This window comes from Scyliorhinus torazame, chromosome 1, assembly GCF_047496885.1.
Source record: "Scyliorhinus torazame isolate Kashiwa2021f chromosome 1, sScyTor2.1, whole genome shotgun sequence".
Taxonomy (NCBI): Eukaryota; Metazoa; Chordata; class Chondrichthyes; order Carcharhiniformes; family Scyliorhinidae; genus Scyliorhinus; species Scyliorhinus torazame.
The window spans coordinates 92229616-92806331 of record NC_092707.1 but is presented as its reverse complement, the minus strand read 5'-3'; the positions used below and the strand labels follow the sequence as shown (position 1 = coordinate 92806331).

General features: G+C 47.3%; 4 protein-coding genes and 1 pseudogene across 14 annotated transcripts; 3 read left to right on the top strand and 2 right to left on the bottom strand.

Moving 5' to 3' along the window:
• The first annotated feature begins 42037 nt into the window (after positions 1–42037).
• On the top strand, positions 42038–46935 carry LOC140415262 (immunoglobulin lambda-1 light chain-like; annotated as a pseudogene).
• Positions 46936–127977: 81042 nt separating this feature from the next.
• On the top strand, positions 127978–134977 carry LOC140410114 (uncharacterized). Its single transcript, XM_072498059.1, has 5 exons — positions 127978–128605; positions 130685–130795; positions 132696–132745; positions 133926–134060; positions 134578–134977. Exons 1-5 carry the CDS (start codon positions 128107–128109, stop codon positions 134698–134700), a joined length of 918 nt encoding a protein of 305 aa, XP_072354160.1. The 5' UTR covers positions 127978–128106; the 3' UTR covers positions 134701–134977.
• A 65777-nt stretch (positions 134978–200754) lies between these two features.
• On the bottom strand, positions 200755–210842 carry rplp0 (ribosomal protein, large, P0). Its single transcript, XM_072498047.1, has 7 exons — positions 210732–210842; positions 207236–207411; positions 207049–207136; positions 206555–206701; positions 204440–204625; positions 203887–204027; positions 200755–200966 (listed from the first exon to the last, which is right to left on the bottom strand). The coding sequence occupies exons 1-7, from the start codon at positions 210783–210785 to the stop codon at positions 200820–200822; spliced, it is 939 nt and encodes a 312-aa protein (XP_072354148.1). The 5' UTR covers positions 210786–210842; the 3' UTR covers positions 200755–200819.
• Positions 210843–245481: 34639 nt separating this feature from the next.
• On the bottom strand, positions 245482–496963 carry LOC140409981 (paxillin-like). Of its 11 annotated transcripts, none has more exons than XM_072498017.1 (17): positions 496805–496963; positions 300038–300264; positions 294800–294850; positions 291444–291544; positions 288341–288480; positions 286403–286604; positions 281306–281441; positions 279192–280244; positions 278023–278286; positions 274952–275509; positions 272008–272061; positions 268745–268888; positions 260681–260863; positions 259889–260062; positions 258868–258949; positions 255467–255615; positions 245482–247313 (listed from the first exon to the last, which is right to left on the bottom strand). In XM_072498017.1, exons 1-17 carry the CDS (start codon positions 496815–496817, stop codon positions 247047–247049), a joined length of 3798 nt encoding a protein of 1265 aa, XP_072354118.1. In that variant the 5' UTR covers positions 496818–496963; the 3' UTR covers positions 245482–247046. The 11 variants fall into 11 exon arrangements, with proteins under 11 accessions (XP_072354118.1, XP_072354120.1, XP_072354122.1 ...); XM_072498019.1 differs by having other exon boundaries at positions 291444–291541; XM_072498021.1 differs by lacking the exon at positions 268745–268888.
• Positions 298746–321291, top strand: LOC140410096 (uncharacterized). The gene is made up of 2 exons (XM_072498036.1): positions 298746–298961; positions 319929–321291. Exon 2 carries the CDS (start codon positions 319951–319953, stop codon positions 321175–321177), a length of 1227 nt encoding a protein of 408 aa, XP_072354137.1. The 5' UTR covers positions 298746–298961; positions 319929–319950; the 3' UTR covers positions 321178–321291.
• Positions 496964–576716: the final 79753 nt, after the last annotated feature.

Sequence of the window (576716 nt, the reverse complement as noted above, 5' to 3'; positions counted from 1 at the left end):
ACATTCAACAGCCATCTTATATTACTCACGAGCTGCCTGCCCTTCACAAAGCCTGTTTGATCTTCTGTAACCACCCTGGGACACAGTCCTCCATCCTCCCTGCCAACAACTTTACCAATACTTTCAATAGTGTTCAATAGTGATATGGGTCTATACAATCAACATTCCACCGGGTCTTTCCCTTTTTTGGGATTAGTGTGATTACTGCCTGCATCATCGTCTCCAGCAACTCCCCCTTCTCCTGTGCTTCATTAAATGCCCCCAACAGATGTGCTGCCAGGTCTGCTGCAAATTCCTTCTAAAATTCCGTTGGATATCCATCCGGCCCAGGGGCCTTGCCCGACTTCATACCCTTGATACTATCTTGCACCTTCCTCAGCCCTAGAGGCTCCTCCAAAGCTTGTCTCTTTGCTTCCTCCACCTGGGGAAATTCCAGCTCGTTCAGAAACCGCCGCATGTCCCCTTCCTCCTACTCTGGGTCCACCTCAGAAAGTCCCTGGTAGTACTCCCTAAATGCCTCGTTTATCTTCCCTGGCTCCGACACCACAACCCAAGCCTCAGTCCATATCTTCAATATTTCCCTGGACGCAGCCTGCCTCTGCAGCTGGTGCACCTGCATGCGGCTCGCCTTCTCCCCATACTCATATTGCACCCCTCTTTGCCCTAAGCACTTGCCCTACCGCCCTCCCTGCTGTCAGCATGTCAAACTGCCCCTGCAACTTTTTCCTCCTTGCCAATCCCTCCATGGTGGGCATCCTCGAATATTCTCTGTCCACCTCCACTATCTCACTCACTGGATGGTCATGTTCCTCCCTCCATTCCCTATCCGCACGAGCCTTAAACAAAATAATTTCCTCCTGGACAACTACCTTAAGTGCTTCCCTAAAAGTGGCTGCCGACACCTTCCCATTCTGATTCAACTCCACATACTCCTTAATCCCCGCCCGCACCTTATCACAAAAACCTTCATCCACCAACAACCCAGAGTCAAATCTCCACCCCGGCCTCTGTTCTCGCCCCATTTTAAACAGAATCTCCAGCCAGTGGGGTGCATCGTCTGAGATAACTATCCTAACTATCCCTGCATACTCTGCTCCCTCCACCCCAGCAAAAATCTCCCGACTCACTATAAAGTAATCAATCCTCGAATACACCTTCTTGTGAAAAGAAGGAATACTCCCTTCCCCTGGGTTCTGAAAACGCCATGGGTCCACCATACCCATCCTCTCCATAAACCCACCAGCTCCCTTGCCATTCGACCTGGGGCTCGACCTATCTAGGACTTAGTTAAAATCTCCTCCCATGATCAACTCGTGCATGGCCAAATCCAGGATTGCTGCCAGCAACCCCCCCATAAAACCCACATCATCCCAATTTGGGGCATACACATTTACCAACACCACCAGTGCCCTTTCCAATACCACACTCACAATCACATATCTCCACCTGGATCCCTCACCTCCTTCGCACTCACAAATCCCATTTTTTTTCTCATTAAAATCTCCACTCCCCTCAATTTTAAATCAAACGGCAAGTGAAAAACCTACCTGACTCACCCCTTCCTTAACCTAACCTGGTCCTTCACATGGAGGTACGTCTCCTGCAGAAAAACCACCCCCGCTTTCAAGCTCCTGAGGTGCGCGAACACCCATAACCTTTTAACTGGCCCATGTAGTCCCCGGACGTTCCACGTTACCACCCTTACCGTAGGCTTATGCCTCCAATCCCCTCTACCGTCCATCATCTTCCCGACTTAACTCCCACCCTATACCTAGCCCATCCTAGATGGGCCCCTTTGCCACCCTGACCATGTTGTTTCTCACCCCCTGCCACGTTGCAACAACCCCCCCGCCCCCTTCCCCTCCACCCACCTTCCCCCCTCCCCTCTGCACCCGGCCACCCCTCTCGGCCTTCACCCGCATCACCCCACTTCCGTTCACCAGCATAAACTACTAGCGCAGCCGCCCCAGTCCAAATGCACCTCCTACTGAACCCCCCCCCCCCCACTCCTCAGCTTAAGGAGGAATGTTACCTGCTGACCTTACCCTCCCCCTCCCAAACAAGGACTTCTGAACTCCACGCAGCCATCTCCAAAAGCAAACAAACAAATGTTAAACACAACCAGTCCCATACAACAGGATGGAAACATCCATCCCCACATAAACTCTTTACCCCTACAACCCCTTACAATCTCAACATTAAACAGCAAACACAGCCCCCTAAAAAGACAAAAATCCCCCAATCCCTACCCCCACTACAAACATGCTCCCAGCTATTACAATGTGCCAACACCCCAGTTCCCAAGCATTGTCTGCTCAGTTCTTCTCCAGTTTATGCTCCTTAATGAAGTCTCCTGGGGTCTCAAAATAATACTCCCGGCCCCCGAACATCACCGATAATTTCGCCGGGTAGAGAACCCCAAATCTGACCTGCCGCTGGTACAGCACCGCTTTGGCCTTGTTGAAGCCTGCCCATCACTTTGCCAACTCGGCTCCGATGGCCTGATAAATTCAGATGCTATTCCCCTCCCAGTCGCAGGTACGGTTCTCCGTGGCCCATCGCAGAATCTTTTCTTTTTCCAAAAATTTGTGGAGTCTCACGATCACCGTCCGTGGCGGCTCCCCAGCTCTAGACTTCTGCTTCAGGGACCTATGCGTTCGGTCCATTTCAGGAGCCTCATATAGCACCCCTTCTGCTACCAGCCCCGCCAGCACCTTCGAGGTGTACCTCTTGGCCTCACACCTTCCACTCCTTCAGGCACGCCCACTATCCGCAGGTTCTGCCTTCTCGAGGCATTCTCCTGCTCCTCAACCTTTGCCCTCAATATTTTACACAGATCCCCTTGGAGCCTCACCTTCGCCTCCAGAGCCACCACATGATCGCTGTGGTTCAAGATCTCTCCTTTGATCTCCTGAACCTGTGAACCCTGCAACTCCAAACACCTCTCCACCCGTTCCAGAGAACCCCTCAGGGGTGCCACAGTTCCTATGATGGCCTTTGAGTGATCCTCACACATTTCCTTCTTCTGCCAGCAGAATTCATCTTTAATAAATGCCATCAGCTCCTCCATCTGCGGCCTTCCAGCTTGCATCAGCCCTTCCCGCATCTGCATGCTTACAGTGGCTGCTGCAGCAAAGGCTCCTTCCAACTTTTCACGCAACTCTCTCACTGTTTTCTGCCAGGCCTGGTAGCCAACAGACATACCACTCTCAGGGTAAACTACTCCTCCAACATTCAACTATGCCTTTTCATCAAAATTCCACCAGTATCGGGTAAAAAGAGTTTTTTCTGTGCCTTTAAGCAGAAGCTGCCCTATGTGTGACCACTCACTCCGTGGTCACACCTGGAAATCCCCATATCCTGTATAAGATGTTATTGGATCTTCTTCCATCACTCCGTCTGCTATTTCAATCTAGATCATAAAACCTCTCAATGGCTTATTTTCTCCTCTCTCTTCAGTTTATTATCATAAGTTACTTTAATTCTGTGATCTGGAGCTTTTTACCCCAGGAAATAGTTTCTGCTCATTTATGCAATCAAACACTTGCAAGAAGTCCTCCATCAAATGCTAAACCAGGCCTGCTCAGAAGAGAGCATGCTTAGTTTCTCTTGTCGCTGTTTGTTTTTCGCTGAATAACCCTGTTTCAAATGAATTAGTAGTCATGGGCTGCCGTCTAAATTAAACTCATATCTAATATTCGCAATTTGAGGATACTGCATGCAGATTGTTTAAATAATGCTTTTTAAATTACAGATAATCAGCTACAGAAGTCAGTGAGATGGCAGTGTTTGCTTCTCATTGTCTGTTCTTGGAAGGAGTGGGCAGAGAGAAGAGCACAGAGAAAGCAAAGCACGGAGAGAGAGAAACATGGAGTGAACAAACACGGAGAGAGAAGGTGCATGGCGAGAGAAGAGCATGGAGAGAATAGGAACCAGGCGAGAACAAGAAATGTTAATTCAAGATGAAAATATCAGAAATATCAAATGGTTTGTATGAATAATTACATAAGAAGTAGGAACAGGAGTAGGCCATCTGGCCCCCCGAGCCTGCTCCGCCATTTAATGAGATCATGGCTGATCTTTGTGGACTTAGCTCCACTCTCCGGCCTGTACACCATATCCCCGAATCCCTTTATTCTTTAGAAAGGTATCTATCTTTTTCTTAAAAACGTTTAAAGAAGGAGCCTCAACTGCTTCACTGGGCAAGGAATTCCAGAGATTCACAACCCTTTGGGTGAAGAAGTTCCTCCTAAACTCGGTCCTAAATCTACTTCCCCTTATTTTGAGGCTATGCCCCCTAGTTTTGCTTTCCCCGACCAGTGGAAACAACCTGCCCGCATCTATCCTATCTATTCCCTTCATAATTTTATATGTTTCAATACAATTCCCCCACATCCTTCTAAACTCCAATGAGTACAGTCCCAGTCTACTCAATCTCTCATCATAATCTAATCCCCTCAACTCTGGGATCAACCTAGTGAATCTTCTCTGCACTCCCTCCAGTGCCAATATGTCCTTTCTCAGGTAAGGAGACCAAAACTGAACACAATACTCCAGATGCGGCCTCACCAACACCCTATACAATTGTAGCATAACCTCCCTAGTTTTGAACTCCATCCCTCTAGCAATGAAAGACAAAACTCGATTAGCCTTCTTAATCACCTGTTGCACCTGTAAACCAACTTTTTGCGACTCGTGCACCAGCACACCCAGGTCCCTCTGCACAGCAGCATGTTTTAACATCTTACCGTTTAAATAATAATCCATTCTGCTGTTATTCCCCCCAAAATGGATAGCCTCACACTTGGCAACATTGAATTCCATCTGCCAGACCCTAGCCCATTCACCTAACCTATCCAAATTCTTCTGCAGACTTCCTGTATCCTCTGCACTTTTTGCTTTACCACTCATCTTAGTGTCGTCTGCAAACTCTGACACATTGCACTTGGTCCCCAACTCCAAATCATCTATGTAAATTGTGAACAACTGCGGGCCCAACACTGATCCTTGAGGGACCCCACTAGTTACAGGTTGCCAACCAGAGAAACACCCATTTATCCCCACTCTCTGCTTTCTGTTAGTTAACCAATCCTCTACCCATGCTACCACTTTACCCTCAATGCCATGCATCTCTAGTTTATGCAGCAACCTTTTGTGTGGCACCTTGTCAAAAGCTTTCTGGAAATCTGAATTTTTTTTTACGGCAACTACGAAGCCAAATGTCTTTAAGTTGTTAATATTCTGGTTAAAATTTGATATATTTAACGGCAGGATGAAATTTCTACTGATGAGATATTGGATCAGGTATTTATTTCACATTTCTGGTGATCCTGTGTATGTGATGCAACATTGCCACCTATTGGGGCAGCAACATATGACACAGAGGTGATATGGCCACCTGCTGGTGCTGTAACATATGACACAGAGATTATATGGCCGCCTGCTGGTGCTGTAACATATGCCACAGAGGTGATGTGGCCACCTGCTGGTCATGTAACATACGACACAGAAGTGATATGGCCACCAACTGATGCAGTAACACATGGCACAGACAGGATATGGCCCCCTAGAGCCAACCGGTTCAAAGTAAATCAGCTGCTGTTGTACTGAATTGTTGGGTTCAGCTTTGCGAGCTGTCTGTTGAAGTCTAAACTCATATCTGACCAATGGATAATCTGTGCGTAAGCAGTCGGCTGACATAAACGGAGAGCATGCATAAATAGGTCCTTTTTCTGATTGACCAGGTGTGACAAGTGGAGTCCTCGAGGGATCTGTGCTGGGGCCTCAACATGTTACAAATTAAATAATTGACTTAAATGAGGGGAGTGATGACATAAATTAGGAAAGTAGGAAAGAGGACATAAGGAGGTTACAGACGGCATAGATAGGTTGAATGGGCAAACATCTGGCACATGGAGTATAATGTGGGAAAATGTGAAGTTGGTCAATTTGGCAGTAAGATTTAAAAAGTAGATTATTACTTAAGTGGAAAACAGCTGCAGAATTCTGGGCTGTAGAAGGATCTAGACGTTCTCATGCGTGAGCCACAAAAAAGTCTGCAGGTACTGCAAGGAAGTAAGAAGGTGAATTGAATTCTACCCTTTGTTATGAGAGGAATTGAACATAAAAGTAAGGAAGTAATGTTTCACAGTACCAGGGTATTGGTGAGAGGTCATCTCGAACACTGTGTGCAGTTTTGATCTCCTTTTAGAAGGAAGGATGTAAATGCATTGGAGAAAGTTCAACGGAGGTTTACTAGATTGATTCATAGATTGAGCAGGTTGTCTTCTGAGGAATGGATCGACACACTTATCTTGTTTCCACTGGAATTTAGAAACGTGAGGGGTAACTTGATTGAAGTATATAAGATCCTGAATAGTCTTGACAAGGTAGACATGGAAATGATATTTCCTCCTGTAGGTGAGACCAGAACTAGGGGGCACAGTTGTAAAATTAGAGGCGGCCCCTTTAGGACAGACGTGAGGAGAATATTTTCTCTCTCAGAAGGTTTAGAACTTTGCCTCAGAAGGCGGTAGAGGCGGGGTCATTGAATATTTTTAAGACGAAAGCTGATATATGCAGATATATTCTTGCTCGGTAAGGGAATCAAAGGTTACTGGGTGTAGATGGGAATTTAGAAGTAGAAACAAAGTGCTCAGCCATGATCTTATCAAATAGCGGAACAGATTCGAGGGATTGAATGACCTACTTCTGCTCCTATTTTTTATGTTCGTATAAGTCTTGCATCTCCCATCAAGAGTGTTATCATTAATTGGTAAAGATAAATCAGATAACCCTTACGGTTTCTCGGCTCTGGTTTACTAAAGAAAAAAATCGACAGTTAAGATACTGTCATTGCCTTGACATAATGCCATGATCACTGGAGTTGTGGAATGGGACTATATTCTGCGGTTCTACCACTGCACCGCAGGTTTTGCAGCTATTGCCTGTTTAGTGCCAAGATCCAAAATGAATTTCACCCTGTAGTTTAGATGAGTTTCTTCTAAGAGTCCACCTGAGTTGTGCAAAGGTGGTGGCTAGTTGCACTGTCACTGGACTGGTCATCCAGACACCCAAGATTTTTTTTTAAAAACTAAATTTAGCGTACCCAATTCATTTTTTCCAAGTAAGGGGCAATTTAGCGTGGCCAATCCGCCTACCCTGAACATCTTTTGGGTTGTGGGGGCGAAACCCACGCAAACACAGGGAGAATGTGCAAACCCCATGCAGACAGTGAACCAGAGCCGGGATCGAACCTGGGACCTCAGCGCCGTGAGGCAGCAATGCTAACCACTGCACCACCGTGCTGCCCCAGAGACCCAAGATAATGCCCTGCCGGTTTGAATCCCACCTCGGCAGACGGTGAAATTTGAATTCGATTTTAAAAATCTGTAATTTAAGGTTTTATGATGATCGTCCTAAAAAGCCATCGGGTGCATTGATTCTATTTAACAAAGAATACCTGCCACCACTCTCTGGTCTGGCTTACATGTGACTCCAGATCCACACAATAGTGGTTGACTCTTAAATGCCCTCTGAAAATGGGGAAGTCATTCAGTTCAAGGGAAATTAAGGGTGGACCTGCCAACGACGCCCGCATCCCATGAAGGAATAATAGTTGAGTGGGAAGACCTGGAGGAAATTGCTGGTGGTAGATGCAGAACTGTTTCTTGCAACGGGTAATTGCATACACATTGGAGTAGTCAGTAGTATGAATCCAATGCAAGGTGTGTACAGGATAACAGAATGTTCCGTTTAACAAATAATGCTAGAATCATACAGGTACAACATCATATTGAATGGAAACGGGCTAAGGATAAAGGAGTGCTTCGTTTAGTCAATTTAATCTTACATAATTTCACCAGATGTTTCATCAATACCTTCACTCTCCATTTCAAGAATTATGACGGCAGATGTAGCGCCCGTAGCATCCTGGAGAGACAGCGGGAAATATGCAGGGACATGGCCGCTGCGTAGGATTGTGTTCGTGGATCGGTAGCCCAGAGGCCTGGATTACTAATTTAAAATACATTGTTTCAAATCCCACCTGCGGAATCCCATTCAATAAACTTGAATACTAAAGAAAATCTCCCTCAGTAATGGTGACAGGGAAGCCATCTGACTTTCATTAAAATCCTTCATTAATGTCATTAAGGAATGGAAATGTGCTATCCTTAGCTGGTCTGGCCTGTTTGTCACTCCAGACCCAAAACAGTCTAACTGTGTTAGTTTCCTTCTGAAATGGCCCAGTAATCCATTCATTTACATCAAACCGTCAGAAAACAGTTTAATACGAATACATGCAACATCGACACAGACACTTGGCACACAACAAAGACTCACACAGGCCCGTCCACCTTAAAATATCCTCTTCAACAATTCGAGCCAAAGTTAAAGGACTGCCTCACAAATAGACATCCAACTGACTGGCATATTCAATCTCACAAAATAAGGCATTACACCCAAAATCTCAGACTCCTCCATCGCTGTTATTGGGTGCACCTTGTCCCGCCGGCAGGCCAGACCCACCAGACATGGTCTCACAATGTCACAGGGATATATCGAGACGGAGTGACCCTGGGAGCCCTTGACAGTGAAAACGGGCCCTGTGAATCCTCGTCGTTGTTTACGACCTGCTGCCCTCCTTCAGGTGATGAATCAATACTCATGCATCAAGCGCTGAGGATAACAAGGGTTCAGAACGCAATCTGGATGGGGTATTTAACTGACCAAAAGTGACTCGGAAGTGCCTCGACTGACCGAGCTGCCGTGTCCTGAAGTACATAGTTGCCAGATTGGCCTCATGCCAGCTGGCTTGAGAACTAAAATGAAGCAAAACATGTGCGATGATGCAGTTGCCGAAAACAGCAGGATTAGGTATGTCAGCGCAAAGTCTTTGTGGAGATTATGTCCCGTCTCACATTGAGGTCACCCTCATGCTATGTACCACTAACACTTTGCCAATTGGGATAGATTCAGAACAAATGTAGCAGCCCAAAATTGGACATTCTTGAGGCAGAGTGGACTATCAGCAGCAGTAGTCTTTTACTACATATCAACTTGTAACCTCGTGATCTGGCGCATCCATCATTCTACAATGAGCATCAAGCCAGGGGACCAACATTGGTCCAATTAGCAACGTAGGAGATCATCAGAAGCAACACGGGCCATACGAACAAATGTGTCGCTCTGATTACGCTGACAACATCTATGTATATTCTAAACCATGAAGCACTGAGCTATGGATGGGACTAAGTGACCACAACTGATCAGATCCAAACTTTGCAAACCTGTTATATCTAGTTGAGAATGGCAGTGAACAGTTAAATAACGGGAAAAGAGATTCATGTACATCTCCTTAGTGGTGGAGGAGCCCAGTTCGTGAGAGCCAAAGACAAGGTTAAAGCATCTTAAACCTGAAGTGCCTAATAGATAACCCATTTCGGTCTCCTCCGGGAATTTCAGATCAGCACATGTGCCAGACTTTAATCAATTAGGCTCACTCCATGTGATCCATCAATAAATGGCTTCATGCAGTAGGTGCGGTAAAGGCTTTGGTCCCAATAACATTCCGCAGTGGTGCTGAAGGCTTCCACCCCACAACCAGCTGAACATCAGTACAGATACAACACTGGCATCTACTCGTCAAACTAGAAAGCAATCCGGACACGTTCTGTCCAGCTGCAGCATGAGAAATCCAACCTAACCAATCACTTCCCATCAGTCTAAGCTCAACCATCAGAGTGAAGCAATGTGTCGTTGACAGTGTAACTAAGTGTTAACCTACTCAGTAATGTTCACAGGTTGCAGACAAACCTAACCTGTCCAACCTTTCCTCACATGGCAACCATCTAATTTCAGACATTAGTCTGATAAACCGCAGAACTGCTTCAAACTTACTTACATCTTTTCTTAAATAAGGCGAATAACACTATACACATTACTCCAAATATATATTTTTTATTCTTCTTGCCAAAATGGACAATTTCACATTTTGCCATATTTTCCTGATCTTTGTCCACTCACCTAACCTACCTATATCTTTGTTAAGCCTCCTTATGTCCTCTTCACAACTAACTTTCCTACATAGCATTGTGTCGTCAGCAAATCTGGCAACTATACCTTTAATCCCTTCATCCACGTCATTTATATAGATTGCAAACAGTTAGGATGCCAGCACTAATCCCTGTGGCACACCACTTGTTAAATCTTGCCAACCTGAAAAAGAACCATTTATGCCTACTCTCTGCTTCCTGCTAGCCAGACAATCTTCTATGCATGCCAATATTTTACTCCCTATAACATGAATTTTTATTTTCCTCAATTACTTTTGATGCAGCACTTAATCAAATGCCACCTGTAAATCTAAGTAAATCCATAAATCGACCAGTTCCTCTTTTTCCACGCACAGGTTGCTTCCTCAAAGAACTCCACTAAGTTGTCTAAACATGATTTCCCTTTCAGAGAACAATGTTGCCTTTGCCTGATGACCTTAACCTTATTCAAGTGCCCTGCTATATCCTTAATGATCTCTTCCAATATTTCCCCACGACAGATGTTCATCTGGCTGACCTGGAGTTCCCCGCTTTCTGACTCCCTTCTTTCTTGAATAATGGAATAAGATTTGATACTTCCAATCGAATGGGACCTTCCCTGAATCTAGGGAGTTTGAAAGAGTAGAACGAATGCATCGACTGTCCCACTAAACGCTTCTTTTAAGACCTAAGATGTATTCCATCAGGACCCGGACTCTTGTCAGCACACAGCGCCAACAATTTACTCAGTACCAGTTCTCTGGTAACTGTAATTTTCCAGCGTTCATCCCTTCCATTTCCTGGTTTGTACTTGCTTCTGATGTGTAGCAGCACAATAGAGTCTGCAGCGCACCTACTCTTGGGCAATTGCTGATGAATGGTAAATACTGACATTGGCAGCGGCACCAACATCCCATAAGTGAATGGCAAAATTACGGGAAAAGAACACAACATTTCTGACCGGTACATCCAAGTCCACCTGTACATCTAAGTAATTCCATAAATTGACTGGGGCTGGTTTAGCACACTGGGCTAAATAGCTGGCTTTTAAAGCAGACCAAGGCAGGCCAGCAGCACAGTTCAATTCCCGTACCAGCCTCCCCGAACAGGCGCCGGAATGTGGCGACTAGGGGTTTTTCACAGTAACTTGATTGAAGCCTATTTGTGACAATAAGCGATTTTCATTTCATTTCATTTTCACCTCAGGAAAAACGAGTTAAGGAGACAGAGGCTCGCGATCTCTTCATTAACAACCCTGTCACGAATCTTTGTTTCTGCCAGGCTGGCGGCGGAAGGAAGTGACACTGGATGCCTAATCTCTCCCTCCCAGATTACCGGATTGCCAGGAGAAGATCACTAGTATGGCCAGGGAAATCTGGGTAACACAACAGGCACTGGGTACCAGCACACTCTTCATCATCCGAATGCAACACTTGGTTAGCTAACATTTCATAACATGTTATAAGGGAGATTCCAGCTCAGAACTTTACACTCTGTCAACTGCTTTCCGAACAGCAATTACTTATGAGCGTAGTTCTAAAAACATCCTTCTAGTCCCCGGTTTGCACCTAGGAAAGGCAATCTAAGGAAGGAGCATGTTAGGAAAGAATGCATTGCTGGTGTGCACTTTAGATTTCATGGTATTAAAAGAAAGAGATTATATCCAGGCATTGGTCTTTCGTACTGATGGATGTTAGAGTCATACCCGAAAATATTTAGTTATTTGGTGCTGAACTGTACACGGTGGTGGTGATGATTGATAACTGCATGTATATTCAAAGCGGTTGATGTGGTGTTGTATTATAGGGTTGGCAAAGGTTTGAGGGAATGTGCCTTTATTGGAATGGTTGAGGTGGGAAAGTAGTGAGATGGTATCATAGGTCAACTTGACTGATGTTTGTATTCTGATGTAGTATCACTAAGGTTTCCCCTCATGACTAACTGTATCATGCAGTTCAGAGTTTATATTGATGCTAGGGCCGTCTCATCTGCAAGATCAGAATCCAATCTTGTGTTTTTTAATGCTGAATTTGGAAAAGGCTGAATAAGAGGGAGGGCTTTAGATTTCTGACGCATTGGGGCCGGTTCTGTGACAAATGGAACCTGTAACGGAAGGACGGTTTACACACTAATAGGACTGAGATGAGTGTCCTCGCGGGGAGGGTTGCTAGTGCGGTCATGGAGGGGTTAAGCTACATTGGTAGGGAAAGGGAACCTGAGGATAAATTCAAAAAGAGAATCAGGCAGTCGGAAGTAGGGAAGTATTAACCGAAAATGCTGATATAGCAGGGAGTAGTGTCAAGGTAAATAGTTTACGTGGAGAGTTCGATAGATGGGGCAGCGGCACAGTTATCAGCACTGCTGCCTCACAACGCCACGGGCCCGAGATTGATTCCGGCCTCAGGTGACTGCCTGTTCAGAGTCCACACGTTCTCCCCGTGTCTACGTGGTTTCCTCCGGGTGCTCCGGTTTCCTCCAACAGTCCAACGTTGTGCAGGTTAGGTGGATTGGCCATGCTAAATTGCCCCTCAGTGTCCAAAGTGGTGCAGGTTGGGTGGGTCTGCAGACATAGGGTAGGGAGTATGTCTGGGTGGAGTGCTCTTTCAGAGGGTCGGTACGGACTTGATGGGCCGAATTGCCTCCTTCTGCACCGTTGGGATTCTATGGAAAAATCTATGGAAAACCTATGGGTGGGGGTACGGGCCTACGTGGGGTGGTCTTTCAGAGGGCCAGTGCAGACTTGATGGGCCAATTGGCCTCCTTGCTGCAGGGATTCCATGGTTCTATGAAAACAAGAGTAGGCAATAGTAAGTCATTAGATGGGGTCAGGGTGAGGGAGGACGGAAAATAACCTAAATCAGGATTATTGTGAATGCATTGAATGTGGTTAATATTTCAGAAAGAAATAGATACATTTCTAGATACCAAAGGGGCCAAGAGGTATCTTTGTAGAGAAGAGAATTATAGCGTTCAGATTGAGGGTCACATGGTCACATTGAATGAAGGAGTAGGCTTGATAGGCAGAATGGCCACCTCATGCTCCTATTTTCTATGCTTTTATGTTAGTAGGATTGGTGAAGTACAGGCATAGGTTGAGGAGTAGAACTATGATATTGATTGCTGTAATGGAGACCTTGCTCAAAGAAGAGCAGGGCTGATGACAACATTTCCAGGGTACAAGGTGTTTGGAGGGACAGGAAAGGAAGGAAAGAGGGTGTTTGGCAATATTGATTATAAAGATCACATTGCAGTATTGCAGAGAGAGCATGTTCCAGATAAGTCAAGGAAGGAATCTCTCTGGCTAGAGATGGGAAATGAAAAAGGTGCAGTAACATTGACCACCAACTAGTGGAAGGGATGGAGGGAATAAAAATTACAAAGACATTACAGAGACATGCAAGAATTATAGAGTAATTATAATGAGAAACTTTGATTGTCCAAATATAGTCTGGAAATAGCACAATCATAGATTATCATAGAATTTACAGTGCAGAAGGAGGCCATTCAGCCCATCGAGTCTGCACCAGCTCTTGGAAAGAGCACTCTACCCAAGGTCAACACCTCCACCCTATCCCCATAACCCAGTAACCCCACCGAACACTAAGGGCAATTTTGGACACTAAGGACAATTTATCATGGCCAATCCACCTAACCTGCACATCTTTGGACTGTGGGAGGAAACCGGAGCACCCGGAGGAAACCCACGCACGCACGAGGAGGATGTGCAGACTCCACACAGACAGTGACCCAAGCCGGAATCGAACCTGGGACCCTGGAGCTGTGAAGCAATTGTGCTATCCACAATGCTACTGTGCTGCACAAAGGGTCAAGAGTTCTTGGAATGTGTTCAAAATCACTTTCTGCAGCAGTTTGGTTCCAGTCCAATGAGGGGACAGGCACAGTTTGACCTGCTTCTGGGGAATGAGTTGCCCAAGTGGATCAAATCACAGTGGGAGAGAATATAAGGGACAGTGCCATTGCATCATAAGGTTTAGGTTGGCCATGGAAAAAGACAATGCGCAATCCAGAGCAGGGATAATTAATGCAGGAAAACCAACTTCAATGGGATGAGAATACATCTGAGTCGAGTAAGTTGGCATTAAACGTTGACAGAAAATGGGATGGCTGAACAACAGGCCACCTTCAAAGAGATAGCACTGAGGACAAGCCAAAGTGTATTCCCTTGAAGGGGAAAGGTAGGACAAATCAATCTAGAGCCCGCTGGATGACCATACAGAAAGAGGTGAGATGAAAAGGAAGAACTGCACATATGACAAATGACTGTTAGAAAATACAGTGGAGCATCAGGCTGAATATAGAAGAACCAGAGGGGAAGTGAAGAAACTAATAATAAAAGTAAGGTGAGAGCATAAAAGGAGACTGGAAGCTTACATAGCATTGAATATCAAGGTCTTATATAAGCATGTAAATAATAGAAGTGTGGAAAAAGAAAATAATTAGAGATTATTTGAATGAGTCTTGTACATGGAGACAGGGAAAACAGTGGAGATATTCAATGATTACTTTGCATCTGTCTTCCGAAAAGGAAGATGATGCTACCCAGACTGAGGTGAGAGAAGAGGTAATTGGTTCAGTCAAGGAACTTACAATTGAGAAGGTGCGGGAAAGGAACCTTTACTAAAATTGATACGATACCAGCACTGGATGAGTTGCATCCAATGATACAGAGAGAGAGGTGAGAATAGAAATTGCTGAGGCATTGTTGATAATCTTGCAGACTTCCTTAGACAGAAGGGTGGTGCCGGAGGACTGGAGAATTGTGAATGCTATACCCTTGTTCAATAATGCAATGACAGACCAGCCAGTTTGACTTCAGTGGTAGAGAAACATCTGGAAACTAGTTCGGGACAAAATCAATAGTCGCATAGACAAGTTCTTAAGGAGTGTCAGCATGGGTTCATTAAGGGGAAATCGTGTTTATCTAACTTGCTGGAGTTTTTTTGAGGAGGTAACAGGGAACATTGATAAAGGCAATGCTGTTATTATGATGTATGTGGATTTTCAAAAGACATTTGATACATTGCCACACAACAGACTTGTGAGCAAAATTGCAGTTCATGAAATAAAAGTGAAACTCGGAATTTGGGCAAAAAATTGGCTGAGTGACAGGAAACAGTTTTCTTGGATTGGAGGAACATTTGTATTGCATTTCCCCAGGGGTCATTGTTGGGACCCTTGCTCGTCTTGACATATATGAATGGCATAGACTCTGTAGTGTAGGGCATGGTTTCAAAATTTGTTGATGATACGAAGATTGAAAGCATTGTGAACTGTGTTGAGGATAGTCTTCAGCATGAAAGGACATATACATATTGGTGAATTGAGCAGAGAAATGGCAGGTGAGGTTCAATGCAGAGAAGTGTGAGGTGACTCATTTTGGCAGAAATAATATGGAATGATAGTATAAAATGGAGGGAGAAACTCAAAAGAAAGTTCAGGAACAAAGTGACTTTGGTGTATTTGTGCATAAGTCATTGAAGGTGGCATGGCATGTTTGGAGAGTAGTTATTAAAGCATTTTGTATCCTATGATTTATGATAGAGGAATTGAGTAAAAGAGTAAGGAAGTAATTCTGAACTTGTTTAGGACACTATTTAGGCCACATCTGGAGTACAGCATCCAGTTCTGGATGTTATACTTGTGAAGGCAAGAGAAGAGGCATGTGAAGGCATTGGCAGGAGTACAGAGCAGATTCAGCAGAATGATTTCAGGGATAAAGAACTGTACCTCTGAAGATAGACTGGAGAGATTGTGTCTGTTTTGCTTTGAGAAAAAACGCTGAGAGGAACCTCAAGATCCTCAACGGTATGGGCATGGTAAATAGTGAGAAACTGTTCTCACTCAAAAGAACATCAGGAACTACAAGACATAGATTCAAAATAATGGGCAAAAGGTTTAGAAGTGATGTCAGGAAACAAACGAGCTAACCCACAGGGTGCTTGGAGTCTGGAACGAACATCCTGAGAGGGTGGTGGTGGAAGGTTTGATCGAGGTATTCAAAAGCTAACTGGATTGCTATCTGGACATAAAGAATGTACAAGGCTATTGGAACTAGGCAGATAGAATCCTTTTAAGAGCTAGCGAGACACGATGGGTGAATTACCTCCTTGTGCACTGTTAAGATTCTGTGATTTTGCGATTCTGTAACCTACTGAGTGTTATCAGAATTTGCTGTTTTTATTCCAAGCATTCGATGTGCCTTCTTTAACACCCTATGTAACTGTACAGCTACATTCAGGGACCTGTGGACAAGCACCTCAAGGTCCCTCAGTTACTCTACGTTTCTCAGTATCCTAACATTTATTGTGTGTTGCCTTGCCTTTTTAGACTCCACAAATGAAGATTTTTTTTTGTCTCACTGATCTTTTTCCAAAAATCTTCCCACTGCTGATGTTAGGCTGACTGACTTGTAAATACTCGGTCTGTTCCTTCCTTACTTTGTAAAGAATTGTGCAACCTTAACAGTTCTCCAGACTTATGGCACTCTCTGTGGCCAAAGAGGACAGGAAATGTTGAGCAACAAACACTATGAGCCCAACAGACGGGCTCCCACTTCTTTACATTTTCACTGCCAACACTTTACTAAACATGGACGTGCATTAAAATATTTCAACTCCACAAGAGATGGAACACTGGCCTTTTGAGCTGTCCTTCAGTCTCTGTGGAGAGTGTCGTCAACAGCATTGTATTTACTGTAAAATTTTCATAATACCGACAAAGAATCACAGATTTGTTCCAACACAGATGGAGGCTATTCAGCTCATCGTGCATATGCTGCTCCCTGAACAAGTAGTTCACCTGGTGCCATTCCACCGCCTTTTCCCCGGAACCATCCACATTCTTAATTTTTAGCCTTGGTTGAACCGATATTCACCATATGCTCAGGCAATGGATTCCAGATACTAACCACTTGATGCATTAAACTGTTTCTTCTCATGGCGGCCATTGTTCCTTTTGTCGGCTACCTTAAATCTGTGCCTCCCCCCTTTTTCTCGATCCTGTCACCAATGGAAACATTTTTCTTGATCTACTCTCTCCAGGCCCTTTATGATTTTCAATACTTCGTTCAAAACTCCTTGCAACCTTCTCTTCTCAAAATAAGCAGTCCCAATTTCCCCAATCTAACTACGTACCTAAAGTTCCTTATACGTGGAACCATTCTCATGACATTTTCGGCACCCTCTCTAATGCCTGCATTTCTTTCCCAAAATGTGGTGTCCAGAACTGGATGTAGTACACTACTTGATACTGAACCAGTATTTTATATAACTTGAAAGTAACCTCCTTGCTCTTGTATTCTGTACCCTATTATTAAACCCAAGCATATTGTATGCTTTATTAACCATTTGTGTTATGCCACCTTTAATGACATATGCACATATGGACCCAGAAACCACTACTTTGCTTGCCCTTTAGAGTTGTATTCTTTATTTTATGCTGTCTCTCCATGTTGCTCTTACTAGAATCAAACACCTCATATTTCTCTGCATTAAAGTTCGCCTTCGACTCGTCTGCCCATTCCACCAAATTGTCGATGTACTTTTGAAGTTCTATACCATCCTCTTCAAAATTTACAATGCTTCCAAGCTTCATATCATGTAATGTAGTTGGATTTCCAAAAAACACTCGATAAGGTTCCACACAAAAGGCTATTTAATAAGATAACACTGCATGGTGTCGAAGGAAATATTGTAAGGACCCCCTTTCAAATCTTTGTCTCTTCATGGTTTCCTTTGAATGCGTCCTGCTGGTTGTTTTTGAAACTACAGACTTTTGGTTTTGAACTGAACCCCCAACCGGTCCTCCCCACCCGTACTGCAAGCTGCTATGTTGACCGACTTTGGCATATCCTTGATGCAGTGTGCTCTGTGGCATAGCTCGTGATGTCATTTTGCTGTACTTGGCTCGCAGTCAAACCCCTCTTCTGGAATTCTGGGATCTTTTCTGTGTTTGATTGGAATAGATAGAGCCTTTCCGATGATCTGGAGCAGAAGGCAGGTTGCATTTTTGCTCTCAGTTTCGTTCTGAGAAGGAACTGGGCAGGAGCCTGCTAAATATCTCTCTGAGAAAGGCTGGAACTTCTCTCTCTGATATCTCAGCTGGAGCAAGCAGGTCTGGACACCTATTAGTCTTGTGAAGGTTTAACTCCTGATTTAAATGCTGAAAGCATTCTCTACCCAGCCAGGCTTGTGAAGGTCAAACCTCTGATCAAAAGGCTGCAAGCAGTCTCCCGCCATCTCTGTAAAAGCCTAACCTCTGTTTGGAAGGCCAAGAAAGGCACAGTGCTGATAGCTTTCCCCTCAGATCTCAGTGGTCTGGAATAAAGAGCCTTTTACTTTCTCTTCACTACAGTCAATATTGGTCAGCAGAAAGAGCAGACAACCATTCCAGAGGCAGAGTGGATGGAAAAGTGTCTTGTAAATTCTCTTGATGAGAACTTCAGTTTGACTCAGTGAGGCTGAGGGTCCATTTGGTAGATGTAAGTTAGAATTGCACAGACCAGAGGGCAATCTTCTCTGTGAAAGCCCATGTCAGTGGAAGCGAAGGTAACGTCCCAGAGGAAGCCTTACAGCCTGAAAGTTCTAGTTGGAGACAAATATTAGAAGATCCAAACCAACCATTGATTTCAAGCTTGCCAACTAAATGACTGCCACCTCAGTAGCAAGATTTAATCTCAGCTCTTTTAATCCCTGTTACTCTTGTACCTTTTCTTCCACTCACCATATGTCTTTCTTGTGTGTGTCTGGAAGGAGGGTGGGGCAGAGTTTGTGGAATAGTTAGATTAGTAGACCATTGTTCTATTATTTCCATTGCATGTTTATCTCATCTTATTATAGAAAACAGTTTTTTAATGTTTACTTACAAATCCTGGAAGTCACAGGAGCGATCAACGGTCAAAGAACTCAGGAAAAGATATGAATTATTGGTTCATTCACTTATGTTGGGACTTCACTGTCTGTGGGGTTGGAATTGAGCATGCATTAGCCCAGGGTGCCGTAACAGTATATTAACATGAATGTAGGATTGGCTAACTAATAAAAGACAGAGAGCTGGGATAAGACAAAAAATTTCAGGATGGCAGCAGTAAGCAGTGTATTGCCACAGGGATCAGTGCTGGGACCACAATTATTTACAATCTATATCAATAGCTTGGATGAGGAAAGTGAATGCACTAATGCCACATTTGTGGATGACACAAAAATAGGTGGAAAGGCAAGTAGAGAGGATGACACAAAGAGTCTACGGAGAGATGTGGATAGGTTAATGAGTGGGCAGAGACTTGGCAAATGCAGTATAGTGTAGGAAAATGTGAAGTTATGCACTTTGTTTGGAAGAATAGTGGAGCTGAATATTACTTCAGTGCATGCGTCACAAAATCTAGCATGCAAATTCAGCAGTTAATAGCGAAGGCAAATGGAATATTAGTCATTATTCCAAAGGGAATGGAGTATAGAAATTGGGGAGTCTTTAGAAAACTATATAAGGCACTATTTGGACCACCTGGAATACTGTGAACAGTTTTCATCCGCTTATCTAAGGAAAGATATACTGGCATTGGGAGCAGTCAGGAAAAGGTTCAGCCAGTTGATCCCGGGTATGGAGGGATTTCCTGATGAGGTGAGGTTGAGAAGGTTGGGAATGTACTCATTAGAGTTTGGAAAAATGAGTTGTGATTTTTTTGAAAAAATAGGATTTTCCAGGGGCTTGACAGGGTAGGTTGAGAGGTTGTTTCTCAGTGTGGGAGAGTCTAGGACAAAATGGCATATCCTCAGAGTAAGGGGTCACCCATTTAAGACAGAGGTGAGGACAACCTTCTTCTCTCAGAAGGTAGTGAGTCTGTGGAATTCTTTGCATGTTCAGGGCTGGGACAGAAAGGTTTATAATCAGCAGCGGAATTAGAGGTTATGGACATAAGGCAGGAAAGTGAAGTTGGGAATTAGCATGTCAAATTGGTCATGATCTCATTGAATGGTGGAGCAGACTCAATGGGCCGAATTACCTATTTCTCCTCTTACATCTTATGGTCTACTCTCTGCTTTTTGTCACTCAGTCAATTCCATATCTATGTTGCTACTCTCCCATTTATTCAGTGAGCTATAACTTTGCCCGTAAGTCCTTTGAGCAGCACTCTATCAAGTGCCTTTTTGGTGTCCATGAGCATTACATCGGGAGCATTACCCTCATGAACCCTACTCATTCTCTCTTCAAAAAAACTCCAGCAAATTAGTTTAAAACGTTTTTGCTTCAGAAATCTATGCCGACTCCTCTTCATTAACCCACATTTGCCCAAGTAACTATTAAATGTATTACAAAATGCTGCCTTTCAACGTTTCCCACCAACGAAGTTAAACTGCCTGGTCTGGAGTGTTGACCTTATCTTTAGATCCTTTTATGAACAAGGGTGTAACCTCTGTAATTCTCCAGTCCTCTGACCACTCCTGGATCTAAGGAATTCTGAAAAAATATGGCCAGTGCCTCCACAATTTCCACTCTCGCTGCCCTGAGTATCCTTGCAAGTGTCTCATCTGGTTCTGCTGTCATATCAACTTTCAGTACAGATAGCCAGTCCAATGCCTCCTCCTTCTCAGTTTTCAACCCTCTACATACCGAAATCACCTCCTCTTTCGCCATGACCTAGGCAACATCTTTATCCTTGGTACAACCAGATGTAAGATATTCATTTAATACCTCAGTTGTGCGCTCTGCCTCCATTCGTTAATCCCGTGTTGATCTCTACTCCTCTTTACCACTCTGTGACTATTGATATGCATATAGAAAACGTTGTGATTCCCTTTAAGCACAATCGTCATTGTGATTATCACCCACTCCCCGATGAAGCATTAAATTGTCAAATCAAATACGACCAGTATGCCACTTGATGTGTGACCTGAGTTATAAAATAGCCTCCATCACACATTGTTTCCTGGGCTTTTGGGGGATCAGAGGCAGATACGACTTTGGTTTAACGCCTCGTCCAAAAACAGTACAATGTTCCTTCAGTAAAATACTGGGGAAATGGCTGAACAATGATCCGGAGTAGGGTGAGAGTGAAACCTGTGAAAGAAATCCTTAGTAAGTGTGTGGGAGCGCACACACAATGAGCATCGGACAGTAAGACGGTTCACAAACTGATAGAACCTGATCTGGAAGACGGGCTGATTTAGCCAAATTTAGTTTTGAAAAATTGATTGCGAAACGCCAGATTCCATCTTTTTCGTTGGCAATTGGGCGAATGGGCCATGAATGTGCCCTGTTATACAATACCTTACGTAACAGTGCCTATGCAATTCAACATATTCTTTATTGTTACCGTTCCTTGTGCTGATGAGTTGAGCAACTTATCCAACGGGCCTCCAAAAAAGCTGCTGCTTTCCACGGATTGTCTTTCGTTATCTTGGGTAATTCCATCTTCACATTTCGAAACGAGCAGAACCTATAGCCCTTAAAACATTTTTTCATTCATTCTGTATTTATGACGTCGAGGACATGCACATTCCGAATCATCAAATCCCTTTGTACGGTGAATTTTGCACTGTTTCATTATAATCAATTTAACTAAAATTTAAAGAAGCACGTCGCTTTGTTCTGGATTCCACCATATAATTCATTATTAGAATCACCCAAATCAGGTAAATAATTTGTTTCCTCATGTCCACCCACTGAATCCATAATTATCTCAATTCTCGCCATAGCTAAGCCCTCTTCATGTTGATAACTGTTCACGGAACCTTCTCTGAGACCATTGCAATCTTCTTAGCATGAATCCACCAAACTGAAAGCAATGCTCCTGTGATCAACACGTTAATAACAGCAGTAATATATTCTTACCTTCACACTCTTTATCTATTGTAGATGATAATCAGCATTATGTTAACTTTTTTCTGGTATTTAATGACATGGTGGCTTTTAATAACATATTTATTTGGACCTTGAATCCGTTGTTTGTGAATCTGTGTATTTCTATTGAGACTGTATTTTGATCAGCAATTTTCGAATCCAATATATTTGATCTCGCACTGTTATACTTAATAAGCATCTACCATCGTTCCACTCAACTCCATTCTTTTGAAAAATGCTTCATAAATTATTCTGGACTGGCTGGATATCATCTGTAAATTTGATTTTAGTTCCATGTTTAAAGCCATGTAATTTTAATCGGATGGGAAGTATGAGCCTCAATTGACTAATTAACAAGGTAAAGTTTTCTTTATATCGTTAACTCATAAGGATTTTGATGGGCATTCGTATTGCTGAAAAAATACATGTTGTCAAATCTTTTCCTCTTGCATTCATCAGGTCAATCTCAATTAACCAGTGCATGCTCCTTGGCAACGTCTCTACCAGTCAGAGTCGGCTTGCCAACAAATTAGAACTCCCTTTTCTTGCAGTATGCAATTGTCGTTTCCACTGAAATTGGTATTTGTATGCTTGTCCCGATGAGTGCCAGATGAAAAGCTTCAACAAAGTGCCTTGTTTCAGCAATACTCAAGTTCTGCACGACCAAATGACTATACATGTATAAACACTATTTCTCTGATTTGGAAATTAGTGACAAGAGACATCCAGTTAAAATTCTCATTAAAAATATAAAGACAGAGGTTAGGATAAAGCCATTTGTGCAAATGGTTACTGGAATATGTATTGCTTCATCACTGACGATAGTTGAAGGGAAGATTATTGCTCTCTTTGAGAAAATTTAATCTATGCACCCTGAATGTAGAATGAAATAATTTGATCTGCTGGTCAATTGTTCTAACAAAGAGTGAATGTCGCTGTAAACCTCTACATGAGTGCAAAAAATTATCTTTAGCGAAGTTGTGAATAGGCAGTGGGGAATCAGATTGAAAGCAATGCATTGGAAATTCAGAATTAGCAACAAGATGGTTTCCTTTGCATAAAAAATAGTCAATACATGACAGATTTGCAGACATAACAGTTGTGATGATAATTCATTGTTTATACGTCATTGAAAAGCAAGGGGTAAGTGAGAGGCTTGTATGGCTACCTGGAGCTTTTTGGTATGGCAAAGAAAACCATTATCAGTAATGAACTACTGGCAATTGAAGGTCAGATCTATGGAATTAGTCAAAAGTCATTTTGAGGTTGTGATGGTGGTAAAATTTGTATGAAAGAATTGGCTAGACTGATACAGTAGCCTCCCTCAGCTTTATTCATTTTTGTGAGAAAAACATGAAAACTGGGGAGAGGAGAATCTGGAACTACAATGTAAGTTGCGGGCACTTGGCCCACAGTCTTGTATGCCTTGGCATCGCAAGTGCTCATCTAAATACTTAATAAATGTTGTGAGAGTCTCTGCCTCCACCACCTTCTGAGGTCCAGAGTCCCAACACCCTCTGGCTGAAACAATATTCCCTTATATCCCCTCTAAACCTCCTGCCCCTCACCTTAAATCTATGGCCCCTGGTCATTGATCCCTCCACCTAGAGGAAAGATTTCTTCCTTTCTACCATATCTATGTCCCACATCATTTTATGCATTTCAATCATACCCCCCCCCCCTATTTAATCTCCTTTGCTCCAAGGAAAACAACCCCAGTCTATCCAGTCTCTCTTCATCACTAAAATTCTCCAGCCCTGTCAATATCCTGGTAAATCTCCTCTGCACCCTTTCCAGTGCTATCACATCCCTCCGATAATGTGGTTTCCAGAATTGCCCACTAGCTGTAGCCTAACCAACGTTTTATACATGACATCACTGCTCTTAAACTCTGTGGCTCGGGTAATAAAGGCACATTTACCATATGCCTTCGTAACAACCTTATCCACCTGTTCTGCGAATTTAAGGGACCAGTGTACATGCACACCAAGGTCCTTCTGACCCTCGGTGCTTCCCTGGGTCCTGCCGTTCATCATAGAGTAAAAGGAGCGACCGATAGAAGTGATACAGCACAGGAGCGACCGATAGAAGTGATACAGCACAGAAGGGGATCATTCAGCCCAACCTGTCCATGCAGCTCCAAAGATACGCAGATGCCCTTTCCTGCACAAGGTCCATGGCCCTGCAGCTCGCAGCATTTAAGGTGCAGATCCAGGTACTTTTTCAAAGAGTTTAGGGTCTCTGCTACCACCACCAACTCAGGCAGTGAAGACCAGACACCCATAACTTCTGCAGAAAAATGTTCTTCCTCGTGACCCTCGAGTCTTTCTGCCACTTCGCTTGAATCAATGACTCCTGGTTTTTAAAACCTCTGCCAGAGGCAACAGATTCCTCCTGTCTACTGTATCTCTATCCCTCACTATTGTGTATATCTCAATCATATTACCCCTCAGCTTTCTCTGTTCCAAGGCAAAGAAACTCCCAACCTCTCCAATCTCTCTTCATAGCTACAATTCTCCAGCCCTGGCAACATTTTAGTAAATCTTCTCTGCACTCTCTCCAGAGCAATTAAATCATTCCTGCAATGTGGTGCCTAGAACTGCATACAATGCTGCAGTTGTGTCCTCACCAGAGTCTTTCACAGTTCCATCATTATACCTCTCCTTTTATATTCTATACCTCTGCCAATGAAGGAGGGTATTCCATGTGCTTTCTTTACAATCTTATCTCCCTGTACTACTGTGTCTAGGGACCTGTGCACTTGCACACCAAGATCATGTATTCCCTTGCTTTGTTTGCCCTACCCAAGTGCATCACTCACACTTATCCAGATGGAATTCCATTTGCCACTGGTCAGCCCATCTGACCAGCCCATCTATATCCTCCTGTACTCTAAGGCTATCCTTCTCACTATTTACCACCTCAACAATGTTTGTATCATCCGTGAACTTACTATTCAATCCTCCTACATTCAATTCTAAGTTATTTATATAAACCACAAACAGCAAGGGCCCCAAATGTGATCCCTGCGAGACCCCACTGGACACAGGCTACCAGTAAGAAAAACACCCCTCATCCATCTCCCTCTGCTTCCCAACATTCAGCCAATTCTGGAACCAATTTACCAAATTCCCTTGAATCCCTTCACTATCAGTCCCCCAAGTGGCTTTGTCAAAAGCCTTACGGAAGACCAAGTAGACTACGGCAAATGCATTGCCCTCATCTACACAGCTGGTCACTTTTCGAAAAATTCAATCAATTTGGTCAGACATAACCTCACCTTAACGCAACCATGCTGACTGTTCTTGATTAATCCCTGTCTCTCCAAATGCAGATTATTTATGTCTATCAGAATTCCTTCAAATAATTTCCCCACCACTGAGGTTAGACTGACTGACATTTAGTTTCCTGGTTTATCCCTTCCTCCCTTCTTGAATAATGATATGACATTGGCTATCCTCCAGCACCCCAGCACCTCTCCTGTGGCTAGAAAGGACTTGAATATTTTTGCCAATCCCCTTGCTATTTTCTCCCTTGCCTCACTCGACAGCCTGGAATATATTTCATCTGGCCCTGGATGTTTGTCTACTTTTAAGCCTGCCAGAACACTCAGAGCCTCCTCTCTGTCTATGTTAATTCTTTAAGCTTATCACAGTTATTATTCCTGTTAAGTATATCCACACCATGCCTCTCACTGGTGAACACTGACACGACGTATTAATTTAGAATCCGACCTACATCTTCTGACTCCACACACAAATTACCACTGTGGTCCTTAATGGCCCTTATTCTTTCCCTAGCTATCCTTTTACCCTTAATGTATTTATTAAAAAAATTAGGATTTTCCTTTATTTTTCCTGCCTATCTCCTTTAATATCCCCTTTTGCTCTCCTAATTTCCTTTTTTAAGTTCCCTCTTTTTTATTTTGTACTCCTCTAGGCCATCTGCTGTCTTGAGTCCTCAATGTCTTGCATAAGCTGCCCTTTTTTCACATTTTTCAATGCTGGATATCCCTCGATATCCAGGGTTCACTGGATTTGTTGGTCTCACCCTTCTTCTTTGTTGGAATATGTTGTCCCTTCAATTTCCCTATTTCCTTCTTGAATGCGTCTCACTATTCAATCACGGATTTGTCTAAAAGTGTCTGCTCCCAGCCCATTCTGGCCAAACCATATCTGACTTTATTAAAATTGACCTTCCCCCAGTTTAGAAATTTGAATTCAGGCCCATCCTTGTCCCTTTCCAGTTAAGATCGCTGTCTGCAAATTGCTCCCCCACTGATACTTCAACTACTTGCCGAGCATTGTTACCTAAAATTAAGTCCAGGACCTCGCCTTCTCTTATAGGACCTTCTACACACTGGCTTAAAAGTTCTCCAGGACGGGCGGCACAGCGGCGCAGTGGTTAGCAGTGCTGCCTCACGGCGCTGAGGACCCAGCTTCGATCCCGGGTTACTGTCTGGGTAGAGTTTGCACATTCTCCCTGTGCCTGCATGGGTATCACCCCCACAACCCAAAGATGTGCAGGGTAGATGGATTGGCCATACTAAATTGTCCCTTAACCGGGAAAAAAATCTTAAGTTCTCCAGGACGCATTTTAAAAATTCCGCTCCCTCTAAACCTTTCACACTATGACTACCACAATTCATGCTGGGAAATTGAAATTCCCCACTATCACTACTCTACTACTTTCATGCTTCTCTGAAACTTGCCTACATATCTGCTCTTCTTTCTCCCTCGGACTGTTAGGGGGCCTGTAGAGCACTCCAGAAATGTGATTACTGCATTTTGCTTTTTAAGTTCTACCCATTTGGCTTCATTTGAAGGGCCTTTGAAGATGTTGGCCCTCTGTACTTGATTCTCTGATCACAATTATGACACCAACGCCCAAAACAAATACAATCTAAATTTGCAAAACTCCTTCGTGACTTAGGTGGCTTATAATTTCTCTGCCTTCCTAACTCACTTGCTGTTTGTTCTCATTTTCTCTGGGTATCTCTTCCCTGCTGAACCTTCACTTAGGTCCACCACCACATCAGCCCCCCCACCCACCACACCCGCCCCCATCCCCTCCATGCCCCCCACCCACCATGTTTGGGTGAATTCAAGGACAGATACATTAGTGAAAGGAGTTAGAAAGTGAGAGTGCTTTGGCTGCTGCTTTTCTTGATCTGTATTTATAATCTTGGCTTGGTTGTGCAGGAAGCAGTTTCAAAATGCTTACAAGTACTGGTAACTGGGAGGAGGATAGTGGTAGACTTCACAAGCATGGAAACGGCCTGGTGGGATCAGTGGACAGGCAGCAGGTGACATCTAACGCCAAAATGTAGAAACCATGAGGCAAGGCAATATTTTTTTAAATGTACAATTCTAAAAATGGCGCAAGAGCAGAGGGACCAAGATCCATGTATGAACTAATTGGGTTTTATTTGTTCACTGGGACATGGATGTCGCAGCGTGTGCCAACATTTATTGCCCTTAAGGGTGCAGTTAAGTGTCAACCACCTTGCTGTAGGTCTGGAGTCACATATAGGCCAGACCAGGTAAGGACGAAGATTTCCTTCCCAAAAGGCATTGTAAATTCTATGACATTAGTGAGCCAGATGGGTTTTTAGGACAATTGACAATAGTTTGATGGTCATCATTAGACTTTTAATTGCAGATTTTTATTGAATTCAAATTTCACCATATGCAGTGGCGGGATTTGAACCTCAGTCTCCAGAGCATGACTGTGGGCCTCGAGTTTAATACTCCAGTGAAAATACCACTATGCCACCACCTCCCCGTACTGTTGGATGGTAGGACAGGTTGAGAGAGCAGGTCAAAAAACACAGGGGACCATGGGCCTTGTAAACAAAGGCATAAAGAATAGCACCAAGGAACCCATGGTGCAATTTTATAAAACATTTGTAATAATAATCTTTATTAGTGTCACAAGTAGGCTTACATTGACACTGTAATGAAGTTACTGTGAAAATCCACTACTCGCCACACTCCGGGTACACAGAGGGAGAATTCAGAATGTCCAATTCACCTAGCAAGCACGTCTTTCGAGACTTGTGGGAGGATCCGTACGAAACCCATGCAGACACGGGGAGAACATGCAAACCCTGCACAGACGTGACCCAAGCCCGGAATCGAACCTGGGACCCTGGCGCTGTGAAGCAACAGTGCTAACCACTGTGCTACCATGCCGCCCGAAGTTACATCTTAACTGCAATATTGTGGCAAATTCTGAGCACCGCAATTCATGAAGGATGGGAAACCATTAGGATCTGGTGCAGATAATATTTTTGACAATGGTTCCAGGAGTGAGCGACTTCAGTTATGTAGATAGATTTGACAGCTGAGGTTCTTCTCCTTAAAGTAGAGATTAGCATAATCAAAGACCCCTTCCAGCCAGGTTATTCTCTCTTCCAAACTCTTCCATCGGGCAGGAGATACAAAAATCTGAGAACACGCACTAACAGATTAAAAAACAGCTTCTTCCCCCTGTTACCAGATATCTGAAGGCCCTCTTGTGGACTAAACTGATCTCTCCACACATCTTCTCTACTGAGTAGTACTACACTCTGTATGCTTCACCCGATGCCTATGTCTATGTATTTACAGTGTGTATTTATCGTATGTCCTATGTTTGGACTGTAAGCAGAACAATACTTTTCATTGTACCTCCGTATATGTGCCAATAAATCAAATCCAAATCCAATGTAGCCATATCTTGAGGGAAATTGTACTGCAGTAGAACGCACATGTAAAGCAAAGCATCATTTTTTAAAAAAAATGTTTTTATTCAAAAACTTTCAATATATTTTACAAACCACTACAAAAGAAAACATAATGCAAAGAGAACAAAACAATATGCCAACAAAAACAACTTAACCCTCTAACAAATTAACAATTTAACAAGGAACGGTTGCCACCGCCTGCAGAACCCCTGCAAGGACCTCGCAAGGTAAACTTCATCTTCTCCAATCTGAGAAACCCCGCCATGTCACTGACCCAATACTCTACGCTTGGGGGCTTCGCGTCCCTCCACATTAACAAGAGCCTTCTCCGGGCTACCAAGGAGGCAAAGGCCAGAACTCCGGCCTCTTTCGACTCCTGCACTCCCGGATCATCCGATACCCCAAATATCGCTATCCCCCAGCTCGGTTTTACCCGAGTGTCCAAGACCTTGGACATAGCCTTTGCAAAGCCTTTCCAAAATTCCGTAAATGCTGGGCATGTCCAAAACATGTGGGCATAGTTCGCTGGGCTCCCTGAATATCTCACACACCTGTCCTCTACCCCAAAGAACTTACTCATTCTCGCCCCTGTCATATGCGCCCGGTGCACCACTTTAAACTGAATAGGCTCAGCCTGGCGCAAGATGATGAGGAATTGACCCTGCCCAGGGTGTCAGCCCACAGGCCCTCATCCAGCTCCTCACCCAGCTCCTCCTCCCACTTGCCCTTCAGCTCTTCCACCGAGGCATCCTCTGCCTCCTGCAGCTCCTGGTATATGTCCGATACTTTGCCATCCCCACCCACATGGCCGAGACCACGCTGCCCTGTACCCTCTGGGCAGGTAGCAGCGGGTATTCCCCCACCTGCTTTTTCACAAACGCCCGAATCTGCATGTACCTAAAAGTGTTCCCTGGGGCAACCCAAATTTCTCCTCCAGCGCCCTCAGACTGGCAAAAGTCCCATCGATAAACAAGTCCCCCATCCTTTTGATTCCCACCCTGTGCCAGCTTAGGAATCCGCTATCTATCCTACCTGGAATGAACCTGTGGTTGTTCCGTATCGGGGTCCAGACTGAGGCCCCTATCTCCCCACTATGCAGTCTCCACTGCCCCCAAATCCCCAGTGTCGCCGCCACCACCGGGCTCGTGGTATACCGTTTCGGCGGAAGTGGCAACGGTGCCGTCACCAGTGCCCCCAGGCTAGTATCTGTACAGGACGCTGCTACCAACTGTTTCCACGATGCCCCCTCTCCCTCCATTACCCATTTCCGAATCATAGACACATTCGCTGCCCAGTAATAGCTGCACAAGTTCGGCAGCGCCAACTCCCCCCCCCCCCCCCCCCCCCCCCAACCCCCCCCCCCCCCCCCCCACCCCCGACTGCGCTCCAAAAACAGTCTCTTAACCCACGAGGTCTTATTTGCCCACACAAATCCCGTAATACTCCTATTTACCCACTTGAAAAAGGACTTGGGGATGAGAATGGGCAGGCACTGGAAGACGAACAAGAATCTAGGGAGGACCGTCTTCTTTATGGACTGCACCCTGCCCACCAGGGGGAGTGGCAGCATGTCCCACCTCCTAAAGTCCTCCTTCATCTGATCCACCAGCCGCGCTAAATTGAGCTTGTGCAAGACCCCCCAGTTCTTGGCCACCTGGATGCCCAAGTACCGAAAGCTCCTCTCCACCATCTTGAGTGGCAGCTCTCCCAGTCCCTTTCCCTGGCCCCTCGCATGCACCACAAAAAGCTCGCTTTTTCCCACATTTAGCTTGTATCCCGAGAAGTCTCCAAAATCCCTAAGTATCGGCATGACCTCCCCCATCCCCTCCACCGGATCTGTAATGTACAGAAGCAGGTCATCCGCATACAGTGAAACACGGTGCTCCCCCCCACTCCCTGAACCAACCCCCTCCAGTTTCTGGACTCCCTCAACGCCATGGCCAGCGGCTCAATCGCCAGGGCAAACAGCAGGGGGGACAAGGGGCACCCCTGCCTTGTTCCACAATATAGTCTAAAACACCCCGACCACCGCTGGTTCATCGAAACACTCGCTACCAGGGCCTGATACAACAATTTGACCCACCCTATGAATTCCTCCCCAAACCCAAATCTGCCTAACACCTCCCACAGGTACTCCCACTCCACCCGGTCAAAGCCTTTCTCCGTGTCCATTGCCGCTACCAGTTCTGTGTCCACCACCCTCCGAGAGCATCATGATCACATTCAGAAGCCTCCGCACATTCGTATTCAGCTGCCTGCCCTTCACAAACCCCGTCCGATCCTCATGAATCACTCCCGGGACACAGTCCTCAATCCTAGTGGCCAAGATCTTGGCCAACAGCTTGGCATCCACATTAAGGAGCGAAATCGGCCGATAGGAGCAGCATTGCAGCGGGTCCTTATCACACTTGAGGATAAGCGAGATCAGAGCCTGCGACATCGTCGGGGGAAGGATTCCCTTTTCCTTAGCCTCGTTAAAAGTTCTCAACAGCAGCGGGCCCAACAGCTCAAAAAATTTCCTGTAGAACTCTATGGAAAAGCCATCCGGCCCCGGGGCCTTGTCCGCCTGCATACTCCCCTACCCCTTAATTAGTTCCTCCATCTCAATCGGGGCCCCCAATCCCTCCACCCGCCCTTCCTCCACCTTTGGAAACCTCAGTTGGTCCAGGAACTGCCTTATCCCCTCCCCTCCCTCCGAGGGTTCTGACTCATATAATTTACCATAAAAGTCCTTAAAGACCTTGTTTATCTTAGCTGAGCTGAGCACCATGTTCCCCCCCCCATCTATAATTCCCCCAATCTCCCTAGCCGCCTCCCTCTTCCGCAGCTGATGCACCAGCATCCGACTTGCCTTCTCCCCATACTCATACACTGCTCCCTGTACCTTCCTCAACTGGGCCGCAGCCTTCCCCGTGGTTAGCAAGTCAAACTCCGTTTGCAGGCTCCGGCGCACCTTCAACAACCCCTCCTCGGGGGATTCCGCATACCTCCTGTCCACCCTCAGTATCTCCCCCACCAACCTCTCCCTCTCCATCCTCTCCCTCATCTCCCTGTGGGCCCTGATTGAGATTAGCTACTCCCTGACCACTGCCTTCAGCGCCTCCCAGACCACACTCACCGAAACCTCCCCATTATCATTGGTCTCCACATATCTTTGGATGCACCTCCGGACCGGTCCACAGACCTCGTCGTCCGCCAGTAGTCCCACGTCCATTCGCCACAGCGGGTGTTGGCCTCTCTCCTGCCCCATCCCCAGCTCCACCCAGTGCGGGGCATGGTCCGAGATCGCAATGGCCGAATACGCTGCCCCCTCCACTCTCAGAATTAGCGCCCTGCTTACCACGAAAAAATCTATCCGCGAGTACGCCTTGTGTACATGGGAGAAGAAGGAAAACTCCTTCGCCCTTGGCCTGGCAAATCTCCATGATCTACTCCCCCCAACTGGTCCATGAACCCCCTCAGGACCTTGGCCGCTGCCGGCCTCTTACCCGACCTCGACCTAGACCGATCCAATGTCGGGTCCAGGACCGTATTAAAGTCCCCCCCACCCCATTACCAAACTACATGTCACCAGATCCGGAATCCGGTTCAGCATCCGCTTCATGAACCCTGCATCGTCCCAGTTCGGAGCGTACACATTCACTAGCACCACCCGGGCCCCCTGCAGCCTGCCACTCACCATAACAACGACCCCCCTTATCTGCCGCAATACCCACCGCCTCAAATGCCACCCGCTTCCTCACCAAGATTGCGACCCCCTGTTCTTCGCATCCAGCCCTGAGTGAAAAACCTGCCCCACCCATCCCTTCCTCAGCCTGGTTTGATCCGCAATCTTCAGGTGTGTTTCCTGTAGCATGGCTACGTTTGCCTTTAGCCCCTTTAAGTGCGAAAACAAACGGGCCCTCTTGACCGGCCCATTCAGGCCTCTCACCTTCCAAAGCAAAGCATTATTAACTACAAATATAAACGGTGAAACATGTCATGACTGCATATCATTTTATTATCTGATAAAAGTTGCCAGAAGTAATGTTTATTAACCTTCGAGTTCTCCAAAAAATATTTTCTTCTTATGTTTAAGAGTGTGGATTACGCAGCTGTAATATCTGACATTACTGTAACAACTTTAAAATAATTGTGTGTGTGTATATATATTTATATATATAGATATAGACTGTTTATTTGCTAAATATAGCACCGACATTTGCTTATTCTCTTGGTGTGCTACTTTACCAGAAGCAGACTGTATCGCTTATCTCTGAACAGATACTGCCTGGGGAATCCCCATCCTAAGAATAAATACATTTGCAGCAGATTTGCAAGCGAAAAATGAAACATTCGAAGATGTCAGTGGCATTCAAACAATGATGCAGCTAAACAGTTCAAATACCCAAACTCGCAGCTTTAATCAATATTAATATGAATGCATATAAGAGGAAATAAAACTGAAAATTCGGGGGAAAAACTCAGCAGGCCTAATAGAGACAGAAACAGAGGTAGCTTTTTGAATTACATTTATAACATCTGCTATAAGGAATGCGTAGTGTCCCACACAAAACGTCACAAGGATACCTTTCTATTCCATCAGTGGAGGATCTGTGTTGATTGCACGATGACACCTATGCAATTGTGAATGTTTCACCTTGATACCTCTGTACTAAGATCAGTTAGTGCGAGGATTAATATCTCTGCCAATATAAATACCTAAAAAGACAGACATTTTGCAACTCAGTTTTTCGGTCGCAATGTGTGGGCCAGGACTCTCCGTTGGCTGACACCAACATCACCAAAGGCAACTGGGTGGAGAATAGATCCAACGCTAAAATTGTGGCGGGCGCCGATTTGACGCCAAATCGCTGTTGTCCGTCACTTCAACAGCGGCGTCAATACAATCCAGAACGCACGTACAGTGGACACCGTTTGCAAATAATTAGCGGGCCTGACCCGGTATTCTCTGAGATGCTCCACCTCCGATGGGCTGAGATTCCAATGGTGCAGTTCACTTGTGCTTTTACAAATCTTGAAATCGGCATCATGGTTGCAGCGGGTGGGGGCGGAGGGGGTTACGGAAAGTGTCCAACATCAGCATAGTTTGCTGACAGTTGTGCCACTGGGCGTGGGGTTTCAGCAGGGCTGGGGGGGGTAGAGGGGAGTGGCCAGGAGGTGGGCTGTGGGGTCGGGGTGGACGGGCATGGAATACCATTGCCACGGGCGGAAAGACAGCCATGCAGCTATGCACGCCGCCAACAGCCCACTGTGAACTTAGAGCCACGAGTGGTATGGGTGTCACCCCAGGCCACCATCCCCCCCCCCCCCCCCCCCCTGACATGCCCTCGGGATCCAACTGACCCATCAGCTGTACGGGCACACTCCTGCACAACTGGTGCCATTTTGTTGGCTGGGATTGTAATGTATATATGCAGCTGCAGCTTGTCAGTCTCCCGAGTGTCAATCAAAGAATCAATTGTGTTCCCCGAGGCGCCGGTGCGCGCCCCTCCACAGTTGCTGAATTGATTCAGATTCGGCGCCAGTTTTGCTGTCGTGAAAGTCCACAAATTCTGCGTCGGCATCAACACTTAGTCTCAGAAAATGGAGAATCCCGCCCATGATTTCTACGACACACCAGCATTGTGGCAGAAAAAAAGAATTTAGGGAAAGTTAACATACTAAAATGTTTATAATCTCAAGTGTTTCCAATGAGAGCATGCAATTCAGCAGCCATTGTGCACAGGGTAGATCGGAGTGTACAAATGAGAAAACAGTTTCCTCATGGGGTGGCACTGACTGATTAAATAAGCTTCTAAAATGTTTCACTTTCTTAATTTACCAATAAACCCTAATTGCTTTCAATTATACATTCCTCAAAGCTAAAATTCGGTGTCTCACTTAATATCTGCTGACATTTATTTATTAATTTATGGTAAATGTAGCTATGCTAATGTTACTAGAAATATCTCGCACAGTTTAAAAGGTCAATTCTATCATTTGAATTATGCTCTTTTGAAACATGGGATGTGACTTTGAGCTGTCTCTCTCTCCACCTTTGAGAAACTCGGGGCTGGATTCTCCGATTTTGCGGCTAAGTGGTGATGCCGGCGTGGGAGCAGTGGCGTTTTATGATGCCAAAATCGGTGCCAAACCCTCACTGATTCTAGGACGGTGAGGGGCGAGCAGCGGTGCCGGATAAAACTCCCGAAAAACGTCCGGAGAACAGCCGGGTCCATGGCCGCACATGCACACGGTGACGACCTGCAGCAGTCGCACCATACAGCAAGACGCTGGCCACGCGCCGTCCCAACCTGCCAGATATTGCCCCCTGGACCCCCTCACCACCCCCGGAGCACCCCCCACCATTCCCCCCAACCCTTGCCCCCCCCCCCCCCCTACCAGCCAGCGGCACGACTCCCCACCCCCCCGGACTGTGTCGACGCTGGACACAGCCGGCAGCCGCCACGCGAGGTTAATGAAAACTGAGAGCACACATGTTCCGCGCCGTCGGGAACTCGGCCCATCAGTGGCAGAGCATCGGGAGAGGGCCTTCAGGTGACATCCTGAGGCCGTCCCAACAGCATGCAGCGTAGTCCCGATGGCGCCATCTTTGAGGGGGCGGAGTATCCGAAAATTGACACCACCCCCGATTCGGATGTAAAAAAGGATTCTCTGCCCAATTGCCATTCGCCATTATGTTGCCCGATCGGCGTCGGGCAATGGAGAATCCCGCCCTCGGTGCACGCTCAAAATCCGGAGGGAACCGAGAAAAGTGACATAGCCGCACATGCACACGGTGACGACCTGCAGCAGTCTCACCATACAGCAAGACGCTGGCCACGCGCCGTCCCAACCTGCCAGATATTGCCCCTGGACCCCCTCACCATCCCCGGCGCTTACTCCATTAGCAAGCACCCTCTCCAGACTTTCCCCACTCATGGAATCAACAGGTGCCTGCATGATGTTACGCCAGGCGTAACAGTCTGGTCAGGCATGAGGCAGGCAAGGGAATGCCTCCGGGTGCAATGGTAAATATTGGGGGGTTGGGGGCGTAGAAGGACATGTCTGTGCAGCACCAGGGCAGGACCCCAGTGGCAGGCTCATTGGGTCGAGGGCTGCATTTGTGTAGCGGGGGGGGGGGCTTCCAGTGATGACTGTCGCGGGGGAGTGTCCTGACACCTCCGAGATGTGGCTGAGGGCCGTTAGACTGCAGCGCTGGTGGGGACGTCCCAATCTGTTTAAGGTTCTCGTTTCTAAGCCTCACCAGATGATGGCGTTACTACATCCATTGACTCTCTTCCTCGGAGGCTCAAGGTTCCATGAGACTGACTGGACTGACACTTTTTGGTAAGATTCCGCTCATGGGGTGTGTGTGTGGGGGGGGGGATTTTGAGCCCCATCTCTCTGTCCATCAGGAAGCCGGTGTGGACTCAAAATCTGGAGAGAAGCAAGAAACATGATTCCCTCCGGCATGATTGGCTTTTGGAATCTTACCTGTCCTCGCTTGTGGAGTAGTGCAAATCGCATGTGCCAGCTAGGAACCTCATGTTAATACATTAGCATGTAATTAGCAAGCACTCAGTTACAACATATTCATCTGCACCAGCATGATGTCATTTACAACAGCTCGACATAAAGGTGAACCTGGTGGCTTCACCTCCAAGGGGGATATGGTAGGTGAGCACTCAGCAGCCATGAATCCCCAGACCATGCTCAGGGTGCACCGGAGAGACATTGGGGTACACAGAGTAGTTCGACCTTGGGCTGCGGTTCAGTCCCTAAATCTCGGGTGGAGGGGTCGTTCACAGCAAAGTGAGCCAGTCTTCCTGGCTCTTGCCTCATGACCATTCCCCAAACAAGCCCAAGGACAACCCTTTGCTTGGGGCACCCTTTATTATTACGGGGTGGGAGGCTGGCATACAGGCATTACTTCCTGTGTCCCCCTCACTGGGTGCCCAAATCTCCACTGAGGGAATGCCCATCCTGACTGGAAGCTGCAAGGTGGGTACAGGAGGTGAATACTGAGGGTCACCATGGGGGGCTGACTGTGAAGTAATTGGGTGGGGTCCCATGAGAGGCCAGTCTGTAAGGGCAGAGTGACTCAGGAATGGCGAGCTTCCCTGCTGCATAAGGAATGAAGACCCTCTCACTTGGGGAAACACAAATGAATGAGGGCAACCCCACACACACACAACTCTGCTTACCGAGGGGTTGAGCGCTATTGACTACCTATAGCACGTGTTTAGGAAGCTTGTCTCTCAGGAATAAGCATGTACGGTTTGTGAAATGTGAGAATGTGGGTGCCCTCGAGATGAGTGAATATCATGCTCATTGCAGGCTTTACTCTAATCAGCTGTGCCTTGGTCTGTGACAGCAAGCATTCAATTGATTGGAATGCAATTTCACCCTTCACTGGGAACTTAATAATGACAAAGCTAAAGAGAAATGCCAATGATTCCTATCCCCACCAAGGAACCCCAGTGCTCAATCATACGTTTACATCACACAGGATACACTGAAGTGACCCCCAGGACAAGGTGTCATGGTTAAGTCCATAATCACTCACCCAGTCAGAGTGGGCTTCTTTGAGATGCTCGTGAGGATGCAGACATGGGTCCCATGCCACCACTTAATACACCTGTCACCCAGCTCAAGGAGTATGGGGGGGGGGGGTCCTTGGGCTTGTTTGGGGAATGGCCATGATTGGATTGGATTGGATTTGGATTTGTTTATTGTCATGTGTACCGAGGTACAGTGAAAAGTATTTTTCTGCGAGCAGCTCAACAGATCATTAAGTACATGAGAGGAAAAGGGAATAAAAGAAAATACATAATAGGGCAACACAACATATACAATGTAACTACATAAGCACCGGCATCGGATGAAGCATACAGGGTGTAGTGTTAATGAAATCAGTCTATAAGAGGGTCATTTAGGAGTCTGGTGACAGTGGGGAAGAAGCTGTTTTTGAGTCTGTTTGTGCGTGTTCTCAGACTTCTGTATCTCCTGCCCAATGGAAGAAGTTGGAAGAGTGAGTAAGCCGGGTGGGATGGATCTTTAATTATAATGCCCGCTTTCCCCAGGCAGCGGGAGGTGTAGATGGAGTCAATGGATGGGAGGCAGGTTCGTGTGATGGACTGGGCTGTGTTCACGACTCTCTGAAGTTTCTTGCGGTCCTGGGCCGAGCAGTTGCCATACCAGGCTGTGATGCAGCCAGATAGGATGCTTTCTATGGTGCATCTGTAAAAGTTGGTAAGGGTCAATGTGGGCATGCCGAATTTCCTTAGTTTCCTGAGGAAGTATAGGCGCTGTTGTGCTTTCTTGGTGGTAGCGTCGACGTGGGTGGACCAGGACAGATTTTTGGAGATGTGGTGGAGATGGAGATGAGACAAGAGCCAGGAAGACTCTCGAGTATCTAGGTGTATTATCCTGGAGGAAGGAATGGAGTGTAAATATGCATGAGAGGGGAGTGTGTAAGCCTTTGTGGAGAGGCACTCACTAAGGGGAAAGTGGATGGTGGGGGTCGCAGTGGAGTAGAGGGCTGAAGGGCCGGCTTTACTCAGGAATCCTCACCACTCACTTTGGATTTCTTCTCTTTTCAGTACATGGAGAATCATGGAGCCTGGTGAGTTAATGTTTCTACTCATAGCACCAGCAGAAACAGAGACGTACTACTGCTTGCTGTTGAGGGGGAGCCTTGGCCCATAGCTGCACAGGGAGCAGCATGACAGAGGGAACAGCCCATCTGAGACTATACTGGCCAAGGGGCTTCCGCTGTCAGTCTTCCTATCTTCAGTTGTTAGAAGCACAGTGCTGGAGAAGACGGCACCTGTCCCAGGGACAGTGGACCACCTTTGCTAAGTCCTGCAAGAGCTGGCAGCACATGGGATGGGAGGACACCCTTTGCCAGTGGCCCTTAATGTCACCGCTGCTCTGAACTTCTATGCCAGTGGCTCATTTCAGGGTAGCACCCAGTCAGCCACACACAAAGGCATTACGGAGGTGAGAGATGCCATTTATATGAGGGCCCACATGTAACTTGGACCAAGATCAGGAGAGCTAAGATGTTAGGGCCATGGGTTTTGCCCATTTAGCTGGTATTCCCTGAGTGCACGGTTTGATAGACTGCACCCACGTGGCCCTACAGTTTCCATGGCTTCATGTGGCATCATTTATGAACCACAAGGGATACCATTCCCTCAATGTCCAGCTCACCTGTGACCACACAATGAGAATCATGCAGGCATGTGCCCGATTCCCAGGGAGCATCCATGATATCAACATCTTGGAGCACTCGCAGATTCCGGACATCTTTGAAGGAAAGCAGCATCTAGAGGGATGGCTCCTCTGAGACAAGGGCTACCCAATAAGGAGTTGGCTGATGACGCCAGTGTGGAGGCCACAAACTGAGGAGGAGACTCATTGCAACGAGGCTCATGCTTAAATGCACATGCTGATGGAGCAGGCACTCGGATAGTTGAAGATGCGGTTCCAGTGCCAGGACCAGTCAGAGGGTGCCCTCCAGAACAGCCCCCACAGAGTGTCCTGCAATATTGTCATCTGCTGCACTCTCCACATCTTGGCACTGCAGAGGGGAAGACCACCTGGACTCGGAGGAGCTCAACATTTTTTCAGATGAGGAGGAGATCAAGGAAGGCAGTGAGGGGCAACGTGTGGAGAAAGAGGAGGAAGTACTTTGGGCCATGGATAACGCCCACTTTTGCCATCAGGCTAGAGGAGCAATCATCTCCTCTAGGTTTGGAGAAGAGCAGGACTAGTGGTGAGGAAACATCCAGACAAGGGAATTGCTATCTCAGCATTAGTGTGGTGCCCAATCACATGGTTAAGGCCATTGGCTGGACTCCGCAGGAGAATGATGATAACTTGCATTGAGGACTGAGAGATGGTCCTCCCATCATCAGAGATGAGTCAGACTCCTGCATGCCATAGAGTTGAATGCATCCTGCCAAGAAACAGGCTTAACATGGGGTTCAGAGATGCGGGATATGTTCTCATCTGCTTCCACCCCATTCGATGCCAGGAATTCTGGCATGTTCCTCCAACTAACCTCCAGGATGGGCATCCTCTCAGCACTTTGTCAACCCATGGCGTCCTCATCACTCGAAAAGAGTGACTGCTATGAAAGGCCCGAGCTTTCATTCCGGGGGTGAGGGCTTGCCAACAGCGCTGTGTCTTCAATGAGTCATCAGTGTGGGAGGTGGAGGAGACATAGCGCTGCCACTCTCGCACTGCACAGAGGTGAAGTGCCAAGTGTGCAAAGGGGTTGCAGATCTTGGCCCCATGAAATGATAGGGTGGAAGATTTAGTGGTGAAGAAACTGACATTTATTACAAATGTGCTATTGCAGTGATGCCCTATCCTAACTAGTACCTGACATCCCCTGTGCCCACAAGGTTCCACAGTTTCCTACTCTTCCTCACCCTCACACTACAGGTGCAGGTGTTTGCTCAGGATCCACATTTGAGGTAGAGATGATCTGCTGCCTTCCACACCCTGTTTTCTGAGATGACTTTAGCGAGCATCCCTTGAGGGATCTGGACCATGAGGATCAAGGCTTTCCTTCGAGCAGCATGGGTGTGGCACTGCGTCCCTGCATGACCTGCAACAAAGTCTCCACTGTAGGTGCCACCCTCACTAGGTCAGCCTCTGTACATCTGAGCGGTGGCACCATCTCCTCGGACAGAAGACGTTTGGACTCCTGCCGTTGGCCTGGCAGTCTGAAGAAGGATGCTGTCATTCCATCCTGACTCTCATAACTTTGTCTTTGCATTTCCATCAGCTAGAGGATGATCAGATCCAGGGCAGGTCAACAGCGAGGGGCTCAACAAAGCCCTGGACTCCAGCATTCCTCCAATTTCTAGATCCTTGGGACACTCCTGCCTCAGCCCACAGTGGATCATCATCTGTGAGGTGCGCACAAGTGAGTGATCCAGAAGCCTGTCTACTAGTTAATCTGAGCAGGATGTGAGTAGCTGTCCCGAAGGGTGTAGGTGACAGCAGTGAAGCTTCTTGAAGGGTGAGATCAGAGAGGTCTCCCTCTGAACTGCTCTGCACTGGATCTTCCTGGTGGTCCGGGCTGGGCGTCTGTTTGCCCTGCAAGGGAAGGGCGATGGCAATAGCACATCATGGGGGATTATTGGGTGAGATTTTTAATCATGTGAGGCTTTAGGTATGACTGTGTGTCCTGAGGGTTCTCACTTTTCCTCCATGCTCCCAGTCCACCATCAGCACCGGCACGGTCAGGCTCCCCATGCGGAGTCAGTGTCCGGAGCTCCCGCGTGACTCCAGGTGGCTGGGCCCTCTCACTTCGGTCTGCTCCAGTTTGTCCTCTGCAGACACAGATGGAGAGATTGTAGGCAGCATACCTGCCAGTTCAGATGGTTGGGATGCAGCTTACGTGGGACTCGAGTGGGATGGGGGATGTGAGGAGCAAACTTGAGATGTGTGTGTGTGTGGGGGGGGGGGGGGGGGGGGGGGCGGAAATAGGGCTTTGTAACATGTGGGCAATCCGTGATGTCAATGGGTGAGAGATTGCCTTGGAGGTGCGAGAGGTGGGTGAGGGGGTGCAGTGAGAGATTGGAGGTCGCTGATCTACCCTGGCCATGTGAAGAAGGTAATTCATTTTCTTCATGCTCTTCTGGAGAGTGCTGGCACTCACCAGGGCAGCTATTGGCTCACAGGTGAGGATGGTGACCCCGCTGGTGGACCGCCACCCGGATTGCGGGTGGAGTACATCCTGCCTCTGCTGCATCTCATGCAGAAGTCCGGTCAGGGCTCCCTCAGTAAAAGGCGGAGCTGTGTCCCGTGTTGCCACCCCGCCTGGAATGGATCTGGAACAAATGGTGGTGAGGTGTTTATATGGAGCTCCCCAGTGATTGCACTAAGTTTCCCCGGGGACAGTGAATCAGCGGGAGGCCGTCAAGAGCGCAGTGTGATTGTCCTGGGGAGAAATACCTGTGTTAAAATCGCCTCAAATTTACCAAAAATCCCAACCCCGATGTTGTCGCCGGGACCACACCTTGCCGCCCAGTGTAACTGACACACTTAGTTATCAGAACCAGGAAACTGTTCGGTAGACCAATGGGCTCTTTCAGTGGAAAATATATTTGCATATCTAATAAAGCAGGGACATTTCATTTGTCCAACCTTTGATATAAAGGACGGCACCCGCTAATCCGAAAGATTACATTTATTGTATTCACCAGCACCTTTACAATGGCACCTGTTGTTCTTGCTCTGCTCTCGTTAGTAGTTGGTTTGGCGTGTAAGTGGCTGGGAGATATTTATTCAGCGTCGAGAATTGTGAAATAAATGAAGCGAACCTTAATCCAAAACTTTATTTGATCTAAATGTAATGTTCTGTGTTGGTGTTAAATTTTATACGTCTTCGTTGGTCGGTTGATTTTTAATCATGGCATCTTTCATCATATTTGCAGACACCAGCGAGCAGATCAGCTTGATCCAACCAGATTCCGTGTCCACCAGGGAAAACCGTTATCCTAAACTGTACAGTCCATGGAATCAGCCTCTCAAAGAGATATGTTTATTGATACCATCAGAAACGTGGCAGTGCCCCAAGGTTTATTCTGTATGGAACCGATAATAGAGGGGACGGTATTCCAGATAGATTTACCGGCCTGGAAGACGAAAAAACCAACGTGGGCCATTTGACCATCGCCAACGTGGAAACGGAGGACGCCGGTGATTATTATTGCTTTTCAAGTGAAGAAAGCGGCTCCACACAGTGGCGGGTCCGGTGACCCCTTCAGTACCAAAACGCTTCATAGAGCTTGCACCTGAACTCACATAGCCGACTGTAATTGAAGTCAGCGGTTGGGCCAACAATATAACCTTTCTGACACTCTCGAATTGCATTTTTAAAAAACGTTTTAAGATTGTTTTTTTTACCCAGCAAGAATGAATTCCTGCTTTGATAAGCCACCCTCTGCCCAGTTACACAGTTCGGACGGTTTTTATACGGCGCCATACCACAGTGGGAGGTACTTCGGTAGCGGAACCAGGCTGAATGTTCTGGGTAAGTGACATATTTATGTTTCATAAAGTAAATTGCTTGGGAGATTGGGAATTTAAATACAAAGTTTATTTCGCCTCGATTGTTTATTTTTCTGCAAGATAGTTCATTCTGAGACTGAATGACAACTGGAATATATTGATACACCTCCTGTCTAAATAATCAAACTGTAACCAGATACTCCCCTTGGTCTATTCAATAGAAAATTAATATTCCATTAAAAACAAGTCCACATTCAGTATGCTTTTGGTGTAATTCGTCCCCGTTGTTACCTCTGCCAGTGACAGTATCAGAAGGAAGGTGATAGCGATTTATAGCGACTTGTTCAATTAAATGGATCATATTTCCGCCACTATTCCTTGGTGCTCCCACTTATTTAGCAACTAGAGTTAGACCCGCACTATTAGGATCCGGATTCGCAACTTGGGATGTAGTGCGTGTGGGACTTAACAATCTATCTTTTATACCACCTGATGTTTGGGGAATGAGGTGAAATGGCACAGCGCCCGTTTAGTATGTTAGAGGTAGTGGAATCGATGCCCACATTCTCCCTTTAGATTTTAGGATAGCATGGCAGCACAGTAGTTAGGACTGCTGCCTCACAGCGCCAGGGATCCGGAATATTGCACATTCTCGCCGTGTCTGCGTGGGTTTCCTCCGGATTGAGCATGTTAAGTTGCCCCTTAAGTGCCCAGGGTGTACAGGTTAGGTTACGGTGTCATGGAGTGGACCTGGACCTGGGTAGACGAGTGTTCTTTCAGAGAGTCGGTGCAAATTCGATGGGCCGAATGGCCTCCGTTTGCACTGTAGGACTCTATGAAATGAGAAGACATGGTAATTCCGCTACACATTCGAATCGTTCCCATAGCTAGTCAAGGCTGATGCTGGAGGATTATGTGGCTCAGGCTAAAACTCTGAATCGATATTAAGAGAATATTTAACTTTATTTGATACTTTTATTCTGTCCAATCATAAAATCTTCTGAAGCTTATTTTTGGAGCACTAACACCTGTTTCCCAATAATGGATAACCTGGGCAAGTTTTCCTCCAGCGAGCACCATCTTGCTTTCATAGATTTCACTGCAGAAGGAGGCCATTCAGCCCATCGAGTCTGCATCAGTCCTTGGAAAGAGCACCCTACCTAAGCCCACACCTCCACTCTCTATCCCATAACCTCACCTAACCTTTTTTGGACACTAAGGGCAATTTAGCATGGCCAATCCACCTAACCCGCACGTCTTTGGACTGACATCTTTGGACTGTGGGAGCAAACTCGAGCACCCTGAGGAAACGCACGCACACACGGGGAGAACGTGCAGACTCCGCACTGACAGGGAATCGAACCTGGGACCCTGGAGCTGTGAAGAAACCGTGCTAATCACGGTGCTACCGTGATGCCCCTAATGCGTTGAACGGATGCAAATAGAAAAGTAAGAAATGTGTTTTTTAGAATGCGGCTGGGTACAGGCAATTTCTTATAACTCCTTTCAAATCAAAGCTGGGTAAACGCAGCAGGTCTGGCAGCATCAGAACAGTTCTGTAGAAGGGGCATTTAGATCTGAAAACCGGCTGGGTTTATCCAGCATGTCCCGTTATTATTTCCCATTTCCTGTATCCAGTGTATTTTGCCTTTATCAAACAAGTATTTCCATCCTGTTAAAATATCCTTCCCATTCTGAAATACCCTAACTATCCGCCCATGTCATTCAATGGCCCACAGACTGCGGAATATCCGCGTACCTTGGGGTGAATTTTCCGGCGGAACGTCGGGATCAATTCCTGTTCCCGAGCCCATGCGTTTCGAGAGCACACCAGCTTGCTTAATTTTAAGCAAGGCGGTCAATGATTAGGTCCTCTTGTGTTTGGCATCAAATTAATGACATTGAGCGGCACACGGGAAGGCCACCGGCAGGCCTTCAGAATCCTGTATGTTTCAATGAGATCACCTCTAATTCTAAATTACAATGAGTCCTAACCTGGTTAATGTTTGCTCACAAGACAATCCCTCCTTACAGAGATCATCCTAGTGAACCTTCTCTAAACGTCTTCCAATGAAATAATACCACCTGTGTGCGAGCTCTGTGTTTCGTGCAGAAGTATCCCCAAGTCTCCTTGTGTTGCAGCTTTCTCAGTTTGATAAACTCTTTCAGAATTTCCCAGCAGAGTGGCCTGCTTATGTGCTGTAACCACTCTATGATTCTATGATACAGTCAATCAGTTAAAAGTCAGGAGAGGGTTCACGCTCTTAACCGTTATTTCTCAATGATGAAGATTGGTTCTACCAGCGCAATAGCATTCCAGGCAGGATACTGGTGAGGGTCAGGTTTGTTTTTAATCTATCCATTCATAGTGAATTAGATTCGATTTGATTTGATTGTCACATGTACCAGAGGAAAGTATTTTTCTGCGGCCGAGGGCACATACACAGTATGGCCATAGTAGACAAAAAGAATGATCCAACAGATTACAGGTACATCGACAAAGTGATTTGTTACAGTGCGGAACAAGGGGCCAAACAAAGCAAATACACGCGCAAGAGCAGCATAGTACAAGTCCTAGTTTGGTGTGTTACTTAAACATCTCTGAATTTTATTATGAATTCTGGTAACTGTATTTGGAAAAATGGGTGCCTCCCTCCTAATCGAAAGTGTCCTTTCTGTTGCTTGAACAAGGTAAATCCGCCTCTAGAGCAAAGTCGGCCATGTAGCAGCGGGGAAGGCTTGAACATTCATTCACAGGTTTTCTTAAACCTGTACATATTGATGGGGAAAACCACATTGTTAGATTCACTTCTACTGTAGGGCTTCAATTTCTGCTGGAACTTTTGCCGTTGTGCTACACTTTCGCACAAAAATCCTTCTCAGACATCAGAAACTTCCACAAGGATTCTCCCCATCTCCAGCTGTAATTTTGGCCTGAATTTGGACAGCAGATTTGGCTAACTGGAAATCTTGCCACGAGCAGAATTAGGCAATGGTCGGCTGATTTGAATTGATATGTTGACCGCTACACCCTGCTTTGAAATTTGTTACATTTCATAGAAATGATAGAATCCCTAGAGTGCCACAGTAGAAAGAGGTCATTCAGCTCATCGAGTCTCCACCAAACCCCCCAAAGAGAAGCCTACCTAGGTCCACTCCTCCACCCTATCCCCGTAACCCCTTAACCTAACCAATACATCTCTGGCCACCAAGGGTAATTTAGCAAGGCCAATCCACCTAACCTGCTTATCTTTGGACTGTGGGAGGTAACCCACGCAGACACGGGGAAAAAGTGCAAACTCCACACAGTCACCCAAAGCCGGAAATTAACCCGGGCTCCTGGTGCCATCTGAATTTTGAAAGTTATTACTCTCAGATAATCAAGGAATCTCTATTATTATCCCACTCACCATATTAGCAACTTCGAGGCCCTCTGAACCTCCCGAGCAAAGGTATTCAACGTGAAACAATATTTTACCGTCTGGAATTAGATTTTCCGAATATGTTGCGTTCAAATGCCGTCAGATATATTTGTGTCCAAGTGCAAATGATCTCAAATGTAAAACCACGGGCAGGTGCAGGACGTACACTTTGCAACTCACGCAGACAGACACATTTCCTGTTCAGATTTGATCGTGCCAACATCTCACAATTCAAATACATCAGTCACTGAAAATGAACTCAGAATTAATGCGACCTTTTTATTTTCCTTTCAGGTCGTCAGCCAGCCAATCCCACGGTCTCGCTGCTCCCCCAGCAAAGGAGCAGATTGCAGTGGCCAACCAGGCGACGCAGTTGTGTTTGGTGAATAATTTTTACCCGGAATCCGTACAACTTGTGTGGAGCGTGGACGGCAACGTGAGAGAGACGGGAATCCAGACCAGCTCAACCTTACTGGACTCTGACCAGACGTACAGTGTGAGCAGTTACCTGACCCTCTCCGCCTCTGACTGGAACTCACACGAGCTTTATTCCTGCGGGGTTAAACACGAGTCTCTCGGGTCCACACTTGAGCAAAGTATCAGGCGTTCAAGCTGCATGTGATGGAGAAAGAAATGTATTGTTGTAACCCAGCAATTTATCTGCATTGCTGCTTAAAATAACTCGCAACTCTTTCTTGTCTTAAGACTCATCCATTAAATATCCGTTTTGCTGTTGATGAAGACCTCTTGAAAAAAATATACATTTTTGTTGGCCTTTGTCATATATGTTTTAAGTTTTAGATACAGCCATTGCATTATGTACACTGTATTAATATCTGACTTTTAGCCCTGAATAAAACAAAATCATGACCAACACGCGTCGTAATCCCTTACATTGTGAAGGTCAAATTCATATTGTAAGCTACACACCCGAATGGTCACAATCTGTCTATCTCCATGCACAACTGACTGATCCTATATGCACCTCCAGCTCTTAGTGTATTTTTGTTTATATCAATGATTTACAAGAGTTTTGTTGACTGGATTTTCGGTATTACCCCATACCTTCTTCTTTCCTTCCCGCAAGAAATGTGGTTTACGGGATATGTGTAAACTTGAAAAAATAAATAAATAAATAATCAAGTATTCAGAATAGAAATGTTGGACTTTTACTGTTTCTGGGTCTCAATGGAATTCAGGCATATCGGTGAGAAGCGACAGCAGAGGAGCAGCGCGTTCTTCGATCACTGCCAATTTTGGGGAATTTGATGGTCCATAGGCTGTAATTGATGCTGGACGTCTGTTCATTCCCCAATAATAAGATCTATGTCTCCTAGAGTCTTTAGTTCTGAAATATTAAATGAAGATAACTTAAACGTTCCTGCTTTTCTAAAAGAAAGGGTTTAATGTTTACATTCTTGGTTAATAACGCTCTCTAAGCTCATCTGAACGAAGCATCTGGGCCAACCTCGAGAATGCTTGCTTCTGAGTCAAACCATTGCGAGTTCAAGCCCAGTGCAACGTTTGAATGCAAATTCACGGCTCATTGAAATAATCAAGAAATGCGGTACTATCGGCGGTATTAATTTTCAATTAGACATAACACCATGGCAATCTAACAAGTTAAAGATAGCCTCGAATTGAAAGGAAACCCATACAATACTGGGAAGATTAGTGGTATGTCAGATGGTCTGATAAATTTAAGAAACCAGCAAGAATTACAAAAAAAGGAGGGACAATTTAGAGTATGATAGAAAGCGAGCAAGGAATATAAAATCAGACGACAAGAGTTTCCACAAATCAATTAAAATAATAAGAGTAGCTAAAGGAGTGTTGATCCATTGGAATCTAAGACTGGGGAATTAATAATGGTCAACAAGAAAACGAGAGAAACGTTGAAAGGTATTTTGTATTCGTCTTAGATGTAGAAAACACAAAAGTCATCCCAAGAATAGTTCAAATTCAACTTTATGAAACCTAACATCCTGAGGCTGGATATATCATCCAAGTGATCTCAACTCTCAGTGCAACGTATAGAGTAAAATGCATTGACTCAATACAGCAATGTACACAAGGTTAAAACCATGTTTCAATGTTTTAAAACATTTAGATATAACCAAGTACTGCCTTCATCCAGTTAATAGCTGGAATCACACTCAGACACTTTTATTTTCAATGCTCATACCTACTTCCTCGTTTACCATGTTTCCAATTGGCATTTTCCAATGCATGTTTGAAATCTAGGCCTGGTGACCCCCTGGCAGTGTTCTTGGTCCCAGAGGGGAACCACTTCTCTGCCAGGGGTTATGCTTATCTGCCTCCATGGTTTTCACGTTCCTGGTTAAAATTTGATTAATCAGTGGGCTACACATTTCTTGGCTTTTGTTCCAATATAAATATCGGTTACATTTATTTACATTGAATTCCAAATCATGACATTTTGGCCACCTGTTCACAACATAAGGGAGATGAACATAGAACATGTATCAGTACTTGTAACTACAATGTTGTGGCCATTACGAAGACATGGATTTCACAGAGGCAAAAATGGTTGTTAGATGTTCCGGGGTTTAGATGTTTTCAAAAGAATAGGGAGGGATGTAAAAGAGGCGGGGAAGTGGCACTGTTAATTAGGGAGTTAATTGTATGGGTTTCCTTTCAATCTGAGGCTATCTTTAACTTGTTAGATTGCCATGGTGTTATGTCTAATTGAAAATTAATATCGCTGATAGTACCGCATGTCTTGATTATTTTAATGAGCCGTGAATTTGCATTCAAACGTTGCAGAAAAGGAGTTGGTTGAGGAGGGTTAGTCTACTGAGTCAGTATGGGTGGAAGTTAGAAACAAGAAAGGAGCAGTTACTTTATTGGGAGTTTTCTACAGACCCCCTAATAGCAGCAGAGAGATGGAGGAACAGATTGGGCAGCAGATCTTGGAAAGGTGCAGAAGTAACAGAGTTGTTGTCATGGGTGACTTCAACTTCCCTAATATTGACTGCAACTTCCTTACTGCAAATTATTTGGATGGAGCAGGTTTTGTCAGGTGTGTACAGGAAGGGTTCCTGACACAATATGTAGATAGGCCGACTAGGGGACAGGCCATATTGGATTTGGTGCTTGGCAACGAACCAGGCCAGGTGTCAGATGTCTTGGGGGGAGAGCATTTCGGTGACAGTGACCACAACTCCTTGACCTTTACCATAGTCATGGAGAGGGATAGGAACAGACAGTATGGGAAGGTATTTAATTGGGGCAGGTGAAATTATACTGCTATTAGAAGCTGAGGAGCAGAAAGTGGGAACAGTTGTTCTTGGGGAAATGCACAACAGTAAAGTGGGAGTTGTTTAAGGAGCACTTGCTGCAAGTGCTGGATAGTTTAGTCCCACTGAGACGAGGAAGGAATGGTAAGGTGAAGGAGCCTTGGATGACAAGAGAGGTGGAACTTCTAGTCAAGAGGAAGAAGGAAGCTTACATACGGTTTAGAAAGCAAGGATCTGGCATGGCTCAAGAGGGTTACAAGGTAGTCAGGAAGGAACTCGAAAATGGATTTAGGAGAGCTAGAAGAGGGCATGAAAAAGCCCTGGTGGGAAGGATTAGGGAAAACCCCAAGGCGTTCTACACTTATGTGAGAAATAAGAGGATGAACAGAGTGAGAGTGGGGCAGATCAGGGATAGTGGTGGTAGTCTGAGGAGATAGGGGAGGCCTATAAATGGATATTTTGCTTCAGCATTCACTAGTTAGAGGGAACTTGTTGCTCATAAGAACAGTGTGAACCAGGTTAATAGACTCAAACAGGTTGATATTAAGAAGGAGGATGTGATGGAAATTTTGACAAGCATCGGGATAGATAAGTCTCCTGGGCCTGACGGGAAATACCCAAGGTTATTACGGGTAGCGAGGGAGGAGATTGCTGCACTGTTGGCAATGATCATTGCGTCCTCATTCTCCAGTGGAGTAGTCCAGATGATCAGAGGGAGGCAAATGTTGTTCTCCAGTTCAAGAAAGGGAATAGGGAAATCGTTGAGAATTACAGACCTGTTAGTCTTACGTCAGTGGTGAGCAAAATATTGGAAAGGATTCTGAGAGATAATATTTATGATTATTTAGAAAAACATAGTTTGATTAAAGATAGTCAGCATGGCTTTGTGGGAGGCAGATCATGCCTCACAAGCCTCATTGAATTCTTTGAGGATGTGACGAGACACATTGATGAAGGTCGGGCAGTGGATGTGGTGTATATGGATTTCAGTAAGGCATTTGATAAGGTTCCCCATGGTAGGCTCATTCAAAACGTTAGGGGGCATGGGAAAGAGGGAAATTTTGTTGTCTGGATAGAGAATTGGCTGGCCGAAAGAAGACAGCGAGTGGTAATGGATGGAAAGTATTCCGCCTGGAGGTCAGTGACCAGTGGTGTCCCGCAGGGATCTGTTCTGGGACCTCTGCTCTTTGTGGTTTTTAGAAATGACTTGGATGAGGAAGTGGAAGGGTGGGTTAGTAAGTTTGCCGATGACACACGCAGGTTGGTGTAATAGTAGATAGTATCGAGGGCTGTTGCAGGTTACAACAAGACATTGACAGGATGCAGAGCTGGGCTGAGAAATGGCAGATGGAGTTCAACCTCGATAAATGTGAAGTGATTCATTTTGGGAAGTCAAATATGAATGTTGAATATAGGGTTAAAGGTGGGATTCTTGGAAGTGTGGAGGAACAGAGGGATCTTGGGGTCCACATACATAGATCCCTCAAAGTTGCCACCCAGGTTGATAAGGTTGTTAAGAAGGCGTATGGTGTGTTGGTTTTCATTAACAGGGGCATGGAGTTTAAGAGCCGCAAGATTTCGTTGCAGCTTTATAAAACCCTGGTTAGACCACACTTGGAATATTGTATCCAGTTCTGGTCGCCTCGTTATGGGAAGGATGTGGATGCTTTGGAGCAGTGTTCATCAAACTTTTTTTCCGGGGACCGATTTTTACCAACTGGCCAACCTTCGTGACCCAACCCGGCCGACCTTCACGACCCGCGCCGGCAGGCCTTTACGACCCATGGTGGCCGACCTGTGCGACCCACCATTTTCTCTTACCTTGTTTGCTGTAACAAAAATGGAGGAACTGGTTTTGGGTCCCTTTGGCGCTCATACACGCTCCTCCAATGGAACCTGTTGGATGAAGGTGAAGCCTTCCAGTGTCAGAAAGTATGGAATCTCCATCTGTCCAAAGTTCTGCCTTTTTTTCCTGTAAAATTTTATCAAATAAACCCCCCCCCCCGAACTTGTAAAAAAATAAAAATAAAATGAATAAAATAAATGAAAAAAAATGAATAAAACCTCCCCGAACTTGTAGAACAAAAAGCTGCGACCGTTTTTAAAAAAAGCAGCCGCACCGCGCATGCGTGCCCGATCATTGGCATGCATGCGCGCCGATGATCTGGCATGCATGCGCAGTACGGCCGCATTTTCTTTATATGTTCGTGGCCATTTTAAAGGTCGTTTGCAGCCGACTTTTTTAACAGCCGGCTTCTGCGGCTGTTGCGCGGAGATTTCCGTGATCGGGAGCGCCGTGATGGACGGCTCCGCGATCCTCCCAACCCTCGCCCGCGAGCCACCCGCAGGTCGCGCCCCCAAGTTTGACAATGCCTGCTTTGGAGAGTGTGCAGAGGAGATTTACCAGGATGCTGTTTGGAGGGCATGTATTATGAAGAAAAGTTGAGGGAGCTGGGGCTTTTCTCATTGGAGCGAAGAAGGAATAGAGGTGACTTGATAGAGGTGTACAAGGCGATGAGAGGCATAAATAGAGTGGATAGTCAGAGACTTTTCCCCAGGGTGGAAATGGCTGTCATGAGGGGACATAACCTTAAGGTGATTGGAGGAAGAATAGGGGCGATGTCAGAGGTAGGTTCTTTACACAGAGAGTGGTGGGTGCATGGAATGCACTGCCAGCATTGGAGTCAGAGTCATTAGGGGCATTTAAGCGATTCTTGGACAGGCACATGGACAGCAGTAAATTGAAGGGGTGCAGGTTAGGTTGATCTTAGATTAGGATAATTGGTCGGCACAACATTGTGGGTCTGTACTGTGCTGTACTGTTCTATGTTCTATGTTCTAATAGTTTCCCTACCACTGACGTGAGACTCACTGGTCTGTAGTTCCCTGGCTTAGCTTTACAATCTTTCAGGGCAGCACGGTGGCACAGTAGTTAGCATTGCTGCCTACGGCGCTGAGGAACCAGGTTCGAATCCCGGCCCTGGGTCACTGTCCATGTGGAGTTTGCACATTCTCCCCATGTCTGCATGGGTTTCACCCCCACAACCCAAAGGTGTGCAGGATAGGTGGATTGGCCATGCTAAATTGGTCCTTAATTGGAAAAAATAATTGGGTACTCTGAATTTAAAAATAAAAATCTTTACAATCTTTCTTTAATAATGGGACCACATTAGCTGTTCTCCAGTCTTCTGATACCTCCCTGAGGCCAGAGAGGAACTAAAAATTTGGGGCAGAGCCCCTGCAATCTCCTCCCTCACTTCCCACGGCATCCTGGGACCCATTCATCCAGGCCTGGAGTTTTGTCCACTTTTTAGCCTGCCAATACCTCCAATGTCTTGTCATTCCGTATGCCAATTTTCTCAAGAACCTCACAGTCTTGTTTCCAGAGCTCTATATCTACCTCCTCATTCTCTTGTCTGGAAACAGATATGAAGTATTCATTCAACACCCTACCAATCTCCTCTGGCTCCACGCACCAATCCCTGTTGGTCTCTTGAAAATATACTGAAGCCGGCAAACAATGGCAGGGGAAGCTAACATCGTCTGAATTTGCGTGTTCCTCTCTTCAGTCTCCAAAGGTCACAACACCACCCGTTTAGCCGCACAGGTAAAATGAATGCAAATTAATATTGCATTCATAGATTTAAAAAATGATACTCAAAAGTATTAATGTTCACCTTTGCGAATGAAATTGCTTTCATATTTTGGATCGAAACCGATTAGAAAATATAAATATAAAAACATTCATTTTAAGTGGTTTTTTAATCGTTTTTGAAGTTGTTTGTTGAAATTGAGCGGGAAATGGGCAATGCCGGTTAATTCAGAATACCGCTTCCGCGTTTAAACAGAAAGCTCCTGGGTGACCCCGTGGGTTTGCGGTATTGCACGAGAGGCGCGGGAATCTGTTGTGGATCACCAGGAGATTGAGTCGAGTGAGCACAGCTTGGGGATAACAACTATGAGTTTTAACACCGACAATTCAAACAGAGAAATGACAGTTAAGACTTAATCTCCTAATTAATAATGTGTCCTGATGTTTGGGAGAATAATTCCATTGGGTGAAAATTTGATTCTGAACTCCTCACAATGAGAATCTCCACCCATTCCTGCGATTGGATAAGAACTCACGTCCAACCGATCACAAATCGGAATTTTAACCCTGTTACGGTCCCAGTTGGCGTTCGACTGGACGGGAAGATTCCAGAATGGAGCCCTGGCTCAAAAGATCTAATTTTTACATTTTCTTTAGAACATGTGGAGGAACAAAGTCACAGGACCATGAATTAATTTTAATAGCTCACCCCCACAACCCAAAGATGTGCAGGGTAGGTGGATTGGCCACACTAAATTGTCCCTTTATTGGAAAAGAAAGAATTGGCTACTTTAAAAACAATTTTAAAACAGCACGAAAAAATGTTTGATTATGATTCAATATTCCTTTACTCCCCCCCTCCGCCCCCCACCCCTTGCTTCACAAACGTGTCAAGTTTCAAAGAGAACACTCTACTCTGAGCCAAATGTCCCATGCTATTCAACTGGGTTTCTTTGGCTTTCTTTCACAATGCCCCAAATGATTGTTACATAAGGGTTTCCACACTGTACTCCCAAAAGACACGTTTTAAAATAGTCTCTCAAGCCTTTCCATCGGCTATTTGCATTAAAATCCGCTCCAGGTTTTCTAACTATCCTTTCAAATAAAACGTGGGCTCCACGTGTTAACAAGGAATCCAGCAGCAGGGGCGAAATTCTCCCCCAACGGCGGGATGCCCGCCGACTGGCGCCAAAGCCGGCGCAAATCAGACGGGCATCGCGCCGGCAAAAAGGTGCAGAAGTCTCCGCATCTTTGGCGGCCTAGCCCCAACATTGAGGGGCTAGGCCGACGCCGGAGGGATTTCCGCCCCACCAGCTGGCGGAAATGGCGTTTGTTGCCCCGCCAGCTGGCGCGGAAATGCGGCGCATGCGCGGGAGCGTCAGCGGCCGCTGTCAGTTTCCCAGCGCATGCGCGGGAGCGTCAGCGGCCGCTGTCAGTTTCCCGCGCATGCGCAGTGGGGAGAGTCACTTCCGCCTCCGCCATGGTGGAGGCCGTGGCGGAGGCGGAAGGGAAAGAGTGCCCCCACGGCACAGGCCCGCCCGCGGATCGGTGGGCCCCGATCGCGGGCCAGGCCACCGTGGGGGCACCCCCCGGGTCAGATCGCCCCGCGCCCCCCCCCAGGACCCCGGAGCCCACCCACGCCGCCTGGTCCCGCCGGTAAATACCAGGTTTGATTTACGCCGGCGGGACAGGCAATTCCTGGGCGGGACTTCGGCCCATCCGGGCCGGAGAATCCAGCGCGGGGTCCCGCCAACCGGCGCGGCCGGATTCCCGCCCCCGCCCAATCTCCGGGAGCGGAGACTTCGGCGGGGGCGGGGGCGGGATTCACGGCGGCCAACGGCCATTCTCCGACCCGGCGGGGGGTCGGAGAATGACGCCCCAGGTGTTCCTTTCAGGTTTCCTTTGTCTTAAATGCTTTTACACAAACTCATTCAAGCACTGGAAATAAGGACAAAAAACCTTAAGGTTGCTTCAGATATGTAGCTTTGCTGTAGCTAGACTCATTTGGCCTCCTTGACTTTAACTTCTGTAAACAGTATCCTCCTCCAAAGGTTTCTCCTCTTTGTTGCTTTAACTTCCGACCTCTTGAAAACTTCTATTCACTTCTCTAGTTTCCTTAATTGGATGCTCTTTATGGTGTCTGCAATTGTTTTCTTAACCATTACTCAATGGTATAGTTTTTCTTCAAGCAAGCTGTGAGATGTCTCTTCTCGAGCCTTTAATAACCAACTTCTATGTTCAGTTAGAAACAAAATCACAAAAGACTTCCTAACTTAAACATGCCCTTCGTTGCTAAGCAATGACTTCTTACTTCTCCAAGCGTTAATTTACTTTTCACGCCGTAACTCCTTCTATGCGCAGTAGAAGCATAGGTTTACCTGAAACCAGAAATCCTCCAGATGCAAACACCCTTGTCTAACATAAATCTAACGATAAGTTTACCCTTCCGCACACAGACACACTAAAGTAAACCCACTTAAAACTATACCTTATATCTGCTATTTAATCATATAAATATAAATCCCTTAAAACTATCTTGGTTTTCCTGACCACCCATCACCCAACATATCTTCTGCAAAACCCCAGTAGTAACTGTGGAAAAGGCCATTCGGAATGATTTTCTCCAAGAAAACCATCAATCTGCTACTGAAAAACCCTGGAGAAAATTCCAGGAAAGATTGTGCCTAAGAAATACAGATGCAAGGAAGATACACAAGCAATGGCACAAATGAAAGGTGTCAATCTATTATCAATTGCTGTCATGCTCTCAATAAAATATCAGCAAACCATTATATGATTTAGATTATTCTGGATTCACACACAACTGACCAGGAAAGTTTGAAGATATTTTTTTGCAGGTGCTACTGTTAAGCAAATCTTTGCAATATGTTGATAAACAAAATATGTTGATGGAACAAAATCTATTTATTTTTGCACCCACACCAAATTCACTGATCTAATGGATTACAGTGAAACTCCTTTGGTATTTTCTTTCTCGAAAAACATTCTGTCTGTCACACAAATTAGTATTATGATATATGAAATTCAATGTCAGTGTGATTCTAGATATGTAGCCTATACATGTCCCAAAGACTAGAAGATTGTATCAAACAGCGTGTCCCTTCCACTTTTGCACCGGGTAAGGTACAGACCTGTGGTTGCTAAACCCAAAATGAAGTGTCCAAAGTTAGATGTGATCAAATAATTGGACACCATTTACTAAATAATCATCATTGTGCTAAGAATTATGCTGATATCCGATGTAAGATCTCATCAGTCTGCCTCACAGATTGGTGCATTTGCACCTATTGGAAGCTATCTATATTAATACACATGGTCCTATGCTTTGTAGACAGAAAGAACATGTAAAAACATTGTGCCTGTTTCAGCTGAACAAAATGCAGTACATAAATTCACTTGTTGATTCTTCAGGCAAAGTCTTGACAAATCTGAGAAAAATATTTTTTGTTTTAAATTTCAAACAATATTTGGCAGTTAATTGTTGATCACCATCAACTGGGTGTTGGCCATGGTGAAGGTCCCCACCAATCAGAGTCCTCTTTCAAACTAATCAGCACTCCCTTCTCATACAGTATAATTATTTTCATTTCCCTTACATTGTATTTTTGTGAATGTCCTTATAAGTGCAAGAGGAAAAGCTTTGACCAAAATTGTCTCTTTCTTTCAGCAATACTCAAGTTCTGCACTTCCAAACAACTATCTTTCACATTCTGATTGGACATGCTAGATTTTGTTATAGGAATGCAATAATTTCCCATTTAGGTAAATTGTAAATCTACTCACTTTACAAATGACTTTATTATGTTCCGTGTCCAGCTTCACCTGTGTCATTTTTATGGCAGTTTTCTCAACAGAAAGGACATCTACCGTGGCAGCACGGTAGCATTGTGGATAGCACAATTGCTTCACAGCTCCAGGGTCCCAGGTTCGATTCCAGCTTGGGTCACTGTCTGTGCGGAGTCTGCACGTCCTCCCCGTGTGTGCGTGGGTTTCCTCCGGGTGCTCCGGTTTCCTCCCACAGTCCAAAGATGTGCAGGTTAGGTGGATTGGCCGTGATAAATTGCCCTTAGTGTCCAAAATTGCCCTTAGTGTTGGGTGGGGTTGCTGGGTTGTGGGGATAGGGTGGAGGTGTTCACCTTGGGTAGGGTGCTCTTTCCAAGAGCCGGTGCAGACTCAATGGGCCGAATGGCCTTCTTCTGCACTGTAAATTCTATGATAATCTCCTTAGGTACTACATCTGCACTAATAAATAGCCATACTACAGCTGGTCTGCATGGGATCATCATTTTTTCATTGACCTCAATGTGTTGTCATCCCTGTACCTGAAGCAATTCCCTGACCTCACTTATTATTGATCAATTCATTCCACATCTTTTGAGCTGCATTTTATCGCATAATGATATTTTGGGTCACATCAGAGACACCTTGGGCATTCCTGGGGCCATTCACCTACCATTACTAATCCAATCCTGTCATATGTAAATCCGCCTAAAGTGCCTTCATTCTCATTTATTTTGTCTGTAATTCTTCCGTTGTTCTCATGCCTGCACTCCACATTTGAACAATTTCAAAAGTTGCAATTATTAAGTTCTCCATTCTCTGTGACACCACACAATGTCCCATTTGTGCCACCAAGGATGCTGGAAATGGCTGCTTTCCCAGGAATATTTCTAAAACATCAGACATCATATCCAAAAGAGTGTTCTTTCTGAGAATCTAACTCCCAGTAAAGATCACGAGCCTATTCACATTCAACGCTTTTGGACAGTCCAACAATTTGAAAGTGCACACTAAACAATGAATTTCCAAATAATGAAGAACATTACCAATTTAAGTTAATGAGTCAAGTGTGAAACTTGGTTATTTGATGCCTTCCACAAGCAACATATATTCAATACAGGGATTTGTTCAAACCAAAATGAATTTGTTCAAGCCTTGCACCTTTCCTTAGATTATCCAGAAGCTTGTGGAGCCCATAATTCAATGTTGATCTCCCTTGCAACACCTTGGCAATTCAGAGTTGACATGCCAACCAGTCTGTACACTTTTCTCCTGTAGTATAAATTCTTGTGGCCGTTTGAAATTTGGCATTCTTGCCTTTGTCCTAATGAGTGGAACATGAAAAGGTTCAACAACATGGGCGAAAACGGCGCCAATCAGACGGGCATCGCGCCGGCCCAAAGGTGCGGAATGCTCCGCATCTTTGGGGGCCGAGCCCCAACATTGAGGGGCTAGGCCGGCGCCGGAGGGATTTCCGCCCCGCCAGCTGGCGGAAATGGCGTTTGTTGCCCCGCCAGCTGGCGCGGAAATGCGGCGCATGCGCGGGAGCGTCAGCGGCCGCCGACAGTTTCCCGCGCAAGCGCGGTGGGGAGAGTCTCTTCCGCCTCCGCCATGGTGGAGGCTGTGGCGGAGGCGGAAGGAAAGAGTGCCCCCACGGGCCCCGATCGTGGGCCAGGCCACCATGGGGGCACCCCCCGGGGTCAGATTGCCCCGCGCCCCCCCCAGGACCCCGGAGCCCGCCCACGCCGCCTGGTCCCGCCGGTAAATACCAGGTTTGATTTACGCCGGCGGGACAGGCAATTTCTGGGCGGGACTTCGGCCCATCCGGGCCGGAGAACTGAGCGGGGGGTCCCGCCAACCGGCGCGGCCCGATTCCCGCCCCCGCCCAATCTCCGGTACCGGAGACTTCGGCGGGGGCGGGGGTGGAATTCACGGCGGCCAACGGCCATTCTCCGACCCGGCGGGGGTCGGAGAATGATGCCCCATGTCTCCCTTTTTAACAATGATCAAATTGAATTTCTGCTATCATCTGTACAGTCTCTTAAAGTTCACAATGTATTTCTCAAGGAATGACCATCCATCTTTCAAAATCCAATCAAGCCTGACCATAATTCTTGTAAATTCTACCCATGCAGATCAATAGAAGCTCAAAACCCTTCGCAGTACCTCACTAATGGGCCCATAGCTCACAAATTATATTCTCCTTCTGCTCTTACTTTTGGTAGGAAGTGACAGTGCCAAGGCCATACCTTGTTTACTGTTTGGTAAGGATGAAACCCATGCCCACATGTCCATGTCCTTTTACCACTGGTCATAAGGCTTAGATTCGGAGAAGATTTGTGGAAAAATCACACCCGGCCACATTAAACTTGCTTTCCACCATTCTTCTCAAAAGTAGCCCAGATTGCAATCTTCTGTCTGAAAAACAATTATTTACTTTCCAATCTTCTCATTTAGGCAACCTGTGTCAGTGTCAGTGATGTTAGTCCACTTTTGACTTTGAGTTTGAGTTTAGCTGAAGATTAGCTTTCTCTCTCTCTTCATGTTTCATTGCCAGACTTTGATCGTTTAACAGTTACTTTCGAGCTGTCTGCCTAAGCAAAGAAAGATAATGGGCAAAATTCTCCGTTATCGGCGGAAAGTCCGCCGATCGGTGCAAAAAACGGCGCAAATCCGACTTGCGTCACGTCGGAAAAATGGGTCGAAAGTCTCCGGCCCGAAATGGGCTAGCAGCGACGTAACGGGATTCCCGCTTGCGCAGTGGTTCACGCCGTGCAGCGTCATACGCGCCACACGGCGTGATGGCTCATAAGGCCGCGCTGCTCCCCCCCACCCGACCGGAACACCCGACCGCAACACCCGACTGGATGGCTGGCCGCCGCTCAGCCCCGAGGTTCGAGTCACGGGATGTGGAGGCGCTCCTGGACGCGGTGGAGCAGAGGAGGGACGCCCTGTATCCCGGGCACGGCCGCAGAGTTGCCCCACGCCACAGCCGGCGTCTGTGGAGGAAAATGGCAGAGGCCGTCACCGCTGCGGCCCTGACACCACGGACAGGAACCCAGTGCCACAAGAAGGTGAACGACCTCGTCAGAGCAGGCAGGGTGAGCCTCCCCCATATCCCCCATATCCCCCCTCCCCCATATCCCCCATATCCCCCCTCCCCCATATCCCCCTCCCCATATCCCCCCTCCCCATATCCCCCCTTCCCCATATCCCCCCTCCCCCATATCCCCCTCCCCATATCCCACCCTCCCCCATATCCCCCCTCCCCATATCCCCCTCCCCCATATCCCCCCTCCCCATATCCCCCCTCCCCATATCCCCCCTCCCCATATCCCCCATATCCCCCCTCCCCCATATCCCCCATATCCCCCCTCCCCCATATCCCCCCTCCCCCATATCCCCCCTCCCCCATATCCCCCCTCCCCCATATCCCCCCTCCCCCATATCCCCCATATCCCCCCTCCCCCATATCCCCCATATCCCCCCTCCCCATATCCCCCCTCCCCCATATCCCCCATATCCCCCTCCCCCATTTCCCCCCTCCCCCATATCCCCCCTCCCCAATAACCCCCCTCCCCCATAACCCCCCTCCCCATATCCCCCCTCCCCCATATCCCCCCTCCCCCATATCCCCCCTCCCCCATATCCCCCATATCCCCCCTCCCCCATATCTCCCCCTCCCCCATATCCCCCCTCCCCCATATCCCCCTCCCCATATCCCCCCTCCCCCATATCCCCATATCCCCCTCCCCCATATCCCCCATATCCCCCCTCACCCATATCCCCCATATCCCCCCTCCCGCATATCCCCCCCATATCCCCCCTCCCCCATATCCCCCCTCCCCCATATCTCCCCTCTCCATATCCCCCATATCCCCCCTCCCCCATATCCCCCATATCCCCAAGTGAATCCAACCCTAACCTTAACCTCTGCAATGCACGCGCAACCGATGGCGTGCATTCATATACCTGCCTAACAGTGTTGCCTTTTACCCCTGCCACCCCCCCCCCCACAGGATAAGCGCACACAACAATAGGGAGCATGTGAGGACTGGAGGAGGCCCCGCTGATGAGAGGCCACTGACCGAACACGAGGAAAGGGCCCTGGAACTGGCTGGCGGACCTGACGACCGGGAGGTTGCTGATGCAGAGGTCGGGGGCGTAGTAGCAAGTGAGCCACCGACAGCCCGTCCCCATATCCCCCCTCCCCTATATCCCCCTCCCTCATATCACCTAATCACTGCCTGATGTCTAACCATGCATGCTTCATTGTGTATCGCAGGACCAAACGTCCAGGCACCCATCCCCGCAGATGCAGACCACCCGCAGGATGCCCCTCGGAGGCCACGGGAGACGGAGAGACCCGCACCCTCCAGCATGCGACGCCCGCAGGATGCCCCTCGCACACCACGGGAGACGGAGAGACCCGCACCCTCCAGCATGCGACACCCGCAGGATGCCCCTCGGAGGCCACGGGAGATGGAGAGACCTGGAGCAACAGTGAGACGACACCCCCGTCACGTGCGGGAGCGACCACCCAGCGACGAGGGGGGCAGCCACAGGCCCCCGTCACATCCGAGCCAGGACACCACTACCCAGGACACCACTACCCAGGACACCACTACCCAGGACACCACTACCCAGGACACCACTACCCGGGACACCACTACCCGGGACACCACTACCCGGGATACCACTACCCGGGACAGCACTGCCCAGGAAGACGAAATACCGGACAGTGACTCAGCGTGGATGGGTGGAGACGAACCCCCACCCCAAAGTGCCATGGACTCAGAGTGGGACGAAGAGCACGACACAACGCCACTGCTGTCACCAACACCCTCCACCATCGCAGAAACACTCACCTCGGTTGGGCACTTTAGTGATGAGGCGTCTGGTACACTCACTGGTGCGCACAACACAGCCGTCCCGGTACAGCAGGTGGAGGTAGGAGCAGCAGAGGGGCGGGGCGGTCGGAGGGCAGCCCAGCCCAAGCGAACATCTGCCGCCCAGATGGATCCCACGTTCCTGGAGTTACCGCACCCACACATAGATCCGATGCAACCACCGACCCGGAGACGAGCGAAGAGGGTGACGGGCGGCTTGCGGCGGCTGCAGTCGCAGGTGGAGGAGTCCACCCGCGTCCAGGAGCTGGGAGTGGTGCCGGTCATGCGTGCCACCCAAGCTGACACCGCACGGGTGGCGTCCGCGGTGGAGGCAATGGGTGCGACGGTGTCAGACATGGGGAACGGTTTGCGAGGCCTAGGGCTTTCCGTGCAGGCGGCGTCTGTGGCCCAGGAAATGGCTGCCCTCTCACAGGAGGCCATGAGCCAGTGCCAGCGCCAGATGGCAGAGGCGCTCAACGCCATAGCCCAGTCTCTGCAGGCCATGGCCCAGTCTCAGCAGGCCATGGCCCAGTCTCTGCAGGCCATCGCTGAGGGCATCGGCGCCAGTGGCCATGTGCGAGCCGGCGTCGCACTGTCACAGACAGAGTTTGCCAACCCCCTGGGCTCCATGGCTGCAAACCTGCAGACCCCTGTCGATACCAGCACGGGCCTCCAGGACTGGCAGCGCCAGATGTCGGGGGGGCGTCGGATGGCCAGTCCGTTCGCATCCCCCACCCATGTAGAGGCCTGGGGGCCATCGGGCACCCCGAGGGAGGAGGAGGTGGTGTGGTCCGTCCCGGCTCCCCCTGTAGGGGAGGTCCCGGTACACCGCGACACCTCGGACTCCCCCCCTTCCGTCCCAGGTGCATCGGGTGGGCAACGGGCAGGACAGGCTGGCAGCTTGCCATCCCAGTCGCCCGGGCCGCAGCCTGGCCCATCTAGGCCAGGACGCCCCAGGAAACGGCCGCCAAAGGGATCCAGTGTCAGAGGGCAGGAATCACAGGAGTCCACCTCCAGTTCTGCTGTACCGTCTGGGAAACCACGTAGACGTAGTCAAAGGGCCCGTAAGGCCAAACAATTAGACACTGAGTAAGTTGGCACGGGTGCAGGGCACAGATGAGTTTTAGGGGCTAGGGCACGTGCATGAACTCCTTTGGTTATTAAAGTCAATGTTACACCTACAGAAGCTGCCTTTGTGCTCTGTCCAAAGCGTGCGGGGGTGTCATGTACGTTGAGCGCAAGTGAGTGTGTGAGGGGTGGTCTTACCTCAGCCCCAGGTGAGTGTGCCCCCTTCCCCCTGGGCCGCCATCAACAGCCCCCGAGCAGAGGACGGGACCGTGCGCTGCAGTGTCACAGCCGCATGCAGGGATGGTCCGGGTGGATGGTGGTACTGTGGCCATGGGTCAGACATAGTCCAACGATGTAGAGCCAGGAGCTCACCGCAGGGCGGGTTGTCATCATCCTCCATGGCCTGCAATAGACACGCGTCCACCCTTTAACTGCGTGAGCCCGGCCCGTTGTGCCGCAGGTGGATCGGCAATGGGGGGGGGTGGTGTGCATGCGGGTGGGGTGGGTGGGGTTGGGGAGGGGGGTGAGGGTGCTGGGTGGGTGGATGGGTGGGGGGGTGGGTGGTCGGCTGTTGCCATGGTGTGCGGTCTGTGGCCATACTACCCGATTCCCACGCCCATCTAGTCAGTGAAGCGGGCGTCTATCAGTCTGTCCCGTGCCCGCTGGGCCAGCCGGTAACGGTGGACAGCCACCCGCCTGTGTCTACCCCGTCTGCCCTGACCATTACCCCCATCCCCCTCATCTGGGGAGGACTGCGCCTCTTCCTGCTGCTCCTCCACTCCGTCCTCCTCTGCCTGCGGCACATCGCCCCTCTGCTGGGCTATGTTGTGCAGGATGCAGCACACCACAATGATGCGGCCGACCCTATCTGACCGATACTGGAGGGCGCCCCCAGAGAGGTCCAGGCACCTGAAACGCATCTTCAGCACGCCAAAGCACCTCTCTATCACTCCCCTTGTCGCTACATGGGTATCATTGTAGCGGTTCTCCGCCTCATTGCGTGGCCTCCGTATAGGCGTCATCAGCCACGATCGCAATGGGTAGCCCCTGTCGCCCAGCAACCAGCCCCTCAGCCGGGGATGGTGCCCCTCGTACATGCCGGGGATGGATGACCGCGACAACACGTATGAGTCGTGTACACTGCCTGGGTAACGGGCGCAGACGTGCAGGATCATCATGCGGTGGTCGCAGACCACCTGTATTTTCATCGAATAGGTCCCCTTCCTATTGGTGAACACGGCCCTGTTATCTGCAGGTGGCCGCACGGCGACGTGCATCCCATCGATCGCGCCCTGGACCATGGGGAATCCGGCCACGGCAGAGAAGCCCACGGGCCGGGCATCTTGGTTGGCCCGGTCCACGGGGAAGCGGATGTAGCGGTGCGCCATGGCATATAGGGCACCTGTCACTGCCCGGATGCACCGATGCACCGATGTCTGCGATATGCCGGACAGGTCCCCACTCGGTGCCTGGAATGACCCCGTTGCATAAAAGTTCAGGGCCACCGTAACCTTGACGGACACGGGGAGAGGGTGTCCCCCGCCAGTGCCACGCGGTGACAGGTGTACCAGCAGGTGGCAGATGTGTGCCACGGTTTCCCGCCTCATCCGGAGTCTCCTCCTGCATTCCCGGTCCGTGAGGTCCTGGTATGACTGCCGGGGCCGGTACACACGGGGCGCCCTCGGGTGCCTCCGTTGCCGTGGGGCCGCGACGTCCTCCTCCCCCTCCTCGTCCTGTCGGTCAGGTGTCCCTCCAGCCTGGGCGGTTGCCGCCTGTCCCTCTGCGGCAGCCTGCGCCGCCTCTCTGGCACGCTCCTCCTCCTCCTCCTCCTCCTCCTCCTCATCCAGGGCAACATAGACATGAGCGGCTGCCGCCACGGCAGCCAACATCACTGGATGATCGGAAAACATGACGGCCTGGTGGGGGGGAGGGGAACGACGACATGTCATCATTGCCCATATCCCCTCCTCCCCCCAGCCAGGTGGCATGGACCGCATGGGTCCAACTGTTGGAGGCTGGCACCTGGCCAGGTGGACCAACTCACTTGCCCTCGCATCCCCCTCCCCGGCACGGACCCCCCATCCCCCTCCCCGGCACGGACCACCCATCCCCCTCCCCGGCACGGACCCCCCATCCCCCTCCCCGGCACGGACCCCCCATCCCCCTCCCCGGCACGGACCCCCCCCAACCTCCACCCCGGCACGGACCCCCCCCCCAACCTCCATCCCGGCACGGACCCCCCATCCCCCTCCCTGGCACGGACCACCCCCAACCTCCACTCTGGCAATGACCCCCCATCCCCCTCCCCGGCACGGACCCCCCCCCAACCTCCACCCCCGGCACGGACCCCCCCCCCCAACCTCCACCCCGGCACGGACCCCCCATCCCCCTCCCCGGCATGGACACCCCCAACCTCCACCCCGGCACGGAACCCCCCCAACCTCCACCCCGGCACGGATCCCCCATCCCCCTCCCCGGCACGGACCCCCCCCCCAACCTCCACCCCGGCACAGACCCCCCCCCAACCTCCACTCCGGCACGGACCCCCATCCCCCTCCCCGGCACGGACCCCCCATCCCCCTCCCCGGCACGGACCCCCCCCTACCTCCACCCCGGCACGGACCCCCCATCCCCCTCCCCGGCACGGACCCCCCATCCCCCTCCCCGGCACGGACACCCCCCAACCTCCACCCCGGCACCGACCCCCCCCCCAACCTCCAGCCCGGCATTGACCCCCCCCCATCTCCCTCCCCGGCATGGACCCCTCCCCCAACCTCCACCCCGGCACGGACCACCCCCCCAACCTCCACCCCGGCATTGACCCCCCCCCCCATCCCCCTCCCCGGCATGGACCCCTCCCCCAACCTCCACCCCGGCACGGACCCCCCCCATCCCCCTCCCCGGCACGGACCCCCCCCCAACCTCCACCCTGGCACGGACCCCCCCCCCCCAACCTCCACCCCGGCACGGACCCCCCATCCCCCTCCCCGGCACGGACCCCCCCAACATCCACCCCGGCACGGACCCCCCATCCCCTCCCCGGCACGGACCCCCCCCAACCTCCACCCCGGCATGGACCCCCCCCCCAACCTCCACCCCGGCACGGATCCCCCCCAACCTCCACCCTGGCACGGACCCCCCATCCCCCTCCCCGGCACGGGCACCCCCCCAACCTCCACCCCCGGCACGGACCCCCCCCCCAACCTCCACCCCGGCACGGACCCCCCATCCCCCTCCCCGGCACGGACCCCGCCCCCCATCCTCCACCCCGGCACGGACCCCCCCCAACCTCCACCCGGGCACGGACCCCCCCCCATCCCCCTCCCCGGCACGGACCCCCTCCCGGCACTCCCCCGGAGCCCAGCCTATTCTAACCACCACCCCCCCCCCCCCCGCCGCACACACACACACACAACCCGAGACACACCTCTCCTCACGCATTCAGACTGCGGCCACGCCATCGCCTGCCCAGAGCCAACCCCCCAGGCCGTCACTCACCTCCACGCTGGTCGGCGTGAACCTGGAGCACCGGGTCACGCCGATGAAAAGGAGGTTTGATTCACGTCGACGTGAACGGTCATCACATCGACGGGACTTCGGCCCATCCGGAAGGGAGAATATCGGCAGGCCGAAAATCGGCTGCCTTGCGCAGACCCGTGACATTCTCCGACGGCAGCGGCGACATTAACGCCCCGCCGACTTTTCTCCCTTCGGAGACTTCGGCAACCGGCGGGGGCGGGATTCACGGCGGCCAACGGCCATCCTCCGACCCTCTGGGGGGTCGGAGAATGACGCCCAATGTCTGTAATTCTCTGAAAGCTTCGAATTGTCTACGAATTGCCTTTTAAATGACTTTCAAATTGTAATCAAGCGACTACAAATAAAACATTTCTTTTTGGCACCTGAGAAGTTTTAACTGAAATTTCTGCTGAGTCCCAGTATTCGCAAAGTGCTACTGATAACCGAATAGCAGAGATAATACAAATTCCTTCAACTTTACACAGTCGAATAATACAAAGAATCGAACAACTTGGCATAGTCCAGAAATATTACAAATCTTACAACTTGTCGTATTGCGCCAGGACTTTGATTCATCAACTAAGCTTCCCCCAACTTGGCGTAGTTCGACAGGTTAAGATCCCATCAATTACAGATTCCTATAACAATGCATACCGTACATAGGGAAGGACGGAGAGACTGCAGAATATAATGTTACAGTTATAGCAAGGTGTAGAGAATAGATCAATTTAATACGAGGTAGGTCCATTCAAAAGTCTGATGGCAGTAGGGAAGAAGCTGTTCTTGAGTCGGTTGGTACGTGACCTCAAACTTTGGTATCTTTTTCCTGATGGAAGAATGTGGAAGAGAGTATGTCCGGGATGCGTGGGGTCCTTAATTATGCTGGCTGCCTATCCGAGGCAGCGGGAGTTGTAGACAAAGTCGATGGATGGGAGGCTGGATTGTGTGATGGATTGGTCTACATTCACAACCTTTTGTAGTTTCCTGCGATCTTGGGCAGAGCAGGCTCCATACCAAGCTGTAATACAGCCAGAAAGAATGCTTTCTATGGTGCATCTGTAGAAGTTGGTGAGAGTCGTAGATGACATGCCAAATTTCCTTAGCCTTCTGAGAAAGTAGAGTCGTTGGTGGGCTTTCTTAATTATAGTGTCGGCATGGGGGGACCAGGACAGGTTGTTGGTGATCTGGACACCTAAAAACTTGAAGCTCTCGACCCTTTCTACTTCGTTCCCATTGATTTAGTCAGGGGCATGTTCTCCACTATGCTTCCTGAAGTCGATGACAATCTCCTTCGTTTTGTTGACATTGAGGGAGAGATTATTGTCGTTGCACCAGTTCACCAGATTCTCTATCTCATTCCTATACTCTGTCTCGTCATTGTTCGAAATCCAACCCACTACTGTGGTGTTATCAGCAAAATTGAAAATCGAGTTGGAGGGGAATTTGGCCACACAGTCATAGGTGTACAAGGAGTATAGTAGGGGGCTGGGGACACAACATTGTGGGGCACCGGTGTTGAGGATGATCGTGGAGGAGGTGTTGTTGCCTATCCTTACTGATCATGGCCCGTGGGTTCGAAAGTTCAGGATCCAGTCGCAGAGGGAGGAGCTGAGGCCAAGGCCATGGAGTTTGGAGATGAGTTTCGTAGGAATGATGGTGTTGAAGGCTGAGCTGTAGTCGATAAATAGGAGTCTGACATAGGTGTCTTTGTTATCTAGGTGTTCCAGGGTAGAGTGCGGGGCCATAGAGATGGCGTCTGCTGTGGACCTGTTGCAGTGGTAGGCCAACTGTAGTGAATCGAGGCAATCTGGGAGGCTGGAGTTGATTCGTGCCATGACTAACCTTTCAAAGCACTTCATGATGATGGATGTCAGAGCCACTGGACGATAGTTATTAAGGCACGCTGCTTGGCTTTTGTTTGGTACAGGGATTATGGGCAATCAATGCTCATTTTAATTCTGACCTCTTCAGTATCCTTGATTTTAATTGCTCTGCCATTGGTGGCTTTAATTGCCTTCAGCTCTCTGGCTCTAAAGATATTCCAACAGAGAGGAACCTCTCTTCATTTTAACTTATCAACTGACAAAATTATCAACATGGTTTCACAGCAACAAGTACCCCAAATTTGCAAAAGAAAAATTGTCTTCAGTTCAAAGCTAAAAAATCACCACTGAATAATGCTCATTTGGAATTACGACAAATTCAGTAAATATTGAGGAAAAGAAGGGTACAGCATTCCAAAGTGTTGTGATTGACAAGTTTTTAAATTGAGATGAACAAATGGAAAAATGTTTCTTGTTGCGTAGGAATATTGTAGAAATTGTGATATAATTCATTGTATTATTTATACTTCTATTATTTTGCTTCATAAAGCTTACCGTAGCACTGTATGAGCATACCACAAATCAAAAATCCATGCTGTGCTTTATTATGGAAGCAGGATATATGCATATATGCTGGTGCAGGGTATTTCACAACATTGGTCAATTATTTATTTGCTTTTAGACTTTGAAAATTAAAGATGTACATTTTTTATAAAAACATTTTTTTATAAATTTCCAAGCAATTGCCATCTTCATTCAAATAAAATGTTTCTATTGAATACTGTCATTGACTGTGACACCAGAATTTCCAGTAATGTACATGTGGTCAATCTAATAACTGCTTTAGCTCATAAATTAATAAAAACAAACTGACCCATAAGTGTGTAATTTAATATCCCTGGACAAACAGATCTGCTCAACAAAACTTCAGATCACATGAAAAAAAAATTCTTGATAAATATTCTTAGTAACAAACACCTGATCATTGGTCTCTTATATAATTCATTGTTTTAAGCTCAATGATTCTCACAAGCATTGCTCTCAATATCATCCCTCTCTCCATTTGAATCAGAACCCTCCTATTGTAAATGTGCAAACTCGTGTACAGTAATTAATTGTAATTATGTCCATGTATAACGTGAGGATTCAGCTTCCTAGTTTTCTTTTCTAGCGATGCATCATGACTCACATATCTCTCCATTTATCTCTCTCACTTTGTCTCCCTCGAATGGAGTCAACCTTCAAACTAACATGTGTGACCTTCCCTCCCATATAAACATATTATACAAACTATAAGCACTGATGAATTTTGAATCTGGCAACTGTCGTAAATGCTGTGATCATGATTATTTGTACTGTGTGTGAATTGTAAGAAAATCAATATAAATATATTTTTAAACATGTGGAATTGAGCAGGGGTAGGCTACTTAGCTCCTCAAATCTTCTCCACCATTCAACACAATCGCTTCTTATGTAAGGAGACCAAGACTGTACACAGTTTGCTAGGTGTGGGCTCTCCAATGCCATGTACAGTTATAGTAAGACCTCACTACTTCTATACTTCCCTTGCAATAAAGGACAACATTCCATAAGACCATAAGACATAGGAACACAATTAGGCCATTCGACCCATTGAGTCTGCTCCGCCATTCAATGATGGCTGATATGTTTCTCATCCCCATCCTCCTGCCTTCTCCCCATAATCCCTGATCCCCTTATCAAGAACCTATCTATTTCTATCTTAAAAACACTCAGTGATCTGGCTTCCACAGCCTTCTGCGGCAAAGAGTTCCACAGATTCACCACCCTCTGGTTGAATAAATTCCTCCTCATCTCAGTTTTAACGGATCATCCCTTCAGTCTAGGGCTGTGCCCTCGGATTCTAGTTTTTCCTACTGGTGGAAACATCCTCTCCACGTCCACTCTATCTAGGCCTCACAATATCCTGTACGTTTCAAGAAATCCCCCCCTCATCCTTCTAAACTCCAATGAGTACAAACCCAGAGTCCTTGACCGCTCCTCATATGGCAAACTCTTCATTCCAGGAATCACTCTTGTGAACCTCCCCTGGATCTTTTCCTTACATACGGGGCCCAAAACTGCCTTATACCACCTCAGAATTACATCCCTGCTCTTGTATTCTAGCCCTCTCGACATGAATTCTAACATTGCATTTGCTTTCCAAACTGCCGACTGAACATGCACGTTAACCTGAAGAGAATTATGAACCAGGACTCCCAAGTCCCTTTGTGCTTCTGATTTCCTAAGCCTTTTCCCATTTCAAAAAGAGTCTATGCCTCCATTCTTCCTACCAAAGTGCATAACCTCACATTTTTACACATTGTATTCCATCTGCCACTTCTTTGCCCACTCTCCGAGCCTGTCCAAGTCCTTCTACAGTCCCCCTGTTTCCTCAATACTACCTGTCCCTCTGCATATCTTTGTATCATCTGCAAACTTAGCAACCGTACTCTCAGACTCTTCTTCCAGATCTTAATGTATATTATGAAACGTTGTGGTCCACAATGAGTAATCCTGTGTTTGCTAACTTTATTTAAATCCAGAATGGGTTTTGCTTGATTGGAGATAGAAAATATATCAGTTAGAAGTTAAAGTGTTTCCTTTTATTGTTAAGTACTGTTTAATTAGTACTTGTAAGATATATTTTGGTGATGTTAAGGTAGTTTAATGCTGTTTTCACAATAACGGTTGTTTTAATATATCACATCCCTATTTGTGCGTGAAATCACTCCTGGAGCGAAGTATCCTTTCCTCACAGTTTTGCAAATTTAAAAAATGAGATTGGGGTTCCTGTCCAGGATGCAAGCAAATACTTGGGTCTTGTCCGGGATCATAGAAGTGGGTTTACGTGTGTGAGACAAATGAGAGATGAAAATGAGTGTGTATGTGTGAGAGAGGAGAGTGTCTGTGTGTGAGAGAGGAGAGTGTGTGTGTGTGAGAGAGATGAAATGAAAAGAAAATCATTTATTGTCACAAGTAGGCTTCAAATGAAGTTACTGTGAAAAGCCTCTAGTCGCCACATTCCGGCGCCTGTTCGGGAAGGCTGTGACGGGAATTAAACCGTGCTGCTGGAAGCAGGGAGGGTCCTAGAAGACTGGAAAATGGCTAATGTAACACCCCTGTTTAATAAAGGAGGGAGGCAGAAGATGGGAAAATATAGGCCAGATAGCCTGACTTCAGTCAATGGTAAGATTTCAGAGTCCATTATTAAAGATGAGATTGCAGAGTACTTGGAAGTGCATGATAAAATAGGACTGAGTCAGCAACGCTTCGTCAAGGGGAGGTCATGATTGACAAATCTGTCAGAGCTCTTTGAGGAAGTTAGACAAAGAAGAACCAGTGTGTGATCTATTTAGATTTCCAGAAGGCCTTTAACAAGGTGTGGTATAGGAGGCTGTCAAATAAGTAAGGAGCCCAGGTGTTAAGGCTAAGATAATGGCATGGATAGGGGATTGGCTCACTGGCAGAAGGCAGAGAAAGGGAATAAAGTGGCCCTTTTCGAGATGGCAGTCGGTGACAAGTGGTGCCTCAATGGTCGGTGTCGGGACTGGTTGCGCCAGTTGCGGCTGCAGTGGCAACACATCCTCCAAACAGGTTCTGGAGGGTTGACTGAGGTGCTAGGACGGTACCCAGATGTATTCCAGTCTGGTTTGGGGAAAATAAAAGGGGCCGTAGCCCGTATCCAAGTCGAATTACCCCGCCCCGACTGACACTTCGCACCTTCATTCTTTTCTCGGCCTTGTAGACTATTGCGGGAAGTTCCTCCCCAATCTGGCAACTACGCTGGCCCCGTTGCACCTTCTGCTAAAGAAGAATCACACCTGGGTTTGGGGTCAGCCGCAAGAAACTGCTTTCCGGCGAGTAAAACAACAATTGTCGTTGTCTGGGTTACTAACCCACTATGATCCTGGAAAGCCTTTGCTCGTCACATGTGATGCATCCCCGTATGGTATTGGGGCCGTCCTGTCCCACAAGATGGAGAACGGGGCCGAGCGGCCGATAGCTTTTGCCTCCCGCACATTGACTGCAGCGGAAAAGAAGTACGCGCAGATCGAGAAGGCGGGCCTGGCGGTGGTCTTTGCGGTGAAATGCTTCCACCAGTATGTGTATGGCCGCCACTTCACTATCGTGACTGATCATAAGCCTCTGCTGGGACTTTTCCAAGAGGATAAGCCAATACCGCCGATTGCTTCCTCATGGATCTAGCGCTGGGCTTTGTTGCTCGCCGCCTACGAGTATTCTCTGGAGCACAAACCAAGATCCCAGATAGCGAATGCCGTGCACTGAGCCGATTGTCTTTATCGACCGGCCCCATGGCGACCCCCACGACCGGTGAGGAGGTGGCAACCCTAAATTTTATGGACTCCTTGCCTGTCACGGCATCACAGATCCATGAGTGAATCCAGATGGAGCCAGTCCTGTCAAAGGTTTGACACATAGTCCTGTATGGTGGGTAGCATTGACAGCTCCCAGGCGAATTGCGGGCATTTTCCTCCAAGCTGTCAGAATTTAGCGTGGAAGACGGTATCCTCTTGTGGGGGACGCGTGTGATTGTCCTGGAAAAAGGACAGGAGCTGATACTAAGGGACTTGCACAATGGGCATCTGGGTGTGACCAAAATGAAAATGTTGGCCCGAAGTTATGTCTGGTGGCCAGGCCTCGACACCGACATTGAGAAGGTGGCCCAAAACTGCTCCATTTGCCAGGAGCATCAGAAGCTTCTGCCAGCCACGCCCCTACATCACTGGGAATTGGGCGCGCTTGCATGCGGATTTCGCCGGCCCTTTTCAAAGATCCATGTTCCTTCTATTAACCAATGCCTAAATGGTTAGAGGTGCATAAGATAGTAGGCACAAAGTCCTGCGCAACAATCGAGAAGATGCGTTTGTCTTTCAGTATGCATGGCCTCCCCGAGGTGCTGGTCATGGACAACGGCACTCCGTTCACAAGTGAGGAGTTTACAAGGTTCATGAAGATGAATGGCGTATGCCATACTGCTCCATACCACCCGGCTTCCACTGGGTGACGGAGCGCGCAGTGCAGGCATTCAGACAAGGCCTAAAGAAGCAGTCTTCCGGGTCTATGGACTCGAGACTGGCTCGTTTTTTGTTTTCATAAAGGACCATTCCAAATGCGGTGACTGGGGTAGCTCCCGCGGAACTCCTAATGGGCCGGAGACTTCGTACCCGCCTTAGCATGGTTTTCCTGGACATTGATGCGACCCTCAATGTCGATCCCCCCTCCCTTTTTGCCGATCTAATTGCGGATTGCAAGCCCGTTGCCACTAGGAGCAGACGGTAAAGCACCCAGGACAAGACCTTCATCAAGTCCGAAGTCCAGCGGCTGCTTTAGGAGGGTATTATCGAGGCCAGCAACAGCCCCTGGAGAGCCCAAGTGGTAGTGGTTAAAACTGGGGAGAAACACAGGTTGGTCATGGACTACAGCCAGACCATCAATCGGTACACGCAGCTCGACGCGTACCCCCTCCCACGCATATCTGATATGGTCAATCAGATTGTGCAGTACCGGGTCTTCTCAACAATTGACCTGAAATCCGCCTACCACCAGCTCTCCATCCGGAAGGCGGACCGGCCATACATTGCCTTTGAGGCGGACGGTCGCCTCTACCACTTCCTTAGGGTCCTTTCGGTGTCACAAATGGGGTCTCAGTCTTCCAAAGAGAGATGGACCGAATGGTCGACCAGTACGGTTTGCGGGCCACCTTTCCGTACTTAGATAATGTCACCATCTGCGGCCATGACCAGCAGGACCACGATGCCAACCTCAATAAATTCCTCCGCACTGCCACTCTTCTCAACCTGACCTACAACAAAGAGAAGAGTGTGTTCAGCACGACCCGGTTAGCCATTCTCGGCTATATAGTCCAAAACGGACTTCTCAGGCCCGACCCCGACCGCATGCGCCCCCTCATGGAACTTCCCCTCCCCCACAGCCCCAAGGCCCTCAAATGCTGCCTGGGGTTCTTTTCCTACTACGCTCAGTGGGTCCCAAACTATGCGGACAAGGCCCGCCCACTCATCCAGTCCACCCAATTCCCCCTCGCGGCCGAGGCACAACACGCTTTCGCCCGCATCAGAGCAGACATCGCCAAGGCCGGGATGCATGCAGTGGACGAGTCACTGCCTTTCCAAGTGGAAAGCGACGCTTCAGACGTCGCCCTTGCTACCACTCTAAACCAGGCAGGCAGACCCGTGGCATTCTTTTCCCGCACCCTTCATGCCTCTGAAATTCGACACTCATCTGTCGAAACGGAGGCCAAAGTTATCGTTGAAGCTATGCGGCATTGGAGGCATTACCTGGCTGGTAAGAGATTCACTCTCCTTACGGACCAACGGTCGGTAGCCTTCATGTTCAATAACACACAGCGGGGCAAGATCAAAAATGATAAAATCTTGCGGTGGAGAATCGAGCTCTCCACCTATAATTACGAGATCTTGTATCGCCCCGGTAAACTCAACGAGCCCCCAGACGCCCTCTCCCGAGGTACATGTGCCAGCGCACAAGTGGACCAACACTGGGCCCTACACGACAGCCTTTGTCACCCAGGGATCACTCAATTGTACCATCTGGTCAAAGCTCGCAATCTGCCCTACTCCGTCGAGGAAGTAAGGACAGTCACCAGGGACTGCCAGGTCTGTGCGGAGTGCAAGCCGCACTTCTACCAGCCGGACCGTGCGCGCCTGGTGAAGGCTTCCCACCCCTTTGAACGCCTCAGCGTGGATTTCAAAGGGCCCCTCCCCTCCACCGACCGTAACACGTACATTCTCAGTGTGGTCGACAAGTACTCCAGATTCCCCTTCGCCATCCCATGCCCCGATATGATGTCTGCCACCATCATCAAGGCCCTCAGCACCATCTTCGCCCTGTTCTGTTTCCCCACCTACATCCACAGTGACAGGGGATCCTCATTCATGAGCGTCAGTTCTTGCTCAGCAGGGGTATAGCCTCCAGCAGGACGACCAGCTACAACCCCCAGGGAAACGGGCAAGTAGAACGGGAGAATAGGACGGTTTGGAGGGCCGTCCAGCTGGCCCTACGGTCCAGGAACCTCCCAGCCTCTCGCTGGCAGGAGGTCCTCCTTGACGCTCTACACTCCATCCGGTCACTATTGTGCACCGCCACTAATAACACACCCCATGAACGTGTTTTTACCTTCCCCAGGAAGTCCACATCCGGTGTGTCGCTCCCGACTTGGCTCGCAGCTCCAGGACCGGTCCTTCTCTGTAGGCACGTCCAACTCCACAAGGCGGACCCCTTGGTGGACAGGGTTCACCTGCTCCACGCCAACCCTCAATATGCCTACGTTGATTTCCCCGACGGCCGCCAAGATACTGTCTCACTCAGGGACCTGGCACCGTCAGGTTCCACCCCAACAGCCCCCCCCCCCCACCAATGTGCCCGCCACCCCCCCCCCCCCACCTCCCACCGCGCCGCCAATATTGACCCCACCAGACCACCCCCCCCTCACCTTTTCCGCACAAGAGGACGAAGAGGACTTCTGCACGCTCCCGGAGTTCCCCGATGACTGGCCAGCATCAGCACCGCCATCGCTGCCACCTCCACCATCGCCAGCACCGACTTCATCGCCACCGTTACGCCGCTCCCAACGAAGCACCAAAGCACCGGACCGGCTGAACCTTTGACGGACTCCGGACTGTCAACATGGACTTTTCTTTCCCTACCACTGTACATAATTCCACTAATTGTATATACTTTCACGGCACCCCCACCGGATTCATTTTTAACAGGGGTGAATGTGGTGATCCACTGTAATAGGAGATGTAAGGTAGGACCTGCACTACAGGTTCGCCGGTAGCTCCTGCCGGCTGGCTCCGCCCAGGAAGAACTGTCTAAATATGCATGACCTCCAGTGCCCTGCCATTTCGCCAGCTGCAGCAGGAGGCCATGCATCTGACTGTAATAAAGCCACAGTTGTACCCAATGTCTTTGTGCAATTGATCGTGCATCAAGTACGTCACACTCAAGAACGGCAGGGACATGGTTTTTCTCAGCATCAGCGGATTCGGCAGTTTGCGCCCAGTGATCCAGTGTTCGTTCGCAATTTTGCTGGTGGTGCCCAGTGGGTCCCTGGCGTTATCTTTCGCCGAACGGTCCCTATCTCTTACCAGGTGCAAGCCCAGGGTCGTCTCTAGCGCAAGCATGTAGACCATGTTCGGTCCAGAAGGCCATCTCTTCCAAAGATTCCCCGCCCCCCAGAGCTCATTTCTATAGCCACAGAGACCAGACACAGTGGAGAGTATTCCTCACAATCTTCCTCTGGTGCCGCACTCAAAGCCTACGCAGGTCATTGCAGAACCGCGTGGCGATAGAGACGCCGAAATGACGGAGGCAGCGGACTCCGACTCCGAGATGGAGACACAGGACGCCTCAGAGGGGAAGTCCTCAGGCCCATGGGCCGTGGATGTACAACCGTTACGCCGTTCATCATGGAAGCGCCGTTCTCCGTCTCGTCACACGCCGCCCAATCCAACGCCTCGTGCAAATGGTGTCCGGCCTGCGGCAAAACGAGTCCGACGCCCTCCTTCGCCAGGGTCTTCGGTGGATTCCTTGGACTTGCGGAGGGGGGGGGGTGATAACCTGCCTGCCTACTTACCACTGACTGGGGACTAATGGCAATCCCACAATCCTTTGGGAGTATGAGCTTCCCCAATGAGGGGGGCGGAGAAATCATTAGCAGATTCCCTGCATAAATAAAGCTGGCCAGTTTGGAACCAGCTATAGGGGAGTGAGCAGCAAGGGAGTTGCTGCTGCTGCTGCATATATATGTTATTGTAAATAAATGTTATTTCTTTCTATCTTTCAACTCGTGCTGGATTCTTCGTGGCCCTCACAAAAGGGACATTCATTTTTACCGATTGGATTCAGCCAGTGAAGGACAGAGGAAAGTTATTCCACCTCTGCAAATCTGCTTTAACTCTGTTTACCAGACACATGAAATTAAATTTTCGAAAGCTGACTACAATCCCGGGTTATTTGAATTCCGAAGTATTGAAAACTGGAACCCGTCAGACAAAATGATAACATCCCCAATTTGACTCCAACACGGGTTGGGTAACCGGGAAATATTCGCTTTTCTCCAAATTTTTCTCCAATTTAATTTATACCCCAAAAAGCCCCAAATTGCTTCAGCAGCGTTTGACAACATCTTACTGAACCTTCTGCGGCCACAAAGTCTATTTGTCTATTTTCCAGGAATTTTAAAAATACTACTGCAACAGATATAACAACATCCTAACACAGGCTTTTAAAACATTATTGCAATAAATACATATAGTACAATATAAAAACCAATTCCTCACATTCAACGCACTCTCATCTCTCCTGCAGGCACACACACACTCACTCATCTCCCTCACACTTCCTTACTTTAATCTCTCTCTTGCACTCACTCACCCTCATCTCTCTCACACTCGCTCACTCTCAACTCTCTCACACTCAGTCACTCTTTTCTCTCTCGCACTTGCTAGCTCTCATCTCTCTCACACACTCGCTTACCTTCATCTCACGCACACACTCATCTCTCTTTCACCTGCACACTCATTTCCCCACACACTCACTCACTCTCACCTCTCCCACACACTCACTCACTCTCATCTAACTCACACACTCAGTCTCATCTCTCTCACTCACGTTCATCTCTCTCACACATTTGCTTACTCTGATCTTGCACACTCACTCATTTCTCTTTCACACACACATTTTTCTCACACACTCTCTCTCACTTCTCCCACACACTCACTCACTCTCATCTCTCAAACACGTTCTCATCTCTCACACAGATGTTTCACCATGCACACACACATAAACACACATGTTTGCATCTCACACACACTCTCATCTCTCACACACACACTCTCATCTCACACACACACGTTCTCATCTCATACACACACACTCTCATCTCAACATACACACTCGCATCTCTCTCACACGCACACACTCTCATCTATTGTCATCTCTCTCACACATTCTCATCTCTCACATGTTCTCATCTCTCACACACACTCTCATCTCTCTGACATGCATATTGATGCACAATCAATAATTCTCGAAACAAGGGGAGTCATATCTAATCGGCTTTAATCAGCTAGAACTGTACCCAGCAGCTTCGATACAGAAAGTGAAGGCTGCTGGGACAGCATGGGTTCTTATACCCCGCCTCTCAGGGCGGGGCTATGCACGTTAGCCAATGGTAGACTCCTAGGTCTAGCCAATGGTCATTCACCTCTCAGGTACTGCAATACTTTGTATTACCACATTCACCCCCTGTTAAAAAGGAACCCAGCGGGGTGATGGCCAGCTTTACTGTCGCCTTTTGCATGGTAGGACCAGGTATGGAGGTACCGTGATGTCGCGGGTAACAGAAGAAGTGTTTATGGTGCAGCAATCAGACAATCGGGTGGCCTGGTTATCCTTCAGGAGTGTCTGAGTTTCGGCGGTGATCCTGGTGGGGGCCCCGGCGGTTGTGGCTCCGGGAATGTGGTGTCTTCCTCCCAGGCAGCTTCGTCACCCCTAGGCGGCGCTGTTGGGGCGAAAGGTGGGCAGGGGGAGGGGCGCCTGTAGGGGGCGTCGATGCCTGTTCGGCGCTGGGTAGGGGCTCCGGCGGCAGTACTGACCCTCCGGTCAGGTGCTGCGGGGGGGGGGGGGCAATGGTGCGGGCGCGCGTGGGGCTCCGGCGGGCGCCAGGTCCCGAAAGGAGACTGTGCCTTGGCGGCCGTCTGGGAACACTACGTAGGCGTACTGGGGGTTGGCATGCTGCAGGTGGACCCTCTCAACCAACGGGTCCAACTTGTGCACCCTCACATGTTTCCGCAGCAGGATGGGTCCGGGTGTCGCTAGCCAGGTGGGGAGCGAGGTCCCAGAGGAGGACTTCCTGGGGAAAACAAGGATATGTTCGTGAGGTGTCTGGTTTGTGGTAGTACAGAGCAGCGACCGAATGGAGTGAAGGACCACTGGGAGGACTTCTTGCCAGCGGGAGACGAGGAGATTCCTGGACCGAAGGGCCAGCAGGACGGTCTTCCAGACCGTTCCGTTCTCCCTTTCTACCTGCCCGTTTCCCCGGGGGTTGTAACTGGTCGTCCTGCTGGAGGCGATGCCTTTGCTGAGCAGGAATTGACGCAGTTCGTCGCTCATAAAGGAGGACCCCCTATCACTATGTATGTAGGCGGGGAAACCGGACAGTGTAAAAATACTTTGGAGGGCCTTGATGACGGTGGTTGCGGTCATGCCGGGGCAGGGGATGGCGAATGGGAACCGGGAGTACTCATCAATCACGTTCAGGAAGTACGTGTTGCGGTCGGTGGCGGGGAGGGGGCCTTTGAAGTCCATGCTGAGGCGTTCAAAGGAACGGGAAGCCTTTATCAGGTGCGCCCTCTCTGGCCGGTAGAAGTGCGGTTTGCACTCCGCGCAGATTTGGCAGTCCCTGGTGACTGTCCTGACCTGCTCGATGGAGTAGGGTAGGTTTCGGGTCTTCACGAAATGAAAGAAACGAGTGACCCCTGGGTGGCAGAGGTCCTCGTGTAGGGCTCAGAGGCGGTCTACTTGTGCGGTGGCACAAGTGCCGCGGGACAGGGCATCAGGAGGCTCGTTCAGCTTCCCAGGGCGGTACAAGATCTCGTAATTGTAGGTGGAGAGTCCGATCCTCCACCGCAAGATCTTGTCGTTTTTAATCTTGCCCCGCTGTGCATTATCGAACATGAAAGCAACCGACCGTTGGTCCGTGAGGAGAGTGTACCTCCTGCCGGCCAGGTAATGCCTCCAGTGTCGCACAGCTTCTACTATGGCCTGGGCCTCCTTTTCGACCGAGGAGTGGCGAATTTCGGAAGCATGGAGAGTGCGAGAGAAGAAAGCCACGGGCCTGCCCGCTTGGTTGAGGGTGGCGGCCAGAGCTACGTCGGACACGTCGCTCTCAACCTGGAAGGGGAGGAACTCGTCGATGGCGCGCATCGTGGCTTTTGCGATTCCGCTTTGATGCGGCAGAAGGCCTGGCGGGCCTCCGTCGACAGGGGGAAGGTTGTGGACTGGATCAGGGGTCGAGCCTTGTCTGCGTAATTAGGGACAAATTGTGCATAATAGCTAAAGAAGCCGAGGCAGCGCTTTAGGGCCTTGGGGCAGTGAGGGAGGGGGAACTCCATGAAGGGGCGCATGCGTTCAGGGTCGGGGCCTATGACTCCATTTCACACTACGTAGCCTAGAATGGCTAGATGGTCGGTGCTAAACACGCATTTCTCCTTATTGTAGGTCAGATTAAGGAGATTCGCGGTCTGGAGAAATTTTCGGAGGTTGGTGTCGTGGTCCTGCTGGTCATGGCCGCAGATGGTGATGTTGTCAAGATACGGGAACGTTGCGCGTAAGCCGTACCGGTCAACCATTCGGTCCATCTCACGCTGGAAGACCGAGACCCCGTTCGTGACACCGAAGGGAACCCTTAAAAAGTGGTAGAGCCGCCCATCTGCTTCGAAGGCAGTGTACTGGCGGTCCCCATGACGGAGGGGCAGCTGGTGGTAGGCGGACTTGAGATCCACCGTGGAGAAGACCTTGTATTGCGCAATCCTGTTCACCAGGTCGGCTATACGGGGAAGAGGGTACGTGTCCAGCTGCGTAAACCGGTTGATGGTCTGGCTATAGTCGATGACCATCCTATGTTTCTCCCCGGTCTTTACCACCACTACTTGAGCCCTCCAGGGGCTGTTGCTTGCTTCGATGACCCCTTCCTTCAGCAGCCTTTGGACCTCGGACCTGATGAAGTTCTGGTCCTGGGCACTGTACCGTCTGCTCCTGGTGGCAACGGGTTTGCAATCCAGGGTGAGGTTCGCAAACAGGGAAGGCGGGTCGACCTTAAGGGTCGCGAGTCCGCAGACAGTAAGGGGGGGTCGAGGGCCGCCAAATTGAAAGGTCAGGCTTTGTAGGTGGCACTGGAAATCCAGTCCAAGAAGGGTGGCTGCGCAGAGGTGCGGCAGAATGTACAAGTGGAAATTGCGGAATTCCCTGCCTTGGACAGTGAGGTTCGCTAGGCAGAACCCCTTCATCTGCACTGCGTGTGACCCGGAGGCCAGGGAGATACTTTGTTTTGCGGGATGGGTGACAAGAGAACAGCGCCTTACCGTGTCGGGGTGGACAAAGCTTTCCGTGCTCCTGGAGTCGATCAGGCACGACGTCACGTGGCCATTGATGGCGATCGTTGTGGTGGCTTTCGCTAGCGTCCGGGGCTGTCTCTGATCCAGGGTAACGGAGGCCAGCTGCAGCAAGGAGGAGTTCTGGTCGGGCAGCATGTAGTCAGCTGTGCTGGGGGCTTGAGGCCCCATCCAAGATGGCATCGGCCATGGGTCGCACATGGAGGGACAAAATGGCGGCACACACCCATCCAGCGTGGTTGCCGGGGGGGGGGGGGGGGGGGCAAAATGGCCGCGGCCGCAGGTCGCACGCTGCCTGGGGAGAGAAGGGCGGCGGTGGGCCTTGGACGGCCGGGACCTGCAAGAAAGACTGCGGTGGGCCTTGGACTGCCGGTACCTGAAAGAAAGACTGCGGTGGGCCTTGGGCTGCCGGGACCTGAAAGGAAGGCTGCGGTGGACCTTGGACGGCCGGGACCTGGAAGAAAGGCTGCTGATAGTCGCTGGAGACCGAGGCCACTGCGCAGGCCAGGCAGACCGCGGCATAGTGGCCTTTCTTGCCGCACCCTTTGCAGGTGGCGGTGCGGGCCTGGCAGCGCGCGGATGATTCGCCTGGCCGCAGAAGAAGCAGCGTTGGCCGGCGAGGGTAGCGGGCCGTCTTGCCGCGCAGGCCTGCGGGGTTAGCGGGTAAGTCTGGGGGGCTGCCGCGGCGGGGTGCCACGCAGCCCAGGGGGGCGGTGTGCGGGTGGGGGCAAAAGCCAGTGCGTTCTTGTATGCAACATCCATGGACCCTGCCAGGGCCCGTGCCTCAGTGAGGCCCAGTGTGTCCATTTCAAGGAGCCTTCGGCGGATGTCAGGGGAAGTCATACCTGCCACGAAAGCGTCCCGAATTAAAAGTTCCATGTGCTCGTTCCCCGTCACTGCTGGGCAGCCGCCGTTTTGGCCCAGCACTATTAGTGCCCGATAGAAGTCTTCCAGTGTTTCATCTGGGCTCTGCCGTCTAGTTGCCAGCAGGTGACGGGCGTAGACCTGGTTCAGCGGACAGATGTAAAGTCCTTCTAGCAGCTCCATAGCTGCAGCATAGTTCGCCGCCCCTTCGATCAGAGGGTAGATCGCAGGGCTGACCCGCGAGCGTAGGAGGTGTATTTTCTGCCTTTCCGCGGGGGTGTCGGCAGCCGTGTCGAGGGAGCTCTCAAAACATGCCAGCCAATGCTTAAAAATAGCAGCGGAGTTGTCTGCGTGGGGACTGAGCTGAAGGTACTCCGGCTTGATGCGGAGATCCATCCTTCAGAAGTAATAGCTGATTAAATTGATGCACAATCAATAACTCTCGAGACAAGGGGAGTCATATCTAATCGGCTTTAATCAGCTAGAACTGTACCCAGCAGCTTCGATACAGAAAGTGAAGGCTGCTGGGATGGCATGGGTTCTTATACCCCGCCTCTCAAGGCGGAGCTATGTACGTTAGCCAATGGTAGACTCCTAGGTCTAGCCAATGGTCATTCACCTCTCAGGTACTGCAATACCTGGTATTACCACACATATACAGTCTAATTTCTCTCTCACGTGAATACACACTCTCATCCCTTTCTCACAGACTCATCTTGCATATACACAATCACCACCCTCCTCCCACACACTCACTCTAACCGCTCTCACATACACTCGCTCACTCTTATCTGTCTCATACACATGCTCACTCTCATATTTCTTACACACACATTCTCATCTCACACACATAATACTCACCTCTCTCACACATGCTCACTTATCACACGCACACACTTACTTATCTCACACACACTCTCATCTCTTTCACATACACTCATCTCTTTCACACACACTCTCATCTCTCTCACACAATCATCTTTCTCACACACACTCACTTATTTTACACTCACTCCAAACTCTTACACACGCATACACCCTCATCACCCTCTCTCACACACACGCACACACATACTCTCTCAACTTCCTCACAAACACCCACTCATTCTCATCTCTCTCTCATGTGTACACATCACTCATCTCTCTCACACACATTCTAACTCACTCATCTCTCACATATACGCACATTCACTCTCATCTCACACACCCACCTTTCTCACCATTTCACTCATCTCTCTCACTCACATCCTCATTCACCTCTTACATAAACAGACATTCACTCTCATCTAACACACTCACCCCTCTCACACACTCACTCATCTCTCTCGCACACATTCTCACTCACTCATCTCTCACACATACGCACATTCACTCTCATCTCTCTCACACACACATCTTTCTCATACACACTCACGCCCATCGCTCACCTACATACACCCTCATCTCCCTCCCTCACTTCCACATACTCCGTCTCATCTTTCTTGCACACACAGACTTGTGAAATCTTATCTCTCTCACACTCGCTTTCTCGTCTCTCTCGCTCACTCTTATCTCTCTCACATTCGCACACCCTCATCTCTATCTCACATCCACTCACTCTCAATTCTCTCACACACTCGCTTACTCTCATCTCATTCACACGCACTCATTTCTCTTTCACACGCACACTCATCTCTGACACACATTCTCACCTCTCACATACACACATTCTCATCTCTCTCACATACACGCTCTCATCTCTCTCTCAACATGCTCTCATCTCTCTCACACACTCATCTCTCACATTCTCATCTCTCTCACACACTCATCTCTCACACACACACACACTCATCTCTCTCACACACACATACTCATCTTTCACACACATACTCATCTCTCACACACACACACACTCTCATCTCTCTCACACACAGACTCATCTCTCTCACACACTCTCATCTCTCTCACACACATTCTCATCTCTCACACACACACTCTCATCTCTCTCTCACACACACACACACAGTCTCATCTCGAACACACACTCATCTTTCACACACACTCTCTTCTCTCACACACACTCACATCTCTCTCACACACATTCTCATCTCACTCACACACACACTCTCATCACTCTCACATACACACACACACTCACACACACTCTCATTTCTCTCACACACAGTCTCATCTCTTACACACACTCTCATCTCTTACACACACTCTCATCTCTCTCACACACAGACTCATCTCTCTCACACACTCTCATCTCTCTCACACACATTCTCATTCACACACACACTCTCATCTCTCTCTCACACACACACAGTCTCATCTCTTACACACACTCATCTTTCACACACACTCTCTTCTCTCACACACACTCTCATCTCTCTCACACACATTCTCATCTCACTCACACACACACTCTCATCACTCTCACATACTCACACACACTCTCATTTCTCTCACACACAGTCTCATCTCTTACACACACTCTCATCTCTTACACACACTCTCATCTCTCACGCACACACTCTCATCTCTCTCACTCACACTCTCATCTCTCACACACTCTCATCTCTCTCACACATGCATACTCATCCCTCTCGCATACATACTCATCTCTCTCACACACACACTCTCATCTCTCTCACACACACTCTCATCTCTCTCACACACACTCTCATCACTCTCACACACACTCTCATCTCTCATAGACATGTTCTCATCTCTCACATACACATAATCTCATCTTTCACACACACAAACATTCTCATCTCTCACACACACATTCTCATCCCTCACACACACACTCTCATTTCTCTCACACACACACTCTCATCTCTGTCACACACAATCTCATCCCTCACACACACACTCTCATCTATCTCAAACACACTCTCATCTCTCACAGACACATTCTCATTCCTCACACACACACTCTCATTTCTCTCACACACAATCTCATCCCTCACACACACACACTCTCATCTCTCCCACACACTCTCATCTCTCACACATACACACACTCTCATGTCTCAGACATATGTTCTCATTGCACACACACACTCTCATCTCACACACACACTCTCATCTCACACACACACTCTCATCTCTCACACATACACACACTCTCATGTCTCAGACATATGTTCTCATTCCACACACACACTCTCATCTCACACACACACTCTCATCGCTCACACACTCTCATCTCTCACACATACACACTCTCATGTCTCAGACATATGTTCTCATTGCACACACACACTCTCATCTCACACACACACTCTCATCTCACACACACACTCTCATCTCTCCCACACACTCTCATCTCTCACACATACACACACTCTCATGTCTCAGACATATGTTCTCATTCCACACACACACTCTCATCTCACACACACACTCTCATCTCACACACACACTCTCATCGCTCACACACACACATTAACTCTCATCGCTCACACACACACACCCACACTCATCTTTCACACCAACACGCTTTTCTCACACACGCATGCACTCTCATCTCTTACACACACGCTCTCATCTCTCTCATACACACACTCTCTCAGAAACATTCACTCTCAACTCTTTCACACAGACATACTCACTCTCATCTCTCTTACACACTCTCAACTCTCACACACATCCTCACTCATTCATCCCCGCTCTCGTCGATGCTTCTCCATGCTCACCCTAATCAATATAATTTACGTCTTATGCTGCTTCCAGCTCATCCAATCTAAGGCAGGATTCTAGAGAAGCCAGCCTCTGATTGCAAGATCTGGAAACAGCGCAAAACTCAATTCCATCGCTCAGCCTACTAGCCGTAGAACCGCTTTGAGGTGGGGTTCTGCAGAACTCAGATTGGGATCCCCTGTCTTATGTCATCCTTTATTACTAGAGCTATCCTTGTCTATTATTTTTGTCCTGGTCTTAACTTTTTGTCACCTCTCTTAATATCTCCTTACCTCGAAAAACTCATTAAAAATATCATGAGTGTATTTTACACTCTCATCTCTCTCACACACAAAATATCATAGGTGTGCTACAGAATTCAAAATTACTGTATAAATAAACACAAATTGTTTAGGACATTACAGGACAACTATTTGGCTAAATACAGCTAGAATGAAATAGACTTTTGCCCAGTAATTTACAGTAGTGCGACGTTGGATACTGTGCTAACCAAAATTGCACATTTCTATTTTATAAATGTTGATTCATTATTTTGTATCTAGTTGTTTTGTGAAATCCAAATATATTAAATAAGTAAACCTATGTCAGAAATTACTGAGAGAGGATTACTGAAAGTCAATAGATCCCGAGGTCCAGATGAAAGGTATCTTAGACTGTCAAGGGAATCAAGAGAAAAAAACAGGTTCAAACACAATTTTCCATTTCTTTCTGGCTACAGGTGTGATGCCATAGGGTTCAAGAACTGTTGATGTTGTACCACGAGGGAGAAAAGAATAGACTGAATAATTACAATAGTCAGCCTAACTTTGCTAATGGAAAATCCGTTCGGAATAAAGCACCTGTGCCAATACTCCAAAAAAAATTGCTTATTAGAAAATGAAATTGCAGTGAGAAATTAGAGGAACCCAATAGAATTTTGACACTTTGAGCATAATTTGTTCAAATATATATGGGTTTTATGCCCCAAAAATGTATATCCATTTGTGAGAGATGCTGTTGTGACCCCTGTATCTTTCAGCAGCAAATCTCAGAATAATTAACTTTTAGAAATTATGTTTTCTCAAAGTCTTCTTTTCTTCTTACTAGGTAACTATTCTGCATCATGGATTATTTGACTTTGCTCTGGTTCGATGGGTTTTGAGATGACTGATATTCCAATTCGCGATCTGCAGACTATGCCATATGGGCAGCATGGTAGCACAGTGGTTAGCACTGTTGCTTCACAGCACCAGGGTCCCAGGTTCGATTCCTGTCTGCGCGGAGTCTGCATGTTCTCCCTGTGTCTGCGTGGGATTCCTCCGGGTGCTCCGGTTTCCTCCAACAAGTTTCGAAAGACGTGCTGTTAGGTCATTTGGACATTCTGAATTCTTCCTCCGTCTACCCGAATACCCAAACAGGCGCCAGAATGTGGCAACTATGGGCTTTCCACAGTAACTTCATTACAGTGTTAACGTAAGCCTATTTGTGACAATAAAGATTATTATTATTATTAGGGGAAGGTTGGAGTTGAACAATTGGATAAATGGATTGTTTGAGGGTGTGTGCACTCCGTATGATTCCTCAACTTCATCTCTGCACATTCCTGACAAAGTCTGACGCTGTGCTCAGTGTCTTCCCTCCATAATGGTTGTCACAAGATAGCTGTGAGTCAGCGGGGATATTTGACCTCGGAAGGGATGCTTTGGGGACATCCCAAAATCATTTCCGCTATCCTCCTGAACTTCAGCTGCCATGAATGAGTTCAGAATAAAGCTGTACCTTTGGGAGTCTGATGTCAGGCATACGAACAGCATGTGCCACCCAGTGGAGCTGCGTTTAAGTGTTTAGCATCTCAATGCAGGGCAAGTTGGCTTGGGAGCCAACTGGATTTGGAGGCTCTTGTGAAGGCATGACTGGTGGTATTTCTCCAGTGCATTAAGGTTTCCATTGTAAGTCTCCAAAACATATCGGATTGCAGGGATCATTGCTACCTGGTATACCATGACCCTTACTGTTGAGCTCAAAATGATTTTCCTCAAAGGTTCCTCAAATGCTTTTCCTTGAAGGTTGGACTGGCTCTTGTAGCCGATGATGAATTTCCCAATTTATGTCTTTCTTGGTCGAGATGAGGCTCCATTTGCTCAAAGCATTGTTGTAAACATGGACAAAGAGATGGTGTTAATATTCACAAAATAGATGTCTTTATGAAGTGTATTGGCAACTGGAATGTATTTGCAATGAACCTGTACTGCACTTGCAAATAGAAGCGTTTTATTCATATTTATTTTCAAGGAAAAAGTTCCTGGTCATATTTTGGGTTTGGGAATCGCGGATCCGATATCAGAGTTTTATGACAGAGACAAAGTGCCATTCAGCCCATCATTCCTATGCCAGACTATCACACAATTCTCACTCTCCTGCTCCTTCCATAAGCACCATCAAATTGGTACTGTTCAAGTGTGTATTGTATTCCCTTTCAGACGTTACCACTGCAGCAACTTCTACCGCAATTTCAGATTGTATAGTGCAAACCGGACGGGTTACACCTGGGCAGGACTGGAACTGATGTCCTTGGGGGGCTATTTGCTAGAGTGATAGGGGAGTGTTTAAACTAATATGGCAGGGGGATGGGAAATGATGCAGGAAGTCGGAATGTAGTAAAACAAGGGCAGAAACAAAAGACAGTAAAGGGGAAAGTGTAAGGCAGAGAAGCCATAGTCAAAAATCAAAAAGGGTGACAGTACAAGGTACAGTGACTGAGGGGAGCTCAGTGAATAGGCCCAGTAATACTAAAAGGAATAAAACGGGAAGTAAAAACATAAATGGAAAGCGCCGCGGCAGATTGTTACATGAAGATGTGGGTTCACCAACAAGGAAAATTAGGAGAAACGTTAAAAGGAAAAATAACTTAGGAGAGGTTACTGATCAAGGTGTTAAGATTCAAAACAGAGGTATAAAAGCCAACATAAGTGTACTTTACCTGAATGCTCGTAGTATTCGGAATAAGGTAAATGAGTTGATGGCGCAAATCATCGTGAATGACTATGATTTAGTGGCCATTGCTGAAACATGGTTAAAGGATGGTCACGACTGGGAGTTAAATATCCACGGGTATCAAACTATTCGGAAGGACAGAATGGATGGTAAAGGAGGTGGTGTAGCTCTGTTATTTAAGGATGACATCCGGGTAATAGTAAGGGATGACATCGGTGCTATGGAGGATAAGGTTGAATCCCTTTGGGTGGAAATCAGGAATAGTAAGGCGAAAAAATCACTGATAGGAGTAGTTTATAGGCCACCAAATAGTAACATTATGGTGGGGCAGGCAATAAACAAAGAAATAACTGATGCATGTACAAATGATACAACAGTTATCATGGGGGATTTTATTCTACATGTCCATTGGTTTAACCAGGTCGGTCAAGGCAGCCTTGAGGAGGAGTTTATAGAATGTATCCGCGATAGTTTCCTAGAACAGTATGTAATGGAACCCGAGGGAACAAGCGGTCCTAGATCTGGTCCTGTGTAATGAGACAGGATTGATTAATGATCTCATACTTAGGGATCCTCTCGGAAGGAGCGATCATAATATGGTGGAATTTAAAATACAGATATAGGGTGAGAAGGTAAAATCAAACACTAGTGTTTTGTGCTCAAACACAGGAGATTACAATGGGATGAGAGAAGAGCTAGCTAAGGTAGACTGAGAGCAAAGACTTTATGGTGAAACAGTTGAGGAACAGTGGAGAACCTTCCAAGTGATTTTTCACCGTGCTCAGCAAAGGTTTATACCAACAAAAAGGAAGGACGGTAGAAAGAGGGAAAATCGATCGTGGATATCTAAGGAAATAAGGGAGAGTATCAAATTGAAGGAAAAAGCATACAAAGTGGCAAAGATTAGTGGGAGACTAGAGGACTGGGAAATCTTTAGGGGGCAACAGAAAGCTACTAAAAAAGCTATAAATAGTAAGATAGATTATGAGAATAAACTTGCTCAGAATATAAAACAGACAGTAAAGTTTCTACAAATATATAAAACAAAAAAGAGTGGCTAAGGTAAATATTGATCCTTTAGAGGATGAGAAGGGAGATTTAATAATGCGAGGTGAGGAAATGTCTGAGGAACTAAACAGGTTTTTTGGGTCAGTCTTCACAGTGGAAGACACAAATAACATGTCAATGACTGATGGAAATGTGGCTATGACAGCTGAGGACCTTGAGATGATTGTTATCCCTCAGGAAGTAGTGATGGGCAAGCTAATAGGGCTAAAGGTAGACAAATCTCCTGGCCCTGATGGAATGCATCCAAGAGTGCTAAAAGAGATGGCTAGGGAAATTGCAAATGCACTAGTGATAATTTACCAAAATTCACTAGACTCTGGGGTGGTCCCAGCGGATTGGAAATTAGCAAACGTGACACCACTGTTTAAAAAAGGAGGTAGGCAGAAAGCGGGTAATTATAGGCCAGTTAGCTTAACTTTGGTAGTAGGGAAGATGCTAGAATCTATCATCAAGGAAGAAATAGCGAGGCATCTGGATGGAAATTATCCCATTGGGCAGACGCAGCACGGTTTCATAAAAGGCAGGTGGTGCCTAACTAATTTAGTGGAATTTTTTGAGGCCGTTACCAGTACGGTAGATAACGGGGAGCCAATGGATGTGGTATATTTGGATTTCCAGAAAGCTTTTGACAAGGTGCCACACAAAAGATTGCTGCATAAGATAAAGATGCATGGCATTAAGGGTAAAGTAGTAGCATGGATAGAGGATTGGTTAATTAATAGAAAGTAAAGAGTGGGGATAAATGGGTGTTTCGCTGGTTGGCAATCAGTAGCTAGTGGTGCCCCTCAGAGTTCAGTGTTGGGCCCACAATTGTTCACAATTTACATAGATGATTTGGAGTTGGGTACCAAGTGCAATGTATCCAAGTTTGCAGACGACACTTAGATGAGTGGTAAAGCAAAAAGTGCAGAGGATACTGGAAGTCTGCAGAAAGATTTGGATAAGTTAAGTGAATGGGCTAGGGTCTGCCAGATGGAATACAATGTTGACAAATGTGAGGTTATCCATTTTGGTAGGAATAATAGCAAACGGGATTATTATTTAAATGATAAAATATTAAAACATGCCGCGGTGCAGAGAGACCTGGGTGTGCTAGGGCATGAGTTGCAAAAAGTTGGTTTACAGGTGATTAAGAGGGCAAATGGAATTTTGTCCTTCATTGCTAGAGGGATTGTGTTTAAGACTAGGGAGGTTATGCTGCAATTGTATAAGGTGTTAGTGAGGCCACACCTGGAGTATTGTGTTCAGTTTTCATCTCCTTACCTGAGAAAGGACGTACTGGCGCTTGAGGGTGTGCAGAGGAGATTCATTAGGTTAATCCCAGAGCTGAAGGGGTTGGATTACGAGGCGAGGTTGAGTAGACTGGGACGGTAGTTGTTGGAATTTAGAAGGATGTGGGGGGGATCTTATAGAAATGTATAAAATTATGAAGGGAATAGATAGGATAGATGCGGGCAGGTTGTTTCCACTGGCGGGTGAAAGTGAACTAAGGGGCATGGCCTCAAAATAAGGGGAAGTAGATTTAGGACTGAGCTTAGGAGGAACTTCTTCACCCAAAGGTTTGTGAATCTTTGGAATTCCTTTCCCAGTGAAGCAGTTGAGGCACCTTCATTAAATGTTTTTAAGATAAAGATAGATAGTTTTTTGAAGAATAAAGGGATTAAGGGTTATGGTGTTCGGGCCGGAAAGTGGAGCTGAGTCCAAAAAAGATCAGCCATAATCTCATTGAATGGCGGAGCAGGCTCGAAGGGCCAGATGACCTACTACTGCTCCAAGCTCATATGTTCTTATGTTCTAAATTCATTGATGGGATATGGGTGTCACAGTCTGTGGTAATACAGGTATTGCAGTACCTGAGAGGTAAATGACCATTGGCTAGACCGCGGGGTCTACCATTGGGTAATGTATATAGCCCCGCCCTGAGAGGCGGGGTATAAGAACCGATGCCGTCCCAGCAGCCTCCACTTCTGTAACATCGTTGCTGGGTACAGTTCTATCTGATTAAAGCTGAATCGATATGACTCCTCATGGTCTCAAGAGTATTGATTGTGCATCAATTTAATCAGATAAGTACTTTTGAAGGATGGATCTCCGCATCAAGCCGGCGTGCCTTCAGCTCAGCCCTCACGCAGAAAACTCCGCCGCAATTTTTAAGCATTGGCTGGCATGTTTTCAGAGCTACCTCGATATGGCGGCCGACACCCCCACGGAAAGGCAGAATACCTCCTACGCTCACGGGTCAGCCCGGCGATCAACCCCCTGATCGAAGGGGCGGCGAACTATGCTAAAGCCATGGAACTGCTGGAAGGACATTACATTCGCCCACTGAACCAGGTCTACGCCCGTCATCTGCTGGCAACGAGACGGCAGAGCCCAGATGAGACACTCGAAGACTTCTACCGGGCACTGATAGTGCTGGGCCAAAACTGCGGCTGCCCAGCGGTGACGGGGAACGAGCACACTGAACTTTTAATTCGAGACGCTTTCGTGGCAGGTATGGTTTCCCCCGACATCCGCCGAAGGTTACTCGAGGTGGACACACTGGGCCTCACCGAGGCCCGGGCCCTGGCAGGGTCCATGGATGTGGCGTACAAAAAATCCTTTGCGTGTGCCCCGCGCGCACCGCGCCCCCCTGGGCTGCGTGGCACCCTGCCACGGCAGCCCCCCAGACGTACCCGCTTAACCCGCAGACATAAGAACAAAAGAACATAATAACTAGGAGCAGGAGTAGGCCATCTGGCCCCTCGAGCCTGCTCCACCATTCAATGAGATCATGGCTGATCTTTTGTGGACTCAGCTCCACTTTCCGGCCCGAACACCATAACCCTTAATCCCTTTATTCTTCAAAAAACTATCTATCTTTATCTTAAAAACATTTAATGAAGGAGCCTCTACTGCTTCACTGGGCAAGGAATTCCATAGATTCACAACCCTTTGGGTGAAGAAGTTCCTCCTAAATTCAGTCCTAAATCTACTTCCCCTTATTTTGAGGCTATGCCCCCTAGTTCTGCTTTCACCCGCCCGTGGAAACAACCTGCCCGCATCTATCCTGTCTATTCCCTTCATAACCTTATATGTTTCTATAAGATCGACCCTCATCCTTCTAAATTCCAACGAGTACAGCCCCAGTCTACTCAACCTCTCCTCGTAATCCAACCCCTTCAGCTCTGGGATTAACCTAGTGAATCTCCTCTGCACACCCTCCAGTGCCAGTACGTCCTTTCTCAAGTAAGGAGACCAAAACTGAACACAATACTCCAGGTGTGGCCTCACTAACACCATATACAATTGCAGCATAACCTCCCTAGTCTTAAACTCCATCCCTCTAGCAATGAAGGACAAAATTCCATTTGCCTTTTTAATCACCTGTTGCACCTGTAAACCAACTTTTTGTGACTCATGCACTAGCACACCCAGGTCTCTCTGCACAACAGCATGTTTTAATGTTTTATCATTTAAATAATAATCCCTTTTGCTGTTATTCCTACCAAAATGGATAACCTCACATTTGTCAACATTGTATTCCATCTGCCAGACCCTAGCCCATTCACTTAGCCTATCCAAATCCCTCTGCAGACTTCCAGTATCCTCTGCACTTTTTGCTTTACCACTTATCTTAGTGTCGTCTGCAAACCTGGACACATTACCCTTGGTCCCCAACTCCAAATCATCTATGTAAATTGTGAACAGTTGTGGGCCCAACACTGATCCCTGAGGGACACCACTAGCTACTGATTGCCAACCAGAGAAACACCCATTAATCCCCACTCTTTGCTTTCTATTAATTAACCAATCCTCTATCCATGCTACTACTTTCCCCTTAATGCCATGCATCTTTATCTTATGCAACAACCTTTTGTGTGGCACCTTGTCAAAGGCTTTCTGGAAATCCAGATATACCACATCCATTGGCTCCCCATTATCTACCGCTTACCCGCAGACTTACCCGCTTAACCCGCACTTACCCGCTAACTCCGCAGGCCTGTGCGGCAAGGCGCCCCGCTACCGCCGCCGGCCAACGCTGCTTCTTCTGCAGCCAGGCGAATCACCCCCGCGCGCGCTGCCCGGCCCGCACCGTCACCTGCAAAGGGTGCGGCAAGAAAGGCCACTATGCCGCGATTTGCCTAGCCCGCGCGGTGGCGAGTACCAGCGAGTACCCCCAGCCGTTTTTCCAGGTCCCTGCTGCCCAACCGCAGCCGTTCTTTCAAGTCCCGCCTGCCCAAGGCCCACCGCAGTCCTTTTTCCCAGCCCCGCCGGCCCAACGCGCACCGCAGCCTTTGTCCCTCCAGGCAGCATGCGACCCGCAGCCGTGGCCATTTTGCCCCCCGGCAACCACGCTGGAGGAGTACGCGCCGCCATTTTGTCCCTCGCCGGACCAATCTTCGGAGTCCCCATCCCCGGACTCCATGTGCGATCCATGGCCGGCGCCATCTTGGATGGGGCCTCAAGCCCCCAGCACGGTTGAATATACGCGCTGCCCGACCTAAACTCCTTGCTGCAGCTGGCCTCCGTTACCCTGGGCCAGAGTCGGCCCCGAACGCTAACGAAGGCCACCACTACGATCGCCATCAACGGCCACATGACGTCATGCCTCATCGCCTCCGGGAGCACGGAGAGCTTCGTCCACCCTGACACGGTAAGGCGCTGTTCTCTGGTCACCTATCCCATCAAACAAAGGATCTCCCTGGCCTCCGGGTCACACGCAGTGCAGATAAAAGGTTTCTGCCTCGCGAACCTCACCGTCCAAGGCAGGGAATTCCGCAATTTCCGCCTATACGTGCTGCCGCAGCTCTGCGCAGCCACCCTTCTGGAACTGGACTTCCAGTGCCACCTACAAAGCCTGACCTTTAAATTTGGCGGCCCTATACCCCCCTTACTGTTTGCGGCCTCGCGACCCTTAAGGTCGATCCGCCTTCCCTGTTTGCGAACCTCACCCCGGATTGCAAACCCGCCGCCACCAGGAGCAGACGGTATAGTGCCCAGGACCGGACCTTCATCAAGCCCGAGGTCCAAAGGCTGCTGAAGGAAGGGGTCATCGAAGCAAGCAACAGCCCCTGGAGGGCTCAAGTCGTGGTGGTAAAGACCGGGGAGAAACATAGGATGGTCATCGACTATAGCCAGACCATCAACCGGTTTACGCAACTGGACGTGTACCCTCTCCCCCGTATTGCCGACCTGGTAAGCAGGATTGCGCAATACAAGGTCTTCTCCACGGTGGATCTCAAGTCTGCCTACCACCAGCTACCCCTCCGTAATAGTGACCGCCAGTACACTGCCTTCGAAGCAGATGGGCGGCTCTACCACTTTTTAAGGGTTCCCTTCGGTGTCACAAATGGGGTCTGGGTCTTCCAGCGTGAGATGGACCGAATGGTTGACCGATACAGCTTACACGCAACGTTCCCGTATCTTGACAACGTCGCCATCTGCGGCCATGACCAGCAGGACCACGACACCAACCTCCGGAAATTTCTCCAGACCGCACACATCCTCAATCTGACCTACAATAAGGAGAAGTGTGTGTTTAGCACCGACCGTCTAGCCATCCTAGGCTACGTAGTGCGAAATGGAGTCATAGGCCCCGACCCTGAACACATGCGCCCCCTCATGGAGTTCCCCCTCCCTCACTGCCCCAAGGCCCTAAAGCGCTGCCTCGGCTTCTTTAGCTACTTAGGGTCCCTAATTACGCCGACAAGGCTCGACCCCTGATCCAATCCACAACCTTCCCCCTGTCGACGGAGGCCCGTCAGGCCTTCTGCCGCATCAAAGCGGACATCGCAAAAGCCACGATGCGCGCCATCGACGAGTCCCTCCCCTTCCAGGTCGAGAGCGACGCATCTGACGTAGCTCTGGCCGCCACCCTCAATCAAGCGGGCAGGCCCGTGGCTTTCTTCTCCCGCACTCTCCATGCCTCCGAAATTCACCACTCCTCGGCCGAAAAGGAGGCCCAGGCCATAGTAGAAGCTGTGCGACACTGGAGGCATTACCTGGCCGGCAGGAGATTCACTCTCCTCACGGACCAACGGTCGGTGGCCTTCATGTTCGATAATGTGCAGCGGAGCAAGATAAAAAACGACAAGACCTTGCGGTGGAGGATCGAACTCTCCACCTACAATTACGAGATCTTGTACCGTCACGGGAAGCTGAACGAGCCTCCTGATGCCCTGCCCCGCGGCACTTGTGCCACCGCACAAGTAGACCGCCTCCGAGCCCTCCACGAGGACCTCTGCCACCCGGGAGTCACCCGGTTCTTCCATTTTGTTAAGTCCCGAAACCTGCCTTACTCCATCGAGGAGGTCAGGACAGTCACCAGGGACTGCCGAATCTGCGCGGAGTGCAAACCGCACTTCCATCGACCAGAGAGGGCACATCTGATAAAGGCTTCCCGTCCCTTTGAATGCCTCAGCATGGACTTCAAAGGCCCCCTCCCCTCCACCGACTGCAACACATACTTCCTTAACGTGATTGATGAGTACTCCCGGTTCCCATTCGCCATTCCCCTGCCCGGACATGACCACAACCACCGTCATCAAGACTCTCCAAAGTATTTTTACACTGTTCGGTTTCCCCGCATACATCCACAGTGATAGGGGGTCCTCCTTTATGAACGACGAGCTGCGCCAGTTCCTGCTTAGCAAAGGCATCGCCTCCAGCAGGACGACCAGTTACAACCCCCGGGGAAACGGGCAGGTAGAAAGGGAGAACGGAACGGTCTGGAAGACCGTCCTGCTGGCCCTTCGGTCCAGGAATCTCCCAGTCTCCCGCTGGCAAGAAGTCCTCCCAGTGGTCCTTCACTCCATTCGGTCGCTGCTCTGTACTACCACAAACCAGACACCTCACGAACGTCTCCTTGTTTTTCCCAGGAAGTCCTCCTCTGGGACCTTGCTCCCAACCTGGTTAACGACACCCGGACCCGTCCTGCTATGGAAACATACACGGGCGCACAAGTCAGACACGTTGGTCGAGAGGGTCCACCTGCTGCATGCCAACCCCCAGTACGCCTACGTAGCGTTCCCCGACGGACGCCGAGATACGGTCTCCCTTCGGGACCTGGCACCCACCGGAGCCCCCCCCCCCCCCCCCCCACCTGCAGCACGTGACCGGAGGGTCAGTATTGCCGCCGGAACCCCTACCCAGCGCCGAACAGGCACCGACGCCCCCTACAGGCGCCCCTGCCCATATTTCGCCCCTACAGCGCCACCCAGGGGTGACGAAACTGCCTGGGAGAAAGACACCATGTTCCCGGAGTCACAAACGCTGGGGCCCTCACCAGGATCGCCGCCAAAACTTAGATGCTCCACAAGGACGACCAGGCCACCCGATCGTCTGATTGCAGCACCATGAAAAAAATATACAACACAAGAACTTTCTCCGTTACCCTCGACAGCATGGTACCTGCAATACCTGGTCCTACCATGCAAAGGTGACAGTAACATTGGCCATCACCCCATTGGGTCCTTTTTTAACAGGGGGTAAATGTGGTAATACCAGGTATTGCAGTACCTGAGAGGTGAATGACCATTGGCTAGACCGCGGGGTCTACCATTGGGTAATGTACATAGCCCCGCCCTGAGAGGCGGGGTATAAGAACCAATGCCGTCCCAGCAGTCTTCACTTCTGTAACATCGCTGCTGGGTACAATTCTATCTGATTAAAGCTGAATCGATATGACACCTCGTGGTCTCAAGAGTATTGATTGTGCATCACAGTCTTGGCCAGTATTTGCTGCCCATCCCTAGTTACCCTTGCATAGGTCGTGGTGAGCTTCCTCTTGAACCACTGTAATCCCTGTTGTGTAGACACAACACAGTACTGTTAGGGAGAGAGTTCCAAGATTTTTACCCAGTAACAGTGAAGGAACAGTGATATATATCCAAGTCAGATGGTGAGTGGCTTGGAGGGGAATCTCCAGGTGGTGGTGTTCCCAAGTATCTGCTGCCCTTGTCCTCCTAGATAATAGTGGTCATGGGTTTGTAAAGGTTTGGAATTAAACCCGGGTCCCTGGTGCTGCCTGAGGAGCAGTGAGTAACGGCAACGCATCTTCTAGATGGTACACACGGCTGCCACTGTTTGCCAGTAGTGGAGGGATTAAATATTTGTGGAAGTGGTATCAATAAAATGGGCTGCTGTGTCCTGGATTGTGTTGAGCTTCTTCAGTCTAATTGGAGCTGCACTCTACCAGGCAAGTGGAGATTATTACATTACATTCCGGACTTGTGCCTTGTTGGTGGATGGACTTTCGGGAGTCAGAAGGTGAGTAATTTGCCACAGGATTCCCGGCCTCTCACCTGCTCTTGAAGCCATGTTATAATTTGTATGGCTAGTCCAGTTGAGTTTCTGGTGAATAGTCATCACCTGGCACTTGTGTAGCATGAATGTTACTTGCCACATGTCAGCCCAAGCCTGGATATTGCCCAATTCTGCTTGTATTTGGACTGTTTCAGTATCTGACGAGTCACACAAGTAATGCTGAACAGTATGTATTCATCAGCAAACATCCCCATTTCTGACCTTATGATGGAAGGAAGGTCATTGATATCTTTGTGGGTTTCCTCTGGGTGGAATGGCTGTGTTAACCTTCCCTTCAGTGTTCAAGGTTATGCAGGTTAGGTGGGGTTACCTGAGGCTGGAATTAAACCCGGGTCCCTGGAGCTGCGAGGCAGCAGCGGTAACCACTGTGCCGCCCAGATGTTGTGGCATACAACGCTACAACGACATAGGGAGGGCAGGCATCAAGGTCCTCTGGTTAGATTTTCAGCAGTTAGGGAGGGTTAAAAAGTAGGATCTTAAGAGTTGGATCTCTGGATTACTCCCAGGGCTATGCAGCAGTGAGTAAAAATAGAAAGATAGCTAGGTTTAATGTGTAGCTAGAAGCATGGTGCACATTGGAGGGCTTCAGGTTCTTGGGGTATTGGAACCAGCTCTGCGGCAAAAGCCACCTTTCCAGAAAGAAGAGGTTGTACTTCACCAGGACTGGGAACAATTGCTGACAGAGAGGTTCACTAGTGTGGTTGGGGAGAGGTTAAAATAATTTCACAAGAGGGCGACACATGGCACAGTGGTTGGCACTGGCAGTATTGATTAAGGATAACATTGCATTACTGGAGGGAGAGGATGTTCCAGAGGGGTTAAGGACATAATCCATGTGGTTAGCTAGAGCTATGGATGAGAAAAGATGCAATTACACTCCTCGGTGGAGTCTCTAGGCCACTAGCCAGTGGAAAATATGTAGAGGAACAAATCTGTAAGGAAATTGTACAATAATTCTTAGAGTAGTTACAATGGGGGACTTTAATTTCCTGAACGTAGACTGGGAGAGTGATGGTGTAAAGGGCTGAGGGGGGCAAAAGTTCCCAGAGTGTATTCAAGAAAGAATTTCCACAGCAGTGTTACCAGTCCAACAAGATATGAGACACTGTTAGACCTGGGCCGGGATTCGCCGCGCCGAACTTGCGCTTGGCGCGGGGACGGAGAATTGGGTGTCAGGCCCGTGATCGGATCTGATGCCTTCCCGCGATTCTCCGCAGACCGGAGAATCGCCGCCAGTCGCGCGAGAGCGGTTGGCGAGGTGCCGGTCGGGGGCCATTGAAAGAGGCCCCCAGGGCGATTCTCCACCGGCAGTTGGCCAAGTTCCGCCGTCGTGGTTCTAACATCGTTCCATCCGGCGGGCACTCGGAGTGGCGGCTGCCACGCCTTCCCTGGTGGGGCTTGCTGTTTGGGTCCGCCATGCTGCGCAGGGCCGCTGCATGCAGCCGCCGCGCGCATGCGCGGACCCACGGCCAGAAGTGCAGGGCCCCGTATCAACAGCCAGAGCTGCGCGGAGCACTCCTGCGCCCTGCTGGCCCCCTTCAGGTAAGTGAATCGCTGGGCCAAGGGCCTATTGACGTTGGCGTGAAACGCTCCGGCGTCAACACTTAGCCGCCTTTTCGGAGAATCCCGCCCCGATTCTTGAAAATGAGTTGGGCCAGGGCAGTATGGTGGCACATTTGTTTGCACTGCTGCCTCATGGCGCCGAGGACCCGGGTTCTATCCTGGACCCGGCTCACTGTTCATGTGGAATTTGCACATTCTCCCCGAGTCTGCGTGGGTCTCACCCCCACAACCTAAAGATGTGCAGGGTGGGTGAATTGGCCACTCTAAATTGTTCCTCAGTTGGAAAAAAATAATTGGATACTCTAAATTTATATTTTACAAAATGAGTTCGTCTAGATAGATCAACTGTCAATGGGAGAAATTTAAGGCACTGTGATCTTGCATCAAAGTATTTAGTTTGGTTGTGGGAAAGTACAAGGAACCATTTAGATTAAGCAAATTTAACTGGAAGGAAAGCCCCAACTTCCGTATGTTGAGAATGGATCTGACCCAGATCAATTGGAATCAAAGATTGACAGGCTGAACCATATCTGAATAAACTGCTGCCTTTAGGAAGGAGATGTTTATGTACAATGTATGTTCCAATGAAGTGGAACGACAAGGCAAACAATCCATAGTTCGCTGGATGACAAAAGAGAGGAGATTAAGGTGAAGTATTTAATAAGTAGCAGCAGGATGTTTTGAAAGTCAAATTCATCTGAGTCAGCATGGTTTTGGGAAGGGTAATTCATGTTTGACTAATTTGCTGGAGTTCTTCGATGGAGGAATAAGCAAAATGAATAATGGGGTCCTGTAGATGTATATCTGGACTTTTGAGAAGGCATTTGATAAGGTGCTGCACAAAAGGTTAAGGCACAAGGTACGATCCCACGGGGTTGGGGGTATTATTTTAGCTTGAATAGAGGATTGGTTAACCAACAGAAAGCAGAGAGTGGGGATAAATGGGTCTTTTTTTGGTCGGGAAGCTGTAACTAGTGGGGTGCCACAGGGTTCGGGTCTCAGGTCCCATCTGCACTGTAAATTCTATGATTCTATGACACTAAAATAGTTGGGAAAGCAAGCTGCAATGAGGAAATAAGAAATTTACAAATGGATAGGTTAGGTGAGTACGCCAAAATATGGCAGTTGGAATTTAACGTGGATAGGTGAGAGGTTATCCATTTTGGCCAGAGGAATAAAAAGGCAACGTATTATATAAATGAGGAGGGGAAAAATTTCAAAATGCTTTGGTGCAGAGGGATCTGCGTATTATCGTGCACAAATCGTAGAAAGTTAGTGTGCAGCAGGTAATAAGCAAGGCAAATGGAGTTTTGGTATTCATTGCTAATGGAATACAGTATCAAAGTAGGGAAGTGCTATTGCGACTGCATTGGCGAGACAGCATCTGGTGTACTGTGCACAGTTTTGGTCCCCTTACTTGAGGACGGTTGTAAATGCATTTGCAGGTGGCTGGGATTGATTCCAGGGATGTGAGACTTGACTTATAAAAGGAGATTGAGCAGTTCAGGCCTATATTCGCTGAAGTTTAGAAGAATGAGAGGAGATCTAATTGAGGTAAATAAGATACTAAAGGGGATTGACAGGGTAGAAGTAGAATGGATGTTTTCTCTTGTTGGACATTCGAGAATGAGAGGCCGTAGTTTAGGCTAAGGGATGGCAGATTTAAAACAGAAATAAGGAGCAATTACATCACTCAAAGGGTTGTGAATCTGTGGCATTCTCTATCCCAGAGTGCAGTGGACACTGGAACACTGAACAAAATAAGGAGATAGATAGGTTTCTAATAAGTCAAACAGTAGAACTAAGAACAAGGCGGAATATAGAACATTCAGACAGGAAGTGAACAGATGCTCAAGAGAAACAAAAAGGCAATGTGAAAAAAGAATAGTGACTAATATAAAATGGAATGCAAAGGTCTTCTGTTGGCATACAAATAATAAAAGGAAGAGAGGGGCTGATTAAGGACCAAAACAGAGATTTATGCATGGAGGTGAGGCCTTGGCTGAGGTATTAAATATTTTGTATTTGATTTTACCAAGGAAGATGATGATGTTCAGGTCATGGTGTAAGAACTGGTAATTCAGACACTTCAAGGGTTTTAAGTTGATGAGGAGAAATTATTGAATAGGGTATTTGTGCATCGGGTTGATAAGGCATCATGGAGAACTGGATGGGATGCATACACGGATACTGAGGGAAGTGAGAGTCGAAATTTCACAGGCATCCGTTATAATTTTCCAGTCTTAGCCTCGGTGGACGGGCGGAGAGGTTCAGTGGACTGCAGAAATGTGAATTCTGCATCTGTGTGAAAAAAGGCTGTAAAGACAAACCAAGCAACTACAGACCAGTCAGTTTAACCTCAATGGTGTGGAAGCTTCCAGAAATGATAACTCAAGATTGTATTAATTGTCACCTCAAAAATCACCTGGTAAAATATGGGTCAATTAAGACAAGTCAGCATGGTTTTGTTAAGGGCAAATCGTGTTTAAGTAACTTGCTGCTTTCTGATGATGAGATAACAGAGGATTGGTGAGGGCAATGCAATTGATGTGATTTACATGGACTTCCAGAAGACATTTAACAAAGTGCCGCAGAACAAAGTTGTGGGGAAATGTATATTTCATGGAATAATATATCAGCATGGATACAAAACTGGCTCTGTGACAAGAAACAAAGAGGACTGGTAACAGATGTAATTCAGTCTGGTTGAAGGTTAAGAGCAGAGTTATGCAGGCCTCGGTGTTAGCACTCTCCCTCTTCCTGATGTGTACTAATGACCTAGACCTTGTTATGCAAGGAACAATGTAAAGGTGTGCATATGATGTAGAACTTGGAAGCATTGTGAACCATGAGAAGGATCAAAAGTACATGGACAAGTGGCAGATGAAATTTAATGCAGAGAAGTGTGATGATTCATTTTGGTAAGAACACGGAGGGGAAATTCAAAATAAAAGGTACAATTTTAAAGAGGTGCAGGGGCAGAGAAACACCGGGCGCATAGAATCTTAGAATCTCTACAGTGCAGAAGGCGGTCATTTGGCCCATCGAATCTGCACTGACCCTCTGAAACAGCCCCCTACCTAGCACCCCCCATCCAACCTCACCTAACCTGTATGTCCCTGGGTACTAAAGAGTAATTTTATCATGGCCTTTCCATCTAACCTGCACATCTTTGGACTGTGGGAGGAAACTGGAGCACCCGGAGGAAACCTATGGAGATACGGGGAGAACGTGCAAACTCCACACAGACAGTTGCCCGATTCCAGAATTGAACCCGGGTCCCTGGCACTGTCAGGCAACAGTGCTAACCACTGTGCCACATGTGTGAATAAATCATTGAAGGTGGCAGGTCAAATTGAGAGAATAATGCATTTGGCATCGTAGGCTTTATTAATAGGGGCATGTAGCATAAAAGCAACAAATTATATTTATTTTGTATATAATAGTGGTTCAGCCACAGTGGAGTTCTGAGTGCCATACTCTAGGAAATATATGAAGGCATTACAGAGAGTGCAGAAAACATTCATGGGATTGGTCCTATTGATGAGGAATTTTGCTTACTCAGATTGAGAAGTTGGGATAATTTTCCTTGGAAAAGAGAAAGTTGAGTGGAGATTTAATAGAGTTATTCAAAATCATGATGGTCTGGGCAGAGTAGATAGGGAAATAAATATTCCCATAGCTGGAAGGATCAAGATCAATTCGGCAGGTTTCAGGTAATGGACAACAGAAGCAGTGGCAACATGAGGGAAACATTTCTTTCCCGATGAGAAGTTAGGATCCGTCATGCGCGGTTTGATTGTGTGGTGGAGGTAGGTTCATTTGAGACATTTAAGAGGAAATTGGATCATTATCTGAAAGGGAAGAATGCGCAGGGTTTCGGGGAGAAGGCCAGGGAATGGTACCAAGTACGTTACTCCTAAGGAGAGCCAGCAGCCAGGTCAGGTCGAATGGCCTGTCTCTGTGCTGTAACAATGCTGTAAATCTCTTTTCACCCTTTCTGAGGCATCAACGGTAAAGTATGAAGCAAGGTCCGGAACGCATTGTCACTTCATATACGGGTGAATCGGTGTCTACCCGAGTCAACTGACGTCTTTTAAGTTTCCATTGTTTTATTCATTTGTTCAGCAGCTGCAGGTTAAAAGAATAGGAACCCAAGACTTGACTTTCCACTGTTCATATGCAATGAAGCGTCATATTTTTGTTCATTCTTACATTTGTACTTCGATTCGTGGCCACGGCATCCTGGAAAAGAATCATAGAATCATACAGTGCAGAAGGAGGCCAAAGATTACCCTGCCTAAGTCCACGCCCCAACCGTATCCCGGTAACCCAGTAACCCCACCTAACTATTTGGGAACACCTAAGGGGCATTTTAGCATGGCCAACCCACCTAACCTGCACATCTTTGGACTGTCGGTGGAAACCGGAGCTCCTGGAGAAAACCCACGCAGACCACCCCGGAGAAAGTGCAAACTTCACACAGACAGTTGCTCAAGGCTGGAATTGAACCTGGATCCCTGGCACTGTGAGGCAGAAGTTCTAACGGCTGTGCCAACATGTCGAAGCTGGTATATTTCGTGAGCAGCAGGAGGCAGGCAACACGTTCAGTGTGAGCAGGCATCATACTCTTGTCAGCCTCAGAGTGGAACTCACATGAACTTTACTCCTGTCTGGCCAAACATAAGAGTTAGGCAGACCTGCTTAAAAGAAGCATCAAAGATTCAGCCGAATCTAATTCAAGAAACCTTAGGAATTGACCTGTTTTTTCATTAGGGGTAAAAACACACTTTTATAACAAATTTGGATGTTCCCAGTTTGATTGTAAGTGGAACATTTCAAGTTACACCAACAGATGGCAGTTTGTCTGTTGATACCCCTGCCCGTGTCTCACGGCATGTTAATAATGACCTGATTACAACTTCAACCTATCGGCACAAATACCACCGTGTATTGCAATGACTGTTTCACTAATCTCAGTGCGGGTATTCATTTCTGTCCAATATTTCTGAACACATAGGCAACTTTCTAAAAATGCCTCAACAGTGAGATTTAATCTATGTGACATTTTGTGCGTCACATGGAAAGTCAGAGGAGGGTAATCCAGGTATTGAAAATGACAAAAAAATTCATTGGGCGGGATTCTCCACTCCCACGCCGAAGTGGCCGCGCGTCGTGAACGCCGTCGAGGTTCACGACGGCGCGGAACGGCCCCGGTCCCAACCGATTCAGGCCCTGACAATGGGCCAGGATCGGGGCCGCGTCATCTACACGTGCCAGGCCTTGTCGCCCGCGTAAAAGCAGCGCCGCATAGATGATGCGGCCAGCGCCGCATAACGGGCATCATCCGCCCATGCGCGGGTTGGCCGGCGCCAACCCGCGCATGCGTGGTTGCCGTCCTCTCTAAGTCTGCACCGCAAGAAAATGGGGGACGGATCTTGTGGGGCCGCGGAGAGGACGGCCCGACGATCGGTGGGCACCGATCGCGGGCCACCCCACATTCCAGGTGAAGCCCGGTGCAGGATCCCCCCTCGCCCCCCCCCACAGGCCGCCCCCTCAGCGTTCACGCACCGCCCACGACTGCAGCGACCGTGGACGGTGCCGGGGGGAACCCGCCGTTTTGGCCTGGCCGCTCGGCCCATCCGGGTCTCAGAATAGCGGGGGTGCCGGAGAATCGCCATTTTCGGTGTCTCCGGCGATTCTCCGGCCTGCGGCCCGCGAAACTCGACCGGGCCGTTCCCGCCGCTTGGGAGAATCGCGGGAGGGCGTCGGACCGGCGTCCCTGGAAATTTTGGCGGCCCAGGCGATTCTCCCAACCGCCGTGGGAGTGGAGAATCGCGCCCAGTGCGTGAAACAGAGAAAATAATCTCTCAGGAATCAGAAACGAGATCAATATTATAATTAGCTACATCAGGAGCAATACACAAAGGCGTCTGACAATCTGGAATGTATTCCATCAAAAGACGATGGATGTTGGTTCAGTTGAAACTTTTAAGATCAAGATGGATAGGATTTATTTGGTAAAGTTTATCACAGTTATGAAACATAGGTGAGTAAATTGACTTGAGGCACAGATCAACTCTGATCAAATTGAACTGCTTCAACTGACTGGAGTGGCTGAATCGTCTTAATCAGGTTGCTATGCTTCAATTGGGAAGAATGTATGTGCACAAAGAGTGTTGAGAATATGGAATTCACTTTAACTTAAGGCCCTCATACATAGAAAAGGAAACTTGTTGCATACATGAAGAAGATTTGGATAGGGAAATATAGAGGATGAGTGAGAAGAGGGATTAAAATGGATGGATGCTTGGATGGAGTAGGAACATAGCAGAGACCAATTTGGCCGAATGGTTTGCTTCAACACCATGCAGGTTCAATGTAGCTCCATGGAGCGACAGGCTATTTCAAAAGGACGACAGCACCACATTGCATTTGCCACAAACTCATGTCCTTTGAACATAATATTTGCGGTAAACACGAAGCATCAGAGTTTGGCACGATCCCAATGACTGCCTGCACACACTTATTCGTCCCATTCAACAAAAAACAATAAATCCTGCATTGACTAATCTGCCAGGCAAAAAGGAGGGCATTAATCTGCCAAGGTAAAGCCAGGGTAAAGGAATTAATCTGCCAGGGTAAAGGAGGCACATTAATCTGCCAGGGTAAAGGGATCTGCCAGGGTAAAGGGATCTGCCAGGGTAAAGGGATCTGCCAGGGTAAAGGGATCTGCCAGGGTAAAGGGATCTGCCAGGGTAAAGGGAGCACATTAATATGCCAGGGTAAAGGGATCTGCCAGGGTAAAGGGAGCACATTAATCTGCCAGGGTAAAGGGATCTGCCAGGGTAAAGGAAGCACATTAATATGCCAGGATAAACGGAGCACATTAATCTCACTAGGTAAAGGGAGCACAGTAATCTGCCAGGGTAAAGGGAGCACATTAATCTGCCAGGCAATAGGGAGCACATTAATCTGCCAGGTTAAAGGGAGTACATAAATCTCACAGGGTTAAGGGAGCACATTACTCTGCCAGGATAAAGCCAGAGTAAAGGGAGCACATTAATCTGCCAAAGTAAAGGGAGCACATTAATCTGCCAGGTTAAAGGGAGTATGTTAATCTCACAGGGTAAAGGGCGCACATTAATCTGCCAGGGTAAAGCCAAGGTAAACGGGAGCATGTTAATCTGATAAGGAAACGAAGGGCATTAATCTGCGAGTGTAAAGGGAGTGCAATAATCAGACAGGCTAAAACCATGGTAAAGGGAGCACATTAATCTGCCAGGGTGAGGGCAATGTAAAGGGAGCATATTAATCTTCCAGGGTAAAGGGAGCGCATTAATCTGCAAGGGTCAATGGAACACATTAATCTGCCAGGGTAAAGCCACGGTAAAGAGAGCACATTAATCTGCCAGGGGAAAGCACACATTAATCTGCCAGGATAAACCAGGGTAAAGAGAGCACATTAATCTGCCAGAGAAAAGGGGGTACATTCATCTGCCAGGGTAAAGGGGGCACATTAATCTGCCAGGGTAAAGGGAGCATATTAATCTGCCAGGGTAAAGAGAGCACATTAATCTGCAAGGGTAAAGAGAGCACATTAATCTGCCAGGGTAAAGGGAGTACATTCATCTGCCAGGGTAAAGCGAGCACATTAATCTTCCGAAGTAAAGAGAGCACATTAATCTGCCAGGGTAAAGGGGGCACATTAATCTGCCAGGGTAAAGGGAGCATATTAATCTGCCAGGGTAAAGGGAGCACATTAATCTGCCAGGCAATAGGGAGCACATTAATCTGCATGGGTAAAGAGAGCACATTAATCTTCCAGGGTAAAGAGAGCACATTAATCTGCCAGGGTAAAGGGAGTACATTCATCTGCCAGGGTAAAGCGAGCACATTAATCTTCCGAAGTAAAGAGAGCACATTAATCTGCCAGGGTAAAGGGAGCACAGTAATCCGCCAGGGTAAAGGGAGCACATTAATCTTCCAGGGAAAAGAGAGCACATTAATATGCCAGGGTAAAGGGAGCACATTAATGTATCAGCCTCCCATATCCCGTATCAGCCTCCCCGAACAGGCGCCGGAATGTGGCGACTAGGGGCTTTTCACAGTAACTTCATTTGAAGCCTACTTGTGACAATAAGCGATTTTCATTTTCATATTCATAATCTGCCAGGGTAACGGGAGCGCATAAATCTGCCAGGGGAAAGGGAGTGCATTAACCTGCCAGGTTAAAGGGAGTACATTAATCTCACAGGGTAAAGGGCGCACATTAATCTGCCAGGGTAAAGCCAAGGTAAAGGGAGCATGTTAATCTGCCAGGGTAAAGGGAGGGCATTAATCTGCGAGTCTAAAGGGAGTGCAATAATCAGACAAGCTAAAACCATGGTAAAGGGAGCATATTAATATGCCAGGGCAAAAGGAGCGCATTAATCTTCCACGGTAAAGGGAGCACATTAATCTGCCAGGGTGAGTGCAATGTAAAGGGAGCATATTAATCTTCCAGGGTAAAGGGAGCACATTAATCTGCCAGGGTCAATGGAGCACATTAATCTGCCAGGGTAAAGCCACGGTAAAGAGAGCACATTAATCTGCCAGGGGAAGGAGCACATTAATCTGCCAGGTTAAACCACGGTAAAGAGAGTACATTAATCTGCCAGGGTAAAGGGAGCACATTAATCTGCCAGGGTAAAGCCACGGTAAAGAGAGCACATTAATCTGCCAGGGGAAGGAGCACATTAATCTGCCAGGTTAAACCACGGTAAAGAGAGTACATTAATCTGCCAGGGTAAAGGGAACACATTAATCTGCCAGGGTAAAGATAGAACATTAATCTGCCAGGTAAAAGGAGCACATTACTCTTCCGGGGAAAGGGAGTACATTAATCTGCCAGGGTAAAGGGAGCACATTAATCTGCCAGGGTAAAGATAGCAAATTAATCTGCCAGGTAAAAGGAGCACATTACTCTTCCGGGGAAAGGGAGCACATTAATCTGCCAGGGTAAAGAGAGCACATTAATCTGCCAGGGTAAAGGGAGCACATAAATTTGCCAGGGTAACGGGAGCACATAAATCTGCCAGGGAAAGGGGAGTGCATTAACCTGCCAGGGAAAAGGGAGCGCATTATTCTGCCAGGGTAAAGGGAGCAGATTAATCAGTGAGGGTAAAGGAAGCACATTAATCTGCCAGGGTAAAGGGTGGGCATTAACCTGCCAGGGTAAAGGGAGTGCATTATTCTGCCATCGTAAAGGGAGCGCATTATTCTGCCAACGCAAAGGGAGCACATTAATCTGCCATCGTAAAGGGAGCACATTAATCTGCCAGGGTAAAGGGAGCACATTAATCTTCCTGGGTAAAGGGAGCACATTAATCTGCCAGGGTAAAGGGAGCACATTAATCTGCCAACGCAAAGGGAGCACATTAATCTGCCATCGTAAAGGGAGCACATTAATCTGACAGGATAAAGGGAGCACAGTAATCTGCCAGAGTAAAGGGAGCACATTAATCTGCCATCGTAAAGGAGCACATTAATCTGCCATTGGAAAGGGAGCACATTAATCTGACAGGATAAAGGGAGCACATTAATCTGCCAGGGTAAAGCTAGGGTAAAGGGAGCACATTGTACTGCCATCGTAAAGAGAGCACATTAATCTGGCAGTATGAAGGAAGCACATAAATCTGCCAGGGTAAAGGGAGCACATTATTCTGCCATCGTAAAGGAAGCACATAAATCTGCCAGGGTAAAGGGAGTACATTAACCTGCCAGGGTAAAGGGATCACATTAATCTGGTGAATGGAGAATATTAATCAGCGAGGGTAAAGGGAGCACGTTAATGTGCCTGGGTAAAGGGAGTGCATTAACCTGCCTTGGTAAAGGGAACACATTAATGTGCCAGGGTAAAGGGAGCACATTAATCTGACAGGATAAAGGGAGCACATTAATCTGCCAGCGTAAAGCTAGGGTAAAGGGAGCACATTATACTGCCATCGTAAAGAGAGCACATAAATCTGGCAGTATGAAGGAAGCACATTAATCTGCCAGGGTAAAGGGAGCACATTATTCTGCTATCGGAAAGGGAGCACAATAATCTGCCAGGGTGAATGGAGCATTTTAATTTGCGAGGGTAAAGGGAGCAAATAATGTGCCTGGGTAATGGGAGTGCATTAACCTGCCTGGGTAAAGGGAGCACATTAATGTGCCAGGGTAAAGAGAGCACATTAATCTGCCAGGGTAAAGGGAGCACATTAATCTGCCAGGGTAAAGGGAGCACATTAATCTGCCAGGGTAAAGAGAGCACATTAATCTGCCAGGGTAAAGGGAGCACATAAATTTGCCAGGGTAACGGGAGCACATAAATCTGCCAGGGAAAGGGGAGTGCATTAACCTGCCAGGGAAAAGGGAGCGCATTATTCTGCCAGGGTAAAGGGAGCAGATTAATCAGTGAGGGTAAAGGAAGCACATTAATCTGCCAGGGTAAAGGGTGTGCATTAACCTGCCAGGGTAAAGGGAGTGCATTATTCTGCCATCGTAAAGGGAGCACATTATTCTGCCAACGCAAAGGGAGCACATTAATCTGCCATCGTAAAGGGAGCACATTAATCTGCCAGGGTAAAGGGAGCACATAAATTTGCCAGGGTAACGGGAGCACATAAATCTGCCAGGGAAAGGGGAGTGCATTAACCTGCCAGGGAAAAGGGAGCGCATTATTCTGCCAGGGTAAAGGGAGCAGATTAATCAGTGAGGGTAAAGGAAGCACATTAATCTGCCAGGGTAAAGGGTGTGCATTAACCTGCCAGGGTAAAGGGAGTGCATTATTCTGCCATCGTAAAGGGAGCGCATTATTCTGCCATCGTAAAGGGAGCACATTAATCTGCCAGGGTAAAGGGAGCACATTAATCTGCCTGGGTAAAGGGAGCACATTAATCTGCCAGGGTAAAGGGAGCACATTAATCTGCCAACGCAAAGGGAGCACATTAATCTGCCATCGTAAAGGGAGCACATTAATCTGACAGGATAAAGGGAGCACAGTAATCTGCCAGAGTAAAGGGAGCACATTAATCTGCCATCGTAAAGGAGCACATTAATCTGCCATTGGAAAGGGAGCACATTAATCTGACAGGATAAAGGGAGCACATTAATCTGCCAGGGTAAAGCTAGGGTAAAGGGAGCACATTGTACTGCCATCGTAAAGAGAGCACATTAATCTGGCAGTATGAAGGAAGCACATAAATCTGCCAGGGTAAAGGGAGCACATTATTCTGCCATCGTAAAGGAAGCACATAAATCTGCCAGGGTAAAGGGAGTACATTAACCTGCCAGGGTAAAGGGATCACATTAATCTGGTGAATGGAGAATATTAATCAGCGAGGGTAAAGGGAGCACGTTAATGTGCCTGGGTAAAGGGAGTGCATTAACCTGCCTTGGTAAAGGGAACACATTAATGTGCCAGGGTAAAGGGAGCACATTAATCTGACAGGATAAAGGGAGCACATTAATCTGCCAGCGTAAAGCTAGGGTAAAGGGAGCACATTATACTGCCATCGTAAAGAGAGCACATAAATCTGGCAGTATGAAGGAAGCACATTAATCTGCCAGGGTAAAGGGAGCACATTATTCTGCTATCGGAAAGGGAGCACAATAATCTGCCAGGGTGAATGGAGCATTTTAATTTGCGAGGGTAAAGGGAGCAAATAATGTGCCTGGGTAATGGGAGTGCATTAACCTGCCTGGGTAAAGGGAGCACATTAATGTGCCAGGGTAAAGAGAGCACATTAATCTGCCAGGGTAAAGGGAGCACATTAATCTGCCAGGGTAAAGGGAGCACATTAATCTGCCAGGGTAAAGGGAGCACATTAATCTGACAGGGTAAAGGGAGCACATTAATCTTCCAGGGTAAAGGGAGCACATTAATCTGACAGGGTAAAGGGAGCACATTAATCTTCCAGGGTAACGGGAGCACATAAATCTGATAGGGTAAAGGGAGCACATTGACCTGCTTGGGTAAAGGGAGCACATTAATCTGCCAGGGTAAAGGGAGCACATTAATCTGCCAGGGTAAAGGGGTCCCGTTAATTTCCCAACAGATGTGGAGGCTCCGGGCCAAAGAGCAATGGGGTTGATGTCAATAGCTGGCTTTCCACATTTGCAAAGTATGTTAATTTTCACATTCATGACCACCACAGGAAGCTTTCGTATTTCTGACTAGAAATTATTTTTATTCCATCAACATTCAGCTTGTGTGCGATCGCAATACTGAATTCCTTCCTGTGCATTCACATTTCCTTGGAAGCTGCTATGATTCTTTCTGCTCGCGGGAGTAAACCTGCTGCATCTTCTTTTTTAAAATAAATTTAGAGTACCTGATGCACGATCAATAACATCAGAAACGAGATTGTAGACAATTGAAGGCTTTAATACGCTAAATGTTTCCCCCAACAGCGCAGGTACAGAAGAAAGCTGCTGGGGCGGCACAGGTTCTTATACCCCGCCTTGCAGGGCGGAGCTAACATGCAAGCTTATCCAATGGGAACAAGTACATTCTCCACCAATGGTATCCCGGCATTACTAGGTACTGGAATCCTCCTAACACAGACTACCACATTCACCCCTGTTAAAAAAGAGTCCAGCGGGGGTGGTGGCTTTGTATTACAATGTGGTAAAAGTGGTAGAAGTTACAGTTATGCAGGTGCCATAATGCCTCCATACAGCGTTTTGCCTCATTAGAGCTCTTAACTATTTACAACAGTAATGTACATTTCAAAAGGAAGCAATTAATCGATCGGGGGCCCTGGTCATCCTCTGCAATCGTCATAGCTTTGGTGGAGGTTCGGGCGTCTGTGACTCCGGGAGCGTGGTTTCGGCTTCTGTGGCAGCTTCATCACCCCTAGACATGGCTGGTGGAAGGGCCGACTGACCTGGGAAGGGGGCGGCTGTGGGGTGAGCCGGTGGGCAGGGCCTAGACGGGGCCGGTGGAAGAACCAATCCACCTGGGAAGGGGGCGGCTGTGGGGTGCGCCGGTGGGAGGGAGGGTGGGACTGGTGGCGGGAGTGTGTGTGTGGATCCAGCGGGCGGCAGGTCCCGTAGGGAGACCGTATCCTGTCGGCCGTCGGGGTATGCCACGTAAGCGTGGAGGAGATGGACCGTCTTGACCAATGGGTCCGATTTGTGTGCCCGCACGTGTTTTCGGAGCAGGACGGGTCCGGGAGCTGCCAGCCAGGTCAGGAGCGAGGTCCCAGAGGAGGACTTCCTGGGGAAGAGAAGGAGACGTTCGTGAGGTGTTTGGTTGGTCGTGGTACACAGCAGTGGCCGGATGGAGTGGAGGGCATCCTGGAGGACTTCCTGCCATTGGGAGACTGCGAGATTCCTGGACCGCAGGGCCAGTAGGACGGTCTTCCAGACCGTTCCGTTCTCCGTCTCTACCTGTCCGTTTCCCCGGGGGTTGTAACTGGTCGTCCTGCTCGAGGCAATGCCCTTGCTGAGCAGGAATTGACGCAGTTCGTCGCTAATAAAGGAGGACCCCCTATCACTGTGTATGTAGGTGGGGAAACTGAACAGCATAAAGATACTATGGAGGGCTTTTAAGATGGTGGTTGCGGTCATGTCGGGGCAGGGGATGGCGAATGGGAACCGGGAGTACTCATCAATCACGTTCAGGAAGTACGTGTTGAGGTCGGTGGAGGGGAGGGGGCCTTTGACATCCATACTGAGGCGTTCAAAGGGACGGGAAGCCTTTGTCAGGTGCGCTTTCTCTGGCCTGTAGAAGTGCGGCTTGCACTCTGTGCAGATTTGGCAATTCCTGGTGGCTGTCCTGACCTCCTCGATGGAGTAGGGAAGGTTGCGGGTCTTGATGAAGTGGAATAATAGAGTGACCCCCGGGTGCCAGAGGTCCTTGTGGAGGGCTCGGAGGCGTCAGGAGGCCCGTTTAGCTTCCTGGGACGATACAAGATCTCATAGTTGTAGGTGGAGAGCTCGATCCTCCACCGCAAGATCTTGTCGTTTTTTATCTTGCCCCGCTGTGCATTATCGAACATGAAAGCAACCGACCGTTGGTCAGTGAGGAGAGTGAATCTCCTGCCGGCCAGGTAATGCCTCCAATGTCGCACAGCTTCTACTATGGCCTGGGCCTCCTTTTTGACTGAGGAATGGCAGATTCCGGAGGCGTGAAGGGTGCGTGAGAAGAAGGCCACGGGTCTGCCCGCTTGGTTGAGGGTGGCCGCCAGAGCTACGTCGGACGCGTCACTCTCGACCTGGAGAAGGGACTCATCGATGGCGTGCATCGTGGCCTTTGCAATGCCTGTTTTGATGCGGCTGAAGGCTTGGCGGGCCTCTATTGACAGGGGAAAAACTGTGGATTGGATCAGTGGACGGGCCTTTCATAGAATTTACAGTGCAGAAGGAGGCCATTCGGCCCATCGAGACTGCACCGGCTCTTGGAAAGAGCACCCTACCCAAGCCCACACCTCCACCCTATCCCCATAACCCAGTAACCCCACCCAACACTAAGGGCAATTTTGGACACTGAGGGCAATTTATCACGGCCAATCCACCTAACCTGCACATCTTTGGGCTGTGGGAGGAAACCGGAGCACCCGGAGGAAACCCACGCAGACACGGGGCTGATGTGCAGACTCCACACAGACAGTGACCCAGCAGGGAATCGAACCTGGGATCCTGGAGCTGTGAAGCCACAGTGCTAACCACTGTGCTACCGTGCTGCCCTTGTCCGCATAGTTGGGGACCCACTGGGCATAGTAGGAAAAAAAACCTAGGCAGCGCTTCAGGGCCTTGGAGCAGTGTGGGAGGGGGAACTCCATAAGGGGGCGCATGCGTTCAGGGTCGGGGCCTATCACTCCATTTCGCACTACGTAGCCGAGGATGGCAAGGCGGTCAGTGCTAAACACGCATTTATCCTTGTTATCATAGAATTTACAGTGCAGAAGGAGGCCATTCGGCCCATCGAGTCTGCACCAGCTCTTGGAAGAGCACCCCACCCAAGGTCAACACCTCCACCCTATCCCCACAACACAGTAAACCCACCCAACACTAAGGGCAATTTTGGACACTAAGGGCAATTTATCATGGCCAATCCACCTAACCTGCACATCTTTGGACTGTGGTAGGAAACCGGAGCACCCGGAGGAAACTCACGCACACACGGGGAGGATGTGCAGACTCCGCACAGACAGTGACCCAAGCCGGAATCGAACCTGGGACCCTGGAGCTGTGAAGCAATTGTGCTATTCACAATGCTACCGTGCTGCGTTTATACGTTAGGTTAAGGATTTTTGCGGTTTGGAGGAATATTCGCAGGTTGGTGTCGTGGTCCTGCTGGTCGTGGCCGCAGATGGTGACATTATGGAGGTACGGGAATGTGGCCCGTAAACCATACCGGTCAACCATTCAGTCCATCTCTCGCTGGAAGACCGAGACCCGTTAGTGACACCGAAGGGAACCCTTAAGAAGTGGTAGAGCCGCCCAGTAATCCTTCTAACACAGCACGCAATTCATTTTTTCCAATTAAGGGGCAATTTAGCATGGCCAATCCACCTACCCTGCACATCTTTGGGTTGTGGGGGCGAAACCCATGCAAACACGGGGAGAATGTGCAAACGCCACACGGACAGTGACCCAGAACCGGAATCGAACCTGGGACCTCGGCGGCGTGAGACAGCTGTGCTAACCACTGTGCCACAGGATTGCCTCTACCCCGTGTAAGAGGCTAGTTACTGGGCGCAATGGTTATACCCAATGAAGAGGTGGCTCCTTATCCCATTGTGCCATTTTGAGACGGTGTCAGATTGACATTATAACATCATTCTTCTTCAAACAATGGCAACCATTGAACAAGCTATTGGCCTTTAAAAGAAGTGTTTCCAATACCTTGATTGCTTGGGAGGGAGCACTGCATATTCTCCTGTGAAGGTGTCAAGGATAGTATGGGCTGCTGTATTTTACATGATATGGTGCAGTGATGGGGTGTACAGATTCATGATCCAGAGCCCAGTGATGTAGATCACTCATCGGAGGAAGAAGTGGAGGAGGGGGTGGAGCCATCTGCCTCAGATGAAGCTGTAACAGGAAGGCAAGCAGGAGGATGAGGGGGGCCAATGGAGGAAATGATGAGTGGTGTATTCAGATACCTGGAACAGACTCAGCATATAACACCATAGTAAACAGGTCATACTAAGAAACATTGAGGATTTGGTGCACGCTCAGAAGCAAATGTCTGTCAACCCATTGCGACATGCCAGAGACATCTCACGTTTTCTAGGTGATGACCATTCCTCGAACAAAGAGAAAATCTGCAAGTGTCCTTGAGACTTTCCGAATGGCTAAATCCTCATCTTCATAAGTCTGCGTTTAGCTGTCTTGAGGGACAGACCTTGAGATGCTATGTAACAGGGACTCTGTGACTGAGGGGCTCTGTGACTGAGGGGCTCTGTGACTGAGGGACTGCGTGACTGAGGGGCTGCGTGACTGAGGGGCTGTGTGACTGAGGGGCTCTGTGACTGAGGGGCTCTGTGACTGAGGGGCTGTGTGACTGAGGGGCTGTGTGACTGAGGGGCTCTGTGACTGAGGGGCTGTGTGGCCGAGGGACTGTGTGGCCGAGGGGCTCTGTGACTGAGGGGCTCTGTGACTGAGCGGTTGTGTGGCCGAGGGGCTGTGTGACCGAGGGGCTCTGTGACCGAGGGGCTCTGTGACCGAGGGGCTTTGTGGCAGAGGGGCTGTGTGGCAGAGGGGCTGTGTGGCCGAGGGGCTCTGTGACTGAGGGGCTCTGTGACTGAGCGGTTGTGTGGCCGAGGGGCTGTGTGACCGAGGGGCTCTGTGACCGAGGGGCTCTGTGACCGAGGGGCTTTGTGGCAGAGGGGCTGTGTGGCAGAGGGGCTGTGTGGCAGAGGGGCTCTGTGACTGAGGGGCTCTGTGACTGAGTGGCTCTGTGACTGAGGGGCTGTGTGACTGAGGGGATCTGTGACTGAGGGGATCTGTGACTGAGGGGCCCTGTGACTGAGGGGATCTGTGACCGAGCGGCTCTGTGGCCGAGGGGCCCTGTGACCGAGGGGCCCTGTGGCCGAGGGGCCGTGTGGCCGAGGGGCCGTGTGACCGAGGGGCCCTGTGGCCGAGGGGCCGTGTGGCCAAGGGGCCTTGTGACTGAGGGGCTCTGTGACTGAGGGGCTGTGTGACTGAGGGGCTCTGTGACTGAGGGGCTCTGTGACTGAGGGATCTGTGACTGAGGGGCTGTGTGACTGAGGGGCTCTGTGACTGAGCGGCTCTGTGACTGAGGGACTGTGTGACTGAGGGGCCCTTTGGCCGAGGGGCCGTGTGGCCGAGGGGCCTTGTGACCGAGGGGCCTTGTGACTGAGGGGCTCTGTGACTGAGGGGCTGTGTGACTGAGGGGCTCTGTGACTGAGGGGCTCTGTGACTGAGGGGCTCTGTGACTGAGCGGCTCTGTGACTGAGGGACTGTGTGACTGAGGGGCTGTGTGACTGAGGGGCTGTGTGACTGAGGGGCTCTGTGACTGGGGGGCTCTGTGACTGAGGGACTGTGTGACTGAGGGACTGTGTGACTGAGGGGCTGTGTGACTGAGGGGCTCTGTGACTGAGCGGCTCTGTGACTGAGGGACTGTGTGACTGAGGGGCTGTGTGACTGAGGGGCTGTGTGACTGAGGGGCAATGTGACTGGGGGGCTCTGTGACTGAGGGACTGTGTGACTGAGGGGCTGTGTGACTGAGGGGCTCTGTGACTGGGGGGCTCTGTGACTGGGGGGCTCTGTGACTGAGGGGCTGTGTGGCAGAGGGGCTGTGTGGCAGAGGGGCTGTGTGGCCGAGGGGCTGTGTGGCCGAGGGGCTCTGTGGCAGAGGGTCTCTGTGGCGAGGGTCTCTGTGGCACAGGGGCACTGTGACTGAGATGCTTTCTGACAGATGGGTATGCAAAATAACGTTTGCACCACAGAGGTGCCAGGCAATGACCATCTCCACTGTAAGGGAATCTAAACATTTCCCCCATGACGTTCAGTGGTATTGTCATCACTGAATCCCCTCCTATCAACATCCTTGGGGCTTACCGTCGACCAAAAACTTAACTGGAGAAGCCATATAAATACTGTGGCTATGAGGGTGGCACAGTGGTGGAGTGGTTAGCACTGTTGCCTCACAGTGCTGAGGACTGTCCATGTGGAGATTGCACATTCTCCCTGGGTCTATGTGGGCCTCACCCCACAACCCAAAAATGTGTAGGGTATATGGATTGTCATGCTGAATTGCCCCATAACTGGAAAAAATTCCTTTAAAAATAATTAAACACTGTGGCTACAAGAGCAGGTTGCAGGCTGGGAATTCTAGCTATGCAATTCACCACCTGTCTCCCCAAAGCCTTTCTACCATAAGATGTGAATGTGATGGAAAATGCTCCACTTGTCTGAATGAATGCGGCTCCAACAACACTCAAGAAGCTCAACACCAGACAGGGCAAAGTAACCCGATCATTGGCACCCCATTTTGCATTTTAAATGTTACTTCCCTCCACCACCAAGACAAAGTGGCAGCAATGTGTTCCATCCACAAGACCCCAGCAGCAGCTCACCATGCTCCTTCGACAGCAGCTTCCAAACCCACAATCGCTACCACCTAGTAGGACAAAGGCAGCAGATACATGGGAACGTTACCACCGACAAGATCTCCTACAAACACCCACAATGCTGATTTGGAACTATATCGCCTTTCTTTCATTGTAGCTAACCCAGGTCTCTGATTTTGGGGGCTTCGAATCCCTCCACACTAGCAATGTCCGTCTCCGAGCTACCAGGGAGGCAAAGGCCAGGACATCAGCCTCCCTCGCCCCCTGGACTCCCGGATCTTCCGACACTCCAAAGATCGCCACCTTTGGACTCGGCACCACCCGTGTTTGTAGCCTGGCTTCAATCTTTAGTGACACCGATAGAATCATGAAATTGTATGATTACCCGGTTATTGCATGCACCACTCAGCAAGTATACACCGATGCATCCTTCCTTTGATTTAAATGGTTTATTTGCTGAAGATGAATAATAATAATCTTTATTATTGTCACAAGTAGGCTTACATTAACACTGCAATGACGTTACTGTGAAAATCCCCTAGTCGGCACAATCCGGGGCCAGAAGATGCACTTCACATTATGAGATATAATACTGCATTTAAACCCATCAGTGCAGTTTATTTCGAGCTTAAACTTTCCTGCATGGTGACCCCCGTGTTTCCTCAGCCGAGGTGGGGGCATTCTGCTCACCACTCCATCTGTAAAGCATTGAGCAGTGTGTTGTAGCTGGCCTCTTGGTACGGGTATTCCTTGGGAATTCGCTTGAGACTGTGGCACGCGTGTGGTCCTCGCTTGAGACTGTGGCAAGCACAGCCGTGGTGACTGCAGCACATACCACAGATCTGGCAGAGGTGCTCATGAAGCTGTGGATGTGGCAGTTCAGAACCGCTCACAACCCCTGCAACTTTCTCAGCTCTGCATTGGCTTTCCAGAAGGTTGGATGTGGTGGCTGCTGAGGAGCAGCAATGATCAATTCTAGAATCTGTCGTGCCACCAGTGAGAATGCCCTGTTTTTGGTAGGTGGTTCCTGATGTATTCCATGAAGGACACCGCTCATATTCTGAATGGACCGCTCCAGGCAACCTTGTTTCCTTTACATGAATTCACACTGCACTTGCATCAAGTGGGAGTGATGCTACAGGTGACTCTGTAGGAGATTGGACAGTCTCTCATGGTTAGAGCTCGTGCAGCGAGGCCCCCGAGACAAGGTCCTGCTCTTCGGCGCCATGGACTCCTCCACGCACAGTGCACGATTGTGCATTTCCTAGAGGACTCAACCAGACGTTCGCTCATCAGCTGCTGCTGATCCAAGTACTGTACCCCATAAGGTGACAGCTGAGGGTCCACCTCTATGCCAGCTTGAGCATCAGAGGGACCTTGCACAGGTGTGTCCGCCTCAGATACCTCCTCTTGCACGCTGGTGCCGTGTCCTTCGCTAAGTACAGATGACTCTAAACACATGCTACATCCCTGCGCAAAGTTCGTCTCTGTATTGGTGGACTGTAGGCTGGTCAGGTGGGTCAGTGTTTCCCTGGATGTCTCTGTATCCCCCTCCTGATTTCTGAGGGAGGTTTTGGCTCTGGGTCATGGGAGTGCAGCAATGGGATCTAGGTGAGACAGGAAAGAAGATAATCAGTGTAATATTTTGCAGTGCAAACACACATGCAGTTACAGGTCTTTATCAAAAACTACGAGCAGAAGCCTTGGCCTGGAATCCTTTTTTGTGCTTTACTCTGTGCCAGTTGTCCATTATGCTCGGTCCACCTCCCCTCTGCTGAATAACCATGGGGCTGAAGGTACATTTAATACCACCTTTAGCAACTGCAATGTGTGATTCACTATCTCCTATACTGACCTGGGAAGGCACAGGTACTATCTGCTTGGCCTTCTCCTCCATTGGACAAATCACCTTCTGGCCCAGTATCTGTCCCGGGCCATTGCCTTAACATTTTGAGCTCTATTCTCCTGAAATTGAACAATAAAGTCAAATTTAGAGACATTGAATCCTGCAGCCATAAGCATCATATACATGCCTGGGCGTCAAAGTGAGCATTCAAATTCCACCAATTGATGTTTGGACATACAAGAGTGTCCTGTCCATTCGGTCATCCTTTCTGATGGTGATGCATTTAGCAATTATGCCCCACCTAATATTTCAGTCATCTGAGACCCATACCAAAGGCAAATGCCTGCTTCCGTTAAACAACACATCTTGCCTGATGAAGGAGCTGATGAAAGAGCTGCGCTCCGAAAGCTAGTGATTCCAAACAAATCTGTTGGACTTTAACCTGGTGTTGTGAAACATCTTACTGAGCACAGTAGGTCCTGGAACCGTTTGCACCGCTGAATCAATGTTCAAACATATCTCCTGATGCACCAATCGAAGCAGCAATTTCTTGCAAAGTTCCCTTCATGTCTGCAGGGGTGGGGGGGCGGTCCTGCTACATACTGGATACAGGACATCCCTCCGGCCTTTGATCTTCTGCAACAGATTCTCCTAGCCCTGGTCACAGAGCCAGGGTGTATTTACACCATGAGACTCAGTCACGCTGATCCTCTGAGACATTCTGTTATGACAATAAATAATGTGCATACAAACTAGGAGCAGTCAGCCATTTGGGCCTTCACGCCTCCTCCGCCATTCATTATGGTCATGGCTGATCCTCTATCTCAATGCCATGTTCGCGTTTTCTCCCCACATCCCTTGATGCTATTCAAATCTTTTTTTTAAATATCTATCTCTTTCTTGAATATGTTCAGTGACTTGGCCTCCACAGCCTTGTGTGGGAGAAAATTTCACAGGTTCACTACCCTCTGAGTGAAGAAAATTTTCCTCATCTCAGTCCTAAATGGTCTACCCCTTATCCTGATGCTGTGTTCAGCTGCTGGAACCTTCTCCAGCAGTGCTCCGACTTATGACCTTCGTGGGCTGGTCCATGGCTTGAGTGGGATCACTCCCGAGTGTCATTAGGTGATCTGCAGCTTATCGGGCTAAACTGGAATACTCCCTTACGGTTACACAGACCTGCAAAGACAGTGTGCTGATGTCATGCTTATGGGCGAGGCACTTGTGGGTGGGCACACTTGAAAATATGAGAAATGAATTGCCATGTGGCTGGATATGAAGGATCTGCATTTGGGGTATTGGTATCAGTCCCTGAGTGGCCATGCTCATGTCACTTGCTGCACAATGTCATTAGCTGCTGCAAACTGCGAAGAAACTTCTTGTGCTGGATTTTTGCCGAAAGTAAATGCCAGCTGCGTGGACATTCTTTACACATTTGCAATGGAGAAAATTCAGCATCAATGTTTTTCTATGGAAGACTCCTAATGAGCCATCACTTACAGCAATAATAACCCATTGGGCAACATGTGAAACTATAATACATGACAACATAATGAAGCTTCCTCCCATGCACGCGTGCGACCACTTCACAACTTGCTGTCCTAGTGAGTGACTTCCAGGATGGTCCTTAACATAGGGCCTTAGTCATTAAAAACCCACCTCCTCACTCAGGCCTGCCTCTTCCGCCTACGTTTTCCAAGCTCAGCTCGCCCTACTCCAGCACCACCGGCCCAACCACAGCCACCTTTCCCCAAGTTGGGTCAGCGAAGCCAGGAATTTTCCCAACCCCTGTCAATGATAGAAATTCAGCCCATTATGATATTCAAATCGAAGTGCTTCACGGGGATGTAATTAACAGCAACAAATTGTATTTACATTATGTTTTAACGTAGTAAAATGTTGTTACGACCACGGGAGGGGAGAGGGGAGGGGAGAGGAGAAAGGGGGGAGGGGGGAAATAGACCATTCCAGCCCGATCTGTAACAGGGTTTTTCTGTGAATTTAGCGAGGATATGAGTTGCCAATACTGCGGGAACACTACAATGTACGCTTTTAGATTAGAAATAATTAATCACACATGTTTTCTGAGTTTAAACCAAAGAACAAGATAAGTTTATTGAAACTATTTCCCAAAGTGAAAAAAGTAAATAAATCATAAAATTCATTCATATATCACACACACTCCCTGGGCCCCAAACAAAGACATTGGCAGCCGGGAGAATACGAGGATTGACGTAAAGATTTCTTACAGTTCATGAACAAAATAAACAATCAAAGAAGCTTACAGTAATGGTCCTTTGACGGCTCTAGGTACGGTGAACCCACTTAGTCGCCATTTTGTTCAGTTGTCTTCCTGAGTACAGTACGAAGTCTTACAACACCAGGTTAAAGTCCAACAGGTTTGTTTCGATGTCACTAGCTTTCGGAGCGCTGCTCCTTCCTCAGGTGAATGAAGAGGTCTGTTCCAGAGACACATATATAGACAAATTCAAAGATGCCAAACAATGTTTGGAATGCGAGCATTAGCAGGTGATTAAATCTTTACAGATCCAGAGATGGGGTAACCCCAGGTTAAAGAGGTGTGAATTGTCTCAAGCCAGGACAGTTGGTGGGATTTTGCAGGCCAGATGGTGGGGGATGAATGTAATGTGACATGAATCCCAGGTCCCGGTTGAGGCCGCACTCATGTGTGCGGAACTTGGCTATAAGTTTCTGCTCGGCGATTCTGCGTTGTCGCGGGTCCTGAAGGCCGCCTTGGAGAACGCTTACCCGGAGATCAGAGGCTGAATGCCCTTGACTGCTGAAGTGTTCCCCGACTGGAAGGGAACATTCCTGCCTGGTGATTGTTGCGCGATGTCCGTTCATTCATTGTCGCAGCGTCTGCATGGTCTCGCCAATGTACCACGCTTCGGGACATCCTTTCCTGCAGCGTATGAGGTAGACAACATTGGCCGAGTCGCACGAGTACGTACCGCGTACCTGGTGGGTGGTGTTCTCACGTGTAATAGTGGTATCCATGTCGATGATCTGGCACGTCTTGCAGAGATTGCCATGACAGGGTTGTGTGGTGTCGTGGTCACTGTTCTGAAGACTGGGTAGTTTGCTGCAAACAATGGTTCGTTTGAGGTTGCGCGGTTGTTTGAAGGCAAGTAGTGGGGGTGTGGGGATGACCTTGGCAAGATGTTCATCGTCATCAATGACGTGTTGAAGGCTGTGAAGAAGATGACGTAGTTTCTCCGCTCCGGGGAAGTACTGGACGACGAAGGGTATTCTGTCGGTTGTGTCCCATGTTTGTCTTCTGAGGAATGTCGGTCCGGTTTTTCGCTGTGGCGCGTTGGAACTGTCGATCGATGAGTCGAGTGCCATATCCCGTTCGTACGAGGGCATCTTTCAACGTCTGTAGATGTCTGTTACGCTCCTCCTCGTCTGAGCAGATCCTGTGTATACGGAGCGCTTGTCCATAGGGGGTGGCTTCTTTAATGTGTTTAGGGTGGAAGCTGGAGAAGTGGAGCATCATGAGGTTATCCGTGGGTTTGCGGTAAAGCGAAGTGCTGAGGTGACCGTCCTTGATGGAGACGAGTGTGTCCAAGAATGCAACTGATTTTGGAGAGTAGTCCATGGTGAGTCTGATGGTCTATATATGTGTCTCTGGAACAGACCTCTTCATTCACCTGAGGAAGGAGCAGCGCTCCGAAAGCTAGTGACATCGAAACAAACCTGTTGGACTTTAACCTGGTGTTGTAAGACTTCGTACTGTGCTCACCCCAGTCCAACGCCGGCATCTCCACATCATGTCTTCCTGAGTGTAAATGTACAGAGCAGATTTCCACCCTTTATCCCCAAAAGATCTTGGTTTGCATGAGGTGCCGCTTTTCAGAATGCTTCTTTGACAATTGGGCACAAAACCTTTGAGAGGGGGGGGAGACACGCGGTCTTTCCAGCCTTTCAGTGTAGCAATCCCATCTCTGCTCCTCTCCCTGGCTTGATAAACACGGATAATAATTTTGAAATCGAGGCATCACTGGACTAAAATCCAATGTAGTCATTGTGCACGGGAATGATGCGTGAATGGGGTTCTGTTGTTACAATTCGGACAACAGAGTTCTGGGTGAGTTTAAATTATTGCAAACTGGGATTCCATTGGGATAGTCAATTTAGATATAACACATGCATGGATGAGGGCTTTAGCAATTGAAGCAGAATTAACCATTACAGAAGTGGAAAAGATGATCTTGGTGGTGAGGTTGATATGTGGTCAGAAGCTCATTTAGGGGCCACCAAGTCTTTGAACTGTCTCATTCAAGCTCAGACAATTGGCAAAATGATGTGTGGATTCAGCAGTTAGAGGACAGATGTTGTGACTGGAAATTAAGATAATAGTTTAGTCTTCCCATTAGTTTGAGGAAATATCTGCGCATCCACTACTAGATATTGGATAGGCATTATGACAAATTACAGGGAAATCGAGAGAGGTGATGTTGAGTGTCAGAGTCATGTGGCTGCTATAACGCTAACTTTACAGGTCCTTAACTACTTTTTTTGTTTGAGACGATACCCAGCTGTAAATAAGAGATAATGCGATGTTGTAATATCAGGAAATAAGTCTTTTGTAACAAGCAGTTAGGTGGATTGGCCATGCTAAATTGCCCCTAGTGTCGTAAAAGGTTGGGTGGGGTTACTGGGTTATGGGGATAGGTTGGAAATGTGGGCTTCAGTGGAGTGCTCTTTCCAAGGTCCGGAGCAGACCCGATGGGCCCAATGGCCTCCTTCTGCACTGTAAATTCTATGATTCTATGATTATCAAATATTCTAGACGCCCCCACCTCCCGCTCTCCAGGCCAACCCCCCACCCCCATTAAAAGGAAACATCATCCTTGAATCCAAACTGTCCAGCCCTATCAACATGTTATATGTTTTAATGAGACCCCCACTCATTCTTCTAAACTCCAATTAATCCAGGCCTAGTTGACTTGAAGCCTCTTAACATCCTCATACGACAATCCTACCATCCCAGGAATCAGCCTGCTGAACCTTTGCTGTATATCCTTGATGAAAACTGTACACAATATTCCATGTGTGGTCTCACCAAGGCCCTGTACAGCTGCAGCAAAACATCCTTGTTCCTGTTCTCAAGCCCTCTTGCAATGAAGACCATCATTCTATTTGCCCTCTGAACTGCTTCATGCACCTGCATGCTTGCTTTCAGTGACAGGTGCATTAGGACACCCATTTATCCCTTTGTATGTTAGCATTTCCCAATCTATCACCATTTAGGAAATATTCTGCCATTCCATTTTTTCTACCGCGGTGGATAAGTTCACACTTATCCACATCATGCTGCATCCATCATGGTCTGGCCAGTCATTAAACTTAGCTAAGTCGCCTTAAAGCCTCACCAATCATGCCCCCACCAGGTTTTGTATCCTTAGTGAACTTGGAAATACACATTTGCTTCCCTCATCCAAGCCATTGATATATATTGTGAATAGCAGGGGCCCAAGCACTAATCCCTGAGGGACCCTTGTAGGCTGTCACTTTGAAAATGAACCAATTATCCCTCATCTCGTATCCAGCCTGCTCACCAATTCTCAATTCCAAGTGCTTTGATTTTGCACACTAACCTCTTATGTGGGACTTTATCAAAAGCTTTCTGAAAATCCAAATGTAACACGTCCACTCGTTTACCCTTATCTATTCTACTAATTAGGGCAATTTAGCATGGTCAATTTACCTAACCTGCACACCTTTGGACTGCAGAAGGAAACCGGAGCAACCGGTGGAAACCCACGCAGACACGAGGAGAACGTGCAGACTGCGCAAAGACAGTGACTCAAGTGGGAATTGAACCTGGGACCTGGGTGTTGTGAAGCAACAGTACTAACCACTGTGCTACCATGCTGCCCTAATGGGAAGCATTCAAAAGTGAGATTTTACAGAAAGAATAATGGCAGTACTGCCAAATATAGACCTCCCTGGTTATCCAGAACCATGCAGAAAGCAGAAAAAGAAAGCTTATGACAGTCACAAAACGTTTAATGCCGTAGAAAGGTGACAGGAGCATAGAAAATGCAGGGTGAAATTTTTAAAAGGAAAGCAAATAAAGAATGCCAAAGAAAATTGGCAGGACAATCGAAGAAAATCCAAAGATGTATTAGCAGTACATTAAGAGCAAGAGATAAAGTAAGGAAAGTTATCAGTAATGTATGTGGGAACAATGCATTGATGCCAAAGATGTGGCCAGAGTTCTCAATGAGTCCTTTGTCTTTATCTTCACTAAGTAGACGTTCTAGCTAATGAGGCGGAGTGTGAAACATTAGATTCAGTAAGCATGAGAGAGGAAGTACTGGAGCGAATAACATCCTTGAGAGCGAATAAATCGCCAGATCTAAATAGAATCATAGAACCGCTGCAGTGCAGAAGGAGCCCATTCGGTCTATCGAGTTAGTACTGGCTCTTCCTACCCTACCACCAAACCCCCCGCCCTACCCCCGTAACCTAGCAACCACACACTAAGAAGCAATTTAGCATGACCAATCCACATAATCTGCACATGTTTGGACTGTGGGAACCCCACGCACCCGGAGGAAATCCACGCAGACAGGGGAAGATATTACAAATTCCATACTGTCACACAAGCCCGGAATTAAACCCGGGTTCCTAGCACTGCGAGGCAGCAGTGGTAACCATTGCGCCACTGTGCCACAGCGCTGCCCATAGATTGTATCTCAGGCTGTTAAAGGAAGCCAGGGAGGAAATAGCATGGCTGACTAGGCCAGCATTTATTGTCCACCTCTAATTGCCCGAGCAAAGGTGGTGCTGATATGCCTTCTTGGACCACTGCCGCCCATGTCTAAAATTATGTTCTCCCTCTTGCCCTTGATACCGATTACGACCCAGTTGAATATCTCATTCGAAACTGTTGGTCAAACTCAATATTTAACAGAACATGCCCCCCGAAGTGACAACTTCATTTATTCGTATGTATTCTCCGGTGAAGATGTTACTGACAAGACCAGGATTTATTACCGACACGAATTTCCCAAATAGCCATTTATTAAAGCTGGGTTGTTTGCGGCGACATTTGAGGCGGGTTGTTCATTGCAAACAGCGCTGGTGTGGGACAGTGGTCACACGCAGGCCAGACTAGTTACGGGTGACAAAGAGGGTTCCTTAAAGGGCATGAATGAAGCAAAGCGGTGTTTACATCAAGCCGACAGCTTCACGTCACTTTGTCCGATGCCAATTTCTTTCCTTTACAATTTTTCTTGCAGACTTCAAATTCTGGAACGACCTTGTTGGGACTTAAGTTTATCATGTTCTGTGGATTATTAAATCAGGCCTCGGGGTTACTGCTTAAATTAACCACAGGCCTCTCGCGTCTTGAATTATGTGTAAGAACCGAGAACCGGGATTATTGTTCACACCATGAACTTGGGCAGAGATGGATCATGCGTGTCGGGAGCTGAAGACAAACAGATTCTGCCCGTCAATGAACTGGCTACAGTGTGCCAATGCTATGGCATTAACCCTTCATTCGTGTCTGTGACTGGCAGGAACCGAGAGGAGAAAGGCACTATCATTGAACTGGGATTTCAAACCGCCTCTCCGGGTTTATCTCCGCAGAATATTTGAACAAAGTATATTTATTCATCTACTCACACGGGGACTTCTGTAGCTTTAATTCGACGCAGCAATTAGTTTTAGGATAAATATGGACAATTGGAACAATAATTAAACTGAATTTATTTTGACACGTTTGGACCAATTGGAATTCATCAATCATGTGACAATAACCAGGGTTAAATGTGAAGAGTAAATGAGAGGAATTTGATTCGGTTTCTGCACTGAAGCAGCCGGTGCTGATGTCGCTGGTTTCAACGTTGCTGCTGTGGTGGGCGTCAGCCTTTCTGACAACACCGAGCAGCAGAGTTGGGCTTTGAAACCCACACGTAACTCGCAAGCGGCTTCTCTGCAAACTCCCCAAACCCCCACATCCGCACCGAGGCTGAGAAAGATGAACAGAAACCGAGTGCCTCAATCTCTGCTGACTCTTGCAAACTTTAATACTGATGCTCTCCGGTGTCGTCTTTTTAACATGACCATCCTGACATTAATGTGGATACAGATGTCGAGTTTCGGCCCAAAAGGGACACTGAGTGTTGCCGAGGGGATTTGGATTGAGCAGAGGCCAGATAATCTCTTTGTGACTGAAGGAGGGACAGCGAACCTGACCTGTGACTATTCTGCTGCTGAAGTTCGGGACTTTGAAATCAACTGGCTTCACCAACCGATAAATCAAATTAATCAGACCTATGTTATTTACATGAACAATTGCAAGACAGGTCAATCAATCCGGGTGGTACAGACAAAAGACTTAGATCGAAATGTGTCCCAGATATCAATAACCCACCTTCAGCGGGGAGACAGCGGCACATATTATTGTGAATTGATGGTTCTGAGTACGCTACCTTCTGAAGGTATGAAGGGGAATGGAAGCACATTGATAGTTACAGGTAAGTCCTGTTATAAATGTCTCAAAGAGTGGCAGTATTTGTTTTTCATTCTTTAATGGAATGCGAATGTTGTTGGCAAAGCCAATATTTGTTGCCCGTCCCTAATTAATCTTGAACCGAGTGGCTTGTTCGGCTATTTCAAAGGGCAGTTAAGAGTCACCCACATATCACACGTCGGCCAGACCAGGTAAGGATGGCATATTTGCTTCCCTGAAGGACATTAGTGAACCAGATGGATTTTACAACAATCGGTCATATTTCCATGTCACCATTACTGAGATTAGCTGATCAACCTGTCACATTATTCCATTCGTGACCACGTTTTTATTAGTGATGTGAAGTTGACAAAGTTGAACACTAGATTGAGTTCCATAATCTGAGCCTGGGGCCATTAATGAGTCGCTAGTGAAGCACGCCCTCTGGGGAGGGTCATCAGGAATGATGTTCCAGGTCAGGATACAGTCTCAGTGACTCTTGCTGGGAAGTGGTGGGTTTAGGTGTATGAGGCCAGGAGCAAGGATCACAGAGAATTGTCACTTGGGAGAAGTGAAGGTGGGCGCTCGGTATCTATTGAACCTTCATCCAGCAAAAAAACAAGACATTCAGGGGAGAAATTAGAAAAAATGGGTACACAATATGGATATGCTCAACATACAATTAGTTTCACTGAATCAATACGGCAATCCGAATCCAATTGCACTTCAATAAAAGCAAAATACCGTGGATGCTGGAAATCTGAAATAAAACACAAATGCTGGAAAACCAAAAAGAAAATGCTGGAAAATCTCAGCAGTTCAGGCAGCATCTGTGGCAAGATAAAAAGTGTTAACATTTCCAGCCTGTATGACTTCTTCAGAGTTATGGGAACTCTTATGTGTCTCACCACAGATACTCCCAGACCTGCTGAGTTTCCCCAGTATTTTCTGTTTTATTTACAATTTGGCTTCACATTGATCATGTAATTGGTGGAGAAATGGTTCACGTGTTAGAAGTATTTTAACCTAAAACAAATCTGATATTTATTCCCGTGCTGTTCAACATTTCCACATAAAATTGTAAACAGTTAGCGTCTTCCCAACAATTATTCTGTTCCTCTCAATATTATTTCGAACCCAGGATTTGTACCAGCCCAAGTGAGAATTTTAAATGTCAAAACAGCTTGACCTTCATTCTCTGTGTTGGTAACAGTTCTATCCACATCAGTAGGTCTGAGATGTCGATTGACATCTTCAGGAGGATGTGGTGATCTTTAGATTTAAAATCTTACTATCGATGGAGGACAATGTCGAGTTCTTCACGTGTAAATATGTGGTCGCCAGCAGGCAGAAATATAATTCATCCAGAAATGTATTTACTTTTTCCGAACTCAATTTGAAACACTGGTTTTTATCATTTTTAACTTTATGTTATCTGAGGAAGGAGCGGCGCTCCGAAAGCTAGTGATTCCAAACAACACCTGTTGGACTTTAACCTGGTGTTGTAAGACTTCTTACTGTGCTCACCCCAGTCCAACGCTGGCAGTTCCACATCATATCTATCTGATTGTTGCTGAACAACTTTGTTCAGGGAAAGCGAATCCGACACAAGCAAGTTGTGTCGCAACCCAATCAGAATGAACGTTTTCACTGAATTGAATCACCGAGATCCTGCACTTTATTCTTCATTCCCATTCCCGCGTCATTAAGGCGAATAGTGGGCAACAAACTCAAAAATCTAAATACTGACTGTCCAATCACGGTATTGGATGATCAACTCTCCAATTTGCTGGATCAGCTGTTTTGGAAGAAGTTAAAATTAATTTTAAATGGGTTAACACGTTTCCCAAAGGGGAAATACAGTCGAACATCTCGGCGCAATCTCAAGGATCCGGTGTTGTTTTCTGCGCTTCAGACAAGTAATGAAAGAATATAACATGAAAGAAACATAGACACCATGAGGTTACCTCGCAGTGAGAGGTGCAATGGGAATAATTCCTCTTGTATGTCTTCTCAGTTAAAATCATATTAATTGAAGGACGGATTGTTTGGCAGAGATTTTTATTTCCACTTGTGTTAAATATTTACAAATTTATTTTAAAAGAGAAACCCTCTTCTAGAACATCCCAGGAAATCTGGCTTTATCTGCTGCTGTGTCCATCGGTAATTTTATGCGTTATTTCGCTCGTAGCTGTATGTCGCTGGGAAGCGAAACGTGAGTATTGTACTTTCATTCGCAATGTCGGGTGTGTGAAATACTACTTTTATTATAAATATCCAACATTCTGATGAATTATTGTCATGGTGTCTTTTCACAAATGTTTGCTGTTCTTGGACATAGAATGATACAGAATCACGGAGATACAGCTGAAATGTGTTGATATAGGCTTACATGTGGTAACGAGAATTTAGCAAGACTTGTAATAATTGTATAGCTTGTATAACACTTATCAGTGAGCAAACAATCAGTTTAACATATGGAGCGGGATTCAAGTTCGCCTTTCTACAAACCCTGAGGTAATTTAATTTAACAATTTCTGCTTTGGCCTAATTCACCTAAACAAAACAAAATTCAATTCACAATCCAATGGCAGGCCCACTATTAAACCAATTATGACATTCTCTAGTTTACAAAAGAGCATCAACTGCTTGCTGTGTGTCACAGTGTGATCGCTCCCCATCTGCTCACTCGTGTGTCCCTGTGATCGTCACTCGTATCCCCAGCGGATGTTTGTCCTTTTTTTAAATTCCCTTTTTCCAGAGAGTCTGTTCGGCTGCTCTGTGGTATCAATTGTGCTCGTGCCGGCTACGTCTCGGCTCGATCACATTTCCAACTCCCGACTCCCGACAGTTTAGTTTAAGACTTAGATTTTGACTCGATTTCATTTGCTAAATGAAAATATATTGAGCTTTCCAAAATTTAGCAACCTGAGACCGGAATTATCACCCAAGTGGTCTCAACTCTCAGTCCAACGTATACAGATACAATGCTCTATACAGCAATGTACAGTCGGAACACCTTGTTATTTTCTGGATTAGAAAACATCTCATGATGCGTCCTAAAACTGACTTCATCATGTTAAAAGCTGGAAATTTGATCACTCTCCAGTACTTTTATTTTTCAATGATTGTACATGGATGTCCTTTTGTGGCAGATTTAATCGTTTGCCCCGTTTACAATTGTGTTATTTTAATACATGTGTTAAAATTAGGCCCAGTCACTCCCTGGAAGTCTGGTGTTGCTTCCCCATGAAAGGAACTACTTGCACCCCCAGAGATGTGCAAACCTGAGTTCACGTTTTTCACTGTTGGGGTCAAATTAAACCGATTAATGGTCTACACACTTTTTGTTTTTTGTTCCAATGTAGATTTCATTTATTTACATTGAATTCCAAATCGTGCCCTTGGGCCACCTGTTCCGATGATTCGCAACTGTAAGAATTCTAATTTCCCCTTACGTTCAAGTTATAAATATTATACATCATATTGCAACGTTTGGTACAGCTATGCTGAGTTTTGTGTTTCATTGTGTGTATACAATGCGGGATTCTCCCGTCCCGCCACCTGTCCCCAGCCGCAGCGAAACCCGCTGGTGTGGGATGCGTTGCCAGGGGGAAAAGTGAATCTCGACGCCCAGAGAACTCCGGCCAATATGTGATTCAACGCTGCGATCATTGTCCTGTGTCTGCCCCAATTAGACTTTTTTCGCTCGCATAACAGGCTGAAAAATTGATTCAATCGATTTCGTATCAACAGTTGTTGAAACGTTCCCTTACTGCCTTGTAAATCCAATCTCGTACCGGAATAAGACACATCTATCATCCAGTCTAACAGTCCTTCCGTGAGCTGCCGTCTTTAACTAAATGTGCACTGGACAACATTTAAAATTGAGTAAAATTGATCTGTGATTCAGGTCCCAAAGTAATGTTGCTGCCCTTGTATCGCTTTTGGATGAAAAAATACTTCTGCGTTTTCAGTTTGTAAAAGATTGTCTGAGACCGGCACGTTCCCGCGTTGCAGACCCATACACTACACCAATTTCTGGTTTCCCCCCTGATTTTCAATTCAGTTACGGATTCTGCATGTTCTCATTTCCGCTTGTTTTGTCAATCCAGGGAAGCAATTAACTGATCCCAGCGTCCCGTCTACCGGCACCGGCGCAGAGGTACTGAACATGTATTAAGGTTATGTTTAGAAGTTGTATTTTGTTCTGCACTTTGTACAACTCCAAGGTTTTAGTCTGGCGTCGAAGCAAAATACATGTGGTGTGCCTGGGAATGTTTTTGTTAAGGTTTAACTGGAATCGTTGATTTTTTTTGTTCCATTTACTCCATAGTTTCCAAGGTTTTTTTTTGCTTTGGAATGTGACATTATTTAAGCAGAATCGTTTTCGGGTCAATCCACGTGTGTTTTGGTTTCCTGTTTATCACTGAGAAACCTCATGAAGAATGAACGGCCATGAGGCAGAACACTTCCTAAGAACGAGGAAAGCAAATTGCCAGGCGAACTAAAACAGTAAAAAGCGCTAGCCGACCCCAACAAGGAAGAAAACAATAACATCCATTTATGTAGCGCCTTTCGAAGATCTTAATTCCGCACAGCGCCTCACGGACAATGCGTTGAAATTTGAAACACATCTGGGTGTAATGTCATTCTAACTCGCTGGAGAGGAAGCTGGCGCGAACTGACGGCGACAGTCACTGGGAAACCATTTGGCTTTTACAAAGAGTGATAATGGGAGGAGCTGAGCTCTGCACCGGTACTTCTTGCGGAGGCTATCCCGAGCTCCCAGACGGGACTCCTAATGTAAACCCGCTGATCAACGGGAGTAAACAGGCGTGGGGGGGAGAACACGGTCGCCTGTCTCCATTTGGACTTGGCAGGATGATCGCATGAGCTAGTGGGCCGTACAAGCTTATCCGAACGGGCGCCAGAATGTGGCGACTAGGGTCTTTTCACAGTAACTTCATACTTGTGACAATAAAAGGTTATTATTGGCACCTGAGGCGGTTCAGACAAGAAACCTCACAGGAGCTTTGGCATTGTAGTATGGATAAAATGGGAAGAGAAAATAAGGGTTGAGTCATCAGGAGAATTGAGACGAGAAGTGCACAGTTTACACCTCAATTGTTCGTCATGTACTAAAGTTAACGTCGCAATATTTTAATTAGCATTGTTTTTGCCATTTAATTATGTAACATAATATTCCAAAATGATCATTTCATTATCTTCAGCAGAAATGTCAAACTGCACCTAAGATACGTGTTCCGATCGCAAGTAAATGTGCAAAAGTAAATATAGTACTAACAGTTAACACCTTTAGTAATACTGCTGGTTATTTACAGGACACTGCAAGAGCGGACCGAACAATATATGCGACCGTGTGTTCTGCAAAAATGAAAGAAACCACGCCGAATTTAGAGATCGTTTATTCTGATCCACTGGTAGAAAAGAACGTTCCCAGCACCTCAACAGCCCAGGCACGTTAGCTTAAACAATGAACATAGATTTAGAATTCAATAGAGAACATGCCAGACATCTAGTTAGACGGCCCTCAATGGATATTATAAATTGATGCAACGACCAGATGCGGCAGTTAAAATGAATGAAGTAGTTATTTAATAAGTTACTGATAAGACATGTTTCAGAATGAAGATCGTGTGAATGTACTTCTCGCTACAATGTGGTCAGTTTGAAGTTACACCCACAATGAATTTGGTGTGCCTTGTGCAGACTACTGTTGTTTCAAAAAGTAGTAGCTGCTTGCTAAATTCTCCATAGATGAAAATATGAAATGAAAATCGCTTATTGTCACAAGTAGGCTTCAAAAAATAAAGTTACTGTGAAAAGCCGCTAGTCGCCACATTTTGGCACCTGTTCGGGAGGCTGGTATGGGAATTGAACAATGCTGCTAGCCTGCCTTGGTCTGCTTTAAAAGCCAGCTCTTTAGCCCTGTGCTAAACCAGTCCCCATTAATGCGTGTTCCTACATCCACAGGCGGACTATTCAACCGTGAACTTCTGCAGAGCATATCCCAAGACAGAAGGTGAACCAATGGTTTACTCCCAGCTGAAGTTTCAAGAAAATGAAGCTCAGTTTCTGACACCCTGCTTGCAGTGATCTGCAACTTCCAGTCCTTTACTGCCCCTGACTGCAGACGCGCCGAGATCAAAACTAAAATCAGAAAATGCAGAAGACGCTCAGGGCAACATCTCTGAAGAGAGAAAGGATGATTCGTTCTCATCTCTATTTGCCTTGTACTATCATTTCGACATTTAATCACTCCTGCTCTCCATCCTATCACACACCCTTTGCACAATCTACTGATTATCTCCAACATCTTCTGCTTTTATTATTGGAGTCTCTGCATCATATTTAACATTAAATTGGAAATTACGTGCCACGGTTCTGTTTCTGTCATTCCACATACTATTCTTGTAATGTTTATTTGTTTCATAAAACAGTTGTATGACGCGAGAGGCTGAGTGTAAAGTTTATTGAAGAGTAACTTTCGGGCTAGTTGTAGATTGGCGACAGGTCGTTATCTGGCATGCTGCTGTACAAAAGGCAAGTAACGTAGTCATCTCTGTTCCGGACAAGACAGCAGTTGGAGTCGACACATGCGCAGTGAAACATTGAAGCTGCTGACAGTGATCCTCTGTTTCTCCAGACTGGAAACTGTTGAGGTTCCCCAGGATGCACTCAATTAGAGTATGTTGAACTAATAGGAGCATGCACTGTAATGCTTTCGGTCTTGCAGTAGAACTCTTGAAACCCTTGTTGTAAGAGGTGTAACTGGATTTTTTACCCTTATTTCATTTTTGACTTTATTGAATCATAGAATCCCCACAGTGCAGAAGGAGGCCATTCTGCCCATCGAGTCTGCACCGACCCTCTGAAGTAGCACCTTACCGAGGCCTACATTCCGCTCTATGTTCATAATTACCATTAAAAGGCCTCAATGACCCTGAAAGTAATTTTCCATAGAAGCCCTACAGTGCAGAAGGAGGCCATTCGGTCCATCGAATCTGCACCGACCCTCTGAAAGAGCTCCCTACCTAGACCCACTCACCCACCCTATCCTGTAACCTCATCTAACATAGAACATACAGTGCAGAAGGAGGCCATTTGGCCCATCGAATCTGTACCGACCAACTTAAGCCCTCACATCCACGCTATCCCCATAACCCAATAACCCCTCCTAAACTTTTTTAGTCACTAAGGGCAATTTATCATGGCCAATCCACCTAACCTGCACATATTTGGACACTGAGGGACAATTTAGTATGACTATCTAACCTGCACATCTTTGGACCGTGGGAGGAAACCTACGCAGGCACGGGAAGATTGTGTAAACTTCACACTGTCACCCAAGGCCCAAATTGAACCCAGGTCGCTGCTAACCACTGTGCCAAAATGCTGCCAGCAGTGCTTTATGTTGAAAGTAATACTTGTCATTATGATGTGAAATTACACATATTCCAAAATACAATGAACTTCCGAACTCTGGATGCATACCCCAGAGTAACCCGCAAGATACTCATTACGTGGGAATTGCTTCGGATATTTGGTCTTCCAATGGACAATTGAAGTGTGTCTGGAGCCCTCTGAAACTCTGAGTTACAGTCAGAGACTTTGGATTGAGCTGACTCACTCAACAGAATAGTTACCCAGGAAAGTTGGAATGTTTAAAACCAGTTCTAACTTCTGGTTATCTATGCTACTGATCTCAACGCACCCTGTCCCCCTCCAACCCCAACTCCCTGCTGTAACTCCCGACTATCTGCTGACTCAACTATTCCAACCTGACTTTCCAACCACGCCTCTGACCACCCAATTACCCCGAGAAACTCCAACCTATTCACCCCCAACACCCAAACTAGCTGGGTAACCCACCCCAACTACCCCACCTGCTCCCTTCACAACCCGACTACCCCCACAGGGGAACCACCGGTCCAGCTAGCCCCATGAGCACTGACTACCCCAACGCAATTACCCAAACTAGCACCCCCCCATGCACAGACTGCTTCCTGCTCCCCGATTCCAGTTAATCCCTTGACTAGCCCCGCAATCCGCCAACTATCCACCAACGCAGCTAACCTCCCCCCCCCCCCCCCCCATACCTAGGTATCTCCCAGCATACATATCCGCCTGAAGGCCCCCACCCCACCCCAGTACCACTGACCCCCTGCCCACTCTCCTGATCTGACTACCTGCCCGATCAACCGACTACCCCGACTGACCCCCGAACTACCCCCTGATCCTCCAACCCTTCTGACCTGCTGTTTATCCCCCACTATGACCTCGTCCCTCCCCGTCCTCTTCCCAACTCACACGCCCCTCACCCACCCAGCTTACCTGCTCTCCATAGCTTCTCTTGAGGCTTTGGGACATTTAAACTCACCAGAATACAGCAGCTGTTGCCCTGGTTAGGTCACCCCCCTGGTGGTCCTGCACTCGGAATGAAGATTGTTCCACATTTCTGAAGGACCCAGTTGAGAAGTCCAGGCAAGAAATCTGAAGCTCCAGTGCAGGCCAAGTAAATGGGAATATGATGACAATCCAACAGTGCTTGCCACTCCGGAAAATTCGGCCCAATGTTTTTAAAAGCTTAAATGTATTTTTTTACATTTTACCACAGTCCCATGCATCTGTCATAATCAATTATTTTTCTATCTGTAAAACCTAAAATTAAGGAGAGGCATTTTGCTTTCTGGCTTGCTGTATGTAAGAGAAAATGAATCTGATTAGTTGCTCCGTCTGCTTGATGACATCACTGCTGCTGGAGAGCTGCGATCCCCTGAACTTGGCGCAGATTCAAACTGATGCCAGAAAATGGGATGTGTGAGGGGGTGAGAGTGTGAGGGGGTGAGTGGATGAGTGTGAATGGTTAACAGGTTTGGGGTGCTCTACCCGGCGAAATTATGGGTGACGTTCGGAGGCCGTGAGTATTATTTCGAGAACCCGGAAGCGGCCAAAGACTTCATTAAGGAGCATAAAGTGGGGGAGAACTGAGTTGGCAATGCTTGGAAACCGGGGTGCTGGCACTATGTAATGGTCGGGAGCCTGTTTGAAGTGGGTGTAGGGATTGGGGGATTTTCGCCTTTTTTGGGGGGGGGGGGGGGTTCTGTTCAATGTCGAGATTGTAAGGAGTTGTAGGGGTGAAACGTTTATGTGGGGATGGATGTTCCCATCTCCCCTCCTGTTTTATGGGACTGTTTGTGTTTAACATCTGTTTGCTTTTGGAGAAGGCTGCCTGGAGTTCAGGAGAAGTCCTTGTTTGGGTGGGGGAGGGTAAGGCCAGCAGGGATCCTTCTTCTTTGAGCTGAGGAGTGGGGGGGGGGGGGGAGAGAGAGAGAGGGAGGGGGGGGGGGGGGTCATTAGGATGTGCCTTTGGGCAGGAGCAGTCGCGCTAGCAGGTTATGCTGGTGAACGGAAGTGAGGTGGTGGGGGAGAAGGCCACGAGGGGTGGCCGGTGGGAGGGGGGAAAGAGGAAGTGGGGGGAAGAAGGGGAAAGGGAAAAGTGTGGGGGGGGGGGAGTTCTGCGACACGGCAGGGGGTGAGAGATGATATGGTCAAGGGCGAAGAAAGGGGCCATCTGGGATGGGCTAGGTACAGAGTGGAATTAAAGGGGCAGGAGTTAAGTGGGGAAGATGACGGACGGTAGTGGGGATTGGAGGCATAAGCCTCCGGTAAGGGTGGTAATGTGGAACGTCCGGGGACTGAATGGGCCGGTTCAAAGGTCGCGGATGTTCGTGCACCTCAGGAGCTTGAAAGCGGGGGGTGGTCTTTTTGCAGGAGACCCACCTCCGTGTGAAGGACCAGGTTAGGTTAAGGAAGGGGTGGGTTGGGCAGGTCTCTCACTCGGGGTTTGATTCAAAATCGACGGGTGTGGCGATTTTAATGAGCAAAGAAATGGGATTTGTGAGTGTAAAGGAGGTGAGGGATCCAGGTGGGAGATGTGTGATTGTGAGTGTGGTATTGGAAGGGGCACCGGTTGTTTTGGTAAATGTGTATGCCCCAAATTGGGATGATGTGGGTTTTATGAGGGGGTTCCTGTCAGCAATCCCAGATTTGGCCACGTACCAGTTGATCATGGGAGGAGATTTTAACTGTGTCCTGGAGCCGAGGATGAATAGATCAAGCCCCAGGTCGATGGGTAGGGTACGAATGGCAAGGGAGCTGGGGGGGTTTATTGAGAGGATGGGTATGGTGGATCCATGGCGTTTTCAGAACCCAGGGGGAAGGAAGTATTCCTTCTTTTCACACGTCTATAAGGTGTATTCGAGGATTGATTACTTTGTAGTGAGTCGGGAGATTTTGGTTGGGGTGGAGGGGGCAGAGTATGCAGGGGATAGTTATCTCGGACCATGCACCCCACTGGCTGGATATTCAGTTCACTACGGGGCGAGTGCAGAGGCCGGGGTGAAGGTTTGACTCGGGGTTGTTGGCGGATGGAGGTTGTTGTGATCAGGTGCGGTTGGTGATTAGGGATTATGTGGAGTTCAATCAGAATGGGGAGGTGTCGGCGGGCATTTTTTGGGAAGCACTGAAGGCAGTGGTCCGGGGAGAAATTATCTCATTTACGGTTCGTGCGAATAAGGAAAGGAGGGCGGAACATGACCGTTTCGTGAGTGAGATAGTGGAGGTGGACAGGGAATATTCGAGGGTGCCCACCCACTGTGGAGGGATTGGCAAGGAAGAAAAAGTTGCAGGGGCAATTTGACAGGCTGACAACGGGGAGGGTGGTAGGGCAACTGCGTAGGGCAAGAGGGGTGCAATACAAGTATGGGGAGAAGGCGAGCCGCATGCTGGCGCACCAGCTGCGGAGGCAGGCTGCGTCCAGGGAAATATTGAAGATCCGGACTGGGGCTGGGGATGTGGTGTCAGAGCCAGGGAAGATAAATGAGGCATTTATAGAGTGTATTACCAGGGACTTTATGAGGCAGACCCAGGAGGAGAGGGGGACATGGGCTGGTTTCTGGACGAGCTGGAATTTCCCCAGGTGGAGGAAGCAAAGAGGCAGACATTGGAGGAGCCCCTGGGGCTGAGGGAGGTGCTGGATAGTATCAGGGGTATGAAGTCGGGGAAGGCCCCTGGGCTGGATGGGTACCCGGCAGAATTTTATAAGGAATTTGCAGCAGACCTGGCACCACATCTGTTGGGGGCGTTTAATGAACCACTGGAGAAGGAGGAGTTGCCGGAGATGATGAAGCCAGCAGTAATCACACTAATCCCCTCAAAAAGGGAAGGATCCGGTGGAATGTGGGTCATATAGACCCATATCACTATTGAACACGGATGTGAAAGTATTGGCTAAGTTGTTGGCGGGGAGGATAGAGGATTGTGTCCCGGGGGTGGTTGCAGAAGATCAAACAGGCTTCGTGAAGGGCAGGCAGCTCGCGAGTATATAAGATGGCTGTTGAATGTGGTGATGAATCCGTCGAGAGCTCTGGTACCGGAGGTGGTGGTGTCCATGGACGCGGAGAAAGCATTTGATCGGGTGGAGTGGCGGTGCTTGTTCGAAGTTTTGGGAAGGTTTGGATTTGGGCCGAGATTTGTGGCATGGGTGCGGTTGCTGTATGTGGCGCCAAGAGCGAGGGTGAGGATGAATGATGTGAGCTCACTAAGCTTTGACTTACACAGGAGTACGAGGCAGCGGTGCTCGCTGTCGCCGCTGCTGTTTGCGCTGGCCATAGAGCCATTGGCGATGGCTCTCAGGGGGTTGGCAGAGTGGCAGGGGATAATGAGAGGACAGAGGGAGCATCAGGTGTTGCTCTATGTCGATGACCTCTTGCTGTATGTTTCGGATCCGTTGGAGAGTATGGGAAGGATTATGGGCCTGTTGGGGAGGTTTGGAGGGTTCTCGGGATACAAGCTGAATGTAGGGAAAAGCAAGGTTTTCCCGGGAATGAGCTGGCCCAGCGGTCTAATTTTGGGGTGATGCCATTTACGGTAGCAAGGTATAGGTTTAGGTACTTGGCTATTCATGTAGCGAGGGATTGGACGGGGCTCCATAAGTGGAACTTAACGAAGCTGGTGGAGGAGGCCAGGGAGGATCTTAAGAGGTGGGATACATTGCACTTAACATTGGCGGGGAGGGTCCAAGTGTTGAAAATGAATATTCTGCCGAGGTTCTTGTTTATCTTACAGGCTCTCCCGATCTTTATACCAAAGGCCTTTTTCGGAAAGTGGACACAATCACCTCTAACTTCGTCTGGGGGGGGGAAGGTGCCGAGGGTGGGGAGGACCCTGCTACAGAGGCAGAGGCAACAGGGGGGATTGGCGTTGCCATACTTGCTTCCTTATTATTGGGCGGCGAATGTGGACAAGGTGCGGTGGTAGTGGAGAAGGGGTAGAGTGGGTTACGATGGAGGAGGAATCTTGTAAGGGGTCTAGTTTGAGGGCTGTGGTGATGGCAGCATTGCCGATGGCTCGGAGTAGGTATTCAGGGAGCCCAGTGGTGCAGTCCACGGTGAAGATATGGAATCAGCTGCGGAGGCATTTTAGGGTGGAAGGGATGTCGGTGCTAACACCGCTGTGGGAGAATCATGGGTTTGAGCTGGGGGGGATGGATAGTGTATACAGGAGGTGGAGGGAAGTGGGGCTGGTCAAGGTGAGGGATTTGTATTTGGAGGAAGGGTTCGCCAGTCTGGAGGAGCTAAGGGAGAGCTGCCGAGGGGTAGTGAGTTCAGGTATCTACAGGTTAGGGACTTTGCACATAAGGTCTGGAAGGGGTTCCCTCGATTGCCGGGATACACCCTGCTGGAGCGACTGCTGCTTCCGGATGTGGAAGGGGAGGGAAGAATTGGGGATATATATAAGTAGCTGGGGGAGCAGGGAGGCGAGTGGGTGGTGAAGATCAAGGAGAAATGGGAAGCGGAGTTGGGAATGGAGATCAATTGGGGAGTATGGAGTGAGGCACTGTGAAGGGTAAACGGGACCTCCTCTTATGCAAGGATGAGCCTGATACAGTTCAAGGTGGTGCACAGGGTGCATATGACTCGGGCGAGAATGAGTGGGTTCTTTCAGGGGGTAGCAGATGAGTGTGAGAGGTGTGGGAGGGGGCCAGCGAATCATGCGCACATGTTTTGGGGCTGTGAAAAATTGGGAAGATTCTGGGCGGGAGTGTTTGCGGTCTTAGCCAGGATAGTGGAGGAGGGAGTGGACCCGGACCCTTTGGTGGTGATATTTGGGGTTTCAGAGAAGCCGGAGCTCATGGAGAGGAGGAAGGCCGATGTCATGGCCTTCGCCTCTCTGATTGCATGGCAACGAATTTTGCTGGAGTGGCGGTCTGCATCGCCACTGGAGGTAGCGGCTTGGTTGGGTGACCTGTACGACTTCCTGTGATTAGAGAAGATAAAGTATGAGTTAAGTGGCTCATCAGGGGAGTTCGAGAAAAGGTGGGGGATGTTTGTGACCGTGTTTGAGGAGCTGTTTGTCACTGGGGGTGGGGAGGGGGGTGAAAAAGGAGGAAAATCTGTACAAACTGTATAGTTGATTGTTGGGGCGAATGTCTCCTGGGGTGTTTATTTGCCGTAACCTACTTTGATACAGGTTTGAATCAAATGCGTTTTTAAAAAAAAAGTGTGAGAATGGTTGAGAGTATTAGAGAGAGTGAAGGGGTTCGAGAGTGTGAGGGTTTGAGTAAGTGTGAGGGGGTGAGTGAATGTGAGGTGTGAGTGAAAGGTAGTTTAAAAATGTGAGAGGTTTGAGAATGAGAGAATGTGAGGGAGGTTGAGAGTGTGAGGGGTTGAGAGAGTGTGAGGGGGTGAGAGAGTGTGAGGGGGTGAGAGAGTGTGAGGGGTTGAGAGAGTGAGAGGGGTTGAGAGAGTGTGAGGGGTTGAGAGAGTGTGAGGGGTTGAGAGAGTGAGAGGGGTTGAGAGAGTGTGAGGGGTTGAGAGAGTGAGAGGGGTTGAGAGAGTGTGAGGGGTTGAGAGAGTGTGAGGGGTTGAGAGAGTGTGAGGGGTTGAGAGAGTGTGAGGTGATGAGAGTCTGAGGGGTTGAGAGAGTGTGAGGGGGTGAGAGAGTGTGAGGGGGTGAGAGAGTGTGAGGGGGTGAGAGAGTGTGAGGGGGTGAGAGAGTGTGAGGGGGTGAGAGAGTGTGAGGGGGTGAGAGAGTGTGAGGGGGTGAGAGAGTGTGAGGGGGTGAGAGAGTGTGAGGGGGTGAGAGAGTGTGAGGGGTTGAGAGAGTGAGAGGGGTTCAGAGAGTGTGAGGGGGTGAGAGAGTGTGAGGGGGTGAGAGAGTGTGAGGGGGTGAGAGAGTGTGAGGGGGTGAGAGAGTGTGAGGGGTTGAGAGAGTGTGAGGGGTTGAGAGAGTGAGAGGGGTTGAGAGAGTGTGAGGGGGTGAGAGAGTGTGAGGGGGTGAGAGAGTGTGAGAGAGTGTGAGTGTGAGGGGGTGAGAGAGTCTGAGGTGATGAGAGAGTGTGAGTGTGAGGGGTTGAGAGAGTGTGAGGGGCTGAGAGAGTGAGAGGGGGCGAGAGAGTGTGAGAGAGTGTGAGTGTGAGGGGGTGAGAGTCTGAGGGGTTGAGAGAGTCTGAGGGGTTGAGAGAGTGTGAGGGGGTGAGAGAGTGTGAGGGGGTGAGAGAGTGTGAGGGGTTGAGAGAGTGAGAGGGGTTGAGAGAGTGAGAGGGGTTCAGAGAGTGTGAGGGGGTGAGAGAGTGTGAGGGGATGAGAGTCTGAGGGGTTGAGAGAGTGTGAGGGGGTGAGAGAGTGTGAGGGGGTGAGAGAGTGTGAGGGGGTGAGAGAGTGTGAGGGGGTGAGAGAGTGTGAGGGGGTGAGAGAGTGTGAGGGGGTGAGAGAGTGTGAGGGGGTGAGTGAGTGTGAGGGGGTGAGAGAGTGTGAGGGGGTGAGAGAGTGTGAGGGGGTGAGAGAGTGTGAGGGGTTGAGAGAGTGAGAGGGGTTGAGAGAGTGTGAGGGGGTGAGAGAGTGTGAGGGGGTGAGAGAGTGTGAGGGGGTGAGATAGTCTGAGGGGGTGAGAGAGTGTGAGGGGTTGAGAGAGTGAGGGGGTGAGAGAGTGTGAGGGGGTGAGACAGTGTGAGGGGTGAGAGAGTGAGAGGGGTTGAGAGAGTGAGACGGGGTGAGAGAGTGTGAGGGGTTGAGAGAGTGAGAGGGGGTGAGAGAGTGTGAGGTGATGAGAGAGCCTGAGGGGGTGAGAGAGTGTGTGGGGTTGAGAGAGTGAGGGGGTGAGAGAGTGTGAGGGGGTGAGAGAGTGTGAGGGGGTGAGAGAGTGAGAGGGGTTGAGAGAGTGAGAGGGGGTGAGAGAGTGTGAGGTGATGAGAGAGTCTGAGGGGGTGAGAGAGTGTGAGGGGGTGAGAGAGTGTGAGGGGCTGAGAGAGTGAGAGGGGGTGAGAGAGTGTGAGGGGGTGAGAGAGTGTGAGGGGGTGAGAGAGTGTGAGGGGCTGAGAGAGTGAGAGGGGGTGAGAGAGTGTGAGGGGGTGAGAGAGTGTGAGGTGATGAGAGAGTCTGAGGGGTGAGAGTGTGAGGGGGTGAGAGTGTGAGGGGGTGAGAGAGTGTGAGGGGTTGAGAGAGTGTAAGGGGGTGAGAGTGTGAGGGGGTGAGAGTGTGAGGGGGTGAGAGTGTGAGGGGTTTAAGACTGTAAGGGGGTGAGAGCGTGAGGGGGTGAGAGAGTGTGAGGGGTTTGAGACTGTAAGGGGGTGAGAGTGTGAGGGGGTGAGAGTGTGAGGGGTCTAAGACTGTAAGGGGGTGAGAGTGTGAGGGGGTGAGAGAGTGTGAGGGGTTTGAGACTGTAAGGGGTGAAGTGAGTGTGAGGGGGTGAGAGTGTGAGAGTGTGAGGGGGTGAGAGAGTGTGAGGGGTTTGAGGCTGTAAGGGGTGAAGTGACTGTGAGGGGGTGAAGATGTGTGAGGGGGTGAAGAGTGTGAGGGGGTGAGAGAGTGTGAGGGGTTTAAGACTGTAAGGGGTGAAGTGACTGTGAGGGGGTGAAGATGTGTGAGGGGGTGAAGAGTGTGAGGGGGTGAGAGAGTGTGAGGGGTTTAAGACTGTAAGGGTGTGAGAGTGTGAGGGGGTGAAAGAGTGTGAGGGGTTTGAGACTGTAAGGGGTGAAGTGAGTGTGAGGGGGTGAGAGTGTGAGGGGGTGAGAGTGTGAGGTGTTTAAGACTGTCAGGGGGTGAGAGTGTGAGGGGGTGAGAGAGTGTGGGGTTTTGAGACTGTAAGGGGGTGAGAGTGTGAGGGGGTGAGAGAGTGTGAGGGGTTTAAGACTGTAAGGGGGTGAGAGTGTGAGGGGGTGAGAGCGTGTGAGGGGTTTGAGACAGTAAGGGGTGAGGGGTTTGAGACAGTAAGGGGTGAAGTGAGTGTGAGGGGGTGAGAGTGTGAGGGGGTGAGAGTGTGAGGGGGTGAGAGTGTGAGGGGTTTAAGACTGTAAGGGGGTGAGAGTGTGAGGGGGTGAGAGAGTGTGTGGGGTTTGAGACTGTAAGGGGGTGAGAGTGTGAGGGGGTGAGAGAGTGTGAGGGGTTTAAGACTGTAAGGGGGTGAGAGTGTGAGGGGGTGAGAGTGTGTGAGGGGTTTGAGACTGTAAGGGGTGAAGTGAGTGTGAGGGGGTGAGAGTGTGAGGGGGTGAGAGTGTGAGGGGGTGAGAGTGTGAGGGGTTTAAGACTGTAAGGGGGTGAGAGTGTGAGGGGGTGAGAGAGTGTGAGGGGTTTAAGACTGTAAGGGGGTGAGAGTGTGAGGGGGTGAAGAGTGTGAGGGGGTGAGGTGTGAAGAGGTTAAAGACTGCGAGGAGGGTAGAGCGCGTGAGAGAGTAGAGATTGTGAGAGGGGGTAAAGAGAGGGGACTATGGGAATGTAAGGGTGTGTATGTGGGTGGGGCAGTGTCTGTCTAGAAGGCTGATTCACTCCTAGTATCAGCTTTCTCACTCACCCTCACACACCATCCTGCACTCTCAGGTTGAGTGAGTGAGCACTCAGACTGGGAGTGAGCCCACACACTCACCCTATCACACTCTAACACACATCTGTATTTAGTACTCATTTTTTCTCAGCAAGTTGTTTGGTTTCATACCTCCATGTTTTATTAATTTTTGTTTACTGTGCCAAATGTTATCTTTCTGAAATTTACTCAGAAATTTTCTGAAATGCTGGTTTAGCCTATATTTAACGCAATATGTTATTTTTTTATAAAGTGGTTGAAGCCAATGATTGGAGTAGTAGAGGTTTGGAAACTTGCGAAATAGTCGACTGCACCTTTAAATATCTGCTAGCATTTATTAAAGAGGCTGCAAGGCTGCAGGGCGCCGGTCAGCACTTCGGGTGACCTTTCCTGAGAGCAACCAGCTGTTCGCGCGAGTAAACATGACCATGAGTAAACATTTGAGAAAGTCAATTTCAAGCACCACTTAAAGGGAGACTCACCGTTTCGTGATCATCACTGCTGGGTCTGCGAAGGTAACCCTCTGAGACACGTCAGCAGACATTCTGGGACGTTTGCCAACATTTCATTAACATTTACCCAGCATTTCTTCCAGAAATCCTCGAAGTGTTTTGTTATGTATGTCGGAGTCACCAGGAGCGCCCCCCACCCCCCCCTCGCCCGCCCGCCCCCGGGGAGAGGTCTCTCCTCTCGATTTCAGCACTAGAATCTCGAGCGCTGTGCTGCAGAACCTGTCCAATCCCAGAGCCACCCTGGAATTTACGCTGCCTGCTTAGCAAACCGCCTCCGGTGTAAGTGACTGTAATCTGCCCACATACACTGCTTCACAGACACTGTGCCTACTCAACGAAACCTGCGGATGTCTATTAAAATACCTCCAGACGAATTCAAATGATGATCAGCAGCAATTAGGACTAAAACTGTATTGAACACATATTTTCAAACAGGCTGTGACTAGTGCTGCATTTATGTAATCCCAGTTTGCATCCTTAATCAAAATAACCGCTCCTGCCCCTTACATACATATTGCCAACTGCAGCCACCAAGTCACGATTTACATGAGTGTTAACATTATACAGCTATTTTTTTTAGCTACCCAAACCCTCGCGCAAAGTCCGAAACCGCTGGGAAAGTGAAGCCAAACCAGTTGCTGAGGCGGCACCAACTCCGACCATCAAGTCCCAAAGCTTTCGATTATTAAAATACTTCGATTCGCAATTTCTCCGTTGTCTTTCTCGTCTTTTCCCCTATGCTTTTCTTCACGCAACTCTCTCACGCTGTAACTTCTATCCCATCTTGCTGACACGCTTGGAACGAAGGCAACATGCAACTAGCAAAACAGACCGGTGAAAAGAGAAAGGGAATTGTGCAAGTGACAGTATCAGGCAGTACTGTGCGTGCAGACAGCAGCACCGCGTCTGGGTAAGCACCCACATATAGTATCAGACAAGAAATGAAACGAGGAAAGTTGCCTACGCTGTCTGTCACATCGCACCTCCAAGTGGTTTCTCTGTCTGCAGAGTAATAGCAATACTGAACACTGCTCATGACTAATGTTTCATGTGGAAATGGGAGGATTGTAATACTATTTTTGTAGCCCTGTATGCATACACTCCAAACTTATTTTAACAGCCAAATGAGCTATGGGCCAAGTGCTGGAAAATGGGATTAGAATATTTGGATGGTTGTTTTTGACCGGCGCAGACGGGATGGGCCGAAGGGCCTTTTCTCTACGACTCTTATGAACCGAATTCAAACACAGAAACGAGGGTTAAGTCTTTAATAGAGGAGCGTCCTGAATTTTTTTGGGCAGGATTTGGTCGAAGTTTGATTCTGATTTGCTCACCATGTGAATCTCCGCCCTTTCACCTGAAAAGAATCACGTTGCGGCGATCGCTAAGCGAAATTTGGCCCCCAACGTTCGCCCAGGAATTCGGCAAGTCTGCTCCCCGATCGCCCACCAGAACCTCGGCGGAAACCCCAACAGTAACTGTGGGAAAGGCCGTTTTGAACCGTTTTCTCCGAAAATTCCGCCAATCTCCCGCAGATGAACGCCGGGAGAAATTCAAGGCGAATTTTGCCTTTGAAACACACAAACAATTGTTTCCAAGGCAATGTTTGCAGATGCTGCTGATAAACAATTGCTTGCACTATGTTAATAAACAAAATATGTGGATAAAATAAAACAAAATCAATTTATTTTCGCATTTGCATCTAATTCTCCAGTTTAATGCTAAAGCATATCCACGCATCTAAATGTCTTTACCATTCTATTGGCTATAAATCTCGCTCAACAAAAGGCTATCAAGATAATTCAAGCGAATTTTGCTGATACTTCTGATGTGGTGAATGTCCAGCTAGGTATTTCAATCTGATGGCAGATTGGAGAGATATAAAGATAAGAAAAAATGATGCGTGCGAAAGAGAATCAGACAGAAAACCAAATCAAAGGGTGCAGATGAAAGCGATGGTTGATTGCTCCAGGCAATGCGCTAATCAAAATTAATTCTGCAATATACATTGCTTTTGGCCCGTGGTGGGAATATATTGTCACACATGCCTCCGGAGCTGAAAATTTCGCAGGTTTAATGAAATGATAACACCTCTCACCGCAGCACACCTCCTGTTGTAGCCATTTCTGCGCAGGACTACAAAATATTTGTGCTATCAGATGGAACTTAGTAATAGCAAGACGGGCCTTAAAGGTCACAACTGCTGAACTACATTTTATGCCACATCCTCTGATTGCAATATATACAACGCAATGCAATGTGTAGAATGTGTCTGGCCAATTCAAGGCTTCTTTGAAACGTCCAAATAAGATTAAAGGGTAATTTTACGAAAATAAATGAAGGATATCACTGTCCTGCATTATATATTTATATACATAGTTACATAGTTACAATCGAATAGTATTATAGTCCCCCCGCTGAGTCTTAGGTGCCCTACGTCGTCTCCATCACAACGTTCAGTTATTTAGATCTCCGGAATATTTCCCTGCCTCAACCCACCTATTTCTCAGCCCCTTATTCCTGATATTAGTATCTCCAGATTCTACTCTTTCAATTCTCTTCTTACCAAACTCACATCTCCCATCCCCCCTAAACTTCAGCTCATCAAAAGCTCTGCTGCGCGCTATTCAAGTGCCTGAACTTTAGTATACAGGAGTATTGTACTTTCCTTTGTTCTTTTAGAAGATTGTAGTTTAGTCGGGCAGCATGGCACGGGCTTGGAGGGCCGAAGGGCCTATTCCTGTGCTGTACTTTTCTTTGTTGTTCTTTAAAGTTCGACTAAGCCCACCTGGCCATTAACATTGCAACCTTGGCCACAGATGCGTGCCATTTGTCAACGAAAGGCCAGTGGCCCAATTTTATGACCCCATTTATGGTGGCTTCTTCAAATGAAAAACAAATTTTAATAAAGAGAAATGCTATTTGAAATACAGTTCGAAACACTGCGCTGCGATTTACTGGAATACTGAATAATTGCAGCAATAACTGGGTCAGGTCATTCTTGTCCTGAAATGTCACGATTTTAAAATTCTCATCCTAACGCTTAACATGTCTTTGCCGTCTCCTACCGCTGTTCTGAACTCGCATCTTTCCCTCGTTTCCTCTGATATCTTCTCATGCGCCTTCTAAACTCATCATGTCGACGAGACTCACTTCCTGCTTTCTTCATCCTATTTCCATAAAACTGCTGACCACCCACTCTCCCTTCGTGGTGCCCATGTTACCTGATATTGTTAATACTCTCTCTTCGGGTAAGATCCCTCTCTACTTAAAAACTATTATCAAGCTGATACAACCATCCTTGCTAACTACTGCCTCGTCCCCAACTTCCCTTTCATTTCGTAAGTTCTTTAATGTGGTGTGGCCTCCTAACTATGTGCCCATCCATACAGGAACTCTATTTTGAATCCCTCCAATCAAGTTTCTGCCTCTGTCACAGTACCGAAAGAGCTCTCATCAAAGTCACGAATGACATCTTAAATGGGTTGACGAAAGTAAACTATCCTTCCGGTCCTCCTCCAACCGCTTGCTCCCTTTGACATTGTGAACTACATCATCCTCTTCCAATTTTTCTCTGCCATCATCCAGTTGGCTGAGGCCCAAGTTGCTGATTCCATTTTTAACTATCTCATCATTGCATGGATATTGCTGAAAAGGAAGACATGCTGCCAATATTTTTCATTTTGCACTAATCAGAACAAATGCAAGAAAGCCAAATTTCAAATGACCACAACAATTTAAATTTAAGTCGAAGAGAAAAGGGGGTTGGGTGGCAAGCCAATGGAGTTGGATTTGACAAAGCACACAGCTGGGAGTTTGGTGAGTGAGGGAATCTTAGGGGTTATTTTTTTTCTACAAATTTAGTTTTGGTCGCATTTAGCATTTAATTAAATCTACTGAATTTAAATTTCTTCCAGACTTAAGCAGGGATAAATAAGCTGTCCACTGAAGAACAGATGTTAAGAATAGTTAGTTGGGAAGCTGGTTTAATCTAGTTTCTGTAGCTGCAACATAACTGATTTGTTTCTGAGTCTCAATAGAATACACGTTTATTGTGCACTGAGTGAGACTTGACAGGATGAGAAGCTGAGACTTTGATGAGTGAGAAAGTTAGGGGAAGACGGGAAGGATTAGTTCCTTTATTTTCTACCTTTTCAGCATCCAGTATTTGGTTCATATTTTGGTACAGGGCAATAAGCTGATTGGGGAATAAATGGTGAGTTATTCTACTTATTGGACATGTAACAAATAGTTTGTAACGGTCAGGTATGGTGAGCAGCTCGACCTAGTGGAATGTGCATCCTGTGGCATGTGGGAAGTCATAGACACACCTTGTGTCCTAGACATCGGCAGAAAGTGTCACTGTCTGTAGAACCCTGAGCTCCAGGCTTTAGATCTCAAGCAATAGATAGAGTCAATGAAGTGCATCTGCAAGACAGAGAATTACATGGATTCACATTTTAGGAGGTGGTCACACCACAGGTTAGGAGAATCGGGCAGAAAGGCAAATGGTGATTTTCACAGTCTATGAGAACTAGGCAGGTAGTGCAGGAGTCCCCTGAGTTGACCTCACTCGCCAAATAGTTTTCCATTTTGAAATCAAGAATTTATCAACTTCTGTCTTAAAGACACTCAACGTCCTGGCCTCCACCGCCCTCTGTGGCAATGAATTCCACAGACCCACCACTCTCTGGCTGAAGAAATTTCTCCTCATCTCTGTTCTAAAGTGACTCCCTTTTATTCTAAGGCTGTGCCCCCGGGTCCTAGTCTCCCCTGCTAATGGAAACAACTTCCCTACGTCCACCCTATCTAAGCCATTCATTATCTTGTAAGTTTCTATTAGATCTCCCCTCAGCCTCCTAAACTCCAATGAATATAATCCCAGGATCCTCAGACGTTCATCGTATGTTAGGCCTACCATTCCTGGGATCATCCGTGTGAATCTCCGCTGGACCCGCTCCAGTGCCAGTATGTCCTTCCTGAGGTGTGGGGCCCAAAATTGCTCACAGTATTCTAAATGGGGCCTAACTAATGCTTTATAAAGCTTCAGAAGTACATCCCTGCTTTTATATTCCAAGCCTCTTGAGATAAATGACAAAATTGCATTTGCTTTCTTAATTACGGACTCAACCTGCAAGTTTACCTTTAGAGAATCCTGGACTAGGACTCCCAAGTCCCTATGCACTTCAGCGTTATGAATTTTGTCACCGTTTAGAAAATAGTCCATGCCTCTATTCTTTTTTCCAAAGTGCAAGACCTCGCACTTGCCCACGTTGAATTTCATCAGCCATTTCTTGGACCACTCTCCTAAACTGTCTAAATCTTTCTGCAGCCTCCCCACCTCCTCCATACTACCTGCCCCTCCACCTATCTTTGCCACCATCGGCAAACTTAGCCAGAATGCCTCCAGTCCCGTCATCTAGATCGTTAATATATAAAGAGAACAGCTGTGGCCCCAACACTGAACCCTGCGGGACACCACTCGTCACCGGTTGCCATTCCGAAGAAGAACCTTTTATCCCAACTCTCTGCCTTCTGCCTGACAGCCAATCGTCAATCCATGTTAGTACCTTGCCTTGAATACCATGGGCCCTTATTTTACTCAGCAGTCTCCTGTGAGGCACCTTATCAAAGGCCTTTGGAAGTCAAGATAGATAACATCCATTGGCTCTCCTTGGTCTAACCTATTTGTTGTCCCTTCAAAGAACTCTAACAGGTTTGTCAGGCATGACCTCCCCTTACTAAATCCATGCTGACTTGTCCTAATCCGACCCTGCACTTCCAAGAATTTAGAAATCTCATCCTTAACAATGGATTGTAGAATCTTGCCAACAACCGAGGTTAGGCTAATTGGCCTATAATTTTCCATCTTTTTCCTTGTTCCCTTCTTGAACAAGGGGGTTACAACAGCGATTTTCCAATCCTCTGGGACTTTCCCTGACTCCAGTGACTTTTGAAAGATCATAACTAACGCCTCCACTATTTCTTCAGCTATCTCCTTTAGAACTCTAGGATGTAGCCCATCTGGGCCCGGAGATTTATCAATTTTTAGACCTCTTAGTTTCTCTAGCACTTTCTCCTTTGTGATGGCTACCATATTCAACTCTGCCCCCTGACTCTCCTGAATTGTTGGGATATTACTCATGTCTTCTACTGTGAAGACTGACGCAAAGTACTTATTTAGTTCCTCAGCTATTTCCTTGTCTCCCATCACTAGATTACCAGCGTCATTTTGGAGCGGCCCAATGTCTACTTTTGCCTCCCGTTTGTTTTTAATGTATTTAAATAAACTTTTACTATCATTCCTAATGTTACTGGCTAGCCTACCTTCATATTTGATCCTCTCTTTCCTTATTTCTCTCTTTGTTATCCTCTGTTTGTTTTTGTAGCCTTCCCAATCTTCTGACGTCCCACTATTCTTTGCCATATTATAGGCTTTCTCTTTTGCTTTGATGCATTCCCTAACTTCCTTTGTCAGCCATGGCTGCCTAATCCCCCCTCTGATAACTTTTCTTTTCTTTGGGATGAACCTCTGTACTATGTCCTCAATTACTCCCAGAAACTCCTGCCATTGCTGTTCTACTGTCTTTCCCACTAGGCTCTGCTCCCAGTCGATTTTCGTCAGTTCCTCCCTCATGCCCCTGTAGTTACCTTTATTTAACTGTAACACCTTTACATCTGATTCTACCTTCTTTCTTTCAAATTGGAGATTGAATTCTACCATATTATGATCACTGCCTCCTAAGTGTTCCCTTACTTTAAGATCTTTAATCAAGTCTGGCTCATTACATAACATTAAGTCCAGAATGGCCTGTTCCCTCGTGGGCTCCATCACAAGCTGTTCCAAAAAGCCCTCCTGTAAACATTCAATGAATTCCCTTTCCTTGGGTCCACTGGCAGTATTATTTACCCAGTCCACCTGCATATTGAAGTCCCCCATGATCACTGTGACCTTGCCTTTCTGACATGCACTTTCTATTTTGTGGTGCATTTTGTGCCCCTGGTCCTGACCACTATTAGGAGGCCTGTACATAACTCCCATTATGGTTTTTTTGCCTTTGTGGTTCCTCAACTCTACCCACACAGACTCCACATCATCCGACCCCATGTCGTTTAGTGCTATTGATTTAATTTCATTCCTAATTAACAAGGCAACCCCGCCCCCTCTGCCCACCTCTCTGTCCTTTCGATAGGTTGTGAATCCCTGGATGTTTAAATGCCAGTCATGAACCCCCTGCAACCATGTCTCTGTGATGCCTACCACATCATACCTGCCAGTCACAATCTGGGCCACAAGCTCATCTACCTTGTTCCGTACACTGCGCGCATTTAAATATAGCACCTTTAATTCTCTATTGACCATCCCTTTTTGTTTTCTTAGTGTGGTGGACCTTGGTTTACTGAGCCTTTCCATACACTGTGTCATATTTTGTGGGATGGGGACTATTGTAACCTCTCCTGAGTTCTGTCTTTTCGTACTTTTTTGTATTCCTAAGCAGCTACGCTTCCCACTGTGATTACTTCACCTCTTGGTTCCCTGACTTTCCCTTCCCCCCCCCCCAATCTCTAGTTTAAAGTCCTATTGACCACCCTATTTACTCTTTTCGCCAGAACACTGGTCCCAGCTCGGTTCAGGTGGAGACCATCCCAACGGTATAGGTCCCCCCTGTCCCAAAACTGATGCCAGTGTCCAATGAAAAGGAACCCCTCTTTCCCACACCACTCTTTCAGCCACGTGTTAACTTCCCTTATTCTTGCCTCCCTATGCCAATTTGCACGTGGCTCGGGCAGTAATCCGGAGATTATGACCCTTGAGGACCTGTTTTTTTAATTTGAATCCTAGCTCTTTATAATCTCTGAACAGGTCCTCTTTTCTAGACTTGCCTATGTTGTTGGTACCGACATGGACCACAACAACTGGTTCCTCCCCCTCCCTCTCCAGTATCCTTTCAAGCCGGTCAGAGATGTCCCGCACCCTAGCACCGGGCAGGCAACATACCATGCGGGACTCTTTATCCTGCTCACAAAGGATACTATCTATCCCCCTGATAATAGAATGCCCTACAACTACAACTTTCCTATTTACTCCCTCCCCTTGAATGGCCTGCTGAACCATGGTGCCTTGGTCAGCGGACTCATCCTTCCTGCAGCCCTGTTCGCCATCCACACAGGGAGCAAGTGCCTCATACCTGTTGGACAGGGTCAAGGGCTGAGGCTCCTGAGTTCCTGACTGCTGGTTCCCTTTACCTGCCTGACTTGCAGTCACACCCTGCTGTCCCTGGCCACTGGCAGGATTTAAACTCCTTACTGTGACAGGTGTGACTTGCCCGATAGTAAACTGGCATGCGGGGGAAGGCACCGGCTTCTTATACTTCGCCTTCAGGGCGGAGCTTGAGGTCAACGGCCAACCAGGACCCGGGATCTGTCAGCCAATGACATTAGGGCTTCCAGTCCCACATGACCCCCAATACATACTACCACATGACTGCCTCCTGAAACACAGTGTCCAGGTAAGTCTCCCCCTCCTGGATGTGCCTCAGTGTTTTAAGCTCAAACTCCAGCTCATCAACTCTGAGCCAGAGCTCTTCGAGCAGCCAACACTTACTGCAGATGTGGTCGCTGCAGCTCGCAATAGGATCTGCCAGCTCCCACATCAAGCAGCTCAAGCACATCACCTGACCAGCCATCACTAATTAATTAATTAGTTTAATTTAAGTTTACGAGTTTAGCTGTGTTTAAAAAAAAATTTGGGGCAGATTTGCTATCAGCCAATCAGATCACAGCTTCCCTCTGACGTCACTTTTGGAGAAAAAAACTGGAAAACAGGAAGTTACCGTTAGGTCTTTATACTCACAGAGACTGCCCCTCCTCCTCCGAACGGCTCCCGAAATTAGGCCCGAAGAATGTGAGAGAACAGAACCGTAGGGAAAAAGCACCTTCTCCCACTCTTCACCAAATTACCTCACTGCACCAAATTACCAAATTCTCACTCTGTCTGTGTCTCACTCACTCAGGCTGTGTCTCCTTGAACAGCGCAATGCTTACTAAGTGCGCTTTCTGTCTGTCTTTTATACAGACTTTAGGATGACTCACACTAAAACTTCAAAGAGAAGAGTACAATGTGTACCTTTGTAGTTTACGAGTCTCCAGTCAGACCAAGCATGGCGTTTGAACACAGTTCTGGTCTCCTTAACTAAAGCAGGATATACTTTCTATAGAGAGACTACAATGGAGGTTCATCAGAATAATTCCTGGGATGGCACAATTGTCTTATGAGGAAACTATACTCTAGAGTTTTGAAAAATGGGGGGTGATCTTATTGAAATTTAGCAAATTGTTACAGGATTCGTCAGGAAGATGTAGAGAAAATGTTTCCCCTGGCTGGTGTGTCTCGAACCAGGAGACTTCGTCTCAGAATAAAGGGCAAACGATTTCAGACTGAGATGAGAAGGAATTTCTTCATTCAGTGGGTGGTGAATCTTTGGAAGTTTCTACCTCAAAGGGCTGTGAAAGCTTAATCATTGAGCATGTTCAAGACAGAAATTGGGAGATTTCTGAATACTAATGACATCATGGTATGTAGCGATAGTGCAGGAAAGTTGCATTGATGCACAGGAATAGTCATGTCTAGAGCCATTGGCAGGGATTGAGTCTGTGTCAACCTATTGAGTCTGCACCAACCCTCCAGTAGTATTAACTCTCTGACATAACACACACCCCTCTCCATAACACTGATGACACAGGAATAGGTCATTCTGCCCACCATTTTCAATAACATCATGACTGATCTGATTGTGGCTCTAACTCTAATTTCTTACCTGTGACCCCCTAACCCTTGACTCCCTGGTAGATCAAAAATTTGGCCAACTGCATTGAAGATGCTCAATGATCCACTGTTTTCTGATGAAGAGAAGTCCGAAGATTAACTACACTCTGAGAGAAGAAATTCCTCCTCATCTCCATCTTAAATGGGACACCTTTCAATTTTAAATTGTGCATCCTAGTTTTAGATTACCTCAAGAGGGTAAACATCCCTCAGCATCTATTATATCAAACTCCCTCAGAACCTTTTTGTTTCAGTAAGATCGGCTCTCATTTTTTGAAGCTCCAATGAGTTAAGAACAACCTGATCAAATGTCCCTCATGAGAAAACCCATTCATCCCAGAAATTGGCCTACAGATCGAGTGTCCTTTATGTCTGGGTGTGCTAGTGCATGAGTCACATGAGTCACAGAAAGTTGGTTTACAGGTGCAACAGGTGATTAAGAAGGCAAATGGAATTTTGTCCTTCATTACTAGAGGGATGGAGTTTAAGGCTAGGGAGGTTCTGCTGCAATTGTATAAGGTGTTAGTGAGGCCACACCTGGAGTATTGTGTTCAGTTTTGGTCTCCTTACTTGAGAAAGGACGTACTGGCACTGGAGGGTGTGCAGAGGAGATTCACTAGGTTAATCCCAGAGCTGAAGGGGTTGGATTACGAGGAGAGGTTGAGTAGACTGGGACTGTACTCGTTGGAATTTAGAAGGATGAGGGGGGATCTTATAGAAACATATAAGATTATGAAGGGAATAGATAGGATAGATGCGGGCAGGTTGTTTCCACTGGCGGGTGAAAGCAGAACTAGGGGGCATAGCCTCAAAATAAGGGGAAGTAGATTTAGGACTGAGTTTAGGAGGAACTTCTTCACCCAAAGGGTTGTGAATCTATGGAATTCCTTGCCCAGTGAAGCAGTAGAGGCTCCTTCATTAAATGTTTTTAAGATAAAGATAGATAGTTTTTTGAAGAATAAAGGGATTAAGGGTTATGGTGTTCGGGCCGGAAAGTGGAGCTGAGTCCACAAAAGATCAGCCATGATCTCATTGAATGGTGGAGCAGGCTCGAGGGGCCAGATGGCCTACTCCTGCTCCTAGTTCTTATTATGTTCTTATGTGGAAATCCAACAACCAAACACATTGAAAAATAGCATTTAAAAGAAGTATGTGTTTATTGAAAACTTTTCGTATTAATCAAAACAACCCAAAACAATCAAACAGATATAGGGTGCAATTTAACGGACAAATGTCATTTCAGGTGTGTTTGGCTGGGAGTTTCTCCCCGGCTCATTCCCCACTGCTATCTAACCACACTTAGTCATTTTGGGGGGGCCCTGGGGAGTTTTTCTTCTGGCTAACCCACTTTCATCACTGGGGAGCTGAACTCGCTGGCTAGCCCAGCTCCTCAGAGATTGGGTCGCCATTTTGAAAGGGTACCCAAACTCTAAGTGCGCTTGAGGACCTTCACATCCCCCATTCATGGGCTGTGTCAACCCCACGCACACATGGGCATTGCCCTACACTTCCCCCAATGACCCTGCTATGGGGCAGCTGAGGGCACAGCATTTTCAGGCCTTCCCTTGACCCTTTTGGGCGCCAACCCCTTTCAGGACCCCCACCCTTCACCCTCCCAACCTTCCAGAGGCCCATTCAAACCATCCTTCACTCCCCCCTCACCCAGCATAACCCCCTCATCCATCCTTTCATGGGCATGGCCCCCCCCCTCAGGTACTGACCTTTAGCAGTACCACCTTGGCACCCTGGGACCTGGACAGTACTCCTGTCTGAACTTGGCCTTCTCCAAATACAGAAATGACATGAGATCACCCAGCCAAGCCGAGGCATTGGGCGATGTAGAAGATCTCCATCTCAACAGAATTTGCCTCCAGGCTATCAACGAGGCAAAGGCAAGAACAACCGCCTTCACTAAGTGAATCAGGCGCCCCAAAAATAGCCAACAGTGGACATGGGTCCACGTCTGCACAGAGTATCTTCTTTCTAAAGAAAGAGGCACAGAAGTCCATCAACATGGAACAGGACCGGAACATATGTGTATGGTTAGCCAGCCCAAGAGAGCAACATTCACACCTATCCTCAACCCCAGGGGAAAAAATGCTCATCCTAATCCTGGTTAGTGCATCCTCTACAAAACCTAGAATTGAATCAGACTCGGCTGGAGACATGAAGATGTGAAATTGACCCTGTGAAGGGTCTCACTCCACCCCTCATTATTAAGAATGGGACCCAATTCACCCTTCCATTTCGCCCTAACTCCACTAAATGGAGCAGTATCCGTTGAAAGGACATGGCCATATATGTCAGAAATAGACCCCACCATCAGGCCCAGCCAGAGACAGAATCTCCTTCAACAGCAACGAGTGTGGTGCCAAAGGAAAGGAGGAAAAGGCTTTGCACAAAAAAATCTCAAATTTGAAAATACCTGAAAAGACTGAAACCGGGCACTCCTTAAAATTAGCAAACATTCCCTCACGAACAGGTCTCCAAACTTCTCCAGATCCTTCCCCTCCAAGACTTAAATGTTGAGTCCAAGCCAGCTGATAGGAAAAGGCAACTATTACAAATGTGGGTGAGCAAAGGCAGGGAAAGGAGATTGAAATGCTGCCTAAACTGCTTCCAAATTCTCAGAGAGGAGACAGCCGCTGGATTCAATGAAAATCTAACATGGGTCTTCCGCTGATGGCCATGGAGTGAACGGTCCCACATTTAGCAGCTCCCGCCTCTGGTGGTCTTTTAACGGCTTTTAAACTGAATTATCGTGGAAATTTCTCAACATAAGTTGATAAATGTGAGAGGAGAAGGAGGCAACCCCCAAGTTATGGAACCGCGCCCAAAAAATTGTCTGAAAAGAAGAAATCTAAAGATGGATGGAAACAAAACTCAGAAAACAGCGGGTACAATGACAACGAGGCAAAGTACGGCCACGTCTGCCCAATGGACGATGGACCAGTTGGTTGAATACTTGGATGGGAAGTTCGCCCAGCATCGCAAGGGGTGTGCTGAGGTGGCCTCGATTAAGGGGGTGGTCAACCGGGTGGAGGGGGAAGTGAAGACTCGGGGACAGGAGATCCAAAAGTTGCAGGAGCAGGTGACGGAATGAGAGGAGGAATCCACAGCGATGGCAATGGAAATTGGAATTCTACAGAAGCGGCTGTTGGAGAAGGTGGAAGACCTGGAGAATTGTTCTCGCAGGCAGAATATCCGGATCGTCGGTCTGCCAGAGGGAAAGGAGGGATCAGATGATGGTGCGTATGTGGGGAAGATGCTGGAGAAGCTGATGGGGGAATGTTCGTTCCCCAAGCCGTTGGAGGTGGACCGGGCCCATAGGGCTCTTTTGCGTAAGCCCCAGGGTCGTGAACCCCCGAGGGCAATTGTGGTATGACTGCATTGGTTGCTGGATAATGAACGTATTATGAATTGGGCTAGGCAGACAAAGCGGTGCACCTGGGAAGAGTCAGAGATCCGGGTGTATCAGGACTGGGGAGCAGAGCTTGCAAAGAGAAGGGCGAGTTTTAATAAAGTCAAGGAAGCCCTGTATGCGAAAGACATAAAATTTGGACTGCTCTACCCGGCCCATCTCTGGGTGACCTACGAGAACCGGGAGCTATACTTTCGTTCACCGGAAGAGGTGGAGTCTTTTATGAAGGACAAGAACTTGGTGAATGCATAAGGACTTTAAAACCTAAACTGTGGTGGCCTGAGTCTTTTACAAGAAAGGGGTGGGGGTGGGGTGGGGGGGGGGGGGTGAGGGGGGGGGGGGGGGGGGGGAGAGAGAAAAAAAAGTTTCATGCGGTTCTTTCTTTCTCTGTCTGGAAAAATCTCAACCTTTCAATTCTGTAATTTAACTTGCGACTTTCGGGAGGGGAAGGGCCTTTTCTGATTGATTTGATTTTGATTTGCAGTGAAAAGGGCTTTGAGCTGGGATGTCCTTTTTTCTCTTCTGTCGGAAAAAAGTTGGTTGAGTTTCTGCAAGCATAATTTCTTTTTCCGTGGTAGAATGCTTGGCGCCGGGGGGGGTGGGGGGGGGGGGGGGTTGCTGCTAGGCTAGCTGGATAGCTAGTTAACGTGAGCAAAGTAGGGGGAGAGATGGTGTGGGGGGGGGGGGGTTGGGGGGGGGGACTGCTGACAAGTAAGGGACTTTCGGGAGATTGGGGATGGAGAGCAGAGAGCGGTAGCTGCCGAGGGGCGGACCAAGGGAGGTGTGGGGCATGGGCTAAGGGCTGGCGTAGGAAAGATCATGGCTGATCGACAGGGGAGGGGGGGGGTGCAAGAGCCCCCCCCGACCAGACTGGTTACGTGGAATGTTCGTGGACTGAATGGGCCGGTCAAAAGGGCCCGTGTGTTGAAGCTGGGAGACCAATTCAGATTGAAGAAGGGATGGGTCGGACAGGTGTTTCATTCGGGACAACTTTAAAACAAGGGGGGTGGCCATCCTGATTAACAAGAGGGTGGCATTTGAGGTGGGAGGACATAGGCAGACCCGTGGGGTAGATTTATTATGGTCAGTGGGAAGCGAAGGAATTGCGGGGGTTTATGGAGCGCATGGGAGGGGTGGATCCGTAGAGATTCAGGAGGCCAAGGAGCAAGGAATATTCATTTTACTCCCATGTGCACAAGGTATACTCCAGGATAGATTTCTTTGTACTGGATAAAACACTATTAGCGGGGGTGGAGGACACGGAGCACATCAGCTGAGGAAGCAGGAGGCTGCGAGAGAAATAGTGAAAATAAAGGATATGAGAGGGAAGGTAGTGATAGACCCCGGGGCAGTTAATGATGTGTTCCATGAATTATATAGTCAGTTATATGAGTCGGGACCCCCAGCCGGGGAGGAAGGTATAAGTCAATTCCGAGAGAGGCTAGAGTTCCCAAAGGTAAATGAGGAGCTGGTGGAGGCCCTGGAGGAGGTGATAGACGGAATTGGGGCGATGAAATCAGGTAAGGCCCCGGGACCTGACAGATTCCCAGTGGAATTTTATGAGAAGTTCTCTGGGTTACTGGGGCCGCTCCTGGTTAAGCCTTTTAACGAGTCTCGGGAGCTGGGAGTACTCCCCCCAACTCAATTTCTCTACTCCTGAAGTGAGATAAGGACCCGGAGAACTGTGGATCGTACAGGTCAACCTCCCTCCTGAACGTTTATTTAAAAAAAATGTTTATTCTCCTCCTTTTTCACACTTTCTCCCACATTTACACCCATCAACAATAAACAATAATCAGCAAGATATGTCAATCCCCATAATAACAACGATCCCATCTGCCCACCAACCCCCAAACCCTTTGGGCTTTCCTAGGGCCGGGCGAGTGGCAAAGATCCCCTTTTAGCACACAAACCCCGCATATCCACCTACACCCCAAAGAGTCCTCATTTCGAGTGAAAGTCCCGTCCCTTCCCTTGTCCAAATGTATACAACATTGGCTCCTTTAGCCTCTACACCCGCACGCAGTGATACAAAAAAGAAGAAAATACAGTCATGAGGTTACATCGGCACATGGCCATTCCTCAATTTGTCAGTTCTGCCACAGTCCTTCTGCTTTCGCAAACTCCTCCGCTGCTTCCACCGTTCCAAAATAAAAATCACTGAGCTTGTAAGTCACCCTCAGCTTCGTTGGATATACAATGCTGCACTGCACCTTGTTAATGTACAGTGCCCTCTTCACCCGGTTGAAGGCAGCCCGCCTCCTCGCCAGCTCCACCGTAAATTCCTGGTATACACGTATACCCCAGCTCCAGCCCACTGCACCACCCCCTTCTGCTTGGCCCAGCTCAGGACCTTCTCCTTCACACCGTACCTACGGAAGCAGAGTCACTACCCTTGGCGGCTCACTCGCCTTTGGTACAGGCCTCCATGACCGATGAGCCCGATCCAGTTCATATCGGGAGGGATCCTCCCCCTCCCCCAATAGTTTTGCCAGCATCGCGGCAAAATACTCAGTCGGCTTCGGTCCATCAACTCCTTCGGGCAGCCCCACAATCCTCAAATTCTGTCGCCTGGATCTGTTTTCCAGGTCTTCCATTTTTCCTCGCAGATCCTTGTTAGTGTCCATCACCTTCCGCATCTCCTTCCCCATCGAGGCAAGTTGATCACCGTGCTGCAATAACGACTCCTCCACTTCCTTCAGCGCCTCCCCTTGCTCTCGCACCTCCGCCACTGCGCTCGCCACCGCCATCCTCACCGGGGAGACTGCCTCCTCCACCAGCACACTCAAAGCCTCCCTCATCTCCTTCCTCACTGTCTCCATGCATTTCGCAATCTGCGGCAACTGCTTTTCGAATTCCGCAGCCATCACCTTAGTTATTTCTTCAGCCGTAATCAATGCGGCCTCCCCTGGTGCTTTAGCCTCCATTTTCCTTGGTGACCTTTCCACCCCCAGACGGATCTTCAGCTGCTTTTTTTATGGCCGTTTTTTTCTCACCCTCGACATTTTTCTTTTTTTACTGTGCCTTCACTGTGCCTCATTCTGTGCCTGCTCCCTGCTTTTGCCGCCTCCGTGGACCCTGGGACCGTAAAGCCCCGAATATGCCGTTCCCGAACGGGAGCCCTCCATTGTGCGGCCGCCTTCCGCCCGCCGTCACCGGAAGTTGTCCCTCCTGAACGTTGATGCTAAATTGCTGGCAAAGATCTTGGCCACTCGAATAGAGGATTGCGTCCCGGAGGTAATCAGGGAAGATCAGACGGGATGTGTGAAAGGCAGGCACCTGACGTCCAATATTAGACGGCTTCTTAATGTTATAATGATGCCAGTGGAAGGGCGGGATATTGAGGTGGTAGTAGCCATGGACGCGGAGAAGGCTTTCGACCGGGGGGAGTGGAAGTACCTATGGGACATTTTAGGCAGGTTTGGGTTCGGACAGGGATTGGTGGGTTGGGTCCCGGCTGTTATATCAGGCGCCGGTGGCAAATGTAAGAACCAACCGAGTCCGGTTGGAGTATTTTAGTCTCTGCAGGTGGACAAGACAGGGATGTCCGCTCTCCCCATTACTGTTTGCCCTGGCCATAGAGCCCTTGGTGATGGCCCTCAGATCATCAAATGCCTGGCGGGGGATAGTGAGGGGGGGCTGGGGGTGGGGGTGGGGGGGGGGGAAGGATGGAGCACGGGGGTGGGGGGGGGGGTGGGATGGAGCACAGAGTCTCTCTATATGTGAATGATTTGCTGCTCTATGTCACAGACCTGGTGGGGGGGATGGCCGAAATCATGGAGGTACTAGGAGAATTTGGGCGTTTTTCAGGTTACAAGTTAAATGTGGGAAAGAGCAAGATGTTCGTGATCCAGGCACGGGGGCAGGAAAAGAGACTGAGAGAGTTGTTGTTCAGAGTGGTTGAGAGGATTTTTTGATATCTGGGGATTAGAACATAGAACATAGAACAGTACAGCAGAGTACAGGCCCTTCAGCCCACAATGTTGTGCCGACCACTTATCCTACTCTAAGATCAACCTAACCTACACCCCTTCAATTTACTGCTATCGATGTGTCTGTCCAAGGGTCGCTTAAATGTCCCTAATGACTCTGACTCCACCACCTCTGCTGGCAGTGCATTCCACACACCCACCACTCTCTGTGTAAAGAACCAACCGACCTCTGACATCTCCCTGATACCTTTCTCCAATCACCTTAAAATTATGTCCCCTCTGACAGCCATTTCTGCCCTGGGGAAAAGTCTCTGGCTATCCACTCTATCCATGCTCTCTTCAAGTGGCTAAGGATTGGGGGCAGCTTCATAAGTTAAACCTGTGCAAAGTAGTCGATCAGATGAAAAGGGATTTTCACAGATGGGACATGCTCCCACTGACGAGGAGGGTGCAGACGGTGAAGATGACGGTCCTTCCAAGACTGCTCTTCTTTTTTCAATGTCTTCCGATTTTTATCTCAAAGGCTTTTTTCAGGAAAATGAACGTGGCGGTATTGGGTTTTGTGTGGGCGGGTAAAACTCCGAGAGTAAAGAAGGCACTCCTGGAACGGGGTCACGGAGAGGGGGGGCTTGGCCCTCCCAAGCTTTTTTCACTATTACTGGGTGGCCAACATATCGATGGTCAGGAAGTGGGTAGTGGGGATGGGTCGGTGTGGGAGTGAGTAGAAGGGGCATCCTGTAAGGGGACGAGCTTGGAGGCCTTACTGACGGCACCCCTGCCGTTTCGCCAGCTAGGTACTCAACAAGCCTTGTGGTGGTGGCAGCCCTTAGGGTGTGGGGGCAATGGAGGCAGCACATGAGATTGGAGGGGGCGTCAGTGTGGTCACCTATTTGTAACAATCAACGGTTTGCCCCGAGGGGGCTATAGGAGATGGCGGCGGGCAGGGATTGAGAGATTTGGGGACCTATTCATTCAGGAAGGTTTCCCTATCTTGGAGGCATTAGAGGAGGAGTTTGAGTTGCCGGGCGGGAATGGGTTTCGGTACCTACAGGTACGGGATTTTGTCCGGAGGCAAGTTCCTGGCTTCCCTTGCCTCCCCCTGAGGGGGTTACAAGATAAGGTGATGTCAAAAACAGAGGTTGGAGAGGGGAGGGTCTCGGAGAAAGACAAGGAGCTGAAGGAGTGGGAAGGGGCCCATATCAGGGAGGTGAAGAGGAAGTGGAAAGAGGAGCTGGGTGGGGAAATAGAATTCAAGCTGTGGGAAAAAGCCGTGAAGAGAGTCAACTCAACCTCGTTGTGTGCCAGACTTCGCTTGATCCAGTTCAAGGTGGTCCACAGGGCCCACATGATGGTAGCCCAGATGAGCAGATTCTTTGACGAGGTGGTGGACAGATGTGGGTGTAGCCCGGCGAACCATATATATATGTTTTGGGCTTGTCTGAAATTGAGGGGCTTCTGGCAGGGATTTGCAGACATTATGTCAGAAGTCCTGGAAGGGAGGGTAACTCCGAGTCCAGAATTGGCAAAATTTGGGGTATTGGAGGACCTGGGGGCCAGGGGAAGGGAGGGAGGCCGATGTCCTGGCCTTCTCCTCCCTGGTGGCCCGGAGATGGATTTTGCTGGGGTGGAGGTACTCGGAGCCCCTGAAGTCAGGTGTGTGGGTCAGCGATATGGCAGGGTTTCTCAGTCTGTAGAAAATTAAATTAGCCTTGAGAGCACCAATTCAAGGGTTCGCCCGGAGATGGCAACCGTTCATCGATTACTTCAAGGAGAACTGAACATCATCAGTCGGGGGGGGGACGGGGGGGACTGAACGTCGTCAGTGGGGGGGGGGGGGGGGGGGCAATGTTACAACAGGACAGAGAATATAGTTTACAAGTAGCTAGGGAATAGAGCGGGGGGGGGGGGGGGTGGGGGGAGAGGAGTAGGGAACGTTGTTCTGTAGGTTCCTTTTTTTTCTTTCTTTGCTTGTGTTGGCCCGCGCAGATGTTTAAGAAATGTTAATGTGTTAAGCTGTGGAAATTAAAATGCCTCAATGAAATATTTTCTCACAAAAAGAAAATCTAACAGGGGCAAAAGGCACCGGTGCAATAGCTATTGCACGAAGACTAGAGGTAGTGCAGGAGCGTGTTTCCATTTGTCCCCATATGGATCTGGGATCGCCAAGCCACAACAATATTGTCTGGCTGTCTCTTTGGAGAAACATACCGCAGAGTCTGGGCATCTTACCAGCCCAAATAAAGAAAGATATCAATTTGCTGATCTGACCAAAAATGATGTGGGGAGGAAAACGGGGAAAAGAAGAATAAAAACCTCAGGAGCACATTCATTTTAATAGTCTGAACCCTACCCGTCAATGATAGGGGAAGGTCATTCCACTTCTGCAAGTCTGTTTTGATACTGCGAACCAGACTAGTGTAGTTTAATTTGTGACGTGAAGCCCAGTTGTGGGCCACCTGGACGCCCAGATAACAAAAGCTAGTCATGGCCAGGTGAAAAAATAACATCCCCAGTTGGCCTCTTCCCAGGGGGGTTAACCGACAAACACTAACTCTTGTCCAAGTTCAACTAGTACCCAGAAAAGGAGCCAAAAATACTAAGCAGCCTCATTACATTGTCCGTGGAGGGTACTGGGTCCGTAATATAAAGAATTAGGTCATCCACGTAAAGGGATACCTGATGCTCCATCCCTAACCAATTTATCACCTTCCACTTTACAGAGGACCTCAGTGCGATAGCCAATGGCTCTATTGCCAAAGCAAACAAGAACAGGGGCAGTGGTCGGCTCTGCCTCGTGCCCTTGTTCAATGGAAAATAATCAGAGCTCAGGGCATTCGTACAAACATTTGCAGTGTGGGCCTCATCCAGTAACCAAATCCAATAAATAAATTTGTTACCAAATCCAAATCTCTCAAGAAACTCCAATAATTACTCCCATTCCATTCTAGCAAATACCTTTTGGCACCCAGAGAAACAATCACTTCCGGCTTGGGCACCAAGGAGGATCCATATTTTTTTAGCATCATCAACCTTCAACGTGGGATGTTGCTGACCTGAACCAACACAACACAAGCAGACAAACCTCACCAACTTGCACCTGACGTTGCCTGTGCTGTGTTTGCAAATGCATTCCTACAAAGAGAATCGCAGATGACCCCACAGATGGACGTTATTACAGGTATCCTGCATTATTCAGCGTTACATCTTACTTTTCTAGTCATTTTATTTACTTTAGATTAGAGCTAGCCGAGGCTTCAGCCATTGTAATGTAAGTAGGCCGAGGTCTATGTGCAGTAGCCTAAAAACAGAATCATGTGAAATCGGAAACAAAATCAGCCCTCAGACCTTTGGATAAAGGATATTCCACCTGCAGTTAAACCTCTCTACTACTTCCAATGAAACTAAATCCATCCTTAAAAATTCTAGCGCAGCCTCACCACTAATACCCTGTACAGTTGTAGTAAAATTTCCCTGTTTTCATTCTCCAACCCCTTATCAAATAAAGGCCAGCAATCCATTTTCCTTCCGAATTACATATAAACTTGATTATTCCATCATCTATGTCACAAAATCCAATTATTTCTTGCTTAATGCTCTGTCCAATGGCATTACAATTGGCCTATAAGCCACACCCACCAGTATTTTCTGAGCCTTGTTATTCATAATCTTCACCCATACTGACTCTAGTTCTGGTCTTCTGAGCCAAGATTTTTCTCCTTCGCTATCAAGGCCACTCCTCATCTATTTTCATTCTATCTGTCTCGATGTCTAAGCTTTTGAATTGATTGATTGATTGATTCATTCATTCATTCATTCATTCATTCCTCTTTCAAAATTCAGAAGAATTCCCATATGGAATGATTCAAATTGATTTTCCCTGAGCTATTTTACCTGACAGCACAATCTAGGTGTATGTTTATGTGGCTGGTCGCCATAAAATTCACATACATCACGTGACTCCTTTAATCACAGAATTCCTCATTGCTTCTGTGTAGTGAAACTATAGACCTTTTATTTTTTAAATGTGCGTATGATTTTGCTACATAATGAGTACACTGGAAAGATCACCCCAAGTAAGGTTAATTTTCTCAGTGCGTTGTTTTCTTGCGTACTAACCAACTCCTAATAATTGTACCAATTTGTCAAATAAATTTCAAATAATTCCATGCATTTTCAATCACAAAGGTTAATATTAATAGACATTGGGTTAAAGCACACCAAACATATCCCTCTGTTTTAAAGAAAAAAATTAAACAATTCATCATGACTTAATTTTCATAAGTTGTACACGTTTCCTCGTGTAACATGGAGCTGGGATTTCCTTACCCAGTTTCCAACTGCATGTTGACAGCAAACCACAATTTAGTAAACGTAGTTTAAGCATTAATCAGGACCACCATTTCAGCAAGTTATGCCTGCTTTACCTAGCAATGTCCATATACATCTTGGAGAATATGTGTATTAGTCTGTGATGCCGACACAACTAAAGCAAAAACAGAACCACTTTTGTTGCAAATCCCAAACTAACCACAAACCTCAACCACCTGTCTGTAACTCAACAGTGCCATCTGCTGGAAAGTCAAAGTAAGACAAGATGCTAACAGTGCAACACAATCATCAACCAATTTCTTGGCCCTACCTACCATGGCAATTTCCTCCGTTGGGGCACCTGGAATTCCGATGTGAAATTACGCCCATTACTGCATCCAATCATCATTACAATCAAAGGGGATGACTATTTAGTTAAAATTAAGGAATAACAGAAGAGATATTACACTGCCACCAAATGAGGGAATAAGATAGGGAAAGAAATTTCCAGGAAAATTGCAGAAACAATAACCTTAAACGAGTGATAATGGGTAACATCAATTATTTTAAAATAGACTGATTAGGTCAATGTCACGTGGTTTATCAAATTTTACTCTTATTTGACTTTTCTGTAGCTGTTTGTTACAACTGAATGGCTTTCTTGGCCATTTCAGAAGTCTGATCCAAAAGTAGCCTGTTCTGGATATTGGGATGCCTAATAAAGAGTCCGGTGCCTGCAGTAGTGCATATTGTATGTCTAAAGAAAGATTGCACAAACATGATAAATTATATACCATATCTAATATACAACTTTGTTAGGGGTCAAAATAATTCTTTTTCCTCAAGGGCTCTTCTTGAGATTTTTATTGAGGCTACTGTTTGGTTTTCAGGGGCTCCTTTTTCATTCTCATTAACTCCACTTTTGAGGCATTACAGGGACATAGTGGTTAGCACCACTGACTCACGGCACCGAGGGCCAGGTTCGATTCTAGCCCCGGGTCCCTGTGGAATTTTTACATTCTCCCCTTGTGTGCATGGATCTCACCATCACAACCCAAAGCTGTGCAGTATAGGTAAATTGACCGTGCTAAATTGCCTATTAATTGGAAAAAAAAATTGGATGCTCTAATTTTTTTAAAAATGAACTCCACTATTGAGATGATGCAGTCATGGAGAAACATTACTTTCTGTATTTGGTGCACAAAGGAGCAGAATTAGAATATCTTCAATAATCAACAACCCTCCGTTAATTCTTTTTATTCTTTCACAGAATGTGGGCATTGCTGACAAGGCCAGCATTTGCATTCCCTTAATTGTCCTCGATGCAGTGTTGGTGGGCTATTAAACTACTGCAGTCCATGTAGGTGCATCTATACTGCTATTAGAGAGGGAGTTCCAGGATTTTGCCCCAACAACAGTGAAGAATGACAATATAGTTCCAAGTCAGAGTGTGTGTGGCTTGGATGGCAATCCACAGCTAGTGGTTCTGCCATGCATCAGCAGTTCTTGGACTTCTAGCTGTTAGAGGTCATGGGTTTGTAAAGTACTATTGAAGGAGCCTTGGTGAGTTGCTGCAGCGTATCTTGTATGTGGTATACATTGTTGCCATTGTGTGTCAGTGGTGGAAGGAGTGACTGTTTAAGGTCGTGGGTAGTGTGCCAGTCAAGCAGTGGCTTTATCCTAAATGGTATCAAAATTCTTGAGTTTTGTTGGAGGTGCGCTCTTCCAGGCAAATGGAGAGTGTTTCATCACACTCTTGTTCTCTTTAGATGATGGACAGGCTTTGGGGAGTCAGGAGGTAACCCCTGTATCAAGGACAATTAAGGGTGTGCAAATGCTGTCCCTGTCAGCAATGCCCACATCCTGTGAAAGAATAAAAAGAATCAATGGAGGGGTGTTGATTATTGAAAATATTGAAGAATTCTAATTCTGCTTTGAGATGTGATAGTCACCTACACCACAGAATTGCCAGTTTCTGACCGGCTCTTGTAGCCACAGTGTTTAGAAGTCTGACCCAGTTCAATTTCAAGCTAATGGTAAGCCCCAGGATGTCAGGGGCTGGTTTAGCACAGGGCTAAATCGCTGGCTTTGAAGGTAAACCGAGGCAGGCCAGCAGCACGGTTCAATTCCTGTACCAGCCTTCCCGAACAGGTGCCAGAATGTGGCGACTAGGGGCTTTTCACAGTAACTTCATTTGAAGCCTACTTGTGACAATAAGCGATTTTCATTTTGTTTCATTATAGAGGGGAATTAATTGATGGTAATGCCACTGAATTTCAAGGGAATATTAAAGCCACAACACACAAGGAAAGCATTAATTTTCTAAATACCACAATATTCACATTGGCACAAGACAACAACAGACATGGTAGCAACAAAAGATTTATTTTCAAAGCATCTGCCAAACATTTCTACAAAGGTCATCACCCTAAATATGCCTTCAATGGATTTGTGAATTCACAGCTAATGCTTTTTCATCACATATGTACACAGTTTAGAATACTTTAACCAGGTAACTGTTAGCCATTTTACTGCATCTCAAATCTCAATTTCAGTTGTAAATTTAGCAAGCGATCTACCATTGTCTGTGGAAGACTTCCAAACTTCTACCGAACTTTGTGTGTCAAAGATATATCTTAGACTCCCCCAAATTAATTGTTAATTTACTTCACTACATTTTTCATTATCATAGAATTTACAGTGCAGAAAGAGGCCATTCGGCCCATCGAGTCTGCATCGGCTCTTGGAAAGAGCACCCTACCCAAGGTCAACACCTCCACCCTATCCCCATAACCCAGTAACCTCACCCAACACTAAGGGCAATTTTGGACACTAAGGGCAATTTATCATGGCCAATCCACCTAACCTGCACATCTTTGGACTGTGGGAGGAAACCGGAGCACCCGGAGGAAACCCACACACACACGGGGAGAATGTGCAGACTCCGCACAGACAGTGACCCAAGCCGGAATCGAACCTGGGACCTTGGAGCTGTGAAGCAATTGTGCTATCCACAATGCTACCGTGCTGTCCTCCAATTTTCTTTATTATAACAGTGACCACACTTCTGAATTATTTAATTAACTGTAAACCACTGAAGGATGTACTAAGGTCATAGCAAGCACTGTAAATATTCAAGTTGTTCTTTACTATTTGGGATCTTAGTGTGTGCAAAATTATTGCATGTTTGTCTCTAACACCATCAACGCACTTTAAGTTATTCACATTGTGTGAAATGCTTTGAGATGTGATAGCACACAAATGTCAATGTTTCTTCTGAAATAAAGCTGTTCAGTCTTAAATTGCCCACTTAACAATGTTCATTACAGGGGTAGCACGGTGGCGCAGTGGTAGCACTGCAGTCTCACGGCGCCGAGGTCCCAGGTTCGATCCCAGCTCTGGGTCACTGTCCGTGTGGAGTTTGCACATTCTCCCCGTGCTTGTGTGGGTTTTGTCCCCTCAACCCAAAGATGTGCCAAGTAGGTGGATTGAACACGCTAAATTGCCCCTTAATTGGAAAAAATGAATTGGGTACTCTACATTTATAAAAAAAACAAAGTTCATTACTCTATGCCTCCATTCCTCCTTCCCAAGTGCATAGCCTCACACTTTTCCACGTTGTATTCCAACTGCCACTTCTTTGCCCACTCTCTTAGCCTGTCCAAGTCCTTCTGTAATCCCCCTGCTTCCTCAACACTACCTGTCCCTCTGCAGATGGTTCAAAGTTTTTACTTTTATGCCCTAAATTATCAATACCTCATCTCAGACCTGGGGCGTCATTCTCCGACCCCCCGCCGGGTCGGAGAATGGCCGTTGGCCGCCGTGAATCCCACCCCCGCCCCCGCTGAAGTCTCCGGTACCGGAGATTGGGCGGGGGCGGGAATCGGGCCGCGCCGGTTGGCGGGACCCCCCGCTCAATTCTCCGGCCCGGATGGGCCGAAGTCCCGCCAAGAAATTGCCTGTCCCGCCGGCGTAAATCAAAGCTGGTATTTACCAGCGGGACCAGGCGGCGTGGGCGGGCTCCGGGGTCCTGGGGGGGGCGTGGAGCGATCTGACCACGGAGGGTGCCCCCACGGTGGCCTGGCCCGCGATCGGGGCCCACCGATCCGCGGGCGGGCCTGTGCCGTGGGGGCACTCTTTCCCTTCCGCCTCCGCCATGGTTTCCACCATGGCGGAGGCGGAAGAGACTCCCTCCACTGCGCATGCGTGGGAAACTGTCAGCGGCCGCTGACGCTCCTGCGCATGCGCCGCATTTCCGCGCCAGCTGGCGGGGCAACAAACGCCATTTCCGCCAGCTGGCGGGGCAGAAATCCCTCCGGCGTTGGCCTAGCCCCTCAATGTTGGGGCTCGGCCCCCAATGATGCGGAGCATTCCGCACCTTTGGGCCGGCGCGATGCCCGTCTGATTGGCGCCGTTTTTGGCGCCAGTCGGCGGACATCGCGCCGTTGGGGGAGAATTTCGCCCCATGTCTGTGTAATTTCATAATTGGTTCATTTAATTATTGGTTTGCTTTAATTGAAGTTTGACTACCTACATACATTTGTCATTTCCTGAAAGGGCAATGTTTCTTTTGCAGTGTCTTTCGTAATCTAACTTTGCACAATTGTCTATTGTCCATTTGTCTCGGCTTCTGCTGAGCTTAGCACAAAAGATCTGACTGTATATTCATCCAGAGCTGGCATATCAATATAGTATTTAAACTTCAATTTATTCAATTACAACTGATTTGAGGTATGCTATTTGTCAAACATCTGTTGCTGGCAGGTTTCCAATTATCTCACAACTACTCTGTCTTGCTCTCTTCCACCCTCTCCATCTATCTCCATTTGTCTCCATCTATCTCCCAGAAGTCAAGGAGTGTGATATTTATATGGTTGCTCTATAGCACCATCTAGTGACTAGAGTAGTAACATTACATTAACCCTTTATGTGCTTTACAATATCCACATATTGTGACAGGTTATACTTAGAAATCTATACAAAATTTGTGAAACATAAATGGATTACAGTTATGAGCATTTACCAGGGGGGCTAGGTAAAATATTCTTAATATTCAGTTATGGTTGGTACAGTCACAGTGATTAAAGTCAAAAAGATTGTACAGGTCCAAAATTAATCATCCACTAACAGAAGTTTTTTATAATTTAATGTGCCCAATTCTTGTTTTTTCCAATTGAGGAGCAATTTAGTGTGGTCAGTCCACCCACCCTGCATATCTTTGGGTTGTGGGGGTGAGACCCACGCAGACATGGGGAGAATGTGCAAAATCCACACCGACAGTGACCTGGGGCCGGGATCAAACCCAGGTCCTCAGTGCCATGGGGCAGCAGTGCTAACCACTGCACCACCGTGCCACCCCACTAACAGAAGTTAAACCTAATACGAATGTAAATGCAGATCATCTGATTCTGTATTATAACTAAGCCAAACTGCTTAATCCTACAAAGGGGTCCCATTTTCAGAATGGATCCGATTTAGAACGAAGTATGCGAGTTAGGAACTCCATAGGGATACATTTCATGATCATTAGATATCAATTCTGAATTGAAGGATATTTATTGCTAATTCATGAGCAAAGGATGTTTTTCCATGCTACAAAAGTTAGCATGTTATAAAGGGTGCCATTCTCCGGAAAGATTTCGAAGTGTGGTAGCGAATGGGAACTGCCGCGAGCTTCACGGCGTTCGGCCCAGCGAGGCCAGCAACGCTATTTAATGTTAATTAGTCGACTTAACGAGGCCCCACGGGCTTCCTGTCGCAAATGAAGGATCACCAGCTGATACGCCGGCACTGCACCCGCCAGCTCCCCGCTAACAAGATCGAGCAGCACTTAAACAGCACTTCCTCAGCCAACCCCAGCCAGCTCGTAACAATGGCGCCCCTCCCTGGGCACACCGCGTGCAGGTAATGGGTGTGAGTGAGCACTCAGCAGACAGGCAGAGGTCAGACTCTGGCATAGATGGAGGAGCACTGGCACTCAGCTCTCTGCGGATTATCATAACCCTCTTGCCCTCGACAGTGACCCGCTGATGGTGTTGACACTATCCCAGCACCTTGGAGTGATGTGACACATAACCCCGGGAAGCTGGGAGATACGGGTTGGGGATGGGTAATGTAGCGATGACGGACCAGACCACACCCTCAGTGAATCGGGTCAGTATGAGGGCCTCCCAGGCCTTCCGGGCTTGCCAGGCCCTCGCCACTGCCGCCTGTCCTGCAGCCTCCGGTTCCTCCGCGGCCCCGTCCTCCAGTCCCTGCTGGTCGCCGCCGCCTCATCATCCTCCTCCTCCTCCTCGGAGGTAACCACATGTTCCTCATCGCCAACCTCTAGCTCATCACCCTGCTGCTGTGCGAGGTTGAGGAGGGCACAGCAGACTACAACCAAGCGGGCGACTCTCCGGGCGGTGTACTGGAGTGGTCGAGGCATCGGAACCGCATCTTGAGGAGTCTGATGCACCGCTCAATCACAGACCGGGCCTTGCTGTACCGGGTCTCCGCTTCAGTCTCCGGCCTCTGGACTGGCATCATTAGCCTGGTCCTCAGCGGATATCTCTTATCCCCCAAGAGCCAGCCGTCCATCCTGGGGTGCTCCTTGAAGAGACCGGGGATGACCGACTGCCCCAGGATGTAGGTGTTTTGCACACTCCCCGGGAAGCGTGCACATACATGCGTGATCTTCATCTGTTGGTCACTTCTGGGTGTTAGACTGACAAACAGCGGTGGCTCCCACCATGGAACCCTCCATTCCTCCATTGATCCCCCCCCCCCATCCCCCACACCCAGAATGCCCTGCCCACGCACACCCGGCAGCTGTGGGCCCCCTAACCGGACCCCAGACCCTGTACCCCGGACACCTGTTCATAACGTCACCTGGACCGGGCATTGGTCCCCTCCCCGTGGTACTCCCCGAGCCCCCAGCTCATTGCCTGTGAGTAAAGATGGCTACTCACCTTCTCAGCTCCCCACAGAAGGCCTTCCCCCAGGTTCACGTTTTTAAAAAGGAGTATTAATCGGCGCCAGCGTGAGTACTTACTGGGAGGCTGATTAACGGCAGGCCGTGGATATGGTGTGGCTCCCGTTAATTGTATGGAATAGGGCTTAAGTTGTTTCTCACCACGATACAGTGAGATCCCGATTTCGCCTACGGGAGCAGGCCAGTTATATCGCAAACTGTTTAATTTTTGTTTTCAGCCTCTCCCGCTTTTCACGGGCCTCGTTGTGCTCTCGCTCGAGTGCACTGAGGCTAGAGATTCGCGCAAACAGTCTTTTTTCATTTGCATCAAGGATTCTCCTATCTGGGAGGCCTAGATTTAAGAATAAAGGATCAAATTCTAAGGCCATGCCGAATATCTTCTCGAGCTCTTTAAGTAGACCATGTCAATAGGATTGAATTTTGACACAGGAGCGCACGCAGTGAATGTAGTCGTCCTTGACTATCTTGCACTTTTGTCACAAGGCCATGGTGTTTCTAATATAATCACACATGATCTAGAGCACAAAGTGTCATGAAACCTGCTGATTAATTGCTTATGTTCTGCAGAAATCAGGATTTTCTACACTGTGGGGACCGAAGTGTCAAGATGTATAGTTGTCTTACTCAGGATAAAGTCGCTAAGTTGCAGATATTTGAAAAAGGAGTATCTCAGGACATCAAATTGTTGGCAAAGCTGCTCAAAAGATGACAAGGAAGCACCATTGTCTCCCAGCCTACAAATACCTCTTTCTCTCTATATAGTGAATCCAAAGTCCATAAGACCTGCTGGGAATTTGTGTTGACCTGAATGGGAGAGAGAGCAGAAGTAAATTTTGATCTCCTTTCCAGCTGATGGTCCATCCTCCACGCTCTAAGAGTGTTGATAATTATAGGATTTTCACACTTGGAACACCCAGCATTAAAATCCCTGTAAAATAACAGACCCTGGAAGGAATATACAGACTGGCCTGTCTCAGTGTCGAGCCAAATGGAGGAGTGGTCCTCTCTGACCCAATCCCTTATAAATCTAAGATGATAAGGTAATTGATACATGTTAATATTTGGCACTCCTAATCCCCCCTCAGATCCAAGGAGTTGCAGTTTAACCAATTTCAAGGAAAGCTTCTTTTTATTCCACATAAATGAACTGAACGTTCCATTGATTTCCTTTAGGACCTTAACAGACAAGTTGGCAGCATCTGTAAAGGATACACATTTATCTTGATGAACGTCATCCTGCCCAGCCACGATATTAGCAAGGATGACCAACAAAGCAGGTCCCACCGAAGAGACGCAATTAACTGGGGAGGCAAATGTCTAAAGGAAGGGGTAACAGCAATACCCAGATAAGTAAATACTGGAGGGGATCACTTAAATGGAAAACTAGGTGTTGGACCGTCAATATGACGCAAGGCAGGTTGAGGTAACATCAATTAAAGGCTTTATTGAGCAGAACTTGTTCCCCAGCAGCTCGGTTACAGAATGCAGCTGCTGGGGGAAATCCGGGTTCTTATATCGGCATTTCTGGGTGGAGCCCAGTAGGCGGCAGATCCTATCAGGATCCGGTATCCATCTACCAATAGCCTGTCGGCATCGTGGTGTACCGTATTACCCCTAATACATACCACCACACTAGGTAAGGGTGGGGGGGGGGGGGGGGGTGGTCTCCCTCTAAGCTCACCCAATGGCATAGACTCTGACTTAGTAAAATTAATTTTGTAGCCCGAGAAAGGGCTAACTCAATCCACTACACCAATTATAAATGAAACAGAAACATCTGGCTTAGATACAGGCAGCAACACATCATCAGCTTATAGCATGATCTTATGCTGCTTCCCTCCACAATGTAGCCAAAAAACAAGGGATCCTGTCTAAATAGCCTCCGTCAGGGGCTCTATGCCTATTGCAAACAATAACGGGAAATATGGGCATCCCTGTCTAGTCCCTTGCTGGAGACAAAAATTCTCAGACCAGAAACATCTGTAAGCACTGCCGCCAGAGGACTTTTATAAAGCATCTGTATCAGTTGGGTAGTAGGGGGTGGGTTGGTGGGGTATTTTGTTGAGTTGGTTATTTGCAGCCCTGTTGGCTTGATTTGATCTGTGATTATGTTTGTTGTGTTAAGATACAAATTCCTCAATAAAATATATATTTTTAAAAATAAAGCATCTGTATCCATTTAAAATACTCCCCTCCCAACCCAAAGTTGTGTAGCATATAAAATAAATAATTCCACTCCACCTGGTCTAAAGCTTTCTCTGCATCAAAGGAGATCACTAACCCATCTAACGCCCATTTTTGAAAGTCCTGAATAGCATTTAATAATCTCCAGACATTGTTATGCGAATTGTGGCCTTTTATGAACCCAGTCTGAATGCCCTGGATGATCAAAGGGAGACAACTCGTTAATACTTTGGACAACAATTTCAAATCTACATTCAGGAGTGAAATTGGCATTCAGGGTGCACACTCTTCAGGATTCTTGCCTGCCTTCAGAATTATGGAAATATTACTTTCCGGAGCGTCTGCGACAGTGGGCCTACTTCAAATGAGTGACTAAACATGGCTATCAGCGAATCCTTTAATCCTTTAAATTCTTTGTAAAATTCACATCCAAAACCATCGGGCCTTGGGGCCTTACCAGGTTGAAGCTCCTTCAAGGCAAGAGCTACTTCCCCTTTCGAATTAGGAGCATTCAGGACCAACCTTTGGTCCTTGGAGATTATTTGGAGTTTCAGAAAAGAAGAAGAAGAAGCACTCCTTCAGTGTCAATGCATCCCCAGGCTGGTCTGTTTTGTATAATTCGGTGTAAAATCCTGAAACGCTTTGTTGATATCCTCTGTTTTAATCATTCTGTTATCCTTGGAGTGTAGCACAGCGGGAATAATCCTCGAGTCAGCCTTCTTCCTAGTCAAACAGGCTAGGTATTGGGACTTCCGGTGGCGGCCATGGTGTGAGTGGATCGCACATTTAGCAGCTCCCACTCGAGACGTTTTTTTAATCCTTTTCCCCGGTTGCCAGGCAGATGTTTTAGAGGGAAAAGGGTGCAGAGGTGGTGGAGGAAAGCTATACTCCACTGATGAGGTCAGTAGATGGATTCGTGGACCAGAAATGGGTCTAGAAGAAAGGAGCTGCTGGAGCTAGAAACTCTTCTTGCGACACAGGGGAAGATGGCGTAGGGTAAAGGATCGGCCCTACCAACCTAATGGTCGACGGAGCAGTTGGTTGACTTTCTTAATGAAAAGTTCAGCCAACAGAGGAGGGAGGCTCAGGAGGACCTGGCGAAGGTGGTGGACCCGCTGAAAGCGGGGATTGACCGTGTGGAGCTGCCCCTGGAGACCCAGAGCCAGGCGATCCAGAAAGTGGAGGAGGCGGTGGGGGAACATGAGGAGCAGCTACCTCGTTGGCGGCTGAAGTTGGAATGCTGAGGGAGACTCAGAAATGACCCAAGGAGAAAGTGGAAGATTTGGGGAACCGCTCCCGGAGGCAGAATCTGAGGATAGTGGGGATGCTGGAGGGTATCAAGGGAGCAGACGCAGGCTCTTATGTGGAGAAGCTAATAGGGCTTCAACCGGCCCCTGGTGGTCAAGCGAACACATAGGCGCTTATAATAAGCCACAGGCAAATGAGCCACCGAGGGCAACGGTGGTGAGGCTACACCGGTTTCTGGACAAAGAGAAGATCTGATGGTAGGCCAGGCAATGAGGAGATGTGCCTGGGAAGGCAACGAACTTCGAGTATATCAGGACCTGGGTGCGGAACTAACAAAGAGGAGAGCTGGATTCAACTGGGTCAAGACTGCCCTCTTACGAAGGAGGTGAAGTTTGGGTTGTTGTACCCGCCTTTGGGTGGCCCACAACAGCCACGGATACTACTTTGGAACACCGGAGGAGGCAATGGAGTTCTTGAGAGACAATGAACTGGCAGGAGAGGGAGGACATTGAACTTTGGAGGGAATCTGAGGTGGCGTTGGTTCTCCCTGCCTGTTTTTTGCTGTATTGTGCTGGGTTCTTTTGTCTGGGGTGATGGCCAGGGGAGAACATTTCCTTTCTTAGGGGCTGTTTAGCTTTCTCATAGGGTGCTTTGGTGGGAGGCCGGATGATGATGGAGGGTGAGCGAACCTTTTTTTTTTCTTCTTTATAGTGTTATTGTTATTTGCCATGATGAAGTGTGAGCGGGCGGGAGGAGGAGTCAGTGGGGGGTAGGATGTAAGGTGCCATGGGCGGGGGCTGTCAGACTAGCTGGGCGAGCTAGTTTACGGGAACGCAGTGGGAGCAATCAGGTGGTTCGAGTTTTAGAGGGGGATGGGATTGTTGTTTTGTTCAGGGGAGGGGGGGAACATCTGATGGGGTGGGTGAGTTGAAGTGCAATAAGGAGGCAGTTGGACATCCTAGGGCGGGCCTGGCGGGTTGCAGGACTTGGCCGGCCCAAGAAGGGATATGATTGATTGGCAGGGAAGGGGGTGGGGTGACCCCAACCAGGCTGGTCACATGGAATGTGAGGGGGCTGAATGGGCCAGTCAAACGGTCTTTGAGGAAAGGGGTGTTGGATTTGAAGACACGGGGAGTGACGGTGCTAATAAATAAGTGGGTAGTGTTTGAGGTGCAGAACATAGTGTCAGATCCGGGGGGAAGGTTTGAGATGATGAGTGGGAAATTGGAGGGATGCCAGTGGTCTTGGAGAATGTTTATGCCCCAAATTGGGTGATGTTGTTTATGAGGCACGTGTTATGGGGGAAGATCCCAGACCTCGACTCGCACCAGCTGATTATCGAGGGGACTTTAATACGGTCATCGAGCCGAGATTGGACCAGTCGAGTCCGCGACCGGGAAGAATGTCGGCAGTGGTGAAAGAGCTAAAGAGGTTCATGGAGCGCATGGTCCAGATGGGTCCTCGGTGGAATTTTATAAGAGGTTTTTGGGTGACCTGGGGCCCTTGCTGGTAAGGGCATTTAATGAGGTGAGAGAGAAGGGGGAGCTTCCTCCTATACTACCGCAAGCCTCAATATCTTTAATTCTGAAGAAGGATAAGAACCCGGAGCAGTGTAGGTCTTATCGTCCGATCTCGCTGCTAAATATGGATTCCAAACGTCTGACGGAGATCTTGGCCTTGCGGATAGAGGGCTGTGTACCGGGGTGATAGGTGAGGATGAGACAGGATTTGTAAAGGGGAGACATTTGTCAGCAAATGTTAGGCACTTATTGTCTGTGATTATGATGCCCCCGGTGGGACAAGAGGTGCAGGTGCTGGTCGCTATGGATGCAGAGGAAGCCTTTGATCAGATAGAATGGGAATATTTGTGAGAAGTTCTGGGATGCCTACTCTCCCTGTTACTTTTTTCCCTGGTGATAGAGCCACTGGCAGTGTCGCTTCGAGCATCAAGGAGTTAGAAAGGGATAGAGCGGGGTGGCGGGGAGGCTTGGAGCAAAGAGTTTTGTTATGAGCGACCAACTTACTGCTTTACATTTCGGACCTGTTGGGGGGCATTAGGGGGATTATGAACATCTTGGAGCAGTTTGGTCGGTTCTCTAGGTATAAATTAAACATAGGGAAGAGTGAGGTTTTCCCAATTCAAGCAAGGGAACAGGAGGGAAGGCTGGTTAAAGTGGTGGGGACGAACTTTAGATGTTTGGGTATTCAGGTGGCGCGGGGATGGAATCATTTGCACAAACTGAACTTGGCGCATCTGGTTGAGCAGATGAAGGGGGATTTTAAGAGGTTGGATGTGCTCCCATTGTTGCTTGCGGGGCGGGTGCAAACTATAAAAATCACGATGCTCCCGAGGTTCCGATTCGTTTATCAGAACCTCCCAATTTTTATCCCAAAGGCCTTTTTCAGGAAAGTCATTGCCCTGATTTTGGGGTTTGTTTGGGCAGGTAAGAAAGGTGCTGCTGGAGCGGGGACGTGGAAAGAGGGGCGGGGGGGGGGGGGGGGGGGGGGCGGGGGCAATGCTGGTCCTGCCAAATTTAATGAACTACTGCTGGGCAGCAAATATAGCCACGGTTAGGAGGGTAATGGGGGAGGGGTTGGTATAGGAGCAGATGGAGGCAGCTTCTTGTAAGGGCACTAGCTTAGAGACACTGTTGACGGTGCCTCTGCCATTTTCGCTGGCCAGGTACTCCACAAGCCCAGTGGTGGTGATGGCCGTGAGGGTGTGGGGACAGTGGCGCGCAGCACCTGCCGTTGGAGGGTGCTTCGGTTGAGGCTCCGATTTGTGGGAACTATAGGTTTGCCCCGGGGGGTGCTGGATGTGGGGTTCTGGGGGTGGCGGTGGGCAGGGATTGAATGATTTGGGGACCTATTTGTGGGAGGCACCTTTTCGAGCCGAGAAGAATTGGAAGAGGAGTATGAGCCGACCAACGGGAATGAGTTCCGGTACTTACAGGCACGGGATTATGTTCGGAAGCTGGATGGAAGCAGTTCATTGACTTTTTCAAAGGTGGTTAAGACGTCAGTATAAGGCGGGAGGGGTTAATAGGGAGTAAATACGGGGGAGGCAGGGTGGATGGAGGGGAACGGCAGGGAGGGTGGGCCATGTGATTTCCTGTTTGTTCTCTTTTTCTTGGTTTTGGATTGTGTTTTTTGTATGTATTTACAAATGCCTTTATAAAAATATATTTTTTAAAAAGGTTAGGTATCTCCTTGGTTTGTTTCCAAACTCATATAACCTTTGTTTTGCAAACTTTAAACTCCTCTCAGTCCACTGATCCAGCAAGGAGTCCAGCCGCACAAGTTGCATTAATTTCTGTCAACAACTAGTGGTTAGGACTCCTGTCATTCTCCCTCACTGCTTAGGCCAATTTTACTTCCAACTGAAGCTGATGCTCAAACATTTTATGTTTTTTGTTGGCTGTATATGAAATGACTAACTCCCTGGCATAACCATTACAGGTTCCCCACAGGATAGAGGCGCTCACATCAGAGAGAGAACTGACTGAGTAGAAGACACCAAATTCCATCTTAAAGTACGTGGTGAAGGAATTATCCCGAAACAAATCTCCATGTCCCAGATCAGGGCTGGGGGGACAGGAGGAGGGGGGTGGGGGGACCTCAAATAAACATTCTCGAAAAACAGGAGCATGGTTGGAGGTCACGACACTGTCTATGGTGGAAGAGGCCACCAAGTGCAAGAGTGCACTTGTCATGAAAAGATATTCGATCCTGGGCAGTACGGTGGCGCAGTGGTTAGCACTGCTGCCTCACAGCACTGAGGACCCAGGTTCGCTCCCGGCCCCGGGTTACTGTCCATGTGGAATTTGCACATTCTTCCTGTGTCTGCGTGGGTCTCATCCCACAATCCAAAAAGATGTGCTAGGTGATTTGTCTACGCTAAATTGACCCTTAATTGGGAAAAAAAGAATTTCATACTCTAAATTTAAAAAAGAGAGATAGTCAATCCTAATATGACATTGTAGGAGTTGGACAAAAAGTGAATTCTTTATCCTTAGGATCCACACATTCAAGTACCCCATCTCCTCGCAAACCAATGCTAGTGCCCTCGCCTGTTGGGTGGGGCGGTCTCTGGCTATGGTCCACCAAGGGGTTAAGGTGACAATTGAAGTCCCCACCTGTAAAGGAATTAGCCAACACCAAATCACTAAAGTCTGTGAAAACGTCAGTAATTAAATTAGTGGAATAATTTGGTAGACCATACACATTAATTATCCAGACAAATTCACCATCTAAAAGTTCCTTGACAATCACATATCAACTCCCCCTTGCCCTTGTTCTCCACTTTGAAAGGAACATTTCTGTTGGTTAATACTGCCACGTCTTGGCTACTGGTTGAGAACAAGGCAAAAAACACATGACCCGCTCAGTCCTGCCACAATTTTAAGTGCTCCTTGTCATCTAAATGAGTTTCCTGCAACAAACCTATGTCAACCTTCTCCTTTTTAAGGTGAGGCAAGGTCTCTTATCCCTTAATAGGATATGTATTCCTCATATATTCCAGGAGCAAATTTTAATGTATTGCTCAATCAGCAAGAGAAAATATAGGATAATTTTGTGCCACAGTCAGATGTGTACCTACACACATACCTCCCCCATCTCCAGTCAAACCAGAGTCACCAAAGACACAATTTAATGTATTTTTTTGGGATAAGAGACCTGCTTGTACCATTGTAGGATCTAGTTAACAATTCTTTAACCCTGAAACAAATAAAATACAAATAAATCGCGATGGCATTAATTCTAAAGAGACATCCCTCGGCTCATTTGAGCACCTGTAGGACTATCCCTACAAACGTTCCTTCATTGCACACCGGAGACATACTCCTCAGGAAAGAGGGGAAAACCTATGCCAGAATGAAAATGGAAGCCAAATGCGGCACTCCCATTTTGTCCACTCACCCACCACCCGGTAGTGGTACTACTCACATTTACCCATGATTAAAGAAGGAGACCATAAAGTATGGATTACCATCACAATCCTACGGATAAGCCTCTTGACCACCCTCTTCAACTTTATAGTGCGCATTACAGCCCACCTCTGCAACTACAGGTTCCTGGTTATTCCTCGCTGTAGTTCACACCTTGCTTGAACATCTATTTTTGATTTTGTCTCTGTGACATGCATACATTAAAGACACCAGATATGTGAGGTGTTGTTCTCAAATTAGCCACTTTGTTGCATTGTTGGACCACTTTGGGCAGTTTTGGCCCAATCTCAGAGACCAATTGCAACATGCTGATCCTGTCAAGCAACAAATCATTGATTGCATCAGTTAGTGCACATTAGTCGAATATATTTCTCTAATCAAAGTAATTCTTACAAAAATAAAGTTCTATTCAATTTTTAAAAATGTTTTAAAAATAAGTTTAAGAGTACCCAATTATTTGTTTCCAATTAAGGGGCAATTTAGCGTGGCCAATCCACTTACCTTGAACATCTTTTTTTTTTGACATGGGGAGAACGTGCAAACTCCACACGGACAGTGACCTGGGGCCGGGATCGACCCCAGGTCCTCCACGCCTTGAGGCAGCAGTGCTAACCACTGCATCACCATGCCGCCCAAAAGTTATATTCCATTGATATATCCTATTAAAATATATTAAAAGCTGACCTAAATGAACAAGAATGTCAGATGGTTCCTGTCAAATATAAACTGGAACTTCTTCAGGCCACAATCACACCAGGATAAAAGCACAAAACTTCATTACGAAGCATTCTCAATGATAGAAGAACTTTTTCATTAAATAAATGTTAAAAAAATAATAGCGACAGTTGCACAGATCAATGCCCTACATAAAACGGATCTCTGAAATGGATGTTCCGAACACCTTCAATGCTGATGTAAAAGAACATCAAACAGCAGAATAAGCAGAGCTGCAGCAATCTCACTGATGAGGAAATGTGCTTTAGTATTCAGTCAGGATATTAGTAAGCACGCTTCCTTTATCATACCCATACCAAGGAGGTGGAAGACATGATGAAAGTAAAACTGTAATGCTCAGTATTGTACAAATGTTGGGGGGGGGGGGGGGGGGGTGCTTTCCATCAAGCTGTATCAGCTATTCTCTTTATCTCCAAGGAATGGTGACTCACCACCAACATCTTCAAGAGAATAAGTAAAGCGGTAAACCAGCATTGTAGTGATTCACCACAGTAATCACAATTTCTGTTGGGTTATTTCATTAACCACACTATGTCTTCTTCTTTGGCAATCACTTGTTAACGAATATGACTGTCCATCTAAGAAACTTTGTGTGACTGCTTATGGGTTCTTGTGTGGCTGATGAACCCGATCCTAGAGCCGCACCTCGTCCACACAGAGGTGGGATGGGTCCTTGGACTCTGCATCACTGGTATTTCTTTCTCAGGCTCCTTTTCCGGGCCTCCTTTTGCCGTCGGGTGTTCTCGAAGAATTGTATCCCTTCAATCAGGAGGTTCCTCAAGTAGGTCTCTTCTGAGCAAGGGTCTCCCAGGAGTTGGCAATATATATTGCATTTTTTGATTTAAGTCTTCAGGGTGTCTTTGAAGCTCTTCCTTTGTCCTCCTCTTGATCGGAAGCCTTACTTGATCTGAGCAAAGAAGGTGTTGCTTTGACGGTCAGGAGTCTGACATCCTAAGCACATGTCTGGCCCAGCGGAGTTGGTTTGGATGATCATGGCCTCGTGCTGGTGCTCTTGGCTCCTTCAAGGATGCTGATGTTTGTCACCCTGACCTCCCAGCTGATGCAGAGAATCCTTTCCAGACAGTGTTGATGGTACCTCAACAGGGCCATGAGGTGACATCTGTACGAATCTGTACTATGTACAGACCATTTGGAGACATGTTCATTATGTTGACTTTCTCCCCCTATTACACAATTGCCTCTGGTTAGATTAATCTGGTTCCTTTGAGTTTCATGAAAAATAAATTTCATCCCAGCTAATGTGTTTGTTCTTGAGGCAGGTACTCAACTCTGCCAAGACTATTCAATCTGAAACATTAACTGAGTTTCTCTCTCCACAGATGCTGCCCGACCTGCAGAATATTTATAGCAATTTCTGTTTTTATTTCAGATTTCCAGCATCCGCAGTCTATTGGTTCTGTAAGTGTGAAATTGGTCTTCAGCAACAGCACAAAAGCAAGTAATAGAACATAGAACATAGAACATTACAGCGCAGTACAGGCCCTTCGCCCCTCGATGTTGCGCCGACCTGTGAAACCACTCTAAAGCCCATCTACACTATTCCCTTGTCGTCCATATGCCTATCCAATGACCATTTGAATACCCTTAGTGTTGGCGAGTTCATTACTGTTACAGGCAGGGCATTCCACACCCTTACTACTCTCTGAGTAAAGAACCTGCCTCTGACATCTGTCTTATATCTATCTCCCCTCAATTTAAAGCTATGTCCCCTTGTGCTATACGTCACCATCCGAGGAAAAAGGCTCTCACTGTCCACCCTATCCAATCCTCTGATCATCTTGTATGCCTCAATTAAGTCACCTCTTAACCTTCTTCTCTCTAACGAAAACAGCCTCAAGTCCTTCAGCCTTTCCTCATAAGATCTTCCCTCCATACCAGGCAACATTCTGGTAAATCTCCTCTGCACCCTTTCCAATGCTCCCACATCCTTCCTATAATGCAGCGACCAGAATTGCACGCAATACTCCAAATGCGGCCGCACCAGAGTTTTGTGAAACTGAACAGGTCGTCTATTTTGCAACCTGCCCAATTTTGTTCCTACAGTCTATCTATTTTTTCCAGGACCCACTTTTACCAACCAGCCAACCTTCGGGACCCATGTCGGCCAACCTTCACGACCCACGCTGGCCGGTTTCGCGTCACACCTTTATCGCTTACCTTCAATACCACAGGTGAGCCTGTTTGGTCCTCACAATTTCACTTGCTTTGTCATTCAGTCTTACATTTCTGCTAAGGACATCAGCTGCTGATTTAAGTTCTCACTGCATCCTTTGAAAAATGTCAAGAGGTTTGTCCTTATGCTTAGTGTTCAAATACCATTGAGGTTTTGAAGGTTTTAAACTCTCATTTGCCACTACTTCCCTGCATGTAACACACATGGGCTTTGCATTCTGATTTGCATTGGCATAATTAATAAATCAAGAAATCATCTTTGCACTGTTTTGTTCCTGATTTCAGCTTCTTCTTAATGGGCTGTTCACCAGAGGCCCTGCAGCTCTTTTTTTTTAAATTTAGAGTACCCAATTCATTTTTAAGCAGCTCTGTGTACAGCTCACACCAGCACTGCTTTATCCGGCTGTGGATTTTCCTGAGCAGCTCTGTCCAGCAGATTTAGTTGTGAGATCCAGCCCTATAGGTGTCTCTGGCACCCTCTTCCTTGTTACAAAATGATCCATTTTAAATTCTTCAGTCCTGTTGCTTGCTTGCTGCTAACAAAATCAAGGAATTTCTCTTCAGTAATTTCATGCCCAGATCACGTGACATCAATGTACGGGGTGCGTGTCCTGTTCTCTGCTGCCACTTCTAGTGGGAAGACAAAAAAATTGGTCCTGGGACAGCGCACCAAAGTCAGGAGGTCGTGCTCTGTCCCACTGGGCACCGGATCTGCGCACTGCTGAGGGGGCATGCATGCGTGGAACGGCCTGCATTCTGAAAGCCGGTCGCGACCGGCATTTTTGACAGTCTGTGTGAAGTTTGCACATTCTCCCCGTGTCTATGTGGGTTTCCTCTGGCGGGGGTGCACATTTCTTCCCACAGTCCAACGATGTGCAGCTTAGGTGCGGTTACGGGATTGGGGAAGTGGGTTTGGGTGTAGTGCTCTTTTGGAGGGTTGGTGCAGACTTGCTGAGCCAAATGACTTCCTTCTGCACTGTAGGGATTGTATAGATTCTATAGAAAATAGAATGTCCACAGGAATGTTGGGTGATACCTTTATCCCGTTCCTTTAGAGATTCGACGAGAAAGATTCTAGGCCAACATGTTAATGGACAAGGTTGCATTGTTAGTGCTGTTTGACAGCATGGCCATGATCTAACAAAAGAAAGAGAGTCTGTTTTGGTCCATTCAAGTGCCAAGAATGACCCCACTATCTAACGGCACTCTAGTCTTTTCTCAGGCCTCAGTGAGGACCACCCCATCAAGGTCGCACCCAGTCACATTTCCCACACTGAGGAGATCCGCTGGTCAGTGCAGGAAGAGATTGGGATGCCACCTCATAAGGGCAGGGCATCCCTGGGCCTGATCCCCAGCACAAGCAAAATTCCAGCCTGGTAGAGGCAGTTGGCAGTGCCATGGTGCCCAGGTGGCATCAGAAGTGCCATGGTGCTATTGCTCTATTAATAATGTTGGTGAACCACAAGCCTTCCCTTATATCGATCAAATGACCACACAATCAATTAGTTAGTTCAAAAGGTGGCTTATTTACATACATAAGAATTATCTCAACATGCAAACACAATATCTACTACAAGTTAAACTACACCTATCAGCTACAATAACCTATATTTACTTCAGGGCGACCGGCACTGTGCAAATGGATAAGGCCTTTATCTGGATTTCACTTGACTGGTTCAAAGAAAGTGGCTCTGTCTCTGCTGGGCTCATCCGTCAGGTAGCGATCGTTGGTCTTGAACCTAGCTGGCTGTTCCTGCTGCAATTGGGCTGGTACAGGCCGGATCCAGAAGAGACAGAACACATGGCTGTGCTCTCTTTTATCCCTCTGGGATTTTGCGCTCTTTGGGGCGGTCCTGAACCTAGGACCCAATAGTTCGACAGGGCTCTGATCACTGTCTTTGATTTCGGCCAATAAAGGGGTAGGTGCCTTGGTGGTTGGGCGGGTCCTTAGCGGTCATTGACCTTGGCAGTTGTGCTTTCTGAATAAGGGGAGTGACGCCAATCAGTCTGTGGCTGTACTGGTTGCTTGATTGGAGTTCTATTGTCCTGAGAAAATGGGCCATTAAAATGCAAATGAGCGGGGATTTCGGTCAGGTCTGGTTACCTGTGTTTCAGATACACATAGGCTCTGTATCTGTCTGAGTCCTGGGTTGGCCATAATTCCCATGGTCCTTTGCAGGTGGCCATCTTAGATGGCTACATTGCCACCATGCCCAGAGGCCAACTACCATCCCCAAGTGCCATTCTGTCTGGTCCCTGTTTGTTGGGACCAGTGCTAACTGGTGCTCGCCTGGGATCTCTGAGGCAAAAGAAATCAATCCCAAATGCTTTGGGTAGATCCGGCGAGTGCGTATTAAATTTAGGCTAGCGTCTCACTTTTATATGCAAATTTGCCAAATACAGATCCCACCCATTATGGGCAGGATCCAGATCACGACGTCTCGAGAAATCGTGAAGCATAACGAGCCAGGTAAATCTCTTGAGAGGCCTCTCGCAAGATTTACCGGCTGCATCTAGCCCTGAATTGGGTAGTGTGGCCATTCGATCACGCCCCATATTAATCAAATAAATCTGGTGTGCCACAAAAAATTGAAGTTAAAACCTTTCTGCTCTTGAATTCAAAATTCATCCCAGTTCTAACATACTTTCTGGTTACATTCACCAATTTGATTTAACATATTAAAGGAAATGTTTGTTATATTAAGTGGCAAAGAGAGTGTCAAAACTCGCTAATGGAAAACCAAATATAAATGTATATCTCTGATAAACTGTTTAACTTCCCTGATTTATTTATTTATTTGTTCAGGGGTTGTGGGCATCACCGGCTGGACCAGCATTTCTTGTTGACCCTAATTGCCCTTGATCTGGGCGGTTTGCTTGGCCATTTCAGAGTCAACCACACTGTTGTACTCTGGAGTCACACGTAGGCCAGACCAGGTAAGGGTTGCAGATTTCTTGCCCTAAAGGGCACTAATAAACCAAATGGATTGTTAAGACAATCGACAATGGTTTCATGGTCATCGCCAGAATTTTGATTCCATATTTTTATTTAATTCAAATTTCACCACCTGCCGTAGTGGGTTTTGAACCTGGGTCCTAGAGCATTACCCTGGATCTACACCATGCCGCAGCCTCCCCAGTTACTGTCAGGTGATCACTTTTAAATGTGTTGATTGATGTTTCACTTGAATGCATCAGTCACACACAGTCAGACTGAGATTCCCACGAGATGTAAGATGGCGCCGGAGCGTGGCGACTCTCTGCGAGCTCTCCCAAACAGATCCTCGTTTTACATCTCTTATAATTGTACTAATCTATTAAAATTTCATTATAAAACTAACACTATCACTAACCTTTCTCTTTTATCTTTCCTTGCAGGTTTTAAGATCCTCCAAGGCCCGTGGAGGCGACCTTTTGACCCGACTCGACCTGACCTGCACTCCTGATGACCCGACCCGACCTGGATGACCCGACTCGACCTGGAAGCTGATGCGGGCCAAACCGGAAGTGTCACCCTGACCTCGTTTTGGATCCGACACGGACCTCGGAGCGCCCAACCCAGCCTAGGTTACATTGTGGACCTTGTGTTGCCCTATTATGTATTTTCTTTTTATTTTATTTTATTTTCATGTACTAAATGATCTATATGAACTGCTCGCAGAAAACTACTTTTCACTGTACCTCGGCCACGTGACAATAAACAAATCTAATCCAATCCAAAGGTTGCTATATCTCTCTACAGCATAATTTTTAAAACCATCAAAGATTCATTGCATAGACTGGTCATTATCAACCCTGTCAGAATGTCTCATGATTTTGATCACTTCGACCAAATTTCCTCTTGATTTTCTCGTCTCTAAAGGGAACAACCCAGCTCCTACAATTTATCCACGTAACTATGGGTCAGTTGGCCAAATATCTGCCAGTGGAAAAATGATCAAATTCAATATTAAGGAAGTAGTAGCAGGACATTTAGAAAATTATAATACAATCAGCAGAATCAACATGGTTTTATAGAAGGGAAATTTATTCGAAGCCTTTGAAGATGTAACAAGCAAGGTGGATAAAGGGAAACTGGTAGATGTAGTGTATTTGGATTTTGAAAAGATGTTCAATAAGGTGCCACATAAAAGGCGATGACACAATATGCTGTTGGGGGTAATATGTTGGCATGAATAGAGGATTGGCTAACAAAGAGGAAACAGAGAGTCGGGATAAATTAGTCATTTTCAGGTCAGCAAGCTGTTATGGAGTGCCACAGAGATGAGTGCGGGGGCTTCAAATATTTACAATCTATATTAATCTTTGATAAAGGGACTGAGTATATTGTTGCCAAATGTACTGATGTCGCAAAGACAGATAAACAAGTTGTGAGGTGGACACAACGAGTCGACAAAGGAATATAGATAGGTTAAGTGAGTAGGCAAAAATAATTGGCAGATGGAGTATAATGTGGGAAAAGGTGAGATTATTCACTTTGGTAGTCGGAATAGAAAAGCGGAATATTTAAATGGTGAGAGACTCCAGAATGCTGTGCTACAGAGGGATATGGGTGTAAAATTAGCATGCTGGACAGTAAGTAATTAGGAAGCTAAATGGGATATTGGTCTTTATTGCAAGGAGTCTGGAGTTTAAAAATAGGGAAATCTTGGTACAACTACGTTGTTAAGACCACACCTAGAATACGATGGACAGTTTGGTCTCCTTACTTGAGAAGGGATATTCTTGCATTGGAAGGAGTTCAGAGAAGATTCACAGCTGATTTCTGAAATGAATGGGGTTGTTGAGGAAATGTTATGGACGTTAGGCCTATACTCATTGGAGTTTAGAAGAATGAGAGATGATCTTATTAAAGCATATAAAATTCAGTAGGGTAGATGATGAGAGGATGTTTTCTCTCTTTGAGGAATCTAGAACTAGGGGGGGCACAATTTAAAACCAGGTCTTCAGAGACAAGATTGATGATGCCTATCGGGACACTGTGGAAGTCCTGACATTCAGACCTGTGTGGGAAATGCTCGGGACATTTAAACTTCTGATGGACAGATCCACTTTTACCCGGGACTCTGCACAAATGTCTCCAACTCTAAGTTAGACGGCACTTACCTGAATAGTTACCCAGGAAATGTTAGACAGATTAAAACAAAGAAGAAAGAACAGTATATCACAGGAACTGGTCCTGTGCGCTCCCCCCCCCCCCCCCCCCCCCCAGGCCTGCGTAGATCATGATGCCTGTCTAAATTAATACCTTCTCCACTTGTATGGTCCATATCCCTCTATTCCCATCCTATTCATTTATTTGTCAAGATGCCTCTTAAACGCCCCTTGTCTAATACCTGGATAACTCCACAACTGATACCCAATTACCCTCCCCAACTACCTGACAATGCACCAGCACCTGACTACCCGCCTGACCCAATCCTATAAACCCCCCCCTGCTACCACCCAACTACATGCCCAACCAGGCCGAATTACACTGCTAACCCCCAAACTGACCTGTCTACTCCTCCGACCACCTGATGGTTGTAATATGCCTTCAAGAATTTTTGTTTACTCATTCAAGGAATATGGGCTTCACTGGCTAGGCCAGCAATTATTGTCCATCCCTAATGGAAGGGCAATTATTAAATCATAAGAGTAGAGATGTGCCATGCAATCCAGTCTCAGTTTCACTTTTGCCTCAAGCAGAGCACATACACACCTCTCTGATGTCTTCAATATTTATACCTCTGTATAACTGTTCTCATGTGGGTGTCACAGTGGTGTAGTTGTTAGCACTGCTGCATCAAGGCACCGAGGACTCAGGTTCTATCCCAGCCCCTGGTCACTGTCTGTGTGGAATTTGCACATTCTCCCCTTATGTGCGAGGGTCTCACCTCCACAACCCAAAGATGTGCATCGTAGGTGAATTGGCCACACTAAATTGCTCCTTAATTGGGAAAAGAAAGAATTGGGTACTCTAAAAAAAAATTTTAAATAAAGGATTTGGTAAATGTGTTATGGGTTCATTTATAAGACTGGGCACATGAGAACAGTAAAAAAAATTTTTTAAAATAAATTTAGAGTACCCAAAGGGGCAATTAAACATGGTCAATCCACCTATTCTTCAAATCTTTTTGGGTTTTGGGGGTGAGACCCATGCAGACATGGAGAGAATGTGCAAACTCCACATGCACAGTGACCCGGTGCTGGGATCGAACCCGGGACCTCGTCGCCGTGAGGCAGCAGTGCGCCAGCTAAATCCTTTATGAGTGATTGATGCTTTGTTTCTTGTACAGTAAATAAGCCCAAGGTATTATATCATTATATTAGCACAATATGGTGATCAGTGTGGTAAGACAGCTGGCTGCAAGATTAAGTACAGGTACAACATGGCAAACAGCTTTCGATTCTGCTTCATGGCATGAGATGACCCTTGATGTTTTGGTCAGACTGCAACAAAGAGCTAGTGCTCAAATAACGAACTGGTAAGTAAACAGATCCCTCATAGTGAGATTGCAGTGCAGAACCTGTCTGTTCCATTAGTGGGACAATGCATCAAGAGGACTAGTACCAGGTTAGCTCAGTCGGGGGAGGCAAGTGACCAGGGTGTCAGCCAAATCAATAGAGAGCGAGGAAGAGTTAGACAAAACCCCCCACAAAAATCATCATAAAAATGGGACCGGAGAAGGCTGTGTTTATATTAGGTGGATCCAAGAGTTGCTGAACAACAAATTGAACAAAAAGCAACAACGCCATTACTCCATGGTGCTTTCCCGCCAAAACTTGTCTTTGTGGACTACAGTGACATCATTGGTACTACAGAAGAAGAAAGGTCAAAGGGATATTGTCAGAATGTCTACAAGATCCATCAGTTTGAATTGGGATGCAAATGACCTAATATCCAAATTCAAAATGTTTGAACATCTTACAGAGCTTCAGGTGCATCTGAACCAGATAAACAAACCATAAAAATTGGCCTAGCTATTGGGAATGAAGGTCTAGACTGGCTGAACATGTCAGGATTAACAGAAGAAGATCTAAAGGATCCCCAAAGGTATGGTCCACGTTGGATGATCAGTTCAGAGTCACATTAAATTTCCGTATTCATCAGACCTAATCTTGGCCTTTTCAAATTGCAGACGCTGTTTCCAAGGAGCCCTTGCCTAGCTACTCCAACTCTTGCTGGCTCTCCTTAAGACCTCTGAACCATTCTGGGTTGCCTGAATTTCTATAGATCCTGGCTGGCTTCCTCCCGCTCTTTTGGCTCATCTTTACTCAAGCAATGTTTGCTGTCTGCTTGAGATTATGATTCTACAGGATGCCTCCAACTACCTGTCCAGCTTACACATTCTACTTTGGTGAATTTCCTTTTTCCCTTCTCCAATTTTGTAAAGCTTCCTCTTTTTCTCATTCCACTCTCTCTCTCCCTCTTTTTCTTCTCTTATCACATTTCCCCATAAATTTCATACTACATTTTCAGAAAGTTATTTCACTAGAAATGAAAAGGGGTGATTTTCTCTATGAATGGGTGGGGAAGGGGTACTGTATGCCACAAGGTTTTATGCTCAGATCGCAAGTCCAGCATGCACTATTCTGTTTTGTAGCCCTTTCTGGAGTCTGTGACTGAACAAAACATAGTTTGAATTGAACACAATGACCAAGGAATAAAAGATGACAAATACATGTTGATGAAGGGGGGTGTCCTGAGATGAGACCCCTTAAAACCGAATAGTTAGGATAACACTAGAATAATTCTACATTAGTTCATTTATTGAGGATTGAGACTAATCGTAGAAAGTATACCCAGTAATAATTAACAACTATTAAACATGTATTCTTAGAACATAGCAGTAACAAGCATTTAAACTCTTGCTAAAACCAGTGGCTGCAATGCATGATGGGATTTAAGCTAGCTAACTTGCCCATGTTCTTAAGAGAAACAGAATCAGACAGAAATAATGTGGTCAGCAACAATATAGCCAGCTCAATAAGCAGTTCCTGTCAGTCGCCAAAAACATCCTGTGTTCAGACAATCCATGGCACAAAGAGGAATCAGCTTCAACATCCTGCGCCCAGATTAGCAATGATACAGGCAGGAACCACTGAGATAAGGGAAGATGGGGTAGGAGAGAACAAGAGGTAGCAGATACAAGAATCCTGGAAAACAACAGACAGCCAGGGGACAGAATAGGGTTAAATCATGAGCTGATCACGCAGTCACCATGCTGCCTAAAGTAAAATTAATTGGTCACGGTAAAGTCGACAGCTATAAGGATTGAATCGAGTCTAACTGGGGTGGGCTGCTGATTTTTGGAAATTGTATAACTGTTGCATCTGAACAAACATTGTAAAGTAGTGGTTTTGGCATTTATCCAAATCAGTCTCCATCGTATGTTGACCAAGTTTGGAAAGTAAAGCCACCTTAACCAGAGTTGACGTGTCCACAGGTCTTTGCGTTTAACTGAGCCATAACCAAGGGGGAGGATCCCCAAGTAAAAATGCTCCTACAGTTGAATGGAACAGATTACACATCTATAAGAAAGTGTGTGCATTTTGATGACATATTTAGAAACAAAGTTGGGCCTGAATGTTCAGAGAGTTCTACACTTTCTCCCACTGTAATGTCAGCATTAGATTATCTGGGAAAACCATGCACAAGGCGATAACTACTCCCCTTTGTGCTGCTTCTCAGGAATTCCACCAATCTCTTGACCAAGTTACAGCAGAAAATCAGGAAAAACCCGACGAATTGCAAGATTTTAAATAATCCAAACACTGTCTGGAACAGAAGTATGATCAACATAGGAAGTGATAATTTGAAGAGCTGGTTATTTAACAGTCTGACAATGAACAGTGGTTTAATCTGCTCCTGAATTTCTTTTATGTTAACGTTTGCTGGGAGGTCAGGAATTCTGAAACAATACGATTGTACAAAATAGAATAAAACAAACAAAATAAGGGTAAAATTTTATTCAAAGAAATCGTACATAAGGTTTAAAAGATGGGATTTTTTAAAATTGGCATCAATACTTCAGAAGGGGCTCATTAAACTGATGGAATCATGTATTATCACAGATAGCAGCAACCAAAAAAGAATCTCACTCAATAAAGATACTGCTGGCCATATGCCACTCTTGCATTAGTGTTAGTATAGATTGTCTGCTTCAGTCATACAATGTTTTAACTGATGGATATGATTGCTACTGGCTGAGCAAAAGTGACACCACAAGTAGATTGTTTCTCATTTCTTGGCATCAGCCTTTATCTCCACCATAAACAACTGTTTTTCTTAATATCTCTATTATGCTCAATGCTTGGCTATTCTTTCATTGTTTGTCCCTAACTTCTGAAAGTTTACAGCACAGAAAGAGGCCATTCAGTCCATCACGTATGCACCGATTACTCTTCTGCATACTCCCAAGATCCTGAAAATAAAAGACTGGAAGGACCACATTCAGATCACTGCCTTAAACCCACCACTAGCTGCGTGCTCTAAATGTCCATTAAGATCCTGAGACACAATTCAAAGAACATATCCCACAGTCCAAAGCTGTGCAGGTTAGGTGGGTTGTCTATGCTAAAATTGCCCCTTAGTGTCCAAAGATGTGTAGGTTAGGTTAGGGGGTTATTGGGGTAGGGTAGGGGTGTGGGCTTGTGTGCAGTGCTCTTTCAGAGGGTCTGTGCAGACTCGATTTGTCGAAGGGCCTCCTTTTGCATTGTACGGATTCTAAAGTCAGATATGGGTTTTGAATTAGTTAAAATCACACATCATAAGCAGATCGATCTTCTGGTTTATTGAGGACATGTGGTTGAGAGGGAATGAGTGAAGAATAGTTGTCTCCTTTCCAAATCTAAAATTCTGCAGTTTTCTCTACCTCTCATTGTTTACTGCTTCTCTGGGGGTCCCCCCACCCACCTGAAGTAACAGTAGACGACCAGGAGATTCTTTGTGAAATTTCCAGACCTGGTATTTTAATTCTTTCCCAGGGCTTCAGGTTTATGCTCCAATCCGTATTTTCCACTTTGTACAATTCTCAGGCTTGAATCGCTTTTTCTTGATGTTCCAGTACTTCATGGGCTTTTTACTTTGAACATTTGCTCAATTAATTCCCATCCACAAACCCCTTTCCACTTGGGTGAACTGGTTCTAAAGCTAAATAACTTCCCCTTTACTTCTGCTAAATAAAGGTGTTGCCACAGGAACCCGCATGGGCTCCAGCTATGTATTTTCCTCCTTTCATAACTGGCCAACTTCCTGGATCAGAAGGTTTTTCTCTATTTCACCACATTGCCTAGCAACCTACACTTTCCCAGGCTGACTTTCAATTGACAGCACTTTTTCCAATTGTCAATTTCCACCCCCCCCACCCCGGAACCCAGTGAATGTGCTCCACTGCATTGCTCTCTGTGTGGATATATTTACCACAGCGGTAAGAGGCTTTTTGTTTGCTCTGGCAAATGTCTTATCATTTTGGAATTCTGCTTGGAACGCACCCCAGGACTTCTTGCTGGATTAAAGGTCTTCAGGTATCAAGCCAGCACAGAAATCATATATTACCACACCTCACGTGGACAAACAGTCCACAGAAAAGAATATTCCAGTTCTCAACTCTCCTAAGAGTAGCTAACCTCAGACAGGAATGTCAGAGCAATGGCATGACTAAAAACGATTAACTATCTGTGGAGGAAAGATACGACTGAAGAATCAGAAGAGTACTTTGCTTTGATGTTTGTCGATTAAGCACGTTTTCAGGGCGTCATGGTGGGAGTGGTTAGCACTGCTGCCGCACGGCACCGAGGACCGGGGTTCGGTCCCGGGTCACTGTCCATGTGGAGTTTTCACATTTTCCCCATTGTCTGCACGGGTCTCACCCTCACAACCCAAAGATGTGCAGGGTAGGTGGATTGGCCACGCTAAATTGCCCCTTCATTGGGATAAAATAATTGGGGGTCTCTAATTTTTTTTTACAATGAAGGCCTTTTTCAGACCCATTGTAAACAAAGCTGCTGGTGCAATGCTGGATTAAAGTAGACAATGGATGAGAGAAAATGAAAAGCAATTTACATCAGCATGTACCAATAAGAGAGCCAGCATGGATTTAAGGACAAAACAAGTTGCTTGTTAAGAGTTGTGGCAGGTGGTTCAATTGATGTATATATGGGCTTCCATAGGGTGTTTAATAAAGTACCATATATTAGCAGAACAAGCAGCACAGATACACTGACTAAGGGATCTAAAACAGAAATATGCTGTGTTTTTCAGACTGGAGGGGAGCATACGGTGGCATTCCCAATGTTCAGTGCTGGGACTATTATTGATATTTTGTAACAGTACGTAATTCTAAAATTTACAAATAACAAAAAATTTGGGAATGTTGTGAACACCGAGGAAGGCAGTAATAAAATTCAAGAGAACACAATCCATTGTATTGGGTGGATAAAGGTTGATTAAACTTAAAACAGAATCAGAATGAAAGTTTACAGCACACCATTGGGCGCGGCACGGTGGCAGTGTTAGCAGTGCCAGAGACCCGGGTTCAATTCCGATCTCAGGTGACCGTCTGTGTGGGCTTTGTACGTTCTCCCCGTGTTTCTCTGGGTGCTCCAGTTTCCTCCGGGTGCTCCAGTTTCCTCCCAGTCCAAAGATATGCAAGTTAGGTGGATTGGCTATGCTCTTTTGTGTCCAAGAGAAAAGATTAGGTGGGGTTACGATGATAGGGAGTGGGTGGGGTGCAGGCCTGATGGCAGAAAGGCCTCCTTCTGTACTCCAGGGATTCTATGGATTGTGTGTGTCAGCTGAAGGAGCCACCCGGTCTAATCTGACTTTCCAACATTTGGTCCAAAGCTCTGCAGTGAACTATACATCTCAACCCCCTTTAAATGAACTGAGGGTTTCTGCTTCCACTCCTGTTTCACGACCCTCACAACCTTCTTGGTGAAAATATATTTTCCTAATCTCCCAATAACTTCACATCTATGCCCTCTTATCAATGATATCTCTAAGCTAAGTACATCAACTCTATCCAGGTTCCTCTCAATTCTGTACATCTCAATCAAATCTCTCCCATCCTCCTCTGTTCCAAGGAGAACAATCCCAGCCTATCCAATCTTTCCTCGTAGCTGCAACTTTGCAATCCTGGTAACATCCTCGTAAATCTCCTGTTCCCACTCTTGTGCAATTACCTTTCTGTAATGACGTGACCAGGACAGCACAGTATTCTTCAACTGATGTTTCATAAAGTTTCAGCATAACCTCCTTGCTCTTATACTCTATGCCTCAGCTAATAAAGGAAATGATTAGATATGCCTTTGTCGGGCAGCACGGTGGCGCAGTGGGTTTGCCCTGCAGCCTCATGGCACCGAGGTCCCAGATTCGATCCCTGCTCTGTGTCAGTGTGTGGAGTTTGCACGTTCTCTCCGTGTTTGCGCGGGGTTTCGCCCCCACAACCCAAAGATGTGCAGGCTAGGCAGATTGGCCACACTAAATTGCCCCTTAATTGGAAAAAATGAATTGGGCACTCTAAATTTAAAAAAAAGATATGCCTTTGTAACCACCTTATCAACCTGTCCTGCTACCTTCCGGAGTCTATGCATATTCACTTGTTTCCTTACTTCCTCTTAACCTCCCAGTTGTTGTGCAATCCTTCGCAGTTCGGCCTCCCCAAATGAAATGAATCACCTCACACATCTCTGGTTTAATTCCATTTGCCACTTTTCTGCCCATCTGACCATCCATTGAAATCTTCTTGCAGTCTACAGCCATCCTCCTTGCCATCTACTGCATGGTCAATTTTTGTGTCATCTACAAACTGCTTGACCATCCTCCCTACATTTACATCCAAATAATTTATACCACAAAAAGTAAGAGACACAGTACACACCCATGTAGAACATCACTCCGCTGGAAGGGATCAAAGCAAAGTGGGAGGAAGAGTTGGGAGAGAATATGGAGGAGGGATTCTGGTGTGAGGTGCTCCAGAGAGTGAACGCCTCCACCTCGTGCATGAGGTTGGGGCTGATACAGCTGAAGGTGGTATATAGATCACACATCACAAGGATGAGGATGAGCCGGCTCTTTGAGTGGGTAGAAGATGTGTGTGAATGTTGCGGGGGCCCCCCTGCGAATCACGTTCATATGTTTTGGCCCTGTCCAAAGCTAGAGGATTACTGGCAATCTCTAAAGTGGTGCATGTGAAACTGGACCCGGGCCCTTGGGAGGCCATATTCGGGGTGTCGGACCAGCCGGGGTTGGAAACAGATGTTGTAGCATTCGACGCATTGAGCGGCCGAAGGTAGATCCTGTTGGGATGCAGAGCAACCTCTCCACCCTGTGCCCTGGCGTGGCGGGGGGACCGGTTGGAATTCTTAACTGTTGAGGTCAAGTTTGAGCTGAGGGGAAGGATGGAGGGGTTCTACAATTCATGGGCGTTTTTCATTATGCACTTTCAAGAATTGGATCACATCGAACATGGAGAGGGGGGGGGGTTTGCAGGGAGGGGGACTGTATGTGTTAATGGTGATTATGGGTGACTCCTGATTCCTTTTTGTCATTTGTTTATGTTAACACACAGGCTGCCGTTTGGGGGTTTGGTGGGATTGCTGTTGTTGATATGGGCATTGACATTGTATTCGTTACTGCTTAGTTTATTGTTGGTGGGTGTAAATTTGGGAGAAAATGTGAAAAAGGAGAATAAAAAATATATATTTTTTTAAATGTAGAACACCACTGGAAACAGCCTTCCAGTCACAAACATACTCATCAACAATTATGCTTAGTTTCCTGCCACTGAGCCAATTGTGTTAAAAAGTGCAAGGGTAATTGCGGATAGCGATGAGGACTGTCAGAGGATACAGCAGGATTTAGATTGTTTGGAGACTTGGGCGGAGAGATGGCAGATGGAGTTTAATCCGGACAAATGTGAGGTCATGCATTTTGGAAGGTCTAATGCAGGTAGGGAATATACAGTGAATGGTAGAACCCTCAAGAGTATTGAAAGTCAAAGAGATCTAGGAGTACAGGTCCACAGGTCATTGAAAGGGGCAACACAGGTGGAGAAGGTAGTCAAGAAGGCATACGGCATGCTTGCCTTCATTGGCCGGGGCACTGAGTATAAGAATTGGCAAGTCATGTTGCAGCTGTATAGAACCTTAGTTAGGCCACACTTGGAGTATAGTGTTCAATTCTGGTCGCCACACTACCAGAAGGATGTGGAGGCTTTAGAGAGGGTGCAGAAGAGATTTACCAGAATGTTGCCTGGTATGGAGGGCATTAGCTATGAGAAGCGGTTGAATAAACTCGGTTTGTTTTCACTGGAACGAAGGAGGTTGAGGGGAGACCTGATAGAGGTCTACAAAATTATGAGGGGCATAGACAGAGTGGATAGTCAGAGGCTTTCCCCAGGGTAGAGGGGTCAATTACTAGGGGGCATAGGTTTAAGGTGAGAGGGGCAAGGTTTAGAGTAGATGTACGAGGCAAGTTTTTTTACGTAGAGTGTAGTGGGTGCCTGGAACTCGCTACCGGAGGAGGTGGTGGAAGCAGGGACGATAGTGACATTTAAGGGGCATCTTGACAAATACATGAATAGGATGGGAATAGAGGGATACGGACCCAGGAAGTGTAGAAGATTGTAGTTTAGTCGGGCATCATGGTCGGCACGGGCTTGGAGGGCTGAAGGGCCTGTTCCTGTGCTGTACATTTCTTTGTTCTTTGTTGTAACACATTGAGAGGAAGAATGAGGATAACCTTTATGTACTAAATGATTCAATGTTAAAAGGGACGCAACAATGCAAGTCTTCAGACCGCTTGCAATGAATATCTGACGATGACAAGATAGGTTAACGAGGCTGTTAATAACTCAAATTGAATTCATAGACTTTATAATCAAGAGTACAAGATCCAAGGAATCTATATTAAACACTAGCACAGAGCCAGTTTGATTAGTGCATCCAATTCTGGGCAAGGAAAGACAACAAATATATAAAAAATAAGGTAAACTACAAAACACAAATAATTGGGAGCCCACAAACTTGTTTCTGTAGGTAAAATCTTTTATTTTAGTTATGCTCGTCATTTAGCCACAACTAGCTGGGCGTTAATCAAACAGACCAAAGCCCATGTCATCATCCGACTCCTCCGACTCTTCCTTCTTTACTTCCTTCACTTCCTCCTTGGCAGCAACTGGAGCAGCCTCAACAACAGGGGCCGCAAAAGCTGACGGATCAGCCAGGTATGCCTTCGCCTATTAAGAATAAGGAACAATCATTGCAAAACAATACACCCAATGTCAAAATTAGAATACTGGCAGTTGGCCCAACATTTCCCACACATTTACACAGTGATTCTGAGTAAAATGTGGCACAATGCACTCACGGGAGCATTTACAAAATCTGATATTAAGCCAGATAAGGAGCTATCCAGACAAGTGGCTAAAACATAAGGAGGAAGGTTTTAAGGAATATCTTGATGGAAGAGTGAAGTATAGAGCTGGAGGTGTTGGGGACAGAATTCCAGAGCTTCAGGCCTGATGGCTGAAGGAAAAAAAATCCAAGAAAAATAAATCTCACAAGAGCAGAAGGAACCAATCGCATTCATCAGAATGTACAATTCTAAATTGTTTGGCACAACCGTAAAAAAATGTCAAGCTGCGATTATTTTAACAAATTCCAGCACTTAAAAAAAGAAAATGCACACCTAAAAAGCGAATTTGTTTGATTACTCTGGGTATCTACAATATCTACTACATTGGAGTGATCTTGGAACAGTGTTTTGCAAACTGAATGTTAAGTCAGGAATTAAATCAGGTGTAAGTGGGATCGCTCTGCTAATTAATTTTCAAATTGGAACTTAGGTTAAAAGCTAGAATCTGACTTTAGAACTTTAATACTTGAAAATAAATCGCAAGCTGGTTAAGATATCCAGTTAACAGAAAATGTTGGCAGTTAGCTGTCAATCAACTGAAAGTGGTTGCCTGAATGAGCGGTAATTAATATAACTATAATTTAAGAAAATAGAATCAAACATGGAGATTAGGGATAATGGGCAGAAGATGCTGGCAGGTTTAGTTTACAGGCCCTTTAACTATAGCTGTACATGGTAGGGTGTCAGATATATACAGGGAAATGAGAGACGAGGGGGAGAACATGGTGGATGAGCTGAAGGGAAAATGGGAGGAAGAGCTGGGGGAAGAGATTGAAGAGGGGCTGTGGGCAGATGCCCTACGTAGGGTAAACTCTTCGTCCTCGTGCGCCAGGCTTAGCCTGATACAATTTAAGGTTTTGCACAGGGCACATATGACCGGAGCAAGGCTCAGTAAATTTTTCGGGGTAGAGGATAGGTGTGGGAGATGCTCGAGAAACCCAGCAAACCACACCCACATGTTTTGGTCATGCCCGGCACTGCAGGGGTTCTGGGTGGGGGTGGCGAAGGTGCTTTCAAAGGTTGTGGGGGTCCGGATCGAGCCAGGCTGGGGGCTGGCTATATTCGGGGTTGCAGAAGAGCCGGGTGTGCAGGAGGCGAAAGGCTGATGTTTTGGCCTTTACGTCCCTAGTAGCCCGGCAAAGGATACTGCTTATGTGGAAGGAAGCCAAGCCTCCAGGCGTGGAGACCTGGATAAACGACATGGCAGGGTTTATAAAACTGGAACGGATAAAGTTTGCACTAAGGGGTTCGGCTCATGGGTTCACCAGGCGGTGGCAACCGTTCATTAACTACCTTGCAGAACGATAAAGGAAATGGGAAGGTAACAGCAGCAACCCGGGGGGGGGGGGGGGGGGGGGGGGGGGGGGGGGGGGGGGGGGGCTCACGTGGGTCCACAGGGGTGTTTTTGTAAAGTTATTGGTACTTGGTTATGTATATTGAATTGCTGATTTTATTATTGGGGAGAGCTATTATTTTTGTTATGGCAGTTGCCATTTAGTTTATATTATTTATTTATTTGTTAAAATACGGTCACGGTTATTTATATTGTTTTGCTGTTGTAAAAAGGGGAAAAACCTTTGTACTGTTTTGTATGGCCGAAAAAATTGAATAAAAATATATTTTTTTTAAAAACAAAAAACTATAGCTGTACAGAGCAATGCACACAAAAAATGGAATTTGTAACCAAGGCAATGCCATTAATATCTATGGGAAAAAGTATTGGAGAAATCAGCCTCGAAAAAGTGTGATTAATGTTGAAGGCAAATACATATCAACAAGCAGACAGCAGTGCTGATGATGATGTCAATCCGTCAAAATGGTTTCATAGATGGACCAAAGTTTACTTCAACAATTGTACTATCAGGATATCAGCAGGCAGTAAACCTCCAACACCCCTCACACTTACCGCACCCTGCCCACTGCACCTCTTTAGTCAGCAGTAGATAAAAGTTTAAGATTAAAATAGAATGCGATGAGGCATCACAGGGACGCAGTGGTTAGCACTGCTGTCTCAAGGTACTGAGGACTCGGGTTCGATCCCAGCCCCGGGTCACCGTTTGCATGGAGTTTGCACATTCTCCCCGTGTCTGCATGGGTCTCACGTCCACAACCCAAAGATGTGCAGGGTAGGTGGATTGGCCAGGCTAAATTACCCCTTAATTGGGGGGGAAAAAAAAGAATTGGGCACTCTAAATTTATTTTAAAAAAAGAAACAAAATGAGACCGCAGTCTTAGGACTCAATGCTGGACATGTCCAAACAATACAACACTCGATAAAGCTGAGCTACAGTAAGCTGAAAGAGCACAATGCAAGCCATCATCAAATTGTATACTGCCCTCAACTCAAGATTTCATCTGAACTGTCAGGCTCTCTTGTCTGGATTGAGGAAAGATTGAAGCTTTTGGCATTGCGGTTACAGTGGTAGATAAGATCATAAATAGCATGGAAAATGCAAACCCAGAAAATAAAATTAACATGCAGGATCAAACTGGTAAATTATATATCAAAAACCAGAATTATCGTTCTGTGCTATAAGATTGAGTACATTGAATGGAGACCCAGTTTGTAGCTGTAAAGGACTAAGCAAAAATATGAATTAAGAACAATTAAATGCTGCAATGGGGAACTTCAGGCTCATTCAAAATGCAGCAGGAACTACATCCATATCATCCAGAGTGAACATGTGATTTTGAAGACAATGGGGAGTTGAAATTCGGCTTAAAGACACTTTAACTGTTACCTTTTCAGCTAATGGGAAGGAGTAATCTGTCTCCACAGCGATGGCCAGCACCCTCTTATAGCCATTGATGATGGAGTGTGGTATTGAGGCAATGGTTGGATAACCGATCTGCAGGCACACACTGGCTACATTACGAACTCCCTGTGAAAATAATTGACACCCTCAACTAAGGAGGCAATGCACTGATGGATCCAAAAATCACAGCAGTAAAAGGCAAGCTTACGTGTTTGAATGAAACTGCAATTAAGTCCTAACCCAGCTAACATCACCAGAAAATTTGTGTTGTATTTGTGCATAGTCCCCCCCCACATCTCCCAGACCATTTAACAACAATGAATGCTTGTAACTGAAGTCAAATGTATGTGGCACAGTATTTAGCAGCTTGGCTGCTGAAAGATCATTGGGAATTAATACTTTACAATTTGAACCCCTGAACCATAATTATGTTTGCACATTATGGAAAACCGGCAAAATACATGGAATCCATCACAGCCAAGATCTTCATGGTTTATCAGATCCCAAGCAACGAGATTCAGCACTTCATTCAGCATACCTCCAGGAAACATTTTTGCAGAGTTTCTTCAGTGATATCCAAGACCTCAGGATTGTACACACTGCCATTGTCATAAACCTGCTTGATCACCAAGCCGTAGGAGAAGGGAGAGATGTTCAACATGTTCAGTAGTGTGGCTTCACTGGCTCCCACCTTGTCACCGATCTTGATGAGTTGCACATCACTCTACAGGGCAATTCATTAATTTGTCAAGATAAGAGAGAACATTCTGCACATAAAGCAGTTAGCAGTAAAGGAAAGCATCAAGAATTAAAGATAAACAAGTACCATATAACCTTACTGCTGTTGATTCAACACTAGGAACACAATCAGAGAATCCCTACAGTGCAGCAGCTGGCGATTTGGCCCATTGAGTCTGCACCAACCCTTCGAAAGGGCACTCTACCCAAGGCCCGCTCCCCCTAGCTTAATCTGCACATCCCTGGACACTAAGGGGCAATTCAGCATAGCCAATGCATCTAACCCGCACATCTTTGATCAGTGAGAGGAAATTGGAGCACCCAGAGGAAATCCATACAGACACGGGGAGAACGTACAAACTTCCAAGGGCCCATGGCCAAAATTAAACCGGAGTCCAAGGCGCTGTGAGGCAGCAATGCTAACCACTGTGCCACCCTGCCAGCATGAGTCAGGGACCAGATCAACAAAGGGGAAAGAACATCAGGATGCTAAGAGAAAACCTGATCAAAACCACTAATTTGCATGGTCAGATAAAAGTGGAGAACTTCTTAAAATAATCTCCCAAACATCAAATTAATTTAATAATCTCACAATCCCATTAAAACTCTTTGGCCAATAGCAGATCTGAACATAATTCAATCCCCAGATTGTCAATAAAAAAAACCAAATCCTGAAGGACTCAAAGACCAGCGACCCTATTAATTCAATTTCCAAATCTTCCGATCTGGGGAGACTGAGTAATTCCCGATGTACTCACAAAGAACAAAGAAAAGTACAGCACAGGAACAGGCCCTTCGGCCCTCCAAGCCCGTGCTGACCAGGGAATCAGTGATTCCGACATCCGTGGTATTTACACGGTAAGGTCAAAGTTCCACTTGCCACTTTCACCCTGCCCAGGCTGCTCCGCCATTCCTCCGACAGTGGGATCAGATAGTCAGAACTACGGATACGTGGATTGTTTGTGCTACACCTACCCCGGCTTTTACATTGAGAGTTTTTTCATAGCATGTATAAAACTGTTGAATTTCTAAGTAAATCAGCTGGAATGTCAAAACACTCCAGAATTCCCAGCAATGTTCGCCTCCCTCCTGGGACTCCTACCCCACCCCCTGACTCACAATCTAGAATCCCTGGAGCCCACCAGGTTAATGTCGGAAGAGTCAGTATAGTTGGGGGCTAATCATGGTCAGTGGTGTGAGGTTGTGTAGACAACTCAATTTAAAACAATCTTAGTTGCACTGCTGCCTCACAGCGCCGAAGTCCCAGGTTCGATCCCGGCCCTGGGTGACTGTCCGTGTGGAGTTTGCACATTCTCCCAGTGTTTGCGTGGGTTTCACCCCCACAACCCAAAGATGTGCAGGGCAGGTGGATTGGCCACACTAAATTGCCCCTTAATTGGAAAAAATGAATTGGGTCCTCTAAATTTATATTAAAAAAATAATCTTAGTCAATGATAGGATGACAGACCACAAGGGGCGTGTCTTCAGTTCATGACAAGAAAAGGTGGTGTGGCTGCAACTAGAAAAGGTGGTGTGGCGGCACTGCAATTACATCAAACAATTTGCCTCTCAACTGTGTTCATCCCTGCATTCCTGTTGGAGCTGACATCGGAAGGTGCAAAGGCTCCCACATACAATGGCAAGTGGGCCATTTAAATCAGTCAGCATTGGACACACTCTTTTCAACGCTAACTGGAAGATCCTGGCCAATGAAAACTGTCACAAAAACTGCCCACGGTTTCAGAAAATCACAGGAGCAAGCATGTTAATTTTCAAGCCAATTGTTAAAATTGGTACATGAACTAAGAAATTTAAGACCAGTCGGAAGCAGGTTTCAGTACATTAGGTTGATGGAAGGAAACTGCGAATAAAATGAACACACTCGAGGCTCACACCTCCATTGATTGGCACTCACCAATATTTCAATGGTACCTCTGGAGATCTTAGTGGTGATGCCCAAAGCCTGGAAGAAGGAGGTCTTCTCAGGACCCAGACCTGTGTTCTGACCTGGCACAGTAACCTCACAAGGTGCAATGGCACCAGCACGGGCAGCAGCTGGAACCTATGGAAGAAACACAAGAAATAAGCACTGATGGGATAAAAACACAAAACGACAAGAGTAAAATTTGGTGTTAAACAATACAGGTACAACTAGAAAACATGTTCATGTAAATATTTCATGTTACAATAAAACATCAGGAAAATTCTCAAAAGAAATCATTTTACAGGTAGAGATAGGAACATTTGGCCACAATTAAAAGTTCCCATCATGAGATTTTAGCACAGGAAATGTTATTCAGTTCAAAAAGTGGATGAAAAAACCAATCAATTCTATACAAGGAGTTGATTTCAGGCAACTGAACACTTCACAATTTAAAATTCTCCAGAGGAGCAGCCCAAGAGTTTTACCTTGTTGGACAGCAGCAGGTCACGGATCTCACACAAATCCTCCTTGGTGAATACAAAGCCAACATTGCCACGGATATGGGGCATAAGCCTGGTGAGAAACAATATTTTAGCAAACATACAAAACAATTGCAATAATTCATACATGGCCAAAATCAGCTGAAAATTTATACTTGGGCATCTTGCTTACTTTTCTAGAGCAGGATTGTTCTCCAGGTGGCCTCGGATGGCCTTGCGCATCATGGTATTCTTTCCCATCAGCACAACGGCTTTACCACGCAGTGATATCCGGATGTGCTGCATCTGTTTGGACCCAACATTGTCTGCCCCAACAATGAAACATTTTGGATAGTCATCCAATAGTTGCTAAAGAGAAATCACAGATAAATTGTACGCATGTGCAAGCCAACCAGACCCCATCAGCTTTCTGTTTCTTTATATGAAACAAAGATGTACAGCTCAAATATGCATCCTACCACCAATTTTATTATGGTATTGGCTCCTTGCTTACAGGGAAGAGTTGATTGTTCATGGGACGTGATTGTAACTGACAAGGCCAGCATTTATTGCCCACTCCTAATTGCCTTCAGTAAAATGTTGGTAGGCCACCTTCTTGAATTTCTGCAGTAAGCCAAGAAAATGTCTGACTTGGAAGGGAACTTGCAGGTGGTGGCATGGCCACACCTGCTACCCTTTGTTATTCTAGGTGATAAAGGGTTTGGAAGGTGCTATTAAGGATCCTTGGCAGGGGCACCTTAGATCCCTACCTAATGCAGTTTTCATTTTTTCTCCTATTTAAATAATATACTGTTTTTCTGTTCTTCCTGTCAAAGTGGATGGGTTCACATTCACCCACATTATACTCCATCTGCTAATTCACTCACAATCTATCTAAATCCCTTTGTAGACCATGTCTCCATCACTATTTACTTTCCTACTATTTTTGGTCATCAGCAAGTTTAGCAACCATACATTTGATCCCTTCAACGAAGTCATTGATATAGATTAAAGATAGAGGCCCCAGCAGTGAACCCTGAGGCACACCACTGATTACATTGTCCCAACCCAAAATTTACCTATTTATCCCTACTCTCGGCTTCCTGTTAGTGAACCAATTCTCTGCCCATACTAATGTATCTACCTACATCAGCGTTCTTATTTTGCCTTATTTAGTAACCATTGACATGGCACATTATTGAAGACCTTTTGGAAATCTAAGTATGCCATATCCACAGGTTCCAACTTACCCATGTTGCTTCTTACTTCCTCAAAATAACTCATAAATTAGCCTAAACAAAATTCCTTTTCAACAAAGCAGCACGGTAGCACAAGTGATAGCACTGTGGCTTCACAGCACCAGGGTCCCAGGTTCGATTCCCTGCCGGGTCACTGTCTGTGCGGAGTCTGCATGCTTTCCACGTGTCTGCGTGGGTTTCCTCCGGGTGCTCCGGTTTCCTTCCACAGTCCAAAGACGTGCAGGTTAGGTGGATTGGCCATGATAAATTGCCCTTAGTGACCAAAACGGTTCGGAGGGATTATTGCAGTGTTCTTCAAAAACTCAGGGGCGCGATCCACGTGTGGGTCGCGGAGCCGTCCTTCGCGGCGCTCCCGATCGCTCAAATCCCCGCGCAGCAGCCGGCTTTTAATAACGCCGGCTGCAGGCGGCCTTTAAAATGGCCGCGAACATGTAAAAGTTTCAGCCGCATTGCGCATCGATGATCGGGCGCGCATGCGCAGTGCTGCCGCTATTTTTTTAAACGGTTGCAGCTTTTTGTTTTACAAGTTTGGGGTTTTTTATTTATTTAATTATTTTTTTACAAGTTTGGGGGTTTTTTATTCATTTAATTATTACTTTTTTTTCATTTTTTAAATTCATTTTATTTTAAATTTTTTTTTTAACAAGTTCGGGGGGGGGGGGGGTTATTCGATAAAATTTTACAGGAAAAAAATGCAGAACTTTAGACAGATGGAGACTCCATACTTTCCGACACCAGAAGGCTTCACCTTCATCCAACAGGTTCCATTGGAGGAGTGTGTACGAGGGCCAAAGGGACCCAAAACCATTTCCTCCATTTTTATCAGTAGCAAACAAGGTAAGAGAAAATGGTGGGTCGCTCAGTTCAGCCGGCGTGGGTCGCGAAGGTCGGCTGGGTAGGGTCCCGCAGGTCGGCCGGGTTGGGTCCCGAACGTTGGCTGGTTGGTAAAAATGGGTCCCCGGAAAAAAAGTTTGAAGAACACTGGGTTATTGGGTTACGGGGATATGGTGGCGGTAAGGGCTTAAGTGGGTCGGTGCAGACTCGATGGGCCGAATAGCCTCCTTCTGCAGTGTATGTTCTAAACCACGTTGACTCTGCCTAACTGCATTTTTGAGGAAAAGCAATATTTTTAAAGTGCCCTGCCATAACCTCCTTTACAATAGATTCTAGCATTTTACCGACGACAGATGCTAAGCTAATTGGCCTGTAGTTTCCTGCTTTCTGTCTCTCTCCTTTCAATACAGGATTATATCTGCAATTTTCAACCTGACGAGACCGTTCCAAAATCAAGGGAATGCTGGAAATTTACAATCAAGGCCTCTATTATCTCTGCATCCAATTCTTTTAGGACACTGGGATGCAGGCCATCGGATCGGATTTCCTAATTTTGATTCCACAGACTTTCTCTTTCTCTCGAAGACCCACACTCACTTCAGCTACTTTTCTTCTAAAAAAATTGTAGGAACTCTTTTCTCTCATAGTCTTAATTTCTCTCACCTTATTACTTGTCTAGTTATTCTTTGCTGATTGTTAAAGTCTGTCCAATCTCTGAACTACCACTAACCTTCACAAAATTCATTAGAATCATAACATTTACAGTGCAGGAGGCCATTCAGCTCATCGAGTCTGCACCAGCCCTTGGAAAGAGCACCCTACCCAAGCCCACACCTCCACCCTATCCCCATAATCCAGTAACCCCACCCAACATTTTTGGACACTAAGCGCAATTTATCATGCCCAATCCACCGAGCCCGCACATCTTTGGACTGTGGGAGGAAACCGGAGCACCCGGTGGAAGCCCATGCAGAAATGGGGAGAACGTGCAGACTCCACACAGTGACCCAAGCCGGGAATCGAACCTGGGACCCTGGAGCTGTGAAGCAACGGTGCTAACCACTGTGCTACCATGCTGCCCTTGTACGCCTTTTCTTTCAAATTGATGCTATCTTTAACATCCTTAATTAAGGCGCGGACGGTGCATCCTTCTCCCAAGTCTTTCTTTCTCACTGGAATGTATCTTTGCTAAAAGTTATGAAACAGCTCCTTAAATGTCAGACACTGCATTTCTTCTGCCCTACCACAACCTATTTTCAAAAGTTCACTTTATCCAGCCAACTTCATACCCTTGTAATCGCCTTTTAAGTTTAAAACAGTTTAGACCCACCCTTCTCTTCCTCAAACTGAATGCAAAATTCAATCGTCATGATCACTGCTACATAGCGGCATCTTTGCTATGAGGTCATTGATTAATCCTGATTACTGCAACTGTATTCTGAAGAGTATTTAAAATCTAAAATTTATTGAAATTTAACTTCTGAAAGGGGAGTAATTTCTACTGCTTTACACTGCTCTCTTATCTAACTCCACTTTCATCAGGTCTAGCAAAACAACATGCAATTTGGACAGCTCATAAAAGAGAAGATTACTCACAATAATTTTCAAAAAATAGCTGGACTTCCACGCAGCTCGGTCTTCCCTGGGCATCTTTAAGTGCTTCCAAGGATTGCCACTGACTGGTTTAAAGACAAGGTTTTACTGCAAGACAATGAGAAAAAGTACAATGAGGCAAGTATTTATAACTAAAAGAACATCCTGCGATAAAACAATATGGCATCCTCCCCATTATCATTTAAAAGCTTCAGTCCCTTCAATAGCCACAATTAACATGTATGCCTAGTACCCCAAATCAAATTAGCCAAGATGGGAAATCCTGTCAAAAAGCAAGCTCTTTTAGAAAGTTTAATGAAAAGACATAATCAGATTGGCTTGAAGTGCACCCTCCTGTTCCCTGTCAAATATTCACTGTCAAATTCACTTGCTCGAACAATTTGCCAGTGAACTAAATAAATAATCAATCTTTATTAGTGCCATAAGTAGGTTTACATTAATACTGCATTGAAGTTACTGTGAAAATCCCCTTGTTGCCACACTCCAGCACCTGTTCGGGTGCACGGAGTGAGAATTCAGAATGTCCAATTCACCTAACAGCACATCTTTGGGGTCTTGTGGGAGGAAACCGGAGCGCCCAGAAGTAATCCACGCAGACACAGGGAGAACGTGTAGATTCCGCATTCAGTGACACAAGCCGAATATCAAACTTGGGACCCTGGCACTGTGAAGCAACAGTGTTAACCACTGTGCTGCTGTGCCACCCCACCGAACTACGAGTATTTATACCCCTTGTATCCCAGCATTAGTTATTAAGTTCAGGCAATCTGACAAAACTCCAAGCTTGTTCTCAGCACATATATCCAGTGGTCATTTAGTCAGGAAGGTACCATATTTCATTGCCACTCCACCGAGTTAGCTGCAGCAATGGTCAAAATCATTAGGAGAAAATTAATCAAAACAAGAACAATCTCCTGTATTTACATAACATCTTTTACAACTTCAACATATCGCAAAGGGCTTTGGAGCCAATAAAGCATGCTTTTAAAATGTAGTCACTGTTATGTCAGGAAACTGCAGCACAAACTAAATAGCAACGAGTCAAAAAGTGCATGATCTTTTTTAATCAGATGTTGATTGTGCATAAATATTTGCAGGGCACTAACATACTCCGTGTACCCAAACAGGCGCTGGAATGTGGTGACTAGGGGCTTTTCACATTAACTTCATTGCAGTGTTAATGTAAACCTACTTATGGCACTAATAAAGATTGATTATTTATTTAGTTCACTGGCAAATTGTTCGAGCAAGTGAATTTGACAGTGAATATTTGACAGGGAACAGGAGGGTGCACTTCAAGCCAATCTGATTATGTCTTTTCATTAAACTTTCTAAAAGAGCTTGCTTTTTGACAGGATTTCCCATCTTGGCTACTTGTGACAATAAAGATTATAAAAAATTTAAAGATTATATTATAAAACCCTTGTGGGGAATCTAGATCCATTGGGCAGTTTCAGAATAAAGGGTTTCCTATGCAAGACAGAAAAGAGGAATTTTTCCTCTGAAACTGATTAATCTTTGGAATTCTCAATCCGAGTAGGGGAGGCTGGGTTGTTGAATATATTCAAGGCCGACAACTTCTGATCTGCAAGGGCGTCACGGGTTATTTGAGGGAGAAGATTCAAGCAGGAAAGTAGGACTTGAACCTACAACTTACTGACTTAAAAACCAAAGTGCTACTACTGCACCATTTATTTAATCAAGTATCATTTCTACTAGCAAACGCTGCTGGAAGCAAATGCAATTCTTCCCTCCATTCCTGGCTGTCTCACAGTACCAATTAATTCTGATCTTTTGAGAATGCTCATGCCCATCATCACCCATTGCAAATGAATCCCCAGCCTTGGTCCACCTCCAGTCCAATCAAAAAGAATCGGCAAGTTTCCGACCTCCCGTGGCCAAATCTCCGAGTACCTGAGAGATTTTATTTGAGCACTGGTCCACCACACAGGCATTCAAACAAGTCCTTTCCATAATCACACTGAGGGAAGTATTTTGATGGGAAGGTATTAGAGAATGCAGAGCTTCAGTCACAGAAAATCTGGAGAAATGTTCAATCAATCAAATTAATAAATCAAAAGAGAGGAAATTTGACATAAAGGTTTTCAAAATCATGAAGAGTGTAGATAGAGAGCTGTTCCCATTGGTTGAGGACCAGAGGGCAAATGTAAAGTAAATGGCAAAAGAAGCAATGGCACAACACAAGGAAAAATCTATTCATGCAGTGTTTAGGATTTAGAATGCACCGCCTGAGAATGTGGTGGAGGTAGGTTTAATTGACTTCCAAAAGGTAATTGAACTATCATAAAAAGTAAATAAATTGCAGGAATACAGGGAAAAGGGGTTTCAGAAACCCAGCACAAACACAACAGGCCAAAAAGCCTATGTCTGCAGCCATTCTATGATTAACAGTCAATAAACAGGACAATAATTGCAGACACCCACAGCCAAACCCAGATAGATCAAAAATAATGGAATGCCCTATCAATAATAATAGTTGCAATGAGGAAGTGAATAAAAAAGTAAACAATAACTTAAAACAGATTTGGACAACAAAGATAAATGAATACATCGTGCAAAGCTGCCACAGGCACAAGAGCCCCTTTCACATAGTCAACTTGGCGTATTGGTGGGCTCTCACCTCAAGTCATATGGTGGTGGAATCAATAAGCAGTCCATAATCCAGACTAACATTTAGTATTGATGGGAGTGCTGCATTTCAAGAGGCACTTTCTTTCATTGGAGAGATTAAACCACGGCCCATATTAACAGTTCAGGTGGACATAAAATCATATGAAAATGTTCAAAGAGCAAGGGACGGCTCAGTGTTGCCCTGGTCAATATCTATCTCTTAATCTAATCAGGGTTATTGAACACAGTAAGAAGCCTGACAACACCAGGTTATAGTCCAACAGGTTTGTTTCAAATCACTAGCTTTCAGAGCACTGCTAGTGCTCGGAAAGCTAGTGATTTGAAACAAACCTGTTGGACTTTAACCTGGTGTTGTAAGACTTCTTACTGTGCTCACCCCAGTCCAACGCCGGCATCTCCACATCAGGATTATTGAAACAGGACATTTAATTAGATGGATGGATCCCAATTTCTACTGCCCTTTGAATGAAGAAAAGTGCTTGCTGACTTCAATACTACACTACCTAGTTTAATTTTAAAATTACACCTTACACGTAACTTTTTTTAAATTTACCCTTTAACATTGTCTTTTGATCTTCCACAATCAAGGAAATACATGCTGTTGGTACAACCAGCCTGAATAATGTAACGTTTTTAGCCGCTGGTAAATTACATTAAAACAGGGAGTACATTTCAAAATGAGGTTCAAATGAGGCAGCAAAAATATGTTGGCGATTTCAGGTTGTTTGAATGCAAGTTCTTTATTTTAAAAACCCTGATTCGGCAATAGGGTTGTGTGCGTCAGAAATTATTTCAGGACAATCCGCAGTTAATGAGGGTCTACAACTCAAATAACCAGCATCGCCCTCCAGAGGCTTAGAGCCCAGGAGACCCGCACCATATGGGCTGCGGAGAGCCACCCGGACACCTGGCGGCTGTGGGGCCCGAAACCGGGTTGAGAAGCGGCAGGAACGCCGACACGTGTCACGGAGCGGCCTCCGGGCCCAGGAGGGTGAAACCGGCCGCGAGACGCAGCATCGCTCAGGTAACCGGTTTTGGTGGGGCCTGAAGGCAAGGCCGGCTGCCTAGCCGCAGACTTCGGCAGCTCGGAGCTTGGGCCGCTCTCTCTCTCTCCAGCCCGGAGTTTGGGCCGCTCTCTCGCCACCCCGCACTCACCTCCCGAGCTCCGGCAAGAAAGGGGGAGGCGAGACCCGGGCTGCCCCAATAGGCACCGCGCCGCCAGCAGCGCACCAATCACAGCACACATTGCGGCCCTATTAGCCAATCAGACAGCCGGGACTGGAGCGCACCAGTCATAACAGGCGTCTGCGGAACAATCAGCCAATCACAGCACGAACCGCACAACCCTCATACCATCTGACCAATCAGACAACGGAGAAGGCAGGACAGTCTGCCAATCAGAATGCATATTCGGCAGGCACTTTCCTCCAATAGAATCATAGAGTAGAATCCATGCGGCCCATTGAGTCTGTAGCGACCCTTTGAAAGTGCACCCTTGCTGGACCCATTTCCCCATCTTATCCCCGTAACCCCACCTAACCCGCACATCTTTGGACTGTGGGAGGAACCCCGAGCACCCAGGGAAACCCCACGCAGACATGGGGAGAACGTGCAAACTCCACACAGTCACCTAAGGACAGAAGTGAACCCGGGTCCCTGGTGCTGTGAGGCAGCACTGCTAACCCCTGTGCCACCCACCTAATGAGACTAAGCGAATGTTCAACCAATAGCTGCTGGGGAAGGATTCATTTTAGATAAAGAGATATTTGAAAAATGGCGGACGGTTATGTTCTCATGTTTTAGAAAATAATGCAGCAAAATAAATAAAGAAGCTACAACATATGGGCAGCACGGTAGCATTGTGGATACACAATTGCTTCACAGCTCCAGGGTTCCAGGTTCGATTCGGGCTTGAGTCACTGTCTGTGTGGAGTCTGCACATCCGCCCTGTGTGTGCGTGGGTTTCCTCTGGGTGCTCCGGTTTCCTCCCACAGTCCAAAGATGTGCAAGTTAGGTGGATTGGCCATGATAAATTGCCCTTAGTGTCCAAAATTGCCCTTAGTGTTGGGTGGGGTTACTGGGTTATGGGAATAGGGTGGAGGTTTTGACCTTGGGTAGGGTGCCCTTTCCAAGAGCCGGTGCAGACTCGATGGGCCGAATGGCCTTATTCTGCACTGTAAATTCTATGATAATCTATGATATGGCAAGTAATGTTCTGGTGTTTCAAAATGCTAAATAAAAATAAGCCCAGCTAAAGGCGAGTTATTGAAAGAACTAAATGAGGTGACCAAGTCAGTGGTACCTCCTATTTAAAGGTTTTAATATTTTTTCTCTCAGAGCATTGAGCAACTTTCAAACTCTGCTTCAGAAGGCGGTGGAAGTGGATTCACTGAATATTTTTAAGGCAAAGGTAAATAGATCAGTAGATCCCAACCTGTCGTCCGCAGAACCCAGTGGTCTGCAAGGGTACTGCAGTGGTCTGTGAAAGAAGAAAGGTCTGAAGAAAGGGAAAAGTCTGTTGAAGAAAAATGAGTACCTTATAAATATCATTATTTTCACAATATAGCGTTTCACTGAGATTAAATAGTGTGGCATCTTCGTATGACGTGAAAGTGAACCTCCGCGCATGCGACAGCTAGGAAGCATTATTAGCCTGGTGAAGTTAAAATGGATTGATGCCTTTCATCTACCACGCTTAAGAAAAAAGAGACATATGGTCAAAATGACAGTGAGGTATCAGCAAATGCAACTCAGCACATCAAGAGTAGGCAATAAGTGCGGAGAAAATACAACAGTGACTACTTAGAACTGGAATTTACTTAGTCAGGCACTGAAAACGAACTGTTGCCATTATGTTTCGAGCTTTCACAAATGATCATCTGGACTCAAAAAGAACAAAGAACAAAGAAAAGTAAAGCACAGGAACAGGCGCTTTGGCCCTCCAAGCCTGCGCCGACCATGCTGCCCGTCTAAACTAAAATCTTCTACACTTCCGGGGTCCGTATCCCTCTATTCCCATCCTATTCATGTATTTGTCAAGATGCCCCTTAAACGTCACTATTGTCCCTGCTTCCACCACCTCCTCCGGCAGCGAATTCCAGGCACCCACTACCCTCTGTGTAAAAAACTTGCCTCGTACATCTCCTATAAACCTTGCCCCTCGCACCTTAAACCTATGCCCTCGAGTAATTGATCCCTCTACCCTGGGAAAATGTCTCTGACTATCCATTCTGTCTATGCCCCTAATAATTTTGTAGACCTCTATCAGGTCTCCCCTCAACCTCCTTCATTCCAGTGAGAACAAACCAAGTTTATTCAACCTCTCCTCATAGCTAATGCCCTCCAGACAAGGCAACATCCTGGTAAGTCTCTTCTGCACCCTCTCCAAAGCCTCCACATCCTTCTGGCAGTGTGGCGACCAGAATTGAACACTATACTCCAAGTGTAGCCATGTTGCAACCTTCTATACAGTTGCAACATGACTTGCCACTTTTTATACTCAATGCCCCGGCCAATGAAGGCAAGCATGCCGTATGCCTTCTTGACTACCTTCTCCACCTGTGTTGCCCCTTTCAGTGACCTGTGGACTTGTACACCTAGATCTCTCTGACTGTCAATACTCTTGAGGGTTCTACTATTCACTGTATATTCCCAACCTGTATTAGACCTTCGAAAATTTGTCACATTTGTCCGGTTTAAACTCCATCTGCCATCTCTCCGCCCAAGTCTCCAAACAATCTAAATCCTGCTGTATCCTCTGACAGTCCTCATCGCTATCTGCAATTCCACCAACCTTTGTGTCGTCCGCAAACTTGCTAATCAGACCAGTTACATTTTCCTCCAAATCATTTGTATATACTACGAACAGCAAAGGTCCCAGCACTGAACCCTGCGGAACACCACTAGTCACAGCCCTCCAATCAGAAAAGCATCCTTCCATTGCTAATCTCTGCTTTCTATGACCTAGCCAGTTCTGTATCCATCTTGTCAGCTCATCTCTGATCCCGTGTGACTTCACCTTTTGTACCAGTCTGCCATGAGGGACCTTGTCAAAGGCGTTACTGAAGTCCATATAGATAACATCCACTGCCCTACCTGCATCAATCATCTTTGTGACCACCTCAAAAAACTCTATCAAGTTAGTGAGACACAACTTCCCCTTCACAAAACCGTGCTGCCTCTCGCTAATACGTCCACTTGCTTCCAAATGGGAGTAGATCCTGTCTCAAAGAATTCTCTCCAGTAATTTCCCTACCATTGACGTAAGGCTCACCAGCCTGTAGTTCCCTGGATTATCCTTGCTACAAAGGAACAACATTGGCTATTCTCCAGTCCTCCGGAAAATCACCTGAAGAGAGTAAGGATACAAAGGTTTCTGTCAAGGCCTCTGCAATTTCCTCTCTTGCCTCCTTCAGTATTCTGGGGTAGATCCCATGAGGCCCTGGGGACTTATCTACCTTAATATTTTTTCAAGACACCTCGTCTTTTTGGATCTCAATGTGACCAGGGCTATCTACACATCCTTCTCCAGACTCAACATCCACCAATTCCTTCTCTTTGGTGAATACTGATGCAAAGTATTCATTTAGTACCTCGCCCATTTCCTCTGGCTCCACACATAGATTTCCTCCCCTGTCCTTCAGTGGGCCAACCCTTTCCCTGGCTACCCACTTGCTTTTTATGTACGTGTAAAAACCCTTGGGATTGGACTTCCGGTTGCGGCTATGCCTAGGTAGGTCGCATGGTCGGCAGCTTCCGCCGAGAATGGACTTCTGGGCCCTTTTACGGAGCTCCAGCGGCACTTGGACAATGATTCCCGGTGTGGGAAGGAAACAGTGAGGGTCGCCCAGCGCTGTATGGAGTGGATCAGGAGTGGGGCGATCAAAAAACAAAAAAAACGGCTTTGGAGAAGAGAGGAGAACGGGCGTGATAAAACAAGATGGCGGCTGGCGGGGATCAGGCAACATGGGCCCAGTGGTCACGGGAGCAGCAGAAGTTTCTCAGAAGCTGCTTCACCGACTTAAAGGTGGAGATGTTGGCCCCTATGAAGGCTTCGATTGACATGTTGGTGGAGACCCAGAAGATGCAGGGGACGGCGATCATGGAAGTGCAGCAGAAGGCCTCTGATAACGAGGATGAGATTTTGGGCCTGGTGGTTAGAGTGGAGGCATACGAGGCTCTGCACAAAAGATGGCAAGAGAGGCTGGAAGACCTTGAAAACAGGTCAAGGAGGCAGAACCTGCGGATTCTGGGTCTCCCTGAAGGCGTGGAGGGGTCGGATGCTGGTGCGTATGTGACCATGATGCTGGGAACGCTGATGGGCGTGGGGGCTTTCCCGCGACCCCTGGAGCTGGATGGGGCACACGGAGTCCTGGCAAGGAGGCCTAGGGCGAACGTGCCGCCGAGAGCTATGGTGGTAACATTCCACCGCTTCACCGACAAGGAGTGTGTCCTGCGACGGGCGAAGAAGGAGCAAAGTAGCAGGTGGGAGAACTGTGAGATCCGTATTTACCAGGACTGGGGTGCAGAGCTGGCCAAGAGGCATGCGGATTCAATCGGGCCAAGGCGGTCCTCCACAGCAAAGGGGTGAAGTAGGGCTGTTACAACCAGCGAGGCTGTGGGTTACATATCAGCACCGGCACCACTATTTTGATACGCCAGATGAGGCGTGGACTTTTATCAAGAACGAGAAGCTGGACTTGAACTAATGGACTGCAGTATGTTGTTGGGGCAGGGTGGTGGGGGCTTGGTGGGGGGGGGGGGGGCTTTCCCTGGCGGGCAGGGTGCAAGTCCGTGAAGGTGACGGTCCTTCCCAGGTTCTTGTTCGTCTTCCAGTGCCTTCCCATCCTCATCCCCAAGTCCTTCTTCAAGTGGGTGAACAGGATTATCACTAGATTTGTGTGGGCAAACAAGACCCCGCGTGTTAAGAGACTGTTCTTAGAGCGCAGTCGGGGTGGGGGTGGGCTGGCGCTGCAGAACATCTACAGCTATTATTGGGCAGCGAATATATCCATGATTCGGAAATGGGTAGTAGAGGGTGGAGGGTGGGGGGTGGGGGCGGCGTGGAAACGGTTGGAGGCGGCGTCTTGCAGGGATACTAGCCTGGGGGCACTGATGACGGCTCCGCTGCCGCTCCCGCCGACACGGTACACCACGAGCCCGGTGGTGATGGCGACATTGAGGATCTGGGGTCTGTGGAGATGGCACAAGGGGGAGGTAAGGGCTTCAGTCTGGACCCCGATACGAAACAATCACAGGTTTGTTCCAGGTAGAATAGATGGTGGGTTCCTAAACTGGCACAGAGCGGGTATCAAAAGGATGGGGGTCTTGTTTATTGACGGGACTTTTGCTAGCCAGAGGACGCTGGAAGAGAAATTTGGGTTGCCCCCAGTGAATAAATTTAGGTACCTGCAGGTCCGGGCTTTCGTGAGGAAGCAGGTGGGGGAATTTCCGCTGCTACCGGCCCGGAGGATACAGGGCAGGGTGGTCTCGGGCGTATGGGTAGGGGACAGGAAGGTATCGGACATATACCAGGAGCTGCAGGAGGCCTCGGAGGCCTCGGTGGAAGAGCTGAAGGGCAAGTGGGAGGAGGAGCTGAGTGAGGAGCTGGATGAGGGCCTGTGGGCTGACGCCCTGGGCAGGGTCAATTCCTCCTTATCTTGCGCCAGGCTTAGCCTGATTCAGTTTAAGGTGGTGCACCGGGCGCATATGACAGGGGCGAGAATGAGCAAGTTCTTTGGGGAGAGGACAGGTGCGTGAGGTGTTCAGGGAGCCCAGCAAACCATGTCCATATGTTTTGGGCATGCCCGGCACTTACAGAATTTTGGAAAGGCTTTGCAAAGGCTATGTCCAAGATCTTGGATACTCGGGTAAAGCCGAGCTGGGGGATAGCGATATTTGGGGTGTCAGAAGATCCGGGAGTGCAGGAGTCGAAAGAGGCCAGAGTCTTGGCCTTTGCCTCCTTGGCGCACAGGTGCATCTGTGCCATCACCGACACCCTGTATGCCCTTGCAGACCGGTACATACAGTTCCTTGTGGACCGCGCCACCAGGATGGCCGGGCAGCGGGGTTCACTGGTGTTGCTGGGATGCCCAGGTCCAGTGATAATCGATGGGGTGCATGTCGCCCTGCGGCCACCGGCAGATAACAGGCCGATGTTCCCGAACAGGAAGGGGTACTACTCCATGAATGTTCAGGTGGTCTGTGATCACCAGGTGAAGATCCTGCACGTCTGCGCCCGTTACCTGGGCAGTGTACATGAGTCATTCATCTTGGCACAATCATTCATCCTCGGCATGTTCGAGAGACGCCCCCCGGCTGCGGGGCTGACTGCTGGGCAACAGGGGTTACCCGTTGCAGTCGTGGCTGATGACGCCTATACGGAGGCCACAGAGCGATGCGGAGAACCGCTACAATGATGCCCATTGTGCTACTAGGGGTGTGGTGGACATGTGCTTCGGGGTACTGAAAATGTGTTTCAGGTGCCTCGACCGCTCTGGAGGGGCACTCCAGTACGAGTCAAGGAGAGTTGCCCACATCGTTGTGGTCTGCTGCGTCCTCCACAATATAGCCCAGCAGAGGGGCGATGTGCTGGAGGAGGAGCAAGGGCAAGCCTCTCCAGACGAGGAGGATGAGGGGGAGGGGGACAATGGGCGGGACATGGGGGATGGCCATGCACGGGTGACTGCACTACACCATCTGCAGGGCCAGCGAGCACGGGGCGCTTTAGCCGACGCACGTTTCACCAACTGGGGAGGGGGGGTTTGCTGTGCAGGGGCAGGGACATCAAAATACTGCACCCCCTCACCACCAGACGCCCTCACCACCACACCACTGGACACACTCACCTGCCCCACCACCGAACACCCTCACCTCCCCCACCACCGAACCACCCGCATGCAAATCCCCCTCCATTATATATCCACCTGCGGCACAACGAGCTGGGACACTGGGTTGCCTGTGACAGCGGGTCTGTGCATGGGATGGAGGATTATGATAGCCCGCTCTGCGATGAGCTCCATGCTCCACTTCGTTAGATAATGGCTGACTCACACCTACAGTAGCACCTTCCACGTGGGTGATCCCCGCATGCGAGCTGGCCAGTCCATCACATGGCCCTGTCGAATCGCTGGGGGCGGGGTGATGGGGACGTTTGGGGAGGGGTGGGTTTGCACCACCCAGCCCATTGGGCCTCACTCATCCACCACCCCCCACCCCTAGTGGCCATCACTTAGCGCCTCAACTGCGCACCCATCAGACAGAGCACAGAGGCAGCTTTCATCGGTGTTAACATGAGTTTAACGTGCAGAGATTTAAAAAATATATTTTTTATTCTCCTTTTTCATATTTTCTCCCAAATTTACACCCAACAATAAACAATAATCAGTAACGAATGTAATGTCAATCCCCATATCAATAACAACAATCCCATCCTCCCACCAAACCCCCAAACATTAGCCCGCATGTTAACATAAACAAATGACAAAAAGGAATCAGGAATCACCCATTGTCACCATTAGCACATACAGTCCCTCTCCCCCCAACCTCCCAGACCCAACCCCCCTAATGTTCGATGTGATCCAATTCCCAAAAGTGCATAATGGATAACACCCACGAATTGTAGAACCCCTCCATACCTTCCCCTCAGTTTAAATTTAACCTTTTCAAGCGTCAAGAATTCCAGCAGGTGCCCCTGGGGGTGGAGAGGTTGATCTCCACCCCAACAGGATCCGCCTTCGGGCGATCAACGAGGCAAAGTCTACAACATCTGCCTCCGCGCCCGTTTCCAACACCGGCTGGTCCCACACCCCGAATATGGCCTCCCGAGGGCCTGGGTCCAGTTTCACGTGCACCACTTTAGAAATTACCCTAAAAAACCTCCTTCCAGTAATCCTCCGGCTTTGGACAGAACCAAAACATCTGAACGTGGTTTGCGGCCCCCCCCCCCCGCCCCCTCCCCCCGCAACATTCACACACATCCTCTACCCCCTCAAAGAGCCGGCTCATCCTCGCCCTTATAAGGTGTGCTCTATATACCACCTTCAGCTGTATCAGCCCCAACCTCGCACACGAGGTGGAGGCATTCACCCTCCGAAGCACCTCACACCAGAATCCCTCCTCCATACCCTCTCCCAACTCTTCCTCCCACTTTGACTTGATCCCTTCTAGCGGTGCCTTCTCCTCCTCCAAAAATGTGCAGAGATAATACATTCTGTGCCCTAGCCCCTATAACTAAACTGCCCTGCACCCGTGCCAACTAACTGGTGTCTAACTTTCTGGCCTTACAGGCCCTAATACTATGCCTTTGTGGTTCCCCAGACGGTACAGCAGGAGTGGAGGTAGACTGCTGTGAACCCCTGCCCTGCGACTAGCGTCCCCTTTGACACAAGATTCCTGGGGCCGCCCGGCCTGGATGGGCCCGGCTGCTCCTTCGGCGTCCCGGGTGGCATAGTGCCATCCTGTTCTGCCCACTGCCCACCAGATGCATCAGGTACGGGGGGGGGGGGGGGGGGGGGGGGGGGGTGGCGGTGTCCGAGGTGCGGCGCTATTCCCGTACCACTCCTGCAGGAGTCTCCGGATCAGGCCCCAGCACCTCCTCCTCCCTCAGGGTGCCTGATGGCCCCCAGGCATCTCCATGGGACGGGGGTGCGAGCGGAGCCAGACCCCCAGGCGAGGCCCCCCGACACCTGGCGCTGCCAGTCCTGGAGGCCCGCTCTGGTATTGACCAGGGTCTGAACGTTAGTGGCCGTGGAACTCAGGGAGTTGGCCATCCCTGTCTGTCTCTGTGTGACGTCGGCCAGCACCTGCGCAATGGCGCCGATGGTCTCAGCTATGGCCTGCTGTGACTGGGCCACAGTGAGGAGCGTTGCTGCAATTTGCAGCTGGCTCTGGCACATGGCTGCTTGTGAGTCGACAGCCCTGTCCTGGGCCATGGCCCCGCCTGCACAGATATCCCCAGGCCTTGCATAACCTGACCCATGTCCGACACCGTCGCCCCCATTGCCTCCACCGCAGATGCCACCCGTGTGGTTTCGGACTGGGTGGAAGCATGACCAGCACCACTCCCTGCTCCTGCAGGCGCTTGAACTCCTCCACCTGCGACTGCAGGTGCTGAAAGCCGGCCATCATCCCCTTCACTGGTCCTTCTTCTGGGTCTTTGACTACACCTGAACTATGGGAGGGAGTGGATATTCGAGGAACCCGGGACCCGTCTGGGCGGCAACTGGTTGCTGGTGCCGGCCTGCCCTCTGACCGTCTGGCACCTCGGCTGCTCCTACCTGCTGTGATGCGCACTGTGGTGGTATGTATTAGGGGTATTGAGGTACCCTGTGATGCCGAGAGGCTATTGGTGGATAGACACTGGGTCCTGATTGAATCAGCCGCCTGCTGGCTCCACCCAGTAAGGCGGAGTATAAGAGCCCGGGTTCTCCCAGCAGCCGCATTCTGTAATTGTGCTGCTGGGGAACAAGTCTGCGCCATCGTTCGACCCCTTTTCATCTCGTCTCGTGAGTGATTGATGGTGCTACAATTTATTACGCAAACATTTAAGGACATGGAGCTCCGAATCATTCCGGAGTGTCTGCGAATCAGCCCCCACTTTTAAATATTGGTTAGCGTGTTTTCAGGGATACCTCCGAACTGCCCCCGGCATACCTACAGAAGAACAGAAAATCCAGGTCCTGCATGCCAGGGTGAGCCCAGAAATCTACACGCTCATAGAGGATGCGGACGATTTCCCGACGGCGATCGCAATGCTGATAGGAATCTACGTCCGGCCCGTCAACCAGGTCTACGCACGCCACCAGCTCGCGACGAGACAGCAAATCCCCGGGGAATCGCTGGACGAGTTCTACAATGCGCTGTTAATACTGGGGAGAAACTGCAACTGCCCATCGGTTTCGGCTAACGCACACACAGAGCTACTGGTCCGAGATGCGTTCGTGGCAGGTATGCTTTCATCCCAAATTCGCCAGCGATTGCTGGAAAAAGACACACTAGACCTCAAAGAGGCACGGGCCCTAGCGGCCTCGTTTGATGTGGCGTCACAAACGCCCGCGCCTACGCCCCCGACCGCGCGGCTGCCCCTTGGGCACCGTGGACCCCCGCCGCGACCGAACCCCTGGGACCCCCCACAGAATGGCAGATCACCCGGGGGGCACTGCTGCTATTTTTGTGGGCAGGGGAAACACCCCCGAATGCGCTCCCCGGCTCGCTCGGCCCTCTGTAAAGGTTGCGGCAAAAAGGGGCACTTTTTAGCCATGTGTTGGGCCCGTGGGGTAGCCGCAATCTCCGGGGGAGAACCCCAAAGTCAACCCCCCCAGCGATCCATGTGCGGCCAACGGGCGCCGCCATATTGGGTCCCGGACTCCATGCGGGAGGGATGGGCGCCGCCATTTTGTCCTCTCCCGGCAACGTGCGATCCATGGGCGGCGCCATCTTGCCCACCCCCGACCGTGGGCGACCCATGGATGCCGCCATCTTGGCTGGCGACTAAAGACCCCGGGATGGACGGCCACACGGGGCCGGAAGAAAACGCCCCGATGCAGCAACTACGACTAGCTTCTGTGACCCCGAACGCTCCAAACAGCATCAGCGACTATATTTATAAACGGGTACGAGGCGCCCTGCCTGATCGACTCTGGGAGCACGGAGAGTTTTATACACCCCGATACGGTAAGACGCTGTTCCCTTCCGATCCACCCGAGTAATCAAAAAATTCTTCTGGCGGCAGTGTCCCATTCGGTAGAGATAAAAGGGTTCTGCATCGCAAACCTCACGGTGCAGGGGAGGGAGTTCAAGAACTATCGGCTTTACGTCCTTCCCCACCTCTGCACTGCCACACTCCTGAGGTTGGATTTTCAGTGTAATCTCCAGAGTGTAATGTTTAAATTCGGCAGCCCTATACCCCACTCACTATCTGCGGCCTCGTGACCCTCAAGGTCGATCCGCCTTCCCTGTTCGCGAACCTCACCCCGGATTGCAAACCCGTCGCCACCAGGAGCAGACGGTACAGCACCCAGGACCGATCTTTTATCCGGTCAGAAGTCCAGCGGCTGCTGAGGGACGGCATAATCCAGGCCAGCAATAGTCCTGGAGAGCCCAGGTGGTAGTTGTAAAGACCACGGAGAAGCAGAGGATGGTCGTAGACTATAGTCAAACCATCAATAGGTACACACAGCTGGATGCGTACCCTCTCCCCGCATATCCGACATGGTCAACCGGATTGCACAGTACAAGGTTTTTTTCCATGGTGGACCTTAGGTCCGCCTACCACCAGCTCCCCATCCGCCCGAGCGATCGCAAATACACTGCTTTCGAAGCAGATGGGCGGCTCTATCATTTTTTAAGGGTTCCATTCGGCGTCACTAACGGGGTCTCGGTCTTCCAAAGGGAGATGGACCGAATGGTTGATCGGTACGGTTTTGCGGGCCACGTTCCCGTACCTCGACAACGCCACCATCTGCGGCCACGACCAGCAGGACCACAACCAACTTCTGCAAATTCCTCCAGACCGCGAACGCCCTGAATCTCACGTACAACAGGGAGAAATGCGTGTTTAGCATCGACCGTCTACCCAGCCTCAGCTACGTAGTTTGAAATGGAGTGATAGGCCCAGACCCAGAACGCATGCGCCCCCTCATGGAGTTCCCCTTCCCCCATTGCTCCAAGACCCTGAGACGCTGCCTGGGCTTTTTCTCTTATTACGCCCAGTGGGTCCCCAACTACGCGGACAAGGCCCGTCCGCTAATCCAGTCCACGGTTTTTCCCGTCGACAGAGACCTGCCAGGCCTTCAGCCGCATCAAAGCGGATATCGCAAAGGCCACGATGCATGCAATCGACGAGTCCCTCCCCTTCCTACGCATCCGACGTAGCTCTGGCGGCCACCCTCAACCAAGCGAGCAGACCCGTGGCCTTTTTTTCACGCACCCTCCACGCTTCAGAAATCTGCCACTCCTCAGTGGAAAAGGAGGCCCAGGCCATAGTGGAAGCTGTGCGGCATTGGAGGCATTACCTGGCCGGTAGGAGATTCACTCTCCTCACTGACCAACGGTCGGTTGCCTTCATGTTCGATAGTGCACAGCGGGGCAAGATCAAGAACAACAAGATCTTGCGGTGGAGGGTCGAACTCTCCACCTATAACTATGAGATCTTGTATTGTCCCGGAAAGCTGAACGAGCCTTCCGATGCCCTATCCCGCGGCACATGTGCCAACGCACAAGTGGACCGTCTCCGAACCCTCCACGAGGACCACTGCCACCCGGGGGTCACTCGGTTCTATCACTTCGTAAAGTCCCGCAACCTGCCCTACTCCATCGAGGAGGTCAGGACCACCACCAGGAACTGCCAAATCTGCGCAGAGTGCAAACCGCATTTCTACCGGCCAGATAAAGCGCACCTGATAAAGGCTTCCCGTCCCTTTGAACGCCTCAGCCTGGACTTCAAAGGCCCTCCACCGATCGCAACACGCACTTCTTGAACGTGATTGACGAATACTCCCGGTTCCCATTCGCCATCCCCTGCACCGACATGACCGCAGCCACGGTCATTAAAGCCCTCTGCACCATCTTTACACTGTTCGGTTTCCCCGCCTACATACATAGCGATAGGGGGTCCTCCTTCATTTTTAAAAATATTTTTTTATTCTCCTCCTTTTTCACATTTTCTCCCGCATTTACACCCATCAACCATAAACAATAATCAGCAACAAATGTCAATCCCCATAACAATAACATGTTTACAGAAACAAGTGACAAACAGGAATCAGGGATTACCCATAGTCACCCTTAATCTACACAGCCCCCTTCCCCCCCCCCCCCCCCAACTAATGTTCGATGTTATCCAGTTCTTGAAAGTGCATAATAAATAGTGCCCATGACTTGTAGAACCCCTCCGAGCTTCCCCTCAGTTCGAATTTAACCTTCTCAAGGGTCAAGTATTCCAACAGGTCCCCCCGCCACGCCAGGGCACTGGGTGGAGAGGCTGCTCTCCATCCCAGCAGGATCCGCCTTCGGGCAATCAACGAGGCGAAGGCTATGATATCTGCCTCCGCACCCGTTTCCAACCCTGGCTGGTCCGACACCCCGAGTATGGCTTACTGGGGACCCGGGTCCTGTTTCACACGCACCACCTTGGAAATTACCCTAAACACCTCCTTCCAGTACTCCCCTAGCTTTGGACAGGACCAAAATATATGAACGTGATTAGCGCCCCCCCACCCCGCAACGCTCACACATATCCCCTACTCCTTCAAAAAATCGACTCATCCTCGCCCTCGTGAGGTGCGCTCTATATACCACCTTCAGCTGTATCAGCGCCAACCTCGCACATGAGGTGGAGGCATTCACTCTCCAGAGCACCTCACACCAGACCCCCTCCTCTATAACCTCTCCCAGCTCTTCCTCCCATTTTGCTTTGATTCCTTCCAGTGGTGCCTTATCCTCTTCCAGAATAGCTCCGTACACCGCTGACACTGCCCCCTTCTCCAGTCCCCTTGTCGTCAACACCTCCTCCAGCAATGTGGAGGCCGGTTCCTTTGGGAAGCTCTGTAGCTCCTTCCTGGCAAAATCCCAAACCTGCATGTACCTAAACACTTCTCCCTGCTCTAGCCCATACTTCGCTTCCAGCTCCCTCAATCCTGCAAACCGACCCCGAAGAAACAAATCTTTTAGCGTCTTAATCCCCTTCTCTTCCCATTTCCGAAAACTTTCTTCCCACCTCCCTGGCTCAAATCTGTGTTTCCCCCGAATCGGCATTTCCCTTGACCCTAAACCCAGCCCGAAGTGTTGGCGAAACTGCCTCCAGATTTTCAATGAAGCTATTATTACCGGACTCCCTGAATATTTCCCCGGAGCTATCGGGAGCGGCGCTGTTGCTAGTGCCTTCAGCCCCAACCCCCTGCACAAACTCTCCTCCATTCTAACCCACTGGGAATCAACCCCTCTGACCCAGCTCCGCACCTTCTCCACATTCGCCGCCCAGTAGTAGTACAACAGGTTCGGGAGACCCAAACCCCCTACCTGCCTTCCCGTCTGTAGCAGCACCTTTCTCACTCTGGCCACCTTCCCTCCCCATATGAATGAGGTAATCCTTCCCTCAATCGCCTTGAAAAAAAACTTTAGCAGGAAAATCGGTAGGCATTGAAAAATAAACAGGAATCGCGGCAACACATTCATTTTAACCGCCTGTACCCGACCCGCCAGTGACAGAGGAAGGCCGTCCCACCTTGCCAGATCGGCTTTCACTCTCCCCACCAAACTAGTGATGTTGTACCTGCGAAGCCTCCCCCACTCCCGGGCAACCTGCACCCCCAGGTACCTAAAGTGAGTCCCTGCCCTACGGAATGGCAGCCCCCCCACCCCTGCCCCCACCCCCGGCCGAGACACCACAAAATACTCACTCTTATCCAGGTTCAACTTGTACCCCGAGAAAGACCCAAATACCCGCAATAGCTCCAATATTCCTCCAATCGACGCACTCGGCTCCGACACATACAGCAGCAAGTCGTCGGCATACAAGGACACCCTATGCTCTATCCCCCCCCCCCCCCCCCCCCCCACTATTCCTTTCCATGCTCCCAAACCTCTCATTGCGATGGCCAACGGCTCAATCGCAAGTGCAAACAGCAGGGGGGACAGAGGACATCCCTGTTTAGTCCCACGGTGGAGAGAAAAGTATCTCGAACTGATATTATTTGTGCGGACACTCGCCTTCGGCTCCTTATATAATAGCTTTACCCAGTTCACAAACCTTGGTCCAATCCCAAACCGCTCCAGCACTGCCATCAGGTACCCCCATTCTACCCAATCAAACGCCTTCTCGGCGTCCAATGCCACAACTACCTCTGTTTCCCTCCCTTCCGCCGGTGCCATAACAACGTTCAAAACCCTCCTAATGTTCGCAAACAGCTGCCTCCCTTTCACGAACCCCGTCTGATCCTCCCCTATCACCTTCGGGAGGCACCCCTCCAGCCTACCCGCCAGTATCTTCGCCAACACTTTTACGTCCACATTCAGAAGTGATATGGGCCGATACGACCCACACTCCGTCGGATCCTTATCTTCTTTTAGCAACAGTGAAATCGATGCCTGCCCCAAGGTTTGCGGCAACACCCCCTTCCCTATCGCCTCCTCAAACATCCCCACCATCAGGGGTGCCAACCTATCCTTACATTTTTTATAATGTTCCACCGGAAACCCATCCGGCCCTGCCACCTTCCCCGACTGCATCCTCCCAATCGCAGGAGCCCTCCTTCATGAGCGACGAACTGCGTCAATTACTGCTCAGCAAGGGCATCGCCTCGAGCAGGACGACCAGTTACAACCCCCGGGGGAACGGTCAGGTAGAGAGGGAGAACAGAGCGGTCTGGAAGACCGTCCTGCTGGCCCTACGGTCCAGAAGTCTCCCAGTTTCCCGCTGGCAGGAAGTCCTCCCGGACGCCCTCCACTCCATGCGGTCACTGCTGTGTATAACAACGAATCAAACACCTCACGAACACCTCCTTGTCTTCCCTAGGAAGTCCTCCTCCGGAACGTCACTTCCGACCTGGCTGGCAACCCCGGGGCCCATCCTGCTCTGAAAGTATGTGCGGACGCACAAATTGGACCCGTTGGTCGAGAGGGTTCATCTGCTCCAAGCGAACCCTGGTTCTCCCAGCAGTCACATTCTGTAACTGTCTGCGTAATAAAGCCATCGTTCGACCCCTTCTCCTCTCATCGCGTGAGTGATTGATTGTGCTACACGCACTAGCAAATGTCCCAAAACCCTCCTCACTAAAGAGCCCAACCGAGGTGATAGTCTCTGCGATGGTGGAGGGTGTAGGAGATAGCCGTGACGGAAAGTCAGTGACATCATCGTACCCGAAGTCCAGGGTCTCCTGTGTCGTGGTATGCTGTGTGTCTGTCCCCTGCGTGTTGGTCCCGTGTCGTGGTGTGCTGCGTGTCTGTCCCCTGTGTGTTGGTCCCTTGTGTCGTGGTGTGCTGTGTGTTGGTCCCCTGTGTCGTGGTGTGCTGCATGTCGGTCCCCTGTGTCGTGGTTTCCTGTGTGTCTGTCCCCTGTGTTTCAGTCCCCTGGGTCGTTATGTCCTGGCTCGTCTCGGCCATCTTTCCTGCGACGCTGAGTGTGGGGGGGAGAATGTTTATGAGCAGCCGTGGCGCGGCGTCAATGACGGACCCGGCGTATCGGCGGCCGCTCATTCTGGTGCTTCACATTCAGCCCATGCTAGCCCCTTGTCGGCCGTTGAAAAGCACCACCTGGGGGCCCGATGGCGCCGTTGTGAAACTCCACGGTTTTCACGACGGCATCAACTCGTAGCCCCATTTTCGGAGAATACAGTCCTACGGGTTTCCACTGGTAGGCCTATTTCAGGTAATTGTGCTGTGACGAGTGCAATGTGTTTGTCAGTGTGCGTCATGAACTATTAGTGTTTTAAGTTAGGGCCAGATTAGAGGGGTGGTCCTCGCGAGATTCTGGATTGGGCTGAGATTTACGAAGTGAGTACGGCAATTATATAGGGAACTGATGACGAGTGTCCGCACAAATAATAAGAGCTCGGGGTACTTTCCTCTGCACCGGGGTATCAGGCAGGGGTGTTTTATGTCTTCCCTGCTATTTGCATTAGCAACAGGTCCATTGGCCATCACGTTAAGGAGTTTTGGACTGTGGAAGGGGTTAGTGTATGTGTGTGCGAGGGGGAGGGGGGGGGGGGGGGGGGGGGGGGGGGAGGGGGGGGAACGACGACATAGGGGACCTTTGCATGGGGATGATTTATTATTGTATGTTTCAGAGTCGAGTATGTCGGGGAACATAATGGGACTTCTCTGTAGATTTGGTTCATTTTCAGGATCTAAATTAAATTTGGAGAACAGTGAGTATTTTATGGCGTCCCAGCCTGGAGTGGACGCAGGAGTGGAGAGACTGCCATTTTGCATGGCAGCAACACACTTCAAGTACTTGGGGGTGCAGAGGGAATCACAGGTTTGAGCCAGAGAAGCTGGACGGGAGGTTTCGGAGATGGGAGGAGAGGGGGATCAGGGTATTAAAAGACCTGTTCCTGGAGGAACATTTTGCGAGGTTGGAAGAGTTGGGGGAGAAGTATGGACTGGGGCAAGGGGAAGAGTTTCAGTACCTGCAGCTCCGAGACTTTGCAAGAAAGGAGATTCCGAGCTTCCTGAAAGTGCCGGCCCCCTCATTGTTGGAAGAGGTAAAGATGGCAGGAGGATTGGAGAAAGGGTTGGTGTCGGCGATTTTTGGGAAGATTCTGGAGGAGGACAGGGTGTCGATGGAAGGGATCAAGGCCAAGTGGGAAGAAGGGTTGGGGGAGGTAATGGAAGAAGGTTTGTGGTGTGGGGTGCGACGAAGAGTGTCTGCCTCAACCTCATGCGCGAGGTTGGCGCTGATACAGCTGAAGGTCATATAAAGGGCGCACCTCATGAAGGCGAGAATAAGCCGACTGTTCGAGAGAGTGGAGGATGAGTGTGAGCGGAGTGGGAGGGACCCCGCAAATCATGTACTTATGTTTTATCATAGAATTTACAGTGCAGAAGGAGGCCATTCAGCCCATCGAGTCTGCACCGGCCCTTGGAAAGAGCATCCCACCCAAGCCCACACCTTCACCTTATCACCGTAACCCAGTATTCCCACCTAACCTTTTTGGACACCAAGGGCAATTTAGCATGGCCAGTCCATCTAACCTGCACATCTTTGGACTGTGGGAGGAAACAGGAGCACCCGGAGGAAACCCACGCAGACACGGGAGAACGTGCAAACTCCACACAGACAGTGACCCAAGCCGGGAATCGAACATCGGACCCTGGAGCTGTGAAGCAACTGTGCTAACCACTGTGTTACCCTGCTGCCTGTTTTGGCCCTAAATAAAGCTGGAGAGGTATTGAAGGGAGGTCTTTAGCATCACCTTGGGGAGGGGATACGACATGTGGCCATTTTCAGGGGGCTAGATCGGCCCGAGCAGGTGTTTTAGCCTTCACTTTGCTGATTGCTCGGAGGCGGGTCCTGTTGGGGCGGAGGTCAGCTTCTCCACTCTATGCCTCGGATTGGCGGGGGGACCTGCTGGAATGTCTGACCCTAGAGAAGGTGAAATTTGAGCTGAGGGGGATGAAGGAGGGGTCTACAATTCATGGGGAGTGTTTATTATGCACTTTCGGGAACTGGTGGCCATTGAACATGGGGGGGGGGGGGGGGGGTTACTCTTTTACTGTTGTGTTGTTAACTTTGACCTGGAATGTACAAATGGATGTATTGGATTGTATATTGAGGGGGCTGTTGTTCCTGGGGGATTGTTATCATGTTTGTTTTTGTTTTGAAGTTTATTTGATGAAAATGTTGAAAATGTGAAGAATAAAAAGATTTAAAAAAAGAATTAAAACTACTTCCAACTTTTTCTGGGTAGAAGTACTGCCCTCCATGTGACTCCGCCCCCCCCCCCCCTCTCCCCGCGATGCCCCTATCCTGACTACTCCTCTGATCCCCCATTCCCCCGCAATGGATTACCCAATGTTCCGCCCCATTGAACATCTGACCCCTTCCACCAACAAACACCTCCCAATCCTAACCCCACCCCTCTACTGATCACGTTGCTTGAGATCAGATTTCATTCTGTTCAAAATTACATTGCATCTCAATGGCAAGTTGAAAAAGTGCAGCTTGACTTCCGGTTGCGGTGATGCCGAGCTAGCCACACGCTTCGGCGGCTCCAGTTCCGACGGACCTTCGGGCTCTTTTAAGAGCCCCAACGGGGAATTTTTCGACGACGCGACCCGGTGTGGGGTGTGTGGGAAGGGAGTCCCCCCCGAACGAAGAAGGAAGAAACCGGCGGCGGCGGCTGCAGCCCGAGGAATCATCGAACAAAAGGTCAGAGGGAGAGAAGTTCAAGATGGCGGCGGAGAAAGCGCAGGCGACATGGGGGCCTGAGCAGGATGAAATCGTGAGACGGTGCGTGGAGTTGCTGAAGAGGGAGGTGCTGACCCCGATGCTACAGGCAATTGAGGGGCTCAAAGAGACATTAAAGACCCAGGGGACTGAGCTCCGCGTGGTGGAGCAGAAGGTGTCAGGTATTGAGGACGAGATCCTGGGCCTGGCGGTTAAGACTCAGACGCACGAGGCACTTCATAAAAAGTGTACTGAAAGGATCGAGGCCCTAGAAAACGGAGCGCGAAGGAAGAACCTTCGGATACTAGGTCTCCCTGAGGGTGTGGAAGGAGTGGACTGTGGAGAGTACGCAAGTACGATGCTGAGCTCACTGATGGGTGCTGAGGCCCCTGCGGGCCCCATGGAGGTGGAGTGGGCAAATCGGATTCCGGCGAGAAGACCAAAAGCGGGAGAACCACCGAGGGCGATAATTGTGCGATTTTACCGCCTTAAGGTCAGAGAAGAGGTCCTGAGATAGGCTAAAAAGGTGCGGAGTAGCAGATGGGAGAATGCGGTGGTACGGATATACCAGGATTGGATTGCGGAGGTGGCGAGAAGGAGGGCGAGCCTCAACCGAGCCAAAGAGGTGTTGCATAAAAGGAAGGTGAAGTTTGGGATGCTGCAGCGGCAAGACTATGGGTCACGTATCAGGAGAGACACTATTATTTTGAGACGGCGGAGGAAGCATGGTCCTTCATCAAAGAAGAGAAATTGGACCGGAACTGAGGGACTGATGCTGCAGGGAATTGTTATTGTTATTGTTTTTGTTAATGTTACGGTGGAAGTTAATTGAGAAGTAAACAGGGAAGGGGGGAGACATTGGGGAAATGTGGGCACCGGTGAGGGGGGAAAGGCGGGACATAGTCGGAGAATGGGGAAGGAGATGGGGAGGGGAAAAGGAGCTGCGCCATAAGAGGCGGGACAGGTAAAGGGATGTTCCCGCGCCAGAAAGAATAAGGCGGGAAGACAGGCGCAAGCCGGATGGGAGTTCCCCCACACGGGGGGGGGGTCGAAGAGTGAGCAGGAGTAGCCGGGGTCAGTTGAAGTCAGCTGACTTACGGAAGTGATATGGGGGGAGCAATCATGCTAGATAGGGATCTAGCTGGGGGGGGGGGGGGGGGGGTGGTGGACGACAACTGGGTTGCTGCTGCGGAAATCCAAAAGGAAATGGCTAAAGAGTGGGTGGGCGGAGATGGTGTGCGATGCTGGGGGAGCGAGCGGGAGCGCGGAGGCGGGATATGGGACTGGCCTAGAGAAGGTAATGGCTAGTTGGCACGAGAGGGGGGCAGGTAGCCCCCTAGTGAGGCTGATCACGTGGAACGTGAGAGGCCTGAATGGACCTATAAAAAGGGGCCGAGTGCTCGCGCATTTGAAAGGACTAAGGGCAGACGTGGTTATGCTCCAAGAGACGCACCTAAAGGTGGCGGACCAAGTTAGGCTAAGGAAAGGATGGGTGGGACAGGTGTTCCACTCAGGACTGGACGCAAAGAACAGAGGGGTGGCCATCTTGGTGGGGAAACGGGTAGCATTTGAAGCAAAGAACATCGTAGCAGATAGCGGAGGTAGATATGTAATGATGAGTGGTAGGCTGGAGGGAATGGAGGTCGTGTTGGTTAATGTGTATGCCCCAAATTGGGACGATGCGGGATTCATGAGACGGATGCTGGGGCGTATACCGGACCTGGAGGCAGGAAACCTGATTTTAGGAGGGGACTTTAATACGGTGCTGGACCCGGGGCTAGATAGATCCAGCTCAAGGACCGGAAGAAGGCCGGCAGCGGCCAAGGTACTTAAGGGGTTTATGGACCAAATGGGGGGAGTGGATCCATGGCGATTTTTTAGACCTAGGGCTAGGGAGTTTTCCTTCTTCTCCCATGTCCATAAAGTGTACTCCCGGATAGATTTTTTTGTTTTGGGAAGGTCGTTGATCTCTAGGGTGGAAGAAGCTGAGTACTCAGCCATGGCGGTTTTGCTATGCCCCACATTGGGTGGACCTGGAAGTAGGAGAGGACAGGGAGCAGAGAACGCTCTGGCGATTAGATGTGGGACTGATGGCGGATGAGGGAGTGTGTGCAAGAGTGAGGGGGTGTATTGAGAGATAAGTGGAGGTCAATGACGACGGCGAGGTCCCTGTGGGAGTGGTCTGGGAAGCATTAAAAGCGGTGGTCAGTGGAGAGCTGATCTCTATTGGGGCCCACAAAAGGAAAACAGAGGCCAAGGAAAGGGAAAGATTACTGGGGGAGATTTTAAGGGTGGACAGGGAATTTGCAGAGACCCCGGAGGAGGAATTGTACAGGGAGAGGAGACGACTCCAGACGGAGTTTGACCTTCTGACCACCAGAAAGGCGGAGGTACTGTGGAGGAAGGCACAGGGGAGGAGGTATGAATATGGGGAAAAGGCTAGTCGCCTGTTGGCGCATCAATTGCGAAAGAGGGCAGCAGTGAGGGAGATAGGAGGAATTAGAGACGAAAGGGGAGACACGGTGCGAAGGGCAGGAAAGATAAATGAGGTGTTCAAGACCTTCTATGAGGAACTGTATAGGTCTCAACCCCCAGAGGGAGAGGAGGGGATGCGGCAGTTCCTGGACCAATTGAGGTTCCCGAAAGTGGAGGAGCAGGAGGTGGCAGGCCTGGGGGCGCCGATTGAGGTGGACGAGGTTATTAAGGGACTGGGAAGCATGCAAGCAGGGAAGGCCCCGGGGCCAGACGGGTTCCCGGTGGAATATTACAGAAAATATGTGGACTTGTTGGCCCCGTTGATGGCGAGGACGTTCAATGAGGCCAGGGAAGGGGGGACTCTACCCCCGACGATGTCGGAGGCGACGATATCGCTAATTTTGAAGAGGGACAAAGATCCGTTGCAGTGCGGGTCCTATAGACCTATTTCACTATTGAACATGGACGCCAAATTGCTGGCAAAGGTACTGGCATCGAGGATAGAGGACTGTGTCCCGGGGGTGGTGCACGAAGACCAGACAGGGTTCGTAAAAGGGAGACAACTGAATGTTAACGTGCAACGACTATTAGGGGTGATAATGATGCCCCCAGTGGAGGGGGAGGCAGAGATAGTGGCGGCAATGGACGCAGAGAAGGCATTTGATAGGGTGGAGTGGGAGTATTTATGGGAAGTGTTAAGGAGGTTTGGGTTTGGGAACGGGTTTATTAGCTGGGTTAGACTTCTTTACGGGGCTCCAACGGCGAGCGTAGTTACAGGTCGACATAGATCGGAGTATTTCCGATTATATAGGGGAACAAGACAGGGATGCCCGCTGTCTCCATTGTTGTTCGCGTTGGCAATTGAACCTCTGGCCATGGCGTTGAGAGACTCCAGGAAATGGAGAGGGGTGATTAGAGGGGGAGAAGAACACCGAGTCTCGTTATACGCAGATGACCTATTGTTATACGTGTCGGACCCAGCGGGGGGATGATAGAGGTTATGCGAATTTTGAGGGGGTTCGGGGAATTCTCGGGGTATAGGCTAAACATGGGGGAGAGTGAATTATTTGTGATACATCCAGGGGACCAGAGTAGAGAGATAGAAGGCTTACCGCTAAGGAAAGTGGAAAGAAACTTCCGATACCTGGGGATTCAGATCGCTAGGAGCTGGGGAACCTTGCACAGACTTAATCTGACACGGCTGGTAGAACAAATGGAGGAGGACTTCAAGAGGTGGGACATGCAACCTCTATCGTTGGTGGGCAGGGTGCAAGCAATTAAGATGATGGTCCTCCCGAGGTTCTTATTTGTATTTCAATGTCTCCCTATACTAATCACCAGGACCTTTTTTAATAAAATAGATAGGAGCATCACGAGCTTCGTGTGGGCAGGGAAAGTTCCGAGAGTAAGGAGGGGGTTCCTTCAGCGTAGTAGGGACAGAGGAGGACTGGCACTACCGAACTTGGGTGATTACTATTGGGCCGCCAATGTGGCAATGATACGTAGATGGATGATGGAGGGTGAGGGAGCGGCGTGGAAAAGACTGGAGAGAAAGTCCTGTAAAGGGACGAGTTTAGAGGTGCTGGTGACGGCGCCGCTACCGTTCTCACCTAAAAAGCTTACCACGAACCCGGTGGTGGCGGCAACACTGAATATCTGGGGACAGTGGAGGCGACAGAGAGGGGTGCGGGGAGCCCTGGTGGGGTCCCCTATCAGGAACAACCATAGGTTCGCCCCAGGAAGAATGGATGGAGGATTTCAGAGCTGGTACCAGTTGGGAATTAGGAAGGTGGGAGATTTATTTATAGATGGGACTTTTGCGAGCTTGGGAGCATTGGAGGAAAAGTATAAGTTGCCCCGGGGAAATTTCTTGCGATATATGCAGGTGAGGGCGTTTACTAGACAACAGGTGAGGGAATTTCCGTTGCTCCCGACTCAGGGGATACAGGACAGGGTGCTTTCAGGGGTGTGGGTCGGAGAGGGCAAGGTGTCAGAGATTTATAGAGAGATGAGGGAAGAGGGGGAGGAGTCGGTTGGCGAACTAAAAAGAAAGTGGGAAGAATTAGGGGAGGAGATAGAGGAGGGTATGTGGGCTGATGCCCTAAGCAGGGTAAATTCCTCTTCCTCATGCGCCAGGCTTAGCCTGATTCAATTTAAGGTGCTACATAGAGCACACATAACGGGGGCAAGATTGAGCAGGTTCTTTGGAGTGGAGGACAAATGTGGGAGGTGTGGCGGGAGCCCGGCAAACCACGCACATATGTTTTGGGCGTGCCCGGCACTGGAAGGTTATTGGAAGGGAGTGACGGGAGTGATTTCGCAGGTGGTGAAGGCCCGGGTCAAACCAGGCTGGGGGTTAGCTCTATTTGGAGTTGCGGAAGAGCTGGGAGTGCAGGAGGCGAAAGAGGCCGATGTCGTGGCCTTTGCGTCCCTATAGCCCGGCGCAGGATCCTACTCATGTGGAAGGAGGCGAAACCCCCCGGACTGGAGGCCTGGGTAAATGATATGGCGGGGTTCATTAAACTGGAGCAGATAAAGTTTGCCCTGAGAGGATCGGCTCAAGGGTTCACCAGGCGGTGGCAGCCATTTCTCGACTACCTAGGGGAACGTTAGAGGGAATACAGATGACCAGCAGCAGCAACCCAGGGGGAGGGGGGGGGGGGGGCTTTAGTTTAGTTTAGGTCAATAGATAATGGGGTTTTGTTACTTGTGTATCGTTAAAAATTTCTGTTTTGTTATTGTTTCGTTTGCTTTGTAAGAGGGAAAAATTGTTGTTTGGAAAAAATTTTCAATAAAATATATTTAAAAAAAAAAGAAAAAGTGCAGCTTGACAGGTAATTGGACACATCGCCTGCAGAATGATGTTTAATTTGTGACACACGCAGAGAGGGACTGATGCTTTGTGGGTCCAAATCCCTCATCTGGCCTGAGAGTTCTTTCCCCCTCACATGTCTCGTTGGATCTTCTGGAATAAGGAAATATAGCTTCTATATTGCTGCACATGTAATTTATTCAGTTTCCCGATATTTTGAAGTGTTAGTGTACAACAGTCTGGTTTACATACTGTGGTAGGCTATATTAGGGTATCGCGGTACCTCGGTGGGATGTACCTTATACTGTAGTATGAGTGGTGGAACCTGCCTGCTGGTTCCGCCCAGTAGGCGGAGCATAAGTCTGTGTTTCACCCACAGCAGTCATTCTGTACCGGAGCTGCTGAGGTAACTACTTGTTCATTAAAGCCTTCAATTGGACTACAATCTCGCTTCAGTAGTGATTGATCGTGCATCACATACAATCTTCCATTTATTATTTAGGCTGAGAGATTTTCCCGTGTCCACTGACGCGTGAGGCAGACAAAGCTTGTGCTTACGTTTGTTTCCATAGCTAATGTTTCCTCGAGCAAGTTGCTGGAGCTTGAGGAATGCCTCTCCGCATCAAGATTCTTCCATTCTTATTGCCTGCTCTTGGGGTATTGAATGGATTTACAGGTTGTGTGTGAATCCAGGGCTTCTGGCACCGAGGCTGGGACCTTACTGCGCGACAAGTCCACACTTAAAAAAAATATATTATCTGTACACAAAACATCAGGGACAATCCTTCCAGTATTTCACTCCCTTAACCCAACCTCCAGCCCACCCACTCTCTTCCCAGCTAAACACACTTTGTCTGCATGGGTTTCCTGTGGGTAATCCGGTTTTCTACCACAGTTCACAGTGCAAGGTAGGTGGATTGGCTATGATAAATTGCCCTTTAGTGTCCAATGGTTCGGTGGGTTACAGACCTAGATAGGGTGCTCTTTCAGAGGATCGATGCAGACTCGTTGGCTGAACGGCCTCCTTCTGCCTTGTAGGAATTATATCATTATAAAGCAATGGAAAATCAAAGCACAAATGCAATTAATGTTGCACTGAAAGTATCAGACTGGAAAGAAAAAAAATTGATCTAAAGAAGAGATGTGAGTTTCCTGGGGCCAAAGGTGAAGGCCCTGAATTATCAATTTCCTGAAGGAGCAAAGAACAGCACATGAAGCTCAATTCCACCAGCCTTCTGTTCAGCCATTCTAAGACAGCTGTATTACTTACCTGGATAAATATGAACAAATGAATTAGGAGGTGGCCACTTGGCCCCTCGAGCCTGCTCCGCCATTCAATAGAATCATGGCCAATCTGAGTGTAACCTCAACCCACATTCCCACCTACCCCCATAATCTTTCACCACCTTGCTTATCAAGAATCTATCTACCTTTGCCTGAAAAGAATCTGGAATGATTTTTTCTGATCTGCACTTTTTTGTGGACACAACTAAGCAGCGTCCCCGTTTCTGAAGATGTGGAAAGGTCTATACAGTTTGTAACTTCAAAGGTGCATGAATGTGAAACTAGTGATGCTGAGCTGTTGGATGAAATAAGCTGTGTTAAAAAATGCACAATGGAATGAGGAGAAAATGCCACTATCCCACTTTAGTAACAAGGAGATCACATTCAAAATCATTGGGCGTGATTCAGCGACTTAAAGTAAAGTCCGGTTTCGGGTGCGTTTGGAGGGATATTTTCGGCGGCTGCAGTGCCGAGATTCAACCCACTATATACTTGAACTTTGCCAGTTTTTAGGCCTCCAAGGTCACACCTTCGTCGATTTCCTGTTGGCTAGCAGATCGGGGCTCCACTTTGACCGGCTGCCCTAATCTCTATACCCCCCTCTTTCAAGCCCCCCTAGTTTTCTGGACCACCACCCTTCACTCCCTCCCTCCCTTCTTGAGGCCCCTGGAACCCCTCCCCCTCCTGACCTCCCTCTAATGGGCAAGGACCCCCCCCCCCACACCCAATCCTGGCAGTGCCAACTTGTCACTCAAGCAAATTGGCACTCCCGGGGCCTATATTGTCAATGTTGGCCCGCTGGCTGAGTCCGCCATCGCGTGCGACGCAGCCGCTACAGGCCAGCACCGTGCGCATCTGCGGACTCGCGACCAGAAGTGCGGGAGCCCGTATCCGCAGCTGAAGCTGCGAGAAGCACTGCGGGGCCCTGCCAGCCCCTTCAAGGTAGGAGAATAGATGTAGATTTATCTGAGGAAAGTGGCTTGAAGTGCCGGCGTTTTTACGTCAGCGTGGGGACATAGCCCCATTTTTGGAGAATCCAGCCCGAGGTCGGAATGAAACCGGATTCCCTGGTGCTGTGACGCAGAAGTGCTAACCACTGTGGATGTAGCTTCACTTTTGATTGACACTGTTCCTGGGGTAGTGACGTCTCTATGTCACTGCCATCTGCCATGGTGTCTCTCTAACGGAGACTCTCACCTCTGGTTCACGCAAAATAGGGGTTTGCCTATTGAGAAAGTCATTTCAGCATGCTTAGGTCCTTTTGAACAAGGATCCAAAAGATGATGGATTCACTGGGACTGACAGAATTTTTGTTAAGTTAGTACACATTGGGCAGCACGGTGGCGCAGTGGGTTAGTCCTGTAGCCTCACGGCGTTGAGGTCCCAGGTTCGATCCCGGCTCTGGGTCACTGTCCATATGGAGTTTGCACATTCTACCCATGTTTGCATGGGTTTTGCCCCCACAACCCAAAAATGTGCAGGCTAGGTGGATTGGCCACGCTAAATTGCCCCTTAACTGGAAAAAAAATGAATTGGGTACACTAATTTTTTTTTTAAAAAAGAGAAAAAAAAAGTGTAGTCCACATTTCACAAATAATTTGTTTTAAAGCATGAAAAGACTGTTGTTAAGCGCCAGGAAGCTCAGCTGCATTAATATCAAGTGACTTTGGGCTGTGCTTGTCCTACATTTATGGGTGCAAATATGCAAGCACATTATGCGTAAAATCTAGGAAACATATGTGAGCTGGTCTTTTGTATGGGGAGAGCAAAACTATGTAAATAAGCAGCTGAGGAACTGGCCAAACATATCATGGAAATAATCAGTGAAATACTGAACTTTTCAGTATCAATTATATGTGAATTTCCTCAAAAATACCAGTGCAATATTGTTCTACACCACAGTAGCACAGAACTTTCCAAGAAATTCCAAGTCATCAAAGGCCAACTCATATAAGACAGCAGTTATGATATTGATGCAGTCTAACAACATGTGGTTTTTAAATCAGTATATAAAACTACTTTGATGAATTTGTGTTTGCTGATTGTTCTTGATTCACACCAGGTCGTGACCTGGAACTAGATTTCAACTTTCCTTTCTTTTTACAAGCCCTCTTAATATTTGTTAACTTTCCTTTCTGAGTCGCTATCTTTGGTCTCTCTGTGCAGGAAGTTTTTGTGACTTTTGGTGAATGCACATGTGTTGATACCCTTGTTCTTGGCATCTGCCTTCCTTTCATCCATTTCTTTTTATTGAATGGCAGAACAGACTCAAAGAACCGAATGCTTACTGACTGTTCCTAATTCATAAGTATGTTCAAATTACTTATTGTACAAAATCTATTAATTGAACAAGAAAGCAGTGCTTCGGGATATTTTGTTAGCTCTCAATGACAGCACTGACATTAAGGGCACAGCAGAGCTCTTGATTTTTATCAGACGAGTTAGTGACAAACTTGAAATCACTTATGAAAGGCACACCAAAGGGGTCGGATTTGTAAGTGTGGGTGGCTGGCAGCATTGAACGTCTGAATTGGCAAACATAAGAACATGGAGCAGGAGTAGGCCATCTGGCCCCTGGAGCCTGCTCCGCCATTCAATGAGATCATGGCTGATCTTTTGTGGACTCAGCTCCACTTTCCGGCCCGAACACCATAACCCTTAATCCCTTTATTCTTCAAAAGACCATCTATCTTTATCTTAAAAACATAACGAAGGTGCCTCTACTGCTTCACTGGGCAAGGAAATCCATAGATTCACAACCCTTTGGGTGAAGAAGTTCCTCCTAAATTCAGTCCTAAATCTACTTCCCCTTATTTTGAGGCTATGCCCCCTAGTTCTGCTTTCACCCGCCAGTGGAAACAACCTGCCCGCATCTATCCTATCTATTCCCTTCATAATGTTATATGTTTCTATAAGATCCCCCCCCCGCATCCTTTAAAAATTCCAACGAGTACAGTCCCAGTCTACTCAACCTCTCCTCGTAATCCAACCCCCTCAACTCTGGGATTAACCTAGTGAATCTCCTCTGCACACCCTCCAGCGCCAGTACGTCTTTTCTCAGGTAAGGAGACCAAAACTGAACACAATACTCCAGGTGTGGCCTCACTAACACCTTATACAATTGCAGCATAACCTCCCTAGTCTTAAACTCCATCCCTCTTGCAATGAAGTACAAAATTCCATTTGCCTTCTTAATCACCTGTTGCACCTGTAAACCAACTTTTTGTGACTCAGGCACTAGCACACCCAGGTCTCTTTGCACAGCAGCATGTTTTAATATTTTATCATTTAAATAATAATCCCTTTTGCTGTTATTCCTACCAAAATGAATAACCTCACATTTGTCAACATTGTATTCCGTCTGCCAGACCCTAGCCCATTCACTTAGCCTATCCAAATCCCTCTGCAGACTTCCAGTATCCTCTGCACTTTTTGCTTTACCACTCATCTTAGTGTCGTCTGCAAACTTGGACACATTGCCCTTGGTCCCCAACTCCAAATCATCTATGTAAATTGTGAACAATTGTGGGCCCAACACTGATCCCTGAGGGACACCACTAGCTACTGATTGCCAACCAGAGAAACACCCATTAATCCCCACTCTCTGCTCTCTATTAATTAACCAATCTTCTATCCATGCTACTACTTTACCCTTAATGCCATGCATCTTTATCTAATGCAGCATCCTTTTGTGTGGCACCTTGTCAAAAGTTTTCTGGAAATCCAGATATACCACATCCATTGGCTCCCCGTTATCTACCCCACTGGTAATATCCTCAAAAAATTCCACTAAATTAGTTAGGCACAACCTGCCCTTTATGAACCCATGCTGCGTTTGCCCACTGGGACAATTTCCATCCAGATGCCTCGCTATTTCTTCCTCGATGATAGATTCCAGTATCTTCCCTACTACCGAAGTTAAACTAACTGGCCTATAATTACCCGCTTTCTGCCTACCTCCTTTTTAAACAGTGGTGTCACGTTTGCTAATTTCCAATCCGTCGGGACCACCCCAGAGTCTAGTGATTTTGGTAAATTATTAGTGCATTTGCAATTTCCCTAGTCATCTCTTCTAGTACTCTGGCATGCATTCCATCAGGGCCAGGAGACTTGTCTAGCTTTAGCCCTATTAGCTTGCCCCTCACTACCTCCTTAGTGATAACAATCATCTCAAGATCCTCACTGGTCATAACCTCATTTCCATCAGTCACTGGCATGTTATTTGTGTCTTCCACTGTGAAGACAGACCCAAAAAACCTGTTCAGTTCCTCAGCCATTTCCTCATCTCCCATTATTAAATCTCCCTTCTCATCCTCTAAAGGACCAATATTTACCTTAACCACTCTTTTTTGTTTTATATATTTGTAGAAATTTTTACTATCTGTTTTTATATTCTGAGCAAGTTTACTCTCACAATCTATCTTACTCTTCTTTATAGCTTTTGTTTAGTAGCTTTCTGTTGCCCCCTGAAGATTTCCCAGTCCTCTAGTCTCCCACTAATCTTTGTCACTTTGTATGCTTTTTCCTTCAATTTGATACTCTCCCTTATTTCCTTAGATATCCACGGTCGGTTTTCCCTTTCTACCGTCCTTCCTTTTTGTTGGTATGAACCTTTGCTGAGCACTGTGAAAAATCACTTCCTCAACTGTTCCACCATAAAGTCTTTGCTCCCAGTCTACCTTAGCTAGCTCTTCTCTCATCCCATTGTAATCTCCTTTGTTTAAGCACAAAACACTAGTGTTTGATTTTACCTTCTCACCCTCCATCTGTATTTTAAATTCCACCATATTGTGATCGCTCCTTCCAAGAGGATCCCCAACTATGAGATCATTAATTCATCTATCATTAATTAAACACAACCTAAATTACAATAGTGACTAACTTCAACAGTACTTATTTGCTGTCAGGTGCTTTGAGTTATCCATGGTCTTGAAAAGTGCAGCAATAGAAATACGTCAATGCAGTTCGCTTTAACTACTCCGTGTGTCAGTAAGTTCCATAATATGACCAGACAGTGAATAAAGAAGTTTCTCCTCAAATCTTTTTTTAAATATAAATTTAGAGTACCCAATTCATTTTTCTCAACTAAGGGGCAATTTAGCATGGCCACTCCGCCTACCCTACACATCTTTGTGTTGTGGGGGAGAAACCCACGCAAACACGGGGAGAATGTGCAAACACCACACGGACAGTGACCCAGGGCCGGGATCAAACCTGGGACCTCGGCGTCGTGAGACGGCAGTGCTAACCACTGCACCACCGTGCTGCCCTTTCTCCTGAAACCTTTATTAGATTTATTGAAAATGTATTTGTTGAAGTAAGACTCATCATATAGTCTCCCACTGAAGCATATTCTTATAAAGTAAACTGTTCATTCTCGTCAGTCCTTCCGATCTCTGCAGACTTTTAAAAGTCAAGATTGGCCTCAAGTAATTGCTTCTTCCAGATTTACCCCATTCTCTACTACCCTGAACTGGAGGCAATTCTCCTTCATCTGGGTTTCTCATTTTAAAAATATATGATCCAACTTCACCAACTAGCCTCCAGCCGGACAACTGTAAAAATAGATTGTGCAGGATCAATTTGGATCCTTTAGCAGATGAAAACAAACTCAACAAATGAAGTAAAGTGAAAAGCAACTTTTATTGGCAAAAAACCATGAGATTATATGTGCGAGCCATGATTAAAGGATGTACAAAGATGTAGTTAACACAGATAATTATCACTGATCACAGGGCAGGAATCAGGACTATTTCCTTGGAAAAGTTTCTCTCATTCTCAAGCGATTCCCTTTGGTTTAATGGCAGATTGAATTCAATGCAATGTAAACACTGGTTTAATTAGGCTTCAGTTGAACTGATTGAATTGATTGTGACTTACGAAATGGCACTACAATGCTTATAACCTCTGCTGTTACCATAGTTTAAAAAAAATGAATCATTCATAAGATGAAAGACAAAATATTACAACACATTTTCAGGGAAGACCCAAAAAGCTCCGCAGCAGGAATTAAGACTTTTCATAAAAAGATAAATTATTGGCAAATTAGGCAATGGAGGAACTTGATAAAAATACAGCAGGCTCACAAATGCAAAATGTTCTGTTCACGAATATTAGGTTAGGACATGCCTCAAAGACTAAAACCATTTTGTGCTATAAAATTGATTAGGCGATGTCCTGTCTAACAGTCCTTTGGATTTTCCATTTAAGAATCAGTCATTAGTATTGTAAGAAAGCACAAAAATTACCAATTATACAATGAATTACCATCACCGACAGATCAGATGTGTGGCTTACAAAAGTGGTTGCCATGTTTTTAAAATCACAAAGCTCTGACATGAAAGTTCAAAATTACAAGATCTTTTTGATAACTGAACCCAGAGGATAAAAAGTTTCAGTACTGTAAAGTTTCTATCAAATACATCTACAGAAGGAGACTCTCCTGTGAACCTACACAGGACAGTGCGATTGTGGCCATCGCTGAGAAATATTATTGCTTCAGTTACGGTCAAAGGCATTACTGACATCACGGAGACACTGGTGTACGACCAAGTAAACTTTCTCAAAAGATACCTCTGCTTTCCAGTGCCTTCATCCACATTTCAGACAGTTTCTTGGAGACTTTCTTCCAGTTTAACTGGGTTCATTTTGGGATTGATCCGGTGTAGTTGGTTTTACCAAGTCCTTCAGGGCTGTTCAGTTAGGGTTATGGTACTCAGTGTTTAATTTATCTTTACTACACAAAACCACTTGCATGACATTCACTGTGTTGTTGTCATTGATGTTTTGAGGTTAGAAAGGTCTGTGCAGCTCTTGAAAAATAATCTACTAAGAGCTGAGCTGGACAAAGATCAATGGTCTTTCTTCATTGTGATTTATGTTCTATTGCCGATTATGGATTCCGGTTATTGGATCTGCCAACTCTTCAACCAGTCTACTACAGAAGGCTATTAGCTTGGCGTTCAACACCTTGGTTGAGGGAGTGGGGGATGGCATTATGGCACTCTTACCACCTCATTCAGAGGACTTTCTTTTTCTTAGTCTCTAAAGGACAGATTATTTATGTATAAAGTGTTCAGTTCAAGATCTGTATTATCCCTAAAAGCTGGAGTTGGCTGTTCCATTGGCATGTGCATGGGTGTGGAATTGCAGGAATGATTGAACTGAACAAGTGGTTGGTGGGATAGATCTAACAGAAGAGCTTGATAAAGCAGTTGTGACAGTAGGGTTTGTCATTCTGCTCCTTGAAGGTGCCCTTGTTGAGCTGTTTCAGGCAGAAAGCACAGACAAAGTGCTCTGGGTGGAACTTCTTCCCCATGGCGGTGATACAGCGTCCTGTAATAGGCTTCTGGCATCCAGAGCAAAGTGAGTTGCGACGCTCATGATAATGCATCTCACAGTATGGCTGCCCCTCATGTTCAAAAAAGCTGCCATTTATGAATGGGGTGAAACATTCCTGTAAGCAAGACAGAAACATAGATATCAATAAAGTGGTTTTATAATACAGCTGTCATCCATGCATGCAGATCATACACTTAGTTTGTCCAGTGATTTACAGTGACCACTTGGCATATCAATATTGCGAGCCACAGCACGAGTAGCTTTGAACTATTTTGTTCTGTGGGCCAATATACTGAGTTAATAAAAATTGTCCATTAGATTAGAATTTGCAATCAACATTCCATTAAAAAAATGTTTTCCAATTAGACATTTGTCCAGAAAAGCATTTAGGCATCCCCCACCATCCATTCTCGTGTCCATCATGGATACACCATAAATTATTCCACAACACTTATTGAAGTAAGATTTTCAGGAAACAAGATATTGAAGTTTTTTTCCCATATTACTGCTCAAGATCACAAAATGTATACAGATATAGAGGAGATTAACTGAACACGATTACATACATGATTTTATAGGCAAATTCTGCTTATTAAAGTGCTAACAGGGATAAAAAGTAATTTCTGCACAGGTCCATATTTGGATTTGGAAAATTCAATGCAACCATCACAGAATAAAATCATAACTAAAACAGTTCAAAGATTAGATTTAGCATAGATTCAATGGAAAAATAAAACTGAATTTGGGAACAGAAAATGCTATGTTCCCTTCAAAAGAACGTTTTAAAATTTTTTATTTTAAAAAATGTTTTTATTTAAAACAAATTTGTAACATTTCCAGGGAGATCACAGGGCCTATGCAAAGGGCCTTAACATAGTGAAAACAAACAGTGGGAAAGAATAAACATGTTAACAAAACATTCCCCCTACCAACTCTGTTTGCCATGTCCCACGTGTTCAACTAAACTAACGTGGCTCTAACCCCCCCACCCCCTCGGGTGCTGCTGCTATCGGTTTCCTGTGCCGCTCCCGGAGAGTCCGCAGCGACTCTCTCCCTCAGGCGGTCCCACGACGCCCACCGCCCCCCCCCCCTTGCCCCAAAAGTCTCCTCTGCTCCCCTTCCCGTCTGCTCCCCCCTAGCCTCCCCCACCCCCCGAGGCCTGACCTGCCAGGCCAGCCCCGCGCCTGGCCCTAGCGCGCCCCTCCTCCTACTCTCCCTGGTGCCCCCTGACTTACGTTAGCTACGCTGACCCCTGCCCTTGGCGCCTGTCTATCTCCCACCCGAGCACTCGGGTCTTCCCCTCACACACCAAGGGCCCATTAACCTGATCGTATTTCCCCGTGCCCTTCCATGTCCCCTGACCAGCCCCTAGCCCATCCCCCTCTCCGAGGCCCCGATCTCCCGCCAAAAGGTACCAAGCGCGGGACCCCTTTTGCAGGGCCCCTCTTTCTACCCCCCCCCCCACTCGATGCAATCTCCCACAAACCCCCCACACAGTGCGCCCTCCAGCCCCCGCTCCCTGTCCTGGCTGAAAACAATCTTGGATATAACGTTACAGTACAGGATAATCTAACAAACCGCCGCCACACAAAAGCTCTGAGCCCAGAGTTCCTTAGTTCAAGTCCAGCTAGCGTCTCCTCAACCTACCAGGTCGCAGGTCCCGCAAAAGTCCATTTAACAGGTCCGTTTGCCCATCGCGGGCGGGAGTGATCCAACCTGCTTCCTCGAGGGTGCCACTGGAAGTGCCCCTCCAAAAGAACTTGACCAATTGGATGAGCTATCTGCACTTCTCTCATTGTACCCTGCCATTCTTGTTTCTGTATTCTTGTCCTTGGGACATTTTACTACATGAAAATCCCTAAATAAATGCATGGTCATCGAGTCTAAGGAACAGCTGAAAGCAAATGAGGTGAAGATGTGGATAGGTTTGGGGAGGGAATTCCAGAGCTTACGGCCAAGGCAGCTGAAGACATGGGCATCTAATAAATTTAGAGTACCCAATTCTTTCCCCAAATAAAAGGGGGAATTTAGCGTGGCCAATTCACCTACACATCTTTGGGTTGTGGGGGTGAGGCCCATGCAGACACGGGGAGAATGTGCAAACTCCACATGGACAGTGACCCGGGGGCTAGGATCGAAACCAGGACCTTGGCGCCGTGAGGAAGCAGTGCTAACCACTGTGCCACCGTGCAGTTCTAGACGTGACCAATGATACAGCAATAAAAATCAAAGATAAGCAAGAGACCAGACTGGATGAGCACAAAGATCTCAATGGATTGTCAGGCTGGAAGAGCTTACAGAGAGTAGAGACAAAGAGAATGGCACAAAGCCAGAGGGCTCATTTGGAGAGCTGCTGCAGGCACGGTGGGCTGAATGGTCTCTTTCTGTGCCAAAACACTTCTGCGATTCTGAGGGCTTGGAGGGATTTGAAAACAACCATTGAGAATATTAAAATTGACTCCTGGGTTATGGAAAACCTCAGTGTAGGTCAACAAGCACATGGGTAAACAGGACTTGGTGAGAGATAGCATACGGGTAGGAGAGTTTTGGATAAGTTATCTATGGAGGATGCAAGGTAGAAGGTCAGCATTGGAATAGTTGTGTCTGGAGGTTATAAAAACCAGTAGATGTTGCGGACCTGTACATGCGACTGTTGGGAAGGGCACGCTCCCCACTGGATGAAATGAGAGAAAAATTGGAGGAAGAGCTAGGGATTGAAATAGGGTGGGGATTCTGGAGTGAAGCACTGAACAGGGTCAACTCTACCTCTACATATGCAAGGCTAGGCCTAATGCAGCTAACGGTGGTACACAGAGTGCACCTAACCAGAACCCATATGACTTAGGAGCAGAATTGGCCACTCGGCCCATCGAGTCTGCTCCACCATTCAATCATGGCTGATATTTTTCTCATCTCTATTCCCCTGCCTTCTCCCCAAAACCCTTTATCCACTTATTAAACAAGAACCTATCTATCTAGATCTTAAAGACACTGTGATTTGGCCTCCCCAGCCTTCTGCGGCAAAGAGTTCCCCAGATTCACCTGCCTCGGGCTGAAGAGATTTCTCCTCATCTCTGTTTGAAAGGATCGTCCCTTCAGTCTGAGGCTGTGGCCTCAGGTTCTAGTTTTTCTTACTAGTGGAAACATTCTTTCCTCGTCCACTCTATCTAGGCCTCTAAGTAACTGTAAGTTTCAATAGGATCCACCCTCATCCTTCTAAACTCCAACGAGTACAGACCCAGAGACCTCAACCGTTCCTCATATCCAAAGGTCTTCATTCCAGGGATCATTCTGGTGAACCTCCTCTGGACCCTTTCCAAGGCCAACACATCCTTCCTTAGATACGGGACCCAAAACAAAACTGCTCACAATTGAGCAGGTTCTTCTCGGACGTGGAGGACAAATGTGAACGATGCCAGGGAGGTCTGGCCAACCACACCCACATATTTCTGGGCATGCCCCAGACTTGTCAGGGTCTCGTCAGACTTCTTCGAGGCAATGTCCAAAGGTTGTGGGGGTGAAGGGGGAGCCATGCCCAAAAGTGGCGGTCTTCAGGGTATCTGACCAGCCAGAACTCCTGATGGGGAGGGGGCCGGTACGCTAGCCTTTGCCTCCCTAATCACCCGAAGAATCCTGCTCGGCTGGCGATCGGAAGAGGGCTTTCCACAAGATGTGGAAGCCATTCACCAACCTGTTTTTGGGGGGGGGTCCACAGAGAGACTACAAGCACTGATGAAAGGGAAAAAGTGGGGGAGGGGAGATAGGGATGGAGAAAATAAGGAGGAACATACGCCGACAACACCCTGTGCGTCCCCGATAGAAAGTTTGTAAATACGTGCTGTAGAGTGGGACTGATTTATCACTATGTAATATATGTGTCGCTATATGACCTTGCTATGTATGAAAATGAAAAACCAATAAAAAACATTTAAAGAGGAATAAGAGAAGTGTAATGCAGGAATTTTAATTCACCAAAAAAATCACAGCAGACAGCAAGAGGTCACGTGATGTGCGCGCGGGAACGGTAATGTTTCTGTGAGCTCCAGCTCTGCTCATCGTTTAATCTGTCACTTCATCCTGCTGCACATTTCACGTTCGTCTTTTTCTGGGTTACATGGCAGGTGCTATGTCCCTGGAAGTTCCTCATTGTTGTTTCTGAGTAAGATCAGAAATAAAATGTTGAAATCCTCATTTGTTCATGGCAGTCGGAATGGGACCCAGCTTGCTGTGGCACAGTTGCCGCTGAGCAGGCTCTCGTCGTGGTGATGCTGCGTGCATCTGGATGATGGCCGCTATCAAAGATGTTGTTTTGGCTGAGGATCTCGGCTCTGTGGTGCAGGTCGTCAACAATCATTTTGAAGAGCTGTGAGTTATTTATGAGAGCAATGGAGGCACAAGAGAAGGTCTTGCACTTGAAAGAGCACATTACCTGGTGAGGGCCCCTTTCCTGTTGCATCCTGATGCATGTTGTGTCGTCCATCTTGTCTGGTTCTGGAGAGGGGAGACAGGCAAGTTCCCAATTGTGTTCGAAAATTTCCTGCCATGCTTTGGTAATCCTGATTTGGATGTTGAGTGCATCAGCTTTGATGGAGCACAATGTATCCTGGCCCACTGATTGCTGGTTGTTTGATGTCCTGTCTTGATGCTTGTCGTGAGGGTTTGGGAATGGCTGAGCTCATCGGGTCGTTATCCCTGGTCAGGGCTTAGGTTGTGAATCACCTGGGTCTCTGGCTTAGATCATCGGAATCCTTGGGAGATCCTGAAGAGTGCTTGTTGATCCTGTCTTATCCTCGGTCTTCTCGTGCAACATGGAAGATGTCTTTATTCTGAAAATTGCCCTACGGTTCTTCTGTAATCCAGGACGTTGCTCCATGTTGACCATGTTGTTGATTTTGTGTTGCTGTCTTTTTTCCTGCATGGAGGTGTGAATTGTGAGTGTGATGGCCTGTATCGTTGATTATCCTGATCTAACAGAATCATAAGAGTCAATTCAGAGGAATGTGATTTGCGCAGTTTTACTCCTTTTAGTTATTGGGAATGATGAATGGGGCTGGGCAGGGAAGAGGGATGGATGGTTGTGGTGGTTCAACCCTCACTTAGATTGAGGATAGCCTCCCAGTTAGAGCTAATCCATTTTGGGTTTCTTTTTTTTGGTTTAATTATTTTTGTTTCTTTTTAAGTTATTGAATTTAACAACCCATATCCTTATCCTGCGATGGCCTGGGCAGATTTCTTATTCTGGGGAGGACGAGGTTTCTTCCAACTCTCCCTTGAGGTTGAGTTTTTTTCTCTCCGCAAGGGTCCCTCTCTTCGTGGATGGGTTCAGAATGCGGGGGGGGGGGGGGGGCATTTGGTTCCCATTCCCTTGTTGGCTGGGAGACCGTGTTGATTTGATCGTAATCTGAACGTGTTGCTGCTGGTCCTCTCTCTCCATTTGTCTGGAATGATTTTGTTTCTGCCTAGGGCCTGGATTGGGCTTTAATTACGTTGGGCGGCATATACGCAACTCCCCTTAGGACTCCAGTTTTCATGCATTTCCTTTTGCTTTTGTAAGGATGAATCTGCTTTTGGCTTCCACATGGGTGCAGAAGGGGCTGGTATCCAAAGATGGCTGCGAAGGGTCAGTGGTGCCTTTGGCACTGCTGGAGTCAAAGGGGATGTATGTTGGTGTGCACCCGACCCTGGGCATGGTTTTTCATGGTGATTGTGGGCATGGGAGGGGGTGCAAATCGCTGGGTTGTGGGGGTGAGGCCCACGCAGACACAGGTACTGATTTGTTTTTGACTTTATTTTGTCTATCTGCAACTATACAAGGCATTGGTAAGACCGCACCTGGAGTATTGTGCACAGTTTTAGTCCCCTTATTTGAGGAAATATGTAGTGGCATTGGAGGCAGTTCAGAGGAGGTTCACTAGATTGATTCCAGTAATGAGGGGTTTGTCGGGTGAGGAGAGATTGAACAGTTTAGACCTATACTCTCTAGAGTTTAGAAGATTGAGGGAAGATTTAATTGAGGTATACAAGGTGCTAAAAGGTATGGACAAAGTGTACGTGGAGCTATGCATCCTCTTGTGGGGCACTGCAAAACGAGAGGTTATTATCTTAAAATAAGAGGTAGCAAATTTAAAACAGATTTGAGGAGAAACTGCTTCTCCCAAAGAGTTGTGAATCTGTGCAAATTGCTATCCCAGATTGCGGTGGATGCAGGGACAGTGAGTAGATTTAAGGAGAAGTTAAAGAGATTTTTCAATTAGTAATGGATTGAAGGGTTATGGAGAACGGGCAGGGCAGTGGAGTTGAGACCATGATGGCATCAGCCATGATTACATTGAAGGTGTTTAGGCTCGGGAGGCTAAATTGCCTACTCTTGCTCGTAGATCATGTGTTCTAGGGAGGAGATGCTCTGGCTGATTTTGCAATCCAGCTCTTGGACTGTAACATTGTAGGTAACAGATGAGGAACATGTTAGCCATGATAGAATGGTGGAGCAGACTCGATGGTCCGAATGGCCTAATTCTGCTCCTTTATCTTATTATGAACTTATTATCCGTCGGCCTCTGGTGGGGCTATACGAGTTCCTAATCCTGTCTAATGATTGTATCGAGCCGATTGTGATGTCGCTCTACTGTTCCACTCTGTACTTATGTATATTAAGTCGTCTTTTCCTTCTTAACAACTTATGGGGATGTATTATTTTGTAACTTTGTTGCATAATTCATAAATTCAAAATCTCAATAAATATACTTAAAAACAGAGCAGACAGTACATGTCACACATAAGTATGTGAATAGAAATCACAAGGTGATTTGTGACTTTGCCCCTCCTCAAGTCCTCTAACAGACATCCTTTGCTTTTTAAAGTCATGGAATGTTAAAAAGCAGAGTCAAACAAGGAGACAAAATTATAGCAAAAACATAGATTTTAATAAGAATGATAAACCATGGAAACAGGCTTCCTATTGTAGCCCACAGCATGGTCTTCACGGTTAAGTGAGGCTGGTTAAGTTCAGAAAATATGGAGGTTAACGTTATTCAGGCATTGAGTGCCACACATATACATCAGGAACCAACCAGATGTCTTAACAAGGCAGCTTTTCAATAGGTTGGTAATTATTGGCAGAATTGAGAGCACATTCTGTCAAGTAAGAGATATTTGAAACAATTTCTTCTTTCTTTTGAACAGGCTGAAGAGGAGGCTTGGAGGAGTATTTTATTTTCGAAGTAATTTTCTTGCCCTTCAAGAGGGACATTTACCTTTAATAGCTTACTTGAAATGCTAACGAAAGAAATTGGAAGATTTTCTGGCTCGTCAGGACCATCAGCAACATCACAAGACATGCTAGATCCTCAGGAACATCAACGGACCTGCTCCTCAGTGACCCTCCAAAAAGGCATACCTTCCAATTGAAACAGGATTTTGGAAGCTATATAACAATGCAATTTCCTATTTGCAGTGATCACGCAGATAATATGCTAATTTTCCAAATCTCATTTATATAAAATAGATTTCCTATCATGTGTTGCAATCTCCCACTGTTGTTGGACAGAAGAATAGTGCTGCCCTGTTATGGTTGGTGCTTTGAACAATAAATATCTTGTTAATCAGCTGCTCATCCTGTCTTCCTGATCAGTGATTTAATTATTTTAGTCCATCTTTTGTTTCCTTAATTTACAGACAAACAGCAGTAGTCAGAGTGAAGCACTGCTCAGTAGCTAACTGTTCGTTAAAGAGCATTAAGAGTGTTAATCCAACATCCTGCATCAAGTAAAGTATGAAGTACCAACCAGCATTAATTAGGCATGTTCAGTTACTGTCCACAATCGCACTTTAACTGGATTCTGTTCCTATTCAAATATTGACATGAACTTAAGTTGTCAGATCCAATAGAACTCAGTGGCTTAATGGTGTGTCCGTACATCATTGTTCTAAAATTATATACTTATTTTCTATTTATGGTTTTATTTAATATGATACACTATATTGTATTTCATTCAAAAGTAAAACTACTAATGCAAACATCCATTCATCACAGATCCCACAGCCCAACCACCCGGCTTCAACCTGCCACACCAACATTGGGCACTCCTGAACCGTTTCCGCACTGGCTTTTGTGCAGTGCTCAGAGAGCTATGTTTATCACTATGGAAGCTATTGCCTGGCTTCGTGATTACTGTTTAATTGTTAAAAAAAAAGGAACATCCCAGGCATAATTTTAATAATCAAGAATAGATTCTGTGTCATACATTTAGGATCTTTGCCTTTTCTTACCCGGCAGACAAAGCACTCTGGGTGCCATAGTGAATTGAGGGCTGAGATGTAGTTTTCCAGAATAGCCCGTGCACAGCCACCACATTTCGGGGCAAACATATCAAAGTAATCTTTACGACAATAGGCCTTCCCATCTTTTTCATGGAATCCTGCAAATGAACAATAGTTGTCAATTTAGAAGGATTTGAGATGAAAATCCCAACTTCACACTATCACTCAATAAAAACTTGAGTGACATTGACACTGTTACATAGATTACATAGATTACATAGAACATACAGTGCAGAAGGAGGCCATTCGGCCCATCGAGTCTGCACCGACCCACATTAATCCCTCACTTCCACCTTTTCCCCGCAACCCAATAACCCCTCCCAACCCTTATGGACACTACGGGTAATTTAGCATGGCCAATCCACCTAACCTGCACGTCTTTGGACTGTGGGAGGAAACCGGAGCACCCGGAGAAAACCCACGCACACACGGGGAGAACGTGCAAACTCCGCACAGACAGTGACCCAGCGGGGAATCGAACCTGGGGCCCTGGCGCTGTGAAGCCACAGTGCTAATCACTTGTGCTACCGTGCTGCCCTTGTTCTTGAAGTCAAGCAAACTGAACCCACAATGAACAGGTTTTACATAATGCAGGTAGGTAACTTATTAAAGTGACTGATGTTGAGCAAAGACTAATGGAAGGTGCCTCTGTTAAAAACTCCCAAATCTAAATGCAATGTTGTGAAAATATGATACAAAATTAGTGTTCTGTTGCAGCTCCAGAAGGTAAATTTCCCTAGTTAATGGCAAAATAAGTAACGTAAACTTTAGGATAATGCTACTACCACTCCCCATGGTAAGTGTATCATTCTATGATTATTTGATTCCATTGTACAGGCAAAGTCTGCAGAGGCAACAACATTCAGCCATAGCACTTTCATATCCTTCCCCCAATTCATCACCAGTATTTTCAAGATTTTGATGGCTTACAAAGCCATTTTCCAATCCCGATTGAAAAATCAACTTGCATAGTGTGGTAGCACGGCAGAGGTTGTTGGAGCACGAGTCCAAACTCGGGGAGGCTGACTCGCAGAGCAGCGGAGCGCGAGTTGATCGGTTGACATGCTTAGCGGCAGAGCGCGAGTCCAAATTCGCAGCGCGGTGGTTGAATGCTGGCCAGTGAATGCCTGTGGAGTCAAGGAGCAGGGTGCCAATCTTTGTCCTCCTTCAATAAACAAATTTGTTAACTTTCACCTGCCAAGTAGTTGTTGACCCTCACAGCTATTACATTTGGTGACGAGGTAAATTGGAGCTCATGGAATCGGGTGAGGGGGGGGGGGGGGTCTGCCATTGGGGTCTGCAGCAACAGCAAGAACAGTTAGCAAATAAAAATGTCCCTTTTTGGGAAAATCGATCCTTTTGACGCATAGACTGAAAACTGGGTTCAGTATATTGAAAGACTTCTCTATTTCTTCGCTGCTAATGAAATTATAGGAGAGGATAGTCAAGAAATAATTCTGCTTACAATATGTGACAAAATGTACAATCTTATTAGAAATTTAACATCCCCAGAAACTCCAGACACATTGTAACCCCCTTGTAACAGGGCTTAGTAGAAAGAGCTGTCCAGATATTCAAGTCAGCCATTAAAAAACAGCCTGCCATTAAAAAACTTACTATTAAAGCCAGCTAGTTTGCTCCTAATTTACAGAATGATGCTCCACGGATTATTACGGATGTATCCCCTGCAGAGATACTAATGGGGATGCGCCTAGCGTTTCCAATTTAGTCGGGCAAGTGGAGGCGAAACAAGGTACACAAAAGAGATATCATGATTCTGTTAAAGGTGATAGGTCCTTCGAAGTGAATTACTTAGCATTCGTCTGGAACTTTAAGGTTGGCCCAGCCTCGGTCCCCAGGAAGATCATAACAAAAAGAGGTCCCATGTTCTATCCAGGGAAACAAAGTGTAGGCCACATGAGGACAGAGTAACTAACACAGTACAAGCATTGCAGGCTGAACCAGCAGCACCCACCAGCTCCTCCAATATTGCCAAGTTCAGTGGAACTCCACAGAGGAAGGACCCCATGTAGTTCCAATGGGAATCGTAGCAGATGCCTGCACTAATGCACCTCATGAAATTATAAACCACCTGACTGCTGCTTAAGACATCACTAACTCAACTTAGGCAAAGCCGGCCAGTGAGCCAAGGTGTTCTTAGAGAATTCGGAAGTCCTCTGATAGTACCGTACTGTGTTACCCCAGCATTCCTGTTAATGGACTATTCTTGTAGACAGTTGTCTGTTCATGAATAGGGTAGTAAAGAACTTTAAGGGGGACAGAGATATGGTAGCACAATCTGGCAGTGACTGAGCAGCAGAGTGAGAGTCACAGAGTGGTGATTGAGCGTAGGCCAGTCGACGCCTAGGGAGTCAAAGAGTAGGATGGCATTCTTTGCCCTCCTTTGTAGATAGTTAAATTTAAATAAACAGATTTGTTAATTTTCAACTGCCAAGTAGTTGTTGAGCCTCACAGCTATTACACGTAGTATACCTACAAAGCAGATTATGGCAAAATCCATGCAAATGTGCTTGCAGATGTTCACCGCAATAATCTTTTTAAAAAAATTTAGAATACCCAATTTTCCCCCCCGAATTAAGGGGTAACTTAGCATGGCGAATCCACCTACCCTGCACATCTTTGGGTGTGGGGGTGAGGCCCATGCAGACACAGGGAGAATGTGCAAACACCACACGGACAGTGACCCGGGGCCGGGATTGAACCCGGGTCGTCAGCACTGTGAGGCAGCAGTGCTAACTACTGTGCAACCGTTACGCTATTGACCACAATAATCAACCTCAACATCAAACAAAAATCCCAAATCAAGGAAACACTTGATGGTAGCTGGTCATTCTATATGGCTGGATTTACTTTCAAAACCCATAACTAGGTTAAATATCACTGCATGGAATAAAATAACCATTCCATAGAGAAGATTACATAAAATATCTTACAAACATTTCACCGATATTATGCCAAATTATTGAAATAGACATTCACAACATATAAGCTTAATACACTTTCTTGCATAAGGGAGTAGAATATTCATGGCACAAAAGCCGGAATTTTTAAAAGGCAACTGGCCCAGATCGCCAGCAATTTCTTTGGACCTATTGGCAGTATAAAGGTTATAATGTGACTAGTAACCCTGTCCCTATTTCCAATTTAATGAAAGATAACCTGCTGTGTGGCCTCAGCAATACATGGCATGGTCAGCAGTGACATGATGTAAACTTAACTGATTCTAGAATACATAGTATGCCAGCAATTGCACTGTACAATGCTAACAGACAGAACCTGGAATGGCCCATCTGCATGAGACAGAAATCATACTAGAGACATCATTATACCATCTGGTCCGAAGAAGGCTCCACACTGGGCACAGAAGAAGTGTTCAGGATGCCAAGTTTTATCTAGTGCAGTCACCACTTTCTGTAATATAGAAAACAAAGAGAAGGCATCTGTAGAGCAAAGCAATAGATAACGTCATTACATTATTTAGCTGAACAGAAATGGTCCAGACAAAAGGTCCACTGCACTGCCTTCATTTCTCACAAGAAGAAAAACCATGGCTCCACCATACTGTCACCCTTCTAACAGCTAGGGTCTGACACTACTTCACACCATGGTCTTGAAGTAAATCCATTTCTAAAAGCAAACCAATGTAACTTTAGTACAGTAAAGTCCTGCCATTCGTAACTTCCTCTTTCCCAAAATCACTTAAACGATGCAAAAGTCTTTGTATACTCGATTGCCCATTGTGGGCCCAAATGTTCACCTGTCCATGGTACAAAAAAAAATAGAGGCCAACTTTGGCAAATGCTGGAAAAAAACCTAAAAAGTTATAAAAATTAGGCCAAGACATATTCCTGCAGTAGAAACTGCGCACGCATCGCGTTTTGTTGTTTGCATGCAGATGTTCCTTCGATTTAATTTCTGATCACAGTTCACCTCTACTCCCAACTACAGTACTGCAAGTGTGACAAATCTTACATTTTTCTTGTTTTACTAAACAATTTCTTCAATCAATTTCTCTTCAAGTTTATAAAAAACATAGTCTTTATTGCCTTTGATCCTTTCAACATGTTGAATTTGGCTGAAACCTATCTAATTAACTCCTGTTGTAAAGTATGTTTGATGTTCACCATTTTGCTGTTTGCAAGGTTATACGGGAATGTATCGTTGGCCAACGGCGGAATTTTGCTGTATTCCTTTCTCACAGGGATACTATTCCCAGAGAATACTGGAATGAGTCAGCTTTGTATTTGTTGTTAGTCGTCACTTGCAGATGAAGTATCCAGTAATTAATCCTCACTTTTCGACCCCTCTCAAGATTAACCATTACATTTTGAATAAATTTGAGATACTCACATCCAGAATGGGTCCATTACAGTAGTAACAGCGGGGGGAGAATAGGTTGTGGTAGTCATTCTCACAGTATGGCTGCCCATCTCGCTCAAAGAAATTGCGAGAACCAATTTCCTCTTGGCAATGGATACAAACAAAGTGCTCTGGGTGCCAGGTACGACCCATTGCAGTGACAACCTGACAAAAAATAAACACATTTTAAAATTCTTTACAAATTTGGAAGGCAGCAAACAATCCCATCTGCTCAAATACACCTAGCGAATATCCTACTGTAATTACGTAACAAGCGAGTTTACACAACTCTTGATATACTTTTAAGGTCTGTACTTGTCTAGATAATAGATGGTTTGACACAACAAGGCAGAATGTTACACTAATGTTGCACCTCTGGGGAGGGTAATAATATATGTTTTTGAAATGCAATATAGTTCCTTCTGGTGAAAGGAAAACCTCAAAATGTCAATATTCTTTATGAATGCTGATTGTCCTGTGTATTAAACAGTTTAGCTACCTCATGAGTGAAGTTGCCTTCTACTGTTAGACAAACAGCAATATTGCTGTGTTGAATGACTGTTATGCGTATACATGAAACAAGATAGCACACACAGCAGTATTTCATTCTCCTGCCTCATTAAAAGGTGTTTCACTATACAGAGTAGATACAAGTTTGAGCAGCATGCTATTAATAGCAGCAAGAATGGACTCAATCTGCAAGCCTATCCAGTACCAAAGATTGTTTCTATTGAGGTCTGCAAACTGCAGTGACATTTCAAATCCTGAGGTAGTTCTCCTCACCTGTCCAGCAATAGGCTTATTGCATGCAGCACAAACTCCTTTTGCAACAGTCGCAACCCCCAGCTTATTCAGCCCAACATGCAGTTCATCCAACATGCTATCCAGTTGGCTTCCAGCTTTTTGAGGACCTGCGACAGTGGAGGAGCCACCATGCTTTCCTTTAGACCCTGACTGTGTCATCATCTGCGAACAGAAAAAGGGAGAAAACACATTAAATATTCAACGAGTTGCAGCACTGTTAAGTAGCATGATTTTAAAAAAGTAAAAAAATTTAGAGTACCCAATTCTTTTTTTTCTAATTAAGGGAAATTTAGCATGGCCAATTCACCAACCATGTATATCTTTTTGGGTTGTTAGGGTGAGACCCACGCATACACGGTAAAAATGTGCAAACTCCACCCGGCCAGTGACCCGGGGCCGGGATCGAACCTGGGTCCTCGGCACTGTGAAGCAGCAGTGCTAACCACTGTGTCACCGTGCTGCCCCAAGTAACAGATTTTATCAAGGTGTGTTAAATCCCTGATGTAAAATCATAATTAGAAGCTTTAACTATTTATTGCTCATCTTTAGATATAGTAGTTATTCTTCAAATGGTCAACATCACAAACCATGATGAATACAACTTTCCCTTTGATGATATCTTTCAGTTCGAACCTACGTAACTCATAAATATTGTCCATTTTATGACATGCATGATTAATAATACACTTGCAAAATCAAATTTCCGTCTGTTTATTTTACTATTCGCGTTATGGACTAGGTTTAATGCAGCCCTTTGTTGCAGGGACCATGATGGGCAGGTCCATTTAATGATGGGAGTGGTCAGTACCTGGCAGCAGCAAAAATGCTCCCCTGATTAAGTTGAAGGGCTAATGGCAGATTCCTGCTCACAGGTGGTGGGATGTCAATTCGGCTCATTAATGAGCCGAATGACAACCATTAGCCCAGAGTCTATCGCAATTCAGTGGTGGCTCTGGGTGTAGGGAGTGCGTTTGGGGGGGGGGGGGGGGGGGGGGGGGGGGGGGGGGGGGGGGGCGGAAGAGAAAGAGAAGCACCATCTCGCTTGACCTTGCCGTCAACACCCACTCCCCACATCTGACAATCCCCATCCCACCCTCACTCAACTTGGTGATCCTGGGCGTGTGGTGCGTGCACTGACGGCAGCTGCCATTGTTCCCGCCGGCTGTGATGACAATGAGGTGCTGCCGGCCTCTGATTGGCCAGCAGCTCTCGGCTGGCAGGACTTTATCTGCTGAGGTTCTGAATCCCATGTGAGGCCTAATGGTAGCCACTCAAGTGGCCTGAACGGCACTTAATACCACCTGACCTTCCCGGGGGTTTCCCACTCGTTCACCAACAGGTGGTAAGACTCCTGACGAAATACAGCTCTATATGGCAAGAAAATATGGAAACATGAGGACGGCATGGTGGTGGTGGTTAGCAGTGCTGCCTCATAGCACCGAGGACCTGAGTTCAATCCAGGCCCCGGGTCACTGTCTGCGTGGAGTTTGCACATTCTCCCCACGTCTATGTGGGTCTCACCCCACAACCCAAAGATGTGCAGGGTAGGTGAATTGGCTTGCTAAATTGCCCCTTCATTGGAAAACATTTTTGCGTATTCTAAATTTATTTTAAAAATCATACAGAAATATAGAAATTATGCCTCTTATTGTAGGATTTACCCCACACACCACTAAATTATGTACAATGGATATTTAGCCTTGTTAACTGCCTTTGTAGGTCCATAAAGCACGAAGTCGGATGCTAAATAGAGGACTGCTGGGCTATATTGTTTGATCAATAAAGGCCATCAATCAAGTACTTAATGCTATTAAAGCTTTCCTGAGTTAGCATGAATCAAAGCTCAAATTTGTTGACCTGACATATCTGAATTTAAAAAAAAATATATATTTTATTAAAGCTTTCAAACACAATTTTTTCCCTTACAAATCAACAGAAATGGTAGCATGATACCTGCTATATAACATTGTTTAAATAATATAGTAAACTAACCAAGTAACACGAAGTAATGCTCCCCCCACCCTCTCTCCCCATCTAGAACACAAACAATTTATATTTTTTATATCTGAATTTTATTGACTAACCTCCAGCTATAATTGATGAGTGATGGGACTATATCTTTTGGTTCATGGGGTGTGGATGGACATTTTGATAAGTATTTTGTTTTATATTCTGAATTTACATGAATCAAAGTCTACAATTTTGAAGATATTAAACGTGTTTTAGATAGCTGAATTTTTCACTGTGAAAAGAAATCAGTTAACATGATTAAAATGAGGCATGAATAGTTACAGATTAAAAATTCAGGCTGCAGAGTGGGCTAGATTAATTAGTTGGACGTGATTCATGAATCCTGCGGCAGCTGCAAATCGGGTTCCGTGCAGGGTACCGTCCCGACGCGAGTCACCAAACTCGATCCGTCTGGCGCAATCTGGATCACGGGCAGCATATTTGGATTTGTTTATTGTCACATGTACCGAGGTACAGTGAAAAGTATTTTTCTGTGAGCAGCTCAACAGATCATTAAGTACATGAGAAGAAAAGGGAATAAAAGAAAATACATAATAGGGCAACACAACATATACAATGCAACTACATAAGCACTGGCATCGGATGAAGCATACAGGGTGTAGTGTTAATGAGGTCAGTCCATAAGAGGGTCATTTAGGAGTCTGGTGACAGTGGGGAAGAAGCTGTTTTTGAGTCTGTTCGTGCGTGTTCTCAAACTTCTGTATCTCCTGCCCGATGGAAGACGTTGGAAGACTGAGTAAGCCGGGTGGGAGGGATCTTTGATTATGCTGCCCGCTTTCCCCAGGCAGCGGGAGGTGTAGATGGAGTCAATGGATGGGTGGCAGGTTCGTGTGATGGACTGGGCGGTGTTCACGACTCTCTGAAGTTTCTTGCGGTCCTGGGCCGAGCAGTTGCCATACCAGGCTGTGATGCAGCCCGATAGGATGCTTTCTATGGTGCATCTGTAAAAGTTGGTAAGGGTTAATGTGGACATGCCGAATTTCCTTAGTTTCCTGAGGAAGTATAGGTGCTGTTGTGCTTTCTTGGTGGTAGCGTCGACGTGGGTGGACCAGGACAGAATTTTGGAGATGTGCACCCCTAGGAATTTGAAACTGCTAACCATCTCCACCTCGGCCTCGTTGATGCTGACAGGGGTGTGTACAGTACTTTGCTTCCTGAAGTCAATTACCAGCTCTTTAGTTTTGCTGGCATTGAGGGAGAGATTGTTGTTGCTACACCACTCCACTAGGTTCTCTATCTCCCTCCTGTATTCGGACTCATCGTTATTCGAGATCCGGCCCATTATGGTCGTATTATCAGCAAACTTGCAGATGGGAGTTGGAACCAAGTTTTGCCTCGCAGTCGTGTGTGTACAGGGAGTATAGTAGGGGGCTAAGTACGCAGCCTTGCGGGGCGCCGGTGTTGAGGACTATTGTGGAGGAGGTGTTGTTCATTCTTACTGATTGTGGTCTGTTGGTCAGAAAATCGAGGATCCAGTTGCAGAGTGGGGAGCCAAGTCCTAGGTTTTGGAGCTTTGATATGAGCTTGGCTGGGATTATGGTGTTGAAGGCGGAGCTGTAGTCAATAAATAGGAGTCTAATGTAGGAATCCTTGTTTTCGAGATGCTCCAGGGATGAGTGTAGGGCCAGGGAAATGGTGTCTGATGTGGACCGGTTGCAGCGGTATGCGAATTGAAGTGGATCAAGGCGTTCTGGGAGTATGGAGGTGATGCGCTTCATGAGCAACCTCTCGAAGCACTTCATTACGACTGAAGTCAGGGCCACTGGTCGGTAGTCATTGAGGCACGTTGCCTGGTTCTTCTTTGGTACCGACCGGTATGATGGTGGTCTTCTTGAAGCAGGTGGGGACCACGAAGTGGAGTAAGGACAGGTTAAAGATGTCCGCGAATACCTCTGCCAGCTGGTCCGCGCAGGCTCTGAATGCACGGCCAGGGATCCCGTCTGGGCCCGTCGCCTTCCGAGGGTTCACTTTCAGGAAGGCCAATCTGACTTCGGAAGCTGTGATGGTGGGTATGGGTGAATTATGGGCTGCTGGGGCACTCGCCAGCGGATGGTTGGTTACCTGCTCGAACCGAGCATAGAATGCATTGAGTTCATCGGGGAGGGATGCGCTGTTGCCAGAGATACTGTTCGGCTTCGCTTTGTAGCCCGTTATGTTGTTTAGTCCTTGCCACACCGACGAGAGTCTGTCTGTGACTCTAGCTTGGTTTGATATTCTCTCTTGGCATCTCGGATGGCTTTGCGGAGGTCGTACCTGGATTTCTTGTATAGGTCAGGGTTCGTTTGCCTTGAGCGCCCCGAACAGGCGCCGGAATGTGGCGGCTAGGGGCTTTTCACAGTAACTTCATTGAAGCCTATTTGTGACAATAAGTGATTTTCATTTCATTTCATTTCATCTGTCCTTCAGTAGGGAATCAATCTTGCGATTGAGCCATGGTTTCCGGTTGGGGAACGCACGTACTGCTTTCTTTGGCACGCAGTCATCCACACATTTGCTGATGAAGTCTGTGACGGTGGTGGCATACTCATTTAAGTTGGTCGCTGAGTTCTTAAATATGGACCAGTCCACTGTCTCTAAGCAGTCATGTAAGAGCTCTTCTGTCTCCTCGGACCAGCACTACATAACCTTCTTAGCTGGATTCTCCCGCTTTACTTTCTGCTTGTATGCCGGGAGAAGGAGCACCGTCTCATGGTTTGATTTCCCAAAGTGTGGTCAGGGGATGGAATGGTAGGCGCCCTTGATTTTTGAGTAGCAGTGGTCAAGAGTGTTGTCGCCATTGGTGGGACGGGAGATGTGCTGGTGGAATTTTGGCAGTACACTCTAGAGGTTGGCCTTGTTGAAGTCTCCAGCCACGATGAACAAGGCCTCCGCGTGTTCTGTTTCATAGTTGTTTATTACTGTGTACAGTTCGTCCAGCGCCTTCCTCACTACTGCCTGGGGTGGGAGGTAGACCGCTGTGATAATGGCTGAAGTGAACTCACGTGGAAGATAATATGGGCGGCACTTAACGGTCAGGTATTCCAGGTCTGGGGAGCAGTAGGTCGCCAGAGTCGCCACATCCAAGCTCCAGGAGGAGTTGATGAGGAGGCAAACCCCTCCACCCTTCGCTTTGCCTGATGCCGCCGTGCGGTCCGCCCGGTGAATTGAGAAGCCTTCAGGTTGTATGGCACAGTCCGGGGAGGCGGGGGTGAGCCATGTCTCGTGAAACAGAGCACACAGCAGTCTCTTACTTCCCTCTGAGAGGTAAGTCTGGCGTTAGGTTCATCCAGCTTGTTTTCGATCGCTTGGACGTTTGCCAGGAGTATGCTGGGGAGAGGGGTCTTGAAACCGCATTGACATTCAGTTCATTTAAATACCCGGATGACGCTTTCACCTAGCGCTCGGGAGTCAACGGCCATGCCTGCAAGACCTCGGCCAGGTGGTATTTAGCATTGGTTTCCACAAACCTGGACCATCATGATGGCACTTTTGGGTGGTCTCGCAGGCTATTAAAGGTCCCCGGGTTGTCGGGGACAGGTCAGGGTGGTACCCTGGCCATGCCACCTGTCATGGCCAGGATGACCAGGTGTCACTTCCACGGTGCCAGGGTTCCAGGCGCACTGCCAAGTTGGCAGGGCCAAGGTTTCCGGGTGCCTGGTTGGCACTGCCAGGGATTGGGCCCTGGTTTGGGGGGGGGGGGGGGGGGGTGGAGGGCAGGCACAGAAAAGGTTGCGAGGGTGAAGGGGAGGGAGTGTAGAGATCATGGCAGCCAGTCTGCGAGAAGCCAGTCCTGCTGGTGAATAGCAGGGTGAATCTTGGTGCTACAGTCGCCGAGCAACACCCTGCCAAATACGCCTGAAAGGGGATTTTGATTCAGGTCTGTTGAATTGCGCCCATTATCTTTAGAATTTTCAGAAAGTTCAAGCACCAAAGCTGTTGGAATATGTAATCAGACTTTGTTGCTGCACCTGGGGTAAAGTTGATCGCTTGGGCAGATTCAAAACAGCAAAAGAAGATGGCAAGGAGAATGCTACTGTAAGATTTCCCACCAATTTTACATCCAATTAGAAGCTGGGCTGTGTGTTCTTCTCTCCTGCCTAATTTCTCTGCATTTCCTTCACCCAGGTGATCCCGATTAAGCAATTAATACCAGCGGAAGAGGATGTGAAAGACTAAATTTTTCCTCTTGCCTGCCTTGAAAAACCTTTTAAGATGCTGTCCGAGTGGCATTAGGGTTGATATTTTTTGTATTTTCCTCAGTCCTGATAGGGCTCACGGTTCACAAAACTGCATTTCTGCACCAGATGCCAGAGAGTCCATAAACCACTTCCAACAAGCGCTGGAAATGTAACCAAAGTAGAATCTGACAAAGAAAAACATTGTACAAAAAGCTATAACAAATTTAGAAGACATGAAGCGAAGGACATGAGGGTTCCAATTTAAAAAAATATTTTACAGAGGGACAAGTGATCATTATTAATCTTAAGGGCAGCATGGTGGCAAGCACTCACAGCGCCAGGGACCCAGGATCAATTCCGTTCTTGGGTGACTGTGTGGAGTTTGCATATTGTGGGTTTCCTCCGGGTGTTCCGATTTCTTCCAACAGTCCAAGATGTGCAGGTCAGGTGGATTGGTCATGCTAAATTGCCCTTAAGTGTCCAAAGGTTAGGTGGGGTTACTGGGATAGAGCGAGGGATTGGGCCTAGGTAGGATGCTCTTTCGGAGGGTCGGTGTGGACTCGATGGGCCGAATGACCTCCTTCTGCACTGTACAGATTCTATGATGGCGCATACTGTGTGGATGTAGGACATATTGTGTGAATGAAGAAGTGCAAATCTTATCATTAGCAATAGAGATATCTGTACCATTTATTGAGCCACAATATAATTTCAGTGGAAATTTTCATAGAATTTACAGTGCAGAAGGAGGCCATTCGGCCCATCGAGTCTGCACCGGCTCTTGGAGAAGAGCACCCTACCCAAGGTCAACACCTCCACACCCTATCCCCATAACCCAGCAACCCCACCCAACACTAAGGGCAATTTTGGACATTAAGGGCAATTTATCATGGCCAATCCACCTAACCTGCACATCTTTGGACTGTGGGAGGAAACCGGAGCACCCGGAGTAAACCCACGCACACACGGGGAGGACGTGCAGACTCCGCACAGACAGTGACCCAAGCCAGAATCGAACCTGGGACCCTGGAGCTGTGAAGCAATTGTGCTATCCACTATGCTACCGTGCTGCCCAACTATCAAGTTACTAATACAGCTGTTATTTTACTGTTGAGGCAATCGGAAACCATTTGTGGCTCTTGGTAGACCTGCTCCGTGTACCTCAATTTGTTATATGCCCATTGACCCATGCAGGAATTTAGTAATTTTATTTATTTTTCTTTCTCTTGCTGGGTTTTCATGTTGCATCTTTCCAAACTGGTCTGATTTTCGATAAGATTGACGGAAATCACAGATTCATCACCCCACTTTGCAGCGTTGCAGCATTTTGATGAGTTATCCTCAGGAAAGATATTTGTTGGGATTGTGGCTCTTGATTAATACCTCATAACATTTCGTTACTGGATATCTAGCAATTGTTTTGATCATTTATCACAGAAGACAACAACAAATTCTAAAGGATGACTCAGTTTTCTGTCAAATTTATCACCGTACAATATGTTGGTTTTCTGACATAACGCAACCATCATGTAACACTGCTTAATCCAACTATAATCAAACCAAAGTAATACCTCTAATGAGGAGGCTCCGTGGCAAAATAACTGAAGAATTTGACTACCATTTATTCAGTTGACATCCATATAGCTAGTCCAGGTGGTCTCTTAACATCACATGGTATTAACAAATAAGAACTCAAACTGCCATATTAATACATTACACTAATGCAAGTGTCAACTCTAGCAACCTATGGTTGTATCTTGGAAGCAACAGCCCTACAGAACATTTAAGTTCTGTGGATATTCGCCTGCATTTTCTTTCTCTACTTGAAAAACCAAGTTCTCTCATATATACACACATTTATGTTCGTTTTTTGTTGCCGTCCACACAATGAGGGAGGGGCTGGGCGCGGGGGAAGGGCAACTGGGTCTACCAGTCCCTGAAGATCTCCTTTACGGAATGGGGAACACAGCATGTTGGTAGCACGGCCTGGATTGACTAGCTAGAAATGGATCAACAGGAGATAGAAATGTCATAGAACAGAATGAAAGAAGTTAAAATAAACTATGAAAAAGGGCACAGAATGAAATTCAAACATGCAAAACACATTGAAGATGCCAGCAGTACATCAGTCACACATGGAAATGTTATAGTATGGACCAGTCAAACTCCACATTGACCGATGAATGAGAATCAGTTTATTCACCTAGTTTGCTAGATTATTTAATAAATGTAATTAGTTCTGGAAAATGTTACATATTGCTTTTCTTGGTGTAGGATTGGCACAATATCACTTAAGTGGCAGCATTAGAGGGTGGCATGGTGGCGCAGAGTTTTCTTTTTTATAAATTTAGAGAACCCCAATTATTTTTTTCCAATTAAGGGGAAATATAGCGTGGCCAATTCACCTACCCTGCACATTGCTTGGTTGTGGGGGCGAGACCCATGCAGACACAGGGAGAATGATCAAACTCCACACGGATAGTAACCCATGGCCGGGATCGAATCCGGGTCCTCGGCGTCGTGAGGCAACAGTGCTGCCACTGCGCCAGCGTGCTGCCCGGCGCAGTGGTTAACACTACTGCCACACAGCACCCGGGTTCGATCCCGGCCCTGGGTCACTGTCCATGTGGAGTTTGCACATTCTCCCCGTGTCGGCATGGGTCTCACCCCCACAAATCAAAGATGTGCAGGGTAGGTGGATTGGCCACGCTAAATTGCCTCTTAATAAAAAAATGTTTTTAAAGTGGGAGCGTTCTACCCGATTATCTTCTAAAAAAATATTGCATTTTCACATTACTCCTTTTTGCATCAAAAAAGGGGCTGATAAGGATCTTCCTCCGCCCAATTTTCGACACATTACGTTGAGGTGAAATGTTCTTTGATTAATCAGTTACTTTATTGCCAGCTATGGAGCAGTGAATGTACAATACTGCTGGCTGCCTGGTGGTGGGAAACCTGGAAGGAGAGAAATGGCTTCACCCTGGAACTGAGCAATTTCAGCTTCTTAGCACCGAGATGAGAGCTTGGATTTGGAGACTGCCCCATGCTATTGACAGTTCCTGTGCAATATTCGCCTGAAACACAGAACTCTGTTCAGAGAGAGCAAAATACGAAGCAGCAACTTGCATCTTTTGCAGCATGGCTGGATTCAAAAATGTAGCCACATGATACACTGATCAAATGCAGTCACATCTCGATTGTTAAAGCGAACTTCAAAAATCTCAGTTTGCCCCAAGCATTTCGTCTCCCCTAATAATTTCTAACTTTCTTTGAAGCTCAAGATTGTCCAAGATTCTCTACGTGCACTTTGTGTAGTATGCAAGAAAAAGCTTACATTTCTCTCTTTTCCTCATATTGTTCGGAACTTTAAAACTCACGTGATTTAATCCATTCAATATTTTTAGAGTTTTTGTTTTTAATATTTTCAAAAATTGCTGCTGCCCAGCATTCCATTGAGGCCTTGGACTCATCATTAAAAAATGTAACTGTTTAAGGGCGGCATGTGTTGCAGTGGTTAGCACTGGACTACGGCGCTGAGGACACGGGTAAGAATCCCGGCCCTGGGTCACTGTCCGTGTGGAGTTTGCACATGCTCCCTGTGTCTGCGTGGGTTTCACCCCCACAACCCAAAGATGTGCAGGTTAGGTGGATTGGCCATGCTAAATTGCCCTTAATTGGAAAAAAAAATAACTGGGTACTCTAAATTTTTTTTTTTAAATATATAACTGTTTCAACCTCAATTTTGGGTTGGATTTCAAATTGTATGATAATTGAAAGTAATATGTTATTTTCTTAATTTCCTTCAATGATTCAGAAAGATGGTATTGGATTTTGTTTAGTGTCATGTGTACCAAGATACAGTGGAAAGTATTTTTCTGCGAGCCGCTCAACAGATCATTCGCAGCTCAACAGATCACAAGACCCAACCGTGGGTGGCACGGCAGCACAGTGATTAGCACTGTTGCTTCACAGCTCCAGGGAACTGGGGGGAATTCCCGGCTTGGGTCACTGTCTATGCGGAGTCTGCACGTTCTCCCAGTGTCTGCGTGGGTTTCCTCCAGGTGCCCTGGTTTCCTCCCACAGTCCAAAGATGTGCAGGTTAGGTGCATTGGCAATGAAAAATGGCCCTTAGCGTCCAAAAAGGTTGGTGGAGGTGTGGGCTTAAGTAGGGTGCTCTTTCCAAGGGCCGGTGCAGACCCGATGGGCCGAATGGCCTCCTTCTGCACTGTAAATTCTATGATTCTATAACTTGAAATTCCATCTTTATGCATCAGGTGATACATTATGTGAAACCTGGACCCCATATCTACTACTCATAGTGCCTTTTGCAGTTCACACTCAGTTCTACAGAAATTGTGTAATGTTGTTCCTCGACCTCCCGAGATGCAATGCAAGAATACATCATCTCTGACAGCTGTTTGATGATGGAGAGCTATCTGGTTATTCAGGTAGCTGTTAGTGGATACAAAAGCAAATATTGCAAATGCTGGAAAACTAAAGTAAAAAGGAGAAAACGCAAAACACTCAGCTGGCCAGACAGCACCTAAAGTGAGAGGAACATTTTAAATTGATGACCTTTCAATCAGAACAATAAAAGGCCATGAACTTGAAATGTAGTTTCTCTCTCCACGGTGATGCCAGACCAACTGAGTATTTCCAGCAGTTTGTTTTTGTATTAGCTGTTGATAAATGATTTTGGAAACAGATATTCAGGAATGCTGCAACTTTCATTCAAGAAAACATCTGCATTGCATTTTTGTGCAGGTAAACGCAATGGCATTGTGTGGCAATTATGTCACAGTTACAAAGCAATTTTCTGAAACTTGAAGCATTAGATGGGGATAGGACAGATTTTCCTTCCAGTTCAAGTTTACTTTTAATACGTGGATAGAAAATACTGTATGATCAGTACGGCCTTTCAGTACTATGACAGCATGAACGCAGACATATTTAAAATCTCAAATAACCTTCTAGATGGGTGATTCTACTGATCTACTACAACCTCCCATGCCCACACCTCAAAGTAGCATTGTGTACAGAACAGCCACTGGCTGACTAGATATACAACTGAAGCAGCGTGCAAAGAACAGAACATGCTGAGTTGAAAGAATGCCCTGCCTTCTCGAATGATGGACGTGAAGTGAGTGACAAAGATTCAAAGACTGCATTCACCTATAAAGAGAAAATGAAAATTGCAATAAACTGGGAATGTCCAAGTTTACAAATGCATGTATCGTCTCATGAGAACAAAACTCCACTGCCTATTCATTTTCTTAACCCCACAGTATTTAAAAAATTTTTAATTATAAATTTAGAGTACCCAATTCATTTTTTCCAATTAAGAGGCAATTTAGCGTGGCCAATTCACCTACCCTGCACATCTTTCGGGTTGTGGGGGCGAAACCCACGCAAACACGGGGAGAATGTGCAAACTCCACACGGACAGTGACCCAGAGCCGGGATCAAACCTGGGACCTCGGCGCCGTGAGGCAGCAGGGCTAACCCACTGCGCCACCGTGCTGCCCTTTAACCCCACAGTATTAAATCTCTCTCTTGGCATTGTTTCAAATAACTTTACAAAACAGGTTACTTAATAATGTGATTATAAATAGAAGCTCAATCAAATAATACATTATAGTTCCAAGATGGCGCCGGAGCGAGGCGACTCTCTGCGAGCTCTCCCCAACAGATCCACTTTTTACTTAACATATACTCGTTATTTTCTTTTATTTCCTTTTCATGTATTTAATGATCTGTTGAGCTGCTCGCAGAAAAATACATTATTGATGGTTCCATATGCCAAACTATGAATTCTAAATGTAAGATTTAGTTTTAGGATCCTAAGCTTTCAGAAGAGCTCATTTATAACATTGCCTCGAGTTTGATAACTTGTACCCTAATGTCATTATGTCCCAGCTCCCATATACTAGGACCCTTAGTCTACACCTGTACAGAGTTGATATTTAGATTCAGGTGTCAGTAATATAGCTCTTTTACTATCTGCAAGTTTGACCAATTTGCAGATTAATTTTTGATTTAATTTATGTAATCAAATTAAATTAGAAAATCAATCAACTCAATATTAACGGGGATTAAATGTTGTACAGCGTGGTACCACACAGTACAATATATTTACTGACTAGGTGATCAGGGAGTCGAACAAGTAATTTTTATTCCATTAATGGCTTGCCCTTCTCCCAATACTTGTAGCCCTCATTGGTAATGTTTTGATAATTCTACTATACCTGGTTGGGAACAAGCCAGAGGCTTTGAAGTCTGCAAACATTGTACAATTGTTTAAAAAAGGCGCGAGGGAAGACCAGAAAATTAGACTGGTCAGCCTGACTATGGTGTGGGAAAATTATTCGAATCAGTTCTGAAAGCCAGGATAAATTGTCACTTAGAAAGACAAACATTAATCAGGGCTAGTCAGCATGGTTTTGTTAAGGGGAAAATCATGCCGTACTAACTTAATTGAAGTTTTTGAGGAATTAATGAGGAAGGTAGTTTAGGGTAGTCTAGTGGATGTGGTCTACACAGATTTTAGTAAGGCATTTGACAAGGTTCCACATGGCAGACTGGTTAGAAAAGTAAAAGCCCATGGAATACAGGGGAAGGTGGCAGGTTGGATCCAAAATTGGCTCAGTGGCAGGAAACAAAGCAAAATGATAGATTGATTTTTTTTAGTGAATGGAAAGCGGTTTCCAGTGGAGTTCACAGAGCTCAGTGTTGGGTCCTCTGCCATTTGTTGTACATATTAATGATTTGGACTTAAATCTGGGAGACACAATGGGGAAATTTGGGGACGACATAAAAATCAGCCATTTAGCTGATAGTGGAGAGATAGCTGTGGATTCCAGAATGATATCAATGGTTTGGTGGAGTGGGCAAAATGTGGCAAATGGAATTCAATCCAGAGAAACGAGGTTGTGCATTTTGGGAGGGTAAGCAAAGCAACGGAATACTCAACAAATGGGACGATATTGAGAAGGGTGGAGGAAGTGAGACACCTTGGAGTGCATGTCCACAGGTCCCTGAAGGTGGCAAGGACATATAGAAGTGGTAAAGAAGGCATATGGAATGCTTTTCCTTGTTGTACAAGGTACAGATTACAAAAGCAGGGATGGAACTCTCTAAATCGCTGGTTAGTTCACAGCTAGAGTTTTGCATACAGTTCTGGTCACCACGTTACAGGAAGGACATAATTGTTCTGTAGTGATTGCAGGAGGAGCCTTACAAGAATGTTGCCAGGGCTGGAAAAACGCAGCTATGAGGAAAGATTAGGAAGACATTGTTTTCCTTAGAGGAGGCAGAGGGGTGACCTGATTGAGCTGTACAAAATTCTAAGGGGCCTCGATAGAGCAGACTTGTTTCCCCTAGCAGAGAGGTCAGTTACCATGGGGCACAGAATTAAGATGATTGGTAGAAGGATTAGAGGAGACATTAGGAAAAGTTTCTTCACCCAGAGTGTGGTAGATGTCTGGAATTCACTGGTAGATGCCTGGAATGGTGGTTGAGACAGAAACCCTCAATTCATTTGAAAGGTGCCTGGACATACACCCACGGTATCAAAACCTTTAAGGTTACAGACTGGGTGTTGAAAGGTGGGATTGGAAAGAGGAGCTAGTTTTTTCCCCCCCAAACGGGGCAGGCAGGATAGATGAATGGCCTCTTTCCGTGCTGTTACCTTTCTATGATCCTATGGTTCTATAGATAACAGAGTGACATTTCTAACAAACATAACCACTCCGAACTTCATTAACCATACCACTACAATCATCATAAACCACTGAGATCTGGATATCCATGACAAGACAGCATCAAAATGGATCAAGAGTACAGAATCCAATACATGGATACTGGTTACATTTCTTGGATTATGACTGTACTTCTGCATAATACCATACATTTCTTATTCTATTTACACATTACAAAATCAGATTATGTACCTATATATAATCTGAGCAAAGTACACTAGAAAGGGAATGAAACTGAAGCTTCTAAACCTTCATAAATCAAATGATTTTTAAATATTTATAATCATGATAGAATACTTCCATGCCTGAGGTTGGAATTGTAGAGTCTCTTCATCACTGCTATTACCATCAGTTTGACAGGCTATTGACACCATGACTCTAGTGGGTGTAGAAGGAGATGGCGGAGGCTCAGCTTGGACAGCAGTACTCAGTACCACAGGTAGAAAGAAGGAACTTGGATGCTGTTCTGGTGGCGAGGCGGAAGGGCTTAATTGTGTAGGTGATGGCATTGGAAGGACAGATGGTTTCTGATAATCATCAGATGAACTATTCCACAGGGGTGCAGGTTGAGATCTTGGGAGAATGGAAAACAATGGGGAAGAAGCAGAGGGTTGGGAAGACAAAGGGAGAGGAGGTGGAGAAGGCACAGGGGGAGGACGTGAGGATGGTACAGGGTTAGGAAGTAGGGAAGATACAGGGAGAGGAGGTAGGGAAGGTACAAAGTGAGGAGGCAGGGGTGAAACTTTCAGAAGCTCAATTTTTCTTTTTTCTTGGTATTGTTTGACTGGAGGAGAGGGTGAAACAGAATGAGGTGATGGAGTAGAACCCTTTGAAGAAGAAGGGGGTTCTGGTGTGATTATTATCTGGAGAAAAACACACAGCAGCTTTAGTATTAAGAACCCGATGTAGATTATGGGATATTTCCATTCAGGCAGCCCAATTTGCACCATGCTTTAAGCTATTTGACAAACAGGTTCATGGAGAATAGCAGAAATGCACAGCATACGATGAGTATTCAACATACCAACGAGAAAAACTGCTGCCATTATCTGGATCATTTCAAGCTAAGTTACAGCAATTTGCTAAGCAAGCAGATCTTAAAGAACCTTCAGCTGTGCGAGTCGCAAATACAGGAAAGTCTTAACCTTACAGCCACAGTCATGGGTTTGCAGAACAGAACTTAATTTCAAAGTATCGTGATTGATAACAAGCAATATCATTTAAAATCACTGTGGTTAAACTGTTTTAAACCATTTACAATTATAAATCAGATGCTCAAAAAGCCCATTGGTAGTAGCCACGCTGAGAACGAGGAACCAACTGCGACACCACTTTGATCTGACCGAGATATCCACCAAGGCTCCCATCTGCAAAAAATCACAAGTTCACACCTGTGACAATGGATGCCTCTTTCAAAAGGTGGAGACAGGACAAAGGGATTCTGACGGTAGGGGACATGTAGGGTAGCGACCCTATGGGAACTCATGGACAAGTTCCAGCTCCCAAAAGGGAGCAAACTAAGATACAATCAAACCAAAAACTCCCTCCGCAAGGAGACGATGACATTCCCTCAGATACCAGGACACTCACTATTAGGCAGACTATTGACTGTGGGTGAGCTAGGAGACGGGAACTGTATGGACATGTACAGAGGAGGTACGCTCACCCTGGATGAGACAAGGGAGAAATGGGAGGTAGAGCTAGGCAGGGAGATAGAGGGAGGACTCTGGAGTTAAACACCGTACTTCACCTCCAGGTGTGCAACTAAAGGTGGTGCAGAAGGCACACCTAAGCAGGGCAAGAATGAGCGAGTTCTTCCCAGAGCTGGAGGACAAGTGTGAACAGTGCCAGGGAGGCCTAGCCAACCATGCAGATGTTCTGGTCTTGCCCCAGACTTGTTGGGTATTGGTCTTCTTCGAGGCCATGTCCAGGGTTGTGGGGGTGAGGGTGGAGCCTTGCCCACTAGTGGTGGTCTCGGGATTTCAGAACAGCCAGAGCTCTTCATGGAGAGGGGCGGATGCCCCAGCTTTTGCCTCCCTGATCGCCCTCTGGAGATTCCTGATTGGCTGGCGATTGGCAGTACCACCCAAGGCTGCAGGCTGGCTGTCCTGGCGGAATTTCTCAAGCTAGAGAAAATAAAACACGCCATTAGAGGATTGGAGGAAGGCATCAACAAAACAGTAGCACGGTAGCATAGTGGTTAGCACAGTTGCTTCACAGCTCCATGGTCCCAGGTTCGATTCACGGCTTGGCTCACTGTCTGTGCGGAGTCTGCACGTGCTCCCTGTGTCTGCGTGGGCTTCCTCCGGGTGCTCCGGTTTCCTTCCACAGTCCGAAGGTGTGCAGGTTAGGTGGATTGGCCATGATAAATCGCCCACAGTGTCCAAAAAGGTTGGGTGGGGTGACTGAGTTACGGGCATAGGGTGGAGGCGTGGCCTTAAGTGGGGTTCTCTTTCCAAGGGCGGGGGCAGACTCGATGGGCCCGAATGGACAAAGAACAATAGCCAAAAACAACCATAGCAGTAAGTGCACCCAGCAAACCCTCCCCCTAAGCACGGCCCAGTGCCAGGAGGCAACCAAAGTGGGGGGGGGGGGGGGGGGGGGGGGGGGGGGGGGGGGGGGGGGGGAGGTCTCACAGTGGTATTTACTAACCACTGGAGGGGTGCTCTCAGGCAGGTGCCCCCAACCTCCTATAACTAGAGAACAGCTCTCTTTGGGACAGTCAGCTATCGGCCCCATGTGACCCAGAGGGCATACCTCGGGCAACTGTATGGCCCAGCTGGCAATCAACTGCTGTTTTTTCTGTAAATTTCTTTCCTCTTTTGTTTCTTTCTCTACATAAGATAACCAAAACTAATTGTTGTTGTAACTGGTGTTGATACATGTATTGGTTTTGTCTTACCCTGTAACTTTTGATATAAAATGTTAAAAATCCAATTAAAAAATTTTTCAAAAAAAGAAAATATTCTAAATCCAGAAAACGTGCTCTGCAAGTTTCTGTGCACATGTAGGAAAAAGAAGAGATGTGAAATTGGGCTTGGAAAAGTTGCTAACAGGAGTTAATTGCATTTGTTCAATTTGAACCTCACTTCTTTATGCACTTTCCTATAGATGGCAGTACCATCCCATCCAATTCTGGCTCCGGTTTCCTCCGGTATTCACAATACCACCAGCAGCAGATCAAGCAGAAAATTCTACATTGTATCTCGTTGTGGAAACAAAAGTACTGATGACTAATGAGCTCACAGCTCAATCACAATTACAGCAAATTGTTAAGCAGTCCATGCACAAGGCATTAAAATAATTTTTTTCCTGCATCAAACCTTAAGTCATGCGTTTTTTTTAAATCACACTTTTCGTGCATTCTTCTAGCTACCTTCTCAACCACATGACTTTCCTCCTCATGTTTCCTGACAGGTTTTGAAGTGATGACCAACCCCTCTGTGAGCCAGTCATCCACTTTTCTATTCATGGGCTCCTTCTTTTCGATCCCCAGTCTGCCATGCAGCTCCTCAATTAGCCTATCCTGAGACACGTTTTTATTAAATATGACAGGCCCAAATTTGCGGCGTGGTAAACCATCACGATACATCGGGTGTACGTTTGAAGAATGCTTTGTCCTCTTAATAAGAGATTTCATCTGCACCACAGGGAACATTGCACAGTGAAACCACAATTCTGCAAGTTACACAGATACACTCCTCACACACAGCATTTACACTCAATACAAGTTAACGTGCAGCCTTTACATGAATACTGTTACCATGTGCAGCACTTACCTTAACATAGCAGAAAACTCCAAACTCCCGAGTAATTTGAACAAAATGCACATGCACATTCAGCAGCAGTGAAGGCACTACTCCTGTAAGTGTTCCAGGCAGAGAGACGTAAATTAAGATGCTCACCTCTGTGTGCCACATTCCTGCTTACTTAATTGATGATAACCAATCTAATCAATCCCAGGCCGGTAATGCATAATGTCTACAGTACAATGGCATGGAAACCAGCTTCGTGAGATTAACTTTAAGGAAGGAACCAATGACATCTCACAAGTCCCACAACAAAGTGGCTCTGATGCCATTGGATCCCCTGCGGTCCGGTCGTCTTCATTACAATGCACTGCATAACAGGGCCTGCCTTCTATGGTAGTTCTTCAAGTATAGAACTTATTGGATCAAGGAGATGCAAACAATTTCCCACACATTTGCGATACATTCCATTGTCTGTACCGCATATATCTGGATGGCACACAAGAGCTCTGTCACAGTGTTGCACACACAATTAGTCGGATTTCAATGTCTACACCCTTTGTGAGTTTGTGATTTATAACGCAAGGTAATTAAAGTTCGCTTCATTAGTACATCCATTTAAAAAATCCCAACACTAGTAGTGCCATTAAAACAAAGTCAGTACTGGCTGCGACCTGGACAATGTTAAGAGCGTTAAACTCCGCAACGTTCTGTTCTGTGTCTAGCACGAGTCTGACCATGCAATAGCATGCTATAAATCTCTGTAAAACATTCCACATTCAAACTTTCTGCCTGCCTGACTAGAAGCAGAAATCCGTTCCACTGAGAGTATTTGAACTGGAGGTAAATCAAGCCGCTCTTCACACACTCTCTCATTGGGTCGATGATGCAGTGAACAATGATTCATGCCACTTTGTTCTAGTTCCATTTCCCTTTGTTTTGGTTGCTGCTGTGCTGCCTGCAGTACAGGCTTTTCACATGACTTGTTTACACTGAGTAACTCTGTTGAGTTTCCATCTCCAGCTTTGGCTCTATCTGCAATACTCTGTTGATACCTCTGCGGTCTCCCACTCCACTCCATATTCAAGGTGGAAAGTTTCAGAGTATCAGGACACAATGGCCCTTTGTCCACTGATACCACCTTAGCTTCAAGGACCTCTTGTTTAGTCTTCACATGCTCTTCTGGCATAGCCTCAGGATACAAGGACAACAACTTATCTAAAGCTTCATTCATCTCAGCAAAGTCAGTGATCAAAGTCATATCAATTTCCTGTTGTTCAGTGCCCAAGGTCAATGCTGGTTTGGACACAGGTCTCTCAGTTTCAGTGGCATTTAAAGAATTTGATAGAACTTCATCTTTCACATCAGTGATAATGAACTGGTACCCAGGTTTTGTTTCACTCCCCACTATCTGTATATCCCTGACGGTGGTTTTGTGTGATTCAGGAGGTTCTGAAAAGGGTGGTATCACTGACAGAGAAACATCAGTGTCCAGTTCTGAATCTGCATCTGGATTAGGTGAAGTTGACGTAAAAAAGACGAATGACTGAACCAGTGGATGGCCACGCAAAGGAATGGCAGGATTAGGTAATGTGGAAGCAGATGAGTGTAAAGCGATAGGCTCCTCATCAATATGCAGCAGCTCCAGCGGACTGGGTGTCCGTGAGAGTGGAGAGGGCAAACCTGTACTATTGAGTATAAACTGGGAATTGCATAGCATGGGCAACTGCAACCCTGTTGTTGATGGAGCAATGACAGATTGGGCAGCAGCAGACACTAGCAAGGCATTCGGAGCAGATATTTCTCGCTTTTCATCCGCTTCAAAACTTATAGGAGTTACAGAACCAGCCTAAAATCAAGGAGAGTAACAGAAAGAACAGAAAAGTGAAGTAAATTGGGGAATAAAAGAGAAAATAAATGAAGAAGATTTTAATGATCCAATCCTGTCCCCTGCTGAGGGAGATCCTATGACCCTATCTGCAGCACTACTCCAAGACACCCAATATCCCAGCTATTCTTCTAGTGGTTAGCAGCATTTCATACCCCATTCATCACACATTGAATTCTCCCAATGCCTTGCATTCCATCTATTCTGCCATTACTTTGTGCTCCATTCCGCACTACATTAGCTCCGTGTCTCACACCTCATGACTGTATCCTCTTTGTGGCCCATGCCCCAGTCCACAAAATATACCACGAGCATCGCATCCAGACACCCTGCTTCTCATGCGTCATTCCTATATCCTCTTTACAAACACCTCTTTAAATTCTGCCTCTGCATTCCTGGTGCCAGCTCTTTCCTCTTGCCTGCCTGTAGTATTTCTATCTAAAACAAGTAATCAATGCAAAATGGGAGTACCAAATTATTTTTGACACATTCTAAAAAAAAGGTTAAGAAATAGTTCAAGCCCAATTCAGTTCAATTTCTTCCAAGCTCGTGCAATGTACATATAACCTCCCAAATTACTAACATTAAGATAACTGAAAAATAAAAGTTGCATCCATCAAGATAATAATTATTTGAATGAAGCATCCATGTCTTGCGTATTCCCTTCAGCAAAATAAAGGGGACAATTCCTGACTTCTTATCAACAAAGAGGCTCAGGTACTATATTCTTCCCAGGTAATGTTTTGCCCCAGTAAATATTCACCCAAGCCTCATTAAAAATTAGTTTCAGATATTCTTTCACAAGTTAAAATGCAACATCTTTTTCCTCCCCCAATACATTCCCGTTGCCTTGATAAATAACAGGTGCCTGCTGCTGGCTACACCTTCCTGTGAACTGCAGTTACAACATTCAAAACAGCTTTCATACAACTCATGGTGTTGTCTATGAGACAAATACTTTTTGCTTGGCTTTTGCCCTTTAGTCCTGGACTCAGGAAGTACAGAAACCTGTTTACACTCACATTGAATACAGAGAGGGACTCCATCAACTCATCGAGCTCACGAGTTGCTGAGGATGCAGAAATGCGTGCCTGCTGCTGGCTAGGAGTGTCACGTTGGGAGTTTGGCCCTTCCACTGGAGTCACAGCTGTTGTAGGACTGAAAACAAGATCAAACAAATCAGCATCATTGGGAACTACAACACACCACAATGATATGCAGTGCCCAAGTTTAAATTCATTTTGCTGCCTGTATTCAAACATTATGCGTAAACTGAAACAAAAATTATATATTCCCAATCAAGCGTACATAAACAATGCTATATATAAAATAATCTGTTACATGTGATGTTGAACACAAGTAGTCAAGACCAACGTTGAAATTTTCATGCTCACAAGGCTAGATGGTATATAGTGGTATTGTCACTGGACTAGTAAACCAGAGACCTAGAATAATGCTCTGGGGACCCAGGTTCAAATCCCCCCCACTGCAGCTGGTGAAATTTTAATTAAATAACCATCTGGAATTAAAAGTCTAATGGCGACCATGAAACCATTGGCGATTGTCATAAAAACAATGTTCTTGAGGGAAGGATATCTGTCATCCTTACCTGGGGCGGAATTCTCCAGAAACGGCGCGATGTCCGCCGACTGGCGCCCAAAACGGCGCAAATCAGACGGGCATCGCGCCGCCCCAAAGGTGCGGAATGCTCCGCATCTTTGGGGGCCGAGCCCCAACCTTGAGGGGCTAGGTCGGCGCCGGACGAATTTCCGCCCCGCCAGCTGGCGGAAAAGGCCTTTGGTGCCCCGCCAGCTGGCGCGGAAATGACATCTCCGGGCGGCCATGCGCGGGAGCGTCAGCGGCCGCTGACAGCTTCCCACGCATGCGCAGTGGAGGGAGTCTCTTCTGCCTCCGCCATGGTGGAGACCGTGGCGGAGGTGGAAGGGAAAGAGTGCCCCCACGGCACAGGCCCGCCCGCGGATCGGTGGGCCCTGATCGCGGGCCAGGCCACCGTGGGGGCACCCCCCCGGGGCCAGATCGCCCCGCGCCCCCCCCAGGACCCCGGAGCCCGCCCGCGCCGCCTTGTCCGCCGGTAAGGTAGGTGGTTTAATCTACGCCGGCAGGACAGGCATTTTAGCAGCGGGTCTTCGGCACATCCGGGCCGGAGAATCGAGCGGGGGGGGCCCGCCAACCGGCGCGGCGCGATTCCCGCCCCCGCCGAATCTCAGGTGCCGGAGACTTCGGCAACCGGCGGGGGCGGGATTCACGCCAGGCCCCGGCGATTCTCCGACCCGGCGGGGGGTCGGAGAATCTCGCCCCTGGTCTTTTTGTTTTTAAATTTAGAGTATCCAATTCATTTTTTCCAATTAAGGGGCAATTTAGCGTGGCCAATCCACCTACACTGCACACCTTTTAGGCTGTGGGGGCGAAACCCACGCAAACACGGGGATAATGTGCAAACTCCGAATTTTGGGTTGTGGGGGCGAAACCCACGCAAACACGGGAAGAATGTGCAAACTCCACACGGACAGTGACCCAGAGCCGGGATCGAACCTGGGACCTCGGCGCCGTGAGGCAGCAGGGCTAACCCACTGCGCCACCGTGCTGTCCTGAGGCAGCAGTGCTAACCATGTGCAACCGTGTTGCCCATCCTTACCTGGTCTGACCTACATTTGATTTCAGTTCCACAACAATGTGGTATATGTCATACCTCTTCATTCACCTGAGGAAGGAGCAGCGCTCCGAAAGCTAGTGACATCGAAACAAACCTGTTGGACTTTAACCTGGTGTTGCAAGACTTCGTACTGTATTTAATTTCAATATAGAATGGAGTTGTGGGTTTAGAAGATAGTTATTTCGCATTTCTAACTGTATACAAGGCCTATGTTATTCAAGTTGCCCTGGAAATAAGCTTTGAGAGGGGAACAGGCCATGGAAAGCTACTGATTTCTTGAGAAATTCCTAGACTTCACAGGTCAGTCTGCAAGAATCTGACAGCAGAGATAGAGGCAGATGATCTCTATTGTTCACCATGCAGAATGCGGATGGGAACTTGTGCTTGAGATACCAAATTGTGAGGATCTGAACGAGGCTGGGAGATTCGCTTAGATTTGGTTGGAGGGAGGAATCTCCACAGTAACCCTCACCATAAAAATCAGTTTGGGGATTAGAAATTATCTGGTTCGAAAAAGAAAATGGAGGCAAACCTTCGGAAGCTGACAATAGTTCTGGACTGGTTTCTGGAGGATGAAGTGTCCAGTAAAGGGACAGTGTAAACTATAATCGTGAAGGGACATTTTCAGTCATTTTGAAAATTAACTGAGGAAACCTTTCTGCAGTTCAGAGAATAGTTAGCCTACTAAAATTGTGCACAGTCAATATAGTTCATTTGTTACAGTAAAGATCAAACTTGAAATCGTGTGTGATCTTTCCAGTCAGTCACTGGAAATTTGAATATCTTTCTACATATGTTATTGGACATAATATCTGAATCATATTACAGAAGTGCTAAATGCAACATATTTGGGGTATTGTGATATGGGTGGAAGAAGTAATCTTGGCATTAATTTCTGGTGTATATTTCCGAACATTAGTTGAAACTCCTACTGGCTGATGTAACTTCCTCTTGCCTTCCAAAATTTTTAAAAAAAAAATTAAATTTAGAGTTCCCAATTGGTTTTTTTTCCAATTAAGGGGCAATTTAGAGTGGCCAATCCACCTACCCTGCACATCTTTGGGTTGTGGGGGAGAATCTGCAAACTCCACACGGACAGGGATCGAACCTGGGTTCTCGGCGGCGCGAGGCAGCAGTGCTAACCACTGCACCACCGTACCGCACCTTTGTCTTGCAAAAATGACAAATTATAAATATTACTATAATCAATGAAGTGTGAGTGTGGCATATAGATAAGATCACTGAAAATCTGTTTTTAAAACAATGATTGAGGAATTATATGGCAACAAATATGTTGCTATGTAATCCTACTTTACAGCTGAATTTTGAATAAGACAAGTTGCAACTTGCTGGACAATATATGAGTTTACACATGCACACAAAACACACGCATGCACACGTTAAAAAGGGGAAAGGAAGAGAACAGGCCAGTATTTACAAACAGTGAAGGCAAGGAAAATTCCCTAGCTTCAAAAGGAGACAAGCCTGCATTTGCATTTACATTAAAGGAGAAAGTGACCTTTAGTATTTATATTGGAACAGAAAAGTCAAAAGAGCTAAGGATCACTTGCCAACAAAGACTGAATTGCAAGGAAGAAAATTGTGGCCGCTTATAAAGTCTCTGTGAGACTGAAGGCCCTCCAATTTTCACAGTTGCATACTTTACCTTGTAATATTTAAGGAATGTTTAAATTGACAGAATCCCAATTCAATATTTCTGCCATGTTACTATATAACCGGATGAAAACCTGCATAATCTATCAACAAATAGGTTCTCGGGGTATAAATTAAACATAGGGAAAAGTGAGGTTTTCATCGTCTCCCCAATGGGAGACTGATGATTTGGAGGCAACTTAGACTGCATTTTAAATTTAAGGCTGGGTCAGGTGGGATACCGATTAGGAGGAAATCATGAGTTAGAGCCAGGAAGATGGATGCGAGGTTGGGGGGTTGGGAAGAGAAGGATATCAGTGAAATGAAGGATTTGTTGCTTGGGGGGTGGGGGACAATTCAGGAGTCTTGAAGAGTTGGGAGAGAAATATGGGTCGACACAGAGGGAGGGGTTTAGGTACATGCAGGTGCGGGATTTTGCAAGGAAGGTATTCCCGACCTCCTTGGTAGTTCTCAAATTCCCCCGCTGACAACACCTCATGCAACAACGAGGGGGCCAAAAGGAGACAAGCCTGCATTTGCATTAACATTAAAGGAGAAAGTGACCTTTAGTATTTATAATGGAACAGAAAAGTCAAAAGAGCTAAGGATCACTTGCCAACAAAGACTGAATTGCAAGGAAGAAAATTGTGGCCGCTTATAAAGTCTCTGTGAGACAGAAGGCCCTCCAATTTTCACAGTTGCATGCTTTACCTTGTAATATTTAAGGAATGTTTAAATTGACAGAATCCCAATTCAATATTTCTGCCATGTTACTATATAACCGGATGAAAACCTGCATAATCTATCAACAAATAGGTTCGCGATTTACATGAGGATCCTGGAGAAGGATGGGGTGTCCATGAAGGGTATTAAGGTGAAATGGGAAGAGGAACTGGGGATGTTGCTAGAAGAGGGACTGTGGTGTGAGTTGCTGTGGAGGGTGAATGCCTTGACTTCTTGGGCAAGGTTGGGGCTGATGCAACTGAAGATAGTGTATAGGGCACTCCTCACTAATTCAAGGAAGAGCCAGTTGTTCGAGGGGGTGGAAGATGCCTGTGAACAATGCCTTCAAATCATGCTCTTGTCCTGTCCAAAACTAGAACATTTTGAGGGGTTGGTATTAAGGGCAATTTCGAGGGTCTTACAGGTGGATGTGAAGCCCAGCCCCTAGAAGCCATATTCAGAGTGTCGGACCAGCTCGAGCTGCAGGCGGGCGCGGGGGCAGATGTCTTACCTTCGCCTCGTTGATTGCTCGAAGGTGGGTCTTGTTGAGGCTGAAGTCAGCCTCTCCACTCTGCGCCTCGGCGTGGCGGGTGGATTTACTGGAATTTTTAACCCTAGAAAAGGTAAAGTGCGAGCTGAGGGGGTGAAGGAGGGGTTCTACAATTGTTTGTTAACATGCATTTCCAGGAGTTGGTTACAGTTGATTGTTGGGGCGGGAGGGATGTCTTGTTTGTTTTTTGGGGGAATCGCTCAGAGTTGTTTGGGTGTTGTATTTTGAAAATGTTTTGAAAATGTTGAAAATTTGTTGAGTAAAAATACTTTTTTTTTTTAAAAAAGCTATCAACAAATCTCTCCTTTCAAAATGGCCAGTCACTCAATCTCATTATTTCAGTCACTACTGAATCAGTTGGATCAATGGACAATCATAGAAAAACAATTAGTTTACATGTGTGTGAATTTCAAATTTCCAGCAGTACTGCTGAGCCAAGGTTTCAGCTGTGGATCGTTCGGTCTGCTGGCAGGAGAAATGAGAATTGTTTGGCTGTAGGTCAAGAAGATATACACATACCTCGGACTGGGGACTGAGCTCTCCAGTTCATCTAACAAGCTTTCCACGCTAGGACGAACGTCCTCAATTCCTCGGCCTCCAATTCGCTTGGGTTTTTCTTTTGTTGGAGGAGGCACTTTCTTCCCCACTTGTGTTCCATTTTCCTGACCTGTGTATTGAGAGCTAGTCACTGGAGCAGGATGGGGGCTGCGACTGGATTCTTCTGAGGAAGGACAGGTAAACAATCAGATTTAATCACAATGCAGCCAAAAGCTCAAGGCTGATTTAAAGCTACTGGAGACTCAAAATTTACTGAAAGCTTTTTTAACTAAGTTCATGGTGGCTGTCCCTGGAGATTTCCCATACATTATTCTTGCCTTTCTGTCATATAAAGAAAAAGATTGCATTTGTACACCGCTTCATCAATGGCTCAGGATATCCCACAATGCTTTACAGTTGTGTATTACTTCTGTAACACTATTCGTAGGTAAAGGCAGCAGACTAGTTACACTCCGTTTATGGCCAGATCATATGGTGCTACTGTTGATTGAAAGAAAAATGGCAGCCAGGACACGTGAGTAAATTCTGTGGAATCTTTTACAGCCAACTGAGCTAATAGAAGGAGCATTGGTTTCATATCTTATTAGAAAACTGGAACTTCTTGTAATACAGCACACCCGTAATCATTCACTGAAGCATTAACCTGGATTATGTACATAAATGTTTGGTCCCCTCCCTCCCCTGAATCTTTGATTCAGAGGTTAAATGTGCCAAATGATATACAGTATTTGTGGACATGTGCAGGGCCTCAGCTTCCTAACTCTCTCTGGCCACATGACTGAAAACACTTAGTCATCTGCAGGCACTGATATGTGTACTAACAAATAATGGTTCATAAGGATCTGAAATAATTGATTCAGAAGGATCTGAAATCACAACTGCTTTAGAACGTGGTGTCCAAACATGCTGAAATGAGGGGGGAAAATTAAACTGCAATTCACCCCTAAGATATTGCAATTTCTCCAAAATCTAATGTAGGGCAGGTGCAGCAGGTTTGTGCCAAAGCATCGTGGAACAGGGTTTCAGATTTTCACAATTCCTCACATTAGCTTTGTTGTGCCACAGGAAAAAAATCAAGAAGAAGCAAGGCACTTTCCCTTGGGAAAGTAGCATACTGCCAAAACACTGGCAAAAGTTTGAGAACTGGTTTCTTGATCCAGCACTGATCACAATGGAAGAAAGATTCCTGGGCCTGAGACCAAAACAACTGGAGGAAATAAAACAATGCGTCGGATTTTTTTATTTCAGGAGTAATCAGTCTTCCAGTTAAATGCTATACTGCATTTATTAAACATTACAGGAATACAGATTATTTGCAAATATAGGCTGACAGCTGTTTTTGAATATCAAAGCAAGCAGCGCACACTGTGATTCTTCATACTGAGTTCTAAATACATTTACTGTCTCACAATTGATTCACATTCCAGTAGGAAAATTCCATCTGTTTAATTATAAAGATGGCCTTTCTGCTCCATGCTCTTTCCACCTTTGGGTGCCATCCTCAAAGTAAATTCTTTGCACACTATCTATTTGTCCAGCAGCCTTCTGTTAATCAGTAGAGAATTCATTTTCAGCTGCCCTGTTACCATTCGGGTTGGCACTAGTGTAGCTAGGATTCAACACCTCCAAGCGAATTGCATTTTTCAGCCAATAGACTACCTTGATAATCAAGCATCTCCATGGAAGTAACATTATTGTACAGATTATTTGGGGAATTTACAGTAAAACAGAGCAGGACAGTGTATGAGAGTGGAAAGAAGGGAAGCAAACACAAAAAAGGCATTTTCTTTCTCATTCATTGCATTGGAGCAAAAATCTTTTTAAAGAACTGGATAAAAACAAACCAAACACTGTTTTCAAGTGCAGAGGTTCCCCACATATATTACGTAAAAGACTTGCCTATTGCAAAACTGCTGGGTGTGTTGTGTTGCACCACATTCAGTTCCAGTAGGAGACGATCCAGTTCTGAAAGGTTGCTGCCAAGTGACGAACTCATGACATTCGGTGAAGATTCTGCGGACTTTGTCTTATTGGGGAAGCTGTGTAAATGACAATGTGATAGTGTTTTATTATCTGAAAGCAGAACAGACTGAGCCACACTGCACTTTTACTTTATTTCTAGATGCCTTGCTTAAATATTACCACAGCGCAGTTCAACACTGTTCCTAGCATCAGATTACACAGCAGCAGTAAAGTTAAAGTGGCTCTGATCTCATTATAAATTATACATCAAACTGTCATGCCAGGGTTCCATCAGGTATGTAACCCTGTTTGGTTTCAAACTAACAGCTAAAAACATAGCTGCAGATGACAGTCACAGGAGGGCAGTGTTGTTCTGCTTAAGGTGAATGATCCAGAATCTTAAATAAGACCGGTACGAAGTCTGACAACACCAGGTTAAAGTCCAACAGGTTTGTTTCGATGTCACTAGCTATACACCAGATACATTGATGACATTTTTTTCCTTTGGACCCACGGCGAAGAATCACTGAAACGACTACACGATGACATTAATAAGTTCCATCCAACCATCAGACTCACCATGGACTACTCTCCAAAATCAGTTGCATTCTTGGACACACTCGTCTCCATCAAGGACGGTCACCTCAGCACTTTGCTTTACCGCAAACCCACGGATAACCTCATGATGCTCCACTTCTCCAGCTTCCACCCTAAACACATTAAAGAAGCCATCCCCTATGGACAAGCACTCCGTATACACAGGATCTGCTCAGACGAGGAGGAGCGTAACAGACATCTACAGACGTTGAAAGATGCCCTCGTACGAACGGGATATGGCACTCGACTCATCGATCGACAGTTCCAACGCGCCACAGCGAAAAACCGGACCGACCTCCTCAAAAGACAAACATGGGACACAACCGACAGAATACTCTTCGTCGTCCAGTACTTCCCCGGAGCGGAGAAGCTACGTCATCTTCTTCACAGCCTTCAACACGTCATTGATGACGATGAACATCTTGCCAAGGTCATCCCCACACCCCCACTACTTGCCTTCAAACAACCGTGCAACCTCAAACGAACCATTGTTTGCAGCAAACTACCCAGTCTTCAGAACAGTGACCACGACACCACACAACCCTGTCATGGCAATCTCTGCAAGACGTGCCAGATCATCGACATGGATACCACTATTACACGTGAGAACACCACCCACCAGGTACATACTCGTGCGACTCGGCCAACGTTGTCTACCTCATACGCTGCAGGAAAGGATGTCCCGAAGCGTGATACATTGGCGAGACCATGCAGACGCTGCGACAACAAATGAACGGACATCGCGCAACAATCACCAGGCAGGAATGTTCCCTTCCAGTCGGGGAACACTTCAGCAGTCAAGGGCATTCAGCCTCTGATCTCCGGGTAAGCGTTCTCCAAGGCGGCCTTCAGGACCCGCAACAACGCAGAATCGCCGAGCAGAAACTTATAGCCAGGTTCCGCACACATGGGTGCGGCCTCAACCGGGACCTGGGATTCATGTCACATTACATTCATCCCCCACCATCTGGCCTGCGAAATCCTACCAACTGTCCTGGCTTGATACAATTCACACCTCTTTAACCTGGGGTTACCCCATCTCTGGATCTGTAAAGATTTAATCACCTGCTAATGCTCGCATTCCAAGCATTGTTTAGCATCTTTGAATTTGTCTATATATGTGTTTCTGGAACAGACCTCTTCATTCACCTGAGGAAGGAGCAGCGCTCCGAAAGCTAGTGACATCGAAACAAACCTGTTGGACTTTAACCTGGTGTTGTAAGACTTCGTACTGTGCTCACCCCAGTCCAACGCCGGCATCTCCACATCATTAAATAAGACCATAAGACATAGGAACAGAATTAGGCCACTCGACCCATCGTGTCTGCTCTGCCATTCAATCATGGCTGAAATCTTTCTCATTCCCATTCTCCTGCCTTCTCCCCATAACTGGTAAATGATGTAAATGGTGAAGATGTCACTTAATAACTTGTATCAATTTACAATATAAAAAAGGCAATAATTGAATCAATCAGATGGTGTTTTAAATTTAATATCATATGCATCATACTGTTCTGTCCTGATCACTTCCTTCAGTCCCATTTTTCTATCGCTCTGAATTTAATCTTCTACCGATCCCTTGGGCCAATATTAGTGACAGACCGCTTTACAATCATGGGTCTGCCTGTTGGATTTCCCTCCCCAGATCCCTTTGTTAATCTCTCCTCTCCTTTCAAGAGATTCCAAAACCCATCCAATTGTGCTTTTAGTTATCTCTCCTATTCTCAGATTACTGCTCGTCATCTATCTTTCCTGTGTAGCATTTTGGGACATCCATTGCATTAATTAAAAAAAAATGTATTTTATTACAAACATGTATCTAAACAGGTTACAGCAAATAAACACCCCGGGAAATGCATTAATGGTGTCATATAAATACAAGTTATATTATCCCATCATTGTGAAGAGAATTTAATAATCCAAACCATGCAACCAAACAAAAAATTTGCTTAGATATATATATATATAGTACATTATTTTTAACAGTAGAAATTGAACAAGGAAAGATGAACAGAGATTAATAAATGTTTCAACTTGCGAGGCTATCTAAGTCACAGAACTTTGACTGCTCGCCCATTATTCACTCAGCTCCATTTTAGGAGGTTTTCTTCTCAAAGAGATTTGTTTCAGCTAACATTGTCACTGTTCAGTCCCTGTCTATCAATGTGACTCTATTCAAAGAGGCAGGCCCAGTTTACCACTGCCATTCCATTTAATGAAGCAGTCTTTGTTTAAGAACATAACTGTCTCACTGCTTTGCCATAAAACACCCGTCTTAACCAAATGTTCTTAATCTGCTGAGGGAGGAAATCTCTGTCTACCATTTTGTTTAGAGAAGGCACCCATGCCCATTATATTTGTCCCGCTTAGAGAGGAAACTGATATTGAAGCATAATGCTATTTGCCACTCTAATTAAAAAGGGGACTTGTCCCAGTGGGGTACCTGTAAACGTGATCTTCCTCAGAGGAACGTGTAGCAGGAGGACTAACAGAGTCTCGCGTGAGACAGGAGCTGCCTTTCACATTTGATGGGTAGGTCTGCTGCTGCATTTGAAATGAGAACCGAGAATATTGAGTATTGAGAACAGTAATAAAGAAGTTCAGAGAAATGATTTTCAAACATGTAGAAAATGTGAGTTACTGCTATCTTGCAATTGAAGAACATACAGAATTTCAACATTTCCGACAATTTAGTTTTATGCTTTATAGAGAACTGGTAGCATCTGGTTTCCTCACACACCTTGAAGAATTATATTCCCAATTTAAAAATATATAAATTTAGAGTGCCCAATTAATTTTTTCCAATTAAGGGGCAATTTAGCGTGGCCAATCCACCTATCCTTCACATCTTTGGGTTGTGGGGGCGAAACTCACGCAAACACGGGGAGAATGTGCAAACTCCACATGGACAGTGACCCAGAGCCGGGATCGAACCTGTAACCTCGGCAGCGTGATGCAGCAGTGCTAATCACTGCGCCACCGTGCTGCCCATATGTTCCCAAGTTTACTTGTATTCTTTAATTGAGAAATTAATTCTGAATACTGAAATCACTGCCGCCCAAATCTAGTTTATCCCCAATTTGGGTGCCACTCCTCCCTCCAAATAACAGGAATTAAACTACTGCTAGGTAGTAGTTAACGATTTGCAGGCTTACTGGTACAGGTGTGACTCCGACAGAAAACACACCTTGAAGCTGTTCGCAGCTGAGACAAAGCACTTTAGGGCTTTGAGCAGTTCATTACAACACTGGAAAAAGTTTCATCTTGCATTATTTCAGTACTGGCATTGAACTTGTTGAAAACTCGAACAACTAATAGCTTCCAAGGTCTCAACTAGCTTTGCTCCAGGATTATTAAGACATCAAAATGTTTTGAAGATTAAGGGGCATAAATCAGATTTTATAATCTTAGGGATACAAAAATGTTGATGTAAATCATCTCAACATTTCAATTTCTTATGAGATACTCGGGTAGGTTTGACTGGTCCCACACTTGCAGCTAACATTTCAGCTGGACACAGCCAATAAAAAGCAAATAGGAGCAGAGTATCGTTGCAGCACAGAAAGGGGCTTTTCAGCTTGACAAGTCAGGATGGTGAGTGGCTTGGAGGGGATCTTCCAGGTGGTGGTGTTTCCCATGTATCTGTTGCCCTTGTCCGTCTAGATGGTACTGGGTTTTGGGAGGTACTGTCAAAGGAGCCTTTGTAAATTTCTACAGTGCATCTTATAGATGGTACACATTGCTGCTACTGTGCATCGCTGGCGGAGGGAGTGAATGTTTGTGGATGGGGTGCCAATCAAATGGGCTGCATTGTCATGAATGGTGTCAAGCTTGAGTGCTGTTGCAGCTGCACTCATCCAGGCAAGAGAAGAGTATTCCATCAAACTCCTGACTTGTGCCTATTAGATTGGGGATAGCCTTAGTAGAGTCAGGTGGTGAGACACTCGCCGCACAATTCTTAGCCTCTGACCTGCTGTTGTAGCCACAGTATTTATATGGCTAGTCCAGTTACGTTCCTGGTCAATGGTAAGTCCCAGGATGTTGGTAGTGGGGGAATTCAGTGATGACAATGCCATTGAATGTCAAGGGGTGATGGTTTGATTCTCTCTTATTGGAGATGGTCATTGCCTGGTATTTGTGTGGCATGAATATTACTTGCCATATGTCGACCCAAGCCTGGATATTGTCCAGGCCTTGTTGCATCTGGACATGTACTGCTTCAGTATCTGAGGAGTCGCAAATGGTATTGAGCATTGTGCATCATCAACAAACATCTCTACTTCTGATCTTATGATGAAAGGAAAGTCATTGATGAAGCAAGTGAAGATGGTTGGCCTTAGGGCAATACCTTGAGGTACTTCCGCAGTGATGTCTTGGAGCTGAGATGACTGATATCCAATAACCATAACCATTTTCCTTTGTGCTTGATATGACTCCAATCAGTGGAGAGTTTCCCCCTGATTCCCATTGACTTCTGTGGCTCCTTGATGCCACATTTGGTCAAATGAAATGTCAAGGGCAGTCACTCTCACCTCACCTGTTCAGCTCTTTTGTCCATATTTGAACCCAGGCTATAATGAAGTTAGGCGTTGTGGCACTGGTGGAACCCAATTTGGCTCGGAGCACTGCAAGTTTTCGAGCACAAGTCTTCAGCCTTATCTTTTGCACTGATATACTGGGCTCATCATTCAGGATGGAGATATTTGTGGAGCCTATTCCTCCAGTGAGTTGTTTAATTGACCACCACCACTCACAATGAGATATGGCAGCACTGCAGAGCTTAGATCTGATCCATCGGTTATGGAATCGCTTAGCTCTGTCTATCACCTGCTGCTTCGCATGCAAGTAATCCAGTGTTGTAATTTCACAAGGTTAGCATCTAATTTTTAGGTCTGCCTGGTGCTGCTCCAGACATACCCTCCTCCACACTTTATTGAACCAGAGTTGATCCTCTGGCTTGGTGGTAATGGTAGAGTGGGGGATATGCCGGGTCTTGAGGTTACAGATTGTGGTTGAGTACAATTCTGCTGCTGCTGGGGGCCCACAGCGCCTCATTGCTGTCCAGTCTTGAGTTGCTATATCTGTTCGAAATCTATCCGATTTAGCACGGTGGTACTGCCATGCAACCTGAGGGAGAGCATCCTCAATGTGAAGATGGAAATTCGTCTCTACAAGGACTGTGCAGTAGTCACTTCCATTGATACTGTCATGGACAGATGGTAGGTCAGTGAGGATGAGATAAAGTATGTTTTTCCCTCTTGATTGTTCCCTTACCACCTCCTGCAGCTGCAGTCCAGCAGCTATGTTCTTTAGTACTCGACCGGCTCGGTCAGTAGTGTGCTACCAAGCCTTTCTTGGTGCTGACATTTAAGTCCCCAATTAGAGTACATTTTCTGCCCTTGCCACCCTCAGTGCTTCTTCCAAGTAGTGCTCACATGGATGGTGGTGGCTGGGATATTATCCCCAAGGTATGATTTCATGAGTATGGCTATATCAAGCTGTTGCTTGACTAATCTGAGCCAGCTCTCCCAATTTTGGCACAGGCCCCAGATGTTATTAAGGAGGACTTTGCAGGGTTAACAGGGCTGAGTTTGCAGTTGTCATTTCCAGTGCCCATGTCTACGCTGGGTGGTTAGTCTGGTTTCTTTCAATTGGGACATTTTTGCAGTTTGCCATGCCATTTCATACAGCATTGAAGAGTCAACCACATTGCTGTGGGTCTGGAGTCACCAAAATAATCACTAACTTTGAGACAATCTCAACATCTGTAACCCAGCTAAGTGGCTACCCAGCCTGTACCTTGGGAGAGTTGGTGACTCCAGTGGAAGGAGAAATCTCTTCTTGGTAACCCTACAAAACGAGAAGAAAGCATATTACGTATACACATCAAACACAGAATCATAAAAATCACAACAAGGAGGAAAGAACACTGACTACATCTGTGCTGCAGCTAGTTTTTCAACAGCATTTAAAAAAAAAATCATTGTGGGGATGTGGATGTTTCTGGCTCGGCCAGCATTTAATGCCCACCCCTAATTGCCCTGGAGAAGGTGGTGGTGAGCTGTGTCCATGTGGTGTAGGTACACCCACAGTGCTGATAGGAAAGGAGTTCCAGAATTTTGATCCAGTGACAGTGAAGGAGCGGCAAAATATTTCCAAATCAGGATGGTGAGTGGCTTGGAAGGGAACTTCCAAGTGGTGGTGCTCCCATCTATCTGGTGCCCTAATAGGACCATAAGACATAGAAGCAGAATTAGGCCATTCGGCCCATCGAGTCTGCTCCGCCATTCAATCATTTCTGATATTTTTCTCATCCCCATTCTCCTGCCTTCTCCCCATAACCCCCGATCTCCTTATTAATCAAAAATCTATCTATTCTGTCTCAAAGACACTCAGTGTTTTGGCCTCTACAGCCTTCTGCGACAAAGAGTTCCACAGATTCACTGGCTGAAGAAATTCCTCCTCATCTCGGTTTTAAAGGATCGTTCCTTTAGTCTGAGATGGTGTCCTCTGCTTCTAGTTGTTCCTACAAGTGGAAACATCCTCTCCATGTCCACTCTATCCAGGCCTTGCAGTATCCTGCAAGTTTCAATAAGATCCCCCCTCATCCTTCTAAACTCCAACGAGTACAGACCCAGTGTCCTCAACCGTTCCTCATACGACAAGCTCTTCATTCCAGGGATCATTCTTGTGAATCGCATCTGGACCCTCTCCAAGGCCAGCACATCCTTCCTTAGATACCAAAACTGCTCACAAGACTTATCCTTGTTGGTGACAGTGCTCATGGATTTGCAAGGTGCTGAGGTACCTTGGTGAGTTCCTGAAAAGCATCTTGTAAATGGTCCATACTGCTGTCATTGTGCATCGGTGGTGGAGAGAGTGAATGTTTGTGGATGGGGTGCCAATCAAACAAGTTGCTTTGTCCTGGATGGTGTCAAGTTCCTAGAATGCTGTTGGAGCTGCATTCATCCAGGCAAGTGGACAGTATTCCATTTGGGCAGCTGTGGCACAGTGGTTAGCACTGCTGCCTCACAGGGTCCCAGGTTCAATTCCGGCCTCGGGTTACTGTCTGTGTGGAATATGCACTTTCTCCCCGTGTCTACGTGGGTTTCCTCCTAGTGCTCCAGTTTCCTCCCACTGTCCAAAGAACTGCAGGTTAGGTGGAATGACCATGCTAAATTGCCCTCAGTGTCCAAAAGGTTAGGTGAAGTAACTGGGTTATGGGGATAGGGTGGAGGTGCAGGCTTAAGTAGGGTGTTCTTTCCAAGGGCCAGTGCAGACTCGATGGGTCGAATGGCCTCCTTCTGCACGGTAAAGTCTATGAATCTATGATCACACTCCTGATCTGTGCCTTGTAGATTGTGGGCAGGCTTTTGGGGAGTCAGGAGGGGAGTTACTTGGCTACTTCATTTGTGCAGGACATATCTGTGCAATTTTCCGTGTTGCTGGCTAGATGCCAGTGCTGTAGCTGCACTGGAACAGCTTGGCTAGGAACGTGGCAAGTTCTGGAGCTCTTCAGTACTATTGTGCCCATGGTAAGAAGTCTTACAACACTAGGTTAAAGTCCAACAGGTTTATTTGGAATCACTAGTTTTCAGAGCGCAGCTCCTTCATCAGGTGAGTGTTCATCCCTGGTGTTATAAGACTTCTTACTGTGTCCACCCCAGTCCAACGCCAGCATCTCCACATCATTATGCCCATAGAGTCTGCAGTATTCAATGCCTTCAGCCGTTTCCTGATATAACGTGGAGTGAATCGAATTGACTGAAGACTGGCTATTGTAATGCTGGGGACATCCAGAGGAGGCTGAGATGGGTCATTCACTCGGTACATCTGGCTGAAAATTGTTGCAAATGCTTCAACCACCACTCTCAATTCTATGTATCCTTTTTATTGTCCCGTTTCAAATATTTAACCAATCTCTTTGAAATGGATTTATAGTCTTGACCTTACTACCCATCTATGATTTTAAAAATCCACATTCTAATAATTACAAGTAAAAGGGAAAATCTGCAAGTGCTTGAATTCTGAAACAAAAACAGAAACTGGTGGAACACACAATCCGTTTGCCAGCATCTGTAAGGAAAGAATATGTTGCTCAGTTCTGGCAAAGGATTACACTAAAAATGCTTTCTCCCAACACATGATGACAGACCTGTTGCATAGAAGTCAGGATTTCTTATATTTGTTCCATGTTCTAATAACCTAACCTGCCGAGAGAAAAAAACTATGAAATTACTTCTTTGCGTGGCTTAACGGAGTCTTTCATCTTACTGATTTACCAACCAAGGGAAACAATCTTTCGCTATTTACCCTCTCAAAGCATTTTATAAAAACCTCTGATCAATGCCCCTTAACCTTTTTTGTTCCAGTGCAGAAAGCCCAATTTTTCAAGTCTTTATTCAACTGATTCAAGTCTTTGCAATGTTTCTTTGGCTGTAATATCCATGCTCCCTTGGAATGTACCCAAAATCTTGCACAAACTTAAAGTTATTTCCTTCCCTTCAGTTTCCCTCCGTATAAAACATCGAATCCCACTTGAATTTTATGGCATTTTCCGCCTGCACTTGATCCTCAAGATCCTGAGCTCTCACTGTTCCCCCATTGCGTTTAAAATCTTATCTTCACATTAGATTCCCTTTACTGCTCTTTTTGTTAAAATGTATCATTTCAAATTTCTCTGCATTGAATTATATTAATCATTTATTGGTCTACTAACCTGATGACATTTATCTGCATCTTTCTCGCAGATTTCTATTTCCCCATATTTGGTATAGTTCAATATTTGTACCAACGTCCAAATCAATTGCATAAAAGACAATTTAGAGTCAAGGAACATATCAATTACCTAAATTCTACCAATCCGAATATATTCTTGACTTTTTGCTCCCTAACTATCTCTCAATCATGAGGCTTTTAATGTCACTTGCCTTACCTGTAAGCATGCTGAGGCTAAATTATTGCTGACATCTATCATAATGAAAGTTGTGTTTACACACTCCTCCTTTGTACCTCTCGCTACAATGAAGGGATTGAACTTGGTGATCATTCACTTCAACTTAGGCATTCGTTTATTTGCATCTCTTACCATACTTCTTACAGCACATATGGGTTCTACACATGCCCATATACCTTTTAGGATGATATGTGAGTGCTCTTCATGCCAGACAGGAGGTAAGAAATAACTGATTGAGGAACTAGCAAACAAAGTAAAGAGAAATTTGGAGGGACGGAAAATATAGTGAAACCGAATTTTACAAGAGTGGCACAGTGGTTAGCACTGCTGCCCCACAGCGCTAGAGAACTGTGTTTGATTCCAACCTTGGATGACTGACTGTGGAGTTTGCACATTCTCTCTGTGTATGCGTGGGTTTCTGCCTGGTGCTCCAGTTTCCTCCCACAGTCCAAAGATGTGGTCCTTAGTGTCCAAAAGGTTAGGTGGGATTACAGGGTTACAGTAGGGGCATGGGCCTAGTATGGTACTCTTTCAGAGGGTCGGTGCAGGCTTGATGAGCTAAATGTCCTTCTTCTGCAGTGTAGGAATTCCATAATTATAAGACAGTTATGTTTTAAAAAGTCTGCTTTACTTTAAACTTTCTGAACAGGCAAAGGGGTGGGGGTGAAGTAAATATAAACACTTCCGCTTGGTGACCTGCCCATGTAATCTAGTTGCCATGGGGGAGAAACTCACACAGGAACCTACTGTTTACAGATCTTTACACACTACCACACGGTAACAGAGACAGGAAGTGAGAGACACAAATATGATCTGCTATATGGAGTTGCTGTTATGGAGAAGCAGAGCAGTTTATGGTAACAAACAAGCAGGATGCTTGTGGGTGTTTGTTTTCTGTTTTAAGGATAGGGATCAGAACTAATTAGATAGACATTCAGAGATTTAAGAAAGAAGAAGTTGCTGAGGTATGCCTTACTGGTGAAAACTGGATCTGGAATGCTCGAGGTGAGTAGAATGATTTTCGAAGGACACTGAAATTTTAGACTTAACATGGCAGGGAAAAGTGAGTCTTCTGGAGAGCTGGGAGTTGCTTTGGACTTGTTCCTGTAATTTTATACATGTTTTAATTTTTTAAAATAAATTTAGCAAACCCAATTTTTTTTCCAATTAAGGGGCAATTTAGTGTGGCCAATCCACCTAACCTGCACATCTTTGGGTTGAGGGGGTGAAACCCACGCAAACATGGAGAGAACGTGCAAACTCCACACAGACCTAGGGCCGGAATCGAACCCGGGTCCTCAGCGCCGTAGTCAGCTGTGCTAACCACTGCGCCATCCCATTATTCTATACATTTGTTGAGGTGCAGACACAGCAAAAGGGGTACAGACTAGAACTCCAGTCACACCCAAACACTTGTTCTATGCCAGTCACGGTCATATGGCCCATGTTATACTCCCAATCCACACTATGAATCACACTTCTGCATGCTTGTCATAATCAACCCCAAAGACCCCTCTCCCCCTCACTTGAGTTCAAATCATTGATAGAGAACATTCACATTTCATCTGCACATAAAATGTCATTGACATGTTTACCTCTCAACTGAAGCACATTAAACAGCACTCCCTCTCATCTTACCAAAGAAAGAAATCCTTTCTGATGTTACAAAATAATAGCATATACAAAAGATGGCTTTACCTATTTAGAGAAGGCAATTATGAAATGGCTGAAATTGGAACTTAAGTTAATACTGGCAGGGTCTAACAGCATATTGTTCTTCCCTGGATACAGGCTTTAAGCTGAAACAAAATTATCATGCTCACTAGAAGATCTAAGTTATACTGTAGAACTTGGTGGGAGAGACCTAGTCAACCCAGGATGATCCAAATCTTGGTAGATTTTGCTACACTTATGTGCTCATTCTATTAATACTCTCAAGGAGGAGTTAAATTCAGGCAATTGAAGAGCGTTTAAATTCAAGATGAAAAATTCAGGTAAAGGTACCGCGAGGGGTGGAAATAGGGGGTCATAAACAACCACCACCAACTGGAAACATGGGCCAATGATTGGCTTACACCTACCTGTTGCTGTTGATATCTTGAAACAGGAGGCTGCCACTGTTCAACTGTGTCAATAATTACTCCATTCAGAGCATCAGCAGAGGGAGGAGGTGGCACTGGTGGGGGCGCAGATACTTCCTGGCAAATGTGGCTTCCTGTTGGGTAGGAGTATGGAGTTTCCTCTGGGATGAAAATGGGCCTTTTTGAAATATGTGAAGTTGTCGACTCGAGGTCAGCCAACAAGGCATCTGGAAGAAAAGGCAAGGATAGCAATTATGTTAAAGATGGATTACTGCTACAATAAACATGCACCAGATAATGATTTTACAATGCAGTTTCCAGCCTGAAAAGCAGTGTTTCAGCACATAATACTGATGTTAACCTTCTGAAAGAATTCTCCACTTAGTCCCATTTTCTACAAAAAGTAGATTGTACCAATTGAACAGCATTAGTGTTTGCGGATCCTCTTTCTATACTTTCCCTCAGCTCCTCTTACTCTTTACATTATTGATCATGTCAATCCCATTTGAAACATGTACCTTTTTGGAAAGTATGACTGAAGTCTTGGGAAACTTCCAGGCACTGCTCCCCCTCCCCTATTTATCGGAGTGGCTCCAACCTGCACTTCAGCGCAATGATTCTGAGCCAGAGAGACTTGTGACGGAGGGACCTAGTGCAGATATATTTACTCTGCATAGTCCCACTGTCCACAAATTCTCACATACTGAAATCTAGATACACAACTGCGTTGCCATATCTTAGTCTATATGATTTACACCTACTTTTCAGTTCGTTCTAAGATGTGTATCTTTTTCCTTACACTAACTTGAACAAAGCACTAAAATTACTGGATGAGAATTTTAAATACTTATTGCCTCACTTACACAATCAAGTAGTATTGGAAGCAAAAAGTAGTACCTCCTTCCTCTTCTACACCAAACTTCCATTTGTCCTAAATGTCCAACTTTTGCAGTCTGTTCTGTGATCACTCTGCACCGAACACGGCATCAGTAGATGCTCGAAGCAACTATGAGTCACTCAATCATTGCTGCCAACTCAAATAATCCCAACATGTCTGGAAATTGCCCTGCAGCTGCCATGCAGATACATGCAAGCAAACTCTTGACACATTCCAAAATCCTTTCATCCAGATGACAAAGTGTGAGTAATAAGAGATAAAAAAAAGGAAGCAAGGAGAAACAATTCAATAAACCTATCCACCAACACTGAAAGAAAATGATATTTAGTAAGATTGTGGTCAGTGATTGACCATTTCAACTGGCTGAGCTCCTGGAATCTTCCAATTATTTCAATGTTACAGTAATTTACATTGCCTTTGCCAAAACACCCATGAAAGATCAGCCACAAATCTCTCTCTAGGTAACCAGCAATTCATAGTTACAGGGCAAACAGTCTAGTTTCATTCCTAGAGGAAAAATGCTGAATTGAATAAAGCTGAATAATAATTTTAAAAGTTCAGTTCAGCCAACACCGTTCACAGTCTAAAATTGTTGAACTCAAATGTCAAGTCCGGAAGGCTGTAACATGCCTAATTGGAAGATGAGGTGCTGTTGCTCCAGTTTGCGTGGGGCTTCACTGGAACATTGCAGCAGGCCAAGGACGGACATGAGGGCGAGTTGAAATGACAAGCGATAGGAAGGTCTGGGTCCTGCTTGCGGATGGATTGAAGATATTTTGCAAAGTTTAGTCTTTCCAATGTAAAGTCCACCACATCGTGAGCAGCGAATGCAATAGACCAACTTGAGGGAACTGAACGTGAAGCACTGCCTCAGCTGAAAAGAGTGTTAAGAACCTTGGAGGGTGAGCGGCGAAGAGGTACAGTGTTACATCTTCTGCGACTGCATGGGAAGGTGCCGTGAGGAGAGGATGAGGTGTTGGGGGTGATGGAGGAGTGGACCAGGGTGTCCAGCAGGGTCCTTCGGAATGCTGACAGGGGGAGTGAGGGGAAAATGTGTTTGGTGGTGGCATCATGCTGGAATTGGCAGAACTGGTGGAAGATGGATCCTTTGAATGTGGAGGCTGGTGGGTGAAAGGGGAGGACAAGGTGAACCCTATCCTGGTTCTGGGAGGGAGGGGAAGGTGTGGAAGCAGAGGTGCGGGGGATGGGTTGGACACAGTTAAGAGTCCTGTCAACCGTTAAAGGGCAGGTTGTTCACAGGGATAAAGGGCAATTAGGGATGGGCAATAAATGCTGGCCCAGCAAATGACGCCCACTTCCCATGAACAAATAACTGTAAGAAAAAGCTATAGCCAGTCACGTACTACTTTAATCAGATACTAACCACTTTGAGTTAATATCCCACCTCTATTACCCTCTGATCTCAAACACTGGGTTTTTATTTTCCTCTTGTACTACTACTGCATAATTACACCACACTCCACCATTGTTAAAGAACCTGGGAAACAGAATGGAATGGCAAAGGGAATAGGAAGCTGATAACATTTTATAAACCCTTTCAGCTACAAAGATGGGGCCTGAATTTGCTGGAGCAGGGGTACCCAGATTTTATTCCCCTGAACAGATATGCTATTAAATGTCCTTTCCCTTGAAAGCTGCTGAATTGCAAGCTAACATTGTATTAGGACATCAGGGATCTTAGTAAACAGCAAATCTCCTTAATCAATGAGATTTAAAGATTGAGAAGTAAACAGGAAGGGCCGAGAAGAGGGTGAATTAATGCGAGTGCCAAATCAGGTACGGAAAGAGAAATACAGTGAGGGAAAGAAAAATTGGATGAAGGCAGAGAAAAGAAACAGAAGAGAAAAGTATAAAATAACATTGTTACATTTAAACTTAGATTTTTAAAAAAATCTCCAATTACAATTTTAGGACCTGAAAAAGTGAGATTTCATGCATCTAATTCTTCCATTCCATGCCAGACAGGCTAATTGATATGAACACTTACTATGCCATTAATTACTGAACTCAGCTTTTTGTGGCAGGTTTAATGGGAACTTAATGGACAAATCCAGCAACTTCATGAAACTCACACGGAGGTTAATAGTGGGATCTGTTGCACAAAGGTAACGGCAGCGTGCCACATATTGTCCATCAACTTGAGACAATTCATAATTTTGGGGGTATTTCTTGTTCGACACAAGTTCTCATTAATAACTGTCTATATCATTCATATGTCGTTACTTGTTCAGAAAGTTCGTGCTCATTGTCTCTCTCCACCACGATCATAAGCTGATTACTAATGGCTTCAACGTATAATGATCAAAGTGTTCTTACAACGTATGAATTAGATAAACTGCCAAAAGCTATAGGAAGTTTCATATTAACTGGAAGATTACAAAATCTAGAGTTTACTTGAGAAAAAAGTTCTCATTGAAAGAAATGTATTCCTTCTTGGGATGAGTGTGTTGCTGGCTAGGCCATCATTTATTGTCCACCCTAATTCCTTTGAGAGGGCGGTGGCAGCTGCTGTCTTGAACTGTTGCAGTCCATTTGGTTGCAGCCACATCGCTCCAAGGAGAGAATTCCAGGATTTTGATCCAGCAAAAGTAAAGAAACTGCAATATAGTTCGAAGTCGGAATGGTGTGTGACTTGGTGGGAAACAAGCAGTTTGTGGTGTTCCTTTGTGTCCGCTGCCCTTGTCTTTCCCGGTGGTAGGGGTCATGGGTTTGGAAGGTGCTGTCGGAGGAGGTTTGGTGAATTGCTGCAGTGCATCTTGTAGGTGGCACACATTCCTGGCACTTATTGGAGATGCGCATTGCCCAGCACATGTGTGGTGCAAACGTTACTTTCCGCTTATCAGCCCAAGCCTCAATGTTGTCCAGATCTAGCTACAGGAGGACACAGACTACTTCAGTATCTAAGAAGTTGCAAAAGATACTGGACACTATTAAATCATCAGCAGCATCCTCACTTCTGACCTTATGTTGAAGGGAAGGTCATTGATGAATTGCTGAAGATGGAGAGTACCCAGAGGATCTCCTGCTGCGATGCACTCAGGCTCAGATCATTGACAATCACAACCATCTTCCTTTGTGCTACGCATGACTTCAACCAATGGAGATTTTTCCTCCGATTCTCAACTTTCAATTTTCCTCGGGCTCCTTGAAGACTCACATCACCTCTGGAGCTCAACGTTTTTGTCCAAGTTTGGACCAAGGCTGTTTTGAGGTCTGGAGCCGAGCAGCCCTGGCAGTAATAAATTGAGCATTGGTGAGCAAATTGTTACTGAACGCTGCTTGATGGTACTATCAACAACACCTTCAACAATATTACGGATGATTGAGTGTAGACTGATAGGACGGTATTTGGCCCGTTTGGATTTGTTCGGCTTTGGGACAGCCTAAGGCTATGAAAGTCAGTATGCACATGCTAGTTTTTCTTTTTAATTTTAGAGATAATGCAACCAGATGGCCATCAGCAGTCTTTTCTGGTCTGATAGAATCTTAGAATGCTGTGCATTTATTTCTACCCATCTACCTATGGGGGGAGCTATTGCAAATAACAAAGGTTAAAAACTCCACGCTATTGTAAAAGCTCAACCATACAAATTAAATGTCCTTGAGGAATTGAACAAACTAATGTGATATAAAATAGTTAGTTCAGACTTCCGGGTGCGGCGATGACCAGCTAAGTCGCACGTTTCGGCAGCTCCCGTTGGAACGGACTTTTGGGCTCTTAATAGGAGCCCCAACGGCAATTTAAACGGCCAAAAACACTGTGCGGTAAACCAGAAGGGAATCCCCCGGACACGCATGGATAAGGGAGAGGATAGCGGCCGGATTGCGGAGGATCCTCTGGAGCAGCGGCAAGGAAGGCAAGCTCAAAGCAAGATGGCGTCGGAAGGTGGCCGTTTGTTATGGGGCCCGGACCAACAAGAGTTCCTGCGGCGCTGTGTGGAAGATCTGAAAAAGGAGGTGAAGGAGGAGCTGTTGGCACCGATATTACAGGCGATTGAAGGGCTAAAGGAGGAGCAGAAGACCCAAGAGCTGGAGCTTCGGGTCGTGAAGGCAAAGGCTGCTGAAAATGAAGACAAAATACAGGGCCTGGTGGTGAAGACAGATGCACGAGGCACAGCACAAAAGGTGTGTGGAAAGGCTGGAAGTACTGGAGAATAATTCGAGGAGGAAGAATTTAAGAGTTCTGGGTCTTCCAGAAGGCACAGAAGGGGCGGACGTCGGGACATATGTGAGCACGATGCTTCACTCGCTAATGGGATCGGAGGCCCCGACGGGCCCTTTGGAGGTGGAGGGAGCTTATCGAGTTTTGGCGCGAAGACCGAAGGCTGGAGAAATACCTCGAGCTATAGTGGTGAGGTTTCTCCGCTACAATGACAGAGAGACGGTCCTCAGATGGGCGAAGAAAACTCGGAGCTGTAGGTGGGAGAACGCGGTGATCCGCGTATACCAGGATTGGAGTGCGGAGCTGGCGAGAAGGAGGGCAAGTTTTAATCGGGCTAAGGCGGTGCTTCACAAAAGGAAGATCCAGTTTGGAATGTTGCAACCGGCGAGATTGTGGGTCACACACCAAGGGAAGCACCACTACTTTGAGACGGCAGAAGAGGCGTGGACATTCATTGTGGACGAGAAGCTGGAATAGTCTGGCGAGAGAAAGAACTTTTGGGACAAAGTGGTGGGGTGATTATGTGGGGCGAGGAAAGGGGGGGGGGGGGGGGAGAGATGATTTTTCAATTTGTTAATCTTGCGATCCTGTAACTTTTCTCTCTCCCCCATGTTTGGGGGGGGGGGTGGTGAGTATGAGGAACTGTGGGTGCCGGCCATTCGGGGCGGGGCCGAGTGGGAAACAAGCTGAGTGGCTTTGTTCCCGCGCTATGGTAATTATGGCGGGAACAAGGACGCAGGAAGGAGGGGGCCTCGCACAGTGGGGGCCGAGGATAAGGGGGGAAGCCGAGGTCAGCCAGAGTTCGCTGACTTCTGGGAGCAACATGGGGGGTGCAACTACGCTAGAGGGGGATCTAGCGGAGGGGGGGGGGGGGGAGGGGGGGTTAACTGGGTTGCTGCTGCTAAGGAGGAGGGGGAGCTGTTATGGGATGGGGTGGTCGAGGTGGGAGGGCGCCGTCGGGGGGATACACGGGTACGTGGGAACCGGGTGAGGAGCTGGGTTAAAAAAGGGGATGGCTAGTCGACAAGGGTGGGGGGGCAAAGAGACCCCAACCCGGCTGATCACGTGTAAGTCCGATTAAAAGTGCACGGGTACTCACACACATAAAGAAATTAAAGACAGATGTGGTTATGTTGCAGGAGACGCATCTGAAACTGATAGACCAGGTCAGACTACGTAAAGGATGGGTGGGGCAGGTGTTTCATTCGGGTTTAGATGCGAAGAACAGGGGGGTGGTATCTTAGTGGGGAAACGGGTACTGTTTGAGGCAAAGACCATAGTGGCGGATAGTGGGGGTAGATATGTGATGGTGAGTGGCAGATTGCAAGGGGAGGCGGTGGTTCTGGTGAACGTATACGCCCCGAACTGGGATAATGCACATTTTATGAGGCGTATGTTGGGACGTATCCCTGACCTGGAGGCGGGAAAGTTGGTAATGGGGGGAGACTTCAATACGGTGCTTGATCCAGGGCTGGACCGGTCGAGGTCCAGGACCGGGAGGAGGCCAGCAGCGGCCAGGTTGCTCAAGGACTTCATGGAGCAGATGGGAGGGGTAGACCCCTGGAGATTTAGTAGGCCTAGGAGTAAGGAGTTCTCATTTTTCTCCCATGTCCACAAAGTATATTCACGGATCGACTTTTTTGTCTTGGGAAGGGCACTGATTCCGAAGGTGACAGGGACGGAATATACGGCCATAGCCATTTCGGACCACGCTCCACATTGGGTAGACCTGGAGGTAGGAGAGGAAAAAGAACAGCACCCACTCTGGAGAATGGATATGGGCTTATTGGCGGATGAGGGGGTATGTTTAAGGGTGAGGGGGTGCATCGAAAGGTACTTGGAGCTTAATGACAATGGAGAGGTTCAGGTGGGAGTGGTCTGGGAAGCGTTGAAGGCGGTGGTTAGAGGGGAACTGATATCCATAAGGGCACATAAAGGGAAGCAAGAGGGTAAAGAACTTTTGAGGGTGGACAGGCAACATGCGGAGGCACCGGAGGAGGGACTGTACAGGGAAAGACAAAGGCTACATGTGGAATTTGACCTGCTGACCACTGGTAAGGCAGAGGCATAGTGGAGGGTGGCACATGGTGTACAGTATGAGTATGGAGAGAAGGCGAGTCGGCTACTGACCCACCAATTGAGGAAGAGGGGAGCAGCGAGGGAGATAGGTGGGGTGAGAGATGAAGAGGGAGAGATGGAACGGGGAGCGGAGAGAGTGAACGGGGTGTTCAAGGCATTTTATGGGAGGTTATATAAGGCTCAGCCCCCGGAAGGGAAGGAGGGAATGACGTGTTTCTTGGATCAGCTGGAATTCCCGAAGGTGGAGGAGCAGGAGAGGGCGGGACTGGGAGCACAGATTGAGATGGAGGAGGTGGTAAAAGGGATTGGGAGCATGCAGGCGGGGAAGGCCCTGGGACCGGACGGATTCCCGGTGGAATTTTATAGGAAGTATATGGACCTACTGGCCCCACTTTTGACGAGAACCTTTAATGAGGCTAGGGAAAGGGGGCAGCTGCCCCCGACTATGTCGGAGGCAACGATATCGCTCCCTTTGAAGAAGGAAAAAGACCCGCTGCAGTGTGGGTCCTACAGGCCCATTTCCCTTTTAAATGGAGATGCTAAGCTCCTGGCCAAGGTGATGGCGACGAGGATAGAGGACTGTGTCCCGGGGGTGGTCCACGAGGATCAAACTGGGTTCGTTAAGGGGAGACAGCTGAACACGAACATACGGAGGTTGCTAGGGGTAATGATGATGCCCCCACCAGAGGGGGAGGCGGAGATAATGGTGGCGATGGACGCCGAGAAAGCATTTGACAGAGTGGAGTGGGATTATCTGTGGGAGGTGCTGAGGAGATTTGGTTTTGGAGAAGGGTATATCGGATGGGTACAGCTGCTGTATAGGGCCCCGGTGGCGAGCTTGGTCACGAACAGACAGAGGTCTGATTACTTCAGTCTTCATAGAGGGTCGAGGCAGGGGTGTCCCCCGTCTCCGTTACTGTTTGCATTGGCGATTGAGTCCATGGCCATAGCACTGAGGGGCTCCAGGAAGTGGAGGGGAGTACTCAGGGGAGGAGAAGAACACAGGGTATCCTTGTATGCAGATGATTTATTGGTGTATGTTGCGGACCCAGTGGAGGGGATGCCTGAGATAATGCAGGCACTCAGGGTGTTTGGGGAATTTTCGGGGTACAAATTGAATATGGGTAAGAGTGAGTTGTTTGTGGTGCATCCGGGGGAGCAGAGCAGGGGAATAGATGACTTACCGCTGAGGAAGGTAACAAGAGATTTCCGGTACTTAGGGATTCAGATAGCCAGGAGTTGGGGAACCTTACATCGGCTTAATTTAACAAGATTGGTGGAACAGATGGAGGAGGATTTTAAGAGATGGGACATGGTGCCCCTGTCACTGGTGGGTAGGGTGCAGGCGGTCAAAATGGTAGTCCTCCCGAGATTCCTCTTTGTGTTTGTGCCTTCCGGTGATGGTCACGAAGGCTTTTTTCAAGAGAATTGAGAAAAGTGTCATGAGTTTTGTGTGGGCCGGGAAGACCCCGAGAGTGAGGAGGGGGTTCTTGCAGCGTAGCAGGGATGGAGGGGGGGGGGGGGGGGCTGGCACTACCGAGCCTAAGTGAATACTACTGGGCCGCCAATATCTCAATGGTGTGTAAGTGGATGGGAGAAGGGGAGGGAGCGGCATGGAAGAGATTGGAGATGGCGTCCTGCAAGGGAACCAGCCTACAAGCAATGGTGACGACGCCGTTGCCGTTCTCCCCGAAGAAATACACCACAAGTCCAGTGGTGGTGGCAACACTAAAAATTTGGGGGCAGTGGAGACGACATAGGGGAAGGACGGGAGCCTCGGTGCGATCCCCGATAAGAAATAACCATAGGTTTGTCCTGAGGAGAATGGATGGGGGATTTGGAGCATGGCAGAGAGCTGGGGTTGTGCAACTGAGAGATCTGTTCGTAGACGGGACGTTTGCAGGTCTGGGAGCGCTGACGGAAAAATATGGGTTGCCCCAAGGGAATGAATTTCGATACATGCAACTGAGGGCCTTTGCGAGGCAGCAGGTGAGGGAATTCCCGCAGCTCCCGATGCAGGAGATTCAAGATAGAGAGATCTCAGGGACATGGGTGGGGGATGGTAGGGTGTCGGATATATACAGGGAAATGAGGGACGAGGGGGAGATCATGGTGGATGAGCTGAAGGGGAAATGGGAAGAAGAGCTGGGCGAAGAGATTGAGGAGGGGCTGTGGGCTGATGCCCTACGTAGGGTAAACTCGTCGTCCTCGTGCGCCAGGCTAAGCCTGATACAATTCAAGATTTTACACAGGGCGCATATGACCGGAGCAAGGCTCAGTAAATTTTTCGGGGTAGAGGATAGGTGTGGGAGATGCTCGAGAAGCCCAGCAAACCACACCCACATGTTTTGGTCATGTCCGGCACTGCAGGGGTCTGGGTGGGGGTGGCAAAGGTGCTTTCGAAGGTGGTGGGGGTCCGGGTCGAGCCAGGCTGGGGGTTGGCTATATTTGGGGTTGCAGAAGAGCCGGGAGTGCAGGAGGCGAAAGAGGCTGATGTCTTGGCCTTTGCGTCCCTAGAAGCCCGGCGAAGGATATTGCTTATGTGGAAGGAAGCCAAACCCCCGGGCGTGGAGACCTGGATAAATGACATGGCAGGGTTTATAAAACTAGAACGGATAAAGTTCGCACTAAAGGGATCGTCTCAAGGGTTCACCAGGCGGTGGCAACCGTTCATTGACTACCTCGCAGAACGATAAAGGAAATGGGAAGGTAGCAGCAGCAACCCAGGGGGGGAGGAGGGCCCGGGCGGGTCCTCAGGGATGTTTGTGTATAGATATTTGTACCAGGTTATGTATATTGGATTGCTTGATTTTATTTTTTGGAGAGATATTCTTTTTGATATGGCAGTTGCCATTTAGTTTATATATTATTTATTTATTTGTTAAAACGGCCATTGTTATTTATACTGTTTTATTGTTGAAAAAAGGAAAACCTTTGTATTGTTTTGTTTGGCCAAAAACATTTGAACAAAATATATTTTTTTAAAAGTTAGTTCAAATATTAGTTACAGTAATGTAGATAGTAGTGAGTTCACAAAGGACAAAGGAATTCAGAAAGCATGGCAAGGAGGATGGGGAAAAGGATGCTGGATAACAAGAGGCCCAGGGTTAAGGAATGCGAAGGAGCCAATCAGGGTATATGGCCAGGTTAGGAGGTGTATAGGATGACCTATGGGAATCTTGTCTGTGAAACTTGATGCCATTTGAATGTATTTGCAGAAATTTCTTTGTCTCCGACCCCACTCGGTTCTAGGGTTCCAGGAGACAGCTTCTGTGTTCTGAATCTCTGTGGAGCGAGTCAGCCTTGCAAGTTGGTTAAAATAAATAATACTATACCTACAAATCCAACTTGAGTTTTATTGAGGCCAGACTGACGGGTAAAGAATTCAATATTGTCATCCTCAATGGTCTTGAGGTTCCTTCTGGTCTTGAGGTTCTACCCAAGTCAGCAATTAACGTAAGGAGGTATTTCAGATTTGGGATTGTCAACATCAAAATTAGGATTGCATTTGGGAAAATGTTGATAATTTCCTTCTGGAGTTAAGGTTTGTCCTGATTATGAATAAACACATATTGTATCCTAGTTTAAGTAAGGGTATGTGGCACTGAACATAACAAAAGCACTTGAAACTCATTATTCAATATATGGCCCAAACCTAAGTTTCCTCAGTTTGTATCATGTCATCTTAGTAGCCCTTTCACCTTAAGTCAGAAGACTGGTTACTAATCACACACGCGCACAAACTGGGCTGGCATTAAAATGCAATAGAGGGAGCTGCGACATTAAACCAAGATTGCACCTGTCTGTACGAATGATTTAAGCAATCCTAAAGATCCAATAACATTATTTGAAGATAAGCAAATATGATCCAATATTCATTCTGACCAACATTCCTCCCTCAATCAATTCAGATCATGCTGTGTGCAAAGTAGCTGCTGCATTGTCAATAGTCAATAAAAATCAAAGAAATTCACTCGCCTAAATTTCACGAGGAGGAAAGGGGTGACGGCTCATTCCTCCCCCCCCCCCCCAAGAAGGAAGGACCAACTTTTAAAAAGCCTGCCCCACAGCAATAAAATGCCGGTGAGCTAAACAGGCTCAGGATCGAACTGCTGCCCATCAGTGGACAGATGTCCCACCCTTAAAGGCCGCTGGCCAATCCCAGCAGAGTTCATTAATAGGTGTTGCTGGGAATGCAAAGAAGCCCTCCAAAGAAGATCATGGTAACTGGAGACAGTTAAGTCTAGGCTTTTAGGGCAAAGACGAAATGGAGAGCCAAGGAAGGGGGCTGGATTTTGGAGAGCAATCTGGAAGGAACACGGTTTTTGAAGGGCATTGTTGAGTGCCCCTTCCTCTTCCTTCCTGGCTTTTCAAAGAAGCTGTTTCAAAAATGGCCTTTGCAATCTGGCCTGCCTACCCGACATAGGCCAGTGTTTTATGGCAGTGGAGGCAGATTGAGGCCCTTAACCACCACGTAATTGGGCAACTAGTTGTCTCAATAGGGCTCATTGCAAGCAGCTTATTAAAAGCAGTCTTTATTATAGAGAACAGGTCAAGGATGGGCAGGAAGGAGGTGGGGTGGGCGGGCACTCAACACATTTTACGCCCCCCCCTACACACCCCAATCTGCATAAACCACTGCTGACGAGGGAGTCGGAAAATCCAGCCCTTTCTGTGATGTTTTCCAGATGTTTATGAAATGCAACAGAGTGTATGAAGATGAACAATATTTCTTGTATCAGAGCGGCACTGGTTCATCTGTTTATCAGTGAAGCAGTCCAGCTTGTGCAGATTGATGACTGTCCTTCAACAAATCCTGGGAGTGCACATCAAACTGGCCTCTCGAGGCTTTTTATCATAATGCCACAATCAATCTTCAGCATGGATACAGCAACCATATCGTGCAGAACCTGTACTTTTGAGTAACTACTGGAATCAGATGAAGCCTTACTAGTCATGCCTTCAATGTGATTCTACGCAGATAAAGCTGAACATGGTACCGATTTGTTCTGAACACCTTTCCCTTCTACATCCACATTAACTGTTTGTTATCCCTTGCACAGATATGTAATAAATCGGTTTTTCTTCTTTATGATCCAAGGATATTTTATAAGTTGCGAAAGGGTTTTGCATGCTTGGCCATGATTCTGATTTGCATTGGCAGCTGTTTATATAAAAGGAACAGGGCTCTGTCTCGCTCCACTGGATTTGAAATATTTATCTTCAGGACATTTTATATTGGCAGAACTAAAGGTTATCTCCTCAGATACGGAAACCTGGAAGGCAGAAAATATCTATGTTTCCCTGTCAGCTCACTCTCATTAATCTTTGCAAATCATTGCCGTACCTGCTTTCACAACGTTTTTCTAGTGTTCAGATTATGCAGCCAATTATAATACTCCAAATTGTCACTTTTAAAGCTTTTCATAACATTATACTGACTCAGGGACTAACATCTGAAATGCATTCCCATTTATTCTCAACTTTTTTCCTTGCGTTATCTGGGGCACAGTCACGAACAAAACAATCTTCTCTTTGGAGACGTGAAAACAGCCTATCAGCCTTTTCAGTTCTTTATCTTCAGTGAATTTTCTCCGAGAGAAGTTCAATTTTGTTAGCTGATATTTTTTAAACAGAGTTTTAAAATTGGTTTTATACTGGTGCTGGTTTAATTTGGATTCTTGGTGATTGATGTCCATGAGTCAACCCCCCAGTTTTACACCACTAAATCTGGCTCCTTCATCCTGACCCTGGAACCAAAGACCAAGTACTTTTTTTAGTTGCAGAATTCAACCAGAGAGATAAACACCTAGATTTACTGGTGCAAACCCCAGAAGCTGTTGACAGATGCCATCCTCCCAGACTCCAAATGCAAAGGAACTTATCTCAATGCTACTTAAGTTTCAGAATCATTTCCATGCATCTCAAAATAGGGCACATTGTATTTTAAACATGGCCTGGTTAATGGGCTGCGTAGAGTTAAAATACAGTCCCTACTCAATGGTAGGCGACCTTAAAATAACCCACATTAAATCCCAGTTTCCTTTCCAGACTACATCAATTTATCCATTTAATGTGTCTAGATATTTCAATTAGCAATCTCCTTACATTACATAGCTTTGCATTGTCAGCAGATTTTGTAAAACTGCCAGAAGTACCCTCCTTCGTGTTAATGGATGATATGACGTGAGATGCCTAATCGACAGCTGGAGAACTCAGCTAGTCATTCCTCCCCCTCCCTCCTAACAACAGAGCTGACTCATATCTTCTCTCTGCTGCCACGCCAATATTTGAACTAGCTAGTTAATTGCCCTTTCATTGCAAGAACCTTTTATCTTCTTTAAAACTTGGATTTGCAAGCTATCCAAATGCGTGACTATCCATGGAGTAAAATAATCTTCTAGTGTACGTGACCAGGCAAATATTGATTCCTCAAGCAGCATCACTGCAGCAGGCTATCTGGTCATGCACCTTATTGTATTTTGTTGGACTTTCTTGAGCGCAAACCGACAACTGCGTTCCCCTGCATTTAAACAGATGACACTTCAAAAGTACGTGATTGGCTGTTAAATGCTTCGCGATTTCCTGAGGTCATGAAAGGTATTATAAAATTGCAAATTATTTAATTCCTAGTTGTCTCAAAGAAATTACAATAGCTTCATTAGCTATGACCCACTAACCAAGATCCAGAGGAGGAATGGCATAATGAAAAACTAGTTGGCGACACAAGGCGGCACAAAGTAGGGGTATTTAAAGTGGCAGAAGGTGGGAAGTGCAGTCTCACAAGAGTAACCTCTGGGTCCACTGTTGTTTACAAATTATATTAATGATTTAAACTTTGGCCTCAAAAACAGAGGAAATGAACAGAAAGGCATGATGGGTAGTTAGGCCAAGTTAGGAGTAAAATCTTACTGCAGTAGAATAAGGAGTTAGCGGACTTTGTAAAGATCTCTAGTTTATGCTGGGGAAAATGTGCAGCCTGCAAGTGGGATACAAGGCAGGAAGAGGGGGATGGGCAGCCACTGGGACCATTTCTTTGTTGCAGGAGATGCTGGTGAAAGGGCCCCCAGGGCTGAGGAATGTATAGTGGGCCTATCAGTATCAGTAATTGTGAAGATCAGGTTATATGGCCAGGTCAAGAAATGTGTGAGAAAGACCTATAAGAATCTTGCATTTGTTACCATTACCTTATTTGGTCGGATGTATGTGGAGCTTGATGCTACATGAATGTATGTGAAAACACATGCTTTGTCTCTTTTTGTTCACTCGCTCTGGAAATTTCAAGAGGCTTGTAGTCTCATGCCTTTATCAGAGTGAGTGTAGCTTGCAAGCTATTTGAAATAAAATAAATCAATACCTACGAATCCGACTCAGCGTTTGACTGAGACCAGACTGAGGGCAGAAAGAACTCAATTTCAACAACACAATTTCTAAATTTGCTGATGAAACTCATAGGGAAGGGGTAGTCAATACAGAAAAGGACTGCGACTAAAAGGCGCTAATAAACTTGCAAATGGGTATAAACGCCACCCGAATTTCCTCACAGATAAGTACGAGGTACCTGTATAATATGTTGGCAAGAAAAACAAAGTATTGAAAAGTAGAGACGTCATGCTCGGTCTTTATTAACCCTTTTGGACCACATTTTGAAGTACAGTTTGCAATTTTGGTCACTATAATATATAAAGGGTACAAAGGCATTGGAAGGACAAGAGAGAATCTAACCAAATCCCTTTGAACTTCAAAGGCATTCCCATCACTAAATTCTCCACCATTAACATCATGGGTTACCATTTGACCAAAAACTGAACTGCACCAGCCATATAAATACAGTGGTGTACCCCCGAAAGGGAGGAGCGGAGCTGGAGGAACTACCATTTAAAGTAACCCACACCAAGTTCAGGTATCTGGTGATCCAAGTGGCCCACACCCGGAGGAGGCTCCACAAATGGAACCTCTCCAGCCTGGTGGAGGAGGTGAAGAGGGATCTGCAAAGATGGGACTCATTCCCTCTTTCGCTAGCTGGAAGGGTAGAGACGATCTAAACGAACGTGCTGCCTTGGTTCCTCTTCATTTTTAGATCGCTCCCGATCTTCATCTCCAAATCCTTCCTCACCAAGGTTGACAAACATGGCCTTTCTCTGGAGGGGTGGGGGTGGGGGAAGAGATATACAGAAGTCCATTTTACGATGAAGGTGGCACGCGGTGGGCCTTGCCCTGCCAAATCTTCTGTTCTACCACTGGGCGACCAATGCGGAGAGGGTGAGGAGGTACATAAGGGAGGCAGAGGTGGATTGGGTATGAATGGAGAAGGGGCAGCACGGTGGCGCAGTGGATAGCACTGCTGCCTCATGGTGCCGAGGTTCAATTCCGGCTCTGGGTCACTGTCCATGTGGACTTTGCACATTTGTTTGCGTGGGTTTCACCACCACAACCCAAAGATGTGAGGGTAGGCGGATTGGCCACGCTAAATTGTCCCTTAATTGGAAAGAATGAATTGGGTACTCTAAATTTTTTTTAAAAAAATGAATGGAGGAGGCCTCCTGCATGGGGACCTCTCTCAGAGCGCTGGCCACCGCACCCCCCCCCCCCCCCCACTACACGCACACACTCCAGGAGCCCGGTGGTATTGGTGACGAATGTGATATAAAATAGTTACTTTAGAGTTACTAGTTAATGTAATGTAGAAATAAGCCACTTTGATTCTTGCAGTTAGGGACAAAGGAATTTGAGACCGCATGGAAAAAGCAGGAAGAGGTGTGTCTATGAGAGTGATGCTTCATTGATAGGGGCCAGAGAAAGGGATTGGAAGTGAGCCAATCAGAATAGATCGAACAGGTCAGGAGGGACATAGGCTGACCTATGTCCGTCGAGTATGTGAAACTTGATACCATTTGAATTGATTTTGCAGAGATCCCTTTGTCTTTTAGTTCAGTCGTTTTCTGGAATGTAAGAAGCTGGATGTCTCTTACATTTCTGTAAGATGATTCAAGCTTGTAAGCTAAATAAATAACTTCTGTTTACGTGCGAATCCGTCTCAACTTTTATTGAGGCCAGACTGACAGAGAAAGAAATTTGGAGATCAACATTTGGTGCCGAAACCCGGGATTTCTCTGGGCGATCCTGATCCAACTGCGAAATCAGAATTAGACTGATTATGAACAGGAGGACGGGAACAAAGGGCCCTCAATGTAGAAATGGAAAACGACCAGCATTGATTGTTCCCCTCTTCTTATCGTCTGATTAGTCTGGTCACTCGCGGTTGGCACAGAAAGACCGCCTCGACGAAATCACAGGTCAGTCTGGGGATTAGCACTTTAATTGATGGGATTTCATATTGTTGTTTCGGCTTGGGTTAGGGTTCAGAGGCTGATGGGACTTTAATTAATAAAGGTTCAGTCTATTATCAGGGTTCAGAGGCTGATGGGACTTAAATAATAAAGGTTCAGTCTATTATCAGGGTTCAGAGGCTGATGTGACTTAATTAATGAAGGTTCAGTCTATTATCAGGGTTCAGAGGCTGATGTGACTTAATTAATGAAGGTTCAGTCTATTATATGGGTTCAGGGGCTGATGGGACTTCAATAGATGGAGGTTCAGTCCAGTATAACTGTTTTTAAATCTGAAGATGGTTCAACTCTATGTGTGAGTGTTTTAAATATATAGTTGATTAAGCTAAAATTGTCTCCTTGGACTGTAAAGTTCCGAGGTCTAGTTGAGATTGTGAGGAATGCTGCACATTGGTTGAAGCAGAAGTCTCTCAAAGGGTTAACAGCAGCAGGCGGAGTTGAAAACAGACAGTGCTTCTCACTCAGGCCTTGAGATAACAGCACCAGTCTGCAGTGTAATCGGATACCTTTCCTTTGAGTCAGTGAACACCAGCAAAGTTACGTTTTGAATTAATTAAAGGAAACCAGTGGGTTTCTCCACCTCTTTGATAAAAGTTATTATTTTCGAAAGCAATTGATTGAAATTGCCAGAATCTTAAATTTTACTTACTTGAAATAAGGTTTATCTCATTTTATCTGGAGATTAATAGAAACTTAAAGAAGATCATGGACACCATTTAAAAAAAAGTGTCAATCTGGAGATGATAGTTGATTTTGCTAATACTTATGTGTATGTAACAGAAAAAAAACTTGTTAAAAGAAAAATTGTTAAGATAAAGAAATAATTAAGTTGTAAATGTTATACAAGTTTGTGTTAAGCAAATTGTAAATTTAGTTCTGAGTTGAGATCAGAGCTAAGCTTGCAAGTTGCAGTAATTCAATTTGAATTTTCAAACATTTTTAAGTTTAAAAAAAAAAAGAGAGCAAATAGAGAAAAGAAGGACACAGATCTTGAATGCGTTGAATAGCACATTTCAAAGGCCCATAAATCTTTCTGTTATCTTAGACCTAAAACCTAGGAAGATTGACGAGCCATAGGAATGTCTGGGGCGTTTTAATGAAATCTACCGGGGGCAGTCAGGCGATTTGCTGTATCAAAATGGTCAGAATTCCCCTCAATACTGTGCTATGTTAATGCATTGCCTACCACCTTCTGTGGTTACTGCTGTGAAATGTAATAACATGAATTGGACAGAGAACGACCCTTCCCAGATGGCAAGGGCAGTCAGATTTTACTGGAAGGAGGGTGTAGGCCAAGAAGGAGGCTCAGTTACAAAGGTTAAGACTGAGTATGTAATGAAAAAGGATGATCTGCGATCCCAACAAGCGGCAGAAATGGTAGTTTACCAGCAGGAGCTCCAATATAGTGACTTTGGGTGGGTGGATCAGCGAAGAGGAGGATGAGACAACAGTGCTATATTTCTATCACCCCCCAGTGGTGGACGTTAGACATTGAACAGCCACTATCACTGCATCACGTTACCCTGGCCTATGACAGAACTGGACGAAACAGGGAGTTGGAGGACAAATACCGGCCATTACTTGAGACCGAATGGCCAGTCAAGGTTACAGCCACAGTCACGGGAAAAGAAGGTACAGCCGATTTTGTTACAATATCACCACATTTATGGCCACAGTCAGCTTCGGTAAGCCCTCATATTACACGTCAGGTCCATGACCAGTACCATGCCAGGGATATGGGGCGAATGGTCAGCATCTTACCGCAGCTCGTCAGAATAGGTATGAGATATACCTTTTGAACAATCCACGTCTGACATTTAAACACTGTACCACTATCAATCCAGCCTGTTTTCTTAGTGGTCCCCCTGTCCATGAAGACGCACCTGGCCACGACTGTTTAGCCTTGATTCAGGAAACTACCACAATAAGGGGCGATTTGAGTGACATTTCGTCAGAACAACCTGACATGATTATGTGTGGTCAAATATCCCACCGGGGTTTAGTTAATGACCTACTGCAGGCCCTCCTTATGCCAGCGCAGATTTCCGTTATTAAATGCGCTGCCCACACGAATGGTACAACCCCAGTTGACGTTGGTAATGAACGAGCAGATTGTGCAGCGCGCACAGCCGCACAAATTCAGCAAGTGCCTAAAATGTTAAGTCAGACTAAACGATCTACTATGAATGTGTCTGCTTCTGACAAGCCAATGCCAGACGTCATAAGGTTACAGGAGGACGCTCCTGAGAGTGATAAACAAATGTGGAAACGGTTAGGTTGTACATATGATTCTGTTTCCTCTTTATGGACCACGCCTGCACATCAGACTTGTATGTCTGATGTACTGGCTTTATGGGTCATCGAATGTGTACACTTTGCAACTCATTGTGGGGCTCGAGGGACTAGTGATTTGTTGCTGGACACTTGGTGGCACCCTAAAATGCAGGGGTTGGCCCAAAGTATCAGTAATCGGTGTTTGATTTGTCAGCAATATAACACCGGAAAAGGTATCCCTTGTGGGAAGGGGCAAACCCCGTTGCCCAGTGGTCCCTTTGAGACGCTCCAAATGGATTACATTGAGTTGGAAAGGTGTCAATGTTACAAATATGTTTTGGTCATTGTGGATGTGTTCAGCAGATGGGTCGAGGCGTATCCGACTATCTATAGTAAAGCTGCTACTGTGGTTAAAGTCTTGATGAGGGAAATCATTCCCCGGTACGGTATACCAGCTCAGTTAAGTTCTGATAATGGGCCTCATTTTATTGGACAAATTAACAAGGAGTTTTGCTCCCAGTTGGGCATACGCCAGCAGTTACACTGTGCTTACAGACCGCAGGCAGCCGGGGTGGTTGAGAGACACAATCAGACCCTCAAAACTAAATTGGCTAAATTAAGAGCAGACGCGGGACTGACATGGCTTAAGTTGCTCCCCGTTGCCCTCTTCCAGCTGCGGGTTACACCTGCGGGACCAGCCCGGCTCTCTCCCGCCGAGATTCTTTATGGCAGGCCTCTTAGAACTCCTTGGAGCCTGCAGGTTCCCAGACGGGTTCAGTTTCATCAGATGACTGAAGAAATGACCACCTATGTTCTAGCCCTTACGCAAGTGCTCAAGGAACTCCATGGCCCAGTCCGTGCGGCTCACCAGCCATTGCCCCAGTACCTAGCTCACTTTCAGTCCAGCCCGGTAGTTATGTCATGGTCAAAAATTGGACTAGGAAGGGGTCGGAGCCGCGATGGGACGGGCCCTTCCAAGTTCTCCTTACCACCCCCACAGCAGTTAAAGTGGAGGGGCGAAGTGCTTGGGTCCACCTACATCACTGTAAATTGAGTCCATCTCCACTACTGTAAAAGGTCGGATACTAACCTGCCTCCCTTCTCCAGTGCTATTTTACAGGTGTGGAGCATGATGGAGTGGCTACGCATCGTCTGTCTGATATTTGGCCTCACTTCGCTTGGCGTGTTATTGGCGATGGACATGGAAAAGGGGAATATTATGTATCTGTGTAGCCCCAACCAATCTACAAGGATACATCACCTATGCAAAGGTGATGTTCTTCGCTGCCCCCATATACGAGGACATGGTATCGACTCATGGAAGGTCATCAAAGTTAAGGAGAATGCGGGAGTCATGAAGCAGCTGCACCGGTCCCGGCGATGGGAAGGGAACATTATATGGACATTGCCTTGTTTTTGGAATACATGTAAATTTGATTTTGGATGTGTTAAAAGTGGTACAATAAAGGTAACATCAGGCTGTCAGAAGAGTGTAGGAAGAGACCATGAGAAAGAGAAAGGGACTAGAGAGAGAACGGGGCGTGTGAGAAGGGAAGTACAGCTAGAACGTAGGTTACCGGGAGTTGCACTTAAGTTAATTAAAGGCCAAACTGAGGAAAACCCGGGTAGTATGAATCTCTTCTACCAGATTTACCACCGTCTGTATGGCCAGGGACGGGTTGTCTGCTACCCAAACCCCGCAGCGGTGTCTAGGTTATTTTCTGTTTCACCGCTTTGGGGCACTCCCCAAACGGTGGTTCATTGTCAGCGTTCCGAGCCATTGCCCGAGCAAGTCACTCTTCCTTACGATCCGGATTCAGCACCACCGGCTATTTGCCTTCCCCTTCCTCGGGGTAATCCCCACTCACAGTACGATAGGCTGCGACGGTGGAGGGCGTACATACCTAGCCACTTCACTCCCAATAGGGATTCCCGGTCGTACGAGAATTGCTTCAGCAGTGAAGGGTACGGCTGTTTGCTGGTAGAGGTGGACACAAATATAACATGTCTGTTTCCCACCTGTACGGACAGGAGGTGCCATATCACCCAGGCGTCTGGCCAATGCGTTTGTTATAACACCACTTGCGTTCCATTGAACGCTGGCCTCCAGCTCCTTTGTGGCTGGGCGAATGTCTCTCATATCACTGTTGGGAATAGGGCTTTCTGCATTGCTGGGCGGCCCGAATGGGCATTTCAAAATTGGATAAACTGGGCTACTGGGAGGTCCTTACGCAACCGATATGCTGATTGTGATGCTAGTCTCCACACGGAACAAGGATACTACTTTTTATTTAATGGTACGGCGACCAACGTTTTGTCACCCCATTTCCCCGCCGAATTGCTATTGGGACTCTAGTCCCTACCACAGTCCCCTGCCCTTCGGCGTGGAACCTGCATAATCAGTTAGCACGCCGGGCAGTCTCTGCTGAATTTTGCGAGAACTGGAAAAAACCTCAGGTTCTCGCACCCAACTGGGGCCACTCAGCCGGGTGGGGCATTCTGAGCGTATTGACACTGGGAGGTGTGGGGGGTTCCTTGGCTGTTAGTGATCGGAATTATTTTATTTGCGGCCTTACCATCTTGGGAAATGAAACCTTGGGAGCCCTCGGGGCAATAACTAAGGAGTTGTCTCAGCTACGGTTGTTTGCAATGCAGAACCGGTATGCTCTTGACTATCTTCTGGCCCGTGAGGGTGGGGTATGCGCCATAGTACAGGGCAAGTGGATCATGGGTGTTCAGGACTTGACCGCTAACATTACTACATTTATGGATCGCATACGGGATCACTTGGACGGGATGCAGGATCCTGACTCTTGGGGTAACTGGGGATCTGGAGGATGGAAGGACTGGTTGATAAATATGGCCATGTATCTAGTGGTAGCTATCGGCTGCATCTTTGTGGGCCTGGCCATCCTTAAATGTGTGATGGGTAGAATGCGGGGTGCACTGGATCAGATCACCGCCCCAATCACCGAGAAAAAAATTTAACTGTTAAAATCCATGAGGGTGAAGCAGATGAAGGGGGGCTAAGACAGGAATTGGAAATGCAGCGACGAATCTTTTTAGATGAGGAACCGTAGCTATAGATTGGATAGTTCGGTTATCATGGAATGATAAAAGGAGGGAATGACGAATGTGATATAAAATAGTTACTTTAGAGTTACTAGTTAATGTAATGTAGAAATAAGCCACTTTGATTCTTGCAGTTAGGGACAAAGGAATTTGAGACCGCATGGAAAAAGCAGGAAGAGGTGTGTCTATGAGAGTGATGCTTCATTGATAGGGGCCAGAGAAAGGGATTGGAAGTGAGCCAATCAGAATAGATCGAACAGGTCAGGAGGGACATAGGCTGACCTATGTCCGTCGAGTATGTGAAACTTGATACCATTTGAATTGATTTTGCAGAGATCCCTTTGTCTTTTAGTTCAGTCGTTTTCTGGAATGTAAGAAGCTGGATGTCTCTTACATTTCTGTAAGATGATTCAAGCTTGCAAGCTAAATAAATAACTTCTGTTTACGTGCAAATCCGTCTCAACTTTTATTGAGGCCAGACTGACAGAGAAAGAAATTTGGAGATCAACATTGGCTACCCTTAAGATGTGGAATCAGTTTAGATGCCATTTTGACTGAGCAAAAGCCCCCAACTGCAATAACGTTAACTCCCTTTTCTCTCCACAGGTGAGGTCAGACCTGCTGAGATGGTCCAATATTTTCTGTTTTTGTTGCAATAACCACAAGTTCGCACCAGCAGAGATGAAAACTACCTTTCGGACATGGGATGGGACAGAGCAACGTTGACAGTCAAGGACATGTACGTGGAAAACAGACTGGTTACCCTGGGGGAACTCACGGAGAAGCTCCAACTCCCGAAAAGGAATGAATTCAGATATCTGCAGCAATGTCACTTTCTCCGCAAGGAGACGAAAGAGCTCCCCCAAAGAACCATGCACTCACTCCTGGACATGATGATTGGGTTAGCCTGGTTATGGGGCAACAAGTGCAGTGACATACACAGGAGGCTCATGGAAAAGGCTAGGACTCCATTGGGCGAGACCAGTCGAAAGTGGGGAGAGGAATTGGGCATGGAGATAGGGGTGAGGACTCTGAATCGAGGCACTGCACAGAGTCAACACCACATCCTCCTGCGCCGAGCTATGCCTGATGCAGCTCAAGGTGGTGCACAGACACACAAGCGGATTATTCCTGGAGGTGGAGGACAAGTGCGAAATGTGCCGGGGGAGTGGTCCGGCCAACCGTATACACATGTTCTGGACATACCCCAGACTCGGGGAATTCTGGACGGCCTCCCCAGACTCGGGGAATTCTGGACGGCCTTCTTCGAGGCTATGTCCAAGGTTGTGGGGGTTGAGATGGAACCGTGCCCATCTGCGGTGGTCTTTGGGGTATCATAGCATCCATTGAGAGAAATAGGGATAGCCGCCCAGAAAGGGGAGAGCTAGAGAAGAATAGGGATGGAAGGAGGAGGAAGGCCATCTACTGGAGGGAGCACTGGCCTTCCCTTTCTGGGGAGAAACAGGGGTAAGAAGCACCACCCCCTCTCAAAGGCAAAAGGGGGAGAGGGAACCCTTAAAAACCTGGTCCTGGGGCAGTGCGCTGACGTCAGGAGAAGGGCGGTCTACTGCACTGGGCACCGGATCTGCAAACTGCTGAGGGGGGAACACATGCGCGTGACGGCCGGCATTTTGAAAGCCGGTCACAGTGTAATTTTCTAAAAACGTCGTGGCCGTTGGGCACTACTTCCAGTGATCGGGAATGCCATGACCCATGGCCCCACGACCATCCCGACACCCGCCTGCAGGTCACGACCCGAATATGAAAATAACTGATCTCGAAGATGCACTGTAGCAATTCACCAAAATTCCTTCAACAACCATGCCATGACCATTACCACCTAGATTGACAAGGGAAGCAGATGCATGGAAATACCACAAGCTGGAAGTTTCACACTAAGCTACACACCATCCTGACTTTGAACTATCTTGCAGTTCCTTTATGGTTGCTGGGTCAAAACCTGGAACTCCTTTTCTAACAGCACTTATGGGTGTACCTACACCATCAAGTCTCCAGCGGTTCATGTAGTGTCTCACTACCACCTACTGAAGGGAAATTAGGAATGGCTGACCTTGTCAAAAACACCCTCATGCCATGAACGATTAAAAAAAAGCCCCTCTTCCTGTGAAACCCCCAAATCAAGCATGCCTTTTCCAGCATCAAATTTGACTGTTCCAATGTTTACCAGGTCAGCCTCCCCATCTTCCATCGTTGCTTAAACCACAGCGCATCTGAAACGCTGCAAAGAGCATCGTATTGCACACTGAATTATGCTCACCTAACACTGCTCTCCCTGTCAGCCTATGTTAGCTCCTAGTTGCCCAATGCCTCAAGTGAATCATTCACTTCCTCTTTAAATTGCTTCAGAGCCTCACCCATCTATCACTGTAATCTCCTTCAAACCTACACATTCCCCCTCGACATAATTCCTCTGACTCATGCCTTTTGTGCAACTCTCGTCCCTTCACCAGATCATTGGCTGCCAGGTCCACAGCAACACACACACTTCAGTCTATTCAGCCTCTCCACATAGCTAACACCCTACAGACCAGGCAACATCCTGGTAAACCTCCTCTGCACCCTCTCCAAAGCCTTCACATCCTTCTGGTCGTGTGGCGACCAGAATTGTGCGCAATATTCCAAGTGCGGCCTTACCAAGGTTCTATACAACTGTGGCATGCCTTGCCAGCTTTTATACTCTATGCCCCGTCCAATGAAGACAAGCATTCCATATGCTTTCTTGACTACCTTGTCCACTGTGTTGCCACCTTCAAAGATCTGTGGACCTGCACGCCCAGATCTCTCTGACTTTCTATATTCCTAAAAGTTTTGCCATTTACGGTATATTTCCCCTCTATGTTAGACCTACCAAAATGCATTACCTCACATTTGTCCGGATTAAACTCCATTTGCCATTTCTCTGACCAAGTCTCCAACCTATCTATGTCCTGCTGTATCTTCTGACAATCCTCAACACTATCTGCCACTCCACCAACCTTGGTGTCATCCGCGAATCTGCTAATCAGACCAGCTGCATTTTCCTCCAAATCGTTTATGCACATGACGAACAACAGAGGCCCCAGCACAGATTCATGTGGAACACTACTAGTTACAACCTTCCATTCAGAAAAACACCCTTCTACTGCTACCCTTTGCCTTGTGACCGAGCCAGTTCTGTATCATCCTACTACCTCACCTCTGATCCCTCGTGACTTCACCTTTTGTACCAGTCTGCCATGAGGTACCTCGTCAAAGGCTTTACTAAATCCATGTAATCAACATCCACTGCCCTCCCCTCATCAATCATCCTTGTCATCTCCTCAAAAACTCGATCAAGTTAGTAAAGCTCCTTCACAAAACCATGCTGTCTATTGCTTATGAGTCTATTTGTTTCCTGTCCCTGAGAATTCTCTCCAATAATTTACCTACTGCGGATGTGAGGCTCACCGGCCTATTGATCCCAGGATTATCCCTGCTACCTTTCTTAAACAGCGGTACCACATTATCTATTCTCCAGTCCCCGGGACCTCACCTGTAGCCAGACGATACAAAGATGTCAGTCAAGGCCCCAGCAATTTCCTCCCTTGCTTCCCTCAGTATTCTGGGGTAAATCCCATCCGGCCGAGGAGGCTTGTATCTTAATATCTTTTAAAAGACCCAATACCTCCTCCTTTTCAATGTTAACATGATCCAGACTGTCCACACACCCTACCCAAGAATCATCTTCCACAAGTCCCTTTCTTTGGTGAACACTGATGCAAAGTACTCATTTAGTACCTCGCCCATTTCCTCTGGTTAAACACAGATTCCCCCCACTGTCTTCAAGCGGTCCGATCCTTTCCCTGGCCACCCTCTTGCTTTTTACCTATGAATAAAAAGCTTTGGGATTCACCTTAATCCTACTTGCCAAGGATTTTTCATGACAACTCCTAGCCCTCCTACTTTCCCACTTCAGTATCTTCCTACTTTCTGTATATTCCTCAAGGGTTTCGACTATCTCCACCCTTCTAGACTGTACAAAAGCCTCCTTCTTTTTGACGAGGTTCACAATATCCCTTGTTATCCAAGGCTCCCTAAACTTCCCATACTTATCCTTCGTTCTCTCAGGGATGTGACTTTCCTGAATCCTAATCAACTGTCGCTTGAAAGACTCCTGATGTTGATTTATTATCCAACAGCCAATCCAAATTCTTAAATTCCTAATGCTATCGGAATTTGCCTTTCCCCAGTTTAGCACCTGTCCAAAAGTACCCTAAAACGGACGGAATTGTGGTCACTACTCCCAAAATGTTCCCCTACTGAAATCAACAACCTGTCCAGGCTCATTCCTCACGAAACTAAGGAAATTCGGCATGTCAACATTAACTCTTACCAACTTTTACAGATGCACCATAGAAAGCATCCTATCGGGCTGCATCACAGCCTGGTATTGCAACTACTTGGCCCAAGACCGCAAGAAACTTCAGAGAGTCATGATCACAGCCCAGTCCTTCACACAAACCTGCCTCCCATCCATTGACTCCATCTGCACCTCCCGCTGCCTGGGGAAAGCAGGCAGTATAACAAAGACACCTCCCACCGGCTTACTCACTCTTCCAACTTCTTCCATCGGGCAGGAGATACAGAAGTCTGAGAACACGCACGAACAGACTCAAAAACAGCTTCTTTCCCGCTGTTACCAGACTCCTAAATGACCCTCTTATAGACTGACCTCATTAACACTACAGCCCTGCATGCTTCACCCGATGCTGGTGCTTACGTAGTTACATTGTGTACCTTGTGTTGCCCTATTATGTATTTTCTTTTATTTCCTTTTCATGCACTTAAAGATCTGTTTGAGATGCTCACAGAAAAATACTTTTCACTGTGCCTTGGTACACGTGACAATAAATAAAATCCAATCTAATCCAATACCAGATCCAGTATTGCCCCTTCCTTAGTTGGATTATCTACATATTGCATCAAGACGGCTTCCTGGATCCACCTTACAAACTCTGCCCAATCCAAACCCAGCACTAAGTGAGTCCCAATCAACATAGGGGAAATTAAAATCCCCTACCACAACAACCCTGTTACTTTTGCACCTATCCAAAATTTCTCTATCTGCTCCCCTATCTCTCGCTGGCAGGTGGGGAACCTGTAATACAAAGAACAAAGAACAAAGAAATGTACAGCACAGGAACAGGCCCTTCGGCCCTCCAAGCCCGTGCCGACCATACTGCCCGACTAAACTACAATCTTCTACACTTCCTGGGTCCGTATCCTTCTATTCCCATCCTAGTCATATATTTGTCAAGATGCCCCTTAAATGTCCCTATCGTCTCTGCTTCCACTACCTCCTCCGGTAGCGAGTTCCAGGCACCCACTACCCTCTGCGTAAAAAACTTGCCTCGTACATCTACTCTAAACCTTGCCCCTCTCACCTTAAACCTATGCCCCCTAGTAATTGACCCCTCTACCCTGGGGAAAAGCCTCTGACTATCCACTCTGTCTATGCCCCTCATAATTTTGTATACCTCTATCAGGTCGCCCCTCAACCTCCTTCGTTCCAGTGAGAACAAACCGAGTTTATTCAACCTCTCCTCATAGCTTATGCCCTCCATACCAGGCAACATTCTGGTAAATCTCTTCTGCACCCTCTCTAAAGCCTCCACATCCTTCTGGTAGTGTGGCGACCAGAATTGAACACTATACTCCAAGTGTGGCCTAACTAAGGTTCTATACAGCTGCAACATGACTTGCCAATTCTTATACTCAATGCCCCGGCCAATGAAGGCAAGCATGCCGTATGCCTTCTTGACTACCTTCTCCACCTGTGTTGCCCCTTTCAATGACCTGTGGACCTGTACTCCTAGATCTCTTTGACTTTCAATACTCTGGAGGGTTCTACCATTCACTGTATATTCCCTAACTGCATTAGACCTTCCAAAATGCATTACCTCACATTTGTCCGGATTAAACTCCATCTGCCATCTCTCCGCCCAAGTCTCCAGACAATCTAAATCCTGCTGTATCCTCAGACAGTCCTCATCGCTATCCGCAATTCCACCAACCTTTGTGTCATCTGCAAACTTACTAATCAGACCAGTTACATTTTCCTCCAAATCATTTATATATACTACAAACAGCAAAGGTCCCAACACTGATCCCTGTGGAACACCACTGGTCACAGCCCTCCAATTAGAAAAGCATCCCTCCATTGCTACCCTCTGCCTTCTATGGCCTAGCCAGTTCTGTATCCACCTTGCCAGTTCACCCCTGATCCCGTGTGACTTCACCTTTTGTACTAGTCTACCATGAGGGACCTTGTCAAAGGCCTTACTGAAGTCCATATAGACAACATCTACTGCCCTACCTGCATCAATCATCTTAGTGACCTCCTCGAAAAACTCTATCAAGTTAGTGAGACACGACCTCCCCTTCACAAAACCGTGCTGCCTCTCACTAATACGTCCATTTGCTTCCAAATGGGAGTAGATCCTGTCTCGAAGAATTCTCTCCAGTAATTTCCCTACCACTGAAGTAAGGCTCACCGGCCTGTAGTTCCCGGGATTATCCTTGCTACCCTTCTTAAACAGAGGAACAACATTGGCTATTCTCCAGTCCTCCGGGACATCCCCTGAAGACAGCGAGGATCCAAAGATTTCTGTCAAGGCCACAGCAATTTCCTCTCCAGCCTCCTTCAGTATTCTGGGGTAGATCCCATCAGGCCCTGGGGACTTATCTACCTTAATATTTTTTAAGACACCCAACACCTCGTCTTTTTGGATCACAATGTGACCCAGGCTATCTACACCCCCTTCTCCAGACTCAACATCTACCAATTCCTTCTCTTTGGTGAATACTGATGCAAAGTATTCATTTAGTACCTCGCCCATTTCCTCTGGCTCCGCACATAGATTCCCTTGCCTATCCTTCAGTGGGCCAACCCTTTCCCTGGCTACCCTCTTGCTTTTTATGTACGTGTAAAAAGCCTTGGGATTTTCCTTAACCCTATTTGCCAATGACTTTTCATGACCCCTTCTAGCCCTCCTGACTCCTTGCTTAAGTTCCTTCCTACTTTCCTTATATGCCACACAGGCTTCGTCTGTTCCCAGCCTTTTAGCCCTGACAAATGCCTCCTTTTTCTTTTTGACGAGGCCTACAATATCACTCGTCATCCAAGGTTCCCGAAAATTGCCGTATTTATCTTTCTTCCTCACAGGAACATGCCTGTCCTGTATTCCTTTCAGCTGACACTTGAAAGTCTCCCACATGTCAGATGTTGATTTGCCCTCAAACATCCGCCCCCAATCTATGTTCTTCAGTTCTCGCCTAATATTGTTATAATTAGCCTTCCCCCAATTTAGCACATTCATCCTCGGACCACTCTTATCCTTGTCCACCAGTACTTTAAAACTTACTGAATTGTGGTCACTGTTACCAAAATGCTCCCCTACTGAAACATCTACCACCTGGCCGGGCTCATTCCCCAATACCAGGTCCAGTACCGCCCCTTCCCTAGTTGGACTGTTTACATATTGTTTTAAGAAGCCCTCCTGGATGCTCCTTACAAACTCCGCCCCGTCTAAGCCTCTGGCACTAAGTGAGTCCCAGTCAATATTGGGGAAGTTGAAGTCTCCCATCACCACAACCCTGTTGTTTTTACTCTTTTCCAAAATCTGTCTACCTATCTGCTCCTCTATCTCCCGCTGGCTGTTGGGAGGCCTGTAGTATACCCCCAACATTGTGACTGCACCCTTTTTATTCCTGATCTCTACCCATATAGCCTCACTGCCCTCTGAGGTGTCCTCTCGCAGTATAGCTGTGATATTCTCCCGAACAAGTAGCGCAACTCCGCCTCCCCTTTTACATCCCCCTCTATCCCGCCTGAAACATCTAAATCCTGGAACGTTTAGCTGCCAATCCTGCCCTTCCCTCAACCAGGTCTCTGTAATGGCAACAACATCATAGTTCCAAGTAGTAATCCAAGCTCTAAGTTCATCTGCCTTACCCGTAATGCTCCTTGCATTAAAACATATGCACTTCAGGCCACCAGACCCGCTGTGTTCAGCAACTTCTCCCCGTCTGCTCTGCCTCAGAGCCACACTGTCCCTATTCCCTAGTTCTCCCTCAATGCTCAAATAATAAACGCCCAACATTGTGATTGCCCCCTTCCTGAGCTCTACCCAGATTGCCTCATTATCTGAGCCCTCCAAGGTGTCCTCCCGCAGTACGGCTATAATATTCTCCTTAACCAGTAATGCTACTCCCCCACCCCTTTTACATCCCCCTCTCTCCTGAAGCATCTATATCCTCCAATGTTCAGCTGTCAATCCTGCCCTTCCTTTAACCATGTTTCTGTGATAGCCACAACATCGTAATTCCAAGTACTAATAAGTGCTCCAAGTTCATCTGCCTTACCCGCTATACTAACCATAAATGAACAGAATAGAAAAGGACAGGGTGGCTGGGGTGTTAGATGTCAGCCCAATATACCTTTAAAACACTGTGAAGTCTACCTAATTTCTGCCCAACTCAATCTTAAGATTTTCTTGCAAACCAATCTTTCTGGTTTGTTCTGTCTCTGCAGCTACACTTTTGAAGTATTGCACACTATTATCATGGTTGGACATTCTCCCTCAGGTAAATCAGATATACGGGAAATAAATCCCTCAGCCATGCTCAATACTTCAGCTGACAGTCTCTCCCTCAAGGAATATTCACAGTCGTCCACGTATCACTGAGGCTTGTCCATTGATTCGAGATGAGACTCCATCCATAACAAATCCATTACAGATTAAACACACTAGCAAGAAGCAGCAACAAATTAAACTCACTGCTTTAGTGAGTGGGCTGCAGCGGGAGGCAGAAGATTAGCCAATGTCGGCACAACTTGCTTACTAGCATTCATTTCATTTATTTGTGGATCCAGCTGATAAAGTCCAAATCAAATTCTGGAAATTCAAGCACACGAGTCCAACCAAGCGTATTCACAAAAACAATCCCACACCCTAATAACATAGTCACACACTATTCACAAGCACCTGCAAATTCAATATTCTCTTAGACATGATAATTACATAGTTTATCAAACACCCTTGTATGGTTAGATATGGGCTTCTATTTAGGCTGGTCCAACCTATATTGAAAATATTTGTATTTACTTAGTACATGTATATAGCCTGGGGTAAACTCAGATGCACTGCATGCTCATAGTCCTCATACTCCAGGCAGCAGGTATTTTGTACAGTTCTATTCGAATCCTACACCTCATCCTGCGCACAAAGTACTTCACAAACCTTTTATTCTCTACTCTGACTTATACAGTAGGTATATAGCCTGGCATATCCCAAAACATTAAATACAAACTCCCTTCTATTCAGTATCATAGACTCCCTACAGTGCGGAAGGAGGACATTTGGCCCATTGAGTCTGCACTGACCCTCCATAACAGCACTCTACCCATGTCCACTCCACTCTATCCCACACATCCCTGGACACTAAGAGGTAATTTATCATGGCCAATCCACCTAACCTGCACATCTTTGGACTGTGAGAAGAAACCGGAGCACCTGGAAGAAACCCACTCAGACACGATGTGCAAACTCCACACAGACACCCAAAGCTGGAATTGATCCCGGGTCCCTGGTGCAGTGAGGCAGCAATGCTAACCACCGTGTTACTGTGCCGTACAAAATGTTAATCTAGGCTTACACCCAAACCTAGCATTCTTCCACACTGCAAATTGTACAATGCTTCTCTACATTCTACAGAACAAAAATATCATCCTTTCAATCCTAGTCTACAGTGCCACATTGAAAATGTACATTATAAACTCCCAAATTTCACATACCAGTGCTGGGTAGAAAGTTTATTCTTTTATGCGCCTGCTTGACTCTATAACTTGTGCTCCTCTTAAACTAGCAAGCTCGAGTAGTAAGAGTATGTGTCAGAGTCAAATACCCTGCTTTAGACATTAATTTGATGACTAATGCAGTTATTATTAATCTGGCTTTATAGGGAGGAGCAGACTGCTGGAGCAAAAGCACTCATGCATGAAGTGCAATAACCTTATGTTTAAGCAGTGTCTAGACTCAGAAGCAGCATATTGTTAACATATCTTAATAGGCACCTCCACCTTGTTACTCACTGCATTGCTATCCACTTATTATCATTTCTCTGTTCGAAAACTACACTTGTCAATTTTAATTTTCTAGGCATAAGCACAGTTAATATGAAGAACATTTTGTTTAACGGCCACAGTATACATTGGGTGTGTCACTTAGTTACACAGATGCTGACCTGAGCCATTGAACAAAAAGATTACAAAAAATTAGATAACCTAAACTGTACAAAGTGTATAAGAAATCATTTGCATTTATTAGTTCCTTTCACAACCTTGGGAAATGAAGTACTTCGAAAATGTAGTTACTATTGTAATGAAGGGAAATGCAGCAACCAATTTGCACACAGGAAGGTCCCATGAACCACTAATTACACCATAATCTGTTTTTAGTGGAGTTGTTTTGAGGGATAAATATTGGCCAGGTCACCTTAAGAACTCCAATATGCTTCTTTGAATAGTGCCATGGAATTTGTTACTGCCATGTGAGAGCACAGGTGGAACACTTGGTTTAACATCTCATCCAAAAGGTTATGCATTCAGCAATGGAGCCCTCTGTCAGTACTGCATTGAAATGTCAGCCAAGATTACTTACCCAAGACTCTGGAGTGTGACTTGAACCCACGGCATTCAGACTCGGAAGTGAGCACAACCACTGAACCTCTGCTGATACCTGAAGCATGGTTAATCTAAACACTTGACCACAAGAGCAGAATCAAAGATCGCAATAAAGTGTTTGCATGGGTTTCCTCAGATTTCCTTCCACAGTCCAAGGATGCGCAGGTTAGGTGGGGTTACGCGGTTAAAGCGGGTGATTGGGCCTAGGTAGCATGCTCTTCCAGAGGATCGGTGCAGACTCGATGGGCTGAATGGCCTCTTTCGGCATTGTAGGAATTCAATGATTCTAAAGGAACAGTAACTCAGAAATTAGGGCAGCTCTGAAAGTCCTGTCGGCTCAGTGCATTTTAGGTTGCTCAGATATGCAGAAAGTTTCTTTTACAAGAATCCTCCTGATCCAAAATCTAAATTAGCACATTATCATGGGCCATACTACAAAACAGTACTATCATTATGGTTAAGCTTATTCATATCAATACACCATAGCCTGAAAAAAATCAAGCCTGTGCCAAAATGATTTAATATTGTCACCAATTAATTTCACTAATTCAAGTTCCCACGTAGCCATCTGGGATGGCCACTTACAAAGGATCCTGGGAAATATGGCTACCTGCAAAGGGCCATGGGAAATATGGTTAACCCAGGACTCATTCTAATGGCCCATTTCCGCAGAACAAAAGACCTGTACTCAGGTAACAGATACAGAAACAGACTCATCAGCGCCACTCCCCTTTGCTCAGGGAGCCCAAAAAGCCAAGGTCAATGACCGCTCAGGACATGCCCCGCAATCAAGGCACCTGCCCCTTTATTGGCCAAAATTGAAGGCAGTAATCGAAGCCTGCCGAATTATTGGGTCCAAAGCTAAGGACCGCCCAAAAGAGTGCGAAATCCCAGAAGGATAAAGATAGACACTCGCATGTGTTCAGTCTCTCTTGGCCCCGACCTACGCCTAAAACCAAGTGCAGCATCATGACCAGAAGACAAGTTCAAGACCAACGATCGCTACCAGAAGGATGAGCCCAGCAGAAACAAAGTCACTTCGCCAGACCCAGCCACGCAAGATCCGAACAAAGGTCTTGTTCCTTTGCATAAAGCCAGGTGCCTGCAGTTCAGTCCAGGTTGCTGTAGTGTTAGGTGTAATTTAGCTTGCAGTGTCTTATGTTGCATGTCGAAGTAATTCTTGTGTGTAAATAAACTATCATTTAACTTGAACTAACTAACTGGTTTTTTGGTCTTTGATCGATATAAAAACCTTGTGGTGGTATCATTTGATACCTGGCGACTCAGAAAAGCAATATCATCATTAATAACGGTCATATCAGTATCCAGTTAAAAAGAGCAACATTATTGGCGTCTCAGGTGCGAACTGGCAACACCTATTATTAGCACTATCACTGTGAAAGATTAGAAAAACCAATATTTAACCTTGTGGTATGCAGCTCAAAGTTCCAGTAGACGGGAGTCTACAATTGTAATGTTACGTATGTTTTCACAGATCAACTGAACATAAACTCTGGCATACCTGGTAGAATGCTTTACTGAACCCACAGTAAAGATAATACAATACACATTGGAATGCTAGTCAGGGACTGCAGGCTGAAGAGAATTTGAAAGTTTAAGATCTGGAGTCTCCAATGAGAAACTCAGCAATCTGAGATTTAATCTGGAATTCTCTGACCGTTCACTATCATTATCACAATGCTGTTCGTGGGAGCTTGCTGTGTGAATATTGGCTGCTGGATTTCCTTACATTCCAACAGTGACTGAGGTTTTGAAAGGCGCTTTATAAATACAAGTTCATTCTGCATTTGTTGTACGTTGACACTTCCGTGCTCAAATTAATTATCCCAGATATAGCAATGGTGGACTGCACTGCAAAAGTAATCCAGTGGCTATGAAACACTGTGAGGCATGAATGTGAGGCATGAAAGACACCTAAATAAAAGTTAGCTGCTTATCTCTCACCAATCAGAAACGCATCTCCTCAAGCCAAAGCCCTCATTTTACTCATAACAATTTTTATAAAATCAAACTTGTACATACCCAAGAGTGACACAAGAGCATTTCCAAATCACCAAACCCTGCCTGGGATATGATGGATAAACACCCAATCTTGTTTCATAAAGAACCTTCACAGAAAAGTTACACTCTTCACCTCTGCCAACTGCATTCGACTCTTCTGACTCTTACCCTGCGGAAACTGCCAGGATTACCACATAATTGCGCAAAGAAGTGTTCAACTTTCATCATATAATTTACAAGCCACAGGACCAAAATTTTGTGCTAGAACTGAATGGGTAACAGCACCTAAGTCAGAAAATGCCCTCCAGGATTCTCCATACACTCAATTAAAATGCCCACATACTGGACACGAAATGCTGCACAAGAAGCTGAAGGTGCACATAACTCTCAAATACGAGGACTCCTGCCACAGATTTGCACTAAAGGTAAAGAGAGGAACTAAATGTCACAGTGCATAATTAACATCAGCCTGTTTCCTCAGATATCAGATAAAACTGACTGGTGTTTCCTCCTTGGTGTGTTCTGGAATTTTGTTGACAGCAAATTTTTAGTGGCTTGAAAATTACGGTAAAGTTCTGTAGAGATAGGAGAGAAGCCGATGGATTAGAGGGGAGATACCATACAAACAGATGCCAAGATAACTGTGGATTCAGGGCTGTGGGGAGTTTGGGTTGGGAACGTAAAAGGCACTGAACATATGCACACAAAGTAGTAATGAGGTGTCACGGTGGGCTCAATACACACAGACGCAATGAAGGAGAGTATAATACAAACAGAGGCATGATTGACAGCAGGAAATCAGATTGTGCATCAGACAAAAGCAAAAAATGACAATACACTTTGAATAGGTAATGCACAGATGGAGCCTGGGGAAGCAATATTTCAATGATCACTCCAAAGGACAAACTTCCTTTCATATAGAACCTTTCATGACTTCCGGATGACTCAAAATGCTTTGGATCCAATGAACATTTGCTGTGTAATCACTATTGTAATGTAGATAATGTGACCCCCAATCTGGACATAACAACGGTCTCATAACCACCAGACAGCTGACCAGTTCATCTGGTTTGTTGTAAGTGATATTGGCTGAGGCCTAAATAAATGTTGGTCAGGACCCTGGTTAAATTTCACTGGTTTTCTTCAAAATGAGCCATGAATCCTTTGCTTTTAATCACTTCCTCATTAGTATAGTGGTCAGTATCCCCGCCTGTCACGTGGGAGACCGGGTTTCAATTCCCCGACGGGGAGTTTATAATAATTTGGGCAGCATTGTGGTTGGCATAATTGCTTCACGGCACCAGGGTCCGAGGTTCAATTCCCGCCTTGGGTCACTGTCTGTGCGGAGTCTGCATGTCCTCCCCGTGTCTGCGTGGGTTTCCTCCGGGTGCTCCAGTCTCTCCCACAGTCCAAAGATGTGCAGGTTAGGTGGATTGGCCATGCTAAAGTGCCCTTAGAGTCCAAAAAAGTTAGGTGGGGTTACTGGGTTACAGGGATAGGGTGTAGGAGTGGCGCGCTCTTTCCAAGGGCCGGTGCGGACTTGATGGGCCGAATGGCCTCCTTCTGCACTGTAAATTCTATGTTCTATGTTTTTACAGAATTAAAGTCTCATCCAAAAGTGGTGTGTTGAGTCCCACTTCCTTCTGAAATGGGGTTTACACACAGCCTTCTATTTCAGAGGCAAGAGTGCTACATTTAAACCAAAGCTGCTAACAGAAGAAGCTGTGAAAGTAGTCATTGAATCTATTACAAAGTTTTGTGTGCATTGTGTACAAAGGAAATGGGCGCAGGTTGGACGGTTAGGTTTATAAACATCAATCTGATGTATATCTAAAGGCTGGAAAGGCACAAGAAGTGAACATTGTGATCAATTTTCTCTTGTGGTATTGACTCCTCCTGTATGGACATCAAAGATTTCACAGTTCTACTTCTCAGGACAGCAAATGTAACCAATGTGACTTCCTTAGCCAACAGCATTTAACTATCTTAAGGGCGACACGGTGGCACAGTGGTCAGCACTGCTGCCTCACAGTGCCAGAAACCCGGGTTCGATTCAGACCTTGGGTGACTTCCTATGTGGAGTTTGCACATTCTTCCAGTGTCTTCATGGGTTTTCTCCGGGTGTTCCAGTTTCTTCCCACAGTCCAAAGATGTGCTGGTTAGGTGAATTGGCCATGCTAAATTGCCCCCAGGATGGGATTATGGGGATAAAGTGGGAGATTTCACCTAGGTAGGATGTTCTTTCAGAGGAGTGGTGCAGACTTGATGTGCCAAATGGCCTCCTTCTGCACTGTAGGGATTTTATAACAGTAAGTTGATATTTTGCTGTGTGGGGAACTGTGTTTTCTGTAAGCTAGCTGCAGTATTTACTTCAATAACAATTACTTTATTTCAAAAATATTCATTTGTTGAAAAGCACTTTGGGATATTGTTATAACCTGCCTGCTTACCACTGGCTGGGGACTAATGGCAATCCCACAATCCTTTGGGAGCATGAGCTTCCCCAATGATGGGGGTGGAGAAATCATTAGCAGATTCCCTGCATAAATAAAGCTGGCCAGTTTGGAACCAGCTAGAGAGGAGTATATGTTATTGTAAATAAATGTTATTTCTTTCTATCCTTCAACTTGTGATGGATTCTTCATGGCCCTCACAAAACTAGCGACGAGGGTTCAAGTGGATAGCTGTCTATGCTACTGAAGCCACCTCCCTGGATTTTTGTTTGATACAGGTTGGAAGTTGTTTTTGTTACACCATGCCTCTGTACGGACGTTTGGATGTTTTTGATGCTGCACTGGAAATTTGGAACCAGTACACACAACGGATGCATTACTACTTCCAGGCAAACAACATCACCGAAAACGAGTGCCAGGTGGTCATTTTGCTCACTGCCTGCGGCCCGCATACGTTTGGGGTGATTAAGAGCCTTACGTACCCAGCTGCTCCGGACACCAAGGTTTTTGATGAACTTGTGAACTTAGTGGGGCAACAATTTTAACCCAACCCCGTCCACGATAGTCCAGCGTTACTGGTTTAATACCGCTGAGAGGACCCCAGGAGAATCCCTTGCAGAGTTTCTATCCAGGCTACGCAGGATTGCGGAGTACTGTGACTATGGTGAGACTTTGTCAAAAATGTTAGGCGACCGTTTGGTTTGCGGTATTAACAATGCGGCCACCCAGAGAAAGTTGTCAGCTGAACCAACATTGACTTTTCAACAGGCCATTCAAATAGTATTGTCCCGAGAGTGCGCAGAACGGGGAGTTCAGGAGTTACAGGGAATGGACGTGCACGCCTTGGGGCGCAACCCCATCTGTCCAAAAGCGTCACCCCGCACCCCTGCGGTACCTTGGGCGACGTCCGGATCGATGCCAGTGGCCGTCGGACGTTCCTCCCCGAAGGGAGCCTTCTCCAGAACCAATGAATGTTGAACCATGTCCGTGTCGGACTTGTGGGCGCCGACCCCGTCGCGGACACCGATCCTGGGGGCACCAGAGGCGCTGACGTTCCGACAGAAGCTGGGGCCAGCTCAGGGGCCCTAACTTCCATTTGGATGAACCTGCGGCGAGTACTCCCGAGGACGTGGAGGCGGAGGACGACTGCCTGCAGCTGCATTGTGTGGCAGCTCCCCATGTGGCCCCCATTAAGGTGACAGTACGGGTCAATGGTCACCCGCTTGAGATGGAATTGGACAATGGCGCACCAGTCTCAGTAATCGCCCAGAGGACATTCGACCGCATCAAGCAGGGTATACAGACCCTTACATTAACCGACACACAGGCCAAGTTGGCCACCTACACAGGGGAACCATTGGACACTGCAGGAACTACGATGACCCCTGTTGTTTATGGACGCCAGGAGGGGCGTTTGTCACTTATCGTGGTGCGCGGCCACGAGTCCAGCCTGTTGGGTCGGGACTGGTTGCGCCATTTCAAATTCCTAGGGGTGCACATCTTCAAAAATCTGTCCTGGTCCACCCACGTCGACGCTACCACCAAGAAAGCACAACAGCGCCTATACTTCCTCAGGAAACTAAGGAAATTCGGCGTGTCCACATTAACCCTTACCAGCTTTTACAGATGCACCATAGAAAGCATCCTATCGGGCTGCATCACAGCCTGGTATGGCAACTGCTCGGCCCAGGACCGCAAGAAACTTCAGAGAGTCGTGAACACCGCCCAGTCCATCACACGAACCTGCCTCCCATCCATTGACTCCATCTACACCTCCCGCTGCCTGGGGAAAGCGAGCAGCATAATCAAAGATCCCTCCCACCCGGCTTACTCAGTCTTCCAACTTCTTCCATCGGGCAGGAGATACAGAAGTCTGAGAACACGCACGAACAGACTCAAAAACAGCTTCTTCCCCACTGTCACCAGACTCCTAAATGACCCTCTCATGGACTGACCTCATTAACACTACACCCTGTATGCTTCATCCAATGCCAGTGCTTATGTAGTTGCATTGTATATGTTGTGTTGCCCTATTATGTATTTTTAAAAATTCCCTTTTCTTCTCATGTACTTAATGATCTATTGAGCTGCTCGCAGAAAAATACTTTCCACTGTACGTCGGTACACGTGACAATAAACAAATCCAATCCAATCCAATCCAATTTGCGGTTGCAATGGCAGCACATCCTCCAAACAGGTTCTGGAGGGTTGACTGAGGTGCTAGGACAGTACCCAGATGTATTCCAGCCCGGTTTGGGGAAAATAAAAGGGGCCATAGCCCGTATTCAAGTCGAACCAGGAGCCACACCGCGCTATTTCCGGGCGCGCCTGGTGCCTTACACCTTGCTCAAGAAGGTAGAAGGGGAGCTCACTCGTTTGGGGACCTTGGGTATTATCAGGCCCGTCCGTTTTGCTGACTGGGCAGCACCAATTGTACCTGTAATGAAGCCAGATGCCACAGTTTGCTTGTGCGGCGACTATAAACTTACAGTGAATACGGCTTCCCGACTCGACCGATATCCAATGCCTCGCATAGAGGATCTCTACGCGAAGCTTGCAGGCGGACTCGCATTCACAAAATTAGATACGAGTCACGCCCACCTACAGTTGGAGCTGGACCCTGCCTCCCAGCCATATGTAACTATTAATACACACCGGGGCCTGTATGAATATACACAGTTGCCCTTTGGGGTGTCCTCTGCCTGCGCTATTTTTCAACGCGTCATGGAGGGCATCGTGAGAGGTTTACGGTGTGTCGCTGTCTACTTAGACGACGTTTTGATTACAGGGACGCCGGAGCAGGAACATTTGGAGGCTGTCCTTAGATGCTTTTCAGAGGCTGGAGTCCGTTTACGCTGCACAAAGTGCGTCTTTCAGGCGAAGGAAGTAGTCTACCTGGGTTATCGGGTGGACCGCGAAGGTTTGCACCCCGTCGCAGAGAAGGTATGTGCAATTCAACAGTCTCCTGCCCTGACTGACACTTCGCATCTTCGTTTTTTTCTCAGCCTCGTAAACTATTAGGGGAAGTTCCTCTCCAATCTGGCAACTACACTGGCCCCATTGCACCTTCTGCTAAAGAAGAATCATACCTGGGTTTGGGGTCAGCCGCAAGAAACCGCTTTCCGGCGGGTAAAACAACAATTGTCATCTGGGTTACTAACCCACTATGATCCTGGAAAGCCTTTGCTCATCACATGTGATGCATCCCCGTATGGTATTGGGGCCGTCCTGTTCCACAAGATGGAGAACGGGGCCGAGCGGCTGATAGCTTTCACCTCCCACACATTGACTGCAGCGGAAAATATGTACCGCAGATCGAGAAGGAGGGAATGGCGGTCGTCTTTGCGGTGAAACGCTTCCACCAGTATGTGTATGGCCGTCACTTCACTATTCTGACTGATCATAAGCCTCTGCTGGGACCTTTCAGAGAGGAGAAGCCAATACTGCCCATTGCTTCCACACGGATTCAGCGCTGGGCTTTGTTGCTCGCTGCCTACGAGTATTCTCTGGAGCACAAACCAGGAACCCAGATAGCGAATGCTGACGCACTGAGCCGATTGCCTTTATCGACCAGCCCCATGTCGACCCCCACGACCGGTGAGGTGATTGCAACCCTAAATTTTATGGACTCCTTGCCTGTCACAGCATCACAGATCCGTGAGTGGACCCAGACGGAGCCAGTCCTGCAAAGGTCAGCACATAGTCCTGTATGGTGGGCAGCATAGACAGCTCCCAGGAGAGTTGCGGGCATTTTCCTCCACGCTGTCAGAATTTAGCGTGGAAGACGGTATCCTCTTGTGGGGGACGTGTGTGATTGTCCCGGAAAAAGGATAGGAGCAGATACTAAGGAACTTGCACAATGGGCATCCAGGTGTGACCAAAATGAAAATGTTGGCCCGGAGTTATGTCTGGTGGCCAGGCCTCGACGCCGACATTGAGAAGGTGGCCCAAAACTGCTCCATTTGCTTGGAGCATCAGAAGCTTCTGCCGGCCGCGCCCCTACATCACTGGGAATGGCCAGGGCGGCCTTGGGCACGCTTGCATGCGGATTTCGCCGGCCCTTTTCAAGGATCCATGTTCCTTCTATTAATCAATGCCCAGTCTAAATGGTTAGAGGTGTATAAGATGGTAGGCACAATGTCCTGCGTAACAATCGAGAAGATGAGTTTGTTTTTCAGTATGCATAGCCTCCCCGAGGTGCTGGTCACGGACAACGGCACTCCATTCACAAGTGAGGAATTTGTGAGGTTCATGAAGATGAACGGCATGCGCCATATCCGCACCGCTCCATACCACCCAGCTTCCAATGGGTTGGCGCAGCGCGCAGTGCAGACATTCAGACGAGGCCTAAAGAAGCAGTCTTCCAGGTCTATGGCCACGAGACTGGCTCATTTTTTGTTTTCATATAGGACCACTCCACACGCGGTGACTGGGGTAGCTCCCGCGGAACCCCTAATGGGCCGGAGACTTCGCACCCGACTTAGCATGGTTTTCCAAGACATTGACGCAAAAGTACGCCGCACTCAAGAATGGCAGGGACATGGTTTTTCTCGGCATCGGCCAATTCGGCAGTTTGCGCCCGGTGACCCAGTGCTCATTTGAAATTTTGCTGGTGGTGCCCAGTGGGTCCCTGGCGTTATCTTTCGCTGAACGGGCCCTATCTCTTACCAGGTGCAAGCCCAGGGTCGTCTCCAGCGCAAGCATGTAGACCACGTTCGGTCCAGAAGACCACCTCTTCCAAAGATCCCCCGCCCCTGGAGCTCATTTCTAGAGCCACAGACACCAGACACAGTGGAGTGTATTCCTCACAATCTTCCTCAAAACCTGCGCAGGTCGTTGCAGAACTGCGTGGAGATTGAGCCGCCGAGGTGACGGAGGCAGCGGACTCCGACTCCGAGATGGAGACACAGGACGCCTCAGAGGGGGAGTCCTCAGGCCCACGGGCCATGGATGTACAACCATTTCGCAGTTAATCACGGAAGTGCCGTTCTCCGTCTCGTTATACGTCGCCTGATCCAGCGCCTCGTGCAAATGGTGTCTGGCCTGCGGCAAAACGAGTCCGAAGCCCTCCTTTGCCAGGGTCTTCAGTGGATTCCTTGGACTTTGGGGGGCGAGGGGGGTTATAACCTGCCTGCTTACCACTGGCTCGGGACTAATGGCAATCCCACAATCCTTTGGGGGGAATATGAGCTTCCCCAATGACGGGGATGGAGAAATCATTAGCAGATTCCCTATATAAATATAGCTGGCCAGTTTGGAACCAGCTAGCGAGGAGTGAGCAGCAAGGGGGTTGCTGCTGCTGTTGTGTGTGTGTACGTTATTGTAAATAAATGTTATTTCTTTCTATCCTTCAATACGTGCTGGATTCTTCATGGCCATCCCAAAAGATATATAAACAAATGCAAATCCTTTGGGAGTATGAGCTTCCCCAATGAGGGGGACGGAGAAACCATTCGCAGATTCCTTGCATAAATAAAGCTGGCCAGTTTGGAACCAGCTAGAGAGGAGGATATATATATATGTTATTGTAAATAAATGTTACTTCTTTCTATCCTTCAACTCGTGCTGGATTCTTCATGGCCATCCCAAAAGATATATAAACAAATGCAAATCCTTTGGGAGTATGAGCTTCCCCAATGAGGGGGACGGAGAAACCATTCGCAGATTCCTTGCATAAATAAAGCTGGCCAGTTTGGAACCAGCTAGAGAGGAGGATATATATATATGTTATTGTAAATAAATGTTACTTCTTTCTATCCTTCAACTCGTGCTGGATTCTTTGTGGCCCTCACAATAGATATATAAACAAATGCAAATTGACTCTTCAGGTGCCTAACCAATTCGATTTTGAAAGCCCAATTGCATCCTTCTCCACCACACTCTCAGGTCGCTCCACCACACTCTCAGGTCACGTATTTCAGATCCTAATTACTCACTGCATTAAAAGATTCTTCATTTCACCGTTGTTTTTTTTACAAACACCTAAAGTCAATGACCTCTGGTTCTTGACCCTTCTGACAATGGGAACAGATTCAACCCCTCAAGATTTTGAACAGCTCTATCTAATCTCTTCTCAACATTTTTCATATCAAAACTCCAAAACCTAGGGCTTGGCTCCTCTCTTTGCAACTGGATCCTCAACTTCCTGACTCATAGACCACAATCACTAAGGATAAACAACAACACCTTCGCCACGATAGTCCTCAATACTGGGGCCCACAAGGTTGTGTACTTAACCCCCTACTACACCCCCTCTGGTGCGGTGTGGCAAAATGTGGCTCCAACTCCATCTATAGGTTTGCTGATGACACAAGTCGTGGGTTGGATCTCGAACTACAATGAGTCAAAGTACAGGAGGAAGATTAAGAACCTAGTGGCATGGTGTAAAGAAAGCAATCTCTCCTTCAATGTCAGCAAACTAAGGAGCTGGTCATTGACTTCAGGAAGCAAAGTATCGTACATAGTGCATATTCAATGGTGCATAGGTGGAGATGGTTGACAGCTTCAAATTCCTGGGTGTGCACATCACCAACAATCTGTCCCGGTCCACCCACATCGATGCTACAACCAAGAAAGCACAACAGCGCTTATACTTCTTCAGGAAACTAAGGGAATTCAGCATGCCCACATTGACTCTCACAGATGCACCACAGAAATCGTAAGGAACAACAGACAATCGTGAACACAGCCCAGTCCATCACGCAAACCTGCCTCCCATCCATTGCATTGGGAACGGGTGCAGCATAATCAAAGACCCCCCCCCACCCGGGTTATTCTCTCTTCCAACCTCTTCCATCGGGCAGGAGATACAAAAGTCTGAGAACGCACAATAACAGATTCCAAAACAGCTTCTTCCCCGGAGTTGCCAGACTCCTGAATGACCCTCTTATGGACTTAACTAATCTCTCTACACATCTTCTCTACTGAGTAGTACTACACTCTGTATGCTTCACCCGATTTCTATCTATGTATTTACATTGTGTATCTAGCGTATGTCCTATGTCTTTCATGTATGAAACGATTTGTCTGGACTTAACGCAGAACAAGACTTTTCACTGTACCTCAGGACACATGACAATAAACCCAAATCCAAACTTCCAAGGAGAACATCAGCTTCTCCAATCTATCCACGTAATTGAAGTCCATCCATCTGGAACCATTATTGTAAATCATGTCTGCACCTACTTTAAAGCTTTCTCATCCATCCTAAACATTGGTACCCAAGAATTGGACACAATACTCCAGTTGAGGTGCCTTTTCAATCACTTCTCCTGGCCAGCGACCTTTGGCAACTTGTGCAAATATACACCCTGGCCTCTCTGATCCTGGAACCCCATTAGGATTGTGCCTTTATTTTATTTTACTCTACCTAGCCCAAATACATGGGGTCCTGTGGTGCAGTAGGTAGCGTCTCTGCCTTTGAACCTGAAGCTCCAGTTTCAAGTCACACCCCAGGACTTGGATGGTCAAGGGAGGTGTGCTCATAACGTGGTCAAACAGGTTGAGTATCAACCTGCAAATCTTTCCAAACACACCAACAGTGGGCGGTAAGAGTGGAAGAGATTCCTGGTCAGCTATGTGATGGAATGACATTGGTGCCTCTACCACCACTGATCCATAGTCCCAACTACAACTTGCATGTAGCCATATCAACTCGGACTCCGAGTGAACTGTAATATATCATAGATACATACATAGAAGATAGGAGCAGGAGGATGATATTCGGCCCTTCGAGCCTGCTCCACCAATCATCACGATCATGGCTGATCATCCAACTCAATAGCCTAATCCTGCTTTCTTCCATTGATCCCATTCTCCCCAAGTGCTATATCTCGCTGTAGCACTAGCCAATTGTACTGTTAAATAAATAGTTTTGTTAGTTTACAAGACTTGTTGTTCTCTGATCAACACCACACATCGAAGCCATCTGGTTAGAGAAGGCAGAGAACAACACAAAACTTTATTAACTTACCTTCCATTCCCCAATAGTCAATGAATTAACCAAATGAGTAAACCAGATTTATGGGACCAATTAGAATGCACTGCAGATTTCAAGAAATCACTACTTCAAAAGAAAGGTGTCTGTAAAACTACAACACATGATAAAGGCAAGTCATTAATAATCATGTAACAACTAGTTTTTACTAGAATTCTGGTAGATGCTCATTACTGCTGCAGAACGACATTATCAAAGGTTGCTATAGAAAAACTAAGAGTAGAACCTGCCCAAACAACATGGATCATAAATATGTAAGCAATTATATTATCACACTGAAAAATATAAACACATGCAAAAAACAAAAGCATACAAATGTGTGTTGGGGCACATAGGGTGGAAAGAGGCACGTTCCTGAAAACAGAAAAAAATGCACAGGGGAATAAGCAGAGTTCACAACATCAACAGAGAAAGGAAGACACGTGACAAGAGGCAGAGAACAGAAGCCACATTCGTAATCCTCACAAAACCATCAATCTCTCTTCAGAGGACACCAACTAGTTGACTTGGAGTTCAGTAAATTCTAATCACATCAGTAGGGTTTGATGACATACACAATAATAATGAGCCCATGTAAAGAAAGACTCCATGCCACTGAGCCAAAGCACAGAATGATTCTCTATAAGCATCCCCCTTCGGTAAAGTTCATGCAGAACTCCTTCACATACTCCGATGGAAAAGGATGGATGAGGAAACTTGTTAATTGTATATCATTAAGATGCAACTCAGGATCCATAGCAGTGAGTGTTAATGTGCGTGTTTTCTTTTGATAAAATTTCTTACCACTTTTCCCTGCCTGACAAGTTCAAAGTTATTCCACACTGAGCGATACTCAACCACACGTCACAATTAAGCAAACCTCATTCCCAACCCCTAACTCAACACAAAAAAAATCTGCGCACTATACCGTACATAGTCACTGTGGATTGTGTAGTAAAGGAGATCATTACCTACAGAAATCTAGTCTCGAAATAAACTGAGGAAGCGACAAACTGAATTTAACATTGGGTTAACTCTAATTGAAGAGTTAAACATTGGTGGAATATTTATATCTAATGCAGAGGTGCGTAAGAAGGTGAGCGGGAGGTGGGTGAGCGGGAGGTGGGTGAGCGGGAGGTGGGTGAGCGGGAGGTGGGTGAGCGGGAGGTGGGTGAGCGGGAGGTGGGTGAGCGGGAGGTGGGTGAGCGGGAGGTGGGTGAGCGGGAGGTGGGTGAGCGGGAGGTGGGTGAGCGGGAGGTGGGTGAGCGGGAGGTGGGTGAGCGGGAGGTGGGTGAGCGGGAGGTGGGTGAGCGGGAGGTGGGTGAGCGGGAGGTGGGTGAGCGGGAGGTGGGTGAGCGGGAGGTGGGTGAGCGGGAGGTGGGTGAGCGGGAGGTGGGTGAGCGGGAGGTGGGTGAGCGGGAGGTGGGTGAGCGGGAGGTGGGTGAGCGGGAGGTGGGTGAGCGGGAGGTGGGTGAGCGGGAGGTGGGTGAGCGGGAGGTGGGTGAGCGGGAGGTGGGTGAGCGGGAGGTGGGTGAGAAGGGCGAGTGGGGTTTGGGTGGAGGTTGGGGAGATGGATGTGGGGCGATTGGATTTGGGTGGGGTGGGTTAGCATAGGGTGGCTGAGTGAGTGAGTGGGGTGAGTTGGGTGTGGAAGTGAAAAAGGTGAGATGCATGCATGAATGAGGTGATGTGAATGAGTGGGTGGAAGGTGTGGGAGTGGGCAAACAAGTTGGTTAGTAGGAGAAGCATGGTTAAACTCCATTTGGAAACTAATGAAATAAGAATTTCTCTAAAATTCAATGTACAGTGCTTTAAAAAAACCTCTTCATTTTATTTTATTGCTTTGTTAAAAGGATCATGATACAATGATTAAGAGTAACTACACTGTTATTACAGCACTTGTACAGCATCAAGAGGTAAATCCATAAATCTGGCAGAGTTCAAACCAAAGCCCAAATTAGAAACAATACCTGGCCAACAAAGAGGTGTGGTTAATATTAGTTCTGCTGCTGATACAAATATTCCCATTTCTGAAAATGGAAATGTCAGTGCCAATAATCAGCAAAAAGCAATGGAATTCCGTTTACATGGGCTCAGTTGTTCCACTCGTGATCAGCAATATTATCTAATTTATACCTCCGGCTCCATTGTCCTTACCGTATATTATCACAGATTTGGCAGAAATGCCAGTGTACCCATTAGTTGCTCAGCCAAATTTAACGTAATTTTTAATTGTTGTGAACTGAATGTTACTGTATATTTTACACTCCTGTGCTCCTTGTTGTACAAGAAAAAGACAGAATAGAGCATAAAGCATCAGTTTGAACAGCTTGGGTCCCACATCAGCCCAAAGGCAAACACACTGTACGGACAGGTTCTTCATTTATACTGAAGCTCAGTTGCATGTGGTGCTGAAGGCTAATGGTGCAAGTGTATCTGAGATCTATTGCAACCAACTATCTCCTGGCACAGTGCCCAAGCTAATTGCAGTCCTGGAATCAATTTGGATTTTGTTTCTCACATTTGTTCATATTAACTCTTACTATGTATAATCCCCAGTCACCAGGTCATCCCTTACTGTAATTTAGACTTCTTGTACAAAGGCCAACCCAACCGATGGTTCTTACTTTAAAAAAAAAATTGCTTTATAAGTTTTCAGATTAATTGCAATAAGGAGCACAGGAATCTCCTCCTGTTAGCGTGGAGTCATCGAAAAGGCAGAGGTCAGGAAATGTGTACAGAATAGATTGTGGATGTTTCAGAAGACTGGTGGCTGGTGACATAATTTCAGTTACATTCCCCTGGGATAAGAAAAACATAATTTCCTAAACCAAGTCACATAGATTGTGTCAAATCATAACTTGTTAACAAAACGAGTGAAAATCCCATTATATTAACACCCCCCCCCCCCCACGCAAACCTTTAAAATAATGAAAGGCTTAAGCAAGCAAGCTTTTTAACCTCCTGCGGTGTGCTTTAGTGCAGCTGGTATCGCTAATGGGAGTGGCCAGATCTATCTGAAAAAGGGACTTGCTTCCAGGACTCAAAGCTGAGCAGATGGTTTCCAGCTTAGTCCTAAAAAAGGACTCCAAGGACTCTGCACCAAGACAGGCAAGTAAAACCTGATTGTTAACTTTAGACATAAATGTTATCTGAAATATATGCGTTGCTTAATTGGAATGCAGAGGCAGGTTTCAGGAAGCAAGTTAAGATAATGTTCCTGTTAACTGTAAAGCTATTTCTTTACAGTTAACAGTGCATAATTCTGTGTTCAAATTAAAGCTTGTTTTAATATAAAAGTTGTCTCCTAGTCAGTGTTATCACTCCTGTGGTGCAGTAACATTTCCTCACAGTTTTAATGCAAATAGTTGGTTTCTAATCCAGGATCTTAACCAAAATTGGGGTTCTGGCCCAGATCCATAACACCTTTAATGTGTCTTTTAAAACAGTTTCTCCTGTTCACTTCTTCTTATTTTCTTGACTACCTAACGTCAACGAAGAACGCAAGGACTGCAGTCATTCAAGAAGGCCCTGCCAGTATCACACATCCATAATACATGGAAGTAGTGAGGATAGGTAGACTTGGTCACAGTCATAGAGGTCTGCAGCAGAGAAACGGCTCTTCGGCCCATCGTGTCTGCGCCGGTTAAAAACAACCACCTAAGTATTCTATTCCAATTTTCCAGCATTTGGTCCATAGCCTTGTATGCTTTGGCATCACACATGCACATATAAATACTTCTTAAATGTTATGAGGGTCTCTGCTTCCACAACCCTTTCAGGCAGTGAGTTCCAGACTCCCAAGACTCTCTGGGTGAAATTGCTTTTCCTCACATCCTCTAAACCGCCTGCTTCTTACCATAAATCCAAGCCCCCTGGTCAATGACCCCGCCACCAAAGGGGAAAGGTTTCTTCCTGTCTACTCTATCAATGCCCCTCATAATTTTATACATCTCACTCATGTCCCCCACTCAGTCTCCTCTGTTCCAAATAAATTAACCCCAGTCTATCCAATCTCTCTTCATAACTAAAACTCTCCAGCCCAGGCAACATCCTGATAAATCTCCTCTGTACCCTTTCCAGTGCTTCACATACCTCCTATAATGTGGATTTCAGACCTGTACACAATACTAGCTGTGGTCTAACCAATTTTTATACAGTTCCAGCATAACCTTCCTACTCTTAAACTTTATGCCTCGGCTAATAAACGCGAGTATGCCATATGCCTTCTTAACCACTTAATCCACCTTCTGCTACCTTAAGGGATGGGTGTACATGCACACCAAGTCCCTCTGATCCTCGGTGCTTCTCAGGGTCCTGTTGTTCATCATGTATTCCCTTGCCCAAGTGCATCGCCTCACACTTATCTGGATTGAATTCCAGTTGCCACTGATCAGCTCATTTCTATCCTCCTGTAATCTATGGCTAACCTCCTCACTATTTACTATCCCACCAATTTTTGGATCATCCGCGAACTTGCTGATCAACCCTCCTGCATTCAAATCCAAATCATTTATACAAACGACAAACAGCAAGGGCCCCAACACAGATCCCAGCAGAACCCCACTGGACACAAGTCTTCAAGTCAGAAAAACGCCCCTCAATCATCATCCTTTATTTCCGACCACGCTGCCAATTCTGGATCCAATTTGCCAAATTTCCATAGATCCCATGGGTTCTTCGCTATCAGTCTCCCAAATGGGACCTTATCAAAGGCCTTGCTGAAGTCCAAGTAGACTATGCCAAATGCATTGCACCTGGTCACTTCTTCAAAAAATTCAATCAAGTTGGTCAGACATGACCTCCTCTTAACAAAACTATGCCGTCTGTTCTTGATTAATCCCTGCCTCTCCTAATGCAGATTTGCTTCAGAATTGCTTCCAATAGTTTCCCCACCACTGAGATTAGATTTACTGGTCTGTAGTTTCATGGTTTATCCTTTCCTCCCTTCTTGAATAATGGTACCACATCGACTATCCTCCAGTCCTCCGGACTGTGGCCAGAGAGGAATTGAAAATTATTGCCAGCGCCCCTGCTATTTCTTCCCTTGCCTCACTCAGCAGCCTAGGATACATTTTGTCTGGCCCTTAAGATTTATCTACTTTTATGCCTGCCAGACCACTCAGAACCTCCTCTCTGTCTATGTTCATTTATTTAATTTCATCACAGTCCTTCTCCCCGATTTCTGTACCCGTATCATCCCTCTCACCAGTGAACACAGACCTTCCTACGTTCCCAGGCTCCACACACAAATTAGCACTGTGGTCCTTAATGGGTCCTACTCTTACCCTAGTTATCCTTTTATCCTTAATGTACTTGTGAAATAACATATGGTTTTCCTTTATTTTACCAGCCAGTATCCTTTCAAATCCCCTTTTTGCTCTCCTAATTTATTTTTTAAGTTCCCTCTTGCACATTATATACTCCTCTCATGCTTCTGCTGTTTTGAACCTTCGATATCTGCCATAAGCTTCCCCTGTTCCTCTTTATCCAATGCTGTATAGCCGTCGATATCCAGGGTTCACTGGATTTGTTGGTCCCATCCTTTTTCTTTATTGGGACATGTTAGCCCTGTCCTCTCCCTGTTAGCCCTGTCCTCTCCCTGTTAGCCCTGTCCTCTCCCTGTTAGCCCTGTCCTCTCCCTGTTAGCCCTGTCCTCTCCCTGTTCCCTTCTTGAATGTGTCCCACTGTTCTGTCACAGATTTACCTTGACGTGTCTGCCCCCAGTCCACTCTGGCCAAATCATATCAAATCCATGGTTCAATAGCCAGGTTTTGAGAAAACCCTTGCCGATAGGTTTAAATGTTGGAAGGCAGAAAGGTTTTCTGTAGCACATCACTTCGAAGTTACAATGTTTTGGATTCATGCCTCACTTCAGCACTTGAGTTTGTGATTCAGGTGTCACTTCTATGCAATACGAGAACATTAACCAAAGTCACTTCTGCTTGTTCTATTGGGGAGGGTGAATATTAGCAATCTCAAAGTACTATGCAAAGACAAATAGGCAGCAATGCCATTTCCTCAACCAACAATGAAATGGTCCCTCATCAGTAGTAAAATTTTGCTGTGTTTAAAAAGACTACCAAATACTTCATACTTTATGGTAAATCATTGTTAGAAGAGCTTCAGAACAATGCAATATGTCATAAGCAGCTTTTACTGCTGATAATGATATGGGTGAAAGTGATACAAACTTAAACAGGCTCAGGAGGGTTAGAGCCGAAAGTACATCCATTATTTACAGCCATTGATTTTGGAATCGGTATTTAAAAAGTCTGCATATGCCAGTCGCACCAAATTGTACTGCCCTTTCTTGCTAGAGCAATGGTTCATCAAACCCATGTCAAATCACAGCCCTTATACATTTAACATGTATTAAAGATTGAACTTTGAAGTTTCAGGCATTGGTTGAGTGTGAGCAATCTCACTTCAAAGCAGCAGGTTATGGATTCAAGTGCCACTCGAGAGGTTTGGGCACATAATCTCGGATGGCAGTTCAGTGGAATACAAAGGGTGTGCTTTATTGCTGGAGATGCTGCCTTTCAGTCTAAATTAAGGTCCCAAATGCTCTCTCAGATGGTGAATAAAAGATCCCATGGCAGATATTCCAGGACGAGCAAAGTAGTTGTTCCTGACCTCAAAGTTATCCCTCAAACAACAGGACTAAAGCAGATTATCTAGTTATTTATCTCATTCCTGCTTATGCAGTTCACTGTGTCCAAATTGGCTGCTGCATTTCCCTACAACACAACAGTGACTGCATTCAAAAGTACTTGATTGGCTCTGGAGTGTTTTGGGTTATTCTGATGTGAAAAGCTGTACATTACTGCAAGTTCTTTCTTTCAAGCTCTTTATTATGCATGCTGCTTGCTTTCAATTTGCATTGCTAGCAGTTGCCAGTCACAGAATACAGAAGAGATAGTTTGAAACACTGCTCTTTTTCAAATAAATTTAGAGTACACAATTCTTTTTTCCAAATAAGGAGCAATTTAGCCAATTCACCTACCCTACATCATTGGGCTGTGGAGGCGAGACCCACACAGACACGGGGAGAATGTGAAAACCCCACACAGGCAAACTCCACACGGACAGTGACCCGGGGCCGGAATCGAACCCGGGTCCTCAGTGCCATGAGACAGCAGTGCTAACCATTGCACCACCATGCTTAGTTTGAAACATTGCTAACCAAATCAAAGCAATGCCACCCGTGAAAGATCTCCATCGAAATTTGGAGAAGTAGCTTCTATTAATTCTCAAAATATCATTAAGAGGGGTTGGTTTAGCACAGTGGGCTAAATAGCTGGCTTGTAATGCAGAATAATGCCAGCAGCGCAGGTTCAACTCCCATACCGGCCTCCCCGAACAGGCGTTGGAATGTGGCGACTAGGGGCTTTTCACAGTAACTTCATTGAAGCCTACTTGTGACAATAAGCGATTATTATATTATTATTATATTAAGACTGTAGTTAATGACCCAAACTTCAAAAAAACCCCAGCTAGGATGGGTCCTAGCCCCGGGGGGGGGGGGGGGGGGATCGAGGATCGAGTTGCTGCTGCTAAGATCAAGGAGGAGCTGGAGCGAGTGGGGTGGGTCAAGACGGGGGTATGCCGCTGTGGGGAACGGGCCGGGTGTGGGGTGCGGGCGCGTAGCTGGCCGAGGAGGGGTCATGGCTAGTCGGCGGGGGAGGGGGGCGGGTAGCCCCCTAATCCGGCTGATAACCTGGAATGTAAGGGGACTGAATGGGTCCGGTTAAGCGGGCCCGCGTGTTCGCGCACCTGAAGGGGCTCAAGGCGGATGTGGTTATGCTCCAGGAGACACACCTGAAGATGGCAGACCAGGTAAGATTGAGGAAAGGGTGGGTAGGTCAGGTGTTTCACTCGGGGCTGGATGCCAAAAATCGAGGGGTGCCGATCTTGGTGAGAAAGGTGTTGTTTGAGGCGTCGAGCATTGTGGCAGATAATGGGGGTCGGTACATAATGGTAAGTGGTAAGTTGCAGGGAGAGAGGGTGGTACTGGACAATGTGTATGCCCCGAACTGGGACGATGCGGGTTTTATGCGGCGTATGTTGGGTCGGATCCCAGACTTGGAAGTGGGGGGCCTGATAATGGGGGGAGACTTTAACACGGTGTTGGATCCTGCACTGGATCGCTCCAGGTCTAGGACGGGTAGGAAGCCAGCGGCGGCTAGAGTGTTGAGGGGATTTATGGACCAAATGGGAGGGGTGGACCCTTGGAGATTTGCAAGGCCGGGGGCGAGGGAATTTTCATTCTTCTCACATGTCCATAAGGCTTATTCTCGAATCGACTTTTTCATTTTGAGTAGGGCGCTGATAGCGAGAGTAGAGGATACCGAGTATTCAGCAATAGCCATTTCGGACCACGCCCCGCATTGGGTGGACTTGGAGATGGGGAGGAGAGGGACCAGCGCCCGCTGTGGCGCTTGGAAGTGGGGCTGTTGGCGGCCGAGGAGGTGAGCGAGTGGGTCCGAGGAAGTATAGAGAGGTACTTGGAGACCAACGACAACGGGGAGGTCTGAGTGGGGATGGTATGGGAGGCACTGAAGGCGGTGTTGAGGCGAGAGCTGATCTCCATCAGGGCCCACAAGGAGCGGGGGGAGAGGGAGAGGCTGGTGGGGGAGATGGTGAGGGTAGACAGCAGGTATGCGGAAGAACCCGAGGAAGGATTGTTGAGGAAGAGGCGCAGCCTCCAGGCCGAATTCGACCTGGTGACCACCAGGAAGGCGGAGGTGCAGTGGAGGAAGGCCCAGGGGGCGGTCTACGAGTATGGGGAAAAGGCACCCGGATGCTGGCGCATCAGCTTCGGAAGCGGGACGCAGCTAGGGAAATCGGGGGAGTTAAGGACAGGGGAGGGAGCGTGGTGCGGAGTGGGGTTGGCATCAATGGGGTCTTCAGGGACTTCTACGAGGAATTGTACCGATCCGAGCCCCCACGGGAGGAGGGAGGGATGGGCCGTTTCCTGGACCAATTGAGGTTTCCAAAGGTGGAAGAGGGATTGGTGGCTGGACTGGGGGCCCCGATTGGGCTGGAGGAGCTGATCAAAGGGATAGGAAGCATGCAGGCGGGGAAGGCACCGGGGCCGGACGGTTTCCCGGTCGAGTTCTATAAACAAATATATGGACCTGTTGGGCCCGCTGTTAGTTAGGACCTTTACTGAGGCAAGGGAGGGGGGGGGGCTTTACCCCCGACGATGTCCCGGGCACTGATCTCCTTGATCCTTAAGCGGGACAAGGATCCCCTGCAATGTGGGTCTTACAGACCGATTTCCTTGCTAAATGTAGATGCCAAGGTGCTGGCGAAGGTCTTAGCCACGAGGATTGAGGATTGTGTGCCGCAGATCATCCATGAAGACCAGACAGTTGAACGCGAATGTGCGGAGGCTTTTGAACGTTATCATGATGCCGGCGAGGGAGGGGGTGGCGGAGATAGTGGTGGCGATGGACGCTGAGAAAGCCTTCGATAGGGTAGAGTGGGGGTACCTGTGGGAGGTGCTGAAGAGGTTCGGGTTTGGGGAGGGGTTTGTCAGGTGGGTTAGGCTGTTGTACGAGGTCCCGATGGCGAGTGTGGCCACAAATAGGAGGAGGTCCGAGTACTTTCGGTTGCACCGAGGGACGAGACAGGGGTATCCCCTGTCCCCCCTGCTCTTCGCACTGGCGACTGAACCCCTGGCTATGGCACTGAGAGAGTCGAGGAACTGGAGGGGGTTGGTGCGGGGTGGGGAGGAGCATTGGGTGTCGCTTTATGTGGACGACCTGCTGCTGTATGTGGCGGACCCGGTGGGAGGAACGCCAGAGGTAATGAGGATGCTTAGGGAATTCGGGGACTTTTCGGGGTACAAGCTCAATATGGGGAAGAGCGAGCTGTTCGTAGTTCAGCTAGGGGACCAGGAGAGGGGGATTGGCGAGCTCCCACTAAAAAGGGCGGAGAGGAGTTTCAGATATTTGGGGGTCCAGGTGGCCAGGAGCTGGGGGGCCCTGCATAGGCTTAACTTTACAAGGCTGGTGGAGCAAACGGAGGAGGAGTTCAAGAGGTGGGATGCGTTGCCGCTGTCCCTGGCAGGTAGGGTGCAGTCAGTCAAAATTACAGTGCTCCCAAGGTTTTTGTTCCTGTTCCAGTGCCTCCCCTTGTTTATCCCGAAGGCTTTTTTCGGGCGGGTTAACAGGAGTATAATGGGGTTTGTGTGGGCGCGAGGGGCACGAGGGTGAGAAGGGTGTTCCTGGAGCGGAGTAGAGATAGGGGGGGGCTGGCGCTGCCCAACCTCTGTGGGTACTACTGGGCCGCCAATGCGACAATGATGCGCAAGTGGGTGATGGAGGGGGAGGGGGCTGCATGGAAGAGGCTGGAGACGGCGTCCTGTGTGGGTACGAGTCTGGGGGCGCTGGCAACGGCACCGCTGCCACTCCCTCCAAGGAGGTATACCACGAGCCCGGTGGTGGTGGCGGCCCTCAAAATTTGGGGGCAGTGGAGGCGGCATGGGGGGGGGAAGTTAGGGCCTCGGCGTGGACCCCATTACGGGGGAACCACCGGTTCGCCCCAGGAAGAAGAGGAGGAGGGTTTTCAGGGTGGCACAGGGCAGGCATACGTAAGTTGGGGGACCGGTTTGTGGACGGGAAGTTCGCGAGCTTGGGTGAGCTGGAGGAGAAGTACGGGCTCCCCCCAGGGAACACCTTCAGGTACTTACAGGTAAGGGCGTTTGCCAGAGGGCAGGTGGTGGAATTCCCACGGCTACCGCCACACACAGTACAGGACAGGGTGCTCTCGGGGGGGGTGGGTGGGAGTGGGGAAGATCTCGGAAACTTACCAGGTGATGCAGGAGGAGGAGGAGGCCTCGGTGGTGGAGTTGAAAGGTAAGTCGGAGGAGGAGTTGGGAGAGGAGATCGAAGAGGGGACGTGGGCAGATGCCCTAGGGTGGGTGAACTCTTCCTCTTCATGCGCGAGGCTCAGCCTCATACAGTTTAAGGTGCTGCACAGGGCACACATGACCGGGACAAGGATGAGCAGGTTCTTTGGGGGTGAGGACAGGTATGTTAGGTGCTCAGGGAGCCCAGCAAATCACACCCATATGTTCTGGGCATGCCCAGCGCTGGAGGAATTTTGGAAGGGCGTAGCGAGGACGGTGTCGAGGATGGTAGGATCCAGGGTCAAACCGGGCTGGGGGCTCGCAATATTTGGGGTGGCAGAGGAGCCGGGAGTGCAGGAGGCGAAAGAGGCCGGAATTCTGGCCTTTGCGTCCCTGGTAGCCCGGCGAAGGATTCTGCTTCAGTGGAAAGATACGAGGCCCCCAAGCGTGGAATCCTGGATCAGCGATATGGCAGGGTTCATTAAATTGGAGAGGGTGAAATTCGCCTTGAGAGCGTTGGTACAAGGGTTCTTTAGGCGGTGGCAACCGGTACAAGGATGGCGAAGTTGCAGAGACTCAGTAGACAAGGCCAGGAGTGGAGAAGTTTTAATTTAATGCTTTTGAGGACCTGAAGCCACTGCATAAAAACAAGGATTTGAGTATTGTGCAAGGAAGGAAACAACTCATGCAGAACAAAGTATGGGCAACTATGGTAAAATACGATATGGTATTTGTGACAAGTGAAGACTCGGAGGCTTGTTTGGAGTGTGCATAAGTAATAGAGTTCAAGAGGAGCACGGTGACGCAGTGGTTGGCACTGCTGCCGCACGGCGCCGAGGTCCCAGGTTCGATCCCGGCTCTGGGTCACTGTCCGTGTGGAGTTTGCACATTCTCCCCGTGTTTGCGTGGGTTTCGCCCCCACATCCCAAAGATGTGCAGGTAGGTGAATTGGCCATGCTAAATTGCCCCTTAATTAGATAAAATGAATTAGGTACTCTAATTTTTTTTTTTTTTTTTTTGAAAGCACAGATTACACCGAGAAATCAAGACGGTCTTAGATGACCAGGGTGTGGAATTTAAAACTGAGATCAGCTCAGGATCAAACAGGACATCAAGATGGAGTATAATTTTGTTCAGTACAAAGGAGAGGCTGTGAAAGAAAATGCAACCAGTCACAAGGGAGAGGAGTTTATATTTTTGAATATTTAATTAAATACAGATCATTGAATATCTGAATGAAGTGAAGAAAATTAGAAGCAGACAATACAGATTTCAGAAAGGACTCCTGTATTTGACAAAGCTGATAAAAGCTCTTTGAGGGAATGGCAGATATGATGGCAATGGACACGGTGCTCAAGTCTTTGACAACATGCTACATAGGAAACTACTGGACAAGATAAGCAGGAGCAAATTGGCAGATCGGCAGAGCTACGTTAATGTGTAATTAGCGAATAGGACCACCACTGTATTATGTACAGTCACATGGTAAGGCTCATAGAACACTATAAACTGCCTGCATGAAGACAGCAGCACCACGTATGACAGTAACTTGGAGATATACATAGTTGACTAAAACCAACAATATGTTTAAACATACAAGTCTCAAGAGAGAGCATGAGTTACAGACACTTCCTTAAAGTGGTTGGAAGCAGGCAGCAATGTTCTATTACTGTTCTGATACTTCATCAGTTCACTGCGTACATCAATGTTTTGGGTACACATAGAACATACAGTACAGAAGGAGGCCATTTGGCCCATCGAGTCTGCACCGACCCACTTAAGCCCTCACTTCCACCCTATCCCCGTAACCCAATAACCCCTCCTAATCTTTTTGGTCACTAAGGACAATTTATCATGGCCAATCCACCTAACCTGCAGGTCTTTGGACTGTGGGAGGAAACCCACGCAGACACAGGAAGAACGTGCATACTCCACACAGACAGTGACCCAACGGGGAATCGAACCTGGGACCCTGGTGCTGTGAAGCCACAGTGCTAATCATTTGTGCTACCGTGCTGCCCTATAACATCAAAGTTGTCCAAATTTGCATTTGATATCAGATTTTTAAAAAAATAAGAGGTAAATAAATAACATTGGTATCTGAAGGAATAAACATGGGGATACTGATAAGATAATTGGCAAGCAAGTGATGTAGAAATTCAATGTAATTAAATTATATATCGTATTTAATTAAAAAAACTAATGAATACATATACTTTGAATGGAGGAATGATAGGTTTTGGTGCAGGTTTTGGTGCAGAACAGAGCGATTTGGGAGTTCATGCTCACAAGAAAATGGCCTGCATTTTGTTCTAAGAATAACAGTTTGAAGTATATTGTGACAACCAACTCAACATTAAAACACATGACATTAAAACACATGCAATTGCTGTACTTACAACTAGTTACCTATTAATCATGCCAATAAAAGTAAGGGTTGATGTATATGAGAGCAAGTGAGGTATTTTACAATGTAAGTAATAATTACTCGCAAAAAACCTCTGTCCCTGAAAATTTAATTTTACAAGTATGGAGTAGCATTCCTTCAGGATTTACTATCGTTGGAGACTTAAAAAAAAAATATTTTTAACACTTCTTTTGACTCTCACCTCTCTCTCAATACCTAGCTTCGATTTGCTTTCATTTAAAAAAAAAAAAAATTTAGAGTACCCAATTATTTTTTTCCAATTAAGGAGCAATTTAGCGTGGCCAATCCACCTTGCCTGCACATCTTTTAGGGTTGTGGGGGCGAAACCCACGCAGACACGGGGAGAATGTGCAAACTCCACACGGACAGTGACCCAGGGCCGGGATTCGAACCCGGGTCCTCAGCGCCGTAGGCAACAATGCTAACCACTGTGCCACCATGCTGCCCTGATTTGCTTTCATTACATTATTTTAATTAACTACTCTATGCTTCTTGCTTTACACTCTACATGTGTCAGTGATGATTCTTCAATCTAATTATTCAATGAGCCATGCTGTTGCTAGCCCTGCTCAACATCTACCACAGCTACCCTGTAAAGGAAACAGTGCTGCTGATGACAGCAAGTTGTTGATCGAAAGCCTGCAAGAAAAAAATCTGAGTAGTTGTAAGCATAATGAACAGCGAGTGCCCTCCCTTCACTACTGGCCACAAATTCCAGACCATGAAATTCCAGCACATCAAGTAGGTAAGACCACAAAAAAGGTTAATGGAACATTAGCTTTTATCGCAAAAACATACAATACAAGATGAGAATTTGAAGCAATATTTATGGAAACCCATAGTGGGATCAGGTTTGGAGTACTGTGCCCAGTTTTGGCACATTATAGGAAGGATATTAATGGAATACAGAAGTTACAGTGCAGATTGATTGATTAGGTTGCTGCATTGAATGAAGAAATATAAATATGAAAAAAGACTTGAAACATTGGGGCTGCTGTCATAAAAACAGGGGAAATCAAGGGGCTATTTAATGATCTTTATGAGACAGTAGTTAGAAACATATCATTTTCAATGATTGACGAGTTGAGGAATAAGGTGACATTCATACAAGATTAAATGTAAAGATCTAGGACAGTCTATGAGAAATTCAGTTTTACAGGGGTGTTTGCAAGCTTGTGGAACGCACTGTTGAAATTAATGACTGAAACATCAAACATATCAACATTTCTTTTCCAATTAAGAGGCAATTTAGCGTGGCCAATTCACCTACCCCACACATCTTTGGGCTGTGGGGTGAGACCCATGCAGACACGGGAAGAATGTGCAAACTGCTTGGCGCCGTGAGATGGCAGTGCTAACCATTGCACCACCGTGCTGCCCCTAAACAAATCAACATTTAAGAACAAATTTCATTCTGTGATCATTCTGAACAAGTATGTAATTTTGCCTTGAGAAAGCAAAGTGGAACAATATTTGACATAGTCATGCCAAATTAATTTAATTTCATTGTTTGCTGACTTGATGGGACCCAGATAGGAACTATTCCAGGCAAAAAATGGGAATTGAAATAGCCAGCAATTTGTAAGGAATGTCAAAACCAAAGATGAGGGAGCAGTTAAGATGACCCAAATTAGCCCTTGTGAAAGGACAGACAAGTAGGAATAGAAAAGCTAAAATTGATTTAGGAGGAAGTTACGGAAGATTTTTCCTATGGGTAGGTCGTGGTTAGGGGGTTAGGGAAGATAAGTTTTGTAAGTGGGGAGGGAGACAAGGTTATAGTACCATTGATGTTGAGGCAGAGAGGGCATGAGAAATGGTTACGGCGATGATTGGTTTCAGATATGGGAATTTTTTGTGGAAAGTGACACCACGGGGAGAGAAGTTTTCAGAAGGATGTTTGGTGGAGGTGCAAATCACCGAGGATGAAATAGCCTTCAGTCTATAAGACAAGAAAAGACAAATCGACGAACGGACTGGTATGGGTCTTGGTGAAACAGCGTATGGATTTTGAATGAAAGCACAATTACTGGATTGAGTGAGCTGTTTCGCGCAGAAGATGCCAGAGGAGTACGGAGAAAGGCAACAGTATCACTTGGTAATGAGACCTATGCCAACACTGCAATGGTTAATGGATAAACAAAAGTGGGGAGGCTTTTGTGGAGGAGAGGGACGCACTACCATAAGCCACATTGTTGGTATTACCAGAATGAGAGGTATGGAATGGATCTTATTCAAATAGAGCAGCAAATATTCTGGAAGGCTTTTTTATTATTAATTCATGGGATGTGAGCATCACTGGCAAGATAAGCATTTATTGTCCATCCCTAATTCTCTTTTAGCTATGTGGCTTGCTGAGCCATTTCAGACAGCAGTTAAATGTCAACCACATTTTGCTGTGGATCTGGAGTCATATTCAGATCAGACTTGGTAAATATGGCAGATTTCCTTCCCTAAAGCACATTCTTGAACCAGATGGGTATTTACAATAATTGTCAATGGTCTTATGATGACCATGAAACCATAAATTCTAGATTTTTACTGAATTCAAATTTTACCATCTGCCACAGTGGGGTTCAAATCCAATTCCCCAAACCATTACAAGCTGACATCGTAATGGTTGAATTGCCACAGTTGAGAGGGAAAGTAGAAGAGATATGGGGAGACAAAAATAGTTAACTCCTTCGAATGGGGGAAAATTTTACAAAAGTGATGGCAGAGATGGCATAGTAACAGCGACAGGTTGGAAGAGTGGACCCAGAAATACAAATATTGAAGGATGGAGACGAGGAATGGTAAATCGAAGAGAGCCACAGTGTGGTCTATTAATGACTAAAAAATTATGAATGGAGCTCAGGTACAGTGCACCAGGTAAAACAGACATAGGGAAATCTCAGAATAAATGGGTTAACAGTGGAGATTTAGACATGACAAGCAGGGAAACAGGAATCCTGACAGGCAAGGACCTACGTGGATTTCAAGCTGCCTGCATTTACAGCGCAAGACTTCATCACAGACTGTGGGAGAAATTGGCAACAGTGACAGGTTTAATGATTAACAAGAGGTACCCAGACCGCATCTAGGTAGCCATTTCAAGGCTGTAACCCAATACGAGTTCAAAGGGCATTCACAAAGTATTTTTAACACGATACTCAAACCTCTCAGTTCAATTACAGCCTGTAACTCATTCTCTAACATCCATTATTATGTTTGGTTCAGTCAGTAGAACAAAGGAAAGCATTATTCAACTAAAATGAAAGGTTGAAGAACAATTTTGTTTGATCACTGATTCACCTCAGATGTTGAAGAAAAACTGTAGTGGGAAAAGCAGACTTAAACCACACATTAAGTTCATTCCCACACAATATTAACACTAGGAATTCAATAAAGCATAATGGTGCAGCAGTGAAATCATTAATACAAATACCATGCCTACTTGAACTGATTGAAATATCCAGCAGCGCAATTAACAGGTTTTGTCCCTCAGCCCAGGAATTAGGCTAGAGGGAGCATTTTGACGAACTTGTTGCAGTTTTTCACAGATGTTACTAACGGAATAAAGAGGAATCAGTGGATGTCATATATTTGGATTTTCAGGGACTTCCGGTAGCGGCCATGGAGTGAGCAGTCGCACATTTGGTAGCTCCCGCTTAGGGCGGTATTTTCTGGTCTTTTCCCTGCCCAAAGACAAAGTTTTCGATGGCAAGGGGTGTAGAGTGCCTGGTGTGGCTGGTGGATGGATCCACGAACTAGGAGTGGGCCAAGAAGAAAAGAGCTGCTGGAACAGGAGTCTTCGTGATGCGCCACAGGATAAGAAGGCAGAGGGCAAGGGGGCTGCTTTGCCCGCCCAGTGGTCAATGGAGCAGCTAGTGGAGTTTTTGAATTCAACGTTCAGCCAGCAGAGGAAGGAGGCCCTGGTGGACCTGGCTAAAGTGGTGGAACCGATCAAATAGAAGATCGAGAGAGTGGAAGAGGCTGGAGTCCAAGGGCTGAGCCATTCAGAAAGTGGAGGAGGCGGTGGGGGAGCACGACGAGCAGTTGGCCTCGTTGGTGGCTGAGGTGGGAGTGATGCGGTAGACCCAAAGGAGGTTGAAGGAGAAGGTGGAGGATCTGGAGAATCGCTTCAGAAGATAAAACCTGAGGATCGTGAGGAAGTCCAAAGGTATCGAAGGTGCGGAGACCGGCACATACATGACCAAAATGTTGGAGGTCGATGGGGGAGGGGGCCTTTGACTGGCCCCTGGAGGTCGACCAAGCACACAGGGCACTGATGAGGCAGCAGGTGGGTGAGCCGCCAAGGGCGATGGTGGTGCGGTTGCATCACTTTCTGGACAAGATGATCCTTCGGTGGGTGCGGCAGACGAGGAAGTGCACCTGGGAAGGGAATGAGCTGCGGGTGTATCAGGACTTGGGTGCAGAACTGGCGAAGAGCAGGGCCGGGTTTAATCGGGTCAAGGCTGCCCTCTTCTTGAAGGGGTGAAGTTCTGAGTGCTGTACTCTGCCCGACTCTGGGTGACTTTCCAGAAGCGCGAGTACTATTTTGGCAGGCCAGAAGAGATGATGGAGTTCATGAGAGACAATGGACTGGGAGGAGAGTGAGTATATTGACCTTTGGAGGAGTTTGTACGAGTGTTTGTTTTCTGAAAAATGTTTCCCTTTGAAGGGGTTTCTGGAGGGCAAGCCTTTCATGGGGAAACATCAAGGGTGAGTGTACCTTTTGCTGCTTTTCGGGGGGGGGGGGGGGGGGGGGGGAGTGTGGATTGATGGGGGGAAAGAGGGGAATTGGGGTGGTTAGTAGGTTGGAGGCCTTGGGTTGGGGCCACCATGCCATCGGAGTGGGCTAGTTAACAGGAATGCAGTGGGGGGCTGTCAGCAGGTAGGTGTGGGGGAGGGGCTGATGTTTTGTTTAATAGTGGGAGGGGGAGAGGGTTGCTGATAAGGGTGTGGTTGGTGTGGCGCAGTTGGAAAAGGATCGATGACGGTGGACATCCGAGGGTGGGCCTGGAGGGTCGCGTGACACAGGCCAGGGACTGGCCCAAAAAAGGGGTATGGCTGACCAGGCTGAATGGGCTGGTCAAACGGTCACGTGTGTTCGCGCACCTGAGAAGTGGCCTTTTTGCAGGAGACACAATTCCTCTTCCTCTCAGGAATATACTTTAACTGTAAGGTATTTAATATCTACCTGAACATCCGTCATTGTTCACCAACTGCCCTACTACCCTCAAAGGAAAAGCACCAAATGAGGAAAAGCACCAAGAATCACAAGAGAGAGGTGGCCACGGTAGGCTGCAGGAGGGTAGGCCCTAAGGCAAAGGGGCCTTAGGGGGCCCTAAGGCAAAGGGGCCTTAGGGGGCCCTAAGGCAAAGGGGCCACAGCGAGCACCGGTTTGGGTGAGGCAGCAGATCCCAGCCTAGAAGCAGGCAATGTAGCGAACAAAAGTAAAGCAGCGGAATGAATAGATGACTTCTCAGGTTCATCAGATTTGTTCCCGGGATAGCAGGATTGTCTTTTGAAGAGAGCTCGAGGAAACTGGGCCTGTAATCTCTTGTTCAAAGAATAAGAGACGATCTCATTGAAACTTTAAAAATATTTAACATTGACAGGGTAGATTCAGGTAAGATGTTTCCCCTGATTGAGAGACGAGAACCAGAGGACACAATTTAGCACAGTGGTTAGCACTGCTGCTTCTTCGCGCCAGGGTCCCAGGTTTGATTCCCGGCTTGGCTCACTGTCTGTGTGGAGTCTGCACGTTCTCCCGGTGTCTGCGTGGGTTTCCTCCGGGTGCTCCAGTTTCCTCCCACAAGTCCTGAAAGACGTGCTGCTAGGTAATTTGGACATTCTGAATTCTCCCTCTGTGTACCCGAACAGGTGCCGGAATGTGGCGACTAGGGGATTTTCACAGTAACTTCATTGCAGTGTAAATGTAAGCCTACTTGTGACAATAAAGATTATTATTATTATATAGCTGAACCAGGTCAGTTTCTGGTTCAAGGTAATCCTGTCCCGGATGTTGATTGTGGGGGATTCAATGATGGTAGTGCCACTGAATGTTATGGGGAAATGGCTGGATTATATCTCATTGAAGATAATAATTGATTGGCATTTCTGAAGCACAATTGCCACTTGCTGTTTATCAGCCCAACCCTGAATATTGTCCAGGTCTTGCTTCATAAGGGCACAGACTGCTTCAGTATCTGAGGAGTTGTGAATAATACTGAACACACCAGTGAACATCCCCAGTTCTGGTCTTATGAGGGAAGAAAGTCATTGATGAAGCAGCTGAAGATGGTTGGGCCAAGGACACTGTCTTGAGGCACACCTGCGGTAATGCCCTGGGACTAAGATGTTTGGGCTTCCGACAACCACAACCATCTTCCTTTGTGCTAGGTATGACTCCAACCGGTGAAGAATGTTTTCCCCCAATTCCCATTGACTCCAATTTTCCAGGGCTCGGTCAAATGCTGTCTTGATGTCAAGGACAGTCATTCTCAACCCACCTCCTGAGTTCAGCTCTTTTGTCCATGTTTGGACCAAGGTTGCAGTGCAGTCAGAAACCAAGTCACCCTGACAGAATCCAAACTGAGCAGGTTATTGCTGTTTAAGTGCTGCTGATAACACCAAACTTCCACACTTTGGTGTTCGAGAGGACAGTACCGACTTCACACATGATGATTGAGAAGGCAGTAACTGGCAGGATTAAATTAGTCCTGCCTTTTATGGGCAGGATATGCCTGCATAATTTTCCACATTATCGGGTAGATGCAGTGTTGTAACTATACTGGAATAGGTTGGCTAGGGGTGAGGCTAGTTCTGAAGCACAAATCTTCAGTACTAATGCTAGAATGCTGTCAGCGCCCATTTCCTTTTCTGTATCCAGTATTTTCAGCCCATTTTTGATAATCATGTGGAGTGAATCAAATTGGCCAAAGACTGGCATCAATCATGCTGGGACCCTCATGAGAGGGCTGAGATGAATCACCCACTCAACACGTCTGGCTGAAGATGTTTGCAAATGTTTCAGCCTTGTCTTTTGCACTGATTTGTTGGGCTACTCATCATTTAAGATGGGGATATTTCTGTAGCCTCCTCCTTCTGTTCGTGGTTTGATTGTCCATCACCATTCACGACTGGATCTGGCAGGACCTGAGCTTTGATCTGATCAGTTGGTTGTAGGACCGCTTAGCACTGTCTATTGCATGCTGCTTCCGCTCTATGGCATGCAAACTGTCCTGCGTTGTAGCCTCATTAGGTTAAAAGTTCATTGTTAGGTCTCCCTGGTGCTGTTCCTGGCAGGCTCTCTTACACTCTGCATGGAACCAAGTTTGATATTTTGGTGGATGGTAATGGTGGGGTAAAGGATATGTCGGGCCATGAGGTTACAGACTGTAGTCGAGTACAATTCTGCTCCTGCTGAAGGCCCACAGTACCTCATGGATGTCCTTAATCTTTCGCAATTAGCACTGTGGTAGTGCCACATAACACAATGGGAGAACATAAGAACATAGGAACGAGGCAATTCAGCCCCTCAAGCCTACCGCATCATTCAACATGATCATGGCTGATATCACCTCGGCCTCATCTCCATCTTCCTGCCCGCTGCCCATAACCCTTCATCCCACTACTAATTCAAGACCTATCTATCGCCTCCTTAAACTTGTTTAGTGTTCCAACATCCACTGCACTCCGGGGCAGAGAATTCCATAGATTAACAACCCTTTGAGTGAAGTAATTCCTCCCCATTTCTATTTTAAATCTGCCATCCCTTAGCCTAAGACAAGGGCCTCTCATTCTCGAGTGTCCAACAAGGGGAAACATCTGCTCTATGTCTACCCTGTCAATCCCATTTAGCATCTTATTTAACTCAGCTAGATCTCCTCCCATTCTTCTAAACTCCACCGAGTATGGGCCTAAACTGTTCAATCTCTCCTCATAAGACAAGTCCTTCATCCCTGGAATCAATCTAGTGAACCTTCTCTGAGCTGCCACTAATATATTTGCATCCTTCCTCAAGTAAGGGGACCAAAACTGTGTGGAGTACTCCAGATGCAGTCTCACCAATGCCCTATATGGTTGCAACAACACCTCCCTACTTTTATACTCTATTCCATGCTGCACCTGCATACTACCTTTCTGTGATTCATGCAGGACACCCAGATTCCTCTGCACTGAAACACTGAGTTTTTTCTCCGTTTAGATGTGAAGTTGCCTTTTTATTCCTCTGACCAAAATGGATAACCTCATCCTTTTTTTTTAATAAACATTTTATTGAGGTATTTTTGGTATTGTATCAAAATAAACAATGTACATGAAACTATAAACTTAGTGCAAAAGCCGTCTCCCTTCCTTACATGTCCCACCTTTATTTACCCCCTACTCTAAGCTAAACTAACCCGCCCCCCCCCCCCCCCCACTTCTGCTGACGATTAATTTTCCGCAAAGAAGTCGACGAACGGTTGCCACCTACGGGCGAACCCTAACATTGACCCTCTCAAGGCGAACTTGATTTTCTCCAAACAGAGAAAGCTAGCCATGTCCGATAGCCAGGTCTCCAACTTCGGGGGCTTTGAGTCCCTCCAAGCTAATAGTATCCGTCTCCGGGCTACCAGGGAAGCAAAGGCTGCCTCTTTCTCTTCCTAGATTCCCGGGTCTTCCGACATCTCGAAAATCACCACCTCTGGACTCAGTGCCACCCTTGTTTTTAACACCGTGGACATGACATCTGCAAACCCCTGCCAAAATCCCCTAAGCTTCGGACATGTCCAGAACATGTGGACATGGTTCGCTGGTCCTCCCGCACATTTTGCACACCGGTCTTCCACCCCAAAGAATCTGCTAATCTGGGCAACTGTCATGTGAGCCCGATGAACGACCTTGAATTGTATCAGGCTGAGCCTGGCACATGTTGCGGACACGTTGAATCTACTCAACGCGTCCGGCAATAGACCATCCTCTATCTCTCCTCCCAGCTCCTCCTCCCACTTGCGCTTCAGCTCCTCGGTCTGCGTCTCCTCTGACCACACAAGTTCCTTGTAAATGTCAGAGACGCTCCCTTCTCCTACCCACCCTCTGGAAACTACCCTGTCCTGAATCCCCCTTAGCGGTAGGAGCGGGAAGGTTGACACCTGTTTACGTAGGAAGTCCCGCACCTGCAGATACCCGAAATTGTTTCCCCACGCCTACCCAAACTTCTCTCCTCCAGCGCCCTCATACTCGGAAAGCTCCCCTCTATTTTAAAATATATATATATTTATTAAAGTTTTACAACACCACAATTTTTTCCCCTTACACACAATAACCCCCCCCCCGTAACAAAATAACACGAAATCGCACTGAGCAAGATATATACATGGCAAAATGGTATATTTACATAGCTTTATACACTGGCTCTCTCCTGCACGTGCCAGTTTCCCCCACCCTTCATGATATCTCCTGCCCATCCATCCCCCCAAGCAATCCCCCATTCCCCCCCCCCCCTCCCGTCCCAAGACGTCCGCCCCCCCCCCCCCCCCCCCCCCCCAGGGTTGCTGCTGCTGCTGACCGATCTTCCTCTAACGCTCCGCGAGACAGTCTAAGAACGGTTGCCACCGCCTGTAGAACCCCTGCGCAGACCCTCTCAAGGCAAACTTTATCCTCTCCAGCTTTATGAACCCAGCTATGTCGTTTATCCAGGCCTCCACGCTAGGGGGCTTCACTTCCTTCCACATTAGCAAGATCCTTGGCCGGGCTACTAGGGACGCAAAGGCCAGAATGCCAGCCTCTTTCGCCTCCTGCACTCCCGGCTCGTCCACTACTCCAAATATTGCTAGCCCCAGCTTGGCTTGACCCGGACTTTCACCACCTGGGATATTACTCCCGCCACTCCTCTCCAGAACCCCTCCAGTGCCGGGCATGACCAAAACATATGGACATGGTTCGCCGGGCTCCCTGAGCACCTTCCACATCTGTCCTATACCCCAAAGAACCTACTCAACCTCGCCCCCATCAAGTGCGCTCTGTGAACCACCTTAAATTGTATCAGGCTGAGCCTGGCACACGAGGACGAGGAATTAACCCTACCCATGGCATCAGCCCACAGACCTTCCTCGATCTCCTCCCCCAGCTCCTCCTCCCATTTACCCTTCAACTCTTCTACTCCCGCTTCCCCCTCTTCTTTCATCTCTTGGTGTATTGCCGACACCTTGCCCTCCCCGACCCATACACCCGAGATCACCCTGTCTTGAATTTCTTGTGCCGGGAGCAACGGGAATTCCCTGACCTGTCGCCTCACAAAGGCCCTCACCTGCATATATCTAAAAGCATTTCCCAGGGGAGGGGTAACTTAAACTTCTCCTCCAGTGCCCCTAGGCTCGCAAATGTTCCGTCAATGAACAGGTCCCCCATTCTTCTAATCCCCCCCCCCCCCCGATGCCAGCCCTGGAACCCCCCCGTCCATATTCCCCGGGACAAACCGGTGGTTACCCCTGATCGGGGACCACACCGAGACTCCCACTGCACCCCTGTGCCGTCTCCAATGGCCCCAGATCCTTAACGTTGCTGCCACCACCGGGCTCGTGGTATACTTTGACGGCGAGAACAGCAGCGGTGCCGTCACCAACGCCCCCAAGCTCGTTCCTTTACAGGACGCCATCTCCATCCTCTTCCATGCCGCCCCCTCTCCCTCCATGACCCACTTGCGGATCATCGCCACATTTGCTGCCCAGTAGTAGCTCCCTAGGTTTGGCAGCACCAACCCTCCTCGGTCCCTACTGCGTTCCAGGAACCCTCTCCTTACCCTCGGGGTCTTATTCGCCCACACAAACCCCATAATACTCCTACCTACTCTCTTTAAAAAGCCCTTGGTGATCACGATGGGAAGGCACTGAAACACAAACAGAAATCTCGGAAGGACCACCATTTTGACCGACTGCACTCTACCCGCCAGCGAGAGCGGTAAAATGTCCCATCTTTTGAAGTCCTCCTCCATTTGGTCCACCAACCTCATCAGATTCAGTTTATGTAGGGTCCCCCAACTCCTGGCTATCTGGATCCCCAGATACCGAAAACTCCCCGCCGCCCTCCTCAGCCGTAGGTCCCCTATCCCTCTTTCTTGGTCCCTTGCCTATAATACAAAGAGCTCACTCTTCCCTACATTGAGCTTATAGCCCGAAAACTCCCCAAACTCCTTCAGAGTCTGCATGACCTCCACCATCCCCTCCATTGGGTCCGCCACGTACAGCAACAGGTCATCCGCCTATAGCGACACCCGATGCTCTTCTCCCCCTCGGACCACCCCCCTCCATTTATTCGACTCCCTCAGTGACATGGCCAAGGGTTCGATCGCCAATGCAAACAACAGGGGGGACAGGGGGCACCCCTGCCTCGTTCCTCGGTACAGCCGAAAGTACTCCGACCTCCGCCGGTTCGTCACTACACTCGCCACCGGGGCTCTGTAAAGGAGCTTAACCCAGCTGATAAACCCTCCCCCTAACCCAAACCCACGCAGCACCTCCCAGAGGTACTCCCACTCTACTCGGTCAAAGGCCTTTTCCGCGTCCATAGCTGCCACTATATCCGCCTCTCCCTCCTCCGATGGCATCATTATCACGTTTAAGAGCCGCCGCACATTAGTGTTTAATTGCCTGCCCTTTACGAATCCCGTCTGGTCCTCATGGATCACCCCCGGGACACAGTCCTCAATCCTCATGGCCAGCACTTTTGCCAATAACTTAGCGTCCACATTGAGGAGCGAAATCGGCCTGTACGATCCACATTGCAGTGGGTCCTTGTCCAGCTTTAGAATCAAGGAAATTGTCGCTTCCGACATTGTCGGGGGCAGGGTCCCCTCCTCTCTTGCCTCGTTAAAGGTCCTCACTAGTAGCGGGGCCAACATGTCTACGTACTTTCTGTAGAACTCCACCGGGAACCCGTCCGGCCCCGGGGCCTTCCCCACCTGCATACTCCCAAAACCCTTGCTCAGCTCCTCCAACCCGATTGGTGCCCCCAAACCAGCCACCTCTTGCTCCTCCACCCTCGGGAACCTCAGTTGGTCTTGGAATCGTCTCATCCCCTCTTCCCCCACTGGGGGCTGGGATCTGTACAGCGCTTCATAGAAGGCCTTGAATACCTTGTTTATTTTTGTTACACTCCGAACCGTGGCTCCCCTTCCATCTTTGATTTCCCCCTATTTCCCTCGCTGCCATCCTCTTACAGAGCTGGTGTGCCAGCATCCAACTAGCCTTTTCCCCGTACTCTTAGGTCGCCCCCTGCGCCTTCCTCCACTGTGCCTCCGCCTTCCCCGTGGTCAACAGGTCAATCTCCGTCTGGAGCCGTCGTCTTTCCCCAAGTAATCTTTCCTCCGGGGCCTCTGCGTATCTCCTGTCCACTCTCAAAATCTCCCCCACTAACCTCTCCCTTTCCATGCCCTCTGTCTTCTCCCTATAAGCCCTGATGGAGATTAGCTCTCCCTTGATCACCGCCTTCAACGCCTCCCATACCACCCCCACTTGCACCTCCCCGTTGTCGTTGGCCTCCAAGTACCTTTCGATACACCCCCTCACCTTCCCACACACCACCTCATCTGCCAGCAGTCCCACATCCAGCCGCCACAGCGGGCGTTGGTCCCTCTCCTCTCCCAGCCCCATTTCCACCCAGTGCGGGGCGTGGTCCGAAACGGCTATGGCCGAATACTCCGCCCCCTCCACCCTTCCCTCCTTTCTTCCCGCGCTTTCCAAAGCCTGCCACGCCCCCTCTGGCGCAGCTCCTGTCGCGGCCTTGTCTCTCTCCCCCAGCCCATATAACATTTCCTGCGCGTGATTGACCCCCTATATACAACGACCATCACACATCAACCCTCAAACACCCCCCACCCTCACAAACCCTCAGTTAGAGTCCAACTTTTCAGCTTGTATAAAGGTCCACGCCTCTTCAGGCGTTTCGAAGTAGTAGTATTGGTCCTTGTATGTAACCCACAGTCGCGCCCACAGGCTGCAGCATTCCAAATTTCACTCCTTTCCGATGCAGCACCGCTTTGGCCCGGTTGAAACCCGCTCTCCGCTTAGCAACCTCCGTGTTCCAGTCCGGGTATATTCGGATCTCTGCCTTGTCCCACTTGCTGCTCCGCTCCTTCTTGGCCCATTTCAGGACCCTCTCTCTGTCCGTGAACCGGTGAAATCTCACCACCATCGCCCTTGGCGGCTCATTTGCCTTGGGCTTCTTCGCCAGCACCCGGAGTGCCCCGTCCAGCTCCAGCGACCTCGAAGGGGCCTCCGCGCCCATCATCGCCCCGATCATCATGCCCGCATATGCCGCGGCATCGGCCCCCTCCACTCCTTCTGGGAGACCCAGGATCCACAGATTATTTCTCCTCGACCTGTTCTCCAGGTCTTAGAGTCTTCCCGCCCACTTCTTGTGTAGCGCCTCGTGCCGCTCCACTCTCACCGCCAGGCCCAAGAGCTCGTCCTCATTCTCACTACCTCTTTTCTGTACCTCCTGGATCTTCACCTCGTGGGCCTTCTGGGTTATCCCCAGTCCTTCAATTACCACCAGCATAGGCGCCAGCATCTCCTTGCGCAGCTCCTCGAAGCAGCGCTTGATGAATTCCTGCAGCTCCGGCCCGCACTCCGCTTTGTCCCCGGCCGCCGCCATTTTGATTTTTTTCCCTCGCTTCTCCCGCTGCTCCAACACCGCTTTTTTGGCTGTTGCACTTCTGGTCCGGTCCATAAAAGTTGGAGGGGGACCTCTCTCTTCACTTCCCCACGGGCTGCCGTCAAAAAAATTCCGTTGGGGCTCCTCCAATGAGCCCGAAAGTCCGTAGTAGCGGGAGCTGCCGAATCGTGCGGCTTAGCTCCGCATTGCCACAACCAGAAGTCAAAAGCTCCCCTCTATAAACATATCCCCCAACCTCTCAATCCCTGCTCGCCGCCATATCAGGAACCCCCCCCCCATCCATACTTCCCGGGGCAAACCGGTGATTACTACAGATTGGGGACCAGACCGATGCTCCCTCTGCTCCCACATGTCTCCTCAATTGCCCCCAGACTCTCAGGGCCGCCACCACCACGGGGCTGGTGGAGTACCGTGCCGGCGGGAACAGCAGAGGTGCAGTTACCAACGCCCCAGGCTAGTGCCCTTGCATAAAGCCGCCTCCATACGCTCCCATGCCGACCCCTCCCCCACCACCCACTTCCTGATCATGGCTATATTCGTCACCCAATAATAGTTACTAAAATTTGGCAGTGCCAGCCCGCCCTCTCCCCGACTCCGCTCAAGCGGGGTCTTGCCCGTCCAAACAAAGCCAGTGATCGCTTTTTTGACCGATAACCTCATCCTTATTCACATCAAATTCCATCTATCAAATTTTGGCCCACTCACCTAACATATCCATATCCATTTGTAAATTTCTTACTTCCTCAGTACAACTTGCTTTCCCACTTATTTTGATGTAATCTACAAATTTGGCTATCGTAAATTCTATCTCTGCATCCAAATCGTTAATATAGATTTGTGAATAGTTGGGGCCCGAGGATTGAACCCTGTGGCACACCACTAGTTACAGCTTTCCGACCAGAAAAAGACACATTTATCCCCACTTTTTGCTTCGGTTGGTTGGCCAATCCTTTATCCAAGATAGTATATTACCCCTATCCCAGAGGGATCTTACTGTATTAAAAATGTTTGCTCCACCCTATCAAATGCCTTTTGGAAGTCCAGATGCACTATATCTATAGGACCCTCATTACCTACTTTGTTTGTTACATTTTCAAACAACTACAAATCAGTCAGACATGATTTCCCCTTCATAAAACCATGTTGATTCTGATGGATTGCATTCTGACTTTCCAAATGTCCCGTTACTACTTCCTTAATAATGATTCCATCAATTTCCCAATGACAGGCGTTAAACGAACTGGTCTAACTTTTTCCCTTTTTGAATGGGGTGCTATATTAGACCGTTCCAGAATCCAGGGAATTTTGGAATATTATAACCAATTCCTCAACTATCTCGACTGCCACTTCCCTAAGACCATAGGACGCAGGGCATCAGGCCCTGGGGATTTGTCGGTCTTTAATCCCAATAGTTCGCTCAGTACTTTCTCCCTAGTGATGCCGATTGTTTTAAGTTCCTCCATTTCAACAACCTCTGCATTACCTGTAACTATCAGAATGGTTGTAGTGTCCTCCACCATGAAAACCGAGGCAAAATATTGATCTTGTGCTTCTGCCACTTCTGTGTTTCTTATTATTAACTCCCCAGTATTATCCTCCAAGGGACCATCCTGGACCTTCGCTACTTTCTTTCTTTTTATATACTTATAGAATCTTTTGCTGTCTATTTTTATACTTTGCACGAGATTGATTTCATAATTTACCTTTGCTCTTTTCCATTACTTTTTTGTTCGTCTTTTAAAGTTTGCCAATCCTCCAGCCTGCCACTGACCTTTGCCTTTATGTTATATTTAACTTTCTTGCTTAGCCACAGATGCATTTCTCTCCCCCCCCCCCCCCCCCCCCACCCACCCCCCCTCCTTATAATCTTTCTTTCTCTCTGGAATATATTTTAGATGGGAGGAATTGATTATATCCTTAAGTGTAGCCCCTTGATTGGACAAGACTTTGTGAGTCTGCAGTGGTCACTCCTACCTACTCTCATGGATCTGCTTTAAGTAGACTAGTGGGCATAGTGGGTTTTCCCTCGTGTTGGTTCCTTCACCACCCACCATGGGCCCAGTTGGCCAAAACGCCCTTTAGCATTCAGATAGGTTGTTCAGTAGCGGTGCTACGATGCCACTTTTGCCAATGGACATTGAAGTTCCCCATTCTAGAGTACATTATTACCATTGATGTTTCCCCCAGGTGGTCTTCAATGTGGAGGTGTACTGAGGTGTATTCAGCTGAGTAAGAGTAATAAATTGGAATCAGTGGGAGTTTTACTTGTCCACATTTGGCCTGATGCCATGGGACCCAGAGTCAATGTTGAGGACACCCAGGGCAACTCCATTCTAACTGCATACCACTGTGATGCTGCCTCTGCCCAGTCCATCTTGCTGTGGATCAGGCATATCCAGTGATGGCGGTGTCTGGGACATTGGCTGTAAAGTATGATCCGGTGAGTATGACTTTGTCAGGTTGTTGACTAATCTGTGGTACAGTTCTCCCCATTTTGACACAAGTTCCCAAATGTTAGTAAGAAGGATTTTGCGGCGTCAACAGCACTGAGTGTACCGTTTTCATTGCCAAGTAGTCCATCCATTTTTATTCCTTTTTGACTTTCTGTAGCTGATACTACGAGTGGCTTGCTAGGCCATTTCAGAAGGCTTTTGAAGAGTCAACCACATTTATGTTGTTGCTTAATATTCAGGAACTCCCTACAGCCAAACAGATAGCAAGCCTAACCACACTTAACAAACATTATTAAAATAATCTTCAGCTGGCTGATCACCAAGATCTGAGCATAGCTATACATAGACACCGTGCTAGTGGTTTCCATTGAAAACTTCAACCTTGAACTGTGACACATGCGCGAAAAGCTGAAATAAAGATGTAAACAATTTATTTCTTCATCAGTTTTTTTTTAATATAAATTTTTTAGAGTACCCAATTCTTTTTTTCCCAATTAAGGGGCAACTTAGCGTGGCCAATTCACCTACCCTGCACATCTTTTTGGGTTGTGGGGGTGAGACCCACGCACACGCGGGGAGAAGTTGCAAACTCCACACGGACAGTGACCTGGGCCAGGATTGAACCCGGGTTCATGGCAGCATGAGGCAGCAATGTAAACCACTGCACCGCCGTGCTGCTCCTTTTCTTGATCAGTCATGTCGGTAGAAGTCAGCTCACCACTGGTTCAAGTTTTATTCTGTTGACACAGAAGTGCACCAGCATCATATAAAGCATGTTTGCTTTGTGTTATGGCTAACACTGTAATGTCTATAGGCAGGGTGTTCTTACCCTTAGTACATTTCACAAACAGCTGCATTCCTTCTCTTATCAAAAAATCAAATATTATACACTGCCAAGTGAACCACACCCAGGTTCCATAGCTGCACTCCCAAGTACTGTACATGTATTGCTTGTTAATTCATGCAGGGAAAATGAATGAGGCCTCGGGCCCCAAGGAGAGAGGCAGTGGGGGTGGAGAAGCACAAGAGTGCACAAGCCACATTTTCACACACATAAGCCAAATCGAAAAACAAGTGAATGACAGAGAAAGAAAAAAGATGGCCTTGCAGATCTGAATCTCCATACAAAGAGAACATACATTCTGTCATACATGGGCATCCCTTACACCGACAGAAACTATGCCACTCACAATCAATCATTGCTCCCGTGATAACTAAACCTTTTCAGTATATGCTCAGTTGATTGTTTGAAGAAATATAACCCAGCTAAACACATTTCAGCTGGTTAGTCTGTGTCACTATTTTTCTCACCTTGGTAGCAAGTGTCATAGTGCATCAGACCAAAGAAAACAGTTTCTAAGTTTAAGAACTCAAAAGATATGTTCCGCTACTAGTTTAGATAGGTATGCGTACATGTTACCAACCAAGACCACTACAAAAAAAGAACAAATACAACACTTAAATAAAACCATGGAGCCTCCTGCAGTCATTGCTCAACTTCAGTTTAAAAATCACCTAATTCATGCGAATCCATGAAATTTGATGTTCAGGTACAGGGTAAAATCTTATTCTGCAAGGCAACCCCCTCCCTGCCTAGTTAGGGCAGTTCTCTGCTTTCAAATTCACTGAACTCATTATATTCCAGAGACAGAACACTGCCTTCTACAACATTTCTCGTAGTGCAGCAATGTTCGCATGCAACAAGGTTAATTTCACAATCTTGCAACAATAAAACAGGGTCAAGCAAGGAATAGATAGATATCTCCATAAATAATAATGTTGCAGCAAGAAAGCAGACAGATAGCATTTCAGATCGGCTTATTGCAAGGCATGATGTTATTCATATTCCAGGCATTTTGTGGTTATGTGGGGTGACCGGTTTGCCTAATGAAACATAGCATCAAATATGAAAATGTATACATCAGGGAAATAAATTAACAGGATGTTTTCACACAGCTGCTACAAGCTCACTTAGAAAGACACTCAAACTCGGCAGGAAATTGCACATTGATGAGAATCCAAAAGCAGAAACCATCAAACATGGGTCAGCAGTTCAAACAGAACAAGCCCCATGGCATATTTAATTATCATTTTTCCTCCCACTCGGAGGTACAATATCAGATGCATGATAACTGAGTCAGAGCTGTACAGTGATTTGTCTTTTTAGGTCTCAGGACTTTCAGACAACACTTGCATTGAACAAGTGGCAATGAAAATTGCTACAGCCAATGTATTATGAGTAGTATATATTCTACAATAAAATACAGCTTACATGATTCATTTTATGTTTCTTCCAGACTAAAAAGCATAGCTGCCAACAGAGTTAAGCTCCCCCATCCTGAACAGGCTGCACAGCAACTTTGGCTGTGAGCTGCGACAGTGAGAAATGTATTCTGGTCTGTAGCAGTCAATGTTCACTCCGGGGCCTGCCATCCTCATAACTAGTATTTTAAGTTGTCACTGAAGAGAAAAGCAGTCCTGTATTAGTAAGTGACTTAATTTCCCAGACCTTCCCTGGTCAGCAGCTCTGAAATTCATTAGACTCGCTCCAAGGAAATAGTTCTGCTAAGTTAAGAAGCTGGTGTGTAACTTCAGCTAAACTCCAGCCTCAGTTTTAACTGTTTTCACAAGGTATTCCCTTGTGCTAACAGTGATGGGACTGATTCTATCACCAACCAACAAGAAAACAGTGCTAACTGAATGCTGTTTCCTGCTCTGCATATGGGCCAATACATGCAATACCTAAACATCATGGAGACAATGGCAGCCTCAACACACAAACAAGAAGTTGCACCACTGAATGATTAAACTCAGCTACAAATGCTGTTTTCAGCTTGTGCTCACGCAATGGTTATTTTTTGGGGAGGGCATGGATGGAAGGGGGAAGGAGCCTTTCATCGTTCTTGATTCCAAAACATGTACCAATGGAGCAAAGATCATGAGCTGCATCACAGCTCATCTTATGATGCAGCTGAAAGAGTCCAGCTGTAAATGTCAGTAGCGGTTCTCAGACACTAGGGCTATTTTCCAGATGGACGCAGGTAGCTCACAAATGATAGGCAGTGGGTTTTGCCTAATATGAGATGTAAAGTTCCAATGCATCGTCCTGTTTGGAGTTCAACTGCTGCAGTATTGCCAGTAAGGCAAAAAGTGGCAATTTGTACAGGCTATGATTGCTATCCTACAACACCTCCAACATGCAGGAAACTGTCTTGCAATGTGTCACCGAGCAATCACAAAGAAAACAAAACCATATCCTCTGTTCCATAACTGAGCACATTCTGCCTCTACTTCTAATAGTCCTCACCTCAAAAATAGAGAGCTGGGAAGTAAACCGCTATCCATTTAACTCAGACCTGCCTGTTTTTCACAGACCCACTGTTTGAAAGAAAATTTGCATCCAGTAAACATCAGGACCCAAGGCAACATTTTTAGTCAGTGCTCTCCACTGTCCAATACACAGCCTTACTGCTACACAGGGCAGATTGGTAGCTGTAAAGAAACAGACTTTTGTTGGAGAGGGAATACTATAAAAGGCAAAGTGGGCATTGTGCAACTTTAAATACGGCTAGCACATATTGTGAACAAGTTTTGTGCTACAACAGTTTCCTGATTTCCATAAAAAGTTTTCCAAGAGAGCAGCAGACTGGGAACTCATCCAGGTTTACCATCCCCAAGACAGCAGATGAAGGACAGCTGTGATTAGCTGAGGTTTGATCACTACATTCTCTCTGAATCATTTCACCACTGATACAAATCTTCAAATATTAACTCCCAATGTTTTCTAGCACACACTGGGCCAGGCTGTACGCTAATGGCTACTGAAATGAAGTGCAGATTCAAAACTACACTGCACCGCTTCCAGGTATTCACTGCTCCAACTTGAGCCAGTACACTGCACCGCTCCCAGGTATTCACTGCTCCAACTTGAGCCGGCGGAAGCATCTCCAATCTGGTAAAGTTTCTGGGTTACTCTGTTATTTTCCACTCGGTTCCTCTGAATTTCCTGGACCATGTACTGGAGACAAGTATTTCTACTCGCCCAAAAACCTTCTAGGCATCCCCCATCACATCAATATATACAAGAAAGTTAAGGATTCCACCACATGCTCACGTTAAAGACCTATGTCTCTCCCCAATGCATGCTATAAAATATTGGCCAAGATTTGTCTCCAGACTTGATGCAGTCATAATGGAATGGTCCACACAAAACAAATACTCTATAAGCCTCTTACAGGATACCACTGAGTCACCACTGCAATAACAACAAAATGATTGGTAATCGCCCATGATTCAGAAAAGACATTTGATTGGCTGGAGCAGAAACTTGTCTTTGCAACATTCATGACTGTACGAACACATTCAGGAAGTGAATCACAAGCTTGTATCCACTGCCCACAATCACAATGTGCACCATTGGCCTCAGTTCCCCGGCAGTCTTCCGAGAGATCGAACAGAGATATATTCCAGTGACCCACCTCTTTGCCTGGTCATAAAACTGCGGTAACATGTACCAAAGTGAACCCAGCATCCATGATACACGCAGAAGGAACTTTACACGGCATACCAGTAAGCATAATCAACTAGACAAGTCTCTCTCCAACAACTTAAAACACCTGAAACTTTCAGGTGTGGGCTCAGCTACTCGAAGCACAGGATATCGTCATACAAATATGGAATCCTATCCCTTCATAAAGAGGCCGATTCGAAATACATACAATACTGAAGCTAATGATCCTATACAAGGAAGCTTCACCCTGCCTATTACTAACCAATATGCACAGCAACCTAACAGGTCAGAGCTACCTAATCACGCTATTCCTGTTTAAGAGTAAATACAATGTAGGTGAGATTCTTCCCAAGATTTCCATCCTTTGGATGTTGATTTCCATTCTCCCTCACGCCCCAAATGGCGATGCAGCTGTTTATTTCGACAGTGATGCAAGATCAGGAACTCAGCATCACGAAGATAGACACAAAATCAGTCCCATCGCATCTTGTTGCTGCTCACTTTCGTATCACATGCACAATTTGCTGGTTCCTTCACAGAATGACTACCTCCATCTAGAGCAAGAAAGCTGTTCTGCAGTGTTAAGATTTTGGTTAAGATACTCAGCAACTGAATTAGTTTCTTAGAATTTATAGAGCAACTCAACTTCTTCCCAAAAGGGGATGGTGCAGGCGATCAAAATGAACGTATTACCCGGGTTCCTTTTCCTGTTTAGATCCATCCGATCTACATCCCCAAAGCCTTTTTCAACTCACTGGACAAACTGATTATGGCGCACGGGGCAGGGACCACAGAGAGAGTAAAGGAGTGGATAAAGGGGCCGGAAGCAGAGTGGGTGCTTACGGAGGAGGGCTCCTGCAGAGGGACCTCCCTCCAGGCCCTAGACAAAGCGGCACTCCCATCCCCACCTAACAAGACCAGTGGTGGTGTGGGGGCAGGTGCAACAACAACCTGAAAACCTGAACCAAAGGGAAGAAAAGCAAAAGAACATCCAGTGGGAAGCGAAACGCAGGGGACCACAATCGCCACTGCAAACATTGTAAGGAGGGAATTTTAAAAAGAGGAAACTGTGATGTATCTATGTAAATAGTCGAAGCCCCTGTGTAAATATTTTTTGTTTTACTTTTTATTTTCTCTTTAACTCCCACTGTTTGTTCATATTTGTATTTGTCTTGAATACCAAAAACTCGGAGCAGTGGACATGGGGATGGTTATTGGGACTGTTATAGAGTGTTATGATTATGCATCTTATTTAAATCCATTACTGATGTCATCAGTAAGTGCTGTGACGTCTTTAGTTGTTGTTACCTGTGACTATATTTTAAACGTAGTTATTTTTATATATATTAAACATGATCGACTACAATTTTTGTGGTCAAGTTACTACAAGGACAAAGAACTGTGATTGGTTTGTTAACCAGTAATTGGCTTGTCGTGCCAAATATCAAATAAACTAAAGGTGGGTAAAATCAAAAAGTAGTAAAAATTTCAATGAGGAATAAAAAATGAGCAGAAAACAGCAATGAAGTCTCTCAATTTTTTTTCCCAAAGATACCAATCATAAACTTATTAATTGCTGGAAATCTGAAATAAAAACAGAAAATGCTGCAAATAGCCAGCAGGTCAGGCAACATCTATGGAGAGAGAGACAGTGAATCTTTCAGGTCAGCGACCATTTGTCTCATGAAATTGAATATTATTTTATGTTTTTTTTTTAATGTTCTATGACAGAGGCAGAAGGAACTTATCACAAAATAAGCCAGTATGTTGGCTACATTACCAGAAAGCATACTCAATTTGACCACTTCCCTCTCCAGCACCTTTGAAAGAAAATTTCAGTGTAAACTCAGCTATTCTACAGCAAAAAGCATGCCCTTCGCACAGGATGTCCTCATACTCATTTAGGAATCCAATCCCATACTTATACAAGGAGATCCTGTGTATAGTAATAATTTCTTAGTTTTCAATTGTCTTTTTCGGACTCGTTAGTATATACAGCTACAAATTACATACAAACTAAGGGGAGGTGGTGACGTGGTAATGTCACTGGTCTAGTAACCCAGAGACCATGGGGCCAGGGTTCAAATCGATATATGGAATTCCCCCCTTACCATCAGGGACCTTGAGTGGCGGATGTTGCATGCAGTAGTCCCATACAGCTGTAGTTTGCATTGATTCACAGGAATAGATGCATGGGAACACCACCACCTTCAAGTTCCATCATCATCCCTTCGCAGTCACTGGGTCTCCCTTCCTAACACCACTGTGAGTGTACCTTACACCAGTTGGACTGCAGCAGTTCAAGAAAGACACTCACTAATACCTTCTCAATGGAAATTAGGGATGGACAATAAATGCTGGCTTGGCCAGCAATGCTCACATTCTATGGAAGGAATAAAACATACAGAAAAGATAGAAAATTCTCAAGAACTATAAATTACAATGTTACCCATAAAATTGGAGTTGCATTGCGTGCACGTTTTCTCACTAGACTGCCATTCTTTTTAGATATGTAGTTATAAATTTAATCTGGGAGGCACGGTGGCGCAGTGGCTAGCATGCTGCCTCACAGTGCCGAGGACCGACCGGGCTTCGATCCCAGCCCGGGTCACTGTCCATGTGGAGTTTGCACATTCTCCCCGCGTCTGCGTGGGTCTCACCCCCACTACCCAAAACAATGTGCAAGGTAGGTGGTTTGGCCACGCTAAATTGCCCCTTAATCGAAAAAAAGTGAATTGGGTACTTAAATTTTTTTAAAATCTGGACCTTGGATACTGGAGATTTCCAGCTGCTTCAGTCAAATTCTGCGTAAAGCAGACAGATGCATCATGGAAAAGAGATTTCACACTGTTCCTGCGGAAGTAGGGCAATTCCTGTTATAAGACAATCAGGCAGAAAAACACTGGAGAGTTACAGCAAAGCTTGTGTCTCTGAGGATGAAAGCAAGAGAGAGGCGTAATAGCTTTCATCATGCTTTTGTGAAACTGCAATGCCGTGTTCTCCTGCAACAATGAGCAAAACATGTGCAATAAGATTTGAGTGAGTTCTTCAGCATTTAATGTAATTTATTGTCCAAGCACAAATTTTAAACTAACTATTCTTTTTTTAAATAAATTTAGAGTATCCAATTCATCTTTTCCAATTAAGGAGCAATTTAGTGTGGCCAATCCACCTACCCGCACATCTTCGGGTTGTGGGGGTGCAACCCACGCAAACATGCGGAGAATGTGCAAACTCCATACGGACAGTGACACAGTGACCCAGAGCCGGGACTGAACCTGGGACCTCGGCGCCATGAGGCAGCAGTGCTAACCACTGCGCCACCATGCTACCCTATCATCTATTCTTTATCATCTCGGAGCGAAGCCACTGTTTACAACCGGATCAAAGGGAGATTTTAAGAGTCACTTTGATGCTGGCCTCAGATGTGGCTGGAGTCATTAGTTACCCAAGTTCAACCCTCAGGTACTGGTCTCTGGATCTCAACAGTGGAAGAAACCTTTCTGGGCCATGTTTAATCAAAGCTTCAGCAAAGCTACAAAATTCACTGTGAGACTTCAGAGAGAGAATATATTCTTTAGAATGGTGTAGAAACCAGTGGAGAAAAATAGAAATGGTTCTGCAGAGGGAGGATGGAAGAGCAAACAGAGAAAGCACTTGCATCTTAAGTAGATACTGCAAATGGATCATGGGACTAAAATGGATCATGTAAATATTTTGTGGAAGGGCTGGGAGAAGAATTTCCTTCTATATTTACCATGTTATGTAATTCAGCAATAAATAACATTAACACATCTGGTATCTCTATCCTTCAGTTCCAGTCAAGTGCTTTAACCGTGCCTTAATCATGTGTTGTCAATTTGTTGTATTACAACGATGGGCAAACTGCTGTAATATTTAGACTACAGTGTTATGACCATCAGAAAGTACACTCCTGATCAGAGACAACCCATGAGCAATATCATGGGAGATCTCACTTGCAAGAGCATAACTGACAACATTTCTGTTTTGCAAGGAAGGGAGGCACAAAGAACAACCAAACAAGAATTAAAAATATAGTGTGAATGCTGACATCAACATCGGGGTTCCTCCTTGTGATGATACATTTCAGGAATAAATTCAAACTTCAGATAAAAGAAAGAAATACAAAATGACTACACATCACTCAGCCCATCAAATATGCTCCTTACAACAATTCCAACTAGTCTGGCCTGCCCACTGACTGACCACCACTGGTGCTGAAATGGCTTAATCACTGCAAACTAAGGATCAAAACTTAGAACTTCCCTGACCTCCATGACTCAGTGCCACCCAGGATGCACGTCAACTGGGCTAGAAGCAATATTGTGGCAGATTGGTTTCCTAGTGCTACTGGAGAGGGTTTAAAGTGGCAACAAGTCCAGTGAATAAGGCAAATACGCTGAGGGCAGAGACAATAGCACAGTCAGTGCAGAAACAAGATTTAAAGGGCAGAAATGGCAGCATTCCTTTTTTAAAATAAATTTAGAGTACCCTTTGAAGTCCTGCCGTAGACTCTCCTGTGAAGCTCTCTCCAGCAAATTCAGTTGTGAGATCCTGGCCTGTTTGTGCCTCCGGCGCTCTCTTCCTTATCACAAAATAATCCATCTTCAGTTCTTCACACAGTCTTGTTGCTTGCTTGCTGGCAGCTACAAAATGAAGGAATCTCTCCTCCTCCTCCAGAGCGGGTGGCGTAAGTACGTGCCGCGTCGTGATTCTCTCTGCAGTTGCCTCTGGCCAAAACACTCCATCTTTCATGTTTAAAGGCCGGTCACGGCAAGCATTCTTTTTTAACTTTGAAACTTTTTTTTTATTTTTTTTAAATATAAATATTTTAATTCTCCATTTTCACATTTTCCTTCAAAATTTACACCCCCCCCCCAACAAGCAGTAAATGGTAACAAATACAAAGTCAATACCCTTAACATCAACAATGATCCCATCCTCCCACCACCCCAACCAACGGCCCACCTGACAATATGTGCATCAAATAAAACAAACCCTCCCACGGTGGAAAAAAAACAACGGAGAAAAAGAAAAGGGAGTCCGGAATTGCCCATGGTCACCATTAACCTACAGACTCCCCCCCCCGGACATTCAATGCCATCCAGCCTCCCAAAGAGTACTGTAAATGACACCCAAGAGTTGTAAACCCCCCCCCCCCCCAACTCCTCCCCTCCACTTCCTCTTGTAAAACTCTTCCCCCCAACCTCGATTCCTTCCCCCCAACTTTCCACCCCGACTAGACCCATCAGACCCTGTTCTGCCAGGCTCCAATGGCCGCAGCCCCTCCCCCCACCTCACCCCCGTTCACTGGCCGGCTTAAACCGGCCAGCGTGGAGGCCCCCGCCCGGGTCTCTTTCCCCCTTGCCCGGCCCCAGGAAAAACCCAGAAGTCCCCTTTAGCACACAACCCCAGCATACACACCCACACCCCAAAGAACCTTCATTACGACTGAAAGCCATTTCTTCGCTTGTCCAAATATACACAATGTTGGCCCCTGTAGCTGGATATACAATGCCACACTGCACCTTGCTAATGCACAGTGCCCTCTTCACCTGGTTGAAGGCAGCCCGCCTCCTCGCCAGCTCCACCGTAAAGTCCTGGTTTACACGTATACCAGCTCCAGCCCACTGCACCACGTTTCTGCTTAGCCCAGCACAGGACCTTCTTCTTTACACTGTACCTCCGGAAGCACAAAGTCACTACTCTTGGCGGCTCACTCGCCTTTGGTACAGGCCTCCACGACCAATGAGCCCGATCCAGTTCATATCGGGAGGGATCCTTCTCCCCCCCCCCCCCCCCCCAAATAGTTTCGCCAACATCGTGGCAAAATACTCAGTCGGCCTCAGTCCTTCCACTCCTTCGGGCAGACTCACAATCCTCAGATTCTGTCGCTTGGATCTGTTTTCCAGGTCTTCCATTTTGCCTCGCAGATTTTTGTTGATCTCTATCACCTTCCGCATCTCCTTCCCCATCGAGGTAAGTTGATCACTGTGCTGCAATAATGTCTCTTCTACTTCCTTCAGTGCCTTGCCTTGCTCCCGCACCTCCGCCACTGTGCTCGTCACCGCCGTCCTCACCGGGGTAATCGCCTCCTCCACCGGCACTTGCAAAACCGCCCCCATCTCCTTCCTCATCACCTCCATGTGTTTTGTGAACTGCCTTTCGACTTCCATGGCCTTCACCTTAGTTATTTCTTCAGCCGTAAGCAATGCGGCCTCCCCTGGTGCTCCAGCCTCCATTTTCTTTACCGACCCCGCGGTGACCTTTCCACTCCCCGACGGACTTTCAGTTGCTTTTTTCACGGCCGTCTTTTTACTGATCCTCGACATATCCCGTCCCTGTGCTTTCCCCCGACTTTTGCTGCCTTCCCTGCCCCTAGGAAGGGGCTTTAACCCCCGATAATGCCGTTCCCGAACAGGAGCCCTCCAACGCGCGGCTGCCTCCCGCCCGCTGTCACCGAAAGTCCCAACTTTGAAACTTTATTCCCAATGCCTGATTTTACCAAGTTTATGATTTTTTACTACCGAAAATAAAAACAATTCCAGTTGAACATGCGCGCCCTAACATTTATACACAAACTTTGTTTTAAATATATTACCATTTCCTTAGAAATTTAAACAAGTATAAAAAAAGTACAATCTTGTTTTTACTTTACAAGCTAGGACTTAGATTAGATGAAGTAACTTGTCAAACACTTAAAATGTCACAATATTTCTTACTGGTTCCACTGCATTGCACTATCCAAACTTCCTGGTTATCTACTCCTCCATTCTCACCAAAAGGTTTCCAGAGAGTGGTGACGCAAAGTGATGATTGTGTCTGTTTCTTCGAGTATTGACATGTGGCAACCCTATTGACTGGCCTCATTTGATTGGTATTCCTTGCCGACATCCCTGTTTTGGCCTCCCTTCCACTGTCCAGTAGCTGTATCCACCCCAGTCACAGACTGTTGACCGACAGTACTTCATGTCATGGGAGTGCAAGCGGACGTTGTGCCAGTTGTTGAGCAGCTTGACCACGGAGCGGATGGTTGCATACTGCCGATTGGTGACAGGGAATGAGCCGAGCAGCTCGGAGGGCGAACAACAGAGCAGAGCTCCAAGCTGGGGCCTCCACCATTAGCACTGTGTGCCCACATGGACACCTGTCAACCCCCCCCCCCCCCCAAAACGTGCACGGAGACCAGCACACAACCCTGCTCCCTCAAACAACGCAACCAATCAGGGACTGCCAGCGATCGGCATTCTGACAAGTCGGTCGCGGTCTTCTTCCCGCGACCGGGAACGTCACAGCCAATCGCTCCACGACCCTCCTAACGCCCACCGGTAACCCTGAGCTTGAAAAACCCTGCACTAGAGAGGCTACAGAGGAGATTTTCTAGTATGATGTCAGGGATAGAGCATTTTAGCTATGAATTGAGATGAGACTAATTTTTAATTTCCTTTGTTGCACCGTCAAAGGACATTCAAAGTACACCTCATGCTGACTTATCTCAAGTCAGCAGTCCTTCTGAAGCCACCAGAAACAGGTATAATAATAATCTTTATTATTGTCACAAGTAGGCTTACATTAACACTGTAATGAAGTTACTGTAAAAAGCCCCTAGTCACCACATTCCGGCGCCTGCTTGGGTACACTGAGGGAGAATTCAGAATGTCCAATTCACCTAACAGCATGATAAGCAGTCAACTAACTCCCAGATAATGTTATTGTCTTGCTGCAGTTACAATTTAACTCGAATGAAAGATGAAAATACACAACTGTTATTCTATATCTATTACAAACAGGATAGTTATGTTAATATATTGCAATTGATGGTTTATCTTTAAAGCTAATGAATCTGGTTGCCAGTTCTTGGCCTATTGTGTGTTTAGTCCAAAGTCAAAGAAATCACATAAAGACATGTAATATATGCAATTTCTATTTGATCACTGTGTTTGTTCAAATCACTGAAGTGTTAGGCAAGTACAGTCATAGTCCAGATTACAAGGAGTGACAGCTAGTTTACAGCACCTTGTTCTTTGGGGCTTAACGGAGGAAATTTCAGAAGTGGAGCTTAAAATCTAATAGGCACCCACGATGAACCCAAAATGTTGTGTTTTCAAATGGCAATCTGTTGCACGTTCTGTTAAAAAACGGAAACCTTCCAAAATAATTGGAGAAGTAATGGTAATTAATTTGCTTTAAAATCCATGACCATTTATTATTCTTAAATTCTTCAATTCACAATCTTATCCTGAAAATCCACTCCTCAAGGAATGTCAGTCTATTTGTTAACGGGCTACCTACTGCTTCTAAGATTGTCCCGACAATTCCTTTGCACCCTTTAGATGAATATTCCTTCCCATCCCACAAACCACTCTTGGCAGCATGCATCAGCTTTTCCTGCTATTGTTTATGAGTCACAAGGCTATGAATTTAAGCATAAAATCTCATCAGGCTGCTGAGGAAGTGTCAGAGATGCCATTCTTCAGATGAGAGGCTAGATATCAGACATCAGCGATTTTATGGCACTATTTGATTAGCCAGCATGTTGTCCTGGTGTCATTACGCACATTCCTCATTCAACCAAGAGCACTGGAACAGATTAATTGATTATTCGTCTCATTGCAATCCGTAGGACCCAGCTATGTGTAAAATGTCTGCTGTATTTGTCTTTACAATAGTACTCCGTAATAAAACTGCTAAATATCCAAATCTTTCTTGACATTTTCCCTATTGCCAATGCTAGATTAGTCAGTCCCTGGTTTTAATACATATTAATTCTCTGAATATTGGGAGTATACTGATCTTGGTACAATCCTTCCATTTATGGAGGCTATAAAAGTATTAATCATAGTATTGTTCATTTTCTTCAGAATGTCTTGGGTGTAACCCTGTTAGTCCAGATACTCTCCAGATAAATTTATTTCCAGTAGTCTTTTCTGTCAATAGCTTCACGAGGGCCTGAGTAGGTTTGAGACTAGAGTCTGAAATTTCGCTTAACGGTTAATGCCACAACTTCATTCCGACTTAATATTAAACTTATTCGCCACCTCGTCTGTATGTTAGGAAACTTGCATTATTTTCATCCCTCATGTTTATCAAGTATTTACTTCTATCCAAATACTTTTGATTTATATTTTAATTATCATTAGACTTTGCTTTAGCCACGCAGCACAATGGCACGTGGTTAGCACTGCTGTCTTTGGCGCTGAGGACCCGGGTTCGATCCCGGCCCCGGGTCACTGTTCGTGTGGAGTTTGCACATTCTCCTTGTGCCTGCGTGGGTTCCATCCCACAACCCAAAGATGTGCAGGATAGGTGGATTGGCCATACTAAATTGTCCCTTAATTGGAAAAAAATAATTGGTTACTCTAAATTTATATTTAAAAAAACTTTGCTTTAGCCTTCAATACATTTATATTCATAGAACTGCATAGGAATTACAATGCTCAAACAAGCCTTTCATCCCAACTACTCTGCACTTTTTTTGATCATTCACATGAATAGTAGTACTAATCCCATGTCCGCCCAATGCCCACATCCCTCAACCCACATCCCACCCTCCCAACTTCCCATCAATGACTCTCTAACCTATTCTTAAATGTTGACATGATCGCTGCTTGAATCACTAACTCTGACAGTGTAATCCACAGCTTCACAACACTCAATGTAATATACTTCTCCAGCGAAATCTCTTACATTTAGGGTGCAATCTACTGGCCGCGTTGCGCTCGGGCGAGCACACAACGCTGCCAGTAGACCACAGGAAGGGCCTCCTGTGGGTTTCCCAGCAGCCCTCAGGCCTCACAGGATATACCCAAAGCATCGGAATCCCACACAAAAGGGGCATGACCAAACGGCACGTGCCTAAGTAGAGTTTAAACCTACTTAGGTGAGCTTAGCCGGGATCAACCAGCCTCCCGGGATCTATCAGCGAGACTGTAGCCGAGCGCCGTTCAGTACTGGCCCACACAAACGTGACCAGACGGAACAGCACCCAGGAGTCTCCTGGGCCATTAGAGGCCCCTGGGTGGCCAGAGATAGTGCAGAGTGGCCCACTGGCTCTCCTCCTGGAACGTGGCAACCTTGGCACTGCCACCCTGACACTACCAAGGTGCTCGGATGGCACTGCCAAGCTGGCAGTGCAAAGGGTGCCCAGGTGCTAGGGTGGCACTGCCATGGGTCAGGGCTCAAGGAGGGCCATGCCCATGCAAGAAGGATGATGGGGAGTTTGAAGGGTGGTTGGTGGTGGGGGGGGGGGGGGGGGGGGGGGGTAGGGCAGGGATCCTGGAGGAGGGGGGGGGAAAAGAGTTTGTAAGGGGGCCTTAAGAGGGGGGGGCAAGGGATCCCATGGTGGGGTATCCTCACTTGGGGAAGGTGTGGGGTAGTACCCACGTGTGTGGGCGATGTCATTACCCAGGGGTGGGGGGTAGTTTACTTAAGAGATTGAGGCACCCTTTCAAAATGGCAGCCCGATCTCCAGAGTTCAGCTCCCCAGTGCTGAAAGAAATTCTAAGTGCAGGCTGAATGGGTGAAAAACTCCACAGGGCCCCAGAATAGTGACTAAGTGTAATTTGATAGCAATGGGGAACTCTCTGGCAGAGCTAACAAGGAAAGTTCCTAAAATTCCGACCACAATGAACTATTTTCATTAAATTCCACCCTTACTCGCATATCTAAACCCCTTATTCTAGACTCGATAATCATTGAACTCAATCTGCTCCTGACTACACTAATCCCTTCATAATACACTTATCTAAAGATCACCCCACAAACTGTCTACTCAAAACAGCCCCAATTTCTAAAATTGAATAAGAAACTGCCGGAAATACTCAGCACGTCAGACAGCATCCATGGGCAGAGAAACAGAGTTAAGGTTTCAGGTTGATGACCTTGCATCAGAACTGAGAAAAGTTGGAGATGCAAGGGGATTTGCAATACTTTACTTTTCGATTAATGTCCAATTTCTCAAAATTTTCTTTGCATTTGTAAAGAAAGGCTTGCATTTATATAGCATTTTACAAAAGCACCAGGCGCCTCAAAGCGTTGGACAGCCAATTAAGTACTTCTGACATGTAATCACTATTGTACTATCTGCAAGACGTCAGCCAACTAACAAAGTATTATTCCACAAACGGCATGTGATAACGACCTGATAATATGATTTTTTAATGATGTTAACTGAGGGATAAACATTGGCATGGGACACAAGAGTTGAGAGGTTGGGCGGGGGAACTCTCCTTGCTCTTTTTTGAAATTGTGCCTTATAGGCATCCAAGCAGGCAAATAGGGCCTCAGTTTTGGGCTTCAACTGAAAGATGTCACCTGAAAGTACAGTACTCCCAATGCAGGACTTGAACCCAGAACCTTGCGACTCAGAAGCACGAGTACTAAGTGAGCTAGGACTGACACTGGTTCCTAATACCAGATTGCATGTGGTTGTAATGACCCCCTGGGCTAGTGCACGGTCAATTCCAACCCCACTTTACCTGGAGTCGCAACACAATTTAAATTAGAAAAACGCCCAATGTCTTGGCCCTTGGCCACCTGGAGGTTCCTCTCCAAGTCACTCACCACCCTGATATGGAAAGGTATCGCAGTTCCTTCACTATCGCTGGGGCTAAATTCTGGAACTTCCCCCCCCCCCCCCCCACCCCACCCCACCCCGAACAGCAGTGGGTGTACCTATACATCGGGGATTGCACATGTTTCATAGATCATAGATCATAGAATTTACAGTGCAGAAGGAGGCCATTCGGCCCCTTCGAGACTACACATGCCCTTGGAAAGAGCACCCCACTTAAGCCCATGCTTCCATTCTATCCCCGTAACCCAGTAACCAACCAACCTTTTTGGACACGAAGGGGCAATTTAGCATGGCCAATCCACCAAACCGGCACAGATGGACGGACTGTGGGAGGAAGCCGGAGCACCCGGAGGAAACCCACAGTAGGCTACTGCAGAAAATACGGAGGCATGGGATTCAGGGTGATTTAGCAGTTTGGATCAGAAATTGGCTAGCTGGAAGAAGACAAAGGGTGGTGGTTGATGGGAAATGTTCAGACTGGAGTCCAGTTACTAGTGGTGTACCACAAGGATCTGATTTGGGGCCACTGCTGTTTGTCATTTTTATAAATGACCTGGAGGAGGGCGTAGAAGGATGGGTGAGTAAATTTGCAGATGACACTAAAGTCGGTGGAGTTGTGGACAGTGCAGAAGGATGTTACAAGTTACAGAGGGACATAGATAAGCTGCACCACTGGGCTGAGAGGTGGCAAATGGAGCTTAATGCAGAAAAGTGTGAGGTGATTCATTTTGGAAGGAATAACAGGAAGACAGAGTACTGGGCTAATGGTAAGATTCTTGGCAGTGTGGATGAACAGAGAGATCTCGGTGTCCATGTACATAGATCTCTGAAAGTTGCCACCCAGGTTGAGAGGGTTGTTAAGGCGGCGTACGGTGTATTAGCTTTTATTGGTAGAGGGATTGAGTTTCGGAGCCATGAGGTCATGTTGCAGCTGTACAAAACTCTGATGCGGCCGCATTTGGAGTATCGCGTGCAATTCTGGTCGCCGCATTATAGGAAGGATGTGGAAGCATTGGAAAGGGTGCAGAGGAGATTTACCAGAATGTTGCCTGGTATGGAGGGAAGATCTTATGAGGAAAGGCTGAGGGACTTGCGGCTGTTTTCGTTAGAGAGAAGAAGGTTAAGAGGTGACTTAATTGAGGCATACAAGATGATCAGAGGATTGGATAGGGTGGACAGTGAGAGCCTTCTTCCTTGGATGGTGATGTCTAGCACGAGGGGACATAGCTTTAAGTTGAGGGGAGATAGATAGAAGACAGATGTTAGAGGTAGGTTCTTTACTCAGAGAGTAGTAAGGTTGTGGAATGCCCTGCCTGCAACATAGTGGACTCGCCAACACTAAGGGCATTCAAATGGTCATTGGGTAGACATATGGACGATAAGGGAATGGTGTAGATGGGCTTTAGAGTGATTTCACAGGTCGGCGCAACATTGAGGGCCGAAGGGTCTGTACTGCGCTGTAATGTTCTATATCTATGTACGGGGAGCCTTTTGAGGTGGGTGTAAAAGATTCCATGGAATAATTTCAAAGAAAAATAGGGTATCTATTCCCAGTGTACTGCCAATTCATACGCCTCCTCCTAAACCATGAAAACAGATTATCTGGTTGTTATCATATTGTTGTTTCTGGAAACATGCAGTGCCCAAATTGTCTGCCTTGTTTCTTACCAATAAACAGAGGCTGCACTTCATTGGCTGTAAAGTGCCTTGGGGCGTTGTGAGCTTGTGAAAGGCACTATATAAATGCTAGATGTTTTATTTCCAGCATTTTAAACTCTAAATATGTCATTCCTCTGCAGAAGGAGGCCATTCAGTCCATCGAGTCTGCACCGGCCCTTGGAAAGTGGACCCTACCTAAGCCCATACCCCCCATACCTCCACCCTATCCCCTCACCTTCACCCTATCCCCGTAACCCAACCTAACCATTTGTTTGGACACGAAGGGCAATTTAGCATAGCCAATCCAACTAACCTGCACATCTTTGGACTGTGGGAGGAAACCGGAGCACCCGTAGGAAACCCACGCAGACACAGGGAGAATGTGTAGACTCCACACAGACAGTGACCCAAGCCGGGAATCGAACCTAGGATCCTGGAGCTGTGCAGCAATTGTTGTAACCACTGAGATACCACGCTGCCCCCGAATCTTTGATGAAGTGTTATAATTTAAGTTTTAACTATTTTTGTCTGCCACTGATTGACCAACATGAACTGCACTTCGGTTTTCTTCAAAAAATAGCACTCTACACCAAGTAGCTGAGGTTTCAATTTAATTGCACTGCTTGCGAGCTGAACCTGCATATCTCATTTGCAAATTACAGGTTGAGTCTTTTATCTGAAACTCTTAGGGCTGATTGCGTTCCGGTTTTCAGATCTACTGTATTTGCATCACAATAGCCTAAACCACAGTTAGCGATAGTCTGCAGATTCTAGGTTTTTCTCCATTTGCCAACTCTCTCACATCCTACATTATACATGTCAATACTTATTAAACTTATATATTAAATTGTTTCATTAACATACAAAACAACTGCATAGCCGTTCAACAAAAACTTGGTTTGTGGATGCTTTGATGTACAGATAAATAATAATAATCTTTATTGGCACAAGTAGGCTTACACTGCAATGAAGTTTCTGTGAAAATCCCCTAGTCGCCACACTCCGGCACCTGTTCGGGTACACAGAGGAAGAATTCAGAATGTCCAATTCACCTAACAGCACTCCTTTCGGGACTTGTGGGAGGAAACCGGAGCACCCAGAGGAAACCCACACAGACACGGGGAGAACGTGCAGACTACGCATGGACAGTGACCTAAGCGGGAATCAAACCTGGGACCCTGGCGCTGTGAAGCAACATTGCTAACCACTCTGCTGCCGTGCCGTACAAGGAGATCGACCTGTATATAGGCCAGGTAGCTTGTGAACACACACATGATTACATATGGTACTGAATGTGCCGAAATGTCCAAGTAAATATTAAGAAATCCAAAGCCATTGTCTTTATCGTTGCCAAAAACTCCTAAAATTAAATGGATTGTTTCCAACCTCGGGTGATTCCAAGATGATCTTCCAACCACATAGCTGCACTAAGACTGCCTGTTTCCACTTGGGCAACATCGTCCAACTCTGCTCTTGTCTCAACTCATCTAATGCAGCTTCCCCACCTATAACTTTTTTAACTCTAGGCTTGATCATTCCAACACACCTCACATTCTACCTTCAGTAAACGTAAGTCAGCCAAAACAACCTGTGTCCTCACTTGAATCAAGTCAGGTTCACAATTCACACTTGTGCTCACTGGCCTCAACTAGCTTCTGTTTAAGTAATGTTTCAATTTTAAAATTCTCATTCCTGCTTTCAAATCCTACCACCGCTTAGTCCTTCCCTATCTCTGTAATCTCGTCCATCTTTACACCCTTCCCAAGATCTTTACGTCTTCCAATTCTGACCTAAATATCCACAATTTTAATTGCTCCACCAATGGTGGCCATGCTTTCAGCTGCCTAGACCATGATATCTATAATTCCATCCCAAAACTCCATTCACGATTTCTTTAAGACTGTCATGAAAGTATTTCTCTTTGCCCAAGCTTCTGGTCATCTGTCCGAATATTTACTTATGTGTTTGGTGTCAAATTTTGTTTCGCAATTCTCCTTTGAAGTGCCTTAGGACATTTTACTGTGTTATGGGCACTATATAAATGTAAGTTGCTGTTGTGATTATTATAATCAGGGACCAAACCCCAACAGTGGCTAGGATACTAGTCAGAAAACCCAATATTTTATAAGACTGTGAGGAAAGGATACCTCGCTCCAGGAGTGATTTCACATAAAATAAAGATATGGTAAATTGAAACAAACTTCATTACTAACAGTATTAAAATATCTTTAACATCACACAACAAAATAGCTTACAATTAAACAATGCTAATCAATACACTGACACAATAACCCTTACTGCTATCTTTATTTCCACTCAAACAACAAATGCATCTCAGGTCACAATCCACTATTAAATACAGTTAGCATTCAGGAATTCCTGCTGTATAGAGATATCTTGGAGACTCCACTTTTGAGAAAAAAAAGAGACCTGACACCCTGTCAGAATAATGCAGAATCTCTGGCTGTATTTCTTCAGAAACCTTTTCAGCTCACCTTCCAACCAAAACCTAACTCTCTGAAAACATCAACACCTGACTGCTTCAATCCCTGGCTCTTCCCAGTAACTACATAATCTTACTAAACTGAACACAATGTCTAACTACTCCGCAGGAACCCTCTTAATATAAATAAAAATGTATTAACCCAAACTTTTACGATGCTTTAATTGCACCCCTGGCTCCAAAAAGCATCGCTGTCTTGCAAAACAGGATTTTGAAAAGAAACTACTGCAGCAGTCATACACACACTAACCCAGGCTTTTAACTCTTACTGCACCAAATGCATATAATAAAAAATCTGAAATTGCTACATTCATCACATGATGATTGGTTACAGCTAATTAGGGCTAGAATTATATTAATTGTCGCATCCAAACCTAGTGTTACGATTCCTGCTGATGTTAATACTGGACAAGTCTGTATTGGGTAAAATCTGGCTTGATAGATCTCAACTTTTTTTTTTTTTTTTAGAAATTATGGAGGAACGTTACTGAAAATGTTCACAGATGAACTTTGTACATAAAGAATAAAACATTTATCAAAACAAGGAAAAATAAACAATATTACAACAGATTAAAAGATTGGAAAGACCTCAATACAAATACCAGGAAAGGATTCAAATTGGCACTATTCCTTCTTTCCCAGCAATACCCTTACAGGTACAAAACCCAGTGAAGATTTATATCCATCTTAACACCAAGGTTTCTTGCTTGGACTGGCTCAGTTGCAAACAGTTTTGTTCCAGCAGATTTCTGAGCATTTAGAAGACGCATTTTCACCAGGCTGGTATCTTTTTCTGAGATACCCAAAACCATACACCAAATTCACTATTATTTCAACTGTAGAGCAAGCACGAGTTCCCTAAATTCAGTCACCCAACAGGCTTGCAGTATTTCTAGTCAGTGAATTTAGAACAGTTGTCTTCCCTCTTGACACAAACATTCTGAACTTATTTTCTGCCTTTCCCTATGAGTCATTGAACCTCTGTTACTAAGCAATAGCACAGTTTTTTCTACCCCCCCCCCCCCCCCCCCCCCTCAAATCACGAAATTACTAACCCTTTTGGAACCCATCTCTTCACTTCTAGGGTTATAAAACTTCATTAAAAATGCATGTACACGGGACCCGGGCCCTCGGGAGGCCATATTCGGGATTTCGGACCAGCCGGAGTTGGAAACGGGCGCAGAGGCAGATGTTGTAGCCTTCGCCTCATTGATCGCCCGAAGGCGGATCCTGTTAGGGTGGAGATCAACCTCTGTGTGTGTTAATGATGACTATGGGTGATTCCGGATTCCTTTTTGTCATTTGTTTATGTGAAAACACGGACTAATGTTTGGGGTTTGGTGGGAGGATGGGATCGTTGTTATTGATATGGGGATTGACATTACATTCATTACTGATTATTGCTTATTGTTGGGTGTCAATTTGGGAGAAACTGAAAAAGGAGAATAAAAATATTTGTTTAATAAAATGCATGTACACAAACAAATCTAGAAAACCTGATCCATTTGCTAGAAAGCCCTCCAAATTTCCCAGCACCAAGCTTTAAGTTCTGAACTTCAGCTTTAGCCTTGGACAAACATGGACCAAAGAGCTGAAATAAAGAGGTGAGGACAACTACCCTTGGCATCAAGGCAGCATTTGATCAAGTGTGGCATCAAGGTTCCCTCGCAAAACTGGAGTCAATGGGAATCGGGTAAAGTTTTTAAACAATCTTTCCAATTAAGGGGCAATTTAACAAGGCCAATCCACCTACCCTGCACATCTTTGGGCTGTGGGGTCTGAGAATGTGCAAACTCCACACGGACAGTGAACCGGGGCCGGGATCAAACCTGGATTCTCAGCGCCGTGAGGCTGCAGTGCTGCCGTGTTGTCCTAAGGAATCATGGGTAAAGTTGTCCACTGATTGTAGTCACAAAGAAAGATGGTTGTGGTACTTGGAGGTCAATCAACGGAGTCCCAAGTCCTTACTGCAGGAGTTACTCAGGGTTGTGTCCAATCATCGTCAGCTGCTTCATCAATGACCTTCCCGCCATCAGAAGTGGGGATGTTCGCTGATGATTGCACAATATTCAGCACAATTCGTGACTCCTCATACTGAAGCAATCTGTGCCAATATTCAGCCACTATTTATTAGCGCATTTTCACAGTCTGTCAGCTACAACAGAAATTAACAAAGAGCCTCAAAGTAATGTACGAAAAGTGAATTTCTATCGGGTGGCTGTCGGAACTGGTAGCTGACACATAACGAATGGTGAAAATTTAAGTTAGCTGCGTCCAAGTTCCCAGATCTTCTCAATGGAACAACAGTGAGGCAGCCAAGTTCCAAATTACTTAATGCCACGAACACTCAACTGGGGTTTTCAGTCCAATTCTTGCAGTAGCTGACAGCTGAGCTCAGGCTCAAGCAATGGGAGTTATATTAACAGTGAGGATACGACTTCCGGGTGCGGCGGATGACCAGCTGAGTCGCACGTTTCGGCAGCTCCCTGTGAAACGGACTTTTGGGCTCTTGATAGGAGCCCCAACGGCAATTTTAACGGCTGAAAACACCGTGCGGTAAACCAGAAGGGTGTTCCCCCTGGACACGGATGGAAAAAGGAGAGGAAAGTGGCCGGATTGCAGCGGATCCTTTGGAACAACGGCAAGGAAGGCAAGCAGAAACCAAGATGGCGTCGGAAGTTGGCAGTTTCATATGGGGCCCTGAACAACAAGAGTTTTTGAAATGCTGCGTGGAGGAGATAAAAAAGGAAATGAAGAAAGAGTTGTTGGCCCCGATATTACAGGCGATTGAAGGGCTGAAAGAGGAACAAAAGACCCAGGAGCAGGAGCTTCGGGTCGTGAAGGCGAAAGCAGCAGAGAATGAAAACGATATACAGGGTCTGGTGGTGAAGTCGGAGATACAGGAGGCACACCAGAAACGATCTGTGGAGAGGTTGGAGGCACTGGAAAATAACGCAAGGAGGAACAACTTGAGGATTCTTGGCCTTCCTGAAGGTGTGGAGGGGGCGGACGTCGGGGCATATGTGAGCACGATGCTGCACTCGTTAATGGGAGTGGAGGCCCCGACGGGTCCGTTGGAGGTGGAGGGAGCATACCGAGTTATGGTGCGAGGATCGAGAGCAGGAGAAGCTCCCAGAGCCATAGTGGTGAGATTTCTCCGTTTTAAGGATAGAGAAATGGTCCTTAGATGGGCGAAGAAAACTCGGTGTAGTAAATGGGAGAACGCGGTGATCCGCGTCTATCAAGATTGGAGTGCGGAGGTGGCGAGAAGGAGGGCGAGCTTTAATCGGGCCAAAGCGGTACTTCACAAAAAAAAGATAAAGTTTGGAATGCTGCAACCGGCAAGACTGTGGGTCACATATCAAGGGAGGCACCACTACTTTGAGACGGCGGATGAAGCGTGGACTTTCATTGTAGAAGAAAAATTGGAATGATTGGACTACTAAAATGAACGTTTGGACAAAGTGGTGGGACGAGTGGGGGGGGGGGGGGCGAAGAGGGATTGTATGATTAATCCTGCGGTATGGTAACTTTTCTTTCTCCCACAGGTGGTGATGGGGGGAGGTGGGGAGGGAGAGGAGATGGGGCGTTGGCCATGGGAGGCGGGGCCGAGGGAGAGGCGCGGGCTTGGTTCCCGCGCTATGATAATTATGGCGGGAATAGAGAAGCAGGAAGGAGGGGGCGCCGCACGGGGCGAGCCGTGATCACGGGGGGAAGCCGAGGTCAGCCAGAGTTTGCTGACTTCTGGGAGCAACATGGGGGGAGTAATTACGCTAGCGGGGGGTCTAGCGGGGGGGGGGGGGGGGGGGGGGGGGGATTACTGGGTTGCTGCTGCTGGGGAAAGGGGGGAGTGGGTACGGGAAAGGATGGGCGGGGGGGGCACCGTCTGGGAGAAATACAGCTGCGTGGGAACTGGGCGAGAAGCTGGAAAAAGATGATGGCTAACCGGCAAGGGGGGGGGGGGGGGGGAAGCCCCCCAACTCGGCTGATCACGTGGAACGTGAGGGGGCTTAACGGGCCGATAAAGAGGGCACGAGTACTCGCACACCTTAAGAAACTTAAAGCAGATGTGGTCATGTTACAGGAAACGCACCTGAAACTGATAGATCAGGTTAGGTTGCGCAAAGGATGGGTAGGGCAGGTGTTCCATTCGGGGCTGGATGCGAAAAACAGGGGGGTGGCTATATTAGTGGGGAAGCGGGTAATGTTCGAGGCAAAGACTATAGTGGCGGATAACGGGGGCAGATACGTGATGGTGAGTGGCAAATTACAGGGAGAGATGGTGGTGTTGGTAAACGTGTATGCCCCGAATTGGGATGATGCCAATTTTATGAGGCGAATGCTAGGACGCATCCCAGACCTAGAGACCGGAAAGCTGATAATGGGGGGAGACTTTAACACGGTGTTGGAACCAAGGCTGGATAGGTCGAAGTCCAGGACTGGTAGGAGGCCGGCAGCAGCCAAGGTGCTTAAGGATTTTATGGAGCAGATGGGAGGGGTGGACCCGTGGAGATTCAGTAGACCTAGGAGTAAGGAGTTCTCGTTTTTCTCCTATGTCCATAAAGTCTATTCACGCATAGACTTTTTTGTGTTGGGTAGGGCATTGATCCCGAGGGTGAGGGGAACGGAATATACGACTATAGCCATTTCGGATCATGCCTCACACTGGGTAGACTTGGAGATAGGGGAGGAAACAAGAGGGCGTCCACCCTGGAGAATGGACATGGGACTAATGGCGGATGAGGGGGTGTGCTTAAGGGTGAGGGGATGCATTGAAAAGTACTTGGAACTCAATGACAATGGGGAGGTTCAGGTGGGAGTGGTCTGGGAGGCGTTGAAGGCGGTGGTTAGGGGGGAGCTGATATCAATAAGGACACATAAAGGGAAGCAGGAGAGTAAGGAACGGGAGCGGTTGTTGCAAGAACTTTTGAGGGTGGACAGACAGTATGCGGAAGCACCAGAGGAGGGACTGTATAGAGAAAGGCAAAGGCTGCATGTGGAATTTGACTTGCTGACCACAGGCACTGCAGAGGCACAATGGAGGAAGGCGCAGGGTGTACAGTATGAATATGGAGAGAAGGCGAGCAGATTGCTGGCACACCAATTGAGGAAAAGGGGAGCAGCGAGGGAAATAGGGGGGGTGAGAGGCGAATATGGAGAGACGGAGCGGGGAGCGGAGAGAGTGAATGAAGTGTTTAAGACATTTTATAAAAAATTGTATGAAGCTCAACCCCCGGATGGGAGGGAGAGAATGATGGAGTTTTTGGATCGGCTGGAAATTCCCAAGGTGGAAGAGCAGGAAAGGATGGGATTGGGAGCACAGATCACGGTAGAAGAAGTGGTGAAAGGAATTAGGAACATGCAGACGGGAAAGGCCCCGGGACCGGACGGATTCCCAGTTGAATTTTACAGAAAATATTTGGACTTGCTCGCCCCGCTACTGACGAGGACCTTTAACGAGGCAAAGCAAAGGGGACAACTGCCCCCGACTATGTCAGAAGCAACGATATCGCTTCTTTTAAAGAAGGAAAAGGATCCGCTACAATGCGGGTCCTACAGACCAATCTCCCTCCTCAATGTAGATGCCAAGGTCTTGGCCAAGGTAATGGCAATGAGAATAGAGGAATGTGTCCCGGGGGTGGTTCATGAGGACCAAACTGGGTTTGTGAAGGGGAGACAGTTGAACACGAACATACGGAGGTTGTTAGGGGTAATGATGATGGCCCCACCAGAGGGTGAAACGGAGATAGTAGTGGCGATGGATGCCGAGAAAGCATTTGATAGAGTGGAGTGGGATTATCTGTGGGAGGTGTTGAGGAGATTTGGGTTCGGAGAGGGGTATGTTAGATGGGTGCAGCTGTTGTATAGGGCCCCAGTGGCGAGTGTGGTCACGAATGGACGGGGATCGGCATATTTTCGGCTCCATAGAGGGACAAGGCAGGGATGTCCTCTGTCCCCATTACTGTTTGCACTGGCGATTGTGCCCCTGGCGATAGCGCTGAGAGGTTCCAAGGGATGGAGGGGAATACTTAGGGGAGGAGAAGAACACCGGGTATTTTTATATGCGGATGATCTGCTACTATATGTGGCGGATCCAGCGGAGGGGATGCCAGAAATAATGCGGATACTTGGGGAGTTTGGGGATTTTTCAGGGTATAAATTGAACATGGGGAAGAGTGAGCTGTTTGTGGTGCATCCAGGGGAGCAGAGTAGAGAAATAGAAGACCTACCGTTGAGGAAGGTAACAAGAGACTTTCGTTACCTGGGGATCCAGATAGCTAAGAATTGGGGCACATTGCACAGGCTAAATTTGACGCGGTTGGTGGAACAGATGGAGGAAGATTTCAAGAGATGGGATATGGTAGCATTGTCAATGGCAGGGAGGGTGCAGGCGGTTAAGATGGTGGTCCTCCCGAGATTCCTCTTTGTGTTTCAGTGTCTCCCGGTGGTGATCACGAAGGCTTTTTTCAAAAGGATAGAAAAGAGTATCATGGGTTTTGTTTGGGCCGGGAAGACTCCGAGAGTGAGGAAGGGATTCTTACAGCGTAGTAGGGATAGGGGGGGGCTGGCACTACCGAGCCTAAGTGAGTATTATTGGGCCGCTAATATTTCAATGGTGAGTAAGTGGATGGGAGAGGAGGAAGGAGCGGCGTGGAAGAGATTAGAGAGGGCGTCCTGTAGGGGGACCAGCCTGCAGGCTATGGTGACAGCCCCATTGCCGTTCTCACCAAGGAACTATACCACGAGTCCGGTGGTGGTAGCTACACTGAAGATTTGGGGACAGTGGAGACGACATAGGGGAAAGACCGGAGCACTGGGGGGGTCCCCGATAAGAAACAACCATAGGTTTGCCCCGGGGGGAATGGATGGGGGATATGGAATGTGGCAAAGAGCAGGTATAACGCAATTGAAAGATCTATTTGTGGATGGGAAGTTTGCGAGTCTGGGAGCGCTGACCGAGAAATATGGGTTGCCCCAAGGGAATGCATTCAGGTACATGCAATTGAGGGCTTTTGCGAGGCAACAGGTGAGGGAATTCCCGCAGCTCCCGACACAAGAGGTGCAGGACAGAGTCATCTCAAAGAAATGGGTGGGGGACGGTAAGGTGTCGGATATATATAGGGAAATGAGAGACGAAGGGGAGACTATGATGGACGAACTAAAAGGGAAATGGGAAGAAGAGCTAGGGGAGGAGATTGAGGAGGGGATGTGGGCAGATGCCCTAAACAGGGTAAACTCGTCGTCCTCGTGCGCCAGGCTAAGCCCGATTCAGTTTAAGGTATTACACAGGGCACATATGACTGGAACACGGCTCAGTAAATTTTTTGGGGTGGAGGATAGGTGTGCGAGGTGCTCGAGAAGCCCAGCGAATCATACCCATATGTTTTGGTCATGCCCGGCACTACAGGGGTTTTGGATGGGGGTGACAAAGGTGCTTTCGAAAGTAGTAGGAGTCCGGGTCGAACCAAGCTGGGGGTTGGCTATATTTGGGGTTGCACAAGAGCCGGGGGTGCAGGAGGCGAAAGAGGCCGATGTTTTGGCCTTTGCGTCCCTAGTAGCCCGGCGCAGAATATTGCTAATGTGGAAAGAAGCCAAGCCCCCGGGGGTGGAGACCTGGATAAATGATATGGCGGGGTTCATAAAGTTAGAGCGGATTAAGTTCGTCCTAAGGGGGTCGGCTCAAGGGTTTACTAGGCGGTGGCAACCGTTCGTCGAATATCTTGCGGAAAGATAGATAGGGGAGAACAAAGAAGGCAGCAGCAGCGGCCCAGGACTTTGGGGGGGGGGGGGGGGGGGGGATGGGGGGGGGGGGGTTGGCCTGAGACAAGGCAGTTGCCAATTAGGGCTAGTTTTTATTTTTTGTTATTTAATATTTATTTATTTGTTGTTGTTTTTGTTTAAATTTAAAAAGGTCATTATTATCTGTATTGTTACAATGTTGTGTAAAGGATGCACAATGTACTGTGTTGGCTGACCAAAAATTTTCAATAAAATATTATTTAAAAAAAAAACAGTGAGGATACATTGGGTGGGAGGGGGTGGAAAAGATCACAGCACTGTTTCAAATTTACCACATGGCAGTATCACAGTAGCCCTATCATTGTTAACACAATGAATGTTCCAATATCCGGAGATCAGATCGAATTACAGAACCATATTTTAGTCGGATTAACAACATGCCCTCTGGGTTCCAGTTGAATGGTTCTCTTTCCTTTGCACCACGAGAATCAGTCTTTTGGCATTAAACTGCAGGAACAGGGTAATGACAACAGGTTGCATTTATACAGCTCTTTGGTATAGAGAAACAGTTTCAATGGACTTCACACAGGTGTAAGGAAAGGGTAAATGCTGAGCAAAAGAAAGATAATAGGAGGGGGAAACAAATACGTTGCTGAAAATATGAGCTGAAGGAAAGAAATAGGGATAGATGGGGTGTTTAAGAAGGGAAATCCAGAGCATTGGGCTGAAGTGTCTGAAGCAGGGCCAGCAACGAGGATGTGAAAAAGTGGTGGGGAGGAGCAGAAATGCACAAGAGACCAGTCAGAAGACTGCAGAGTTGGTAAGAGTTGACTGGTTAAAAGAGCTTAAGTAAGGAAAGACAAGAGCTTGAGGGATTTAATACTCAATATAATTCTATAATTTTCTATACAAGCATAAACATTTTTTAATTGAGACACTGGGAAACTAGCATCCAGTGTAGGTCAGCGAAGACAGGTGTGAGGAGCGGTGAGGGGACTTGGTGCAGAAAAGGATACAAAATGCAGAGGTTTGGGTGAACTAACATTTACAGGGTGGAGAGTGGAATGCTCACCAGAAAAGCATTATCAGGCAATGACCATGTCCAACAAAAGAGAATCTAACCATTAGTAGCATTACCATCGCTGAATTCCACACTATCAACATTCACTGACTAGAAACTGAGCTGGACTAGCCACATAAACACTACTACAAGAGGTCAGAAGCTGGGAATCCTGCATGAGTCCCGAAGCATGTCCACAATTTACAAGGCACACGTCAGGAGTGTAATGAAATACTCTCCACTTGCCTGGATGTGGGCAGCTCCAACAACATTCAAGATGCTTGGCACCATCCAGGACAAAGCAGTCCACTTGATTGGTACCCCTTCCACAAGCATTCACTCCCTCCACCACTGATGAACAGTGGGCAGCAGTATGGGCAGCAGTGTGCTCCATCGACAAGATGCACTGCAGGACTCACCAAAGCTCCTTTGGCAGAACGTTCCAAACCCACGACTGCTACCAGCTAGAAGGATAAGAGCAGCAGATACATGGAACAGATACAGAACACCAAGTTCCCCTCCAAGTTCCCATCTTGACTTGGAAATATAATCACCATTCCTTCACTGTTGCTGGGTCAAAATCTTGGAATCTCCTCCCGAACAGCACTCCAGGCCTACTTACACCAAAGGGCCAGCAGCGGTTCAAGAAAGAAGCTCACCACCACCATCCCATTATGATGGACAATAAATGCTGACCGAGCCAGCGACACCCACATCCCATAAATAAATTTTAAATTAAGTCTGAAGGTGAAGGGGCAGCACGGTGGCACAGTGGTTAGCACTGCTGCCTCACGGCACCGAGGTCCCAGGTTCGATTCCGGCCCTGGGTCATGTCCACATGGAGTTTGCACATTGTCCCCTTGTTTGCGTGGGTTCCGCCTCCACAACCCAAAGGTGTGCAGGGCAGGTGGATTGGCCATGCTAAATTGCACCTTAATTGGAAAAAATGAATTGGGTACTCTAAATTTAAATTTTTTTTTAAATAAAGTCTGAAGGTGACAAGATGCAAGGTTTCGGCAGCACATGGGTTGAAATATGGGCTGAGGCAGACAATGAAGTAAAGGTTAGACAGTTTTTTTGATGAAGCTGGTACAGGGTTAGAAAATCATCTCGGTTGAATAGAATGCCACGGTTGCAAACAGTCTGGTTCAGACCGAAGAACTGGGGAGTGGAATGGAATTAGTGGCAAAGGTACAAGTTTGTGGCAGGAGTCACAGATGACAGCTGCAGTCCTCCAAAATCAGGCATTTTCAAAGTCGGGGTCACGACCCGCAGGGTGGGTCGTGGGCGGGTGTCGGGAGGGTCGCAGGGTTGTCCGTCACAGCGCTCCTGATTGCGCAAATGTGTGTGCAACAGCCGGCTTTTAACAATGCCAGCTGTGAGCGGCCTTCAAAATGACGGCCGCGACCATATAAAAAAAATGTCGGCACACTGTGCATGTATGCCCGCTCATCAGTGCACTTGCACAGAACCGCGTGGCTCCGTAAGCTCTGTCATGCAAGAGCGCCTTTAAGAAATGGATGTGTAAGCAATGTACCTTTAAGAAAACAGTGATGTCAGAGAGTGGGTGGGGCTGGGCTTTAGGTCAGCCATTTTGCAGGTTTTTAGTTTCAGTTTAAAAAGCAGTTTGAAAAGTGCCTGGCTGGTTTTGCTGAGAGCAGCTAAAAAGTGCCTGGCTGGTTTTGCTGAGAGCAGTTTAAAAGTAGAAAGCCAGTTTGAGAAAGCAGCTTGGGCGTGTCTGTGTGTTTCCAGAGAGTTTGCAGGAAGAAAGCAAGGTGCTGGAGCTGAAGTCAACCAAGCTAATATGTCTCTGCCATTCTACACAAAATATATATATCCTTTAACCTGATGTGATACTGTTTAAAGGTGTTAAGTCTCTTGGAAGTTTGAAGGAACAGTTTAAGGAGTTATTTACTGTTGCAATATTATCTGAGTTATCTTTGAAGTAAGGGGTGTTAAGGGATCCAATGTTTATTTAAGATGTTAAGTTGAGTTCATGGAACAAACAGTGTTTTGTGTTTAAAAACCCACGTGTCCATAATTGTAATCCCACACCTAGGGAAAAAGCTGTGTGCTAGGAAAAGCAACAAATCCTTTAAACTCAATGATACATTTTGGGGTTCTGAAAATGCCTCGCCCATAACAGCTCCAATAAGAAAAACTGTTAAGCTAGCATTTAAAGACATGATTTAACCCAAAATGTGACGGTACTTTTTTTCCAATTCTGTTATGAATTTCTTTTCTATTTCTGATCCCAAAACCGAGTGAGCTACCAGCACTTAAGTAGCCAAATCCGGTGTTACACTGAATTACATTGAATATACCACCACATTCGGCCAACCAGCCCATGTCCACATTTTTGCATAAGGCACTATTTATCCATGGAGAAAACAAGTTGAGAAACAAAAGAACATTCTGGCCAGCCAACCAGCCCACACCTTGGAATTGAATGAAATGTAAATTGATACTAAATACTTTATCCCTCATGTCTTTCAAAATATGAAGCAGCGACTGGTCTGGCCAGGTGGACAGAAAAGCAGCAAATGGATTACAACCCAGGGAAGTGTGAGGTGATGCAGTTGGGGAGGTCAAACAAGGCAAAGAATTACACAATAAATGGGAAGATACTGACTGACCTTGGAGTGAAGGTCCACAGATCCCTGAAGGTACCAGGACATGTTGCTAAGGTGGTTAAGAAGGCATCTGGAACCTTTCCATTTATTAGCCAAAGTAGGTTTGCGCAATCGGAGAAGATTTTTTTAAAATGCAATGTAATCTTCCTGCCTGAAGGGAGGCAGAAAGCAGGTCACAACTCCCGAATGTCGATGTCACGTGCTTTGGGCACGATTGCGATTCTTCCATTTTGTCAACAGCAAACAAAGTAAGAGAAAATGGTGGGTCGTGAAAGGTCGGCCGGCGTGGGTCGTGAAAGGTCGGCCGGCGTGGGTCGCGGAGGTCGGCCGGCGTGGGTCGCGGAGGTCGGCCGGCGTGGGTCGCGGAGGTCGGCCGGCGTGGGTCGCGGAGGTCGGCCGGCGTGGGTCGCGGAGGTCGGCCGGCGTGGGTCGCGGAGGTCGGCCGGCGTGGGTCGCGGAGGTCGGCCGGCGTGGGTCGCGGAGGTCGGCCGGCGTGGGTCGCGGAGGTCGGCCGGCGTGGGTCGCGGAGGTCGGCCGGCGTGGGTCGCGGAGGTCGGCCGGCGTGGGTCGCGGAGGTCGGCCGGCGTGGGTCGCGGAGGTCGGCCGGCGTGGGTCGCGGAGGTCGGCCGGCGTGGGTCGCGGAGGTCGGCCGGCGTGGGTCGCGGAGGTCGGCCGGCGTGGGTCGCGGAGGTCGGCCGGCGTGGGTCGCGGAGGTCGGCCGGCGTGGGTCGCGGAGGTCGGCCGGCGTGGGTCGCGGAGGTCGGCCGGCGTGGGTCGCGGAGGTCGGCCGGCGTGGGTCGCGGAGGTCGGCCGGCGTGGGTCGCGGAGGTCGGCCGGCGTGGGTCGCGGAGGTCGGCCGGCGTGGGTCGCGGAGGTCGGCCGGCGTGGGTCGCGGAGGTCGGCCGGCGTGGGTCGCGGAGGTCGGCCGGCGTGGGTCGCGGAGGTCGGCCGGCGTGGGTCGCGGAGGTCGGCCGGCGTGGGTCGCGGAGGTCGGCCGGCGTGGGTCGCGGAGGTCGGCCGGCGTGGGTCGCGGAGGTCGGCCGGCGTGGGTCGCGGAGGTCGGCCGGCGTGGGTCGCGGAGGTCGGCCGGCGTGGGTCGCGGAGGTCGGCCGGCGTGGGTCGCGGAGGTCGGCCGGCGTGGGTCGCGGAGGTCGGCCGGCGTGGGTCGCGGAGGTCGGCCGGCGTGGGTCGCGGAGGTCGGCCGGCGTGGGTCGCGGAGGTCGGCCGGCGTGGGTCGCGGAGGCCGGCCGGCGTGGGTCGCGAAGGTCGGCCGCGTGGGTCGCGAAGGTCGGCCGGCGTGGGTCGCGAAGGTCGGCCGGCGGGGGTCGCGAAGGTCGGCCGGCGTGGGTCGCGAAGGTTGTCTGGTTGGTAAAAATGTGTCCCTGGAAAAAAAGTTTGAAAAACACTGCTCCAAATCCTTCACTAGAGGAAAGTGAGCCTCAGCAAAGCCTGCATGTTGGACAAGTGGTTTGGTAATAATAATAATAATAATAGCTTATTGTCACAAGTAGACTTCAATGAAGTGACTGTGAAAAGCCCCTAGTCGCCACATTCCGGCGCCTGTTCGGGGAGGCCGGTACGGGAAGGAGTAATGAGGGGGTTGACAGAGTTGGTGGGGAATTAATAGTGTCCATCACCCGATTGAAATTCTGGAACTCCCCCCCATAACATTATTTTGGGTGCACCTACACCAGGTACACTTCAGCAGTTCAAGAAGGCAGCTCACCACCACATTCGCAAGGGCAATTATGGATGGGCAATAAATGTTGGCAGGGTCAACAATGCTCACATCCCATGAACACACAAAAAAAATACATGTGGACTTCCGGGTGCGGCGATGACCAGCTAAGTCGCACGTTTCGGCAGCTCCCGGTGGAACGGACTTTTGGGCTCTTAATAAGAGCCACAACGGCAATTTTAACGGCTAAAAGCACTGTGCGGTAAACTAGAAGGGAATCCCCCCTGGATACGGATGGAAAAAGGAGAGGAAAGTGGCCGGATTGCGGTGGATCCTTTAGAGCAGCGGCAAGGAAGGCAAGCAAAAACCAAGTTGGCGTCGGAAGGTGGCAGTTTAATATGGGGCCCTGAACAACACGAGTTTTTGAAACGCTGCGTGGAAGAGCTTAAAAAGGAGATGAAGAAGGAGCTGTTGGCCCCGATATTACAGGCGATTGAAGGGCTAAAAGATGAGCAAAAGACCCAGGAGCGGGAGCTTCGGGTCGTGAAGGCAAAGGCTGCCGAGAACGAGGACGATATACAGGGCCTGGTGGTGAAGACGGAGATGCACGAGGCACACCATAAACCATGTGTGGAAAGGCTGGAGGTGCTGGAGAATAATGCGAGGAGGAAGAATTTAAGGATTCTTGGTCTTCCTGAAGGTGCAGAAGGGGCGGACGCGGGGCATATGTGAGCACGATGCTGCACTCGTTAATGGGAGCGGAGGCCCCGACGGGTCCGTTGGAGGTGGAGGGAGCATACCGAGTGATGGCGCGAGGACCGAGAGCAGGAGAAATCCCCAGAGCCATAGTGGTGAGATTCCTCCGTTTAAGGACAGAGAGATGGTCCTCAGATGGGCAAAGAAAACTCGGAGCAGTAGGTGGGAGAACGCGGTGATCCGCGTATATCAAGACTGGAGTGCGGAGGTGGCGAGAAGGAGGGCGAGCTTTAATCGGGCCAAGGCGGTGCTTCAGAAAAAGAAGATTACATTTGGAATGCTGCAGCCGGCAAGACTGTGGGTCACATATCAAGGGAAGCACCACTACTTTGAAACGGCGGATGAAGCGTGGACATTTATTGTTGAAGAGAAATTGGAATAAGCGGGTTATTAAAAAAGAACGTTTGAGACAAAGTGGTGGGGCGAATATGGGGGGGGCGAAGAGGGGGGAAAAAGGGGGGGGGGGGAGGAGATGATTTTTATGTTGTTAATCCTGCGACCCGGTAACTTTTCTCTCTTCCACAGGTTGTGGGGGAGGGAGGAAGGGAGGTGGAGGAGCTGGGGGCGTTGGCCATTGGGGGCGGGGCCAAAAGGGAAGCGCGGGCTTTGTTCCCGCGCTATGATAATTATGGCGGGAATAGGGAAGCAGGAAGGAACTTAAGGCAGATGTGGTTATGTTACAGGAGACGCATTTGAAACTGATAGACCAGGTTAGACTACGCAAAGGATGGGTGGGGCAGGTGTTTCATTCAGGGCTAGATGCGAAAAACAGGGGGGTGGCTATACTAGTGGGGAAGCGGGTAATGTTTGAGGCAAAGACCATAGTGGCGGATAGTGGGGGCAGATACGTGATGGTGAGTGGCAAATTACAGGGGGAGGCGGTGGTCTTAGTGAACGTATATGCCCCGAACTGGGATGATGTCAACTTTATGAGGCGCATGTTAGGACGTATCCCGGACCTAGAGGTGGGGAAGTTGGTAATGGGTGGAGATTTTAACACGGTGCTGGAACCAGGGCTGGACAGATCAAGGTCCAGGACTGGAAGGAGGCCGGCAGCAGCCAAGGTGCTTAAAGACTTTATGGAGCAGATGGGAGGAGTAGACCCATGGAGATTTAGCAGACCTAGGAGTAAGGAGTTTTCGTTTTTCTCCTATGTCCACAAAGTTTATTCGCGAATAGACTTTTTTGTTTTGGGAAGGGCGTTGATCCCGAAGGTGAGGGGGACGGAGTATACGGCTATAGCTATTTCGGATCACGCTCCACACTGGGTGGACTTGGAGATAGGGGAGGAAAAAGAACGGCGTCCACCCTGCAGAATGGACATGGGACTAATGGCGGATGAGGGGGTGTGTCTAAGGGTGAGGGGGTGTATTGAAAAGTACTTGGAACTCAATGATAATGGGGAGGTCCAGGTGGGAATGGTCTGGGAGGCGCTGAAGGCAGTGGTTAGAGGGGAGCTGATATCAATCAGGGCACATAAAGGAAAGCAGGAGAGTAGGGAACGGGAGCGGTTGCTGCAAGAACTTCTGAGGGTGGACAGGCAATATGCGGAGGCACCAGAGGAGGGACTGTACAGGGAAAGGCAAAGGCTACACGTAGAATTTGATTTGCTGACAACGGGTACTGCAGAGGCACATGGAGGAAGGCACAGGGTGTACAGTACGAATATGGGGAGAAGGCGAGTAGGTTGCTGGCCCACCAATTGAGGAAAAGGGGAGCAGCGAGGGAAATAGGGGGAGTGAGGGATGAGGAGGGAGAGATGGAGCGGGGAGCGGAGAGGGTGAATGGAGTGTTCAAGGCATTCTATGAAAGATTATATGAAGCTCAGCACCCGGATGGGAAGGAGAGAATGATGTGTTTTCTGGACCAGCTGGAATTTCTTAAGGTGGAGGAGCAGGAGAGGGTGGGACTGGGAGCACAGATCGAAATGGAGGAAGTAGTGAAAGGAATTAGGAGCATGCAGGCGGGGAAGGCCCCGGGACCGGATGGATTCCCAGTTGAATTTTACAGGAAATATGTGGACTTGCTCGCCCCGCTACTGATGAGAACCTTTAATGAGGCGAGGGAAAGGGGACAGCTGCCCCCGACTATGTCAGAGGCAATGATATCGCTTCTCCTAAAGAAGGAAAAAGACCCGCTGCAATGCGGGTCCTCTAGGCCTATTTCCCTCCTGAACGTAGACGCTAAGATTCTGGCCAAGGTAATGGCAATGAGGATAGAGGATTGTGTCCCGGGGGTGGTCCATGAGGACCAAACTGGGTTTGTGAAGGGGAGACAGCTGAATACGAATATACGGAGGCTGCTAGGGGTAATGATGATGCCCCCACCAGAGGGGGAAGCGGAGATAGTGGTGGCGATGGATGCCGAGAAAGCATTTGATAGAGTGGAGTGGGATTATTTGTGGGAGGTGTTGAGGAGATTTGGCTTTGGAGATGAGTATATTAGATGGGTACAGCTGCTGTATAGGGCCCCGATGGCGAGCGTGGTCACGAATGGACGGGGGTCTGCGTATTTTCGGCTCCATAGAGGGACAAGGCAGGGATGTCCTCTGTCCCCATTATTGTTTGCACTGGCGATTGAGCCCCTGGCAATAGCATTGAGGGGTTCCAGGAAGTGGAGGGGAGTACTCAGGGGAGGAGAAGAACACCGGGTATCTCTGTATGCGGACGATTTGTTGTTGTATGTGGCGGACCCGGCGGAGGGGATGCCAGAGATAATGCGGATACTTGGGGAGTTTGGAGAATTTTCAGGATATAAACTGAACATGGGGAAAAGTGAGTTGTTTGTGGTGCATCCAGGGGAGCAGAGCAGAGAAATAGAGGACTTACCGCTGAGGAAGGTAACAAGGGACTTTCACTACTTGGGGGTCCAGATAGCCAAGAATTGGGGTACATTGCATAGGTTAAATTTAACGCAGTTGGTGGAACAGATGGAGGAGGACTTCAAGAGATGGGACATGGTATCCCTGTCACTGGCAGGGAGGGTGCAGGCGGTTAAAATGGTGGTCCTCCCGAGATTCCTCTTTGTGTTTCAGTGCCTCCCGGTGGTGATCACGAAGGCTTTTTTCAAAAGGATTGAGAAGAGTATCATGAGTTTTGTGTGGGCCGGGAAGACCCCGAGAGTGAGGAAGGGATTTTTGCAGCGTAGTAGGGATAGGGGGGGGGGGGGGGGGGCTGGCACTACCGAGCCTAAGTGAGTACTACTGGGCCGCCAATATCTCAATGGCATGTAAGTGGATGGGAGAAGAGGAGGGAGCGGCGTGGAAGAGATTGGAGAGGGCGTCCTGCAGGGGGACTAGCCTACAAGCTATGGTGACGGCGCCGTTGCCGTTCTCACCGAAGAAATACACCACAAGCCCGGTGGTGGTGGCTACTCTGAAAATTTGGGGGCAGTGGAGACGGCATAGGGGAAAGACGGGAGCCTCGGTGTGGTCCCCGATAAGAAATAACCATAGGTTTGCTCCGGGGAGAATGGATGGGGGATTTGGAACATGGCAAAGAGCAGGAGTAACACAATTGAGAGATCTGTTTGTAGATGGGACGTTTGCAAGTCTGGGAGCGCTGACTGAAAAATATGGGTTGCCCCAAGGGAATGCATTCCGGTATATGCAACTGAGGGCTTTTGCGAGGCAACAGGTGAGGGAATTCCCGCAGCTCCCGACGCAGGAGGTGCAGGACAGAGTGATCTCAAAGACATGGGTGGGGGACGGTAAGGTATCAGACATATATAGGGAAATGAGGGACGAGGGGGAGATTATGGTAGATGAGCTGAAAGGGAAATGGGAAGAAGAGCTGGGGGAGGAGATTGAGGAGGGGCTGTGGGCTGATACCCTAAGTAGGGTAAACCCATCGTCCTCGTGTGCCAGGCTAAGCCTGATACAATTTAAGGTGTTACACAGGGCGCATATGACTGGAGCATGGCTCAATAAATTTTTTGGAGTAGAGGATAGGTGTGCGAGATGCTCGAGAAGCCCAGCGAATCACACCCACATGTTCTGGTCATGTCCGGCACCACAGGGGTTTTGGGTGGGGGTGACAAAGGTGCTTTCGAAGGTGGTGGGGGTCCAGGTCGAACCAAGCTGGGGGTTGGCTATATTCGGGGTCGCAGAAGAGCCGGGAGTGCAGGAGGCGAAAGAGGCTGATGTTTTGGCCTTTGCGTCCCTAGTAGCCCGGCGCAGTATACTGCTGATGTGGAAGGAAGCCAAGCCCCCGGGTGTGGAGACCTGGATAAATGACATGGCAGGGTTTATAAAGCTGGAACGGATTAAGTTCATCCTAAGGGGATCGGCTCAAGAGTTCACCAGGCGGTGGCAACCGTTCGTCGAATACCTCACAGAAAGATAGAGGGAATGGAAAAGAAGAAGACAGCAGCAGCAACCCGGGGGGGGGGGGGGGGGGGGGGGGGGGGGGGGGGAGGAACCAGAAGGACTCTCAGGGATGTTAGTGTATAAGTATAATATGTACAGGTTGTTGTTATAGGTAATTGTATACTGGACTGCTGAATTGTATTTTTGGAGAGTATTTATTTGGGACAAGGGCAGTTGCCATTTAGTTTTGTTTTTTAATTTTGATGTTGTTTATATATTATTTATTTCTTGTTTAAAAAACTGGCCATTGTTATTTATATTGTTATATTACTGTGTAAAAGATACACAATGTACTGTTATGGTTGGCCAAAAATTGAATAAAATATATCTTTTTAAAAAACATGTGGAAGCTGATCTCGTTCTGAGAATAACATCGCCAAGAACCAGCATGCAGGAGGAGGAAATGTAAAATAGATGGGTGACACATAGCAGTCATTGGTCTGGGTCTTGGTACTGTTACCCCAGGTTCACTTATAAAAAGTATCAAGAGAGCATAAAAGCCAAATGTAAGAGTAGACAGAAGACAGCCAGCTCAAGAAAAAAGGAAATCTGAGGCAGCTGTCCAGTAGTTACTGAAATGGTTTGAGCTCTGCACATCATAAAGGAATAAAGCAAACAGGTTTTAAAATCAGGAAACTTGGGAATACCTGTTTTGAAAGTGGCAAGAAGCACCATGTCCTTCAATGTGTATGATTGACTAAACATGGCAATACATCATTTACAATGGGCTGTGGCATTAAGGGGTAATATGCCACATGTCTGGAAAACCGGTGTACAAACTCATTGCTTGACACTTATCCAATACCATCTGGAACCTGAGCAAGAATTCCCTGACCTCTCCAGGATGACCAAATTCTTTTAAGGTTCCAAAAGAAAATTAAAACAATTAAAATAATCAAGGGATTATCCATTGCAAAAACAAGAGCAGAATTCAAGAGAGATTTGAACTCAAATCAGTCTAGAAAGGTTCAAGCTCGGAGCAGACAGTTAAAGGCATTTATGAAACACCTATCCCCTTTTTAAAAAGTAGACTGAAAATATATGAATAAGTAATTGTAAATTGGTCTTCCTGTCATAATCACTTTCTAACCTTCATCCTGTTTGCATCCCAAACACAATAGAATTCTGGATGGAATAATTCAATTCAGGATGTGCAATGCTCACATAACAGGGCCAACATCAGAAGCAACATTAGCAATAAGTAGTTCAGTGAAATGATTAAAATAGCTAATTGACAGAAGTCACATTTTCAGTGGGATATGCTGAGCAGTAGCAAAAGGTTCAGTGGTGGTGACAAATGTAAAAGTCATTCAACGTAGATCCATATTTGGAACAAAGATCTTTTCCACAGCAATGCACACGGAAACACAGATTCACGATACAACATTGGCACACAAGGTATCTGGGATTATATTAACATTTTACTAATATCATCCTCTGTTTCGATTCTATCACTGTTTCTGCAATTTAAATTTAATATTTAAATTTCTGTAAAGGTTTCATTGTGGTACACAAGGGAAAACCTGGAGATTATTAAAATCTGCTTACTAACTTCTAAATCTAAATTTGAAAGTGTTGTTCAGGTGATTCAGCACCAAGAAACAATTCCCTCACAAACCTGAGGGGGAAAGGATTCAGAGTGTTTTATTAACATCAGGATTGGAGATCAATGTCGGAAGCACACACTCACTGCTGTATACACCATGCTCACTATGGATGTGATTCATGCACATCCTTTGGACCTGAATTTTGGCAGGAAGACAATGAAAGATGTGCAATTTAGAGTTAATTCCCTGGGGGAGGGGGCTGGATCTTATTTTTGAAATGCCAGCGAAGACTTTATTTATACTGCAGCAAACAGATTTTTATTGGGATAAAATAATTGTAAGGAGAAACAAGGGGACTGAGAGAGGCGAATACTTCAGAAATGGGAAGGGAAAGACAGGGGGCAAATGTGAGGCAGTTTAAGTTGGGTGTGGAGTAGACCTATGTAACTGCACAGAGCACGGTAAATAAGTCTGGTGAGTTGCAGGCACAAGTCACCACATGGGACTATGATGTAGTGGCAATAGCAGAAAGCTGGCTCAAAGGAACGGAGGTTAAGAACTTAATATTCCTAGCTATAAGGTTAAAGGGTAAGAAGGGGGTGGAGGGGAGCATGGCGTGGCAGTATTGATCAATGAAACTACTATAGCACTGATAGTTGAAGGGTCAAAGACGGAATCTATTTGGTTAAAATTAGAGAATGATAGAAGAGCTATTATGCTTTTGAGAGTATGCTATAGGTCATCAAGGAGATAGAGGAGCAAATTTGCTGGCAAATTACAAAGATGCAGTAATTATAGAGTAACATTACATTACATCTCACATTACAATCGTGTCTATACCTCAAAAGCACTTTGTTGGCTGTAAAGCACTTTAAGACATCAGTGGTCATGGAAAGTGTGATATAAATGCAAGTCTTTCTTTTGGTTGTGCTAATGGAAGACAATTATCTTAATATAGAGTGGATAGTAACAGTTTAAAGAGCAAAGTGGAGGCAGAATTCCTGAGATGTGTACAACAGAAGATTTTTGACCAATGCATTTCCATAAGGAGCAGCATTGAATCTAGTCCTGGGGAATGAAATGGAGAAAGTAGAGCATGTTTTGTTTTATTCCTTTAAAGAATGTGGGTGTTGCTGGTTAGGCTAGCGATTATTGTTCATCCCTAGTTGTCCTTCAGAAGGTGATGGTGAGATGCCTTCTTGAACTGCTGCAGTCCCGGAGGTGTAGGTTAGCAAGGGAGTTCCAGGATGTTGATCCAGCATCAGTGAAGGAACGGCTTAATATTTCCAAGTTGGGGTGGTGACTGACTTGGAGGGGATCCTCCAGGTGTGGGGTTCTCAGGTATCTGCTGCTCTTGCCCTTCTAAATGGTAGTGGTCGTGGGTTTGGAGGGTGCAGCCGAAGGAACCTTGGCAAGTTCCTGCAGTGCATCTTGTAGATGGTACACACGGCTGCCACTGTTCGTCGGTGGTGGAGGGATTGAATGTTTGTGGAAGGGGTAGCAATCATGAAGGCTGCTTTGTCCTGGATGGTGTTGAGCTTCTTCAGTGTTGTTGGAGCTGCACTCATCCAGGCAAGTGGAGAGTATACCATTACACTTCTGACTTGTGGACAAGCTTTTCTTTTTTTTGGGGGGGGGGGGGGTGGTGGTCTGGAGTGGGTTAACTTCAGTGAGTTGAAAAGGGATTAGCAAACATGGGTTGGAATCAAACCCCGATTCGCAGGTAATTAAACAATGAGGGAACTTTCCAAGAGGAAATAATTAGACACATTACTATGGGGCAGGGGGAGGGAAATGGCATCCAAAGTTTGAGCTCCTGGATGACTACATAGCAATTAAAATGAGCCAGAAAATGAGTGTATGACAATTGCAAAGTTCATGATGAACATAAAAAGTACAGAGCAGCTCTAAAAAGAGAATAGGTGGGTGACGAGAGGTTATGAGAATAAATTAACAAGGGAACTCAAATAGTAAAAAAAGTAGTCAAAGGATGGATGGAACCAACAACAGTCTAAACAGGATCGAAGGCCGTAGAAAGCAGTAGAGCGGAGCTGCTGATTGGCTGTTGTGGGGGAAATTTGCATACGCCGTTGTGCTCACCCTAACTTGAAGGCGGTTTGTGGAGGAGCTGTTGTCAAGTGACACAGAGGTTGCTGAGTGAGTGCTTGCTGAGAAGGGGAGTGAATAACAGGTAAGCTCTTTGTTTCTTTTTTTAAATCGAGAGGGGATGGCAGGGAAGGTAGTGCAATGTTCCTCCTGCAGAATGTTTGAGGTGAGGGACGCCGTCAGTGTCCTTCCTGATTTCATCTGTGGGAAGTGCACTCATCTCCAGCTCCTCAGGAACCGCGTTAGGGAACTGGAGCTGGAGCTGGATGAACTTCGGATCATTCGGGAGGCAGAGCTGGTCATAGATAGAAGCTTCAAGGATGCAGTTACTCCGAAGAATAAAGATAGATGGGTGATGGTGAGAGGGGCTGGGAGGAAGCAGTCAGTACAGGGATCCCCTGTGGTCGTTCCCCATAGTAACAAGTATACCGCTTTGGATACTGGGGGGGGGGGACTTACGAGGGGTAAGCCATGGGTACAGGTCTCTGGCACAGAGTCTGTCCCTGTTGCTCAGAAGGGAAGGGGGAGAGAGGAATAGAGCATTAGTCATTGGAGACTCCATAGTTAGGGGGATAGATAGGAGATTCTGTGGGAACGAGAGAGGTTGGTGTGTTGCCTCCCAGGTGCCAGGGTGCGTGATGTCTCTGATCATGTTTTCAGGGCCCTTAAGGGGGAGGGGGAGCAGCCCCAAGTCGTGGTCCACATAGGTACCAACGACGTAGGTAGGAAAAGGGATAGGGATGTAAGGCAGGAATTTAGGGAGCTAGGGTGGAAACTTAGATCTAGGAGAAAGAGATATTATCTCTGGGTTGTTACCCGTGCCACGTGATAGCGAGACGAAGAATAGGGAGAGAGAGGAGTTGAACACATGGCTACAGGGATGGTGCAGAAGGGGGGGTTTCAGATTTCTGGATAATTGGGGCTCATTCTGGGGTCGGTGGGACCTCTACAAACAGGATGGTCTTCACCTGGACCAGAGGGGTACCAATATCCTGGGGGGGAAATTTGCTAATGCTCTTCGGGAGGGTTTAAACTAGTTCAGCAGGGGCTTGGGAACCTGAATTGTAGCTCCAGTATACAGGAGGTTGAGAGTAGGGAGGTCATGAGTAAGGTTTCAAAGTTGCAGGAGTGTACCGGCCGGCAGGAAGGTGGTTTAAAGTGTGTCTTCTTCAATGCCAGGAGCATCCGGAATAAGGTGGGTGAACTTGCGGCATGGGTTGGTACCTGGGACTTCGATGTTGTGGCCCTTTCGGAGACATGGATAGAGCAGGGGCAGGAATGGTTGTTGCAGGTGCCGGGGTTTAGATTTTTCAGTAAGCGCAAGGAAGGTGGTAAAAGAGGGGGAGGGGTGGCATTGCTAGTGAAGGACAGTATTACGGTGGCAGAAAGGACGTTTGATGAGGACTCGTCAATTGAGGTAGTATGGGCTGAGGTTAGAAACAGGAAAGGAGAGGTCACCCTGTTAGGGGTTTTCTATAGGCCTCCGAAACGTTCCAGAGATGTAGAGGAAAGGATTGCAAAGATGATTCTGGATAGGAGCGAAAGCAACAGGGTAGTTGTTATGGGGGACTTTAACTTTCCAAATATTGACTGGAAACGCTATAGTTCGAGTACTTTACATGGGTCCGTTTTTGTCCAATGTGTGCAGGAGGGTTTCTTGACACAGTATGTAGATAGGCGAACGAGAGGCGAGGCCATATTGGATTTGGTACTGGGTAATGAACCAGGACTGGTGTTAGATTTGGAGGTAGGTGAGCACTTTGGTGATAGTGACCACAATTCGAATACGTTTACTTTAGTGATGGAAAGGGATAGGTATATACCGCAGGGCAAGAGTTATATCTAGCGGAAAGGCAATTATCATGCGATGAGGCAAGAGTTAGGATGCATCGGATGGAGAGGAAAACTGCAGAGGATGAGCACAATGGAAATGCGGAGCTTGTTCAAGGAACAGCTACTGCGTGTCCTTGATAAGTATGTACCTGTCAGGCAGGGAGGAAGTGGTCAAGCAAGGGAACCATGGTTTACTAAGACAGTCGAAACACTTGTCAAGAGGAAGGAGGCTTATGTAAAGATGAGACATGAAGGTTCAGTTAGGGCGCTCGAGAGTTACAAATTAGCTAGGAAGGACCTAAAGAGAGAGCTAAGAAGAGCCAGGAGGGGACACGAGACGTCTTTGGCAGGTAGGATCAAGGATAACCCGAAAGCTTTCTATAGATATGTCAGGAATAAAAGAATGACTAGGGTAAGAGTAGGGCCAGTCAAGGACAGTAGTGGGAAGTTGTGCTTGGAGTCCGAGGAGATAGGAGAGGTGCTAAATTAAATTTTATCATCAGTATTCACACAGGAAAAAGACAATGTTGTCGAGGAGAATACTGAGATTCAGGCGACTGGACTAGAAGGGCTTGAGGTTCATAAGGAGGAGGTGTTAGCAATTCTGGAAAGTGTGAAAATAGATAAGTCCCCTGGGCCGGATGGGATTTATCCTAGGATTCTCTGGGAAGCTAGGGAAGAGATTGCTGAGCCTTTGGCTTTGATCTTCATGTCATCTTTGTCTACAGGAATAGTGCCAGAAGACTGGAGGATAGCAAATGTTGTCCCCTTGTTCAAGAAGGGGAGTAGAGACAACCCCGGTAACAATAGACCAGTGAGCCTTACTTCTGTTGTGGGCAAAATCTTGGAAAGGTTTATAAGAGATAGGATGTATAATCATCTGGAAAGGAATAATTTGATTAGAGATAGTCAACACGGTTTTGTTAAGGGTAGGTCGTGCCTCACAACCTTATTGAGTTCTTTGAGAAGGTGACCAAACAGGTGGATGAGGGTAAAGCAGTTGATGTGGTGTATATGGATTTCAGTAAAGCGTTTGATAAAGTTCCCCACAGTAGGTTACTGCAGAAAATACGGAGGCATGGGATTCAGGGTGATTTAGTAGTTTGGATCAGAAATTGGCTAGCTGGAAGAAGACAAAGGGAAATGATGGGAAATGTTCAGACTGGAGTCCAGTTACTAGTGGTGTACCACAAGGATCTGTTTTGGGCCACTGCTGTTTGTCATTTTTATAAATGACCTGGAGGAGGGCGTAGAAGGATGGGTGAGTAAATTTGCAGATGACACTAAAGTCGGTGGAGTTGTGGACAGTGCGGACGGATGTTACAAGTTACAGAGGGACATAGATAAACTGCAGCGTTGGGTTGAGGGGTGGCAAATGGAGTTTAATGCAGAAAAGTGTGAGGTGATTCATTTTGGAAGGAATAACAGGAAGACAGAGTACTGGGCTAATGGTAAGATTCTTGGCAGTGTGGATGAACAGAGAGATCTCGGTGTCCATGTACATAGATCCCTGAAAGTTGCCACCCAGGTTGAGAGGGTTGTTAAGAAGGCGTACGGTGTATTAGCTTTTATTGGTAGAGGGATTGAGTTTCGGAGCCATGAGGTCATGTTGCAGCTGTACAAAACTCTGGTGCGGCCGCATTTGGAGTATTGCGTGCAATTCTGGTCGCCGCATTAGAGAAAGGATGTGGAAGCATTGGAAAGGGTGCAGAGGAGATTTACCAGAATGTTGCCTGGTATGGAGGAAAGGCTGAGGGACTTGAGGCGGTTTTCGTTAGAGAGAAGAAGGTTAAAAGGTGACTTAATTGAGGCACACAAGATGATCAGAGGATTGGATAGGGTGGACAGTGAGAGCCTTTTTCCTCGGATGGTGATGTCTAGCACGAGGGGACATACCTTTAAATTGAGGGGAGATAGATATAGGACAGATGTCAGAGGTAGGTTCTTTACTCAGAGAGTAGTAAGGGCGTGGAATGCCCTGCCTGCAATAGCAGTGGACTCGCCAACACTAAAGGCATTCAAATGGTCATTGGATAGACATATGGACGATAAGGGAATAGTGTAGATGGGCTTTAGAGTGATTTCACAGGTCAGCGCAACATCGAGGGCCACAAAGGACCTGTACTGCGCTGTAATGTTCTATGTTCTATGAAGGTGGCCTAGACAATGTACTGAATTAGTGTGAAGCTGTCTTCACTGCAGAATAGGATGCTGCCAGGTATCAATCGAGGGTGTAGGAATGATGACAGTGTTCTCTGGAGGATTGCAGATGTTGCAAAGGGAAGAGGGATACTACAGGGGAGCCTAACTTTGGAGGTAGGGAAACGTTTAGAGGCAATTTGGGACACGGTGAATTGACATTTAAAAATGCATGGGTTCATAAATAAAAGTCAACATGAACTTCTTTAAGGTTAATCACGTTTGACTAAATTGACTGAGTTCTTTGATAAAGTATTGAAGATGGTTGACGGTGGTGCAGTTAATGTTGGATAAATAGATTTTCAAAGCATTTGACAAAATGCCAGACAATAGATTTTTAGTAAAATTAATGTCCATCGGGTAAATGGACAGTGACAGAATGGATACAAAATTGGCTAAGGAGCAGAAAACAGAATGGATGTTTGTCAGAATAGAGCGAAGTATACAGTGGCATTTCCCAAAAGTTAGTATTAGGCCTATTGCTCCTTTTGATATACAAGAATGAACTGGACTTGAATATAAGCGGCATAATCTGAAAACTTGCAAATACTAAACCTCAGTGTAACGAGTTGTGACATTTGCAACGTCAGGCATTGGTCAGTTGGTGGCACACATTGTTCTGAATTCAGATTTAAGTCCCAATCCAGGCCCAGAGAACAAAATCCAAGGAGAGCTGAGGGAGTGCATTGTCTTGTAAGACCTGCCAATGCTCAGGGGAGATATTCCCTTCCTCTGTTCGCAACGTGCAAGGTGCAGACCGTACCCGCCCCCACCCCTCATGCTTGCAAATTTTAAAACATAGTATCCAACATTAGATGCGGTTCCACGATTGGACAACATTTGCTACATAATCAGTGTGATAAGAATAATGCTGACAACCAATTTAAAAGACTGTCAGCCGGGCTCACAGTGTGACACTTGGGTGTACTGGAAGCTACATATATAAATACACAGGATCCTGTTCTTTGCACACAGAAACATGTACACACATTGAACCTGTATCAGCTAAACAAAATATGTGACAGCCATTTGCTGGTTCATTTCTCAGGGCAATGCCTTGACCAATCAGAGTCAATGCCCGGTTTAAATTTTCAATAATGCTTGGCAATTAACCATCATCATCAGGTGCATTCTCCATGGTGTTACCGATACCAATCAGAGTCCGATTGCCAACCAATCAGCACTCTCTTCACATGTGATATAAATTTGTTGTTTTTCCTTACATTGATATTGTTGTGAACATCCTAATGAGTACAAGATTAAAAGTTTTACAAATGTCTATTTCCTCAGCAATAGAAAAAAAAGAGTACATCATTGGCTGTAACGCTCTTTGGGATATCTGAAGCTGGGGGTCAAAACATTTTTGTTTCCCTCCCCTAACCCTACCCCATTACTGGCTCCTCTTGAGATTTTCTCACGGTCTACTTTTTGGTTTTATGGGGTTCATTTTTATTCTCACTAGTTCCTTTATTAGGTGACACAATCCTGTGTGTGTTGACAGAAGGGTATTTGGACTCTCACTGAAGCAGAATTAGATAATTCAATAATCAATACCCCTCCATTAAAACTAAAGCCACAACACATAGGGAAAGCTTTAATTTCATAGACACCATAGTATTTAAATTGGCACAAGACAACGAGTGTAAGTTAGCAACAAAAATTGTTTTCCAAAATAATTGACCACACCGATCTACAAAAAGCCAACATCTTAAACATGCTGTCCATGGACTGGTGAGGTCACAGCGAACGTGTTTTAATCACATAAGTACAAAGCTGGAAGATTTTAACCAGGCAATTACTACCTTTCCCACTGAATCTCTGATCTGAATCGCAAATTTAAATTTAATAATTGATCCAGCATTGATATTGATCTAACAGCAGTTGCTGTTTCAGAAGACATTTCTAAGTTTCTACCACCTCACTCCAGAAAGATCTGGTTGTAATTTTTAGATTATGCTTCCCCATCCAAGATTCCGCTAAATTTCTTTTTTAAATATCCAATTCATTTTTCTTTTCCCAATAAAGGGACAATTAACGTGGGCCAAACCACCTACCCTACACATTTTTGGGTTGTGGGGATGAGACCCACGCAGACACGGGGAGAATGAGAATGTGCAAACTGCACACGGACAGTGACCCGTGGCCGGGCTCGAACACAGGTCCTCAGTGCAGTGAGGCTGCAGTGCTGACCACTGCGCCACCCCAAGATTCCCCTAAATTGATCATTTACCTCATTCCATTTTCTTTATTTCAACAGTAACCACACTTCCAAAACTATTTCATTGACTGTAAAGCACTTGGGATGCCCTAAAGCAGGTTTTTCAAACTCAGGGTCAGTACCCACGGGTGGGTTGAGGGCGGGTGTCAGGAGGGTCATGGAGCGCTCAGTTATGGCTTTCCCGATCGCAGGAAATAGACCCCAATGGCTGCAGCTGGCTTTTGAGAATGCCAGCTGTGGGCAGTCCCTGATTCATCGCAGCATTTGAGGGGGCGGCGCGAAGCTGTGCTGTGTGCCGGCCACCATGTGCATGCACACGCGGGGTGTGTGTGGAGACAGGGGCTGGGGGGGGGGGGGGGGGGGGGGGCACGTGAGCATGCAATGCTGACAGTGGTAGCCCCAGCTTGGAGCTCGGCTCTGGTGCTCTCCCTCGGTGCACTGCTCGGCTCGTCCCCCGCCACTGATCAGCAGCATGCGACCTGCGGCTCTGTGGTCGAGCGGTTTAACGGCCGGCACAACGTCCGCTTCCACTCCCACAATATGAAGTACTGGTCAGGAAGTGGTCAGCAGTCTGTGACTGGGTGGATCCAGCTACTCGGTAGTGACAGAGAAGCCAGGCCAGGGATGTCGGCGAGGAATACCGATCAAATGAGTCAATACAGCGGACACATCTCAATGCTGGAAGAAACCTACAGTCATCGCTTTGTGTCGCCACTCTCTGGAAACCAGGAAGTCAGTGTTTTTGGTGAGAATAGTGGAGATGACTTGGATATTCGGATAGTGCAATGCAGTGGTACCAGTAAGAAATATTGTGAGATTGTAAGTGTTTGACAAGTTATTTAATCTCATCTAAAGTCAGAGTTTGTTCAGTAAAAACGAGATTGTACATTTTCTATACTTGTTTAATTTCTAAAGAAATGGGAATATATTTAAAACAAAGTTTGCGTGTAAATGTATGTTCAACTGAAATTGTTTTAATTTTCGATAGTAAAAAGTGATAAACTTGGAAAAATCAGGCATTGAAAACAAAGTTTTGATGTTTAAAAAAAAATGAATGCCAGCCACGATCGGCCTTCAAATATGAAAGATGGAGTCTTTCCGTCAGGCAGCGGCAGAGGAGGTCATGCTGCGCACCTTGTACGTCGGTGCTTTGGGTGCAAAATCATGGAGGAGAGATTCCTCCACTTTGTAGCTGCCAGCAAGCAACAGGATTGTGTGAAGAACTGAAGATGGATTATTTTGTAATAAGGAAGAGAGGGCCAAAGACACAAAAAGGCCAGGATCTCACAACTGAATCTGCTGGAGAGAGCTTCTCAGGAGAGTCTACGGCAGGACAAAGCAGTGCTGGTGTGAGCTGCATACAGAGCCCCAGGCCTCTGGCGAACAAACAAGAAAGAAGAAACTGAAATCAGGAACAAAGCAGTATGAAGATGATTTCTTGAGGGATGGCTTTAATTGTGCCAATGCAAATCAGGATGCAAAGCCCATGTGTGTTATATGCAGGGAAGTACTGGCAAATGAAAGTTTAAAACCCTCAAATCTTCAAAGGCATTTGAAGACTAAGCATGGCGAGTTAGAGGACAAACCTCAATGTTTTTCAAAGAATGCAGCAGGAACTTGAATCATCAGCTGAAGTCCTTGCAAAATGTAATATCAAATGACAAAGCAAGTGAGATCACGGGGACCAAGCAGACTCACCTGCCACATTAAAGGAAATCAATAATGATGTGTCGCGAACATCGTCCGGCGTGAGTCGTGAAGGTCCGCTGGTTAAGCACAGTGGGCTAAACAACTGGCTTGTAATGAAGAACAATGTCAGCAGCACAGGTTCAATTCCCTTATCAGCCTCCCCGAACAGGCGCCGGAATGTGGCGACTAAGGACTTTTCACAGTAACTTCATTTGAAGCCTACTTGTGACAATAAGTGGTTATTATTATTATTATTAAGTGGGTCGCGGGAATTTTTTTTTGAAAAACACTGCCGTAGTCATAAAAAGCTCTATAACGTTCATTACATAGACACAAGTCATTCATTACATTTGCAGACTCAGATTCCTTCCAGATGTAACCCACTGAAAATTTTGCCCTGGCATTTCCTGAATGGTGCACAGCTCCTGTTCAAATTGACAGATTGTGGGCATAAAAACCCCTTGCAGTCTGAACAGATATGCAAGAGAGGGGGAATTTTCCTCTCAATTCTCCCGCTCACTGCTTCTGCAGATGGAGGTGTACTATAATCACTCTTTTCCCCCCCACCCTCACCGGCAGGCAACCTCACTCCCCATCTCCCCAAGCAACAACCCCTGTGCCCCTCAACCTGGCAGCCTTCCTCCCCTCCCCTCCCTCTGTAGGCACCACTCCCTCATGGTCCCTATTACATGGCAGACAGTTGCTCTCTCACAGACTCTGCCTCCTCAGCAAGCAGCCACTCCCTCATGATGTCTGTTCCCTTGGCGAGTAGCCACTTCCTCACAACCTCCCACCATTCTCTCCCCCTCCCCCCCTTCTAGTCGGCAGGCAGCTGCTCCCTCAGGCCTTTGCTGCGGCAGCTGCTTCCTCGCATTGTCTCCTCTCCCACACTTCCACCTAGAGGCAACCACTCCCTTGCAGCATCTGCCCCTCGGCCGCTCCCTTGGGGCCTCTTGACACCAGCCCGCCAGGCAGCCAATCCGCCTCGTGAGGCTGTCAGCGATTGGAGGAGCGGCTCCTCATAAATTTTGTCACTTCCTTGTACGGAGTTGGTGCACGAGGAGAGTGGCTATTCTCTGATTGGCCACCCCTGTGATTTTCCAGTGCTTTTAAGTGCTAATTCACCTGCCAACCCCCTCCACGTATTTTGAATATAGGTTCAAAGGTGGCAAGAGGTGCTTAAAAATGCATTTTTTTTCATGAGGAATGAGGCGGATAGTAACATTCTTCAGGATACAAACTGGTGATATAGGTAGGTACACAGCAGATGAAATTTAAAACAGAGAAGCGTGCAATTTAGTACGAAAAATGAAGGGAGACAATATGAACCAAATGGTACAATTTTAAAGTAGATGAGATAGTTACCTGTGGGTGTGCATACTTTAAAGGTGGGCAGGCCAAGTTGGGATGGCTGCTAAAAACATGGGATCCCTTGACTTCACTAATAAAGGTATGAGTATAAAAACTAAATTATGCTAGACTTTTTCTAAAGACTAGCTAGGCATCAATTGGTGTTCTCAATTCTGGGCACCACACAAGGAAAATGCCAAGGCTCTGGGAGGGTCCAGAAAATGATCTATTATAATGTTTTCTGGGATAAGGAACTTACTTTGGAGAGAATGGAAAAGCTGGGTTTGTTATTCACGGAACAGGGACAGTTAAGAGATCTGTTCAAGAACATGAATGATTTTGACAGAGTAAATAAAAATGAATTGTTTTCAATGACAGAAGAGTCAGTAACCGGAAAAGATAGGTTTAAGCAAGTGGCAAAGAACCAGAGGCAGCAGGAGGAAACTCTTTTTTACTCAACGAGTTGTGGTGGTCTGGAATACACTGCCTGAAAGGTGGTGGAAGCAAATTCAAACTAACATTCAAATGGAAATGAGATAAATCATAGAATTTACAGTGCAGGAGGCCATTCAGCCCATCGGTTATGTACCGGCCCTTGGAAAGAGCACCCGACTTAAGCCCACACCTCACCCTATCCCCAAATACTTGAAGGGAAAACAATTACAGGGCTGTGAGGAAAGACCACAGGATGGTATTAATTCGATAGATCACCCAATCGTCAGTAGAGGCATGGGGAATTAATCTGTTTACAATCTACATAAATGGTCTGCAAGGAGGGACAGATGTAACATTGAAATATCTGTGGAAGGGACGACACGGTGGCACAGTGGTTAGCACTGCTGCCTCACAGCACTGAAGGTCCGGGTTCGATCCCTGCCCCGGGTCACTGTCCGTTTGGAGTTTGCACATTCTCCCAGTGTCTGTGTGGGTCTCACCCCCACAACCCAAAGATGTTTCGAATAGGTGGATTGGCCACACTAAATTGTCCCTTAATTGGAAAAAAAAATAATTGGGTACTCTAAATTTATTAATAAAAAGAAGTATCCGTGGATGATATTAAATACGAGGGAAAGCAAGCAATGAAGAGATAAAGATTTTACAGGCGGATATAGATAGGCTAGGAGACTGGGCCAAAATTTGGCAGTTGGAGTTTAATGTGGATACATGCGAGATTATCCATTTTGGCCAAAAAAATAGAAGGCTAATTATCTAAATTCGTCTGGGCAGTGGGGTATTATTCATGAATCACAGGCAGTTGCAGGTACAGCATGTAATTAAAAAGGCAAATGGAATGGTAGCATTCGTTGCAAAAGAACTGGAGTATAAAAGTAATTGTATAGTGTGTTGGTGAGACCATATCTGGAGTAGTGTGGCCAGTTTTGGTCTACTTATTTGTGGAAGGATGTAGTGACATTGGAGGCAGTTCAGAGAAGGTTCACCAGATTGATTCCGGGGATGAAAGGGTTGACGTATGAAGAGAGATTAAACTCACTTGAGTTTCGTAGGATGAGTGGGGATCTGATCGAGGTAAATAAAATACTAAAAGGGATTGATAAGAGTAAACGTAGACCAAATGCCTCCCCCACCCCCCCCGCCTTTGTCGGACAATCTTGAATAAGAGGTCACAGATATAAATTGAGAGGTGGTAGATTTAGAACTGAGATGAGAAGAGACTACTTCTCGCAGAGGGTGGTGAATTTGTGGAACGCGCTGCCCTATAGTGCAGTGGAGTCTGAGTCATTAAATGGTTTCAAGAAGGAGATAGATATATTTCTGATTTTTTTAAAACAGTTTAAAGGGAAATGGGGAACAGGTAGGGAGGTGGATTTGGTACCAGGAACAGATCAGCTATAATCTGATTGAATAGCAGAGCAGGCTCAAGGGGCTGAATTGCTTACTTCTGCTCCTAATTCCTATGTTCTTACGTAATGGCCTTTTTCTATACTGTATTAATTCTATAATCCATTGTTTCCAATTCGGTATAGACTAAGGACAGCAGTGCATTGACACCGGTACACGATAGTCCCTGGAATACTGAGCTCATTGGTCAAATGTTGACTCGGGTCACACACCAAGGTGTTCACAAAAAGTAAAATTGCAACTGTTCCACGTGCACAATTACCACCGCACCCCACCCCCAAAACAAGTTTTAAATTAAAATTGACTTTAAGGCCTTTAGAAATAATAGAGGTCACGATTAATACAGAAATGAAGGGTGGCACGGTAGAGCAGAGGTTAGCACTGTTGCCTATGATGCTGATGACCCGGGATCGATCCCGGCCCTGGGTCACTGTCTGTGTGGAGTTTGCACATTCTCCCCGTGTCTGTGTGGGTTAATAATAATTATAATCTTTATTAGTGTCACAAGTAGGCTTACATTAACACTGCAATGACGTTACTGTGAAACTTTCCGAGGCGCCATACTCTGGCGCCAACTCGGATTTCACCCCCACAACCCAACAATATGCAGGATAGGTGGATTGGTCATGTTAAATCGCCCCTTAATTGGAAAAAAATAATTGGGTACTCCAAATTAATTTTCAAAAAATGATTATTACAGAAGTGAAAAAGACATCATAACTTAGGTAAAATCTTGTACTTCCTCCAAAATGTGCAACCAGTTTTCCAAGCTACCAACCCACAGAGCTAACAAGTGCATGACGAATACATTTCGGTAGGTTCTAACAACTCCTTTCTCTATGACTTTATGCAATGTTATGCAGAAACTGGATATTTTCTTCTTTTTTCCGTTTTTTTTAAAAACTGGACATTTTCTAAAATAAATCCAACTGCAATGTAATTAAATACAGGACTATATTTCCCAATATGCAATTGTAACCACTGGAAGAGGCAAATCACCGCACGTTTTATTCATTTCTAGTATGACACACGCACACCTGGCACCTCTCTTCAAAGCTTTCTTCAAAAACTGCCTCTCTAAAGCTATTCAAAATGGCTCTCTGCATTCCTTGGCTCAACCCAGCAATAACCTCATCTCCCCAAGCTAATAAACAAATTATCTCTGCAGGCTGAAAGCACATTAGCTCCCCAGGGACTTTCCAGTCAAACCACAGTCCATTAGTCCAGTCTGAAAAACATATTCCTGTCAATTTCACCTACTGGCTGCTAAAAGCACTCAGGCCCTGCAAAACAGATTATTTTTTAAACCTAACCACTGCAGTCAAACATACTTTAGCCCCAGGCCTTTAACCTTTAAATAGCCCAATACGTAGAATGCAATATTCCTAGGGTCGTCCAGTCGTCACAACACTACAGAGCAGGAACACGCAAAACGATTGATATGGACACTTGGAATTCACATGGTGCCTTGCACAACTGGTCCACATCCTGATAAGTTAAACCATGTAAACTCTCTGTTCCCAACAAGGTTTTAGTTTTTAGTTTATCTGGCTCCTGTATCAGAAACAACAAATTACTTTTTGTCACAGGTGACAGAAACATCACCTCCCAAAACATGTAAGAAAAAAATCATCTCTCACTGAGAAAAGATCATGGAACAATTAAAGAATTATCAGATGAAACAAAATTGTGACTATTATAGCACAGTGAAGAGGAAAAATCTGAAAATACAATGTTTTAAATCAACAAACATTTTCAGATTTGCAGTGTAATCTAAACTCCCTCTCATTTTATCTGTGAATTTAGCATCAGGAAACCAGAAAGAATAGCTTCTTTTGTTCTGTGTTCATTTGCCTCTGCTAATGTGCAGTATGTCTGTCTTTGACGCAGACTAGATTGCGTTTCTGAAACACTGCCCCAGGGTTTCAATGAAAACATCCTTTGAGCTGCTCAAGCTTACCCCAGTATAAATATTCTAATAAATAACTCCTCTGTTGCTGACAATGACCGTTTCCAGAAAACGCCAAGCACAGTCCTATTTGATGGTCCAAACTGAGAAATCCCTGGTGTACGACGGCTCACGAAATTCACAACTTCCTATCAAATTCACCATTTGCCAGCAAATGTGTAACACAGAACTTGAAAAGGACTATTAAAATAAATTTAAAATCATTCAGGTGAAGTTCAAGTGCAGCATAATCTTCATTCACCATCAACAAGTGACATAATGGTCATGCCACTGGGCCAGTAATCCAGAGTCCCAGGCTAGTACTCTGGTGACATGGGTTCAAATCCCACCATGGCAGCTGGTGAATTTTAAATTCAATTAATTACTCTGGAATTGATCATTAGTCTCAGTAATGGTGACTATGTAACTATTGTCATTTATAATTAAAACCCAACTGGTTCACTAATGTCCTTACCCAGCCTGGCCTACATGTGACCCCAGCCTCACAGCAGTGCGACTGAATCTTAACTGATTGCCCACTGACCTGGCCAAGCAAGCCACTCAGTTCAAGGGCATTGACAGATGAGCAACAAATGCTGACCTTGCCAGCATGTGGGACGCATACATCCCATGAAAGATTTAAGAAAAACATTCACTATATCATGATTAATGCTATCTTTCATTCACTATGCCACGTGCAACCCCGCTCCATCCTATCCTATTACTATACCATCAGTCTGCGAGTATGCAAATAAACAGGTTGTGTGAGAGTTAATTCATTCAGCTGAGAGCAGGCTGTCATTGCTGCAAGAGATGAGGGGAGAGTAGCGGCGTGTCTAAAAGAGAAGAGAGTAGCAGGGTGTCTATGCTAGGAACACAATAAGATACTGAAACAAAGCAATATTACTTTCCAAGTCCAACAGAATGCAAGATTTTGTTAGCAGCTTTGATCCTTTGAAATGATTGAAACACAAATATAAACAGCAGCAGTGCTTTGACTCCACAGAGGAGCTAAGCCACGGGGGTGGAATATTCAAGCCTTTAACTTCACACAGAAAAAGTTTCTGTTCAGCTCAATATGCCCTTCCACCCACATGACACTGAGCAACAATTCATGTAACTGGATGACTTGTCAGGCCTGGACATGCAGACTGATCAGAATAATTTCCTGAATATAACATAGGCAGTTGAATAGTATTGCAGAACTCACTGAACCACATAAATTGGAATTCACTATGATAAGAACTGGTAAGCATCCTTCAATTTTGTTCCAATTTCTTAATTGCACATTTCTGCCCAGAGACATTGGGCAGATGGGGCAAAACGTTCCATTCCATACATCTGATACACGAAACAATCATGATCATAATCCTATATGAAGCATGCTTCTGCCACTAGCAGTGCAAATTGCAGACTCCACCATGCCCAAGCCTGGGCTCGCCTATAATTTTTGCCCCAAATAAATGAAGTCAGAATGACGAGAGGTGACATTCCAACAGGCACATGTCATCAAATGTACGAATCTGCAATGGACTTTCATTTATAAACTCATATTAAAAGGTGAAAAATGCACTGCACAAGCCTCCAGCTCAGTTTCCTTTAGTAAGAATATATCAAGGATGAAACACATGGACAGCAATGGATATCCAGGAACTAACTTTTTAGAATTCTGCCCTGGGATGTGAAGAGATCTTATGCCATTGTGGGTATCGTCCCTGCCTTGCAACCAGAAGCTTTGGGTTTGAGTCCCATTCTGGGACTTGATGGCTACAAAAGCGGAGTTTATAACGCAAGAAAACAATTGTCAACCTGTAAATCCTTCCAATACATCCATGGCAGGCAGTGAGGTTGGGGGGGGGGGGGGGGGGGGGGGGGGGGAGAGAAACAGTCTCCTGGTGCGCCTTGCTTGATGCGGAGTGGTGCTCTAAAGCTATAACCTCTGGAGACAGGTGAGTGACCCTTTCCAGATAAATCTAGCTATGGAAAAAGACAAACACATACTTTGTCTGCCTCATGTGTCATTAGATGCGGGGAAGTGACCAAATCAAAATCATGAGATATGCACGTCATTGGCAAGGCCAACATTTATTGGCCATCCTTAATTGCCGTTGAACTGAGTGGCCTGACAAGACTATTCAGAGGACAGCTAAAAATCAACCACATGTGGATTAGCAGTAACATAAAGCAGCAGATTTCCTTTCCTAAAGGAAATTAGTGAACCAGATGGACTTTTCCAGATGGACTTTTGTGACAAAGTAGAATGGTTTCATGATACTAGCTTTCAATTCCAGATTTTTAATAATGAAATTTAAATTCCACCAGCTGCCATAGTAATATTTTTATCCATGTCCCCAGATCATTGGGCGAATAGTCCAGTGGCATTACCGCTATGCCACCATCTTCCCCTACCGCACTGAGACAGGGCAACAGATATTCAAAAATTAACTATAAAAACAGATAAAAGATACACTGGCGGCTCACTGTCTGTGCGGAGTCTGCACGTCCTCCCCATGGGTGCTCCGGTTTCTTTCGGGACTAGGTGATTCCGAAAGACTAGGTGATTTTCACAGTAACTTCATTGCAGTGTTAACGTAAGCCTACTTGTGACACTAATAAAACTATATATACAGTGACAGAGTAATAAATATCCAGAATCTAATTACAGCAGAGTAATACATACTGAAAGTCAGTCACACATTAACAGCAACCTTTCCTTACCCATGATCTAATTATAAATAACACGGTAGAAGCTGCTTTACGCAAGCACTTGGTGAGGTCGGTTTTTGATGTCTTTGTGCCAGCCAAATCTTCAATGTGACACTATTCAATCCAGCTCTCTTAATCTGGCAGCAGAATTGACAACCAAGTGCTAAGATTGCCCCCAGGAAAAGGGAGCTACTTTTAGTATAATCATGAGGGCGAGCAGTGGCTGCTGGTGTCCCAGAATTCAACCTCAGCCAGCAGCAAACGAAAAACAGCTTAGTAGAGATTTAAGAGCTAGAAGCGATTCAATAGATATACAGAAGTCAGTAATACAGAGGTAACAATTGATACCTGGGAACTAAATATAGACACTAGATGCTGAATAAATAAGATAAATTAATATTCAGATGTAAATTAAACAGTAATTCCGATCTGGTAGTACACTATCTTTTCACTTTAGGACCTGGTTTTAAATCGTCTAAACTGATGGGGAAGACCATTTCTTCACTCTGCCAGCTAATTGGTACTAGCTCTGCAATCTCAAAGAAACCACAATGACAGCTGGTGAAGGAAATTGAAATTTCATTGATCCAGCAGAAGCGCTTTAATGAGGCAGTGTTTCGGGCTTACTGCCAAGGGGTATACCCCAATTTAATTTCACACCAGCTCTCAGTTACAGCCATTAGTGAGATGAGATTTTATCTTAACAGCATAGTCTTAAAGGAAATGACAGCACGAATGACCCAAATTCACTGCCCAGTGTGCAATTTTACACTATTCATTTAGTCTTGAACCTGTTTGCATTTCAACAGTGTGGCCATCAATAGCCATTGTATCTTGTTTGATGAATTCACAGAAGTGTAAATAATAGGACTGTAAAATAAAACTTGATTGATTGGTATTTATTGACACAGTGAAAAGTATTTTTCTGCGGCCAAGGGAACGTACACAGTACGTACATAGCAGACAAAAGAATAATCGACAAAGTACATTGACAAATGGTACATCAACAATAGTGATTGGTTACAGTGCAGAACAAGGGCCAAACAAGAGCAGCATAGGCCGTTGTGAATATTGTTCTTAGTGTTCTTACAACTCAGTGTGGACTCCCTCGTATTCTACTAAAATGGCGATGAGGGTTTAACTGGTTTTCTGTCGACGCTGCAACTCTGTTGGTCAAGCAACATCCATAATCTTGCTGGCCAAAGATTGGACTCTTTTTATTTATCATGCCCCTGTTTGGAAGATTAGATGTGCTTGACACCAATTTGGAGGATTGGACTCAGTACACAGAAAGAATGTGCTATTTTTTCTGGGCTAACACAGATTGAGCGCCAGACAGTCATTTTGCTAACTGCCTATGGCGCACATACCTATGGTGTGATACGAAGCCTCACCCATCCTGCAGAGCCTGACACTCATACTTTTAAGCAGCTAGTAACACTAACGGGGCAACATTACCACCCGACACCATCCGGAATTGTGCACGTCGCCGAGTTTTTGTCGAGATTATGAAAGATAGCCAAATACTGCAAATATGGTACATCCTATCGGAAATGCTGCGCGACCATTTGGTATGCGGCATCAATATTGCAGCTTCTCAAACAAAATTGTTGGCCGAACCATCCCTAAAGCTGCAGCAAGACATGCAAATTTCCCTCTCTCGTGAGAGAGCCGAACAAGGGGTGCAGAGAATCCAGGGAATGGAAGCGACCGCCTTGGGGCGATCAACCCCTCTCAAGGGCAGCACCCAGACCTTGGCCTAGTACCATGCAGGCCTTGCCCGTTAGTTGCAGATGGCGTTGTCCCGATGGAATACCTCCCCAGAATCTACAGAGGGACAACCAGACTGTTGTGGGGCATGTGGTCATATGCCCCAATGTGAGTGCAAGCAGCAGGGTGGCCAGCAGTCCTGGCGCCCCGGTAGAGGTAGACATCTGCAAAGGGCCCACACTTTCTGTCGGGATGAAACAGAGGAGGGAGATTGCAAACAGCTCAATTGTGTGCCTGTATCTCAGGCTGCGCCATCAAAATCAGAGTGCAATTAAACAGACACCTATTGGGTATGGAGCTTGGTACTGGCTCTGCAGCTTCTGTCATAGGTAGACAAGCTTTTGACCGCATTAAGGGGTACAAAACCTGGATTTGAGGGACACGGAGGCCAGACTGACCATTTGTACCGGCGAGCCGCTGGACATAGCAGGGACAACCATAGTCCAGGTGGTTTATGGATGGCAGTCAGTGCGCTTCCCTCTAACTATAGTGAAGGGAGATGGCTCCAGCCTCTTATGCTGTGATTGCTTGATCCGCCTACATCTTGATTGGCAACACATCTTCCAAATGGAATCCGGGGACCTGAGCGAAAGTGTTACGGAGTGATAATATAAGAAATAGGACTTTGTCATTTTATAAACAAACTTTATTAAAACAAAACAAAAGAAAACAATATTTAAACTTTTACTTTAGTTCTCACACTAACAAATTACATGCAGCTTCTTAACCTAGTGTCACACGAGAGGGTTTAAACTAGTATGGCGGGGAGTGGGCAATAAGTCAGAAGATGAAAGCATTGAGGGAAAACTAGGGAATAGGGCCAGCATGGCTCCGAGGAAGAGCAGACAGGGAGATGTTGCTAAAAACAGCAGTCTGGTGGCCTGAAGTGCATATGTTTTAATGCAAGTATTATTACGGGTAAGGCAGATGAACTTAGAGCTTGGATTAGTACTTGGAACTATGATGTTGTTGCCTTCCCTGGTTGAGGGAAGGACAGGATTGGCAGCTAAACGTTCCAGGATTTAGATGTTTCAAGCGGGATAGAAGGGGGATGTAAAAGGGGTGGCGGAGTTGCGCTACTGGTTAGGGAGAATATCACAGCTGTAATACGGGAGGACACCTCAAGAGGGCAGCGAGGCAAGATGGGAAGATATCAGGAATAAGAAGGGTGCAGTCACAATGTTGGGGGTTTACTACAGGCCTCACAACAGACAGTGGGAGATAGAGGAGCAGATAGGCAGACAGATTTTGGAAAGGAGTAAAAGCAACAGGGTGGTTGTGATGGGAGACTTCAACTTCCCTAATATTGACTGGGACTCACTTCGTGCTAGGGGCTTGGATGGGGCAGAGTTTGTAAGGAGCATCCATGAGGGCTTCTTAAAAAAATATGTAGATAGTCCAACTAGGGAAGGGGCTGTACTGGACCTGGTATTGGGAATGAGCCCAGCCAGGTGGTAGAAGTTTCAGTAGGGGAGCATTTCGGGAACAGTGACCACAATTCAGTAAGTTTTAAAGTGCTGGTGGACAAGGATAAGAGTGGTCCTCGGGTGAATGTGCTAAATTGGGGGAAGGCTAATTATAACAATATTATGTGGGAACTGAAGAACCTAGATTGGGTGCAGACGTTTGAGGGTAAATCAAAATCTGACATGTGGGAGGCTTTCAAATGTCAGTTGAAAGGAATTCAGGACCGGCATGTTCCTGTGCGGAAGAAGGATAAATATGGCAAATTTCAGGAACCTTGGATAACGAGAGATATTGTGGGCCTCGTCAAAAGGAAAAAGGAGGTATTTGTCAGGGCAGGAAGGCTGAGAACAGACGAAGCCTGTGTGGAATATAAGGAAAGTAGGAAGGAACTTAAGCAAGGAGTCAGGCGGGCTAAAAGGGGTCACGAAAAGTCATTGGCAAATAGGGTTAAGGAAAATCCCAAGGCTTTTTACACTTACATAAAAAGCAAGAGGGTAGTCAGGGAAAGGGTTGGCCCACTAAAGGACAGGCAAGGGAATGTGTGTGTGAAGCCAAAGGAAATGGGCGAGGTACTAAATGACTACTTTGCATCAGTATTCACCAAAGAGAAGGAATTGGTGGATGTTGAGTCTGGAGAAGGGTGTGTAGATAGCCTGGGTCACATTGAGATCCAAAAAGATGAGGTGTTGGGCGTCTTGAAAAATATTAAGGCAGATAAGTCCCCAGGGCCTGATGGGATCTACCCCAGAATACTGAAGGAGGCGAGTGAGGAAATTGCTGAGGCCTTGACAGAAATCTTTGGATCCTCACTGTCCTCAGGTGATGTCCAAGAGGACAGGAGAATAGCCAATGTTGTTCCTTTGTTTAAGAAGGGTAGCAAGGATAATCCAGGGAACTACAGGCCGGTGACCCTTACGTCAGTAGTAGGGAAATTACTGGAGAGACAGGAACTACTCCCATTTGGAAGCAAATGGACGTATTAGCGAGAGGCAGCACAGTTTTGTGAAGGGGAGGTCGTGTCTCACTAACTTGATAGAGGTTTTCGAAGAGGTCACAAAGATGATTGATACAGGTAGGGCAGTGGATGTTGTCTATATGGCCTTCAGTAAGGCCTTTGACAAGCTCCCTCATAGCAGACTGGTATAAAAGGTGAAGTCACACGGGATCAGGGGTGAGCTGGCAAGATGGATACAGAACTGGCTAGGTCATAGAAAGCAGAGAGTAGCAATGGAAGGGTGCTTTTCTGATTGGAGGGCTTTAGTGGTGTTCCGCAGGGATCAGTGCTGGGACATTTGCTGTTCGTAGTATATATAAATGATTTGGAGGAAAATGTAACTGGTCTGATTAGTAAGTTTGCAGACGACACAAAGGGTAGTGGAATTGCGGATAGCGATGAGGACTGTCAGAGGATACAGCAGGATTTAGATCATTTGATGACTTGGGCGGAGAGATGGCAGATGGAGTTTAATCCGGACAAATGTGAGGCAATGCATTTTGGAAGGTCTAATGCAGGTAGGGGATATACAGTTAATGGTAGAACCCTCAAGAATATTGACAGTCAGAGAGATCTAGGTGTACAGGTCCACAGGTCACTGAAAGGGGCAACACAGGTGGAGAAGGTAGTCAAGAAGGCATACGGCATGCTTGCCTTCATTGGCCGGGGCATTGAGTATAAGAATTGGCAAGTCATGTTGCAGCTGTATAGAACCTTAGTTAGGCCACACTTGGGAGTATAGTGTTCAATTCTGGTCGCCACACTACCAGAAGGATGTGGAGGTTTTAGAGAGGGTGTAGAAGAGATTTACAAAGATGTTGCCTGGTATGGAGGGCATTAGCTTTGAGGAGCAGTTGAATAAACTCGGTTTGTTCTCACTGGAACGACGGAGGTTGAGGGGTGACCTGATAGAGGTCTACAAAATTATGAGGGGCATAGACAGAGTGGATAGTCAGAGGCTTTTTCCCAGGGTAGAGGGGTCAATTACTAGGGGCATAGGTTTAAGGTGCGAGGGGCAAGGTTTAGAGGAGATGTACGAGGCAAGACTTTTACACAGAGGGTAGTGGGTGCCTGGAACTCGCTGCCGGAGGTGGTGGTGGAAGCAGGGACGATAGTGACATTTAAGGGGCATCTTGACAAATACATGAATAGGATGGGAATAGAGGTATACGGACCCAGGAAGTGTAGAAGATTTTAGTTTAGACAGGCAGCATGGTTGGCGCAGGCTTGGAGGGCTGAAGGGCCTGTTCCTGTGCTGTACTTTTTTTTGTTCTTAACACATAGATCCAATTACGCAACAGGTCCAGTAAACATACAGCTTCCATCCCACTTCCATAGACAGGCAAAGATGATACTTGTATTTACGAAGCAATTCTCTGCTGTAAGTCAAGTTCCTTTAGAACCCTTTTTCGAATGTCTGTAGCTGGAGCAGCTGTTTTCATGACCTCTCTGGGTGACAAAGAACAAAACAGCACAGGAACAGGCCCTTCGGCCCTCCAAGCCTGTACCGGTCATGATACCAACCTTTGCCAAAACCCTCAGCACTTCCTTGTGCCGTGTCCCTTTATACCCATCCTATCCATGTGTTTGTCAAGATGCCTTTTGAATGCCGTTAATGTATCTGCTTCCACAACCTCCCCTGGCAATGCATTCTAGGCACTCACCACCCTCTGCGTAAAAACCCTGCCCCGCACATCTCCTCTAAACTTTACCCCACGGACTTTAAACCTATGCCCCCTGGCGACTGACCCCTCCACCCTGCGAAAGAGTGCCTGCCCATCCACTTTATCCATGACCCTCAGCCTTCTGCTGTAACTGTTCAAAAAGTAATTTCTTCCCCTCTCTCGCTATCTAAGCTCCACCCACCCCCTCAAACAAAGATTCTCTCCAGTGTTGGCCAGACTTGGATGTATTATCATTATAGAACATACAGTGCAGAAGGAAGCCATTCGGCCCGTCGAGTCTGTACCGACCCACCCAAGCCCTCACTTCCACCCTATCCCCGTAATCCTATAACCCCATCTAACCTTTTTGGTCACGAAGGGCAATTTATCATGGCCAATCCACCTAACCTATGTGTCTTTGGACTGTGGGAGGAAACCGGAGCACCCGATGGAAACCCACGCAGACATGGGGAGAACGTGCAGACTCGCACAGTGACCCAGCGGGGAATCGAACCTGGGGCCCTGGCTGATAATACAAAAGAACAGAGTTATGCCATTTATATGCAACTGACCTTCCATTGACAGACACATCGGTCATCAGACTCTGTAATGGGCTGATGGCTGGTCAAACAAGAACTGGGGCATCCTGTGTATTCCCACTAATGAGGTTAAGTCTGAATGGGATACGGTAAGTCAGGACTTATCCCTCTATCTCCGCTGCTGCAGTCTTTTCCTTCAGTTTGTTTAACCCTTAAATTGCCTGCTACATCTTGGAGCCCATTTCTGGACCAAGTTCCTAATATCTCCCTCTCATGACAAAAGTATTTTAGGCCCGGTTTGGGGAAAATAAAGGGTGCTGTGGCCAAAATCCATGTCGACCCAGGTGCGCAGCCGAGATATTTTAGATCCCATATGCATTACTGGCAAAAGTGGAGACACAACTCAGTTGACTTGAAGATTTAGGGATCATCCGGCCAGTATGTTTTGCGGATTGGGCGGTGCTGGTGGTTCCAGTGTTGAAGCCAGACAAGACGGTCCAGTTGTGCGAGGGTTGTAAACATGGCTTCACATTTGGAATGCTACTCGATGCCCCAATTAGATGGACTGTCATTTACTAAACTTGATACGAGTCATGCTTATTTGCAACTTGCACCGGACTCGGCCTCCCGCCATTGTAACGATCAACACACACCACAGCCAACTTCCGGTGCTGGCCATGGTATGAGTGGTCGCGCATTTGGCAGTTCCTACTCGAAGCTGAGTTTTGGACCTTTTCCCAGTTTGTAGGGTGAATGTTTTGTGGAAAAAAGGTGTAGGGCTGACTGGGGAAATTAAAAATAAATAAATTTAGAGTACCCAATTATTTGTTTTCCAATTAAGGGGCAATTTTAGCGTGGCCAATCCACCTAACTTGCACATCTTTGGGTTGTGGGGGTGAAACCCATGCAGACGTGCACGGGGAGAATGTGCAAACTCCACACGGACAGTGACCCAGGGCCGGGATTCGAACCAGAGTCCTCAGCGCCATAATCACAGTGCTAAACACTGTGCTACGTGCCATCCCGAATGGAGAAACGTTTGACTCCACTGGTGGGGCTGGTGGATGGATACATGGACCAGAAGTTGGTTGAGAAGAAGGGAGCAGTTGGAGCAAGAGAATCTTCTTGTGACACAGGTCAAGATGGCAGAGGGTAAAGGGACTGCCTTCCTTCCCAATGGTCGAGGGAGCAACTGGTGGACTTTTTAAATGAAAAGTTTAGCCAACAGAGGAGAGAGGCACAGGAGGACCGAGCCAAGGCGGTGGAACCGTTAAAAGCTGGAATTGACCGTGAGGAGCAAAGGCTAGAATTCCAGGGCCAGGCTATTTGGAAAGTGGAGGTGATGGAAGAGCACAAGGAGTAGCTTGCCTCATTGGCAGCAAGATAAGTGTGATGCAGAAACTCAGCAGCGATTAAAGGAGAAGGTGGAAGACTTGTAGAACCGCTCCCGGAGGCAGAACCTAAGAATCATGGGGATGCCTGAAGACATTGAGGGAGCAGACGCTGGCACGTATGTGGCCAAGATGTTGGAGATGTTGATGGGGGAGCGGACCTTTAACCAGCTCCTGAAGGTTGACAAAGCGCACAGAGCGTTGATGAGGAAGCCGCAGGCGGATCAGCAACCGAGCGTGACGGTGGTGCATCTTCACCATTTCCTGGACTAGGAGAAGATACTGAAATGGGCGAGGCAGACGAGGAGGTGCATCTGGGAGGGGAACGAGCTTCGGGTGTACCAGGGCCTGGGCGCGGACCTGGCAAATAGGAAAGCCGGGTTTAATCGGGTGAAGACTGCCCTCTTTAAAAACGGGGTGAAGTTTGGGATGCTGTACCCGGACTGCCTCTGGATGATTTAAATAGCCAAGAACACCAGACGAGGCGATGACTTTTTAAAGAGAGAATGGACTGACAGGAGGAAAAGGACATTGAACTGTAGAGGAGGTATGAGGAGATGGGTGCTTTTTCAGTCTGTTTTTTCTTGTATCTTTGTTTTTTTGTTATAAATGTAGAGTACCCAATTCATTTTTCTAATTAAGGGGCAATTTAGCGTGGCCAATCCACGTAGCCTGCACATCTTTGGCTTGTGGGGGTGAAACCCACGCAAACACGGGGAGAATGTGCAAACTCCACACGGACCCAGAGCCAGGATCGAACCTGGGACCTCGGCGCCGTGAGGCAGCAGGGCTAACCCACTGCGCCACCTTGCTGCCCCTTGTATCTTTGTTTTTGCTGGTTGTGGAGAACTTTTCTCCTTCGAGATGTTTTGTTGCGATCGAGGGCAGGTGCATATTTTTTTCCTTGTTTCCTTATTACTTGTGAGGTGTGCGAACGATTGGGGGGGGGGGGGGGGGGGGGGGGGATCAGCGGAGATAGGAGGCTTAGGCGCCTTGGGCAGGGTGGCCAGGCTAGCTGGACTGCAGTAGGGGGCGTGATCAAGTGGTTAGTGAAGCAGAGGGGGATGGGGTAGTTGTTTTGTTTAAGGGAAAAGGGGGGCTACTGACAAAGCTGTTGCTGCTGTGGTGTTGCTATGGGAGGGAATAGTGATGGTGGACATCTGTGGGTGGGCCTGAAGGGTTGGGTGGCATGGGCCGAGGGCTGGCCTAAGGGGAATTGTTGATCGGCAGTGGAGGGGGGTGCCCTCCGACCAGGTTAGCCACATGGAATGTGAGGGGGCTGAATGGGCCAGTTAAACGGACGCATGTTTTCACGCACCTGAGGAGCTTGAAGGCGGACGTGGCCTTTTAACAAAGAACATACTTTGAAGATCGGGGATTAAACAAGGCTAAGGAAAGGGTGGGTAGGGCAAGTCTTCCATTCGGGATTAGATATGAAGACGCGGGGGATGGTGGTGCTGGTAAATAAACAGGTGGCATTTAAGGTGGGGAATATAGTAGCAGATTCGGGGGGGGGGGGGGAAGGTTCGTGATGGTGAGTGGGAAGCTGAAGGGGATGTCAGTGGTCATGGTAAATTGGGTACGACGTGGAGTTTATGAGGCGAGTGCTGGGAAAGATCCCCGCGGTACCGCCATGCTGTAGGAGGCACTCAAGGCAGTGATCCGGGCGCATAGGGAGGAGCGAGCAAGCAGACATGGCAAGGCTGGTGGACACGATACTACAGGTGGATAGGAGGCAGGATTGTTGAAGCAGAGGCAGAAGCTCCAGACGGGCAGTTGCAGAGGGCCAGAGATGCAGTGTATGAGTACGGGGAGAAGGCTAGCAGGATGCTGGCCCACCAACTTAAGAAGCAGGAGGCGACAAAGGAGGTTGGAAGGGTTGAAGGATGGTAGGGATTCAGTGGTATTGGATCCGGTGGGGATAAAGGGGTATTTGAGGAGTTTTATAGGAGGCTTTATGGTGCCCATTGAACTGGTGAAGGTGATGGAGGGTATGGGGGCGATGCAGGCAGGGAAGGCCCAGATGATTTTCCCATAGAATTTTAGAAAAGGTTTTTGGCGATCTGGGGCCCCTGTTGGCAGAGCACTCAATGAGGCGAGGAAGTGGGTGCTCCCCCCCCTATGTTATCGCAGGCCTCAATATCTTTCATTCTAAAGAGGGATAAGTATCCGGAGCAGTGTGGGTCCTACCGCCCGATATCACTGCTGAATGTAGATGCCAAGTTGTTGGCTAAGATCTTGCCTCGGGGATTGAGGATTGTATGCCGGGGGTGATAGGGGAAGACCAGACAGGTTTTGTAAACGGGAGGCACCCATCAGCTAACGTTAGGTGTCTGTTGAATGTTATAATGATACCCTCAGAGGGACAGAATGTGGAGATGGCAGTAGCTATGGATGCGAAGAAGGCATTTGATCGGGTAGAATGGGAATATTTGTGGGAGGTACTGGGACGGTTTGGGTTCAGGCAGGGGTTTGTGGGCTGGGTCCAATTGTTATATGAGGCACTGACAGCGATGCAAGGACGAACCGGTGAGTTCGAGGCTGTATCGTGGGACAAGGCAGGGATGCCCACTCTCCTCATTGATATTTGCCTTGGCGATAGAGCCACTGGCAATGGCGCGCAGAGTGTCAAAGTGTTGGCAGGGGATAGTGCACGGGGGGGGGGGGGGGGGGGGGGGGGGGGGGGGGGCATAGGATCTCACTATATGCAGACGATCTGTTGCTCTACATATCATACCCATTGTAAAGTATTGGAGGTGTCATGGGCATTTTGGTGGAATTCGGCTGGTTCTGGCCAGCAAACACAGCCATGGTAAGGAAGCAGGTAGTGTGGGAGGGGTTGGTATGGGATCAGATAGAGGCAGCCTCGTGAGTATGAGCTGCCAAGCGGGAATGGGTTCCGGTACTTACAGGTTCGGGACTATGTGAGGAAAGAGATGCCGTCCTCTCCTGACCTGCCGCCCCCAGGGTTGCAGGACAAAGTGGTGACGAAAGCAGGGGCTGGTGAGGGTAGGGTGTTTGAGATTTATCAAGAATTAATGGACTGGGAGGGTGTCCTGATACGAGAAGTTAAACGGAAGTGGGAGGAAAAGCTGGGAGGGTGCTGGAGGCTGAGTTATGGGAGGAGGCTCTGAGAAGGGCAAATGCATTCTCTTCGTGCGCTAGGCTGAGCCTCATTCAATTAAAATTAGTTCTCAGGGCACATAGGACGGTGGCCAGAATGAGCAGGCTTTTTTAAGGGTGTGAAGGATAGATGTGGGTGGTGTGCGCCTCCCGCCACCCCCCCACCCACCCCCCCCCCCCCCGAACCATGTCCAAATGATTTTGGCCTGTCTGAAGCTGAAAGGATTTTGGTGGAGGTTCGCTGACGTGATGTCTGAGGGTGAAGGTGGTCCTGAGTCCGGAAGTGTCAATTTTTGGAGTGCCGGAAGACCTGGGAGTCCAGGGGGTCAGAGAGGCTGACATTTTGGCCGTTGCCGCTTTGGCAGCCCAGAGACGTATCTTGTTGGGATGGAGGGACCTGGGGCTGCCGAACCCAGAGGGGGGGGGGCAACGTTGGAAAAAATCAGATTTGCCTTGAGGGTCTGTGGAGGGGTTTGCTGGGAGATATAAACTGTTTATCGACTTCTTTGAGGATAGTTAGGTCAGCAGGGGGGGGGGGGGGGGGGGGGAGGGGGGGGGGGGGTCTTCGATAAAAAAGGAGGCAGAGTGGATGGAGGGTAACAGCAGGGAGGATGGGGCACACACTGCAGTCTGTACGAGTATAGTACGAGTCCTTTCGGCATGTCAGCATGGGTGATGGAGAACATCCTGCGTGGATTACCACGTGTAGCAGTATATTTAGATGACATGTTGGTCACCAGAGCGACCGAGCAGGATCATCTGGACAACCTGGTGGAGGTTCTTCGGCGTTTTTAAGAGTCTAACGTCCGCCTGCGATTAGCCAAATGCGTTTACATGCCACGGTGGCGGTGTACTTGCGCTATCAGGTGGACCGCGGGAACTTACACCCAGTCGTAGAAAAGGTGCGCGCCCCTACAAGCGCCACAGAGCTTCACTCGTTTTTCGGGTTAGTGAACTATTCTGGCACGTTCATCCCAAATCTCACGATGATGCTGGCCCCCTACATCTACTTTTGAAGAAAAACCCAGAGTGGGCGTGTCGTAGACCGCAAAAATTGCTTTCAGACAGGTGAGGAAACATGTTTCGTCTTTTGGAGTGTTGATTCACTATGATCCCGACAAACCTCGCTTTGTCACATGCAACGTGTTAACGTAGGCCATTGGGGCCATCTGCTCTCATAGGATGGCTGATGGCAGGCATCAGCCTTCGCATCCGGACACTGGCTGTGGCCGAGCGCAAGTACACACAGATAGAAAAAGAGAGCCTAGTCATGGATTGTGCAGTCAAGGAATTTTACCAATACATGTACGGCCGCCATTTCTTCATTGTCACCGATCACAAACTGTTGCTCAGTTTGTTCAAGGAGGGCAAGACCATGGGTGCAGGTGCATACCGATTTTATTGGGTCATTTCAGGGGTCGATGTTCCTTCTTTTGATCGACGCCCATTCCAAATGGCTGGAGGTCCACAAGATTGGAGCAACCGCCTCAAGTGTAATGATTGAAAAACTGCATTTGTCTTTTAGTACCCATGATTTACCCGTGGTGTTAATCACAGACAATGGCACACCTTTTACGAGTGAAGAGTTCTCCAGGCTTCTGAAGGTCAACAGGGTATGACACATTCAAACTGCCCCGTACCATCCGTCGTCAAATGGGCTGGCGGAAATGACGGTCCAGACATTAAAACGCAGGTTACGTAAAGTCTTCTGGACACAAGGCTGGTCCTGTTTTGCTGCAGGACCACTCCACACACCTTGATTGGGTGGCCCCAGCTGAGACGCTGATGGGACGAAGACTTCGGACTTGCTTAAGGATGGTCTTCCCTGACATTGGCAGGAAGGTGCGTTGCAACCAGGACTTGCAAGGGTGTTGCCCCATTTGACGCCGCTCGTCCAGGCTCTTTGTACCAGGTGACGCAGTGTATGTACGATATTTTGCAGATGGACCCAGTGGATCTCTGGGATTGTAACCCAAAGACAGCTTGGGTTTCCTACCAAGTACAAGTCCAGATTCGAGTAATGTGAAGCATTTGGATCACATTAAGTCCAGGCGAGCAATTCTCAATAAAATTCCTAGTCAACGAAATGTTCTTGTCCAGCTGAATCAGATGCCTGAACGGGCCACAGCAGAAACCCAAGGGGGTCAAGATGATGACATGAGAGAGGTTGCCGACACTGATTCAGAGATGGAGACCCAGCCGTCGGTGATCTCCGACGAAGAGTCCACGGTGCAGCAGCCTCCGGGGCATTCCATTCAAAAAGTGACGTTCACCTTCCCGGTACACACTGCCCGATTCTGCATCGCACAGCCAGAAACAAAGCGTGTCCGGTGCCCTCCATCTACACAGTCGGTGGAGGATTCTTTGGACTTCGGTGGAGCAATGATTAAACTTCCCATGCAACTCGCCCCATTCGAGCTCCCCATTAAAGGGGGCGGGGAACCCAAGCCATGTATAGCTAAACCTCTACATAGAGTCGGCCAGTTTGGGTTCTGACATTAGGAGAGACCCGGCTGGGATCTTTCAAGCTGTGTAAATAATAGTACGGTAAATAAAACGTATTTCCTTACGACTCGATGTGGATTCCCTTATGGTCTACTCAGAGTAAATGACAATGAAATGCCAATTGGGAGCAGATTTGTGATTTGGGTCTATGTTTGCCAAGCACCGCGTTGAACTCATCCAACTACATTTTGCATTTGACCCTTTCAACCTATGGACAGTGGAGACTTACGTGCCATCAGCCCCGGACTGTAGGCGCGATCCCACTTCTGACCCAGTGACGCGTCAAGGCTGTTAAATCTCACGAGGCCTCTCAGGAGATTTGTGACACTCGGAACGCCCGATCACCCCGAGGCCCAGGATAGAACGGCCTTGCCTGGGGGACCCATCCTTGGCACCGTTTAGCAATGGTCCACACAAATATGGGGGGGGGCTGAAGGACCCCAAGAGGTAGGTTGGGTTGGTGGGGGGGTCCGGATACCACGGTGGGGATCGATAGATCGGGTCTGCATTTTCAAAAAGCGCCCCCAAAAAAAGTCTTGTTCGATAGCAGGGTGTTTCTCGGTACCCCGTTATTCGCACCCAAAACGGGACTGTTTCCCCCCCCCCGTTAAATTGGACCCTGTTCGTGGAAGCCCAATATTTAACCACTGCACCATCCATTGCCTGGTTGTACTTAATTTTTCCTGGTTAAAGTCCAACAGGCTTGTTTCAAATCACTAGCTTTCGCAGCACTGCTCCTTCCTCAGGTGAATGAAGAGGTAGGTTCCAGAAACATATATATATATATAGCCAAAGTCAACGATGCAAGAGAATGTTTGAATGCGAGCATTTGCAGGTAATTAAGTCTTTACAGATCCAGAGAGAATGGTAATCCCAGGTTAAAGAGGTGTGAATTGTGTCAAGCCAAGACAGTTGTCAGGATTTCGCAAGCCCAGGCCAGATGGTGGGGGGGGGTGAATGTAATGCGACATGAATCCAAGGTCCCCGTTGAGGCCGCACTCACGTGTGCGGAACTTGGCTACAAGTTTCTGTTCGGCGATTCTGCGTTGTCGCGCGTCCTGAAGGCCGCCTTGGAGAACGCTTACCCGGAGATCAGAGGCTGAATGCCCTTGACTGCTGAAGTGTTCCCCGATGGAAGGGAACATTCCTGCCTGGCGATTATCGTGCGATGTCCATTCATCAGTTGTCCCAGCGTCTGCATGGTCGCGCCAATGTACCACGCTTCGGGACATCCTTTCCTGCAGCGTACGAGGTAGACAATGTTGGCTGAGTCACATGAGTATGTACCACGTACCTGGTGGGTGGTGTTCTCACTTGTAATGGTGGTACCCATGTCGATTATCTGGCACGTCTTGCAGAGATTGCCATGGCAGGTTGTGTGGTGTCGTGGTCACTGTTCTGAAGGCTGGGTAGTTTGCTGCAAACAATGGTTTGTTTGAGGTTGCGCAGTTGTTTGAAGGCAAGTAGTGGGGGTGTGGGGATGCCCTTGGCAAGATGTTCGTCTTTATCGATGACATGTTGAAGGCTGTGAAGATGTAGTAGTTTCTCCGCTCCGGGGAAATACTGGACGACGAAGGGGACTCTGTCGGTTGTGTCCCATGTTTGTCTTCTGAGGAGGTTGGTGCGGTTTTTTGCTGTGGCGCATTGGAACTGTCGATCGATAAGTCAAGCACCATACCCCATTTGTACGAGGGCATCTTTCAGCGCCTGTACAGTCTGTTATGCTCTTCCTCGTCTGAGCAGATCCTGTGTATATGGTGGGCTTGTCCATTGGGTATGGCTTGTTTAATGTGTGGAAGCTGGAAGCTGGAGAAGTGGAGCATTGTGCGATTATCCGTGGGCTTGCGGTAAAGCGAAGTGCTGAGGTGACCGTCCTTGATGGAGGTGAGTGTATCCAAGAATGCAACCGATTTTGGAGAGTAGTCCATGGTGAGTCTGATGGTGGGATGGAACTTATTGATGTCATCGTATAGTCATTTCAGTGAAACTTCGCCGTGAGTCCAAAGGAAAAAGATGTCATCGATGTATCTGTTGCATAACGTCGGTTGAAGGTCCTGAGCAATGAGAAGGTCTTGTTCAAACTTGTGCATGAAGATGTTGGCATATTGAGGTGCAAATTTGGTCCCCATGGCTGTTCCATGTTTCTGGATGAAGAACTTGTTGAAGGTGAAGATGTTGTGATCCAGAATGAAGCAGGTGAGCTGCAGAATTGCATCTGGAGATTGGCAGTTGTCGGTGTTGAGTACTGAGGCTGTTGCAGCATTGCCGTCGTCATGGGGGATGCTGGTGTAGAATGCCGAGACGTCCATTGTGACGAGGAATGTTCATAGTTCAACTGGTCCATGGGTGCTGAGTTTCTGTAAGAAGTCTGTCGTGTCGTGATAGAAGCTGGGTGCTTCTTGTACGATGGGTTTCAAGATGCCCTCGATGTAGCCAGAGAGGTTCTCACACAGGGTCCCATTGCCTAATACGATAGGCCGGCCTGGTGTGTTGGCCTTGTGTATTTTCGGGAGGCAATAGAGAACTCCAACGCGGGGAGTACGTACGATGAGAGCACGTAGGGTGCTCTGGAGGTATGGATTCAAGGTCTTGATCAGTCTGTTGAGTTGGCGGGTGTGTTCCTTGGTCGGATCGGTTTAGTTTAGTTTTTAGTTCCAATTTCCAGCAACCACCATATTTTGCTTTATTAAAGTTAGACATTAAAGAAGACTTCTTACTGTGCTCACCCCAGTGCAACGCCGGCATCTCCACATCTTAATTTTTCCTCACACTTCAAAGTTTTTTCACTGTTCAGTCTTAATAGGCTTTAATAGTCAGGTCCTTATCCATCCCAGGGATGAACTGGACTCATGGGTACAATATAATCCTTGGGTCAGAAGCCATGCTGAGGTAGGAATACCACTCCAGTTGTAAACATGCAAAACCTACAACTTGACAAATACTTGGCTGAATTGTTAAATTTATGACCCCCCCCCCCCCCCCCCCCCCCCCCACACCCCAAACACGGATGGTGCAAAACAGTTCTTTTTGAAAATGAGAAAAGCAGTCAGTCATGCTGGTTAAATCAGCATGAAAGCCTGTACAGCCACACTGAATATTTATCCGGTGCATTCTGTGGATGTTACAGACTATAGCAGATTGTCTTCATGGTGAATGCTTTTTGGTGCTTTTTCCATCAATCGCAAAAAAGGTCAGCAGTTTTACTGCTTTTTTTCAAAGTAATGTGGAAATTCTGATCTGGGCGGCACAGTAGCACAATGGTTAGCACTGTTGCTTCACAGCGCAAGGGTCCCAGGTTCAATTCCTGCTTGGGTCACTGTCTGTGCGGAGTCTGCACGTTCTCCCCGTGTCTGCGTGGGTTTCCTACGGGTGCTCCGGTTTCCTCCCACAGTCCAAAGACATGCTGTTAGGGAATTTGGAGATTCTGAACTCTCCCTCTCTGGACCTGAACAGACGCCGAAGTGTGGCGACTCGGGGCTTTTCACAATAACTTCATTGCAGTGTTAATGTATGTCTACTTGTGACAATAAAGATTATTATAATACTGGAATACCAGATGAGATCTTTAAAAAAAGAGATACGAGGAAGTCTAGCAGTACTTAAAGTAGATAAGCGATGCGGAGGATGTCGTGGATAGCACGTTTAGCGAGTTGGTCACACTGCAGGTGAAAGTTACTGAGGGAGATAGAAAATGGGTGACCAAAAGACAGAGCAAGAGTAGGAAGGCAGTGCAGGTGTCCCCTGCGGTCATCTCCCTGTAAAACAAATATCCCGCTTTGGATACTGTTGAGGGAGTTGGCTCACCAGGGGAAGCAGCAGCAGCCAGGTTCTTGGCACCGTGGCTGGCTCTGCTGCGCAGTTGGGCAGGAAGAAGAATGGTAGGGCTAAAGTGATAGGCGACTCAAACGTAAGAGGAACGGACAGGCAGTTTTGCGGACGCAATCGAGACTCCAGAGTGGTATGTTGCCTCCCTGGTGCAAGGGTTAAGGATGTCTCGGAGTGGCTGCAGGACATTCTTTGGGGGGGGGGGGGGGGTTTAACAGCCAGCTGTCGTGGTGCACATAGGCACCAACGATATAGGTAAAAAATGGGATGAGGTCCCACAAGCTGAATTCCGGGAGTTAGGAGTTCAACTAAAAAGTAGGACCTCAAAAGGTAGTAATCTCAGGATTGCTACCAGTGCCACGAGCTAGTCAGAGTAGGAATGTCAGGATAGATAGGATGAATGCGTGGCTCGAGAGATGGTGCAAGAGGGAGGGATTCAAATTCCTGGGGCATTGGAGCCGGTTCTGGGGGAGGTGGGACCAGTACAGACCAGACGGTCTGCACCTGGGTAGGACTGGAACCAATGTCCATGGGGGGTGTTTGCTAGAGCTGTTGGGGAGGGTTTAAACTAATGTGGCAGGGGGATGGGATTCGATGTAGGAAGTTGGAGGGAAGTAAAATGGGGCCAGAAACAAAAGGCAGTAAGGGGGAAAGAGTAAGGCAGAGAAGCCATGGTCAAAAATCAAAAAGGTCCACAGTACAGGGTACAATGACTGAGGAGAGTGTGAAAAGGGAGATGGCCAATGCAGGATTGAGGGTGTTGTACTAACTGCGCGCAGTATATGGAACAAGGTAAATGAGCTTTTTGCACACAAAATTGGCCGGTACGATGTTGTGGGCATCACCGAGACATGGTTGCAAGGGGATCAGGTCTGGGATCTAAATATCCAAGGATATATGTCCTATCGAAAGGACAGGCAGATGGGCAAAGGGGGCGGGGTTGCATTGTTAGTAAGGAATGAAATTAAATCAATAGCAAGGAGCGATATATGATCAGAAGGCATAGAATCTCTGCGGGTAGTTGAGGAATCGCAAAGGTAAAAAGACCCTGATTGGAGTTATGTATTAGCAGTAGTCAGGATGTGGGGCAGAAAATAAATCAGGATATAGAAAAGGCATGTAAAAAAGGCAATATTAGAATAATCATGGGGGACTTCAATATGCAGGTGGACTGGGAAAATCAGGTTGGTAGTGGATCCCAAGAAATGCAACTTGTAGAATGTCTAAGAGATGGTTTTTTGGAGCAGCTTGTGACGGAGCCTACGAGGGAACAGGCAATTCTGGATTTGGTGATGTGTAATGAGGCAGACTTGATTAAGGAACTTAAGGTGAAGGAACCCTTAGGGAGCAGTGACCACAATATGATAGAATTTACCCTGCAATTTGAGAGGGAGAAGCTGCAATCAGATGTAACGGCATTACAATTAAAGAAGGGTAACTACAAAGACATGAGGGAGGAGCTGGCCAGAGTTGATTGGAGAAGGCGCCTAGCAGGGAAGACAGCGGAACAGCAATGGCAGGAGTTTTTGGGGGTTATTAGGGAGGCACAACAGAAATTCATCCCAAGGAGGAGGAAACATGCTAAGGGGAGGACAAGGCATCCATGGATGACGAGGGATGTCAAGGACAGCGTAAAAAAGACTAAAGAAAAAGCATACAAAGTGGCGAGGATTAGTGGGAAACCAGAGGATTGGAAAGCCTTTAAAAGCGAGCAGAGGACAACTAAAAAAGCAATAAGGGGGGAGAAGATGAAGTACGAGTGCAAGCTAGCTAGTAATATAAAGGAAGATAGGAAGAGATTTTTCCAATATATAAAAGGTAAGAGAGAGGCAAAAATAGACATTGGACCACTAGAAAATGTGGCTGGAGTAGTAATAATAGGAAACAAAGAAATGGCAGATGAACTGAATAGTTACTTTGCATCAGTCTTCACGGTGGAAGACACCAGTGGGATGCCCGAGCTCCAGGAGAAACAGGGGGCAGAGGTGAGTGCAGTGACCATTACGAAGGAGACGGTTCTGGGGAAACTGAAAGGTCTGAAGGTGGATAAGTCACCTGGACCAAACGGACTACACACCAGGGTTCTAAAAGAGATAGCTGGGGAAATTGTGGAGGCATTAGTAATGATCTTTCAGGAATCACTGGAGGCAGGAAGGGTCCCAGAGGACTGGAAGGTGGCTAATGTAACACCACTGTTTAAGAACGGAGGGAGGCAGAAGACGGGAAATTATAGGCCGGTTAGCCTGACTTCGGTCATTGGTAAGATTTTAGAGTCCATTATTAAGATGAAATCGCGGAGTACTTGGAACTGCATGATAAAATAGGACTGAGTCAACATGGCTTCGCAAAAGGGAGGTCATGTCTGACAAATCTGTTAAGAGTTCTTTGAGGAAGTAATAATGAAGTTAGACAAAGGAGAACCAGTGGACGTGATTTATTGAGATTTCCAGAAGGCCTTTGACAAGGTGCCGCATAGGATACTGTTAAATAAGTTAAGAGCTCATGGTGTTCAGGGTAAGATCCTGGCATGGATAGAGGATTAGCTGACTGGCAGAAGGCAAAGAGTGGGGATAAAGGGGTCTTTTTCAGGATGGCAGCCGGTGACTAGTGGTGTGCGTCAGGGGTCTGTGCTGGGACCACAACATTTTACAATATACATTAATGATCTGGAAGAAGGTACTGAAGGCACTGTTGCTAAGTTTGCAGATGATACAAAGATCTGTAGAGGGACAGGTAGTATTGAGGAAGCAAGGGGGCTGCAGAAGGACTTGGACAAGCTAGGAGAGTGGGCAATGAAGTGGCAATTGAAATACAATGTGGAAAGGTGTGAGGTTATGCATTTTGGAAGGAGGAAGCTAGGCATAGACTATTTTCTAAATGGGGAAATGCTTTGGAAAGCAGAAGCACAAAGGGACTTGGGAGTCCTTGTTCACAATTCTCTTAAAGTTAATGTGCAGGTTCAGTCGGCAGTTAAGAAGGCAAATGCAATGTTAGCATTCATGTCAAGAGGGCTAGAATACAAGACCAGGGATGTACTTCTGAGGCTGCATGAGGCTCTGGTCAGACCCCATTTGGATTATGATGAGCAGTTTTGGGCCCCATATCTAAGGAATGACGTGTTGGCTTTGGAAAGGGTCCAGAGGAGGTTCACAAGAATGATCCCTGGAACGAAGAACTTGTCGTATGAGGAACGTTTGAGGACTCTGGGTCTGTATTCATTGGAGTTTAGAAGGATGAGAGGGGATCTTATTGAAACGGACAAGATACTGCGAGGCCTGGATAGAGTGGACATGGAGAGGATGTTTCCACTTGTAGGAACAACTAGAAGCAGAGGACACAATCTCAGACTAAAGGGACGATCCTTTAAAACAGAGATGAGGAGGAATTTCTTCAGCCAGAGGGTGGTGAATCTGTGGAACTCTTTGCCGCAGAAGGCTGTGGAGGCCAAATCACTGAGTGTCTTTAAGACAAAGATAGATAACTTCTTGATTAATAAGGGGATCAGGGGTTATAGGGAGAAGGCAGGAGAATGGAGATGAGAAAATATCAGCCATGATTGAATGGCGGAGCAGACTAGATGGGCCAAGTGGCCTAATTCTGCTCCTATGACTTATGGTCTTATAAAGTCACCTGATCCAGATGTAACTCATCTGACAGTGTGAACTGAAGAATAGAAATTGCAGAAGTGCAAGAAATTGCTCCTTCGAAACAGGTGTGGTAACAACGACTGGAAGATTGCAATGGTCACCCCTTTCACAAAAAGGGAACAAGGATAAACCTGGCAAGGCTTTTAAAATTCAGCAGGAGGGGAGGAAAGGTTTTAAAAACAATAATTTGGACGAAAACTAACAGCGACTTGGACTAATAAAGGAGCACTACCAAAGCGGACAAATCGTGTTAGACTGATTTCATTGAGTTTTATGAAGAGATAACAGGGTGGGTGGATTAGGGCAATGCAGTTTATGCTATGAATATGTACTGGCTTGGTTTTGTAGTCACCAGCGAAGCAATACCATTGTCAGTGATCTTAAATAAAGCAGCCCACAAAATTTCGTGATTTCTGGTGTGGACTTCCCCATTCCAGGAATCAGTTTGAATCTGGCACCAAGCCAAGAGGATTCAGGTGTCCAGCTACAGTGATGTCATCAGGCAGGGTAAGCAACCAATCACACTGAAGTATCCTCATTGGCAGAAAACCAGAAGGTTTAAACAACAGAGCCCTAACCATTAAATTTTAATTTCTGAATTTTACTGATCGTGAAATAATTCCATGTGTATGTCCCAATTATTTAAGGTGAAAGCTAACATAACATAAACACTTAAAAAATAATAATATATGGAATTTAGAGAATGGAGAAATTTGACATTCAACAAATATAAAATTACTCTTTCAAGATCGGGGATGTTTAACACTAATTAGGTGTTTACACTGTTAAACACCCAGTTATAACATTCAAAAAAGCGAAAATATTTCAAAAGGTGAGTGCCAGAGTGAATGTTCTCGTCTCTTCAATGATTTCTAATTGATTGAAATCTGGGGGCCTTAACAGCATACTTTCTGGAGAAGCACATAACTACAGGCAGCAACGTTTGGATTTCCACATGTGCAGACTGCAGAAGTTGCTTAAGTTTTGATGGGGTATTGGTATCTGCATACTGACAGTTTCACTGTCATTACTACCACGAAATCAAACCAGTAGTCTTGTTAACAAAACTGAAACCCATGGAATAATATGGAAAGGAACAGCATTAATACAAAATTGGCTAGGTGACAAAAAACATAGTTGTGGTAAATACCTCTTTTTCCGACTTTGAGAGGGGTGTGTGTGTGCTTGAATAGGCCGTACAGCTCATTCAGCTCAATTATTCAATGCAATGATTTTTTTTTCATTTTCGAGTACCCAATTCATTTTTTTTCCAATTAAGGGCCAGTTTTGCGTGGCCAATCCACCTACCCTACTCATCTTTGGATTGTGGGGGTGGGACTCACGCAGTCACGGGGAAAATGTGCAAACTCCACACAGATAGTGACCGGGATCGAACCCAGGTCCTAGGCACCGTGAGGCAGCAGTGCTAACCACTGCGCCACCTCTTCAATGCAATCAGGAATGATCGTCTGCCTTTACTGCCTCACAAAATCATAAATCGGGGCAGCACAGTGGCTAGCACTGCTGCCTCACGGCACCGAGGTCCCAGGGTCGATTCCGGCTCTGGGTCACTGTCCATGTGGAGTTTGCACATTCTCTCTGTGTTTGCATAGGTTTTGCCCACGAATTGGGTACTCTAAATTTTTTTTTTTTTTTTTTTTTTTTTAAAAGATCAAAACTCTCAATTTACCTATTTTTAAGGTTGAGCACCTCAACCCTGTGGAGCACATAATTTCAAAGATTCACAGTCGTCTGAGTGAAGGAAATACTCTGAACGGAGTCCTAAATGATTGGACTCTTCCTGAGACTGTGCCCCTAGGTCCTAGATTCTCAGTCAAGAGAAAACATAGGAACATAGGAATTAGGAGCAGAAGTATTCAATTCAGCCCTTTGAGCCTGTTCCGCCATTCAATCAGACCATGGCTGATCTCTTTCTGGTCTCAAAACCACCTCCCTACCTGTTCCCCATATACCTTTAACCCTTTTTTAAAAAAAAAATGTTTTTTTAAATCAGAAATATATCTGTCTCCCTCTTGAAACCATTTAATGATTCAGACTCCGCCGCAGAGAGTTCCACAAATTCACTGCCCTCTGCCAGAAGTAGTTCCTCCTTGTTGCAGTTCTTCCTTATCGCAGTTCTAAATTTACCGCTTCTCAACCTATATCTGTGATCTCTTATTCCAGTTTGCCTCCCAAGGGGGAACATTTGGTCTACATTTACTTTATCAATCCCTTTTAGTATTTTATATACCTCAATCCGATCCCCACTCACCCTTCTAAATTCCAGTTAGTATAAACCCAAATTGTTTAATCTCTCCTCATACGTCAACCCTTTCATCCCCAAATCAATCTGGTTAACCTCCTCTGAACTGCTTCCAATACCACCACATCCCTCCTCAAATAAGGAGATCAAAACTGGACACCATACTCCAGGTGTGGTCTCACCAACACCCAATACAATTGTAACAATATTTCTCTATTTTTATACTCCAGTTCTTTTGCAATAAACACCACTTGCCTTTCTTATTACATGTTGTACCTGCATACAGACTTTGTGATGCATGAACAAAGACACCAAAATTCCTCTGCCAGATGCATTTTGAATCTGCTTTCCATTTAGATAATAATTTGCCTGACTATTTTTTCGTCAAAATGGATAACCTCACACTTATCCACATTAAACGCAATCTGACAAATTTTGGCCCAATGTATTAGCCATCTAAAAATCTGTATCTCATCTTCACTGCCTGCTTTCCCACCCAATTAAGTATCAAATAGCAAATGTTGCTATGTTACACTCTGTTCCTGCTTGCAGATCATTTATATAGATTGTAAACAGTTGAGGTCCGAGAACTGAACCCTGCAAAACCCTGCCAGAGAAGGACCCATTTAATCCAACCCTCTGCTTTCTGTTAGTCAGCCGATCCTCAATCCAATCTCCTATTCTACCCCCAATGCCCTGGATGTCACCTTCTGGATCAATCTTTTATGCGGCACCTTGTCAAACGCCTTCTGGAAGTCTAGATGTACCACATCCACAGGTTCACCATTATCCACCTTGCTGGCTACGTCCTCAAAGAACTCAAGCAAGTTTGTAAAGCATGACTTACCCTTCATAAAACCATGGTGGATTGAGCTTCGCCTTTCCAAATGTTCAGCAACTTCCCCACCACGGAGGTCAAGCTAACAGGTCTAGCTTCTTACATTTTACCTCTCTCCCTTTTTGAATTACAGTAAGAAGTCTTACAACACCAGGTTAAAGTCCAACAGGTTTGTTTCAAACACTAGCTTTCGGAGCACTGCTCCTTCCTCAGGTGAATGTCACATTAGCGTGTTTCCAATCCACCGGGGCCTTTCCAGAATCCAGGGAATTTTGAAATATCATAACCAATGCATCCACCACCTCTGCTGCCACCTCCTTTAATACCTTAGGGTGCAGGCCATCAGGTGCTGGAGACTTATCTGCCTTAGTTTATTCAATACCTTTTCCCTGGTTATTGCACTAGGTTTCACTGCACTAACTGCAGTTCTTGGAAAATTATTATCCTCTACCGTGAAGGCAGAGGCAAAATATTGGTCAGTGCCTCCGCCATCTGTGTTCCCATTATTACCTCACTAGTATCGTCCTCTAAAGATCCAACATTTACTTTAGCTATTCAACAAATTCTCAGCGACTACCCGGTCAACCTCTGTATATTCCTGTACGCTTCAATGAGAACACCTTGCTTTCTTCTTTTTATTTAATTTTTATAAATTTAGAGTACCCAGTTGTTCTTTTTTTCAATTAAGGAGCAATTTAGCGTGGCCAATCCACCTACCCTGCACATCTTTGAGTTTGTGGAGGTGAGACCCACGTAGACACGGGGAGAATGTGCAAACTCCACACGGACAGTGACCCAGGCCGTGATCGAACCCGGATCCTCGGCACCGCGAGGCAGCAGTGCTAACCACTATGCCGCCCTACCTTGCATTCTTCTAAACTCCTGAAAAGGTAGACCCAATTTACTGACCCTCTCATCATGGGACAACCCTCTCATCCCAGGGACTAAACTCGTGAGCCGTCCCTATAATGCCTCCAATACTGTATATCAAATCTGAAAAGCACAATTGCGCACAGTATTTCAGGTGTAGTCTCAGCAAAGCTCCTGTACAATTGTAGCAAGGCTTTTTTTTGTGATCCAATTTCCTTGCAATAAAGGCCAGCATGTCATTTGCCTTCCCAATTGCTTACTGTGCCTGCATGCAAACTTTGTGTTCTTTGTACGAGTACACCCAAGTCCCTCAGAACATAAACATTTACAGGTTTCATGCCTTTTCAAACATATTCTGTTTTACGACCAGGAACACACTCGGATCCTCAGCTGCACGCACTTTTAGTTTATGAATTTCTCATGGAATGCACTTTTGTTGAACATATTACGTTGCTACTTTAAATGTTTTGCACTGTTTACTAACTGTCATATTCTTTAATCTATTTACCCAATTAACCATAACCACCCATCCCTCTTACCTTTATAATTGGTTTTGTTTAAATTTAAGATTCTTGTGTGTAATTGGAGTATGACACTTTCAAACTTAAAAAGTGAAATACAATTTTTTGTGTTCCCAATTTCCCAGAGGATCTTGTACCAATTAACAGTGCCTCATTTCACAATACTAGATCTAAAATAGCTTCATCCCTAGTTGGCTCCACACTTATTGCTCCAGCATACTGTCACAAAAGCATTCTCAAACTAACCTCCCAGACCATCTTTGACAATTCGACATGTGCAGTCTATATGAAGATTAAAGATTAAAGGCCCCCCCCCCCCCCACCACAATTACATATTTTTTTATTCTTTCATGGGACGTGGATGTCACTGACAAGGCCAGCATTTGATGCCAGTTCCTTAATGCTCTTGAACGGAGGGGTTTGTTGGACCATTTCAGACAGTAGTTAAGAGTCAGCCGTATTACAGTGGATCTGGAGTCCCATGTAGGCCAGAGCAGATAAGGATGTCAGATTTCCCAGATGGGTTTTTACAAGAATCAATGTCACGGTCACCATTCACACTAGTTTATACACCAGATTTATTTATTTTTTTGTTTTAAATTTAGATAAATTTAGAGTACCCAATTCGGGGCAATTTAGCATGGCCAATCCACCTACCCTGCACATCTTTGGGTTTGTGGGGGTGAGACCCACACAGACACGGGGAGAATGTGCAAACTCCACACGGCCAGTGACCCGGGGCAGTGATTGAACCAGGATCCACAGCACCGTGAGGCAGCAGTGCTAACCACTGTGCTATACACCAAATTTATTAATCAAATTAATTTCAATCAACTGCCTTGGTGGAATTTGAACACATGTCTCCAGAACATTAGTCTGGGCCTCTGGATTACTAGTCCAGTGACATTTCCACCACGCTACCATCTCCCCCACATTGTCTCTATGACAAGCTCCAATAATTTGTGTTTAATTCTCTGGCCAACCGTATAACTATGGTTAGCTGCCGAGAAACTACTTCCACCAGCATTTTCCCATCTCTTACATTTCCTAATCTACAACTAAATTGATTTTACTTCCTGAACTTCTGAGTCAAGACACTTTCTCACTAATGGCTTTATATCATCCTTCTTTAACAGGGGCATCCTCCTCTTTTTCCATTCTGTCCATCTTTGCTCCACTTTGTGTTATGGGCCAGGGCTTAGAAACTGTATTATGAAGTTCATGTGACCTATAACTTTTATGTTGAATTTGCCTCAGATGAGCACAAGAGCCTTCACTTCAGATGAGATTCATCAGACTTCCTAGGTGCTTTTATCAAAACAATGTTTATTATAAGAATGTAGTTAAATATATATAAAACACAGCAAGAATTTATTTTCAATTACAAACAAAACACAACAGCTACAGTAATCTGTGTATATAACCCTTAGTGAATCCCCCTTAGTAGCTGTTCCAATTCAATACAAAATCCAATAAACCAAAACCCCTTTCAAGGGCGTGGCCCAACACACTGTAATCTCACTTGAACGAGACTGGTACTTTCCCCTGGGATCCAGTCTCCAACCAGCAGATTCAAAACTCTTTCCTGGAAAGCAACTCCATCTTTTAAGTTACCAAGGCAGTTTGCCACACCCAATGTGCTTTCTGTTTCTAGGAATAGCTTTAAAATGAAAACAGGGAAAGACTGTTTCTCTTCTGCAGTCCAAAGCAACAAACTGAAACCCCAAGGGGCTGGTTTAGCACAGTGGGCTAAATAGCTGGCTTGTAATGCAGAACAAGGCCAGCAGCTCGAGTTCAATTCCCGTACCGGCCTCTCCAAACAGGCGCAGGAATGTGGCGACTAGGGCTTTTCACAGTAACTTAATTGAAGCCTATTTGTGACAATAAGCTATTATTATTAAACCCCCTCTCACCTGACAGCCACAGCCACAAATGGCATCACTGAAGCCGTGCTACAAGTCATGTGTTAAGACCAAACCTTTCTTAAAGGGACACTCGCCTGACAGTTGTGTACCCTGGAATATTTATTTCCCAACCTTGCTCACCTTATTACCAGATCTCTGCAATGGTGCTTTGATGCAATCTAAATGATTTAATCTTTACATGCACCAACAGTTCATCTTTCCTATTGTGGATGCTTCGTGCATTCAGATAATTTTCTTTTTTTAAATTAATTTAGAGTACCCAATTATTTCTTTTCCAACTAAGGGGCAATTTAGCATGGTCAATCCACCTAATTACATAGAATTTACAGTGCAGAAGGAGGCCATTCGGCCCATCGAGTCTGCACCGGCTCTGGGAAGAGCACCCTACCCAAGTCCACACCGCCACCCTATCCCCATAACCCAGTAACCACACCCAGCACGAAGGGCAATTTTGGACACTAAGGGCAATTTAGCTTGGCCACTCCACCTAGCCTGCACATCTTTGGACTGTGGGAGGAAACCGGAGCACCCGGAGGAAACCCACGCACACACGGGGAGAATGTACAGACTCCACACAGGCAGTGACCCAGCGGGGAATCGAACCTGGGACCCTGGAGCTGTGAAGCAATTGTGCTAACCACCATGCTACCCGAACCTATCCTGCACATCTTTTTGGTTCTGGGGGTGAGACCCACGCAAACACGGGGAGGATGTACAAACCTCACATGGATAGTGACCCAGGGTCGGGGTCGAACCCGGGCCCTCCGTGCCGTTAGGTAGCAGTGCTAACCACTGCGCCAGCGTGCCGTCCCCCTTTAACAATCTCAATGGTGAGTTTTGTTACTTTGTCTTTAATTATTAGAAACTACATGTGGTATTATAAAACAGACATTCTGTATTAAAGATCCCACTAAACTTTTATGCTCGTCAATGTGTCTCGTTTGGACTTGTTGTTTCTTTTCATGACAATTGGGGGAAAGCGAGGAAGGAAAGTGTTGCAAAATACTTCCTGTGATTGGTATTCAGCTTTCAAAGAAATGAGCAGGTTAAAAACCAACGGTCCAGCCTTGTGCACGGGTCAGCTGCAGGGCAAGCTTGTGCTAATAGGTAAGGGCAGCACAGTAGCATCGACAGCACTGTTGCTTCACAGCGCCAGGGTCCCAGGTTCGATTCCCGGCTTGGGTCACTGTCTGCGCAGAGTCTGCACGATCTCCGCGTGGGTTTCCTCCGGGTGCTCCGGTTTCCTCCCACAAGTCCCGAAAGACGTGCTGTTAGGTAATTTGGACATTCTGAATTCTCTCTGTGTACCCAAACAGGTGCTGGAGTGTGGCAACTAGGGGCTTTTCACAGCAACTTCATTTACAGTGGTAATGTAAGCCTACTTCTGACAATAAAGATTATTTTTTTAAAAAGGAGATTCTTATAACTTTGCCTGACATCCTCAGGAAAACCAAGCACACAAGTTTTTTTTTAAAACAGTGACCCTGTTTATGCACTGATCAGCACCCACTGTCTACTGCAGGATACAGGTATCATTGTTCATGCTGACAATTTAGGCAATGATGCTGATACCTTAAGACAAGGAAGAGCCCGCATCACCCACCGCACGCCAATCACCCCATCCTCATGAATTAGCACTTCATTTACAACATGGAACTGCTATTGTTTGCCCCTTCTTACAAAATCAGGGTTCAATTTATCAAGAGCCCACAGTTCTGGGACATAGGCAGCCAATACTACTCCTCATCATACCAGACCCCAAGAGTGTGTTAAATTCTCTGACACTGAATTATTACAATGAAATTCTACACCAGAAGTGGCTTAGCCTGCGGCTTGGTTTTTCTCCTTTCTGTGTTATTCAGAGTTTAAAGTGGTTTCCTGTTGTATGAAGCCATCCTGACTCAGACGTTTGGGCAGATTCCTGAATATTACAGTACATAAATCAGTTATCATTACAGTGAACCATAACAGACCTTTTCAGTTTTTAATACATGCAATCCCAGTGCATAAAGGAGCACCAAATGAGAGGCCAGGCATTTGCCGGGGTTCATCAGAACACCACACTGGGGCGGGGGGGGGGGGGTACTAAAAAATATCAGCAACATTCATCACCACAAGGAACCAGGTACATAAATGGCAATATTTCAATCCACGTTTGTGGATTGTACTCTCTAATGCACAACCAGGCAGAGGACCAATTGTAATACTCTTTTTTTTCCTTTTTTCAAAAATTTAGAGTACCCAAATTTATTTTTTCCAATTAAAGGGCAGCTTAGCGTGACCAATCCACCTACCCTGCACATCTTTGGGTTATGGGGGCGAAATGGGGGCTAGGCAAACACGGGGAGAATGTGCAAACTCGACACGAGCAGTGACCCAGAGCCGGTAATACTCTCTTAAGGAGGTGACAATATAGCAGCCTAGCTGCTCCAACTGAGCATTTATCCCAGCACATAAATTTGTTTGAGCACCATTTCTATTATATTGGCATTGATGCTTAAAAGCATGATGACATTCTATGTCTGCAACATGTGGAGAGAACCTTGCAGCTGGGTCATCTAAAAGTCAGAAGCAAAACTGTATTTTTTTCAGTTTTGTAGTTACAGAGGATCAACCAGACAGAAAATTTGCAGTGTGAATCTGATCATGCCACTGTAATACAGAAGATTTATGTTACAGTATAAATCCAGTATTGCAACACACTGGCAATGATTCACCATGGTGAAAGTACAGGAGTGGGAGGAGAACAAATCAAACATTTTCATATTTACATTAACCCAAGAAGTATAAATGCATTCTCTAGGAGACATGGCTGCATATTATATATATATTTTGGAACATTAATATTGTGTCCAATTTTATTTATTGAGGCACAAAACATTTGTGCCCTCACTATAGTGCAGACAAGAGCTATAAGACATACAGGTACATAATACATTAATGTAAAAAATCTTATTTTATTTCAAGTAAAGGTTTGACATGATTGCAGAAGTTCAAATTGCTAAAAAAGAAAACTTAAGCCAGATGTCGAGATTTTCTTTGCAAATACATTAATCAATATTTGGAACGCATTTCCTCACAGTAGTGGAGATAAAACCTTGGGAGTCACATAAATGACAACTGGATGCTGCAATTGAGAGACTGAAGTTTTTTCTAATTGAGTGAGTTAAGCTGAATGGCCTCCCTCATCTATATTTACCTTATGATCTAATTAGACCCAATCGGAAGTAAAATGCCATGGACTTTCTATTATTGGCTTTAATATTAATGGACTTGATGACTAAAACAATAAGGTTTTTTTAATGCTGTATGCTGAATACTGCATTTGGCCATCTTGATTCTAACAGCAGCATTGTAAGGTTAATCAGGTATCATTACTGCCTCCAGGAGCACAGAGAACCATCTCAAATGCCAACTGCTGCATCCTGGCCCAGGTAAACTGACTGTCTTTCTTTGTGCCCACAGAAAGGCTGGAGGCACTTTCGCATTGCTGGCTTGGGCAAACATCCCACCAGCAACAATCAGTAGCTAGAAAGAAACACTGCAATTTCCTAGTTTTAAACATGCAGGCAGAAACTTGTACATGTACAGCTGATCTGGAATTCATTGTGCAATATACCATACTGGAAGCCAAGACAAGCAAAACCTTCCCCAGTCACCAGGTAATAAAAATACTTGTGGTTTACACCCTAGACACTAAAGAAATATGTTTAGGCGATTACAAGATCACATATACATTGCATTTGTCCTCTGCTTTCAACTGTTAATTACTATAAAAAAGTGTGGTAGAATTCATATTTTCAGGTATTTTTACACACTATACTTAACATTATGAAATGTAGTATTTTACTCAATGCCAACTGCAGCAAATATTTTACAGTATAGGTAGCAGTCTAAATGAGCAACTAATGGAAAAAAAGTTAAATCTAAATCTAAATCTGCACAAGTACAACCACGGTTCAAGTTAACTCCACCTTTCATGATTTTTGGTGGAGAAAGGCTGCAGTTATAATGGGAAGATATTAGAGAAAAGAACAGGCACCAGTATGAAATCTCTCACATTTCAAAGTGTACTAATTGTAGCAGGAATTTCTATTCTCAATAAACAAGCCAAATGCCGTCACGGAAAGCCAAATACAGAAAAATTAGGAAAAAACATTTGCCCTTTCTTTCAGTCCAGTGTGGTCTCCCATGTCTCTTTTCCCTCCAACATTCTGACCCATTTCTGTCAGTAAAGATTCCAATTTTATCCACACCTCAAGCATCACCTGACCCAGGTTCTTCATTCCACAGTTTCAAATCAAAAATCAACCCACTCCCACAACAGTGCAGCTGCATTCCTTTGTAGAGCAAGACCACACATGCCTGCTCCACAAGCACAGAAGAAAGCAACATTCCAAGCAGACAAATGCCACACATTATAACATTTGTTTACCAGAGAGCATGCAGACTATACATGCATCCTTAAAAGGCCATTACAATGTATTGCTAACTGAGAAGTCACTCCACTACACTATGCTGGAGAGCTCTGGGGTAGAGGTGGGCAAAGAGGTTAACGTTTTGGAAGATGAGCAAAGATAATGTTTTCACCCTTGTTTGTTAGTTTGTCAACAATATACCTCAAAAATTAATGAACAGATTTCTACAACACAAGTAGGGAGCTGTTAAAGGAAGGACTGATTATTCTTCGAAAAGGTGAAGATCTATATCAGGATTTTTTTTCAAGGGTCGATTAACATTAGGGGATACAGATAACTTTTTTTCTTTAAGAATGATGTGGATCATTTTGAATAGAATGTTGTTGATTGCTTTAGAATATTGCACATTGTCTCAGCTTCTTGGGTAGAATTTATCACAGCTGACAAAATGCGAGCAGAGTTTTCAGAGTAGATTGTTGAATGCTGATTGTCCGGAAGCCTTCTCAGTGAGATGGCAGCTCTTAATAAAAATATGTATTTTTTTCAGTTTTGTAGTTACAGAGGATCAACCAGACAGAGAGAAGCCTCAAAGAAGAGCCCGTGTAATTATAATATTGAGTTGACACAGCATGGCAGAGGTATGCACTCTACAACTTGTCCTCTTCACTTGTTATAACCAGGTTACACAGCAATGAAATGAACATTAAATTTATCAAATTTCAGCCAAATTTGACACAACACAAAAAAACCTTATCACATTTTTGGGCCAGTTTATGAATGAAGGTTACAAGGGTAAATAGCTTACATCTCTGCAAAATACTTTTCTATTTGACCTTGAAGAGAAATGCCCAGTTTAGACTTCTAGGCAGGAGAGGCATGGCCCAAATGGACCTTGAAGTATTCAATATTATTAATTGATCTTTATTATTTCATCTACTCAGAAAAACAAAAAGCTTTAAAGTGAATATTTCCACTTGCTAAGACATACAGGCAGTTAAGCAGTCAAGCAGTTATCTGCTTTTTATCTCCTGATCATAGTGTCGCACTGAGGTCTAAAATATTTCAGAGTACCTATAAACAGCAACACGAGGGGCCTTTTAAGATTTAATAAGGGCAGTTCTGTCCTCAAGGACAGGAGATTTATGATCTAACGGCCACACTGCGCTCCAGTTTAAAAATAGCTTTAAAGTCATAGAATTCTTAGATGTCCCGACAATTCCAACTAGCAGTGAACAGGGCTACATCATGATCTGAAAACATAAAGCTGTTAATCTCTCCACAACAATCAATGGCTGTTCTCAACAAGTGGAAAATATCCAAGTTGAAGCTTGCTTTCATTCAACGTGTAAAAACATGGCAAAAATTAATGAGAGATAGAAACTGAATAATGGCGGTGCTATTCTTGTACCAAACAGAAGCTGCTTAGGAGTTCAATAACTCCCTATAAGTACATTTATGTACAAGAATATAACAATAATTAACATTTGATGCTACTCTTATAAATATTAACTATTTCAAAAAGATTTTGTTATAAAATGTTAAAGTTAATTACAGCTGAATATAGATAACCAGATGAATTAAGGACTACCTGAGTGAAACAACCATCGATAGCACGGAAAAAGGTTGCCAAAATACATGGCTTGTAATACACAGGATATATAAATGTGATTGAATACTGTGAAGTTTCTTTTTTTAAGTTTTTTTTATTTTTCCAATTAAGGGGCAATTCAGCATGGCCAATCCCCTACCCTGCACATCTTTGGGTTTAACTTAAAAAATAAATGATCTAATTTAGTGAAGTAAGACAAAGTAAAATGCCTTCATGGGATGATTTCATTGTGTCATATTATTCAATTTAACATGTGAAGTGATGAGCTTCTTAAATCAAACTTATAAATTTACATAATCACAAATTAAATCCAATCCAATTTCCATTTTGCTTCAAGGGGGACAATACCTTTAGAACTGCATATCACTAAGCTGTACTAATGACAACAGAGAACAGATTTAACCATCCACATCCTCCAAAGGGTTTACTGGCAGAGAAAACAAGTTGATACCACAAATTTACCAAGTCTATCTCTTGCTAAATGCCAATCCTATGATCAGGGATCAGCATCCTTTTCTAGGATACACTCTCAGTAATGAAGCATAAATATAAAAGTCACTTCCAGTTCGCTCTGAAGTTTATATTTCAGCATTAAGATGAGAATCTGACCACTTCCTGACATACGTTCCACCCTTTAACAATCTAGATTGAATTATTTTTATTTACTTTGACTTCATCAATACAATAGCAGATGGCACAAGAATCCAGAATTGGATACTACGGAGCAATACCATCTGGGTCACAGGGGGAAGAATGTGCTCAAGTATAAATACCAGAGCAATGTGATCCTAATTAGGATACATGTTCAATCTAAATTCGGAGTAATGTCATCCTAATAAGGAGCTACTGTGTTCCCAGCTGAATAGGGACCTTCCAAGACAGGATGCAGCATTCCCAGCTAAATACACGTGCAGAATTATTTTGGCAAAGTCATGAAAGATTTATTCCCATTTAAAATATCGAAAGAGAGGGACCGAAAGAGAAGGAAATAAAGATGAATTACCAGTGGAATTTCTAAGAGTATTCATACCGCTGAAGTAAAAGCTTCTAATCTAAAAGACAAGTTCAAAGCATTTCTCTTGGTGCTGGTTTCACATGAATAACCCCAGCATACAGATAGCATTATTTTATCCATTATTAAGACATACCTGCACAATCCATGGAATGTGAAATGATCATTGACACTTTGCGTGAGACCCAAGTGAATAATTCCAGGAATACCAAAAGGTTTATGTTCCTGCCTCAGTAATGATGCAGATGACTAATCATTGAAACACCAAAAACGTTTTTGCCTCCCTATTTAAGAGATATGATTAAACCCTGAAACATAGACAGCACATTTAGAATATTTTGTAAAAAGGTCGAGTCTTCAGTCACCCAAGAGTGCTATGATCCTGATATTTGAAAATGTGAAGCATCAGCTGAGGGGCAGTTGGCCAACACCTCATTGCTTTGGTGCAAAGGACCAAAAATAAAGGCTTGGCTAATTACATGTTTTTTTTCAAGGTTATGGCAACATAAGAGTTAAACGGATTTCTTATTAATGCCTCATCACGTAGAGACAAAGCGAGTAAAGTATGGCAACCTTGATACTGATCCATCCAGATCAGAAAGTTCCATCTTTTATCACGGCGGGTTGCACTGCTGCCTCACAGTGCCAGGGACCATGGTTTGATTCCAACTTCGGGTGACTGTCCATGTGGAGTTTGTACATTCTCCCTGTGTCTGCGTGGGGTTCCTCCCACAGTCCAAAGGTGTGGTTAGGGTGGCGTTGCAGAAATAGGACGGAGGTTTGGGCCTAGGTAGGGTTGTCTTTCAAAGGGTCGGTGCAGATGGGCCGAATGGCCTCCTTCTGCACTGTAGGGATTCAATGATCAGATGATCACTATCACATACTAAAGTCAAGAGTGGGGATGTTCGCAGATGATTGCACAATGTTCAGCCCCATTCATGACTCCTCATTGCCCATATGAAGCAAGACCTCGACAATATTTAGACTTTGGGCTAATAAGTGGCAAGTTATATTCACGCCACGCAATGACCATTTCGAACAAGAGAGAATCTAAACATCACCCCCTTGACATTCAATGGCATTATCATCGCCGATTTCCCCACTATCGATATCCTGGGAGTTACCATTGACAAGAAACTGGACCGGACGAGCCATATAAATGCTGTAACAACAAGAGCATGTCGGACACAGTAACTCACCTCCCGATCTCCAAAGTCTGTCCACCATCTACAAATCAGAATCCTGAAATACTCTCCACTTGCTGCTCTAACAACACTCAAGAAGCTCAACACCATCCAAGACATATCAACTCGCTTGTTGGTACCCCATCCATCACGATAAACATTCACTTCCCCCACTTCCGCGCAGTGGCAGCAGTGTCTACCATTTACAAGTTGCACTGCAGCAATTCACCAAGGTTCCTTTGACAGCACCTTCTAAACCCGTGATCTCTACCCCTAGAATGACAAGGGCAGTGGATGCATGAGAATGCCACCACCTGCAAGTTCTCCTCCCAAGTCACAAACCATCCTGACGATGATATATATTGCCATTCGCTCACTGTCGCTGTGTTAAAATCCTAGAACTCCTCTCGAATAGCACTGTGGATGTTCCTACTGTTATGGGCCAGGGTTTAGAAAACTCCAGAGTCCACCTGACCTACAACTGTTGATTGATTTTGGTTACGATGAGCACAAGGGCCTGCCTTTCAGGTGTTATTCAACAGAGGCCTTAAACACTTTTAATCAAAAACAAGCTTAATTCTACAAATTTAGTTAACATTTTTATAAACACACACAGTAAGCATTTTTATCAACTACAAACTTAAATATCCCACACCGCTACAGTAATCTATGTATCACCCTTAATAAATTCCCCCCTTTAACTGTTCCAATTTAATAACAAGATCCCATAAACCAGAAACCATAAACCATTGAGGTGAGGGATGCAGTTAGTGTCCCTGCTGATTTTACCTGCAGGAAGTGCTGCCATCTCCAGCTCCTCCAAGACCGAGTTAGGGAACTGAAGCTGGAGTTGGAAGAACTTCGGATCATTCGGGAGGCAGAAGGGGTCATAGATAGCAGCTTCAGGGAATTAGTTACACCAAAGATTGGAGATAGGTGGGTAACTGTAAGAGGGACTGGGAAAAAACAGTCAGTGCAGGGATCCCCTGCGGTCGTTCCCCTGAGAAACAAGTATACCGCTTTGGATACTTGTGGGGGGGACGACTTACCAGGGGTAAGCCATGGGGTACGGGCCTCTGGCACGGAGTCTGTCCCTGTTGCTCAGAAGGGAAGGGGGGAGAGGAGCAGAGCATTAGTAATTGGGGACTCTATAGTCAGGGGCACAGATAGGAGATTTTGTGGGAGTGTGAGAGACTCACGTTTGGTATGTTGCCTCCCAGGTGCAAGGGTACGTGATGTCTCGGATCGTGTTTTCCGGGTCCTTAGGGGGGAGGGGGAGCAGCCCCAAGTCGTGGTCCACATTGGCACCAACGACATAGGTAGGAAAGGGGACAAGGATGTCAGGCAGGCTTTCAGGGAGCTAGGATGGAAGCTCAGAACTAGAACAAACAGAGTTGTTATCTCTGGGTTGTTGCCCGTGCCACGTGATAGTGAGATGAGGAATAGGGAGAGAGAGCATTTAAACACGTGGCTACAGGGATGGTGCAGGCGGGAGGGTTTCAGATTTTTGGATAACTGGGGCTCTTTCTGGGGAAGGTGGGACCTCTACAGACAGGATGGTCTACATCTGAACCTGAGGGGCACAAATATCCTGGGGGGGAGATTTGTTAGTGCTCTTTGGGGGGGTTTAAACTAATGCAGCAGGGGCATGGGAACCTGGATTGTAGTTTTAGGGTAAGGGAGAATGAGAGTATAGAGGTCAGGAGCACAGATTTGACGTCGCAGGAGGGGGCCAGCGTTCAGGTAGGTGGTTTGAAGTGTGTCTACTTCAATGCCAGGAGTATACGAAACAAGGTAGGGGAACTGGCAGCGTGGGTTGGTACCTGGGACTTCGATGTTGTGGCCATTTCGGAGACATGGATAGAGCAGGGACAGGAATGGATGTTGCAGGTTCCGGGGTTCAGGTGTTTTAGTAAGCTCAGAGAAGGAGGCAAAAGAGGGGGAGGTGTGGCGCTGCTAGTCAAGAGCAGTATTACGGTGGCGGAGAGGATGCTAGATGGGGACTCTTCTGCCGAGGTAGTATTGGCTGAAGTTAGAAACAGGAAAGGAGAGGTCACCCTGTTGGGAGTTTTTTATAGGCCTCCTAATAGTTCTAGGGATGTAGAGGAAAGGATGGCGAAGATGATTCTGGATATGAGCGAAAGTAACAGGGTAGTTATTATGGGAGACTTTAACTTTCCAAATATTGACTGGAAAATATATAGTTCGAGTACAATAGATGGGTCGTTTTTTGTACAGTGTGTGCAGGAGGGTTTCCTGAAACAATATGTTGACAGGCCAACAAGAGGCGAGGCCACGTTGGATTTGGTTTTGGGTAATGAACCAGGCCAGGTGTTGGATTTGGAGGTAGGAGAGCACTTTGGGGACAGTGACCACAATTCGGTGACGTTTACGTTAATGATGGAAAGGGATAAGTATACACCGCAGGGCAAGAGTTATAGCTGGGGGAAGGGCAATTATGATGCCATTAGACGTGACTTGGGGGGGATAAGGTGGAGAAGTAGGCTGCAAGTGTTGGGCACACTGGATAAGTGGGGCTTGTTCAAGGATCAGCTACTGCGTGTTCTTGATAAGTATGTACCGGTCAGACAGGGAGGAAGGCGTCGAGCGAGGGAACCGTGGTTTACCAGGGAAGTGGAATCTCTTGTTAAGAGGAAGAAGAAGGCCTATGTGAAGATGAAGTGTGAAGTTTCGGTCGGGGTGATGGATAGTTACAAGGTAGCGAGGAAGGATCTAAAGAGAGAGCTAAGACGAGCAAGGAGGGGACATGAGAAGTATTTGGCAGGAAGGATCAAGGAAAACCCAAAAGCTTTCTATAGGTATGTCAGGAATAAGCGAATGACGAGGGAAAGAGTAGGACCAGTCAAGGACAGGGATGGGAAATTGTGTGTGGAGTCTGAAGAGATAGGCGAGATACTAAATGAATATTTTTCGTCAGTATTCACTCAGGAAAAAGATAATGTTGTGGAGGAGAATGCTGAGCCCCAGGCTAATAGAATAGATGGCATTGAGGTACGTAGGGAAGAGGTGTTGGCAATTCTGGACAGGCTGAAAATAGATAAGTCCCCGGGACCTGATGGGATTTATCCTAGGATTCTATGGGAGGCCAGGGAAGAGATTGCTGGACCTTTGGCTTTGATTTTTATGTCATCATTGGCTACAGGAATAGTGCCAGAGGACTGGAGGACAGCAAATGTGGTCCCTTTGTTCAAAAAGGGGAGCAGAGACAACCCCGGCAACTATAGGCCGGTGAGCCTCACGTCTGTAGTGGGTAAAGTCTTGGAGGGGATTATAAGGGACAAGATTTATAATCATCTAGATAGGAATAATATGATCAGGGATAGTCAGCATGGCTTTGTGAAGGGTAGGTCATGCCTCACAAACCTTATTGAGTTCTTTGAGAAGGTGACTGAACAGGTAGACGAGGGTAGAGCAGTTGATGTGGTGTATATGGATTTCAGCAAAGCGTTTGATAAGGTTCCCCACGGTAGGCTATTGCAAAAAATACGGAGGCTGGGGATTGAGGGTGATTTAGAGATGTGGATCAGAAATTGGCTAGCTGAAAGAAGACAGAGGGTGGTGGTTGATGGGAAATGTTCAGAATGGAGTACAGTCACAAGTGGAGTACCACAAGGATCTGTTCTGGGGCCGTTGCTGTTTGTCATTTTTATCAATGACCTAGAGGAAGGCGCAGAAGGGTGGGTGAGTAAATTTGCAGACGATACTAAAGTCGGTGGTGTTGTCGATAGTGTGGAAGGATGTAGCAGGTTACAGAGGGATATAGATAAGCTGCAGAGCTGGGCTGAGAGGTGGCAAATGGAGTTTAATGTAGAGAAGTGTGAGGTGATTCACTTTGGAAGGAATAACAGGAATGCGGAATATTTGGCTAATGGTAAAGTTCTTGAAAGTGTGGCTGAGCAGAGGGATCTAGGTGTCCATGTACATAGATCCCTGAAAGTTGCCACCCAGGTTGATAGGGTTGTGAAGAAGGCCTATGGAGTGTTGGCCTTTATTGGTAGAGGGATTGAGTTCCGGAGTCGGGAGGTCATGTTGCAGCTGTACAGAACTCTGGTCCGGCCGCATTTGGAGTATTGCGTACAGTTCTGGTCACCGCATTATAGGAAGGACGTGGAGGCTTTGGAGCGGGTGCAGAGGAGATTTACCAGGATGTTGCCTGGTATGGAGGGAAAATCTTATGAGGAAAGGCTGACGGACTTGAGGTTGTTTTCGTTGGAGAGAAGAAGGTTAAGAGGAGACTTAATAGAGGCATACAAAATGATCAGGGGGTTGGATAGGGTGGACAGTGAGAGCCTTCTCCCGCGGATGGATATGGCTGGCACGAGGGGACATAACTTTAAACTGAGGGGTAATAGATATAGGACAGAGGTCAGAGGTAGGTTCTTTACGCAAAGAGTAGTGAGGCCGTGGAATGCCCTACCTGCTACAGTAGTGAACTCGCCAACATTGAGGGCATTTAAAAGTTTATTGGATAAACATATGGATGATAATGGCATAGTGTAGGTTAGATGGCTTTTGTTTCGGTGCAACATCGTGGGCCGAAGGGCCTGTACTGCGCTGTATTGTTCTATGTTCTATAAACCCCTTTCCAAAAGGTGTGGTCCAGCACACAGCACTCAAGACCTGGTATGGATGCTTGTTTTCTTTCCAAAACAGCAGGTTTGAATTCCACCCAGAAAGCAATTATTTCTTTTCAAGTTATCAAGCAGTCTGGAAACAGCTTTTAAGCTGAAGATAGAGAGACACTCCAAGATACTTCTCTTTCTGAGTACAGGAACCAAAAGTGAAAACGAAAGCAAAATACTCAGAGCCACAAACAAGCCCCAAACCAAAGCGAAAGTAAAATCAACCCTCAGAGCCACAGCCCAGCTTCACCCACACAATGATATCACTGAAGCCATGTGATAAGACAAAAACATTCCTTAAAGGAACACGCCTTTGACACCTCCCCCCAGGAAAAAAATAAACCATCAACTTCAAAGATGGTTTCATTTTTCACCTTTTCACTTCTCCAATAAGAACAATTGACAATAAATTTACATTTTTTTTTAAACAAACACAAAACAGTCAAACATCGATAATCATTCAGTCCATTTTAGTTCTCCGCCTTCCACCATCGAATCTGCTCCTCTTCATCACATTCATGACAAAGCATCGGCTATCACATTTTCTCATCCTGCCACATGTATAATTCTCAAATGAAATGGCTGTAACAATAAACTCCATTGAAACAGCCTGGCATTTTTATTCCTGAATTGCTCCAAAAACGTCAATGGATTATGATCAGTATATATAATTGTTACAGATGAATTGCTGGTAACATAAATGTTAAAATGTTGCAAAGCCAGCACCAAGCTCAAAGTCCCCTTTACAATTGTTGAACACTTCTTCTGGTGATCATTCAAATTTCTTGGAAAAATATCCAATAGGCCGCTCTATTCCTTCGTCGTCTTGTTGCAAGAGCACAGCATCTACGCCCACATCACTCGCATCGACAGCCACTTTGAATGGTTTTGTGTAGTTTGGAGTCGCCAACACAGGAGCAGTGGTTAACACAGCCTTCAGGCGGTCAAATGCGTGTTGACACTCTGCCGTCTACTGAAATTTGCGACGATTCTTCAGCAAGTCTGTCAGTGGAGCAACCACACTGCTAAAATTCGGCACAAATTTTTGGTAAAATCCACTCATGCCCAGAAATCGCATTATTTCCCTTCGAGTCGAGGGTATTGGAAACTCCCCAATAACTACTGTTTTCACATCATGTGGGACCATTCGTCCCTGCCCAATTGTATGGCCAAGAAATGTGACTTGGGCTTTTCCAAATTTACTTTTAGTTAGGTTTATCACCAAACCCGCCTCCTGAAGTTGATTGAATAACTCCATCAGATGTTTCAAGTGGTCTTTCCATGTCTGACTAAAAATCACCAGATCGTCTATGTTTACCGCACAATTGGATAATCCTGAAACAACTTTGTGAGTTAACCGTTGAAATGTGGCTAGGGCATTTTTCATGCCAAATGGCATAACTTTGAATTGGTATATACCATCTGGAGTCACAAAAGCGGAAATCTCCTTCGCCCTTTCGGATAAAGATACCTGCCAGTAAATCCAGTTTGGAGATAGAAGCTGATTGACCCACCTTCTCAATGTAGTCCTCCAAGCGTGGGATAGGATAAGAGTTTGTTCTTGTAACCACATTGACTCTTCTATGGCCCATACACAATCGTTGGGTACCGTCCGGTTTCGGTACCATCACTATGGGCGAGTTACATTGGCCGCAACCCACTTCAATTATGCTATTTTATAATGATAATACAATATAATCGCTTATTGTCACAAGAAGGCTTCAATGAAGTTACTGTGAAAAGCGCCTAGTCACCATATTCCGGCGCCTGTTCGGAGAGGCCAATACAGGAATTGAACCCACGCTGCTGGCATTGCTCTGCATTACAAACCAGCTGTTTAGCCCACTGTGCTAAACCAGCTGTAGCCATCTAAAATGGCCACCTGCAAAGGACCATGGGAATTGTGGTTAACATGAACACAGAGAAATACACAGCCTCTATGTATTGTGCAAAGAAGCCAGACCTGACCAAAACTTGTACCCATTAAAAGTCAATCACCATTTCCCCCAGGACAATAGAGTTTGAATCAAGGAGCTACAGCAGTAGCAGACTAACCGGCGCCACTTCCCCTTATTTGGAAAGGCCTACGTGCCAGAAACAATGACAGCTGGGACCCGCCCAGCCATGTGTTATCCGCCCCTTAATTGGCCAGGATCAATGAGGGTGATCGAAACCCTATCTGGAGCTGGAGATAGGAGCGCCCAAAAGGGCGTGAAAGAGAAGGCGGATAAGAAGCCCTGCACACTAGGTATCGGCCTCTTTTGGACCGGCCTGTGTGCGACCAATTGCAGCCTATCAACCAGCCAAGTTCAAGGAACTGCGATCGCTACCTGAAGGACGAGCTCAACTGAGACGAACTTGAAGACTTCCAACCGACCCACGTGGACATAGATAAAGGCCTTATCTCCTGCACAGAGCCGGTCACCCCGAAGTTAAGTAAAGGTCATCTTAGTTATTAGGTTTAGTTTAGTGCGTAGCCGCACAAATCATTGCATATAAAACAAGTGTGTTTGTTAATAAACTGTCTTTTGGACTAATATACTGGTTGTGTGGTGGCGACTAGGGGCTTTTCACAGTAACTTCATTTGAAGCCTACTTGTGACAATAAGCAATTTTCATTTCATTTGGTCAATATAAGAAACAACTTGTGGTTCACATAGAAATAAAGAAGTTAACACAGCCCCGAAGCATACTTTCAATTTCTTTTGAACCTGTGCCAATTTTAAAGGGTTAAGTCTATATGGATGTTGTTTAATTGGAACAGCATCTCCCACACTTGCATGATGTATAACCATTTTAGTACTTCCCAATTTATCGCCACAAACTTGCCCATATATTAATAACTCTTTCAGGTCAATTTATTTTGCCTCTGGAAGGTAACTCAACAATTTATCCCAACTTTTAAGAACATCCTCGTTATCCAATTTAATTGGAGGAATGTCAAATTCAGAGTCATCTGGATTTGGTTCTTCATCGAGTTAGAATCACTAAAACCTCTTCCTTTTGCTCCCCTTCCCTTTCAAAGTACCTTTTAAGCATATACACCTGACACACTCGGTGAGCTTTCCTTCTATCTGACGTTCTTACCACATAATTCATCTCATTTAATTTCCTTTCAATCTGATAAGGTCCACAAAACATTGCTTGTAAAGGTTCACCTACCACTGGTAACAATACTAAAACTTTATCTCCACTAGCAAAACTACGAACTTTTGCTATCTTGTCCGCTACCTGTTTCATCTCATGCTGTGCAACTTTTAAATGTTGCCCAGCCAATTCACCTGCTCTATTTAATCATTGCCTAAAATTTGACACGTAATCCAATAATGTAATTTCAGATTTCTCACTTACCAATTTCTCTTTAATCAATTTAAGTGGTCCTCTTCCCTCATGACCAAAAATGAGTTCAAGAGGACTGAATTTGGTTGACTCATTTGGGAATTTGGGCAGCACGGTAGCACAAGTGATTAGCACTGTGGCTTCACAGCGCCAGGGTCCCAGGTTCGATTCCCTGCTGGGTCACTGTCTGTGCAGAGTCTGCATGTTCTCCCCGTGTCTGCGTGGGATTCCTCCGGTTTCCTCCCACAATCCAAAGACGTGCGGTTAGGTGGATTGACCATGATAAATTGCCCTTAGTGACCAAAAAGGGTAGGAGAGGATAGGGTAGAAGTGAGGGCTTAAGTGGGTCGGTGCAGACTCGATGGGCCGAATGACCTCCTTCTGCACTGTATGTTCTATGTTCATTTGGTGCTTCCCTAATTGCAAACAGTACGAATGGAATTCCTTTATCAAAATCCTCTGGATAATCTTGGCAAGAAGTCCTCAACATTGACTTTAATATCTGATGCCACCGTTCTGACGCTCCCTGTGATTCTGGAGGTTATCCAGTTGATTTAAATTGTTTTACTCCCAAGCTATCCATAACTTCCTTGAATAACCTTGAGGTAAAATTTGATCCTTGGTCCGATTGCATTTCTGTGGGTAGTCCATATCGAGTAAAGAATTTAAGTAACTCCTCCACAATCTTTTTAGCTGTAATATTATGTACTGGAATGGCCTCTGGAAACCTAGGAGACACATCCATTATAGTCAAAAGATATTGATTCCCATTTTTCATTTTAGGAAGCAGTCCTACGCAATCAATTAAGACCCTTGTAAAAGGTTCTTCAAATGCTAGAATGGGTTATTAAGGACGCTGGTTTTATCACTATTTGAGGTTTCCCTATCACTTGATATGTGTGATATGATCAACAAAATTTAACTACATCTTTATGTAGTCCAGGCCAATAAATAGGTTTTGTATTTTAGGTTGCGTTTCCCTCACACCCAAATGACCTCCTATTGGTAACATCATGTGCTACTCGCAACACCTCCTTTCCATACCCTACCGGCAATACCACTTGATGAACTTCTGCCCACATTTCATCCGCCTGCAAATGTAAAGGTCTCCATTTTCTCATTAAGACATCATTTTAAAAATAATAACATTCTGGTATACACTCAGATTCCTCTTCCGTGTGTGCTTTCTGATATATCCGTTTTATTTCTATATCTTTCTGCTATAACTCCGCCAATTTTCCTGAACTAAAAATATCCGCCTCATCCTCCACCTGTTCTTGTTCTTTTTCAACCATCTGATCAAAAACTGTTTCTGAAAATTCAACTTCAACTTTATCTTCACTCTTTGATGTCTCTTCGTCTTAACCTGTGTCTTTGCGACCTTGTTACTACACAATCCGGAAAAATCTCAGGGTATTCGTCCTTCAGCAATTCAGTTGTTTGATTTTTCACTGGCTTATCAATCACAGTAAATATCACTCCCACCTGAGATCCAGCTATATCATTACCCAAAGTAAACTGGATTCCTGGACAAGATAGTTTCTCTATTACTCCTACTACTACTTCACCACTCTTCACTGGACTTTCCAACCTTACCTTATATAATGGAACACTACTCCTCTCACCCCGAATTCCACATATTACCACCTTTCCTGGCAATATTCCTCTCAAACTACATAACTCCTCATCACTTACCAAAGATTGACTAGCTCCCGTATCTCTTAAAATTCTGACTTCTTTACCTACTCCTCCTGGTACACATGAGTAAACTTTACCCACACAAGTAAATTCTTTAAAGAGATCTGGCACCTTCTTATCAATCACCTCTTGATCAGGCTGTACAATCTTTTGCACCTCCTTCGCTTCAATTGGGCTTTCCTTTACCACTTTAACAAACCCCGCTGCCTTGCCCTGTTTTTCCACACCAGCCTTCCCAGTGCTTTTCTTCAACCCCAATACTGTGACTTTACATGGCCTAGTTTATTACAGTAAAATCATCTGAAACTTTTCATTTCTCTTCCACCTTCCTGGATTTCTTTTTTAATCTGAGGTACACTCTCCTTATTATCTCCCATCAGATCCCCTTTCCCTTTACCACTTGAGTATTTCTCTTTTCCCCAGTTTCTGTCCCTAAAGGCTGAAACTGATGTCGGAAGCCAAACTTTGATTTATGAACTAATTCACAACAATCTGCCATTTTACTGCTAATCTCGGATTTTAACCCTCTGCTCTTCCACATGAGTTCTCACTACATCAGGAATTGAATTTTTAAACTCTTCCAATATTATCTTTTCTCCAAGAGCTTCATACATTTGGTCTATTTTCAAAGCCCTATCCACCTATCAAAATTATTCTGTTTGATCCTTTCAAAAGCCATGTATGTTTGACCAGGTTCTTCCCTTATTTTTCGAAACCTTTGTCTGTAGGCTTCAGGCACTAGTTCATATACATCCAAGATGGATTTTTTTCACCTCCTCATACGTCCCCGATACCTCCTCTGATGGTGATGCAAACACTTCACTAGCTCTACCTACGAACTTTGCTTGAAACAGTAATACCCACATGTCCATGGCCATTTCATTTGTTTAGCTACATTCTCAAATTAAAGAAAAATGTCTTCCACATCCTTCTCATCAAACTTTGGCAATGCTTGAACATATTTAAATGGATCCCCACCAAGGCTTCGACTATGATGCTCTTTCTCACTATCCCCATCACTATCCTTAAACTGTACGTTTCTCTTTACATCCGCCAATTTTAACTGACTTTCACGTTTCATGGCCATTTTCTGAAGTTCAAAGTCGCTCTCTTTTTCTTTTTGCCTGATCTGTACCTCCCTTTCTCTCTCTTTTTGATCTGCTAGGGCTATTCTTTCTTTTTCCCTTTCTTCTCTCTCCTTTTCTTTTTCCCTGATCTGTACCTCCCTTTCTCTTTCTTTTTCCCTCGTTTCGTATTCAAGCTGCTTTAATTCTTTTTCATGTTCAAGCTGCTTGATCTGTAAAGGAATTTTGCCGTTTCCAATGATTCTGACTGTGTCTCAGGCAATTTTAAATGCTCAGCTACCACCGCAATTACCTCTTCTTTTCGTATTTTGTCAAGCAATGTAAACAGCAATGTTTCTGCCAAATCTAAAAGCTTTTTTTTTAGTCTCTGGTACTGCACGTGACCTTCTTCACCCCCAGAAAATTCTGAGCCTCTGAAGGAGCCATTCTCCACAACACACTCCCTACTTAAACTGGAATACAACACCTGAAAAGCAAACACAAATATGCTCACCCCTCACTGTCTTTAAGTTCACTAAGCCAACCAAATCACGAAAGATAAGACTTTTATTCCGGGCAAGCCCCCAATTTGTTATGGGCCAGAGTTTAGAAAATTCCAAAGTATATCATGGAGTTCACCTGACCTACAACGGTTTGTTGATTTTGGGTACGATGAGCACAAGGGCCTGCCTTTCGGGTGTTATTCAACTGAGGCCTTATGCACTTTTAATCAAAAACAAGCTTTATTCTACGAACTCAGTTAACATTTTTATAAACACACACAGTAAGCATTTTTATCAACTACAAACATAAATATCCCACACCGCAACAGTAATCTATGTATCACCCTTAATAAATTCCCCCCTTTAACTGTTCCAATTTAATAACAAGATCCCATAAACCAGTACCCCCTTTTCAAAAGGTGTGGCCCAGCACACACGACCTGGTATGGATGCTCTTGTTTTCTTTCCAAAACAGCAGGTTTGAATTCCTTCCAGAAAACAATTATTTCTTTTCAAATTATCATGCAGTCTGGAAACAGCTTTTAAACTGAAGATAGAGAGGCACTCCAAGAGACACACCAAGATACTTCTCTTTCTGTGTACAGCAGCCAAAAGTGAAAAAGAAAGCAAAAACACTCAAGAGCCAAAAACAAGCCCCAAACCAAAGCAAAAGTAAAACGAACTCCCAGGGCCACAGCCCAGCTCCACCCACACAATGACATCACTGAAGCCATGTGAGAAGACTAAAACATTTCTTAAAGGGACACTCCCATGACACTACATCACATGGACACATGGACTGCAACTCACCAAAATCTTCAAGGAAATTAGAGATGGACAATAAATGCTGCATTAGCAGCTACATCCCATGATGAATAGTCAGTGAAATAAAGTCAGCGAAACTCAATTAGAATAGCAGTGGGGAACTATTGGTGACTGTACTCTCCCCAGGCTAGGGAGTATTTTCATTTATCAGTGTTCAATGGCCCTCTGGAAGTGCATGTGTGTAGCCATCAGGTGATGTCATCTCCCTTTAGAGGACGGTAATCATAATCATGAATTAGGAAAATATCATGCCAATACTTCCTGTCTTAAGTTCAGGCAGAGTATGGATCTGAACAGAGGCAGCAGGAACATAAATAGAGTGAGAGAGAAGGACCAGGACAGAACGTGGACTTTAGCAGAAGTGGCAAAAGTGGTAGGAGCATAAAGAGTACAAGGCTCTAAACAGGGAACAGCTCTAAGTGTTAGTAAATAGGGTGAGTGAACAGTATTTTTTTTCTTGAAAGAAAAGCAGCCTTCAACAGGAAATTATAAGAGGTATGAGAGTGTGAGGTGATTGGTAAGTAGATCAGTTCAGGTCAGGAACAAGTCAGAGTTCAGCCAGAGCTAACTTCACAGTACCATCAATGGCTCAGTTCTGCAAGTAAAGGAGCACAGTCGGAAAAGCAAAGGTTACAGAAGTTCCAATATTTAGGGAATCAAATAGGTGTTTTGCTGCCACAGGTATAATTCCAGGATGTTATATTGCCTCCCTGGTGCATGGGCTAAGGACGTCACTGAGCGGCTGCGGAGAATTCTGAGGGATGCAGGTGTCTGAACAGTCATAGTCCATACCGGTACCAGTGGCATAAGTCTGAATAATGTGGTCCTGCACTGCAGGCAGGTTTTTGGGAACTAATAAAGAAATTTAAACAGTAGGAAGTATTAATCACTGGATTACTCCCAGTGCTACCCACGAGGAGGTACAGAAATTGGTGAGTGGTGCAGATCAATACTTGACTAGAGAGATGGTGCAGTTGGAAGGGCTTTAGATTCCTGGGAAACTGGGACTGGTTCTGGGGATATGGGACCTCTAGAAGGAGGTTGGGTAGCATCTCCAAAGGACTGGAACCAATAAAGTGGCAGAAAGGTTTGCTAGGACTGTTGGGAAGGGTTTAAATGAGCTTCGCATGTGGATGCGTACCTGAGCATAGTTTCAGAAAGGAGATAAGCAAAGCTGGAAATGGAAGGCAGGAAATTAGTAAGCAGGTATGGATGGCAGAAGAAACAACGGCTCGAAAATAGACAACAAATGAGTTGTTCGGTGATCAGAAGTATATATTCCAATGCAAGGTGTCTAGTGAATGAAGCAGGTGAGCTGAGGCCGCAGATAGAGACTTGGAAGTATGACATCATAGTTACCACATGGCTTAAAAAAGGGCCGGAATGGCAGCTCAATATCCCAGATTACTGGGTTTTCAAACGGGTTCGATGGAGGGGAGGTGTTTGGAAATTGCTTAAAGGCACAATCACAGCTGAGAAAAGGAACGATATACTAGAAGGATCATCAAATAAGGGAGACTATTATGAACAGAGGAACAAAAGAAAGTAATTACATTGCCAAGAGTAGACAATAGGCCACCAAAGAATCAGAGGTAAGATAGTACAACAATTTATAATTTGACAAAGAATTGGGCAATCATCATAAGGGATTTCAACTAATAGAACAGTAACTGGGATAAAATCAGTGCAGAAGGGAAGCATAGATGGCACAGAATATTGGCCCTGATTTTCCAGTCTCCAGATCGTCGGAGATCGGACGTAACCCACCAAGATGGGCTTTGGAACCTGTGAAAGTCTCAACACAGTGACTCCGTGAGTATTGTCCAGGACTTGTGACAGTTTCAATTCCTTATCCAGATAGTTACTCAGGAAACGTTAGACGGTGAAATCCTAGTCTAACCTGAGTAACTATACAACTGACACACTCAACTGTCCGCTCGGCCCACTACCCCAACTCCCCTCACAAACCCTCCCCAACCAGACATGACTGCACCCTGTCAACATCTCCCAGTCCTACCCATTCCCTCACCCACCCAAACAAAGACGTTTGGGAACCTTTAAACGCTTACCAAAATAAGACAACGAGTGCCGTAAAAGAGGGGTGTGGCTGCACATTGATTCCCTTCACTGCTCTCTGCAAGGATTCCTGCACTGGGGGAGTTCTGCAGAATCCTCCATCGGAAACCAGAGCTGTTTGAACACAAGTGGAGGAGGGTAGTTTTCTGTCGGACACCGAGGTTCCAAATCCGATTGAAAATTTGGGGTAATTAAAACGCATTCAGGAACACTTCTTTTGCCAGTATGAAACAAATACAAAATTAGAAGGAATAATTCTGGATTTAGATTTGGGAATGAAGCTGGCAAGTGGGAAGAGTCTCAGTGGGGAAACATTTTGGTGGTAATGATTATATATATATATATATATATATATATATATAATTAAATTAGATTTAGAGAACTTATGGAAAAGGACAAAGAGACAAAGATAGATGAAGAGTAAAAGGTTTAAATTGGGGAAAAGCCAATTTTACTAAACTGTAACAGAATTTAGCAAAAGTGGCCTGGAAACAGTTACTTGAAAGTAAATCAGTGTCAGAACAGTGGAAAGTATTCAAGAATGACATAGTGAGGGTTCAGAACAAACATGTTCTGAACAAAAAGGGTGGACCCCCCAAATACAGACCTCTGTCCAGATGTTAAAAAGCATGCAGAGTAAGACGAGGCAGAAAAAAGGAAGCTTATTTCAGCTGCCAATAGTTCAAACGGAAATCACATTCTCCCCATGTCTGCGTGGGTCTCACTTACCCCCACAACCGAAAGATGTGCGGTAGGTGGATTGGTCACACTTAATTGCCCCTTAATTGGACAATTTTTTAAAAATAGTTCCAACTGAAAAGAGGCTGGGTATATAGAAAGTACAGGGGTGGGTGAACTTAAAGAGGAAAGAGGACATGAAAAAATAAGGGCACGTAAAATCAAGGAAAAGCTAAAGATGTTTTAGAAATTCAGAAAGAGAAAGAGGATAACTAAGAAAAGAACAAGGCCAATTAGAATCCAAGAGAAAGGTAACTTGTGGAGGCAGAAAATATGAACATGGTTCTCAGGAAATACTTTGTACCTGTATTCACAAAAGTGAAGGGAGATAATGCAGACATTGCAGCTCAGGAGGAGAAATTTGAAATATTGGATGGTATAAGCATAAGGAGTAAGTAGTACGGTGTTTAGCATTTTTCAAAGTGGATAAATCGCCAGGCATGATTGAAGTTGATCCCAGAGAGCTAAGAAAAGCAAGAGAGGAAATCGCAGAGGATTTGGTTTTTTTTTAATTTTTAGAGTACCCAATTATTTTTTTCCAATTAAGGGGCAATTTAACGTGGCCAATTCACCTACCCAGCACATCTTTTTGGGTTGTGGGGGTGAAACCCACGCAAACACGGAATGTTCAAACTCCATATGGATTGTGACCTGGGGCCTGGATCGAACCCGGGTCCTCGGTGCCATGAGACAGCAGTACTAACCACTGCGCCACGGTGCTGCCCTCAATAAAGGAGGGTCTGACCATAATTTTCTAATTCTCTCTGATTACAGACATGGTGATAGAGGAATTGGAGGACTGCTGACACTGTAACATTACAATCAAAAAAGAGAAGGGACAGACCAAACATTTACAGGCCAGTCAGCCTCACCTCAATAGTGGGCAAATCATTGCAGAAACATTCTGTGGGACAGTATAGGCTTTCATTTAGAAAGGTACAGATTTATCAAAGGCAGTCAGCACGACTTTGTTACGAAAAGATTTCCTCTGAGGTAACAAGGAAGCTCAATGAGAGTAGTATATTGGATGTAGTCCACATCGATTTTAGCAAGGTTTTTGACTAGGTCCCACATGACAGAACAGTAAGAGCCCATGGAATCCAAGGGAAGGTAACAAATTAGATCCAAAATTTATCCAGTGACAGGAAAAATAGGCCATGGTCGCTGCGCATTTATCGGAAGGCTGATTCAAGTGGGATACCACAGGGTTCTCAGTAATAGGTCCCATGTTTGGTGGTATATATATCAATGATTTTTAAACTTAAACAGGAATAAGAAGTTTGCAGATGAAACAAAATTGTTTGCGTGATCGATAGTATGGAAAGAAGTTATTGCCAGATGGCAGATATCAATGGACTGACTGGTCAAGTGGGCAGAAAAATGGCAAATAGAATTCAATCAGGAGCAGTGTGAAGTAATGTATTAGGGGAGGAAAAATAAGCCAAGGGAATATATAATAAATGGCAGGATTCTGAGACGTGTAGAGGAATAGACAGATGTTGGGGTACGTGTTGACAGCCCTTGGAAGGTAACAGGACAGGTAGATGAGGTAGCTAAGAAGGTATATGGGGATACTTACCTGTATTTGCACGGCACAGGATACGAGGGCAGGGAGGTTATGTACGACTATATAAAACATGAGTTAAACCACAATGGGTACAGCAGAGATTTACAAAGATATTGCCAGAAAAAGACAATTTTAGCAATGAGAGATTGATAGGCTGGTGGGTTGGTTGGATGTGTGTGTGTGGGGCGGAGTCAGTCAAAAGGATCTGCACTCAACACTACACCCATTTCACATCTAGAGTCCAACATTTCTCTTTCCAATTTTTGGGACATTTTTCTGTACTTATACAAAGGCTCTCTAACACAATAGTCATCCTCCTCAGCCAGTTTCCACCACTGAAAACCAACAAGAAAATCTATTACCATTGAGCATCACGGTGACACAGTGGTTAGCACTGCTGCGTCATGGCGCCGAGGACCCGGGTTTGATCCGGGCCCGGATCACTGACTGTGTAGAGTTTGCACATTCTTTCAGTGTCTGCGTTGCTCAGCCCCACAACCCAAAAATGTTCAGAGTAGGTGGATTGGCCACTCTAAATTGCCCTTAATTTGAAAAAAAAATGAATTGGGTACTTTAAATTTATTTTCAAAAATCTACTACTATTTCAGAGTATAAATACACGTAAGATAGAACTACCAGCAATGACATACCATTGGTATGTCACTACCATTTTCTCATTCGTCAGAGAAAAGTTGAAAATAAAAATAAAATTCTAATCAAACAGAACATGCACAATGAAAAACGTGAGGTGAGCTCCTATTTGCATTTGCCATCAGAATAAAGAGAAAGGGAATTCTGTATTATGAAGGATGAAAATTGTAAAATATAAAACAGAGAAATTAGATGGGTTGGGAGCAAGTGCTACATACAGCTTCACTCAAATCTGCAATCTTAAAATAGTTCAAGTAGAGGGCAAACTGAGAATCAAGAAATGTTCTGGGGTCTGATGCTCACCTTGAATTAGTATTTATGTATTCATATGAAAGGTCATGGAACTGAAATGTTAGCTCTATTTTGCTCTCCACAAATGTTGTCATACCTTCTGAGCGTTTACAGCATTTTCTGTTTTATTTCAAATATTCATTGCTTGAAACATGCAAAATTTACACCTCGTCATAGATCAGTAAGAAATGCAACACAAACGGTTGCAGTGGAATTATTGCAAAGATGTAACCACAAGAACAAAATGCTGGACAAACAGATAAACAGCATGGAAGACATGAGCAGATATTTTACTGTGAAGATTCCTGACAGCACCTCACCAATTTTCCAGTTCCAATTTTCATGTACTTGAACCTAGTCTAAAGCATTGGTTTAATGAGTTATTCTTTTAGAGATTCCAAACTGAGGCAGGTCCTAAACACTAACATCCCAAAATAGGCCATGAAGCAGTTCACAGACACGCTGCCAAGCTCATCACGACAATGAAGTCTCTCTATATGAAATTAACAAATACCTTATGGACATCTATACTGACTTGAGTCCTGCAATCCCAACAGTCACAAATGCTAGTATGCTGATCAACAGTGCTAATGGCGGCCACTAATAAAGCTTTACTTTGGTGCACTAACACAAATTAAACAGAATATCTGCTGTGAGTGTGCTAGATCTGATGCTAAACAGTAATGTGTAAAGCATTAAAACACATGACCTTTCGTAGATCACAGTGGTTTCTACACTTGGGCTAGCTCTTCCTTATCTATGTTTACATGCACCAGAGGCTGAGAGCTATGTCTTGAGCTTTTCAGTGAAGAGAACTGATAGGCATCAACAAAATATAAAAGCACATTCAAATGGAACCTGCAGTTAAAAGTAAATTACTAGCTTTTCAACCAAATCTTCCTGCACATTACAATCTGCAGCCAGCAGCAGGAATTAACAATCTCTCCTTTAGATTGGCTGAGTGGCAACACTAACACCACGGAGTCAGAAGCTTTAAGCTATACTCCTGTGACTTGAGCACATGAAAATGAAAATCGCTTGTCACAAGTAGGCTTCAATGAAGTTACTGTGAAAAGCCCCTAGTCGCCACATTCCGGCGCCTGTTTGGGGAGGCTGGTACGGGAATTGAACCGTGCTGCTGGCCTGCTTTAAATGCCAGCGATTTAGCCCAGTGTGCTAAACCAGCCCCTTTTATAATTGAGGCTGATGCTTCAGTGCAATATAAAAGGAGTGTTCACCTGTCAGAGTTGCTGCTTTTCAAATAAAATGTGAAACCAAGTCCTTTTCTGTACTCTCAGGTGGACATAAGAGTTCCACTAGCATTATTCCCCCCAAAAATCTGTCCTCACCAATATTTATCCCTACTCTGGTCATTTATTTCATGGCTGTTTGGAGCTTGCTGTGTGCAAATCGACTGCCATATTTTCCTACATTACAATAGTGACTGCATTTCAAAAGTACTTCATTGGCTGTAAAGCACTTTAGTACAGGAGGATGAATAGGGACCTTGCTGTGTTCATGGAAGGTGCGATATAAATGCTAATTCTTTCTACTGTGCACTTTCCAATTTATGTCCAGCCACTGAGGTTCCAGGAGTAGGGACTCCTTCTCTGCATTCCATCTAGTGTTAGGCAAAGGCATCCCATCCTCAGGATTACCTATTCTTTGATGTCTAAATTGGCTTCACCACTGCGAGCTGGTTTAGAAGCTGCCATTTCAGGCCAACACACTTATGACAAATGAGTGTAAAATGATTAAAAGATATCAATTGTTAATCTCCAACAGGCGCAGCCAGGAAACCAATTGTTTTGAAAACGCGTTGTCAATGGCATTTCAGTTTACTCTGGTAACCTCACATTGTTCTGCTTAAAGTCATTTTCAGCTGTACTTCCCATTATTTCTCTATTCACTTTTTAAAAAATCAATTTAGAGTACCCAATTCATTTTTTCCAATTAAGGGGCAATTTAGCGTGGCCAATCCACCTACCCTGCACATCTTTGGGTTGTGGGGCGAAACCCACGCAAATGCGGGGCGAAAGTGCAAATTCCACATGGACAGTGACCCAGAGCCGGGGTCGAACCTGGGACCTCGGCGCCATGAGACAGCAGTGCTAGCCACTGCGCCATCGTGCTGCCCTACGTTCGCTTTTTAATTGGAAAGTCCCTATACAACCTCATGTAAACCTTTCCTTCAAGCACCAACTCTATAAAATGTACAAAGAGCAGTTTATGTTCAGTGGGTTCCAGTGCAAAAGGCCATGGTTGGGAATCAAATAACTGTATGTTCCCACTATATCAGTGAGAAGTGCGAGTGTCCAATCTGTAAGTGGAGAATGGTTACAAACTGAACTGGCGAGGGAATATTCTTTTTTTATAAAGAATGGAAAAGGGTCTATAGCTGTCACTGCAAATGTTTCTGCTATATACAGAATGGTATCTGCTACACCCAGAAATCAATCTTCAGACCACGACATTTTGATTTCTGTTCCTCACACTGAAGTCACAAAAATAGATTGGTTGGAGATGTTTTGAAAATACTTTAAGCAACTCTTCTTGCACATTCTGCTATACAGTCATGGTTCACTCAGCTCATCTGCACCATTGCACAGAATCCTCAATTCAACAGTTCAATAGTAACAATCGAAAATTATACTAATGCACTTGTAGCCATTAGGCTCGAGTAAACTGTTCTCCATCCTTTTTCCTATTTAACCGTTATCCTTTATACTGGTCTAACTTCTATTCCCTCTGCATTCTGGTTTCTCCCTTCTACTCGTAACCCACCAAATTGGGCCAGGTCCATTGCATAACACTTTCTGTTAAATCTTAGTACAGTCTGAAGTGGCCAAGAAAGCCATTCAGTTCCTGAAAACTACAAACTGAAGAACGCCCACCACAACTTAGAATATTATATGTGATCACAGTAGAGGTACAGTGCACAAGCAATGGTGTGGTTGTCCACTCTTTCCATAGAGTAAATAAGGGCACAGACAGGCGGTCATTCAGCCAATCAAGTTACTATATAAGAGGGCAGCACGGTGGTGCAGTGGGTTAGCCCTGCTGCCTCACAGCGCCGAAGTCCCAGGTTCAATCCCGGCTCTGGGTCACTGTCCGTGTGGAGTTTGCACATTCTCCCCGTGTTTGCGTGGATTTCGCCCCCACAACCCAAAGATGTGCAGGGTAGGTGGATTGGCCACGCTAAATTGTCCCTTAATTGGAAAAAATTAATTGGGTACTCTAAATTTTTTTTTTTAAGTTGCTATATAAGCTATATATGGAGCACTGCAGTCAGCCCCATTCCCCTGCTCTAACCTTGTAGCTCTGCAAGTTTACTGCCTTCAAGAGCCTATCCAACTTCCTTTTGAAATCATCAATCGTTTCTGCTTCAACCACCCTCATGGGCAGTGAGTTCCAGATCATTATCACTTGCTGCATAAAAAACTTGTTCCTCACATTCTCCCTGCATCTTTTGCCCCAAACCATAAATCTGTGTCCCCCTGGTCCTTTTAACATCTGCTAATGGGAACAGTTTTTATTTTCCTACTTTATCCAAATCTGTCATAATTGCGTACACCTCAATCAATTCTGCCCTCAATTTCCTTTGTTCTAATCCCAGTTTCTCCAACCTAATCTTCTAACTAAAATCCCGCAATGTTTGCATTCTCAATCCTCGAGTTATTTTATTTCACTGATGCCTCTCACTTTTGTCTGTCTCACGCTACTTATGATTTTATGGCTTGTTTTACTTGCCATTATCCTTATTTTGTGTAATTTTTTTCTATTTAGTATTAGCTAGGGTTATGATAGTGAAATTGATTTTGTTTGCCATCTAAATCCTTTATTAGGCTTGTTTTTATTACTTTACGGGATGTGGGTGTCACTGGCCAGGGCAGCATTTATAGCCTATACCTAGTTGCAACACAGTCATACAATACAGAAGAGGCCCTTCGGCCCATTGAGTCTGCACTGATAAAAGCAACACTGATCCCTCTTTCCAGCACTTGGCCCATAGCCTTGAATGTTATGACATTTCAAGTGCTCATCCATGTACTTTTTAAAGTTGCCAGGTTTCCCGCCTCTGCTATCCTCCCAGGCAGTCCATTCAAGACTCCCACCACCCTGTGGGTGAAAAAGCTTTTCCTTAAATCCTCTCTAAACCTCCTGCTCCTCACCTTAATATTGTGCTCCCTTGTTATTGGCCCTTTGACTAAAGGGAACAGCCCTATCCATAGCCCTCATAATCCTATACCCCTCAAAACCCTATACACCTCAATCAGGTCTCCCTTCAGCCTTCTCTGCTCTTAAAAAAAACAATACAAGCCTATCCAGCCTCTCTTCATAACTCAAATGCTTCGTCCCAGACAACATCCTGGTGAATCTCCTCTGCACCCTCTCCAGTGCAATCACATGTTTTCTATAGTGAAGTGACCAGAACTGCACACAGTACTCCAGCTGCGACCTAATCAAAATTTTGTACAGCTCCAACATAACCTCCCTGCTCTTATAACCTATGACTGATAAAGGCAAGTGTCCCAAATGCCTTAACTATTAACCTGCCCTGCCACCTTTAGGGATCTGTAGACAAGCAGCCCAAGATCCCATCGTTCCTCTGAGCTTCCTAGTGTCCTGCCACTCATTGAGTATTCCCTTGTCTTGTTACTCCTTCGCGGGTTTAATTCCATCTGCCACTGATCTGCCCATCTGACCAACCCATCCATATCTTCCTGAAACCTAAGACTTTCTTCCTATTAACCACCCTGCCACTTCATGTCATCCACATTATATCACAGACAATAAAGGACCGAACACTGATCCTTGTGTCATGCCAATGAACACCAGCCTCCAGTCACACAACCTCCCTACCACCTCCCACTGTCTGCTACCATAAAGCCAGTTTTTGAATCAACGTGCAAAGTTACCCTGAATACCATGTGCTTTTACCTTCTTTATCAGTCTCCCATGTGGGACTTTGTCAAAGGTTTTGCTGAAATCCATATAAATTACATTAACTACACTACCCTCATCCACACACCCGATCACCGTTTTGAAAAATTCAATCAAATTTGTTAGGCATGACCTCCCTCAGGTCCCCCCTCCGCCTTTCAGAAGGTGGCGATGAGCTTCCTTCTTGAACTGTTGTAGTCCCTGAGAGTAGGGAGAGAATTCTAGGATTTTGACCCAGTGACAGTGAAGGAAAGGCAACATATTTCCACTAAGGATGGTTAGTGGCTTGGTATTCTGTCAGTTTCAATGAAATTCCCCCCCTCATCCTTCTAAACTCCATCGAGTACAGACCCAGAGTACTCAACAGCCCTTCATATGACATTCCGGGGATCATTCTTGTGAACCTCCTCTGGACCCTCTCCAAGGCTAGCACACCCTTCCTGAGATACGAGGCCTAAAACTGCTTACATTATTCCAAATGGGGTCTGACCAGAGCATTATACAACCTCAGCAGTACACCTTGTTCTTGTATTCTAGCCCTCTCAACAAGAATACTAACATTGCATTTGCCTTCCTGACTGCCAACTGAACCTGCATGCTACCCTTAAGAGAATCCTGAACCAAGACTCCCAAGTCCCTTTGTGCTTCAGATTTCCAAAGCATTTCCCCATTTAGAAAAGTCTATGCCGCTATACTTCCTACCATAGTGCATAACCTCAACTTTTCCATTGTATTCCACCTGCAAATTCTTTCCCCATTCTCCCAATCCAAGTCCTTCTGCAGCCTCCCCTTTTGCACAACACTACCTGTCCCTTTACATATCTTTGTATCAGCTGCAAACTTAGCAACAATGCCCTCAGTTCCTTCTTCCAGATCGTTAATGTATACTGTGAATAGTTGGGGTCCCAACACTGACACAAAGATGTGCAGGTTAGGTGGATTGGCCATTATAAATTGCCCTTTAGTCCAAAAGGTTAGGTGGGGTTACTGGGAAAGGGTGGAGGCGTGGGCTTCAGTAGGGAGCTCGTTCCAAGGGCTGGTGCAGGCTCGATGGGCCGAATGGCCTCCTCCTGCCATGAAAATTCTATGCTCTATGACTCCTGCGGAACACCACTCATCACCAGCTGCCATCCTGAAAAAGACCCCTTTATCCCCACTCTCTGCCTTCTGCCATTCAGCTAATCCTCTACACATGTCAGTACCTTATCCCTAACATTATGGGCTCTTATCTTATTTAGCAGCATCCTGTATGGCACCTTGTCAAAGGCCTTCTGGAAATTTAAATAGATCACGTCCACTGGCTCTCCTTTGTCTAACTTCCTCATTACCTCTAAAGAATCCTAACAGATTTGTCAAGCATTGTCTCCCCTTGACGTAGCCGTTTTCAGTCAGCCCCATGCACTTCCAAGTACTCTGTAATCGCATCCTTAATAATGGACTCTAAAATCTTACCAATAAAGTTAAAGGCTATGAGAAACAGGCTGAAGACTAATATGAAAAAAAAGGGACAGACTTGATGGGCCAAATGATAGGTTTCTTTATTACAGTATTTGATTACTTTATTCCGCCAGCTGTCTATCTCCTATTCTCATGTAATCGGCCCATCCCTCTCATGTTGCAGTTCCACCCTCCATCCCTTGAACTGTGCTGATACATTATGCATCACTCTCATAAAGGCTTGACTTTATATAGCACTTTTTACAACTACTGGATGTCGGAGTACCTTTGAAATGGAATCACGACAGAAATATCACAATAAATTTAGAGTACCCAATTATTTTATTTTTTTCAAATTAAGGGGCAATTTAGCGTGGCCAGTCCATCTAACCTGCACATCTTTGGGTTGTGGGGGTGAAACCCACGCAGACATGAGGAGAATGTGCAAACTCCACACGGACAGTGACCCAGGGCCGGGATTCGAACCCGGGTCCTCAGCGCCGCAGTCCCAGTGCTAACCACTGCATCACATGCCGCCCTGGAAATATCACAGAATCTTAACAGCACAGACCATTTGGCCCAGCGTGTCTATGCCAGCCCTTTGAAGGGCTTTCCATACATTAGTCAGATACTTCTGCTCTTTCCCCATGACGCCACAAATGATGTTATGATTCTGCATTCACGATTGCTGCCTCTTCAATATTGTTCTTGTTGAAATTAAGATATTTCCAAGAAACGATGCTCATAATGTTTATTATTTTGTCCAAGGACTGCCTCAAGACCTGTGCTGCAGTAACTCCAAATGAAACTGGTAAAATCCAGATAAAGTGTGTAATCTGGACATCGCTCTTATAGGGAAGGAAACTTTGGAAGTTATAATAAAGAAAGCAGACAAGAAGGCAGACAAAACATGTTCATTTGCACTAATGCATACCGAAAATTCAGATGCACTTGCCACATTCCTGTTAACTTAATCCATCAGGGAATGGGACAAGGTAATGGAAAAACAACATATTTCTGAAAACGTTGTAAATTCTAACCAAGGCTAGCTTCCCTTTACAATACAATGTGGATCTCGGTAAGACTTGTGGGGTCATTCAGGTGCAGTGTCCTGGATAAGTCATTAGTGAGCTCAGAACGTTAAGCCACTTTTTAGTCTGGACAGCTTGTCGTTACCTTCTGGAAAGTGTTGATCAATACAACTGTGAACGTAACTTTTAATCGTAGAATATTTTGTCCCTTGTTTTGCTCAGAACATGAAAGGGGTCTTAGCATGGCTTACTGTTCAAAATGGCATTCTGCATAACTCAAGAATGCTCTCTTAAATCTATTGGCGGCATGGTAGCACAGTGGTTAGCACTGTTGCTTCACAGCGCCAAGTTCAATTCCCGCTTGGGTCACTGTCTGTGCAGAGTCTGCACGTTCTCTCCGTGTCTGCGTGGGTTTCCTCCAGGTGCTCTGGTTTCCTCGCACAAATCCCGAAAGACGTGCTTGTTAGGTGAATCGGACATTCTCAATTTTCCCTGTGTACCCAAACAGGCGCCGGAGTGTGGCGACCAGGGGATTTTCACAGTCACTTCATTGCAGTGTTAATGTAAGCCTATTTGTGACAATAATAAAGATTATTATTATATGTTTTTATGCTGTCTGGTTTGAGTGTTACATGATATTGTGGTGTAGGGAATGGACTGGCTGGACTCGAAACTAAAATTATCTGTTGCAATCTTTAAACTATCTCTCATTCTCTCCTTACTGGAGGCAAAGGGAATGGTTGGTGTGTGATAGCAATGTATTTGATGCCTGGAGACATGGAATAATCACCATGGCAGATTGCACAAAAATATTAAAACAAATGTGCAATACACCCTAATATAGGCAACAGTAAGTTCCTAAACAAATACTGTCTTGCTAGTTGGAGAATTAAATACATTATAGAATCTGCCAACACCCTTTCTTCTAATCTAAATGAGATGATGCAAAACAACACCAATAGGATGGATATTGGTTAAACTGCAAAGGCATGTAAGCGAGAAACAGTTTTGCAAAGAATGCATTCCTCTTAACAAAGATGTCAAATCAAAGTGCTCTTCTCCACAGATACCAAATCAGGTCACTACACCTCACAATTCAATGAAGTATAAAGTGAATTATGATTTCCTGCAGCCCAACTTGACAACTATTACTCGAAAATAATTATTTCAATCTCTATTTCTTCTGATCTCTGCCACCCCAACTTAAAAAATGCAGAATTGAACCAGTCGCCTCTATGATTCCTATGAAACGTTAATCAAATTGTTATTCCAGTGGACAAGTAATCAAACCATTACTCCTTCCCTATAACGCCATAAGCAACAAAACAAATTGTTATTGCCTGTTAACCCAGCAGACAGTCAATTTTACCAATTGTAACCATATACCATGTGAAAGGCTAATGAGATCATTACTCCCCCATTCCTCTACAGATCCCTGGCACTTGTTATTTCCTATGCATGTTTCTTTTTTAAGCAATTCTCTCAAACGATCCTTGGTCCCTTTTCCTTGTGGCTGAATGGACCCCGATTCCTGTTTCACAATCACCACAAACTCCTTATGCTGGTTGCTCATACCTCACAGATCCCCGTTGGTTGTATCCTGCAGATCCTCACTGTCTATACCCGACAGACCCCAGTGCCCACACACCACAGATCCCCAGGGCCCACTTCCCAACAATCCCCAGTGCCCACACACCAGTTCCCCAGTGCCCACACAGCACAGATCCCCAGGGCCCACACACCACAGATCCCCAGGGCCCACTTCCCAACAATCCCCAGTGCCCACACACCAGTTCCCCAGTGCCCACACACCACAGATCCCCAGGGCCCACACACCACAGATCCCCAGGGCCCACACACCACAGATCCCCAGGGCCCACACACCACAGATCCCCAGGGCCCACACACCACAGATCCCCAGGGCCCACACACCACAGATCCCCAGGGCCCACACACCACAGATCCCCAGGGCCCACACACCACAGATCCCCAGGGCCCACACACCACAGATCCCCAGTGCCCACACTCCACAGATCCCCAGTGCCCACACACCAGTTCCCCAGTGCCCACACACCAGTTCCCCAGTGCGCACACACCAGTTCCCCAGTGCCCACAAACCACAGATCCCTAGTGCCCACACACCACAGATCCCCAGTGCCCACAAACCACAGATCCCTAGTGCCCACACACCACAGATCCCTAGTGCCCACACACCACAGATCCCTAGTGCCCACACACCACAGATCCCTAGTGCCCACACACCACAGATCCCTAGTGCCCACACACCACAGGTCCCCAGGGCCCACACACCAGATCCCTAGTGCCCACACCACAGATCCCTAGTGCCCACACCAGATCCCCAGAGCCCACACCACAGATCCCCAGTGCCCACACCACAGATCCCCAGTGCCCACACCACAGATCCCCAGTGCCCACACCACAGATCCCCAGTGCCCACACCCCACAGATCTCCCAGTGCCCACACCCCACAGATCTCCCAGTGCCCACACCCCACATATCTCCTAGTGCCCACACCACAAATCCCCAGTGCCCACACCCCACAAATCCCCAGTGCCCATACCCCACATATCCCCAGTGCCCACACCAGATCCCCAGTGCCCACACCACAAATCCCCAGTGCCCACACCCCACAAATCCCCAGTGCCCACACCCCACAAATCCCCAGTGCCCACACCAGATCCCCAGTGCCCACACCAGATCCCCAGTGCCCACACCACAGATCCCAGTGCCCACACCCCACATATCCCCAGTGCCCACACCACAGATCTCCGTGTCCACACCACAGATCCCCAGTATCCACCACAGATCCCCAGTGCCCACACCACAGATCCCCAGTGCCCACACCACAGATCCCCAGTGCCCACACCACAGATCCCCAGTGCCCACACCACAGATCCCCAGTGCCCACACCACAGATCCCCTGTGCCCACACCACAGATCCCCTGTGCCCACACCACAGATCCCCTGTGTCCACACAGATCCCCTGTGCCCACACCACAGGTCTGCAGTGCCCACACCACAGGTCTGCAGTGCCCACACCACAGGTCTGCAGTGCCCACACCACAGGTCTGCAGTGCCCACACCACAGGTCTGCAGTGCCCACACCACAGGTCTGCAGTGCCCACACACCAGATCCCCAGTGCCCACCACAGATCCCCAGTGCCCACCACAGATCCCCAGTGCCCACCACAGATCCCCAGTGCCCACCACAGATCCCCAGTGCCCACCACAGATCCCCAGTGCCCACCACAGATCCCCAGTGCCCACCACAGATCCCCAGTGCCCACCACAGATCCCCAGTGCCCACACAATGTTTCCCAGTGCCCACACAATGTTCCCCAGTGCCCACACAATGTTCCCCAGTGCCCACACCCCACAGATCCCAGTGCCCACACCCCACAGATCCCCAGTGCCCACACAATGTTCCCCAGTGCCCAAACCCCACAGATCCCTAGTGCTCACACCCCACAGATCCCCAGTGCCCACACAATGTTCCCCAGGGCCCATTCCCTGGTGTCCATACACCGTAGATTTCTCCGAAAGTGACTCTATGGAGAGTTAACCAGATTCCCATTCGCCCCTAATCTGCCGATCGTATCACTGATCCTTGTGACTGAGAAAATCTTTGCCCCGAGTCCGGTGTTTGCGACAAACAATCCTTTCAGCTCCAGAGATCCCAAACAAACGGGAAACTTTTCAAATCCTCCCAACAAACTTGCAGCGGCTCTGCTCCGGGACAAGCAGCGGAGGACTGAGCCCCATGCCCGGGGGGGGGGGGGGGGAGAGGACCGAGTCCGCCTGCCCACCCGGGGACGCCGTCGCGCTCAGACCGCAGCCACACGCCGGCCTCCCCCTCGCCGTGCCGCCCGGGGGCCGGGAGCTGGCCTGGCCGGCACTGCCAGCCCCGGATAGCGGTGCGGCCTGACGCGGCCCGGCTCCGTGCCGAGGGCTGGGGTCAGTGCGAGGGGAGGCGGACCCCCGCCCGCTCTTTCCGCTGCCCGCACTTACCCAGGTCATCCATGTTGGCGCTGCAAAGGCGCGAGCTCCGGGAGCAGCTCAGCCCGGCGCGGTCCGACTGGCAGCAGCCAAGTGAGGGGGCGCGAGCACCGGGGAGGGGGCGGGGCTCGCGGGCACCCGCTAGGGGCGCGCTCCCGAGGACACAGATCTGGGCGCGTGCTCAATAACTGCCTGAAGTAGAGGGGGAGGGAGTGGAGGGAGAGTGTGGCAGTCACCACTGATGTATATATAGGATGTTGATATAGGTGCTTTAAGGTGAGGCCCCTGTACTACAGGTATGGGGGTAGTTCCCTGCCTGCTAGCTCCGCCCAGTAGGCGGTGTATAAATATGTGTGCTCCCAGTACAGCAGCCATTTCGTCAGCTGCTGTAGGAGGCCACGCATCTCAGTGTAATAAAGCCTCGATTACATCCTACTCTCATCTTTGTGTAATTGATCGTGCATCAATTTATTACACTGAGTTTTTCAGAAGATGGACCTCCACATCAAGTTCGCCTGCAGCTGCATCCGCAAGCAGACAAGGCAAAAAAGGACTTTGAACATTGGCTAGCCTGTTTTGAAGTGTACATCGGATCTGCATCAGACAAAATTCCAGAAGCTCCAGATCCTTTACACACGGCTGAGCTCCAACGTCTTTCCACTTGTCCAGGACGCACCGACCTACACAGAGGTCTTGGCGCTACTGAAGGAAAACTACGCTCCGCGGACTAACACATTCTACGCCAGGTGTCAGCTTCCCGGATAGTCGGTGGAAGATTTCTGGCGCACTCTGCTCCCCCTAGTTTGAGACTGTGACTGTCAGGCTGTTTTGGCCACGGAATACTCAAATTTGCTAATGAGAGACGCATTTGTTATGGGCATAGGGTCTGACTACATCCGCCAGCGCCTCTTAGAGGGGGCCACGCTCGACCTCGCGACGGCCAAAAAACTAGCGCTTTCACTTATGGTTGCATCAAGCAACATTCAGGCCTATGCCCCCGACTGCGCGGCCCACCTCCCCTGTGCATCGTGGACACCGCAGACGGCCGCCCCACCGTGGACCCCATCAGCGACTGACCTCAGCCAATCCCACGCCTGTGCCGCGCGGCAGCCAACCAACCCCGGGGGGCCCAAATGCTACTTATGTGGGCAGTCAAAACACCCCCGACAGCGCTGCCCGCGCGAATCGCCCTCTGCAAGGCCTGTGGCAAGAAGGGACATTTCGCTGCAGTGTGCCAGGCCCGCTCAATCGCCACTATTGTCCCGGCAACCCCCACGTGCAGCCAGTGGAAGCTGCCCTCTTCCCCTTCTAGGACCACGTGTGATCAGTGGACATCGCCATCTTGCTTGACTCACAACATGTGATGCCCGTGAGCGCCGCCATCTTGTTCCTCCCAGGACCAACGGGCGCCACCATCTTGCTTTTCCCATGACACGTACGGCCCGTGGGCGCCGCCATCTTACCCGACTCAGGACCCATGCCCATTGGCAGCTCATCCGGCCGCTCATCGCCTGCAAATGTCAACGACCAGCCGCGTCTCGCCTCAGTCACGATTGACCAGTCTCGACCATACAACCTTGCGACTGCTTCAACTAAAGGGAAGGTCAACGGGCACAAGATCTCCTGCCTGCTGGACTCCGGGAGCACTGAGAGCTTCATTCATCCCGATACGGTAAGGTGCTGCTCCCTCGCGGTACACCCTGCTAACCAGAGAATCTCCCTGACCTCCGGGTCCCACTCCGTGGCGATCCGGGGGTACTGCATCGCCACTCTCACTGTCCAGGGTGTGGAGTTCAGCGGCTTCCACCTCTACGTCCTCCCCAACCTCTGTGCTGCCTTGCTACTCGGCCTGGACTTCCAGTTCAACCTCCAGAGCCTAACCCTGAAATTCGGCGGGCCCCTACTACCCCTTACTATGTGCGGCCTCGCGACCATTAAGGTTGACCCACCTTCCCTTTTTGCAAACCAACCCCGGATTGCAAACCCGTCGCCATCAGGAGCAGACGGTACAGCGCCCAGGACAGGACCTTCATCGGGTCTGAAGTCCAGCGGCTGCTTCGGGAAGGCATCATCGAGGCCAGCAACAGCCCCTGGAGAGCCCAAGTGGTAGTGGTCAAAACTGGGGAGAAAAACAGGATGGTCATTGACTACAGTCAGACCATCAATCGGTACACACAGCTCAATGCGAAACCCCTCCCATGCATATCTGATATGGTCAATCAGATTGCACAGTACCGGGTCTTCTCGACAGTAGATCTGAAATCTGCCTACCACCAGCTCCCCATCCGCAAGGCGGACCGCCCATACACTGCGTTCGAGGCAGACGGCCACCTTTACCACTTTCTTAGGGTTCCCTTCGGCATCACCAACGGGGTCTCGGTCTTCCAACGGGAGATGGACCGAATGGTTGACCAGTACAGGCTGCGGGCCACTTTCCCGTACCTGGACAATGTCACCATGTGCGGACACGATCAGCAGGACCATGACGCCAACCTTGCCAAATTTCTCCACACCGCCACTCTCCTCAACCTCCCGTATAACAAGGAGAAGTGCGTGTTCAGCACAAACCGCTTAGCCATCCTCGGCTATGTGGTCCAGAACGGAGTTCTGGGGCCCGACCCTGATTGCATGTGCCCCCTCGTGGAACTCCCCCTCCCCCACTACCCCAAGGCCCTCAAATGTTGCCTGGAGTTCTTTCCGTATTACGCCCAGTGGGTCCCAAACTATGTGGACAAGGCCCGCCCACTCATTCAATCCACTGTTTTTCCTCTGACGGCCGAGGCTCACCAGGCCTTCAACCGTATCAAGGCCGACATCGCCATGGCCGCGATGCACGCGGTCGACGAGACGCTCCCCTTCCAAGTCGAGAGCGATGCATCAGACGTCGCTCCTGCCGCCACCTTCAACCAGGCAGGCAGGCCCGTGGCATTCTTTTCCCGCACCCTCCATGCCTCTGATATTCGGCACTCCTCCGTCGAAAAAGGAGACCCAAGCCATCGTTGAAGCTGTGCGGCATTGGAGGTATTACCTGGCCGGCAGGAGATTCACTCTCCTCACTGACCAACAGTCGGTTGCCTTCATGTTTAATGATGTGGAGATGCCGGCGTTGGACTGGGGTGAGCACAGTACGAAGTCTTACAACACCAGGTTAAAGTCCAACAGGTTTGTTTCGATGTCACTAGCTTTCGGAGCGCTGCTCCTTCCTCAGGTGAATGAAGAGGTCTGTTCCAGAAACATATATAGACAAATTCAAAGATGCCAAACAATGTTAGGAATGCGAGCATTAGCAGGTGATTAAATCTTTACAGATCCAGAGATGGGGTAACCTCAGGTTAAAGAGGTGTGAATTGTATCAAGCCAGGACAGTTGGTAGGATTTCGCAGGCCAGATGGTGGGGGATGAATGTAATGTGACATGAATCCCAGGTCCCGGTTGAGGCCTGTTCATGTTTAATAACACACAGTGGGGCAAGATCAAAACGATAAAATCTTGAGGTGGAGGATCGAGCTCTCCACCTACAATTATGAGATTTGGTAAGCTCAGCGAGCCCCCCGATGCCCTATCCCGAGGTACATGCCTGCGCACAAGTGGACTGACTCCGGACCCTGCATGACAACCTCTGTCACCCAGGGATCACACATTTTACCATTTCATCAAGGCCTGCAATCTGCCCTACTCCATCGAGGAAGTCAGGGCTATCAACAGAGATTGTCAGGTCTGCGCGGAGTGTAAACAGCACTTCTACCGGCCAGACTGTGCGTGCCTGGTGAAGGCCTCCCGCCCCTTTGAACGTCTCAGCTTGGACTTCAAAGGGCCCCTCCCTTCCACCGACCGCAACACGTACTTTCTCAGTAAATATTCCCGATTCCCCTTTGCCGTCCCATGCCCCGACATGAAGTCTGCCACCGTCATCAAAGCCCTCAACACCATCTTCGCTCAGATCGGCTTCCCCGCCCACGTCCACAGCGACCGGGGATCCTCATTCATGAGCGATGAGCTGCGCTAGTACCTGCTCAACAGGGGCATTGCCTCGAGCAGGCCGACCAGCTACAACCCCAGGGGAAACGGGCAGGTGGAGATAGAATGGGAAGGCCTGGAGGGCCGTCCAGCTGGCCCTATGGTCCAGAAATCTCCTGGCCTCCCGCTGGCAGGATGTCCTCCCCGACGTACTTCACTCCATTCGGTCACTCCTGTGCACCGCGACTAATGAAATCCCCCCTAGGAATTCCAACTCCGGGGTTTCGCTCCCGATATGGCTGGCAGCTCCAGGACCCGTTCTCCTCCGTAGACACGTTCGACCCCACAAGGCGGACCCATTGGTTGAGAGGGTACAGCTACTTCATGCCAACCCGCAGTACGCCTACGTAGCGTACCCCGACGGCCGCCAAGACACAGTCTCCCTCAGGGACCTGGCACCAGCTGGTTCCACACACACACACACCCCTCCGACCCAACCCCCCCCGGCGCACCCCACCGCAGCCCCCACTCCGGGACAATCCGTCCTCCCCTTGCTCACACCCGGGGATGAAGAGGATTTCGACACGCTCCTGGAGTCACCAAAGACCAAGCCGCCGCCGGAGTCGCCGGAGCCCTGCGGCGCTCTCAAAGACAGAGCAAGGCACCGGACCGCCTGAATTTGTAATATTATCTGTACTTTTATAACACAACTTTCTGTATATAATTCTCCACCACCCCGGCTGGACTCATTTTTTTAACAGGGGGTGAATGTGGTAGTCACCACTGATGTATATATTGTATATATAGGATGTTGATATAGGTGCTTTACGGTAAGGCCCCTGTACTACAGGTACGGTGGTAGATCCCTGCCTGCTGGTTCCGCCCAGTAGGCAGAGTATAAATATGTGTGCTCCCAGTACAGCAGCCATTTCGTCAGCTGCTGTAGGAGGCCACACATCTCAGTGTAATAAAGCCTCGATTACATCCTACTCTCGTCTTTGTGTAATTGATCGTGCATCAGGGAGGGAGTGGAGGAGGGAGGGAGTGGGGAGTGGAGGAGAGAGGGAGGGAGTGGAGGAGGGTGGGAGAGGGGGTGGAGGGAGGGAGGGAGTGGAGGTTGGGAGGAGCAGGGAGGGAGGTGTTTGTGGAGGAAGGGACCGGGTGGAGTGAGGAGGGAGGGAAAAGGGTGGAGTGAGGAGGGAGGGAAAAGGGTGGAGTGAGGAGGGAGGGAAAAGGGTGGAATGAGGAGGGAGTGGAGGGAGATGGAGTGGAGGGAGAGGGGGTGGAGGAAGGGAGAGGGGATGGAGGGAGAGGGAGTGGGGGGGAGAGGGAGTGGGGGGAGGGGGAGAGGGAGTAAAAGGAGGGAGGCGGAGAGGGAGTGGAGGGAGAGCGAGTGGAGAGAGCGAGTGGAGGTAGAGGGAGTGGAGGCCGAGGGAGTGGAGTGAGTGGAGGGAGAGCGAGTGGAGGGATAGCAAGTGGAGGGGGAGGGAGGGAAAGGGTGGAGGGGGAGGAAGGGAAAGGGTGGAGGGAGTGCAGGGGAGTGGAGGGAGGAAGGGGAGTGGTGGGAGGGAGTGGAGGGAGGAAGGGGGGAGTGGAGGGAGAGGCGGTGGGAGGGAGGGGGAGGGATGGAGGTTGGGAGGGAGGGGGAGGGAGGGAGAGGGGTGTGAAGGGAAGGAGGGGGAGAGGAGGGAGGGAAGGGGGTGGAGGGAGGGACAGGGTGGAGGTGGAGGGAGAGGGAGTGGAGGGAGGGAGGCAGGGGGAGGGAGAGCGAGTGGAGGGAGGGAGTGGAGGCAGAGGGAATGGAGGGAGAAAGGGAGTGGAGGCAGAGGGAATGGAGGGAGGGAGTGGGAGTGGAGGAAGGGAAAGGGGTGGAGTGGAGGGAGGGGGAGTGGAGGGAGGGAGGGAGGGAGAGGGTGGAGGGGAACGCAGATGGAGTGGAGGGATGGAGGGGGAGTGGAGGGAGAGGGAGTGGAGGGAGGGAGGAAAGGGAGTGGAGGGAGAGGTTGTGGAGGGAGGGAGTGGAGGGAGGAAGGGGGGAGAGAGAGTGGAGGGAGGAAGGGAGGGAGAGTGGAGAGAGGGGGAGGGAGCGAGGTAGTGGAGAAGGGGGGGACTGGAGGAGGTAGGGAAGGAGGGAGGGAAGGAGTTGGAGGGAGGGACAGGGTGGAGGGGAGGGAGGGAGGCAGGGCGGGAGAGCGAGTGGAGGGAGGGAGTGGAGGCAGAGGGAATGGAGGGAGAAAGGGAGTGGAGGCAGAGGGAATGGAGGGAGTGGAGGAAGGGAAAGGGGTGGAGGGAGGGGGGAGTTGAGGGAGGGAGGGAGGGAGAGGAAGGAGGGGAACGCAGATGGAGTGGAAGGAGGGAGGAGGAGTGGAGGGAGAGGGAGTGGAGGGAGGGAGAGGGAGTGGAGGGAGGGAGAGGAAGGAGGGGAACTCAGATGGAGTGGAAGGAGGGAGGAGGAGTGGAGGGAGAGGGAGTGGAGGGAGAGGTTGTGGAGGGAGGGAGTGGAGGGAGGAAGGGGGAGTGAGAGTGGAGGGAGGGAGGGATGGAGAGTGGAGGGAGCGAGGTAGTGGAGAAGGGAGGGACTGGAGGAGGTAGGGAAGGAGGGAGTGGGGGAGGGACAGTGTGGAGGAGGGAGGGAGTGAGTGGAGGAGGGAGGGAGTGAGTGGAGGTGGGAGGGAGTGAGTGGAGGAGGGAGGGAGTGAGTGGAGGAGGGAGGGAGTGAGTGGAGGAGGGAGGGAGGGAGGGAGGGACTGGAGGAGGAAGGGAGGGACTGAGGGAGGGAGGGAGTGGAGGAGGGAGGGAGTGGAGGAGGGAGAGAAGGAGTGGAGGGAGAGGTTGTGGAGGGAGGGAGTGGAGGGAGGAAGGGGGAGAGAGAGTGGAGGGAGGGAGGGAGAGTGGAGGGGGAGGGAGGGAGTGAGGTAGTGGAGAAGGGAGGGACTGGAGGAGGTAGGGAAGGAGGGAGTGGGGGAGGGTGTGGAGGAGGGAGGGTGTGGAGGAGGGAGGGTGTGGAGGAGGGAGTGAGTGGAGGAGGGAGTGTGTGGAGGAGGGAGGGTGTGGAGGAGGGAGTGAGTGGAGGAGGGAGGGTGTGGAGGAGGGAGGGTGTGGAGGAGGGAGTGAGTGGAGGAGGGAGTGAGTGGAGGAGGGAGTGAGTGGAGGAGGGAGGGAGTGAGTGGAGGAGGGACTGAGTGGAGGAGGGAGGGACTGGAGGAGGAAGGGAGGGAGTGGAGGAGGGTGGGAGGGAGTGGAGGAGGGTGGGAGTAGAGGAGGGAGAGAGTGGAGGAGGGAGGGAAGGAGTGGAGGGAAGGAGTGGAGGGGGAGTGGAGAGAGGGAGTGGAGGGTGGGAGAGGGAGGGAGAGGGAGTGGAGGGAGAGGGAGTGGAGGGAGATGGAGTGGAGGGGAGGGAGGGAGGGGAGGGTGGGAAAGGGAGTGAAGAGAGGGAGTGGAATGTGGGGGAGGGAGTGGAGGGAAGGAGGGGAGGGAGGGAGTGGAGAGAGGGAGTGGAGGGTGGGAGGGGGTGTGGAGGGAGGGGGTGTGGAGGGAGGGGGTGTGGAGGGAGGGGGTGTGGAGGGAGGGGGTGTGGAGGGAGATGGAGTGGAGTGGCGGGAGGGAGGGAGGGAGGGGAGGGTGGGAAAGGGAGTGGAGAGAGGGAGTGGAGCGTGGGGGAGGGAGTGGAGGATGGGAGGGAGTGGAGAGGGAGTGGAGAGAGGGAGTGGAGCGTGGGGGAGGGAGTGGAGAGAGGGAGTGGACCGTGGGGGAGGGAGTGGAGGGAGGGAGTGGAGGATGGGAGGGAGTGGAGAGGGAGTGGAGGATGGGAGGGAGTGGAGAGGGAGTGGAGAGGGAGTGGAGGGAGGGGGAACGAGTGGAGAGAGGGAGGGAGAGGGGATGGACAGAGAGGGAGAGAGTGGAGGGAGGGAGAGAGTGGAGGGAGGGAGTGGAGGGAGGGAGAGAGTGGAGGGAGGGAGGAGCGAGAGGGAGAGATTGAGTGGAGGGAGCGAGGGTGGGAAGGAGAGAGTAGATGGAGGGAGGGAGAGTGGGGGGAGGGAAGGAGTGGAGGGAGAGGGAGGTAGTGGAGGGAGGGAGTGGAGGGAGAGAGTAGATGGAGGGGTAGAGGGAGAGAGTAGATGGAGGGAGGGAGGGAGAGTGGAGGGAGGGAGGGAGAAGGAGTGGAGGGAGAGGGAGAGAGTGGAGGGAGGGAGAGAGTGGGGGGAGGGAGTGAGTGGAGGGAGTGGAGGGAGGGGGGAGAGACTGGAGGGAGGGGGAGAGAGTGGAGGGAGGGAGGGGTGGAGAGAGTGGAGGGGAGGCGGGAGAGAGTGCAGGGAGGCAAGGCGGGAGAGAGTGGAGGGGGGGAGGTGGAGATAGTGGAGGGAGGGAGGGGTGGAGAGAGTGGAGGGGAGGGGGGTGGGGGGGAGAAAGTGGGGGCAGGGAGGGGGAGAGATTGGAGGTCGGGAAGGTGTGAGAGTGGAGGGAGGGGCGATGGGGAGGGGGTGAGAGAGTGGGGGGGAGGGAGGGGGAGAGAGTGGAGGGAGTGTGGGGTGGAGGGAGGGGAGGGATGAACGCTGTCGAGGGAGGGAGGGTAGGAGAGGGGGAGCAGGAGTGTAGGGAGAGGGAGTGGTGGGAGGTAGTGGAGGGAGAGGGAGGGAGTGGATGTGGAGGGAGGGAGGGAGTGGATGGGGAGGCAGGGAGGGAGAGAGTGGAGGGGAAGGGAGGGAGAGAATGGAGGGAGGGAGAGAGTGGACGGAGGGAGAGAGTGGACGGAGGGTGAGAGTGGAGGGAGGGGGAGAATCGAGGGAGGGAGGCAGTGGAGGGAGGTAGAGACTGGAGGGAGGGAGGGCGAGAGTGGAGGGAGGGGGAGGTGGAGGGAGGGGGAGGTGGAGGGAGGGAGAGGGTGGAGGGATGGCGAGAGTGGAGGGAGGGCAGGCGAGAGTGGAGGGTGGGAGATCGAGAGTGGAGGGAGGGAGAGTGTGGAAGGAGAAAGGGAGAGAGTGGAGGGAGGGAGAGAGTGGAGGGAGGGAGAGAGTGGAGGGAGGAAGGGAGAGAGTGGAGGGAGGGAGAGTGTGGAGGGAGGGAGGGAGTGGAGGGAGGGAGGGAGAGAGGGGAGGGAGGGAGAGTGGAGGGAGGGAGGGAGAGAGTGGAGGGAGGGAGAGAGTGGAGGGAGGGAGGGAGGTGAGAGAGGGAGAGATTGAGTGGAGGGAGCGAGGGAGGGAAGGAGAGAGAGTGGAGGGAGGGAGGGAGAGATTGGATGGAGGGAGGGAGAAGGAGTGGAGGGAGAGGGAGTGGGTGGAGGGAGGGAGTGGAGGTAGGGAGAGGGAGGGAGGGAGCGGGGTGGGGGAGAGGGAGTGGAGGGAGGGGGAGTGGAGGGGAGGGAGGGGGAGTGGTTGGGGGGAGTGGGGGAGTGGTTGGGGGGAGTGGAGGGATGGAGGGGGAGTGGATGGAGGGAGGGAGGGGAGTGGAGGGAGGAGAGGGAATGAAGGGAGGGAGGAAGGGGGAATGCAGGGAGAGGGAGTGGAGGGAGGGAGGGCGAGGGTGGAGGGGAAGAGGGAGGGAGTGGAGGGAGAGGGAGCGGAGGGAGGGTGGAGGGAGGGAAGGAGGGGGAGTGGAGGGAGGGAGTGGGTGGAGGAGGGAGGGAGTGGGTGGAGGGGAAGAGGGAGTGGGTGGAGGGGAAGAGGGAGTGGAGGGAGGGAGTGGGTGGAGGGGAAGAGGGAGTAGAGGGAGGGAGAGAGCGGAGGGAGGGAGGGTGGGAGAGAGTGGAGGGAGGGACGGCGGGAGAGAGTGGAGGGAGGGGGGTGGAGAGAGTGGAGGGAGGGAGTAGGGAGGGGGTTAGAGAGTGGAGGGAGGGAGGGTGGGAGAGAGTGGAGGGAGGGAGGGAGGAGAGAGTGGTGGAGGAGAGGGAGCGGAGGGAGGGAGAGGTTTTGGAGGAAGGGAGAGGTTTTGGAGGAAGGGAGTGGAGGGAGGTAGAGGGAGTGGAGGGAGGGATAGGGAGTGGAGGGAGGGATAGGGAGTGGCATGCGGTAGAGAGAGTGGAGGGAGGAGGGTGAGAGAGTGGAGGGAGGAGGGTGAGGGAGCGGAGGGGGAGAGGGAGCGGAGGGAGAGGGAGGGAGGGGGTGTGGAGGGAGGGGTTGGAGCGGCGGAGTGGAGGGGGAGGGAGGGAGGGAGGGAGTGGACAGGGTGGGAGGGAGGGAGTGGAGGGGGAGAGAGCGGGAGAATGGAGGGAGGGAGGGAGAGAGTGGATGGAGGGAGAGAATGGAGGAAGGAAGAGAGTGGAGGGTGGTAGAGAGTGGAGGGAGGGAGGGAGAGAGTGCAGGGAGAGAGAGAGGAGGGCGAGAGTGGAGGGAGGGAGGGCGAGAGTGGAGGGAGGGAGGGCGACAGTGGAGGGAGAGAGGTGAGTGTGGAGGGATGGAGAGTGTGGAGGGAGGATGGGAGAGAGTGGAGGGAGGGAGTGGTGGGAGGGAGACGGAGAGCGTGGAGGGAGGGAGAGGGTGGAGGGAGACGGGGAGAGTGGATGAAGGGAGAGAGTGGAGGGAGAGAATGGAGGGAGAGAGTGGAGGGAGGGGCAGAGTGGAGAGAGAGAGAGAGTGGAGGGAGGGAGGGAGAGAACAAAGGAAAGTAAAGCACAGGAACAGGCCCTTCTGCCCTCCAAGCCCGTGCCGACCATGCTGCCCAACTAAACTACAATCTTCTACACTTCCTGGGTCCGTATCCCTCTATTCCCATCCTATTCATGTATTTGTCAAGATGCCCCTTAAATGTCACTATCGTCCCTGCTTCCACCACCTCCACCGGCAGCGAGTTCCAGGCACCCACTACCCGCTGCGTAAAAAACTTGCCTCGTACATCTACTCTAAACCTTGCCCCTTGCACCTTAAACCTATGCCCCCTAGTAATTGACCCCTTTACCCTGGGGAAAAGCCACTGACTATCCACTCTGTGCCCTTCATAAATTTGTAGACCTCTATCAGGTCGCCCCTCAACATCCGTCGTTCCAGTGAGAACAAACCGAGTTTATTCAACCGCTCCTCATAGCTAATGCCCTCCATACCAGGCAACATTCTGGTAAATCTCTTCTGCACCCTCTCTAAAACCTCCACATCTAGAATTGAACACTATACTCCAAGTGTGGCCTAACTAAGGTTCTATACAGCTGCAACATGACTTGCCAATTCTTATACTCAATGCCCCGGCCAATGAAGGCAAGCATGCCGTATGCCTTCTTGACTACCTTCTCCACCTGTGCTGCCCCTTTCAGTGACCTGTGGACCTGTACACCTAGATCTCTCTGACTTTCAATACTCTTGAGGGTTCTACCATTCACTGTATATTCCTACCTTCATTAGACTTTCCAAAATGCATTACCTCACATTTGTCCGGATTAAACTCCATCTGCCATCTCTCCGCCCAAGTCTCCAAACAATCTAAATCCTGCTGTATCCTCTGACAGTCCTCATCGCTATCCGCAATTCCACCAACCTTTGTGTCGTCTGCAAACTTACTAATCAGACCAGTTACATTTTCCTCCAAATCATTTATATATACTACAAAGAGCAAAGGTCCCAGCACTGATCCCTGTGGAACACCACTGGTCACAGCCCTCCAAATTAGAAAAGCATCCTTCCATTGCTACTCTCTGCCTTCTATGACTGATGCACGATCAATTGCACAAAGACTAAAGTTGGGTACAAATGTGCCTTTATTACAGTGAGATGCGTGGCCTCCTGCTGCAGCTGGCGAAATGGCAGGGCACTGGAGGTCATGCATATTTATACAGTTCTCCCTGGGCGGAGCCAGCCGGCAGGAGCTACCAGCGAACCTGTAGTGCAGGTCCTACCTTACATCTCCTATTACAGTGGTTCACCACATTCACTCCCTGTTAAAAATGAGTCCGGTGGGGGTGACGTGAAACTATATACAATTAGTGCAATTATGTACAGTGGTAGGGAAAGAAACGTCCATGTTGATGGTCCGGAGTCCGTCAAAGGTTCAGCCAGTCCGGTGCTTTGGTGCATCGTTGGGAGCGGCGTAACGGTGGCGGCGAAGTCGGTGCTGGCGGTGGTGGCAGTGCTGATGCTGGCCAGTCATCGGGGAACTCCGGGAGCGTGCCGAAGTCCCCTTCATCCTCTTGTGCGGATCAGGGGAGCGGGCGGTGGTCTGGTGGGGTCAATATTGGCGGCACGGTGGGAGGTGGGGGTGGGCGCATTGGTGGGGGGGGGGGGGCTGTTGGGGTGGAACCTGATGGTGCCAGGTCCCGAGTGAGACAGTATCTTGGCGGCCGTCGGGGATGTCAACGTAGGCATATTGAGGGTTGGCATGGAGCAGGTGAACCCTGTCCACCAGGGGGTCCGCCTTGTGGAGTTGGACGTGCCTACGGAGAAGGACCAGTCCTGGAGCAGCGAGCCAAGTCGGGAGCGGCACCCCGGATGTGGACTTCCTGGAGAAGGTAAAAACACATTTGTGGAGTGTGTTATTCGTGGCAGTGCACAATAGTGACCAGATGGAGTGCAGAGCGTCAGGGAGGACCTCCTGCCAGTGAGAGGCTGGGCGGTTCATGGACCATAGGGCCAGCTGGACGGCCCTCCAAACCGTCCCGTCCTACTTGCCCGTTTTCCCGGGGGTTGTAGCTGGTCGTCCTGCTGGAGGCTATACCCCTGCTGAGCAGGAACTGACGCAGCTCATCGCTCATGAATGAGGATCCCCTGTCACTGGATGTATGCGGGGAAACCGAACAGAGCGAAGATGGTGCTGAGGGCCTTGATGACGGTGGCAGACGTCATATCGGGGCATGGGATGGCGAAGGGGAATCTGGAGTACTCATCGACCACACTGAGAATGTACGTGTTACGGTCGGTGGAGGGGAGGGGCCCTTTGAAATCCATGCTGAGGCGTTCAAAGGGGTGGGAAGCCTTCACCAGGCGCGCACGGTCCGGCCGGTAGAAGTGCGGCTTGCACTCCGCACAGACCTCGCAGTTCCTGGTGACTGTCCTTACTTCCTCGACGGAGTAGGGCAGATTGCGAGCTTTGACCAGATGGTACAATCGAGTGACCCCCGGGTGACAAAGGCTGTCGTGTAGGGCCCAGAGTTGGTCCACTTGTGCACTGGCACATGTACCTCGGGAGAGGGCGTCTGGGTTGAGTTTACCGGGGCAATACAAGATCTCATAATTATAGGTGGAGAGCTCGATTCTCCACCGCAAGATTTATCATTTTTGATCTTGGCCCGCTGTGTGTTATTGAACATGAAGGCTACCGACCGTTGGTCCGTAAGGAGAGTGAATCTCTTACCGGCCAGGTAATGCCTCCAATGCCGCACAGCTTCAACGATAGGTTTGGCCTCCGTTTCGACGGATGAGTGTTGAATTTCCGAGGCACGAAGGGTGCGGGAAAAGAATGCCACGGGTCTGCCTGCCTGGTTTAGAGTGGCGGCAAGGGCGACGTCTGAAGCGTCGCTTTCCACTTGGAAAGGCAGTGACTCGTCCACTGCACGCATCCCGGACTTGTCGATGTCTGCTCTGATGCGGGCGAAAGCATGTTGTGCCTCGGCCGCAAGGGGGAATTGGGTGGACTGGATGAGTGGGCGGGCCTTGTCCGCATATTTTGGGACCCACTGAGCGTAGTAGGAAAAGAACCCCAGGCAGCATTTGAGGGCCTTGGGGCTGTGGGGGAGGGGAAGTTCCATGAGGGGGCGCATGCGGTCGGGGACGGGCCCGAAAAGTCCGTTTTGGACTATATAGCCGAGAATGGCTAACCGGGTCGTGCTGAACACACACTTCTCTTTGTTGTAGGTCAGGTTGAGAAGAGTGGCAGTGCGGAGGAATTTATCGAGGTTGGCATCTTGGTCCTGCTGGTCATGGCCGCAGATAGTGACATTATCTAAGTACGGAAAGGTGGCCCGCAAACCGTACTGGTCGACCATTCGGTCCATCTCTCTTTGGAAGACTGAGACCCCATTTGTGACACCGAAAGGACCCTAAGGAAGTGGTAGAGGCGACCGTCCGCCTCAAAGGCAGCGTATGGCCGGTCCGCCTTCCGGATGGGGAGCTGGTGGTAGGCAGATTTCAGGTCAATTGTTGAGAAGACCCGGTACTGCACAATCTGATTGACCATATCAGATATGCGTGGGAGGGAGTACGCGTCGAGCTGTGTGTACCGATTGATGGTCTGGCTGTAGTCCACGACCAACCTGTGTTTCTCCCCAGTTTTAACCACTACCACTTGGGCTCTCCAGGGGCTGTTGCTGGCCTTGATAATACCCTCCTTAAGCAGCCGCTGGACTTCGGACCTGATGAAGGTCTTGTCCTGGGTGCTGTACCGTCTGCTCCTCGTGGCAACGGGCTTGCAATCCGCAGTTAGATTGGCAAAAAGGGAGGGGGGATCGACCTTGAGGGTTGCAAGGCCGCAAACGGTAAAGGGGGGGGGGGGGGTAAGGGCCCGCTGAATTTGAGGGTGAGGCTCTGGAGGTTGCACTGGAAGTCCAATTCCAACAGGAATGCAGCGCGGAGATTAGGAAGGACATAGAGGCGGAAGTTACTAAATTCTACGCCCTGGACCGTGAGGGTGACTGTACAAAAGCCTCGGATTGGGACGGAGTGGGATTCGGAGGCTAGGGAGATCCTTTGATTGGCAGGGTGGACCGTGAGGGCGCAGCGCCTTACCTTATCTGGGTGAACAAAGCTTTCGGTGCTCCCGGAGTCCAGGAGGCACGAGATCGCGTGGCCGTTGATTTTAACCGTCCTCGACGCGGTGGCCAGATTGTGCGGGCGGGATTGATCGAGCGTCATCGAAGCGAGCTGCGGGTAGCCATCGGATGCTTCGGGTGGCGAGCGTGTGCGGTTCCGATGTCGGGATGTCCGGAGACCCTGTGGGGGACAAGATGGCGGCGCCCATGGTGTGCACATTGCGGGGTCGGGACAAGATGGCGGCGCCCATGGTGCACACATTGCGGGGACGGGACAAGATGGTGGCACCCATGGGGCGCACGTGGCCGAAGGGGGACAAGATGTCGCACATGGACCCGGGAGGAGAAGATGGCGGCTGCCATTGTGCGTCTGGCATGGGGGAAGGGGCGATAGCCGGCGCAATCGCAGCGACTGCGCGGGCCTGGCACACCGCTGCAAAGTGGCTCTTTTTACTGCAGGCTTTACAAACTGCAGTGCGGGCCGGGCAGTGTTGGCGGGGGTGCTTCTGCTGACCGTAGAAGTAGCAGTGGGTCCCACAGGGTGCGCGGATCGGCGTGCGGCGCAGGTGTATTGGGAAGGCAGCGCCCCGGCTGAGGAGGTCGTCGGCGGGGTCCAGGAGGGGTAGGAAGGAGTAGAAGGGTGGGCAGCGCGGTGGGAGGGTTACGATTGTACGTCATAGGATGCGACCATCATGGAGAGCACCAAGGTTTTCGTCTCCGCCAGTTCGAGCGTGGCCCCTTCCAGTAATGACTCTTGGATGCGGTCCGACGCAATCCCCGTCACGAAGGCATCGCGCATGAGGAGATTCGCGTGTTCGGCGGCCGTAACGGCCGTAACAGTCCCGGACGAGTGGAATTAGGGCCCGCCAGAAGTCTTTGATGGACCCACCAGGTAGTTGCGAGCAGGTGGCGATACATGCCTGGCGAAGAGCGTGTTCGCCTTCTGCACGTAGTGTTCCTTCAGAAGTTCCATTGCTTTTGTGTAATTCATGGCGTCTTGGATCAACGGGAACACCCTGGAGCTCAGTCTGGAGTACAGGGCGTTTATCTTCTGACACTCCGTTGGCTCGGGGTCCGCAGCCTTGATGTAGGCCTCAAAACATGCTAGCCAGTGAGTAAAGTCATTTCTGGCGCCGAGTGAGTGTGGATCCAGCTGCAGGCGATCGGGCTTAATTCTGATATCCATTCTGTGGAAAATCTGACTGTAATAAATTGATGCACGATCAATTGCACTAAGACTAAAGTTGGGTACAACTGTGGCTTTATTGCAGTCAGATGCGTGGCCTCCTGCTGCAGCTGGCAAAATGGCAGGGCACTGGTGGTCATGCATATTTATACAGTTCTCCGTGGGTGGAGCCAGCCGGCAGGAGCTCCTGGCGAATCAATCAGGTCCTGTTGCTGATTTTCTCCTTGGTTCAATTGCTCTGTTTTATTACCTTTGCTCTCGAGTCGCCAGGTATCTTGATGATACCGCCACGAGGTTCAAGTCCAAGTAATGATCAATAACCCAATACACCGATTAGTAAGATTTAAATCAAAGCACATTTATTATACTTCTACAACTAACAGGCCTATACTTAACTTCGGACTGGCCCACCAGGTCAGGGGAACAAATGGCCTTTCGTTCGGGTTCTGAGTCTGCAGGATTCGAAGTTGGTACGGATTGGTAGCTAGGAGTGCCTATCTCGTAGCGAGCGTTGAATTAAAACATACTTCTGTCGGTCGTCATTGCACCGGTCACGGTCAATGTTGGTTCGTGTTGCTGGGTGACCCAGGCAGGAAGAAGAGGTGAAGAGAGCGATTTGAACTTGGGGCTTAACTCTTATAGTCCCCAGGGGCTTCCTGCCTTTCGGGGCGGACCCTGTACCTGGTCCCAAGTGATTGGACTTTGTCCCAATCGCTTGGTTCGATTTTCTCCAATACTGGAGCGGTTCCCTGATCGATGGGCGGTCTTGAGGTGCTCGTTCACCTCCTTTGTGTTGGCTCCTGCTGGCGCCGAGGAGTCTGGCTTTGCTTTGTGTGTCCAAAATGTTACTTATTGTTCCCGGGGATTGCTCATCAGTATGCAGATGGCTGCTACATTGTTATGCTGATGGTCGCTGGTATTGATGTTGTCTGGTCTTTTCAGAGGTAAATACACAGCAAACCTGCAGCTGCTGGTTTCTGTCTATGTTGGCTGACTTTCCCATCAGCCTTTGCCGTTTGCCATTTTAAATCGGGAGTTGGCCAATTTAGATGGCTACACTCCCTCCTTGTGATCCTAACACGAAGCGTGAAGGATCACATAACTACATTGCTTTCCATTCCCTGACCTGGGGAGCACTTCTTTCATGGCCTCTACACTGACCATAACTATGCCAAAAAATTTTTTACTGACAATTCTAAGGGGCGCTATGTCAAACAGGGACATGCATTACAAAACAAAAAAATTGGGAACCTCTAACTATCCTTAATGCACTACTCTCACTTAAACATTTCATCACTCTAACTTACTCAACCATACAAACAAAATCATAGCAGTTTATACACATTTTTCCTGGCTTGGCAGTCAAGCTCAGGATCATACAATTGTTCATGAACATTTCTTTACATTTCTTTATTTAAAACCGCAAATGAATGCTCTTTATTATAGATCGCGGGGGTCGGGGGTCTGGTCGTATCCGAAAATAGGGGATCTATACCGGGGTGCGTGCACGGTAGGCTCTCCTCCATTTATGTAGACGCATAGTCTGCACGATGCAGCAGAGTATCGCCAATACCAGCAAGGATTCTATTACGTAGGACAGGGAGTACCAGGTTATAAACCTGTCACACCAAGATGATGCAGTGTCGCTGGTGACTGGGCTCTGGGTACTGTGGGGAAGTGAAACATTAACGGCTGGGGGGCTTGAGGTCATGGGGTTCGCGTTCACTCGCAACCAAATGGCCATTATCATGATGATGATCCATGTGAAGGAAGTCCTCATGGCTCTTCTCTTTTCTTTTCTTCTCCGGTCCTGGAGCTTCTGGAGTTCTGTGGAAACAAGCATAGTGTCTGTAACTATCTTGGTTTAACATCTCGTACGATAGTCTGTCTGTCCTTTAGTGCCAATTACTCCCTTTATAATTGGTCACTATGTGTGACTCCATCATTTTTTTCCAAAAAACGAATTTTAGGACAAGACACACTTTCAAATAATGAACCAGTGTCGAGCCGTCTCGCAGACTGTGCGATTTACCATCCAAATGTTTCAGGATGTAAATAGCATGTGGTCGGCAACCTAAGGGTTACCTGAAAGAAAACAAACCTTTTGGAACTAAAATTTCCAAAATGAGGTGCGTATGGGCTGCGACGGGTAAGAGTTGGATGGAGTCCCCGGGTAGGACGGCTACCAATGCCGTGTCTCCCCTACCTGAGCGTAGTTGACCAGAGTGGGGGTTCCCAGGCAGGGCGGGTCCCAAGCCGTTTCTCCACTGCCTGAGCAACTGACAAGAACGGGCAAGAAATGTAGTCATCGTGGTGGGGCTGCCGTATTGGTTCCTTCCTTGAACCAGAAGAGCAGTTATGAACGGGGGTCTGGGTTTCCATCGACAGACGAGTTCCGCTGAACTGACGTCTGGGACCTTTACAAGTCTCTGTGGGCAAGTCCTCAGAGGTTTCGGCCGAAAAGGCGTGGGGCGGTGGAAAATAAAATTCCGGTCTGACAAACAACATTTAACAAACTTACAAACAACATAAAACATGCAGCAGGTTCCATCAGAAAGGACACCACTTCTCCCAAGCGGTTCCTTTAAAACATCATCTGGACACCTCAGTTATCGGTTGCGAACAGGGTCGCAAAAGGGTTCTCGTTTTGGGAGTCAGACTCAAGGTCGTCATCTTCTCCCGGGTGCCAAACTCTTGAATGTATTAAGGTTGATAGGGCTGCATGGTGTGATTTGGGGTCGCTCTCGTCGTTTCAGACGAGTCTGTATGAATTGTCTCTGTGCCAATAGGTGGTGTCTAGTTGTGTGGGGACAGAATCGGGGTCGTCAGTGTAGTTCGGTGGTGGGGTTTGTTCAGGAAAGTGATCATGAAGAGATCACTCGGATCGTAGTCGGATTCGCTGGGTGTGGGTCCTGTTGCATGGGGATAGTAGGGAGGCGTGCTGTGGCTATCGTCCAAGTCACAGTCGCTGTCTCCGCTGCTGCAGTCAGTGGGCGTTCCGGGGTGGAGTGTATATTTAGGGGGTGGAGTCGAGGTCGAGTCCGTGGCTGGGCTGGATGTGTTGGGGGATGGTAGGGTTACGTTGGCTGTGGGCGGGGTGTGGTGTGCTGCGTCAAGCATGACGTGGTGTGAGTGATTAGACTGTGTTCCATATGCCTTCAGCTGGTTGATATGGAACCACGCAGTCTTACCGTTGGGATACTTTATCTTGTATACGGAAGGGCTTACTTTGTCCGCAATGGAGTACAGACCCGAGTACTTAGGTGACAGGAATGTGCTGGGGTTGTATACGGAGAGCATGACTTGCTGTCCTATACCGTACTCAGTCGCATGCACTGTCTTGTCGAAACAAGCCTTGCTCTGTTTCTTTCTGGTGCCCAATTTTACTGCGGCTGCTAGCTGAGCCGTTTTAACATTTTCCACTAATTGCTCTACTGCTTTCTCGTGTGTGAGGGCCGTCACCTCGGGGCTGGTCAAGTCTAAACCTAATAAAAATTCTGTGCCTTTCATGGGGTGTCCGGTCATGAGGGTGTGTGGGGTGTAACCTGTAGAAGTTGAAATTGTATTACGCAAAAACATCAGCGCAAAGGGGAGGACTGAGTCCCAAGTGGTGGTGTTTTGCTGGACCATTTTTCTGAGGGTGGATTTTAGGGTCCGATTCATGCGCTCCATGATACCACTTGACTGTGGGTGGTATGCTATGTGGAATTTTTGGGTGATGCCAAATATCGTGAGGACGTTCTGCATGACACGTCCTGTAAAATGGGAACCTTGGTCGGATTCAATGCTGCGGGGGAGTCCCCATCTTGTAAAGATGTGGTGGGTCAAAATCTTGGCTGTGGTTTTTGCAGTGTTTGTTCGGGCTGGGAATGCTTCCACCCATTTCGTAAACGTGTCTATCACCACAAGTACATATTTATAGCCATTCCTGCAAGGGGGCAATGGTCCTATAAAATCAATTTGGAGGTTAGTCCAGGGGCCATTAACGGGTCGGGTGTGGCTGAGTTGAGCCTTTTTGGCATATCTGTCCGGATTATTCTGGGCACGGATAAGACAATTCTCGATGTAGTGATTAACATCGTCCTTTAAATTCGGCCACCAACAAAGCTGCTTGAGATGGGCTGTAGTGGGAGCGAATCCCTGATGTCCATGACCGTCATGGAACAAACAAATCAGTTGATTCCTGTCCTGTTCAGGAACCACATAAAGGGTGTCTTTTAACACCACGCCATCATGTGTGGTCAGAGCATTTTAAAATCTCTCATAGGGTACTGGATAGTTTCCTTTTACAATCTCCCTGAGATTGCTGTCCTGCTTCTGGGCCTCCACTAGATCCTCGATCCTAGTCTGTGAGACCTGAACTGCATTCACTGGTGCGCTTTCGGGGGGTGTCCAAAGGTATCCGTGCCTGGAACCTGCTTTAGCCAGTGCATCGGCTTTCACATTTCCGGGGGGGAGGAACGATGGAGACTTCTAACTTTGACTATACCAAAAGTCCTGTTCTGTGCTCTCTCTAAAATGTGACGGAGCAATGGGGCTGAGGGGAGGGGTTTTCCATCTGCGGAAACAAATCCTCTTGCTTTCCACAGGGGCAGGAATTCCGTGAGGCTGTTGCAGACATAGAGGCTGTACGAGTATATGTCTGCTGGGCTGGGGAAGGAATCTGGGTGTTCCACTATATATGCGATGGCCGCAAGCTCTGCTGACTGCACGCCTAAGTGGCCTGGAAGTTTTAATGATATTTCCTCTAGGGCGCGTCCCTGCGCGTCCTCGACATAAATACCGCAACCTGTTATGCGTTTCCCATCCAATACCGTGGAAGATCCATCCACATATATCCTTATGGGCTCACACGTGTCTGTGTGCTGGGGGCTCTGGGTTGAACTACCTATCTTTCTGGGGGGTGTTTTCACGATAAAGGGGCCTGTGTTGTGGTGTGGAGAGATAATTTCACATTCATGGGGGGTTCCGGGGTACCGTAAGTTGTCGGCTAAAAAGGTGTGCGTCTTTGTCCGTTCCTGACTTCCTCACGCTAATGTTTAACATTGTACTGAATCATGTAGTCTGCCAGCCCCGGTTTAAATGAGACAATACTCAGTTTTCTTCAAATCCCTTTTGTCCGTTATCATTTTCCTTACAGCATGGAGTGTATACTTGCCAATATTTGTTTGTTTGTTTTTCTACTTTGCAATAACACCACTTGCACATTCAATACAGTCAACTTTTGGGGTTACAACCTGTGGTAGTATGCATTAGGGGTCACGTGGGACTGTGAAGCCGTGATGTCATTGGCTGACAGATCCCGGGTCCTGGTTGGCTGTTGACCTCTAGCTCCGCCCTGAAGGCGGAGTATAAGAACCAGGAGTACTCCCCCGCAGGCCAGTCTGTTACTGAACTGCGGGGAACAAGTCACGCTTAATAAAGCCTCATCGACTTCATCTCTATTCGTCTCTCGTGAGTCTTTGTGCGCTACACAACCCAATTGAATCCATACATAACAGTCCCTAACAACTTACAGGACATTTCGTCCGTAATAACTATTACATTCTCCAATGCAATATTGTTTGCTGCATTGGTTACAAATTTCCCGCCGTGGCAGTAGCTGCCGTCTGCCAAGACCCTGAATAACTCCACCGCGTAATACATACCCCGTGGAGACCACAGATCATCCATCAGCTAATGTGCAGTTCGAGATGTCTGACCGGAGGTTTCACTATTGAGGAATAATTTGATATTTTGATTTGTTTCTAACCCGTAAGGTTTTCCTTCTGGGCTCTGTCATTTAATTCCCTCAAATATGTAGCCAATTGTATCATTAGTTTTCCCCCCATACTGTCTAAAACATTCTTCTCTGGAGTGTAGTTCTCGTTCTTTGTCTGTGTTATTTTTGCTTCATCTGAAAACCAAATGAACAGGTCAAAGGCGGAGAGGGCCCTATTTCTTAATTTGTATCTTTCTATTCTTGTTTGGATGTTCCAGAAGTGCCCTCTCCAGGACTTCCGGATTTCCATTTAATTCCCTTCTCATCCTTGACGTACAGCATATGATTAAGGCCTGTTAAGCCTCCTTCTCCTATCGTTGCACCCCTGAGTGAGACTCGAAGAATCCCAAACTCCTCTTTTACTAACTCAGTGATCCAAGCGGGTCGAAACTTTCCCTGATACATGTCGGATATTGGTACTGCATGTACTTTAATTCCTTTAATTTTGATTACGACCGGATTTTTATGAAAGTAATTTCCGACCATGACATTTTCACTTTATCATCTGTCCTATCGATGCTGCTAACAGGTTTCAATTCCCTGGCATCCCGCTCCACTGATTCCATTATACTAGTAAGTGCAGTTATCCCCTGCCACTCACAACCAAACATTCCTCTTCCCTTGTCCGAGCGGTTTGGGGATATGATCTATCCTGTGGCACGGCATAATTGCAGTGATACAGTCTCTAAACACTGTCAGTCTAATTTTACGTCCCCGGGTCATCCCAACATCTCTTACACTACGTACTCCCTCACTAATTGGTATCGCAAGTTTATCACTTCTTCACAATCCTGCACATCCTTTCCCAATCACTCCGTCGTCAGCTTGGTTTTCTCTGCAGTAATTACAATTTGTCATTATCGCACCATCTCATGGTCAAAAGCTATCATGTGGTCACAAACTTCGATCATCAGTGTTGCCTGATGTTTCTCAAAACATTCATGACAACTGAATTCCGCAAATTTCCCTGGGAGCCGAAGCATTTCCCCATTTCTGTCGTTCTAAATGCAATATCAACTCACCTGAATGCTATATCTGCCATTCTCCTAGGTTTCACATGATTACTCCCTGTCCAAACTACTGGGCTACAGAATGTGCCACATCCTTGACATGATGTTTCATTATGTTCACAATGAATCATTTTACCTGGGGTCCATTAATAACAGCCCTTAATCTATCATCCCATATTCTCAATTCCTTACTAATTATGTTTCTTTGTTTGCTGCCGATAGGTTGCCTATGGATTATAATAATCCCTCTTTTATCATTTAATTGGGTCGGATGTTTTAGTTCTGATACAATTCCTTTGCTCCAGATGCCACTGATTCTCTAATTCAATGTCCCCCGTGCTGCTATCAGCTTTGATTAAAAAGTACAAATTACTTTTGCTGCTCCTAGGAAAAAGAGGGCCTGCATACTCTAGTGACCATTTTTCCATCAGTGTCTCAGTTTTTTTCTATGCCACTCTCTGTTTCTTTACTCCCTGTTTCTCCACCATTTTCTTTTCTGAATTTTTTAAAAAATGGATGCCCCCCCTGGCTTGTCCCGCGTCCTCCTTAACTTTACTACCATCCGTATATACCACCCAAGCATTTACCAACTCTGTTCTGCTAACTGATTTATCAATTTCTGTCCCTTTTTAATGTTATGAATAAACATTAAGGCAGGGTTTAAAAGAATGGTTTCCCATCTTTCCCATCGAGCTGTATTCGCGCCTGGCAACCCTGTCTCTTGGTCAACTCTGTCAATTCTAAAAATTCATTTGTGACATAAATTTTCTTTCTGGCTGATAAATTTTCAATCTCTGCTTTCCTTTTTGTTATGGTTGCCAGAAATTTTGTAATGTCTGAAAACTTTTGTTCAGCCCTTGACCAATTTCCTGTCAATGTTTGATAGGTGTCTGAGTACTATGATTAACAAGCACCATACCATATCCATTTGCGTCCAGATCAAATTTAATGCTCAAATCGTCCTCTTCATGTCTCTCCTCTAATGGCCCGGATGTTGCTACAGTTGTTTTTAACTGGTCCAACCTCCTCTTCGGCAGGAGCTAGGGAATGTGGATTGGGAGCAGCTGTTTAAGGGTAAATCCACATTTTAAATGTGGGAATATTTTAACGAAAGGTTGATTAGAGTGCAGCACAGACGTGTCCCTGAGAAAATCGGGGATAGAAATGGCAAGATTAGGGAACCATGGATGACAGGTGGAATTGTGAGACTAGCTAAGATGAAAAAGGAAGCATACATAAGATCTAGGCGACTTAAAACTGATGAAGCTTTGGAGCAATATCGGGAAAGTAGGACAAATCTCAAGAGATATGGACAGGGTGGATAGCAACAAACTTTTTCCAAGAGTGGGGGTGTCAATTACAAGGGGTCACAATTTCAAGGTGAAAGGGGGAAAATTTAAGGGAGATGTGCGTGGAACGTTTTTACGCAGAGGGTGGTGGGTGCCTGGAACGCTTTGCCAGCGGAGGTGGTAGAGGCGGGCACGATAGCATCATTTAAGATGCATCTAGACAGATATATAAACAGAGGGAAGTAGATCCTTGGAAAATAGGTGACAGGTTTAGATATAGGATCTGGATCAGCGCAGGCTGGGAGGGCCGAAGGACCTGTTCCTGTGCTGTAATTTTCTTTGTTCTTCACTGGTCCACCTAAAATCCCCTTTTAAAGTTTCATAAATGGGTCTAGCATAAAGACCAAAGTCTTCCACTACTGGTCTCAAATACCCCAAAATTCCCATGATTTGCTTACCCCCGTTTCGTGAAACGGGTGCTGCAATTCTAGCAGCTTTCTCTCTCATCCCAACACTGTCTTCCCCACCTGCCCTTGACACTGACTACCCTAGATAGTTAACTTCGCTCCTGCCAATCTGGCATTTCTTTAACCCTACCTTAAACCCTGCTTCATTAAGTGTTTTAATAATTTTGGTCATTCTTTCAACATGTGTCCCCCTGATCATCATCTCCAATTAACACATCATCAATATATACTAAAGCCAAATCATCTTTAATCAACTCCCTTACTATTGCCTGAAAGTGGTCTGGGGAATTAACATATCCTTGTGGCAATTTACAGTATACGTAATGTTTAGTGCCAAAGGTAAATGCTGTCTTTTCCCTGCTGTCTGGGTCTAATGGAACACTCCCGAATCCGTTGGCTAAATCAATACTAGTTAAATAAGTTTTGCCTGCCACCTTCTCCAATGTAGTTTGTAGATTTATTAAATACTGTTTATCCTTCTCTTTTTTCTTTTTGTAACCTTATTTAATGCTTTGTAATTCGTTACCATTCTAAATGTACCAGCAGGCTTGCTAACTACCTGACGTGGGCTATTCGTCGATGCATATGTGACTTCTTGAATGATTCCGTGCTGTTCTAACTCTTTGATCATTATCTCCAGCTCGCATTTGGCACCTCGGGTCAAGGGCTATTTCTTTTACGGCCTGTATCTTCTCCCTGGATTGTGTGCTGGAATTGTGAGCTGATTAACCCTGTGTCATTCTTTCTATTGCTAGGTTTGCTTTCCTTATTTCCTTTACGTTATCAATTGGTTTTAATATCTTAATTTTTTTTATTTCTGCATCTATTTTTATTAATCTTTCCCTGCCTTCAGATTATCACTTCCTGATACTGCAAGTCATAGTCCTAATCTAAGCTCCGATCCCATATCTTTATTCCCTAAAGCTCTGCCTGCAATGTAGTTAACATTCTAATCTTCATTTCTTCTGCTAGTGACTTTCTTGCAACTCAGCGGGCACTAGGACCCAGTGGAGCTGTGCCATATCACTTCCACCGACTACCTCCTAATACTGGTCTCATTGGTCCCTGTGTTTCTAGTCCCTTACTGCCACAATGCCCCTCTCCACTATCCCAATATAACGCGAGGGCATGTTTTAATTAATTTTTTCTTGAAAGCGATATCCTGCTACAGTCCCCATTCTACCTGCTCTCGGGACTGCCTACCCCCCTGGGGTCAGTGCTTGCAGTGTCCCCTCAAGTTCTGAGTGCTTATACACCAAGGCCCTACAGTAGACGAATAGTCACCAGTACTTGCCTAACCCCTCTTTAACTGATTATGGGTTTGGGCATCTCTAAAATGGCCTTCTTCCTTTCCCCCTGTGTAATCTTAAAATAAAGTTTAAAAATCCATAGTCTTTGCTATATGAAAATCCCCAAATCTTAAATTTGATGTGTGGTGAGTTTACAGAGAAAATACTGAAATCTCTACAATTTGGAATTCAGCGAACAAAATTTTTAAATGTAGGTACATCATGGCTGCCTCTAATAAAGGAGCACATGGACTCAATTCATCGAATGCCTAGTCTTCGTGTTTCAATTTTAGATTCCTTTGTTCTCTTCCCCTTTTTCTTTTTTAACCAACCAAGACTATGCCAAGTTCAATTAATCATTTACAAATCCCAATTTATACATTTTGATTTTGCTTTTTGTTTACTTCCTGAGAATTGTGTTCTAAATAACTTCCACAATGTTAATCATTATTACTGATTTTCTAAAGAACTTTCAAATACTTACCCCATTTTAAATCTCACTTTAACTGCCCCTGTGTACCTCCTAATTGATGTGCAACTTCGTTTTGCAAAACACAACATTTTAAAAACTAGGAATACCAGAGGAAGTTCACAAATTCTTATTAAACACACACACTCATTCATCCACCAAGATCTCCACTCAAACGAAAGGAAGTCAAAGCATCATACTTTCATTCATCTCAACCAACTGGACAATAAAACTTTGAATTTGCATGTTTTTTCCCCTTCTTCAAAACTGTAAAGTAAATTTAAACATTCCTGAAGCCTCCTCTTTTCCGATATGGTTCTGAATTTTCCAAGTCTCTGGTTCCCCCTAGTGTCATTCATCTCCCAACTTTTTCCACTCATAAGATATCTCCCAAAAACAAAATCTATCTTAGCCAATTGTAATTGTACGGAATTGAATTGTCTCCAGAACATTCCATCAGCGGTCTTAACTGAATTGTCTCTGTGACATTCCCTCAACCCATTAAAGACCTTAACCAAATTAAAGTGTAATTTAATATAACCAATTTTTAATTTTCAACCCACATGCAACTGAATTACCAGGCAATATTACCTCAGTTACCAACTGAATTATTACCCCGTATTCCCGCAATCATGTTTTAACCCTCATCCTACATCGACTGAAATTAAGTTTTCTAATCCGCCAGACTGACCTTTGATTTCTTTGAGACGACCTTACCTGACCAAGTGCGAGTGATTAAACTTCATCAGACTACGAGACAGAGGAAAATCGACATGGTCATTTTCCAGCTATTCACATCGTGGGCCTATTTCTTCTCTCTCCGTCCGAGATCAGTTTAATTCTAATTCTGCAGATGACCGGTGGTCGCCTGTAGAAATACCACTGCTGCCACCAAATGAAGAAATTGAGTTCTTTCTGTCCAGTCTGGTGTCAATCAAAAGCTGAGTTCGGATTTAGAAATTCCTTTAGTTTATTTCAAACAGCTTGCAAGCTTACACTCCCTCTGATGAAGGCAGGAGACCCATGTCTCTTGAAACTCCCAGAGCGAGTGAGACAAAGGGAGGCAACACATGTGGTCTCATATACATTCATGCAGTATCAAGTTCCACATACACGAATACAAGATTCTGATCGGCCCTTTCCTTTACCTGGTCATATAATCTAACTGCCACTGATTCTGATAGGCTCATTACACATACCTTTTCTTCCTCTGGGCCTCTGCCTCCCACCATCCTTTGTAGCATCCTTTGTCAAAGAGCCAGTCCTGGTAGCCACCCCTCCCCCTCTCGCCATGCTTTGCCCATCTCTGTTCATACCCTGCAACCCGAATTAATGTCCATAATGCACTATTCTAACTGGTCATCCCAGTCTAATGCTCTTTTCTTTAGTTCAATTCCTCACCATGGCAGTAGGGGTGATTACTGTAGTGGGGGGTCAGTAGTTTCTAATTTAATTATTTTACTTATAAAAATGGTGCCCCAATCTTTTAAAAACTTAAGTTGCTGCCATCCCACCAGCGTCTCGCCGTGGGACCTGCCCCTTATATACTTTTTGCCCATCAGTCTAAAAATATGGTGGGAAAACTCACCAATGCCACTCGCGGGCTACCCTCCGCTCTTCTTTCCCGAGATGTCACTTTGCCAAAAAATGGCAATATTCCACCCAATGTCGGTGTTATATCTGATCCAAACGTGGCACTTACGTCTAGATGTTTAAAAAACTTTCTTCTAGTCAGTCTGGCTCCCTGATTTGATCGAGGTTCCATCAGAGATATTTCCAGTTCTGTAATCTTAAAGTTACTTTGGGCACAATTCTCTGGAAAGATGCCTAAGTGCCGTAGCGAGTGGGAATTGCTGCGAGCTTCCTGGCGCTCGGCTGAGCAAGGCCGGCAACGCTATTCAACATTAATTGGTCCACTTAACAAGGCCTCATGGGTATCTCGCTGCAAATAAAGGCTCGTTAGCTGATTCACCGGGACCGCGCCCGCTAGTGGCATTGGTGAGTGGCATAAGGTGCACTTTCTCAGCCAACCCCAGCCAGCTCGCAACAATGGCGCCGAGGAGACCAACCCCAAGATGCTGACGTGGGAGGCACAAGACGCAGTTGAGGCCAGGAGAGATGTCCTGTTCCCCCAAGGTCCCAGAGGGTGAGCCATAGGGCAGCTAGTGCTGCCTGGGATGTGGTGGCGGCAGCTACGAGCTCGGTGAGTGTGACCAGGCGGACTAGCCTCTAGTGCCAAAAAAGGTCAATGACCTACACTGGGCTGCACGAGTGAGTAGACACTGCCCCCTCAACGGAGCATCCACCCTGCCAACTCTCCATGCGACCCCCCCAACCCCACTCCACCCCCCTCCCCTTCAACCCCCCCAACCCTCCCTTCACACCCCATTTCCCACCACTGTGAACCATACGTGTGGCTAACAATGCCCCTTCTTTGTGTCTTCTCAGCAATAGCTCTCCCATAATTGGCAGGAGAGGACCCAGATTAGAGGTGGGGTGCCGGACTTAAGAATCCTCACTACCTTTGAGGAGTGTGGCCTGGAGGTGACTGGGGTGGCCGAGAACAGATCGGTCACCCACATGGAGCCTGGCAGACAGTGCAAAGGTGAGGAACCACTGGGCTCCACCCGGAGCAACTGTCAACCATGAATACTGATTCCCTTACTGACTGACCCATCCCTCCCACTGACCTGGGGCGGGATTCTCCGCAATCGGCGCGATGTCCGCCGACCGGCGCCAAAAACGGCGCAAATCAGTCCGGCATCGCGCCGCCCCAAAGGTGCGGAATCCTCCGCATCTTGAGGGGCCGAGCCCTAACCTTGAGGGGCTAGGCCCGTGCCGGACTGATTTCCGCCCCGCCAGCTGGCGGGAAAGGCCTTTGGTGCCCCGCCAGCTGGTGCGAAACTGACTTTGCTGTGCGGCGCATGCGCGGGAGCGTGAGCGGCCGCTCACGGCATCCCCGCGCATGCGCAGTGGAGGGGGTTTCTTCCGCCTCCGCCATAGTGGAGACCATGGCGAAGGCGGAAGGAAAAGAGTGCCCCCACGGGCACAGGCCCGCCCGTGGATCAGTGGGCCCCGATCGCGGGCCAGGCCACCGTGGGGGCACCCCCCGGGGCCAGATCACCCCGCGCCCCCCCCAGGACCCCAGAGCCCGCCCGCGCCGCCTTGTCCCGCCGGTAAGAGAGGTGGTTTGATTCTCTCCGGCGGGACAGGCATTCCAGCAGCGGGACTTCGGCCCATCGCGGGCCGGAGAATCGCCGGGGTGGCCTGCCAACCGGCGCGGCGCGATTCCCACCCCCGCCGAATATCCGGTGCCGGAGAATTCGGCAACCGGCGGGGGTGGGATTCACACCAGCCCCCGGCGATTCTCCGACCCGGCGGGGGGTCGGAGAATCCCGCCCCACATGTCCATTCTCCCACCGGTCCTCCAGCCGGCGGCGTCAGCCCATCCTGGGCAGCACCTTCTCCTGCCTCCCAGGGACCACCTTGGAGGAAAGCTCCACTGGTGGACAAGGATAAGAGTGGTCCTCGGGTGAATGTGCTAAATTGGGGGAAGGCTAATTATAACAATATTAGGCAGGAACTGAAGAACCTAGATTGGGGGCGGATGTTTGAGGGTAAATCAACACCTCACATGTGGGAGGCTTTCAAATGTCAGTTGAAAGGAATACAGGACCGGCATGTTCCCGTGCGGAAGAAGGATAAATACGGCAAATTTCGGGAACCTTCGATAACGGGAGATATTGTAGGCCTCGTCAAAAAGAAAAAGGAGGCATTTGTCAGGGCTGGAAGGCTGAGAACAGACGAAGCCTGTGTGGAATATAAGGAAAGTAGGAAGGAACTTAAGCAAGGAGTCAGGAGGGTTAAAAGGGGTCACAAAAAGTCATTGGCAAATAGGATTAAGGAAAATCCCAAGGCTTTTTACACATACATAATAAGCAAGAGGGTAGCCAGGGAAAGGGTTGGCCCACTGAAGGACTGAAGGACAGGCGAGGGAATCTATGTGTGGAGCCAGAGGAAATGGGCGAGGTACTAAATGACTACTTTGCATCAGTATCCACCAAAGAGAAGGAATTGGTGGATGTTGAGTCTGGAGAAGGGTGTGAGGATAGCCTGGGTCACATTGAGATCCAAAAAGACGAGGTGTTCGCGTCTTGAAAAATATTACGGTAGATAAGTCCCCAGGGCCTGATGGGATCTACCCCAGAATACTGAAGGAGGGTAGAGAGGAAATTGTTGAGGCCTTGACAGAAATCTTTGGATCCTCACTGTCTTCAGGTGATGTCCCGAAGGACTGGAGAATAGCCAATGTTGTTCCTTTGTTTAAGAAGGGTAGCAAGGATAATCCAGGGAACTACAGGCTGGTGAGCCTTACGTCAGTGGTAGGGAAATTACTCGAGAGAATTCTTCGAGACAGGGTCTACTCCCATTTAGAAGCAAATGGACGTATTAGCGAGAGGCAGCATGGTTTTGTGAGTGGGAGGTCGTGTCTCACTAACTTGATAGAGTTTTTTGAGGAGGTCACAAAGATGATTGATGCAGGTAGGGCAGTGGATGTTGTCTATATGGACTTCAGTAAGGCCTTTGACAAGGCCCCTCATGGCAGGCTGGTACAAAAGGTGAAGTCACACGGGTCAGGAGTGAGCTGGCAAGATGGATACAGAACTGGCTAGGTCATAGAAGGCAGAGAGTAGCAATGGAAGGGTGCTTTTCTAATTGGAGGGCTGTGACTGTGTTCCGCAGAGATCAGTGCTGGGACCTTTGCTGTTAATAGTATATATGAATGATTTGGTGGAAAATGTAACTGGTCTGATTAGTAAGTTTGTAGACGGCACAAAGGTTGGTGGAATTGCGGATAGTGGTGAGGACTGTCAGAGGATACAGCAGGATTTAGATCATTTGGAGACTTGGGCGGAGAGATGGGCAGATGGAGTTTAATCCAGACAAATGTGAGGTAATGCATTTTGGAAGGTCTAATGCAGGTAGGGAATATACAGTGAATGGTAGAACCCTCAAGAGTATTGACAATCAGAGAGATCTAGGTGTACAGGTCCACAGGTCACTGAAAGGGGCAACACAGGTGGAGAAGGTAGCCAGAAGGCATACGGCATGCTTGCCTTCATTGGCCGGGGCATTGAGTATAAAAATTGGCAAGTCACGTTGCAGCTGTATAGAACCTTCGTTCGGCCACACTTGGAGTATAGTGTTCAATTCTGGTCGCCACACTACCAGAAGGACGTAGAGGCTCTAGAGAGGGTGCAGAAGAGATTTACCAGGATGTTGCCTGGTATTGAGGGCATTAGCTATGAGGAGAGGTTGAATAAACTTGGTTTGTTCTCACTGGAACGACAGAGTTGAGGGGCGACCTGATAGAGGTCGACAAAATTATGAGGGGCATAGACAGAGTGGATAGTCAGAGGCTTTTTCCCAGGGTAGAGGGGTCATGTTAATGTTCAGGCTTCTGGGGCACAGTCAGGTGAGCACCACACTGCTGCTGATGTACATCAGGTGGAGGCAGGAACCCCCAGGTGAGACAGTAGTCGGAGGGCTGCTGGATCCCAGGACCCTGCTGGGTCTGATGCTTAGCCTGATGCTAAGCCTGTGGAACAGAGTTACCCGGAGCTATTGGAGATGGTAGGGAGCCCCTGGGACATTCAGAGGGAGATGTCAGTGTCACTTAGCAGGTCCATAGCCGATTGGAGGAGTCCCAGTGGCTACGGGCACAGGAGATGTCGCAGGCAATGAGGGGCACCGAGACTAACACTGCTAGGGTGTCGATTGCAGTGGAGAGCCTGGTGCAGGACGTCGGACCATTAGTAAAGGTGTCCAAGATGTTGCACGGTCAGTGATGGCCATGGCTGAAGGTCTCGGTAGTATGTCTGCCTCATTGAGGGATATCACCCATTATCAGGCTGACCTTGATGAGGTTCAGCGGGACATGTGCCGCTCACAGATGGGAATGGCTGAAGCCCTGCGGAGTTTGTCCCAGTCGCAGACGGGCATTGCCAAGGCGCTGCAGAGCATGGCCCAGTCGCTGATGAGCATCGCCGAGGGCGTCGACACGGTGCAGACCAATGGGGAACTGCCATTGCAGAGCCAGGTGATGTAGGGGCAGCAAGGGCTCGAACCAGCTGCCCCTCCGTCCCAATGTGAACCCCAGGGCCCGATGGGCACCGACCGGGAGGATGGGGCGCTGAGTGCCAACCTGAACCAGTCCCATGGAGTGGGGATGGTGGCCACCAGCTCTCCCGAGTTCCACTCCTCTGATTCGGCTGCATCTCGAGGTCAGCACACGGGACAGGGCGGCACGGCTGTGCGCGTGCCATCGACAAGTGAGCTGGGGCCCTCTGGCTCCAGCGGACCCGCCAGGGACAATGAAGACCACAGGACGAGGTAAGCAGCAGGCTGCCTCCAACTTGGGGAGACACCTAGACATAGCAGCAGAGCTAGGAGAGCAAAGCACATTGAGGATCACTGAGGGCACCGGGGGGGGCGGGGGGGGGGGGGGGGGGGGGGGGCGGGGCAGGGGGGGGGGGTGCGGGGGGAGGTAGGGGAGGGGGGTGTATGATGCCTCTGTCACTTTCTTCGGCAATGCGGGCCGACCTTTGGCCCATATTTCATATTTCCCCCTCCCCATGGCACCCACCCACCCTCCGACAGTGGACATATTCTCGGAGCTGTGTCCCATCCGCTGAGTGTTCGGGTGTTGCCTCCCGCAGTGTTCAGGCACAGTGTCCAGGCATCAGGGTGTGATTGGGATGCTAGGCAATGACTCCCACATGCTACATGGCCTGCCCACCCACAGGAATCCACATGGATTGTGTGAACTGCTTACTTAACCACGGGTGCCAATGCCCGATTGGCGATAGCCTTGAGCTGCACAGCCAGAGGCCTCGCCAGTCGGTGGAGGTTGTGGGTGGACGTTGGGGCAGACGAGCAGGGACAACGGTTGCCCCTGGAACAGGTAAACATGATCCAGGGGTTGGCATGGTGGTTCCGCGAGCGATTGCCCCCTCCAGCACCTCCACCCCACCCTCCTATGGCGGCCCACCCCTGCGGAGGGTCCTCCACCCCCAACTGAGGGTCCCCAACCCCCCGCCAAGCATAGGGGAGGCAATCCCAGCGCCCGGGGCTCTTTGCCTGTGAGTAAAAATGGCTACTCTCCTCCTTGGCTCCCCAGAGAGGCCCTGCTGGCAGCTTCACGTTTTTCAAAAGGAGTACTAATCGGCGCCAGTGTGAGCACTTGCTGGGGAGGCCGCTGAATGATGGGAGGCCGTTGGATATGGGGTGGCTCTCGTTAATTGTATGGAAACGGGGCTTAAGTGGTGAGAATTGGCTATGACGATATCCCGATTTCTCTGATGAGAGCGGGCTGATTCCATTGGAAACTGATTGGCGCCTGGCAAGTTTCTCATTTTTGGCCTCTCTATTCACTGGCCTCGTTTCGCTTGAGCGAGTTCGTAACGAGGCCGGAGAATCACGCCCTTTAACTGTGATTTTAGGACAACTGTTATGGGTCCTTCCTAAGAGGCTGCTGGCATGATCCATTTTTGTCGTAAACTATCAGTAAGTCTATCTCTCTTGGTTTTTAACATAATTGGACAGCTTTCACATTTGTAGCCACGGTAGAATGAGTGATGCTTGCACAAACAGCAAAAGCACCTAGAAGGATTCATTAGCATACTGGTTCATGGCTGGGTTGAGATGAACTGCTCCTGGCAAAACTGTGCGAGTGACAGGATTCATTGCCAGTTCACAAACAAATCACACTGTAGACCAGTCAACAATTGTCTCCTGAGACTAATATACCTGAGGCATTCTCTTCCAGTTAGAGACAGGTAATTATGCATGCCTGTTTGCCATGTAAATCCTCAGCTGCTTTCCCAGGAGCTATTCTCTGTTTATAAACTCCACCTTCTGCTACCCAAACTATTTTTTCAAGGGATGATCAGCTATGAATAGTTTTATAGTATTTTTGATATTATTTACACCAACATCACAGTTCTGTGAAAATATATTTTTAGTGATGAAAATTGTATAAGTCACATTCTCCCCGTGTCTGTGAACCTAAAAAGATATGGAGGGTAGGTGGATTGGCCACGCTAAATTGCCCCTTAATTGGACAAAAAGAATTGAGTACTCTAAATTTATTTTTTTTAATGAAAATTGTAATAATAATCGCGTATTGTCACAAGTAGGCTTCAATTAAGTTACTGTGAAAAGCTCCTAGTCGCCACATTCCAGCACCTGTTCTGGGAGGCTGGTACGGGAATTGAACCCGCGCTGCTGACATTGTTCTACTTTACAAGCCAGCTGTTTAGCCCACTGTGCTAAACCGGCCCCCATTGTCCAAATGGTAGGTGTGTTGCTCAATTATACCACAGGGTGGAATTGATGTTTAACACACCAAATGAGGTACGCTCAATAATGATGCTTAGAGATTAAACTGTAAAGAAGGCTTTATTAGGCTAATAACTATGCTACAGATTTGGACGAGAGCTGACTGCTATACAGACCATGAGGCAGGCCTTTATGTATGGCTCCCAGATGGGCGGAGCCAGAGGTGGAGTCCCCAGGGTTCCAAGCCTGGTCTTAAAGGGGACATCACCTTACATGATGATAAGGCAGTAACCGTTCATCACATTCACCCCCTGTTTAAAAAGGAGTCCGGCGGGGGTGAAGGGCCATCATAGGTCCATCCGTCTCGGCGGCCGGATCGTCCTCCTCGATCTCCTCAGTTCGGGCGGTGGTGCAGCGGGCACGGACGTCCCGGTTGAGGGCACATCCGGGAGCACGGCGGTCGGAGCTTTGGTCCGGGTCGGGGCAGAGGAACTAGGCAGGGCCGGGGGTAGCAGAGCCGGCGGCGGCGGGGTATGTAAAGGGGGGGGCGCAAGGGGGGGCGCACGGTAGGAGCTCACCAACGGGTGGTAGGGCCGGAAGGGGGTGTGTTGTAGGGGGCGACGGGTCCTGCAGGGGAGCGGCGCGGGAAGGGGCGTCTGTGGTGGAGGATCCAGCGGGCGCCAGATCCCGGAGGGAAACCGTATCTTGCCTGCCGTCGGAGTACTCCACGTAGGCGTAACTGGGGTTGGCGTGGAGCAGTCGGACCTTTTCAACTAGGGGGTCCGTTTTATGGCTCCTCGCGTGCCTCCGGAGAAGAACAGGTCCCAGAGCCGTCAGCCAAGGTGGAAGCGAGACCCCGGAGGTAGACTTCCTGGGGAAGAGAAACAATCGCTCATGAGGGGTCTCATTTGTGGCCGTGCAGAGGAGTGACCTAATGGAGTGTAGGGCATCGGGTAGGACCTCCTGCCAGTGGGTGGTTGGGAGATTTCTCGACCGCAGGGCCAGAAGGACAGCCTTCCACACGGTCGCGTTCTCCCTCTCCACCTGCCCGTTTCCCCGTGGGTTATAGCTGGTCGTTCTGCTCGAGGCGATGCCTTTGCTGAGCAGATACTGACGCAGTTCATCGCTCATGAACGATGTACCCCGGTCGCTGTGGATATAAGCAGGGAAACCGAACAGGGTGAAGATGCTGTGCAGTGCCTTAATCACCGTGGCTGAGGTCATGTCGGTGCAGGGAATGGCGAATGGGAAACGGGAGAACTCATCGATCACGGTGAGGAAATAGGCATAACGGTTGGTGGACGGGAGGGGCCCCTTGAAGTCCACGCTCAGTCGCTCAAAGGGGCCCGAGGCCTTCACGAGCCGAACCTTGTCTGGCCGATAGAAGTGCGGTTTGCACTCCGCACAGACCTGGCAGGCCCTGACCATGGCCTTGACCTCCTTGGTTGAGTAAGGTAGGTTGCGGGACTTGATGAAATGGACGAGCCGGGTAACCCCCGGGTGGCAGAGGTCATTGTGGATGGCTTGCAGGCGGTCCTCCTGCGCGTTGGTGCATGTGCCGCGGGACAGGGCATCTGGGGGCTCGTTGAGCTCCCCTGGACGATACTTGATATCGTACGAGTAGGTGGAGAGTTCGATCCTCCACCTCAAAATTTTATCGTTTTTTATTTTGCCCCGTTGCGTGTTATCGAACATATAGGCGACCGATCGTTGGTCGGTGACGAGGGTAAACCTCCTACCGGCGAGGTAGTGTCTCCAGCACCGCACAGCCTCCACAATGGCTTGTGCCTCCTTTTCGACTGCAGAGTGTCGAATCTCGGAGGCGGTGAGGGTTCGGGAGAAGAACGCTACTGGTCTGCCTCCTTGATTGAGGGTAGCAGCCAGGGCGATGTCTGATGCATCGCTCTCTACCTGGAAAGGGATGGTTTCGTCCACCGCGTGCATGGCGGCCTTGATGATGTCGGCCTTGATGCGGTTGAAGGCCAATTGAGCCTCAGCCGAGAGGGGAAAAGTGGTGGTCTTTAGGAGTGGGCGGGCTTTGTCCGCATACTTGGGGACCCACTGGGCGTAATAGGAGAAAAGCCCCAAGCACCGTTTGAGGGCCTTGAGGCTGCGGGGGAGAGGGAGTTCCTTAAGGGGGCGCATGCGGTCGGGGTCGGGACCTAGGACCCCGTCTTCCACGACATAGCCGAGGATGGCCAGCCGGGTGGTGTGGAAAACGCATTTGCCCTCGTTATAGGTCAGGTTAAGGGCTCGGGCGGTCTGGAGGAACTTTTTGAGGTTAGCGTCATGGTCCTGCTGATCATGGCCGCAGATGGTGACATTGTCCAAGTACGGGTATGTAGCCCGCAAACCGTACTGGTCCACCATTTGGTCCATCGCCCTTTGAAAGACGGAGACCCCATTTGTGACACCAAAGGGGACCCTGAGGAAGTGGAAGAGCCGGCCAGCTGCTTCGAAGGCAGTATAGAGGTGGTCTTTTGGTCGGATGGGGAGCTGGTGGTAGGCAGATTTGAGGTCGACCGTGGAAAAGACTCGGTATTGGGCGATCCGATTGACCATTTCCGCGATGCGAGGAAGGTCAAGCTGCGTGAATCGGTTTATGGTCTGGCTATAATCCACGACCATCCGTTTCTTCTCCCTGGACCGGACTACCACCACTTGCGCTCTCCAAGGGCTGTTGCTAGCCTCGATGACCCCCTCTCCCAGTAAACGCTGGACCTCTGACTTGATAAAAGCCATATCTTGGGCACTGTAGCGCCGGCTCCTGGTGGCGACGGGCTTACAGTCGGGAGTGAGGTTAGCGAATAGCGAGGGGGGTGCGACTTTCAGTGTCGCAAGGCAGCACACTGTGAGGGGGGGCAAGGGTCCGCCGAACTTCAGTGTCAGGCTTCGATGGCTGCACTGGAAATCCAGTCCGAGCAGCAGGGGGGCACAGAGGTGAGGGAGGATATAAAATTTGAAACGGGTGTATTTGGCACCCTGGATCGAGAGATCCGCAATACAGTACCCCGTGATTTGTACCGAGTGGGACCCAGATGCGAGGGCTATGGTTTGGGATGTGGGATGGGTGCGTAGGGAGCAGCGCCTTACCGTTTCAGGGTGGATAAAGCTCTCCGTGCTCCCGGAGTCGAAGAGGCATGCAGTGTCGTGCCCGTTGACCTGGACCTGCATCATGGAGTTCTGCAGGTGTTTTGGCCGAGTTTGATCGAGGGTGATCGCACCCAGTCGCGGGTAGTCGGAGTCGTAAAATGGCCGCTGCCGTTGGTCGCACGTGTCGGGTCGAGAAGATGGCCGCCGACCAGATGACCGCTCCCATGATTCGCACGAGGCTGATGACGCGTCAGAAGAGGACGTGTCGGGTCGGTGCGCAGCGGCATTGCGAGGCCTGCGGGCCTGAGAGCCTGATTTTCGGGCCGGCTGTTCTTTGTTTTTCTGGCCCCTGGGTCTGGCCAGGCAGACCCTCGCAAAGTGCCCTTTCTTCCCGCAGTCGCTGCAGATCGTGGAGCGGGCTGGGCAGCGTGGCCGTGGGTGCTGGCCCTGCCCGCAGAAGTAGCAAGGTGTGCCCCCATGGTGAGCGGGTCGCCGCGTGGCGCAGGCCTGTAATACGGGCGAGTCTGAGGAAGTCCGGGGGGGGCTGGCAGAGTCCGCGGGGTACGTACCCAAGTTATGTCGGGCCACCTCCAGCGAGGAGGCGAGCGTTAGCGTCTCCTGGAGGTCTTTTGCCCCGTTTTCAAGCAGTCGCTGCCGGATGTAGGTCGAGCGGATGCCGGACACATAAGAATCTCTGATGTGCAGGTTCATATGGACTTCCCCTGTCACATCCTGATGGTCACAGTCCCTGGCCAGCGCGGTGAGTTTCTCAACAAACTCGTCGAGCGATTCCCCCGAGCGCTGCCGGCAGGTAGAGAGAAGATGCCGGGCGTGCACCTCATTGACGGGTTTGACAAACCGCTTGCGGAGCAACTCAATCGCTTCCTCATAAATCGCCGCCTTTTCGAGCGTGGCGGAGATTCTGTGACTCACCCGGGCGTGGAGTAGACGCAGCTTGCGTGGCCCCAGGATGGGAGTCTCTGCGGAGTCCAGGTAGGCCTCGAAGCACCGCAGCCAGTATTTAAAAATTTCCTTTGCCTCCGGCGTTCGTGCTTCCAGATTGAGCTGCTCTGGTTTTAGGCCTGCGTCCATCCTGAATCTAGTTTAGCCTAATAAATTGAGGTACCCTCAATAATGATGCTTAGAGATTAAACTGTAAAGAAGGCTTTATTAGGCTAATAACTATGCTACAGATTTGGACGAGAGCTGACTGCTATACAGACCATGAGGCAGGCCTTTATGTATGGCTCCCAGATGGGCGGAGCCAGAGGCGGAGTCCCCAGGGTTCCAAGCCTGGTCTTAAAGGGGACATCACCTTACATGATGATAAGGCAGTAACCGTTCATCACACCAAACAAAAGGCAAAATAGTGCAAAATGACGCTTGTATAATTAGCTCCATTTGCAGAGAAAACAAATCACATTAAAAATGAAAATTCATCCAATGATTTTGATTAAGATTAAAGTCGGGTGGGATAGGATTCTGGAAATGAAACCAATCTAATTACAGCAGTTGATCCATTCTTGTTGATAATTTGAAATGTGATCTTTTATCTTCCATGAACATGGAATAGGCACTCATACCAATGCCTGTAGGTAAGTGAGTGTTTGTTTACTGAGACCCACATTACACAATAATTAAGGAATGAGGGAGAGATTAGCTGCAAAGATGATTGCAAATGTTGCTTCCATTTCTGCTGCAGAACAGCCACCAGATACAGCAACACAGTAGCAAGCACTGCTTAATGGTCCAAGGTGAGCATCAGGTGCATGGGAACAAGTTCCCATTCAAGTCACACACCACCGTTCCTTCATTGTCATTGGGTCAAAATCCTGGAACTCCCTTCCTTTCGTTTTAAATTTAGAGTACCCAATAATTTTTTTCCAATTGAGGGACAATTTAGCGTGGCCAATCCACCTACCCTGCACATCTTTTGGGCTGTGGGGGTGAGACCCACGCAGACACGGGGAGAATGTGCAACTCCACATGGACAGTGACATGGGGCCGGGATCGAACCTTGGTCCTCGGCGCCATGAGGCAGCAGTGCTAACCACTGTGCCACCATGCTACCCCTGAAACTCCCTAACAGCATGGTGGGTGTACCTAAACCACATGGGCTGTAGTAGTTCAAGAAGGTGACTCACCACCACTTTTCCAACAGAAACTAGGGATGGGAAACAAATGCTGGCCCTGCCAGCAATGCTCATATCTCTTGATTGAATAAAAAAAGAGCCTGCGTGTAATGTCAAGGAGCATGGAGGAGCCGAGCACCAATTTAGCACAGGGCTTTATGCAAAGTTTGGAGCCCAACCTTTCCAGCATGGAAATGGTGGCCAACTAGTTTAGCATACCTGTGAATCCATCCATCATCTGACGGCCAATAGCTTCTATTGCAATATAAGGCACTTGCAGGGTGTCACAGCAGTTGAGCTGTCTGTCCTCCAACACATTAGGATTGCTGAGCTGCTTCCCTGTGGGGAGCAGAGAAGTGTCTGTAGAGGCTAGCATGGTAGCATAGTGGTTAGCACAGTTGCTTCACAGCTCCACGGTCCCAGGTTCGATTCCTGGCTTGGGTCACTGTCTTATGGAGTCTGCACGTTCTCCCCGTGTGTGCGGGGGTTTCCTCCCACAGTCCAAAGATGTGCAGGTTAGGTAGATTGGCCATTCTAAATTGCCCTTAGTGTCCAAAACAGGTTAGGTTGGGTTATGGGGATAAAGGGGATAGGGTGGAGGCATGGGGCTTAAGTAGGGTGCTTTTTCCAAGAGCAGGTGCAGACTTGATGGGCTGAATGGCCTTCTTCTGCACTGTAAATTCTATGATAGTGGTTTGCACTATGGCTTCACAGCGCCAGAGTCCCAAGTTCGATTCCCAGCTTGGGTCACTGTCTGTTCAGAGTTTGCACGTTCTCCCTGTGTCTGCGTGGGTTTCCACCGGATGCTCCAGTTTCCTCCCACAAGTCCCGAAAGACGTGCTATTAGGTAATTTGGACATTCTGAATTCTCCCTCCGTGTACCCGAACAGGCGACGGAATGTGGCGACTAGGGGCTTTTCACAGTAACTTCATTGCAGTGTTAATGTCAGCCTACTTGTGACAAGAAAGATTCTTATTATTATTAGAGCAGGAATCTTCACAAGAAAGCACTATTTGTTCCCCCTCCCCACCCTCACCACTGGCACTCTGCCAGTGTCTTTGCTGTTGCCTGTTAGCCAGCTAGCCCATACTGCTGCCAGCCATGTCAAGATGAGCCAGAGCTGTTCAATGTTGTCCAGCAATGCCTTTGCCGCTGAAGGCATGGCCACAAATGGTGGAGTGATTAAAGTCAGGGATTCTCCAAGGTTGGTTGAGGCAGATATTTTGCAAGATCGTGGGGTTGGAGAAAATTATGGAGATTGGGAGGAACCAGGCCGGGGAAGGATTTGAAAAACAAGGATGACAATTTTAAAACTGAGGTGTTGATTAACTGGGAGCCAATGATCAACAGCGAGCTCTGGCTTTGATGAACTGGACTTGGTGGAATTTAACAAACGGGCAGCAATATTTTGGAACAAACTCAAGTTTACCGAGGGTAAAATGTGGGAGGCCAGGCAGCAGTGCATTGGAATAGTCAAGTCCAGAGGTAACAAATGCAAAAAACAGGTTGGTGTTGTTGCAGGTCACACTACACATTAACAATTAATATCCTTCACTTACCTTCTTCTTCTGATTATATTTTCCAATAAATTTGAATCCAGTTTTGTAAGCCAGTGAAAATTTTCCCTTGCAGCATTACCTCCTGACCTTGAGGAATCATAAGCCAAACTGTTTCAAGACTAGAGATGAATAAAGCGTTTGTTACGTCGCAGTTCAAATCATTAAATGACTGCGGAGCGCATGGACATGGACCAGATGCACTGTTGAATCCTTGTTTGACATGTGCCAAGAAATAGTTGAGGCTTGATTTAAATATTGGAGATTGTACCTGAACACTCAGCGTTACTTATGTAATGAATGTAAAAAAAAAGTGATGCATTATTCACTGGATGACAAAATTGGAGAAAATGTGCCCTTTACTAAAGACAATCAATGCTCATCTTCAGAGACCAGATTCCTAAGAAAATCAGCATGGTTTTAAATGGACTATGTCACTTACTACAACTCAACAGAAATTCATTTGAGGGAGCAACTGTATCCATCTTAAAACAAGATTATGGATATAATATACTTGGCTTTCCAGATGTTATTTCCTAATGTTGTGCATTATGACTTAGAATTTTTTTTAAATTTAGAGTACCCGGTTCTCTTTTTCCAATTAAGGGGCAATTAAGTGTGGCCAATTCACTGACCATGCACATCTTTTTGGGTTGTGGGGGTTAGAACTATGCAGACACGGGGAGAATGCGCAAACGCCGTACGGACAGTGACCCAGGGCCGGGATCGATCCCGGGTCTTTAGCACTGTGAGGCAGAAGTGACTTTGAAAAATGAGAAGGACTTTTGAAGTTTATAAAAAATCAAGTGCGTTATATTGAAAAATTGGTATGAAATATAGGAAGAAGGTGAAAACATATAGCGAAGACTCTGTTAACAGGAGTGGTTGGTCCCAAACTCCATGAGTCTCTTGCAGGTCACTGCTGTTTATAAAGTTTCTTTGATACTTTAATGCAGTGCTCAGAAGGGTTGCATTGATAGAGGTACTTTAATCTGCCCAGCTGTTGATGTAACTGGCACGTAGCACAGTGATTAGCACTGTTGCTTCACAGCACCAGGGAACCGGGTTCGATTCTTGCCTTGGGTCACTGTCTCCCCGTGCCTGCGTGGATTTCTCCGGGTGCTCCGGTTTCATCCCATAAGTCCCGAAAGACGTGCTTGTTAGGTGAATTGGACATTCTGAATTCTCCATCTGTGTACGTGAACAGGCGCCGGAATGTTACGTCTAGGGGATTTTCACAGTAACTTCATTGCAGGGTTAATGTAAGCTTACTTGTGACAATAATAAAGATTATTATTATGTAAAATTACCATTCATAAAGTAGAGAAGAGACACTGGGGGAAAGCTTGGAGCATCTCCAACTCCTGAAAGGGAATGAGCTCAGATACCTGCCGCTGCGTGACTTTCTCCGCATGGAGACAAAAGCTACCCAGACACACACGTTTGGACAGAATGGTAGTGCTGGACTGGGTAGTGGAAGGCAATTGTGGCAACATTTACGGACAAATTATAGAATGGCCAGCACCCTACTGGATGAGACCAGGCGGAAATGTAAGGATGAGATGGGCATGGAGATAGGCGTAAGCCTCTGGATCGAGGCGCTGCACAGAATCAACTCCACCTCCTCCTTCGCCAGACTTAGCCTGATGCAGCTCAAGGTGGTGCACAGAGCACACTTTACTAAGACACGCATGAGCGGGTTCTTCCCGGAGATGGAGGATAGGTGAGAGCGGTGTCTGGGGCCCAGCCAACCACATCCACGTGTTCTGGTCCTGCCCCAGACTCAGGGAGTTCTGTACGGCCTTTTCCAAGGACATGTCCAGGGTTGTGGGGGTCGAGATGGAGCCATGCCAATCTGTGATGGACTTTGGGGTGTCAGAGCATCCAGAGCTCTGGACAGGGCCTTCACCTCACTGATCTCGAGGTGGAGGCTGGAAGTCGGCAGCGCCACCCAGGGTCTCGGAGTAGCTGCCAGACCTGGCTGAGTTCCTGAAACTAGAAAAAATAAAACTCTCGATCAGGGATTCAGAGGAGAAATTCCACGGCACATGGAAGAAGTTCACAAATCTGTTCGCAACTAGCAATTAACTGGGGCGGGGTGGGGGGAGTGAGCAGATAGGAAAGGGGGGGGCGGATAGGATTGATGAACGGAAGGCATGGGGGTGGGGTGCAGGGAATTACGCCAACATTAAAGGAATCTTGCGTATTGCAGATGAGAGATGGGGAGGAAGTCCATTAACCAGATGGGACAAGGACTCCTCCCACACAGGGACAAAACAGTGAGGCGGACCATCCTAACCTCCTTCGAGAACTCATTGGGGGGACAAGATCCCCCACCCCAACAAAACAAATGTAAATATGTATAAAGCTAAGAGCTCTGGCATGGATTGTAAATCAGAAAATGTGGGCGTAGGAACCTTGATCACAGGAAAGGTGACAACTGTTTGTATAGATGATTATGAAGTTTTTGTTGCCTAGTTTCGTCATTTGTGGGCTTTTGCCAATGGCTCTATTTCTTGTGTATACATTTTGCTACTAAATATTAAATCCCAATAAAAATATTTTTTTTAAATAAAGTAGAGAAGCGTACTTCTAGGATTGTTGTCATGTTCATGAATTGTACTACTACAGCCTTAGAGGAGTGTAAGCATTCAAAGGAGCTAATTAAAACAGAAGGGCAAGAATGGAAACACAAGATCAGCCACATTGTACCTCAAACCTATTTACGTGATAGATGGAACTCCATTAACAAAGTTGAAAAAGAATCGAGATTTGGGTGTTATTTTCAAACATTCACTAAACATTTCCAGTTAATACAAAGTCATTGTTAGCAAGACTCATCTAGTTCTGGAATGTAACTTTAGGGCATTTGATTACACGTTGAAACAGGCTATTTTAAGCATTTATAACTCCCTGCCAAGGTCTTATTTGGTGTGTGCATGCAATTATAGACACGCTGCTTTCAAACTATATTAACGGATTGGAGGTGGTTCAAAGATCAACTAGGCTGATTCTAGGTCTCAGATTGTAAAGTTACAAGAAAAGTAAAAAAATTGAACGTGATTTCCCTGCAGAACAAAAAATGAAAATGGGACATGGATCAGATTTTCAACATGCACTGCTGCCTCACGGCGCCAAGGAGGTTCGATCCGGCCCTGGGTCACTGTCTGTGTGGAGTTTGCACATTCTCCCCGTGTTTGCATGGATTTCACCCCCACAACCCAAAAGATGTGCAGGGTAGGTGGATTGGGCGCAAAACTGCCCCTTCATTGTAAAAATGAATTGGGTACTTTAAATTAATTTTTAAAAAGATTTTCAACATGCTAAAAAATGTCTATCTGTCATGTACAGAGGAACAGATTTCTTGAACTGTAATTGTGGGACTGCAATATAAGTTCAAAATTGGGCAATCTAAACTGAGACTAGAGGCTATAACTATTCCTCCCCCATAGTGCAGTATCAGTAGTGCCAAATCAAGACTCAATAATGGTGAATGCTCCTGACAAAAAATGGAATTAGTAATCTCAGCAGAATTGTCAGTGCAAAGGGTGGCACAGTGGCGCATTGGTTTGCACTGCTGCTTCACGGTACCGAGGACTTGTGTTTGATCCTGGGTCTGGGTCTCTGTCTGTGTGGAGTTTGCACATTCTCCCCGTGTCTGGCTGGGTCTCACCCTCACAACCCAGAGATGTGGGGGTAGATGGATTAACCATGCTAAATTGCCCTTAATCAGAAATTTAAAAAAAAAAATTGTTGTTCAATGTGCTGTACCCGTGCATTGCCTAGAAACTGATATGAGATTGGCCAAAGGTTTTTCATGGAGGACTCTTAGAATATTGAAGAGAATGCCTTTTGCTTTCAGCTTCCCTTCCATACCTCTGTTCCATACCTCTGCCGATGAAGACACACTGTGGTTTGATTCAATGGTTGTTGGTGATCTCTGGGAGTTGGTCAAAAGTATTCGTATTTAATGTGTTAACCTTAACTACAGTATTTGTAGGACAGCATGGTGGCGCAGTGGATTGCACATTCTCCCCGTGTTGCGTGGGTTTCGCCCCCAAAACCCAAAGATCTACAAGATCATGGTAGATGAGCTGAAAGGGAAATGGGAAGAAGAGCTGGGGGAAGAAATTGAGGAGGGGCTGTAGGCTGATGCCCTACGTAGGGTAAACTCGTCGCCCTCATGTGCCAGGCTAAGCCTGATACAATTCAAGGTTCTACACAGGGCGCATATGACTGGTGCACGGCTCAGTAAATTTTTCGGGGTAGAGGATAGGTATGGGAGATGCTCGAGAAGCCCAGCGAACCACACCCACATGTTCTGGTCATGTCCGGTACTACAGGGGTTCTGGGTGGGGGTGGCGAAGGTGCTTTCGAAGGTGGTGGGGGTCCGGGTCGAGCCAGGCTGGGGGTTGGCTATATTCGGGGTTGCAGAAGAGCCGGGAGTGCAGGAGGCGAAAGAGGCTGATGTTTTGGCCTTTGCGTCCCTAGTAGCCCAGCGAAGGATATTGCTTATGTGGAAGGAAGCCAAACCCCCGGGCGTGGAGACCTGGATAAATGACATGGTAGGGTTAATAAAACTAGAACGGATAAAGTTTGCATTAAGGGGTTCAGCTCAAGGGTTCACCAGGCGGTGGCAACCGTTCAGTGACTACCTCACAGAACGATAGAGGGAATGGGAAGACAACAGCAGCAACCCAGGGGGGAGGGGGGGGGGAGGACACGGGCGGGTTCTCAGGGATGTCTCTGTATATGTATAGATATTTGTACTAGGTAATGTATATTGGACTGTTGGATTGTATTTTTGGAGAGTAATTATTTTTGATAAGGCAGTTGCCATTTAGTTTTTTGTTTATATATTATTTATTTATTTGTTAAAAACTGGCCACTGTTATTTATATTGCTTTATTGTTGTTAAAAATGAAAAACTTTGTACTGTTATGTTTGGCCAAAAAATTTGAATAAAATATATATTTTTTAAAAAAGATGCTCGACACAATCCAGGACAAAATTGATTGCCCCCCCTGCCACAAACAATCAAACCCTCCAGCACCGATGAACAGTGGCAGCCATGTGTGTCATCTACAAGATGCACTGTAGTAACTCACCAAGGATCCTTAGACAGCATCTTCCAAACCCATGACTGCTACCATCTAAAAGGACAAGAGAATCAGATACCTGGGAATCCACCACCTGGAGGTTCCCCTCCAAGTCACTCACAACCCTGACTTGGAAATATATCACCGCTCCTTCACTGTCACTGAGGCAACATCCTGGAACTCCTTCTCTAACAGTGCAGAACATGTACCTACACCTCAGGGACTGCCGCACTTTAAGAAGGCAGCTCACACCACCTTCTGAAGGGCAACTAGGGGTGTATAAGGGCAATAAAAGCTGGACTAACCAGTGATGCCCACATCCTGCAAATGAATTTTTAAAAACTAAAATTTATCAATCTCAGATTTAAAATTTACACTTGATCAAACATTTTTGGCGTTTGCAGAAGAAAGCTCCAAACCTCTACCATCTTTGTTGCTGACGTTTTGTCATGTAGAAAGTATCCTGTTCAATCATTTATTTTACTTTTAAGGGCCAATTTTAGCATGGCCAATTCACTTACCCTGCACATCTTGGACTTGTGGCGGTGAGACCCATGTAGACACGGGAAAATGTGCAAACTCCGCACAGGTAGTGACCCAGGGCCGGGATTGAACCCGGGTCCTCGGTGCCATGAGGCAGCAGTGCTAACAACTGCACCGCCTTGCTGCCCTTTTTCCATTCTTTTTTTTTAAAAAATATATTTTATTCAAGATTTTTGGCCAAACATAACAGTACGTAGTGTTTCTTTTACACAACAATAAAGCAATATAAATAACAGTGGCCAGTTTTAAACAAATAAATAAATAATATATGAACAGAAACAAAAACCAAACTGAATGGCAACTGCCTTGTCCAAAATAAATACTCTCCAAAAATACAATCCAACAATCCAATATACAATTACCTATAGCAACTACCTATACATATTATACATATACAATAACATCTCTGAGAGTCCGTTCGATTCCTTCCCCCCCCCCCCCCCCCCCCCCCCCCCCCGGGTTGCTGCTGTTGTCTACTTCTTTTCCATTCCCTCTATCTTTCTGTGAGGTAATCGACGAACGGTTGCCACCGCCTGGTGAACCCCTGAGCCGAACCCCTTAACACAAACTTAATCCGTTCTAACTTTATAAACCCTGCCATGTCGTTTATCCAGGTCTCCACCCCCGGGGGCTTGGCTTCTTTCCACATTAGCAATATCCTGCGCCGGGCTACTAGGGACGCAAAGGCCAACACGTCAGCCTCTCTCGCCTCCTGCACTCCCGGCTCTTGTGCAACCCCAAATATAGCCAACCCCCAGCTTGGTTCGACCCGGACCCCCACCACCTTCGAAAGCACCTTTGCCACCCCCACCCAGAACCCCTGTAGTGCCGGGCATGACCAGAACATGTGGGTGTGATTCGCTGGGCATCTCGAGCATCTCGCACACCTATCCTCTACCCCAAAAAATTTACTAAGCCGTGCTCCAGTCATATGCGCCTTGTGTAACACCTTAAATTGTATCAGGCTTAGCCTGGCAGACGAGGACGATGAGTTTACCCTACACAGGGCATCAGCCCACAGGTCCTCCTCAATCTCCTCCCCCAGTTCTTCTTCCCATTTCCCTTTCAGCTCATCTACCATGATCTCCCCCACGTCCCTCATTTCCCTGTATATGTCCGACACCTTACCATCCCCCACCCATGTCTCTGAGATCACTCTATTCTACACCTCCTGCATCGGGAGCTGCGGGAATTCCCTCACCTGTTGCCTCGCAAAAGCCCTCAATTGCATGTACCGAAATGCATTCCCTTGGGGCAACCCATATTTTTCCGTCAGCGCTCCCAGACTCGCAAACGTCCCATCTACAAACAGATCTCTCAGTTGTACTACCCCAGCTCTTTGCCATGCTCCAAATCCCCCATCCATTCTCCCCGGAACGAACCTATGATTGTTTCTTATCGGGGACCGCACCGAAGCTCCCGTCCTTCCCCTATGCCGTCTCCACTGCCCCCAAATTTTCAATGTAGCCACCACCACCGGGCTTGTGGTGTATTTCTTTGGTGAGAACGGCAACGGTGCCGTCACCATTGTAGGCTAGTCCCCCTGCAGGACACCCCCTCCAATCTCTTCCACGCCGCTCCCTCCCCTTCTCCCATCCACTTACACACCATTGAAACATTGGCGGCCCAGTAGTACTCACTTAGGCTCGGTAGTGCCAGCCCCCCCCTGTCCCTACTACGCTGCAAGAATCCCCTCCTCACTCTCGGGGTCTTCCCAGCCCACACAAAACTCATAATACTCTTCTCGATTCTTTTGAAAAAAGCCTTCGTGATCACCACCGGGAGGCACTGAAACACAAAAAGGAATCTCGGGAGGACCACCATTTTAACTGCCTGCACCCTACCTGCCAATGACGGGGACACCATGTCGCATCTCTTAAAGTCCTCCTCCATCTGTTCCACCAACCGCGTTAAATTAAGCCTGTGTAATGTACCCCAATTCTTGGCTATCTGGATCCCCAAGTACCGGAGGTCCCTTGTTACCTTCCTCAACGGTAAATCCTCTATCTCTCTGCTCTGCTCCCCTGGATGCACCACAAACAACTCACTTTTCCCCATGTTCAGTTTATACCCTGAAAAATCCCCAAACTCCCCAAGTATCCGCATTATCTCTGGCATCCCCTCCGCCGGGTCCGCCACATATAGCAACAAATCATCCGCATACAGAGATACCCGGTGTTCTTCTCCCCCCCTGAGTACTCCCCTCCACTTCCTGGAACCCCTCAATGCTATGGCCAGGGGTTCAATCGCCAGTGCAAACAATAACGGGGACAGAGGACATCCCTGCCTCGTCCCTCTATGGAGCCGAAAATAGTCAGACCCCCGTCCATTCGTGACCACGCTCGCCATCGGGACAGCAACTGTACCCACCTGATATACCCATCCCCAAAACCAAATCTCCTCAGCACCTCCCACAAATAATCCCACTCCACTCTATCAAATGCTTTCTCGGCATCCATCGCCACCACTATCTCCGCTTCCCCCTCTGGTGGGGGCATCATCATTACCCCTAGCAGCCTCCGTATATTTGTATTCAGCTGTCTCCCCTTCACAAACCCAGTTTGGTCCTCATGAACCACCCCCGGGACACAATCATCTATCCTCATTGCCATTACCTTGGCCAGAATCCTAGCGTCCACATTCAGGAGGGAAATGGGCCTGTAGGACCCGCATTGCAGCGGGTCTTTTTCCTTCTTTAGGAGGAGCGATATCGTTGCCTCTGACATAGTCGGGGGCAGCTGCCCCCTTCCCCTCGCCTCATTAAAGGTTCTCATCAGTAGCGGGGCCAGCAAGTCCATATATTTCCTATCGAATTCAACTGGGAATCCGTCTGGTCCCGGGGCCTTCCCCGCCTGCATGCTCCCAATCCCTTTCACCACTTCCTCCGTCTCAATCTGTGCTCCCAGTCCCACCCTCTCCTGCTCCTCCTCCAGCTTAGGAAATTCCAGCTGATCCAGAAAGCACATCATTCTCTCCTTCCCATCCGGGGGCTGAGCTTCATATAATCTTTCGTAAAATGCCTTGGACACTCCATTCACTCTCTCCGCTCCCCGCTCCATCTCTCCCTCCTCATCTCTCACCCCCCCTATCTCCCTCGCTGCTCCCCTTTTCCTCAGTTGGTGGGCCAGCAACCTGCTCGCCTTCTCCCCGTATTCGTACTGTACACCCTGTGCCTTCCTCCATTGCGCCTCTGCATTACCCGTAGTCAACAAGTCAAATTCTACATGTAGCCTTTGCCTTTCCCTGTACAGTCCCTCCTCCGGTGCCTCCGCATATTGTCTGTCCACCTTCAGAAGTTCTTTCAACAACCGCTCCCTTTCCCTACCCTCCTGCTTTCCTTTATGTGCCCTAATAGATATCAGCTCCCCTCTAACCACTGCCTTCAGCGCCTCCCAGACCATTCCCACCTGTACCTCCCCATTATCATTGAGTTCCAAGTACCTTTCAATACACCCCCTCACTCTTAAACACACACCCTCATCTGCCAATAATCCCATGTCCATTCTCCAGGGTGGACGCTGTTGTTTTTCTTCCCCTATCTCCAGGTCCACCCAATGTGGAGCATGATCCGAAATGGCTATAGCCGTGTACTCCGTCCCCGTCACCTTTGGGATCAGTGCCCTTCCCAAAACAAAAAAATCTATTCGTGAATAAACTTTGTGGACATAGGAGAAAAACGAAAACTCCTTACTCCTAGGTCTACTAAATCTCCAGGGGTCTACTCCTCCCATCTGCTCCATAAATTCCTTAAGCACCTTAGCTGCAGCCGGCCTCCTTCCGGTCCTGGACCTCGATCTGTCCAGCCCTGGGTCCAGCACCGTATTAAAATCTCCACCCATTACCAACTTCCCCACTTCTAGGTCCGGGATTCGTCCTAACATACGCCTCACAAAGTTGGCATCATCCCAGTTCGGGGCATACACGTTCACCAATACCACTGCCTCCCCTTGCAATTTGCCACTCACCATCACGTATCTGCCCCCACTATCCGCCACTATAGTCTTTGCCTCAAACATTACCCGCTTCCCCACTAGTATGGCCACCCCCCTGTTTTTTGCGTCTAGCCCCGAATGAAACACCTGCCCCACCCATCCTTTGCGTAATCTGACCTGGTCTATCAGCTTCAGATGCGTCTCCTGAAGCATAACCACATCTGCCTTAAGTTTCTTTAGGTGTGCGAGTACCCGTGCCCTATTAATCGGCCCGTTCAGCCCTCTCACATTCCACGTGATCAACCGGGTTGGGGGGCTCTTTACCCCACCCCCCCTTGATGACTAGCCATCTCCTTTTTCAATCCAGCTCCTCACCCGGTTCCCACGTAGCCGTATCTCCCCCAAGCGGTGCCCCCCCGCCCCGACCACCCCCCCCATACCAGCTCCCCCTTCTCCCCAGCAGCAGCAACCCAGTTAAACCCCCCCCCCGCTAGATCCCAAACTAGCGTAATTGTACCCCCATGTTGCTCCCAGAAGTCAGCAAACTCTGTCCGACCTCGGCTTCCCCCCGTGACCTCGGCTCACACTGAGCGAGGCCCCCTCCTTCCTGCTTCCCTGTTCCCGCCGTGATTATCATAGCGCGGGAACGAAGCCCGCACTTCCCTTTTGGCCCCGCCCCCAATGGCCGGCGCCCTCAGCTCCTCATCCTCCCTCCCCCCTCCCCACGACATGGGGAAGAGAGAAAAGTTACAGGGTCGCAGGATTAACAACTTGCGAAGTCATCTCTTCCCTCTTTCCCCCCCTTCATCCCACATATTCACCCCCCCACTTTGTCCCAAACGTTCTTTTTATGGCCCGCTCACTCCAGTTTCTCCTCGACAATAAATGTCCACGCCTCATCTGCCGTTTCGAAGTAGTGGTGTTTCCCTTGATGTGTGACCCACAGTCATGCCGGTTGCAGCATTCCAAATGTAATCTTCCGTTTGTGCAGCACCGCCTTGGCCCGATTAAAGCTTGCCCTCCTTCTCGCCACCTCCGCACTCCAATCTTGATATACGCGGATCACCGCGTTCTCCCACCTACTGCTCCGAGTTTTCTTTGCCCATCTGAGGACCATCTCTCTGTCCTTATATCGGATAAATCTCACCACTATGGCTCGAGGAATTTCTCCAGCCCTCGGTCTTCACGCCATAACTCGATAGGCTCCCTCCACCTCCAGCGGACCCGTCGGGGCCTCCGATCCCATTAACGAGTGCAGCATCGTGCTCACATATGCCCCGACGTCCGCCCCTTCTACACCTTCGGGAAGACCAAGAATCCTTAAATTCTTCCTCCTCGCATTATTCTCCAGAACCTCCAGCCTTTCCACACACCTTTTGTGTTGTGCCTCGTGCATCTCCGTTTTCACCACCAGGCCCTGTATGTCGTCCTCATTCTCAGCAGCCTTTGCCTTCACGACCCGAAGCTCCTGTTCCTGGGTCTTTTGCTCCTCCTTTAGCCCCTCAATCGCTTGTAATATCGGGGCCAACAGCTCCTTCTTCATCTCCTTTTTGAGTTCTTCCACGCAACGCCCCAGGAACTCTTGTTGGTCAGGGCCCCATATTAAACTGCCTCCTTCCGACGCCATCTTGCTTTGTGCCTGCCTTCCTGGCCGCTGCTCTAGAGGATCCACCGCAATCCGGCCACTTTCCTCTCTTTTTTCCATCCGTGTCCAGGGGGGATTCCCTTCTGGATAACAGCACAGTGTTTTTTGCCGTTAAAATTGCCGTTGGGGCTCCTGTCAAGAGCCCAAAAGTCCGTTCCACCGGGAGCTGCCGAAACGTGCGACCTAGCTGGTCATCGCCGCACCCGGAAGTCCCCTTTTTCCATTCTTAATGAGTCCAAATCAGATGTTCTCACGTTTGCCTACATTGAAATCCGCTTGCCAGTTTTGCCCATTCACAAAATCTATCAATATATGCTTGTGATTATCTGCTTCCATCTACACTGTTTACAATGCTGCCTACAATGAATCGTCATCAGCAAATTTGGATATGTTGCTCTTTAATCGCAACATCCAAGTTGTTAATAACTACTTCGAATAGTTGAGACGCCAACACAGATCATTGCAGACGCCACTCGTCAGATCCTGTTAATTAGAGTACCTCACCATTGTCTCTTAGCCAATTTTCTAACAAGGTCAATAATTTGCCTTCAATTCCACAAGCTTCAACTATAGCCAATCTTCTTTTATTAGTGTTCCATACATTAACACTGTAATGAAGTTACTGTGAAAAGCCCCTAGTCGCCACATTCTGGCGCCTGTTCGGGTACACAGAGGGAGAATTCAGAATGTCCAAATTACCTAACAGCACGTCTTTCAGGGCTTGTGGTAGGAAACTGGAGCATCCGGTGGAAACCCACGCAGACACAGGGAGAACGTGCAAACTCTGCACAGACAGTGACCCAAGCCGGGAATCAAACCTGGGACCCTGGTGCTGTGAAGCAACAGTGCTCACTGTGCTACAGTGCCGCCCATATAACAATCCCTTCTGAGAGATCTTACCAAATGTCTTCTGAAATTCCATATGAAGAACTGCCGTAGACTTTCCTCTCTCCTCTACTTCAGTTATTTTTTTAAATATAAATTTAGAGTATCCAATTCATTTGTTCTAATTAAGGGAGAATTTAGCGTGGCCAATCCACCTAGCCTCCACATCTTGGGGTTGTGGGGGCGTAACCCACGCAAACACATGGACAGTGACCCAGAGCCGGGATCGAACCTGGGACCTCGGTGCCATGAGACAGCAATGCTAACCACTGCGCCGCCGTACTGCCCTATCTCTCCTCTACTTTAGTCACCTCTTCAAAACAATTCAATTAAGTTCATCAGACATGATCTATCTTTTACAATTCATGCTTAACTATATTCATGTACACAAACATATTTCCAATAGGCCTTCTTTTTGGTAAAATCGAGAGGTAGAAACCCAGTCCAACCTTCCTTGCCCTCTTGGTTCAGAGACACTGGGCAGCATGGTGGCGCAGTGGTTAGCACTGCTGCCTCACGGCGCTTAGGACCCGGGTTTAATCCCGGCCGCGGGTCACTGTCAGTTTTCACATTCTCCCCATATCTGCATGGGTTTCACCCCCACAACCCAAAAAAATGTGCAGTGTAGGTGAATTGGCTATGCGCAGTGGTTACCACTGTTGCTTCACAGCGCCTGAGTCCTAGGTTCTATTCCCAGCTTGGGTCACTGTCTGTGCCGAGTCTGCACGTTCTCCCCGTGTCTGCGTGGGTTTCCTCCGGGTGCTCCCGTTTCCTCCCACAAGTCCCGAAAGACGTGCTGTTAGGTGAATTGGACATTCTGAATTCTCCCTCTGTGTACTCGAACAGGTGCCGGAGTGTGGCGACTAGGGGATTTTAATAGTAACTTAATTGCAGTGTTAATGTAAGCCTACTTGTGACAATAATAAAGATTATTATTATTATTGAATTGCCTCTTAATTGGAAAAAAAGAATTGGTACTCTAAAATTATTTTTTAAAGATTGTAGCCCTCTCATTGCCACATTAGTTGAGTAACAGCCCTGACCAAGAATTGAACTTGGGATAATCCTTATTCCCCAATGGGGCATTTACCCACTAAAGTCATTAGGGAACCAGTGAAACTCTATTACAAAAACATAATGAATGTAGTATGAACAATTCTAACCTAAGGCTATTGTAATGTGCCCCATTTGGAATGTGAACTGATACGACTGAAGAGGGGCTTTGTACATTGCCAGTGATGAATAACCAGAATGTTGAGGATTTGGTGTACTGATATAATCTGACACTGAATTCCTGAGGGCATCTGAGATAATTTTTGAAGGTCATTATCAGCCACTACAAATGTAACTCACCATGAATTGGGGCTGCTGTCTGTTTTTGCACCCGCCTCAGCCCTCTTCATCAAGCAATCATGAATAAAAGTTTCTACACTGGAAAAGTGGCTGGACTGAGCCGACTTCGCCATGAACAATTTTCTAATGGCTGTCAACAGTTTGTGCTTTTGAGTTTTTCGCAGTAACTTTACTGTCAATGAAAGATTTTCCGTGCAAATCGTAAATTGCTTTACAATAAATTATGTACAGTTGTCTGATGTTTTGCTGAAGCTTCTCATCTTCCACTCATCAGGACAATCACAAGAATACCAATGTCAAGGGAATAAATAAATTTTTACTCTGTGAGAAGAGAGTGTTGATTAGTTGGCAAGTGGACGCTGATTTGTAGAGGCATTGCCATGGAGAATACAACAGTTAATGGTGACTGACAATTAACTGGCAAGCATTGTTTGAAAATTTAAACCATGCAGTTTGACATTATTGGGCAAGGCACTGACCAATAAGAGTCCCTGAGGAATAAACCAGTGAATGGCTATTACTTATTGTGTTTAGCTGAAACAGGCACAAAGTGTATGTATACCTATTTTTTTCTGCCTGCAAAGATGAATGCAAATTGAAAAGCTTTGACAAAACATCTTTTTCAGCAATAATTAATTATGTACAAACCTTGATGTCCTTCATTCACTGGGGATGCTTTTACAGTTGCAGTTATGGGTCCAAGGCTTCAGATTCACATTATGTAGGTGCTTTCTGGCTTAATATAACAATTAAGTCTAACAAAGTTGTGTACCTACTGATGGGGCCCAGATGGACTACATCCTAGAGTTCCAAAGGAGATAGCTGAAGAAATAGTGGAGGCGTTAGTTATGATCTTTCAAAAGTCACTGGAGTCAGGGAAAGTCCCAGAGGATTGGAAAATCGCTGTTGTAACCCCCCTGTTCAAGAAGGGAACAAGGAAAAAGATGGAAAATTATAGGCCAATTAGCCTAACCTCGGTTGTTGGCAAGATTCTAGAATCCATTGTTAAGGATGAGATTTCTAAATTCTTGGAAGTGCAGGGTCAGATTAGGACAAGTCAGCATGGATTTAGTAAGGGGAGGTCGTGCCTGACAAACCTGTTAGAGTTCTTTGAAGAGATAACAAATAGGTTAGACCAAGGAGAGCCAATGGATGTTATCTATCTTGACTTCCAAAAGGCCTTTGATAAGGTGCCTCACGGGAGACTGCTGAGTAAAATAAGGGCCCATGGTATTCGAGGCAAGGTACTAACACGGATTGACAATTGGCTGTCAGGCAGAAGGCAGAGAGTTGGGATAAAAGGTTCTTTTTCGGAATGGCAACCGGTGACGAGTGGTGTCCCGCAGGGTTCAGTGTTGGGGCCACAGCTGTTCTCTTTATATATTAACGATCTAGATGACGGGACTGGGGGCATTCTGGCTAAGTTTGCCGATGATACAAAGATAGGTGGAGGGGCAGGTAGTATGGAGGAGGTGGGGAGGCTGCAGAAAGATTTAGACAGTTTAGGAGAGTGGTCCAAGAAATGGCTGATGAAATTCAACGTGGGCAAGTGCGAGGTCTTGCACTTTGGAAAAAAGAATAGAGGCATGGACTATTTTCTAAACGGTGACAAAATTCATAATGCTGAAGTGCAAAGGGACTTGGGAGTCCTAGTCCAGGATTCTCTGAAGGTAAACTTGCAGGTTGAGTCCGTAATTAAGAAAGTAAATGCAATGTTGTCATTCATCTCAAGAGGCTTGGAATATAAAAGCAAGGATGTACTTCTGAAGCTTTATACAGCTTTAGTTAGGCCCCATTTAGAATACTGTGAGCAATTTTGGGCCCCACACCTCAGGAAGGACATACTGGCACTGGAGCGGGTCCAGCGGAGATTCACACAGATGATCCCAGGAATGGTAGGCCTAACATACGATGAACGTCTGAGGATCCTGGGATTATATTCATTGGAGTTTAGGAGGTTGAGGGGAGATCTAATAGAAACTTACAAGATAATGAATGGCTTAGATAGGGTGGATGTAGGGAAGTTGTTTCCATTAGCAGGGGAGACTAGGACCCGGGGGCACAGCCTTAGAATAAAAGGGAGTCACTTTAGAACAGAGATGAGGAGAAATTTCTTCAGCCAGAGAGTGGTGGGTCTGTGGAATTCATTGCCACAGAGGGCGGTGGAGGCCGGGACGTTGTGTGTCTTTAAGACAGAAGTTGATAAATTCTTGATTTCTCGAGGAATTAAGGGCTATGGAGAGAGAGCGGGTAAATGGAGTTGAAATCAGCCATGATTGAATGGCGGAGTGGACTCGATGGGCCGAATGGCCTTACTTCCGCTCCTATGTCTTATGGTCTTATGGTCTTATGAATACAGGTGTTGGCTGGGCTCCCCCTAGCAGTTCAATATATAAATGTTTAGAATGTTTCAAAGGTTCATGAAGTGCTCAGGAAGCCAAATGGATTTGCTATCTCGCTGGACGTCTAAAGCATGCAATGCAAAATTAAACAGGGAGTTGCCACAATCTTCATTTCCAAAGTCAACTCAGGACCTGTTTTCCAATGTTAGTGAGAATCTGAAATTGCATTCTCGGGTTGTAAATACCCCTTTAAATACTCCTCAAGAAGTTTATTTCTTCACCAAAAAGCTGGGATGATATTGGTAGCTTCTGCCCCAAGCTCACAGCCTTTGATCCAATTATTTATATATTTTTTTCTAAATTTAGTGTACCCAATTCATTTTTTCCAATGAAGGGGCAATTTAGCATGGCCAATCCACCTATCCCGCACACCTTTTGGGTTGTGGGGGCGAAACCCATGCAAACACGGGGAGAATGTGCAAATTCCATACGGACAGTGACCCAGAGCCGGGATGGAACCTGGGACCTCGATGCAGTGAGGCAACAATGCTTTGATCCAACTATTAAGCCCAAATGTTTCCACACAGTCTGTGTGTTTACAGCCCACAGCTTGAAAGACCATGAGGCATTGAGAGTGTGAAATGATGATTTAGTATGCTTTGGCAGGGGGGGGGGGGGGGGGGGGGGGGGGGGTGGAGCTTAGTTTACAAATACAAATGGTGCTTTTTCCATCGCTAGGCATCATTCACAGTTTATTAGCATTCACACTTCTTGGCCATACACAGCTAATGTTCCTCAGCTGAGGGAAGATTCGTCCAGATCAGACGTGAGGAAAGGGTTCCCTTTAGCAACATCTCATACATAATAATAATAATCTTTATTATTGTCACACGTAGGCTTACATTAACACTGCAATGAAGTTCCTGTGAATATCCCCTAGTCGCCACATTCCGGAGCCTGTTCGGGTACACAGAGAGAGAATTCAGAATGTCCAAATTTCCTAACAGCACGTCATTCGGGTCTTGTGGGAGGAAACCCACACAGACACAGGGAGAACGTGCAGACTCTGCTCAGACTGTGACCAAAGCCGGGAACCAAACCTGGGATCCTGGCGCTGTGACGCAACAGTGGTAACCACTGTGCTCCAGTGCTGTCCACATATGAAAAATGCTGAGTACTTTGCTGCACTCCATTTCAAAATGCAGTCGGTGCTGAACATTAGAGGTGTGCACAGGCAGTCAAACTGCTCTTTGGGACTCATAAATCTCATAAATATGCAACAAACCTGACCAATGGTCTGCATATTTGCTAAGCACTACATTACCATCTGGTGGCAGGGGTTAAATGTAGTTTCGCCCTCTTCGGCTTCTCCTGCCTCGACAACCTCAGACTCAGGGAGAGGGAGATTAAATATTCAGCTGCTCTGTAGCTAGGAGCAAAAGAGGTAAATATATTGGCCTGGTCTGACAATGGCAGGGGGTGGATAATATTGAGCCCACCATAAATTAACATGTGTAGAAGGGTCAAAAAGACTTGAAACGTTAACTCTGTTTCTCTCTCCACAGATGCTGCCAGACGTGCTGAGTTTCCCCAGCATTTGCTGTTTTTATTTAACACACTGATGCACGATCAATGACCACTAAAACGAGGTTGTAGTCCAACTGAAGGCTTTAATAAGCTAGATGTTTCCCCCAGCAGCTCAGGGACAGAATGAAGGCTGCTGGGGTGGCACGGGCTCTTATACCCCGCCTAGCAGTGCGGCGCTACCATACAGCTTGACCAATAGGAAGCATACAATTTCTACCAATGGTGTTCCAGTATTACCAGGTACCGTAATACCTCTACTACCACATTCACCCCCTGTTAAAAAAGAGTCCGGCGGGGGTGGTGGCCTGATACTACAAACATGGCAACGTGGTAGAATTAGTTAAGGAGGTACCGTAATACCTCCGTAAAGTGTTTTGTAACTATTTACAATTCTGTAACTATTTACAATTTAAGATTTAAATTTACAATTTAAAATGAAGCAATCAGTCGATCGGGGGCCCTGGTCGTCCTCTGTGATCGTCGGAGCTTCGGTGGTGACTCCGGTGGAGGCTTGAGCGTCTGTGACTCCGGGAGCGTGGCCTTGATCTCTGTGGCAGCTTCGACACCCCTAGACGGCGCTGGTGGGGAAAACGGTTGATCTGGGAAGGGAGCGCCTGCGGGGTGCGTCGGTGGGTGGGGGGGCCTAGACGGGGTCGGCGGAAGGACCGATCCTCCTGTAAGGTGCCCTGGTGGAGGGGAATGTGGGACTGGTGGCTGGGGTGTGCGTGGGGCTCCGGCGGGCGCCAGGTCTCGTAGGGAGACCGTATCTTGTCGGCCGTCGGGGTACGCCACTGTAGGCGTACTGGGGGTTAGTGTGGAGAAGATGGACCCTCTCGACCAACGGGGCTGACTTGTGCGCCCGCACGTGTTTTCGGAGCAGGATGGGTCAGGGAGCTGCCAGCCAGGTCGGGAGTGAGGTCCCAGAGGAGGACTTCCTGGGGAAGACAAGGAGACGTTCGTGAGGTGTTTGGTTGGTTGTGGTACAAAGCAGTGACCGGATGGAGTGGAGGACATCCGGGAGGACTTCCTGCCAGCGGGAGACTGGGAGATTCCTGGACCGTAGGGCCAGTAGGATGGTCTTCCAGACCATTCCGTTTTCCCTCTCTACCTGTCCGTTACTCCGGGCGTTGTAACTGGTTGTCCTGCTCGAGGCGATGCCCTTGCTGAGCAGGAATTGACGCAGATCGTCGCTCATAAAGGAGGACCCCCTATCACTATGTATGTAGGCGGGAAACCCGAACAGTGCAAAGATGCTATGGAGGGCCTTGATGACGGTGGTTGCGGTCATGTCGGGGCAGGGGGTGGCGAATGGGAACCTGGAGTACTCATCAATCACGTTCAGGAAGTACGTGTTGTGGTTGGTGGAGGGGGGGGGGCCTTTGAAGTCCATGCTGAGGCGTTCAAAGGTACGGGAAGCCTTTATCAGGTGCACTTTCTCTGGCCGGTATTTGGCAGTCCCTGGTGGCTGTCCTGACCTCCTCGATGGAGTAGGGCAGGTTGCGGGTCTTGATAAAGTGGAAAAAGCGAGTGACCCCCCCGGGTGGCAGAGGTCCTCGTGGAGGGCTCGGAGGCGGTCCACTTGTGCGGTGGCACATGTGCCGCGGGACAGGGTGTCAGGAGGCTCGTTTAGCTTCCCGGGATGATACAAGATCTTGTAGTTGTAGGTGGAGAGTTCGATCTTCCACCACAAGATCTTATCGTTTTTTATCTTGCCCCGCTATGCATTATCGAACATGAAAGCAACCGACCATTGGTCAGTGAGGAGAGTGAATCCCCTGCCGGCCAGGTAATGCCTCCAATGCCGCACAGCTTCTACTATGGCCTGGGCCTCCTTTTCGACTGAAGAGTGGCGGATTTCGGAAGCATGGAGGGTATGTGAGAAGAAGGCCACGGGGCTGCCCGCTTGATTGAGGGTGGCCGCCAGAGCATCGCTCTCGACCTGGAAGGGGAGGGACTCATCGATGGAATGCATCGTGGCCTTTGCAATGTCTGTTTTGATGCGGCTGAAGGCCTGGCGGGCCTCTATCGACAGGGGAAAAGCTGTGGATTGGGTCAGGGGATGGGCCTTGCCCGCATAGTTGGGGATCCACTTGGCGTAGTAACTGAAAAACCCTAGGCAGCACTTCAGGGCCTTGGAGCAGTGAGGGAGGGGGGACTCCATAAGGGGGCGCATGCGCTCAGGGTCGGGGCCTATAACTCCATTTCGCACTACGTTGCCGAGGATGGCTAGGCGGGCGGTGCTAAACACGTATTTATCCTTGTTGTATGTAAGGTTAAGGATCTTTGCGGTCTGGAGGAATTTTCGGAGGTTGGTGTCGTGGTCCTGCTGGTCGTGGCCGCAGATGGTGACGTTATCGAGATACGGGAATGTTGCCTGTAAACCTTACCGGTCAACCATTTGGTCCATCTCGCGCTGGAAGACCGAGACCCCGTTGGTGACACCGAAGGGAACCCTTAAGAAGTGATAGAGCCGCCCATCTGCCTCGAAGGCAGTGTATTTGCGGTCACTAGTGCGGATGGGGAGCTGGTGGTAGGCGGACTTAAGATCCACCGTGGAGAAAACCTTGTAATGCACGATCCTGTTTACCAGGTCGGATATGCAGGGGAGAGGGTATACGTCCAGCTGCGTAAACCTGTTGATGGTCTGACTGTAGTCGATGACCATCCTATGCTTCTCCCCTGTCTTTACCACCACTACTTGAGCTCTCCAGGGAATGTTGCTGGCTTCAATGACTCCTTCCCTCAGTAGCCTTTGGACCTCTGACCTAATAAAGATCCGGTCCTAGGCACTGTACCGTCTGCTCCTGGTGGCGACGGGTTTGCAATTCGGGGTGAGGTTCGCAAACAGGGAAGGCGGGTCGACCATAAGGGTCGCGAGGCCGCAGACAGTGAGGGGGGGTATAGGGCCGCCGAATTTGAAAGTTAGACTTTGGAGATTACACTGGAAGCCTAAACCTAGGAGTGTGGCCGCACAGAGGTGGGGAAGGACGTAGAGTCGGTAATTTTTAAACTCCCTTCCCTGGATTGTGAGGTTTGCTACACAAAACCCCTTTATCTCTACTGAGTGGAAACCGGAGGCCAGGGAGATTTTTTGATTAATGGGGTGGACGAGGAGAGAACAGCGCCTTACCGTGTCGGGGTGTATGAAGCTCTCCTTGCTCCCAGAGTCGATTAAGCAGGACGTCTCATGCCCGTTGATAAATGTAGTCGTTGTAGCAGTTGAGAGTGTTCGAGGCCGGGACTGATCCAGAGTCACCGAGGCTAATCGCAGCAGTTGAGTGTTCTCTTCAGGCAGTGTGTGGTCAGCCGAGCTGGGTCCTGGGGGTCCATCCAAGATGGCAGCTCCCATTGGTCGCACATGGCTGGGGGTGCACAATCCATCTAACGTGGCATCCGCGGGACAAGATGGCCGCGCCCGGGTGCCGCACGTGGCCCTGGAGTAGGAAGATGGCGGCGCCCGCTGGCCGCATGGGGACCGTGGAGAGGTTTGTGATGGCGGTCCGCATTCGCCGCCGGAGACCGCGGCAACCGCACGGGCCTGGCATACCACCACGAAATGGCCCTTTTTACCACATCCCTTGCAGGTGGATGCGCGGGCCGGGCAGCGCTGGCGGGGGTGCTTGGCCTGCCCGCAAAAGTAGCAGCGGGGCCCCCCGGGGTTGCCAGGCCGCCTTGCAGCACAAGCTTGTGGGGGGATGGGAGATGTCTCGGGGTCGGCTGCGGAGGGGTTCCACGCTGCCCAGGGGGCTGCCGCGCGGTCGGGAATGTAGGCGCGGGCGTTTCGGGAGGCCACATCCAGGGAGCCTGCAAAGGCCCGTGCCTCCTTGAGGCCGAGGGTGTCTTTTCCAGCAATTGCTGGCGGATTTGGGAGGACAGCATACCTGCCACGAAAGTGTCCCAGACCAAGAGTTCAGTGTGTTCGCTCACCGAAACTTGCGGGCCGCTGCCGTTTCTCCCCAGTACCAGGAGTGCACGGTAGAACTCTTCCAGCGATTCCCCAGGGATTTGTTGCCTCGTTGCTAGCAGATGTCAGGCGTAGACCTGGTTTACCGGGCGAATATAATGTCCTTTTAGCAGCTCTATTGCTGCATCGAAGTCTTCCGCTTCCTCGATGAGGGTGTAAATCTCCGGGCTCACCCTCGAGTGCAGGACTTGCATTTTCTGTTCTCCCGTGGGTGTGTTTTCGGCCGTCCCGAGATATCCTTTTAAACACGCCAGCCAGTGCTTGAAGATTGTCGCTGAGTTCGCCGCGTCAGGGCTGAGTTGCAGACACTCCGGCTTGATTCGGAGCTCCATCCTTTTAAATCTAGTTTATTGTATTGATGCACGATCAATGACCACTAAAGCGAGGTTGTAGTTCAACTGAAGGCTTTAATAAGCTGGATGTTTCCCCCAGCAGCTCAGGTACAGAATGAAGGCTGCTGGGGCGGCACGGGCTCTTATACCCCGCCTAGCAGGGCGGAGCTACCATACAGCTTGACCAATAGGAAGCATACAATTTCTACCAATGGTGTTCCAGCATTACCAGGTACCGTAATACCTCTACTACCACACACACATACAGGCTGACTGAAGCCGGCCTGCTCTGCAGACGGCCACCGACAACATGCAGTGATGCCCTCTTCCTTTACTCTGATTATAGGAACTCAAATGTGATGGTTGTGGCTTCAGAATACAACAGCAGTACAAAAGAACAGACAGATTCTTCTGTTTCTCTAAAACTGGCATCTACTCTAATTGCTCTGAAACTGTTAATAATTAGTATAGAACAACAGACATGAACACAGTGGGACTGTCACACTGCCTGAGGCGCTAATTACAGTGACAGTATCAGTTTGCAAACATCAGTGGTTATTTTTGTACTTTTTCCAGAAGGCTTATTGAAAGCAACTTTACAAAAAAAAAACTAGACCACACAAAGGAATCAAATATATCTGCATGCACTACAGGCATTGCACTATTAAGCAGTTTAATTGTTTTAAGAAGACTTGTGTACTTCGACAAACCATGAGTTTAATTGTATTAACTATTAACATTGAAATATCAGTGACACTTTTCTCTGGTAAATTTAATGTTAAAGTATCACACAAGAGGCATGATGGTAAGAGGCAGGTTGAAGATTAAATTTATTTTCTGCGGTGGTGGAGAATGAGTGCTAACTGATCAGCTGCCCATAATACACCTGTTGTGAATTCATGTTTCTTCCTAGCTGGAACAAGGTCACTTTAAGAGTGTGATCACATGATGTATTGATGTCATCAGCTGTTTGCGTAGGCAGACGGCCATTTATCTTTACAGCCTGTTGAGTAAACACCTTTCCAATAAAGCTCTTGTTTGTACCTTTGTGGTCTGCAAGACTATCTTTTTTTAAATACCCAAAGGAAACTGGCAATGAGGAAGCCAGAACCACACTGGAGAAGTCATCCAAAAAGGATAAAGAAGCTAAACACTTCACTACATCACAGTTGGCGACAGAGCGGTGCCAAATATAGGTGGCAGCCATCGAAGGACCAAAATTAAAACAGTTTTCTGAGGAAACCACACCGAAAAGAAGCTCGCCATGCGCTCTGCCCAGAAGGATTTAGAACAGTACAAGGAGCGCTGTGAGTGGCAAGTACCCTGCAGCAATAGTGTAGAGCTAAGGGTGTTCCAAAACATGGATCAAACTTGGAAGGAAACAGACTGAGCTCAGGGGTGCCTTGTTTGAAAAGAAGCAAGGTAGTTCTAAATATTTTGTGGCACATCGTGTTTATGCAAATCCTTTCCGTGGTAAAAATGGCAGGATGTTTTGGTGCTGTGGGACCATATGATGAGAACACCGAATGGTGGAGCTCACGTACTGAAAATTTGATTATTTTGTACAAACGAACAAAATTGTGGCAGGCGTTGTAGTCTCAACTTTCCTGAGTGCAATGGGGGTGATGGGGGGGGGGGGGGGGACCTTTAACTTCCTGTGAAGTCTGGTGCAGCAAGAACAAACAGGCTCGAAAACAGATGAGATTGTGGAGATATTGCAGGGCCACTTCTCACCTAAACCTTTGGTCATCCCATAAAAGTAACCAACAAGAAGGTGAATCAATCACACAATTTGTAGCTACTTTGAAGAAATTAGCTGAATACTGTGAATTTGGAGATGTCTTAAACAACACTATTAGAGACAGATTAGTGTGCGGGTTAAGAACTGAAGCTATCCAAAAAACGCCGTTAACAGAAAGAAACTTAAACCTAGAGAAAGCTTCAGAAGTTGCGACCACTATGGAATTAGCAGCTAACCATGCTGTGGGAGGCACTTAAGGCCGTAATGATGGATGAATTAATCTTGATTCGGGCGCACAGGGAGAGGGTGGAATGAAAGGAGGGTAGAATGGCTATTAGAGGAGATTTTGAGGGTGGACCGGAGGCACCAGAGGAAGCACTATTAAAGGATAGACACAGGCTCCAGATGGTTAGGGTTTGTGTCCATGAGAAAGGTGGTAGGGCAACTGCAGAGTGCCAGAGGTATGAGTATGGGGAAAATGCGAGCAGGATGTTGGCAGACCAACTGAAGAAGCAAGCAGCAATGAGGGAGGTCGGAAGTGTGAGGATGACAGAGGCAAGGTGGTGTTGGTCCCGGAGAGGGTGAATGGGATATTTGAGGCCTTTTACAGAAGGTTGTGTGAGTCGAAGCCTCCATGTGGGGAGGAGGGTATGAGACGGTTCTTGGATGGGCTGGAGTTCCCGAGGGTGGGGGAGGAGAAGGAGCCGGGATTAGGGGCCCTGATTGGGCTGAGGGAGGTGGTGGACTGTGTAGGTTCAATGTAGGTGGGGAAGGCCCTGGGGCTGGATGTGATTCCAGCCAAGTTCTACAAGAGGTTTGGTGCGGAGCTGAGGCCCCTGCTTGTGGGAGTGTATAATGAGTTGAGGGTTAGGGGGGTGCAAGCCAGTCAGTTCAAGGAAAATAAGGAATGGCAGCAAATGCTGGCCCAGCCAGCCACACCCACCTCCCAAGAATGAATACAGGGAAACAAACTGCCACTCTGGACAATGCAATTATCAACGGAGCAATCAGGGGTGCTGGAAATGTCACTTGGAATATTGTTCATATAATGAAGACTATTAAATAGCTCAATAGGAGATAAATTAGCAAATGATTACTGAAATAACCTTTAGAAACTACAGCATTGCTTATCTCCTGCTGCGGAGCTGAGTCACACAATGTAATCAGCGGAGGTCTTGTGTTCTACTTTGCATATGTCGACTTAAAATTCAAGGGCAATCTTTACTGCATCATTTCCTTATTAAAGTGCAAAGCACCAATGAAATATATTAAAACATCCCAAAAGAATTGCTTTGGCTGCAATAATCTTAAATTGATTGCATGAACAAACTATTTATGATGGTTGCCCTATTCTTTTCAGTACAAGGATGTGTACATTGAAGGTGCTGGGCTTTATTCAGCACATTGTGATTGGAAGTAGAATCCTTGATCTCTCCCATTAATTTCCCCAGCCTTAAGCTGTCATGTGATTTGCTGAACGATCATACAAACACTGGTCTGTTTCTCTATTTACTTTCCACAGTGGTTAGTTGAATTTTGCCATGATAACATTGCCCCTTCGTGTCCAAATGGTTGGGTGGGGTTAAGGTGAGGGTTACGGGGATAGGGTGGGAGTGTGGGCCTAAGCAGGGTGCTCTTTCGGATGGTCGGTGCAGACCCGATGGGCTGAATGGCCTCATTCTGCACTGTAGGGATTCTATGAATGACACGATTTGGGTTTATGGATCAGATGGGGGGAGTGGATCCGTGGAGATTTGCCAGGCCCCTGGCCAGGGAATTTTCTTTTTTCTCCCACGTACACAAAGCCTACTCCCGGATAGAATTTTTTGTTCTGAGCAGGGCGCTGATCCCAAAAGTGGAGGGAACGGAGTATTCGGCCATAGCCATCTCAGACCACGTCCCGCACTGGGTGGAACTGGAGTTGGGAGAGGAGAGGGACCAATGCCCGTTGTGGCGTTTGGATGTGGGATTACTGGCGGATGAGGAGGTGTGCGGGAGGGTGCGGGGGTACATTGAAAGGTATTTGGAGGCCAACGACAATGGGGAGGTGCAGGTGGGGGTAGTATGGGAGGCGCTGAAGGCGGTGGTCAGGGGAGAGTTCATCTACATCAGGGCTCACAGGGAGAAGAGAGAGGGTAGGGAGAGGGAGTGGTTGGTGGGGGAGATCTTAAGGGTGGACAGGAGATATGCAGAGGCCCCTGAAGAGGGACTACTTAGGGAGAGGCGAAGTCTCCAGACGGAATTCGACCTGTTGACCACAGGGAAAGCAGAGGCACAGTGGAGGAAAGCACAGGGGGCGACGTATGAGTATGGGGAGAAGGCGAGCCGGATGCTGGCACATCAGCTCCGTAAGAGGAGTCAAGGATGGAAGAGGAACTACGGTGCGGAGTGCGGTGAAAATAAATGAGGCATTTAAGGCCTTCTATGAGGAGCTGTACAGATCCCAGCCCCCAGCGGGGGAAGAGGGGATGCGACGATTTTTGGACCAACTGAGGTTCCCGAGGGTGGAGGAACAGGAGGTGGCTGGTTTGGGGGCGCCAATTGGGTTGGAGGAGCTGATTAAAGGACTGGGGAGCAGGCAGGCGGGGAAGGCCCCGGGTCCAGATGGGTTCCCGGTTGAGTTCTACATGAAGTACGTAGACCTGTAAGCCCCGTTGCTGGTGAGGACTTTCAATGAGGCAAGGGAGGGGGGGACCCTGCCCCCGACAATGTCTGAGGCGATGATCTCTTTGATCATGAAGCGGGATAAGGACCCACTGCAATGTGGGTCGTGTAGGCCGATTTCGCTCCTTAACGTGGATGCTAAGTTGCTGGCAAAAGTGTTGGCTACGAGGATTGAGGACTGTGTCCCGGGAGTGATTCACGAGGACCACACGGGATTTGTAAAGGGCAGGCAGCTAAACACCAATGTGCGGAGGCTCCTAAACGTGATAATGATGCCATCGGTGGAGGGAGAGGCGGAGATAGTGGCAGCTATGGACACGGAGAAGGCCTTTGACCGAGTGGAGTGGGAGTATCTCTAGGAAGTGTTGCGGAGGTTTGGGTTTGGGGAGGGGTTTATCAGTTGGGTTAAGTTCCTATATAGAGCCCCGGTGGCGAGTGTGGTTACGAATCGGCGGAGGTCGGAGTATTTTCGGCTGTATCGAGGGACGAGGCAGGGGTGCCCCCTGTCCCCCCTATTGTTTTCATTAGCAATTGAACCTTTGGCCATGGCATTAAGGGAGTCCAGGAAATGGACGGGGGTGGTCCGAGGGGGAGAGGAGCATCGAGTGGCGCTGTATGCAGATGACCTGTTGCCGTCTGGAGCGGATCCAGTGGAGGGGATGGTGGAGGTCATACAGATCCTAAGGGAGTTTGGGGACTTCTTGGGCTATAAGCTCAATGTAGGGAAAAGTGAGCTCTTCGTGGTGCATCCAGGGGACCAGGGAAGAGGGATAGACGACCTACCATTGAGGAGGGCAGAAATGAGCTTTCGGTACTTGGGGATCCAAATAGCTAGGAGTTGGGGGGCCCTGCATAAACTTAATTTGACGCGGCTGGTGGAGCAGATGGAGGAGGACTTCAAACGATGAGACATGTGCAAACGTGACACCACTGTTTAAAAAAGGAGATAGGCAGAAAGCGGGTAATTATAGGCCAGTGAGCTTAACTTCGGTAGTAGGGAAGATGCTGGAATCTATCATCAAGGAAGAAATAGCGAGGCATCTGGATGGAAATTGTCCCATTGGGCAGACGCAGCATGGGTTCATAAAGGGCAGGTCGTGCCTAACTAATTTAGTGGAATTTTTTGAGGACATTACCAGTGCGGTAGATAACGGGGAGCCAATGGATGTGGTATATCTGGATTTCCTGAAAGCCTTTGACAAGGTGCCACACAAAAGGTTGTTGCATAAGATAAAGATGCATGGCATTAAGGGGAAAGTAGTAGCATGGATAGAGGATTGGTTAATTAATAGAAAGCAAAGAGTGGGGATTAATGGGTGTTTCTCTGGTTGGCAATCAGTAGCTAGTGGTGTCCCTCAGGGGTCAGTGTTGGGCCCACAACTGTTCACAATTTACACAGATGATTTGGAGTTGGGGACCAAGGGCAATGTGTCCAAGTTTGCAGACGACACTAAGATAAGTGGTAAAGCAAAAAGTGCAGAGGATACTGGAAGTCTGCAGAGGGATTTGGATAGGATAAGTGAATGGGCTAGGGTCTGGCAGATGGAATACAACATTGACAAATGTGAGGTTATCCATTTTGGTAGGAATAACAGCAAAAGGGATTATTATTTAAATGATAAAATATTAAAACATGCTGCTGTGCAGAGAGACCTGGATGTGCTAGTGCATGAGTCGCAAAAAGTTGGTTTACAGGTGCAACAGGTGATTAAGGCGGCAAATGGAATTTTGTCCTTCATTGCTAGAAGGATGGAATTTAAGACTAGGGAGGTTCTGCTGCAATTGTATAAGGTGTTAGCGAGGCCGCACCTGGAGTATTGTGTTCAGTTTTGGTCTCCTTACTTGACAAAGGACATACTGGCACTGGAGGGTGTGCAGAGGAGATTCACTAGGTTAATCCCAGAGTTGAAGGGATTACGAGGAGAGGTTGAGTAGACTGGGACTTTACTCGTTGGAATTTAGAAGGATGAGGGGGGATCTTATAGAAACATATAAGATTCTGAAGGGAATAGATAGGATAGATGCGGGCAGGTTGTTTCCACTGTCGGGTGAAAGCAGAACTAGGGGGCATAGCCTCAAAATAAGGGGAAGTAGATTTAGGACTGAGTTTAGGAGGAACTTCTTCACCCAAAGGGTTGTGAATCTATGGAATTCCTTGCCCAGTGAAGCAGTAGAGGCTCCTTCATTAAATGTTTTTAAGATAAAGATAGATAGTTTTTTGAAGAATCAAGGGATTAAGGGTTATGGTGTTCGGGCCGGAAAGTGGAGCTGAGTCCACAAAAGATCAGCCATGATCTCATTGAATGGTGGAGCAGGCTCGACGGGCCAGATGGCCTACTCCTGCTCCTAGTTCTTATGTTCTATGTTGCCACTCTCGCTAGCGGGCAGAGTACAGTCGATTAAAATGATGGTCCTCCTGAGGTTTCTTTTTGTGTTCCAGTGCCTTCCAATTATGATCACCAAGGCCTTTTTTAAGAGGGTAGGCAGGAGCATTATGTGGGTTTTGTGTGGGCAAACAAGACCCCGAGGGTAAGGAGGGTGTTTCTGGAGCGTAGTAGAGATAGAGGAGGGCTGGCGTTGCTGAATCTGGGTGGCTACTATTGGGCAGCCAACGTGGCGATGATCCGTAAGTGGGTGATGGAGGGAGAGGGGGCAGCATGGAAGAGGTTGGAGATGGCGTCCTGCAAAGGAACGAGCCTGGGGGCGCTGGTGACGGCACCGCTGCCTCTCTCGCCGACAAGGTACACCACGAGCCCGGTGGTGGCGGCAACGCTAAAGATCTGGGGGCAGTGGAGACGACACAAGGTTGCGGTGGGAGCCTCGGTGTGGTCCCTGATCAGAGATAACCATCGGTTTGTCCCAGGAAGGATGGACGGGGGGTTTCAGAGCTGGCATCGGGCAGGGATTAGAAGAATGAGGGACCTGTTCATCGATGGGACGTTTGCGAGCTTAGGGGCGCTGGAGGAGAAATTTGGGCTACCCCCGGGAAACGCTTTCAGGTACATGCAAGTGCGGGCGTTTGTGAGGTGGCAGGTGAGGGAATTCCCGTTGCTCCCGGCACAGGGGATTGACAGGGTGATTTCGGGTGTATGGGTCGGAGAGGGCAAGGTGTCGGCGATATATCAGGAGATGAAAGAAGAGGAGGAGGCTTTGGTAGAGGAGCTGAAGGGCAAATGGGAGGAGGAGTTGGGGGAGGAGATTGAAGAGGGTCGGTGGGCTGATGCCCTAAGTCGGATTAATTCCTCTTCCTCGTGTACCAGGCTTAGCCTGATACAGTTTAAGGTTATTCACAGAGCGCATATGACAGGGGTGAGGCTGAGTAGGTTCTTTGGGGTGGAGGACAGATGTGGGAGGTGCTCAGGAAGCCCGGCGAATCACACCCATATGTTCTGGTCATGCCCGGTACTGGATGGGTTCTGGAGGGGTGTTGCGAGGACTATGTCTAAGGTGGTGAAAGTCCAGGTCAAGCCAAGTTGGGGGCTAGCACTATTTGGAGTGGCGGACGAGCCGGGAGTGCCATTGTACAAAGTTCTGTATTATGTTGGATTGATATGTTTATGTCTTGCTCTGTGACTTTTCTTTTCTTTTTTGTTACCGGGGGGGGGGGTTTGAATGGTTGAAACTTTTTGTTGAAAAATTCTGAATAAACATATTTTTTTTAAAAATGAATGACACGATTCACAAAATAAAGGCAGAGATTCTGCTGGGTTTTCATATGGGAGATATAAATGGCAGATCACTGTGCATGAGGACAGTTGTCTAACATACATTTGAGACTTAAAACATTTTGCTAATTAATATTTTATTTTCACGCTGTACAATGAAGTGACTGAGGAACTATCATGTAGCTGAGATGTGTTGCTTGGAATTCCTGCACCATGTGGTAATGTCAGCGCATTTCATGTGCCGTGGGGGAACGACATGTGTAGGGAGAGTATCCAGCTTCTTTCGCTGAAGCTAAGGATTTCTGAGCTGGAGGCTGGAGTTTCCTGGATGGTATGTCCCAGGAGGTGGTTACCCCACAGGCAGATAGAGTGTTCAGTTTAGCAGGGTGCCCACCCAGAAGATCAAGAAGCCACAGGAAACATTGGAGGCTTCAAGGCGGGTGCCAATGTCAATTAATTTTCAGCTCTGGAGACGACTGGCAATACGTTGAAGGAATGCTAATGGCAGCAATGGCACTTCATGGAGTGGGATCAACATAGAGAATTGCAGCCATTGCAAAAGATTTCATTGTTAAGGGGACAGACGGGCATTTCTGTAACTGCCATTGAGTCCCACATGTTTTGCTTCGCTGGTGTCAGGGTAAAGATCATGAAGCAGAGGGTGCAGAATATTATACAGGGGGAAGGGAGCCAGCTGGAAGTTGTGGTATATGTCAGTATCAATGACATAGAGAAGGCAATAATAACATCCTGCACCCAGGGAATTAGGGAGGAAGTCAAGAAAAGTAAGATCTCAAAAAGGTACTAATCTCTGGATTACTCCCAGTGCCACACACCAACAAAAGTAGAAATAGAAAGATAGGGAGATCAACGTATGGATTTAGGCATGAAGCAAGAAGGAAGGCTTCACATTCTTAGAGCATTAGAACCAGTTCTGGGGTTGGAGGCCCCTATTCAAAAGGGACGGCTTGCCCCTCAGCTGGAGTGGAACCAATACCCTCATGGGGAGGTTCACTTGTGTGGTTGGGATTAAATTGGAAGGGGTGGGCACTGGCATATAGAAGTAGAAAAGTGGAATAGGATGGATATACTCAAAGTGGATAAGTTGCCTGGTCTAGATGGCTTGCATCCCACTAAAGGACGTTTCGGTTGAAGTTAAAAACTCACCACTATTCTTAGAATTCCCCCTCTACCAAAAAGGGTCAATATTCTAAATGGTGAACAAGGATTCTCACTCCCTGACTCCTATGCAGGCTTAGATGGGTGCTATTCAGGTCAAACTATATTTTCAAGTTATCCCCCGGTATAACCCATACCTTCACAGAAGAATTTTACCTACTTACCACTTAGTAGCATTGGTATCCTGGGGCCTGTGTTGCTAAGTAAGTAAAGTAGGCTTTGTAATAACCACTATTCCAGGTTAAAACTTTTAAGTTATTTTATTATTATATATTTTTTCTTTTAAAAGATGCAATCACTGTCTTTACAGAAAAGTAAAAAGATCTTGCTTCTGGATCCTTCTGGTTGGTTGAAGGGACCTTCAGGCTCAACTTGACAATCAACCTTTTTAAAATCTGGTCTTCTTTAGATGTATTCGCTGTTCTGCTTGGTTGCTATGCTCTATCGTTCCCATGTACCGAGCTGTGAGAGCTGGCTCTGCTGGCTGTCCCCTTTCTTTGGGTTTATATATTTTTCTAACAGTTATTAAGTTTTTATGACTTTATTGTAAAGTAACTTTTATTTCACTTGGATTGTAAAAGGTACCTTTAATCTGAATTTTTCTAACACGACTAGGTATTCATTTTGAGCATGACCTCACCTCATAGATCTCTGATTACATTGTTTCTTTTGTGATGTTCAAAAATGCTTTGATTTCAAAGGGGTGTTACTTTTGATTCCTGTCATTTCTCTCGTAATATTATCAAATTGTGTCCCCAGCTCATAATTTTGACTTTGATTTGGGTCTAATTTGTGTTCTCGTAGACGCGTTGTCTCCAGCTTTCCATATTCCTTAGTGTCAGCAAAGTTTCACACCTAGAATTGTCACCTAATTCAACTGAACCTCATCCATTCATTTCCAGCTGCTTACTTAACTTCAATGAAGGTGTGAAATATTGCTTTTAGCTTTATACTAAAATTCACTGATTGTGTCTTGAAAGACCTGTTTGGTTTGTTTGCTAAGCCTGCTTGACCAAGGCTATCTGCATTTTACAATCCTCTCCTGGCAGCTGCTGTTAACCCTTTGTGGGATTTTCCCCTACATTCTCTCATGTTTCTTAAATCAGGTATTACCAGACTTCCATGTTTCAAATGACATATCTTTCCATATTTTCAATTACACGGTGGAGATAGTGAAAGGACTTGCCATTATCTTCCAATCTTCCCTAGATACAGAAGAGGTGTCAAAGGATTCTAAAGACCCACAAATGGCACCCTTGTTCAAGAGAGTGACTAATGAGATTCCTAGTAACTACAGACTGGTCCAGTTTATCATTAGTGGTGGTAGTTAGGGTTTTAGAAACTATAATCAGAGGAGGAAAAACACGCCCTTGGAGTGATGAGTTAATTAAGAGAAGCCGAGCGGCAGGTTGGCGCAGTAGTTAGCACTGCTGCCTCACGGCGATGAGGACGCGGGTTCAATCCCAGCCCCGGGTCACTGTCCATAAGACCACAAGACATAGGAGCAGAATTAGGCCACTCAGCCCATCGAGTCTGCTCCACCATTCAATCGTGGCTGATATTTTTCTCATCCTCATTCTCCTGCCATCTCCCCATAACCCCTGATCTTCTTATTGATCAAAAACCTATCTATCTGTCTCAAAGACACTCAGTGATTTGGCCTCCACAGCCTTCTGCGGCAAAGAGTTCCACAGATTCACCACCCTCGGGCTGAAGTAATTCCTCCTCATCTCTGTTTTAAAGGATCGTCCCTTTAGTCTGAGATTGTGTCCTCTGGTTCTAGTTTTTCCTACAAGTGGAAACATCCTGTCTACGTCCACTCTATCCAGGTCTTGCAGTATCCTGTAAGTTTCAATAAGATCCCCCCTCATCCTTCTAAACTCCATTGAGTACAGACCCAGTGTCCTCAACCGTTCCTCATACGAAAAGCTCTTCATTCCAGGGATCATTCTTGTGAACCTCCTCTGGACCCTTTCAAGGCCAGCACATCCTTCCTTAGATACAGGGCCCAAAACTGCTCACAATACTCCAAATGGGGTCTGACCAGAGCCTTATATAGCCTCAGAAGTACAACCCTGGTCTTGTTTTCCAGCCTTCTCGACATGAATGCTAATATTGCATTTGCGTTCCAAACTGCCGACTGAACCTGCACGTTAACCTTAAGAGAATCGTGAACAAGGACTCCCAAGTCCCTTTGTGCTTCTGATTTCCTAAGCATCTTCCTATTTAGAAAATAGTTTATGCCTCCATTTCTCCCTCCAAAGTGCATAACCTCACACTTTTCCACATTGTATTCCATCTGCCACTTCTTTGCCCACTCTCCTAGTCTGTTCAAGTCCTTCTGCAGCCCGCCTGCTTCCTCAATACTACCTGCCCCTCTACAGATCTTTGTATCATCTGCAAACTTAGCAACAGTGCCTTCAGTTCCTTCTTCCAGATCATTAATGTATATTGTGAAACGTTGTGGTCCCAGTACCGACCCCTGAGGCACTAGTCACTGGCTGCCATCCTGAAAAATACTCCTTTATCCCCACTCTCTGCCTTCTGCCAGTCAGCCAATCCTCTATCCATGCCAGGATCTTACCCTTAACACCATGTACTCTTAACTTATTTAACAGTCTCCTTTGCGGCACCTTGTCAAAGGCCTTCTGGAAATCTAAATAAATCATGTCCACTGGTTCTCCTTTGTCTAACTTCCTTGTTACATCCTCAAAGAACTCTAACAGATTTGTCAGACATTTAAAAAAAAAACTTTTTAGAGTACTGAAATGAAAATTTGGAAAAATATGACATTTGAAACATGAAAGTAACACTGAGAATGCCTGAGACTTTTAATGAAAGTGAGAAGTCCCACAAGGGGTTAACAGCAGCAGCTTATTTGAAATGCAGACAGCTTCACAGATGTGAAGGAAAACAGCAAGGAACAATTCATTCTGATTTACAAGTTAAAAAGTCATTTGATCAATGAATTATTTTATTGAACAATTAAGAAGAGCATCCAGAATCTAAGGTTTAAAATAAAGGACAACTGTTAAGCGTGAAAACTTGCTGACTCCAGTAATACGATGAGACAACTGATTTACAAATAAAGACACCCATAAGGTGACAAGGTTACACTATAACATACACCATTTTGACGTTAAAACCTTTTAGAAAATGGCCGAGCCAGATAAGGATAGGATCAAAGGGGGTAAACTGAACATGACATTAGCTTGACCCAAAGATGACCTGGGTTAAGACTGAAAAAATCATTAAAAAATACATAAATCTGAAAGGTTACTGACGAAAACACAGACAAATTTATTACATGTCAAGCAAAGTGAAAAAGTTCAAAGTAAGTAATGGCGAGCTGGTGGAATGAAGCTGCGCTGTTGCAAGGTGCCACGCTTCTAACCGATAGAAACTAGCTTTCAACTGTCAGGTTCAAGCAGCAGAAGGGAGTCATTTGTGAAGGTCAGGCTGCACAAATTGCTATTAAAACTCTGAAAAGTGAGCAGAAATTGAGCGAATCTTTCTTGGTGATGGGACAAGCAGCATCTGAAGACCGAGCAACCCAGAGAAGCGAACAGAAGACCAAAAGTTAAAGAAAAACGATTGACAAGATGGACTTGAAAGTCTTACAACTGGTCCGAACAAGAAAAGATCTTTTTACCTTTCTGTAAAAGTAGTTTTTATCTTTTTAACTTGAAAATAAAGTTAAGTTTAAATTGATAACCTGAAAGAGTGGTTATTATTATTAGAAAGTTTACTTTACTCTACTTAGCAAGCTGGACCCTGTGTAAGCTACTGAGTGGTAAGTAGACAAAAGCTCCTGGGAAGATATGGATTATACCGGGGGATAACTGGAAATAATAGTTTGACCCGATTGGCATCCACCTAAGTCTGCCTAGGAGTCAGGGAAAGCAAGGAAATCCCTGGATCACCATTTAGAATTACAGTGCTCTATCGACTATAGGGGGAATTCTAAGGATAGTGATGAGGTTTTTACTTCAGTACCCAATTCAATTTTCCAATTAAGGGGCAATTTTTAGTGTGGCCAATCCACCAACCCTGCACATCTTTGGGTTGTGGGCGCGAAATCCATGCAAACACGGGGAGAGTGTGCAAACTCCACAAGGGCAGTGACCCAGAGCAGGATCGAACCTGGGTCCTCGGCGCCGTGTGGCTGCAGTGCTACTCACTGCGCCACCGTGCTCCTCTAGATTTGTCAGACATGACCTCCCCTTGACGAAGCCGTGCTGTATCAGTCCTGTTTTATTTTGCACTTCCAAGTATTCCGCGATCTTATCTTTAATAACTCTAAAATCTTACCAATGTCCGAAGTCAGGCTAACTAGCCTATAATTTCCCGTCTTCTGCCTCTCTCCCTTCTTAAACAGCGGTGTTACATTAGCCACTTTCCAGTCCTCTGGGCCCCTACTGCCTCCAGTGATTCCTGAAAGATCATCACCAATGCCCCCACAATCTCCTCAGCTATCTCTTTTAGAACCCTGGGGTGTAGTCCATCCGGTCCATATGGAGTTTGCACATTCTCCCTGTGTCTGCGTAGGTCTCACCCCTACAACCAAAAACGATGTGCAGCATAGGTGAATTGGTCACGCTAAATTGCCCCTTAATTGGAAAATTGGAAAAAATAATTGACAGTGGATTTTGTCAGTATGAATTTCAGCAAGAGTTTGACAAAGTACCACATAAAAGCTGGTTAATACAATTGAGGCTCATAGAATAGGGAAGGAGATGCAGCTTAGACAGAAAAAAACGTTTGGGGCAGAAAATAGAGTTGTAAATGGTTGCTTTTCAGGTTGGCCTCTGGCAAACAGTAGTGCTCCCAGGGTCAGTGCTAGGACTGCTTTTTTGACATATATTTTAAAAAATTATGGATATCTCAATACAGAACAAAATTTTAAAATTTGCCATTGACACTTAGTTTGCAGGTGCGGCAAGCAGTGAAAATGATACCAATCGAATGCATGAAGACAAAGATAGGCTAGAAGAATGGAGAGACAAGTGACAGCTGGAATTTGATGTAGAGAACTGCAAGATGATGCAGAAGGGATAGGGTGAGACAATACACTGTTCTAATGAGTATGCAGAGGGATCTGGGGTTTCACATGCGTAGGTATCTTAAGTTGGCAAGACACATTGAGAGAGTAGTTATAAAACCTATGGGATCTTGGGCTTCATAGATAGAAGTATTGAGTACTGAAGCAGGGGAAGCTATGCCAAAACTTTATAAAGCTTTGGTTAGTCCACAACTAGAGTAATGTGTCCAGTCCTGCTCACCATGCTTCAGGAATGTTATGAAACTTTTTGAGAAAATGCAGGAGAGTTCCAAAGATTAGGAAACTTAGTTACAAGATGAGGCTTGTTGGAGAAGCTGGGGTTGTTCTACTTGGAGCAAAGGAAGGTGAGGGGTGATCTGAGAGATGTGGATAGATTATAGTAGGCTGAGACAAGGTAGACTGAGGAAATCTGTTCCCATTCACTGTTGGTACAAAAGCTGGGTTTCACAGGTTTAAGGCATTGGATACAGGGGAATGTGAGGAAGAAAAAAGAATGCTGTGAGTGTAATAACCTGGAACTTACTATCTGCGGTGGTGGTGGAAACAGAGCCAATCAATGGTTTCAAAAAGAAATTTTGAAATAGGCATGAGGGAAATAAATTTGCAGGGCTAAAGGATAGCAGTTACCGGATGGGTTGAATGGTCTCTGCTGCCATAAGGACTCAACAAGAATGACTTTTTCTGAAATGTGACTGGATAGAAAAACATTCAGCAGATTTGACTTCAACAAGAAACACAACATACATGACATATACAAGACACTATTGTAAAGAAGTCTATTTGCAAACCAAGAGAAAAGGAAAACATTCAAGGATAAGATACAGAACTCTCAGCAATACTGTTGTGTGGCACTTGGTCCTACAAGACCTGTAAGGTGGTATTGGATCCCTGTCTTATGCTAGCTGCTATGGTTACAGCATGCTTAAAATGTCAGGTTGCATTGCAGCAATTGATCATTAAACTGTGATCAATGATGAAAATGCATGAACATGGGTGGTACATGGTGAGCACTGCTGCCTCACAGTGCCAGGTCCCTGGGTTCAATTCTGGCCTTGGGTGACTGTCTGTGTGGAGTTGGCACAATCTCCTCGTGTCTGCATGGGTTTCCTCCGTGTGTTCCGGTTTCCTCTCACAGTCCAAAGATGTGCAGGTTAGGTGCATTGGCCATGTTAAATTTCTCCTTAGTGTCCAGAAATGTGCAGGTTTGGTTAGGAGGGCAGGGTGGAGTGGGCGGGGGAGTGGGCCTGGGCAGAATGCTCTTTTGGAAGGTCAGTGGAGATTCAATGGGCTAAATTACTTCCTTCTGGAATTCTATGATGCTCGTCAGGTAAGATGACATTCTCGCGCAGCACGGTGGCGCAGTGGGTTAGCCCTGTTGCCTCACGGCACCAAGGTCCCAGGTTCGATCCCGGCTCTGGGTCACTGTCCGTGTGGAGTTTGCACATTCTCCCCGTGTTTGCGTGGGTTTCGCCCCCACAACCCAAAGATGTGCAGGCTAGGTACATTGGCCATGCTAAATTGCCCCTCAATTGGAAAAAATTAATTGGGTACTTAAAATTTAAGAAACCCCCCCCAAAAAAGGTAAGATGACATTCTCCATAGAGAAGTCGACACTCAGCTTAGGGTCACACATGGGATAGGCACTTGAGTTGAGATAGTGTGGGCTGCAGGTAACCATGAAACAGTTCTCAAGTCTGAACCAGTTCTTTCAGGAGAAACATTGGAAAAAGAAACAAAATGAATTCAATAGAAGTGAAAACAAACTGGTTTCTAGAGCAGCAGCTGAGCTGAATCACAATGTCCGTTATTGCCCCTGCGAGCAAGGTGGAAATTTAGACTCATGGATCGGAGTTAGACAAGTAATGGAACTGGGAAAAGTACCAATATTCTTTCAAAATCAGTCAGAACAACCCGAACAAAATTAACACCAAACGACAATGGATGGAACATTGATGCAGAGAATTATTCCTTTTCTATAGGTTTAGTTGTCCAGTTAAAAGGTTAGTAAGGGGACTTCCGGGTGCGGCGATGACCAGCTGAGTCGCACGTTTCGGCAGCTCCCGGTGGAACGGACTTTTGGGCTCTTGATAGGAGCCCCAACGGCAATTTTAACGGCTAAAAACATCGTGCGGTAAACCAGAAGGGAATTCCCCCTGGGCACGGATGGAAAAAGGAGAGGAAAGTGGCCGGATTGCAGCGGATCCTTTGGAACAGCGGCAAGGAAGGCAAGCAAAAACCAAGATGGCGTCGGAAGGTGGCAGTTTCATATGGGGCCCTGAACAACAAGAGTTCTTGAAATGCTGCGTGGAGGAGATAAAAAAGGAAATGAAGAAAGAGCTGTTGGCCCCGATACTACAGGCGATCGAAGGGCTAAAGGAGGAACAAAAGACCCAGGAGCAGGAGCTTCGGGTCGTGAAGGCGAAGGCAGCCGAGAATAAGGACGATATACAGGGCCTGGTGGTGAAGACGGAGATACAGGAGGCACATCAGAAACGATGTGTGGAGAGGTTGGAGGCACTGGAAAACAACGCAAGGAGGAACAACCTGAGGATTCTTGGTCTTCCTGAAGGTGTGGAGGGGGCGGACGTCGGGGCATATGTGAGCACGATGCTGCACTCGTTAATGGGAGCGGAGGCCCCGACGGGTCCGTTGGAGGTGGAGGGAGCGTACCGAGTTATGGTGCGAGGATCGAGAGCAGGAGAAACTCCCAGAGCCATA

What these genes read in the sequence shown, in the direction of transcription:
- LOC140410114 (XM_072498059.1), top strand. Translation starts at nt 128,107, where the DNA reads ATGAACAGAAACCGAGTGCCTCAATCTCTGCTGACTCTTGCAAACTTT. An exon ending in AAGCACATTGATAGTTACAG is followed by an intron (nt 128,606 to 130,684) that starts GTAAGTCCTGTT and finishes TTATTTTAAAAG; the next exon opens with AGAAACCCTCTTCTAGAACA. An exon ending in ATGTCGCTGGGAAGCGAAAC is followed by an intron (nt 130,796 to 132,695) that starts GTGAGTATTGTA and finishes TTGTCAATCCAG; the next exon opens with GGAAGCAATTAACTGATCCC.
- rplp0 (XM_072498047.1), bottom strand. Translation starts at nt 210,785, where the DNA reads ATGCCCAGGGAAGACCGAGCTGCGTGGAAGTCCAGCTATTTTTTGAAA. An exon ending in ACCTGCTGCTGTCCAACAAG is followed by an intron (nt 206,702 to 207,048) that starts GTAAAACTCTTG and finishes TTTCTTCCATAG; the next exon opens with GTTCCAGCTGCTGCCCGTGC. An exon ending in CCTTCCCATTAGCTGAAAAG is followed by an intron (nt 200,967 to 203,886) that starts GTAACAGTTAAA and finishes TATTCTTAATAG; the next exon opens with GCGAAGGCATACCTGGCTGA.
- LOC140410096 (XM_072498036.1), top strand. Translation starts at nt 319,951, where the DNA reads ATGATGGAGTGGCTACGCATCGTCTGTCTGATATTTGGCCTCACTTCG.
- LOC140409981 (XM_072498017.1), bottom strand. An exon ending in CAAGATATCAACAGCAACAG is followed by an intron (nt 294,851 to 300,037) that starts GTAGGTGTAAGC and finishes CTCGTTTTGTAG; the next exon opens with GGTTACCAAGAAGAGATTTC. An exon ending in GAGTCACCAACTCTCCCAAG is followed by an intron (nt 291,545 to 294,799) that starts GTACAGGCTGGG and finishes TTTCAAATGCAG; the next exon opens with CAGCAGACCTACCCATCAAA.